Raw genomic sequence first — 531,120 nt, 5'->3', positions numbered from 1 at the left:
ATTTATTTTTGAGTAAGAATATCGTATTTTGAGTTGATTTTAAGTAATGGAACCTATCCACCATTTTTGCATGGGCACCTTATCTTTTTTTACACGGTAGTCTTTGGAACGTATCCCCCGTGCAAAAAGAGGATCGGATTTACTTATTATTTTATTTTAGTATTCAATATTCGTTGTTTAATTTTATGTGGAATTAGCTTAATTGTGGCAGTGTCTTAATACCCCGTTTACATGTGCATGGATTTACTGCTGACAGTATGTATTATCGCGGCCATAACAAGAAAATGCATGTGTAAACATGTATTATCATGCAAGTTGCAAGACTGCATGCATGAATCAAAAAAGTTCGGAAGCTTCTGAATTTTCACGCAACAGTTCTATATCTGCACCTACGCAGTTGAACGATAGTGGCGAAACTGCTGGTAAAAAAACCAACTACACCGCGCAAACTCGATTTAAGGTTAACCGATTTTCACGACTTTTCAAATAGTACTATATGATGACAACATCGCGTCTCGCTTATTCTTGAAGAATGAGATTGGTGAGACAGTCGGCACTTTTACGTGTAAACAGTTATTGAACATACATAATTTTGAAAAACACTTTTGAGAAAATATATTATAACCAATAGAAAAAATCTTTTTGAAAAAAGTAAGACACCCGGCAGGATCGAACCTGCATCTCTTGGGTTTACGCCCCGAGAGTGTATAGTTATTATAACAATAGTTTAAAATGCACTATTGCTGCAAGTAAATCCATGCACATGTACAGACGCTATAATTGGTCCAAAATGCCCTAGCTCTGATGCATCCCAATTAAGCGGAATCGATATTTAGGCGACAAAATCAATTAACATTATCTATTCTGTGGCCATTAATTAATTAACAACTAATTAATCCATTGTTGAATAAAAATATCCTTTCCCTTTTTTTCACCCTTTTCGTTATTGTCATATTTTTTTCTAGAAATCTTCCGTTTGCAGACTATTTCCAAAATAAAAACTAGCGTTGAAATCATCAAACCGATAAATAGTATATAAAATATTCCTTGCAATTGATTTAACGTCAAAGGCGTGGGCTCGGTGGAATCTTCAGCGATCGTTTCTTCCGTTTTCCTTTTCTCAGACTTTAAAAACAGATCCTGCTGCCACTTCTCCGTCAGACCGGCTTCGACTATTCTGGAAATCACTTGGTTAAACCTTTCTCTTAATGGAAATCCTTTACTCATGTACATAACCATCATATAACCTAACATACTTTTATCAAAAACATACATTCTAGATTTTCCAGAACTGTCTCTGAACCTCCACGATTCGTACAAATAATAATGATAAGCGGTCGGCGTAGCGTAATGCGGATTACGATTGACAATCTCTAAACAGTAAGCGATGGGAACGCAGATTGTCGATCGGTCGTAAATGGCTTTGTAAACAGGTTGGTCTACCCAAGATTTTAAATAAGCGCTCACTGGTGCGTTTAACACAATTTTATAATCCTCCGATAGTAATTCTTCAACTTCCGACACCTGCTTTTCGTAACCCGGCTGCGTGAGAACGCTAATTAAAGAGGTCTGATACGCTGCGTTTAATAAAAACATACATGAAATCCAAATCATGAAAAACATCCTCAGTTTCGTATGTGTCGCGTTGAAATTTACCGCGATAACTAATATTATTCCCCAGTGTTGCAAATATGATTCTGATATTCCATAAAATGTTGGTTTAACTCTTTTGATTATTTGTGTCAAGAAATGCATCAGGAATGACATGATTATAAAAGAAGAAAATATCATAATCCACGTGTAGCAATTGAAGATTGTCGTTAGACTCTTCCATCCTTCTACAAGTCCGGCTCGATGCACTATGAATCTTACTTCGTCAAAGAAATATTGTATCGAAACATCATACAGTATTAGCCTGCTGTCTATCGGAGCGTATCCTCCTATAATGATATCAGCATCGCCGTTTGCAATGGCTTTCAACATGCCCGTCGATGTCCTGTTGGGAAACACGATACCCCAAGTTTCATTCTCTCCGTATATTCTGTAATCGATATCAATATTCACATGTTTCGCCACGTTATTCATGAGAGATATTTCAGTTCCGTCTGTCAGATTCTGCCGCATGTTTAACGGGGCGTACTCTTTCGGATGCAAAACGAAAATAGGCCACACGTGTGTAGTCACACGAACTGTACACCGATTAAGATTATTCGGAATCTTTTCAGGGAACATATTAGTAAACTTTTTATTTGGATTATCATCACACACACCGACGACTTCAAGTCTGTCTTGATTATTTCCACAGCAGCCATTTCCATAAGGAAACCAATTAAATATCGTATAATTAGCCATAGACCGATTATCAGTTGCTACCACAGCAATATTAACGACCCACAACTTCCATAGTTGTTACATAACATTCAATATATCTTTGTGTATAGTATCAGAATCAAATACATCCGTTATCAAAATCAGATAATTTGCACGAGCATTCCATGATGATAACATTTGTGACAACTTATAAAAGATTTCCAGAATCTCATCTATACTGTCCACCAAAACTATAATATTCTTATGGACAATATAATTTTTATTTTCTTCTATATCAGACATTATCGATAAAATTTCAATACTGTACATCCATTCATCGTACAATTTTTTAATTAAGCCGTTACTATATTCATTAATAGCTGTTGTATTACCATCCAATGTTACATAGCCAATAATATATTTAAAATTATATCTCGCAATATTAAATCCACACTCGAGTAATTTCTGTTGCGAACGAATTGCTGAAAATATAATATCATTTTGACTGTAAACATTATTGCTACATGACAGTGAAACAAGTATTACTAATAATGTTTCTTTAATCTGCATTATTGCCAACTCCAGAACATAGATTAATTGAAAACGAGGTGATTTTTAGTAAACCGTATCCAATGATTGACGAAAACGAAGTGTCCGTTATGAAAAAATAGAGTAATAGATTGCAACATGCCATTCGATAACAAATTATTTTGTCATATAGAAACACTCTATCTGTTTATTTAACTGAATTATGTACAGTGATGTTATAAACTACCAACTATTATGTAATTTATACGCCGGTTTTTATACTATGACTTATACAAACATATGAAATTGCAATCAGGGGTGTAGCAAGGTGTTTGGCAGAAACAAAAAATTGCACCCCTTACGTAATGCAAAACTAACTTCATTCGCGTTCGGCTATTAATTATTAACATATTTAATAAAACATTGATTAAATACATAATTAATATTATAAATTAATACTATCGACCGAGGAATTTGAATTTAAATTCTAATTGATTTGAGTTTTGTACTATTCCATTTGAGTAATTTTTTGCAACCTGGGTTTCGCCAAATGGCAAATACATACTTTTTTTAAAAGAATAAAACTTTATTTCTAATCGTTATTATAAGATGAATTGCGCTCCCCATAATTTGGTCATTCCAAGATGAAATTTCCCTTTTACTATTCAGCTGTCTGCTCCAGATCTGTGATCACTGCACTGATGTTTGATAAACAATAAAATTCAGGATCTATAACAGCATAGATAGGGCGGAATCGTCAGAATGGAGGGGGCGCGCCATTGATGTGTGCGTCAATATGAATCTCCAGTTCTCTTGATATCGATTTCACTAAATACTGTTTACTTTTTTCTTCTAATTGTACAACTATAAAATATGGTACTGTGTCAAGTATTTAAATGTGCGAATATTACAAAAAAATATTCATATTAATTTAAAATATAGTACCCACAACATAGCTTGTCACTTCACGAACACAACACAAAAATCATTGTCACTTTTCCTCTTCGGATTGTTCAACATAATATTTATGGACGTAAAAAATATGAACGGTACTATATTATTATTTGAAACCATTTTATTATTTATAGATGCTCTCATCAAGAACAAGAGATAGAACATTCGTTTCGGCATGTGACATGCTATAAAACTTTGGTTATAATAGTAGGTAATGCAATATTTTGCACGTCTCTTTAGAAAAATCTTTACGACCACGTAGGATCATGGGTCTGGCAAGTACACATATTATTGTTTTTCAAGTCATTGTATGGACCTAATAGGTTGAGCAAGTGGCTAACATCCATTTCTCGTAAAAATAAAATCTGTTAATATATTATGACCTTTTTAGGGTCAGACATGGTCCAAAATAAAAAGTATTCAGGGCTCTCTTCGTTGACTAGTGAGATACCCGGGGTTCCAGCGGCTAGCTCAGGTGTCCATCGAACCCCGGATTCACAAAAAAAAAAATATTTTAAATTGAGGAGAAATTAAATGAAACCACGTCTGTCTCGTGCGTAACTTGGTATTATCTTCTATTTTACATTTTCTTTACACGTTTACATATTTTGTTTTAACAATAAGTTTCGCAGGTCCGTACATGTTGGAAAAGGGACGCTCACTACTTTCTTTTTCTTTTTCAAACTTCGCGTACCCACGCCATCCAACAAAAAGGACTCTCGTGATTGGCCAAATTTTATCGCGTGATGTTTTTGATTTGACGAATCACGAGGACCACCCCGGCGCAGGCGCGTGGAAATTTGAAAGTTGCCGGCAAGCGCGGCAAAATTTATTATATATGAATAAGTACTTATATTTAATCTTAAAATTATCTCTTTCATCCATCATCATTTATACTTTAAAATCTATCTTAATTACATCTCCGCCCAGTAAGTGATTTTCACGCACCGGACGAAGGCCTTTACTTATGAATAAGAAAAATTACGTAGTTGAGCAAGGAATCAGATTAGATGTTTTATGAAGCCGTTTCTAGAGGTCAGGGTTACGTTTCGACTTATGACTACTAAATGATTATTTTACACCGGGAGAAGCCCACCTGTAACAGGGGTGTATCACTAGGCATTCTGAATATGTATTAAGTCATCACTAATTCTTGTTCTTATTATTTTTGCATCGTCACCGAAATTCCATTTCTGCGCCCCCAACACTGTGTGAATACATCTTCTTGGCTACGTAAGGAAGCGATGTTGGCGACCAAATGGGAGGAGCTTGTTAGTTTATAATGGAAGTGCGGTTAAAAATGGGCGGAGCATGTTAGTTCACAGTTTTAACACGTAGCCAAGAAGATGTTTTCGCACAGTAGACTACCCCGCTCCCACACCCTTTGCTACACCACTGCTTTCGCTTACATTAAACTTTTAAAACAATTATAATAATTGAATTTTCACCTTTATGGCAATTTATTTATTACTATATTATCCATAATAAATCACTGATTGATTTTTAAATAGATGCATTAGAATAAATTCGCTTTATCAGAGCAGGTACCAGGTGTTTCGGTGCCCAGAATAAGCACCATTTAAGTGAAGAGTTTGAACTATATCTAGAGATAATCATATTAAAAATTATAATTTTATTTTGTAAAACTCATATATCATATAAGCAAAACAACTTATTTTTCCAGTGACAGGAAAATCATGTAATTTTTGTTTTAAATGAAGTTTGATTCCAAAACTCACTATCTTCTTTAACTGAGGATTGTAACCACCTTGAAATTCCATCATCTTTTGAGCGACCAAGACTTTGCAGCCCACTCAGACATCTGCTTCTCTCAGGGTACTGTGAAGGCTATCCCCAGTATGTAATGTCCTTCACTTGGTCACTCCAGCGCACCGACACTCTTCCTCTGCTTCGGCTTCCACGGAGACTACCCAAAAATCACCAATCTATCCAGATTATACGGTCCACGCCGAACATTATGTCTAAAAAACTGTAGAATGCATCTCAGAGTTCTGACTAAGTGCATATTCGTTGGCTTAGGAATGTTTTTATTAGTCATTCAAACCATTTTTTTATCAATACTATTCTTCATTATTTTGATATCAGCTGTGAATTTACCATTATCAGTGGTCCTGATTATGACTACAAAATTACATATTTCAATTTATGACGAAATTATTCAATTAATATATTCAATATTATTTGTATCCTGACCATCTCTCCATTTCTTGGCTATCTCCAAGGTAAAAGTAATTGCTGAAACAGTCCATCCGAAAAATAAGACATAAAATATTCCTTCGATATGGTGCCATGTGAGCGCAATCGGATCTGTTGAATCCTCGGCAACGATTTCTAGATTTTTCCTTTTTAACCGTTTCATATACAAACAGTTCTCCCATCTTTGATACAAACCTGCTTCCATTACTCGTGAAATCAATGAGTTGAGTCTATCTCTCAATACAAAACCTTTTGTCATATGGAAAACAGTCATGTAAACCAAGACTCTATCGTGAAAGACATAAACCCTCGATTTACCGGAACTATCTCGGAATATCCACGATTCGTATAAATAATACGTATACGATATTGGAGTAGCCACTTTTGGATTTCTATTAACAGTCATAAGACATTCTCGTATCGGTTCGCATATTTCTGATTTATCATAGATAGCTTTATAGCTCGGTTCGTCGATCCACGGCTTTAAAAAAGTGCTTACTGGGAAATTTAATACAGTTTCATAATTCTCCTGTACGATTTCATCTACGTTTGACACTTGATGTTCATAGACAGGCCGGGTGAGCACACTAGTTACTGATGTCTGAAATGTAGCATTCAGAATAAACATTGACAACACCCATAATATAAATAACGCTCTTAATTCTATGTGAATTTTTTTAAACCGAACAGAGAATACAAACATTGATCCCCAAAGCAGCAAAAACGATTCAGATAAGCCGTAAATATTCAGCTCGGCTCCACCTGTGATCTGCGACAAAAAGTGCATTATAATTGATGCAAGAATATACGCGGAAAATAAAAGAATCCATGTCTTACAATTAAAAATGGTCGCCCAACTCAACCACTTTTCTTTTATACCCGCTTTTTGCACTATGAATTTTATTTCGTCGTAATAGTAATCTCTTGACATGTCGTATAGCCTGGTAATTCCTGAAGCGTATCCACCGATCACAATATCTGCTTCGCCTCTCGATAACGCTTCCATCATTCCGGTGGTAGTTTTATTAGGCATAACTCGTCCCCAGGTTTCGTTGATTTCAAATAGCCTATACTCTATATTAATATTTGCATGTTGGCATATTGTATTCAGCAATGATATTTCAATTCCTTCTGTCAGATTTTGTGTCATATTTATCGGAGCATAATGCAGCGGGGCAAGAACATAGATCGGCCACACGTGAGTCGTAACACGTGCAGTGCATCGATTGAAGTCATGAGGAATTTTTTCAGGAAACATATTTTCATAATTATTACGGCTGTTGACGTTAGTATCACAAATTCCGATAATATCAATTGATTCCTGATTATATCCGCAGCTACCATTAGCGTACGGAAACCAGCTAAACAAATAATAACTTCCCATTACAGAACTGTCAGTTGCAACTACCAAAGTATTAATTACATTTAGCTTCCATAATTCTTGCATAATCTGCAGCACTTCCTTATTGATAGTATCGATAGCGATAGAATTTGCTATCAACAAAACGTATTTTCCTCGTGGATTCCATAATTCCAATAAATCCTTCAGGTAATTAAATATATTTGATATATCATTTAGACTCTCCACTAATATTATATAGCAATTTAAAATATATGTTTTTTCAGACATCTTTGAAGGTGGTACAGATATAATTTGTAAACTCCATGAGAATCTTTCATGCAGTATTTTAATCAAAGCGTCGTCATATTTGTTAAATGTTGTATTTAAAGTTATAATACCAATAGTTTCTTCTAAATTGTCTCTTGCTACATTAAATCCACATTCAATCAATGGAGAAATTACTTGAGATATCGGAAATTTACCATCGTGATCTTCACCATAACATGCTTTATTCCAGACCAAGATTGTTAATACAACAACTATGTAACTTTCCTTCAAAAGATACATTGTAAATAATTACATTTTTATTTGGCATTACATCTTATTTATATACCCCATCTAATCACCATAAAATTTAATATTACAATGATTTATTGCATTCCATTAGTATAAAATGTTACACATTAAATTACTCATCATTATCATTATAGTATGTAGTTTCAATGACAGATATTTTTTTGTTATCAGATATGGTATATAATTATGAATTTTGTATTTTTGGAATAGGTTTTCTTTAACAATGTAATGATGTCAAATTATTTGTGTCGAAACAATGGTACCTAATCAAAATTAAAATGGTGACATCATCATTACTTTTAAAAACCTATTATGCTAATGATGGTTTTAACTGTCTTTATTATTATTTATACATTTTACAACCGCGGTAGAACCTTTGAAGTTATTGAATTCAAATTCCTCATCTAGAAAATCCCCATGGTATTTTTTTAATATTGTTTAGATCTAGAGCATGGGCCTATGAATGTACCGTATTAATGTAATGTAATATTCGATGATTTTGGGAGGAAACAACAGATAGTGAACGCCAAGACGATACAATAGGCGAAATCAAAACAGAGTCAACGATAGCAGCCATATACAATAAATACAGTAGGCGCTCGGTAATGATGCGGGGGATGGAAGTTTGATGGTGGAAATTTCAAGCTGCTTTACTCTTTAATGAGTGAAGTAGATTGGAGTGAGTTGCGTGAGATTTTTGATGTGAATGAGGCGGTACAATACTTTTATAATGTTGTATATAATGTGTTTAATAAATGTTTTTCGAGGAAGTCACTATGTCGAGGTGGAAGACGATATCCAAAGTGGTTTTCTCAGGAGATTATTAAGGACATTAGAATCAAACACTACTATCATACAGCCTGGAAGGGTAAGCATGGTCAGCATGACTATGAAATGTTTAGCCTTTATCGTATGAGAGTGAGACAAGCTGTTCGGCTGGCCTATCGAACATACATATATGGAATCGGTAAAGGATTGCATTCACGAAAATCCTAAATCATTTTGGGATTATATAAAATCATTAAGAAAGGATGGTGGATTTGCCAATTCGATGACTGGAAGGGCGAAGAGGTGACTGGACATAGAATGGATGAAGCATTTGCTGGTCATTTCAGGTCTGTCTACGCCAGTAGTATTCCGAATCTGGATGTCGCCTCAACGTCAAGAAAACGATCATGCGGTGCCCAATCCGTTGACATCTTCCCAATTGATGAGGGTGACGTGTTTAGATTTATTAACAAACTTAAGAATACGCGCTCTTTGGGACCGGATAATGTCCCAACGTTTTTTTTAAAAGGCTGTATTGACTTTGTCAAGGGCCCACTTTCATAAATATATTTAACCTGACAATGGAGACGGGTATTTTTCCGGAAGTATGGAAGATGTTGAAGGTTTCTCCAATTCATAAAAGTGGTACGGAGTCATCAGTGGAAAACTATAGGCCAGTAGCTGTTCTCTCTGCACCAGCAAAAGTTCTTGAGATGATCATGCACAGCATGATTTCTCCAAGGATTGAGTCATTTATAATGAATGAGCAGCATGGATTTAGAGCAGGCCGTTGAACGGAAACAAACCTGGCGGTATTTACTGATTATGTGTCGTCAGTACTAGATAGAGGCAGCCAGGCTGACTGTTCTTACAATGATTTCTCGAAGGCATTTGACAGAGTCGATCATGATATTCTAATGGAAAAACTCCAACTAATTGGATTGTCTGATCGATTTCTCAGGTTATTCGGGAGTTATTTTAAGAATCGTCAACAATACGTATCGTACGGCCTTTATCAGTCACAGACATTTGAAACGTTTTCTGGTGTGCCTCAGGGCTCAAACTTGGAGCCATTGCTGTTCACGATTTTTATAAATGACATAGAATTGGTAATTAAAAATGCTATGTTTTTGTTGTTTGCTGATGACTTGAAACTCTTCATGGAAGTTATCACCTTGGACGATTGTAGTCAACTCCAACTTGATATAAATAATATATTAGATTGGGGCAGGCATAACAAACTGGACTTCAATATTGATAAATGCAATGTTTTATCGTTTACTAAAGCCTCACGAGTATTGTTTTTCCAGTACTCGATGCATGGCAGAGTTCTCTCGCGAATATCATCTGTAAGAGATCTTGGAATTACGTTTGACGGTAAATTGACGTTTAGTGGTCATATAGATACCATTATTTGTAAAAAGGCGCTAAAGATGTTGGGCTTTGTCTTGCGTACTTCCCGGGTCTTTTTGGATGTTACGGTACTAAAAATTCTCTATAACTCCTTAGTTAGAAGCAGACTTGAGAGTGTGTCTATCGTTTGGGCCCCGCATCAGTTGAAGTACGGCCTTATGGTAGAGAGATCCAAAATAAATTTTTAAGACTCCTTTACTTTCGGCTGAATGGATATTATCCGTGGCTCTATCCGACTGATTTTCTCTCAGGGATGCTTACATAATTACTGTAGCTTAAAATTTAGAAGGGATCTTTATTTAGCTACATATTTTTTCAGACTTATACGCGGCGTAAATGTGAACTCTGCCATTCTTGGTGGTGTTGGCTTGTGTGTCTCTGATAATTACCTTAGGAATCGAGGGCATCCGTTGTTTGTTCTCCCACAGTGCAGAACTAACCTGCCATTAGTAATGCCAATTGGGAGGGCAATAACCATGTTTAATGAAATCGCTTCGGATATTGATATATTCCACTTACGTGAGGTGAATTTAGGTGGACGTTATAAGTTTTTAAGATAGGGTCTATCAAAGTTCACTCTGTGTGCTTCCATCTACTTTTACTTTGTTATTTTTGTTATTTTATTTTATTTCTTTTTTTATTTTATTTCCTATTTTATTACCTATTGTATTATTAACTCACACTTCTCGGTATTTTAATTTTTTTAAATTATTAACACTTATTTTATGTCATGTTGTGAACGCTTTGAATTTATAATTTGTTATGTTCATTATATGTAAAATAAATAAATTTGATGAAATAAATAAATTTGATAATCCGGCGTTCAACAATCCGGCACGTCCAATAGTCCGGCATTTTGCAACTCAGCTCTCCTGCTCTATAATCCGGCAGGTTTCACATTAAACTGCCGGATTATAGAGCGGAGTCACTCGACAGTTCGGTACCCGACATTAGATAGAATTATTTCCTATAGATATCCAATAATCCGGCATTTCCGACAATCCGGCATAGGTGAAAAAATATGGGTGCCGGATTACCGAGCGCCTACTGTACATTAGCACTGTACACTTTCTGCGCATAGGAAGAATCTGCATCTGAGGATATTGTTGGTTAAGCGTTTCAGCGGTTAAGCATTTAGTGCTAACACCACGACTGGCGCGTTTGGAGCAGTTGGCCATTCGATATAATTAACGTGTTATTTAAATGTGGTAATTAAAATGTAATTAAAACTTCAGCAGTGATTGTGTTGTTCAATGAAAGTATGACTAACAAAGTGTGCACTACCTATATTCCATAGCCTCTACTAACTTTCCGAACTGCAACATGCTCATACTCCTTTAGAAAAAGTGATAGGTGTGTGAAAATTTTATTTTTAAACATAGGTGATCATCAACTTGAATCTATCCACTGTTGGATGAATGCCCTTCAAGCAAATTTTACTTCTGTTTTGTGTAGCTACGTACTTCCGTTGAATTTAACTAGCTTGTCAAGCCAGTGACCGCTAGGCCTACCTTTTGGACAATCTTTATCTCTTGGTTATCACTGGATGATTAGATTTTTCCTTTTTTGGACTATGTATGTGTTCATATTTTGTCCAGCCCATTTCCATTTGAAGTTTCTGGATCCGAATCTCTCTTTTCCCGAGGGTCCTAGTTTCATTCTGGTATATTAATCCGTCTGCAGTTTGTATAGCAAAGTGTATTGTAATTAAAAGACGTGAGCCACAGGTTAAGAACTACTGGATATCATATTTTGATAGGTACACGTCAACTCGACTGATTTCGCCTTTCAAAATAGCATTTTTAAAAATTATTGGGGTAAAAATTGTTAACTATTATTGCAGCACTGAAATTGGAAAAAGAATTTTGCCTTCTGACAACTCTAGACGTCACTTGCTTCAAAGTTTGGTTCAGGAGATTTTGTCTTATTTCACTGTTTTACCAAAACCATACATCACAATCACTATCAATTAATTAAGATACATAACTAAATAATTAAAAAATGTCGATCGAAATTGAGTCAGCTGAGTAAGTTTACGAATCTAAAATTTGAAATATATCCAATATACTTAACAATGTTGTTTATAATTTCAACGCAACTGTCGTTTATTTTTCAGCGTTATACGTCTAATTCAGCAATACCTGAAGGAATCAAACCTGACAAAGACACTTCAGACTCTACAAGTACGTATCGTTTCAGGATTTTCTCATATCAAAGTTGACCCGATCTAACCTCAAAATTTCTATTCCACTTCCAGGAAGAAACCGGCGTGTCCTTGAACACGGTCGACAGTATTGACGGCTTTTGTGGTGATATTAACAATGGCCATTGGGATACCGTTCTCAAAGCGATACAGTCGCTGAAATTACCGGACAAGAAGTTGATTGACTTGTATGAGCAGGTTGTCTTGGAGTTGATTGAGTTGAGAGAGCTTGGAGCAGCCCGGTCGTTGTTGAGACAAACGGATCCAATGATAATGCTCAAACAGCAAGAAGCGGAAAGATATATACATTTAGGTGGGTAATTCAAAATAAAATTTATATTTGGAGCACAATATTGCTCCATAAACAACTACAGTGCGAAAATGATAAGTTGAAGTGTCATATAATGTTTGAGGTTTTCACGGTTGTTTTTATCGTAGTAGATTTTTGGGTTTCCTTCTTTACTCGACGTTTCGGGCTCGTTGCACAGGCCATTATCAAGAGATGATATTATGTTTTATGATGAAAATGTAGTGTAGGTATGTGAATGTAAACATTGCTCTGAGAATGTCAAAAGTAATCCGATTAGCTGAGATATACGATACAGGACACAAATTTGATTTTGAAACCAAGATATTGGGTCGGAATAAGGATATTTCTCACTATTGGTAAAGGAGGCCATTGAAATCCATAGAAACCCTGAAAATATTAATAGGGATGATGATTACAGTTAAAAACGTCATGGCTTCCGGCACTATCAACAAAATCCAATATTCGAGCCAGTATCCCTGGTCGTAACGATTGACAGATTACTTTGAGCAACGTTTGCTCTTAGCTAATCGGATTCCTTTTGACATTCTTAGAGCAATGTTTACATTCACATACCTACACTACATTTTCATCATAAAACATATTATGAATACATGTATTAAATAAGGCTCTAAGTACCAAAAAGTAGTATTGCCTGTTGTTACAAAATACCGAGTCATTGCAGTAAAATTTAATGAAGCAGACCTTTTGAAAAATGTAGTTTTACAGTGTGAAGCAATCACGGCAGCTTCTATAATTTTAGATATCAAGAACTCGCAAGTGTCAACACAGCATCATCAGCTATTTTATATTGAATGCCGTTGACCACTGCAGTGCTACTTACACCATTATAAATAAAACACGCCAACGGACTTACAACGTCGACAGGTTTATTTATTTTGCTGTATTTTTTTGACTTGCTTGAGGCACTTAGACTATAGTTGAAGTTATTGGCGTTGGTATGTAGAACATTTTTCTATAAAAATGTCAGTTTTTATTATTTTGGTACTTAGCGCCTTAATTAATACACGTATTCATATCATCTCTTGATAATGGCCTCTGCAACGAGCCCGAAACGTCGAGTAAAGAAGGACACACGGTGGAAACCCAAAAATCTACTTGAAGTGTCATGGCCGCCGTTGTGGCGCTGCGATGTATGCCATTATTGTAGTTCTCGCAACGGTCACGCTTCACATTAAACTTGCCGCAGTCTATTAAGTAGTGATTTTACTATTCCTCATGGAATGATTGAAATTGAAACAATAATAGTGGGAAGGGTGGAGATAGGTTGCTGAGATCCAACATAAATAGTGCGTACTAAACATTGTAATCCTACTATTATCTGTTTTCATTGAACTAATACCACAAATTACAGATGGTAGGGATTAGTTTTTAAAATGCAATTAACCCTGCCTAAAGCAAACCATAATAGATATTAGATAAATATATTATTCTTCTATCTATAAAATGCTTCCATATCAAAAATGCAAAACATCCAACATGACAGCTATAAATAATAGCGCCTATTTATACACATGCATGAATTTACTGGCACCAATAGTGTGTTAATTCTACTGTTGCGATAATAACTGCTTACACGTAAAAGTGCTGATTGTCTCCAATCTCATTATTTAAGCGTAAGCGAGATGCGTTATTGTCATTTTATGGTGCTATTTGACTGGTTGTGAAATATTGTAAACGTCAAAATGTTTTGCGGAGTATAGTTCGTATTGTTTCCGGCAGGTTTGCCACTGTCGTACTGCACAGGCGCAGATATTGCACAAATTCCAACTGTCAACATCTTGCAACTTTCGCAATAGTACGTCTTTATACCCCCTTTACACGTGCATGGATTTACTGCTGACTGAGTAATTCAAAAGCTTCTGAACTTTTTTGATTCATGCATGCAATCTTGCCAACTGCAGGATAATATGCACTATTGCTGGCAGTAAATCCACGCGCGTGTACGGTCACATTACATATTGTGCAGTTTCTTGTATGGCACTTGATAATATCGACACCTCCTACGTAAAAGTCCGTAACTGCGTTTTTGGCTGTTTTGACTTGATTGTCTTTTATTAAATAATTTTAAAGATAATACCTACAACAATGATAATCGAAAAAAAAAAAAAAAAATTCAATCAATATATTATATCAATCAACTAAAAAAATTACGATTTCAGCATTAAAAATTAATGTTGTGGTGTCATTAAAATTTATTAAAATCGTACTACTGAAAAGCACCATTTTGCAGTTACAGACTTATATCGTCGGTGTTTTGTAAAAAGTGCGAATTAACCAAAATGTTATTTTACAGGAGAATTTTTAACTTTTGACATTTGTTTGTTTTTTAACTGTAGATGATTATAAATATCTAATAAGTTTATAATATAGCTTAGAAAGAATACTGGCATTATAATAGGCCTAATATGTCAAATTCGCTTTTTATTTCGTAATTTTAATTAATTTAATTTTTGTCGATTATCGTTTTTAAGTACTTTCCTGTGAAGATACAAATTCGCCGTTTTGACACAACAAAGCTAGTGGGGTACATATTGTATTTTCATTAAAATCTCGATTTCGCCAAAATGGTTGATTCGCCATTTTTACAAAACACCGACGATATGTAGAAGGTGTCGATACATGTACTGTCGGTAACGGAGTATAAGTTGTGATGTTTTAATTTAAATTCTCTACTTTCAATTTCTTCAATGGCGAGTCTTCAGAATTTTCTCTATCTTGAACATTTCAGCGTTTGTGGTTTCCAATCCTTTTTTATTAATTTTTAAATCTTCTGTGGTGCAGTCTAGTCATTCAGTCTTTGGCCATCTATATATTTCTCATCCGGCATTCTATCCACGTGGGCAATCCAGCGCAGTTTTTGCATATAATATGCCATGTAATCATTTTACTTCGTTTCGCATAATAAATATTAATATTTAAAATTTATCGCATTTCGTAATAGAAAACTTGCTGGCTCGTTCCTATTGGGATCCGAGAGAAGCTTACCCTGAAGGTGGCAGCAAAGAGAGAAGGCGGGCGGCCATCGCGGCTGCGCTAGCGGGAGAGGTGTCCGTTGTGCCCTCCAGCCGTCTCCTGGCTCTACTCGGACAGGCTCTCAAGTGGCAGCAGCACCAAGGATTACTTCCACCTGGCAAGTCATCACCATATTAATATCAAGATTGTTGAGGTGATCATTTTCAACTTTACAGGAAAGCATTGGAACCCTATGTTTGGTGATGGTGACGCTTCACCACCACCATTTTTTTATGACTGGGAATGTCTCAGGAGGAGTCACCCAAGACTGAGGTCACCCCGCACTCAAGTGTGCTCTAACTGTGTTTAAAAAGACAGCTAAATGTGCCCATGGGAGAGAGGACCACGGAGAAAAGACAAATTAAATAATATAAAATAAAACAAAGGCCATGACACTGAATTGCGAATTATGATGGTAGTGTTAGTTATTGATTATCTTCGAATGCAATGTGGTAACCTGTTAGCAATAAATGAAGATTTTCGATTGCATATTTCGTTCAAATTGTTACCATTTATTTCAATATCCTACAATCATCATTTTCTGTAAATAATTTTTCATTTTACATTCAAAGTATGAGCAATAACTACCACTACCATTAAAGCTTACAGTTTCGTGTCACAACCTAACTATAGTGGGCCTTAAGCCTTTATATATCGGGTGATTTGTTCTCAATGATTCGGTTATTTGTTACACAAGACTTCTACACGGCTCATCAATGACGTTAGTCTTTCCTCAAGTCTCCCATTTGTTATCCTACGACCGATATCTTTTATAATTAATTTTATCGATTACTACATGTGTGGTTGTGTGAAACTTGTATTTGTTAAAAATTAATGTTATTGTTTTATCAATTATTTCTACATACATGATCATTTCAAATACGACTTGTACCGGAACCGAAAACATTCACATTATAATGCAAATATAATTTGTTAATTATTTTTGTACACGTCAAAGACACAGAACTATACTTATTTAGAATGTTTACATGAATAACTCAACAATCACATTGTAATATGTCATAATTATATATATATTGCAATAACAACTGCAAAAGATAAAGATAGCGATTGTAAACAATGCCACTACAAACATTCCAGAAATATTGTCAAGTGCTACAAAACTTGAATGTTTATAAGGCCCTCTCTAGGTATGGTCGAAGCCTTACGGGTCTCACTATTTTTTCTTTTATATTTTAGGTACCACCATTGATTTGTTCAGAGGCAAAGCGGCTATCAGGGATCAAGAAGATGAACAGTATCCGACGCAGCTATCAAAACTCATCAAGTTCGGGCAGAAATCTCACGTGGAGTGCGCCAGGTAATTGGGTAGCTTTATGTATTTTAAACAACAGATTTTGTTGGCTAATCGAATCGAATTGTACAGACTGTTGCCAAGTATTTATTACGAAATATTTCTCTGAATGACATGACATGTGTTCAGGAGGAGCTAGCTAGCTGTTTTCAGTGTATGTATATGGCACTATGCCGTTGGTATAAATCACTAGTGGCAATATATTGACATTTTTTATCAATATAAGGACATCCTGACCATAGGGATAAGAATATTTTTTTTTTTTTATAAATACTTTATTTCATTTCTAGGTTCTCTCCGGACGGCCAATATCTCGTGACAGGTTCCGTGGACGGGTTCATCGAAGTGTGGAACTTCACGACAGGAAAAATCCGTAAGGATTTGAAGTACCAGGCGCAGGACACTTACATGATGATGGAACAAGCGGTCCTCAGTGTGGCGTTCAGTCGAGACTCCGATTTACTTGCCAGCGGCTCACATGATGGAAAAATTAAGGTGTTTTTATATTCCTCCATTCTTGGAATTCTGTACCACGCGATTTAAGATGAAGTGCAAAAATTCATTGTTTCGTCACTCATTTGAAGTGTAGCAAATGTTGAATATATAAAGCATATGATTTTTAAAGAAGATAGATAATATGTTGTACTTAGTGAATAGAGTAACTAAATATTTACTTGATTATCGATTTTTAGTTTTTCAAACATGTCAAATGAATGCTTGTGTCGAAATATTGACAAAATAAAAGTGTAAATTATATGTTTTTTATACCTACTACTTTCGTCTCTGTTCTGGCAGAACACACTAACTGGAGAATACTAGTTTTGAGTAATTTGACTTTGAAGTTGTTAAAATGTTTGAAATAATGGTCTATCATGTGAGTTTATTAAGTAATCGTAAAAAGGATGACTTTAAAATCAAGACTGTTTATTTATTAAGAACGTTTTCAGACGGTAAAGTTTGAAATAAGGAACATTTTGGTACTAACTCAATATATCATTTTTTCGAATTAGTGTTTTCTGCCAGAACAGTGACGTTATATCGTAATAATATTAAACTTCTCATATAACTGCTTTAATTTTTGTATTACTTTTTACAATTTGCCGAGACTATTTACACTAAAAGTATTGCATCAGAAGAATTTTTCCAAATGTATTGCACTTAGTTCAGAGGCACGATGTTATCTCCCTATCACATTTTTTCATGCATTTGATTGTAGGCATACTAGTTAAATTACTTGAAACATGGCACTGAACTCAAAAAAGAAGACATTCTAATGAAATTTATCCCAGCATGATTATGACATGCAACTGTGATTAGTTTGGATTTAGTAAATAAATAATCAAAATTTAAGACACCATATGATGTCGTGAATTCTTACAGTCATACGCTTGTGTCACCGGAGGATTAAAGATCACTTTGCGACTTCGAATCGTCTTATTTTGTAATATTTATAATTTCTCAATTTTATAAAATTTTTGATTGTATTCTCGAGATATGAAACAATCACAACACTGTTTCGTTCAATTAAATGAACATTATCAAGACGTATTCTACCAAATATCTAAATTGAGATTTTGTCTGTGTTGATTAGGTATGGAAAGTGGCGAGCGGTCAGTGCCAAAGGAAATTCGAAAGAGCGCACGTGAAAGGTGTAACCTGTCTTCAATTCAGCAGAGACAATTCTCAAGTCCTCTCCGCGTCGTTTGATCACACAATAAGGTAATTTTAAGCATTTACAAAAAATATTATTACATCTCGCTCATTAACGACTATATTGCCTCAACCGTGGACTGTGGAAGTATTTCTTTCCGAGTTGATTGGCATATTTAATTCCAAACTATCGTGCGTCCTGAATGTGTGACTTATCAAAGAATTTGGACTCAAGATATGAGTCTTGATGAGATTGGAGTCTTAAGGTCCGAATACATTAGCATCACGTTATGTGCTATCACAGTAAACTGTCGCTACGGAAAAAAGTGTGTAATGTAATTTTTTTGGTATTTAAAATGTTATCAGACTGATGCTCCCATCCCGTATCACATTTGTCAGTGTCAAACATTGTCAAAATCTGCCGAAATGGCCAGAACTACAATGAGGTCACCTCACGCGTATTGCGCTACATCGTCAACCGCATGACTCAATGAATGTTTTTTTTATTATGTTCTGCATGTCTACACATTTTCGACTCACGTCAAAACGCGTGCTCTTTGTTTTTTTTTTAATGAATTTTCTATTAAATTATTATCTGTCTGGTGTCTGTCTATTATTTATTGTCTGCTGATTGGGTTCTGTTCAAAATATTATCTATGGATGCAATATCGCAAGTCATTTTAATGTGCGCACACGTAGAAACTGTTAAAATTAATTGAAATTAGCATGAATAATAATTAAAAATACTCATAAATTTATAGAGATAGTGATCATTGAAAATATTCTGCGGAATGACTTAACCATAGACTAAATTTGTAGCCGTGCCAGCATGTGACGGCACGTGACTTGATCATAATGTAATCGTTATACGCATTCCGTATTAGGAATTTTTAAGGCAGTTCGATTTTCGAATCAAACAATAATTGTATGTGGTTGTATTGGTAACAAGTTCTTTATTTTCTTTTTCTATTGGCATCTCGTGGTTGTCATGTTAGTAAATAATGTTACATAATGTTTTGTAATGAGTTGTACAAAATGATATTTTTTTTTAGAATACACGGTCTGAAGTCCGGCAAGACTTTGAAAGAATTCCGGGGCCACACATCTTTTGTCAACGAAGTCGTGTTTACTTCCGATGGACATAATTTACTCAGGTACGTCGTATGAGAATCAGAAATCAAACATCATTCAAACCAATGTCACACATATGCCAGATAATTTTACTATATTAAGAGATTGATGTGGTATTGCATGATGCTGTCTATCGTATAGTTTACCTATTTGATTAACCATATTTTATTGTGCTGTTTTCAAAAAGGATTATTTGCTTTGTACTTTTTTAATATGTTGTATTTGTGGCGCGTAGATCAAATATCACATTTTTTCCCCTAAGCCTTGACTTAAAGAACAACAGAGTCTGAAATTCTCTTGAGGCATCCGCCGCACATGGCCTTATTATTCTCGGCTTGACAAGAGGCTGCTTGGTCCGCTCTTTTATCTCCTAGTTACTTCTATAGTTATGCTACCTTACACCCAGTATCCACCACAAACATCTATTCTTGAAGCTCAGTAGCTCAATGATTGCTCTGAGCCTTCGTAAGGTGCCATGACTCGGATACGTATTTAAAAATCTGTTAACGATCTTCGAATATGTATGAAGTGTAAATTTTTGGAAGAGTTATTATGCCGTTATATTCAATGCATGCCGACGATGATCGAACAGTAACGTATCAAACAAATTCACATGCTGTTTTTCAAGGTGTATGGATCTAATTGGTTGAGCAAGTGGCTAACATCCATTATTTCCTGTAAAATCTCAAGATCGAACATGGTGTTGTATTGTAGTGTGTAGCTGTTTCTTCAATTTAGGGGGTCGCCAATTTGTAGTTGTTTGGTTATTAAGTTTATGTTTTTGAGATGTGGAGTCAGAATTAATTACTTAATACACAGAACTGTTTATTGATTGACTTCTGTGACGCGACTAAAATTACAATATGATCTAAGTAAGTCTTTTCTGAGGAGTGCTGCATTATTTACAGTTTTTGTCGATAGATGTTACTATTAGTGTAATAGTCAAATCCGCGTTGCTTGATGTATCTACTTCAATAACATGTCAACTGTTCATTACACGCATGTATAATCCACACCCAGAGTTTAGTGTAGGTAATTATTATAATCAATGAAAATTTTATAGCATTTTCATTACCCTTTTATTAATTGTAGCGCATCGTCTGACGGTACAGTGAAAGTGTGGTCTGTGAAATCGACCGAATGCTCAAACACGTTCCGGCCCCTCGGTGCAGCGGACCTCGCCGTAAACTCTCTGCATTTAGTTCCCAAAAACCCCGACCACTTTGTCGTCTGCAACAGGAGTAATACGGTCGTCATCATGAACATGCAAGGGCAGGTTAGTTGGTTGAGCGTTTTACATCTTCTCCCCACCAGTGTTTCCTCTAAGCTGTGCTCTCATGTGCATGCAGGTTTTTAAGAAAGCACGTGTGAAAAATTGATTGCCGCACATAATTCAATCGAGTTAATAACATAAATAAAATTTATGAAAATGCTCCCCATTATTTTAACCCCACCACAATAAAAATATAATATGCACATATAATATAATTACAGTCGAACTTGGTTATTACGAGGAAGATGGGACTGACTGAATTTGCTCATTATAAGCATTAGGTACTCGTTATATTGTTTTATAACATTTTTCATGCCACGTTCTATTTAAGCATAGAACATAAAAAATCTGAAAACAATCGTGAAAATCCCCGAAACGAGCATGGCATTCATAAACTACAATAGAAGTTGTTTATTGTAATGAACCGCTGAGCCGCCGGCGCTGGTAGGTACCTACTGACTTCACAATGCTTGGATTTTTTACATGCAATTTCAACCATATGCTTGGATACTTTTTCAATGTTGTCGGCGAAAACATCAATTAGGTGCTTGGACACTTAACTAGTGTCATAAACGTAATCCGATTCCGGCGGCATCGGTCTAGTTAACTGCCCGGTCGGATTTTATTGCTTAGGGTCGAAAATGTTGTTTTTAAACGATCGACACATTTCAGTTTTGCTCGGTATACCCGAGAAGTAGCTCATTATAAAAGTGAATAAATGTATGGAGAAAATCATAAACTAAAATGTCAACGAATGTTTCCTCATTACATCCGAGATCTCACTATTTTCGTGATCATAATAACCAAGCTCGACTGTAATAACTAATAACTATTTTTTTAGTGCATAGTTCCGTCTTCCGACCATGTCCGATCCTAATAGGATCATATCGGCTTCCACAGAGTGGAGGTATGTATTGACAGATTTTGTTTTTACGAGAAATGGATGTCAGCCAACTGCTCAACCTATTGAGTCCATACTCTGACTCATACACAAATTGAAAAACAATATGTGTACTTGCCAGACCCAGGATTCGAACCTGGGACCCACGACGCGAAAGGCCAACACTTAACCATCGTGGGTAATAATTCAAATCAGCAATATTTGTTTTGTTCACCTGTATCGATTTCAAAATGATTAATGATATTTATTTAATATACATAATTTGAAAACACCTCTGAGAAATATATAACCAATAGAAAATCTTTTTGAAAAAAATATGGCACCCAGCAGGATACATGACATACAGGATGACATCCTGCTGGGTGTCGTATTTTTTTCAAAAAGATTTTTTCTATTGCTTATATTATATTTCTCAGAAGTGTTTTCAAATTATGTATGTTCAATAACAAGAATGTTACATTCTTAAATCTTGTGAATTATTCGTTGAAAAAAAAGATAGTTAACGATAGTTATTTATAATAAAAAAAAAGTGAGATTAGTTACTAAACATTGCGTTTAATTAAATTAATAATAATAAGTTATTCTAATAATAAGTGTTTTTTTGGTCAAATGATAACTTAACCTTTTCACGGAGCATTTAATTACTATTTAATTACCACATTTAAATATGCTAATAATATCGAATGGCCAAATAATGAGGGCGCAACAGGTGTGCCGTCCGCGGCAAAAGGATTAACAAGGTCATCCATAATTTAATCATTATGTAGTCTTGATAAACATTTTTTCAGTTTCAGAACCATAATAATATAATATAGAACAAGGTTTTTTTTCGACATCGTTGTAAAAATGTATTAATTTGAAACCCATGTTCCTGATTTCAGATTGTACGATCATTCTCAACGGGTAAGAGAGAAGGTGGTTCATTGATGTGCGCCTGCCTTTCTCCGCGAGGCGAGTTCATCTACTGCGCTGGCGAAGATCTCGTACTGTACTGCTTCTCGACAAGCTCAGGGAAACTGGAAAGAACTCTCAATGTAACATCAAACATCATATTGTTTATTTTGTAGTCCGTTTAATTTCACCCAACCTATGGGGTCCATTCTCTGGATCCAAAATGAATTTTCTAGGCGCAGGATACATTCGAACCGCAACTCACAGCTTCAGGAATTGCGGATATTTTGTTTTATTTAAGCATCAGATTTTCTTACAATTTAATTGAAATAATCCATAGATTCATATGAAATTATATAAATGTCAATGTATCGTCGTGCCAGTGGCGAAGGGTGGAGGTAGGCTGATAAAGATCTGACTTAAATAGTAGTGCACACTAATCTTTCTCAATCATACGTAATTGTGTTCATTGAACTAAGACTACAATGTGCAGACACTGTTGGTTAGTTTTTAAAATTCAATTAAACCCTGCGTAAACCAAGCCATAATAGATAATAGTCAAAAACTATTCATATATCTATAAAATATCTAAAATCATGCCATACATAATTTTGGATATTTTATAGATAGAAAAATATTTTTTATCTATTATGGCTTGGTTTACGCAGAGAATGAATTTAAAAAAAACTAACTAACACCATCTGTAATAATATGTATTTTTAATTCAATAAAAACAAATAAGTATGACTGAAAAAGGATGTACTATTTTTGTCGGGTCGCCCATTGCGTACCAAAACTATTATGGTTTGGTTGATACAGGGTTGATTGATTTTTAAAACTAACCAACACTCCACTAATATTGTAATCTTAAAACAAATACGTATTACTGAGAAAGTTTAGTGTGCATTATTTATGTCAGATCTTAACAGCCTACCTCCACCCTTCGCCACTGCCTCGTACTGTGTTTCTAATTTAAATACGTGCAAATAAATCAATTTGCATTATTTACAGCTCTAATTACATTTTTGACTGATTTGAATTGATTGATTTTTTCTAATAGGTTTGTTTCGGCGATGTTTCCAAATTGTGAAGATTATAATTGTTTTTCTTTTGTTTATTAGGTCCATGAGAAGTCGGTGATCGGTCTGAATCATCACCCACACCAAAATCTATTGGCCACGTACAGTGAAGATGGCTTACTTAAATTGTGGAAACCATAAACAGCCATTTATAAATATTAATCGGTAAGATATGTCGTGTGTCATTGTGTTTTACGAGATAGTATGAATTTTTTAAATATGGAACAATTAATAGCTGCATTATGGTACAGTTGGAATATTGTATTGGATACTATAAAAACCAGAGATAATATCGCAATACAGGTAACTCATTTCGTCTCACTGACACTATTTCTGTAAGCAATTTGAGATATTTGATTGTTCTGTTACTGAATATTATAATCAGGCCCGGTCCTATAGCCCATTTACATGTGCATGGATTTACTGCTGACAGTACGTATCATCACGGTCATAACAAAAAAGTGCACGTGTAAACACGCATTATCGTGCAAGTTGCAAGATTGCATGCATGGATAAAAAAATTCAGCAGTTTCTGAATTTTCACAATATCTGTGCCTGCACAGTTCAACGATAATGGCAAAAAATATGAACTATACCGGAGAGCATTTTACGTTTACCAATTTTCACAACCAGTGAAAGAGCACCATACAATGACAAACTCTCGTCTCACTTACGCTTAGAGAGACAGTCAGCACTTTTACGTGTAAACTGTTATTATCGCGATAATTAAATTTATACACTATTGGTGCCAGTAAATCCATGCACATGTACAGGCTCTATTAGGGCGATTGTACCGTATGTTTCGCGCTCTATGGAGTTTTTAATGTTATCCAAATACAGTTGAGCCCTCATTTTTAATATAATATTTGTGCCCAACCTAAAGGCCCCGTGCACACGCTCCAATCGGGCCTCACCCTTGTTAGGACCGGCCCTGATTATATTCACCAATATGATAACATACAGACTTTCCATCTTATCTATTATGTAAATGCGAAAAATATATTTGTGAATGAATGTATGAAGTCACAACTATATTATATTATTATGAATTAATTTGCAAAGTCGGTTATTTTCACTACATTTCGGCCCCTTAGGGTCAGAGAAACGTGTCTCATTTTTCAAGGAGACCCCAAACACAAGTAAGTTTACATTCCATTGATATTAACAAGAAAGTGTTTCTAACAGATACGTATTAGACTATCTGTTGAATTTGTTGATGTTGTCTCTTTGTTACTTACTACCATACATACCTCAAAATTGCTAAAAATTGAGATACATGTCTTTGACGCCAAGAGGCCGGGCCGATTTCTACCCTTTAACCATTTATCTACCGTAAAAATTACGCCAAATATCGGAATTGTTTGATAAATATCAATCAAATTCAATCACAAAATTAAAAATAATATAACTTCTGAATCTACCGATATATTATGTAAATCAAATTTTTATATGAATGTTTCGAATTACGTCATTTAGAGGCTATCCATACACTGCTGCCATGTGCGCCATAATAAACTTATGATTTCTCTTCATAGAAATATATTTTCACTAAGTATATGAGTGTATATGTTCTATAAGGGGCGTAGTTGTTATTTGTTTAGTCAACTACCCCTGTTATTATTTTATATTCCGACGGTTGTTTTTGTATGTGACATGTGATATTGTATATGCAGTGTTGAAGGATAACACGAGTTGGTATTTGTATGTTTATATGGCACAAATACATTAGTGATTATTACACGGCAGATAGCATGAAGTTATATTAAACTACGTTTTGAGTGTAAAGGTTTAACATGACTTTTAACTTAATAATTTGGAAAAGGACTCAGCGCCCCTGTAACCTCTACATAGATTCAAGGTCTCTGGACAACTGTCATTTCCGACTCGCCATTGTCTATGCTCTAAACGTGTCAATTGCAGATTTGGGTAAAACCTCTACAGTTTACGATATATAAACAGATAGGTTAGATGGTTATATACTTGGTAAAAATATATTTCCATGGACAGAAATTAACAACCTTGGTGCACATCAGAAGGACATTGCCATCTTGGAAAAATGGTGCACAAAACCGGTCATTTCAGAATATCTCTTCACCAGAAGGTACAATGATAGTTGGATGAAAACAGTTTTGTAGAAAACATAATTCTCTACAACTTTTGTCTGAAATAGTTTTATATCGTCTATTTTTAGTCATAAATTAAAATAAAATGGTTTGAATTATTCCACATATGTTTCAAATCATGATTACTTGTTTGGAGGTTTACCGACCCACGTGCTCGTCGTAGGTCAAAATTGAGTTTTTATTGTATTTTCAAACCATGATCCTGGACACTCCTTAAACGTTGTAGATAATCTATTTATATAATTTTGAAGCCTTATTATCCCAAATTTGGGATCACAGAGATTATCAATATAATTTTTTATCGTGAATATTTTACAAAAATTATCTCGTAATAAATTATACTAATGGTTTCATAAATGCGATTAAAAATTAATAAACGTAAAAAATCTTAACACCACTGCACAGTTATGTATCGAAATATGACTATATTCTAAAACATTAGAGCGAGAGGTTTAAAAGAATACTATTTTATGTAACAAAAATACTTTATGCAGTCATCAAATGTTTAAAATAACTATAAAGGATAATAAGGCTTCAAAATTATATAAATAGATTATCTACAACGTTTAAGGAGTGTCCAGGATCATGGTTTGAAAATACAATAAAAACTCAATTTTCACCTTCGACGAGCATGTCCCCCCTTAAAGGTTTATGGAAATAACTGACTTGCAATCCCCAAATTGAAATTGTTGAAATCATCCAATTCCTTTTATATGATTTATAATGAAAAAATGTGTTTGTCAACTAAACAAGTGTAATTTTAAAAAATGATTTATAAATAAAAAAAATTAAATCTCAGAAAAAAATCTTTTCTTCTCAAAATTTTCAAGGTATTATATTACATTTCGCCGTTTCACAGTGTCATACCGTAAAGAGATGACCGTATAGTATTTAGATCAAAAAATGATACATTGCAGACAGTAATGTTCCAATTTTATTAGATTTAATCAATAAGCATGTTAATTTGATATTGAGGGGTATCAAATATCGTATAATAATGCTGTATTATCAGATATTTCATATTTCTTATTAGCTTACCTAACTATTTTCTTCTGTCTTTCCATTGTATTCTGATCGTTTTTACGACGTATTTTTAAGCGTTTTATTTAGACATAAATTTTTATCTCAATGCTATACAGTTATCGGTTTCAGACACAACTCTATAGTATTCACAATACTGTTTGTTCACAAGATTTTGTTACGATTTGTAACAAGGATAAAATATGTCTTCAGATGCAGGGAAATGGAATGAAGTTTAAGAAAAATGCCACATAAACCTTGTCTAAATGGTTTTTTTTATTATTTTAATGTAAAATACATTTGAATACAAAACCAGAAAACATTTTATTGTCAATTCGAATACAATATTGTTATTTTACAACTAGATTACACAGTACAAATTACAACATGAATTAATAAAGGTGAGAACAGATCAGGAACACGCCATGAACATGGAACATAACACGTGTGGAGTGACATAATACCTTACCATTTTGCATTGTTTATTATGAAACAGAAAATTACTATTAACGTCCAACACCACACGAACTAATGTGAATCAGGTTCAGCGTGTTGATGTTGGTGGGGTAAACATGCTATGTGACATGTCGTGGCCAATGTGTTTCCAGACAACACGTCAGTCAGTCATCAACTTTTTCAAGTATCAAGTTTTTTTTCATAAACGTTAAAAAAATGAGTGACAAACAATTTATTGAATTGGTTAAGTAAAATCCAATCCTTTACAATTATACATGTCTGTCGATATATATAAGGACCTACCTACATATAGGAAAATATAATGCCTGGAAGGAGGTCGGCAATTAAATATAAATGGTAGGTAATTTTTTAAATAATTTTATTGTTATACGAATTGTTAGGTATGTAGCTAATTATATTTGGATAGATGCTTCATAGTGTTGTGTGTATTATGTGCACAGTTCGCATCAGGCGGGGACACGTCATGTGGCGTGTCCCTAATCTGATCCCACCCTAGAGATCAACATTTTTATTGGTTGACTTATAAGTTTTATTTGACCAGACAACACTGTCAAAATCAAGGAATGAAATATGTAACTTTTTCAATAATTTGGATTATTCTATTTTTTTAAAGTTGGGTATACATGAACAATAGTGTCAGTCAATCAACGAACATAATACAGTAGATCAGCAGTCATAATATTGTAATGAAAAAATTAAATTGTACAAGATAGGATATGAGTAATATTAAACTCCATCATGACAAATATGTTATACAAAATATTGACTAAAAATAAAATTAATTCATAAATAAAATTGAAAAGACAACTGAAATATGAACATAATCTGCATGATGACATAATATTATTGTCTTTTGAAATTAAATTGAACTTCGCATTGAATTCACTGGCCTTAAAATTCCTTTTAATATTTTAATTGCATTAGTTTTTGAACCTAATTAATTGCTAAACAATATCTTCTCGTGATATCGTGGATGCCTATTCTAATAAATGCTTAATTTACTGTTAAAAGCTGAAATTACCACCGCAATATTATAAAAGAATAGTAGAGCATACAATTTACCAGCGTTCAATTCCGCTTTAACTTTTAGCCATCTTTAAGCAGAATTGAATTCATTTTCATTCTGTTTTGTATGGAAAGTTATTTCATAAAAATCCGTAAAAAGTAAAAGACTATTATTGGTTGCTAAGGGGGCGGTCCTAGCAACTAAATTATTAACATATACGTGCGTTACTATGGAAATCAAAATGACATTTCAGTATTCTACATTTGTTTGTTTTTTATTTACTTTGTTTTACAAGTTTGAGCATATTGAGCATAATTCAACAGAAAATTTAAAAACGTATATAAAAAGTTATTTTTATCTTATAATTACGTATTAGTGACACTGTTTAAAAGCAAACGTTCGGGAGTCTTTCGTGATAGATTTTAATAGACATGTTCGACTTGTATTAGCAGTTTTAATTTTCAGTGTTTTATTGATTTCCTTTATGGAGAGGGGCTGATAAATATATGTTCTAGATGGGGATGGTATTTTGAAAACTTTTGGGGAACTGTGGGGGTTGAAGGCTGCGATAATTGCTAATCGAATGACCAGAAAAATAAAATAATTTCAAATGAATTTTAGATTGAATAACAAAATGCTGGAATCCCTCCTGTCCTGTTTCTATACTCGGCTGGGGTAAAATAGTAGAAGCGATCTACTAGCACAGTACACAGACGCTTCTGGTATGCAGGTTAACATATACTGGTACACTTTTGTATAGCTAGGAGCTAGGTGTATTTATCTACGGCCTAAATATTGCAACATATTTTGTTGATTAAATTACTTAACATATTCAGCGCTTTTGCACAGTTACAGGTATGTCCATCTAGTAACTAAACATTGTAACATATTTTGTTGATTAAATTACTTAACATATTCTGCGCTTTTGCACAGTTACAGGTTTGTCCATCTAGTAACTAAACATTGTACCATATTTTGTTGGTTAAATTACAGAAACAGTAAAATCTCGATATGCCAATATTGAAAAGTCAAGAAAACATTTTAGACATTATGATCTCTCGAAAGGTAATGCATTATTTTAGAATCAACACGTTTGCAGACAATTATTCTAAATTTTAGTTTTATCGTAACTTTTGATCGAAGTCACAAGGAATCACCAAGGTAAAAAAAAATGGGATCTTTCATTGGAAAAAAGTTTGACAGCTATCGTCATTTTTAATATAAGCGGGGAAAAAAACCAGCCATTTTACGAATAAACAACATAAATTAATATATTGTCTTCAAATCGACACCTACGTAAAAGTAACTGTGTTTTTGGCTATTATGACTTGATTGCCTTTTATTAAATAATTTTAAAACAACAATGATAATCGAAAAAAAAACAAAAATTCAATCAATATACTACCTATATCAATCAAGTAAAAAATTACAATTTCAGCATTAAAAATTAACATTGTGTCATTAAAATCGTACTACTGAAAAGTACCATTTTGCAGTTACGAAATTATAAGTAGGAAGTGTCGAAATGACAGTACATAAATTAGCAATGAGTTGAATTTTAATGGAAAATGTTAGGGTAATAAAACTTTTTATTTATTTTTGAATGAATAATAAAGTAGAAAATGGTCAGATACGATTGCACTTTATAGACATCGTAATTGAAGGGTACAGGAGAAGAACATGTTATGTCAAACTGAGATATCATTGATTAAAGACTTGAAAGTCAATGACTCTAAAGGGCCTCGGTTTTTGTCTGGCGTTGCTCATAGTGTTCATCCGTTGTTTCACAGGAGGAGACTTGCTTTATGATTCTTATATAGAGTATCAAGTCTGACGAGAATGTAGACCATAGACAATACATGTTTTTACCCTGAACGAAATGGACATTTCTTGTTTTTAACCTTTATGATAATTTACAATGACCTATAATGCGTATAATGCCTATTACTGTTTACGCCGAAATTATAATACCATCTTGTAGTACCCGATTTGATCTATGAGACTGCATTGCCAGTTTAAAAAAATCAAAAATGTGACATAACATGTTCTACACCTACCCTTCAATTATTGACATTATGAATATTAAAATAATTTCCAGTTTTTTTGTTGGTTCAATTTGAGGGTTATGAAATAAAATCCATACGTCATTCGTACACAGTATTACTTGTGGGACACTTTTCGAGAGACTGAAAAGCAATACATATATAAGGCGCATGGTTGGTTTAAATAGTCTTACGTGTTCCATTTAACACAGTCTTACTTGTTCCATTTAACACCATCCTCGAAAACATTGTCATATTGCAGCAATTCATATGGGCGTAGCGGAACGTGGCATGGAAAGGTGCACATTGATCATAATACAGAAAGACCACCAAAAATACCAATGGATAAGGAAGCATACAAGAGTATATAATAGAGATAGGTAAACAGATGAAATTGACTGGACAAATGCGATCATACAGTGATGCCCAAGGGGCACTAAACGACTATAGGGACCCTTGTAGTTCCTAAGAAGTTTAGTAGATGTCCGTGGCAAAGGAGAATTAGACCGAGAAGAGTGAAGGGAGGCCTTCATCCAGCAGTGGATCGGCCCTGGCTGATGATGTTATGGGCGTACTTGTAGGATAGAGGAACGACAAGAGCTTGCCCCAGAGGAATGGTGCATGATTAAGTACCGAGTAATATTTGTGAAAGTCAGTATTGCAATGTGAGTAGCTCTTAAAATTTAACGCCATACTGGAATGCATCAGGTTATTCAGCGTAATACTTGTTTTTTGTACTCCTATTACACTGAAGGACCAGGGCATCTAAGTCACAAAATGATGTCGATACTAACCAGAAAAACACAACTGTATGTTTCGAAAGAGAGAATTGTATGAAAATTAACAGTCTACTGAAAGCAGTTCTGTTTTTCTGGTTGTGAACAATAATAGACCACTCATGTACGCTCGCTTATAATATGTGCCAGCCACATAGAAGTTTCCCAAGGATTTACAATATATTTCAAAAGAACTAAAATAACTTACATACATCAATGAAATAATCCTAAAGAAAATTTTAACTGAATAAATATACAGTAAAACCTCGTTAATAAGAACACGGATAATTGGAAATTCGCCGTAATTCGAAATTTTCGTGAAAAAAAAGTCCCTTGAACATTATTTTCATATAAAACCATACCTTTAATTCGAATTTCGCAATTCGAAATTATTTCAGAGTTCTGGCATATAAAAATATTCAATAAATCGTAAAAAGTACACTATTTCATGATCCAGTCATTGAAAATTGTGCCAGACTTTTCTTAAAACATCATAATTTACTTATTTTAAGAAGGTAATAAAAATAATCTTGACATTTTATGACCCATTAACACACAGGGAACTGAAAATTTGGTAGGCACATCTATGATCGTAAACGATATTAATGAAAATAAAAAAAAAAAATTTCAAAATTTTTATATTTTCCCCCCATACATTTCATAATTCGTAATTCGAATTTTTTTCGATTTTCGGTCCCATGGAATTCGTATTAACGAAGTTTCACTGTAAATGCATGATGACCTTATAAGTATGTATATTAGTCTTCGGAGAACGATTCAAAAGGTAAGGTCGGCTAACTCTTGATGGGAAGTAGAAATGGGTGAAGATGACAGTGCGAGATCGCTTGCGAAAGGTGAAACAAGAACGACGTTATCGAAATATTTGTCGGAGAGTGCGTCCCGGGCTGATATACGCTTGCTCGGGTCGTACGTCATCATTTTCTGAAATCAAACAAGTACAAGTTCCATATATAAGTATTCATAAACAGAATCATGGTTTCTTTAAAAACATAATTCCAAATTTAAATAAATACAAGATAAAAAGAACTTTTTATATACCACGTTTTTAAATTTTCTGTTGAATCATATAAACTTGACAATTCCATGTATTAATTAAAACTTTTCATAGTACTTGATAGAAATACTGAATAAATACAGAATACAGAAATGTCATTTTGACATTTTCATATTGATTTCCATAGTAACGCACGTATATATTAATAATTTAGTTGCTAGGACCCCCTTAGCAACCAACAATAATAACTTTCCATACAAAACAGAATTAACTGAAAATGAATTCAATTCTGCTTAAAAATGGCTAAAAATATTAAAAGAATGCATTGTCGTCGTGTTCTGATATATTCTGAAAGTTTCAAATGTCTAGCTAGTCGGGAAGTTAGTTAAAAATCTTCAATCGTTCAATACAAATATTGGACAAACAAGAAAAAATATGTACTGGACACACAAGAAAAAATTAGTACTGGACAAACAAGAGTACGAGCTAATAAAAACGTAGTAAAATACATTTTCCTCCTTTCATCCAGATGTCTAAAGCGCGAATCAAATTGAGGTGCGTGTCACCTACTGTCACGCCGTTGCGGCGACAAATTTAGTCTATGGTTTCGTCATTTTGCAGAATATTTTGAACGATCGCCATCTCTGTAAATTCACTGAAGAATGACACTGATGAAGAGTGCCTATTATAATGTATTAGTAATTTGAATTATTATTAATTATTCATGCTAATTTAAATTAATTTTAACATTTTTACGTGTGCGTACGGTAAAATTACTTGCGACATGACATCCATAGATAATATTTTGAACAGAACCCAACCTGCAGACCACAGATAATAGACAATATTCTTACAGAGAATACATAGTGCCAACCACTAAAAACAAAAAAAAACGTGATTTTGACATGACAGTCGAAAAGTGTAGGCATGTAGAAGATGATAAAAACGTTCATTGAGTCATGCAGGTGTCGATGCAGTGCAGTTTGAGGTGACCTCATTGTTGTTCTGGTGATTTCGGCAGATTTCGCTAACTTACAATGTTCGTTTAAAGGTTCAAAAATTGCTACGGGATGGGAGCATCAGTCTGATAGCGATAACATTTTAAACACCAAGAAAAATGACATTACACACTTTTTTCCCGTAGCGGCAGCTTACTGTGACGTCACGTGATAGTAGACGACATGCACCATAATATATTTCGCGCTTTACAGTCAGATGCATAGATGTAAAATTAGGCAAAAATTTAAACTTGGGTAACTACATAGTCATACCGTGCATAAGTGACCTTATGTGCCTAATAAACAAGGCCGCATAAATCGGGTGATTAGTAACTAGCGTCACCCCACGTTTTACGGTGAAATTGAGAAACACAAGTGATATATTATTCAAATTAATTTGAATATACACACAAAGCAGAGCATATGGGCCTCCAGAACAGAGATCGAAAAAATATTTAAAAACAAATAGTACAACGTATTTGGTAAAACTTCTTATTGAAGTACATTTTTAGGGGGGAATGGGACGACTGGCCTCCGGACAATTGGACGCCGCACTGTCGTAGACACGTGTAGACGAGGTATTTTAATTAGTTTCTATCTACTACTTAGTAGTTTGAATTCATTTTACTCTTAACATAATGTATTCTTTATCGCGGATTGAGAATTACCATGCCTAAGGCTTTATAATAAATAAAAAACTCATTTTTCGTTGGAACTTAAACATATGCACGATTAAATCATTGTGTACGTCTGCATATTTACATTCTTACCAACTATTAAATCATAATATAATCATTTAAGTACAAATAATAATATTGAATATTTTTTTTAATGTACCTATAAGTACCTAACGTCTATTTATTTTCAAATTCAGTGGCGTCCAGTTGTCCGGTGCCAAATCGTCCTAGACCCTTTTTAGGGTGTTTAATTTAGTCGATTTATCACGTATAAAATAAAAAATAATATCTTTTTTTAAGATTAGATATGTGTTGCATAAAAATATGTACCTTAAATAAAACATAAGCGCTTGTGCTCAATTGGGGCACTACATGAGACAGGGTCATCGGTTTCCATCGAGGAAACATGGCTTTGTAGTCGGGTAACAGGGAAATTCCCGGCCATGACTCCTCGTCCGGTGTTCCCATTGTGCGGAATATCCTAAACAGCTGGTCTATTTCACTGTCGCCGGGAAATAATGTCTTTCGGGACAACTAAATTGCAGAAACAAACAAAGCATAATTATTTTAGCGGCCACACCAAACTTTTGTATCGCCACCACACAGAAGGCTGTAATTTCTTCACGACAAAAATATCTGATATAAAGCCTACTATATAATTAATTTTTATAACAATGAAAGTCTTTTTTACTGTGTAGTACAGGGGGTCCTCATTATCCGAGTATTTCTCGACTATATTTGAGCCCCCCCCTGCAGTTATGAATTTGCAGAAAAATGCAAAAAACTATAAAAAGACATAAAAAATGCAAGAGCAGTCATCAACTGTCACTTTCAATCCCACACTCCTACGCTATTTATGTCTTGCTCACGTGTCTTTTTCTTTTCTAAACGTGTCCCAATTAAACCCATTTACTAAGTGATTCTTGTTCCCGTTTTAAGCGGAATCACTTTAAGAGCTATTTTTTCGGTACCAATAACCCTCGGATAACTAAGACCCCCCCATGTACCTAGTATTTCATGAGAAAATTTCATTCAACATTTGACAATTTACATTATGATGTGTTTTTTATAATACACCAAACTCTCATTTAACGAAAATGTCTGATTTGTCATTATCTCGCCAACCGTCTAATTTTTGAATTAAAAAAATCATAATTCGAATTTTATTACGTATATCGAGCACCCTTTAAGTGAGTATTTAAAAAGTGCATTTTTATTGGTTAAATATCCGTGTATGGTGTGAATATGTTGGTAAGTGTAAAAACATCAATTCATAAGGTTGGTTTTCTGTGGTAAATCAGGAATGTTTTTAAATCCTAGTTTTTTGAGAAATTACATACATTTTATTAAAATTTAAAAATATCCAAAAACATATAATCTGATTTACCACAGAAAGCCAAACGTTCAAATAGCTTCACTGAGAATTGATGTTTTTAGACTTATCAACATGGTCAACGCCATACACGGATATAAAACCTTCAAAAATACTTTAAGTTGTTAAAAATGTTTGGTGTAAGAGAAGTTTAGACGAAATCTGTTTGCCGTATATTTGAAAAGGTTGAATAAGAGTACCATTTATGCAGTGTTTCCCAAACTTTCGACATCTGTGTACCCCTTCTATAATTTTCGTAACCCTGAGTACCCCTCGTCAAAAAAAAATTGCATATACAGTATAACCTCGTTTTTACGTGCCCGGAATTTACGTTTTCCCGGCAATTGCGTGTATTTTTTTCAGTCCCGATGTATTTCAGTACATTTAATACCCGCATTTACGTTTTTCTTTCCCGCGATTTACGTCGGAAATATTCAAATATATGCGAGTTACGCACACTTGGCAATGATTGGGTCGTGACATTCGAACGATTTTTCAATAAAAATTTTAATTGAATGTTGTTTTTTAATAAAACGTTATTTTTTTAGAAACATAAAATTTAAATGTTCTTTTTTTCAATACCCCCCTTTTACATTTCCCCTCCAATTAGGTTTTTTTTCTTCAGTCCCTTAAAACACGTAAAATAGGGGTTATACTGTACTTTAATAACAATCAAAATATCGTCTATTCAATTCTAAACTATCCTAAACGCCAAACCATAAAATGTGCAGGAGAGCGAAATTTAGAAATTACGAACCTAAACGTAATTCGATTTAGTTCTGTAATGGCGAAATATTAAAAAAACATTTTTATTGTTTCAAATTACAATAAATTTTGGGGAATTTTTTCCAATTTCAAATTTATGAAAAATTCAATACATTGGCAAATAATGTCACTTATGAGACTTAAGAAGTGGCATGAAAATAATTGTTTCTTAAATTCAATATAATCCTATGCATTTAGGTTTATAGAGAACTGTTGGAAATTCCAGAGTATCGATTGATGTAATAAAATGTATTTAGAAAAAATGGCGTTTAGGATAGTTTAGAATTGAATAGACGATGTATTTATTTTTTCCCTTTTTTAATACACAAAAAAAAAATTTAATTCATTCATAATAAAATAAATAAAAGTTATATTATAAATTCATTATAATCAATGAGAAGGATGAAAATGATTATTTTGAGACAGATCTTCATAATTTGGTCCCCTGGTTCTTAATTTTAATCTGAGATGCGGTTCCACATCCAAAAGCCTGTTCCTTTTTTTGACATAATGTCTAGGTACAATTAATGCTGAAAAAGCAACTTGACATAGATATGAAGTTGGAAAAAGCAAGATGTATTTCAGGACTTTCTCTGTTAAAACTGGATACACATGTTGCATTTGCAACGAAAATGATGTTAAAGTACACTCCTTATATTTATTTTTCAAGAATCCGTCTGAAGCTAATTCCAACAATTGCTCTTCTTCCACATCCGATAAACCTTCTAGCATGGATGTTGTATTGATGTATTAATGCTTGTTGCACCAGGCGCAGCCAATGTCCGGTGCAGCGCGTACCCCCACCAAACTCTTCCCATACCCCAGGGGGTACGCGTACCACACTTTGGGAAACACTGATTACAGGATACCAAATTAATCATGTTTTGAAGATACAAGATAGCGAAACACAAGCAAATCCACTTAGGCCTCTTAAGCATTGTCAACAGGTCTTCGGCAACTGGCCAGAAAGTGGGAAACCAATAGAAAGACACACGAAAAACTTGTCAATATCATGCCAAATGTGTCTCCAAGTGAACGGGAAAGTTATTGTTGCAATAACTTTGTTCCTCAAGAAGCAGAAGAAAACAATGGGTGCATGATTAAGTTGGTAAGCATCACAAATTATAACATCGCTCAGTTACCATTCCAATTTTCTTATTCAAATCATTTTTCATGTTCATTGCGATCACTTACTTGAGTGTACATAGTTAGTTATAAATGGTTTTACATAAACTTTGCAGGATTTTTCAACTAAATAATAATAACAGAGTAGTATTATTGGCTTCTTATCTACTCTAGTCATGGATTGTCTTTTTATACGCTTTGTAAATTGGCAAATAGATGTCATAGCAGTAGTATGATGCAATGCAAAGTAATTTGTAACTAACTTAATCAGTGGACCAGTGGTCCTTTTTTTTGCTTCATTTTTATACATTTAGGCTGCATTTCTATAGAAGGTTTTTAACATATTAGGTGCATTAGTCCTCCACCTACATCATGGCCTGAACAAAAACGAACCATAAGTGCGAGTGAAAATGTATTCGGCACGCTTATATTCTCCGCAATATGCGTTAGAGTAAGATAGAATTTCTACGGTTGAGATAAATATTTTTTGTAATCGTCGCCGGTAAATATTAGTTTGAATGACTCTATTCATTCAAAAACTGCGAGCACGCATAGCTGAAATTTATTATTTTTGTGTTAAATATAAAGTAAGTGGTAATTCTTTTTAGTCAATTTAGTTGAAAATATGGTTAATAATAAAATTGAGGTTCTACTGTGCGTTATACGCAACAAATACGGCTTCATATAGCTGAACAATACACACTCTCTTTATATTATTACTCTTGAGACCTACAACTTTTTTTTATGTACCCATCAACATCTAAACATCCTTCTCCCACTTTTTTAATAAACAATGAGATATGAACAAAACAGGGTGAGCTCTCTGGCTGCTTGCGCAGTGTGAAACACTTGATAAGAACAAGCCATCTATTCCATTGGTTTCTCCCCACTCTGGTCCCCAATTGATTAGTGTCTTTGGTATCCAAATGCGTAAATGCTGATTTATTCTATCTTACCTCGTGATTGCTGTCAACCTGGTTATCAGGACCAGTTGACAGTTTATAAGGGACCTTAAAGCTTTGACTTAGAAAACGATTATCAATAAACAAATACATAAAACTAATAATAACATTACATATTATGCCATACCTGAATATTAATTGTCCCCAATATACAGTAATAAATTTACTATATTTTGCAGGCTAGGAAACAGTATAATATTGTGAACATAGCTAGAAATATTTAAAAAGATATGAAAGCATTTTCACTGAACATCCCAAGCAGGCGGATGTATTTTCCATACAGCGATCCAGTGGGGTGAAAGTTCCATACAGCGAACGTGACCACCTAATACATCAGAAATACTCAGTTTTCAGAATAGATGGCAGCACGGTCACACACGAAGTCGCATGATACAAGGCCATTTCAATGACCAATCAGAGCTCACCCATGGTCCAGCCAATGAACATTCGAGCTTTCGATCAGTCTTTTCAAATTTCATGTCAATTCTACATCATATTTTCAAAACAAAAGCAGTTGTGCAATATTTTTCGAGTTGACATAATGTCAAGTGTCAGAATAATATTGCTGTTCGGCGTTTTTAAACCATATTGATAAAACGGTTTTGCAATCCGATGGCTGATAAAATAAGTTAGTGGGTAAGTCTACTTTTATTATATTATGTTTATAGGTATATACACTTGTATGCCCCTTGAAATTTCTTTGTAGTCATGGCATCGAAATAATGATAGTACCTACCAATTGTAATTTTCACGTTTGCAAATCTACCAAGGCAAACATAAAAAATAGGTAGGTATATAAAGAAGATTATGTTTGAGTAAATTACGTACCTACCTATATAAAATGTATATTTTATATTTGCGCATTCTTACAAAAGTGTAAATGCGACCATTGTCATTTTATATTTTGACATTAAGGAGATTTTAAAATTATTGTTTCAGAATCTACATCAATATGTTGTCGATCGTTGGGGTTTTGACTGCGAGAATAACAGCAAGCGATGAAAATATATAATGAAACACAATATGAAATAATTAAGAAGTCATCAATCTGACAGGAAGTGCTGACAAATAATTTCCAGGGTGGGAGTGCGTTACTATTATTTTTATTATTACATAATTATGTCCTCACAAATTTATGTTGTTATTCATAATTTGTCAATATGATTATCATTGCAATAAAGTGTACCTATCTGAATTGAAATATCGACTTTTATTCATTTTTGTCACAATTTCGTTTTTATAATTATTCAAAACCAATTACCGCGCGCGATGCTGTGTGATTACGTGCTTGTGCGGAGAATTGTTCATGAGAGATAACTTTTGAATTTAAATATGTAGACTAGTTTAAAATTGCAGGCTATTTCTTTTCACATATGATATATGGACTGGAAAGTACGTATAGATCGCTTAAATTGAAAGTTTACTGTACATTGAAGATTGCCACATATAAAAAATAATTTAATTAAGAAAGAACAATTATTAATTGCTGAGTTTTGTACACGTAGCTGGATTTAGCATATCAGGATCCACCTTTTGTATCATCAATGATTAATTATTGGTACGATACACTCTCTTGATATTATTAATTTCACTTACCATTTCGGCGAAGATACATGATAAACTCCATACATCAATTGCTGTTGTATAAAACTTGGATCCTAGAAGTATTTCGGGTGCCCGGTACCACAAAGTGACAACTTCGTGGGTGTATATTCTTACTGGAAGTCCAAAGGCCCTGGCGAGGCCGAAATCGGCCAATTTTATGTGACCATGGACATCTACGAGCAGGTTTTGAGGCTTCAAGTCCCGGTGCAATATGCAGTGTGAATGGCAGAATGCTATACCCTCAAGTAGTTGGTATACATAACTCTAAAAGAAGGGAATTAAGAATTTTAAATTCATCATTATAGTCTGGTTGGGCCAATATTAGCATTCATCCTTTCTTTCCACAAACCTCAATCCCCAATTATTGTCACAAGACCACCAGTCACGAGCCATGATCGACCGTGATAAAAGTTAAGTTTAGTTACTCCAAAAGAGCCGAGCGTGTGGGCTTATTAAAATTATCGCGCTATATTGAGAGTGATTAATACAAAACGTATCTTCGTTGCACTAAATCTGTTACGGTTTGAGTGAGTGTATATAGTGTTTGTTAGTTTTTAAAATTCATTAAACCCTGCTTAATCCAAGCCATAGTAGATAGTAGTCAAAAAATATTCATTTAGCCAAAAAATATCTAAAATTATGCCATTAAGATTAAACTATACATAATTTTAGATATTTTATAGATAGAATAACATTTTTCATCAATTACGGTTTGGTTTAGGCAGAGTTTAATTAATTTAAAAAGCTAACCAGCACCATTTGCAATTTGTAGTCTTAGTTCAATGAAAACAAATACGTATGACTAACATAGTTTAGTGTGCACTATTTATGCCAGCTTATAAAATCGTGGCAGTAAGAGGAATGTATCCATATTATATTATCACCAAGATCACACGGGCTTCTTCAGGACAACTTCGGGCAACGACATATTGTAATTATTCTCATCAATATAGAAAATACTGATAATTTAACGACGTATGTATTACCATCTCGCCCACAATACCCGAGCGGCTTACGCGTCAGCTTATAGTGTCAGGAATCCCAGGTTCGAATCAGGTCTGGCCTATACACACATTGTTTTTCAATGTGTGTTTGGACCTAATAGGTTGGGCAAGTGGCCACTTTCACCATTTGACACCATTTTCAAAATTTCATTCGAATGTCAGATTTTGTCCAGTTACTAGTCTTGATTGGGTAGTTTTCGACAGTGGCTCCCCCATTCCATTTTTCAGATAAGTTTGTAGGTCTGTACTGGATTATTTGTTAGGTTAGGTTAGGTTTTCATTCTTGAATTCATGAATTTTGCCAAAATCGGCTATGAGAATTGAATTAACGTTCATATTGAATCTAACAAAATTGGAGACCGTATAGCAGCGATGTCCAAACTGGGGGCGCGGACTGTTGCAAAAGGAGGCGCGAAACACAATAATGTAGCCACAGGGCCCACAGGTTGGCAGTTTGCAAGTGCATAGTTTATAAAACGGTTTGCAAACCCGTCTGAAGATATGGTGACTAATTTTATTATACCTCATTTCTATACTATTGTGCATGGCCCCCACAAGAGGGGGGCTGACAGGGCTCCAGCATGGGGGCCCGGCGTTGCGGGTCGACCAGTCAAGTGAGATAAACACACCACAAATTTATTCTATTAGTAAGTTTATTAAGTTTGTCAAGAAAAGTAATGCAAGTAGGTGTACTGCTATCATTCGTAACATCATATTTATGCCAAACGGAATTTTCTGCATTAGATGCAATGAAATTCATATATCGCGCCCGTTTAGTAGAAAAAAAGCACTTTAGTGTAGAAATGTATTTAATGAAATAAAGGGGGGGAGGCGCCAAGATTAGATTGTTTTAAAAGGGAGGCATAGTAACGTAAAGTTTGGAAACCACTGCCATATAGTGATACGTATGGGTTTACGGAGGGTGTTGATTTATACTTTTACACTTATTGAAAACACTGATTCAGGGACATTACGTAAGTATATTTCGCTTGACAGGAAACAATTAATTATTAATAACATTTGTAATTGTAGGCTTTGGCGCGAAAAAGGTAGCGAATCGTATTTAGAGGCGACGTAAGGGCCGTAAGCCGACTGACCGTACCTACCCTCGATCCTTCGTTTGCCTAGAAACAGATAACGGTAACGTTCTTTTTGTTTGTTTCGCTGTGCATCATCGTTTGAGTCGCTTAGAATCATAACTCACATATTCCAAAAATCAAGTTTTGAGATAATCGCTAAAAACCAACAGAGCACTATTTTTTGTAATTAGAAGAACAGTATTGAACTCCCTAGAATATTAATGAGTGAGAGAGTCGAATAACTTTTTTTTTTTTAAATATATATATCTAATACTCCTAACGTTGCAGACATACAGCATACTATGAGAAATAGAGCTCCCCGATTGGTTAGGAAGGCGTTGGTGACAAAACTCTATTCTTTGAAATATACGACATATTACACCAACAATGAACTTTGTCAACGATTTTCACATGGTTTAAATTGACTTTTAATACTCAACTATTTTTCGGTATATAGATTAATTCATTTAGAATCACTTGGCATATTTAACTAAAAAACGACAAAATTGCAATATGTGAGTTATGATTCTAAGCGACTCGTTTAGCCTTGACTCATTTACAGTTACAATAATATTATCATTATATTCTCAACTCTGTCGATTGGAGGATTGTTGATGGGGGATTTAGGCATTATGATATTTGGTAACAATAGTAAACGGTCATCTCTTTCCGATAGAAAGCTCACGGCAACTGTACCACGGTGAAATGTTTAACGTACAATTTACATGTAACCTATTTATTTATACTATCTTTTGTATAGATATTCTAAGTCTCTTTATCATGCAGTTGACGTAGTGCTGGAATAATACCTTGACTAGATCTGGATCCAATAGGGTCGTACGGGATTCCATATATTGCTTCAGGTCCATATTTAAATATTCAAACACCAAGTATAATTTTTTTTCAGTGAGGACTACGTCTAAGAGTTGTACGACTGCGGGATGATTTAGTTCTTTCAGCAAAGATATTTCTCTGATCGCTGTCGAGGGAACGCCTTCTGGTTCGCTAGAATAAAACAAGATTTTTTTTTTTTTTTATCAAAACATAACAAATCTAAATTCAAGACGTGCACAACATGAGATTTAAATTATATTACTGATACACCCCTGTTACAGGCGGGCTTCTCCCGGTGTAAAATAATCATTTAGTAGCTATAAGTCGAAACGTAACCCTGACCTCTAGAAACGGCTTCATAAAACATCTAATCTGATTCCTTGCTCAACCACGTAAGTATTTTTTAATCATAAGTAAAGGCCTTCGTCCGGTGTGTGAAAATCGCATATTGGGCGGAGGTGTAGTTAAGATAAATTTAATTTAATTTAAAAAGTATAAATGATGATGGATGAAAGCGATAATTTTAAGACTAAATATAAGTATTTAAATATAATAAATTTTGCCGCGCATTGTGCGTGAAATCCTCGCGCGCCGGCGCCAGGGTCAGGCTCGTGATTCGCCGAATCAAAGATCATGCGATCAAGATTTGGCCAATCACTAGTCCCTTTTACTAATGGCGTGGGTACGCGAAGTTTAAAAAAATAAATAAATAAGTAAGCGTCCCCTTTCCGACATATACGGACCTGCGTAACTAATTGCGAAACCTAAACATGTAAAGAAAGTGTAAAATATAAGGATTACCAAGTTACACGAGACAGACGTGGTTTTATTTAATTCCACCCTCAAATATATCGTACTTTTCTTTTGTGAATCCGGGGTTCGATGGACGCCTGAGCTAGCCGCTGGAACCCCGGGGATCTCATTACCCTCACAAGAGAGAAGAATAGAATATATAAAATAATAAAAATACTTATTAAAGCCTCAATGACATTGAGCTACTTTACAAGCTGCTTGTTGGCGAATTTACAATCTGCCTGTAAAGTCGCCCAGTGTCATCATCGAACAAGCTAACAAGCAGATTGTAAACAATCTACCAAGAAAAGTTGAAAGCCGGTCAACTTTACACGCTACACGCCGGCGTGTGGGCTCTACTGCGCCTGCGCAGTAGAGCGTAGTAGCGACCTCCCGGTAAAAAAACGAACTACATTCTGTAAAAATAGTCGCTAACTTGTTGGCTTCTCAGCGAATGGAAAGTTTTGTGTGTCATCATCACAATCGCAGTAGCTGAATCGCCCGCTTTTAAATTCGCCAACAAACAGCTTGTAAAGTAGCTCAATGTCATTGACACATTAATGGCGTTGAGCTACTTTACAAGCTGCTTGCTGGAGAATTTAAAAGCGGGCATCATCGAACAAGCTAACAAGCAAATTATAAACAATCTACCGAGAAACGTTGAAAGCCGGTCAACTTTAGACGCTGCACGCTGGCGTGTGGGCCTACTGCGTCTGCACAGTAGAGCGATTGTAGCGACCTCCCAGTAAAAAAACGAACTACTCAATACGTCCTGTCAAAATAATATCAAAAATGACGGTTTCAACTCGCTAGCTTGTTGGCTTCTGAGCGAGTGGAAAGTTTTGTGTGTGATTTTTGGTTCCATCGAAGTATTACCATATTATATTTCAATATACAACATTGATGACAATGGTCCTACTAAACCAGTCACCCCGCACCACAACCGGTCTTAATCAAGCAAATCGGGATCCTAAGTCTGCTGTGTGTAAAGCATAATTTTTTTTATGACTAGGAATATCTCAGGAGCAGTTACCCAAAACTAAGATCTCCATGCAGTCAAGTGTGCTTTGACTGAATTTTCATGACTTTTAAGTTAAAAGTGCCCATGGGAGAGGGGTACGTATAGGCATGTATTTAAGTAAGTAACAAAAGCTTATACAAAACTGCCGATAAATCTAAAACACCCCCAGTTTTATAAATTGGCCTTTGTGGCTACCAGGTCTGACGGTCTGATGAGCGCAACAGCTGGTTGAAACGACTTAAGCAGTTTTGCCCTTTCGACTTTTCTCGACTTTCGTACATTCTACTTTCATACAATTCGCTATTTCGCACATTTCAATTGAGATTTTGCCGATGATGCAAATACTACACGCTTCCATGCAGTTGCTCTCCTCCACTCCCCGAAACATTTTGCCTTTATAGATTTATAAACATGAGTGAGAAACTGCAGTGTTGGTACTGACAAAAAGAAATTAAGGACTCTCTTCATACAATCGAGACATAGATGGAAATAATTAAGCTTTCTGAAAGCAGGCGAATCTTTTGCTTTAACCGGCCATTCGTACGACTTAAACAGGTCTACGACGAAAATATTGTCACCTCCGAAAGGGGGGGGGGGGGTTAAGAGTAGCGCTGGACCCCCCCTGATGATGTAAAGGTCACGGTGATCGTCTGCTGGCTTCGTCTTTCGGGGACATGCTTATTGATTGACAACGCGGAATTACAGGCGAAAACAGGGCGTTTTATTGTCGGAATACATTTGCAGTAAATTTACAGCGTAGAAAATATTTTACAAAAATATTTAAAAAAATAAATAAATTTAAATTGGTGGGAGACGCCTCCCGAGAGACCAAACCCAAAATGACTCAACCTTTTTGGAGCGCAGGTCAACTCTAGGCAAGAATTAAAAATATTACCTACAAATTCTGTCAGTGAAAAATGACAAAAACACCCTCTGACATATGTACCTGGATTGTAGGTAGGTACCTTGGGTCTCATATTTCTGTGAATTTTTGCTAACCACAGAAATATTCAACCAGACCTTCTCTAGGTACATTCTTTGAAAAGGGGCTGTGCATTTCTTGGCATTATTATTACTGCATTAAAATTACAGCTTGCTTGTATGTTTAAAATTGAATAAGTATAAAATTTATATGATGCTAGGTTTTACTTTGCTTGCTTCTAGAATTAATGTAGGTATAAAAAAATGCATGATTTTACATACATTAAAGGCTAGAATGATTTCATTTGTTGAAGTTGCAAAAGGATGACTATAAATTTTCATACATCTAAGCTTACGGGCTAGAAATTTGTCTCGCAGTCGATCTGCTCATGTTTGCATGAATCCGCCCAATGATGATTCAGGCCTCATGGCCTTGGATCCTCTGAGGATGCCATGGTTTAGGCGGTAACAATATATCTTTGAAGATTGTTTCCAAAAGACACGGCATAGAGACCTTTTCATCATGGATGATAATCAAGATGAAAAAATGTTAAGTTTTTCTATTACTCAAGCTAAGGCTCGTCGGTTTGCATGGAGATTGGAAGACTCGATTAAAAGAAGATTCGAACATGGAATTTAAAGCAAATAAAGGCTGGTTCGACAAATTTAAACCGAGGTATTCTTTACCTTCTGCAAATGAATTTATTTCCTCATTGTCCAAAATATTTTAAAATACACTTTTTGATATTTTTTATTTAGATTGCTCTACTTTTGTACATTCAATGTTCGTACACATTTTCAAGAACCAATTACGTATAAGAGTGAAGTGGCACGTGCCATAGTAGGGAGTAACGTTACGAGCGAGTGGCTTTACACCCAGTCAGCCCCTTACCTCTGCACTTTATATGCCGCACTCTCAACCACTGAGCCCAGAGGAAGTCTGCGGTGTGACATTAATGTGAGTCGACGAATAATGTACTAGATATTTTGATAAATTGTTAATTTTTAATGCAGTTCTCCTAAGCCGCACTGGTTACATCTCACATCTAACCAGACCAATATCTAAAAAAACCAGTACCTAGTGTACTGGTAAAATCAGTACATATGGTCACATTACCGCTAGTCGATGAAGTCAGCCGCGCAAGGGGGGGTTTTCGGATTCGGAACATCCCCAGAAACGGAAAAAATACAAATTATTTAGATAAATGGAATATTACTTCTTCTTAATCTTCGCTAAGACCTTATGAAGCATATTAACGAGTTGGCCCCACCCCCTTAGAGTTCTACAACACGCGAGACCTATGGCCACTGGAAAACTCGTGGCTGAGTATCTGAGGCGTTCAATATTTATTTCAATATTCCAATTCGGCATGTCTAAAAGACAAGACAGCGCGGATGACACAAGCGGACATTAACGATCCTAATAATAATTATATGACCGTTAGGTTATGTTCGATTTGTGGATGCAACAGCTCGCAATAACTCCTAGGTGAATACCCTTAGAGCCGGGCCACACCGGGCGACTCCGGTCTCGAGACCAGTCGCGCGATTGTGGTCTCTCGGGCGACTTGCAGGCGACCAGAGAGGCAGCCAATAAATAATAATAAAGAATGTACACGCAAGTTATGCAAAAAATACGTTCTCTCCGCGGCGTGGCTGCCCGCGACTGATAGCCCAGTGTGACAGCGCTCAATACATAGCTATATGTTTTCATACATCGCTACCAACCGCCCGACCAGAGAGACCGGGAGACCAGACCGAGCGCAAGAACGAGATTTTACTGATCGCCCGACTTTATTGCTTACACGACTACTGGGCGACCAGGTGTGGCATGGTCCACATAACTGCATACATCGGTCTGGTCTCGGCGACTGGTCTCGAGACCAGAGTCGCCCGGTGTGGCCCGGCTCTTAGTTATACATGCAGGGCAGATGTTTATCGCTAGACTCAAAGTGCGGAGTCTCTGGGTATGGAGAATATACCCGGAAAGGTGCTGGTGTCAAATGTGGAAGTCAGTAGTACATGCTATATTTTGCTAACATTGTCCCCTCCCACTGCCTTAAAATTCAATAAAAAATTTGTTGAGAGATAGCCGTCTAATAGAATAATATAACAATATAATCAATAATATAAGAATAAAGAAGTACAAATTTACATCTAGCGCTCGCTGTGCGATGATGCTAGATATAGATTATTGTTTGTAAGAGGGAGACAGATTCTTCTTCCCACTCTTACGCTGCAACTGTATGTGCGGCATGATACCAGTTAGTTCTCTTCGGTTAATTGTAACGCGCTCATATAAAATGTAATCTTTCTGTATAATAATATTCATGCATTTGAATATAAATAAAGTTAATCGTATATTAAAACTACGTTGCTTATTTACGATCCTCAAAACAATCCACTATTCCCAACAAAATTATTATGGATTTTCAAAATGAACCCCAAAAACTATTTTTCTGTGTGTGCGCCTGGATGAAGTAGTTAAGTTCTGCAGAAGTACAGAATTCACATGAGGGGGAATAGTGGAATTAGCTTGGAGAGGGCTTCGCCTAGCAGTGGATTGATGTAAGCTGATGATGATGATATATATTTAATAAATATTTCTGTAACACCGTGTAGGTACAGAATTACACCAAAATTTCAAAAGGATACCACCCTAAACAAAGCCCACCATGGTATTACACTTACACCATCAAAAGTCATTTCAATATAGTATGATCAGGTCAACTTCTAGTAAAAATACTTGATTGAGAAATTCAAAGAAAGTTTAGGAAAATTTCATCTTTCACTGAACTAATTGAAATAATTTATATTATCTAAAATAACAGCTTTATTCAATTTAGAGTGTGCAACGTCTTATTATCATTGATCGAATAGTTAATTGTTTCGTAAATCTCACTTTTTTTCATTTCCGAAGATGCACTGTTTATTTATAAAAAAAAATGTAAAGTAGCGTTAGAATACTTGGATGTCAAAATCATACTGAAATTCGCGCCAAATTACTCACTTGTCAAGTTTAATTTTTTTCAGAGCTATTTGTAGTCCGGTAGTTTTATCCCTGGCTTTGTAGACAACTCCGTATGTTCCCTCGCCGATCTTCTCCAAGCGAGAAAAATTTTCCATTTCCTCGAGTTTATTTGAAAACTATTTATATTCACATAACGTAAGTTCATCCGGTAATCGAAGATGTTAAAACGATTATACGACCATCAACATTGTGTAGTGTTGCCACTCGAAAAAGTAGGCTCTATTTCTAAAACATCTAATGATTATAACTGAAATTATGAATAATTATAATGAGATTAATGACGATTTGTATGAATTATACAGTTTTTAATTATCACTAAAGTGAATTTAGTCATATATTTTTAATAATAAAGTTTAGTCAGCAAGCAATAATTTTCAGCATATTACATCAGTGTTGCCTTATCTATTCAAAATTTAGTACTGCTACTGATATTTTTGGCAACCTTCTGAATCTACTGGTATTTCTTCGTTCCTTATTATTCCCACCATCCGGGAAAAAAACGAGCCGTCTTTAAAAAATTGGTAACTTTGCGGCCCGTGGCGAAATTTTTCTACTAAAAAAACGAGTCGACTACGAAAAATAGGTAACGGTAAATATTTCTCGTCTAAATTGAGAAACCGAAATCTACTGAATTTTTTTTCCACATCTACGGAAATTTCAAAGTTTGACTTGGCAGCACTGCATTACATACTGGCTACACTAGTCGAACTTCATCCCTCAAAATTTTATAGGTTAACTATCTGTCAGCTGAGATATAGTATTTTACCATTTTTACGAATACTTTCGTTATATTTGTGAAACATTGGTGTTTGTTATGGCATTGGCATTTGCCAGATTTTGTAGACCTGTGTTTTTCCGATCTATTATGACATCTAGCTCCAGGGTTCAAAAGGTGATGGATGACTTACAGCAAAATCCATATTACGAAAAATATGCCCAAAGGATTGCTGCGTTGCAAAAGACATCTCCAGAAGAATTTATGGAAAGAATAGAAAGGCAGGAGAAATCACAAGAGCCACAACCGAGCGACTCTGTAGAGCGGTTAGTTTACTATAATAGAATCAATATCAGCCGGTATAAGCCCATTAAATCAAATTAAATGAATCACAAATGCAATGGTATTGCATTTGAGACATTAATCGTTTAGAATGATATTGACATAAACTATACGATGAGATTTTAGAACTTTGTCAAAAAACCTTTATAAAACGGCCCATAATTCACAATTTTTATTAAATATAGTAATCACAATGTACGTATACCACACAAGTTTATTCGGTACTGTTCGGTTATCAGGAATACAGCGGAAAACACATTTTGAAAATACCCGATATACTGGATTATTTGTTAGTTTAGGTTAGGTTAGTGAGATATCCAGGGTTCCAGCGGCTAGCTCAGGTGTCCATCGAACCCCGGATTCACAAAAAAAAACGATATATTTATGTTGGTAAAATTAAATAAAACACTAAGTCTTTCTCGTGCGGTCTTAGCGTTATATATTTTAATATTAAATTTGGTTGGACAACGTTACTTTATAGTCCATTACATATTTTGTTTTTTTACAATTAGTTACGCAGGTCCGTACACGGTTTACAAAGGACGCTTACTAACTTTCTTTTTTCTTTTTCAAATTCCCCGTACCCACGCCGTCCAGCAAAAAGGACTCTCGTGATTGGCCACATTTTATCGCGTGATGCTTTTGATTTGACGAATCACGAGGACCACCCCGGCGCAGGCGCGTGGAGATTTTAACGTTGCCGGCAAGCGCGGCAAAATTTATTATATATGAATACTTATATTTAGTCTTAAAATTATCTCTCTCATCCATCATCATTTAAACTTTTTAAATCAAATTAAACTTATCTTAATTACACCTCCGCCCAGTATGTGATTTTCACACACCGGACGAAGGCCTTTACTTATGAATAAATAAAAAAATTACGTAGTTGAGCAAGGAATCAGATTAGATGTTTTATGAAGCCGTTTCTAGAGGTCAGGGTTACGTTTCGACTTATGACTACTAAACGATTATTTTACACCGGGAGAAGCCCGCCTGTAACAGAGTTGTATCATTAGGTTTGGTTAGGTTAACCTAACAAATAATCCAGTTTATCGGCTATTTTCAAAATGTGTTTTCCGCTGTATTCCTGATAACCGTACTGTACCGTTTATTCTATGTGAAATAATGAAAAAAGATTTGATAATTGTGCCGCAGATGTCATGAGCTTTTATATTTTTTTTTTTACATAAACAGTTTATTCCATGTAGACAATTATAATAAATACCTTTTTCTGTCGGCGCATCGGCTTTTCGATCCAATAATTGTTCATTGAAAATTTTAAATGTTCATACATTTTGATGCACCTTTATCACAGACTAAGATTATATGAGTTATATTTCGTTGGGGTAGGTCAGATTAGATTAGATTAGGTTTGGTTTGGTCTAAAAAAGTTGTAAAATCTCATGGCCACCTCTGCGGCACATTTACCAAAAAGATTTCATTACCAATAAATACAATTCAATTTGACTTATAGATTACAAAATCAAACGAAAACAATGGAGAAGTCAGTAGGACCTTTAGATTTTCTTAAACCGACCCCCACCACCTAAAAAATCAATAAAGCAATATGATGGAAATTTTTTCAAAATGGACCCTCCCAAACCATTTTTCTGTGTATCTGGCCTGTTACCAACATTTTAAATACATACAACACCAATAAATTTAATAATCAGTCAACCAACCTAGAATTTTTTTTAAATATTCAAATATAGAATAGCACTAAAAATCATAAAGAAAAATCTTCTTCATTTTTAATATTTTATTCTCTATAAATAGAACAGTGAAATATTTAAAATATTTAATACTTCTTATTATTGTTTATTTTATAGTCGTTACGCCTCAGTTCTTAAACCCAAAGAAGCTTTAAAAGAAAATGTTTCTCCATCCCAGAAGAAATTGGAAGAGATATTCAAAATAGAGTTAGTGAAAGATAAAGATGCTTCCGAAATCAAGGAGATCTGGCAAAAGTATCACATACAAAAGGACACTATTGCGGCAACCATACCTGTGGATATTTATAGAAAAATGATGCAAAGAGTTAAAACATATCCAACATTCTTATTTCCTCTGCCGCGCTCGCAAGGATATGAATTTATCATGTGTCAGACGTCAGGAAATAGCGTGTATTTTACCACACTCTTGTGTTACCAGGTGAATAATGATAAAATTCAAACTTATTAGTTGTTAAGATTATATTTTATTAATGGCAACAATATAGAAGATTTGACTATGTAACATTCTACCCCGTTTACACTTGCATGTATTTACTGCTGACGATAGGTATTATCGAGGCCATAATAAAAAAATGCACATGTAAACAAGTATTATCGTGCAAGTTGCATACGTGGATCAAAAAAGTTCAGCAGCTTCTGAGAGCTGGACCTTCCGGAAAGAATACGTATAACACTGCACAGCGAATTTTGAGTTTGCCAATATTCACAACCAGTCAAATAGCACCATAAAATTCCTCACCTCTCAATACGCTTGACGAATGAGATTGGCAAGACAGTCAGCACGTGTAAACAGTTATTATCGCGATAGTTTAATTTACAAACTATTAGCACCATTAAATCTATGCACGTGTACAGGCGCTATTCTTCATTGAACAAACACAATTTGGGACTCAGAAACATACGTATTAGGCTGATTTTCCAGTCACGTTGAACATTGGCGCTGATCGGCGAATATGTATTATCACAATTTAGCGTTTTCTAATAGAACTGATTGCTCAGCGCTGAGCAGCTTCTGCGCGACCGTACGCGCTATGCGTCAACCCCGCTCACTACTCGGCGCTGAAGCGCCTTCACTGCCAGTGAGCATTGCAGTGTCACGCTGAAAGTGCGTCACGATGAGTATAGTCAAAATGAGTCGTGATTTATAGACTTTGCGGCGATCTGCACGAGACAAAAACGAGTCCGGGCTGACAGTCAGCACCGAGCAGCTACGCGATCGTCGACAGCGCCGACGTTCAGCGTGACTGGAAAATCAGCCTTAGAATAATAGAAAAAAACTTTAATCCTATAGTACTTCAATTGAATTCCATCGCAAGCTGTTCTAATTAAGCCAGTAAATGACCATTTCTGTTTCGTAGAGTGCAACGAAATTTGATTAAAGAGTTTATTTATGCAGGCTATTGGTCAATTTTGTCATGCAGATGTCTAAATTGGTAAAGCATATTGGCTGTAATCCGATGGATGCGGGTTCAAGTCCCGTCCAGCACTAATATTTTTTTCAAGATTCTTATTCTAATTGGTGTGTTACTGAGGTGTTTCTGAATAATGTGTGTTCAATAAAGTGACACTTAAATCTTGTGATCTATTAATATTTTTATTTATTTCGAGGAATTGTTTTAAACTATTTTTAATCCTGCTTATAGCCTATTTTATTTGACCTTTTAAGGTATCTCTCTAAACAGTCTCATGTTTATGAAGAATGGGTGTTAGTAATTTGATCGACCCATAGGTTCCATGCTCTAGATCAGTGGTTCTCATGTGCGGCCACCAGCGCTTTACAGAATATTATTTTAAAAATTTGTTTATAAAATATGAAATTGGTTGAATACACATGACTTGTCATAAATTTCTTTCCACGCTCAAATGATAACTTCACCTTTTCAGATGATGACAAATGAAAATTCCATAGGACTACTAATGAGATTAACATAATTTTCAGTATTTAATTTAATTAACTGGGCTAACGTTAAATATGCGTTATTGAAAATGAGTCATGACTAGGGATTGCAATCACGGGATCCTGAATCCCGGGATCCCGAGCTATTTTCGATACCTATGAATCCCGGGATTGATAACATAATCCCGAAACTTTCGGGATTGATTTTTTTATCAATTTTTATGGAAAATAATATAAAAACAAAAATATAACAGAAAAAATACTTTTAATAACATTAGAAATAAACTGAGTTTGAATGAAGTTTGATTTATACCCATGTGTAAGTTGCCGATTCATTTTATGTTATCACATAAATTAATAAAAATGAGAAAAATTGGAAAAAAAACAATGTTTTGCACTATTAACAAAGTGATCTCATACGTTTTACGGCAGTTTCATATTTGGCTGACTAATTAGATTTATGAAGCGGAAAGGCCAAAGTACACCATGATATTTTGCTTTACTATTTTAAATCTCGCTAACCCACCCATTCATTAAGTTTTTACTTTCAGAAACAGCAATATCATATTAAATTCACATTATTATTTATATTACAATATTATTTACTCCATTAAACTTATGTATTTCCAAGATTGAACCTATACAATATTAACAATAAATGTCTTAAATAGTATAAATTATACTAGAACTATTTTTGACCGATATTTGTAAATATAAAAATTTTATATTAACAATGGAAAAAATGCCAATCCCGGGACTAGTCCCGGGATCCCGGGATTGTCAAATTGTAATCCCGAAATCCCGGGATCAGAATTTTGGCTCGGGATTGGATTCCTTAGTCATGACCAAGTACTTAAAAACCATTTTAATAATACCACGGTTGAACAATTTTGGTCGAAGGTACACGTTGACCAGGAATCAAGTCAATTCAAAGAATTGGCAACAATTGCTTGAAATGTTAATATTGTCGATTTTTTCATACTACTGTATACTGTGAAAGATCATTCAGTGTAATACACTTCATAAAAAAATAAATATCGAAGCCAGTTGTCAGATGTAAACTTAGCTCGCATTGGAAAAAAGGAGTATTGAGGAATTTCCATTAGCATTATTTTTAAATAAACAGATATGTAGATACTAAAATGTTCAAATGTGTTTTATTAAATGGACTTGTTTATAAATAAATTGATCCATTTTTTTAGTAAATAAAATTTAGCTTTAGTTTTTTCAATCACGTCAAAAGTGAAATTTGATGCGGCCTCCAGACGTTTCCATAAAACTGTCAATGTAAATTGTGCGGCCACAGTTAAATTTCACGTGAGAACCACTGCTCTAGATCTAGATCCAAAAACGCATTGAAAAAATGACAAATGAATTTGATTCAGCCGCAGGTTTTGAGCCTACCTATTGATTTAGTTCTTAGTATTTTATACACTGCTTCACTGCAGGCGCATAGGGAAAACTACTGTTTAATTCATGAATATTTATATGCACTCTTTATATTACTAGGTACACAAAGAAAATGCTCCCGAGTGTCTGAGAATGGTGCATTTTGAAGAACTAGCTGGTGACAAGGGGATAGTTTTAATGAGAGGAGAATTCGATAAGGTATAACATATTTATTTGTATTCGATCGAATCGATAATGAAAAATGATCATTCAAGTCTCAGTTGAGTAATTCTAGATGGCCTACGTTACATGTTTCAGATTACTTTTTGATGGTTCCATGAAAAAACAGAACGGTAACAAAATAGAACAACGATAAACAGAACTATGAAAATTCAGAACAAAGGAAAATTTTATATTGAAATTGTCATATTTATATTATGTTGTATGGATTTTTAATAACACAGATTTTCAATACGCCGTAAAAAATCAAATTATACAGTTTTTGCATTCCTAATTGCTGGAAAGCTTCAATTAAACAGGACACAAAGCTACATCTCGTCTTAATCAATCTAATATGTTCAAAATGCTTGGGTGACTACAACAAAATAATGAGATTAAAAATTCTGTGAAGATAAAAAAATGAAAATTTAGCTATTTGAATATGTATTCTGTTCTGTTTTGTCACTGTTTCGTTTCTTCATATTCTGTTATATCTGTTTTGTCCAGTTACCCTTTTTGATATATTGCTTAAAACCGAATATCATAAATTTTCTTGGAAATTCATCAGAAAACCTTCTTACATATTTTTATTAGCTCAGACACGTATTTATACCTATGGCCACTGAAGTAATACTTTTCTTATATTGGTGAAGATAAAAATATTCCTTTTTTCAGAATGTGGTTGACGCGAGAGAGGCACAGTGCCTCGCTAATGAATTCCAGATGTACTACGGCCAAGACCAGCCATCCAAACTACGATTGCTCGAATCCTTTACGAATGCTCCTGATAGTTTTAAACACATGGACCTTATAACAGAATTAGAAAATTTAAGTATCGTTCAACCAATCATGCATACCGACAAAGCAGCAAACGTTACTTCTAAATAAATTGTATTATTAAATATCGATCGTTGTAAAATGAGATTCGTAGTTTAGTTATTGCTTATAACAATATATTATATCGATAATGTGTGAGAGTTTTTAACTAATTTATTGTTGGGAAATTTCTGGCAAAGGTGGTTGATTTTGCTATTACATACCTAGACTGTATATATCACTGCGAGGTGTATAACCACCTGTGTGCAAAAAGAAATGCCGTCCTAAGTTAGACAACCTTTTTACATCTGCGACCACTGAAAATAGGAGAAACATTTTGTGGACCGCTAACACAGAAATAATAAATGTTATTTATATAGTAACGAATAATGGCGCGATTGACTTCAATACTCAAAACCATTAATCTATTTTAAGAACAAAAACACAATGCATAAACACTTGCAGGTGCAAGATTTTATTGGAATTTTTGGATGCCAAAAATTCTCAGACCACCCGAAAATTTCATGAACTACTTATGAAGACCGGAAAATCAAGACACGGTTGATGCAGTGAAATAAATTCAAGAAGTGGCCCGTGGCCGACTTGGTTGTGCCCACACATTGCGTAGGTATATGGCAGTGGCGAGAGGTGAAGGAACGCTGTCCAGATCCAACATAAATAGTGCACACCAAACATTGTCAGTCATGATTATTTGTTTTTATTGAGCTAAGAATACAAATAGCAAATAGTGCGGGTTAGTTTTTAAAATTTTATTAAACCCTGCCTAACCAAACCATATTAGTTTAGGTATTCTATGGATGATCCGACAAACATAGAGCACACTTTTTCAGTCATACTTATCTGTTTTCGTTGAATTAAGAATACGTATTACAGATGTGGCTAGTTTTTTAAATTCAATAAGCCCTACCTGAACTAAACCATAATAGATAAAAAGTATTCTTCTATCTATAAAATACGAGGGTGGGTCAATAATTCCTTAGAAAAAAGCATTAAAACAGTTTTTATTTTTGTATTTTTTTTTTATTTCTCAACATAATCTCCTTGGAGCTCAATACACTTGGTTAGACGTTTCTCATTTTTTTTTAAACCGTCAGAAAAATAAGTTTTCGGAAGGTCCTCAAAATAAGCATTTGTCCGATCGATGACTTCTTCATTTGAAAAAAAACGTTGTCCACTTAGCCATTTTTTTAAGTTTGGGAAAAGGAAAAAGTCACTGGGGGCTAAATCTGGCGAATACGGTGGGTGGTCGACCAATTCGAACTTCAATTCTTCAATTTTAGCCATTGATCGTAAACATGTGTGAACACGGGCATTGTCCTGATGAAAGAGGATTTTTTTCCTGTTTAAATGAGGCCATTTTTCTTCAATTTTGTTTTTTAGCTGGTCCAATAAAGATGCATAATAATCCCCTGTTATTGTTTTTCCTTTTTCCAAATAGTCAACGAAAATAATTTCACGTGCATCCCAAAATACAGTAGCCATAACCTTACCAGCTGATTTTACGGTTTTCGCCTTCTTTGGACATGGTTTGCCTTCGCAATCCACTGCTTTGACTGTTCTTTCGTCTCGGGAGTATAGTGGTGTATCCATGTTTCATCTACAGTCACAAAGCGACGAAAAAATTCATCCGGATTGCGTTGCATGAGCGACAACAGGGCTTTAGAGGCCACCGCCCTATTGCGTTTATTGTCGACTGTGAGCAAACGCGGCACCCATCTTGCAGAAATATTTTTCATGCCCAATTTGTCATGTAAAATAGAAATGACGCTACCTTTTGAGATCCCTGTAACCTCAATTATCTCACTCAACTTCTGGTGTAGTCACCTCTACAGGACGTCCTGAGCGTGGTTCATCCTTTGTTGATGTACGACCACGTTTAAATTCATTTAACCAGTTATAAATAGTTGCAAGTGAAGGAGCAGATATGCCGTGAACTAAATCCAACTCATTTTTTATTTCCTTTGCTGTTAACCCTTTTATATTAAAATGTTTAATAACAGCTCTAAGCTCAATTTTCTCCATTTTCCATTTTTCCATTTTCCACAAGCAATTTTTTTTTTTAAATGTACGAGAAACACACAACAACCCGACCAATCTGATTGAAACTTTGCAGCATACTGAATCGGTAGTGCCGCTGCATGAAAACAAACCGCTTACAGTACTAGTTGCGCCACCTGTCGGCTTTTCTAAGGACTTATTGACCCACCCTCGTATCTAAAGTCATGTATGATTTAATGGCATAATTTTAGATATTTTATAGATATGTAAATATTTTTTGACTATTATCTATTATGGTTTGGTTTACGCAGGGTTTAATTGAATTTTAAAATCTAACACTATACCGATGCAATTTGTAGTCTTGTTTCAATGAAAACAAATACACATGACTAAGTTTAGTGTGCATTATGTTTATGTATGTCGGATCTTAACGGCCTACCTCCCCCTTTCGCCCTGTTTTATGGACACGGTCCTCTCATAGCCTATATTGATTATTTTGCCTATAACATATTGAGACTGATACATGATTTTTTGAGGGGTGTTGTCGTTAGAACCTAAACTCAACCTGACTTTGACTGACATCTTAACTAATATTTTGGGATTTAGGTTGTTGGAATTTGTCATGTAGAAAAAAAGGCCACACTGCTTCAACCATTATTATCTGTGGTGCCAATAAATTGTTCAAACCATTTACTTCATTCATTTCGATTTCACTATAATTTAAAATCTGTCACCTTAAAGGTTGTGTAATAGATGTGTCTAACTTGACTTAAAAGAAATTATGTTTATTGTAATTCACCTAAATGTTGTCTCTGATATCTCTAGACTACTTATGAAAGGTGTTAAATATGTGTTTAATCTACAGATGGCATCGTTCATACAGAATAGAGCACTGATAGCAAATATGACAATTGAAATATTAAATGCATGTTGCAACCTCGCAAATGTTAAGTTTTTTTCAGTTTTAAATGAATGATTTACAAAATAATCTGTTTTTTAAATATTGTATAAAATTATTTAACCACTCCCATGCTAAGGACTCGCCGGCGGGTCGCAAGGTGACGCACCCGCAAAGCTAGAGACTCGCCGCCGAGTCGCTACGTTTTCTCCACAGAAAACACTGTTTTATTTAAATCTGAATAATAATATTATTGCGACATCTCTCTATGAATTGATATACTACCATAAAGTTCACAAAATCTGTACAACTTCGGAGTATTTTCAGTAAAACCCGACAGATGGTGACAGGGTCATCAAAAACGAAAAAGTGACATGTGTTCTTGTATTATTTAGAATTTCATAATATATGTGACATTCAAATTTATTGACAAAATGGCGACAAATGAGTTTAATGGTTTTATTTGCGTGTGTGTGTGAACTTTTATTTCGATTGCACATGTGTTTCTCCCCATACATATAGCACTTTGTTTGTATGAACCATAGATAAGATACTGTATGAACTATTATAAAGATAGGTGTTATATGAGTAGGGTTTTCAGAGTTGTATATTGTGAAGGGTATTTATACATATTTTTTATTACGATTTCATTCCCATCTCTTTCCTACGTGTAGATATCTTTGGATATTATAAAATTTCTACCAATTTTATGTATACCAGATGTTAAGAAATCAGATTTTATTTTATATAATATTCAGTGTTTCAGTCCCTCCTCGAATTTGTTCGTGAAACGACAACATTTATTGCGCGCGAGTTTCGTATTTTTGTTTGTAATATAATCATAGTTAACACATTTTTTGTGATATCTATAATATCAAGTTTCTATATTTTTATTATTCTTTTACACTAAGATGGATAGTGACAGTGAATACTCAGAAGTCGAATATTTGGACGAAGGTGTTTTGATGTTCGATTCAGACGACGATGTGTTTGGTTCGGAAGAAAGTGATACTGAAATTGAACAATCCACTTTTGAACAATCCACTGGCGACGTTTTTACTTGGGAAGATGGAGACTTCAGCCCGAAAATACATCCGTTTGATGATTTTCCATCTGGATCTAAATTGGAACTGAGTGATGAAAATGATGAATCGGAACATTTTAAATATTTTGTTGATGAAGAAATTATGTCATACGTGGTATCAAAAACAAATATGCAATACTTAGTAATTGTGGAGAAACAACCCAATTTATCAGAGCGGTTAAAACATTGGGTTGATACTAATGTTGATGAGTTGTATGTTTTTTTGGCAGTTTTTTTATTGTTTCCCCTAAATTCGAGGAAGAGTATAGACTCTCACTGGTCAACCAACCCGCTTCTACATTCGCCCATATACTCAGACACCATATCACGAGACCGCTTTCAATTAATTTTACGTATGCTACATTTTTCTGATAATGATGGAACCACTGTCGATCGCCTTGCCAAAATAAAACCCGTTTTAGAGATGTTCAAAAATAAATTCTCAACTAGCTTTTATCCATATCAGAATATTTGTATAGATGAGAGCCTCTTATTATTCAAGGGACGTCTTATTTTCCGACAATTCATTCCCTCCAAAGCGAGCCGTTTTGGAATAAAATTATTTGTCATGTGTGACTGTAAAACTGGCTTTGTTTTAAATTTTATCGTATACACTGGAGCCACCACAGAGTATTGCACCCTAACAGACATGGGAGTCGGCGCAAATGTTGTCATGTCACTTCTTTCACCATATTTAGAGGCTGGCCACACACTGTATGTAGATAACTGGTACACCAGTCCCAAGTTATTCCAAGCTCTGCACGAAAAGCGTACAAATGCAGTTGGAACTGTTCGCAAAAATCGAATTGGGATGCCCAAGTTTGACAAAAAATTGAAGCAAGGCGAAACGACTGCTTTTCATACAACAACCATGATGGCACAAACTTGGAAGGATAAAAGAGATGTGACCATGTTATCTACAATCCACACTCCAGAGTTTGTCGAAACCGGAAAAAAAAACTACCGAACAGGCCAGCCTAAAATGAAACCAATCGCAGCGGTTGAATATAGTAAGCACATGGGGAAGGTTGATAGAAGCGACATGATGATATCATTTGTGAAATCGACAAGAAAAACTATGAAATGGTACAAAAAATTATTTATGCATTTAATCGACCTTTCCATGTTTAATGCCCATGCTATGTATATGGTAACGACCGGAAGACGAATGTCATTAGGAGACTTTGCTTTGAAAGTTGTCAAGCAATTGCTTGACAAGCACAAGAAATTAAAATCCCGTAAACGAAAATCGGTGGCGTTACCATCTCGGATAGGGGCAAATACACATTTTATCGACACATTGCCACTCACTACACCCACCAACCCAAATAGTACACCCGAAATTAGTAGACGACGATGTGCTGTGTGTTCTGCTTCAAAGAAAAGACAAAATACAAAATTTATCTGTAAGCAATGTAATGTACCTTTGTGTGTAGTGCCGTGTTTTGAAGTATATCACACAAAAATCAATTTCTAAATATTTGTATAAAAACTGTTTATGTATAATTAATAATCTATTTCTGAACATCTGGTACATTACGAAAGTGATATTTGTGCATATTATTTAATTTGTTGTAAATAAAATATCAATATTCTATCGTGGTAAAACCTTTGTGACACCCCTATTCACGACAAACTTAAATGCATTTATAGGGCCTGTGAAGTGGTATATGTGTATGCATGTGTGTGATTAGGATCAAGGATGCTCTTATACTTCATAATAAGTAAGTTTACACAATTTATTTCGCATTTCTAATTATTCAAAATTTGCTAGCGTAGCGTGTATCGCCTAAGATTTTTTACATAGCCCGGAAATGGTATATCTTTTTGTATATATTTTATATCATACTATCTATTGTTGAAAATATTATCACTCCTGAAATTGCATAATTTAAACAGGAAAAGCAATTACACATAATATCCTACATGCAATAAAATAACGTAGATATTTCCATAAAAGACTTTTATTTCCAACTACTTACTATTAATAATTACAGTACATTAGGGAACTGACATTATAAAATGGCAGTAAAAACAGTGCAGTTCTCAAAATGGACTAGAACGCATCGGAGCACAGCTCTGGTTCATGAAATCGTCGAGACTATTGTTTCGTCTCGTGGACAATCATTATATTAATTTACATGTTTTAATAAAGTTTCATAGGAAATTTGACATGTAATACACACCAGCTATTTCTACAAATAATACTCAGATTTTGTGTTGCCTGGTTACAACGTTTTTATGCGATCTTAATATGAGATAAACTATTCTAATTAATAAGAGTTTTGTACCATTTCATAGGGTTTTGTTTAGTATTTCAGTATTTACCTTCCAGCATCTTCAATGTCTGGATATTGTTTGATATTAATAATTTAATTAATTAATCAGTCAGAAATTATTAAGTACAAATTAGTGACGTCCGGTGAGGGTAGAAAAACTATGCACTACCTAAATGCTGCAGATAAAATAAAGAAAGATAATAATACCATTTTTGACAGCATATTTCATAAAAAAAATAGTTTTTTTCACCTGCGGCGCTGAAAAATGTTCCTTGCCCAAATTTTAATAGTAATATTTGTCTCAGATGTCTAAAGACTGTTATTATATTTGTCCGTCTTAATTGGGTGAGTATATGAAGCGCCTAGTTTCAAAAGCCCCTAAAACGGTTTTTGAAATTTTTTGAGTTAGATATGTATTTAAATGGATATTTTTGTTACCTATATGATGGCCAAAGATTGAACTTTAAAAAACGTCAAAAACCGTCAATACGTGTGATCAAAAATTAGGGTAAATTTCAAAACGTGCTGATGGGTTGGGTGTGCTTTTCAAATACCCCTAAAATGGAAAGCCAAAATACTACTTAGAATATAACGAATTAAAAAATAAATAAATAAAGTTCACAGATTTAATAGATATGATTTTATCTCATTTTTTTCAAAACTACCTAAAATAGTTTTTCTCATTTTTTTCAGAACTAACTAAAATCGTTTTAGGGGCTTTTGAAACTAGGCGCTTCATATAACAAAAAACTGGCACACTAATATTTTCGTATAATTATCAAGCGCTCCGTTTCATAAAATTTTTATTTCGAGCGCTGAAACAGTGACTTAATTGATTGACAATTTCTGCTATTCTATTTAAAATTATTAAATACATAATCATTAACAATGTTATATTAATATTATTTCAGCAAGATAACAGTATACAATTTAACTATTCATAACAATAAATATTCAGCATATTATTTTATATAGTACACACTTTTGGCAACATTGTGTCGCCTTAGGATTGGTTTGTCGAAAACGACAAAATATGTGAAATGTTCAGGAGACAAAAAACAAAGTCCATTACATTATATTTCAATGCTTGAAGATCATTCATGTTTATTTATTTTACATATGAGAGATACATTATATTATAATATATTAAAAGATTAATCCATCGATATTATTCATTTAATTCAGAAGAATTTGTATTAATTTATTTAACAGTAGATACTGCACTTAAGCAGCGATCAGTCCGAATTGTGGAGATTAGATAACCCAAACTGTATTTTTAAATGCTAATCGTCATAAACTACAGAGTGGCAAAAAACGGTTATCCAGAAAATATTTAAATTAATAGAGTTTTTTTTAAAACTCTTTTGAAATATTGTACGGTGCTGGTTTGTAAAATGTCTAAAAATTAGATAAACCAGCACAGAATGATTGTTTTGTACTCTGATTTCTTAGACATTTAAAAAAAAATCTGTTTCTAATGAAAAATAAAATACGTACCCATCTTAATGATTTTGGTGCGTTTATGTAAAAGAAATTTAACTGCGTTAAAAACTCAATTTCGTCAAACATGGAGCTTCGACAAACCACTGCTAAGGCGACGATTAGTATATTGTGCAAATGAAAAATATGGTCACATGTAAATTGTACATATTACATTTTGCCGTAGCACAGTTCACCATATTATGCTGTTTTACCGTAAAGAGATGGCCGTATAACAATGACATAAAAAAATAACGTGTTTGTGGAGCATTGCAGACAGTAATGTACAAATTTTATTAGATTCAATAAAAACATTTATTTGATTATTTTCTTTATATTCCGGTGGTTTTATTTACTTATTTTAAAGATGAATTTGATCTCAATACTATACAGCCATCTATTTCCGATAAAATGCTCACCATCAACTGTGATATGGCGAATTGCATACTTATAAATTTCTGGACACTGAAAAACATGGGAATAAGTATGGCATATTCATATGATAAAACCTATTCAAGAACCAAATATACATACACAATTTTTATCACTACACAATAATTAATGCACTTGCACAATCAAATTGTTTGAAACTTAACACTCGTCCACACCAGTAAGGACTGCTATCAAGTTTGTACAGTACAAATTTGCACATTTTAATCTACACATTGCCCAAGACCACACCAATAAAACAGGGAAAAGTTACCTGCAAACATGGCACACTTTATGCGTTGGCACATGTATACCATCTGCACTAATTTTATTAATTTTATTGCGTTATGTCTTACGTAAACATAAAAATAATATAAGATGGGCATAATGTAGTGTTTTTAACATAATATCTTGTATAAAACAACTGTTAGAATTGTTATTTCTTTAAATAAATTAGAATACAAATTATAGATGGTATTGATTTAGTATTTAAAAATCCAATTAAACCCTGCCACGGCCAAACCGTAATAATAGAGGTAGGCTGTGGATATACCACAAAAATAATGCACACTATTGTCTGTCATACTCATGGATACATCCTGAATCGGGATCCGGCACAGGATTAAAGGTAGTGTGATGCTCTTCAGAAGCGTTTTCCAAATGGTGTTCCATGTATAATTTGATTTAGTACCCGTCTCAAACATATTCTAGTTGCGTCTGGACACTTTCAATCTTACATGCCACCGCCAAATCGGTCAGATTCAAACAATGCAAAGCCGTTAACTATCATTTACAGGATATATTCAGCAAAGCTACAAGGTGTTAGTATGATTTGTGAACAATCATGAAGACTGACAGTAGACAGTTCTTGAAAGCATCACGTGGAGGCCATGTGCTTCACTTATGGCTCGATAATATTGAGCTACTTTACAAGCTACAAGCGAGCGAATTTACAATCTGCTTGTAAACTCGCCCAGTGTCATCATCGAACTAGTAAACAATCTACTGAGAAAAGTTGAAAGATGGGCTACTTTACACGCTACACGCTGGCGTGTGGGCCGATGTGCGCAGTAGAGCGATAGTGGCGACCTCCCGGTAAAAAAACGTACTACTCAATACGTCCTGTCAAAATAGTAACAAAAATGACGGTTTCAACCCGCTAGCTTGTTGGCTTCTGAGCGAGTGGAAAGTTTTGTGTGTCATCATCACAATCGCACTAGCTGACTCGCCCGCTTTTAAACTCGCTAACAAGCAGCTTTTAAAGTAGCTCAATGTCATCGACCCATTACAAAATAAACCAAAATTAAGATAGGTAAAAATAAATTATATAATTTAATATTATAAACTTGAAGATGAACGCTTATCACTATGGGCTGCACTATTCGTAAAGAAGAATGCCCGGTTTAGAATCTGTGTTTTTTTACGAAGAATAAAAAGGCATATGCACGTCAGACTTCACTGATTGAGATCCCCAACACATGCATAATATTTATAATTGAGAAAGGGTGTTGACAAGTAGTTCCCTTGATTATTTATTGAAGTTCATCTTCCTTGGATAATATCTTTGTTCAGGTGTGGCATCTGTCATATATACAGAAAGTTCGGAGTGAACTTCTGGAGAGGTATCACAGCTGCAAGGTGATTGTATATTTGTATAATAAGCTGAATCATTTAACAGCTTTCGACGTTTATTCTCTTTAATGCTGTCATTGCCCGAAACAGTTTTATGTTCATCGCTGGTAGAAAAAGAATTTAAAGATTCTAAATATTTGTTTGGGACTGATGTTTTTGTGGATCCATTATTGTTTACATAATGTAGCAATCCTGGTAATGAATTAATGCTGCGATTGTATTCATTTGTTTTATTTGAAGTATTACAATCGCCATTATTTCTATCTTTTTCATTAAATTTCTTCAAGTACAATAATGGGTTAAGCAAAACTGTATCATCCATTGGTTGTAGACTACAAATAGAAATCAAAGGCGGTGAAGTATTAACATTATATTTGTTACATAACTTGTTAGTTAAATCTTTTTTACAGTTTGCTTTGAATGTCTTTTGCAAATAATTTTTAAGACATTCGGTTGAATTTGTATTTTTTGGTAGAAAGTTCTGCATCAAAATTGGAATTGTTTCAGTGATTTTTTTATAAATTTCACCATACTTTGTTAAATTCTCCTCTTGAGGAATGTTAAGTTTCCTGGAAAGCAATTCCACGGGAATTGAAACCATTTCTGTAGTGTTTTTTGTAGGTGCAGGAAACTTTAGTGGATCAACATGACCAACGGCTATAGTGGAAAATGTGATTTTCTGTTTTGGAGTTTTTAAGACATTCAAAGGTGATTTAACCGGTGAATTAATTGGATTGGGAGGCTTACCAACATGATTAATAATTGTTTCATCGCTAGCATTTAGATTATTAATATTTTTTTTTTCTTTAGAAAAGTTTTCACTGTTTGGTTTTCCGTTTGCTAGATCAATTATTTGAATCAAATTTTCATTTGAACGAGCTTTAAATTCTTCTGTCAGTCCAAGTCTCGATACGGTTTCTGACCGCATTCCTTTTGCAAATATTCCATGTTTAATTGTCATTCTTTCATTTGTAATATTTTTACTATCTGTGTTATTATTTTTTTTGTTTATTTTGACATTTTTAACTCCTTTGTATTTTTTGGATACAGATTTTTCTATATTACTATCAACTGTAATATTAAGTTTAGACCTTTTCCTTAATTTATCGAGAGATTTCTTAGTCTTTCTTTTTTTAATTCTTCGGTTTTTACCGACTGGTGCACTATCCATCTTTATTTTGACAGCTTTAAATCTACCGCGACATCGCAATGGTTGGTAACTTGCACTTTTGTCCAGACATACAAACTTATCTGGAGTATGAGATGGGGGAGTCACTGTCGAAAACAACCTAATCACAACTCGTACTGGCAAAATCTGACATTCGAATGACGTTTTTCAATATGGCGTCCTACTGTAATTCATAGTTCTATTTTTGGCCATTCTCCAGATAAGTTTGTAGGTCTTTTTTACTGCCAAATGGCTACTAAATAGGTACATTAATAATTTATATGACTGTTAAACAAAGACTCTTTTCTATAGTCAAAAATTTTAATAATAATATAATAAAATCTATCTTTCCCATTAAAAGCATTGTGATGCTCAAAATAGTATAAATTTGTTTATATGTTATTTATTAGCTTTTCATTAGTAATAATAATAAAAAAAATATAATTACAGACCTACAAACTTATCTGGAGAATAAAATGGGGAAGTCACTGTCGAAAACTACCCAATCACGACTCATAACTGGGAAAATTTGATATTCAAATGACATTTTTCAATATGGCGTCCTATGGTAGTTCGTAGTTCCATTTTTGGCCATTCAACAGATGAGTTTGTAGGTTTGTATATTATAGAAGATTTGGATCGTAAAAAGCTTTGTAGTCTGCGAAAAGCATCCTCACAAATGCTGCTTTTACGAACACAACTTGTTTACTCAGTTAAGTGTGATATGCTTTGAATGGTTTCATTATCGTAATTATGGAGGCCTGTCAAACGTGCTCTTGATTGTCGAAGATTTTTTGAAAAACATTTTACCAAACACTACAAATAAGACTTCCAAGAACCGTCGTCACAATGATAGAAAATATATTTAAAATGCTTTAATTTTATTCAGCTCGAGATGAAATTGTGAGGTTGGTATCGTATTTTGTATGGAAATCATATTTAAGTCTCACAGAATGAATAAATAATACTCTTGTATTCTTCCGTTTTTCTTTACAAATATCAGCTATATATTTTTTACGTAAAAGGTAAAGCAATAGTTGGACTATGGAGCTTACGCTCCCAATTTACAACAATGAAAATGATTAGTTTTGATGATATTAAACCTTACATTTAAATTGTCATTTTAACAGATTAGTTAAATAGGTGCTTTCCACGATTAATTTGGTTACTTACAATTAAATGGAAATGCCATGTCTTGCGATAAATTTTGATTATAGACAGAGCTTTCATTATAAAATAGATCTTGAATATAGTTATTTATTTAATACCTAGTGTAATGTAAATTTTATTATTAAGTACCTATTGTAATGTTTGTTTTAAATGATTTATGATTTTCCCAAAAAAACCCCTGATATCTACACACATTTTTGTATGTGTTCTATTTTGAAATTGTGCAATTCATATTTTGTTGTTATCTCCTTATGCTAATTTAAAATTTGGAATCAATTCTGTTTGATAACATTCATTTGTTCATAATATATTTATTAAACAGTTCAATGCATTGTTCTGGCCTAATTAAACTACATAGGCATAGCTCTGTGTATTTTGTACATTATTTTTTACCGTAACGGTAGTCAGTAATTCACTCAGATTCATTACAAGCCTTACAGATGTTCTGATTTGGTTGCCCTGACAGCCTGTCCGAAACAGGTGTTGTCGGTAGTTGATTCTTGCTTGCTGAATGGAACACAAAATGCACCATATCAAAAAACCAAAAATTTGGAACCGCACATGCAGCGGTGTTTGTTATTAATGTTGGAAAAAATGGCTAATGGAACGAAAAAATTATTAATTATGTAGGATACTCATACCAACATTTAGGTCTGACTAGAACGGAAACGTGGTCGGATCAATTGACATTCATCTACATCAGGCATGTCCAACTCAATTGGCGGGTTGTATTTTGATTGATCATACCATAAGAATTGAATCTCGAAAATTTAAAAAGTTTCTACATTCAGTTGTAATATCGTCTCTGTTCTGGCAGAACACACTAACTGGAGAATACTAGTTTTGAGTAATTTGACTTTGAAATTGTTAAAATGTTTGAAATGGTCTATCATGTGAGTTTATTAAGTAATCGTAAAAAGGATGTCTTTAAAATAAAGACTGTTTATTTATTAAGAAGGTTTCCAGACCGTAAACTTTGAAATAAGGAACATTTTGGTATAACTAACTCAATATGTCATTTTTTCAAATTAGTGTCTTCTGCCAGAACAGTGACGATATACTTAATAATAATATGATTTCATTGACTTTTTGAAGAGGAAGCATTAACCATTCCTATGTTTATTTCCAAGCAGCTTACTTGAAACTCGTTTTAAAATCAAACACTGGGAAGTCTGTGTGACATCATTGTATCACTTGATTCGTATTTCATCACTCACTGCCTGCCATAGGAGTGAGAGAAAGAGAATATGTTAATCCACACGCTTTAAACTGAGGCATAGTCGCTACCATCACACAGTAGGAGAATAGTTTGACGATGAGTGCAATGAGTGCCCAAAAGTTACCATTTTCACGATGAATGGGAGATTGAGTATTTATTTATGTTGATTGTTCTTTAATTTCTAATGCCTCAATATACTCAGCCAAATATAATATGTTTATTCAAGTATTACAATGACAATAGGAGAGTGTGATATATGTCAGTCTTGATACTGAATAGTAGATTACGTCCTACTGCAATTGAACATGCCTGCGCTATTCTATACACAAGACTGGTATCGGCCGCTATTGGCGGTTGTCGAGGGTAGTTTATCATATTTTTGTATTGAGGTATTATAATTGTTACAATAAGTTACCCGTCTAAGCAGTCAAAACTGTCTATCTCCCTCTAAAATTTAGCACAGCCAAGAGAAGTGCTGTTAAAACATAGCACTTATTGTAAAAATTATAATACTTCAATACAAAAAAATGAAAAACTACCCTCGATAGCCGCCGATAGTGACCGATAGTAGTCTTGTGTGTGGAATAGATGCGCTGATCTACATTATCCGATACGAATACGTACGTATTTGTACGCGGCGGACTACTGAATTTGACAATCGAATACCGGCGAATTATAGAGCTTGATTTTGTGCTTTCAACTAGTAAAAATAACGGCGGATTATAGTAGTTGTCGGATAATCGAGCGGTGGATTACTGAGAGTGTACTGTATTCTATATTCTATTGATGTAGTAAAATGTTCTATATGTATTAATTGCAGGCATGGGTTAGTCCACTCTGCCATGTTAGATCCAGAGGTTGGGCAGTGTGACTCGGTGCTTTTAAGCCCACTGTCTGAAGATGCGTTCATACACAATATCCGCACTCGTTTTAAACGGGACATCATCTACGTGAGTTGTTAATAATATTATTATCATCTGTCATATATTATTAATGCTCCAATAATTAGAATCCAAATTAATTGATTGAGAGAGATACACCCCACGATTTTTGGCACCCGCAGCGTAGCAGTGACCTAATAAATCATCCACCTCTGAAAGCCCTGCGTCACTATTTTAAGTACTCCGTCTGGAATGTTCATGTGTATTTTTTCCGATGCTACTTTGATCCAGTTTGACATGGTGGGTTGAGCAAATGGCTTACAACTATTTCTTGTAAAAATCCTGTTATAGAAATTAATTTGTGGAAAATAATTACGTCTGGCAAATTCACATATTTTTCAATGAATGTTCCACAACATATACCCAAAAAGTTTAGCAAGTGGCCAACATCCATTTCTCGTAAAACAAAACATCTTAAGAAACTATTCTGAGAGACATCGAAGATCTATATCAGATTGTAGAGGCAACGGAAATTAAATTTATCCGTTATCACGAGTGCGACAACCAGACTGACATGATCTTTATTTAACTAGGTTAATATTTTCTGCATTGCCGCATTCAGTGTTCATTGTTTTTATTTTTATTTCCAGACATACATTGGTAACGTGCTGATATCCGTGAACCCGTACCGACAGCTGGCGCTTTATTCTGCCGAATTAGTGAGGGCTTACATCGCGAGGGCACCTTTCCAACTACCACCGCACGTGTACGTATCTTATCAATCCATCTTAAACAGTTCTATAATTCACGATAACGAAAATAATGAGAAATATTCACTTTAAACAATTGACACTGATATTTTAAGGATTTCATCATCTCTTACTCTTAACCTCATGCAATTCAAGCTAGGTACTTGAGCCAAAATAGAGCACCAAATTCCGAACGTATCAAAATATTCTTGATATTTTTTTAACCCAGTAAGAGATTTCAATCTATTAAATTGTATACACTTACTGTGTTTTTTTATTAAGTTTTATATGAATGATCTGTTAGGAAATAAAGAAACGGCTCTCGTGGTGCAGTGCGTAATGCACTGATCTTTCATATGGGAGGTCCGGGTTCGATCCCGGTGAGAACACAATATATTTATATGATTTTCTCGAAGCCTGGGTGTTTGTGATTGTTTCACTTCTATTACTTAATACTTTGCTGTTAAACTACACTACTGTCTTGGGCCTCTAGGCCTGTTGTACTGTTAAAAAGAATATATAACAATATAATCAGTGGTGAATTTTGTTTAAATTTTACAGGTACGCTGTAGCCGGAACAGCATTCCGCTGGTTGAGGGATAGAAATGAAAGCCAATGCATCGTTGTCTCAGGTGATTCATAATTATGTCTCCACATCCTAGTTTCCAGAGCTATTCTTCACATCTTAGTATATAGATGAGAAACACCAAATACAAATATGCGAAGATATTAAAATAAACTTTTTTTATGTAGATAGAGCCTAAATATATGAAAGTGTAGCCGCAAACGGTTACTAAGGCAAGGCTAGTGATAGCTGTAAGTCATATTGCATTACTGATTAATATGTAGTAAACTTCAAACTGTTTACGCGTTCATCTGTCAAAACCACAAGCATTTCTACAAAATTTTAGATTCATTCATCGTTAGATCATTCAATTCGATAAATTATTGTATATGCCAAGATGAATCGTGAAACTTGGATTTTGACGAAAACGGTATGGTGCACTTGATTAGTAGCGTCAATTTATCCATTTTATAATTATTCGCTGAGCTGCACATGGTGTAAGTGTCATTCTTCATTGTCTTTGAACATATGTCATCTTCGAGCTATAAAGGAAGCGAAAAATGCTATTCATTTGGTAAACCCACAATTTGACGTATGTCATGAATTGTGCACCACTGATTTAGATAAATAATATAAGTATGTGCCCAATGTACAGAATATTAATTTATTTATGAATTCACACCAAAAAAATGTAGTTCCTTCAAATGAATCTAATTGTCATCCAAAATCTTTTAAAATTATTTACTTCTCCATAGAATCTGTAATGCTCCAATTTTTTTTTTAAACAGATTTTTGTTATTGATGACCTTTCAGGTGAAAGTGGTTCGGGCAAAACAGAAGCGGCAAGAATATCACTGCAGTGCGTGGTGCTGGCGGGAGGCTCCCTGGGAGCGGGGGCCATCCGAGAGAGGCTGACACAGGCCGGGACTCTCCTCGAAGCGTTCGGAAATGCTAAGACTCTCAGAAATGACAACGCCAGTAGATTCGTAAGTATTAAGTCAATCCTTTTAATGCAGTTAGACGCCATTTATGCCATCCCGTACCATAACTGAACTTAATCAGGTACCTATAGTTATAGTAGGCGTAATTGGATGTTAGGCTTGGGACTGTTGGAGCAGTCGCCTAAGACTGAGGTTGCCATGTACGAGATTGAGTTTGATTCTTAAAAGTAAATTATACATTTATTGTAGCTTGAAAAAGATATATTGGAAGGCTTTAGAAAACATTCTGGGCATTTGGATGACTTCATCAATTATTAATTGTGTTAATAAATTCTTTTACATACACAGGACATTCCATATTTATAGAGGGACTTGAGGCAATCTTTGTCTGTTATTTTACATGAGGCGTGTTCCTAAATTATAGATGACAGCATAATGTTACTAATAATTGGACAAGAATTTAGATAATATGGTTTCCACATCCTTGAATTTTCTCTCTACATTTTCACACTTTAAGTTTGGATGTTTACTTTAGCCGGTTCTATGCAATGACATTAATATGGATGAAGCATCTGGGAAAAAAATATAAAAAGATTATCTACAACGTTTAAGGAGTGTCCAGGATCATGGTTTGAAAATACAATAAAAACTCAATTTTGACCTACGACGAGCATGTCCCCCCCTTAAGAGTTTCGCTTTGTATTCAATCTGCGGCCTATCAGATACTGCCGTAGTAATATCGTTAGGCATAGAAAATGTTAAGTGTCTTTCAAAGTGCACTGGGAACAACACAGAAGGAACTTCCCAATACGTACGTGTGGGTTAGCTTTTGTTACATTATCAATGATCTATACACATAATATTATAGTTTCTAAATGCTATTTTTCAGGGGAAATATCTTGACATAGAGTTCGACTACAAGGGAGATGCAATAGGTGGCCATATTACTCATTGTAAGTATTCATTTTATATGCGATTACTATATTTATTACAGTAATATTAAGAAACATATTCATTGTATCCGTAACTTTTATTTGGATAATTTATTATTAAATCATACTTATTCTAATTAAATATTTTCATGCTGCAGACCTCTTGGAAAAGGTAAAGTTAACTGGACGATTTAACGGCTTTAACCTCCTGCTTTTTATTCTAATGTGTAATATAAGTTCAATATTTATTAAATCTCTAATAATTGATGTTTATAGACACCAATGTGAATGGCTACCAACATTTCTTTCTAAAAAAGTCCATTTAAATTCCACATTGGATAGTTGAACCGAAAACAGTTGATGATAAATATTTGGAGATACATACACTGCAACTAGAATTAATGTTCAATTTACTCATATCCTCTGTTTTTCGGGACATGTTGTGATGTCAATATATTGTATTGTATATAAATCATGTATGATTACAAATTCAAATTTATTAATTTTACAAGACAAAATTATAAATTTAAAGCTTTTACGACATGACATAAAACTAAGTATAGCAATATTTCATTATTGTCACGTCGAGTGAACTAAGTAGCTTGTATCTTAAAAAGTAATAAAACAATGTCCTCCTAAACTCGTTTGACATAGGTGAATATATTTTCCGAAGTAATTTGATTGAACACAGTTATCGCTCTCCCAATTGGCATTACCGATAGCAGGTTAGTTCTGCACCTTGGGAGAACAAACAACGGATGAGCCTGATTTCTAAGATAGTTATCAGGGACAAACACAAGATTGCCATAGTTTCCATTTACATTGTGTATGTATATATGGAAAAAATATGTGGCTTTACAGTAAAACCTCGTTAATACGAATTCCATGGGACCGAAAATCGAAAAAAAATTTGAACTACGAATTACGAAATGTATGGAGGGAAAATATTAAAATTTTGAAATATTTTTTTTTTTGATTTTCATTAATTTCATTTCTGATCATAGATGTGCACCGAATTGGGTCATAAAATGTCAGGATTATTTTTATTACCATCATAAAATAAGTAATTTTTCATGTTTTAAGAAAAGTCTGTCATAATTTTCAATGACTGGCTCATGAAATAGTGTACATTATTATGATTTATTGAATATTTTTATATGCCAGGGACTGGCGAATTACAAAATTCGAATTAAAGGTATGGTTTTATATGAAAATAATGTTCAAGGGATTTTTTTTTCGGGAAAATTTCGAATTATCAGTGTTCTTACTAAGGAGATATTACTGTATATAGATCTCTTCTAAACTTTGGACTTCAGTATGTAAGCATACCTAAGAGAAAGTCAGTCAGATAGACCAATGGATCTAACGAATTTATACAGCCTAAGGTAAAAGAGTCCCAACAATTTCTTTTGAACCCTCGCCATCATAAAACATCATGTGTATTGAATAATAATATATTGAATATGTGAATCGTCATGCATTTAAATGAAAATGCATGGAAAGTAAAATAAACAATTGCTTAAATGTTTGGCACTTGCCAATGAAACAAAAGTGGATTAGTAGAAATTATAATACAGTAGAACCTCGATATAACGGACTTTGGATATAACGGACAAAATATCTGGTCAAATGTGAAAATTATTAAAAACATCCTATTAAGGTGACGCGCGTCAGTGAAATGCCAAATAATTTTCAACTGTAGGTGCGACGAAATTTTGGACTCGCTCGCATTCAGTGAGAGAACGTCGAGCCATAAACACGTCACTTTGCTGCGTGATGGCGACGGGCCAATTAATTCTAAAATCGTGTAAAGATGACTAAAAACGTTACCCATTTACTTTAAAAAGAAAACATGTCAATGAATATATTATTATTGTTACTAATAGAACAATAAACAGAACATAAAATGGACGTATGTTGGATTTATATGACAAATAATATTTCGTTTGACAGGCGTCATTTGCACCCGCGACCCGCAATCCGCGCATTGCCTAGCAACGATCTTTTTAGACCGTGCCTCAACTAATGCATGGCCTTAATGTTATACAAGTTCTCGATACCTCGAATTCGAGTCAAAATGCCATCCTGCTCGTAGACTGAACGTAGCACTGACGTTTGTAACACTGGCCGCTAATTCACACAGCTGTACAGCAGTATAAATTGTTTACTTGAAGTGAATGGATGCATTTATTACAGCATTCAGTAAGTTTAAATTGTAAATTACAATCAAACACATTGTCGTAATCCTACCCTTAAAATATGAACAAACAGAAAAAAATGAATTTAACGTTAAATCAAAAACTAGTTATACAAAAGTGTCTGTGTCTCATATAATGTGAGCAATATGGCGCATAATGGTTTTAATTCTTTTATTGAAACTTACTCTCCTATTTTGGCATTTTTTTTCTTAATAGAACAAACGCATTCGAAAAACCTACTTTTATATAACAGACAATCCCTCACCGTTATATTGGGGTTCTACTGTATTGGATAAATCCTTGTATTTGAAAGAGAATTTAAGAATACAATTAAAATTCCAGACTCGAGTGACCTGCTTACAACAAGGTGATAGAAATTTCCACGTTTTCTATCAATTACTAACGGGGGCCGATGTGCAACTTCTCAGTAAGTGTGCTAATTGATTTAATTATTTACATACTATGTTTTATCACATTGTAATTAAAATTCATCTGATATAAAGCTCGAAAATTCCACTTATCACCTAACCATTGACAATAATTAACATATTATGATGCATCCTTGCATCTATCAACTTTCATTGTAATTAAAATTGTGTACCTATTTTCTATAAAAATCTTTCTTTCTCTATTTTTGGACCATAGTATCTTTTATTTCTCGAAATATAGATTTCTCTATTTTTCAGTCAAAGTGTAAGTATACCAAATAGAAAGTCAGTTATAAACTGTTGGAAGTGTGCGCAAATTTCAACGGAAATCTGTGATGTTGATGTCTTCTTTCAGAATGTCTAAAACTGCAGCGCAGCGTGGAAGCTTACCGAATATTGCGGAGACCGAGGGCCCCCGGTGCACCAGAACCCCCTCCCCCCACCTCCAAACACTCCACCGATGACAGACCTCATTTCGCATTCACCAAGGTACCTTTTTTGTTTATCATACTTGTCCGTTACCTGACACATGGTATTGAGTTCATATATAAATTCTAATATAGAATGCTTAGTTAGTTTCATTTAGATTGGTTATAACGATTCGGCTGCTGTCACCTTTTGCCATCTTCAGGCTCTGTGTATTCCTATGTCATGACTACAACTGGCAAAGATTATGTTTGCAACTCAATAAATGATAAATTTGAATTTAGCGAAGCATTCATAAAAAATTAATTATTTATGACAATTTTCTAAACATAATATCTACAAGGCAATTGATAGCAAGTCATCCTAATACTTTCTCTCTCACACACTGGGGGGGGGTATCACACCACCGCTCAGGTAGCCTCCACCATTGAGCGTAGCAATGTTAACACAGAAGGCAGGGAAAGGGTCACCCATTCAGCTATATAAAAGACTGCTTGTTCTGAAGTTATTATTGAGTTCAGCTCAGTCTACTCTCTAGCTCACTAAGTTAAGTGGATAAGCCTTCCTTGACCTCTGAAAATGGAGACGCGGGCAACATCCCTATCACAGTCAAGTAAGCTAGTCGACTGATCTAGGTACATGATCAGATAGGCCGTATACCTGTGTGTAGTAATTTATTGTCATTGTGAACTTAAAATTAAACATCCCACAACTTGTCAATCAATATACACACAAGCGAATAAATCTACCATGAACACTATGGCGCTACATAATACGCTAAATAATTATTGGGTCTGTAATAGTAACTAATATTTGTAGGCGATTAACGCCGCCCGTTGTAGAAATAATAATGGTCAGTTTCTATGCTAACATAATACACTGTCCAAATAAAAATATCCAATGTATGCTGAAATCTAAGAGAGTCAACATTGATTTCCGCATGTTACAGCGCTAATACACTTCATGCATATTATAACACAAAAAAATAAATCATTCTCGTAAGTATTAGTAAGTCGATGATACCTATTGTATTTTATTTTATATAAGAATTATTGTGACTTTCAGACTGCCTTGGAAACATTGGGTTTCAACAGTGAAGAGATCACCGATGTGTTCAAAATAGTAGCCGTAGTGCTGAAGCTGGGAAACATTGAATTCGTCCCCGCTACCAATATCGATGGCACTGTCGGCTGCTCAATTAGCCAGGAATATGGTGAGACTCCATCAACTCCTACTTGTCTAAGTGTATTCATTTCTTTTATACATTTTAGGCGTACTATTGTTACCAACACTTCTCATTTTATTTTTAAATTGTCGTATCTTTCGCGGGTTGCCGTCGGCAAAAAAGTTTCACTTAAATTCATATAGGTGCAGGTAACTGTTTTGATAAAAAAAAAACAAAATTGCGGTGGTTCGCTTGTGTATGCAAAGTACAACATAATCGTGTGAAATGCCTGGAAAAATTAGAATTTCCTGTCCTTTTTCAGTTTGAATGTAATATTCTGTTTTTGTAAATACACTAACCCATTACATTGAAAACTTGCTTCGTTGCTCTCTGTCTATGTTTAAACATTCTAGCCTATTTACTGACGCTGGTTTAAAGGATACAGCAAAAGTATTATTAATTCTAATTCAGTAAAAAATATTTACTCGTATATTTTGTCTATATCCACAGAGGTTGTAGAGTGTGCAACATTACTAGGCTGCAACGGTAATATATTGGCAACAGCTTTAAGAGGGGAACTGGGCGCAGGCGAGGCTACATCTCGGAGAGACCACCTTGCCAAAGCTCTCTACTCCAGACTGTTCACGTGGCTCGTGGCACGTGTCAATGCTGCTATTAAGGTAATTAAAATCATCGGAATAGTGGTAATGGTACCTAGGTCCAGACGTTAGATCGAGATTGAAAACAGGTTGTCTGAATCTTCAACTTCAGTTATGATAATTGACCGTTCTGAAGATGGGTTTATAGCCTGTAACAGTTATCAACGTAAATGACCTTTTTAAAACCATTTTAATGATTCCAGTTTTATTTTAGTATTGCTTGTTAATTGTAATTTAAGTGGACTGTATAGGTCGGTCGGGAGGAACAGTGGAAATGTGGGAGCACGTGCACTAACCTTCATGTTAAAGTTTGTGGACAATACGAATCTCAAAATGTCCACTGGCTTTAAGTTATGTTGTGCGTCGTCAAAGGCGCGTTAAAACAATAACAGAATTTTGTATCATGTTGATTTGCGTTTTTGGTTAGAGTGTGCACCTACTTGTAAGACTGATTTTAACACGGAATTGGTTCAGTGTCACCACATATTATTGTTCTATGGTCGGGAAGGTAAGAAGGATGTTTGAATATAGGAATTCGACCCAATCCTGCCAGAACTATCTAGGATATGTGCGGGTATATTATCTTTGGTTCTATTGTTCGCCGTATTAATTGATTAAAACTGTTCAAGAGTCAAATCCTTTTGTCACGCCGCCCATATTTACACAACGATACGTTTTTGCGTTTAAGCAAAGCGTTGCATAATTACGAAACCGTATTTTCCTGCAGATAAGATGGTTTCAACTGCTGATATTTGTTTCAGGTAAAAAACTGCAGCAAAAGAAGTTCTCTGAGCATCCTGGACCTGTACGGGTTTGAGTCCCTCACAACCAACTCATTAGAGCAACTCCTCATCAATTACGCCAATGAAATACTCCATCATACGATAGTGGACACCACTCTCGGGGCTGAGCAGGACGAATTTGTGAGAGAGGGTTTGGAATGGCAGAGGATCCCATATTTTGATAACGAACCCATTTGTCACCTCATCGATTCAGTAAGTATTTTTAAACGGATGCTAACTTAGTTGGATGTAAGGATATTGAACATCTTATTGAGTTTCCATAATATTAATTCTTATTAATGTTGACTGTAATTATTGGTATTGGAGATTTATCTAGTAACTGAGTTATGTCACATGCAGTTAAATACAATTTATTGAAAAATTAACTTTCAGACAACAAAACTAAAGGAAATAACATATTTTATTTTGTTTTACAAAACAAAAACTGTATGGATTTCAAGAGTAATAATATTCAAATGAAACGATGATATTAAAAGAAACCTTCTTCTATAGAGATGGAGCCTAAATGTATGAAATTGAAGCAAGAAAAAGGACCTCTGGTTTATTGATTAAGTTAGCTATAGGTGACTTCACTTTGCAGGTTTATTTGAAGACAACTCCACACTTCTAATATGACATTCCACTATAATTTCAGATTCACCCAATTAGTAATTACACGATTTTATGTGCATATATTGCCAAAATAAGCCTTGAATACTCAAAATTTGTAAAATTTGATAGTGCATAATTAAATTCAACTTCTATTTGACATTTCACATATTGCTGTATCGAAGCAGACATTTGAATATAAAATTCTACCAATACCTGTGGAGAGATACTCCCTCGTCAATTTTATGTTTTTTGTCGACATAAGTCTTATTTTTTTTCTCGATTGTATTTCTCTATGTAAAATTATTTTGGACTTTGGTTAATTCTCAGAGTGCTCATGGTTTGTTGGCGTTACTGGAAGAGCCTCACGTGTCGGAGGGTGGAGCAACGGAACTCCTGGGCCGCTTGCAGCAGTGTTGGGCGGGGCATTCGCATCTTTTACCGCAGCCGCCATCGCATTTTCAGTAAGTCTTAATTATTATTATAAACAGGCTTCATGTAAGAACAGCCAGAAATACTACCGGTAACAATAATTAAATTTTATGGTTAAATTGTTCCACTACAGTACCTAATCTTATTGTCAGCTTCACTTTTAAAATAAATATTACATCCCTAGATTTATTATTGTATACAAATACAGTAAAAGCTCGTTAGTAAGAACACTGATAATTCGAAATTCGCCGTAATTCGAAATTTTCCTGAAAAAAAAGTCCCTTGAACATTATTTTCATATAAAACCATACCTTTAATTCGAATTTCGTAATTCGAAATGATTTCATACCAGAATATTTTTGTATGCCAGTCCCTGGCATACAAAAATATTCAATAAATCGTAATAAAGTACACTATTTCATGAGCCAGTCATTGAAAATTGTGACAGACTTTTCTTAAAAAATCAAAAATTACTTATTTTAAGAAGGTAATAAAAATAATCCTGACATTTTATGACCCAATTCGGTAGGCACATCTATGATCGGAAACGAAATTAATGAAAATCAAATTTTTTTTTTATTTTAATATTCCCCCCCCCCCTATACATTTCATAATTCGTAATTCGAATTTTTTTTTGATTTTCGGTCCCATGGAATTCGTATTAACGAGGTTTTACTGTACATAGTTACCATATTTGCCACATAGCATGTCGACGAATTGCTCAACATCAGATACATTCAAAACAACAAGTGCAAGCAACAATGATTTTGAAATGGGCGTGCTGAGCATTACATGAATTACCACAGAATATATCAATCGGTTAACAAACAGACAAAAGTATGCAATGTGATAGATGTTGCCATACTGCCAAAATGGTAATGTCACTTTGTAAGTAGATAACCATTGGACAAAAAATGCATGCGGAATTTATCTAGTAGGATATGGAGAGAAAATTGAAAGGAGTTGTGGGAGAAATTCAGTGGATAGATTCCATTAAATTGGATTGTTGTTTTATGTATTGTAAACTTTTTTTTAGGTTAAGACACTACGCTGGAACAGTGACGTACGATGCGACAGACTTTGTGGAGAAGAACTCGGACCTCCTGCCAAGAGCGATGATCAACGTTATTTATCAATGTCGACATCCGCTCTGCAAAGATCTATTCCCTGAGGGTATGTTATTCGTAATATCGTTGTTGCCATACTGTCAGGATTCATTTTACCCATAGAAGTGGTTGATTCTTGTCATTTTTGCATTTGCATTCATTAAATCTAATCCCTACAGACTGTCGATTTGCAATTTAGTCAATTTCTGATCAGAGTGCATGCTTTCAAGTAAGCATTTTGACATGTAGTTGGGCAGCATTGCCCTGAAAATCCAATGAATTATGCACTTTTGTATAAAAGCATAATGAATGGTCATTTCTAAGGTAAATTGAACCGCAGAACCCAGAAGCCCTAATATTTTAGATAGAAAAAAATTATTTTCTGTAATTACTTACCATCCGATTTGATTGTTTTTCGGTTTGGACATGTATTTTATGGTGTTGGATACTAATTTGAAGTTAAATTTGATATTTTGAAATCGGAAGCCCATAAAATACCAAGATGGTGGCCAAAATATAAGTTTTTTATAATTAGGTTCCGTCTGTTTTGATTGATTTTCAGTTTAGACATGTCTTTTAAGGTGCCGAATACTAATTCTACTTATGTAATATTCAGGAAATCCATCCCGAGGCATTCTCCGAAGGCCAAGTCCGCTGGGTTCACAGCAGCAGGTGTCGTTAGGGGCGTTGAAAAGGATCCTCCGTTCGCGGCGCTTGCACCATGTTCGGTGTTTGCGACCTAACGATGTCATGCGGCCGAGGGTCTTTGAAACGCCTCTTGTTCAGCACCAAGTTAGATATAATGGGTGAGTCAACTTAGATTAAATTGGTAATATGTATATAACTTGGGATAGCCCCGGATACATACTTATTAGAAACATCTTGGACTGAGTGGGATTCTAATTTAGTTACCAATTCAATTGTGTTGTTTCCCACTCGGGCCGCTTATGTAATTTTAATGAATAATGTTACATTTTTAAATCTAGTATATTAGTTACAGAAAGTTCTCGACTTACGTGATTAATTCGTTCCGAAGATTTTCGTGTAAGTCGAAAAATCGCGGAAGTCGAATAAAATTTTAAATCATGCAATTTTTTAAATAATATATGTTGATTTCAAAAGATAAATGAAAATAAAATGGGCCTACATACATACATTTAAGAAAACATTATTGATTGGTTTGATTTTGCAATTCCCAGCAGCATTTCCTCCAAGTAAAAGGGTTAGCCTATCTTCAGACACCTTAAAACCTGGCATAGATTTTTGTAGTTGGGATATATAATATGACTGATCTGGCATTTTTTCCCAATAAACCCTGTTTCGTCCACATTAAAAATTTGTTGTGGCAAGTAATCCTCATTTTTATGATTTTTGCTAGACTTTTCAATAAATTCATAGCTTCCTCTGTAGCTGCATAACTCGGCAGCCTCACCTGTTACTTTGATGTTGTGTAGTTTATTATGGCGTTATTTTTGAAACCCTCCGTGGCTTGCAGTAAATGTATTAGTATTAACACTATCATTTTTACACTGTATGTCTTCAAAACGACTCAAGGCTTTATCCTGTATTAGTATTATAAGGCTTATTGGAATTTGTTGTTGCTGCACATCTTCCATCCATATAACTAATATTTCCATTTCTTCTATTAATATTCCTCTTTTCTTGTTAATTATCGTAAATTGCATTACTACTAATTTTTTTACATGGTCCATATATAACATAATATTCTATGTAAACACAAGCGCAGAAAAACAAACTGCAGCAAAAAAAGCATATTTTAAAAAATCGCGTAAGTACAAATTCACGTAAATTGAATTCGCGTAAGTCGAGGACTAACAGCTGTAGTAATAAAAAATATTAATATTTGTAGTGGGATCGGAAGAATTTCCCCTCCACAGAGAGAGAAAGTACCCAAATGATAATGGTTTGTTATTACAAAGTGCAACGGCATGATACAATGATTGGGTGGTTCTGGGTATAATTTATATATTTGTTATTAATAATTAATTTTCTTATGTTCTAACTTTGCAGAAAAATTAATCTGACAGATTTAACTGCAATTTTTGACAATATTCAGGTTGATGGAATCAGTATTGCTGTGGCGGTCTGGTCACTGCGCATCGTTGCCGTTTGCCACGCTGGCGTCCCGCTTTGCTCCTCTCCTGCCGCGGGAATTGAGATTGTGTCTGAGGGGCGGAGGGGATGGTTCAGCGTCGAGTCTGACAGAGCCATTGGCGGCTTGTCGAGCCCTTGTGCGTGCCCTACCTATCCCCCCTGCCGAATTTGCCTTCGGTAGGACCAGAGCCTTTGTACGGAGTCCTAGAACGGTGAGTGAACATTTAAATTTTTGACATTCTTAATTATATGTTTATAGTAGTTATTATATATTAGTTAGTTTATAGTAGTTAAATTATGTTATTGTTTTGACACTCGGTTCATCTTTTTGCCATTCGAATGCCTTTTCTTGGCAACTTATCAACTGAATATTTACTAAGTACCTACTTACAATGTTCACACATTGTGTGGAAAATTAAATTTGGTTGTCCTAACATTATTGTATTTTTCTTTATAAGAAACTTTATGATAAATATATAAAAAAAAAATTATGATAAATAAATGCAAAACACATACTAGACACCCTTTAATATTCCATGTAGCCTATTCTGGCATATCAGACCTAAATATTACTGGAATTAATTACTATATTCAACCATTTTAGTGATTCACCTTCAAAAATTATATATTTAATTGTACATTTTTAAGTACACGTACGGGTTAATTATGAAACAATGGTTATGGTTCTAAAATAATTCGACTGCTTACTCTGCAAACCAGCTAACTGCACTTTTGACCAAAAATGAGAATTTGATGGCATTTTGTTATAAAGCATGTTGCCTATGCTCGCACAAAATTTCAAACTCCTAAACCTATAAATAAATGCGTTATCGTTTTTCACACAAACGATCGAGATCAGTTTCGGTTCGTAACATATTTTTAATTTGTTGGAAACTTTACCTAGACGCAAATGTATTCTTTCAGGTTTTCGAATTGGAAGAGATGAGGAACCTCCGACTGGAAGGCTTAGCTGTCGTTATTCAGCGGGTCTGGAGAGGATACAGAGTTAGGAAAGAACTTAAAAGAAAAAAGCGCGCCCAGAGAGTCATAGCTAGGGCCTGGAGGCGATGGAAGGTGATTGCATGCATTACTTACAACACATTGACAATATATTATACACTAGGATGTTTTACTCTATTGTAGTTTTTGTGTTTATGGTATTGCTTCATTACAATTTGTCATATGATCAATATGTCGGTACTAAGTATTAACTTTTATATTACATTATAATATTGCCGTATGTAGATCAGTGGTGAGGGGTTGAGGTAGGCTGTTTAGATCTGTTATAAATAGTGCACACTAAACTTTGTCATACATATTTGTTTTTATTGAACTAAGACTACAAATTGCAGATAGTGTTGGTTAGTTTTATAATCCAATCAAAACCTGCATAATAAACTAAGCCATAATAGAATATTTGTCTATCTATAAAATATCTAAAATTATTCCATTAAATCATACATAATTTTAAATCTAGAATATTTTTTATCTATTGTGATTTATTATAGGCAGGGCTTAATGAATTTAAAAAAACCAACAACATCATATTCTGTCCTACATAATATGTATTTTTAAGTCAGCGAAAACAAATAAGTCTGACTGAAAAAGTGTGCAACTATTTTTGTCAGATCGCCCATAGCATATGTAAACTATTAGACAATGCGTGTCAGTAATGTGTTACCATTATACCGGCCATGCATTGTTTGTTAGCGTTGGTGATTCAGACTGCATCAGCATGAGGGTCGGCTGTTAAGATCCGAATTAAATGGTGCACACTAAACTTTGTCAGTCAAAGGTATTTGTTTTCATTGAACTAAGACTACTTGTTAGATTTTAAAATTCAATTAAACCCTGCCTAATCCAAGCCATAGTATATAATAGTCAAAAAATATATAGAATATTTTTTATTGATTATGGTTTAGGTAGGCAGGGCTTAATGAATTTAAAAAAAACCAACCAACACTATCTGTAATAATATATGTATTCGTAATTCAACAAAAACAAATAAGTATGACTGAAAAAGTGTGCACTATTTTTGTCGGACCGCCCATAACCTAAACTATTTTGATTAGGTTGTTTGGCAGGGTTTAATTGAATTCTAAAACTAACCAGCAGCGTCTGCAATTTAAATTATTAGTTCAATAAAAACAAATAAGTTTGACTGACAAAGTTTAGTGTGCATTATTTATGCCGGATCTTAACAGCTTACCTCCCACCCCTCGCCACTGATGTAGATAATATAATATTATATTCTAAGATATTAATTGACATTATTTTCGTATTTCTCTTTCTATTATATTTGTCGGAGTCCACAATATTCATTTGTTTCAATCAATTTTTGTGTCACTTATACTATCGTATTATTGTGTGGCATCTAGTGATGAAGCTTTTGAACATTGTATCGTGACAGATTAATTGACCATTGTGCCTGTTAATAATTAATTATCGTATTTGTTATAACATATTATCAAAGAGCACATCGACTTTACTAATTATATGTAATTCGGTGCATGTGTATGTTGTGTGCATTCCGAATCGAAGGTAAAGGAAAGCAACAGTCTTTGCTGACTATCAGACTAGTAAAGAAAATGACACATGTCTATATAGTGGAACCATTATATTATCCTGGCTACGATTTTATGGCGCTGTATGCAGAGAACAGATAATAAATAGAATTCCGATAGGCTATATACCAATACAGTAAATTTTGATGTAGTGTTTTGAATGTGTGAGTGTCCTACGAAAATGAACCACGCATTATAGACGTGCAATAGTGTGTAATACACCAATATTAAATGAGCGTCAATGCATAAACCGAGAGCAGTTGTCAATATTGGACGTATGACTTATTCATGTATCCCGTATTCTTCCTTACTCGAGATCGGTTGCCTGCTTCTCCTTACCCGTTCGGTATTTCAGTTCCCATTATTTCTGAGTTCTCTGGCAGTTGTCAAGACTTAAGCGGGGGTTGGGTCGTAAAAATACACATTTTTCAATTGCGGTTCCCTTTTATATTTTGTACAACATAACGGAATATCTTAAGTATATATTTTTGAATAGTAAGCTAAACAATGTGCCGCAGTCTAAAAAATAAAGCTTGCCTTTGATTTAAAGAAGAATTTAAATCAATGTTGGAAAAAGTGTCATATTTTTCTCTACAGCCGAGTTCCAAAATTGCAATTTAATAGACAGTGAGAATATTTACAATACGAGAACATGTTACTTTGTGATTCCATCGGACTTATGAATTTAAAAATAGAGTTGTAATTTTAAAAGTATCATGCCTGCAAAGGCAAAAACACAAACACAATGCAACTTACAATAACATTGTGTAAATTATCTGCCATTTGTGGTACCCCTTCGAACCACTAAAAATAAGGATATGTGAGATCATCTATCATTATCACTCGAACATGTGTAAATTTACAGATACCTAATTAAAAAAATGCTGTGTGGTATTGATACATTTAAATACCAAGTAAAATGACATTGCATACATTTTGCCCAGTGCGAGCTTACCGTGAACTCATATGTGTTCACGTGACATGATAATAGTCTGTTTCTGTCTTAGGCCTTCTCAATACTCAAAAAAGACGAGACTGAAACTAAAATTCTAACCAGTATCTAGCTAATATATTTCAATGGTTCGCTCACAGCAAGACTGGAATCTCTCAGTTTCAAAACGTTGCTACTAAACTGAAGAGACGAGACATGCTGGTCTCCCAGTCTCTCAGTTTCCAGTTCCCCATAAAACAGTGGTGCCAAAATCAGTAGATTCGATGAAAAAAACATATTTTCTTACCAAATTTGGTAGCACTGAACTGAACTAAACAAGCAATAACAAGTCAAGACGTCAAAAGTTAAAGGTGGGCGAACTGATTTTTAATTTAAAATTTATGGCAGAAGTTGAGAAATACTGTATAATTACAGCCTGCCAGAATATTCCCGTAAAGAAATTACGGAAAAAGCTTGGAATGAAGTAGGAAGTAGGTCTAGTTTGACAGTTTGAGGTTATGAGATTATTATTTCAAGTGGGTTTCAGTGGCGCCGTGTATGAAGCGTCAGTTATTGACCAGTTTATGAGTTCCATCAGCAACCAGTTCGTCGGATTTTAGTTTTTCCAATATTTTATTATATATATTATTATTTTTATATTAATATATAATATTTTGCAATAAAATTAGCGGCGTGCAAGGTACTGCCATACATACACCTACCAGCAGTAAAAAGGTTAATGTTCATCAATCGTGTAGAAGAGATAGGTCACTGCCATCTGCAGTAAACCGCTGTATACATGAATCTTACAAAATCATTTTAATTGCTTTCCTTCCGCCGATTCGCTGCACTTTGAGAGCAACTAAGTATATTTTTTTATGTGCGACTGTGCTCTTTGAAAATAATTGTTTAAATGTTTGTGTTTTGTGAGACATGTCGAAAAGTATCTTATGTTATGTTATTTCACTAATATTCTGTTGCTTTATTTTATGTTCTGTCTATACGTTATGTTTCCATACAATTTTTTATTTCTCTCCGCTCTCAGGACACTCACGACTTGGAGGAGAGGAAAACGCTTTTGAGACGGAGATCGGTGCGTCTCATTTCTTCTTCTTTTATAAAATTTATCATTTACATACTTTTCTCGTTGATTTGCTTTGCAATTCGAATTTTCTGTTATTTTCGCTTCATTATTACCTATTTCTTGTCATTGTTATATTTTCTATGTATAATATTTTTCTTCAAATGTAAAAAAACAAAGCAACCGCATGTCAGAATGGAATATGAATGGCTCTTGAAATTTTTGAACATATGTAAAATCAAATTGCTGATTTATTTGAATGCGTCTGTGACATACAAAAATTATTTTACCACACATGTTTCGCTCACAAGGTTTATGAAGCATGAGCACCAAAATTCAACAACTTGAGTTTATACAATTAGAAAAAGCGCACTTCAACATATTGTTTAGTTAGATTTTATGCATCGTACTTGTGTTCACAATTATAATACTATAAACAAGATTGGTTTTGTCCAAATGGGAATTTTCAAAATACCATGTCTTGACGTTATCTGCCCATCTCCTCCGGGGGCGGCCCAGGGGTTCCATCGCATTTAACAATGTGATTGGCCCATTTGAGTCTTCGCTCCCTCGAAACATTGACTATATTGTGCTTAAATTGTTCGCAGAGCTCAGCATTCATACAGAAGCGCCACCTTCGGTTTTCTTTATCCGGTCCAAGTATTCTTCAGAGAAATTTTGTTTTAGAATACTCGGATAATTTTCTAATGTTTCTCCGTTAGGCTCTAGATTTCACGGTCACGTTGTATACCCGAAATTTTGTCTTTTTGGTTATATTATTAACATAATATTATTATAAAATGAGGTGGGAGGTGACTTAGAAAATGTAATATGATAAACGGACGGTTGATAGAATTTTCAAGTTACCAAAACATTGAATATTTGAAATGATTACAATTTTATATAGTCTTAGTGCCATTTTGGGACACAGTCGCATTTTTGTAAATTCTTTATTATACTCATTGCTGACCAAGGCCGTCTATAGTCATGTTGGTGCACCTTGTACAGCGAGTTATGATGGTACCGCTAGTTATTGATTATCTACGACCACAATGTGGTAACCTGTTTGCAGCAAATGAAGATTTTCGATAGAAAATTTCATTCAAATTCATTATTGTATTACCACATTACAACAATCATCATTTTAGTGTATTGTATTCGAAGAATAAGCAACAACTAACACTACAATCGAAATTTACAGCTTTGTGCCCCGGCCTGAATATAGTCAGCCCGGTTTGCTGTATAAAGTGAAGTATATGTGACCATTGATTTTTTTATGAAGAAGTTATTTGCTCACACATTGGATTCTTACTTTGGATCACACGCACACATCGACTAATATACATGTGAATTTGAGCCAGTTGCTGGATTCATTCGGTATTCTTCCACTACTCCACTGCATGTGCTGATCATTGATACTTTAATATTAATAACGTGGAATGAGTTATCAACAATCAATAATTGTAATTGTTTGATTGAATATGCATTTGTATTGGCATTGAGTGTAAAATTCACAAAGGGGTTGATAAAATTTTTATCTGTGAATTCTTTTTCTTCCCCCGTCACTCTCCTTTCAGCAACTTGGTTTTATTGGAGTCAAAAATATTTGCATGGAACAAACAGGATTTGAAAGTCATTGTTATCCGTTCGCAATCAAATTATGTACCTCTTTTGTGAATAATATTATTGGTTTTATCTAAAACGTACTTGAGATTATCCTAGGGCCACAGTTTGGATACCAATATTACATACCTAAATCGGTAATATGCGGCATTATAAATCGCACTACATTTAACTACACATAACTGTCATTAATGAGTTTATAGAATTTTGTCGCTCTACCTTTGCGTAAAAGTATATACGTCATCATAAAATGACTTCAAATTTACTAAATAAAAAAATAAATATAAATTAAATCATTTTTTTATTCAATACTGTGTATACACATTTTGGAAGTGAAAGGACGTCATTAATAAATTTGGTTAACACCCAACGTCATCTGTAATCATGTTAGTACTTTGAACATTCGTAATTCGGAAACACCTCAGAAATATATACCGATTGGAACGATATAGGATTCGAACTCACATTTTTCATCGGCTAAGTGAGTACTCTTATTCTTTTTTGAAGTTATACTTCTTTAGGCGCGTTTGGAAAATCAGATTAGAGTGTATTTTTGTTGTGTGACATGTAACACATAATTAATTTTTTCACACAAAAATAAACGCACTCGATTGGATTCGAACCACCGATTGTTCGGTTATCAGCCGAACGCACTACCATTACGCCACAGTATGATACTCCAATCGTGACGATTATACAGTATAATATTATAGTTTAGTATTGTTCCGTTGCCTAGGCAGCGAATTTATTATACAGTATAATATTATAGTTTAGAATTGTTCCGTTGCCTAGGCAGTGGAATTATTATTGTCGGCCATTTGCAATTTCTTAGGTAAACAAACTATTAAACGTCAAAGTGGCAGTTGTTACTTTAAAAATAAAAACAACGATAAATAATTATATAATTTAATAATATAGGTTAAAGTGTATAGAAATAAACCAACGGCGTTCCAATAAGCAGTCCTTTTTCTTAAGTGTGTAATTTAACAATATAATTAAGAGCTAGTCGAAGAATCTAGTTTTGTTTTTGTTTTGTTACGCCAAAGAAGTATAACTTCTAACGCGCATACATAAGTACACACACCATTTTTTTAAAATGAGAAATGGATGTTAGCCACTTGTTCAACCTATTAGGTCCATACTCTGACTCATACACAAATTGAAAAAAACAATATGTGTATTTGCCAGACCCAGGATTCGAACCTGGGATCTATGACATTATAGGCCGATGCTGAAGCCGCTCGGCCATTGGGCCACGGTGGTGTGGACGCCGTCCAAAGAAATTAGATCAATAATTACCTTGATTAATTACAAAGCTGTTTAGAATTAATTTGAATGGCTCGTAGATACATTAGTGGCCTAAAAAATAAGCGCTCACGATGGCCGAGCGGCTTAAGTGTCGGTCTATAAAATAGTGGGTTATATGCGTAAACAGTTATTATCACGATAGTTTAAAATACACACTATTGGTGCAAGTAAATCCATGCATGTGTACTGTCGCTATTTGATAGCCTCAAGTATTGTTTGCTGTTTGGTTAATAAATTTAATACATAATGTCAACGGCAGAAAATTTTATACTTTTCCTAGTAAATTATAATAATTATATTATATTACTCTTATACGTAATATTGCTTAATTATTTGTCAAAGATTTTATACCAATAGAATGCTTGATTAGTGGCAATGCAATCGTCATTAATATATGTATGATAATATACAAATTGGTTTGGCTTCTATTGCTGATTTATAAAATTTTACATCAATTATTTATTTAGTATTACGCTTAGAGATAATATTATGTAATAGTGTATGATATTGTGATATTTTCAGACTCGAAAACGTGTGTTATCAATGAAGCAAGAGAAACGGGTGCTGTGGGCTGTTCAAATTATTCAAAAACACTATGTACAATGGAAGGTAATTCAATATTTCTACATATTAAGGGCCAAATGCAGAGATATTGACGTTATGTTAGTCCAACTAATTAATGAACTCGTTGCATAGTTGATCGTTTGTCAAAACAATATGTAACCTGGCATCATTGGCGATCGAAAGTGCTGCCAATTTTTAAATTTTAATTTACCATAAATTTGAAAAGTATTTTTAAATTGACATTGATAAAACTTTAAATTATAATTTAATGGTTTCTTTATCTGTGTTTTGATAGTTTTCGTGTCTAATATTCAATTATTCACAAATACGTATGTAGGGTACATGCGAAATGCGTGAAAATTATTCATTCCAATGGTGTTCGCATAGATAATCGGTACTCTATACAATTTTGATTTGACCGAAATGAGTAAATGATATTCAATAGTATATTTACAAAACAAATTTTGACACCTCGTGAGCCTAATACTACAAGGTTCTAAGTGTTCATCCTTGACAAAACAAGCCCAACAATGAATTAGTATTCTAAGCTGCCTTATTGTTACTTTTGTTTCGCTAAAAACAAACACTTAGAAACTTGTAGTTCTCCGCTCGCGACCTGTCACTTCTGTTTCTAAATTCCCACACTAGGGGGAGCCGTTCGATATGTGTTATATACCCAAAAATCGTCTACATAACGCAGAACCCCACTCATTAGTCTGACTAAGCATTTGGCCCTAAATACGTGACGAATGCTACTCACACTTTGGCCTCATCATTCATGACGTCTTCATCCTACTATCCATCAAAACTGCTTGTACGATTGCATCATTAATTTTAGGAATTGTTTTATACCATTCTAAACATATCTTTCTATAAGGTGGTTGAGTACATTTGTTTTTATGTTTATTAACGTTTCAAAAATTTTCTCATCTATGACCAATTAGTTTTTAACATATTAAATTCATTGTCTTACGTATTATAATACAATAGGTGGAAAGCCACACCATCGGTATGTATATCTAATTGGCTCCACAATCGTATCATTATTAGTAAAAAAGCAATTGTCATTCAATCAACCATTTGGGTTATTAATACACATTAATTTGATGTGAATTTGACACAGCAGTGGTATTCAAGCACGGTTCGAGGCCTGTACTCTAACCTCTACTCTTTATGGTTCAGTATGCCATTCAATAAAATTATAACAGATTGTCTTTTGGTATTTTAAAGATGGGCTTTTTTTGTATGTGCAATTTTTAACATACCTGTCATGAATTTTTTTTCGTGTCGGTGCCGGAATTTGATATTGCTTACAGAAAGCATAATTTCCGCGTGGGATCCCGCTGCTTAGCCAGTCGGCCACTGGCATAGGCGATCGCGGCGACAACGATAAATATTTGTGTTAGTCCGGACACAAACCAGATTTGTGGGATATTATTAAATGCTTGTAAATCGTATAGTTTTTTTTTCTCTCTAGGAGTTTGTTACGATTATTTCAAATATATTTTAACACATTAGAGATTTTATAATATCGAGGTTGCCAAATCAAGTAAGAGATATTTTGGCAAAATGTGAGACCTTATGGGGTTAAATTGTTAAGAAATTAAATTTTCAGCATTTAGAAAGTCCCGTCAGCAAAAGTTATCCCTCGATAAATTGAAGTCTTTTTTGCTGTTGGTAAAAAATACCTATATAGGCGGAAACAATTAATATATAGACTTGGTCATCACCAAGAAACATTATTAATCTACAACTCTATTCGTTTATCATCAAGCTAGTAGGTAATTTCATTGTTTATAATATAATTTATTGTATAGTAGTACAAAACGTATTACAGTAGATAATTGAGAAGTATTACGCAGTACACATAATGAAAATATTTCGAATATAATTATTTTCAATAGCAATCTTTTTCTTGCTGAACTGATGAGACAGTTTCGAGTACCTAAAATGTATTATTATCTGAAACATCTATTAATTCAACCGTTTCCACTTTTGTTTAGCATGTGATGGTATTTCGTTTACTCAACAGCATGATGTACTGAATTGCTTTCAGAGACGAAGATACCTGAGCAGCTTGATGAGTCAGCTTCCGTCGGCGCACACCTCGCCCCTTTGCGGAGGTTGGCCGCGCCCCCCGCCCCGCCTTGCCCCGACACAGCACTTCCTTGCGCAGATACATCATCGTTGGAGGGTATGCACTCTTTATTTTACACTGCTTCTACGTTACAATCGTTAATAATGACACTAGTTGAAAGTGTAATTATATCACAAGAAATGAGATGGATTAAAATTTATTAATATTGTTTGTTTTCTTAGCGAACCATAAAGGTGTTGAAGAAAGCCTTATTCTATCTAATAGAGCCCGATGAAAACTTTAGTAAGCCTGATGGCTAAACTTTGTTCAAGTCACTGGTCAGTTGTGGTCTGAAATTCATTTGCCAGTGCTGACATTATAATGCTCTTGCATCAGTGTTACAAGTGTAAAACTGTTTTTGTATCATGAACCATCATTATTTAGAATATTTGGATGAATAAGCACTAAAAAAAATCGCAAATAGTATTATGTAAATATATTTCCGAACCAAAATGTGAAAACAGGCCACTGTCTTTATTTACGAATAATGGAATGTTGTCAATGCATGGAATAGCTACCAATTCAAGCAAAGCAATTTTACTAAAAATGTTCTTGAAATATCATAAAGTATTGTAATATCTCTTCAAATACATCCCTCTATATAATAATATTGATCATGTCCAATTCTAATAATATCATATGGGCCTCCACAGAGTGGAGGTTTGTATTATTAACAGATTTTGTTTTTATGAGAATGGATGTCAGCCACTTGCTCAACCTATTATGTCCATACTCTGACTCATACACAAATTGAAAAACAATATGTGTACTTGCCAGACCCAGGATTCGAACCTGGGACCCACGACGCTATAGGCCGAAGCTTTAGCCCTAAACCCTTTAATTCAAATGCGCAGAGTTTTTTGTGTAATTCGAATTTTTTACCAACCACCTTTAGAATTTTTTGTAAATCATATTCTGATCGTCCAAGCATTCAAATTGTCTCTGAATTGAGAAAGTTAATTCTTGATTATTTAACGTTGGTAGACTATTAGAGATCTTATAGATGTCAAATGTCGCGGCAAATTGAAAAGTTTGTTGAAGAGATGTTTCTATACTTGCATAACAAATCTATGTAGTAAAATAAATCTGTGCTAATTTCTGTTTTTCATTTTACAGTGTCACAAGTATAGATTAAAATTCGACCAAACCGCGAGAAACAGAATGAGAGAGAAAGTAACGGCCAGCATTATATTTAAAGACAGAAAGCAGAGCTACGCGAGAAGGTAAACAAAACCCCCCCATCATGACATTATTTTTCAATATCATAACTGACGTTTATTATGAGAATCCCAATCCGGAAAGATAAGTTAGGCAACCTCGTAAATACCTGGCAGAATTCGACAAACTTTTCTTCAAACACTGATTAATTTACATACATAATTTGAAAACACTTCTGAGAAATATATTGGCAAAAATATGACATCCAGCAGGATTTTAACCTGCGTCCCCCAGGATTCACGCTCATGTGCTCTGGCCACTAATTGCGACGAAGTTAATTAATGTTTTTACAATACAATTGGCAATCGGCTTTTGTATTTTAAATCAAACTATTGGAATTACCTTCATTACTAAACGGTGTCAAGATCACTCCAAATTTTTGTTACTTGCTTGTACTTGCTAATAATTTAATAAATAGTCGTTGAATAAAAAAAATAGTTTACTTACTAATTTACTAATTTTCTCACTAGAAAAAATTATGAATATAGTGAACATTCCATTAGATATCATCTCTTCTCATGTGAAGAGGTAGGTGGGCGTAATTTGTACATTGTCTATGATTTTTTTGACAGGGTTTACATTGCTTCTGTCATATTGTCTTGAACCCACTTCAGCTCATTCTTGTTACCCACATGAGTTATCGAACCTTAGTGTGCTACATTTATAACAGAAGTTTGTTATTGTTTTTTGCAGTGTATCACATCCTTTTGTCGGTGATTACGTGCGGTTAAGACAGAACGCGGTCTGGAAGAGAGTCTGCATCGACACGGATGACCAGTACGTTGTGTTTGCCGATATCGTCAACAAAGTCACCAGATCCAGTGGAAAGGTGATTTATTATTATCACACGTTCTGATATCAACATCATCAGCCAGGGGCAATCCACTGCTGCATGGAGGCCTCCTCTAGTTTTCTCCATTCTTCTCGGTCCCTAGTTCTTCGCTGTCCACATACATCCGCTAAATTTTATGAGTTCGTCTATCCAGTAGGTATTTTTGTCGTATTTTTGTTTGCTGTTTTTTTGTGACCTTTCCGCATTATGCCCAACATGCACCTTTCCATGCCACGTTGCGCTACTCATAATTTTTGGATTTCTTGTTCAGTATAAAGAGTCCATGTTTCACACGCATATGTGAACACCGGTAGCACAGATTGGTTGATCACTTTATATTTAAGACACAGTGGGAGGTCACTTTTGAAGATACTATTCAGGCGCCCAAATGCACTCCATGCCAGTTTGGTTCTTTGGGAAATCTTGTCATACATACCACCATCAATTGGTATATTTGATGTACGAGATAGACATACAGTCGAAATTGGTTATTACGAGGAAGATGGGATGGGATGAATGTTTAAAAACTAACATTTCATCTTTCTCACATATTGCGAATATCTGAAAACATAATTAATTTAATCGAGTGCGCATGCGATTTCAGTTGGTGCCTACCCTCGCCGTGGTGTCCACGTCCGCCATGTTGCTCCTCGACCAGAGAACGCTGGGAGTGAAGTACCGAATACCCGCCGCAGAAATATACAGAATATCCTTGAGCCCTCTGCCTGATGACATTGCCGTTTTCCACGTCAGAGCTGTAAGTTAAACCAATCATTTATTCAATATTGTTATTATTGCACTCACTTATTGATGGTTTTTACATATGTAATGTTTTCACCAGTATAATAAATAAATATTACTAAGTATGTGTTTATTAAATATTCGCTAGAATAAAATGCACAAGTTTCTTTTATAGTCTGTATTATACTATTGTGATTTCAAGTTTCATAATGCACATGTGAGTCTGTTGTCAATTATTTAATTGTTGTGATATTTTTTCTTTCTAAATATTCAAAAGCAACATGGTGCAGTACACTCTCAGTAATCCGCCACCCCAAAAACCAGACAAGTGTGCAATTAGTGAAAACGGCGGATTATAATGCACACATACAAAATTCTTTTTTTTTCTTTCGACCATGTCCGATCCTAATAGGATCACATTGGCCTCCACAGAGTAGAGGTTTGTATTAACAGATTTTGTTTTTTTTACGAGAAATGGATGTCAGCCACTTGCTCAACCTATACCCTGACAGACACAAATTGAAAAACAATATATGTACTTGCCAGACCCAGGATTCGAACCTGGGACCCACGGCGTTATAGTCCAACGTTTAAGCCGCTCGACCACAGTGGGTGAATAAACACGTACAAAATAATATGGTAAAAATTAAAACAGGTACATATTTTGTAAAAATAGTTTTTATTGAGAAATTCGTACTATGATAACTTCTCTCCAGTTATAGTTAAAATGCGGATGCCTTGCTGGATGATTTTTTTATAAATTTTCTTATAAAAGAACAGTGCCTTTTGGCGTAAAATGTCTGCAGAAATCGATGTATACCGCTGACGCTCTTGCAAGAACCAGGAATAAAACATTTCCTCTAATTGTTGATAATCGCCCGTCTTCATTGTTTGCCGGTGCCCAATTCCAGAGTCAGCACTTGTCACAAAATCTTCAATCTTGCTTTTGTTCTTATACCATAAACTATAAACACTTGAGCGACCAATATTGTACATTTTAGCAATGTCAGTAAATGAAGCACCGTAAAATTTCCAATTTTTGTGTTAAAGTTAATGTGTCATGGTTACGCTTTCGACCATTTTGTTAAATGTTCAAACAAAGAATGTGGCAGAAGAAACAAATAGAAACACATGCGTCAGTTGCTAGAATACACAGCTTACTAACTGAAAGAAAACGATAATATTATTGACTCAGGTTAAAAATAATGGTCAACGGAACTGGGCTAGACGACGGACAGCTCATAAGAGTCGTAAGTCAAAATATTGGCACGTGGTGGACTACTGAATTTGACATATGCATACCGGCAGATTATAGAGCTTGATTTTGTGCTTTCAACCAGTAAAAATAACCGCGGATTGTAGTAGTTGTCAGATAAGCGAGCGGCGGATTACTGAGAGTGTACTGTAGTACATAAGTTAACATTGACACAACAAACCTATCAATAATATAACATGCATTTACTCATTTTTCATAGAAGTTAAATACATACATAGTTATCGAACTAGCTAGATAAATTTAATTTATGAACGTCAGCAGGATGCCATTTGCATTTTATTTACAAAAAATGTATTTACATAGTAGTGCCAACATTGAGAATATTAATTTTTCTATATTATGTATACATTATTCAGAAACATACTAGAAAAAATCGTCCTCAAACTTGAACCTGCATCCATCAGATTCCGACCGATCTTTACCAATTTAGTCATCTGCATTGTCATACAATTGAAGCGCTTTTGCTAAATTTCGCCACCGTTGGCGACTGGCTTTTGAGGTTTGAATTATTATAACAATACGTACTTACCTTGATTACTTAGTAGTGTCAGGATCTTTCCAATGTCAGTATGTTTCAGAGCTGTTTCCGAATTATGTATGTTCAATAAAGAATGTTATTTAATTGATCTTGAGAATTATTCATTGAATACATTGTTTTTTAAACTTTTCTATAGATAGCAATTCAATCACACTATTATAGTGGGACTGCATTATCATTAATATGTGTAGATACCATTTTTTCCATACACTGTAAGTAGGCGGAGCTAATGTGTTTTTATCCATGGTTGTTATTTAGGTCTCTGATTAGATTGCGCCGATCTCTGGTTTCCTGCCGTAATTGTCAAGCATTACTGATAATGCAGTCCGTTTATAAAAACATTCTGAAATCACTACAACAAGTAACATGACATTAATGATGTGAAGCTTAAAAATTATTGATTATTAGGATAATGAATAGAGTAGCTGCAAGTTATTTTACATCGTAGATTAGTTCGTAGCAAACTTCACACTGTGATCACCTGACCACCAAAGACCACAACACAATTTTCGATTCGCTCAATCAGTTAATTTCATAGAATGTTGAACGTGCAGATATTTTCAAAATTTACCGTGAATGGATGTAATGTTTTTATTCAGATGAACAATCACAAAAAAATGCAAACAACAAACAGTATGTCATACATACATTATAATCAAAGATCAAAACAGGCAGTACTACGATTTTTTAAATCTGCCAACACACAGAATAATACGTATAATTTTTCTATTGTCGCTATAATTTAACCATACCTACTAAAACATTGTATCAAGTACTGTGGTTACTATACCAAGAATTAGTAAATAGGTTCCCTCTTTATTAGTCCAAACGTTGGTATGAAATTTTTAGTGTTATTTGGATTAAGTATCCTCTTTCTGATTTTTTTTTTTTCATATTATACATTACAACAAATCTTGTACACTCTCCTTCCACTGTTAGTTATAGAATTGGTGTGTGTGTTATTATACATAGTATATGTGTGAAGTAGTTGATGTGTGATCCTGCTTTCCGTAGTGCTCGTTGGAAGGCGAGTCCTACGAAGTGGACTCTCAACCCTCCTCCAGGGCTAGCACCGACACCACGGGTTGTCTCTTTGGGGTAAGTCTCCAGTGGTAAATCTAGAAATTCAGTAGTTCTGTACATTTTCTTTATGTTAAATTTGCACTATTATTTTCATTGTGTGGCCGTAAATGACATTATACGATTTTCAGTAATTTTATCCCCCATTGTCATTACATTTCGTTACAAAATATTTTTTAACTGATCCCCGTTTTTTCAAAAACAAATCGTCGACTTCAGTACATGTTCTTGTAGAATATTTTATTTTTAGACAAAAAATGAATTTAGATTATGTTGATTTTATGATGAGATATATTCTCTAACCCTTCCCCCAACCATTATTGCGTGACGTCGTATATGGACGACCCCTTACCAATAATTGAAATATGTTTTCTTTATATTAAAAAAAACTGATTAGTACTGTTCGGTTATATGGAATACAGCGGAAAACGCATTTTGAAAATAGCCGATAAACTGGATTATTTGGTTCTTTTAAACCTCTCGCTCTAATGTTTTAGAATATAGTCATATTTCAGTACATAAATGTGCAGTGGTGTTAAAATTTTTTACATTTATTAATTTTTAAATGCCTTTATAAAACCATCAGTATAATTTATATCGATGTTATTATAGTGAAATATTTACGATAAAAAATTATATTGATAATCACTGTGATCCCAAATTTGACAAGAATTAGGCATTTTATTATTCAAAAAATGGGCAAGATTAACCCATTTGAAGATAATTCTAAAGATACTCATTATAAGCTATGTCTTTGACCATTCAAGTGTGATAAACATCCTACGAATAATGATTGCTTTATAATAATTATTGACCTAAGAATAAGGTAGTGTTTTTTTGAAATACGCCATTTCTTGTGGCATTCCCCAGTGGTTAAGCTACAACATACGGCCGTAGCCATAAATTGACAAACTATAATTGAAGTACGGAGTAAAATGATGTTAACGCGCGCGAAAATAGAACAAAAGCTCCATTTTGACCTACGCTGAGCATGTCCCCCCTTAAAAGTGAATAAAACACGTGTCCTGTGAAATATATTTTGATGGTTTATCATAATAGGATTAGCTATTCTCTAAATACTTAAGCGTACACAATTTTTGACAATTCAAAATTAAACCGGGGCCATCCATTGGTCGGCCTATTGGCCAATGATGTGTTGACCGATTAGTATGGGGCTGTTTACGGGATTCTATATTGCTGTGACCAAACTGAATGAAGAAATCAAACCCCATCGGTGTTAACACCGTGTTCGTCTTGTAGAAATAATCATACAATATTAACCATTCCGATTATTTTGCAGAGCGATATTAGCAAAAAGAAAGGAGACTTTGTGTTCCAGACCTGTCACATCATCGAGATGGTGACCAAACTGTTCCTCGTTGTACAGAATGCCGTCGGAAAGGCGCCCGAAGTGAACATTAGTACTGAGTAAGTACTGGATTTGATTGTTAATTATTTAATAGTTCTGTATGAAGAAGATTGAGCTTTGGACAGAGATGTTGAAAATCCTTCTTCTATAGAAATCTGTGGCGAAGGGTGGAGGTATGCTGTTATGATCCAACATAAATAGTGCATTTGTTTGCATTGAACTAAGATTACAATAATGTTTGTTAGTTTTTAAAATTCAATTACACCCTGTCTAATTCAAGCCATAGTAGATAGTAGTCAATAAATATTCATTTATAAAATATCTAAAATTATGCCGTTAAATCATATATGTATAATTTTAGATAAACTATTTTTTTTATTCAACGAATAATTCACAAGATTTAAGAATGTAACATTCTAATTGTTGAACATACATAATTTTGAAAACACTTCTGAGAAAATATATTATAACCAATAGAAAAAATCTTTTTTGAAAAAAGTAAGCAGGAATCGAATGTGCATATCTCAGGTTGCACATAGACCACTATGCTATACTGCCGTACTAAGCACAGAGGCCGTAACTGACGTATTTAGGTATTTTCATATTTTTCGATATTTGGATTCTGCAGAGTTTTTGTATAAGATCGGTATTTATTCAGCCGTAACTGCTATAGTTACGGAGAAATCAAGGGTTTTAATAGCCGTATCTACGGAGTTTGAGAAAAAAACTCGATAAATACTAAGCGATTCGGTTGTAACTATCATTTACTAAGGGATTTTAGCCGTATCTGACATAGATACGGCTAATATCAATACATAATATTAATAATAATAATAACATACATCAAATTTTCAAAGTATGTAAACAAATTTTAAACCAAAATTAACTATTATAGACAAATAAAATAAATAAAAAGTTCCCCAGTATTAGCAGGAAAAGTAAAATAATATGAAAGCTCTGATCTCCCACTTGCCTAAAATGCAGATACGGCCTCTGTGCTTAGTACGGCAGTATAGGCGTCATACGTAATTGCTACAAATTTTAACTAATGGCTCTTAATACTCTCTGAAGCGCTTTCCAAATTGAGTTACTCTTTGCGATCGGCTTTTGTATTTTAAATCAAAGTAGGTATTACTTTAATTACTAACCGACCATGTTTGATCTTAAAGCTGCATTTAGACCAAGCAAGCGTATGTTCGTTCTTCCCCCACTCCAGTGAAATTCTCTTGACGTAAACGCTTTTTGTCGAGTGAGCGAGCATTCTTTTGGATACTACGGAGATCCGCTGCATTTAGCTAAAATGCTCTAAGAATGGTTGTTTGTTTGATTGAGCATTCTTTCGTGGTCTATCGCGCTCACTGGTGGAGCGGTTTCATCAAAGCGTTGCTGCCGAACGTACCTATACAATTACTAAATATTACATCACTTTTGCATATTGTTGCACTCAAAATGGATTGGACTCAAGAAAAATGTTTACAAATAGCCGACATGTTTGTGGGATCCTACTATTGACACGTATAAAAACAATACCAAAAAACAAGATGCATGGGATGAGATTGCGACTGATATGGGTATGGGTGGGTGGGCTAGGAAGAGGTGAAGAAAAAGATGGAGTCTCTTCTCGATTCCTACAGAAGGAGCGTCAAAAATGGCTTACTCAGAAATCTGGTAGTCGTTCCAATAGCACTTATATATCATTTATAATTGCATATAACAGTATGCATTTTTTACTGGACGTAAACCAAGAAAAACTCTCAATACATCTGAACAACACAGAGAGGGAGCAAGAGCATTCGCTCGCAGTTCTATGTTCTATATTCTAGCTCTTTTAGTTTAAACTTGTTTTGTGTATTTTGTTCACTAGGCATTTACAACAGAATGCTCTAACTCTTGCTGTATGTTCTTCTTCATTTGGTCTAAATGCACCTTTAGAAGATCATAATATGAGCCTTGACAGAGTAGAAACTGGATTATTTGTTATTTTAACCTAACCAAACCTAATCTAACCTAACCCAACCTAAACTAACCCAAACTAATAAATAATCCAGTATATCGGGTATTTTCAAAATGTGTTTTCCGCTGTATTCTATATAACCGAACAGTACCGAGGTTTTATTAACAGATTTTTGATTTTACGAGAAATGGATGTTAGCCACTTGTTCAACCGGTTAGGTCTATACTCTTGATCCAAACACACATTGAAAAACAATGACAAAAGACCCGGGATATTAGAACTCACTGATTGGTACATTATTGAAAAATGTCTTCTTTTAGATTTGAAGCGAACTTCGGTCAGCAGACTGTGACATTCACGTTTAAGTGCTACGGCCTGCCCGAGTTGCACCCTGATGCCGTGCGGGTTATGCGCAAAGGAAACAGGATGGAGGTACACATTTGATACAGGCATGCCAACGCGCACAATGCGTCCAGTTCTTCCAAGCTCAGTGCTGCCAACTCTCCCGACTATATCGCCAGGTTCATAAGCCCCGTCGTAGAATTTTTACACTATCGTTGCATCTCGGTAGGCGAGCTCTTCAGATTTTCAAGATGGCCTCGGCAAATTATCATTTGACCACAAAAAAAACACTTATTGTTAGAATTACTCATATTTACTTCTGACACTATTTTTAAATGAATCACATTATGTATTGATCAATCAAGTGATATATCCGAAGACGTTAAAGAAACTTTTCTAGAAGACAGAGCCTAAATATATGAATGTGAAGCCGAAAGAACACTACCAGCAATTAAATTGGCTACAAGACATTTCGAATTGCAGATCTATTTGCGGCAAGCTTCATACTGTCATACTGTCATCCTATGCATCTATCAAAACTAGCAAGAAATTCAACACATTTTTAGATTCACTCAATCAGCTAATACAATACCACAATAATAAATGTGCCAAAATTTAAGATAAACCCTGAAATGTAAATCTATTACGAATGGATGTAAATGACCATTTCGAACACGAAACATGACGTTTGACTTGTATTGGAACCAAAACATTCACATAACACAATTGTAGCCTGTGAGAAGGTAGACCACGTCAATTATTGTACATAAAAATTGGCAGCCGAATACACCGAATATATAGAACCATAACTAAAAGCTTTCCAGTAATGCCAAATGATGTAATACTAAAAAATCATAAGACTTCCTCTAGTATGGGTATATGTGTATTTGAGTGTTTTGTAGTGTGTTGGGGTGATTGGATACGTATTTAAAGCAAAATTTCACATCACTTGATTTATAAATGCATGATGTTATCCAATTTTGTATATAGGAGTGAATTTCCCTCTTTTGATTCAAGGCCTAATTTTGTGTCATAAATATTGTGGGCATACATAGAAAACTGGTTTCTCTTTTTGCTGCTTTGTGTAGGTACCTATTTGAATTGTTATGTCATATTATTATTATAAATAGTATTTTAATTATTATTATATTTTTTTAATTAAATAAAATTTTTTTAATTAAATTAAATTTTTACCCATTTACTTACAGTGTCCTAGCACACAATGCTTTTAAATTAAACCAAAGTACACATGGGTTTATATTGTAATACATCATGAAATTAGTCAGATGTATGTAATTTACACTTTTACCTATTTTTCCTGTTTCTGTGGTGTTTTTTAAATTTTTTTTTTTAATTTAGCTATTGAAATTTTCTAATTATGTAAAGTTTTAATTTTATTGTTTCAAGCGTATGACTTTTGCGTATTGTGTACAATTTTCGTTTGTCTATGGTACTGCCAAAAAGCATGAGTTGCTTTTACTTGGCACGGAACCAGGTATTTAAACCACCCCCGGCCTGTGATGGACCTTCACCTAAATTGCCTTGGCTTTTTTAAGCGCTGTGAATAATGATTCTTTCAGAACAAATTGACTCAAACACATTTTTAATTTTGTAGCTGTCCAGTAAAGTTTATGTTGTTTGCCCACAATATATAAAAATGATGTAAACATATTACCTAACATTTATTGTATGTCTCAGGCCTATTATATCTACTTACTACAATATTATTTGAACTTGTCGTCAAATGTCAACTCGGCAATGTATAAAAAAGACTATACTATAATTTGTGCCAAAGAAAAACACGTGTGTCAAAACATTGTGCCAAATAATCTCTCAAAGTTTTTATGCAACCTTACGTTGGTTGTGTTTTTACAAAATGTCTTGAATAGATTTTACAATCACTACCACACTTGTGAATCATATGATATTTAAAAAGATTATTTCAATTAAATGGCTCTTGTGATAGTATCGAATATCTGGAATAATAATGATGTGTTTGGGAAGGTGTGGATTGTTGGAAAATTAAAGAATTGTCAGGAGGGATGTTATAAAAAATTAAAGAATTGTCAGCAGGACTGTTATATATTTTATAAATGAAAAAATAATTTCCAATGATTGATAGTTTTCTGGAATAATGTGAGTATTTTTTTTTATAAAACTAGGTTGACGAAAATATATCCTTTTCGATTATATTACTAAATCTGGTGACAAATTTAATTCATATAATATATATAAAAAGATCTAAAATAATTTTTAACAGTTAAAATTATAAAATTTACCTACCTACCTAATTATTTTATTGGGATAATGTCCAATATTACTGGCAATATGGTATGTACAACTAATCATATAATTTAGCATGTTTTTTTTATTTGACCACATTGTTGTAGAAAACTATCCATATATCACACAAGTCACTATGAGCAAAAATGGCAGCTTTGTGTTAATCACTATGTTAACGATTTCAGAAGAAATTGCTCTTTGAAACACAACCAATCAGTGAGCAAATGTGACATAAGCTTGATTTTATAAACGCATGGTTAGATTTTCAAAAAATGTTATATCAAAACGGCATTTCTGCTTATAGTGAATTTTTACATGTAATATCTATAGGTTAATGCACAAATTTAATGTTGTATGTCCAGTTTTATAGGTATTGAGAAAATCAAATTAAATGCGAAATCGACTTAGGTTATGTACATACATGGTATCTAAAAACTGATGAGTCGACAAATGGTCAATTTTAGCAAAAAAATATGTAAAAATTGAATATGTAATTTTACACAGCATTTGGTTATCGATTACATCCAAAACCCACCAAATGTATGTATTAGACGATGCAATGCAAATCAAACAAATTAGAAGGTGAACTCTGAATCCGCATAGGTATGCCGGGCTGAATTCAGTTAACTTAGATTCGCATGGAGATCGAGGCTGTATTCGGTAAGGACCATATGTCATTTGCTTAACGCGTGCGTGCTGCCTGTGCTCCTGTATGCTCGTGAGACATGGCATCTTACAAAGCTTTAAACCTTTGAGAATCGATGTCTCCGCTGAATCTTAGGGGAACTGGTTTGACTGCGTTAAAACACTCATGTTCATGAGCAGACACAGCAGCTCTCGGTGATTGAGGTAATCAAGAAGAGACGCTTTACGTGGCTGGGGACATGTGTTCCGGATGCCGCCAGAGAGTGCGACATTTCGTACTCTTGTGGCACAGCCTCGAGAGTTCCGTTGTCATGGCCGGCTCTCCCTCACCCTGTTGCGGCGTTACAAAAGCGACCTGCAGATCTAACATGGTAGGAGGTGCGAGAATTGGCGATGGATCAATGGAAATGGCGCAAACTTGTGCTATGCCCCAACGCTGGGGTGTGACGGGGTGAAGTAGTAGTAGTAGTTAGTAGTAAGTTATAATTGCTTACAGAAACCGTCGAATTAAAAAGATACAAAAGTGTCCAATCTGCCCGATTTGAAAAGGTAAGGATTTGTGGACATGTCAGTAATAATCGGAAACAGATACCTTTCACTCAATTTTTATAAACAGGACATACAATATCTGTGCACTAACCGATTGGTATAGTAATTATTATTGGAATTGTACATTATTATTTGTGAACATCCTCTTAAATTGACGGGAAGGTTTGATATTGTGTTCATATTATTATGTGTATTTAGATGAGATTTAATTCTGAACGTTATTCTGTATATTATTTTTAAAAAAGGCACGTTTTCTTTTAGAGCATAATATATCTGCATAGATGAAATCTAATATTATTACGTTATATATATATTATAAAAAATGTATTGTATTGTACATATATTTTTAAAAATGTTCCTCTCGTATATGACGGAACGATAAAAAATGTTTGTTTAATAGCGTAAGATAAACGGAACTACATACAACATAAATGCATACACACCTAGGGAATACTTGTGTCGGTTCGGTATTTCTATTTGAAGGAATAGATTTGGCGATTGACGTTTTCCACAGAAGCCATGTGATGTCACTTCTGTTGTTGTGAATATGTAGTCGAATCTGTTTAAAAAAATTATATATATATTCATACTTGCAATATTGTGGGTTGGATCTCTGAACTTTGAATAAATGTCTAATTTAATGAAAAAAATTATTAGATATCAAGGCTTTGGCACGTGACACTAAATTGTGAGTACCGATGGCAGTGCTAGTTATTGCTTAACTTCGAATGCGGTAACCTGTTGGCAGTAAACAATGATTTTCGATTTCATATTATTTCGTTTAATATCAATTTTTTTCAAAATGAAACAATCATCGTTTTCTACAAACAGTTTATCACATTGCATTCAAAGTATACGGAGTCACATCATCTTCCAGTAAATGCATCTGTCCCAAATGTGTTGCAGATTCTCTTTTATATATGAAAATGAAGAAAATTTCAAAGCATGTGTACAAATGAATCTGCAATGCGAAATGATTTGCATTTAATTTAATCATTAGCATTAGTAATTTTTTTGAGCTTCATTTTCATAATAATAATATGAAGGCTTGATTTACAAAGGAAGGTTTTCCTTCAATATCTTTGGATTTATGTATGTTTTTACATATCTATATCCGGAGTCTTAGGATCACAGGCGCCTGTCTACAATAACACAGTTTTGAGATAAACACAAATAAAGATTTTACTATTATGAAATTCATTAAATAAAGCATACTTTACTCAACTATATCGTGTAATCGAATATATGTACGACATAGAGCTTTGTGTCACAATAAATATGATTACGGCATTATCAAAACATGCATTTTACCATGTTTTTATTAGCTCGTTTTCTTGTTTGTCCAGTACAAATCTTGCAATCGATTTTTAATTAACTTCCTGACTAGCTAGACATTTGAAACTTTTAGAATATATCAGAACACGATGAAAATGCATTCTTTTAATAATTTTAGCCATCTTTAAGCAGAATTGAATTCATTTTCAGTTAATTCTGTTTTGTATGGAAAGTTAGTTTGGAAAAAATCCGCAAGGTGGCGCGTTTCGATCGAATTCAATGCATCCATTTTTGCGTAACAGCGTTCGACGATTTTGAAAAACGAATTAACTCGCTTTCTTGTTTTTTGTTTGTTTGTTTTTTACTTCATATCAAGTACAAGTTTTAAAAATCTCATATATGTTATTCAATTACTAAATGTTTGAAAATTTCTTATAATTGCTCTCTTTATTACGCATTTGATCATTTTCTTTCAAGTTAATGGGATAATTCATCAAAAAAATTTAAAAAAAGTATTTATTAATACATAGAATTGTCAAGTTTATATGATTTAACAGAATTTAAAAACGTGGTATATAAAAAGTTCTTTTTATCTTGTAATTATTTGTAGTTAGCCCCCTGTGATCCTAAACCACCGTATTAACACTATCGATTGAGGATACTTGGTGGAATTTTAATTTAAATTCTAATAGATTTAAGTTTTGTACCATTCCATTTGAGTCTTTTTCCGACCCGGGTTTCGCCTTTTGGCATCTTCAGGCACTATCAATGGTGAATGCACACTGACGAAAGTCGAAACCCAAGTCGCAAAAAACGATTCGAATGGAATAGTACAAAACTTAACCTCTTCACCGCGGAGCGGAGCATTTAATTACTATTTAATTACGACATACTAATTATACTGAATGGCCAACTAATGAGGGCACAACAGCTGTGCTGTCAGCGGTGAAAAGGTTTAAATCCATTAGAATTTTACATATTATGTTTATTTTAATTTTATCATTTATATGTTTGGAGATCTAACCGTCACTTCGAGATTTTTAAATAACAGTACATAAATAAATTGAATAATTTTAATAATAAAAACGTTTAAACAAAAGATATTTCATAATATTGTAATTATTAGACCAGTTTTTTCCAAGCAGTCCTCTCTTTAAATATCTACATAAGTAAACGAAATGTTGAACGCAAAACACTAAATGTCAACTTCCGATTGCAGATTTCGACCCGCGCGGGATTGCCAATTTGAAAAATCGAGTTGCATATTTACTGATAATGTTTAACAAATCGAAAACGTATAGCGAAATAAACAAATGAAGTGCTCTTCTACTAGAAAAATTTAAGGCATATTGTCTTGTAAGAAATAATTATTTACCTATGAAAGAATACTAGTCATTTTGAACTGAAATATTTAATAATATATTGTGTGGGTGTGTTTTAAACGAGAAAAAAAACCGTGTAGGAATAACGATATGAAGTGTTATGGAACTTTTGTTATGGGATATTTTAAAAATAAAACTGTAGTGATTGGTTTACTCTCTTTTGTTAAAATCTAAAAATATGTATACTAAATATGTTAGACCCGATTGTAAAAGGATGTATAAAATTGGGGCCACGTCGCATGTAATACGTAGACTATATTTTTCTTTCTCCTTAGCGTGTTTATTTAAATTTTAGTCTTATTTTTATGTCACTTCAAAAAGCATGAGTTTTGGGAAAGTAACAAATAAAATACATCTCGTTACTCAGTCGGGGCCAGTGTTAGCGGTCTATTAAAGATGCCTTTAGCTTTTATTGTAGCTGTTTGTCAACAAGAATTGACGTATAGATAAACAAACACAGTGATTATGGCATAAAATCGTATCAATGCTGAAATCAAACGATTGGACATACATGCCCATAGTATTACCACGCACTGTGATTCTTAACTTAACATTGTTGTAAATAGGGCTCTCACATCTAAACTCGCCTCGTTTGCCGCACAGCCATAAATCAAACCTTCTAGGAACGTCGCTCTGGTGTTGCAAATGAAGCCGCACATCTACCTAGCGACAGTCGCGCGTAACCATTTGGATGCAGCAACGGCGATCGGCGAGCTGATATAGGAATGACCAATTCGACTCGCAGCCCGAAACGCATGCGATTTGTTAATAGCAGCACTAGATGTTTTTTTCAAACTAAAAAGTCGCATTCGACCAATCTGCAGAGCTCCATTTGGGAATGTGTGTTTTATGAATAATGATGACGTCACATCAACGTATTTGACACGTTGTAGATGAGACGAGTTTTGATGTGCGAGCCGGCTAAGTGTTTTTGTAGATTTGATGGTGGCTACCAAATCAGTTAAGTAATCAAACCGTAGTTGTCTGGCTAAGCAAATGTTTATAGCAGTCAGGTATGCCCCTAGGCAAAGTGCCACCCTTAGGCGGACATAATATAAAGCCACACCCTTTCATTTTAGTCTCAAATTTTATGCGAAGTTATTAAGTGTGTACCTACATATTTTATCATGTTAAACTAAACAGACAATTGCGACAAAAATCTCAAAAAAAATGCTGAAAAAAAACGTCACTGATGAAGAAAACAGTTACGATAGTTTCTACCTTTCATAAATTGTTTTTTGCCCGAAACGGAGTATGATCATGTCATATGCATAGAAACCTTATGGTTAGTATGTTTAAAGCATAAAGATACAATATTTTACTTTGGCTAAATACGTCATCTTTAACGAGACTGCGCATATGGGCTGTAAATAAATAAATTATATATACTAAGTAATTTTGTTTGTTCTTTTGTTATTTCTCCAAAACATTGCTCTGGAGGTGGCGGTACTGAAAAATATTGTGTAAAAATGTTTCTATAATTTTTTCCAACCACTTTTATGTCATTTATTTATGAACACTGCAGTCTACTTGTGTCCTTAGTAAAAATGGCTAGATACTTTTATGTAGTTGATATTTGATTTATCAATAACTTTTACACATTTTTGTGTTCAGCTGTGTTCTCACTTGGAAGCATAACTTGTAATAGTGACTGTAAACTATACCTAATGAAATGTAATATGTAGGAAGTTTTTATTACATTACATGTTATTCCATCTGATTGAGTGTCCGGCTTATGATTTAATTTTATTACATACCTATTTTGAATTACATGCGCAATTATTCCCCTTGTCCCCGAAATTTCAACGTAATCTTTTGATCTGACCAAAAATTAACTCTATTATTTAGATGTAAGGAAAAAAATGTTGATAAGTTTTAAAAACATATCGTTTTGAATGTCATGATTTTTGTGATTATTAAAATTAAATTTTTGATTGTTTAGATGAGTGCAGGGACATTTTTTTGAACGATGATTGAATTGTAACAGTACTCCTAGAGAATTATGTATGTGTGACATAAATAATGATTGTTACATCGCTCCACCTCATCCTGTTGTTTTATTATCGTTGAAATCTTGTTTTTCTTATCCCCTCGTTATCTTTTAGCAAATGCAAGTTGAATTAAACATATAAGTAAAGTATTTTTGTTTAGTGATATTTGCAACAATATGTACTGGAACAATTTAATTGGTTCTATGCCTTCAGCGATTTATCTCACTCTATGAGGCTGTGATCGACTGGCTGCACATACAAATTTCGCGAGTTATCTTGTCCGACTTTAAAGTCAAATTACTAGCCACTGTCGTTTGATATGCATAATCTAAAAAAATAAAATAAATACACAGTGACATCTGTTTGAATGATTATGAAATACTAAGCTACAGATTATCGGTATTACAAAAGCTTCACTCGTTAAAAATCTGCAGCCTGTCAGATATTGCCACAGTAATATCGTGAGGCATAGAAAAGGTTAAAAAAAACAATTTTATTGTTTTTGTCATATATTTTCACTAACTACCCTGCCGATAAATATTTGTAACTTCGTAACTTAATAACTCTTGCTAATACACTTTTCATACCCTGTGAAGATGACATTCTAAATAATTTAACCCCATAAATATCTAATTTTTACCATAATGTCTCTAAAGCGTCAATTACATTGAGCTTCTTTACGAGCTGTTTATTGGCGAATTTACAATCTGCCTGTAAAGTCGCCCAGTGTAATCATCGAACAAGCTAATAAGCAGGTTGTAAACACTCTACCGAGAAAAGTTGAAAGCCGGTCAACTTTACACGCTACACGCCGGCGTGTGGGCCTACTGCGTCTGCGCAGTAGAGCGCAGTAGCAACCTCCCGGTAAAAAAACGAACTACGTTCTGTCAAAATAGTCGCTGGCTTGTGGCTTCTCAGCGAATGGAAAGTTTTGTGTGTAATCATCAAATCGCAGTAGCTGAATCGCCCGCTTTTAAATTCGCCAACAAACAGCTCATAAAGAAGCTCAATGTAACTGACGCTTAACACCATTTTGGCTAAGCACTCTCGATATAATTTATTAATTCACAATACATAATACTATGTATGTTGGTGACAGGAAGTTCTGATTAAGAGCCCTTACATAGTAGCATTTTACACGCCACTTAGCGGCGCTGCTAAGTGTCACGCTCCTTATTTCTATATGAGACATATATCTATTACACCCTAACTCACGTGCAATAAAAAAGCATTACAGACTACTTGACAGCAGTGACAATGGTTTTATTGCATTATAATAACTGAATGCCATATTTCTTTATGCCTACTTGCTATAGTGGAACAACTTAACCTTAAAATTGTGCAGGCTGCGATTTCTTCTACTGCGCACGAATAACAGAGGGTAATTTTAATTATTGTTACCGTTAGTATACCCGACTGCTTTTATATGAAGCCTATTGAATTGTTTTCTCTCACTCGGCGTCGCTCTAACGACACCATATTTTCTGTCAAAACTATTGAACTTATGTTTATGCTACGCTTATGTGGTATGTTTATAATACCATCAGTGACTCATGCATTATTTATAAAACCATGAGTGCGTACATTTATACTGATTAATAGTTTCCATTATTCATTCATTGAAGAAGTGCATATGTATTACTCAAATTGGTTTTTTAAAAAAGTGCTAATGTGAAAGGGTTCTATAGAATTTTACTGTAAATATCAAATTATATTTTCCTCTTCTTTTTGTTCTATAATAATCATCACCATACCATACATTTAATCATGGTTTAATTCAAATTAATACTTATCTGATGTTATTAAGTATATAGTTTTTTTTCTTTTACGCACTTTTCATTGTTTTGGAGCTATTGATTTAAAATGCACAAACTGTTAATTTGTATTTATTTCATTATTATTCTTCACTTGTCATTCAGATTTTACTATATGTGCAGAATTTATACATTCTTTTTCACATTTATTCATAAATTATTAAACCACCTTTTTATGTTATTTTTTTGTCAATGAATTAAAAGTAATAAATTGTGTTGTATTTAAAAACAATTTTAAGAGTAATAAAATAATGTTACACTACTGAATTAATGTGTTTTTCTCTAATCCTGTCGTTCTATACTATATGTTTATCCCCCCATCCCATTCAAGGGATATTTATCGAACTACCATTTTAATTAAATACATAATTGAGTTGAAGATTAAAAGAATCCATAGGTGAGGTAAATTATTTTGAGTAAACCAATTTCAAAGCTATAATATGCGGTTATAAATTTTACATGAATATTCTGTAGATTCCAAGAGAATTAATACTATTATTATAACTTAATAGCGCATGTAAACCTGCATGCATTTACTAGCACCAATAGTGTTTAAATTGAACTATAGTGATGGCGGCGCTTTTTATAGTGGACTGTAATTTGGGATGATTGTGGATGTGGATGCTGGGGAGGGCGGTTAAATGGGAGTCGATCCAAGCACTAACCTTCATGTTGACTGTCTGAAGCAGGTCCTAGTAGGTGAATGGTTCTGCGTGTCACTCATTGTTACACTTATGAATATAAATGATGAGACACAAGGCTCGCTCAAACCATATCAGATTTAGCGCTTCGCAGGTCGTACAGATGTATTATGTATTAGACAACCTGTGCCGCCAATGCGGCTTGATAGGTGGTCTAATTGACTGAGTTTGTAAGGAGACTCGAATTGAATTATCGCTTGGACGACTGTCACACTGTAGCAAGTTGACACAGCCGTGGTCTACGAATAACTTGCTTTGTATCAATCACAGGCGACTGATGACTCGTTAAATAGATAAGCACCTGGATGACATTGATAAATGAGGATAGTAGGTATGAGATATTTGCGCGGGTGTAAGGATTGGATTGGGATCATAATCGGCCTGGCCCAACCACGCGATAATAACTGTTTACTCGTAAACAAATTAAATAAAATTTGTGTGTGGAAGAAATGAGAGATATGTCAGTAAAATTGAATAAAAGATGAATAAACGTCAAATGAACGATATAAGATGTCCTTATATGCGTATGTGAGAAAAAGCATAACGTCGTTGCACAAAATAAACCTCCAATGTGCCATTTTTACGAAAATTGGTTTTTGATGCAAAAATATTCTACGATTTTTTCAGCATCGTTGAGGAGAACCTCCAATGTGATATCACTTTTTGGTTTAAAGTTATTTTCGAAAAACTAAACCTCTAATGTGATGGGTCTCATATTTAAAAGTGGATAAATCTCCGATGTGCTGACTCATCACATTGGAGGTATTGTTGTGCACGCACTCGGCACATCGGAGCTAATGAGTTATACGCTAACATTGCGCCGGTAAACTGTCAGTTGCTAAATGTGTGTTATTCGTGATATAAATAAGCTGTTATTCTAGATATTATTGCAGAAATACTTTGAAGTAAGTTATTTTTATGATTTACATGTATTATTCATCAATCATCAAAAAAAAATATTTAAATTCTTTTGGGCTATTAAATCATGGCCCGAGAAAAAGTCGTATGTCCAAGGTCTTGTATGCACTCGAAATATAAGAAAACGAAGGGTTACGTCATCATCCTTGTGCAAAAAAAACAGGATGGGCACGACAATGACCTTCCAAACGAAAAAGGAGAAAAACACAAAGTGTGTCGGATTTTTTTCCTTAACACACTTGGTATAAAAGAAGATATTTATAAACGATGGACAAAACATAATGATATAATACGTCTTCCAAATAACTATATAGAAAACAGTACTCCAAGCAGTGTACATGAAGTATCATTTACCAAGGGACATCGACAAGATAAAATCAAGGACGTCAGGAAATGGCCCAATCTAATACCTTTAGTACCCAGCCACTATTGTAGAGCTTCTTCCAATAGAAAGTATGTGGAGTCAAATTTTATATCCATTCTGCATATGCATAACATATAAAGAATGGTGTTTGGAGAATAATTTGGACGCCGTTAAACGAAATGTTTTTAGTAAAAAACTACATGAAGAAAAAATTTCAATCCACAAGCCTAGAAATGACCAGTGTAATTTATGTTTCGGTTTCAAGCTCGGCAATGTAAACGAAGAAGATTATGAATTTACACATAAAGAAAAAGGAAGAAGATCGTATTGCCAAAAGCCAAAGAAAATGCCAACAGCAAAAGAATGGTTATCACCATTAGTCCAGTCAAATTAGACCGAAAAATACGTTATGGTTGCAAAAGGTGGGGTAGAAGATTTTTTTTCCCCTACTTATATATAATAATAATGAGTACGAAAAAAACGATTTTGTCAATTCAGATGACTTCAGCACAACTTTTGGCGGGCAAATTTTGGGTTTTTTTTGGTTTTTCGCTTATATCTCAAAAACGGTCGGTCGTAGCAAAAATATTTTTATATACAATTTTAAAGCTTATTAAATTTCCTAAAATTTTTATATCATACGGCTTTTTCTATCTCTGACCGTTTATGAGATATTTGCTGTTGAAAACAGTATATATGTATTCGAAAACACGTTTTAGTAAAAATCAAACTTTATGAGAAGAAATACCATTTTAAACTTAAGATCTTTCAAATAAACAGTTTGGGGTTACAAACTAGACTTTATGGTAATGGGCTCAATGTTCCAGATGGTGCGTGGGGGTGGGGTGAGGGGTAGTGGGAGTGGTAGAAAGGACCACATTCCAATACCCCCACCAGTACCACTGGTGCCACGACACGAATCAGTACCACTTTTGTTTTAGTTTAGTCTCCATCGCTTTGTCTTTGAAATAAAAAAATATATTTTATTTTTCCCATTGTATTTAGATAGGTATTGATCGATTAAAATATGTTTAAAGCTTTAATTAGTAATGATAGCAAAACAAATGTTAATGCCTACAGAATAATAATATTCACCAAACATCTTAATTTTTTAACCGTTTCCGCCGCTTTGGTGGAGGTGGAGTAGGCAAAGGTTGTACGTCTTCAAAGTCTTGCAATGCAGCTCCCACGTATGTATTTCATCAGGGCTGGCGTCTGGATTGTTGAATACTGTGACCACTTCCTTCAACTGAATATTCTTCTCCAAAATACTACACAATTTAATCTTTATATGGCCAAATAGAGAGGATGTTGTATCACACCCACTGAACGCGTGTGTGAAAAGAATGGTACGTGCGTCATATTTAAACGATTTTGTCGAGAACAACACATCTGGTTTACTTCCCTTTCCAGGTTTTCGAAAGACTAAGTTGTCCAAGAATTGTCTTCTTGCCGACATCAGTACAAGAAGGTCAACATCTTCACCTATTATTACCACTCTTTTGAATTCATTTGCTTTTAAAATGTCAGTAGTTACAATTAAAACATCGGCATCCTCTTCTGTCTGGTTCACTTTTATGCCAACCTGTAAGAAAAGCGATTTTTTATTATTTTCGTTGCTCAAAAAAGTTTTTGGTTCCCCTGATTGACAGTGTTTCCTTGAAACATAATTTCAGGGTGTGATTTTAAATTTATACCGCGTAATCGTTCTACAAACTTTGTCCCACTGGATGCAGCATTTGGACTTATACTGTTTTGTTAAATAATTCCAAAACATCTTCGCAATGTCACCAAAGGATGAATTTCGGGACTACATTACTTTATGTAGGAGATGTCCTCCATCAACCACAATAAACTGATTGTTAAGCTTGGTGCCATGAGTCTCAATGCTGGTGAAAGCCTTGTAGAATAATGATTTTGTCCCTTTTCTCATGCCCTGTTCTGAAAACAGTGACATGGGGTAGGGTGCTAATTCTTATGTAAAGAAATGTTGCAAATCTTCCTCTGTTTCTTTATATATACATATTCTTTCAAATAGGGTAAGCGGATCAGCTACAACAACTTTGGCGCTTCCTGCTTTCATACTACTGCCAACGGATGCAATGGCAACAATTTTATCTTTTCTTTTGAATTTAACATTGTGAAAGTCATTACCGACTATTCCATTAATCCCTTTTAACCCCTCTTCTTGGGAATTATAGCAGTTTACTGCTGTTCCTCCAACAATCCCACTACTCAACGACATTATCTCGTCGGTTTTGGGAAACGGGTAGTGTAATGATAGCCATTCAAGAAGCTTACTTGAGTCAGCATTGTCTCGGTCAATTCGGGAACTTCTCATGTCAACATGCTGTTCCGATGATTCGGACTGAACATTACAGAATGACTCAATTTTATTGCATATCTTCTGCATACTGACCATTCCCAAAGTCCATCTGGTTAGAACACTGTCACTTATGCCTCTGCCCTGTGTTAGACCTCTATAAATCTTCATTGTTTTCATTAATGTTTGTTGGATGGTCATATCCAACCAAATTCCACTTCAGTGTTTGTCAGAGCGACATCTCGTAAAATATCCTGTGCTAGTGAACTCCTCAAATTCAGCAGCGTCCATTTCTCTATCAGTTGTTGCATATCCTGAAGATACAAATGAGCACTTTTGGCGTAAAGAAAATGGCCTGCTGCATGAAAGAATGGAAACATTTTTTCTAACTTTTCAAATGAAGGTTCCAATCACCAGTTCGTTCGGCCTGAATAAAGTGTTTGATGAGCGTTGTCCTGTAACCATAGCTTTGCAGTAGGACCATTATTTTCTAGCGAACACATGGCTTTTTCAAATTTATTTATGACCATTTTGAGGACAGTATCATTGGAATGAGCGTTTGATAACTCCGTTCGATCAACACTACTAAGTAAGGTGATGGAGTGCACCTACTTCTTCTTCGGTAAGTTCAATTATTGTATCCCAACACAATACACATCTAAAGAATAAACATAACTCCGCGCGCGATGGAGACTAAACTAAAACAAAAGTGGTTCTGATTCGTATCGTGGCACCAGCGGTACTGGTGGGGAGTATTGGAATGTGGCCCTTTCTACCACTCCCACTACCCCTCCCCCACCCCCACGCACCATCTGGAAGATTGGGCCCATTGACCATAAAGTCTAGTTTGTAACTCCAAACTGTTTATTTGTAAGATCTAAAGTTTAAAATGGTATTTCTTCTCATTAAAGTTTGATTTTTACTAAAACGCGTGTTTTCGAATACATATATACTGTTTTCAACAGCAAATATCTCATAAACGGTCAGAGATAGAAAAAAACGTATGATATAAAAATATTAGTAAATTTAATAAGCTTTAAAATTGTATATAACAATATTTTTGCTACGACCGACCATTTTTGAGATATAAGCGAAAAACCAACAAAAATCCCAAAAATTTGCGGTTTTTTGCCCGCCAAAAGTTGTGCCGAAGTCATCCAAATTGGCAAAATCGTTTTTTTCGTACTCATTATCATTATATATAAGTAGGGGGAAAAAAATCTTCTACCCTACCTTTTGCAACCAAAAAGTACAGATTGACCGGACTACATGGATTTGCAAAGCCTAACCTTACCTAACCGAATTTTTTTTTTTTTTTAAACGGTACATGTTCAAACACGCGCGTCAACATCATTTTAATCCCTACTTCAATTATAGTTTGTCAATTTATGGCTACGACCGTATGTTGTAGCTTAACCACTGGGGAATACCAAAAGAAATGGCGTATTTCAAAAAAACACTACCTTATGCGTAGGTCAATAATTATTATAAAGCAATCATTTTTCGTAGGACGTTTATCACACTTGAATAGTCAAACACATAGCTTATAATCAGTATCTTTAGAATTATCTTCAAATGTGTTAATCTTGCCCATTTTTTGAATAATAAAATGCCTAATTCTTGTCAAATTTGGGATCACAGAGATTATCAATATAATTTTTTATTGTAAATATTTCACTATAATAATGTCGACATAAATTATACTGATGGTTTTATAAATGCGTTTAAAAATTAATAAATGTAAAAAATCTTAACACCACTGCACATTTATGTACTGAAATATGACTATATTCTAAAACATTATAGCGAGAGGTTTAAAAGAATACTATGTTATGTAATAAAAATACTTTATGCAGTCATCAAATGTTTAAAATAAATATAAAGGATAATAAGGTTTAAAAATTATATAAATAGATTATCTACAACGTTTAAGGAATGTCCAGGATCATGCTTTGAAAATAGAATAAAAGCTCCATTTTGACCTACGCTGAGCATGTCCCCCCTTAATATTCAAATTCGCATTTTCAATTTTTATTTTAGTATCTATTCAATTTAATCAACGAGAACAATAATTTTGAATAGGTAACACATTAGTCTTTATTTGGATAAACAATATAAATTTAAATATAATTTGATTCCCACTCAGTTAAGTATAAGAAATATTCTTCGTTTTCGTATCCCTCATTGTTGAAGATCGTGACTCTTTGGAAATGTCCTAGTAATATCCCTTCAGTGATCCCTGCCCTTTGCATAGTTGAAGGTATTGAAAACCGCGTAGTGTCCTTCACTTGGTCGGACCATCTTGTTGGTGACTTCCCTCTCCCGTGTCGAACCTCGATATTTCCTCTAACAATAAGCCTTTCCAAATTATCGAATAAATAAGGATAATGTAATAATATGTACTTACTTTTTTATTTTACTTGTTTACTGTTTCCTGCTTACATCTGTTCTATTATTACTTATAACTACTATTTTGTATTTGTCAATATATTGTTTCTGTTCCAATAAATGTAAATTTAAAAACAATAGTATGGCTTTTTTCAATTTTCTCATTGATTCTTCTTATAAAGTTATGGTATAAAGTGTTGACAACGATGACAACGTATAATAAATATCTCCAATGTGCCAAAACTGTGCGACACTTACCTCCTGTGTGACAGTGTAAACATGTTATTTCTTTTATTGTAGTAAAACTGTTGAACATTATCGATCATTTTAAGGCGATACTTCAGTGAAACGGAAAATAATTTTCAACTATAGGCGCGACGAAATTTTGGACTCGCTGGCAGTCTGAGAGCAAACGTCGAGGTGTGAATACGTTAATTTGTTTCGTGATGGCGACGGGGGTATTAATTCTTAAATCGTGTAAAGATAGATGACTAAAACCGTTACCCATTTACTTTAAAAAGAAAACATGTCAATGAATATATTATTATTGTTACTAATAGAACAATAAACAGAACATTAAATGGACGCATGTTGGATTTATATGACAAATTATATTTCGTTCGGCATGTGTCATTTGCACCCGCGACCCGCAATCCGCGCATCGCCCAGCCACGATCTTTTTAGACCATGCCTCAACTGAGGTATAACCTTAAAAACTGAAATAGTGTAATTAATATTACTCCGATAAACTGCAATACTATTAAACTAAAAATCATTATCCTGATTTTTTAAAACTGTTTTTTGTTTTTATCTCAAAACAAGATTTTTGCACATTGGAGGTTTTTTTTGTGCAACGACGATAAGTCAAATCAACGCCTCTGAATTACTAAATTCCGAACAGAAACATAATAGTTCCCATTCAACGTTGTCCAAAAAATCAAATCTTCGTTTGACTTCTATGAAAAGTAGTGATTTTAGAATGATCTCCATTTTCTTTTTGCACCCAAAAATGCTTTCAATCTTTCATACAAAGTTTTCATACATGCTTGAATTCATGCGGTGATGTGAAAATTGTTTCTAATTCATTTTTTCCTCAGCTTTAATTACTTATTTATTTCACCCAATTAGCTAACATTCGAGCATAGGGATTCAAGCACAAGATCTTGCCACTTCCATCAATCCATCGCTATGTCTCGTACCTACCGCCATATACCGATGACCTGCAATGTGGAGATCACTTTTGTAGCACCGCTGCAGGGTGAGAGAGAGTTGACCATAGTGACTGGCGTCCGTACCCTTGTGCAACAGCCTCAAGGATTCCCACCCCCCAATAATATTATCCATTATTTATTTTTGTAAATAAAACAAAACATTTTGAATATACATTTATTATAAGTTTATACAGAATTACAAAATTAAATTTGTACAGTTCTCCATTAATAATTGTCAATAATTATCTATTTCCACATTGAACTTTTTTTAAAGGATCTTTTAATATACGTATCTACTTTATTATTAATGTTACTACTTCAGGCCATTTCCGAGGTCATTTTGAGGCGTTTACCTTGTCACGTGGTAAAATCAGACCGGCAAACAAATCCAACAGAATTAACTTGTGACTATTCTAAGGTCATAAGATAATTATAAAAGGTCTGAAAAGAATCGACTACATTAGAGATTTTAAAAATTGAATTAAGGCACTATCGAAAATGAAAAGTATTAGACCTAATTAATAAAATTCATCAAAGGAGATTACTTATTTAAATAATTGCAAGCTACGCAAAGTCAGGCAGAACTGATGATTTAAATAAATTTACGAAATAAAAATTAACTTTCAGTAAGTATTTTACGTTTCGAAAAGTTTTTTTATTTTATAATGGCCAAATTATTATTGCCAAAAATATTTTAATCTAGAAGAATTTTGTCAAAATGATTATTACTAATTTGAAGTGACCTTCCGTTCTTATGCTTCCACTTCCAAATATTACCGACTCTAAAATATATTATCTTAGAAATTAATCTTTCAAATTTACAAATACATTTTTTATGAACGATACATAAATAATTCTATGACTATTGACAGTTAATTGTAATAATATGTATATAAATAAGTACACAATCATCTAAATCAAATTCTTGAGATATGTTATTTCAAATAGGCCAGATTTGGAATACAACACCAATGGTATAATTTTCATAATGCTAAACATAATGATATTAAATGGTATCCATATGGATTTTAAGGCTACGATGACTGAAATTTGATGAAGAATTCAATTCAAAATATTTCATTAATAAAGGAAATCATTACAGCCCTAGAGCTATAGAGCTAGAGGTGCAAAGGTAAATTCCTGTTTGATCTCCTGACAAGTTTGTAAAACTGGTAGTCACCTATGCATCAGAATCATGGATCTTACATGTTTTTGACAGAAAAATACCTCTGTATATTTGGACAAATAATAGACAGCAACAATTGGATGAAAAGATAAGATCTATTGTCTGTAATGATAATTAAGATGAGACTAACGGTTACGTAATGTAAACTAAACGAACAATCATAAAACAGTATAGGAAAAGCTTCCGTGGACTGTTGGGGTATTGAATTGGAGAGAGTTTTGTCCAGAAGAATATCTGGAACTATTATTTTATTTAATGTAAATCTCGCTTCCAATTTTGATTTATAATCTGTTTTCCTTACTTTCATCTCGATACAGAGTTGTACGATACATACTAGTGTTGGATGAATTACATTTGAAATCAGTCATATTATCTGCGTCAAAAAAGGCCCATCATAGAGTCAGACTATGCCGCAAAACTGTAAAACTTCGCTGGTAGTGCTAGAGTTATTGCTCATACTTCGAATGTAATATTGTTAAACTGTTTGTAGAAATAATGATGATTGTTCCATATTGAAATAAATGGTGATCATGTAATATTTAGGTTACCAGATTGCATTTGCAATTAAGTGCCACAGCCTGAATATAGTCAGACTTTGGGTCAAAAGAACAAGGATAATAATATTATATTGTTAGTGTAAGTACAATACTGCAAATGAACCATTTTTGGAAATGTTTAGGAGACAAAAATCTTGTTACTACTACCCAAGTTCATAATTCAACTATGGTTCATACGCGGTTTTTTTTATAGAAAGTAATATGCATGTTTCTTGTTATGCGGTAAGCCAAAAACAAGAAAACATTCAATTCTGAAATTTTAATGACGCATTTACTTAGGATCTGTAAAAATCAAATTGCATTCAAAATGTTTTCCGAATCAATGAAATATCTCGAAACATAAACATTATGCTTTGTGATGAACGAATACTACAAAATGTCCTGATATTAATTATCTTAGATGTGTTTTTTTTTTGGACTAGTTTCAAACGCTTAAACAGTAAAACGAATACAGTCTCCTATATTTTAGTTATAAATTTAAAACTATTTTCATAGTAATCTTAATTATTATAATATCTTTTCTCTACAAATTTCATCAGCAATCAGTCTTGAGCATTATTCAATGCACTCTTACACCAAAAATTATTTGAATGAACACAAACTGAAGCGATAGACAAACTGAAATGTTTACAAGGAGTTTTTCTTTAATATTTGGCATGGCAATACCGTAGTATGGCATAGATAAAAGCAATATAAAAATTAATCGCTTGGTCCTTCAAATTTTGCCTACGCTCTACGGTTAGATAATTCGTGTGATATAATATTATGTCGCTCATTGATATTAATTTAAAAAAGATTTATCAAGTAACAACAACGTCGAAAACTAAATTTAAAGCAGATATTCTTTTTTATTCACATGCTCGCACAGCAAATCATTTTATAGCCTAATTAAGTATTAAGTGTAATAAAAATCCGAAAAAATATTACGATATAGAGGCAAAAGTCACACACATTTAGAATAAATATTTTATCAATAATTACTACGCATTCAAAAAATGTAAACAAAGTTATTATTTAAATTATCAATAATTTAATATATATTCCAGCGATCGTTTTTCATTCCCTTATAGATTTAATTGTTTTTTAATACTAAATAAATTATAAACATTATGACTACTGTCAATAGCAAATATAAACACTATAATATATAATTATGATATAAACTTTTCAATTACATTTTTTTTAATTACACAATATTAAATTCATCTGATATTCAAAGATCATTTTAATAAACTGACATCTGATAAAGAAAACAACACAATAAATAAAATTATAAAATTTAGAAATGGCGTATATTATTATATCGTATGTTAGGTATGTATTATAGTAATTTCAGCAAATTTAATGTTCGTTCAATGTGTGGGATTGCAGATGCTTGTTGATACTAATATAAATTCATTGATGTAACAAAAAAAAAAAAATGTGTTCCCTTTTCATAAATAATGTAGGTAATACAAAGAAATATTACATACCTACCAACTTCAATTAAATTTTTATAGACCGACAATAATTTTAATGAAGTCGTTAAATGTTGCTTGACATAACTATGTGTTAATTTGTTTTTTTATGATTTTAAACAAACAAACATAATTTATTAAATTAGGCAATATTAAATGGATAAAAAACAACAATGTTAGTACGTAGATACTATGAATTCATAAAACTAATCATGATGTAGATGTTATAAAATTTAGTTGGTAGCGTGCACGAATTTGGCTCTCAGCATTTGTATCGTCTGCTGTGTGACGGGGTCCGTCGGTGATTCAGAGTCGGAACTCGTCTGAAAAAAAAAACAACACATTACCATTATCTATATTCGATTTAATGAAATTACAAAATTATTATTTTCATGTATTATGGAAATAGTTGCAAGGAATATCTTAACGAGGTCATCAACTCACATGGACTAAAAATGAACCTCAATAAAGCAAAACTATTTAAAGTAGGTATTCAAAATGACGATGCCAAAAACAAACAATTGAACAGATAACCCAATATAAATAAACATTTGGCAACATGGCTAAATGAGAAATGAATCTGTAGTATCGAGAAATAAAAATTAGAATTGACTTAGGTTGATAAAACGTAACACCTCAACCTAGACCTGTGACCGCGTATGTTTCGCTGTTAATTCTTTTCTATGGCATGGTGCTAAATCAGTACAGTAAATGCCACGAAGCGTTAAGGCATATCCTTAAAGTTTTTTGGATTAACAAGGTGACAAATGAATGGGAAAGTACTGAGAAGCTCCCCGTATTGGTACGCGTGCTCCACTAAACTGTCCCAAGTATCATATATGGTAAAGTGAAGATCGCTCTGACGGTGGCCGACCTCCTATATATAGATTGTAGAGGATGGCACAAGAAGAATAAGATGGAAATAGTTACCTGAAATGATGTTCCCGTAGTGGGGGAGGTTGTCCTCTTCTTTCCGGACATTTTGGTGAACCAATTGAAGTTGCAGTTGTCGACGTCTGGAGCTGAAACAATAGAATTTTTACAATGCTAAAAGATAAATTACTATTTCCGTTCCATGGCGGAGCACAAAGACCTAAACAGTTTGGAGGTATAGTAACAGATTTTTGTAAGGATTGATTATTAGCCATCGCTGTGCGTATGGCATGGATGGCTTAATTGGTAAAGCACATTGATCGGCATTCAATGGATGTGAATTCGAGTTTCGCCCTGTCTTAATATTTTTTATTAAAATATTTTTCTAATAGGTGTATTTCTGAGGTATTTCAAATTATGAGTTTTCAAAAGTATCTCATATAAATGAATAGAACAAGAATAGAATAGATAAAACATTTCACCGTCGCACAGTTCGCCGTGAGCTTTCTTATCGGAAAGAGATGACCCTATACTATACGGTCGACAATTTTATTAGATTCAATATGAACTTTAATTCAATTTTCATATCTGATTTTGGCAAAATTCATGAATTCAAGAGTGAAAACCCAACCTAACAATTAATCCAGTATATCGGCTATTTTCAAAATTCGTTTGCTGCTGGCATCCTGTAAAGTGTAAACCGATAAGAACTGTGTTTTATTTAGACATGAATTTTATGTCAGTAAAGTAGTCTTTAATATACGGCCATATATTTCCGATACGACGTTTGACGGTGCAGTGTGATACGGCGAACTGCGTACGTACACGTTTCCGGACATGAAATGAATATTCCACTATCATAATTACCACTTCTCCGCTGTTTATATGAGACGGTGTTGCCATTATTGTCGTCAATGAAGTGATCTTCTACAATAACTTCCTCGAGGATATTGTCGTCTCTGGTGACCTCTTCGTCTTCGAGGCTGGAGTAGCTGTTGGTGGTGCCATCGGAGTCAGTCCGCGGGCTGAGACTTTTACTGGAGCAGTTGTCGAGTAAAGCGGACTTGTCTGATACGACGAGGTTGTCCATGTCCGCCAGATTGTCCAGTCCCGCCATATTACCTTCGTATGAATGCTCCAAGGAGGCGTTATCGTCCTCCTGTGATAGAGAAAAGTCAGTGGTTTATTGTTAATTAAAAAAGTAGTGAAATGGGTGAAATGCTTCACCATATTTTCAAATGGCAGCTATTAACTATATACCTACTTACATCTTCACTTTTATGCCCTCAATGACTTCTCGCGTTATATACTTTAAAAAATTAGACAGTGTTTACTTATTTGCAGGCAGATGTTCTTAGGTCTTTATAATTCCTTTACTTTTTTGTGTATTTAGGTCAACCAACAGGATTAATCACAGAGGATAAGTATTTATTATAATATAGAAAAAAATTATATGTGATAGTCCCAATAACAGGCGGACAAAAAAAAGCATAACAAATCAAATTAAATTAGATCAAATATTAGGTAGGGAAAGCGAAAGGATGGTTTTACATTGGACACTTTCTATAGGAATTCAACCAATATAGTAGCGACAGTAGAAAGAACACATTATGTTAAAACTCGAAACCGTAGGGTTTCCATGGAAATAAGCCGAACCGAATGGTTTATGACGGTCTCACCTTACGCCGAAACCGTTTATTGCCGTGATAAAACTTGTCGAGTGTTCATCCACTTATCTTCGGATTTGTATATACGGGCGCCGTCTTGTTCCATTATGCTCCATTCAAATAACGGTGTTTGTACATGCGCGTCTATTTGAAACAAGTATTCCTTATATTAAAACAGAAAAATATTTTTTCTCTATGGTCAGTTTTTGATGTCTATGGGCACTTAACTGTCAAATAAATGACAATTTCTCACATTTTGCCGCTAGATATCCCTAGTGGTCCATATATTTTGAACTCGCTATTACATTTACTTTCATATTATTTCTTTTATTTTTCGATTAATACTACATTATGGCCGGATAATCCGAATGCCGAATAAACGTTATTGAATAAATAATCATTACAATATAAACAAATGAAAGTAAATGGTTATCGTGATAGTATACCTACCTACCATATAATTATTATGCATAAATCAATTCCAGCATAATCATGTGAATTGAGTTGTTCAAAATATTATATTACTTGTATTTATTTGATTTCATGAATCTGCGTCTGATGTGTATTTACTAACGAGACTCTTAAATTTGAAAGCGTCGCCGCTTTTACGAAATTTGCGGCATTGTAGATTAGCTTTATCTACGAAAGCAAAGTTTACTACCTATAAATAAAGCATTCATGATTGAATAAAATGAAGCACCAATTATAGAATCAATTGTAAAATAGATAGTACCATTAGACAATAATCAAAATAATACACTGAATCATAATGAAATACGGAAGAAAACAAGTACCTATGACAATTATCAACAAACGCGGGCTGTCAGTTGCGATCTGTCAAAAATGGACTCTGCCGAATTTAGCAATCGGTTCGCTAAACTTATGGTAGAGGGGCATTAGGTGTTCGGGTTCGGCGAGATGCTTATGTACTAAATTTGGATGAACGCAATTATACGGGCGTATTATATATCTGGCATAAAATCGCATTCGAAAATTTTGGATGAACACCCTACAAGTCTCGAATTACTTTTGTGCTACCTTCAAAGTAAAATTTAGCTATCATTTCCGAAACGTATATAAGGTAAGCATAATTGAACATACATAATTTTTGAAAATACTTCTGAGAAAAGTATTAGATAAAAGATAATTAGAATGCTACATTCTTAAATCTTGTGAATTATTCGTTGAATAAAAAAAAGTAATTTAGGCGATGTCTTTTTACCTAACAGAGGCACCTAGCGGACAAATACAAAGCTTGCAATTTGAGACATTTCTTTGATAATCTACAATTTTAATTGTACCGATCTGTATGTATTTGAAAACATTAAAAAGAAAAATATTTTTACTTTAAGTCAAAGATAAACATTTAGGTACATTTGTAAGTAATAAAATGTGTATTTGTTGCAGGACCCCATCTTATTATTACATTTATATTTTATGGTCATATTTATTATTAAAATTTAGTTTATTAAGTTTTCTAATTCATAGTTTTAATATTTTTTATATTTATTTTTAAAAAACTTGAAATCCTTATTATTTATATCAAATCGGGCTTCAATATTGGGACCATACCTAAATAATGACCGGTGGCCGTTGATTTTTTTTGAGGGTGCGCTGGAAATTTACCAATGAGATCTATTCGGTGTTATTTTTGATTGGACAAAGCATTATTTTTATAACTTTTTCAAACTGTCTTACTGACATTTGGGAATGTATCTGTATATTTTATATTATTTAATAAAAGTCTTTCTCGATTTATTCTGTTTTAGAAAAACACCTCTTATTTTTAATGACTATAATTTATGTATAATATCTTTACCAATTTGGTAGACTGTATGAATAAGCGATGGTGCCCACAGACGCGTCGGGCGCGCGAAGTCGGCGAATGCAGTGTTTATTCATAACCATAATCACACGTCTCTGCCCGCGCATTACCCTTCACCTATGTTATAAGCGGCCCAAGCAGCACAAAATAAATATTATTACAGCGCCTCTCATAACAAAGCAATAAAAATATTATATTATTTCGGGGCTTGTAATTAAAATTTACGATGACATTATTCAACCAGCGATAAACTGAACACGCAATAAAATAAAACAATGACTTCTCTGTAATTAAATAATTGCTTTCCGCCCGTCGATCGACGATGCCTCGCGCAGCATGTTTTTGCTCGCTCTGTTCAATGAATGGACTCATTGTATTTTCTTTCATTCGTATCGCTGAGAAGCGGTGATTCGCGAAAAAACGATGATTCATGCGGCGCGCGCGTATAATGCGTCGCCATATCCAGTGGGCGCTGGCGTATTTGATTACGTTGTATTTTCAATGATTTATGCGCCACTTGTAGAAATTTTGCGCGAGTGCGGCGCCCGACGCGTTCTGTGGGCACCATCGCTAATGATCACTATTGTTATAAAACTGGACTTTGTGAAATAGCATTAACATTATTAGCCTATCACTAGTATTGATTCTATATTATAAATTTAATAATCAACATCATTTTGCGTTTAGTCAACATACAGGATACTGAAATATTAATTTCGACTAAATGGTAGAAGCGTGTTAGTTTATAATGGAAGAGCGTTTAAAAATGGGAGGAGCTAGTTAGTTCACAGTTTTAACACGTAACCAAGAAGTTAATAATCTATTTTATTGTTTTTAGTTTTACAGTCATTTTACATAATATGAGATTGCTATATCTCAGGGGGGGGCAAACTTTTTGGATGGAGGGCCAAATTCAAGAAAACAAAATGAGCGGCGGGCCGCAAGTAAAATACCATTTTTAGATATACACTATTTACTATCACGAATAATACACATTACAAAAAAAATAATGAGAAGAATGAAACTGTTGTACATTTTTGAACTTTTTTTAAATTCAGGTGTTATTTTTCTAGTTGATATTCTCAAAACTGCTTGCATCGGAGATATTTGATCGTAAATAATTTTTATTGAGGTTCACGATCGAAAATGTTTGTTCACATATTATATAGGATGATCCAAAAATAACGAATATTTTTCTTGCATAATCTTTAAGTTGGTCGAATTTGTCTGAATTAAGGGCATTGTAAAATTTGGAGATTTCTTCACGACGATGCAATTCTCTTAAATCAGTGTCACACTGCAGATCAATAATATCAAGTTCTCTGTCGGCACACTATCAATATCTATTGAAATCGATGTTCAACGTAGAAAATAGTGGTTACATAGTGTGAGACGAGACGCAAGGAAGATGTACTGAGATAATACATTTACGAAACAACAAATTCTTCAAATTTTAAACTATCGTCAAATTTTTTTTAAAAATTATAAAAAAGTTATTCGTAATCAGAAGTACAATTAATGATGGCGGGCCGCAAAAAAATACCCGGCGGGCCACATGCGGCCCGTGGGCCGCAGTTTGCCCCCCCCTGCGTATATCTGATAGGTGTCAAACATATTTTTTTTTAAATAAATAAATATATAAAATATTGTGTAAAACTATGAAATAGTCAAAAATCTCCTCATGGCATTGTAGAAAACTTAATAAACTAAATTTTAATAATAAATATGACCATAAAATAATATTATGTACCTAATAATAAGATGGGATCCTTTATAAAATTTACATTTTATAAAAAAAAAATTGTAAATTTATCTTTGACTTAAAATAAAAAATATTTTTCTTTCTAATGTTTACTGTAATTTGTAAATTGTAAATATTTACATTATTTATCAATTAATTATCAAAAAATTGTCTCAAATTGCAAGCTTCGTATTTTTCCGCTAGGTGCCTCTGATAGGTAGAGAATTCGCTTTAATGTTCAGAAATATTTTTCGGATATTCAAAATTATAGTATTTTGTGCGAATTATATCTTTATAATATTGTACATAGTACGCGGACCAAAATTATAGTATAAAAAATAATACTACAATTATAGTAAGGTTGGCAACACTGGCCAGATGTATAGTTATATTTTTTTTACTGTGCATTCTACCTAAATGGGGGTGGGCTTTCGTAAAATAAAACTACAATTTATTTTGAGGCGGATTTATCTTTTTAAAAATATCCCTAGATGGCAGTGCAATGCAATTTAAAAATCACATGATGTATGTAGAATTAATCCGTTTAAAAATATATTCCTTCACTCAATGCGGATTATCGATACGTGTGTTCGTATTCAGATCGAATTGAATCTATCTTGAAAAGAGAGAAATTTCGGTTTCTCTCTCTCTACCAGTGTTGCCAACCGTACTATAATTGTAGTATTTGTACTATAATTTTGGTCCGCGTACTATTTACGATATAAAATAGGTATAGTACGCCCAAAATACTATAATTTTACATAAAAATACTATAATTTTGCACTTGCCATTTCGCAATCGAGTGGTTTTCGGAAATTTGGAAATTTGCGGCCCGCGGCGAAATATTTTTCCTAAAAAAAACAAGCCGACCATGAAAAATTGGGAACCTGCGGCCCGCGATGAAATATTTCACCTAATAAAAACGAGTCGACTGTAAAAAATTGGGAAAATTTTCATTTTCAACAGATGACAACGCGTACTATATTTTATCCCCAAATACTATAATTTTGGAGGCTTTGTACTATAATTCCACTTTCAAAATATGGCAACACTGCTCTCTACCTAGAACTAAATTAAACGTACAATTCGCGGCCCAAAGCGCTCGCGTCACTCATGGTTTCATTACTTTCATTACATTACAAGTTACAATGGTTGCTCTGCTCTCCCATTTAGAACCTGTCCACATGGCCATTATGGCGTGTTTTTAGTTTACGCGCGAGTGACTAATCGCGCGTTCCACCGTTCTCCAGGTACGTGCGACCTAAACTACTGAACTTTGAAAATTTTAGTTGGCAACACTGGACCCAATCCAAAATCCAATAGCGGCCTTTACACACACATTCTTTACCGCATGCTCGCGTACGCGCCGGAACCCGATATTGAGCGCGTAATATCACACGTGTCAGATGTCTGCTGCTACAATATATATATCAACTATATCCTGCGCGATAGCGCAATGTTTTGCGCATGTTTTGAGGAGCACGCGCCGGGATTGAGCGTCTAAAGGCGTATCGCGCGTTCATTACGGCGTGATCGTGGAAGTCGTTGGAGCGTACAACAATTCAACTGTTTTAGTGAGAATGTGTGTGAGTGTGTTATTTTGACACACTGCATTTTGACATTTAGCTCAAACACAGTTTCGTAAACAAACCTTCTTGAGATAAAACAATTCAATCAAATCCTTCCGCACACAACATAACCAAAATATAACACGTGAACAAGTTTAGCTTTATTTTTATACAAGAAGGCATCTGTACACACTTAATTTGTACATTATAAATTTAATGGATATAGGTACAAAGAAGAAAAATATTATACCAGCTGAGCTTGTGCAGGCGCAAGTATAAGTTAAAGCAGTGCTCGAAATGGAAAATTTCACGAACAGGAACGCTGCATAATTTTCCGAAACTAAGTACTTATGCTAATCCTTTCTTTACGTACGTACGTACTTTTGATATAAAAATGCAACAATAAACTTTAAACTTCTTACGTGGATCTATATTGGGCAGGTTGGTAAGGATTGTCAGCGCCGCAGGCGAAATAATCTTGTTTTAACAAAGTATACCGTCAAAAATTGTATTATTCTTTATTTTTACTTTATCTACCACTATAACCAGTGCATGATACCTCTACCACCACTCGTCACTGATTATAACTTACTGTCTCATTTGGGATAGATAAGTTTGTAATTAATTAGTCATAACAAACAACATATCCACATAAGTACCTTATAGATTCAAATTAAAAAAATATTTACGTACTTATAGAAAATTTTACAAATTCCATTTAAATACGAGCACAGAATATCAAACATCAAGAAATAGTATTAAAATAGTGTTTAAAAAATAAAGAAATAGTATTAGAAAATACAGTAAGTGCCTACCTATACCAAGAATTTATAAAATAGCGTTCACATAAACTCGTTCTCACGCAGGTGGAATATACGATTATCCGAAGCGATTTGGTTGAACATAGTTATTTCCTGCCCAATTATCATTAGCAATTATTGCACCTTGGCAGAACAAACAACTTAGATTATCAAGAAAGTCATAAAATAATATACTTATAATAAAATCAATACTAAGTACCAATAATGGCAGAGTTCTCATTTGTACTGGGTAGATATAAGTTGGAAAAAGTACGTAGCCTAAATACCTAGCTCTCTTTTTAACTTTCAGAATACAGTATGTAAGCATACGTCTTGAGAAATCAATCGGATAAAACCATGGATAGTATCCACTATCCACACAGCTTTAAAGGATTCTCAAAGATTTATTTTGAACCTTCTCCACTATAAGGGGCATAAGGCCGTACCTACATCTAATAAAAGTTTCAAGTCATCCAAACAACGTAAACATAGCATTATTTGTAATTAAATTACCAATGGTGTGTCATTTTCATTTATATAAGATAAAACATGACGGAAGGTGAAACTCAGGTTGCTAAGCGCGATTCTTATAGAATAATATAAAATTGTCATTAATTAGTACCTACTATATTCAACATTATAAGGACTAATATTGTATTGTATGCATGTTATGTTACAATGGTGATGCTTTGGTTACAATTATTGTAATATACATCTACCACCGTATTTATTTAATAATCTATGACTAACACCACCTAAGATAATTAGATGTCCGCACTGGACACATAGGTACCTAATTTGTTAGTACCTACTTATTCTAAACGATTCAATCTATGTTGTTTGTCCTTCCCTACTCACATTATTATTGCCATGGAAATGATAATAGGTACCTACATACAATACAGATATTATGATAGTCGTACATTTTTATTAAAGGATATTCCTATATTTTTTTTAAACAAATTTACAAACAAAAATTAAGTAAAAGTTCTCTCCACACTACCTATGTATTATTTCTATTATTTTTAAAGTCACAAGCTACAATGCATGTAATAATAATTGTAATACAATAGGAACGTCCCAAATAAATAAACTCTGCAGAAGGCTATTCAATATTTTCTGCCCAAACCATCAATGGCCCAAACACATTTTTGTAGAAAAAATCATTCATTATTCATTGTGAAAATTGGGGTTTACGACTTATCATAAATATTTTTTTAACACAAGTCAAGTTGTTGAGATGATAATAATTATTGAATCACAGAACAGATGTTGCCACTGTATTGTCCACCGGAAAGAATTCCTAATGTTTTAGCAGATTTACACGAAGTACCTACTACGTAATTAAGCCTTCATTATTTTTATAAATATCCACAAAATTATCAAATTGTGCGTGTGGCCAGAATTATCTTAAATCAGTTTGGATACCAGCGATAATAGTATATGTAATAATATAATTATGTAAAAATGGCGAATTTGTATCCCACAGGAAAGTACTTATTAAAAACGATAATTGTAAGGGTGATTATCCACTTAGTGTTACGAAGAAAAAGCGAATTTAACATAATAGACTTTTTAAAATATTATATTATAAAGCCTATTATAAGGAAAGTATTCATCCACAGGTAATTAATAAATAAATGTCAAAGGTTAAAAATTCTCCTCCTGTAATAGTATTTTGGTTAATTCGCCATTTTTACAATACACCGACGATATAAAGGTATTCGTATCGCCTGCTGAGAATTTTAACTAACTTTTAAGAGAAAAAATTGTTATTAAAAAATATGTTCAACACAAAGTTAAAATTAAAACACAAAACTTACCAGAAGCAACAAAATTCACTTACAAAAAAGTATACTCATCATGACCTATGGCAAATAAATGAATGAATGTAGTAGTTATATCACAAGATTTATTGTACTATAGTCGCAATTCAACAATAATGTAAATTACAAAACAAATGTAAACATCGTAAAAAGAGGGGTTTACGACACTTCATAAGCTTTTTTTAACAAAAGTTAATTGTTGAGATGAATACCATCTGTTGCCACTTAAATGGTTATTGGAGTGAATTCCTAATGTAATGTAATGTGGTTTTAGCAGATTTACACGAATTACCTACTACTTTATTATACCTTCATTATTTTTATAAATAACCACTCAATATCATTTTTTAAATGATCAAATTGTGTAGGTATGTGGCCAGCGTTACGTTACCTGCGACAAAATATTTTTCAATAGTTTCGGTTAACACGTTTCGCCTGATGACATTTTTGACCAACTTTTAGAACAATTTTTTATTAAAAAATCAAGTTAAACACACAGTTAAAATTAAAACACAAAACTTACTAGAATGTAGCAAAAAAACACCAAACTAATAATATAAACAATTTTGTTTAGAAACGTATTTATATCTTAAATAATACAAAATATTTTAAAAGGCAACTAATAGGAATATTATAGCGGATTGCACGAGTCAAATTATCAAACTTTTTTGTACTAATTTAACCATCGAAAACACAATTCATTCACCCGAAAATAAATGGCGAAGTAATAATTTTTGTCACTCCGAATAAAATAATATAATAAATTAGTAGGTAAGTAAATTAACAATGCGTAAGTCAAAGGCAAGATTGTATTGAGATTTGAAATGTTTCATCCTTTAGAAATTATTAAACAATGTATACTTTATTTTTTAAGAGTTTTCAAATAGTGTCAGCAAGGCACATTTTTTTGGGTAATAAAGTAATTTACGCTTGCAGCTGGTTGTTTCTTGTTATTTAGACAATGCATTTAGGCATGGACATATCGACACAAAATAAGAAGGTTGAAAGAAATTTAGGGATGTCATAATTTTTATTTTTAACCCTTGCACGCCCGGCATAACATAACTTCGTTAATTTTTAATTTTGAGAAAAACTTTAAAAGATACATTCATATATAATTATCTCAATCTAACGAACCGCAACGCAATTTTAAATGAATCCACGAGCCGGAACGGTATATTTTGGAATTCCACGAACCACAACGGCGCTCCGGTGCGTTCCTGTCCATTCCGAGCGCTGAGTTAAAGTCAAAACAAAAAACGAAAAGTCTGGGTTAAAGACTATAGACGGTATTTTGATCACCTACTCTTAATTCGTGAATTACGTCAAAACTATCCTGATGATTTAAAAAATTATTTAAGAATGAACAGTAGTTCATCAGTTGATTACAGATTCATCCTCAATATCCTAATCCATATTTGACATGTTTGCCGTTGGAAGCTCTTCATCCTTCGTGAAGAGCAGCAGATCGTAATACCACAATGATGGCTCATATACCTACTTCATCTCTACCGCCACCGCTACGTCGACTTTCCCCTACTTTTTTAAAACTCTTTCCGAAAAGAACCCCTAAAGTTTTGATTTATTTTTACTACAAAGTCTCTATTAGCCTCGGGAAATCCTCTCTCTTTGAAGAAATTAATTATTTTAGAAATTTCTATTTTCATATGCCGCCGATTTGATTCTCCACAAACATGGGAATATTTTATGCATGTCTATAAGGTCCGTAATAAATTGGCGAGAGAAATTGCGAACGTCCATTTGTGACGAAAGTAGTAAAACGATTTGACGTACGGAACACTTGAAAGATTAAACATGGTAAAATGTGTTAAAAAAAACGATTGGACGCGACCAACCCCACAACTTTCCGCTGTAGGGCTACGCGACTTTAAACACACGATCATTCCCGTGCGACATCGTGCACACGAGGCTTTCATGCAGACAAGATTGTGTGTGCAGGCCGCTAATATCCATAATAGCTCACGCGTGACGACTCTCGCGCGGAATGCGCCGAGCAAACGCCAGACTCTCGACCGCGCGCGCGTCGAGTTACTTACTATGCCGCCAATTATTGCGCTTAGTAACAACGCGATTGCCAACGTGCGCGGAAGTGATTTGTCGGCTAGTTTTAAAATAGACATTATGTTTTTCAAAACGGAGCGTGAATTTCGATATAGAATTATTTATCGATGAAGTGGAATAAAGGAAGGCTATATGGAACATGGAATCTTTCTTTTCTATTAGAATGATTATTCTAATAGAAATATAAAACGCACAAGCTGGGAATAGCTGGTAGAAATATTTTGTAAGCCTGGTGATTCGGAAGAACAAAAAAAAAATCTAGGTAAGTGAAAAACTTTATTTATAAAATATTTTGGTGCTCTCAGTACCTAGAGCTGTATTTAAATTAAATTTAGTACCTACTTACTAAATATTATTATTATTAAATAAGATTTTGTTCAATAAATTATAACAATGATAATTGATAACATTCAAGACAAGTGGGCTTTGTGAACATTGCCCCTAAAAATGCTCCATAATGTATTTACATTCTTCTTCTTTTCTTTCGACCATTTCCCTAATCGCTTTTATGAGGTTTGGTACTCACATGTGAAAAGAATAAAATATCACAGCAGTTCCATTTGAATAACACTCATGGAGTGGAGTTATGAAAAGTTTAATATTTTCTTGTGACTTAACAGTGGCGTGCCTATATTAATTTATTTAATATTTGTTTTCAGGCATTTCGCTCCAAAAAAGGTGGAAAGGGCTTCGGGATTCATTTGTTCGAGAAACGAAAAATAATAAACATACACCATCAGGTTCAGGAGTCAAATTATAGTACCTATTATCATCATGGATTAGTATTAATAATCCAGTGTTTGATACCATACGGTGGTCTCACACATTTTGTATAGGTTGCGATTGGCTGCCAACTGCCGTTGACGAAGATATTATGCCAAATAGGGTAAAAAATAAGCTAAATTTTCTTATAATTTAAAAATGTAGAGGAACTAGCTTTAGCACTTCAAAAAAATAAGTCATAATTTTCAACATTGCGTTGCGAGAACAACATTATATTATCAAAGGTACAAATTTGGTAATTAATAATCTAAGAGCCTGTCCACGTGGCGCGTTTTTGCGCTAGTACCAAAGATGCGTCGCGCCCAGATGTCGCGTTTTACGCGCGAGTAGCAAAAATGCTTTGCGCTCAGTATTCAACATGGAAACCGAGGAAGCGGTTGTCTTGTGGCTTGCGTACCGTCGATGGAAACGACGCAAACAGCGAGAAAATATACTGTACAGAGTGCATCCAATTTTAAGTGATAGAGCTATTATTTATTATTATTTTTGGTTTTGGCTCCAGAACCTGATGGTGTATGTTTATTTTTTCTCATTTCTCGAACAAATGAATCCCGAAGCCTTTCCACCTTTTTTGGACCGAAATGCCTGAAAACAAATATTAAATAAATAAATCCTTTCAACGCGGACGGCACACCTGTTGTGCTCATTAATTGGCCATTCGATATAATTAGCATGTTATTTAAATGTGGTAATTAAATAGTAATTAAATTGCTCCGCGGTAATATTGTCACGCCACTGTTCATAGAAAATATTAAACTTTTCATAGCTCCATTCCATGAGTGTTATTAAAATGAACCTGCTGTGATATTTGATTCTTTTCATAGCATGTGAGTAGTTGAGTACCAAACCCCATAAAACCAATTAGGGAAACTAATAAACGATAATAAAACTAGGTACTTATGCAAATACATTATGGAGCATTTTTTAGTCGCAATGTTCACAAAGCCCACATGAATGTTATGTTATCAATGTTATCGTTGTTATCAATTTATTGAACAAAATGTTATTTTAATAATAATAAGTACGTACTAAATTTAATTGAAATACAGCTGAGAGTTACTATTACTATATTATGACTAACTATAATAATTCATTGTTAGAGCACCTAAATATTTTCTAAATAAAGTTTTTCGCTTACCTAGAATTTTTTGTCCTTCTGAATCACCAGGTTTACAAAATATTTCTACGAGCTCTTCGCAGCTTGTGGGTTTTATATTTTTACTAGAATAATCAGAAGATTCCATGTCCCACATAGCCTTCCTTTTTTCCACTTCATCAATAAATAATTCTGTATCGAAGTATTCACGCTCCATTTTGAAAAAATAATGTATGTTTTAAAACTAGCCGACAAATCACTTCCCCGCACACTGGCGATCGCGTTGTTACTGGGCGTCATAATGTGCGGCATAGTACCTCGACTTACGCACAACACGCGCGCGGTTGAGAGTCTGGCGTTTGCCCGGCGTATTCCGTGCGAGAGTCGTCACGCGCGAGCCCTTGTGGACAGCTGAATTGGGTCACATGTACCTTGAGAACGCGCGATTTGTCACGCGCGCGTAAAAACGCGCAATGTGGACAGGCTCTAAGCGTACCTTTTCGCTCTCGCTGGTGACGTCATCGTCACTGTTTCCCTCGTCATCATCATCAGACTCCGAATGCGACGACTTCGGCTCGGGGTCTTCGCCGCTGCTGCTGGGGTCCTCTTCCAACATGGACACTGGAAAACAAGTAAATAAATATAACATAAGTGTATTCTGGATTCAGAGCTGGACCATAGATGACATTAGAATCTGGACCAGTTTTTCCTAATCCCATGTCCGTTGCTTTAGTGCGGTCGTTTTTTCAAGAATATGCTTGAGAGAATTAAAAAATATTAAGAAGACAATCTAATCCAATAATAACGGCGGCTGAGTATTTTTTTTCTCCTGCGACGCTATATCTCTGTGTCTACGTGGGAAGCCTTTGAAGTAGGTATTGTGAATGAATTTGTAATAGAATCCCCTTTTATATCGTGAATATGATCTCATTATTATTTATTATTATTTGTTTCTTTGTTAAACACCACAACAGCCCGTGAAGCCCAATTGCAGTGGCAAAACTCCCAGGCTTGAGGAATTTACATATCATATTATGTAAATACATTTTGACCTCATTGGGCATCGAGCCCCGAGCTACCGGATGGAAGGCCAGCGTTTTACGCACTGCACCACGAGAGCCGCCTTGGTATACAACATTTTAATACCATCTCCATATATTTTTATCAATTGGCAAAGGAAGGACCAATTTTATTCTTCTGGCATCGCGGCCACGACGAAACCACTATGTAGCGGAGTTAGTGCCATTTGAAAGTGACGATAGCAACAACTAAACAAGTCGCATACACTGCCAGAAGAATCTGACACCATTCTGCCTATTATAGATTGCATTTCCAGTTAGAATATTCAATCCCGTGATTAATATTTTATGAATCCTTGTATTAGGAAAAAAAACAGTGAAATTTTTCTACTGTCTAGTATCGACATAATACCTAACTGAATTTATACTAAAAAAACTGCAAATGAATAGTAGGTACTTACTACTAGGTCTACCTACCAGAAACTTCACGTTTACTGTCTTGATTTATAATTTCGTACTTACATTCATACGAGGTTTTATGATTTTGTATATTTTTATGTTTTTTTCCTATAACACTTTCTTCAATATTCCTAAAACGTGTATGTTTCTCAGGGCTCGAAATGGACCGGAGTGCCTTTCCGGTTCATAAAATTTCAAAAATTATCGCTCCGTCTCGTGGAAAAAATAATTTGATCGTCTGAGCTAGATATACCGTATAACGAAAACACTTATTTTTATAAAATACATATAAAAACCTATAACATATTACTATGTTGATATTTTCGTAAAATCATCAAGCGCTCCGGTATGTAAAATGTTACATTTCGAGCACTGATGTTTCTCAAAAACCAATCGAAATTGATCTCGAACATCCGGAATTTCAGCATTTTCAAACCTGCGACTTCGAGATAACGAAAACCTATGTAGATTTTGCAAAGATTTTTTTAAAACGAGTTTAATAACAATAACAAACACAATTCTATGCTGTAATGGAATATCATAAAATTTTACTTCCATGTTAATATCATTAATCATAATCATTAATCATGTATAATGATATGCTTATTTATACATAGCGCAAGTCGAGATTTTTTTTGCTTATTATAATATTACCATTCATTATGTACTGGATGCCTACTTTGGTAAGGATGTCAACACTATTACATTTATTATCCATACCATTCGGCATATTTTTAGAAGCACTCGAATATACGGCACAAAGAGATATTTTTCACGCAAGAAAATAAAGAGGATCCTTTGTTGAAACGTTAATGAAAGAAAAAAAACATACTTATCTAAACATTTAAAATTTTTATATGAGAAAATATTTTACCAACTACAAGATGTTTGTTTATCGCCATGTTTGTGTACGTGCCCCTCTATATACATACACACTGCTGTAAAGGTGAAAAATAATTATTATCTACTAATGAATTTTCTTATTTTGATAGACATTTCAATAAAAAAGTAGGTAGGTGTGTATGCTCTTACATTTTTCCAGTTTCTCTATGATAAGCGGGTAGAATTCCTTCGCTGTGGCATTGTTTGGCTCGTACTGGAGTACTGGAAATATGAACATTATCAATACATTAATATTTATTATATATAATATATTAGAACTTTATTTAATGCGTACCTACTTTCAGATACCTGCATATACTTAATAGGTATTTTTAGACAATATGTAGATTCAATTAGAGCAGCTTTTGATATAATTATATCGATGTCTACTTCAAATGCATAATTATAATATAATTAATTTAATATTATAAATGTTACAGATGAGTTGTGGTAAATTATGCTTTGGCGTGTCAAGCGTAACTAGCTGGTTTTAACGTTAATTTGCTTTTCTATCCTATTTTATTAGGTATTAAATTAGAAAAATATACCTATTTACATTATCTAATAAACTTTGTTTTGCAATAAATATAATATGAACAATACAATTGGACCTATCCACATTTAATAATGCGTCAATTACATTGAGCTACTTTACGAGCTGTTTGTTGACGAATTTACAATCTGCCTGTAAAGTCGCCCAGTGTCATCATTGAACAAGCTAACAAGCAGATTGTAAACAATCTACCGAGAAAAGTTGAAAGCCGGTCAACTTTACACGCTACACGCCGGCCTGCGTCTGCGCAGTAGAGCGTAGTAGCAACCTCCCGGGGAAAAAAAGAACTACGTTCTGTCAAAATAGTCGCTGGCTTGTGGCTTCTCAGCGAATGGAAAATTTTATGTGTCATCATCACAATCGCAGTAGCTGAATCGCCCGCTTTTAAATTCGCCAACAAACAGCTCGTAAAGTAGCTCAATGTAATTGACGCATTAGGTAGATCACTTGAAATAATCTGTGTCTGTAAGTCTCTACATTTTTCATGTGATTTTGGTGCATTTTAGAAGTTATATAAGTAGTAGGTATTATTATATATTGTGTATATTTACACCATACACATACATCTACGTATTTATTGTTAGATTTTGACCTTTTTATGTGACTTACCTATCGGGTTTTGTTTACAATATAAATAAAATGTCCGGGACGCAGGGCCAAATTAGTGAGGTCGAAATTATAGTACTTTTGACTACATTTAACGACCACTTATTTGACAGTTGTATATGCATCACTCATTTTGATTTTATGTACTTGTCAGTCGATGTCACCTATTAAATTACCATCAGTTGATAGCCGAGTGTAGACCCTAGTGGACCCTTTGTCATCCAAGGTACGAGGATGAAATTTAGCAGAGATTTATAGCTCATACCTATAGGCTTGTACTTGTCTTATGGGTCGATGACATTGAGCTACTTTACAAGCTGCTTGTTGGCGAATTTACAATCTGCTTGTAAACTCGCACAGTGTCATCATCAAGCTAACAAGCAGATTGTAAGCAATCTACCGAGAAAAGTTGAAAGCCGGTCAAGTTTACACCCTACACGCTGGCGTGTGGGCCGATATGCGTCTGCGCAGTAGAGCGATAGTGGCGACCTCCCGGTAAAAAAACGAACTACCTCCTGTCAAAATAGTCGCTAGCTTGTGGCTTCTGAGCGAGTGGAAAGTTTTGTGTGTCATCATCACAATCGCACTAATTGACTCGCCCGCTTTTAAATTCACCAACAAGCACCTTGTAAAGTAGCTCAATGTCATCGACGCCTTAGACTATAATCAACGATGATACAAAGTGAGAGGATAATATATCCAAAATGAACATTATTATTTTACAATATAAAGGAAATCTTAGTCGCTTTCATTTCTTACATACACAGCCCAAAACTACCTTATTTTTTGTTTACTTCTTTATAATATAATACTTACACATATCTTTTGTAAAACACTAATAATTTCAATAAGCACAATCCAAAATTAACAAAATATTCCTTTTTAAATAATAATAATAATATTCAAATGTTTTATATATACATATTTAAATATTATTATTATATGCATAGACGTCATCACGTGGCTTGCGGAATCAAATGTCTAAGCGAAGTGTTGTGCGATTTTCACCGAGTTTTATTTAAATATTTCATCGTCTATTTATAAACTATAAACAGTAAGCACCCTCTTTCTTTGTGATCCTTGCATGAAATGTGACGAAGACACGAAAAGCTCACAGCGAAGTTCAACATTACTTTCAAAATTCCCTATTATTTCAATATCACGTATAACCTGCGATGGAATATTTCTTTATACAAGAGCGATAGGCAATTGTCCAATTTCATACGAAGCTCCATAACTATCGATAAAATAAAGCTTGACGAAAATTCAAGCACAAAATGATGATAAAAAGAATCTACGAACGAGATATAAAAAATAAATTGAAAAAAGGGTATGCTCACTTAATTTGCAGTACTTGAGGGCGGTGGGGTAGTCCTTCTGCATCAACGAAGATAAAAACTGAAAACAAAAACAAATTCATTCTTTTAGGTAAGTAAAAGTAAAGCGTTGTTTGTTCTCAAGTCTGTGGGCGTTATACTTAATTATTGGCAACCCAATATACAAGGCATTGCTTTTATTAAATCGCAAATTCAATTATGCCCAATACAACAAAGATACATTTCAGAGATATTCTCAATATAGAAAAGCGTCTTAGGCGAAGCAAAGGCAAGAGTGATAAGATTGTCATTAGATCCGTGGGATAGACCAGTGGTTACAAGTAATTTTGTATGAAAAATAATATGGCCGAAACCATTAGATCGATTCACAAGAGACCGAAAATCATATGGGATTTTCATCGCACTTTCCCGATGCGACATTTTCCACGAATTAAAAAAAAAGTAGCATTTTGATTTGAGATATGACATCAATTCGATTTAAATATTTGATAATAATTATGGTACCTAGTTATTTATTTACATAACATATTAATTCAGAATGATTTAAAATTGCACGACTTTTAATAAAGAAAATCATATTAAAAAGTTAGTAATTACCGGAAGCATTAGAAATCATAAGTCAGTACTCACCCTTATTATTGACAATTCTATATATTTCGTTGTTTTATTCACTAATCTGTACTGTATGGCTGAAACCAAAAAAATGCCGCCTATTCTACGCATGCATTCTGACGGTGCTGCACTACGGCATTCACTGCCGTATGACAATTTACGAAGGCAACCGTATACTGAGATTCGAGAACAGATGCTTCGAGGAGATAAGAAAGCGAACCAACCAGCCTCTCATCACGCTGAGAGTGAAGAGGCGACGTTATATCTGGTTCAGCCATGTACTGCGGATGCCAGAAGAACATGGCTTGCCTGTCCTGGAAGGCCAGTAAATACAATCTATAGAATGTATACAGCGGAGCTACGGGATGCTGATATGATCTAGAATGGTGTCCATGTGCTCAAGCTAAGAGGCGAACATGGCCAAAGAAGAAGAAGAATAAGGCTAAAAGTGTAATATACCTACGTGAATGAAATACCATTGTTTTCAAATAAACATAGCATATAGAAATTTATACTTTTTAATTTGTACAAATTATAGCTTTTCACAAAGTTCTGTAGATGAAAATTCCATTCAGCTTGAATGCTTTTGTACCATCCATTAATTTACTTATAGATAGCCTGATAGTTTCAGACAAATGTCTTTCGTACAAGTGTCTTTGTTTTTATTTATATTTTCATTAAAAAATGTGTTAATTTTTATATTCAAGTTGACCGAATATTTTCACACTGCATGTGCATTTCAGTGGAAATGGCAATAATTGACATTAATTATTGTTAGTTTTCACGAGTGCCCGTACAATTAATAATTATCTGTAAAAAATATGCAGCACTTTTCTTTCACGAAATCATTTATATTAAATTCAATAATTATTATAACTTACAAAATATATACATTTCAAATAAGAAAAACAATCCGACAAATATTGTAGAGTTCTTTGCGAGTCCGCTATTTTGCTATGATAAATGAAGACGTCTACAAAAAAATATAAAAAATATAACATCCGTACAAATTCATAAACGAACATCTCGGAGAAAAAAAACTTTATTCATTATTTTCCATGTCTGAAAGTACGTCTCTTTCATACCCTTGAAAATGAGAACTCGAAAGGTGGTACCTACTTTATATTTTTGATGAAAATATTTTCATTATTCATGAAATATAGCATGTACCTACACTTTGTAAACAACGCTGTTATAAGATATTTCGGTCCCTTGCGATAAGGAAAGCAAACAGAAACGGTTCCTAACAATTAATTGTTGAATACCTACCATTAAAAGAAACGATATGAACTACGTACTTGCAGTGGCGGCTCAACGAATTTTTAGGTGGTGGGGTTCACTTTACCCATTAATTATTAATTATTATACCTACATACTTTATCATATTATACATTACATACCAAGCTACTTATATTAATATGATTTTTATTAATGGTGATTGAGGGTAATTTTATATTTTCAGAATAATTAATTTACTTATTAACAGAATGTAATTAACTTACGTCGGGGTTATTTTAATGCATCCTCAGTATGCGCTTACTAAGGACAATGCATTCGACTCCTGTGTTGAACGAGATTTGTAGCGCGGCAAATGGATTGGATAGAGTGATCACGGTAATCGAGAAATTGACCTTACTAACTTTATTAATGTGTCATCGCGCAATGGTGCGTATTTAAATTATTTTATTTTTATAAAAATAAGAAACATAGACATATCTCTATAAAATAGCGACGAGTTGAGACGAATGGAATAAATTAAGTATTTAATTTAATTACGTAATGAATATTATTTGCATTAACAAAAATATCATACTTTTATTTTTTACATTATAAGTATGTGGGGATGATCCTTACGAACCCCTAAGGCAGAGCCGCCCCTGTGTACTTGATATCTTTTGATAATATATGAAAGCCGCTTCACGATATGATCGTATTGTGGAAGGACCATATTGCAAATATTTTTGGAAAAATAATACCAAACTAAAAGTTGATGTAATTACGGGATCGCGGAATACTAACCACCGTCATGGGTCCGGATGACAAACTAATTGGTAATTCATAATATAATTGACATCAGAAGAGATAGCCTAAGATGATCACATTACCAATGAGGAAATTTTAAGGCGAGATAACTTATAGCTACCATTAAACGCATAAAAGCTGGATACTACGGGCATATTTTGATATGTTTTAATTATTTAATACAACTCATTATGCAAGTATATATAAAGAGAGCCAGAAGCGTGGGTAGAAGGATATTTTGTTGGGTAAGCAACCTATCCAAGGTATTGGGGATATGCTACGACTGGCCGACGATAGAGAGCTAACCTTCGGTAGACACTAGACAGCACCACAAGAAGAAGAAGATATCACTTTATATTCACACATATAAAAATTATTTAGATATTTCATAAAATAAACCGAATAACGAAAAACTAAAAATTATTTTATTTTTAAAAACCTCAGAAGCATACAGATTATAAAATAATCTAGAAAAATAGTCGGACCGAGTGGGACTTGATTCACGTCTTTCACTTTCCGAGTGAGTGCTTTCGTCTCTAACCTATCAATGCGTCTATGATTCATGCGAATTATTTCTATAACTATGTTTTAATTGACTTTATTTTTGTTGATTTTAACTTTAATTGATTTTAATACTTACTTCAAATTACAAAATTAAAAAAACATCAATCAGGAGGTAATCTGCTTTATAATCAATTAATGCAAATTACATTACTAACTTAACTGTAACAGACGTCTGGGCGCTAGTCACAATTTATTATTAACGTTCTTGTACAAATAGTACAAGTTTATGAATTTTAAATTAATTGTAAACATCATTTTTTCAGTATAAAACCCTAACAGTAAATTATGGGTATGAGTGACTGCCTCTAGAATCTAGAATATTTTTGTGGGCCTGACAATAATTTCTATGCTATCTCAATTATGACATTTTTCATGTCTGTCTATTGTTAAGTTTTGGTAAGAGTCCAATAAATGTCAACTTTCCGGAAAACGGTTTATATTTTACAACAGACGCTGGACTACTTACATTATGTAACTATTCTTTAAAATTATGAATGTAAAATTTTCGAGAATTAAAAATAAGCACCCCCCCCTCGGTGTAGGTAATCCCCGATTGGTGACACTATTTCCCGTTCCCAGTGCGCGCTGTGATAGCATAATTTTATACCCGAAGTCAGCTTTCTCGGAATAGGCCAGGAAAAATATTTGTTATACTTAGATACATCTTATGCCTAGTTTTGAACATTTATACCACTACCTGAATAATACACAATATTAATGTGTCTAGGCTGCATCAAACTCTATGTTATAAGACCGTCAGACACCGGTTCCGACACAATCCGGGGTAAATTTAGAAGATTTTGTCATATTAAGTATTACCACTCAGTTTTTACACTACATAGTGTTACCAGTGGCGAAGGGTGGAGGTAGACTGTTAAGATCTGCCATAAATAATGCACACTAAGCTTTGTCAGTCATACGTATTTGTTTTCATTGAAATAACACAACAATTTATAGATGGTGTTGGTTAGTTTTTAAAATTCAATCAATTAAACCCTGCAAAAACCAACCCATAATAGATAACAGTCAAAAAATACTCGTCTATAAGTATATAAAATAACATTGGATATTTTTGATCTATTATAGTTTGGTCTAGGCAAGGGCTTAATGAATTTAAAAAAAATGAACCAACGATATCGATACCATAGTTCAATAGGGGAACATCTCAAAATTTGCAGGTTTTGATCTATTATAGTTTGGTCTAGGCAAGGGCTTAATGAACTTAAAAAAAATGAACCAACGATATGTATAATATGTATTCTTAATCCAACTAAAACATATAAGTATGAATGAAAAAGTTTAGGTACCTACACAATTTTGTCATATCGCGCAAAATATACCAAAACTATTATGGGTTGGTTTAGGCAGGGTTTAATTGATTTTTAAAAACTAATCAATACCATCTATTGTATTCTTAGTTCAATAAAAACAAATACATATGACCAACAAAGTTTAATTAATGTGCACTATTTCTGACGGATCTCCACCCTTCGCGATTGGTGTATACACATATTTTTGCCACACGCATGCAATATAAAATTATAGGGAACGATGCACCAGCGGTAAGGACACAATAATTGCCAGACATGTCATAATGATGATCAATCTCCGTACTCAGCGGTGGACTTCAAAGTCAAATACGTAAGACACTGGATTCTCACCTGAGAGCTGTAAATTTGATTCTTTTCAATGTCACATTACATTTTAGCTGTGTGGTTTTTCCCAACCCTGGGCGTTTCTGTGACTATTTCACTAACACTACTGGGCACCTACACTAACTGTCACTGGGACTCATGGCTTGTTGTAGTGTTAAACAGAAAGAAAATTTTGCAGTTAATAAGTATAATAATAATATGATAGTATTTTAATACGTGTCCGGAAATTTGTACGTATGCAGTTGTACAGTGGTATTGCACCGTGAAATGTTGTATCGGAAAGATAAATTATGGTTGTATATTAAAAACCGTCCAACCTCTTTGGGTCGTATAGTACTGAGATAAAATTCATGTTTGAATAAAGCACGGTTCTTGTCGGTTTACAGAAAGCCAGCGGCAAACAAATTTTGAAAACAGCCGATGTACTGGATTATTTGTTAGGTTTTCATTCTTAAATTCATGAATTTTGCCAAAATTGGCCATGAAAATTGAATTAATGTTCATTATATAAAATTAGAGACTGCATAGAATAATGTAATATCTTTTCGATAGAAAGCTCACGGCGAACTGTGCTACGGTTAAAATTTTTTACGTATTTTTACGTAATTTACATGGAACCATTTTAATAAGCTTATAAGTTTTTCCACGCATGAAATTGTCAGCAGTAGTAAATTTTACAGATACATGAGTTTATGGTCTATACACCAATTACCCTGTTAAAACGTTACACGGAGAAATCGTTTCGTGTTTTATTGACGTCGATCTTACAAAGTGGGCACAAGGCGAACTAACGCGCAGTTTGTAACGTACCAAGTATCTACCTACACCAATGTATAAACTGTTTTACTAGTATTATAAAACATATCGAGATATTGTAATTTAGTTTGACATGTGCTTAGCATAGGTAAGCTTAAGGAAAGGTACAGTGGCGGGTTTAGGAGCTTGTGGGCCGGAGGCATTGATTAATAAAAGAAATAAACAATAAAATAAAACCATTAATTCCAACTACCAACGCACCTAGTAAAAATATTAATGTATATCTTTCCTAGAATCATATTCTCTAATTAAAAATAATTATTAGGTATTGGGGATAGCAGTGATGCGTAGGGAATCCAATATCGAGCCAAAATTTTGATCATGGGATTTCGGGATTACGATTTGACAATCCCGGGATTGGCATTTTATCCATAGTTAATATTAAATTGTTATATTTACAAATAACATTGATAAAATCAGTGAAAAATAAATCTAGTAAGCATAATTTATACTATTTAAGACATTTATTGTTAATATTGTGTACGTTCAATCTTGGAAATACATAGGTTTAATGGAGTAAATAATATTGTAATATAAATAATAATGTGTCGAAAATCAAAACGATTTTAAACTAAGAAGTAAAAACTTTTAAGTACTAGAAAAAAAATTCTAATTGAAAATAGTATTCCAGAGGAGGAATAGTTAATTACTGTTATGTCAGAATTTATTAAACTTCTTTCACACAATATATTTAAAATATAATACAAACTTACCGACAAAAAGTTCTAGGTTAAGTTTTCATATTTTCCCATAAATGCCAGATAATTAAAATAATAAACCAGGAGTGGATTTGTTGTTCTTGTAAAAACAGTTTCAAAGTAAGAACCTACTTACTTTAAAAGTTTGTATTGCTTGAGTTTCATAAGCTATATAGTGTTACTAACGTATGTGAACTAATGTATGATTATGATCTGTCAGTAATTTTTTGACAAAAACGACTTTTAAAATTAAAATCTCGCGTGATTTTTTATTACATAATAAATGTAATACGTTTGTAAAAACTCCTTACGTGTCCGAACAGTGTCGTGACCACCGCTTTGAAAAACAGTAAAATAATGACCCCGGGTCTTTTTTACTTATGGTAAATACAAGTGAAATAATTTATAACATAGGTACCTCTTTCCAAATAAGTTAACAACATTTAACTTCCCACTTCACACCAATTTTTGTTAAATGGCAATTCATAGATATATACTGGCCAAACAAACTGAATAAAAATTAATCATTCTATCATATTAAATACATTTAAAACTTTCTGAGGGCACCCAATTTATTCTGCTAAACAAATAATACCATCACATGTCTGCAAGTAGGGTCCAGTCACTTCGATATAATTGCATATTCAGCAGAGCATCTAAGTTGTCCCGATAGGTTTTTAAATTCGTAACAATCAATAAACAAAAATACCTTTTAAAAGTGTCATTTTCTGAGTTTATGAATAAATTAACATAGTTTGTATAGAAGATGGAATAGGTAAACGGTTTTTTAATCTTCTATAAAATGAGTATGCGACCTTTTTTGTCTTTTTTAAAAATCTTGTATAAACTGAGTGGATATCACTGGTTACATATAATCATGTATCGGAAAATACCCCTTACAAATGTAATATATAATGCGATGTTTCTTTTTAAGAGTATCTCTGTTAAAATAAATAAATGTGTCGATCGCCGATTATGCTTCGAATCAAAATCTCGTTTCGTGGCTCTATGTCTCTTAAAAGCCAACTGTGAAATCAGAAGGTTACAATACTCGTATTTATATAATATCTAAGTAATTTTTTGTGCTTTGGAAAAATACTGAAGGTAAAACACAATATGTAAGAAAATAATCCGGCAGCATAGTTTACATTATAATATACGAATATGATAAACATATTGAAGATTTTTCACATTTGTGAGGAGGATGATCTGCGAGTCGAAAAACACACGAGAGTTTTTATTGTCGCGGCGCTACGCCGTCGCCGTAGACAGCGAATCAGATAGCGGGGATTGCCCGAATGAAAGTAAAAATCCTTCGGTAGACAACGATAAGACCGTAAAAACGGTTATTGCAAAATGAAACCAACAAAAACTAACAGATTTACACACGAAAAGGTTACGCTTTGATACGTGCCCTGTTTTACGAGTACGGAATCTGAAACATTACTGGCAATAATAAAAATTACGAAAAACATACGAGTGGTTTAAGTTAGTTTAGTTAACCTTTTTTGACACATTTTACAAAGACACCGAATGCGACTGGGTTAAAAAAAACAGTAGCTGCATTTATATGAGTGACAACTTGAAAATTCTCAATATGCCAACCTGATTCACATGTCTAGCGAATTTACAAATTCCGAATAATACACCCAGCCAATGCCATTTGAGCAGTCTGCCTACACCTACACACTACCTTTCCATGACACGTGCGGATTCTATTCTTAATCTTTGCATCTCTTTTTTGCGTAGGCCGTAGGCCTATACCCCATATCATCACCAGAAGGGGTCGATCTACTTTTGGAAGAACACATCTCCTCTTCACAACTACTTCTACCATTCTCGTGTCCTTTATTCTTTGCTTCCACGTAATGTCGCTGAACTAAATAAATCTGTCAATCCAACGGGTTTTAGAGCGACCATTTAGTACCTTTTCGACAGGTACCAATGTTTGACTGATTTTTACCAGTGATTATTCATGCACATTCAGGCATTTCAATTTGATCCCACGCTTTCTTTGTCTGTCATCTTAACTATTGGTTGCTTTGATGTATTTCCACGTTGAGCCCAACATGCACCTTTATATGCGAAATCAAAACATATTTTTGGTTTATCACTATTTTTAACACTTATAATATAGGGGAGCGTGGGGTAATGGGAGCTTGCGGTTAATGGGAGCGACTGCAAAACAGGTACCATCTAACACTAAAATGACTCGAAAATGACCAAAACATCTTCGTCAATCGTCGGCTAAGCCCGTCGATCGCTGTCGGCTGCTTAGTGGCACGTGCACGCGCGTGGCGAGTGGAAGTGTGTTTTGGGCTAGGTGCTTATATCAATTTACAATACATAAACATCAACGTAAGTACTTAAAACTTTACTTATTTTATCATATTTTGTGTCCATTGTATAGCCAGATGCATGTTTTTTTGTTTAGTAGTTTCAGAATCAAGGTTTAAAATGGTTTGGTTACATTATTTATCAAACTTCAAAGTGGTTGACATTCGGGTAATTGGAGCCTAGGTGGCTCCCATTACCCCTATATAAATTTCACACCTCTTTTACTAGTAGAAAAGATTTTAATTGTTCCAGATGCCCAGAAATAGAAAGCTGACGACTTTCAAGGCTGGTTGAACGGTGACTTCGTTGGAAAATGCCCTCCGAAACCAGAAAGATTATATTTGTGTTTTTTGCTTAGTTTCATAACATGACGTGTTGATTCTTTTGATATTTTTAGTAATAGAGCATATTTTTGTTGAATTAAATTAGTAAATATTTAACATTTTATTGTACCTATATCTGTTATAATTGGTATAAGTGTTTGTAAGCATATTAAAATATGAAGGTCTCATTACATATTTGGTAAATTTTTGGCTCTCATTACCCTACATGTGGGGTAATTGAAGCCGAATGAGTTTTTCGGGAAAACGTTTTTTTTGTACCTTAGTTATAGAATTTTTAAGTGGAAATTGCAGTAATATTATTACTATGTAACCAAAGGACTCATTTCAAGTCTTAATAATAAACGATTAGAACATTTTGTTACTTTTTTTCAACAATTTCCTTAGTAGGCTCCAATTCCCCCTTGCTCCCCTAATATACAACAAAGGTATTTTATGAAGTCACAAGAAGCGAGATTGGTCCGATTGATGATAGTCATTTTATTATCGACATTTATTCACGACGGCCGCTATGAGTCGGCAAAACTGTTTGTGTAATTTGGTCGCAACACTACCATATAGGTATTACGTACTAACAATAGTATGACATGTTTGATCCCTTCCAAAATGTTGAGTCTAGAAGAGAGATGGGCCCTGGATTCGAATCCCAATTACTGTGTAAAATACGCATTTCAATATTGAGAGAATCAATAGTTGATTCCCGGGTTGCTGGATGGGGTCAGGGCCTGGGATAATAAAACCCAGGCCATTAAATACAAATGGCATAGTAGATAGTTCTTACCTACAAAGCCGATAGCAATTAGAAGCCGAGAGAATCGTTTACAACAAGTTCTGCTTATCAGTCTTTAGGTCAAACAATTTGGACTATAAATAGAAGGATCTTATAATACGCTGTATCTGTTATGAGAGTTATGATAATTGAAATTATTTTGCAAGAGTAAGCAAGACGTATAAATTAATGTTGGTACTCCACAAATATTAAGATCGCTCAGTTGCTCTTCCGATTTTATTACATACGCAATGGCGGCGATTTTTTATGTCCAATCTGATTACCTACTCGGCTGCAGTTATAAAAGGTTTTACAGAGATTTTACATAATAATGCTGAAGAGTATTATTGGCTGCTTGTCTAGGTAACTAGTCATCATAACGAATTGTCTTTTTACGCACCCTGAAATCTGGCAAATAAATGTCATAGCAGTAGTATTCTCTGCAAATGAATCTACAATGCGGAGTCACTTTTAGCTAATTTAATCAATTTCATACATTAAGGCTCCATCTATCAATAGAGATTACTACCATTAAAAATTGTACCTATTTATAGAATCGTGCATCATGTTTACGGACATGACTAATATGTCAATATCAATTCATTTATAGTATCTATCAATAAAATAGTGTTTTGAGAAATTCTAATGTCTTTCATAATTTGATCATAATTGCATAAATAATGTATTGTTTCAAATATTTCACGGCATTAGTGGCGTCCTTATTAGATTAATCTGGATTAGAATAACACGTATCGTTCGCTGTAAGGAATATCTTCAAAATCGATGTCGGACTCTTTTGAGACTATTATTATCTGACTAGCCACTTGTTCGAATGTGTTTGTATCATGTCTATCGAACTGTTAACTTGTAATAAATAATATGAAATAACTTATTCTAAGTTCGGAACAGGAGATGATGCATATTTTTTAAAATTTTAATTATTTTCTATTAGTAAAAATAATTAATATAAGTACTTACCTACTTAGAGATCGTTGGATATGAAAATGAGTGAATAATATGCTACTCTTTGAACAAAATATTGATCAAAATAAGCGAAAAGAATTAAATTATTTCAAATAATGGTCAGATGCTTTATATACACTATGTTTAATTTTTATTACTGCAATAACATTGTAATATTATTTTTCACACATTTTATTTGTGCCAGCGTGTTCACGAAGTAATAAAATATTTTCTGATAACGTGAAGGGTTTGATACATATTATTATCATCAGATCTATATTAGGTTTTTGAATTTACGTGCTATTTTAAGCACGTTTACATTATAATACATTTTCATGAAGTTGGTATCACACGCAATAAAAAATATCGTCTGCCCTCTATTACATCGTGACAAGTATGTTTGATATTAAACCATGAAAAAATGTTTTATTATATTATTGCTCACAATTTTATGGGACTACACAACGAATGTAATATGCAAATGCTGTCAAAAATTTCAATGTGAATTCACAACAGTTCGGGGATTTAATTCACGCGAAGCACACGCAAAACATTTTATAAATAATTCAACGGCAGCCATTTTGTGTAAACCTAAAATATCAAAAAACAGAAAAACAATTCGAAATTGCTTTTCGCCATTCGAGATAAGGGGGCGATTGTAAACAATATATTGAGTGACATGGCCTGGGCAGATTAAGTTCGAAGCAATTACGAATCCACATTAAATTTATCGAAAACAAACGATTTGCTATTAAATCAATCTCGAAAATCACCGATTCTTTGAATCCTTTACTCAACCAGTACGCGTGTACACACATTATTTGAAATCAAAAAGTTTCTATCAAAGCCAAATTGCGTTGGTACTATTTTGTACCGAGAAATTACAAACAACATCCCTACAATAAATCAAATATTGGATGAAATTTTATTGGGATGTTGGCCTTATCAAAATATGTATTTAACTTTAAACTTTTCATCGAATTCCAATATCCGGGTTTGAAATACACATTGATTAATCATAAGTAATAGTCAGTGGTGGTTTCAGTTTAAGCCAGTGGTTGGTAACCTACATACACTGTGATGTCACATATTATATTTTGTTTAAAGTATTTGACACTCCACGTTCTATTGAAATCAAACTAGTAAAACTATAAAGAAGGAACTGTTAGGAAGAAAGGACTACTTATATTAAAATACTATAATAAAAATGACACTATTTAAACATTGGGGACCTTAGTTAAATATAAAAATTAATTATGAATTCAATCATTTTTTTAAACAAAATAAAAATAAACAGATTAAAATTGCCTGTAATGCTAGCTAAAAATACGCCATAGTTGCCGACCATAGATGTTATAAATATATTGCCGACCCTATGTTTAAGTTTAATCTATGTATATACCCCTTAAAAGCTAATTGATTTTTGGGCCTCCGTATGGTAGAAATTACGCCAGTCAACTTAGTAAAAAAAAAACCTTTTTTTATATGCTTAAGTTTAAAAGTTTGTTACCTATTTTAGATTCAATTAATTTGATGTCTTATTTGTCAGCATTGCGTGGCAGGTCTTGAGCCCTTTTTCGAAGTTTAGATAGTGAGCTGAACGTTGTACTTAAAATCTTAGATTACGAAAAATACGCATCACCGGTGTAGGGAACGTCTCCTGTGATTCGAGGGAAATCCGCCACTAGTGACCCAATACGTATAGTTATATTTCATTTTCATTTTTAAACATACATACCTTAATAGTGTCTAGAACTCCATTATAATGGTTTTGAAACAAAGTTATTTTTGTTAATTCTATTTTAAGTATTAAGTCATTGAAGTTGACAACTGTTTCGTACTATGCACCCATCTTCGGAACGGTCGATTATAACTGAAGTTAAGCCGCCAATGTCGTGAATGAGAAGAGATGAGAAACATAATAATATATTAAAATATTGACATATTATAATAAAATTATACTCTCTCGCCCTATCACAACAGCGCGGGAGGGGCAACAGGTGGACCGTTCCGAAGATGTGTTTACAGCCCGAAATAGCTGTTAACATAAATTACTCAATTAAAGTCGAATTAACAAAAACAATTTTGTTTCAAAACCATTAGAAAAATATATGTTAAAAATATATTTATATTGAACGGTACTGTAGCCATCGTATTCCGTTCCAGACAATATACCTACGTTACTAATCAAGAAATCGGTAGAATACTAATCACGCCGAAATTTTAGTAATTCCCATAAGCTGTGTTGTGATTCAGCACACATCTTTGCGGATGATCTTTGGTACAATCTACAAAGATGGCACCTGTTGACGTCAATGTAATTATGGCCTATATCCATTTCTATTTAATTGGAATTGTAACCCTGAATATTATGAGCGATAGCGTGATGTATCTACTTAGTATTATATAGTATTGGTGTGAGCAATAGGTGCATACACCTTCTTTTTCCACCTCACATTACATTTTGTAGCCGTCTGATAGGTATAAGATAACTTTGTAAAACTGAAAACCTCTCTGCGAGGTTTTTAAAAGTTGATCATAAAATTTTATTACCTACTGCACATGTGGGAATAAAAGCGCACATCCGCAAAGTAGCCTAGACGAAAAGGTCAGTCCTCTCGTCTGGTTTTAAACACATTATTTTCGATTAAAATTATGTCTGAAGGAAAATCTGTTTCTGGTAAACCTAAAATAATAATATTAAATATAATATGAGTCAACAGATTCTTGATTATATTGAACTACCTAATAGTTCCCTCTAAACCAACTCTCCCCCGCACCACATTCGGTCTTAATCAAGCTTATCACGAGGTCCTACGTTTGGTGTGAAGCTTCAGTAGTTGTTTACGCCTGCGAATATCATCACGCTTACTCAAATTTGCTTTGAGTGAGTTTACTGAGACTTAATTTTCTTTTTTTAAATTACTTAATTTTTTAAATTAATTTTTTTTACTACCGACAGTAAATCCATGCACGTGTACAGGCGCTATTAGGCGTGAGTTGAAACAAAAGTAGCAAATCTTTAAATTTATAAAAAAATAACCGGGCACGTTTAGGTCAAATTACCATATTGGTGATTTATGACAGATAAATTAGGTACATTTTTGCAACAAACTGCTAATAGTTTATGCGACTTCTTCTTATGCCACCAAATCGTTTTACACGTCAAAATTAACTACACATGAAGGTAAAAGTGCCACAAACCTCAGCAAGAAACTCCGTTGGCGCCGATATGGACTCGTCGGCGTCCGTATACTCCGACAGGTCTTCGTTGCTGCTCCCCAAGTGACGCGCAGCCGCGCCGGCGACCGCCAGCTTGCCGCTCCGGTTCCCGTTCACCTCGCCCGCCATCGCCGCGGCCTCGGAACCTTTCGCCGAGGAAAGCCCGAAAAAGAACTGCTTCGCCTCCGCTTCCTCGCTCGTCGGGCTTTTTCTGCAGTTGAATGATAACCTGCTGCTTTCGCCCCCCGTTTTATTAACTAATAGCGGACGAACAAAATCGATAAGATCACTTTATTATCATAATCGCCACGAAACGCCGCATCAAATGATTTGTTTGACACACGAAAAACAATTGAACGCGACTAGAAACGTAGTCTGTATTTAAAAACGTTCGATACGCACACATTCAAATATTTTAAAATACGTATATTTACGAACATTCTTTTTTTAAAAACTGTTGCATTTATTTTTAAATATTTTTACGGATGTCCTGATAAAACTTATTCGCGGTAATTCGAATAGTGAGGGCAACAGCTGTCGTGTGCCTTATTCCACGGGGAACTATTACAATAATTATTGTGTCCTTCAAAGTTCTGCCGCACGTGTTGTTGTTGACAATGATTATTGTTAACGACACGATTGTCCTTCCCTGCGAATTTAGTTTCTACGTAAATCGGGTCGGGTATGACTTGATCCGGCTGACAGCGATATAAATATCTATCGAACGAGCTAGGCGCTTGATTCCCTTTTATTTCCCTCAAAATCGGGCGTCCGTAATTTTTCTTCGGCTTGCGCAGTTTTTTAGCGGTCTTGTCGTATTTTTTCCCTTCGCTGAGCGCAATCCTCGAAGCGTCTTCAGAGCATGGTAGATTATCATTTATCGCATACAATGACACGCAATCCTCTTTCGAGTCCGACGACAATTTAAAATCGTCTTTTGAATCAGCTTCGTCAACAACAATTTCCGAATTTAAGTCGACATCGATTCCCGCTTTAGGCGGTTCCAATTTTTCCTCCGTCAACGAAGTGTCGCTGTCGACAGTCGCATTGACAATCGGCAACTTTACGACCAAAGATATTTTTCTTTTTGTCTCTACTTCTCTGTTCCTGGGTTCAATAAACCTAACATAATCTACATTCCTATCCTTGACCACTTGATTCACAGAGCCGTTCAGAGATCTGGTAATAATAGGTGGAAGAAAATTGATGTCTTCTCTCCTGAGAAACGAAAAGCTAGCAGGAGTTCTGTTACAACATTGAGGTTTATCTTTATATTGTAAACCGCGATTATTTAATTTTGTGAACGACTGTTTTTTCAATTGATCAACATTTGTACTTTTCTCTGTATTAATTTTTGAGCGTTCTCTTGTTAGTTTTTTTTTTAGCTTTTCAGACTGGACTTCTTTTTGCGGCGTCACTGACGAAACTCCTTGTCTATTTCTGTTAGCAGTCGAATTGTTATTATTGTTGTAAGTAACCTTTCTAATCAATTCTTTTCTGTCCTCTGAAGTAGAGCTACATTCATTGGAAGATACTTTAACTTCTTTTATCTGAGACGTAAGAAAGTCTATTATTTGTTTTGCAGAAAGAGCCTTGAAGTTGGGCACACCAAAAGAGCGCTCGATAAGTTTTGATATTTCAGCCTTTTCTCTAGACAGAGGTAGCTTCAAAGTTTGCAAATTATTCTTATTCGTAACTTGTCTTTGGTGAATGTTTACGGCTTCTCTTGGTGACGAGGTGCTTGATCGCCCTCTTTGATAGCTGGTTGTAGTTTGAGGCCAGATTTCTTTTGATATTGTGGCGGCTCTTTGCGTTTCATGGACAGTATTTTTGTTGGCGTGATCGGAAATATTTTTTACGTCAACGAGTCTGGGCTTATACAATCGACTATTTGGCACGAAATCCAAAGATACCGTACGACTTCCTCGTTTGGATTTATTATTGTTCTTTTTTGCTTTGCTTTTGTTTTTCACTGGATTCTCTTTGTTTTTTATCGGCGACTTTCTGTAACAAAAGAAAAATATTATATTAATACCATTTTAAAGTAAAGTTCTATACTCTTAGTGCAAGAACGTAGTGGTCGCACGGGGGCGGCGCGGCGGCGTCTTGCGCAACTCAAACGTATAACCGTGTGTGAAATGTTCGTAGTCTTTTTTGGGGCAAAATACACACGGTTATACGTTTGAGTTTCGCAAGACGCCGCCGCGCCGCGCCCGCCAATTCACTACGGCCGAGCACTTAGAGTGTTTCCCAACCTTTTTAGACCTGCGGACCAATCAAAATAGGAGAAATATTTCAGGGACCGCTAATACAAAAAAAAAAAATATTTATATAGTATTTTTTTTATTAGTTTCTAAATTTTAAAGTTTGATTTTGAATACAAAAAAGTACAATTAAAATTCTTCTTTTCTATTCTATTGAGCATATCCAATCCTAATAGGATCATTATGAGCCGCCACAGAGTGGATGTTTGTATTAATGTATTAATAATTATTGTATTAATAGTATGATTCTGGGGTTTTTAAAATGTGGTTTTTCTATAATAAAGAATTTAACATTCTTAAAACCTTATGTATATTTAGTATTGAATAAAAAACATCATTATTTATAAGTGCAAGAATTTCAATAATCAAAAAATATGAACTAGATAGTGCAAACGATTGTTACGATTGGGTTAGTAATGCCACTGCCTCCTGATTGGCGGAATTTGAATTACCCTTTTTTAACCATGTCCGATCCTAATAAGTTCATACGTCTCTCCACAGAGCGGAGGTTTTAATTTACAGTTTATTTTTATTTGTACTAGAAATGTATGTTATCCACTTGCTCAACCTATTTGGTCCATACTTCATACTCTCACTCCAAACACAAATTGAAAAATAATATGTGTATTTTCCAGACTCAGGATTCGAATCTGGGACCCACGACAATATAAGCCGACGCATAGGCTGCTCGGCCATTAAATAACCACAAACCGATCAGCAAATAAATTGTTAATAATAATAAATAATAGAATAGTTGATAACTGTGGCTTCAGTTTTGTTTTGGAAAGACGAAATACGGCATTGACATCCATTCGGTTTCTCCGTTTCGTTTTTATTACTGACATGACCGAAAAAGTTTTCGAACATAAATTGGTAGTTAAAATGTGGAAGATAATCTAATGCATCTGTAACTAACAATGTTGTATTTTATATCTGAATACCAAAGTGGCATCAAAAGACAATTCAATTAGGTTTTTATATTCATGAGTATTAATTGCATATCGATTGACGTCTTCCATAAACGGATTATTTTTTTTATGAGGATTTGCTTGGAATTTTTGGCATAATTTGGGGACAACACTGTTCTGGACCCGTCAAAAAATTCTGCGATCCGACAGTTGGAAAACACTGTTCTAGATACTAGTTAATGAAAAGAATGTTTATACTGCAAGATATTTTTTCTCTGATGAAACAAACATTGAGAAATATACTTATATGTAAACATCAACAGTTATCACGGAAAACTGTCTTGTTATACTAGAAACACACCATCACGTCACGTGTGCTCATGTGCTATAATCACCATAACATTTAATAATAAAAACGGACAACCTAGAAAATCATTGTTTTAATTATCTGGCATTTACAGCTCCTTTCCAAACTACTTATACTAAAATGAAAAAAAATACGTTACTGAAAAATGTGTAAGCTTTTGAAAAATTACACACGCGTGAGGTGACATTAGTGTAGTTGTGATAAATATTTTAGCTAATTTTTCTAAGTTAGCTTAGTTCCTCAGTTCCAATGAAAACAATTAATAATTAGTATGATTGACAAAGTTTAATGTGCACTATTTATGTCGAATCTTAACAGCCTACCTCCACCCTTCGCCACTGTATTATACCATCATATTGCTTTTCAGTAAGGCTATCACATTTGAATACAATACAGTCATATTTTATACAAAATTAATTAAAAATATTTACTACTAACTTTATATTTCGCACAAAAACTGTATATTTAACTAATATTTACCGGCTTTACGTCATAAAATCTGATTCATTAATTCATATATCTTCTATCATACTCTAACTAATATTGCATTATTGCATAGGTTATACGCGTGTATAATAATTTCTCACTCGCACTTACGGGTAGTTTTGTTCAGGCGTTCGCTTCACCCTAAATCAATTTCCGAAAAAGTATAAATCCAACTCTTCATCGTAAAGCATCTACCAGCAGAGTATTTTACCCTTAAACAATTTATTAAGTACCCATGTAATGGTACATTAGATAAACCGAGTTAAAAAAAGTAATAATAAACCTGTCAGAAGCAGCGAATGATCCTTTCCCCTCCCTTGTAAATCTCACGAAAACTTGATGCAAATGTGTTTTTTTTTCTGAAACTATTACGAGGAAATAGGAAATTTTAAGATGGAACCATCAATCATACTTTATTACATATTTTATCCCGGAGAGTATTTTTCACAAAAGTTATTCACCGCTCTGATATTATTTCGTTGTATTTTGAGTTTGAAAGGTAAATTTATTCAATTCAATTAATTTTATTTTAGAAGATGAGTGAATAGAAAAAATAGTTTATTAAATAATTATTATCAGAAAAAAATTGGAGTAATCCTGACCCAAGATAACTTAATACTTTGGTAATAAAATACAAAAGCCGATTGCCAATAAGTATCGCAATTTAGAAAGGGCTTCAGAGAGTTTTTTTACCAATAGTTAAAATTGCCACAATTAGATATCATTGTAGTTTGTAATCCCGAGCGGCATAGGTTCGACGCGTCTTCTTTTCAAAAAGATTTTTTCTGGTGGTTATTATTTTTCTCAGAAGTGTATTCAAATTATGTACGTTACAAGACGTTCACAACATGACATTAAGGCCATACCTCAGCTGAGACACGGTCTAAAAAGATCGTCGCTAGGCGATGCGCGGATTGCGGGTCGCTGGTGCAAATGAGGCATGTCAAACCAATTATAATTTGTCTTATAAATCCTACATGTGACCATTTAATGTTCTGTTTACTGTTTTATCAGTAACAATAATAATATATTCATTGACATGTTTTCTTTTTAAAGTAAATGGGTAACGTTTTAAGTCATCTTTACACGATTTAAGAATTATTACAGCCGTCGCCATCACGAAGCAAAATGACGTGTTTCCAGCTCTACATTCTCTCTCCGAATGGGAGCGAGTGCAAAATTTCGTCGCGCCTATGGTTGAAAATTATTTGCCGTTTCACTGATGAATCACCTTAAACATATTATTATAAAGAAAGGTAACCTAATACCAAGAAACCAATGAAAATAATAAATATTAAATAATATAAAACGTGCGTTTAAAAAATAATGAATATACAAAATAATATATTATAAGTTCAAGGAATTGCACAGATCTCAAGCGGGCCCCCAGGTCACGATGTTTTGCGCCCCCCCCCCCCCCCCAACTTATTCAAATGGTTAAGGCGATGTCTTTACCTACCAGAGGCACCTAGCGGAAAATACGAAGTTTGCAATTTGAGACATTTTTTTGATAATTTACAATTTCAACCTATTATTTTTTCGGTATTATAAAGGACGAATCTATCATTGTGATTGTGCATCGGCACCTTAAATTAATATTGTCGAGGATTTGTTTTTTTAACATACTGCGGCATCCCAAGGTGTCATGACGTATATTTTGAACGCCACTAAAGTACATAATTATTGTACCTACAATAAAATAAAACGTCGGTACTAAAGTTAATAATTTTCCGAGGCTAGGTAAATGCCCGTGTTGGCCTCGCGGTAACGTATCCGCTGGGTAAGTCGAGGGTCTCGGGTTCAGATTCAAATTCCCATGTTAGATCCAGAGCATAGACCTAAAAGGTTCCCGTAAAAAACCAAAACCTCTTCGTGAGGCCGTATTGTAGAGCCAAATGAAAAACAATGGTAATTGTATAAATGTCATAATAAAAATGTTATACTATCAGCGACTGTATGCAAAACACACGCAAAATATTAACGGTAAAACTTTTACTGGAGAATATTATTAATATCGTTTTTATCATTCTTACGGCAACACAGAATAAGACATAAAATTTCAGAACGCAGCCTTAGAGAAAAAAATATTAACGGTTTTCGGCAACGCAATAAAATTCATAATAGCTTTTGTAATGGCAATACCTGCAAACATATTTACCGCTTACAAAGGAGCCCTGGAAAACGGAATGTATATAGTTAAGTATCCAAGTATATACAGGAATTTTAATATATCCCTGAGGGTGAAATAATCCATACGGACCTACTTACTGTGTGGCGTGTACCTACATATTGCAAAGGTGAACACACACTGGACAGAAGCCGCGGAGAAAATCGACGGTTAAAAATAATGAGTGTTTTTTTTTTTTTTTGCTTAGATAGATCTTACAAAAGGCTTAACTGTCAAATCGAGCTGTAACACTGCGCTCACTTTTTAACATATTGTCTATCTAGCTTAAAGGGTTAAATATTTTTCCACGAGACGGAGCGATAATTTTGGGGATTATAATAACCGGAACGGCGCTCCGGAGCGTTCCGGTCCATTTCAAGCCCTGGAAGAGACCATAAAGAGTGTATTACATCCACAAAAATGCACCGTTTAATGTGGTTTACATGCTAGTGGCATCATCGAACTTAATTTCTTCAGAAATAGGGCGGAGTTCGCGTTACTGTTAATGGAGATCGTTACCGGATAATAATTATATTTTTTTAAATATACATAGATGACATTGATGAGGACAAGATGTGGTTTCAACTGGATGGCGCTACGTGTCATGCGACCACCGTAAACATCGAATTATTGAAATCAAAAATTTGGCGACAAGTTCATTTCAATTGGTTACATTCAGACATGTAAAATCAAGTTATATTATCAAACCCTGTTTTACAATAGAAATTGATAATTTAATAACGGAACGCAAACAAACTCCATTGAAAAGTTTACCGATTAAGTATGTTGTCTTATATTAAAATGTTAAATTAAATGAAAATATAATATCATATTATAACTGGCGTATTGACAAAATATTAATTTAAAAAATTCTATAACCACGATGTATCCATAGTCTACAGAAATCTGACGTACCTACCAAATATAGCTCTACTCTCAATTTTAACTCAAAGACGTACACAATAATATTTTTCTATGGTATTAAAATATTTTATGTGTTCATTTATTGTTACATTATAAAGATAAAGTATAGGGTACCTATCATAATGATATTACAAAGTGTACAGATTATCTAGGCTGAAAACTCGCAAAGACACGCCAAATTCTTATTTTTTTATATTCACACAGCACAGGGCTTGAAATGGACCAGTGCGTATAGGAGCGCCGTTCCGGTTCATGAAATCCCCAAAATTATCGCTTCGTCTCGTGAAAAAAATATTTTGACCATTTGAACTAGATATGCCATATAATGTTTGAAGCTTTCACGGTTGTTTTTTATCGTAGTAGATTTTTGGGTTTTCACCGTGTGTCCTTCTTCACTCAACGTTTCGGGCTCGTTGAAGAGGCCATTATCAATAGATGATATGTTTTATGATGAAAATGTAGTGAAGGTATATGAATGTAAACGTTGCTCTAAGAGTGTCAAAAGAAAAGCAAAATTGCTCAGAATAATCAGTCAATCGTTACGACCAGGGATACCGGCTCGAATATTGAATTGTGAACTTCTAGAACAGTAAAGAAGCGTGTGAGTGAACACGAGAGGGCATACCGACTTAAACATTACACGATGTCAGCAATTGCTGAGCACTCGATGGATACAGGACACAAATTTGACTTTGAAACCAAGATATCGGGTCGGAATAAAGGATATTTCGCACAATTGGTAAAGGAGGCCATTGAAATCCATAGAAACACCCTGATCTCTTCTTGATTGGTCTCACTCCATATGCGACATTAAACACCGGGTCAGTTTCTAACTTGTCATAATTATAACAAAAAATCTAACGCACTTTACATAGATACAATGTTAATATTTTTATAAAAAAATATCGTGCGCTCCGGTTCGTAAAATTGTTAATTTCGAGCGCTGACACTGCACTTTGGCCGTTAAAGGAAACCTATTTCAGTGGGTACACGAACGCTATGGGTCGTGTATTATTAATTATGCATTTCCAAGAAGGCAGAACGTTATAACTCCTTCTCGGGTGCAGTGTGGCATGCATGTCTTTGGCGTCATAAACAATGTTGCATGTATTCGATGCACTTGGCTCCAGAAATCCTGCAAGCCGCAATACCATGCACCCACATTATTAGTTACACGAAGTTGTTTCAACTCATAACAATCCGGCATTTAAATATTTTATTAAAATGGTGTCATGTAAATTGATAGTAATTGTCAATCATACAAGTTAATAGTAAAGTTGTGCGGTCTCTGTATAGTGAATAATAATAATTAATAAAATCTCCATTGTTTAGTGTAATTTCTCTGCACTAAACTGTCGTAAGCGCTGTAGTAGCTCAATTTGAAAAACGCTTCAGAGAGTATTAAAAGCCATTTAGTTAAAATTTGTCGCAATTAAGTATGACGCCTTTAGCATAATGGTATATTTGCATGGGCGCGATACCTGAGAGACGCAGGTTCGATTCCTGCGGTTGTCTTACTTTTTTCAAAAAAGATTTTTTTCTATCGGTTATCATATATTTTCTCAGAAGTTTTTTCAAAATTATGTATATATGTTAAATATTTATAGCTCTAATTTCTTTGGTCATATCTATATAAGTACATATTTGCCTTCAGATCAACATTATGGCTACTTCCTTGATACATAAGCGCTTCCCTATTTTCCCTGGTAGGTATATCAGTACGCTTATAAAATACCTACTGTTCTGTTCGGTCGTGAATCGTTTAAATCCCGCCAACAGACAGCCTTCGAACCTGGTGTAGAATGTGTTAAATAATGACCGAAGCATTTGTTGGTAAGTACTATGGAACCACATCGGATATGCACCGCTCTGAAAGTCAAGAAATAAAAATGTTTCAATCGTATTGCAGTATTTCAAACACCGGAACGGTAACAACTTTTTTACCGCATACACAGGTACTCAATACACAGGTACTCAACTCGTGCCAATTATAGTAAGTAATTCTCTCTGAACTACAGCAAACTACGACTAAGTACCCAAACTATAACAATTAGCTACTTTTATACTACCCCCATAAAATGAATAGCCTAAACATCCATTTTTGTAAAAATTGAGTTACGGACGGGATTTGTTTTATGTCTATAGTTTACTAAAACCATTAATTAAACTTTCAAAATTAGAACAACTAAAAATTTATTAGCAAGAAGAAGTTAAAATTACGCAATTAAAATATAATTAGTTACTTACATAAAAAAAACATTGATTAATATCTAAATAATCTAGGTGTCTCCTTGTTACAGGGTTGGCGAACCTTTTTTCGTACGCGTGACAAAATTTCCGAAATATTATTTTATGACTGTCTGACGTACATATCGAGCAGTTTTTCATGAGGAAAAAATAGTTTTTAAGAATGCTATTACAAAGGTTTAAAAATTACAATTTATTTGAGTTTTTAGTTGTTGAGATTCCATTTTTCACCGTGGTTCTAGCCAAGTGCATGTCTTTAATATATTTTAATCACACTTCTATCATATATTCCCTATCATTAAACGGTTGTCCATTTTTAGCGATTATGTTTGAGGCAAAATAACAAGCAGCTGCTTATATTTAAATGACTGCCGATAAGTTTCATCAGATATGTTGGTTGAATATTTTTATTTTTAATTGCCCGATTGGTCTCAATCATTGTAAATCGGTCAACTCAGAGTGTCGCGGCGCGGCTACCCCCGTCGCCTGATGAGGTCAGTGCGATAATATTATGTTACGCATAAAGCCTAAGGATCGACCTATGCGATTATATATTTACACTAAACGTATTACTTAGTTATGTACTGCTGTTTTTTATACAATGTCATCTGTTTATTTATAATGCCTGAATTTTATAGTTTCCATTTGTGCATCGATTGGTAAATATTATTGGTCTCTCTACATCAGGGGGGGGGGGGGAAACTTTTTGGCTGGAGGGCCAAATTCAAGAATTCAAAATGAGCGTCGGGCCGCAAGTAAAATACCATTTTTAGATATACACTATTTATTATCACGAAAAATAAACATTACAAAAAATTAATGAAAAGCATGAAACTGTTGTACATTTTTTAACATTTTTTTAAATTCAGGTGTTAATTTTGTAGTTGATATTCTCAAAACTGCTTGTAAAGGGGCATCGGAGATATTTGATCGTAAAGAATTTTTATTGAGGTTCATGATCGAAAATGTTTGTTCACATAATATATAGGTTGATCCAAAAATAACGAACATTTTTCTTGCATAATCTTTACGTTGGTCGAATTTGTCTGAATTAAGGGCATTTGTAAAATTTGGAGATTTCTTCACGACGATGAAATTCTCTTAAATCAGTGTCACACTGCAGATCAATAATCTTAAGTTGTAGCTCTGTCGATACACTATCAATATCTATTGAAAATGGATCGCGTACTATTGCTAAACACATTTTAATCTATTGTCAATATTTTTTAAAAAATATATAAAAAAGTTATTCGTTATTAGAAGTACAATTAATGATATCGGGCCGCAAAAAAATACCCAGCGGGCCGCAGTTTGCCCCCCCCCCCTGCTCTACATGAATAATCGTGATAGGATCAGGCCGCAGTGAAGTATCTCGGAAGGTGGAGGTGAGTTGAGTTGAACGAGTTGAATTATATCACAATTGTTTACAATTATAGGTTGTGTCCGAGAAAAATCGTCTTGAGAAATGAATTTTCCGACATTTTGAGAATAGAAGACTCTCAAAAAATCTATAAATTGTTACTAGACTAAGCTGCCGACCGCAACCGGTATTTAAAAAAAACAACGGAGTCTTTTAAGACAATAACATTTGATTTCTCGGTAGGTCAGCGTCGTCAACCAGCATAATAATTATGACATTTTTCTAGTGTATTTTTATGCCATGAACAGTTTTAAAAGTAATGAAAAACGTTACAAATTTATATTACATATAAATTTTAAAACTCATCAGTGATACTTTTTTTTCGGCCGAGAGACGTAAAAAATAGGTCTCGGCTTCGAGTCTGAACGGAATTCGTAAATGTGTCGATTTCTCAAGAAAGATTTCGATAATTCTCGAATCTCGAGAAATGAAAAAAGTCGAGATATCATAAGCACTATTTACAAAAGTATATAAATATGAAGTATTAAGTAACCAAGTAGTAAGTGGTAAGTGACGCTTATTTCACGTACAAGATTTGTACATGTGTGTAGGAATACTGCTAGATAGGGTAGATAAGTTAAGGCTGATCAATGATAAACGTTGTGTACAGGTAACCCTTGCAATTTTTGAAACTATGCCTTTTGAATATTCTTAAGGCTATACTTCAGTTGAGGCATGGTCTAAAAACATCGTGGCTAGGCGATGCGCGGATTGTGCAAATGACGCGTGCCGAACGAAATATAATTTGTCATAAAAATCTAACATGCGTCCATTTAATGTTATGTTTATTGTTATATTACTAATAATAATAGTATATTCATTGACTTGTTTTCTTTTTTAAGTAGGTACATACGTTAAGTTTTTTAGTCATCTATCTTTACACGATTTAAGAATATTTTCATCCGGCGCCATAACAAAACAAATCGACGTGCGGACACCTCGACTGTCTGTCTCCGATTGGCGAATAGTGAGAAATTTCGTCGCACCTACTGTTGAAAATTATTTTCCGTTTCACTGAAGTACGCTCTTAATAATACGTGTTGTACAAATTTTAGTATCTGTAGGGAGGACGTTACAGATACAATATAATTATTTTTTCTGATTCGCTTTTGATATTGTTTTATTCTACATTTGAATATTATTAAGCAATGGGTACAATATACTATTCACGCCAATTTTTTTTCAATATAATATGTACAAACAGAAGTAGCTAATTTAAGAGAAAATTGCTCTGGAAAGCACATGTTATTTAATAATAATTGGACGATCATATTTTCGCCCCTCCAGTCTACTGTGACGAAATCCAGTGCTCGCAATGCAAAAAATAGTAATTGGACTTTTCCGCAAGACCAAATAAATCTTCCCCCTAATGCCGCAATAAAAGAGTCGTATAATTTACGGATACTCCTTCCGAATTGCAGTCTACACTTGTACAGAATGTCTCCAACAAAATATAGAGTTGCATAATTATGAAACTGCATTCTTAGTGGATGCAGGGGATGGCAGCAAGTACTGGTTAATATGACGGTCGCTACTCTACTGGCTTAATTAAATAAACAATCAAACGTCGACCGTATAAAGCAGTTTTTTTACATTTTCATATCATACTATACCTACCGTTTGACGCTTGAAATCCATATTCTACAACTAAACACTGATACGACCAGTCTGATACCTATGTATTATCATTGGATCCATCATGACCCACAGTCAGGGTAGAGCATGGCCCTTACATCCTGAAGCGGCCCCCCAGCCCAGGATCTTTGACACCCTCTACCTATCGCTAATGTTAAAGGTATTTTGATGCCCTGCAGTGGCAAAACTATGAGCGCAAATGTGAAATATGGAATAATCATCAGCTGAAATACCTAATCTTTTTTCAACTTTTCTTTCATATCATTTTAAAGCCCCATATGCATCGAAAAATACTTTTATTTAAGGCTATACTTCAGCTGGGGCACGGGTTAAAACAATCGTGACTACGCGACGCGAAGATTATGCAAACGACGCGTGCAGAACATAACATAATTTGTAATAAAAATTCAACATGCATCCATTTAATTTTCATAGTAATAATAATAATATATTCATTGACATGTTTTCTTTTTTAGTAAATGGGTAACGTTTTTTAGTCATCTTTACACGATTTAAGAATTAATTCCCCCGACGCCATCACAAAACAAATTGACGTGTTCACAGCTCGCTTTCGCTCTCCGATTGCCATCCAGTCCGAAATTTCGTCGCACCTATAGTTGAAAATTATTTGTCGTTTCACTGAAGTATGCTCTTAACACCGTCGATAGGTACGTATTCCAAATCTCATTGTCGTAAACAGATACCTCAGAAATCGTGTCCATACAACGGAAAAACGTTGTCTTTTGTTTAGAGAATTCGTTCTATGTCTTAATTTTTTGAATTTCGAACTTCTATTTAAAACTAAAATTAGACAGTGTTTATAGTCTCATAAAAAAATATTTACTTTGGATTTATAATACTTACAAGGTATGAAGACGTACGTACATAATATACCTACTAGGAAAGACATATACGAGCATTCATCGCAAATAAGTACATATTTCAATTATTTGCCACTCGGAATCTGAGTAAATGTTATAGGAACACAATAAACAGTCCGGAATGTACGGAATGCACGGAATGCCATTTCTCGGGTATTTGTGTAATACCTACATATTATGAACAGTAGAAGATAAACTAGTAAATGCAAGATATATTTTCGTACATTGTTTTAGGTGTTAATCAATAAATTGTACTAAAGCATTGCGTATTTTTCACATTGGAATATTTTTTGAATGATATATAATATATAACATTTAATTTATTTATTATTGCATATCGACTGTTAAAATGAAAAAGGACTTAACCCACATAAATCAAATTTTACAGGAGGCAAAAAATCATTTTTGTTATGGTTTTTCGTCAATGGTTAAAATATATGATAGACATACAAATATAATTATACAATGCATGAAGATACTATTATTGTGATGTTTTATATTCCCAATCTTAAAAAGTACTTAAAAAAACACATAAAAATGACGGTTATGACTTTTTTCCCCACTTCACTTTCTTCTTTAAAAAAATTATAAACTAAAATATAATAGATCGGCGTTTCGTTAGTCGTGTTCAATATTATTATCAAATAAAACCTATTTTGAAAAAACTGAGGGTTAAGTCCTTTTTCATTTAAGTATATTATTACCTAAAAACGCACTAACGTGTGAGATCTACCGATTGACTTAGGTACTTAAAAATGAGACCTGAAGATATATCATATTATTAAAAGTCGACTTTTCTCTGCAACTCAATACTTTTCTGTATCTGTCATAAAATAATTGCAATATAGGGCCTTTGTATATTACAGTACATAATAATTATTTGGGAGGGGCACAGTACGATATTTTACGCTAATCCTCTTTCTGACATTATTACTTAAATATTTATTGTTTTTCCTATTACGGGACATGTAAATATTCAATCGTCGAATTGAGGCCGTCAAAAATCATAGATATTGTAAACATTTATGTGGGTATCTATATCCAATTGATATGAAATTTTCAGACAGTGAATAATCTAATAATTATTAATAATATTCATGTCTCAATGTACATAATATGTCGTATCTGAGACCACCAATCCACTCTTGGCAATATGCCTTATTGATTAAATTTATTTGCAGCAAAGATGGTGAAAAACAACATATTTTGTAGAGGGCGTAAATATATCAAATTGAAACAAAAAAACGACAGTCTTTCTGACTAAGTTAGCTACAAGCTAGATTTTACACTTCTACTATGACATTCCACTATAATGTCTGATTCACACATAAGTTAATTGCACACATTATTAGGGGCAAGTTGTGTTCCTCTGGACGATTGTTCCTCTGTACAGTGGTGTTTTATCGTAAACGGGTACCTAATCATATTTTTCTTCTTTCAACATATTCGAATGCACATTTTTATACCAGGCAAAACTGTCCTGACGTTTAGTCTCATGTCTTAAAATGAAAGTCAATCATAGTGTTTGTCTTTTTTTCAATGAAAAAGTAAGTATTTTTGCTTATAATCAAGTGACTTTTTTATTGTAAAGACTCCTTGTATCTGGCACTTTTTAATGTCACATAATAGTGTATTGTTTTAAAATGCTTTAGAGCTTATTACCTCATTGATAACTTAACCCCAAAAAGTAAAACATTAAAAACTGTTAAAAATTACCATGCCATGTTCCTCTGGACACGTCCAGAGGAACAATGCATCATATTTATCTGGACAAAGTAACTCAATCTCCAACCAGTTAATATTTCAGCCCCACGCAGCAAACTTGGAAAGACAAGGGATCACCTCATGTATAATAGCATACTAACAATCTGCCGTAGGCAATTCTAAGTTTCAGGTATCGCTTCCTCTCAACGATGCTATTTTTATAGAAGATGATTTATTATCAGCATAGTACATTAAAAATCGTCTGCAAAATCTTTTACCAACTGGAGGACGGCTCTATTTCAGTCATGGAAACAAAGAATTCTGAGTCAATCGAATTTGTTCAGATGCCAACTGAGCAGGTGCACGAGACATTTTCTTCTAACCTCGAGTTGCAGGAAAATGGTTCATACAAACAAGTTACCTGAAATAGTTGATCCTTTCAATAAAATACCCTCAAGGTTCGTGGTAATAAACCAGAAAAATCCCGTATATTGACCAACACCAGAGAAAAATGAATTAATAGCAGTGACATTGAAAAGAAATATAAAAAAGGAATTTAAAAACAAAATGATATGGATATATTAATCCAAAACTGAAGAAGGGATACAGCTGATTCTGTCGATCTCGGTATTAGCCAAATGCCACAAAACATGCATTGAAAGATCTTAAGTAACGAGTTCTTGATAGCTTGTGGCATTTGTAAAAGGTTGTTACTGAAGCTAATGCAATACAATGTGACACATGCCAGAAATAAGTTCATAGGTGATGTGTTGCTAAAAATCACAGAGAAAACATACCAGGGAGTGACGATGAAGGTTTTCTTGTGTGTGAAAAGTGTTCTATTTTAACTAATGGATCGGATGAATCTGTTAGTAGTGAGTTTCTATTAATTTGCAGATATACTTACAAAACTATAAAATTCGACTTTGTTTGTCCCATTAAATAGTACTTATGTAAAACAAAAATGAATGATTTATAATGTGTATTTAAATAAAAACATTTTCAGTAATGAATATCATTTTATATATAGGTTATTCCTAAGTTAAAAATGATTGATTATGTGCTGTCCAGAGGAACATACATGGACATGTTCCTCTAGACAATTTACGGGTTTTTATAAAAGTGTCTTTATCTCGCTTAATGAAAAACATTCACTAAAACAAAATAATAAAAGTGATGCATCATTTATCTGAGCTCAAAATAGTTAATCTTTTTTTCTAATTAATTATAGTTTTAGAGAAAAAAAATCAGGAAAGCTTAAAACTGGAGATTATCCAGAGAAACACAACTTGCCCCTACATATGCAGATATATCCAAAATAAGCCTTGTATACTTAAATTAATAAGATTGGGAAAATGTATCATTAAATTCAACTTCTATTTGACTTTTCATCCAACTTTAATTTTGCCGTAGAAAATCAGACATTTAAATGTAAAATTTTACTTTATATGGAAAGATACTGCGTCATCAATTTTATGTGGGCAGTTAAAAACAATAATTGAGCATTACTTTATAAAATTAATAATTACGTAAAGAATCAGAGAAATTCGTACGTAGGTTATACAGATCAGAACGTAAGCTACCATTTTGTTTTTGGTACTGCGAATAGAAGAAACTATTAATGAACTTGTTACCAATACAATCATATGTATAATCGTTCGATTTGAAAATAGAACTGCTTTCAAAATTCCCAATTTTTCGAGTTACAGATTGCTATTATAGTTTCACTAACTTGTACTAATATAATAATATCCCTTTCCTTATGACTCCGTCAAAATAATATTACAAAATCGTATTTATTTGTAGTAGGTATTACTGATCTAGTCACTAGTGAAACCGTTTATCCTTTTTAATGGCGGTGAAAATCGATAAGTTGTCGGGATATCCAGTAGATTTTTATTTATTTGCCCGGATACACCCCAGCGAGATCTGTGCCCTGCGGCCGAACAGAATGAAATCCAAGCAATAAACTATACTCAAACAATGTTCATTCATCTTTTTTTTTTAAATTATACTTTTATATTAAGGGGGACATGCTCAGCGTAGGTCAAAATGGAGCTTTTGTTCTATTTTCAAAGCATGATCCTGGACATACCTTAAACTTTGTAGATAATCTATTTTATAATTTTGAAGCCTTATTATCCTTTACATTTATTTTAAACATTTGATGACTGCATAAAGTATTTTTATTACATAAAATAGTATTCTTTTAAACCTGTCGCTCTAATGTTTTAGAATATTGTCATATTTCAGTACATAAATGTGCAGTGGTGTTAAGATTTTTTACATTTATTAATTTTTCAACGCATTTATAAAACCATTAGTATATATTTATATTGACATTATTATAGTGAAATATTTACGATAAAAAATTATATTGATAATCTCTGTGATCCCAAATTTGACAAGAATTAGGCATTTTATTATTCAAAAAATGGGCAAGATTAACACATTCGAAGATGATTCTAAAGATACTGATTATAAGCTATGTGTTTGACCATTCAAGTGTGATAAACATCCTACGAATAATGATTGCTTTATAATAATTATTGACCTAAGAATAAGGTAGTGTTTTTTTGAAATGCGCCATTTTTTTGGCATTCCCCAGTGGTTAAACTACAACATATGGCCGTAGCCATAAATTGACAAACTATAATTGAAGTAGGGAGTAAAATTATGTTAACGCGCGTGTTTGAACAATAAATAGATTATCTACAACGTTTAAGGTATGTCCAGGATCATGCTTTGAAAATAGAAAAAAAAGCTCCATTTTGACCCACGCTGAGCACGTCCACCCTTAACAATGCAGATAATTAATATACAGAGAAATTCTAATTTAAATAAAAAAATTATATTCTAAATAATTCAGAGAACCGGAATGCAGTTATTTATTTCACGAATCGGAGATACGCTCCAGTCCGCTTCGATCTATTTCGATACAGTGTTATTCGAGTGGCTACAGGACCGCAATAAAGTTCGATCAACGAACCCACCTACTTCGACGGACGAAAGTAGATACGTAGCAGCAGATAACCAGAAATCGAGAAGAGTGAAAGAATCTAAGGGAGGCTTTCATTCAGCAGTGGATTGACTACGGCTGATGATGACAATATTTATATATTATATCGAATATATTTTTGTATTTGACTGATTTGAAGACGAATTGTCCGTCAAGACGTTGGGCGTAGAGATATCTTTGTTCAAGTACAAAAGAATGTCTTGAAATGGGGAAATGTCAGAGGATAGAAAGAAATGCATTGAGTCTTGGTAAATCCTCATTCACTGGTCTGTCCATTGGCGTGCTTATATGAATAATAAATAAAAACTACTGTTTTGTTATTGTCAAATTACCAAGGGTATATTTCTCATATAACAGTTATAACACTATAATATTATATATGCTATATACTCTTTTCACAGATATAGGAAGGCGTCGAGGAAAATAATTGAGTTCATGTCGAATATATTGGGGTCAAAGTTAAATATGCAATTGTAAAGTCTATACAAAGGTATAATAATTCTGTTTGTCGTTTAGTTCTAAAATAATATGTTATTACTATCCTAGATAATTAATATTTTTAGTGTTAGAAGTCAGATCAACCTACTCAAATTAATAGGTGGGGTGGTACCACGAAAATAATAACAACATTTCATACACAGCGTTCAGGTCCTAATTTAATATGACGAATAAATTGCTTATAAATATTCATACAAAGCAGTTACATGTTTGAATCCTGTTTTACGTATATATACTTAAATAAATATGTGGTGATGTTAAAACTATTCCTAATAGCTTTTATACTTATATATTGTCACTTGTACTCCTTTAATCTCTAGCACTTCGGTAGGTGGTAATTATCAGGAGCATTATGCCACCATCTATAATTTACGAATGTACCTCATGTAAAATAACAAAAGACGACTCACCCACACTATAAGTCCCACTATAATGTTGATAGCTAATTTCATGACCATGTTTACCACTGCCAAGGATGTAAAATAATTATGTACACTCATAATAATTAATTAAGTTATCCAAATGGTTAGAAAGTCTTCTAAAACCAATAAATCTTTTTCATTCTTTGAAAGACGTTCCCCATAATTTTAAGGAAACAACACGATATTATTATGCACGTATAATTCATTTAATAACTATTTTCGCTATTAAGCAATGCCATTTTAATTTGGTTTATTCGTATGTCATCGATTTTGTAATAATGCTTTTTGAATTGAAGTGCGCATTTCAGGCTTAAAATTTTAGAAAATGTAAAATTACCTATATATTTTAAGATATTATATTGACTATTCAACTACATGTTGAAAACCAGAAAAAATATAATAATGATAGAATGAAACGAAAAGTATTTCCTATTCATGGTAGCATGGGAAAAAATCGAATTTTTTAATTACACGCATTTTCAGTTGTTTCACCTAATCTATAATTTCACCTAAGAGAAGATAATAGCCCGTTTATACGTGCATGTATTCACTGCTGACAGTACGTATTATCTTAGCCATAACAATAAAATGCACGTGAAAACAAGTATTATCGTGCAAGTTGTAAGATTGCATGCATGGATCAAAAAATCTCAGTGGCTTCTGCGCAGTAAAACGACAGTAGCGAATCTGCCGGAAAAAATATGAACTACACCGCACAGACCATTTTGACGTTCACTAATTTTCACAACTTATCGAATACATACAATGATATCAACGCGTATAGCTTACGCTTGAAGGATTGAGATTGGTAAGACAGTCAGCACTTTTACGTGTAAATAGTTACTATCGCGATAGTTTAATTTACACACTATCGGTGCCAATAAATTCATGCACTGTCAGGCGCTTCAGTGGCGAAGGCTCCATACTAGGCAATTATTTAAAACCTACCTTCTAAGAAAAATATAGATCTTCAAGTATTTAATTTAAATTAAAATAAATAAAGAAATGTGTAAAAAATTGAGTCATCTATCGTCAGCACTTAGAATACCGTTTCATTTAGTTAAGTTTAGAATCAAAAATAAGTGACGAAAGCCATCTGTTCTCAACTAAACTAGCGAATTAATGGAGAAATAATCCCAGGTCTATTTTATATGGCCCGTCACTTACGTGACGTCAAACATGTCTGGAAATTTGTATGGAGTTTATAAGCGATAGGCGAACAGCCTAAACTCTGTATGGATATGTTTATTGTCGATGACTGCTGCTAAAAGCAAATAATAAATAAATATGATGATTTAAAAAAATATTTCTATTGGGTTCAATCAGATACAAATATAAATTGTTTTTAAAAATATAAAAATATAATCATATTGTTATCATGCAGTCATTATTGTCAGTTCAAACGCGAGTGTAATATCGTATTATCTTCTTATTTCCCGTAAGTATACCTGATAAGTGTGTCTTTTTCTCTGATCTCCACAGCCTACTTCTTTCTAAAAGTCACCCTTCGCCACTGGGCGCTATACTTATATAATATTATCATTCGTTTATTTTTCAAATTTATTTCTGAACCACGTCACTGCATTCATCCCCTTCGATGGAATCGGAACGACAGCTTTCACATCGATTACTGACGATACAGAATGCATTTCCAGGAATTTAATAACAGCACAATATGACACAATACTCAGGGAGTCTTCATCGCCATCTATCTGTCGACGAATCGCCCACTATTATTGTGATGCACCCTCACATTCCTCATAGTCACAAAGTAAAAAACCCCAACGTTATTTTTTCCCCGCGAAATCGTTATTTTCGTTATTTTGCAACTAAAGTCAAAGCTATAAATATTTTCCTACATATTTACAAAGCAACCAACATTGACTACATAATCCAGAGTTCAAAATTTAATCAAGCAAATAAACATATTGGCAAAACAGAAACAAATCTGAGAGCTTAATTATCATTTTCATGGTAACACATTATTTGCTTATTTATTAAAAAAAAAAGACAACACAAATTGTGGACATATCAGAATTCATCACAATCACAACGTGACATTTGAATTGAACAAAAAACGGATTCTAATCAAACAAGTTAAATAAAAGTATACACTTGCCTAATATATTATAGCAAATATTACCGTCAGAAGAGAGAAGAAAAAAAAATAAAAAAACATAAACAATGTTATACAATAAAATAAAATTTCAAAAACAAAACAAACAGTAGGTACATCACTGCATTATACATTATGCATTTACGCTCATTTAATGTTGGTGTATTACACACACTATTGCACGTGCATAATGCGTGCTTCATTTTCGTAGGACACTCACACATTCAAAAGCCTGCTTCACCATGCGGCGTATTGAATATTGCCTATCGGTATTCTATTTATTATCTGTTCTGTGGTGTGAACAGACTCGCATTGTGTATACCTATATTATATTCAAATTCAACCGGAAGAGAGATTGACATGACAGTGTTCAAAAAAATATACGCTTCGAAATGAAAATGCACGTTTAATATATTATTATATATGATTTTAAAAACCCATTTTAATTGGAAATTTGGCCAGGACGGGAAAAGTGGAAAAGGAATTTTTAATTCGGGGTCCTTGTAATCAGGGATTTGCGACCTCGGACAGATTTTCCGATCCCCAGACACCGGGGCTTGCCATTTTTCGCTCATATTTTTTCGACAGTATTTGTACCCACGTAACATAAATTTATTCAAATGAAAATTTTGTTAAAAAGCAAATTAAAATATTCAGAACATGAATTTACCTACAAAGAATTCCAAATATTTTTTAAAGAAACTACTATGTTAAAAAAAATATTTAATAAAAATATATTCTTTTTCTATTCCCGGGATCAAAGCGTATTTAATCCAAGTGAAAAAATCGAGTGGGATCTTGGGATAATATAGAGGAATATGGAAATTTTCATATGCGAATTTTTAGGGTGAAAGAATTGCAAATTAAAAATGACAAGTTTCAGTTTTAATATCTACTAGCGGAGCCAGATGGCAATTGCTAGTTGTATCACTCGCCGGAAACGCCGATTGTTCAATATTAGTAGTACCTCAATTATTATTCATAAGACCGAGATAAATTGAATCAGTTTGGAGAGGCCTTCATTCAGCAGTGTATTGATTATTATGATAAATTGTGATATATATTTTAAATATTTTCGGCCAATATTGGCAGGTTACTTTTAAAAATTTAATTCGTCAGTTTGACATTAATTTTTCGCTTGTCACTTTTGCGAAGATGGCTTGTTTTTCGGTTTTAGATTCCAGTAAAAATAATTCATTCGATTTTTTCGGTGAACCGTGAACTCAACGAATGTGTCAAATGGCTACCAACTGTGTCTCGTAAGAGTTACATGATAACGTCCATTCTGGAGCGAAAACGATAGATAATTTATTTTTCAATCCTGAATTGTTTTGAAAGTCCAGAAAAGGTAGTCTAAAAAATAATATAATAGGTAGTCTAAAAATAATATAATAGGTAGTCTAAAAATAGTATAATAGGTAGGTAAATATCTTGATTAACGTATTATTGCTAAACGGTGGATTTGATAAACATGTAGGTATTTTATACGGAGGTAGATAATACTAACTATTGCGCGCCGCTTCACCGACCCTGGACTTATTTTCCAGACGATGTTTTAGAGTGCGGTCCGGTATTTGTACGAACAGTTCTTATCGGCACAATAATTTAGAATGACGTGAATATAGAAAATAATTACAAGACAAAAAGAACTTTTTATATACCACGTTTTTAAATTTTCTGTTGAATCATATAAACTTGACAATTCTATTTATTAATAAAAAAAAAAATATTGTACTTGATAGAAATACTGAATATAGAATACTGAAATGTCATTTTGACATTTCATATTGATTTCCATAGTAACGAACGTATATATTAATAGTTTAGTTGCTAGGACCCCCTTAGCAACCAACAATAATAACTTTCCATACAAAACAGAATTAACTGAAAATGAATTCAATTCTGCTTAAAAATGGCTAAAAGTATTAAAAAAATGCATTGTCGTCGTGTTCTGATAATATATTCTAAAAGTTTCAAATGTCTAGCTAGTCGTGAAGTTAGTTAACAATCTTCAATCGTCCAATACAAATCTTGGAATAAAATGGAAAAAATTTATACTGGACACACAAGAAAAAATCTGTACCGGACAAACAAGAATACGAGCTAATAAAAACGTGGTAAAATATATCTTCATTTTTAACTTGCGTCAAAATTGATCGTATCCGGAAATTTGTACGCATGCAGTTCGCCTTATCACACTTCACCGTGATTAATATTGTATCGGAAATATACGGTCGTAAATTAAAGGCCGTCCAACCTCTTAAATACCGTATAGTCATAAATAAATACTACTGAGATAAAATTCATGTATACATAAAAAAATGATTATTGTCGGTTAACAGGAAGCCAGCGGCAAACAATTTAAAAAAATAGCCTTATAACCAAATAACTTACTGAATTATTTGTTAGGTTGGGTTAGGTTGTGTTTTCATTTTTGAATTCATGAATTTTGCCAAAATCGGCTATGAAAATTGAATTAATGTTCATATTGAATCTAATAAAATGGAGGTATATAGTATACGGCCATCTCTTTCCGATAGAAAGCTCATGGCGAACTGTGCTACGGTGAAAGGTTTTACGTACAATTTACATATAACCATCCTTATATAATTTCATTCTTATATAAGTAATCCATTCTGAAATAATTGTTTAAAATTATATTGTCTTTTTATTTTTATCACGCGTTAAGTCAACCACTAAACGCTACCTACGTGTCAGGTGTTTGGTGCAGGGTCGTTTTGGACGTCAGGGTCCTGCACCCTCAGTTCTCCGCCATATATATCAGTGGTGAGGGATGGAGGTAGGCTGTTAAGATTTGACATAAATAGTGCACACTCAACTTTGTCAGTCATACTTATTTGTTGCCATTGAACTAAGACTGCAATGTGTAGTAACTTTGTCAGTCATAGGCATTTGTTTTCATTGAACCAATACTACAATGTGTAGATAGTCGTTGTTAGTTTTTAAAATTGAATCAAACCCTGTTTAATCCAAGCCATAGTAGATAATAGTCAAAAAATATTCGTTTATCTATAAAATATCTAATATTATGCCATTAAACATATACACGAATATTTTTTTCTACTTTCCACTATGGCTTAGATTAGGCAGGATTTAATTCAAATTTAAAAACTGTCTACACATTGTAGTCTTAGTTCAATGAAGGAAAATACAATTGACTGACAAAGTTTAGTGTGCATTATTTATGTCGGATCTTAACAGCCTACCTCTACCCTTCGCCTCTGATATATATTATTATTGATGGCGTTCTGTTTTCCGTAACAAACCATATAAATATTAAAAAAAAAATACTTTTAAGGAAAAATGGGGAGGGCAGTGATTGGTATTTTTATAAAACAGTGACTCGACACTATTTTATTTGACACTACGTATCATTCAGACAAAAAGTTTCTTTGAAAAACACACATAAATAAACATATAAAATTAGCTTACCTATGTTGGTCGGTTCATAAAAGTTATAATATCCTAACATTTTTTCAACAAAATCACATCATCTATTTTAAACTTTCCCATATTCCATAATTCTCCAAAGGTCGATAATATCTGGATATCATCGCGAAATATATTCCCATGTGAATGGAACACCAAACAACATTTTTCCAAATATTCCATTTTACGTCTCTCGAAAAGTTCCCCGGCAAAACTTTGTCGCGGGGATTTTTACACAGTCTAAAAAACGCTGAGACAAACCCGTGGGTTTTCGTTCGTCATCTCGTCCCCTGGGCGTAATATATGAATTCCGCTACAAAGTTCAATTACTTTCACTAAAACTCGAGGCTGAAAAATTGTTATTTGTTTTTTTTGCACTGGCAATTCGTGATCAGAGTAATGGGAGCCAGTATCGCCAGAAGATTTATAGGTATTATCGTAGACTAATAAGTCTTGTTAAAACAACAAATAAAACTAATTAATTAGGGGGTGAAATCTGCCCGCGTCTCCTTTACTATATTATTATCACGACACGTCGTGAAAGAAATATATTCACTAAAGCAGTATTAAATTATCGATATTAGAATAATTCAACAAGTTTAACTTGAGGGCTGGCGGCGGCGCTCGTGTAGTTATCGAAGTATTTTTTCTCAATTCAATATCAAATTTAATTATATTAAAAAGTATAAAAAGCAAAGAAATTGATGCAATATCATGACTCGAAATAGATCCGAGCGCAACGGACCTCAGTTCTGGTTCGTTAAATTCCCGAGATTATGGTTTAAAAATTAATTTGACCATCTGGGCCAGATCGACGATATAACACAAAATCAAATACACTTATTTCTATAAAATATACCTAGAAGTTATTTCTTAGAAGGTACGTTTCAAATAATCCCCTACTATGGAGCCTTCGCCACTTTTGTAATACACCAATATCAAATGAGCGTCAATGCATAAACCGAGAGCAGTTGTCAATATTCGATGCATTACATATTCTTGACATGTGTTTAAGTTTCTCCCGGATTCTTCCTTACTCGACATCGGTTGTCTGATACTCCTTACCCGTTAGGTATTTCAGTAGCCATTATTTATGAGTTCCCTGGTATGTACCTACTAGGTTGGGTAAGTGGCTAACATCCATTTCTCGCAAAAATAAATCTGTTAATACAAACATCCACTCTGTGGAGTCCCATATGACGTTATTAGGATCAGACGTGGTCAAAAAAAAACTATTATAATCCATTGATCATCTTGAACCCTTTTTTTATGCCAATTAACTGCGTCATGAAAAATTAAAACAACTGAGATAGGTATTTGTTTGAACCAGAATTAAAAATGAAAGAAAATACGTCTCGAAAAATTTCAAGAATTCCTGCACCTAAAAACTTTGTTACACAGCTTACGTTTCAAGCCTTGCTGGAGATCTTAATTGAATATTTTATAAAATGTGTTCAGTAAACAACATTTACGGCACCGTCCCAGTAAATAAATACTCCTTAAAAAAACACAAAATACTTTTTCGGTACGCAGCAATAAATATGTTTATTCTCCTATTCGAAGCCGCTGATTCTTTCAAAGATTCGTTCAGAGAAAAACAGCGATCCGATACCTACGCGAAAGCATAAGACCGCAAAAATCCGACGGGGAAAAGCGGCTTTTGTTGTTAAAAAATGTGCGGCTCGGGGAAAAAAATGAAAAACAAAAGAAATAACACAATACAACAGCGAAATATCAGCGCGCGTAGAATGTACTTAGTGAAAAGTGGATTGGAAAAAATGCTCGTATCGGATTCGATTCACGTGCCACTCGCATGCTTTAGTATGGCCAGCATATTTCGTCTACCTGAGGCTAATGCCCACGCACAGATAAAGAAACGTCATATATTGTTATAAATCTTTTTAAAAATACATGTTATACGTATATACAGGCCTTTTTTTATCTTGTAACGTAATGGAACAGCGTTCCAGCACATTTTTTCACGGTATTTTAAATGTTTCAAAAGCAAATAAGTTAATTTTCCTGAATCATCTCATATGAAAAGACATAGGTATCCTGAAAAACTATCGCGTTTGATATATGCATTGAATTCAATTACCATTTCTTCAAGTGAATATGAACGTAAATGAATCGAATTATTACCCCAATAAGAGTTGAAGACCAAAACAGTTTCTGCAATTTTGTTCATCAAACTCGTCGGAAAACCTTTGACACTTTTCGATCCTTCAAAATACGTTGATCGGTGGTTACTCAGTGGAAGACATTCGGCCATTGCTGACTCTAACACTTCGAAAAGGAATCGAGACGATTTTCCAGGCGATAATTGGACTGAACTTTGGAAATCACCTGACAGAGCTCTAGCCTGAGGATCAACCAGATAAGTGAGATAAACGCACATCACAAATTTGCTCTAATCGTAAAAAATCGCCTTTCCTTCAGGCGTATTAACATTTTAAAATAGTATGTGGTTGTGTAATTGCATTTTTGGTTAATGTTTGTTGATACACTGAATACCCTTAATTTTACCTCGAATACCATTTTTTTGTAAAACGCTACTATAGAGAGTCACCCTCTAAGTCACCCCCAAAGTCAGCCTTTCACCTTAAAGGCCGGCCACACGCTCATGCTTCACTACAGTATTGCCTGCGCAAACCGGTTTGCGCAGGCAAACCCGTGCGTGTGGACGGCAAAACTGTACACCGCGCATACCAAGAAGTGCGGCCTGCGTAAAATTCAACTTGCTTGAAATTTTAACTGCACAAACCGAGTTTAACAAGCCGCGCTCAGTTCGTCGACGATAACGGTCTTTTTCATTCATACTTATTTGTTTTCGTTGGATTAAGAATACCTAATATTACACATATTATTGTTGGTACGTTTTTTAAATTCATTAAACTCTGCCTAAACAAAATCACAATAGATAAAAAAAATATTATATCTATAAAATATTCATATTTATGTATGATTTAATTGCAAAATTTTAGATATTTTATAGATAGACTAGTATTTTTTGACTATTATCTATTATATATTCGAAAATTAATATATCGATTATTTATTTTAATAGTATCTCTACTAACGAAGTCTATCCATTGTAGGAAAATAAATAAATTTTATGATTTTTAATTTTAAAACAATGTATTTTTATATTATTTTATTGACAAGCTCATATAGTTTATAAAATATTTACTTGATTGATAATATTATAATACAAAACAAAACATAGTGATCAACCAAACACTGTGATACCGAAATTATGAAGTAGGTACCTACCTATGTAACACAAAATTACCAAGATCTTATCACCGAAGCTAAGGTTCTGTAGACGACGTTTGTAAATAAATCAATATTTTTTTGTTTATATACAATTACTTTAATTTATAATTTTTATTATACGATATTTAAAAATCGAATGTTTAAAAATATTTTCGGCGCCTTTGCCAAATTCCTATACCTACTTACATGAAAATTTCGTCTCGTGTTAATTTATTGACATTTTTATTATTTTTCGTCTGAAATTTCAAACAAGTTTAATTTTACGCAGCCGCACTTCTTGGTTTGCGCGGTGTACAGTTTTGCCGGCCACACGCTCATGCTTCACCAGGGTGTTGCCTGCGCAAACCGGTTTGCGCAGGCAAAACCGTGCGTGTGGCCGGCAAAACTGTACACCGCGCAAACCAAGAAGTGCGGCCTGCGTAAAATTCAACCTGCTTGAAATTTTAACTGCGCAAACTTATAGTAGGTACATGGTCCCAAAAATTATAGTATTTTGTCCAAAAATAAAATAGTAGTTAGCTACCTACTCATTATTTTCGGTTGAAAATGTATAGGTTTTTTGTCTGTCACAAAAAAGTAGAAAACGGGGAATTCCCTCTATTACGAAAGTATAGTACTTCGCACCAAATTATGATACGAAAATATCTTAATTTTGGTATTTTTGGTGTATTTTTTATTGTAGAAATGAAATCTTTTTGAAAAAAAAAACTTTTATCCCATATTCAAAAGTATAGTATTTTGGCCCTTTTTTCCACGACTGGCACTCCGATAGTAGTAAATAATTCCGATACAATTCCGCCACTGTATTCCGCCACCTTGCTCCGCCACCCTCGCCGATTCGATTTTAATACGATCCTGCGATCATCGTTGAAACGATTTTGCCATTTTCGCCGTTTCAACCTGCCACCAGATACTGCATCACCGTTATTATCGCCCATCCGGAGGATTCCTGACGAACTTCTGCCGCCACTAATAGTCTTTTTTAAGATAGTTATCGACGGCCGAATGATTTAGAACTCTTCTGAAGCCTTCATAGCGGGGAACAGATCCGTAGCACAGCGCCAATAATCACATTCAGTTATTGTTACCGGTATTTGTGCATCAGTTCGTCAAAGCAAGCCAAGATGAGCAGGATCCCCTCGCTCGGTTCAGCAAACCGGACTCCCATGCGTAGATCGATGACAACATCCAAGCCGACCTGACCCAGATCCATAAGCTGAAAAGGAAGCTGAGAGCGGCAGATTTTGCCTACATCTACGGTTTCCTCACTATCGCATATGGGATTCCGCCTCACGAGACTCTACCAGACCTCCTAAAGCAGAAAGACAAGCCTGAGAGAAAAAAGAAAACTAACATGCAGAGAGTCCTGGAAGAAATCGATGCTATTAAGCGGGCGGCCTCTGATCACGCCGACTCTGAGGAGGACGATGCTGATTATGAGGATATAGACATCGATGACTCCGACTACTCTCTCGACGACGATTCCGATGACAAACCAAGCACACAGACCAAGGAAGCTGAAAAACCCGCTCGGGCCCCCGCTGCGGCCACTGCCAAAGCCCAGGCCCTGAGCGGCCCTTCAATATCCACCGCCCAAACCACGACCAGCTCCAAAATGATGGACACCACTCCAGCGGTGTCATCATCTCCTAGCCAAAAAACAAACCAGCCAAAAACGTACGCGGCCGCAGCCAAGACAAGTGATGAAGAGTACTATGCAAAATTAAGGGTCGTTAATGACCGCTTCGACCGCGAAGAGGATGAAGAAAGAGAACGAAAAATGATAACGAAAGCAACCAAACGCCTAGCAACCGACAGCCATGATTTCAACATTGCCAAAAAACCCGCAACCCAGAAAAAGCCAGATATGCCACTCCTCAAAGTGACAGCACCTTCGAAGCAGATAAAAGTAGACAGACCGCCGAAAATCCCACCGATTGTTCTCTACGATAAAAAGGTATTCAGGAGAACTATGGCCAAGCTAAAAGACGCTGGAGTCATAATATCCGATGCCAAAAATATCAAGGCTGGAATCATCCTCACTCTACCAGATATAGCCTCCTACAGGCTAGTAGTCCAGATGATGGATGAAGACAAGACTGAATATCACTCATACAACCTCCGCGAGGAAGAGCCATTGAAGATTGTGATCAGACGTATCCCTGAGGAGACGACTGCTGACGAAACTCGCAGTGAACTCATTGCACTGGGATACCCGATCATGAATGCCTTCAGGATGATCCAAGGGAGCCAAAAGAGACAGATTCCGCTGATCCTGCTCGACGTCGAGAAGAGCAGCGAATACAAAAATATTTTCAAACTCACCTCCATCTTTGGACTATCCATCCAAGTGGAGCCGCTACTCCGCCTCCTACTGCCACGCAACTCCGATGTGCGTCCGATGCGCTTTTGACCACCTCACGACGGACTGCAAAAAGCCGAATACGACCGATCCCGCCAAATGCGCCAACTGTGGTGGCCCACATCCGGCCAATTACAGAGGCTGCCCAAGGCACCCCAAGCACGCCAGATATGCGTATACAGACGCTGATAAACAACTGTCCAGACAACGCGATGTACCGCATCACACATTCAGACCAGCATAGATGAATACCACGACAAGAAAAACTGAACCCGATCAAATTAATGAAGCGCTGATGGCACTCAAGAACGCCATCGAAACCGCCAACGAACTCATCACAAGATTAACAAGCAAAAGGACCTAGATCTACACCGAAGACCAGTACTGAAACGAACGAGCGCCGACAAGAAAGAAGAAAGAAGAACGAAGAAAAACATGCACCCTTTTTTTAACCAAACAAGCCAATATGAAGACATAACAGAAATCCCGCAAGGGAGCAGACTTCCATCACACGCCAACAGCACAGATGAAAGAGATAGGGGGCAGAGCCCCGGTGCCCTACACGCCAATTATACCAAAAGAAAAAGAAAATAGTATTTTGGGGGTACTATATTATTTTTATATTGGAAATAGTACGCGCATCAAAATTATAATATCTACAAATACATTATAATAATTAAAATTATACTACAGCTGGCTACTGCATACTGGGTATACTGCCAGACATGTCAAGCAGTGTTGCCATGTCTACTGAAATTTCAGTAGATCTACTGAAATTTTTGTCTGGAAAAGAAGAAATTATAATATTTGGAAGACACTTGTGAGATTATGACAATATGCACGCTTTCACCAAACACAATCGTTGAATTTCATACATTTTTGTCAATCTACTGATATTTTGAAGAAAAAATCAAAAAATCTATTGAATTTTGAAAATTTTAGTTGGCAACACTGATGTCAAGAGACATCCAGACCGACAGGGATATCAGATATCACTCACTATAGAAATTATTTATATAATGCACCTTTTGTTTAGTTCGGTATGCATTATCTCAAATGCGGTTAATTATCAAAACAAATACCTGCAAGCCGAAGAATATACCTACTCATCGTCATCATTAAAAGAGCGGACAAGTGACGCCTTTCATCATAATCATAATCAATGATTAATAATTGATTATAAACTCACAAACAACACCCGTAAAGTAATCGTTTTTTGTCGCTTATTGCGTTTTTTATTGTTTTTGCAATTTGAGATTTAATTAAATCAACGCAATTGATCTACCTACCAACTTATTAGTGATTGTATTGTATTTCGGCAAAAAAAGACAAGAGTGCCTATAGACGGCGATAAAGATTGTAAATCACAAGATCCGAATACGTCGGGATGGTGAAAGGAATAATTGTGTTGTGCCTAATAAAATAATTAATTTTAGTTGCATGACAAAATACAGGTCAATATTTTATAAAGTCTCTTTGTTTTCTCTCCATCTCATTTAGCTAGTCGCCACACCGGGCCCCCCTAAGCCCGGGCCCCCAGGCTAAAGCCCTATCAGCCCCCTCCCCCTTGTGGCGGCCATGACGTACGTGTATGTAGGTAACTGCAATTACATATTACTTATTATCATATCGTTACAGGTTGAACCAGATGCTCATAGAGACATGGTGATAAAAAAAATAACTCTTTGCGAAGCTCATACCGCAAAAAAATGAAAAAGGTGAAAGAATCTGAAAGATCAGGCGCTAGCACTGACGACATAATAAATATACACCATGGTTGTGGTACTTTAACCTGAAATGATATGATATGATATGATATGATTAAAAACCTATACATTTTCAACCGAAAATAATGAGTAGGTAGCTAACTACTATTTTATTTTTGGACAAAATACTATAATTTTTGGGACCACGTACCTACTATAATTTTGGTCCGCGTACTATACTATATACACGCATCAAAAATTTGCTCTAATAGTAAAAAAAGTCGCCTGCGGCGCAAGTTTACTTTAAGATTATTAAAAGTGTGAAATACTTATATGGTTGTGGAATACCTACAAATTTTTGATTATAGTTTGTCGATATTAAATACTTAGAGTAGATGTAGGTAGGTACTTAACAATACGCTGAATACTAATTTTTACCTCGCGGAACAACATTTGGGAAACGCTATGGGTAGGAGGACCCGCCAACGATCTTGGCCTGGGGGCCCCGCTTCAGGATGTGGGGGCCATGGCCTACCCCCCACGGGACGTCACTGCCACTAGTATATATTATATTTAAGCAAAAAATGCTGATTTATATGCGAGTGTATGTTTCTTCTAAATAGCCATTGTTTGGTCCACTTGGATCTGGAGGATTATTTCTCTTTTATTAACCAATAGACAATAGAAAAGCGCTTGTGACAAAAACAAATTGTCACTTGACACGACATTGCTGCGATTCCGAAAAACAGTGTTTTCACGACGACGACTTCTGTTGTAAACGTAATGAGGTTTGCGGAGTTTTACCTGTGCCGTGTGGCCACGCGAGAGTGTACCGTCTTTTTTGCACAGGCAAGACCGCGCAGGCAAGTCGCTGCCGTGTAGCCGGCGCATTAGTGATAGGTAGAGGGGCCGCCAAAGATCCTGGACTGGGGGCCCGCTTCAGGATGCGGGGGCCATGGAAATCCTTATATACATACTTTTATTCAAATATATGATGTTTTCACATTTTTTTTTTGTTTAGTTGTTTATTTGTATTTGTTTGTTTGTTTGTTTGTTTATTTTTTTATGCGCTTCGTGGCATAGGAAAAGTTGTTTTAAATGATATTTGAATATAATTTTCTTTAGTAGGTAAGAAGTTTGGCAAGAAGTGAGCTCCGGCACATTTGTTTAAAAAAAAAAGCCCTGGGTATATAATATGTGTATATCTACTTCATTAGTTCGAAGCAGGCTTGAGAGTGGGATAACTGTTTACACCTCAAAGTAGGTACTGCATTGTCGTTATGGTGGTATAAACAATTATCAAAAAAGAATAACTAGATATGAAATACTTTAATTTAATTAAGATTAATACCAGTTTACGCATTCGGAACAGCGTAACCAGCATCGAGGATTATAATTATGAGGATGAATTTAGATGATTCCACGATCTGAGAGAAAACCGCGTAAAGCTCCGTAAAGTTTACCATATTATAGCATTCAAAGTATCAGCAATAAATAACCCGCATTACCATCGAACTTTACAGCGTTGTATCACGGCCTGACTATAGTAGGCCTTAGGCTGTAAGAAGTTTTACTTCCAGAGTATGGATAAATACGTGTTAAAGAATACTTAAATAGTTGCGTTTGTATCATATAATGCATTAAATTATGTAACGTTAACGAAGCGTGTTTTCAATATTGGTAATATTTGTTAACATTCAGGCAGTCATTGTATTCCTTGAACTTGTTGACCTAACAGTCATTAAATCGTAAACTGAAATATGCTTCAGAGCCTATAGCAACTGGCTTTCCCATTTCTATCCTCTTAATCTGTTATAATATGTTTACCACAAATTGCGTGGCAAACACGTGTACCATAAAAGTTTAGGTAATATTTTAGGAGCATCTCCAGGTCATAACAAAAGAAAAATGGTTTCATCAAACAGGCCAACCACACGATATACAATAATAATAAAACAATTAATCTGGAGTGATCTACAATTGAGTATTACGAATAGGTATATAAATACGTATATAAGGCTATACATCAGTTGAGGCATGGTCTAAAACAGCGGTTCCCAACCTGTGGTACGCGAGTGGATAGTTGGTGGTACGCGAAAAATAATCAGTAATGGCGGACATAAAAAGTTAAAAAAAAATCAGTCATAAAAATAACATTTAAACTATTTTTTCTATTACTATAACACTTTCATAACTATTATTTTCGATAATAAATAGAAAATTTCGGTAATAAAATATTTTAAAGTACAATTTCATTAATATTGTTATATTTCATTTACCGTGTTTAATTAAATTTATATACGTATATTTTCTATTAATATCAGTAATTTATGGGAGAAAATTGCCTGCGGCGCATTTCATTTTTTTTTATAAGTACAAATAATTTAATTTAATTCTATGTAATTTTTTTTAATAAAAATTAGTTAAAAAAAACCTCTTTAAATGTTCTGGTTTTGAATTTCGACAAGAAATGAGCTTCGGCACCTTTTATTAAAAAAAAAAACATTGTGATATGTAAAGTTCCAATATTTATAATGCAAATAGAATAACAAATTTCTCGAAATACAATCATTTTTACGAAGTGGTACAATTAAGCGTGATGGTAATACCAAGTGGTACGCGAGCCAAAAAGGTTGGGAAACGCTGATCTAAAAAGATCATGGCTAGGCGATGTGCGGATTGCGGGTCGCGGGTGCAAATAACGCATGCCGAACGAAATATAATTTGTCATATAAATCCAACATGCGTCCATTTAATGTTCTGTTTATTCTTCTATTAGTAACAATAACAATACATTAATTAACATATTTTCTTTTTGAAGTAAATGGGTAACGTTTTTAGTCATCTTTACACGATTTAAGAATTAATACCCCCGTCGCCATCACGAAACAAATTGACGTATTCACACCTCGATGTTCGCTCTCCGATTGCCAGCGAGTCCAAAATTTCGTCGCGCCTATAGTTGAAAATTATTTGCCGTTTCACTGAAGTATCGTCTTAACCAGTGTGCACTTAACATAATCTAAAGGCAAAATATGGACCTGGAGTAAAATATGGATGCATGTTGGGAATAATGAAAAAAAGGTATGAATGGATAAGGTAACAAACGAAGTTAAAGCTCGAGGAACGGACAATCGCTGGACAATTTTAGCCATCGAGTGGTTCCCAAGAGATGGACTTAGAGGCCTCTGTGTCGACGAAGTTCTGTGGAAACACGTTGTAATGCAACACATGGGACCGAGAGAGAGGCTTTCATCCAGCAGTGGATAGATTTAGACTGATGATGATAATATAAATACGTATGTGTATATACAATAAACACGATACACTCCGCGATCACAAAAATATACGGGCATAAATCATCCATACGAGACCGATCGAACGTATATTTTATTAACATTCATAAGGGGAATCTGTCTTCGTCTATGCGGACCCCGGGAATATGTTTCGTGAATTTGTGTATTTTATTGGCCGTACGAATGAATATGAAAAAACATTACGAACAAAGAATACGAAAAACGTCCATAAAACAATAATATAATTGGAAACATTCAACAAAGAATTGCCTTCGTATAATATTATGTAGGCCTGTTTATTTACTGGCCGTAACGGAACTAAAGGATATAGATAGAAACGTGACTATAAAAAGGTTCCTTGTTTAGGCTTATGGCATATTATCGTTCTTTTATTGTCGTGCGATATTGAATGTTATGTCGTAGAAAACAATACTAGTAGATTTCTGTATTACATACCTAATGAATGAGATACAATCGAATAGAATCGCCCTTAGTATAAATTTTCATAAGGGCCCACATGCTCAGCGTAGGTCAAAATTGAGCTTTTATGGTATTTTCAGAGCATAACCCTGGACATTCCTTAAACGTTGTAGATAATCTATTTATATAATTTTGAAGCCTTATTATCCTTTGTATTTATTTTAAACATTTGATGACTGCATAAAGTATTTTTATTACACAAAATAGTATTTTTTAAAACTTCTCGCTCTAATGTTTTAGAATATAGTCATATTTCAGTACATCCATGTGGAGTGGTGTTAAGATTTTTTAGATTTATTATTTTTTAAACGCATTTAGAAAACCATTAGTAAATTAATGTTAACATCATATAGTAACATATTTACGATAAAAAATTATTGATCAATCAAATTTGATAAGAATTAGGCATTTTATTATTCAAAAAATGGGCACAATTAACACATTTGAAAATAATTCTAACGATACTGATTATAAGCTATGTCTCTGACCATTCAAATGTGATACACATCCTTTCAATAATGATTGCTTTATAATAATTATTCACCTAAGAATAAGGTAGTATTTTTTTTGAAATACGTCATTTCTATTGGCATTTCCCAGTGGTTAAACTACAACATACGGTCGTAGCCATAAATTGACAAACGATAAATGAAGTAGGGAGTAAGATCATGGTAACGCGCGTGTTTGAACATGTACCGTTTTTTAAAAAGTTTTTTTTTGGTTAGGTTAAGTATTGGCATGCCTCGAATTATATTTTTACCATAATGCAATATTCTATTATACCTATCCATATTATAAAATATCTACCAATTGACTATTTTTTTATTCAACTAATAATTAACAAGATTTAAGAATCTAACATTCTAATTATTGAACATATTACATAATTTTGAAAACACTTGTGGGAAAATCTATTATAACCGATAGAAAAAATCTTTTCGAAAAATGTAAGACACCCGCAGGATCGAACCTGCATCTCTCGGGTATCGCGCCCACACATATTATAGTCTACTATGCTAGATAAAAATGCGAAGTACAAAAGTCGATTGCCAAATAGTAGCTAAATTTGAGAAGCACTTAAATGAGTATTAAAATGCCAATACTTAAAATTTGTCGTAATTAAGTGTGACTCTTTTAGCATAGTGAACTATGTGCGTGGGCGCGATACCCGATATATGCAGGTCGATTACTGCGGGGTGTCTTATTTATTGGATATAATATATTTTGTATAAGTGTTTTCAAAATTATGAATGTTCATAAAATACAAAGTTTGTCCGGAAGTCAAAGTATCCGAAACATTATGCTCCAGCGCGTCTATTCTATACAAAATACTGCTATCGGCGGCTAGTTTATCGTATTTATGTATTGAGGTATTATAATTATTGTTACATTAAGTTAGTTGTAATTGTTCCAATGAGTGCTTCATTTTAACAGCAACTCTCTTGGCTGTGTTAACTTTTAGAGCGAGATAGACAGTTTTGATGGCTAACTTATTGTAACAATTATAATACCTCAATACATAGATATGATAAACTACTCTCGATAGCTACCGATAGCAGTCGTGTATATAGAATAGATGCGCTGAGCGCTGATTTTTTTTTACTGAAGGTTACTTGACTAAAATGCAGATCAACGCAACAAAAATGAAATTAATCTGTGGTTTAGTTCACGATATTTGAAAATTTCTCATCATTATCAAAAATTGAATTTATGGAATTTATTTCTTTCGGCAATCTTGATAACACGGAACAACAAAATTACTTGCAAATATTATTCAATGTAAAAAATATATTGATTTTACCTCAGAATTATTTACCGACAGTATCTACAATTTTAAAATCAAATAATAGCGGATGACGATATTCTCGAAAATCCAAAATCATTCAAAAAACAAAGGAACTGGAAAAGATAAGAAAAGAATATGTCAAAGGTTACCCCAAATCTGTAGGTAGCTGTTATCGCTAAACAGGCAAAAAAATCTTGACATAATCATGCACAGCGACCGTCGTATCCCCGTGTGTAATGCGCTGGCCTTTCATCCGGAGCCTCCGGGTTCGATGCTCGGTAAGGTCACAACACGTATGTGATTTTTTCAAACCCCGAGTGTTTGTGATTGTTTCACTTTTATTACGAATTACACTACTGCATCACTACATTACTTACTGTCATTGAGCCTCATGGCCTGTAGTCGTGTAAAAAAAGCTTCATTTTTCCAAAACTTGAGTCATTTAATCATTAGATTAGCGGAAACTAATTAACCGATGATATTTATCGAGGATGTGTTTTTCTTTTTTCCCATCGATTCCAAGTATTTTTCCCACATGCAACTTCAAGCAACTTCAATGATCGATTTTTCTTGCCTTCGCCATAAAAATAAGTAATAAGGTCAATCGTTCAATGTGACAAGACATAACTTACGTCATGAATGCTTCTCCTATAGTAAATTTTATGGCGCAATGTAATGAGGGGATAATCCAAAAACCTACTTGTAGACAGTAGTGAAGAGTGGAGGTAGGCTGTAAACTTTTTTAGTGATACGTATTTGTTTTTATTGAACTAAGACAACAGTTTACAAAATGTTGTTGGTTAGTTTTTTAAAATCAACTAAACCCTGAATAAACCAAACCATATTTGGGTGATATGACAAAATTATGCACGCTTTTTCATCCATACTTATTTGTTTTTGTTGGATTAAGAATAGGTACGTATTACACGTCATATTGTTTGTTCATTTTTTTAATTAATTCAGCCCTGCCTCAACCAAAATTTAAAAGATAAAAACATATTATTCTATCTATAAAATATCCAATGGCATGTATGATTTAATGTCATAATTATAGATATTTTATAAATAGACGAGTATTTTTTGACAATTATCTATTATGGCTTGGTTTTCACAGAGTTTAATTGAATTTTAAAAATCAACCAACACCATTTGTAAATAACAGTCTTATTTCAATGAAAACAAATATGTACGAATATGACTGACAATGTTTAGTGTGCACTATTTATGGCGGATCTTAACAGGTTTTGTTTTGCGTACAGGTAAGCCATTTACCAACACACACGTCATAAAACTACTTTATTTCTCCTACGTACGCAGCATCTTAGAGTTTGCTTCTACTATTTGGTCACCCACCTATAAATCACAAAAAATCAGACTTGAAAAAGTACAAAAACGATTCATCAAGCACCTAAGATATCACAAATCATCACCTCCAACCCAAGTAACACAACATAATTCCACCAGCACACATAACTACAACATCAACTCCCTGGAATCACGACGCACTGTCCACGACATTAAATTCCTACACCAAATCATACATAACGCCATTGACTCGATCGAAATAGTGCAGTCCAGCATATGTTTAAATGTACCCCAGAAACGCACGCGCTCTCAAAAATTATTCCATATACCTAAACACAACACTAACTACGCTAGTAATGCTGTATTCGTTAGAATAATGACTACGTACAATAATTTTTTCAGCGATACAGACATTTTACACCTAACATTTGACACATTCACAAAAACAATTTGCGAAAAAACATACAAAACTAACTTCACACTACCGCAATAAATACCAAAGCCTACTCCCACGCACTCTCACCCATATAATTATACACACGCACGTAAACACATACCTTATATTATATACTTATTTTAAAGTTGTTTCTTCTATCTCACTTTGTTTTAGTTTAATATAAATGTAATAATAAATGTGGAAACCCATTATTGGTCCTTGTATATTATGTAAAAAGTTGTAATATGTACTTTCAATGTCGACTGTGAGGTTTCCCAAATAAAATAAAATAAAATAAAATAAAATAAAATAAAATAAAATAAAATAAAATGAAATAAAATAAAATAAAATAAATAAATAAAATATCTTATCCCTTCGCCAATGCTGGCAGATGAGAATAATTTCAAAAAAAGATAGATTATGTCAAATGGTGAAAGACTATCTTTGGACATGTTAAGTAATCTAATCAAACAAAAGCACCATCAAATCTTATAAAGTCTTGACATTCTGGACAAGAATAATCAGTAAAAATACACCAAACAAAGTACTATACGATGGCATATAATATATATTAGGTTCTCGTGTAGGTATATAATTACATAAACCTACATCAATCTCAATAATTCTATGGCGCCATCATGCGTAGGTATCATACAAAAGTTTTAAAAAGCTATCGTTCACTCCTTGGTTTTTTTAAAACTTTATTTACTCTCAAGGCAATATTTTTCTTAGCACATGCCCAAAAATAAAATATTGTATTCGCATTATTTTATATAATACTCTTTTTTTGTCAATGGCTCTACAATCTGATATGTATCTTGGCGTCTGAAGAGGTTTATTGACATATTTTTTTTACGAGACACGGTTATTGACCATTAGCTCAACCTATTACGTAAATGCTCTGGATACAAACAAATATTGAAGAAAAAAAAAACAATAATGCCCTTTCACACGGGACGCCTGTGGCAAGCCACCGGCGTGTCGAGATTCCGTATGTACACATAACCGAATGGCGCGTTCGGACGGGGGGACACGAGTGTCGTGTTCATTTATATGTAAATGCGAAATCTCGCCATCCAGTGTGAAACGGGTCGAAGTGAATTTACCAGACGCAGAATTAATTATCGCAATATAGGTAAAACGCATTTTAAAATCTATCAAAGTAAGTAGGAATCCATCAAGAAATATCTAGGTCCAACTTTGTAATCTCATAGCCCATTGACACATACGTGGATTTACTGCGAGCTGTACGTATTGTCGCGATCATAAAAATAAAACACAAATGTGTTAACACGTCGTATTGTGATGCAAATTGCAAGACTGGATCAGACAAGTTTAGTAGCTTCTGAATCTTCACGCGATAGTTGCTACTTGCGAATCATGTGCGCATGCGCAGTAGAACGATAATGGCGAACCTGGCTGAAAATACACGAAACGCGTGACAATCAGTATTTTACAAAGAGTTATTTTCGCGAACATTTAATTTGCACGCTATTGCTGGCAGCACAGAACAGATTAATAAATAGAATTCAGATAGGCTATACCCCAATATACAACATTTTGAAACAGGGTTTTGAATGTGTGAGTGTTCTACAAAAATTAAACACTCATTATAGACGTGCAGTGATGTGTGATGCAACCTACAAATGCACCAATATCGAATGAGTGTCAGTGCATAAACCGAGAGCAATTGTCAGAACGAAAGACAAGCTTAGAATGACGTGTTATTGACACGTGTTTAAGTTTATCCCGTATTCTTCCACATTCGAGATCGGTTGCCTGTTACTCAACACCCGTTAAGTATTTCAGTTTCCATTAATTGGATTTTCCCTGGCTGGCAGTAAATCCATGCACGTGTACAGACGCTATACATCAGGGTTAGTCAAGCTGGTGCCTACCGCCCTCTAGTGGGCGTTCCAGCTTTCATGGTGGGTGGGAGGGGTTTTAAAAACAATATTAACATTATTAAAAACTTGCGTTATAATCTATTGAAGAGAAAATTTCATCAATTCCCTGAATTGTCATCTATAAAAGATGATATTGACAGATTCAGTAGCCACCTCAACGAACTCGAATTGGACATGGACAAACGATTTAAAGATATTTTAAAATTGAAGATGTATGAATGGACGAAAAATCCTTTACCGCAAATATTGAAGAGGCTGATATAACTACTTGCTATGATGAAGAAAGTAAACATAAATTCGATAGTGGTGGATATGAAAACATATGGCAAAATAAATAAAATTGCCTGTTTTATATCCAAATATGTAGAAAATGATATTAAGTTTATTGATACCTACCTTTCCCTACCTCATATCTTGTTGAATCAGGTGGGTGGCTAAATAATTTTACTACTAACAGAGATACAAAAGTGGGCGATAATTATAAAAAGGTTGACTACCCCTGCTATACATTAAGGTAATGATATTAATAATGCGTTATGATATATATAATATTTTCAATAAATGAGACTTACATTCTTAAATGTTATCTATAAAAAAATAATTTCACTCTGTTGAAATAAAATGAGAGAATGCCTAAGTTATTAATTGACCTTGTGGTTGTGCAAGCCACAAAGACAAAGCGATTATCGCAAACCGAACCGTCGAATGCCCTTGCCCCGTCACCGATAATAATACCAATAATAATAATACGGCTTCTAGGGGTTTGGCAATGGCTTTCACACAAACGAAACCTTTTGAAGTCATCCATTAAAGTTTTAATTCTGCATCTCTAAGCAATAAGCGGTCGGCAGCTTTTCCTCTAGCAGCCCGCAAAGCTCCGACGCCTCATTGCCTGAGCTTTCAAAACAATCGAAAGTTTAAATTAATTCCGTATAGTAATAGTAAACGTTAGCATAGTTTTATTTTTACGGATAATTTATCTGAATATTTCTTTTCCTAATTTGCATGAAATCCTACCGAAAATTTCATATTCTATTCATACTTAATAAATACCATTATATTTAATTAACATTTGTTTTATAACCAAATCTGAATACCTAATACATACGATTAAAGAACTTTACTTTCTTGTTTGAATATACATATTTTCGACAAGCCTATATATTGGAACACACCATATATTGGAAAAAATCTTAAAAACATCCTGCATCAAATGAATTGAGGTTCTAAACCACAATATAATGCATTTAAGTTGGAGTAGAGCCCTAGTCCTGAATGCGATACACCTTTCAGATAATAGTACGGTTCTAAAGCTTTTTCAAATTATACTATTCGATAATAGTTATATCTCCTACTTTATGTAACCGTGATAAAAACATAATTTTAAAACATTTTTTTTATACTTTTTGGCAGCAATGCACAATAAAATGGTTTTACACAGCGCCACTTTAATCAAAGACGATTACACTTAGACTACATGTGGCTCGGTGTTATCAGGGAATATAAATTTAAGGGAAGTAGATTGTGTGAAAAAATATGGGATAAACTTAAACATACTATGTTGGTAGTACCTATACTGATAATTTTGAAAACACTCAGCAAGCTTTGTTTTTCCCGCGTTTTAAGCTATAAACCAAGACTGGCTTTCGCATTTCTATCTTATTAGGTAATATATTATTATGAAGCTGTTATTTTCTTTCAATTACTCTACATAGCATGCATCTTCCGACAGTATACAAGGATATAAAATCACAGAGAGTTGAGGCCTTAGGGTGCAGCTATATAGACGCATTCGTAATACCTCCTAATGACAGAGTAACTAATGTCCTTACATGAATAGCAAATGACGAAGAAGTTCTGCGTAGTATCAACGTTAAAAAACTGCAGTACTTTGACCACATTATGACATGACGAAAGTACAGCATTTCCCAACTTATTATCTAAAGAAAGATTAATTTTCAACGTAGTAGAGGAGGACAACGCCCTATTTCGTGACTTACTAATCTCAGTGATTATAGGCCATGATGATAGAGTAAAGATCGCCCTAAGATGGATGATAGAAGGTGACACGATAAGCAGAAGAAATGCGTGGAAAAATACCGAAAAGTTGTGTGTAGCGCCAGAACTAGAAAACGTGCCAGCAAGGCTATTCTAACATACCTATCACTTAACTCCAAAATAAATTAAAAACAGTGATAAACGTGATATGTCGTATAGATACAAGCAGTTCATTATCCCGGGAAGTTAATTGTCTGCCCACGACCGCATTAACCACGAACTGTCAAATGTCATTATCACACAGTTGCACAAAGTGATATCCGTGTTATTTTAGAGCAATAATAATAAAGGAAACATGTTAACTATTTAGAATAGCTCTGCTGTGATACATTATGAGTGGTCAAAAAACAGCAAAATATCCCAACTCATTATCAAAGGGAAGATTGTTATACGAAACAGAGAATGACGCCAAATTTAGTATAAAAAGAATCTCTGTATTTGGGACAAGTGCATTCCCAAGGAAATCATTTATGTAACAGATGATAATGTGAAAATAATTCTGATGGTGGCTAACCTTCGATAAAAGATGACACAACACGAAGAAGATTTTTATTTATTCAATTTACGCATGTTTCTAAGAAAATATTTTGATACGCCAGTGACAAATTGCGAGAGTTCCACTATGGATGCATTATGCCGTGTCCACACTGGCAGCAAGTTGCTGGCAACCTCGTTTGGTTTTACGATAATTGTGATAATTATCGTAAAATTTAATGAGGTTGCCGGCAACTTGTTGCCAGTGTGGACATGGCATTTCAGTGGCGAGGTTGGAGGTAGGATGTTATGATCCGACATAAATATTGCACACCAAACTTTGTCAGTCATACTTATTTTGTTATCATTGAATTAAGAATACAAATTGCAGATGGTGCTGGTTAATTTTTAAAAATCAATTAAACCCAGGCCAAGCCAAACCATAATAGTTTAGGTATGATATGTGCGATCCGACAAATATAGTGCACACTATTTCAGTTATACTTATCTGTTGTCGTTGATTTAAGAATATATATTACAGATGGCTATGGTAGGTTTTTTAAAATACACTAAGCCCTGCCTAAATTAAAAATATATTATTTTATCCATAAAAAGTTTATGATTATTATCTATTATACCTATTATCTATTGGTTACGCAGGGTTTAATTGAATTTAAAAAAATATACCAACACTGCAATTTTTAGTCTTGGGCAATGAAAACAAATACGTATGCTGATAAAGTTTAGTGTGCACTATTTATGTCAGATCTTAACAGCCTACATCCACCCTTCGTCACTGATATATTATATGTGAAAATCAAATAAATATTAATCGAAAAAAAACTAGTTCCAATAGTTTTAGTATCTCTCAGCTTGCAAAAATATTCTCACAGTCAAGCAGACATTTAAAGTGCCGGCACTGTGCATTGAAGTACTCGCCCACACCGACGCCCAAAAACAGAGAACCGAGCGCCAAAATGGCCTACGGACGATGCTTTTTTCTCGCCTTTTCATACTATAATATGCATGCATTCGCGAGAATTATACGGTTAGTTCTATTCGGCCAGTGGTTCTAAAATCGTAACTCTTTGTTTTCATTAGCCTTTAATTCCGAGTGAATGTATTTATAAATAACCTTTATTGTAAGGTGCATAATGCATTTAAAAATGTTTACTGCAGTTATGAAAGACTCTATTTTAATAATAGAGTAACTAAATAAAATTGTCAAACGATTTACTTTCTTACAATGTTTGCTTTGCTAAGATAACCTAATGCTGGTGCTCCATTGACGAGCCAAAAAAGCCCGAGACATCTGATTTGTGAATCCTAAAATGTTGCGTTATTAACATGCAGATTTGCATAAAATAATATAGGAGTGAAAACAACACAAATTTTACGTTTTCTTTAAGAATTTCAAAATTCAAATAAAAAATATAATTGATAAATCTCTCATTTTCTAATATGTAAATTAATCAATTTAGAATAATTACAGTTTCTTCGGTTCGAATAATTGCGTATTAATGTCAAATCGAATTTACATAGTGATTGACGGACGAATTCTGGAAACTCGGAGAGTAAATATCAAACATGTTTGAAATCTAACGAATCTGGTCTGCGGGATTAGAAGCAGATTTGGGGTAGTCCACGGGGGAAAAGGTCCGAAGAATGTAAACTGTCATGTACGTTTGACTTGCGTACCAATGGACTATTCGATCTAACTTATTTAGAATTTCCATAAAGGCTAGCAAGACAAACAGTTACTTCTACCCAGTGTGCACCCAATGTGAGTTAGTTGGTAGAGTATCAATCTAGGACATCGAGGGATTAAACCTATTACTAACAAAATTTGCGTCTTGTTTTATTCAATATAAATCGAATAAATTTCAAGGATACAATGCGTTAGAGCCGTTAGGCGATTGGCTTAAGAATCATTAATCGTAAGTCAATAAACCTCCACCCTGAGGAGATTCATTCCATAATATCTCGTGTGCTCCCGTTTAAGAGCGACCATGGTAGTTTACTCACTATTATAGTACGCAGGTACTTTTGTCGCTTTGGTATACCTACACTGGAGAACACATAAATAGTGGAAAGTGGGTAAGCCTATAATAAGGTTTAACGTTTAATCCATCAGTGTGGAGAAATATGCGAAAAATACTCGTTAAAGATTATGTTATTTTCAATACTTGCGTATATATTATCATACTATTATGGATTAAATTTCGTCACGTAAACTAAACGCGCATTAAATATTGGCGATGACCGCGCGGTTTATCGTCGGCCTATAATAGCGTCGTGGGTCCCAAGTTCTGGGCAGTGGCTGACATCCATTTCTCATAAAAACAAAATCTGTTCATACAAACTCCACTCTGTGGAGGCCCATATGATCTTATTAGGATCGGACATGGTCGAAAGAAGAAGAAGAATATTTGAAAACATTCAGGTGGGTTTTTCTTGCGTTTTATTGCATGACCGTTATTAAGTGGTAAACCAAAGGTGGCTTCAAAGTGCTGGTCGATTAGGACTAGAGTTGGGTTTCGGGAATTTCCCGACGGTAATTCTCGAGAATTTTTCCAGATTTTCCGTCCCGAATCTCGAGAATTGAAATTTTTAACATTTCGGGATTTGTTTATTATCAAATATTAATTGAAAAAACGATTTTCTATATGAAAAAAGTGGACAAAAACACAAAACGTTCAAAGACTGATCGGGGCATTTAACACAATTAAGCCGACGTCTACTCATAATGAGCGCAATTTTTACAACATCGGGGAATTTTGTGTCTCAAAAGCGTACGCGATTGTCATACGCAGCGATTGACAGTCTGTGTTTTTTGAAATTCCATTTTAATAAGTAATGTTTTCAATTATTTTTGTTTTCCTACTTCTATTTTGTTTGGCTTCTTACATAATTAAAAAAAAAACATATTTTTTCGGAATTTGTCTGTTTTTACACTGATTTTAAGATTTTTAGAGGTTTTTTTAAATTTCCCGAAATCTTGGGAATTCTCAAGAATTCTTTTCTGGAAATCCCGAATCTCGAGATTGAGATTTTCTCCGGAAATACACAACTCTAATTAGGACTAGCTTTCACATTTCCATTTTATTAATCTGTTATATTATGACCTACACTTATTTACTGACCGTATTATTACAATATTTTGACTAACACTGTATTCTGGCTTGTTCAAAAAAGGAACATTGGAATGAGCGTCAAAGGTTATTCCGGCGCGGGAAAATTTCGCTCCGAATAAAAACAAACGAATTCTTTCCTTCCGACTTTATTTACGCGCGTTTTTCAATGCGACAAAGACATTGTACTTTTTTCAATCACAATAAAAAGAACAACGTATATTACGCGATCGGTAAATTAACAGCGTGGATATCCGACAATTTATTAAACATTTTATATTCTCTACTACGATTATGTCGACTGTACACGAATGTTCAGGTATTTGGATTACGATCTGGGATAGTATTCTCAATTCCAGAATTATGCGATTAGTCTTTTTCAATTCCAGAGTGTTTTTCAGTTAACTTAATTTATGCTAACAAAAAAACAAAATGGAAATTTCATCTTCAATAATACTAAGAACTGCACATAGATTCGTGTCGAGGGATAGGTAATTGACAATGGACACTTTCTGAGATCGGGTTCGATCGAACACATTTATTTTAATACTAATTTATATAAAAGCTCATTATGGTAATTATAATATAATATGTTATAGAATTGTTTTTTTTCAATTACTAGCCGAGATCGCGACATGCTCTCTCGGTCAGAAGAAAACAAGCCTCGGGAAGCTACAATTTTGAATCGGCTACTTGTTGTGGTTTCGGCTTTTAAGCTTTGAGAATCGATTTCTCCGCCGAATCTTAGGGGTTGGTACATTGATACGACCGCGTTAAAAACAACCGATTTCGTGAGCAGACACAGCGCCCTGAGAGTAGAGACGTTTTACGTGGCTGGGACACGTGTTCCGGCAAAGAGTGCGACACTTCGTACCCTTGTGGCACAGCCTCAAGGGTTCCGTCATCGTGGCCGGCCCTTCCTCACCCAGCAGTGGTGCTACAAAAGCGATCTACGAGCTGCAGGTCTGGAATGGCGGGAGGCGCAATAGTTGGCGATGGATTGAGGGAAGTGGCGCGATCTTGTGCTATCCCTATGCCCCAATGCTGGGTCGTGACAGAGTGAAAGAAGAAGAAGGAGACTTAACTTACTAACATTAAGCGATTAACCCTTTTCACATCATGTTAAAAATGCGCCAACTTCAAATTAAATCAAACCTTCTTTTGTTATTCGGTTAAAATTACAATAATACGTCGATTCACGGGTATTTTATTACGATGGTAATACTATGTATAATTATTATAATACGTATGTTATAACATTAAATGTTCGCCATATTTTATGTTAACGGACACGCTTTTTCCTACGTTAATAAAAACGCGCCAAGTTTAATATGTGAGATAAAACATGGAGCGATACGAGTTACGACTCAAAGCGAAGCCTGATTGACGGGTCGACGTAAGCCACCTACACTTTGACATTTAAAAATATAATGTAAACGCGCTCTCATGTACTCCAGTTAATGTCACATTAAAACGTGTTAAACTGTAAAGCCTCCGAACGACTGACGTTTCGTCAAATAATACAAGCGGAATCACACGATTCTGTTTTACACCCGGAGACATTAAATTTGAGAACAAAAATGTAAGGACATAATCAAATAGGCTTTGTATGCCAAAATATTCATGCTATAAAATGAAACAGTGGTGAATGAATGATATAGGCCACAAGGGTTCATTTTGACAGTGACTAAATCCAAACTGAATCCAAAATCCTAGAGCCCTATGCAGAATCCAAGATTTCGATCTTAAGGATAAGTTGCCGAAAAGCATGACTTAACTATAGACTATACTGAGTATAGAGTTAAGGAATCCTTAACCATAGACAACTTTTATTATGAACACGCCCCCTTCTGTATTACCATTTACCACTGACAGCTGCTGTCAAAATAAATTCGCGTGTCTATAAAACAGTCCATACACTCAAATTCATCTAACAATTTATCTCAATATGGATATTGATAGTGTTAATTCGTTTAGCATGTACTTGCAGAATATTATTTTTTTTTTATACGCCAGCCCGCAGAAATACAAGATGCCAGATAGAAATGACACTTAACGCTAGTGTTACCATGTTAAAAAAATATCTTGCGGTGCTTATGGAATCACGTCTAATGACTGATAACGGAAATATAAGAGTATTATAATTAAATATTTATATTCATTTATAGTTATTGCGTTTATAAAGTGCAGTTGTCATATTTTTGTCATCGTTTAACAATTAAAAAATAATTTACCTAAACTATAGGAAAGAGATTTTTTAAATATGGTATTATTTTCAATAGAAAAAACGAACAAGACGAGGTGAACCATAGACAACATGATCCTAACTAAGGGCAATGTTTCTGCATAGTGTTTTCTGCCAAGAAAATTTTAGTTATGACAAATGTTTATGCATTCCGCTCTTATACTATACTATACTGCATTGTATATTTATGGCCAGTATTACCGACAGTGTTTACGTTTCTTCTATTATGTTGAGTTGTCTCATCCGTAATAGCCGATATACTGAATTATTTGTTAGGTTAGGTTAGGTTTTTGCCAAAATCAGGTCGGTTAGTTTTTAGAATTCAATTAAACCCTGCGAGAGCCAGGCCATAATAGATAATAAGCAAAGAGTACTCGTCTATATAATGTATAATATCTAAAATTATGCAATTAAATCATACACAACTCTGGATATTTTATAGATTACTATGTTTTATCTATTATAGTTTGGTCTAGGCAGGGCTTAATGAATTTAAAAAAAATGACCCAACAACATGTGTACATAGTAACCTAATATGAGTATTCCTAATCCAACGAAAACAAATAAGTATGTATGAAAAAGTGTGCACAATTTTATCGTACCTATCGCCCAAAGTATACCAAAACTATTATAGTTTGGTTTAGGCAGGGTTTAATTGATTTTTAAAAACTTACCAACACCGTATGTAAATTGTAGTCTTAGTTCAATAAAAACAAATACAGTGCACTATTTATGGCGGATTTTAACAGCCTACCTCCACCATTCGCTACTGGCACCTAACCCTGGTTGACCAATTATTATTTACCCCGGGCGTCAAAGAGGCATGCATCAGCTCTGGGAGTTGGGGCGTTCTTAGAGGCGGTCAATACCCAAATTTGGTCATGATAATAATTCACAACAAAATCGTCGAAATAAATCGCCGATTTAGACAATTTTTTTCAACCTGGCCACACAGAGGGTAGGCTGACCTCAACCTTCCGGCGGGAAATAGCAATTTAAATATCGCGATAAAGTGCGCGTCGCGGGCAATTTCGCAGGCGAACCGTCGTAAAATCTGCAAAAGCGCACAGAAGTTAAGTTATTTTTCACAAAAAGGTTTCCGCTAAGCACCACAAAGGCGCGAAAATGGCGCAGTCGCTGCAAAAGAGCACCACGTCTATGGCTTCTCGCGAGAGATATACATCTGACGATTTTACGCGTGGCTTAGTTAGTAGATAGTTGGCGTGACTTCTCTGACATTGACAAATTGCAGTGTTAATCTATCTCTCAAGCACCATAATCAAATAGATAAATTCAGCTCAAATTGAAGACAGTGAAAAAAAAACTTTCGAAGAAAGAATGAAAACTAAATATATAAAAAGAAGAAAAATAGAAAAGGGTAGGTAGCTAAGACGAATTAGTCACTTTTTATTGCAAATTTATTGAGGTAGGTATAGAGAGTTTACATTTATTTATTTTCTTAAGAAAACAAAAACGTTCACAACATGAGATTTACATCATAACAAATATTACCCTCACGAGAGAGAGAAGAGAATATTATGTAATAATAATAATAACAATAACAAAAAAACATAAGTACAATTTTATACAGAAAAATAAAATTTCGAATACAAAATACCTATATGGCACGTCACCGAAAATGTCTACGTCTTTGGGGAACGCATTGACTAGTACTGCACCCCTTGCTTATGATGCCCGATAGGCTTAACACGAGAAAACGGTTCCGATCCAGAATAAATCATTGCTGCGACCACGTGGGTAATTAACAGGCGCATGTAAATTCATTTGTTTAGGACAGGGGGGGGCAAACTGTGGCCCGCCGGGTATTTTTTTGCGGCCCGCCATCATTAATTGTACTTCTGATTACGAATAACTTTTTATATATTTTTTTGAAAATATTGACAACAGATTAAAATTTGAAGAATTTGTTGTTTCATATATGTATTATCTCAGTAGGTCTTTCTTGCGTCTCGTCTCACACTATGTAACCATTATTTTCTACGTTGAACATCGTGACACATTTAAATACTTTTAACTCCGCGTTGCAAGGAAAAAAATTTATGCCCATGATATGGTAAAAAGTTTGAATGGATTTCTATTTAAACTCAAGCTATTCCTTCGACAAATATTGAATAACAACGTGGACCACTTTCCAACTTTGAAGTTGCTGAATATACCAGAATATAAATTTGAAGAATATGGTAAAATTATTAATGACGATTTTTCACAAAATGTGGTGACTTCCAAAAAATTGAGACAAGTTTAGACATTTTCAATAGATATTGATAGTGTACCGACAGAGCTACAACTTGAGATTACTGATCAGCAGTGTGACACTTATTTAAGAGAATTGCATCGTCGTGAAGAAATCTCCAAATTTTACAATGCCCTTAATTCAGACAAATTCGACCAACTTAAAGATTATGAAAGAAAAATGTTCGTTATTTTTGGATCAACCTATATATGTGAACAAACATTTTCGATCATGAACCTCAATAAAAATTGTTTACGATCAAATATCTCCGATGCCCATTTACACGCAGTTTTGAGAATATCAACTACAAAATTAACACCTGAATTTAAAAAAAATGTTAAAAAATGTACAACAGTTTAGTTCTTCTCATTATTTTTTCGTAATGTTTATTTTTCGTGATAATAAATAGTGTATATCTAAAAATGGTATTTTACTTGCGGCCCGCCGATCATTTTGAATTCTTGAATTTGGCCCTCCATCCAAAAAGTTTGCCCCCCTCTGGTTTAGGATACCAGGATTGGAAACCATCCCTCGCGATAACAGACAGAAATGTTTCAAGAGCAGAAAAACCCTACGAGATTCAAGAGAGTGAAAAGTACGCATGCCTTGTAGAAAGGCAATCGGAAAATAATCATTTGACAAATTATCGAAAGGAAAATAGTTATATGTCTTAAAATAAAGACATCGAAGAAATTTCTTCCGGACGCGTTATATAATAAACTTATTGGAAACCTCATAATGACACCAGATAATCGACCCATATTCAAGAATGCTACGCACTAAAGAGATGTAGAGTGTACGTATGACATTTGGATTTTTTAATAGTTTGGCTTGTCGCATGATGAAACCTAGAAGCTTACTTAAGTAACCACTTAGGTAAGTAAGGTAAAAACTTTTGCAATATTTTTTACGGTTGGTGAAACTTAGTTCCACTACTGTCCACTATATACATGTACGCACCAGAGACAAAAGGCATCAAAACAAGGAATAAACACACTTATTGGAAGTGCACCGAAGAAGGCGAATACCGTTTGGCGGTTGGAAAGGTAAGATTTTTAAGATTATCGTGTAATCATAATGATCGATTACTTGTAAAAGGGCAAATCAATTATTATGTAGCCAAATCGGAGCATTCGAAAGACGAATTGGATAAAATGGTATGATTGCCACATCAAAAAGTTCTCCTCCTAACGAACAACGCGCGGTCCTACACATCTATCACTGCAATGGCCAAATTTGGCTAAATAATATGTCTATTCTCTGGGTTCCAAACACACTTTGAAAAACAAGCGGGATCCACGACATTACAGACCGACACGTTACCCGATCGGCCATCGTGGCGTCATGTGTATATGCAGCCATATAAGGAAACTACTCGTATGTTGAAAAACTGTTTTATAATGTTGAGACTTTTACTGCTATTTGTTATCGAATTAGATTTTTGGGTTTTCACCGCGTGTTATTGCTCTTTCTATACACGGGGCATCTCTTTTGGTCTGTAAAACGACGTCAAAACATCTAGGAAAGAAGGATGAATAAGACGTGGATCCAAAAATCTATTACTATCAATTTGTTTTGTTGAAAAAAAATGTTTTAGCTGCCTTTTAATAAACTTTCCCTACTACCCTCGTACATAATATATTTTTTGAGACAATCTTAATATTGAGTTAAGTATATAATATTTTTGTTTTTACATCGCCATTTTAACTATGTATTCTATCAAAGATGTTGAAAAAACCTTCTTCTATAGAGAATGAGCCTAAATGTATGAGATTTAAGAAAAACTAAGTTAACTACAAGTGACTTCGCACTGTAGGTTAATTTGCAGAGAAATTCACACTAATCTTATGATATTTATTTGTCAATTTTCTGAGCGTATAAAAAGATATAAACCATTATAATGAATAGATAAGCAGCTAACAATAACTACAAAAAAATCTTATAAAACTGTTTATAACTGCATTAAGTAAGTAATCACAATTAACATAAAAAAATTATAGCCATTACGTGAGTAAGTAAATCGGAATTGCAACTGAGCAATGTTAATATTTTGTAGAGTTATCAATATATCCATACTATATGTATTGCCAAATAATTTCAAATTTCATATTATAAAATAACGTACAAAATTCCTTTTATTTATAGTCGTTTACATACGAGGGTGAGTCAATAATTCCTTAGAAAAAAGCATTAAAACAGTTTTTATTTTTGTATTTTTTTTTTATTTCTCAACATAATCTCCTTGGAGCTCAATACACTTGGTTAGACGTTTCTCAATTTTTTTTAAACCGTCAGAAAAATAAGTTTTCGGAAGGTCCTCAAAATAAGCATTTGTCCAATCGATGACTTCTTCATTTGAAAAAAAAACGTTGTCCACTTAGCCATTTTTTTAAGTTTGGGAAAAGGAAAAAGTCACTGGGGGCTAAATCTGGCGAATACGGTGGGTGGTCGACCAATTCGAACTTCAATTCTTAAATTTTAGCCATTGATCGTAAACATGTGTGAACACGGGCATTGTCCTGATGAAAGAGGATTTTTTTCCTGTTTAAATGAGGCCGTTTTTCTTCAATTTCGTTTTTTAGCTGGTCCAATAAAAATGCATAATAATCCCCTGTTATTGTTTTTCCTTTTTCCAAATAGTCAACGAAAATAATTCCACGTGCATCCCAAAATACAGTAGCCATAACCTTACCAGCTGATTTTACGGTTTTCGCCTTCTTTGGACATGGTTCGCCTTTCGCAATCCACTGCTTTGACTGTTCTTTCGTCTCGGGAGTATAGTGGTGTATCCATGTTTCATCTACAGTCACAAAGCGACGAAAAAATTCATCCGGATTGCGTTGCATGAGCGACAACAGGGCTTTAGAGGCCACCACCCTATTGCGTTTATTGTCGACTGTGAGCAAACGCGGCACCCATCTTGCAGAAACTTTTTTCATGCCCAATTTGTCATGTAAAATAGAAATGACGCTACCTTTTGAGATCCCTGTAACCTCAATTATCTCACTCAACTTTAATCTTCGGTCACTTAACACCATATCGTGGATTTTATTGATCATTTCTGGTGTAGTCACCTCTACAGGACGTCCTGAGCGTGGTTCATCCTTTGTTGATGTACGACCACGTTTAAATTCATTTAACCAGTTATAAATAGTTGCAAGTGAAGGAGCAGATATGCCGTGAACTAAATCCAACTCATTTTTTATTTCCTTTGCTGTTAACCCTTTTATATTAAAATGTTTAATAACAGCTCTAAACTCAATTTTCTCCATTTTTGTAAACAAGCAAATTTTTTTTTAAATGTACGAAAATAAATAACAACAACCCGACCAATCTGATTGAAACTTCGTAGCATACTGAATCGGTAGTGCCGCTGCATGAAAACAAACCGCTTACAGTACTAGTCGCGCCACCTGTCGGCTTTTCTAAGGACTTATTGACCCACCCTCGTAATATAGTATAGTAGTTTTATTTGTAATCTAAGATACAAGCTGTTAGCCATCGTAAATTTCGCCAAATCGATGAATTTATTAAATTTGACGCAAGCGTTTACAGAAGCCGAGGGTTGAAAGCAGTACCTATCCCATAATATATTAAGACATTATATACAACACATGATTTATGTACCAACCATCAGTGGCGAAGGGTGACTTTTGGAAAGAGGTAGGCTGTGGAGATCTGATAAAAAGAACACACTTGTCAGGTATACTTACGAGAAATAAGAAGATAATACGATATCACTGCTAATGAATAGGTACACACTAATGACAACGACACACAAATTTAATGAAACATCGAAAACTCAATGACGACATTAAATTAAGCGATCAGTATAAATTACGTATGTTTTCAAAACATTTATATACACATCAAAAATCATTAGATAAAAGTTCTTTTTATTTTCAAAAACAGTGTATATTTATTAATATTCGATTAAACACCAAGAAATATTTTTTTAAATTATGTAATTATTAATTATTTAATTTTAGGCTCTGCGATCGGAGCTTATCTTAGTTCATACAATTCGATAGACTGGGCGGGGCTACGTGACGTAAAGTCCATATGAAAAAAATTGAGAATTATTTGAAACATAATCCGACCTTTATTTACATCAAGACAGGTGGCGCGCTATGGTATATGTTTTAAAACCTTTGCGGATTGTTTTGTAACTATCTATGTAATATATTCCTACACATACGGCATCTCTCGTTGGCAAAATAAATTATTTTATAGAATATATGAGGTGCCTAAAAGCAAAGGCAGCTTTCTACCACGTAAGTAGTTTTGAGAAAAACGTCAAAAACTGATAACAAGTCTTACAATTTAATTTAATCTATGTGAGCTATACATTATAGTAGAATATTGTGTTTCAAAGTCAATTTAACTTTTAGAACTCATTAATTTTATTCCATGACTAAGATATATGCATAATAAATTTCAAGAAGGCTGCATTTGCTTCTCACCCATAAAGAAGTCTGACTTTGCTTTTGACAACTTGAAAGAAAGACATGTTTGCTTCTAAGTTTTTAACTTGTCAGCCATGTTTTTTATTATAAAAATACTCAAAGACAAATATTGTAACTTGAATAAATGAAAAAAATCTTTACCTGCACATAAAAGAAACAAATTTAATAAAGTCATTTATTTCTAATTATAAGATATACCTAATAATATTACTTACAATGGAAAGGATTTTTTGTTTGTCAAATTGTAAGAATTACATTGTTCAAAACAAGTTTTGATGCTTGTCTTATTAGTCTTATACCTCGAAATTTTACTCATATTTCTCCTCCAGTTTTTTGGACATCTTGAACGTTTCCTAGATTTATTTGAAGCTATTTCCAAAGGGTGACTTTCTATCTTTCAAAATTTTGTAATTTAACACTTAGATTCACAATTTTAGCACAATAATCACGATTATAAGCCGCAGAAAAAACTCACACGGCAACCGCCAAAATGTACTGAGCGACCATTTTGTCACGTGACTTTTTGTATGGGACGAAACATTAAGAGTGAAGAATTCTGGGTTTGCTTCTGAAGCTAATTTTTAACAACGATTTTCTATTGAAAAAAGCCGAGTTTGCTGGTAAAACATCAGCTTACAACGTGCAGAATTTTTAGCTCTATGATTCTGCATTCATATGTTAAAAAGTCATTTTTTACAGAAAGCTGCCTATGCTTCTGACCCCCTCATATAATCAAGTGATTATATAAATAAGTCAATATGCAATTAAAAAATATTTTTCTGAAGAAGGTAGGCTTCAAATAATCGCCTAGTATGGAGTCTTCGCCACTTCCTACTATAAGTGACAATGGTGGGTATTTGCATCTTATATCATACGAAATAACTTGCAATGTATGGTATGATTTAAAAATAGGATTCAGTTCATATTAATTCAAAATGGTTTTACTGGAGTTTTCCGCTTAGTGCATTTTCCGTGTTATATCATGAAAAACATAGCTTGGTTAGTTTTCGCTACAAACTTTTTGTATTAAAAAAAACTAAGCCGTCTAACTGCCACACTATCCACGCCAATACTACTCTTAAAAGAATTCTTTATTGTTGCTGGTACTATAAACCGGTGCTTTCCAACATTTTTGGAGTCGCGGCACACCATTAAAAATATGATTTTTGGCAGTACCTACTACACTGAAAAAGACTAATAAATGTAGATACAATATTTTTTAATTGGTTTTTAAGTCGGCGAGACCTACATTTACCGACACAACTACTAATAGCTTCTCATCTCTTCTACCGCGTGGAATACTGCACTTTTTCAGGTACATTCATCGTAACCAGATACTCCACACTTTGGGACTAGCAATAAACACCCGACATACAATATGTAGGAATAACTAAATATGTTCTCATACGAGTCATTATCGAATGCGCGTGACTTAACTCATTTAGTGCTAACAGCGCGACTGTGGCGCGTTTGGAGTACTTGGCCATTAGATATAAATAACGTGTTATTTAAATGTGGTAATTAAAAGGTCAGCAGTCATAATTATTAGGATCGTTACTGTCCGTATGTGTAGTCTGCACTGTCTTGTATAACTTGGATAAACATTGGATGCCCCAGATAGTTTCACCAATTTATGAGCCCTATGGGTGTTCCAGTGGTCACAGGCCTTGCGTGTCTTAGAACGCAGAGAGAAGCCAACCCGTTGCGAATACTATTCGACAGCCAAATCATACGGGTCACAATTCTCAGTCATGAGGTCCTGACGAAGAAGTAGAAGAAGTAATATTCAATTTACCTAAATAATTTGTACATATTTTCCCGCTTCTGGACACCAATGCAGTGCCTTTATCTGCTTCATTTACTGGAGATAGTATAGAAATAGAGGGAATGGGACGACTGGCCTCCGGACAATTGGACGCCGCACTGTCGTAGACACGTGTAGACGAGGTATTTTAATCAGTTTCTATCTACTACTTAGTAGTTTGAATTCATTTTACTCTCAACATAATGTATTCTTTATCGCGGATTAAGAATTACCATGCCTAAGGCTTTATATAAAATAAAAAACTCTTTTTTCGTTGGAAGTTAAACATATGCACGATTAAATCATTGTTTACGTCTGCATATTTACATTCTCACCAACTATTAAATCATAATATAATCATTGAAATATAAATAATAATATTGAATATTTTACCTATAAGTACCTAACGTCTATTTATTTTCGAATTCCGTGGCGTCCAGTTGTCCGGTGCCAAATCGTCCTAGACCCGAAATAGATCAATATAATGATTAATAATGGCTTTTTAATAAATGATGTGAATGTAACATTCAATTAAGTATATTGAACATACATAATTTGAAAAAATCTCATGCATATAACCACTAGAAAAAAAATACGACAACCAACGGACAAAATCTGTAACCGCTGGATTCGCGCCAGTGTGCTTTTCCAAGCTACGGGCACCCTACTTAATTACGACGATTTTAATTAGTAGTTCTTACAATGTATGCTATCGGTTTTTGTATATTAAATGAAGTCAGGTATGTATCAATTAATTCCTTAATTACTAATCGACGTCGCGGATCACTCCATTATTTAGTTTTTATAACATATAAATACTAATAATATTTTATTTAAAAAACCATTTCTTTTGTTCAACGAATAAGACACAAAAATTGTCAATGTAACACTATATAAATATATTAAACAAACATAATTTGAAAACATCTCATGCATATACTCAGCTAGAAAAAAAGACACCCGACGGGATTAAAAAGATTTTTTCAAATTATGTATGTTCAATATCTTTTTTAATAAAGTGTACAGATTGTTCTGGTTTAAGCCCATTATTTATCAGATATTCGTCATTTTCAACGAATTATCTAAGTATCGCTGTCATATATGTAGGATTAACGCTCTGACAATAGTAAAGGAAATCATGGACATTCCGGAATATCAGCTTTGGAAAGAGGCACGACGTTTATTTCAAAGCTAAGCCTCAACGCCAACCCTTTGAATTGCACAAAATAATCCGCTCTCTGATGTTATTAATATAATATTCCAGTATACTCAAAGCAACATTTCAACATTATTTCAGTGCAAAACTGTGGGGCATAATGTATTGATACTCCCTACTCGTTCCCGGCACTCCCAAAGAGAGGAAATACGTGGTCTCAGTATATATTTGTCGGGAGCTTAGGTACAAACGGACTAAAAAATATATAAAAATAAATTTAAAAAAAATCATCAGCGCGGACCAAGGCCTAGGTACTACAGTCAGGCCGTGACACAAAACTTAACACTTCGGTGGTAGTGCTAGTTAGTGCTCATACTTCGAATGCAATAATACTAGCAAACTGTTATAATCTTCATTTATTGCGTACAGGTTACCCCGCATTGCATTCGTCGACAATCAAGAAGGATCACTACAATCGTAATTCGTAATTCCACGTCATGGTCGACCTATATTCACTGAGGTTCATAATAAGTACTCCATGCCAAATACGTAATACTACAAAACGTACTCTGAAAAGTTGTAATAAACCTTATTTCTTCCATTATTGCCTGTTTCTTATAATGCAACGCCCCAAGCATCGCATGACCTGCCTACCCCTACTGGACACCATAGACAATTAATTCATCAAAACACAAAATTACTTGCAACTGGTTTGAGGTGTCTGTTAAAAAATCGCACCCCCAGTAAAATACTGTCGTAAGTCTGAGATGGTCGTTGTAGAGTTATGGAAATGGCAGGATTATTTGCTACTGTTGTATGTCGAACTCAAATAATGTTTAATATATTAAAATACTGTTTGTAGCACCAAAGCTAAACAACTAAAACAATGCTTATAAAAATGTCAAATGACATAATAAAATACTTTCGTAATCTCCATTTTCTAATGTTTTAAAGAAAAAAGATATATTAATATGTATAAGTTAAAAATGGATCATGTTTTCATTAATACTTTTTACAGTTCATTAAATGTTTTTACAGAAAATATTTGAAAGATTTTAAGTTTCAAATTCCAATTTTTGATATACTACAATATTCTACTGGAGGTGCGATATGTGAATATCAAAAGACGAACTATCTGATATATAAATAATGAGTGCTCAAATTGGAATTTCAACCGAAAACATAATTCACGCAGTCGGTCATAATATTATACGGTATTTTGAATGAAATCAAATTAAGTACACACACCATAAAGTACCATATTTTAAAATAAATACGTTTGTTTAAATAGTACGTTTCATTTATCTTTTATGAATATGAAAAATAGCCCAACATAATATTATTTCATAAATTTAATATTATTTACTCTTCTCAAATACGTAATCAAACTCATAACCAAAATTTATACGGCTACACAATATCAATAAACTCTTTCATCTGTATCAATATGAAAGATAATATCAATATCTATGGAATAACAAATTTATAATTATTTACGAATTTCAAATCAGTTTCAAATTAAGAATTTCAAATTATTAACTTTTGGAACACAGGGTTGCCAACATTATTTACCAAATTTAATACGTGTGTATTTTCAAGTTGCTAATAATACAAATGCGCTGTCATACGGAAATAATAATATACCTACATAAGAGTATGTACATAAATGTAGTAGAAACGGGAATTCATTACAAGATAATAATATTTACAATGTACGAGTTTACTTTACATTAAACCGGCGTATTTTGTACGACTTAACTAAAATGGTATAATATGTATTGTAATTTAAATAATAATATGTCGCCGACAGAAAAAAAACAGCATAATATTATATACATCGTGGGAATATCTGGAATTTAGATAACATAAATGTACATTACATCATTCCGCTTTGCTAATTCAAGAATATTACATTTTAAAACATAAGTTCCTTGAAATACGATCTAAATAATATACTTATATGCCAAAGGTATTGAATAAATCTTCTGTATATATACACTAACTAATTATGTGAAAGAACCTAAAAAGGGGGATACTATAAAGTATAAAGAACCCTTTTTTTCATGTGGCAATGTTACATGTTATATTTTTTATCGAGCTAACAAAATATGTCTTTATAAGTTTTTTTATTACTAATTTAATTGACCTCGAATACGAAACATCGTTGACTTGTACTGAAACCAAAACATTCACATTATAATTCAAATACCTGTCTACGACAGGGCAGACCGCATTCATTATTTTACATTTTGGGCAACCAGATAATATACCAAACGTAGAATATTTAAAGGAACAATCACAAAAAATGCGTAGCTAATCTGTACTTATCGGCAATAAACAATAAGGTGTAGCTGCCTGTTAATTTTACAAACAAGACGTATTTAAAAAAATCTCTGAACAATTCGGTTCATTTAAAAACAGTTAGTGGCGGGGGGGGGGCTCGTCGTTATTAAGCACGTAATAAAAAAACCTTTATTAAACAATGCGGTCTAATAGGTACAGATGAACAGAAGACATAGAAAACCATCTTGATAAAATTATCACAATAGAGGTTTTAACAGTGTTTTGATATTGTATTATGTCACTGTTTTTTTGTTTTATTATTTATTTTCTTTATATTTTCCATGTCATATTTTGTCGTTTTGGACTGTTCATTCTTTCGTAATAGATAATATAATGAATTGAATTGTATATTCAGTCAAACTTTCAAGAATTCCATAATAAATAGGCTATCTGACAGTTTGAATAACGTAATTTTGTGTCAAATGACATAGTAGGTATATTATACACGGCATACTTCATCCGCTCGCTTTGTCTTGACAGACTGTTCGAAATTTAAAACAATTTAAAACGATCGTGAACATACCATTATACCGGGAAACTAAAATAAAGACATTTAGCCCCGCAGCGAGGGATTTCAAGTCAAATATAATCCACTCCGGTAATGGGTTTTATTTCCAATATGGCGCTCCCGCAGGACGTCACCGTTAAATTCCGCCTCTTATATAATAACGGGAATATACATGGCGGTTTATCCGAGTTTCCTAGTCAATTTTAATATGGTCGTAGGAAATAATGTACCTACCCCACATCAGTGGCTTACCTAAATAATACATGAGCCTAAAAATCGTAGGTTACGCTCCCAGCAAAGTAGGGTTATTCTCGTCGAAACCTATTAGGTACGTAAACTACTAAACGTAGAGATTATGGCTAAACCAATCAATAATTCTAACAACAGTTTATAATATAATATATTCAAGCAATAAGGTCCCAACGCTAAGTGCCACCGTTTTACAAATTCACTCTCAAATTGTATGTGAATTCATCATCTACCAACAGTACCAAATGTATTATATTATTTATTCTCATTTGTATTACATTTAACGAATAACTGGAATAACAATATTAAATTTGAGCTTCTATTGATTGCTATTCTACGCAGACATCTTTAATATTTATTGTTATTATTTATTTTAGATATCATAATATACATTATCATAATATATGTCTCACAATTAATAGCAGCCGTGCATATAAAAAATAAAATTACAAGATAAAAAGAACTTTTTATATACGTTTTTAAATTTTCTGTTGAATCATATAAACTTGACTTGACTAGCTTAAACGATCAAAAAAAATTGTACTTGATAGAAATACTGAATAATGAAATGTCATTTCATATTGATTTCCATAGTAACGCACATATATATTAATAATTTAGTTGCCAGGACCCCCCAGCAACCAATAATGGTATCGAAATAACATTTCATACAAAACAGAATTAACTAAAAATTAAATTCCACTTAAAGATGGCTAAAAGTATTTTAAAAAATGCATTGGCATCGAGTTCTGATATATTCTAAAAGTTTCAAATGTCTAGCTGGTCGGGAAGTTAGTTAAAAATCGATTGCAAGATTTGTATCGGACAAACAACCACCGCACAAATAAGAATACGACCTAAGAAAAACGTTGTAAAATACACAGACAGTCTATGTTACTAGGCGGATAATAAATCTGTAATAGAAAATCTTTATGGATAATATTGTTAATCGAATCAAATTGGTATGAAAATTACGAAAAAATAAACCCATCCTAGATACGCTTTAGTATTTTTTTATTGAAACATAGTTGGACATAGTTATGCAGAAAGTAACCAGTCCACAAAAAATAAAAAATGAGATATGATATAGATCAGATGCGAGAAGGTTTTCTCTACGTTCTGCCGAAAATAGCCAAGCCGCAAAAAAATATTCTTGAAATAAAATACTATTTACAATTTGACATTTTACATACATTTTTAATAATCATGTTGTTGCTAAAGTGCCATTATCTCAGCTCGACATTATTGTGGACTGGCTACATTCTGCATAACTACGTTCAGTTTCAAAGTCGGTTATCTTCATATCCGCCATTTTGATACGATCACAAAAAAAACTGACAAGTACATTTACGACAGCATATTATAATATGCACTTATTGCAAACATAATATTAAGTCGTAGATAACTAAAAATAGCAAGAAATTAAGTAAAATTGCCTAAAAACAAAAAAAACACGTTCAAAATTGGTCGAAAAATATTAAAAATGGCAGCTGATGAATATAACCGATTTTAAATTCAACAATACTAAAAAACTAAATTATACAATGGATATAATTATTATAAATGAAGCTACCGACTTAGATACCAATAGCCTCACTTAAACTAATGATAAAATGTATATTATACACCCACCGTGCGGCTTAAGCGTCCGTCTATAACGTCGTGGGTCCTAGGTTCGAATCCATTTCTCGTAAAAGCAAAATATGTTCAAAAACAAAAGTCCACTCTGTGGAAGCCCATATGATCTTATCAGGATCGGATATGGTCGGGGGGGGGGGGGGGGGAATACATATACATCATCTAAGCCTCACAAATATTCTAATATACATTCTGTAAAAACCGTTAAAAATAAGTCATCGATTTAGATTATTTTATTGCAATATTATATTTTGTTTAACACCCATACATTGTAAGCATATGAACGCCACTAACTTTTCTAGCAATATTGAATTTCCCAGATGAGGATTTAAGGACTTCCCCGCTTTCCAATGTTTGTATGAGAAAAAAAAACTCAATTTTAGTTTAACGCCGACGCGTCATTTATCCCACACCTACCCTTATCATGAAGCCTTTTCTATCAAAACTGGAAGCTCAAAGAGAAAAACCACATTCCTAAGAAAAATTTCAAATAAAAAATAAATAAAATCCTTCCTAGGTAATATGATACGTACTCTTGAAGCCGAAAAAAGCTCTGTTCATCCGACATATTGAAATACCGCATATCTTACCTAGTGAAGCTTATAATAAATACTGTTATACCATATTGTGAGTCCATAAAAACACAATACGTTTTCTTGTAAAAGAAATATATTATATTTTCGTTTCATTATTTCGCTTATTATGCCTGATCCCATACAGTAGTGGAAGGTCATTTTATATACTTCCTTTAGTTGTATATTCAATAGGTTCCAATAAGTTCACAATATTAAATTTATATTAAAAAATAACTAAACTATAAAATAAACATAGTCCACAGTGGCATAGATCAAAAAATCATAAAAATTGTGCATTTTTGTACAAAATAATGAACTTTGGGAGATCTAAAAATGTCATTTTGAAGATATTTAGCCGCTTAACAAGATGGCGATCAAAACTTCATTATTTTAGTTATCAAGTTAAACTTGTCATTGTGCAATTGGAAGCACACAAAATACTAAGACGACGACCAAAATATCAATGGTCTCTAATTATCGACCTGTACGATTGATTGTATGTTGAAATATTTTTTTCATGGTGCTGAATACTCATTTGAAGTTTAAATTATCACGGTAACCTTTATACACATGGTTAGTTCACAATAATTATGGATCAAGTCCATCAAAATGGAGATATTTGTACCTAAAGTTAAAACTATTTTTGTAAAATTCAGAAATGTTTTCACTGTATATTCTTACCATATTTTGATAGTACATGTTTCAATTTAAATAAATAATCGAAACATAAAGTATATTCAGGTTTTATTAAAATTAGCAAATACCTTTTTATAGTGCTGAAGGAACTGTCAAAATGGACATTCAATTTGATGTCTTATCAATACTAGTATTGTCATTTATGCGAAAAATTGTAGAGCTACGATTGTGATATTAACACACAATATAGAAATCTGTTTTATCTAGCCACTGCGAATAGAGAAGATTTTTTTTAAAGAATAACAACATTCATAATAGTATTATAATGTATTTGCGTATACGCGCGCACACTTGTAAAAAAGACGAATTATGTGTAAATCAGTATGCGACAACAGATTTTTGATTTTCCTAAATGTCCAATATTTTATTACACACGTAAAATTTTCTTCATACGAACCTGAGTGAATTCTGCAGTTTATTTTGACATATAGTATATATAACATGGAGAGGCTGGTGGTTTCGGGTAGCCTCCACGGATCGCGAAACAGAGAGAGTTTTAAGAGGTTTAAGTGATAATATGAAGGAGAATACTGAATGCAGCCGTCACCCTTCCCTGAGAGTAGCAGAAGACCGTAGGGTTGGAGGGTGTTACTCGCTAAGAAAATGGCTACATTTCAAAGAGATTGCAATAATTCTCAGTTACGATGAAAAGAGATTAATAATGGTAGCTTTTATAGAAGTAATAACAAATTGAATACAAATTTGCATCTAAATCAGAGTTAGCAAGTCCAGTAGTGTTCTGAAGAGGATAAAGCTACGAAGTTTCAATTTATCAAAGAATTAATCGTAGTAACTTTTATAAAATTACAATTACTAAAGTAAAATTCCAAAATCACCCAATGCGTATGATATTAATATTAAACATGCACTAATATACATAGATACTAGTATTGTATCTTACCGCAATGAATTTTCATCTTAACTAACCTCTCTCCGAAAAGCAATTAAACTTAAGATTGTCTTTCCTATGTAATCTTTGGTGAATAAGTTTAATAATGATAATAGTATATCTTTCAACAGACTTGGACGTATTTCAAAGTCATCATTGTTATAGGAAACTCTGGTATCTTTGATAGTTCGGTCTAACTCTGACCTACATTGTTTTCTTTTCATTTACACTAGTAATTCGGTATATTATTATTTTGTCTGGGTTTGGTTGGGGTTGTTTTTTACGACAAGGTGGAGCAATTGAAAAAACACCCGCATCTAAAACTGTAAGTCGCGTGAACTCGAATCTTGTGCTTGCAGTAGTCGGGATTTTTTCAACATATGATCTAGAGCTTCTGCCCCAATGACTTGAGCAGATTGCTGATAGCTATTACTGGTTAAAAAAAAAACACACCTCACTACACACATCAATTAACCCATCGGTATACGTAACAACAACTGTGGTGAATTTACTTTTTATCACCGATCAGTTTAAAAAATATTATATCCAATACAGAATATTAGATTCTTTATTATTTAAAAATACATAATTTTGAAAAACCTCAAAAATATATATAAAGTTGGTCCAACTAATTTATTCTTTCACTATCTAGGTGAATGCTCTACCCTTTAAACTATCGATCTAACTATAATTCATGCAAAATATTTTATAACACGTACGGTTTAATTTAGATTTTGTGATCTTTGCAGTGTTCATTGTATGTAGATTATCTGTACTATAAAAATAATTGTACTATAATACACGCTACCCACGCATAAAATCAGTGAAATTTAAAAAATATGCAGACGACATAGAATTGTGTATGTTTTAAATACACAAATACGCATAACATAAACCCGAAATCAAGTCGTCAGTGTCTTAGTCGATGCTAAAGCAATTGAGACTACACATTATGTGATCTTGGTATGCTACCTGTATTCTTCTATACTGTACCTTGTATTGAATGATAGTTTTTAATAAATTTAAGAAATCACATGAATATTACCAATTTTTATCGCTATTTCCTAATATAAATACGGAAAAATAAAACAAATTTGCGTTATTTGTGGCACTAATTACATATTGTGGATAAATTTTGAGAGATCCTGATGTCGACTAGGAATAAAAAATAAGTACCTATTGTTCGTACATTGATTCAAACCACGAAAACCCGATTTCCAAAACAAACGCAATTTGCAAGGTATTTCAGTAGGTATATTATGAATTACTTCATTGTAAGTATGTGGGGTGCAGTTGGCGTCGGTTGTTTTTATACATATCTGAGGTGTTAGGACTCAGATCTCGTCTTCATTTCGCAGAGAAAAATTTACATAATAAATAATATGAACATTTGCGTTAATTCAATAAATAAATAATTCATTGATCTGATGTAAAAATGTATCTCACTTGTTTCGAACGTTCTGTATTTAAAATTTATAAATATTTTATTCAGATTCATTTAAATCAGAATCGAATACTTCTTCACTTATTGTGTCGCCTGATACTTTATGATATCTCGTGACTAATTTTGATCTCACGTTTCTTATGTTGCCAAGCCGCGGCTAAAAAAGTTTACTTAAAAAATATAATGCTAGTTCAATGGTATATTGAACATACATAACTTGAAAAACACCCCGGACATATACCCACTAGAAAAAATCATTTTTCAAAAAAAATACGAAACTCGACGGGATTTGAACTCGTATAACCATCAGTGTCGCGCCAATCTGTGCATTAAGGTTATACCTCAGTTGAGGCATGGTCTAAAAAGATCGTGGCTAGGCGATGCGCAGATTGCGGGTGCAAATGACGCATGCCGAACGAAATATAATTTGTCATATAAATCCAACATGCGTCCATTTAATGTTCTGTTTATTGTTCTATTAGGTACTAACAATCATAATATATTCATTGACATGTTTTCTTTTTCAAGTAAATGGGTAACATTTTTAGTCATCTTGCCACGATTTAAGAATTAATACCTCCGTCGCCATCACGAAACAAAGGCTCGACGTTCGCTCTCCGAATGCCAGCGAGTCCAAAATTTCGTCGCGCCTATAGTTGAAAATTATTTGCCGTTTCACTGATGTTTCGTCTTAACCAATTATGCTACGAGCCTCCTATATAATTACGACAATTTAAACAAGTAGGTCATACATGAAATGCTTATCAAATTGCGTTATTATTGACTATCGGTTTTTTCTAGTGGGTATATATCTGAGGTGTTTTCAAGTTATGTATGTTCAATATATGGAATGTTACATTCTCAAAATCTTGTGAACTATTCATTGAATAAAAGAAATGGTTTATCAATGGTATATATTATATAATATATCCAGTAATACAATATACATTATTTAGTTAGTGAGTATATAACTATCAATTAATCACAAACAAGACGTAAGCGTTGAAGCACAGTGTTGGTTGCCAAAGTTTATCGGTACTTGCTCACATAGTTAATCCTTAATATTAAACCCCTAATCCCAAACAACCCCAACTACACATAACCTATATTACACCAACAAAAACATATAACTTATCATGTATATTATATTTATTATAGACAAACCTACATAATATGTAGACAGATGGTATACAAAACCACAGACAGAATCCATTCGTCCATTTATATTAGCAAAAATCAATGTTAAGTTGAGATGTTTTTTTTTCTTACAAGATACTGATTACTCAGTAAAGTCAAAACTAACAACTAAATAATTTATTCTAAAACTTTGATATGGCGTATTCATTCTTTTATAACTTATAATTATTTGACCTTTATTCAATGCTAGTCTAATTTCATTTATGTAATACATATTATGTTCGCCCCCGATATCAGAGCGGTTACACGTCTGGCTTATAATGTCGTGAGTCCCGGGTTTAAATCCCGAGTCTGAAAAATTCATTTGTTGTTTTTCAACTTCTTTTTGGACCCAGAGAATAGACCTAATAGGTTGAGGAAATGGCCAACATCCCACAGAGGCCCTTATGATTGTGGTGCAGTGTGTCAGGCCCTGGCCTTTCATAAAGGGGCTCCGGGATCGATGCCTGGTGAGGTTACAATATATTTATGTGATTATCTGAAAGCTTGGTGGTCATATTATCGTTTCACTTATATTATTAAATACACTACTGTCATTGGACATCTTGGCATGTTGTAGTGTTATAAAGAATATATAATTTGAATATTTTGGCTTGATTTATTCTCCTTCAATCATTAATAACATAAATAAAAAGAGTTTATAAGTTAAACCTAAAGATTGTTTGTATCCATTCCTGAATATCGCAGTCATTACAAGGTACACAAATAAATGGTTTTAAAAAAACTGTGGAATTCATTTACGCCAACTCTGCACTCGGCTGTCTAAGCGGTGACTTTTCTTAAACCGCCCCAGTAAAGAGTTTTTATTATAATGTCTAATAATGAATAAGATTTTATTCTAATGGATTTAAGTTTTGTACTATTCCATTTGAGTCGTTTTTTTGCGGCCCGGGTTTTGCCTTTTGCACCTTCAGGCACTATGTGCACTCACCAAAAGGTAAATACACACTGACAACGAATACAATAAATTCTAACTTATATAATAAATTAATACAATAATGTAAGTAAAAACTTTATCACCCACCTACCTATTAATTCAAGGATCACAATAAAAATATAACCAACAAATTATGAATAGTTGAAATGTTTGTAAAAAAGCCCTATCACTAATAAGACAAACAATAGGCGTATATACATCGCCAAGACCCTGATTATAATAGATCATTATTCATTACATAATAATCAATAAATACTACATTCAAGATAATATGATACGTATAATATATGATTTTTTTACATGCGAGACTATAATATGGTGTAATGGTATTGATATTATATGTATGTACGTATGTGGATAGTATTAAGATTTTATTGTTTTATAAAACAATCATTGTGGCTTATGTATTTATATAAAATGTGGCCCATACAATATTTTGAGATTGAATTTAGCCCTCATAAAACGAAAGGTTGCTTATTACTGCTTGCTTATTATTAGTTACAACATCATAAAATCGTGAATTTTATAAAATGTTGTGTAAAATATCACAATCAATTGTTAAAATGAATTATTATTTCCCCTTAAAATTAGATTTAAAACGTTCTAACTATAGAGTACCTTAATAAAATACTAAAAGGAGAGTTACATAAAATAACCGTCAGGTAAACATCGTTTTGAAAAGCCAAAAAGTGCTACCGTGAACGTACGCAGATTCCATTATTTTGAATAATGTAAAAGCTCGAATTACGGCAGCCGAAAATAACTTTCGTTAGGCTGTGAGCTTTTGAGACTATTGCGAAAGTCTCAAGAGACTCCAATAAGTCTCAATGCGAGGCTAATTCACGGTGACTTCGCAGCGAGACATGATAATTTTCTAACAATTATGCTGACTTTAGTCACGGGAACTTAGTTATTAACAGTTCATAGTTAGTACTACTTGTAAAGGCGTCGGAAGTATTCTTAATGACAGCCTGGAGAAATAGCTCGCATTACAACATAGGTTATGTTACACCAATACATTCATTTATTCAAGTAAAATGCAGCAGCTGTTTTACCCATAGCTATATAACAGTATCTACTCCGTTCTCATAAAAAATAAACCTTTCACTAAGCTTGCCATATATACAGATTTTCCTGACTTGGCAACTCTAACCAGACTTTTTTTTTATTCGGAGCGGAAAACTTTAGATCAATATTGCCACAATTTAATATCATATTTAGTAAACGTTTCGTGTGTGGTGGTAGGGTGCTGAATACAACACAGAAACAAAACCATAGACAACAATAAACATACACAATGTCTCTTGATGCAGTTATTATTATTAACATTGTCAATCTTAATTTTGCTAAGCTTTTTTCTTGAAAGCGTGTGATTTTAATATGTTCGGTTCCATTATTAACGGCTAGCTTTAATTGAGTAAAATGTAAAACTAAATGAAGACACACCATTATATTTATGTGACAATACGTTTTCGCTAAAGCTAAAAACACATTACTATCACGTCACGTGAGCTCATATACCAGAGACATCAGATTATTCAATAATAAGAACTGATAACCTACAAAAACATTGTGTCAAATACCTATCATTTGACATTTTACAGGAGAGCACTTTTAAACTTTTTTATCATTAATTTGAAAACTGTAAATATAAGAATATTGATTTAAATAAACGATAATGGAATAGTTAAAAGCATTGTTTATGTGAAAAACGTTAAAAAGTGTATTCTGTTACATATTTCGTCAAATAGGTTAATTTTGTTCCAAAATGTTTTTAAGAATGAATTTTTAAGATTAGATTGATCTAAGCTGAAAACCTTTTTTATGCTCATAATTCAGATACGCTTGTTCTGACTCCGTATAGAGAATCAAAAAAGTAATTTTGAGTACAAAGTATTTTCACAAAAAATCACTTAGGCCTATTCTGTTCTAAGGGGACGAAATCATTTAAGTCAATTTTCTATCATAGTCTACCTTCAAACAGTTTAAAATTGTAATAAATTCAGTACAATTCCAAAGTGGTTATGAGAAAAATATGTGTTGCCTTTTGTATATAGAGCGGTTAAATTCAAAATTTTCGGTAGTCAAACATATTATTTAACACAATCTTTTAATTACCACTTTTAAATAACACGTCAATTATATCTAATGGCCAACGACTCCAAACGCACCAGTCGCGGTGTTAGCACTAAACTATTATTGTGCTTTTGAAAAAATGGATTGGGGTAGGGAAAAGGTGATGAGGATTGTAAAAACCCAGCAACTAGCCACCATTTTATTCAGCACTACACCATTGGCCGCCTTATCATAAATGGTATGACAATCTTTATAAATCTAATAAACGCATTCATTACAACTTGTACACTAGTATGGCTGCAGCTGATTTTAAAAAAAACTATTGTCAAACAAAACCTAAAATATTCATACGATTCATTTTTAATTTGCCGCTCCGCGATTCTTAGAATGTGCCACCCGCCCTACATACAAGGCTTTCCTACCCCCGTGGGATGCCACTGCGTACAAATAGCATTACATTCTCCCTCTTTTTCCCATTAAAATCTTTTAGCAAGCTAGGCTAAATAAAAAAAAACTATTATCTAAACATTCTAAACGTAGGAAGTATGCACAACTGGTAAAACATAGCAGGCTTTCCTTTTATGAGTGAGAATTTATAAACGATTAAAATTTATGATACTATCATCTGTTTTACGCTCCAAAAGCCATTAAGAAGTCCCTTACAGGAAATGATTGAAATAATTTAACGGTCATCTGTAAATTTAACGTCTTCGATTTAATTCACTACCGGCTAAGAACTATGGCGCCATTATTCACCGCCATTTTGGGTCGTAGGTTTCGCGCCCAAATATTCCATCACCGCCCTTAAAAGCCTGCTGCGAGCTTCCGGCGCTAAACCGACCATTCGTCATTATTTACTGTACAATATCCGCAGTTACAGCCCGGGCGGTCCGAAATGATCATTTTGGCGGTGCAATCTGACAACGTCCAGTGGTCGGGCTATTTATTCCAACAAGCCCACGCGTTATTTTACATACGGCCAGTCTGTCATGGAAATCTCGAGGCTATTGTTTAGACTTCTCGTAAACCCATATTTTTTGTATAACTAGCTTTAATTAGCTACCTGCGAGGCTATTCTAACATATCACTTAATATTCAGAAAGAGCTTCATGTGATAAATATATCACATTTATCACTTTACGTATTCAGACGGTTAATTATGTAAATAAGTTAACCGTCTGAACTGTCAAAAAGTGCTATCTTTTAACAGTCCCTCTCTTGGGTGTGTTAACTTTTAGAGCGAGACAGAGTGTGTCGATTTTACATTTTGAGAATTGAGATACAATATTCGACTGTTTTTAAATATGATTACGTCACGGCCGCCGTATTAATTTATAGTTCCCCGCGAGCTGTCAAATATCGAGTGGCTAGTAGCAGCTAGTAGTAACATAATATTTGTTTTATGTGCTGCTATCGCAATGACATGACTAATAAAATTGTAGGTTATGTTGATACGTCTTACATGTCAATACAAAATTTTTGGATTCGGGCTTATCCGACAGCACGTACATATCCGAATTTGACCGACATGTCTACCACCCTAAATTTTCGTAGTATTACGAATTTACCAATTATTAGATAACTGCCGATAACCGCCTTGCGCATGGAATACCATCCGAGTTAATTTGGACCTAGAATGCTATGGATGGACCTGCTACATAGAATTTTATTATTAGACGATATCAATTTCAATTAACTTTGGGCCTTCAGACTTTTAAGTATGTATCAAATAGTCACGTTTCGTTGGAGTAAGCAAAGCATTGTCTGCTTATGGATAGCAGATAAATGAAGAAAAAAGAACAATATAAAATTTTATAGTAGTGGGTTATCCAACTTGTGGTATTTATTTACTATATTTCGCGCGTTTTTTTAATATATTATATTGTTAGTTGAAAATATATCATTTACCACAATGGACCGTTTCTCCACCGCATAATGCATCTACTACAATCATACTACAAAAATGGCAAATCTTCGACGTTCATATCATATCGTATCATATAATGCGAAAAATAAGGTCAGGATTCGATAGAAATCATCGCCCAACTGAAGCCCATATTCGCAAGCTGATTAAAAAATTTGGAGAGACATTTCTCGTGTGATATTGTCGTAACCACTTAGTGAATGACTTATGTGCATACATCTATACTGCCCTTCCAAGGAAGAATACAGTAACTGAATCTCACACACTTTCAAGATAAATGACATAATGTGTTTTTTTCATTTTTAGTACTGTGAATTAATAAAAAACGGTGATATTTTTATTAGTAGGAGGTTGAAATATAAATAAAGTAATAAATAAACAAGCAGTAACCGCAATAAATAGGTACAATTACTGCCTTTTTGCTTTTTTTCACCAAGGATTTTAACGGTATTTTAGTGATAATACTGATTTTAAAGTGAACAGAATATCAAAATGACCTAACGGATGGCATTCATAACTCAATTTCACACATTTTGCGACTTAATGCCTTCTTCCTTGAAAGGGCAGTATAACAGAAAAAAATATTTGAAACCCACCTGTAAAATAGATTGAAGAATATTACAGGTTTGGTGAGCCAGATTTCCCTCGGCCTCATACCTCTACGAATCGGTCAAACCCTCCGGTTGATATATCAAAAGTTTCGTTGGAAAAAGCCTACATCATTTTTTTGTAAGTACAACACTTTTTATTCCTGATTTGGATATGTCACAGTTTTTGCGACCGAACAAGTACGTTCAGATTTTTTTGTTTTGTTCGGAGCTCGCACTGCAAATGTGTGTGGGAGTTTTGAAACTAGATAAAGTTCCCGCCTACAGTTGATTATATGACGGTATATGGGTCATGAATACATGGACTAGTATTACATTTTTATCTAGTATTACTCTACGATTCTGTTACAGACTTTTCTTAGTATAATATCCACATATAATATGTCGTAAATGCTTTGTTCCATGATTTAAATTACATGATATTCTTAAGGGCAGACGTGCTCAGCATGGGTCAAAATGGAACTTTTTTTCTATTTTCAAAGCATGATCCTGGACATACCTTAAACGTTGTAGATAATATATTTATATAATTTTAAAGCCTTATTATCCTTTATATTTATTTTAAACATTTGATGAGTGCATGAAGTGTTTTTATTACATAAAATAGTATTCTTTTAAACCTCTCGCTCTAATGTTTTAGAATATAGTCATATTTCAGTACATAAATGTGCAGTGGTGTTAAGATTTTTTACATTTATTAATTTTTAAACGCATTTATAAAACCATCAGTATAATTTATATCGACATTATTATAGTGAAATATTTACAATAAAAAAATTATACTGATAATCTCTGTGATCCCAAATTTGAGAAGAATTGGGCATTTTATTATTCAAAAAATGGGCAAGATTAACACATTTGAAGATAATTCTAAAGAAACTCACTGTAAGCTGTCTTTGACCATTCAAGTGTGATAAAAATCCTACGAATAATGATTGCTTTATAATAATTATCGACCTAATAATAAGCTGAGCATGTCCCCCCTTAATTCAAAATCATATATTCATATTATAAGTATATATATATCTGTATAAGTACAGTACAGCCCATGATAATAGCAAGTTTTTTGTTGTTACTTTTACAGTTTCAAGTTTTGAATATTGACAGCTGTTTCATTCTAAAATCCAACATATAGGTATATAGATTATAGAGCTTCCATAATCATTATAATACGTAAACACGCACCTTAAAGGGAGAGGGAAGCGTATCTGTACCCCTTCACTTTTTTCACTTTTCTGAATGTTTAACAAAAAGAAAACTACTTGTACTTGTAATAGTGTAATTCCATAATAATATTATATTAAAATACATAAGTAACTACGTGAATATAAACAAAATTGAACACAAAATGTCATGACTTTGTTGAGAAAAATCACGCAGGAATTAAATAATAAGTACTTATAGTACTTGTAATAAGATGTGAAAGTTTCTTTTAAACGGCACCTCAAAGGCACGTAAGTTCCCATCGATTGTTAAAGAACATGAAAGTCCATCTGTATATAAACGTTGTTAACCCTGCAACAAAAATATTACCTCAAAAAAACTAAACAGACTCTCCGAATACGTTTATATTAAACGCATATCCGTACAATAATAAAATTATTCCACATAAAGTATATGTAACATGTAAGTAATATAATTTCATTTACAAAGTTATAAAGTAATTTCGATGGTTGTTCGGTGAAATTAACAAGTTAAACAGGTTTTCAAGACACTTATTTTCATAACAAACGTCTAGTAAATAAAACAATGTATAATTATTTCCAGCGCTCGGAATGGAGCGGAACGCCCCGGAGCGCCGTTCCTGTTCGTGGGATTTCCAAGGATGGCGTTCCTGTTCGTTAAAACCTCGAAAATGGCGTACCGGTTCGTAAAATATCCGACGGACAGCGAGTCGTCTAGTAAAATCCTCAAGCGTCATACTTAATATTATTACGTTCCGGGTTAGATTTAAAATTTACGAAAATGAATTGATAGGTACAAAGGTACAAAAACATAAATATTTTTTTTATTAAAAAATAATTTTACTGGTTTAGAACCACTGAATTTTCTATGACCCGTACATAATGTACTTAAGTTTTTTTGAAATAGTGATAGAGTAAATGTAAGACAACGTATTTGAGAACTAACCTTTTTCAAGACAATACTGCTTTCAACGAATTTGGCATTGAACGCACTAATAGACAGACCCTTTTGCGTCAATGGTGATAAAACAATAAAATTGTATACAAAGAAATGCACTGGGTAAGATTTATTGCATTGTCGCACGTTATGGGACAATAATTATTTTGAAAAAAAAATGTTTTTATGATTGTAAGGAAATGTTGGAAGCTATTTTACATTAGAATGTAGATTTACTGTAGTATTAATTTATAAAACGAGACATTTATTTTTTTGCAAGTTCATACATATTATTTTAATACAGTTAAGGTTAAGGTACATGCCTAAATATAGTGAGTTAATAACGTAATAGTTATAATGCACACTGGAACTTTAAAATTTTTAAATGAAACACATTAAATACATGTTTTATCTTTACTCTATAAATGACTTAATTAATTTGTTAAATATTGCACAAAAATAACATAGTAAAAATAGTGTGAATAAAACTACGTGCCCTACCTAAGTATCTACCGAGATAGGTAGATATACTATATATTCTGTCCTACCGAGGGTTGAAATTCTTGAGCACGTTTATGGTAGCCAATTGTTTTTTGTAATGAAACTTTAAATTTTGTATCGAGACAACCATAATTGACCGAATTGTCCATTTATCATATTATTATGTTAGCGAAATTTACATGGGTTTGACGCGTTCATAGTTTTTATATTTCATAATGCAATCGGGGTCGTTCATTGGTCGTTTATCAATATTTAACCCAATGCTTACGGGCCCTTGTGATTAATTTTGTAATTAACGTGTTAATTTGCATTTGAAAAGTAATTAGCAAAAACACAATTTTGTGCGGCCCGTAAACATTGGGTTAAGTTGTATGCAGCCAATGATAAGCGTTTTCATCAGAGGAAGCGACAAAATTAGACTCCTTATTTTTCCAAATTTAATCATTTTAAGTTGTGTTTTTTTGGTTTCCCATTACCTAACCCCCATGCTTTGCTGCTCTACACTAATTTATTTTTTATATTTCTTACATTATTGATGAATTGATGAAGTTCAGCGGAAATACTTTGCAGTAAAAACTAAGTAGGTACCGAGAGAGATGGAATAAAATAAGGGAGGCCTTCATCCAGCACTGGATCGACCGAGGTTGATGGGTTGGGTTCTAAATAATTATGATTGCATACATGAAAAAACCTAACTATTGGAGCTGCTTTGCTAAATTTTTAAATTTCCGAAAAACTTGTGCTCTGACATCGTTTAAAAACTCTTTGTAGGTACTTAATAGCTTAAATTGTTGTTTAATAATTTCTAAGGGGGTAAAATATTTCATATTAAATAGTAAATACAGTCATGCTTTTCCTTCAAATAATTCAATAATTAATATAGATAGATATTCGTGAACATCGTATGCATGTTAAAATTTTTTGTATTGTTTAAGGTACAATACGAAATAAAAATATTTAAATAAATCAATCAGAATCCAACGGGATAAATATATGAAAAATTTCCCTGTATATAACAATTTCTATAACATTGGAAACCTATTAGAATAAATTATCCTACATGTCCACATGATGTAAATATTTTTTTTTCTAATAATATGTACCTACACTTCTGAGGTTGTTTAAAATGATTCATATTTAATAAAGAATGCTACATTTGTAAAACTTGCGTATTAGATATTTTTTTAATTAATTTATTAAAAACCATGCCCTTGCTTTTTCGTATACGATGGATTTTAATTTGATTAAAAAATAGTTTACCTTAATCAAAATATTTCGAATTTACGAAAAATCAGAGCTTTGAAAAAAGCGGCATGTATTTTGTTTAAGCCGAAGTATCTTCACTCATATTTCTATCCACTCTTAGTTGCATATTTTTATTCAAACTGCTAAAGAAACCAATGGGAAATTGTGATTAGTTTGTCTATTATTTCATGTATTTTAATAATGTTTCCCACTCCAATTAGATTCATATACGTTTAGTTATTTATATTTGTAAAATTATTAATGTATTTTTTAGAAAACGATTTCGTAAACTAAAATGACTATATTTGTATGTTGCCACTAATTGTTATAGCCGATAGCGTATTGGGAGAAGAAGATGATGAAAAAAGTACATCATGTAAAACTAAAAGATATTTTTATGTTACAGATATTATTTTATCTAATATCACACATTTTTGGAAAATTGTCGACCGTTCCTGTTCGTGAAATTTTCCATTTCGAGCACTGATTATTTCTGAAGATAGATATTATGTTTATATAAATATTAAGTATTATTTATAAATATTTGTTTATTTATTCAATTTTCTATCATTATTATTTTATAACCCAACGAAAACAAAATATCAAAAGTTTGCGTCGAAATATCGAAGAAAAGGGTGGTAATCATTTGGTTTTTTATATATGTTACACCGAATGTGCGAAATTGACTATTACATGAAATGGGCAAAATTTTGGCTAATTCATGTAATAGTCAAGCCTGATGTCTTATTCATGAATTAGGTAATTTTTCTGCTGAGTACATGAATTCGCCACGGTATGGAATTCTTGAACTGTCAACATGACAGAAGAAAAAGTAAATTTAATACGGATAGTTTTATTAGTTATAATTGGACATAATATAATATTATTATTATTAGGTTAGGTTAGGTTAGGTTTTGTAATTCTGAATAAAATTATTCAACTGAATGTCCATTTTGAGGTTAGCTATCAAGTGTCAACAAACTATCACAAACATTCAATCGACCATTGCACAATTGATACCCAAGCACGAATCAAATCGCGAGAATACTTTTCAATAAAATTCTTCCGTTATCATATTATAGTTCTAGAATTTTTTTGCGCATAGTAAATGGATATGAACGTCATTCAAATCAATGACATTTGACACATTTGTTTAGTTGCAAAAAACACCACGGAGCGCGATCATCTATTTTGACCATAGATAATATAAATGTACATTTTGACCAATCCATGAGCATTTGATACATTTAGTTTAGTTGCAAAAAATACCACCGTAGCGCTACTATCTAATTTGTCCAAGACATGAAGTAGGCAGAAAAATTACTGCCGATTTCACGCACTCTCCAGATATTTTGTCTAATTCATGAATAAGGCAACGGGCTTGCATTTTTCATGATTTAGGCAAAATTTTGCCCATTTCATGTAATATTCAATTTCGCACATTCGGCGTAACATATACACACTAATGATCATAATATTAATAATAACGAACGACCGTTAAGCCACGCGTATTTGATTTGCAACACCCTTATTTGTATACCTGCAGGCTAGGTGTTTGAATCAAAATGAGGAGTGTATGGGTATGCGGAATGTATCTGTAAAATTGCAATATTCCCTGATTAGAGCGGCTAAAATCTACGGGTAAATATGGAAATCAGTGGCATTAATCCCGCCTCCTCCTGCCATATTAACAATAAACAATAAAATATGTTTTTTTCAAAATGGACGCCTTCACAAACCATATGTGCGAGTCTGGGATAATAGATTAATATAAACAGAAGACGGGGAATAAAAATGTATTAAATATTTTACATCTTTAATTCAAGATCGAATCGTATTCTAGGGATGTAAATTATTTACGCCATTATTTCGCACTCCTCTGACGGCACACACGCGACGCGGAGGCCCATAAAAAAAGTTTCCTTCTGTAACATTTTTCAACTTCATACTTCACTGAATATTGCTTTAATCCATTGAACTTTCATATAGAATGAAGGAATGAATGAACGGGAGATAAGCGCGAAACTACACGCGTAAAATATCAAAATATCTTTTAATTAAACCAACTTGCTGTATACGACATAAAACGTAACCCCCCCCCCCCTCTGGGCCTTTAAATATTTTAATAAAAATTTAAAATCACAACTGGATAGGAAAATATTATGTAAAATTATTAAATGAACTGTTTTTTTTTTGTTTTGTTGAAAATATTATAAAGGAAGCCATGTTTAAAGTAACGACGTCTCGCTTTTCTTTAAGAAACTTTTCGCTTGATAATTTAGTTCACAATACACTCTAGCGAGAGCTTAAGATATTTTAGACATCACGGACGCAAAGAAAGTATTCATAATAAGACAATATAATAGCTTTGGGTAAACATTTCGAGTAGTCTAACAGCTACCCACTTACCCATTGACGGTTTGATTTGTGATTTGAAAATGATGTTCGCCAAAATTGAAAAAATTCGCCAGACGCAAGTGGTGTCCTTAACTCAAAACACAGAAAAATTCAGTCACTTGTCATTTTCAAGGCTTCTTGAGGCACCCTTTTGCTAAACTTTTGAAGTTGGTATCTTCTGTACCCGCAGGCTAACCGCCACTTACTATACAACATAAGTACGTACAAGAAAATGTCAATTGCTCTAAAATACTGCGCGTCGAAATTTCTCCCTCTATCACTTGAGAAAGATCTGCACGATTTGTGACGTTGTTTTAAACCATTGTTTGAACTACACGGTAAAAAGAAAATAGCACATGATAGAAAAAATATTATTTTTTAATTTTAATATTTTAGTTTGCCACTTATTTCAACACAGCACAATTATTATTAGCATTACAGCCTTACATGAATCTTGGTACAATATGTCACTTTTTTCACACTAATCGTTCGTATGAAGGGGTCACCATGTATACCTAAGGGATGTAGTCGTTACTTACTTTGCTCCAACTACACTCGTTATTCGTTTGATTAATTACATAGGTTGCTCATGTGTGTGTGTGATAAGTGTTCGGACGGAGTTGAATAATACACGAGTTGGCATTTTATATCTATCGTTTATATTATGGCGCACATTAACTTGTATGTTATTTCACGGCAAATAACATGGTGTTAAATTATATTCTATAGCTATGGTTTAACATGAATCTTTTAACTTGATAATTCAGCGAAGGACCGGAGCGTCCTTATAACCTCTACACAGGAACGAGGCCTCTCTAGACAACACTGTCAGATTCTTATTTCCGCTTTGCCGCTGTCTATCCCCAAACATGAGCATAGACAATGGCGTGGCAGTAAGTTGTAGAGTTGGGTAAAACCTCTACATGCCTCCCAATATAGCTAAAATATAGCTATAGCTAAAAGTGGTTGTTAGCCACTCACTAGACCATGACAATGGGGGTAACAGGGCCCTAGCCTGGGTGCCAGATATGGAGGGTCTACTAACTAAGTGAGATAAACACATATCACTTGCTATAACTGTAAAAAAGGGCGCCATGTTACTTCACATACAATAATATTTGAAAATATGTGATTTTTGATGCAATTTGATGTAATATTAAGATGATTGATGTAATAATTCATGTGTAAAATTTAATTTCATAATTATTTTCAGTGTCTTTCCTGATTATGATAAAAATATTGCAAGGGGTGGCGATCAGTGTAATAATGCTGCCGAGTGCCGACAACTCAATAATAATTTAAGTGGATTTATTTGTGCGGTGTAATTCGCAATTCTTCCGGCAGGTTCGCCACTACCGTTCTACTATGCATGCGATTAAGAAGCTTCTGAACTTTTTGACCCATGCATGCAATTTCGCAACTTGCACGATAATACGTGTTTATACTTGCGTATTCTTATTATGGCCACGATAATACGTACTGTCATCAGTAAATCCGTGCACGTGTAAACAGGGTAGATATGACTGACGTATAAGTTGATTAATTTTTTAGTACTTTTGCTATGAACCCGTAACTTATAAAGTTATAAATAACCCACGCATGAAAATTCTCATTGCACAGGTATGTGTCTACAGCGAGTAACGCGTTTATTACATACCTTCTCGTTATCACCGCTTAATTAAACGGTATCCTAGCGAAATACGGCGCAACACAAAATTGCGCACAGTTAATAATCACTCTTGATAACAGGCATTTTCATTGAAATCACCGCAGGCGATTTAGCATTTACCATACTAACAAGAATATACGCAGTTCGGGTATAGGCTTAACCGATTATCCCGTCGATTCGGATTTCGGCGTTAATTGGATTAGCAATATCAAATATCAGCCGGTGATTGCGCGGTAAACTGAATCAGGCATTGTAAAATTTGAATATCAATCAAATCGCGCAGGCAATTTGCGAACATGAACATGCGAAATTGACTGTGCTATACCGAAGCGAAATTTGCAACATTACAGAAGAACAAAATGGTAATAATATGTACCTATGATGATTGAATTGATTTTTTAGATTCGTTTTAAATTGCATATCGAAAAGAAGGTTAAAAATCGTCTCATTCCGATATTTTTACGGTGATTTAAACCAATGGTACATATTCAAAATATGCACTGAGACATCGCAAACAATGTTTGATAATAACATAATAATAATTCCAGTTCCCATTTTTGCACTAGTTTGTGACATCATACTTATCTCAACTTAAAAACTGTTGCAAAACCACTTTGTTGAGTGTGGGTATGTAGGTCATGCGTTGCTTACGGGCGGCATATTTCAAGGAGCCGAGAAAATTGAAAACTGCAGAAAGAATGTAACATTCTTTTTTAACATACATAATTTGACATAATTTGAAACACTTATAAAACCTCTAGAAATATCTTTAAAAAAAAAACACAGACATCTAGCAGGATTCGAACCTTCGCCCTTCAGGAATCACGCCCATGTGCACTGACCACTACGCTATATATATATCTTTTTACGACACAATTTGACTATTGGCTTTTACAATACTCTCCGAAGCGCTTTTTAAAATGCATTACTGCGTAAAACTACTAATTTAACCAATGTCTTCTTTTTTCCATTGCAATGTTAGTTAATCTACAAAGCGTAGAGCTCGTAATTTTATTATATGGGTCATTTCTACATTAAGATGGCAAAATATGTCAAAATATGTGGCAAAATATGTAGCAAAATATGTGGCAAAATATGTGGCATGATATGTCCGTTTTTTAGCTAATTGAGTTATGTATACTTTGAGACTCGTCTCAGTGAGATCTACAAGGTATTAAAATATGGTACGTCTTATGGATTGGGAGAAATAGCTGTGTTAATCTGTGATTAGTTCATTGTTTGAACATCTTTCGAAGTATAAAATTGCTCTTCGCCATAACGAAGATATAACGCAGTACGCTACATTAAAATCAGCCCAACACTCTTTTTATGTTTTGGGTCATACACCAAGACTCATATTTTTTTGTTAAATTTGAACGCATTTCAATATTGAAAACAAAAAATAATTATCAAGACGGAAGTTATATTATTCAATTCGCCCAAGTAATTTGTGATTTTTTTATTCCTGGGATACCCGAAGACCCTCCCTTGGGTGCGCCATTTTCACAGGCGTGACCGTAATAATGTATAAAACATACAGTACCAACCTAAGTAGAATTATATCAGTCCATATCGCGTTTCTACATCAACACAGCGCCAAGTGCGGTACGGCGCGTAAGAAATCCCACAGAGATAAAGCCATCAAACTCAACTGTATCATCTTCCTCGGATGGCCATAACTTGACGGCTGCCTGGTTTACACAAAGTGTGTAGCCAGACCACGTCACTAAAGAAGATTGATTACAATAAATTCAAGTCATCGTTCATTAGTAGTTAGCGGGTAGAGGGTACTGATGTGAATAAGTATTGCTTTCACTGATCTTCCTTGTATTTTCTGGGAGCTTTAAATATATTTTTTCCATGTCACCATTGAGAAATTTAATATAATATTTTACTGATAATTTTCATTTTAAATCATCAAAACGTACCCAAAAGCAATTTTTTTAAATTTGATTAAAACATAAACTTATTATATTATAAAAATGGTATTAATGGTTTACTGAAATGTGAATTATATTGTTGGTTTTATGATTAAAATGTTGTGTCATAATTTATTTCGAAGAATTTGAAGGCATTTTCTTTTAAATAAAAAAAAAACATTTTTCTAAACTACATAATGTGTAAGTTAATTTTTGACATTAACCAACGATTTAAATGGAAAAGTTAATGAACCGAAGTGCTCGACACTTTTCTGAAGATACATAGTTATCAAATTTTATGTGTATTTTATAAAAATAAGTTTTTCTGATCTATCTAGCTCAGACGCTCAAAATATTTTTACCACGAGACGGAGCGGTAATTTTACCGATTTCACGAACCGGAACGGGGCTCCGGTTCATTTCGAGCCCTGACATAAACATATATTTATTTTTATTTTCAATGTTTTCATATACGTATTGATATTAATACTAATACCTACTTTAAAATGTAAATTAGCAATAATTTGTAAAGTCTTTAATTCTACCACAAGATGATTCTAGTAGGTAGAGCATTCTCCTTAAATAAGGCCATCTAAACAACGACATATATGTATATACCTATAGATTTTTTCAGGATTGCATGATTGGAAATATATATATTAAATTTTTACCTGCTAAATTATAATAACAAATATATCACTTATGGCCCGAACACATTACCATCACGTCACGTGATGTCTCGCTGGGGTAGAGATTGTGAATTACTAAGTGACAGTATGTGATGTGATGATAATAATTATGTTTGGGCCATTAGTGTGAAATATTTATATCAACTAGTAGAAATGCTCTGCATTAGTTAGTCTCAAAGTGTCAATTTATTAAAAACTACGTTAAACTCTACACAAATATACCGTGGGTTAATATAAGTGGTGTTTTTGCGCGATGTTAACATGTACTTTAAAATTGATTAGTGTAATAATATAATAATATAGTATTCTACTCATTATCAAAGGTTTTTATACGAGTATTTAAAACAGAAAAAAACAAATATGGACAGAATTTGATATTATGTTTATACATATCTCGCGATCGAGATTTGGGAATAATAATCCTGAAATCACTTGATTGATCAAAAAATTGTCGTCAGGTACTCTCCCACTGTAAACCATGCGATCTATAACTTACGTAGATATATGTTAGGGGCCAGTTGATAATCAAAATTTGTCAAACGTAGAATTTATGCAAAGTTGTGCGTAAGCGGATTAAGCTCATACTCCGCGTATCTAATGAGCGCCAGCCTATGTACACCAAAAATGATGATTCCACTATTCAACTCTGACCCGAATACCAGTAACTCAAACAATCAGACTATTATAATTTGTAATAATTGTAGATTTATACAACTAGAAACCGTTTTCACTTGATCCGTCAAATGAAAAATATTAATTTATTCAAACCTACTCATTGGGTCTAAAGACGGCTATCAGCGGCTATCGACGGTAGTTTATTATATTTATGTATTGAGATATTATAATTGTTACAATAATTTAGCCGTCTAAACCGTCAAAAGTGTCTATTTAAAGCTCTAAAAGTTAACACAGCCAAGAGAGGCTGCTAAAACATAGCACTTTTTGACAGCTTAGACCAGCGATACTCAACCTGCGGCCCTTTAAGCTTTTATGTGCGGCCCGAAACACATTTATTATCAGAAATTTCGTATATCTTGATATTCGTTTCGACTTTGACGCACAGATAGTGACACCCGAAGAGGATTGTCATTATGGTCCACATCAGATCTGGTATAAGAGTGTTGCTATTGCACACGATTAATTAAAAAAAACACGCATAATTTTTAAAATCTCAAAAATGTTTTGTAAAAAAGGGGGGTTTCATGATTTTTTTCGTCACACCAGTAGTGATGCGGCCCGCGTTACTTTACAAATATATGTATTTGGCCCGAAGAAAAAAAGGTTGAGTATCATTGGCTTAGATGGTTAACTTTAATCTCCTTAATACATAAATATGATAAACTACCGTCGATAGCCACCAATAGCTGCCTTGTATATAGAATATACCCATATATCTGAGCTATTATAAGAATGAATTTAATAGCATAATGCTAGCGTGAAATACGAAAAGAAAAAATATACAGAAATACACAATGCACGCCTCACCAAAATTATCGCAAGACCGTTATTTTTGAGAAGTTTATCATAATTTCTGAACACTTATACTGAGATATCAAAATAAAATTTTACGAAAATTCCTAAAAACGTCATCCATCAAGAAGTTTATTAAACTGACAGAGAATTATAGAGTTCGAATCAAGACACCTCTCAAAGAAAACTATCATTAATAATACAAAATAACCAGATTTATGATTAAATCAAAGTATGCAATGATATTACAAAAATGATTATAGATGGTGTCAGCTGGTGTTAAATAAATGTATTAATGACGTTCTTTCACACATTAATTCACAGGATTTAAAATACATCGGTCAACGTAGTCATTACCATTAGTCCGCATGTATCATCGACGGATCGATAGCTCAAAGAATAAGAGCACTCACCCGGACAGTGAAGTATTTTAGTTCGAATTCTACTTGATCCAATTTTCTTTCGTTCTGAGGTTTTTTGATAACTATGTATTTTCAAGTTCACTTATTAACATGTAATAATGAATCAATTGGCACTATTCGTAACAATTGTATCGTATTATTATTTTTTAAATCCTACTAAAATATTTGTACGTCGAGTCAAAGTCAACTTAAAAATACAACCTCTTTGTAACAGAATCTTTGCCACTGGGATAATTCAGTTTCCTTTTCTTTTATCAATAGCTTTCAACAAAATAAAAATTCTAATAAAATCGGAAAATTATGGAGATCTGAGTAATCAGACAAATTTGTGATGACCCAATTGCGTGACCAGTAGTGCGACATAAATAAAAAAGTATAAGCGTGCCATGTGACTATCAAAAGGGCTTAACATTTATATAAGGCTTTTGGAACACTTTAAAAGGCGCTAAGGGCTGTTGGGAAGTATTGGGTGCTTGAGTCAATAACCCCTTGGCGTGCTGTGGTTTCCTGCACGGAATCCTTCGTTTAGTCAATGTCGGGAATTAATTATAAATCCAAATATTAGTTAGGCACTTAGCTATTGTAATTTTTGGTATAGTATAAAAAATATACTTAGGCGATTTTGCTGAAGCTTCATTAACGAATATTACCTTAGTGACAAGAGCTTTCCAGAAAATTTTGCAAATCTCAAAAGACCCTGAAAATGTAATGCCAGGAGCTTTCAAATGAATATCGTAAAATAACGCAATGATAAACTTTACTGTTTACTAGCCCAAAATGGACTCTTTCTTATCAATTATACTCAAATTAAATCTAGCGTTTTCAACACCGCAGAAAGCTTAAAACTTCTCATAATAAAGCCTTCGGCACCCCTTGGTTCAACGACCTGTGTGCGATAACGTCTCAAGGCAAAGTGCCACCCTTAGGCAGATTTAGAATGCCATCCCTTCTCATTTTTAGTCTCACACTGTTAGGTACATATCTACCTAGCACTTCCCTATTTCATTATTTATATTCGGCTATCTTCAACAGATACATACACAAAATATCTTTTTAAAATTGACATATACGTCATCTACAGAATTAATTAGAGCATTTTCACGAAACATACTCTCAAATAACGGTGTTTTTTTTAGCATACGGAGGTCTGAAATGATGACAAGTTTGGAGGTCTACTAGTACCCACGAAATAAACCGCCAGGGGGTTCATAAAAACACAACAATTAGATAAGGTGTCGGTATTTTATATGCTTCTATTATTTTTTAAACTAACATGTCGGCAATTTGGAAAATTGCTACCACACTCAATAGTTGTAGTATTCATATTCATCCATTGATTTTTCGTCCTTTGTAATATGCTGCTCCTAAGCAACGCATAGTCTGCCAACCACCACGGGACGTGCCGCACATATTGTATAATAATATATAGGCGCGGCTGCTTATAATTTGTTATTTAGAATTAACTATTTTTTTATTAAACGAATAATTCACAAGATTTAAGAATGTAACATTCAAAATTTTGAAAACACTTCTGAGAAAATATATTATAACCAATAAAAAAAATCTTTTTTTAAAAATTTAAGACACCCCGGAGGAATCGAACCTGCATGTCTCGTGTTTCGCGTACATGCACATATACCATATATACCACATAAATACTAAAGGCGCCAATCGTAATTGCGACGAATATTAACTAATGGCTTTTAATATTCTCCGAAGCTCTTTCCAAATTGAGCTACTATTAGCGATCGGCTTTTGTATTTTAAACCAAAGTGGGTATTACTTTAATTACCAACCGACGTCACGGATCACTCCAAAATTTCTTGTTGTGACTATAATGACGTAATATAATAATAACTCAAGTATCTATTAGTTTTATGCTATGGCACAATGCTATAGGCATCCTGTCTAATTGCGACAAATTTTAATGAATGGGTGTAATACTATCTGAAGCGCTTTCGCTTTCGATTCCTGCTGGGTGTCTTACTTTTTTTTTAAAAGATTTTTTCTATCGGTTATTTATTTTCTCAGAAGTGTTTTCAAAATTATGTTTGTCTATTATTTTGAGTTTAGACAACATACTGAATAAAATAGCCAGAAAAATATAGTCAATTAGGTACTTATATAAATTACACACTCACGTATAAAAAATATTGCTACAATCATTTTAAAAGTATAATCTTTCACTAAATATAACCCGCCATAAAAAAAAGTGTCCAAAACTAACGCGGCGTAGTTAACTCCTTTTAATATGAGCAATTTACAAGCGGCATGTGTGTTAATTAATTCAAGGGGCGTAACTATGCCATTTACGTCCTGCGCCGCCGTAAATATTACATGAAGTCATTTTTCGAATAAATGTCCGCAAATTACGGCCGCTACGGCCTACGATATATCGTAGCACACACAAAAAAAACAATATTTATATCACCGGCTGCGAGGGTGCTGAATAAAAATCATTTCAATTGTATATAAGTAGACATTATGCTTGTATTAATTTCTTTTACTTGGATATTTCAATGCAATATGTACTTGTATTGTGTTCTAGAAAAGGGTTGGCGAACCTTTTTACGTACCCGTGCCAAAATTTTCCAAATATTATTTTTCAACTGTCTGACGTGTAGAGCAGTTATGAGGAAAAAGTAGTTTTTAAAAATTCTATTTTAGAAGTTCTAGGTACCACTCACAGAACATAGCACACATAGGGCTTTATCACTTTTTCAGTTACGCCATACATTTCGGTCCACCAATTTTGATACTGTCTGCCAGAATTACTACTACCAGCTTCGCCAAGTTTTTGTTTCTCATTTGGTGCAATCATTTTTGTGGGTAGAAATGAAATTGTTTGCTAATGCACTGTTACACCCCCGTATGGTCCCCAATTGGTGATGTCTCTGTGTATCTGGAGAGGCCCGAGTCGGTATCAAATCCAACAAATATTAAGCGCTGATTACGAAAATAAATAATAGTGCCGGCAATGCCGTAGCTTATAACGGTTGAAAAATATTGCAATGTCGCCGTTTTTCGACAACGCTTCTCGTTGAAAGCGAAACACAAGATGGCGGGTAATATGCTGCAAACAGCCAAACAGTAAACATAAGCATTTCGTCCTCCGTAAAATAAATTATTAAAAATGAAACTATTATATAATATTAACTTAAATATACCTTGCCGTTTCCAAAACAATCTGGTGTGTGATTTGTTCACCTCCAAGTCCTAAAATCCAGACGAAAAACCAGACAACAAAATAAAAGTGACAGCATGTTTTTCACTTTCGAAAATGGAGGGAAGTCATAGCACGTATTAATTAGTTTGGTTCTTTACGCACAAATTGATACCAAAATTACTCCGATCAGATAAGGCATTCTCTCGCTACAGTGGTCTTAAGCATTGTAAATCAATCAAAATTAGAGGTTTGCGGCGCAGCATTCTCCGGCGCCTGGTGAGGTTAGTGCGATAATATTATATATGCCGCATAAAGTCTAGGGACAGACATATACAATTATATATTTACATTTAACTTAATGCTTATTCTTGAAGAGTATTTCCTTGCTACTGTTTATACAATGCGATCTGTGATTTATTATTATTATAGGTTTTTTCTTATCAAACGAGTGCCATAGGTTTGCAACCATTGTACTAGAATAAAGAATTATAACGTCATGTATTATTAGTGAATAGTTTTAGAATGTATTTAATTTATTCGAAACTTTTGATTCTTTTATTATGCTCCAGATAATGTTTAATCATACTTTAAAGGAAATACTCGACCTACCAGAGGCAAAAAAATACGAAGCTTGCAATTATATATATATTTTTTTTGAGAATTTCCATTTTAAAGTGTTTGAATTAATAAATACGTAGGTATCTAAATACATTAAAAAGAAAAATAATTTTTATTTAAACTCAAAAATAAACTTACACTTTATTATTATCTTATTATTAGGTACAAATTATTTTACGATCGCGTTTATTATTAAATTTTACTTTCTTAAGTTTTATATAGCATACAGAAAAGATTTCTTATAAATTCATAACTTTAAAGTTTTTTATAGATATATATTTAAAAAAAACATTGATTCGCATCAATATGATTTAACGCTTAATACTTTTTCTAGTTGGTATATAATATAGTATATACCTGTCCACCTATTCTATACACGAGGCTGCTATCCGCGGCTATCGGTTGCTATCGAGGGTAGTTTATCATATTTGTGTATCGAGGCGGCTAATTGTTACAATAAGTTAACCGTCTAAACTGTCCTCTTGGCTGTGTTAACTTTGGGACACTTTTGATAGTTTAGACGGCTAACTTATATGATAAACTACCCTCGATAGCCGCCGATAACAGCATTGTGAATAGAATGGATGCGCTGAGGTGTTTTCAACTGATGTATGTTCAATATAAATAATGTTACTTTCTCAAATCTTGTGAATTATTCATTAGTTATGTATTTTTCTCAAGCCTCTGTGTTTATGTGATCGTTTCACGTTTTCTACTACCACCACCAGTGGCGCACCCATAAACACACATCATAAATTAGCTTTAATAATAAAAAAAGTCACCTGCGGAGCTGTTATACTTCATGGCCATGAACATTTTAAATTATATACTTGTGCAATATAATATATTCTGATTATTATATGTCGATACTCGACAGCTCCATTATTAAAGTAGATTTATTAAAAATCGCTAATAATTCACTGTATAAGTACCCTTAATTTGAACTAAACACAATTTGAAAAACGTTAATGTAGTGTTTCACACTGCCTTTAATCTTGGCGGTAGGTCGGGCCAGTCAAATATCCTAGCCTGAGGGCCCGTTTGAGGATGTGGGGGCCATGGTCTAGGTATACCGAGTACAATAGACAAAAGACCGATAAACGAGAAATTAGGCTGTGTTGTGTTGAGTAGGTTTGTGTATAAGTTAAATGCAATAATACTTTTTATTGTCCATTTTCAATTAATATTTTGGAGCCTCAATATTAAAAAACCAAAAATTTACATTAACATTCAGCGAAAAGAACGACTACACCCACTACAGTCGGTGGTGGTGTAAATCAAAACAAATTTCAGTGGAATTCGGCATGAATATTGCAGCTTTCTAGACCAAGCGGGTAGCACAGCCGATATTATTTGAGTAATGTTTTAGCATACTAGGCGCACATATCCAGCATGGTCGCTGTTAGTCACACGAGTAGTTGACACGCTCAACGGTTACCGCCACTATGCCTCCAATTTAGTAAAAACTAGAAGAAACTGCACAAATATGCAGCCGTGTATTGTGAAAACATGTAAAAATAATTATATGAAGAAGAAAAAGAGCCTATGGGACTAATTTACTTTCTCCTCCTTGCCCCCCCCCAATATTAAATCCTGAGTGCGCTACTGACCACCACAATATAATCAGTAGACCTCGCGACCTGTTATAGTGTTAAAAAGAATGTGTAAATGTATATATTTCTTATTACAATAATATTTGAAAATCAAATCAGTTTTTTCATTGTGTATATCTGTCTAATTTTCTTTTTGAAATCTCTCTCCTTCCATAATCCGTTAGTATTCAATACAAAATGAGAAACTCGGTGAGAATGAACGAAACTATTTTACCCCGTTTTTCTTAGCTCGTATTCTTGTTTGTCCGGTGGTTGTTTATCCAGTACAAATCTTGCAATCGATTTTTAACTAACTTTCCGACTAGCTAGACATTTGAAACTTTTAGAATATATCAGAACACGATGCCAATGCATTCTTTTAATACTTTTAGCCATCTTTAAGTAGAATTGAATTCATTTTCAGTTAATTCTGTTTTGTATGAAAAGTTATTTCGGAAGAAATCCGTAATCCAATCCATTCCTAGCAACTAAATTATAAATATATGTACGTGCGTTACTATGGAAATCAAAATGACATTTCAGTATTCTATATTTGTTTGTTGCAAAATAGCAAAACAATGATTTGTTGGCAATTGCCTTATTTGTCCTAAATTATTAATAAATAGAATTGTCAAGTTTATAAGATTCATCAGAAAATTTAAAAACGTGATATATAAAAAGTTCTTTTTATCTTGTAATTATTTAACTCGTAACTTTTGAAGTCAAATATGTTTACACCTACAAACTAATACATGTAAGTAATAATGACATGGTTCAATATATTGAACTTAAATTAATATTCCTTCATAAACTTCAATACGATACGAAACTTCGACCGCACACAATGAAAATCGGTCAATGTTTGATGCCGACATACCGCATTTTGACTGTTGATAATAATAAACTTGCTAAGAAGGACTTGCGATAAACTACCGCACTAGACTTGTGCGGTCCGATAAATAGTTTGGCCGACTTATCTTGCGGAAATGGCCGGATAATAATTATAGCTCACGAGGGAAGCTTCCGTGATATTAAGATTTTTTCTGACTCTGGGTTTATCGGGGAAATTACGTATCTTAGATATTATTAACAAAAAGCTTGTTTTTGTATTACGCTAACACGCGATTGAAGTTAATAATATTATCGAAACAAAATCTTTTTTTTATTTATGTAATTTCTCAATTTCTCATTTTTTCAGGAAAGTGAAGGCAGAATGGCAACTTATTACAGTGCGTGTTGTTTAAGTACAGTAACCCACTAAAGCTCAAATTACATTGGCAGATTTTTAGGTCACCGTCAATGAAAAGTCACTTTTGAGTCGTTCCTTAGAGTCGTGACCGAATTGGAACAATGATTTGAGTTTCCCCATCACCACCCGCCATGTATATGCAGCCGCGGTTTGTGCACGGCCGCCTTCCATGACGCTATAAACGTGTCAGAATGAAAATATTTTAGTGTCACAACTGTCACACTTCCTTGTCTCGAAGCGATGCTGCACGGATGTACACTGATGTAGCGAATTGGAACAATTCATATTTTTGGAGCATGATCGTGTTGAAATTTACCGAAAACGTACGAAAATATCCGAATTAACCTTAAACTTCCAAGTGTGGCCGCAAGAGCGTGTCCTGTCTTGCTTTTGACATAACAATACAAATTTAAATTTACATAATGAAGGCTGCCTTATTCTATTCGTAATTTTATGAGAAAATAATAATACCCAAGTAAATACAATCAGTAACTCGTTACTTGTTGAAATTTCATTTGTTGCTTTACTTATAATTGTTCATATTAGCAACTCAGCGTATTTATTATGAATCAATCAAATCAAGCGCCAACACGATTGGATTGGTAGCTAAATCATTACGTGTAATTTATATTTAAAGTCGACGATTGCTCACGACGATCGTTGAATCTGTCTGGGTCTGCGAGTCTGCAGCTATAATTAGGCCTTTTCAAATACGTACCGATTCCGTATTCTACGGTTTAGATTTAGCCAAAACTACACAAATGCAATCTAAATCGATATAAAAAACAAACAAATACATGACAATCGAACAACAAATAAAAAATCGTTGTCAATGTGACGTCTTCCAAATTTGAATAATATAACATTGATGTTGCCATTGACTATTGAGATAAATGAAGATTTATCAAGTATACCTTTATAAGCCTTGTCTTTGGTATTTATTACATAATGTATTACCTACCAATTGCAGCATTTAAATAATAATAAATATATACACACAGTTGAATAATTTACAGGAAAAATGAGCAATATCAAAATCTATACGCATTGTCACACTGTAGGCCAATTTATATGCAGCCTCAATGTTTGACGAAGTCCTTTCGTAAAAAAATAAAAATATGCAAATGCAATCAAATCAAAGCCGATTGCATCTTGTATTGGTGAATTTATTTTAAAGAAACTGCTTCACTTGAAGATTCTAAACATTTACACAATTAATTATTGTCTCTATATTAAGACTTATTCCACAAATTTTCTTTGTAATAATAGATATTAATATGTAATACATATCTATGAAATTTGATTCTATTTTTTATTTGAGAAAAATATTAACATTTACAAATGGTCATGATTTTTCCACAAAGTAGTTCTGAGAGCTATCCAAGAAAAAATGCACATGAATTAGTTATAATGATCAGTGGTACCGCTTGCACCTAGGATTCGAAACTTTCCACTGCCATCAAACTCATAAGTATAAAATATTTTTTCTTGAGTTATCATTGTGTGCGTCAGCGCATTACGTAGCATCTAATTCGTACATTTCAACTAAATTATATACTAATTTGAAAAGTTGTTGTTGTGTCAAGTTTGTATGTGTGAGCCGGCATAGTGCCACATGCGACATAATGCGACATAGAGGATAAGAAATTTTAAGGAGTAGGTATCTAACGACTGTCAACTCCGTGTGTGTCAGTGCATTCAATTGCTGGCATTATACCCCGTTTACACGTGCATGGATTAACTTACTGCTGACAGTAAGTATTATCGTGGCCATAACAAGAAAATTTATGGGTAAACATGTATTATCCTGAAGTTGCAAGCTTGCATGCATGAATCAAAAAAGTTTGGAAGCTTCTGAATTTTCATGCGACAGTAGGGATTTTTCGATCTGCGCCTGCGCAATAGAACGGTAGTGGCGAATTTGCTGGCAAAAAACGAACGATACTAATTTTGAGGTTAACCGATTTTCACTACCTGTCAAATAGTACCGTAAAATGACAACATTGCGTCTCACTCACTCTTAAAGAATGAATTGGAGAGACAGTCAGTACTTTTACGTGTAAACAGTTATTATCATGATAGTTTAAAATAACCACTATTGCCGCCAGTAAATCAATGCACGTATACAGGCCATTAACAATTTTTGTAACATTATCGGAATCACTCCGCGAAATGAAGTCTGCAAGCCTATAGCTACGCCTCTATACCGATAGGTATGTAGGTACTACTCAATCTCACTTTCAGAAATGTAATACACGTCACACAATATACAGATGGGCGTATATTTACATATTCCAATCGCATCGCCAAAAATCTCCATCAAAATATCACAGGATAAATAAATAAAGACTATTTTTGACAGGGTCGTAACTGTAAGCCCAATATCGTTACTACACTGGTATAGATAGATGGTAGCTGTTTTATCATAAAAATCACAACAGAGAGGTATTAAAAAATCGAGGCTCATGAGCTAGATGTGTCTCTTTATAATGCGTGCGTGGTTCTTCAGAAGTATGAATTTTAAAATAAAAATATCGTATTTCTGAAACTCATCGAAATACTGCTGAACACATTTATTTTACATATATTATTTTGAAAAAAAAACACTTTCTGATAGAGTATATAATAACCAATAGAAAAAATCTTTTTTGAAAAAAGTAAGTCACCCCGACGGGGAATCGAACCCTACCCACTAATGCCTACCCATCAGCGTTCCTTCCAAATCAGCTACTTTGACTACTATAGAAATTGACCAATAGTTAAAATTTGTTCGCTATTAGTATGTCACGCCGTAGCATAATGGCTTAATGCGACGGATGAGGCGTATACTCGGGAGATACAGGGTACAATAACACGAATTATGGGGTTGTCGAGTATTACCTAACACACATCAACCAATAATTGCATCGCACAACCACATATCTTAAAAAGGTGTAGGGATAAACAATTCAATCCGTGTCAGCATATTGATCAGCGATATTAAATATCCATTTCCCGTAGTGTCCAATTATGGAAAACTCAGTAGATAACTGATTACAATAATTGTTTCCGCGATATCCATTTTCCCACATAGTCAGCTATATCCGATGACGCAAACTCCACATTATAGTAGCTGACTCAATTATAATAATTATTTCTTAAATATTCTTTTCATTGTGAGTACATCAATAAATATCTGATCATAATTCATTGGATAGGTCACTCGAATATAAGTACCCGGTCTGTTAGTATCTCAGTCTATATATCGCTCCGCACAACATCTCATTATACCGAGAATCGGACCTCGGAACAGTATCATAAATAATATTGTAACATAACTACTGTAACGTACTCTTGTACCGACTGTTTACGCTGCAAATAAAACTCGCTCCTCCATACAACGGAGCAACCACCAAATCTCGACCTCTTCATCCACCACACCATCACTCCCCCAGTGATAACTCCAACAAAAGTAATAACAGCAAAGGAAAATAGCGGCGCATGCGACTTTTTTACTATTAGAGCAAATTTAATTTAATGTGTTTATCTCATTTATCTGATGTGCGACTACCAGGCCCCCCTGAGCCCAGCCTCTAGGCTAGAGCCCTGTCAGCCCCCCTCCCTCGTGGGGGCAATGATTCTATGTCAAGAGTTTGCTGTCCCTTGTAAGTAATGATGTAGTCGGTTATTCAAAAAAATATATACTTCTAGATGTTTTAGAAATAATACGTTAAAATATCCTTTCAAATATTATTATTATTTACCTACACACAATCAATAGGAACCAATCTAAAATAAGATAATACCCCATCTGTGCTCGACAGGGCTCGCCAAGTAAAGGCAGAATCTATAGCGAACACAAAAGCGATACCGTTTTCGGACGAGTTATTCGTGAAAAGTAATTTGTTTTCTTCTCTAAAAGGGCGGAAAATCTAATTTGGTAAAACTGGAAATACTACCGCCATTGTCCTCTTTTAGGTGAGTGGTCACCCCTATCATTTATCCACCCATAAGACCATACAATAAGTGCCTATACTCTTTTGTTTGTATATGATCTCCCATTCGCGTATGAGTGTGTTAATACAGGAATCTGCAAAAGTAACTTTCCGATTTGATAAAATAGTCTTAACTATAGTTATTTAATACATTATCAGCACAATTTATATTTACATCAATCAATGAATCAGTCTATTGATTGAGTGATTCCCAACCTTTTTATAAGCCGAAACCTGTCTGAGATGTTTCCAAATTATGTATATTTAATACCTATATTATATTATAATGTTACATTTTCAAATCTTTAGAATTATTCGTTGAATAAAAGAAATGGTTTCTTTAAAGATATTTAATTAAGGGTTCGACTATGGCTGCTTTTGTATTTTACATTACAACGTTTTTCTTAGCTCGTATTCTTATTTGTCCGGTACAAATCTTGCAATCGATTTTTAAGTAACTTCCCGTCTAGCTAAAAATTTGAAACTTTTATAATATATCAGAACACGATGCTAATGAATTTTTTAATACTTTTAGCCATCTTTAAGTAGAATTGATTTGATTTTCAGTTAATTCTGTTTTGTATGAAAAGTTATTTCGGAAGAAATCCGTAAAAAGTAAAACTATTATTGGTTGCTAAGTGGGTCCTAGCAACTAAATTATTAACATTAACATATACGTGCGTTACTATGGAAATTGATATGACATTTCAGTATTATTTCTATCGAGTACAATTTTTTTTGACCATTTAAGCTAGTCAAGTCAAGTTTATATTATGATTTAACAGGAAATTTAAAAACGTTGTATATAAAAAGTTCTTTTTATCTTGTAATTATTTTAAATCAATTTAATGTTGTTTAATATTTTTGGGACTCACACAGGGTTTTGTCAATTAATCATTGTTTTAATATTTTTTTTTCAAATTAAAAAAAACATCGATTTCTATGAAAAAAATTAAATTAAATAGTATTAATTTGACAATAATGCTCCAGAAGATGTCGCCTCTAACGGCGAGAAATGGCATTAGTAAAACCAATAAGATTGGTATCTACCAGAGAATACAGAATTAATGGGAACTGAAATACCTAACGAGTGTGAAGTAACAGGCAACCGATCTCGAGTGAGAATGAATGAAGAATACGTCATTCTAAGCTTGGCTATTTTCGTGACAACTGCTCTCGGCTTAAGCACTGACGCTCATTCGATATTGGTGCATTCGTAGGTTGCAACACACTCTATTGCGCATCTATAATGTATGTTTCATTTTCGTAGGACACTCACACATTCAAAACCCTGGTTCAAAATGTTGTGTATTCAAGTTACCCTATCTGAATTCTATTTATTAATTTGTTCTGTGGTATGCGTGCCCAACATACATTTTTTAAACATAGGTAATTACAATATACTCATATGCTAACTATAACTTTACTGTCTTTAAGTCTGTGCCATTTCTCAATATGTATGTAGCTTTTGGCATTTTTAATAGTGATGGCATTCGAAACGTTTTTTTGTTGATCTATAAATGCACACTGTAATTCAGTGTCCGTATTTAGTCGCATTTATCAACTTATTAAATCAAATATAAACTTCAGAAAAGACCGACGCAAAATGTAATCAAATCGCTTACATTCGCGGAATACTTATTTAAAAAAGAAACCGAAACATTTCCATCTGACAGCCTCCATATATCTTCACGTTTCATTAAACTCTGAAAACATTTTAAATCTTTAACCAAGTAAAGGCATACGTTGTAAAGCTTATAAGGTTTTATGCGAAGCTTTCGCTCCAGTACTGCGTTAGCTCTGACAGTTTTAGTGGGCACTTACGCCACCTGAGAAAAGTATAGGTGCCTACGGCAAGGTAGGCCAACCCGTCGGCGAAGAGCAATTTCAGTACTCAATACAACACTAGTAGAAAGAAACGCATTAGTTTCTCTCGGATCCGTAAATTATATAAAAACATTTCCTCAAAGACGTTTTATAAAAATCTAAATGCAAATAAAAAGCAGGGTTTAGTTATTGACTTTTAAAAACTAACCAGCACCATCTGCAATTTATATTATTAGTTCAGTGAAAACAAATACGTATGACTGATAAAGTTTAGCGTGCACTATCTATGTCAGATATTATTAACCTACCTCAACCCTTCGCCACCGGTTTACGTAGCATAAGGTGTGAGCATATGCGGGTGCACACTTTTAATACTTAACCTCCGGAAATGTTTCCAGCATCCGCTTCCATCCATTTTTTAAATTTAATAGATTGTCAAAAAAAAAGCTTTTTATATACAACGTTTTAAAATTTTCTGTTGAATCATAATATAAACTTGACTTGACTAGCTTAAACGGTCAAAAAAAATTGTACTCGACAGAAATACTGAATAAATATACTGAAATGTCATTTTGACACTTCATATTGATTTCCATAGTAACGCACGTATATATTAATATTAATAATTTAGTTGCTAGTACCCACTTAGCAACCAATAATAGTTTTACTTTTTACGGATTTCTTCCGAAATAACTTTTCATACAAAACAGAATTAACTGAAAATGAAATCAATTCTATTTAAAGATGGCTAAAAGTATTAAAAAATGCATTGGCATCGGCATATTCGAAAATTTTCAAATGTCTAGCTAGTCGGGAAGTTAGTTAAAAATCGATTGCAAGATTTGTACCGGGCAAAAAAGAATACGAGCTAAGAAAAGCGTTGTAAAATTGACGATTTTGTTTGAAGATTTTTTTTATATTGGTAACAATTAAATATGGTTAGATTAACTATTGAATTGATTATATGCAAATATGAAAACATGACAGTACAAGAACAACATTAAAGTTTACTGAGTAACATAAATAATATACGCGATATCCAAAGAGTATGGTAAAACAAATTATTACTCTCATAATATTGGTAGTTTTTGTAAATTGAGACTAATGTTTTATTTTAATAATAAATTCGCAAAATTTAAGTATCATCACAATGACATCAAAATTTAAGTATCATGTCAATTCGGTCCTGTACCCAAAGCTTGCAAGCTACCAAAAATGCATGTCTGAGCAGACACTGAAAGTCGTCATAGCTGACTATAAGTTAGAGTAAGATGCAAGCTAGGGCTTACTCGTGAATATTGCCAGGCGATTTTCGAGACAAATATTAATTGAGCGTATATTGAGTTAAGTCCGCTGATATTAAAACAGTAAGTTTCGCCACTTGGCCGAGTCACTGAAAATCGGGGGTCATTTTAAGAAGCATATGGTTCATCCAGTATAACATCATTGGCCTTGGGTATCAATCAAAATTCTGTGTTGGTATATCTACAGTTGAATTACATAATAAAATACACAAATATCTATTAACACATCCACAATGTGTATAAAACTTAGTCAGGCACGGCGTCACAGTAGAATTAATAATCTACCTTTATAAATGAAATAAATATATTTCTTCATTCTCTTTTAAAAATGGAAAGTAAAAGTAGCGTCCGAACTAAAAAAAAAAAAGGTTGGGCACGCGCGGCACACACTACGCGAGGCTCTTTGACGCTCGGGGACGTGATTGAAGCGACGGGGATCCCCGACAATGAAGCGATCGCGACGTGTCAAATGGATTTCTCTAAGAATAAGCAGGTATTTTGTATTTAGGGCACGGACTAACGACCTAATCACGGCACAAAGAAGTTGACAAAATGAAAATGTCCAATGAAAGACTTTGTGAAGTGCGATTGAATATATCAATATCGTCCCAAGTAAAATATCTATATCCGTAATATTAAAATGGAATTGACTATGATATGCTGTAAGTATTTTATTTGAAATACAAATTTCCAATTATATACATGAATATACCCTAAACCAGTTGTTAAGGGTGGAGGTAGGCTGTTAAGATCCGCCATAAATGAAGGCGTCCCCGGAGAAGGGGTCTATATAATACATTATGTCGAAAAGTGATTTTATTGAATAAAACGGGTCTATTTATATATAGCATTGCTCACGAAATTGGAAAGTTTTATTATTTTAACTGCTACACTTTTTGACATTTTAGCAACACTAAAATGTATACCGTAGAAGAGGGGTCTACCTATATGATTATTCTATTATCCAAAATAAAAACTATTTTGTCATGATAAAGAGTGTTTTCATGAATATAATTATTATCACAGATATACTCCAAAAGTCTGCAAGATCGAATAAAACTTTTTTTCCTCTCCTGAACAATTTTGTTTTTGCATATAGACCCTTTTTCCGGGGACCCCTTCAAATAGTGCACATTATACTTTGTTAGTCATACGTATTTGTTTTTATTGAACTAAGATTACAATAATTTACAAATGGTATTGGTTAGTTTTTAAAAATCAATTAAACCCTGCCTAAACCAAACCATAATAGTTTTGATATATTTTGGGCGATGCGATAAAAATTGTGCACACTTTTTCATTCATACTTATTTGTTTTCGTTGGATTAAGAATACATAATATTACACATATTGTTGGTAGATTAAAAATATTATTCTATCTATATAATATTCAATGTTATGTACGATGCACTTGCATAATTTTAGATATTTTATTGATAAACGAGTATTTTTTGAGAATCAGGTATTTAGGTTTAATTGAATTTTAAAAACTAACCAACATTATCTGCAAATTGTAGTCTTATTTCAATGAAAAAAAAATACGTATGACTGACAAAGTATAGTGTGCACCATTTAGGTCGAATCTTAACAACCTACCCCTACTCTTCGCTGCTGCCCCAATTATAATATAATGTAATATGCATTTTATTATGACTGTTACTTATAATCTACGTGTCTGAAAACGGGAACATAAGAAAAGTTTCACTTTTGCTTTGTGTACTAGCTACCCGTTGATATTGAGTGGTTTATATCGGAAGGTTAGTTTTGATTTTAATTAAAATCACCGATTCGGGGGAATTAAATATTAGATATATTTTACTTTTCACACACTATATCATAGAACGTTGATGCTTATGGAACTAACAAGGACGTATGTGAAAAATTATCTAATAATAATTGTGAAGATGTCATGATATTATATTGTTAAAAGTGAAATTTTAGAAAGAAATGCTAATTAAAAAAATTTCGGCTATTAAATAATCACACTTTGTAGTAAAAACAGCGGCGTATTAGAGATTCCGACGTGTCTAGGTAGTTAAGGGCTAGTTGCCGACTAACTGTTATCTTTTTCTTCAAGCCACGTAGAGCTTACTGCACTTCTTCCGCTATTTCAAGAATTATTGCAATTCTTTATTTTGTTGCCTTGCATACCGGTCTAGCATTCCTTAATCGTTTGTATAAATACGTATCCCCCTAATTCTGACGTTTACATGATTTTTTATTGGGAGATTTAGACATGTATTTCGTTAATTTGTATAAATATATATAGGTACGTAAACTTTTTTTAAACATATTTAAAACAGATACATACTAACGTCACAGGAAATTTTTAATAAAACATAATACTTAGGTACCTACTTTGTGAAGCCCAATTAATTACAACAAAATCATTTAATTTTGATAATTGATAATCATTTTCCCCTATAATATTGTAGAGAATAATCCACCCAAGTGAAATCGACATACAATTTTCACGTTCAGTGAGCAGCATTATTATTTCAAAATGATTGCCAATTTGCGCCGGAAATTATCAAAGGGGAATCACAGAACGCAAGCGTGTTCGTTATGCAAGCGCTTCCGTCAATTAGTAAATCATTTTTTATTCATGCATGACATTGAATAACTTCTAATTTGATTCCAAAATAATATTATGAATTAGTCATGAGAATTGAGTCACTTAAATGGGCTTCGCTTTAATTACATTTCATGATTCGTTCTGATTTATTATACCATTTGGGTCACGAAGAAAAGAATATAAATTAATTATAAATCTTCATCCTTCACCTCATCCCCACCCCAAACTATAAAAAGAGTCACCGTGAACGAAATTTTACTTCAGTCATGATTTCTTGGTCCACGTCTGTCTGAAGCACTTCTATCTACATAGAGCGGAATGCACAATCTAAGAATTCGATCCTAAGGATAAGTCGCCGAAAAGCATGACTTAACTATAGACAATCCTGAGTATAGAGTTAAGGAATCCTTAACCATATACTACTTTTGTTATGAACACGCCCCCTTCTGTATTACAGTTAGTAGTATTAGTGTTACTTCGTTTGGCATGTACTTGGAGAATATTATTTTACTTTTATACGCCAGCCCGCAGAAATACAAAATGCCAGGTGAAGAATGACACTTGACGCTAGTGTTACCATGTTAAAAAATATCTTGCGGTGCCTGTGGAATCACGTATAATGACTTATAACGGAAACATAAGAGTATTATAATTAAATATTAATATGTATTTATAGTTATTGCATTTATAAAATGCAGTTGTCATATTTTTGTCATCGTTTAACAACTATGAAATAATTTACCTAAACTATAGGAAAGAGAATTTTTAAATATGGTATTATTTTCAATATAAATGATCTTAACTAAGGACAATGTTTTTGCATAGTGTTTTCTGCTAAGGAAATTTTAGTTATGACAAATGTTTCTGCATTCCGCTCATAGCGTCCAAAAATAACTGGCTGAATAAACGTGAATGACGTAGCTCTTTATATATATTTCTATAACATCATTACTCACTCATCACATCACTCATCAGTAATGAATGCATGACGTGTATAATCTCTATATATATAAAAATCTCGTGTCACGATGTTTGTGGTCGCATTCCTCCGAAATGGCTTGACCGATTTTTATGATTTTTTTTATGTATATTATTTAGGTATGAGAATAGGTCAACAAGTATATTTCATACCGCTAGGTGATTAGGGTATCTCTATCCAGAAAAATTTTTCTTTTATTTTTTTGACAATTTTTTTTTTGTATTTTTTTATTATTTGGCATCAAAAAATACTTATAACCCCAAATTTTCACCCTCCTACCCCTACCCTCCCATTCTTTAATCGCGATTTTATTATTTTTGTATGAACAAATTTAACCGTCGTTCGTATTTCAAACAGAACGAAATTATTTATGTTGTTGAATGACAGATAGCGCTACGTCCGAGAAGAATTCAAGAGAAGCGTCGCGTCATTTTGACATTTCATTCGACATATCACAACAAAGTGCGTGCAAAATTTTGTACGATTTATTTTAATTTATCTATTTTTGTGTGCGTGTATTACAGTGCACAATGCCAGCAAGACGCAGGGGGGGCTATTTGGGCCGTCGAACGAATAAAGCAACAAACATGCGAAATAGTAGAGCAGAAAGAATTGACGAACAAATCCAACAAGATAATAAAAACGTGCGTGTGAGCATGTCGCAATTGCGTGCATCTCAATCACAAAAGGCACGAGCTGAACGAAATCAAAAACGACAATTGGAACGGAGCCAAGCGCGCCGGTTCGTAGTTAACACACGCAGAGCAAATGACTGACAACGCCAACAAGTACATCGAGCATTTACATCCGCTTCGTTCCTTCGTCTCGCATTTGAGTACGAGCCAGATATTGAATATTCCGCTCATCCGAAAGTGCTGATTGGTGCTATGGACAAAGAATGTCCCCATTGTCATGCGCTCAATTTCAAACATGAGTCAGCCGGGATGTGTTGCGCATCAGGAAAAGTGCAACTACCAGAAATTGACATACCACCAGAACCATTGAACGGCTTGCTCATCGGCACAGTTCCAGCTTCAAACCTGTTCCTGAAGTCCATTCGCACATTCAATTCATGCTTCCGAATGACTTCGTTCGAAGCAACAGAAATAATTCACAATACTGCGGCAAATGGTCAACAATTCCATTCTACATTCAAAATCAAAGGCCAAGTATACCACAAAGTAGGCTCATTGATGCCAATGCCAAACGAACAACATATTTTTTTACAAATCTACTTCATGGGCGGTGAGGACATCAATCGTGTGGATGCACGGTGCGGCTACAATAACCTCAATTCGCCTAATGCCAGGCGCATCGTTGGCGAACTGGACGCCCTATTTAATGAGCACAATGAATTATTGAAATTCTTCAAAGCACACATGCACGAATTGCAAAGTGAAAATCACGCTATTGTCATCAATCCTGATAAAACACCAGCTGGAGAGCACGTGCGTCGATTCAATGCGCCTGTTGTTGACGAAATTGCTGGAATCATGGTTGACGACCGCACATCGACACAAAAAATCGTGATTCGAAGAATAAACAATAATCTGGAGTTTATTGCTGACACACCGTTCATACGACGCTCTCCAATATCAGCTAATTTTCTGGAAGGGACAAGACGGATATTGCATAAACATTAAACAGCGAGATCCTGTCACAGGTAATTCATTCATTATGAACATCATTACTCATTTTGAATTGAGAAAATGAATGGTTGGTGTTTTTTGTTTTTATCGGCGGTCATCGTCTACAGCGCTCCATTCCTCTTTCTGTCGTAGATCCCATCCTCACACACTTACAATACATTCGTTACTTTTTATTTAACAACCAAAATATTCACTAGAAATAATTTATATGGCAGAACAACGTTTGCCGGGTCAGCTTGTATATATTATAAAGTGGCTTACAACTGACTTACGGACAGCCTTCGACTCACATGTCTCAAGTCAGTCATACATGAACGACGCTTGTCTATTCTAAATGATAGGTATATTAATTTACCGTACTAATGTATTCCAGTAGGTAAGTATATTTTATTATGACTGTTAATTCTTCTTCGTCAGGACCTCATGGCTGAGGATAGTGACACGAATGATTTGATTGTCGAACAGCCTTCTCAACAAGTTGGCATTTCTCCTTTCTACATTCTACGACACGCCAGGCCTGTGTCAGAGAAACTCATGATTTAGTTCAACCATCTGAATGTTTTTCTCTAATATTCTAACGCAGCATGTAGGTATAATAGAGTACACAAAAGGGTACACAAACGGACACTAATTAACCTAATAATTATGACAGGCGCACTCATGGTCACAATAACTCGTAGATAATTACCCATAGCTACAGCTGAAGGCCATATGTATGTGCTAAATTCAGAGTGTCTAGGAATAGGGAATGTACCTGGAAAAAATGCGGGGTCCGGGGTTAAAGCAACGGGATGCTATAAATAGTAAGCAGGGTAAATGCGGAAGTCAATGTCACTTGCTACATTGCCTTAAAAATCAATAGTAAATTATTATTGATATTTTTTAGAAATGCACCTGTCCACAGCTATATTCTATTTAGCCCTACAACAAATTCGCCTCTGGGCATAAGAGCCCAATAATTATTTATAATAATGTATGTAAGTATGTGAAAATAGTCACCAAACTATTGCAGCTTACCTTAATAATATTATTTTCTAAAACGGAAACGGATACGGCGGCAATGAGTATAAAAATAAGAAAAGATACCTCTATTTTAATAAAATAAAAGCTATCTCTCTCTTTCTTATTAAAAAAAATGCCCTCAGATTGTTTTGAAAGGCTCTCCATCATTTTAAAATAAGACATAATACTGATCCGCTGGTTGCGTTGAATAAAACTTGTCATGAATATATTACGAGAAAATCTTTTTTGTATTTGGAGGAAAACTTTAAGCTCCGGAAGAGAGGAGAGGCCGGGAGGGGAGGAAGTAGCGGGGAGTCCGGAAAATGTACTTTACCTCCAGGTCCGCCACGAGCGCTTCGGTCGCCCACGATCTTTATCGCGAAAGGCTGCTCACCCACCCCTCCTGTGGTTTGTAAAAAAAACACTTATGAATATTTATTTACTAAAACAGATGCATAAAAATAGTAGACATTTCTGGAAAATTGTAGATAAAAAATAACTATTTAAAACACTCTGGATGATGTAGGTTATTTTTGCAAATAAATAACGTTAGGGACTAGAGACTGTGTAGAGTATACCTTAGTTTTATAACTTTGCACTTTTTACTACACTGTTTCACCTCTTTGTCTAATTACCTGACATAAAATTAGATCAAATGATTATACACTTGTATTATAAATGAAGTAATAAAAAAATAAATATAATAATAAAAAATAAAAGCAGGGAGTGCAAAGTTATGAAGAAGTAACTCTAACATGGGATAATGTCGAAACCATTTTTACACACGTCCAAAATTAAAAATAGATTCTATTGGAATTAAGTTCTGTATTATGTAACTAAAAAATGTATTATGTACTTAAGTAAAGGGTCAAGTATAACAAAAAGAATGGAAATAATTGAAGTGTTTGTAAAAACCTGTACCTAGATAATTAGATATCAGCTAATCTCTAATAAGTAATAACTCATTCAATTAGCGTATCAATCATAATTATTGGTGAACAATGGAACTAGGTAACGTATTAGGAATTTAATAGAGTTAACTAATAAATGAGATATTTCAATAATATTAGTACTTATTAATAATGGATTATTTTGTTTATTTACGGATTATAAATAATTTGAAATTACTACACATAGCTCCTTTTCGTAAAAAACGGACACCCGACTATTTACTTAAAGAACAGGGTTTATTTAAACTAGGGGAACACAATTCAAACAAAGACATCAGGTATAGTTAACACATTATAGAACCCACGTTGGCGTACTTGGTAGATTGGTCATTTTTGTATAAATACGAATCCGTTTATCGCGGGTATGCACACGCGGTATGACAAAAATGCATGTTGTTTTTTTTCAATGTGTATTTCATCCAGTCCCCAATGCTTCTAGTTAACAACTCCTCATAAAAGTCTATTAATATAACCACCACTCTATGGAGACCCATATTATTATTATCTAACGAGCAAAAATAGTAATTCACTATCAAAATAACGCTGTCTGCACACTAGAACATCCAAGCGATGCGTTTTTACCCCACCATACTCTGTATACACAAACCTCACGCGTAGAAAATGGACATAGAAAAAATAAAAACGCAACATCTCGTGGTTCACGTGGTTGTGTCAGCGCACGACATAAAAGAAGTGAACTAGAATAATATTAAAATTGTATTTTACTAACATATTCAACATGTTTGGCCGTTATGAATTGTAGTCGACATCATCTGTAAATGTGCTATCCAACCAGTGTGCAATAAAATCATGTAGTACATAGATGCGGACCTGTCTTTTAGCCCCGCATTCATGACTTGTTAAAGGAAGAATTTGAAAAAATAACCTTCTGAGATTTTTTTTCATTTTAGACTCGAAAGCTCGCCGTAGGAAAAAAATATGTTTATAATTACCAGAAGAAAGCTCGCCCCGGGCGTAATGATGCTTTCAGAGCACTTAACTTTAATCAAACCGCGTCCATTAAGGCTTTACGAGGTGCTTTCGCCTTGTGTTAGACACGATTAAAACCTATTTGAGGTTGTTATCATTCAAAAATGTGTTCTCATAAGCATCTACGTCAAATCGCGTTATGTCACGCTTTTGTAAAGTGCCTTGTCAAAGAGTTTCTTTAGCCTGCATTCAAGCAGAAATTTCAATAAAGGTACCTTTATAATTTTTAATGGATTTTAAACGTTCTCAAGTGTACAGTTAGATTAAAAAAAAAAACAAGTAAAGACGAGAGAGCGGACCGTGCAGCCTTTAGAAAGATTTAAGGTGAAAACGCGACAATAAATCTGCCCCAATAGAGGCTAACGTCTTACTCGCAACACATATAGGTACCATGAGATCTAGAATTAATTGACGAGTTTGTATATCTGATATTGATCTTTCGTAGAAAAGGTGGATGTGAAGTATTAATAGCAGATTGTAAAAAATGTGACGACACATCACATCGTTATAATATAGAAGGACGGCGAATCGACTAATCACAATTGACACGAAAATGATGATCGTGCAAACGTTAGTGTTCTACATATTTTTGTAAGGATAGTAATGGAGCGAAAGATAATTATTGATACTTTGTAATGTGACGTTGGCTCCAAATGATTCATATTTGCTTAACAGATCAAAGGAAGAACTAGCCAATTATCCAGAGACTCGGGATAAAGGAACGGCTATCTACAATAATGTCTGAGATGCATTCTGCAACTTTTTTGTCGTATTTTTCGCCACGGTTGGGAGAGAATTGCTACATCAGATATACCAGGATATGCAAAGCAGAAGAAAAGCATCGGCAAGCTGGATCCGCTAAGTGAAGGAGCTTACTGGGGGTAACCTTCACTCTACCTTGAGAGAAGCGGAATACTGTAAAGGGTTTTTTCACACACGGAAGATGGCTGCAGATCGCGGAATAAAGAGTTTCAACTTAGTCTGCCTATTCTTTAGGACAGCTGAATTTTATCCGTAAATTTTATCCGCAGAGGGTATCCAGCAGAACTTCTTTCTTGGAGGCATCGCGCTGTGTTCATTTACTTATAGGGAGTGTTTATTGTAAAATTATATAAGAATACAGTAAGCAGTGAAAACACACGTAATACAGTCGATATGAGAGCACAGAATCGAGGAGATAAGAGAAAAGCCCGGGAAGCCTTTCGTCACAATTTAAGGCGGTGTTTCCCAACCGAGACATGAGATCTGTTAGGGGCTTTGCGAGAATTCTGAAGAGCTCAAAGAAATAGTAAGTAGATCTTAAAACCTTTTTGGTAATAGATTAAATGTAAGGTTTAACGACACTTCCATTTAATCACAGGTGTGCATATTTGTAAAGTTTCGCTCATTTAAGCTTAGACATCGCACTTAGTCATTATTTTCATCAGGAACAAAAATCGAGGAACTCAGTTGTATCAACAAATTATTATTTACTAACCCTACCGGCAGTAATATACCATACCGGCTGGCAGATCATGCATTGCTTGGGGCAAGGAATTCTAAGAAGGCAGCAAATTAATACTTTGGACGCTGAAGACGCACATGCGCGTAATGACCTTGCGGCCGATCGATGTAATTAACGTGCATTTTAAAGGTGCTAATTAAAATCTCATTTCATATTCAACAGCAAATGAGTTAAGGAAGTAAAACAAATAATAAAACTCTTAATTATTGTAGAATACGTAAAAATTAAATTTTTGAATTATCACCCTGGACATGCGTGTCATCCATATAGGGGTTCCGCGAGATTTAAAAAAACGTCTCAAGGGTTCTGCGAAACAAAAAGGGTTGTTATTATAAGGTGATAATTTCTGTTATACTTATGCTTAAAGAGCGCTTCAACCTAACCTGCATTTGCTTGAAACCAACGAGATTTCAACGATCTGGAAGGCCACTAAATACCATCATCAACAAAGTGTATGGTGTTGCAAGACGGAAAATTCAAAAGGGTTCAGACAACTCTATCTATAATGATTGTTCAACCTCTTGTATTAGAGATATTATTTTTTGAAAATGCAATAACAATTAATCATTTACTTATTAATTTTAACAATTCAATTGAAGATACTTCAATAAAGTCTTCATTTAATATATCATGTACTTCAATGAGTATTTAAAAGCAATTATATTTTGAACACGGGTTCTCGCTATCGAATTCAATAAAACACACGATACTAATAAGACCTGTCAAAACTTCGCTGCCAGCAGGAGAATAGTTTTTTGTTTTATGACTCTAGTCAGTTGCAGCATCGATTTTTGAACCGAGTGCAACAGCTACTACGAGAGTCTACGCCGTAGACGTCTGTAGAGGCCGCGGCGTAGAACTAAGCTTCGCAACGCCAACGCTTGCTTAGTGAATAAAATAATATATACGTATGACAACTAATAGTCACCATTAGCCATCTTGTTGTGACTTAGCAGTTTACACGCGAAATGTACAGGATTTAGTTTTAATTGGAATAATTGAAGTGCTAAGAATTACATGAGTACAAGTGACAGTAAAAAAATAATTGGGAGAAGCTTTCACAATACAGATATTGAGTTACCTAGTGTCATAACTCAAATATTCCAAAAGTCGAGTTTTGAGATAATCGCAAAAACCCACCAGAGAACTGTTTTTGATAATTAGAAGAAAAGTAACTCGCTTGAATATTAATGAGTGAGTGAGTCGATTTAGATTATTTAATGTATATATATATATATATATATATATATATATATATATATATATATATATATATATATATATAATACTCCTAAGGATGCAGACACACAGCACACTATGAGAAATAGAGCTGCCTGATAGTTAGAATGGCTTTGATGACAGAATTCAAATTATTCATTGAAAACGATTTTCACGTGGTTTAAAGTGATTTTTTTTATAGTCAAATATTTTTCTTTATTATTGATTATACATTATATAATGTTTTTACTTCGTATATTTAACTCCAAAATGACAAAATTGCAAAATGTAACTCTAGGCGACTCATGCGTAGTAACGTGTGATATAGGATAAAACATAATATAACTATTTAATAAAAATAAATAAGTATATATTATAGCACGTATGTTTACTAATATACCTTCTTAAAACCTGATAATTTTATGCCGCTTCTGATGTATTCAGTTTACTGATTATGGATTACATTTTATTTTTATTTTATTTAGTTAGAAGTTATATTTTCGGGACCAGTTTCTAACAGAAATACTTTCTCAATACAAGTTAGATGTTCTCGACTCACTGGCATTGGCGAGAAGTTTACTCGTGGGTTTCGTCTATTGTACTCCGGACACGCCACATTGCGACGTAGTGGAGTCGGATTGCTGATATCCAAGGAAGCTTGCAAGTGCCTTGATATATTAATATTTTGTAGTTGTGATCCTTATCGTCACAACTACAAAATAAAAGAGAGAAAAGTGGACAGGTAGGATGGAAAATAGTATAAAGTTAAATAGCAAAGAGCATGAGACATAAGCAAAGGCCATGGGTTACGTGCATCCTTTTCAAGCTGAACAATAATTACTTCCGTAACCTCGCAACTGACAACTGTAAAAATTAAATTAGAATACAAAAAGGAATTGCACGGCTGAAGGCACGTGCAATCTATGATTAAAGATGTACTTATTAAAGTCCTGGACGCCACACGGTCTTGATACCGTGAAAGATTATAATTATATAGCAGTGTGGAATAAAGGGGAAATAATAAATGAAAGAGCAATTTATGTACTTGACCGAAACTATATTATAGCAAAAAACAAGAATATTACATTAAATGGTTATTAAGGAAATACTATAATAAAGGCAAGCAGCTAAGTTTTAAAAGAAACATTGGAAGATAAGTGAATCAAATAGTAATAGTTTTAAAATACCAAACTTGGAACGAACAGAAAGGCCTCAAGCACTGCGGCTGTAATCGTGCTGCTTTAAGTGACGTCCATTATAAATGTTGGGTAAACCAGAGCAGAGCACGACTATCCTGGATGACAGACAGAATCAAAAAGCCCTGTTGCTGCGTTCGCACCTTGCGACCTCCGTTGCGGCCGGAAATTCCAACAGCGACATCTGTTATTAATCGCGTTGCTCCATCGACGTTACCATAGATCATCGTCGGGGTTGCCAGAGGTATAAAATGTTGGTTATGTTCATTTTGAACATAACAGCCTCAGTAGCTGGGAACCTATCTCCGAACGTCTACTCCGTGCTACTTTCAAGACCAAGTCGGGCTCCATCACTTGCCTGCAGTGCTATGCTCCCTCAGAGGCTGCTAGCGATGCAGATAAGGATACATTCTACGAAAGTCTGGCGGAAGCCGCTGGAAATATCCCTAGCTGTGATCATGCAGTTATCCTTGGTGATCTAAATACCAAAGTAGGATCTGACCGCTCGCGTGGACCCTTTGTGCTGGGAAAACATGCCTGACAATATGATTGTATTCTCAACACATTACTCAGTTTTATTGTTTACAAATCATGACAATTTAATGCGCTTACTGGATGTATTAACAGTGAGTATTTATTGTATCTATAAATAGTTTTTACAAAAAATTTAAATTATCAAAAATTGTTCTTTTACCTAGTAAGTTATATGGTGTTTACCTTCATTGTATTAATTTATTATAATATATAAGCGAGAATTAACTGTACCCGTTGTCAATGTACATTTACCATTGATGAGTGCGCATAGTACCTAAAGATGCCAAAAGACAAAGTCGCTAAAACTACTCAAATGACCTCCCAAATTTCAGAGTATGTTATATTTACCAAACCTTGCAAATTAATAAGCCATTAATAGCCATGTAATACGATGCAATTACCTACATAATTTTTCTAACTTCATAAACACAAGTGTAGGCCTGCAGATGGTCATAGTACTATGGACCCACCCCCGGATATCATACACAAGAAGTCAATAAACTAATTAATATGATATCACTAAAATATATTATAAAAGGGATTACGCACCTCGCACCCTTGTCTATTATTTTAATTTCCTTGTAACGCGTATATTTTGTCCGCTGTACTTGCACAGTGGAAGGTCACTTTTGAAGACATTATTCAGGCGGCCAAAAGCACTACAGCCTAGCTTTACTCTGCGAACAATTTCATCAAATATACATCCATCCATAGACACTTGTCCCAGATAGATGTAACTTTTCACCTGTTCGAGCTGAGTGCCATTGATGAGGATCTCTTTTTGGCCCGCAAAACAGTTGAACGCCTAAAGCGCAAAGTTTTCAACCAGTGTGAAGCACACACGATGATCACATATGCGTGTGAAACATAGACCCTAAGTAAAAGAGAGATCCAGAAACTTAGAGTACACAACGTGGTATGGGGAGGTGCATGCTGGGCATAACGCGAAAGGACAAAAAGAGGAATGAGTGGATAAGGAAGCAGACAAGGGTATGCGATGTAATAGAGTTTATTAAAAGCCTTAAATGGAGATGGGCTGGACACATAGCTCGAAGAAGAGACAATCGTTGGACAAATCTAGTCATCCAGTGGTATCCAAGAAGTACAAAACGTCCGCAAGGTAGACCTAGAGGCCGCTGGATCGATGAAATAATAAAGTTCTGTGGAAGTACGTGCCAACGCAATGCACAGGACCGAGATAAGTGGAAGTAGCTTGAAGAGGCCTTCATCCAGCAGTGGATAGATTCAAGCTGATGATGATGATGATGATATGTACTTGCATTTCCAACTTTAATGTTTTAACTTTAGTGAAAGCATTAATTGAGTTAGCATTTACTTGGTAGAATTCCATTTTACAAGAAATGAAAAAGTCTTGATGATGGTGTTAAAACCGAAATAGCTATCGACAAACCTTTTAAAAACCTTATTGTTTCCCGATTATCTTCTCGCCATCTAGTCTGAACACATCCCTGAAGGTAAATCACCTGACAATTACCTAAGACAACTGTCTTTTAACGTAACAGCTGTGAATACTACTCAGGAACTGCACAGAAATCTAGTCTTTGGTAAGGAGACAAAGGAATGAGAACACTATCATACCACCTCAGGTTCCTTTCAACGCGAGTCACCTGATATACCTTTGCCTTCATCTCTGAGGGACATAACATGATGATATTATAATTTTGTATTTCGTTTCATTGCTTGACGTTAAAAGCCTTCATGCCACATTGAAGGATTATTGGCATCAGTATATTATAATTAAATCTTACGTGATTTCGAAATTATCATGCCAATATTGTAATATCTCAAGAATTATTGTAAATACAATATTCAAATAATCTATTATGATTAGTTTAATGATAATAATTAGATTATATTAAGTACAAGATTTTGGAGAACATAAATAAATAATGATCGTTATACCTACCGACCGTTAAATATTTCAGAAGTATTTGCCAAAAATTAACAAGTTTGCCTCATTAGCACCGAAAATTCTGACGTTATCGTAAACCTGTTGTGTTTTATTTAATTTTCTCTTCACGACAAAACACCTCCATAAAATCCCAGAATATACACCTGCGAAGCTTAATTCAAAAAATATCAAGAGAATCCCCTTTTCCAGCAGTTTCATTAAATTATAAAAATCGCAAAAATAATAATAATACATTCTCGACGTTAATGTTTTGCTTTACGGCGAAGGGTAAAAAAGAAATCTGCTTTTCCGAAAGAGCTCCGGGGCCAAAATTTTCTTCGGAAAATTTAAAATTTACTCTTACAGATTGCTTACAGCGATAAGTTATTTGTTTTTCCGGGTAATATTCAAACTAAGGGTTGCGACTCCGGTCATGCCGGATATAACTAAACTATCGGTTATCTAATTATAAATCTTACAAACATACTCAATTTGATTTTACATTTTCCAATTTACATTAAAAATGTTTGAATAAGACCAAGAGTCTTTTAGTTAAAGATATTGAAGCACAATACAGCCCAAATTATTATCATAAATACACAAGAAGACAAATGGTTATATTGAAGCATAAGTTTCTTAATATATTGCTATTAGGGTGAATGATCTGGTGCCTACTAAGGATACATGTGCGTCAAAATAGAAAGCTTGTAATTTAATACAATTTATATTTTTAAGTTTTTAATTTTATTATTCAACGTATCTAAAACTATTAAAAATAAGAATGAACATTTTTTCAGATACATACATTATTAAAGGAAACTTCTCGGAAAAAATAATGTACTTACATCATTATTAGGTAATAGTAAAGTGTGCATATAACTTGAATAATTACCTAAGTTATGTGTGAAAAATTTGCAACAATATGAGGTGAGGCGCGGGTAGAGAAGCTATTCAGTCGAAACAGTCTATTTCTTCAATGTAAATGTTTGTCTACTTTACCTTTCTGTATTTTGAGAGGAAAAAGTCATGGATTATTACTTGTAAATACATAATATAACATACAAGCCGTCTCATATGTTATTATATCTTCAACGCATTATTTCACTAGGTACCATATTAAATTTATAATGCTCAAAAATTATAGAAAGATAAACAAAGAGCATCGAAAGACGATCAATAATACTATGGAAATATACGAATTACAGATAATTTTTGATATAACTTCAATTTCCATAAACATATTGTTACAAATTATCCTCGGTCGATAGTATTAACAATGTTTTCCTATTATTCTATCATATCATTTGAGTAACCAAACTAGAGTGAACTATTTTAAAAGTTTAAAACCGGTATAACGGTATCGAAGAACCGGTATTATAATATATCCCGGCATTGCACTCCCTAAAAATACAAGGCACCCCAGTATTTTTTCTCAGAATTAATCCAATTAGCGTTAAGTATTTCGAAGCACAACGGACAGAATAATGGTCATCATTGAAAGAGTTTCTTCATAAACGATGTACCTACATAATATAATATATAATATCATCATCACAAAATACTATGTCCCTTAAACTAGGCTAATAATCCTTCATATTTTTTATATTTTATTTGACGCATTTTAGTTGTTTTTATCTTTTAATAAAGTTACCCTACTTAAGCCGTGTTGTCGGATTTTCGAATAACCCCCAAGTAGAAAAGAAACATAAATCCTAGGGGGTGTATTAAATTTAATGACATACCCTGAATCGGCAGTCGATACTTTTTTTATAGTTTGCGATGCAAATATAATAATATCATACCATTTATGGATATTTATTAAAAGTTTACAGAGGCCATTTTCTTTTACGCGAATGACGGAATTGATTCTTCAGAAGATCTAAAAGGGGCCATCGAAATATTTTTAGCCAGTAATAAAATTATAAAATAATATCCAAAACATAATAAAATCCTCGCCACTTACATCAAACGGACCCATAACATAACCATTATAAACAGATACGTGCTTGTATACAAAACCAAGCCATTATTATTATTATATATCATGTCAACCTAATTGATAATTATTTTTTCTTAAAAGATGTGGTCCGCGGCTTTTATTGTATTTTAATGGTGGTTAGAGGAAGAGAGTCGCAAATACGGCCTCCTTAATAATAGGAATAAGACCAAGTCAATGGTTGTCGATCGGGCTAACCTTTTATCAACAGTAAGTACATTCCAAAACTTAGAAACAGTGGACGAGTTTATATATCTGGGATCTACCATTAGTGGGAAAGGCGGATATGAAGCGGAAATAAGAAGGCGCACACAGATTGCAAAAAATGCGAAGACACGTCTTGTCACTATATGGAAGGATCAGGGAATTTCGATTGCCACAAAAATGATGCTTGTGCAAACATTAGTGTTGTCTATATTTTTATACGGAGTCGAGTCATGGAGCGGAAGGCAATTAATGCCTTTAAGATGTGGTGTTGGCGCCGAATGCTTCCTATTTCTTGGACAGAACATAGGACGAACCAGTCAATCATCCAGAGACTGCAGATAAAGCAACGGCTCTCGACGATATGTCTGAGACGCATTTTGCAGTTTTTTGGACATATTGTCCGGCGCGAACCGGACAACCTGGAGAGATTGGTGGATTTGGGTGGCTTCCAGGGAAGTCGATGCAGAGGAAGAGCGTCTGCGCGCTGGAGCGACCAAGTGAAAAAGCTGACTGGGAGAACCATTCATTCTGCCCTGAGAGAAGCGTAAGATCGAGATGGATGGAAAGTCTTGGTGGCTCAAAGGATAGCAAAATTAAAAAGTGGTCACGAATCACGATCCTCAGCCATAAGTGTACGACCAAGAAGAGAGAATGGTGGGGACCCTCAAAGTCGTCGGAGTGCGTCGGGCCTCCATGTCTTTAAACCTACCACTGAAAGTTTGTATTCAAAATATTTGGCATCTAACACGGAATCATTGATGAACAATGTTCTTGGTTTATTGGTGGGGGTAGGTTGATGTATGTATGGTGTCAACTACCCCGTTATATATTATGTTCAGACAGGTTGCATAAGAATGTATATATATATATATGATATATACGGGTCTTTGTAAATTGAAACACTCGTGGACATTTAAATGGTTTATATTTGTATAGCACAAATGTTACTTAACACTTCACATTGGTAATTACACGGCAGTAGATAAAGGTTTTTAATGATTACATCACAATACGATGTTTTTACTTTGAATCTTAAGAATAGACGTGTGTCTTGTAAGTATATAGTGAGGTTGGTACCCGAATCGCGTATATCTTGAAGTGATCAAATTTCTGACGTTTCCGTTCTGGTTTTGTCTATGCTCATTTTTAGAGCATATACCTATCAGTTGTATTGAGTTAGATAAAACCTCTACAGGTTTTTCATACAAGGTGGTTCTGTAGTACCATATTGTGTTGATATATTATACAATTTTCCTGAGTAGCATTTACATTATGAATCTGTAGTGAGTACCTATTGTTTTATTATTATGTATTTATATATATATATAGCCAGTGTTATATAGCGTGTGAAAATTTTTTAACTATTATTAGAGTCAATTATATAAACTTTGTTGGGTGCATTATTACTAAGTAAATATTCTAATTTCTTTCTTATTAAGATTAGAGTATATCAGTTAAGTTAATCAGTGCAGAATTTCCTTTTGTTTAATACCCAAAAAACATGAATATTTGATACGCACTACATTTCAAGATTTCAAAAAGTCGTTAATAAATCTCATTAAAATGTTTAATCCTGTTTAAATTTGGTTTAAATTTAATAGCCGACTAACTCAAACAAATTTAAGACTGACTTAAAAATTAATCAACTCTGGGCCTTTTTAGCCTACGAAAGGCTCAATATCGTCTTAAGTTTTTACTTAGGTTTATATCATCATTAATATTATACGCCTTCTAAAATTTTCACTCATCAATAATTCAGCGGCATGTCTTCTTTGGCACTTGAGTTTATCACTGGAGTTGTCATAATTTTCTCCGAACAATCGACCGGCTTGGAAGGTTTTTGTCATCCGTCCACCTTAGTCATAGTCTGTTATAAGTGTAGACCAATGCGTAAAGAATTGGCTTTTTATCCAGGGGCTCTGGATATTATTGATTCTTAATGTGTTCACAATACACGAAATATTCATCAGAATCAACACCATGAATTTTCCAGGGTTTTTGCAAGGTGTTTACATATATACGGGTATACGAATTGCTTTACATAATACATTTTTCTCTGTCGGCACAAATTCACTTTAACTTTGCATCAAGTAGAGTAGTTTGCATGTTAAAATTCTTAAATAAACCGTAATAGTAAATTCAAGATATCCATAAAGGTATCTAGAAAAGAAATATATTTATGGGACTGTTTCACTAATATTTCTACACTATTGTCAATTAGCTCTTATGGCCTCTTATAATGCTAAAAAATGTAGAATATATATTTTTAAGTAAAATATTTTATACACATTTGTACAGAAATTTTGCCGGTGGAGTGAATTAGGTTGATGGATAACGAAGGACCGTCATAGCTGATTTGAAAAATAAAAAAATCTGTATGTATACTTATGTACGCGCGTTAGAAGTTATACATCTTTGGCGTAACAAAACAAAAACAAAACTTGTGATAACCTAGATTCTTCAACTAGCTCTTAATTATCTTGTTAAATTACACACGTAAGAAAACAGGCCGCTTATTGAAGCGCCGTTGGTTTATTTCTATACACTTTAACTTATATTACTAAATTATATAATGGTTTCTCGTTGTTTTAATTTTTCTAAACAATTCTAAACTATAATATTACACTGTATAATAAATTCGCTGCCTATGCAACGGAACAATTTTAAACTATAATAATTATTATGCTGTATAATTGTCACGATTTCAGTATCATACTGTGGCGTAAAGGTAATGCGTTCGGCTGATAACCGAACAATCAGTGGTTCGAATCCAATCGAGTGCGTTTTTTTTCTGTGAAAAAATAAATTATGTGTTACATGCCACACGCCAAAAATACACTCTGATCTGATTTTCCAAACACGCCTAAAGAAGTATAACTTCAAAAACAAAAACGCCTACGTTATGCCGTGGTCAGTCTCAAACCACTGTCCGTTCAGTTGATAGGCAATTTTATACAAAATACCAGTAGTGAAACTTTGATAACAACCAAGGTATATTACATGCTCCATCCTCTTTACAGGTATGTCTTTATGTGCAATGTACAATAAAAACGTTTTTAATTAAGTTCGTATATTAATAACGCTGCTACTTGAGATAGAATTATTAACTCGTTATGTAACAATGTTATGTACGAGCATTCATACGTAATCCAACATTCATGCGAACACAGCGTCGGTTTAACTTTGACGAGCTGAGCTGAATTCGCATAAGCTTCGGCCATGTGTGCCCATAACTCTCGATAGACAATAATATGTACCAGACTCCGGGGACGACCTTATCGCACAAGGCTTCGTATATCCGGTCCCAGAAGTTGCGCAACTTCCGCCGCTTTCCGCGTGCGGCGCGCAACGCTCTATCCGCCGGAAGTGACGGGCTCATAAATCCCGATGCGGGGCGACCGGGATAAATCGAACGGAGAGTTTAGCGTTTCCCAGTTATTGCATACAATATTATTTATAGTTCGCTCGACATTACGTCTAGGTAAAAAGTTTGTATTGATAAACCTGTTGCTGCCCTAACCGAGTTACTTTACCGTGAACACTGTTGTGTTCACTGACGTCCCTAGACATAATGCCGCCCCTAGGCAGCGCCAAAATGCCACCACAGTATTTTACAACGTTTTTCTTAGATCGTATTCTTATTTGTCGGGTGGTTCTTTGTCCGGTACAAATCTTGCAATCGATTTTTAACTAACTGCCCGACTAGCTAGACATTTGAAACTTTTAGAATATATCAGAACACGATGCCAATGCATTTTAGCCATATTTAAGTAGAATTGAATTCATTTGAAGTTAATTCTGTTTTGTATGAAAAATTATTTCGACACCATTATCGATTGCTAGGGGTCTGGGGTAATAGCAACGAAATTATTAATATATACGTGCGATACTATGAAAATCAATATGACATGTCAAGTACAAATTTTTTTGATGGTTTAAGCTAGTCAAGTCAAGTTTATATGGTTCAACAGAATTTAAAAACGTTGTATATAAAAAGTTCTTTTTATCTTGTAATTATTTTAACATCTTTTCATTATTCCAATATCTAAGAAATGTGTTGTATGGATACATTACTAACAAAATATATAGGTACCTATCTACCACTAAAACATACAAAATTAAATTCATATATATTTTTTCGCTAAGAGTGGGGATTTTTTTGACATTGGTAATGTAGTGGTTTCTTACATGTCATTTTTGTAATACATTAATTTGCTCTATCTTGAGGAATTACGACGCACTGGTTAATAAGTCGGACTGTAATTATTCTCAAATCTGCACGGTTCATTTCTGGTTACCGAGGACGACGAAGGAAGTATACTAGACATCGCGAACCCGACAAAAATTACAGTCCTGTTATACATTTTATGTTAAATAATACTTTTTGTTTTCGTTATTACTAGTTTAGGTAGGTATTTCTATATATACCAAAATGATTCTCCTAGATTTGCCGCCCTTCGAGTAACTGCCGCCCCCAAGCGACGCTCAATCTACCTACCCCCACGGGACGTCACTGGTTGTGTTGTATTTCTGTTTTACAGTTATAAAATACTTTTTCAACTTTTTTCTTGACCTTCTAGAATTGTTTAATTATTTTCTGTTATTAATGTCACCCAACAGAACTAGTCACAGAAGTATAATATAATATCGATGAATGTAAAACATGAAATAAATTAATAAATGATGGTTCCAAGAACAGATAAACACGAAAAGGATTATTGGATGCAACAGTTAATAAAGTTATCACACCTTGTATGAAAAAGCAAAGGCGTAATTTTTAATAAATTAATTAAAAAAAACAGTTATCATTAATCGTATACAGTGGAGGGTGAAATTAAAAATGAGAACAAAAAAGCAGTTAGAATATTAATAATATTATCGACCGAGGGAATTTGAATTTAAGTTTCGTACTATTCCATTTGAGTTTTTGCGACCCGGGCTTCGCCTTTCGTATTACTAACCCACGATGGGTCTTAAGCGTCGGCCTATAGTGTCGTGGGTCCCAGGTTCGAATCCTGGGTCTGGCAAGTACACATATACTTTTTTAAATTTGTGTATAAGTCAGAATATGTACCTAAAAACAAAATTTGTTTAGGCGATACTTCAGTGAAACGGCAAATAATTTTCAACTATAGGCGCGACGAAATTTTGGGCTCGCTGGTACTCGGAGACCGAACGTCGAGGTGTGAATACGTCAATTTGTTTAGTGATGGCGACGGGGGTATTAATTGTTAAATCGTGTAAAGATGACTAAAAACGTTACCCATTTACTTTAAAAAGAAAACATGTCAATGAATATATTATTATTGTTACTAATAGAACAGTAAGTGCCCACCACCACCCGTCATATATGCACAGCCGTGGATATGCACGGCCGCTTTCTATGACGCTTTAAACGTGTCTGAAAGAAGTGATTTTAAGTGCTCATTCCGTCCCGAGACGGAGCCGCACGGGACTGATGCTGCAACCATGCACCGTAGTGCTTAAAAAAGAAAGTTAAGAAAGAAAATTTTTGTTTTTTGGACTGGCACTGCTGTCCGCTGACGTTAAGCGCTTTGTGTACCCGCATACTGAGTGTCACGAATTGAAATGGATGAGTCTACAGAAGAGTCGGGTCTATCCCGCTCCCCATACGACGCTGCAAATTTCTCAAATGCCGCAAAGTTGGCCTCGGTTGCTACCAGATCTCCATGACCAATTGGGTCTGTGTGAGGACGGACCCTGGCAAACAGCTCCGCTCGTTCGAATTCCATAAGCGGGCAATCCCAGAGGATGTGTTCAACATCTTGGTGGTCATGCCCGCAGGTACAACCCGGCCCATCTACTATCAAGCCAAACTCGTAGAGTCTGGCGGCGAAGTTGCCATGGCCGGTGAGGAACTGACTAATCCAGTGCGAAGGTTGGAGTCTTCTAGTTTGGTGCCTCAATAAACAGAACATTAAATGGACGCATGTTGGATTTATATGACAATTATATTTCGTTCGGCATGCGTCATTTGCACCCGCGACCCGCAATCCGCGCATCGCCTAGCCACGATCTTTTTAGACCATGCCTCAACTGAGGTATAGCCTTAATATAAACCTATGCTGTGTGAAGGCCCATATGATCTTATTAGGATCGGGCATGATCGAAAAAAAATATTAGTGAAGATTTTAAAAATTATCTTGGTAATAAGTCTTGCAGACGAATAACTCTTCAGTCATCGTCATCAAATTTTAACGTTATATAAAAACTGTACCGCACCAAATTATAAAATAATATATTGTCACCACAATAGCAAACGTGTATAGAATTTCAAGTATACGGGAAACACGTGACAGGACTTTCTGAGATAGGCCTTATCTTTTTTACATTATTTAAAATATTTATATTAACATTGTATCAATCAAATTTATCGAAAGAATTATCTGATAACTAATTAATTGATAAGAATTCTCTAACAAGAACACAGCTGTTTTCAGATGACTGGATTACAAATGACAAGTTCGAAATTTGTTCGTGAATTTTAATTATCGTCAGAAGCTTGTCGATCACAAAGTTGATAATATGCAAAACTGTTTGCGCCAAATTGCGATAGCCTGGACGCTCTCGACGCGAAACTTGGACGCCGGCCATGCAAAGTTTGCTTTTACTGGCACGCCTACCGTAAAATAAAGTAGTAAAGCCTCCCCCACGGCTCCAAGTTTAAGCCAATGCCATATTTTATAGACTCAAGTTCTTTAACCTTAGTTACGCCTTCAATAGAATACGTGTATCTGTAGAATTGTACTACGAGCATAATAATATTATGACCAACATAAAATAATATATAGAAAGGATATAAGCTGATATATAATATGTGGAACCAATCTGGCGACAAAATGGCTGTTTTTTTCTCTCAGAATAACTGAATGAGGACGGAAAGTTTAACAGTTTAAATGTCAACAGTGTCCTGAGCGATGGCCATCGGTTGGAAATGTTATCGCGTAGGTACTATTCCTTCATGTCTTATATCCATGGCCCCCACAACGGTGGGCTGACAGGGCTCTAGCCTGGGGGGCCGCGCTTTGGGAGGGGCAGCGTGGCGGGTTGACCGGATAAGTGAGATAAGCACAAATTATAAATTAATATCAATAGATACTATCGACCGAAGGTACTTGATGGAATTTTAAGTTAAATCCATTAGAATCATAAATTAGCTTTAATATTTTAAAAAAGTCGGCTGCGGCGCTATTATGCCTCATAACAATTAACATTTTAAATTATATGATTGTGCGATGTAAGTTTTGATTATTGTGTGAGTACCTATCGACAACTCCATAATTGAAGCTGATGTATTGTTATGTTTTCGCAACGGAAATCCTTACCAACGGGCTCCGATCCTTCTCGTGATCCAGTGGAAGGTTCATGTCAGTAATAAGACTCGATGGATGTTAATCTTCAGAGATGTTTATTCGTCAATACTCAATTTACAATTACATGGTGTATAAATAAAAGGGAAAGAACTCAATAGAGTTCAATCCGCAGTGAAACAACTCGGTGAGCAGAGCTGAATTATGTTTGAACAAGTTGAATGGTCCGAGTTGAATGAATCCAAGGATCATTTACAATAGTATTAATATGAAATAGTAAGTACGTAATATTAGTGATGCTTAGTTCATGTACAAGGGTTTATATGTGTGTAGTAACACAGCTAGATAGGGTGGATAAATTGGGGTTGATCAATAATAATATTGAGTAGGTACATCGTAATATTCGAAATCACATCTATCGAATATTCTTAACAATAGTACATTATTAGTAACTTAGGGTATCGATGAATCAACAAAAGACAATTTATTGTCATTGGGGAGATATTATACAGAGGGGAGTTACAGATCCATAACAGTATTAAAAATCGCTTATAATACACTGTATAATTACTACCCTGAATTTGACCTAAGCACAATTTAAAAAACGTTAACGCAAGCGTCACTACATTTTTTAATCTTAGCTATAGGTAGGGGGGCCGCAAAAGATCCTAGTCTGTGGGCTTTCTTCAGGATGCTTATACCCATCGGACCGCTACTATTGAGTTCAAACTGAAGTGTAGTTGATCACCTCGAATCACAACACCAGTTATAAAGTCGGTTTATAATATCGGTTCATAATGTTGTGGTTCCCAGGTTCGAATTCTGCGTCTGGCTAATATTGTTTTTCAATGTCTGTTCGAAGTCGGAGTAAGGACCTAATAGGTTGAACAAGTGGCTAATATCTAATACCTCGTAAAAATATGATCAGACATGGTCAAAAGAAAAGAAGAAAGAGTTTAATAAGTACCAATTATTCTGGAATTAACACAGAGCACATATTAATTATTGGACATTTTGGTAGCAGAGTTTTGACGGATATTTTTAAACAATAATTATTGTCAGCAAAACATATTTACTTATTACAATTATTATTCTGCAAAAAAAAAGACATTTTGCTTTTTTTGTAGCAGGATTCTTATCTCACAGTTAATTGAGAGTTAATTTGACGTAACACAATCGTTTCATTTATAACATTAGAAGAAAAAGGAGTTATTACGAAACATAGTTGCCACTAATAATATATTCTACTTTAAAAAAAACAGAAAAATAAATAGCATTTATAATAACTTATTTTAATAAATCCTACCCTATGTTTCGAATTAATTCTATCAGAAAAATTCCAATTTCCCCATTAGAGTGCAACCACCTTTATGTAATTAATCAAGGTAAAAAAATTATGTATTTTCACTCTTGTTTAGTAATTCAGTTTATAGTAATATTGATTAATAAAATTTTAATCAATGAAATTCTTATTTCAAATATTGCTCTCGTGTAACGTTGTCAATTGCTATTAACGTCATCGGTATCTTGAATCTGTATCTATAAAAAAATATAAGTAGATATAGACCGATAACTACAACTTAAGGTGCGGCGGTTTGGACAGCTAATAACGCGCAATACACTGACAGTATTCAGATGGCAACTTTAACACCAAGGCCAGCAACATTAACTATAATAATTGTGTTAAAAACTGAAAATGGATGTGAAAATATGCTAAGTAGGTCACGTAGAGTAAAAGGCTCCTTTTGTTCTAGACTCCTTTGTCGTGAATATTTATTAAGTAGCAACTCTTTCATTAACTAATTTTTAACTGCTCAGAGAGATAAGAATATTCTCACGGAGAGGAAAAGCTTTTTAGTTATCCCGTTTATTCCGACACAAGTTCGGGCGCAACTTCTTACCGAGACACTTATCAATAGCAGCCCTGGTAAGCTTTCCCATTTTCAGGCGACTAAGTCCGGAAAGTTTTAATTGTTCGCATAAATATTTATATTATAAAAAGAATACGAGCCGCCTGTGCTGCGAAATAAAAAGGGAAAAGTTCCCCGTTTCACGGACGCCTACACTCACTTAATAATGATGTTATATTATATTATTATAAGAACACACACTTTCTGCTTCGCAATAATATAATTATTATTACGAACAGAACAGAAACGCCTGAGGACTCGGGCTATTTTGCTACATAGGATGTGTCCTCGTGAGAGTTATGAATGGATTCGCAGAAAGAGTAAATTAAAGCAGAGCGTTGGAGCGGACCCTTTTTTGAGTTGCTCCGCTCCAGCTTCGGGACCTAATAGCGACCTAATACTTGCTCCGGCTCCGCTCTAGGGTAAGTATTATATCGTCGCTATAGATTGGTTTGTCGAATAACCGTTTTTGTCGAAATCGACCTTTTAATGCAGAATGATTTTTTGTATCTAAATGGACCAGAATCACCCTTTTCATTAAATTACATTGTAATGAATACAGCATTCATATGCTGTGAAAACAACAATTTAAATACCTCCGTGCATTTATATATAGATAATGATATTTGTTTGTTGTCTCATGGACATTTGACATTTGGTCTATTCGGCAAAGCAATCCTACAGCGACGAATGTATACAAATGTTAAAAAACTAAACAGTTTTAAAATAATCGTTATTTTCATTATTAATTCTATTAAACGAAATTCCGACAGCAAATCATCTCTCATTATTTTCCTCTTCTATAAAAAAGTGAGGTTATTTATCACACGGCAGTGCTGTCATCAAAATATACAATTTTCCTTGGATTTTATGACGAAAATTTAATAATAAAAAAAACACCCGGAGCAGTGGAGCACTACAAATTTTCGGTGCTCTGGCTCCGCTCCTGCTCCGGGTAAAATCCCATTGCTCCAGTGCTCCGTGCTCCTGCTCCGAGCTCCGCTCCAATGCTCTGAATTAAAGTACTATCGTACATATATGTATTGATAACTTAATAACAGTAATGGCCGACTGATCACATAATGGATTTTGGTCGATCGCATGCTTACAGCCACAGTAATTAAGTCGTAAAAATGTAAAAAATGTATACATTCAGTGTAATAATAATTAATGTGTAATATATAATTAATTAATTCATACTTATGATGTTGTTATGTTCTCTCAATTCTTTTTTGTGGTATGAAAGTACAGACTGTTAATCAAGAGATGTCGCGGAGAGTTGAGGCTATCGATATGTGGCCGTATAGATGAATTCTCAAAATTCATTGAACTGCCTGGGTGACAATTAATGTTGAAGTTCTCAATCAAATGGAAAATTTTTATACAAAAGGCTGAGCGAGTTTAAAAGATTTTTTGAGACTCCTTCACAATAAACCGCCCGTGGCTTTAGCCAACTGACTTAGGTATGCTTACATAGTGAATTTTCTCTTTGAATTTTTCCGATTTATACACGGTGTAAATGAAAATTAGCCATTCTTTGTAGTATTTATCTCTGTGACACTGGTAACTATCTTAAGATCAGTTGTCTTTTCTCCCAAGGTGTAGAACTAACCTGCCATTGGTATTGTCAATAATTGTTATGGCAATAAATCTGTTCAACTAAATCGCTTCAGATGTTGAAATATTCCATTCCAGTGAGAATTAGTTTAAGTGGATGTTGTTTTATAAATATTTAAAATATGGTTTTATAATATCTTTAAAATCGGTAAGATCAGTTGTCTGTTCTCCCAAGGTATATAACTAATCTGTCATTGGTAATGCTAATTGTTAGGGCAATAAATCTGTTTAACCAAATCGCTTCGGATGTTCATATATTCCACCTAAGTGAGAATGTGTTTAAGTGGACGTTGTTTTATAATTATTTAAAATGTGGTCTACTAGCTCATTCAGCGTACTTCCTTGTATATAAAAAAAGTTCTACCGGAAAGAGACGCCTCACTCCCAATAATTAACATTGTGCACAAGCATTTTACCACGTTTTTATTAGCTCGTATTCTTGTTTGTCCGGTACAGATTTTTTCATGTGTGTCCAGTATAATTTTTTTCTTGTTTGTCCAAAATTTGTATTAGACGATTGAAGATTTTTAACTAACTTTCCGACTAGCTAGACATTTGAAACTTTTAGAATATATCAGAACACGATGACAATGCATTCTTTTAATACGTTTAGCCATTTTTAACCAGAATTAAATTCATTTTCAGTTAATTCTATTTTGTATGGAAAGTTATTATTGTTGGTTGCTAAGAGGGTCCTAGCAACTAAATTATTAATATATACGCGCGTTACTATGGAAATCAATATGAAATTTCAAAATGACATTTCAGTATTCTATATTTATTCAGTACTTCTATCAAGTACAATAAAAAGTTTTTATTAATACAATAGAATTGTTAAGTTTATATGATTCAACAGAAAATTAAAAAACGTGGTATATAAAAAGTTCTTTTATCTTGTAATTATTTTGGTTCCTTTTAGCAAAAGTAAATACATTGGAAACAACGCTAATACAGCAAAAAGAAAAATAGCATGACTCAGTGTATTTATAATGATTAGTAAGTAACATTATTATAAGTTATTTCTTTAGTTTTGTCCTAATATTAACTGGTTAATGTCACTCTTTCTCCTCCTTCCTTCCACCTACATTCTTTTTCGCATTGACCTATGTGTCTTTGATAACTATCTTAGAAATAAGGAACATCAGTTGTTTTTCTCTATAATATAACAGAACTAACCTGTCAATCACACCCACGATGGCCGCGCGGCTTAAGCGTTGGCCTATTGCGTCGTGGGTCTCGGGCTCGAATCCTGGGTCAGACAATTACACATATTGTTTTTGGACCTAATAGGTTGAGCAAATGGCTGACATCCATTTCTCGTAAAAACAAAATCTGTCAATACAAACCTCCACTCAGTAGAGGCCCATATGATCCTATTAAGATCGGACATGGTCGAAAGAAAAGAAAAGGACCTGTCAATTGGTGATGGCAATTAGAAGGGTAATAACTCTGTTCAACCAAATCAAGAATGAGTATGAGTGAGAAGTTGTTTTATAAATTCTTAAAATAGGGTCTACTTAGCTCATTCGGTGCACTTCCGTGTATCTACTTTATCATTTTTGTATTTACTAATTATACTGTTTACCTAATGCTGTATCTATTTTTAAAGTTATACTTCTTTTGGCGCATTTTGGGAAATCAGATCAGAGTGTATTTTTGGCGTGTGACATGTAACACATAATTTATTTTTTCACACAAAAATAACGCACTCGATTGGATTCGAACCACCGATTGTTCGGTTATCAGCCGAACGCACTATCTTTACGCCACAGTATGATACTGCAATCGCGACGATTATACAGTATAATATTATAGTTTAGAATTGTTCCGTTGCCTAGGCAGCGAATTTATTATTGTCGGCCATTTGCAGTTCCTGACGTAAACAAACGATTAAACGTTAGTTTGTAATATAAGTTAAAGTGTATAGAAATAAACCAACGGCGTTCCAATAAGCGATCATTTTTCTTTAGTGTGTTATTTAACAAGATAATTAAGAGCTAGTCAAAGAATCTAGTTAACCACAAGTTTTGTTTTTGTTTTGTTACGCCAAAGAAGTATAACTTCTAACGCGCGTACTTAAGTACACACACCGATTTTTTTTTTTTTTGTTTTTAAATGCCATAATTTTAGTTGTCATTGTAAAATTCTCTATATGTAAAAAAATATATTTGAATTTGAATTATAATAAGAAAGTTTTGAAATAACGCACATTTTCATCACAGCTTTGAATGTTTTAAATAATTATTTTTTTCTGATCGTCTTTTAGACAATGATTAATAATGATTAACAGTTATCTGATTGCATGTTTCATAATTCCGTAAGTAATGGCATAGCAGTCCACGTTACATCAAGGGGAGGTATGCCGTTAAATAAATTATTCCTTAATTACATACCTGTATCAAGCTAATCCCCTTACAACATTTTCGCGAATTATTTATGTCTATTTTTTATACCTAATCATAGTGTGTTATTAATCCCCTTTAATAAGCGGTCCAAGTATGCGCACTTATTCATTGTAAACCCTCCAATTCATCATAAGGCACACAAAAAAAAAATTTGTGGGCTCAGATGTCAAAATATATTAAAATATTATACAAACCGTGTATGTGCACATTTCGTAATATCATTAATAAAATACTTATGTATTATGAGTATCATTTATAAACTAGATGTACTAAAACCTTTATATATATATTTTTAATTGGCTCTACCGCAATATGACGTAGATCTTGGCCGCCTCACAAAGACGTTTCTAAAGACATTAATTATTGTACGTAAAAATGAATATCAACCACTTATCAACCTGTCAGAACCATACTTTGGATACAAACACAAATTGAATTAGTCGGGCGAGGGATTCGAAGCTTTGACTTACTCTTTTTTCACACTATACGGTTAATGCACGGTTTTTTTTCCGTCACAGGCTCAGTTTGTGGTTGAATGTTGTGCTGTAATGTACGATTTAAAACCGTCTAATGTGAAAGCGTGCATTAGGTCACGTACACTACTGGGTCATCGGTGCTGAAAGTGTCCCAGGAGCAACTTCCCAATACCTTGGTTGATGGCACTAGAGTGTACGTGATTTCTACTTCTATATAATATTGTATTACGGTGAATTCTCGGTGAGAAAAGACATTCTCGATCGCCGTAAAATATCGCAAACTTTTTAAAGGCTGAAAAAGATACTAAGCAATTGCCGGCCGGTCTAACTGAGGGTCGTACCGACTAGAGAACCTCTTCACTTTCAACCGACGTACAGGGACACTGCCAGAGGATGTGACCGCATCCTGGATTTCGCCTCATAAGCAAGTCGGAGATTATATTATTAGAGCAAGCTGACAGAGCTTAGAAGCAAAACCACTGTGTCCGATTAAGAACTGAGAAGTCCAATGGTCTGAAGTAAATGCCATGCGCCACAACTGTTAACAATTATTAATAATATCTTTAGTTTTTTAATAGTTTTTTATGCGAAATTGGTCAATATTTTTAATTAATTTAATAGAAAATATGGTTATCTGCACTGTGTTTAAATTTGGTAGCAGTACTTAGTATAACGTTGGTAAGTTACAGGGCTCGAAATGGACCGGAGCACACCGTAGCACCGTTCCGGGTCGTAAAATTATTGCTCCGTCTCGTGGAACAAATAATTTTACCGTTTGAGCTAGAATGCTATAACGAAAAATCTTACACACTTATTTTTATAAAACATACATGAAATTACATAAATTATTTTAATATTTTCAGAAAATTAACGAGCGTCCCGGTTCGTAAAATTTACCATTTCATTCACTGGAGGTCACTAATAATAAAATTGAGATTGTAATGTGCACCATATTCAAAGAAAAAGGTTTAAAATAGCCGGACAACAATCTCTCTTTTTAGTATTATTGCTCTGAGCTTCATAATGCTTTCTCCGTCGCATGTAAAAGACCGATTTGCCTTTGACACTGTTACATTATATCTCAAATTCAAATTCAATGCCCGCCTAAAGCTATGTATCCCAAAAGACGTTTGACGTTGCCATGATTGTTATCCACTATCTTACCCCTATTCAGGCGTTAGTGAGATGTTAGACGAAAGAGATAACATCCACAATATAGAATCTAGTATACATAATTTTAAAACACCTTATATAAACAGAACTATTAGAAAAAATCTTGAAAAAAATATGGTGCTGGGCGGGACTCGGGCCCGCATTCATCGGATGCCGGTCAATGTGCTTTACTAATTTAGACACCTATGCCTAATTACTAATGCAACTGAAACACTTCTCCAATTTCGTTAATATTAGCTACCGGCTGTTGCAGTTTAAATCAACGTAGAAATAATTTCCGGCGTCTGGATCTTTACAAAATTTAGTTATAACGTACTTGCATTAGTTAATAATTTGATAAACTATTTTTTTTAATTCAGGAAAAAGAATTTTACATTCAAAAATCTTGAGATTTATTCGTTGAATAAAACAATAATTTATTTACAAACAAGTAATTTTAAAAATTAATGGTAAACTGCTTTGCTGAATCAAAAGCGATCCTCATGAATGGCACACAAATCGAGCCGAGTCAATAACTACGTTTATCTCGGACAACAAATGTCAATTTACGGTGGTATATATGGCGAGATTACTCGCAGAACCCAACTGCCATGGATTGCACTTGAGCGCCTGAATACTATATTAAAAAGTGACCTTTCATTGTCCTTCTCGAGTAAAGTGTTCAAACCAATGTGTGCTACCAGTGCCGACGTATGCGTGTAAAACATGGACTTTTAATATAAAATAAATCTAGTGAGTAGTGCAACGTGTCGTGGATAGGTGCATGTTAGGCATAATGCGGAAAAACCATAAAAATAGCCCAATGGATACGGAAATAGACTAGGTAGAGTACGTAATTTGATATAGGTCGCTTAGCAGATGAAATGGCAATGGGTAAGAGGACAACAACTGAACAAATGCCGTCATACAGTGGTACATAAAGGGCACTAAACGATCACAGGAGCGTCCTAAAAAACTCACTGGATAGACGAACTCGTAAAGTTCAATGGATGTACCTACATGGTATCGAAGAGAAGAATGGAGGGAGCTAAGGGAGGCCTTTACTAGCAGTAAATCGACCCCGGCTAATGATGATGATAGAATGAATGATAGCAGAAAGTGAAACATGTGTGTTCAAATCTCTCTCGCTCGATGTTTAAGATTTTTTCTAATGTTTCTGAAGCATTTTGAAATTAATATCTTATAAATATTAACGATAAATATTCGTTTACCAACAACGAGTTTTAGTTCGAGTACATAATTTTAAAAACGTCAGTTTTCTATTATTAGTATTACCATAGCGAGAATATGAAAGTCGGGAAATAAACTTTTCCCTACAGTTTCGTGTTTCTGATAGGAAAAGTTTTGATTCATGCCTTGTTTCTATCTCCAGCAGTTTTCTTCTTAGCGCGAGACGAAGGCTATGCAACTAGTAGGGTATAACCTCTTTTCCCTGAACTCCACCGCTCTTGAATGGGGTTTTGAACTTTTAAATCTAGTCGTATTTTATTATTAACTGCAATTTGATTCAAAATTAACTCAATTATTGACTTTACAGTGCACAAATTTACATCATTATGTACCTATCAAGAAAAGAGATTATCTTGAGATTTAAAAAAAATATATCGCATAGGTGCTATATAAGGTATCTATTTCCAAATACCTACCACAATTAAACATTTGTGGTGAATGTCGTTTCAGCCTACGATTCAGACTATGTTTTAGTGACATAATATGTAATAATCCTTTACCTCTTTTTGATAGACAGTATTTTTTTTATAATTTTTAATAACCATGTCCTTGCTTTTTCTTACAAGGTGGTTTTTAGTAATTTTGAACAATCATGAATACCCAGGCTTTGAGAAAATCACATAAATATTGTGTCCTCACCGGGAATCGAACCCAGAACTCTCGGGTGGAAGTCCAGTGCCTTACGCACTACACCACGAGAGCCGCCTTAACAGACAGTATTATCCACTACTATATATATATATATATATATATATATATATTCTTTTGATCATGTCCGATCCTAATAGGATCATATGGGCCTCCACAGAGTGGAGGTTTATATTAACAGATTTTTGTTTTTATGAGAAATGGATGTCAGCCACTTGCTCAACATATTACTTCCATACTCTGACTTCAAACACAAATTGAAAAATAATATGTGTATTGTCAGACTCAGGATTCGAACTCGAGACCCACGATATTATAAAACGACGCGTAAGCCACTCCCCCATCGTCTAAGACTTTCGAAACAAAAACGACAGTTTCTAGTTTAGTACAATATTGACAAGTCATCAAAAAAGTATACTAAATCTTATTTTTATAGGTATATCTTCTAAACAAAGTATTCTAAAATTTTGTATGTATACTAATGAAAAATAAAATTTTAGAATATTTTTTCAGAAGCTATAACTGTCAGAATGAAATAAGACATTTTTATTAACTTTCTAACATTTTACGAGAATGTTAACTGCCATCTTCGTTCACAGAGGTCTCATTTATATATAATTATGAGTCGCCCATTTCGAAAAATCAGCTTGTCCAGTTTTGACCAAAAATTAACTGAATATGCAATTGTATTCCTTATTCAAAGTGGCACACACACATTCTATAAACAATTCGAAGACTAGTATTTTTCAGTCAGTATAACGATTGAAAAACATTGTCCAATTTCAAAAAGTATCTTGCCCGTCTGGTGACCATTTTCAAATATCATCTTTTCCATTGTTACAGAGTGAGTATTTTGAAACTTTCGGTCAATGCGGGCAAGTGTATCATGTTCAGCAAAACTTTCAAGTGTTTGATTGGAAATGCTCTGTAGTTAAAATATCAACGGCCCACATGCTCAGCGTACGTAAAAATTGAGCTTTTATGCTATTTTCACAGCATGATCCTGGACATTCCTTAAACGTTGTAGATAATCTATTTACATAATTTTGAAGCCTTATTATCCTTTATAGGTATTTATTTTAAACATTTGATGACTGCATAAAGTATTTTTATTACATAAAATAGTATTCTTTTAAACCTCTCGATCTAATGTTTTAGAATATAGTCATATTTCAGTACGTCCATGTGAAGTGGTGTTAAGATTTTTTATATTTATTAATTTTTAAAAGCATTTATAAAACCATTAGTAAAATTTATGTCGATATTATTATAATGAAATATGTACAATAAAAAAATATATTGATAATCTCTGTGATCCCAAATTTGACAAAAATTAGGCATTTTATTGTTCAAAAAATGGGCAAGATTTACACATTTAAAGATAATTTTAAAGATACTGATCTTATCAATTTAATTTTTTATTGTAAATATTTCACTATAATAATGTCGTCATAAATTTTACTAATGGTTTTATAAATGCTTTTAAAAATTAATGAATATAAAAAAAAATTGTGTAATAAAAATACTTTATGCCGTCATCAAATGTTTAAAATAAATATAAAGAATAATAAGGCTTCAAAATTATGTAAATTGATTATCTACAACGTTTAAGGAATGTCCAGGATCATGCTGTGAAAATAGCATAAAAGCTCCATCTGACGTACGCTGAGTATGTCCCCCCGTAAGAGCACCCGCCCAATGGTCCAAGAAAAAAATTGTTATTTTATTCCATGTATTGTAGAGGTTCCATACACGCTGTTTTGGAAATGGGTGACTCATATAATATAATATTATATAATATAACATAAATGCATAAGAAATGTTAGTGACTTACAATTCCATTAACGTAAAACCAAAGTTTAAGAAAATTCTAACAAAGGCGACCTTGCGATGATATTCACGGCGCCTTTGCGCGTTCTCAATAAAAATGTAAATTGCGCATACCAAAACCGATAAGTATAACACCCAAAAAAAAATCGCGTGTAGGTTAAACGGTTTTGCCCAAAAAAAAAAACTAAAACAAAAACAGCAATAACGAACATTCACGACAGGCTAATAAGTATACATCACAATTTGACGTCGTGTCTGATAAACTGTTAAACTGGTCTAAATTTTATGTTATTTTTTTATATCTTTTATCTCATAATTGAAAAAGTTTGTAGTGATGTGACAAGGCGGCTGCATCGCGTGTTGCACATCACTATGGTATTATCACTAATAACGACTAAAATATTGTTCTGTTTTGTCATCCACGTGTTGCCTAATAATCTGGTTATTAAACGGTTTATATCTTACGCAAATTATAGATAATGACCGCGTTTATTGTGTTCACGAAATAAAGTTACGGTAATAATTGTATACGGTTAACATTTTTATCACCATATTTTATTAAGCCACCATGCCACATTTCCCTCTAATATCGTAATGACAATATAATTTACAATCAATTCGTACGATAAAATTTACATTAGTTGCCATAAAGTTTAATTTTACGGTCTCTAATGAAAAACAAAAGCTGCATAATAATTCGTGTAAGTGGGCGTCTATTTATACTGGAAAACTTTTCATAGTGTAAAGGATAGTGGGCGTTGTTAACTAAAAGCCAAACAACCTAACTTTAACGCACTTATGGATTTTAGAATAAATAGATAGTTTAGCTAGCTTTAATATTCTAGAAAAGGTACCTTTACCACTCATTAAATTAAATATTTATGATCGTCTCAGGTGACACCAGCAAAATTGTTTTGTTCCGATATCCGATTCGGTTATTTATTGTTTTAGTCAATGTCCTGTAATCCCCCACCAAACAATCCCAAATAATGATGATGATGATATGAGTCGCCTAGACATGGCCCCCACATTCTAAAGAGGGCCCCTCGGCCAGGTTCTTTGGCGGCACAATAAAAGCGTTTTCAAAATTGTGTTAGAGGTAAAAAAAAGTAAGAGCCTTCAGTTTATTTTTAGCGATTTTTTGTAGTTTTAATACATCTACTTGAATTATGGAGTTGTCGAGTATCAACACAAAACAATCAAAAAATGCATCTAACAACTTACAACCTCATTTTTAAAATGGTAATAACCATTGCACTTTGTCTAGGGACATCACTGTCTTTGTATCCTTTTTTTAATATTTGTTTTGGTATGTAGTAATTCTTACCATGATAATATTTATTTTATTTTATTACAACGTTTTTCTTAGGTCGTATTCTTATTTGTCCGGTACAAATCTTGCAATCGATTTTAACTAACTTTCCGACTAGCTAGAAATTTGAAACTTTTAGAATATATCAGAACACGATGCCAATGTATTTTTTAATACTTTTTGCCATCTTTAAGTAGAATTGAATTCATTTTCAGTTAATTCTGTTTTGTATGAAAAGATATTTCGATACCATTATTGGTTGCTAGAGGGTCCTAGCAACTAAATTATTAAATAATATATACGTGCGTTACTATGGAAATCAATATGAAATGATATTTCATTATTCAGTATTTCTATCAAGTACAATTTTTTTTTGATCGTTTAAACTAGTCAAGTCAAGTTTATATGATTCAACAAAAATTTTTAGAAAATTTTTTTTAAGGAAATGTTTTATTAAAAATTGTTAGCAAGTTCAAGTGGACGTTATAACTAAAATATTTGACGAGAGTCGGACGTCGGTTAGTAATTAAGGTAATTAATATTCCTTGATTTAATACACAAAAACCGATAGTCAATAATAACGCAATTTGATAAGTAATTCATGTATGACCTACTAGTTTAAATAGAATTCGATAGAAGGCTCGTAGAATAATTGGTTAATGAACAATTGGCGCGATACCAGTGGTTATACGGGTTAAAAAATTCTAGTGAGTATATATCTGAGGTGTTTTCAAGTTATGTATATTTAATAAAGAGTTGTTATTATTGAAGTCAATTCTTGTTTGATAGATAAAGACAATCTCGTCACTGTTCTGGCAGAAGACACTAATTCGAAAAAATGACATATTGAGTTAGTTATACCAAAATGTTCTTTATTTCAAACCTTACCGTCTGGAAACCTTCTTAATAAATAAACAGTCTTCATTTTAAAGTCATCCTTTTTACGATTACTAAATAAACTCACATGATAGACCATTTCAATCATTTTAACAACTTCAAAGTCAAATTACTCAAAACTAGTATTCTCCAGTTAGTGTGTTCTGCCAGACCAGAGAGATTCTGTTGTAAATGTCTAAATTAACGTGACGGGCGTCATGATCTAAAAAATATGATTGGAAGAAGTAGCACCAACAGAAAATACTAAGTATCCTTTATTTTACTAAGTAGATATATAATTTCATGGCCTGCCTTAATATTATGCAAACCACCCCTGTTGTTTCGTTTATAAATTCTCTCTCATTACACAGTGAAAACAATTAAAATTCGGTTTGTTGATTGCACATCAAAGCAAACTGCCCTCATGAAGTTAAAACTTTTAACTAGCGACGGTGTGGAAAATTCCATTACCCCTTGTGCCGTAATACATACACTTACTTTACTAAAATATATGGCTATAGGGGCGCATTGGCACGCTAGGTCACTGGGAACAATCCCGGTAAACTGACGAGACTCAAATAAAAAAAATATTACGAATTTTGAACAAAACATGACGTATACATTTCAAATATGTTATCGCGTTAGTTAAAAACTATTAAATTAGATAACACGCAAAAAAATCTGGTATCTTGTCCTATAATCTATGTAATAATCGCCACCCAGATTACAAAAATTCAAACAGAAGAGTGAAAACTAATAACAGACCTACAAACTTATCTAAAGAATGGCCAAAAATGTAACTACGAAATAGGATGCCATTTTGAAAATGTCATTCGAATGTCAGATGTTGTCCAGTTACGAGTCTTGATTGGATAGTTTTCGACAGTGGCTCCCCCATCCCATTCTTCAGATAAGTTCGTAGGTCTGTAACATACATTCGTGTTCCATTTTTAAAAGTTTACTTTTTTTTTTTTATATATTTTACGCAAAGTAATAATATGCTCTTTCGTATATTATGTACGAGGGGTGTTCCATAAGTTCACAGAATGGTGGTAAAAGTGGCAACTTTTTAGGTATACTTGTGCAATTTGAAGTTGATTGTTCCATTAAATCGCTTCCAATATTCAAAATAACAAATGGAAGTCTATGATAATTTTAAAAATGTCAAATATTAATCTTCGTGCAGTAATTAAATTCCTCACAGAACAGGGAAAAAATGTGGAAATCATCCAAAATGAAATAAAATTAGTTAATGGGACTCTTTGTTGTGGTAAAACCATGATTTATAATGGTCACGTTTATTTTATTTTTTTATACCATGACCGATCCTTATAGGATCATATGGGCCTCCACAGAGTGGAGGTTTTACAAGAAATGGATGTTAGCCACTTGCTCAACCTATTAAGTCCTTACTCTGACTCATACTTACCAGACCCAGGATTCGAACCTGGGACCCACGACACTATAGCCCAACGATTAAGCCGCGCGACCATCGTAGGTGTATTTAACCGTTTATTTAAACAAGGCAAAGAGTCATTGGAAGATGATGACCGTTGTGGAAAACCAATGGTTGGCTAAAACTAAACGAAATCACACAAATGTTTACTCTATCCAAAACTACAAATTCCAGAATAATTATGCACGGAAATCTTGTGATGTCAAAGGTAAGCGCTAGATGGGTGCCACGAATGCTTATGCAACATCAAAAAAATTACCGTGCGGAATGTTCTAAGCAGCTTGGCGTCAATCAAGACGAACTTATCAAGATAATTGTTACAGGAGATGAAACGTGGGTCCATCAGTATGACTCTGAGTCAAAACAAAAATCAAGTCAATGACATAAAAAGGGTGGTTCAGCCCCCAAGAAATTCAAGGTCGTACGTACCATCGGCTGGGAAGGTGATGGCAATAGTGTTTGGGATTTAGAAGGAATCCAGTAAATTATAAACCAAAAGGCACCAACATCACAGGACAGTACTACGCTAATATTCTAAGTCGCTTAAAAGAATCTATTAAGGCGAAGTCTTCACTGAGCCTTTTTTAAAGAGGCACCTAGCGGAAAAATACGAAGCTTGCAATTTGAGATATTTTTTTGATAATTTACAATTTCAACTGTATTAATGAATAAATATGTATCTGAAAACATTAAAAATAAAAATATTTTTTATTTTAAGTCAAAGACAAACTTACAATTGTAAAAAATGTAATAAAATGTGAATTTGTTCTATCGGTCCGCACCCTATTATTACATATATTTTATGGTCATATTTATTATTAAAATTTAGTTTATTAAGTTTTCTAAGCATCACCTAAGCGATTTTTGACAAATTCATAGTTTTAATATTTTTTATATCTATTTTAAAAAACATCGATTTTTATAAAAAATATAAATGTGTATAACTTGAAATCCTTTTTATTTATATCAAATCAATTATTTTTATAAATATAAATAAAATATTTATATTAATATAAATAAAAAGGATTTCAAGTTATACACATTTATATTTTTTATAAAAATCGATGTTTTTTAAAATACATATAAAAAATATTAAAACTATGAATTTGTCAAAAATCGCTTAGGTGATGCTTAGAAAACTTAATAAACTAAATTTTAATAATAAATATGACCATAAAATATATGTAATAATAGGGTGCGGATCGATAGAACAAATTCACATTTTATTACATTTTTTACAATTGTAAGTTTGTCTTTGACTTAAAATAAAAAATATTTTTATTTTTAATGTTTTCAGATACATATTTATTCATTAATACAGTTGAAATTGTAAATTATCAAAAAAATATCTCAAATTGCAAGCTTCGTATTTTTCCGCTAGGTGCCTCTTTAAAAAAGGCTCAGTGAAGACTTCGCCTTAATGTAAAAATTAGGGAAAAATTTTAGCAAAAGGCATGTTTTTACTCCATAATAACGCACCTGTTCACAAGGCATTGAAATTGCAATGGCTGCTATGAGAAAATGCGGCTTCCAGGATTTACCTCACCCACCTTACAGTCCTGATCTGGCAACTAGTGATTATTACCTGTTTCCAAATTTGAAGAAAGACTTACGTGGAAAACATTTTGATGATGATGAGACCCTAAAGGCAGCCGTAAACGAGCATTTTGAAGGCAAATCGGAAAAATATTTTTATGAAGGATTAGATAAATATATCGATAGATCTAAGAAGTGTATTCATGTCTGATGAGATTATTTTGAAAAATAGAAATATATAAGTATATTTTCTTTTCTTTCTGTCCCATTCCACGAACTTATATATATAAAAATGCACTTAAAAGAAATACCATAAAACTTGTGACAAAACATTTTATCAAAAATATTTGATAGTGTAATAGCGGCCTAAAGCGTCAATTACACATTGAGCTTTTTTATGAGCTGATTATTGGCAAATTTAAAAGCGGGCGGTTCAGCTACTGCGATTTCATGATTACACACAAAATTTTCCATTCGCTGATAAGCCACAAGCCAGCGAGCGATTTTGACGGAACGTAGTTCGTTTTTTCATCGGGAGGTCGCTACGCTCCATAACAATGTTTCCATTAAACGTCAAAAATGTAAATTTCAAAATGAGTAGTTCGTTTTTCCACCACCATCGCTCTACTGCGCAGACGCAGTAAGCCCACACGCCGGCGTGTAGTGTGAAAAGTTGACCGGCTTTCAACTTTTTTCGGTGGAGTGTTTACAACCTGCTTATTAGCTTATTCGATGATTACACTGGGCGAATTTACAGGCAGATTATAAATTTGCCAATAATCAGCTCATAAAAAAGCTCAATGTAATTGACGCTTAAGACAAGTTCAATGATAGATAAAAAAAATCGATTATTTTATTCAGAAAATCGTAAAATATTCAAACTTTAATAAGTCGATTTGTATTATTTGTCCGCTTTGGCTATCCCATACCACCCCACCCTATGTGTCTTCTGAAGCCCCACCCCACAGGGGGGAAATCGCCCCCGCTCTGGGAATCTCAGCCTTAAAATTTTACTCTTCATTTGATCCTTGCGTGTGTATGCAAAATTCGTTAGAAGTATCTAAATTCACGGTCGGGCTGGAAAATTACACGCTTCAGTGAATACCGCAAAACCGCCATCCGCCGAATCCTGTCCAACGTCTTAGGCGAGGCTTTAATCAATGTTCCTGTATTCCATACACCTGCTGTTAGTCGAGGGTTAGCCTTACAAAATTTGCGAAAGGGTATATGCATATATATATATATATTATTACAAGGGTAGATGTTTAACTAATTTATAAAACGGCCGCGAATACACAAAGCGTACATTATTAGTAAGTACCCAAACGTACGAGTACTTGTACATAATTCAGTAGTACGATTACACAGAACAGATTAATAAGATACAAATGCGAGTCAGACGCCACGGACTGGGGCTTTGAAGCCAATTTTGTTTTATGACCTAATGACAGCCAGGTCATAAAATGCAAGAATTACAAAGCCCGTTTGAAGGTTCTCAAACATTACCAATATTGAATGCGCATTTTCTTTTATTGCAAACTTGACCTATCATGATACAGACGCAACTATTAAAAAAAACACATTATTCAACACGTGTTTGTTTATCCCATAATTCCTACAGCTGAAACCAGAAAATAACCCAACTGCCATTAGTGTATTATTGAAGATTGAAATAGAAATGAAATATTACGTATATTTTGCTTTTCACACGAGATATAAGACATAAAAGTTGAACATTGAAGTAACAAAATGTTTGGATTACATGTTATTATTAAAACTATGTAGGTATGCGTACTTTGGCGCGAAAAAAATGTGACGATTCAGGTTAGACGGTTTCAAGATCTACTTCCCGACTAACTACCCTCTATACTTCCAGTCACACAGAGCAACAGTACATTCTTGACTATGCCATGAATCGTGTTATTATTTGTTTCATTGTGTATCCCGGTCTAGCATTTCTCGATCGTTTTATTTAAGTTGCTACCAACATAAACCGGCTCTCACATCTAAACTCGCCTCGTCTGCCGCACAGCCATAAATCAAACCTTCTAGGAACATCGATCCAATATTGCATATTAAGACCGCGCACATCTACCTAGCGACATTCGCAAGTAACCTCTCGATACTGAGAGATATTTGGAAGCAGCGACCGGCGAGCTGGTATAGGAATGACCATTTCGTAGGTGTATGTATGCATTCTGGCCTCTTCGACTCGCAGCCTGAAACAGATGCAATTTGTTGATAGAAGCACTAGATGTTTTTTTCAAACTTAAAAGTCGCATTCGACCAATCTACGGAGCTCCATTTGTGAATAACGATGACGTCGCATCGACGTATTCGACACATTGCAGACGATACGTGTTTTGATGTGCAAGCCGGCTATGAGTTAGATAATATAATCTTTTTCTTCGTAACTCTGTCGATTACAGGATTATTGATGGATGATTTAGGCATTTATTACGTTAATTAATTAGTATCACTATCTACCAATGCACTATGATTCCCATAGTCTACCTACTTCCAAATCACTCTTTGACACTGCTGGATAAAGATAATAATATTTTGACTTAGCTGAAAAAATCACAGTAAGCCAGGAATCAGACAGTAATGTAATGACTAATGAATAAGCCGTATTTTCATTCAAATGTTTTTACTCAAAATATTGTTCATTCGGTTCCAACGGATATGAAACAATTATTACACGACGCCGCTTGAAGAAACATTTAAATGTTTAAATCAAATTAAAACATTATCAAGAATCGGGTTGTGAAGAATTACTTTGCATATTTTAACAAACTTATAATTGAAGACCCAACTCGGAAGGCTACCGGGAGACCAACGCTAATCAAATTTTCCCGACCATACCGATAAGGAAGCAAAGAAATTAACTGTCAAAGAAAATGATAAGGTATGTGCTAATTACAGGGGTATATCGCGAAACAGGTGTACCGACCTGTCGTCTATATAATAAAAGTTATGATCAGTACCGTGAACGTAGTATATGAATACTCGACTTAGCAATAAATGGTTTTGTACCCATATAACTACAAAATTCAAAGTAACGATGTTGCCATTTTCTTCGTTTATTTATAAAAAAAATGCTGCCAATGATAAATATTATATTATATATCTGTCCTGATTTATCTATCTGTCTGTAACGCTTATGCTGTCTCTCTCTCTCTTTGACGCACGCACGTGCCTTTGTTGTGCGATCGCATAAATAGAGCACCCACACTGCACCCCTCTCATGCGCGCTGCATTTACGTATATGCATTCAAATTGACGCATTATTTAGCTATGAATATTGTATCCTATATTCAATATTGCACTGCTTATGATATAAAAAAATAGTATTCTTATTAGCTACATATTATTAATGAGCGCAATAATAATAATGCTGACAGGTGACCCTGTTGCCTGCTCATTTTAAGCTACCTAGTTATAATATAACAACTTAATAATATGATTCCGTTTGGCTTTATAATTCAAACTTTTTAATCACAGTAAAATTATGATAATCCTGGTTAGATTCTATGTGAGATAATAATACATTTTTGAGATTTTACCAAGTATTGGTGTTTCTGTAATTGTTTCACTATTACTACTGCTTTACTGTTTGACTACATTACCGTAATCAGATCTATGGCTTGATGTAGTATTGGAAAATTAATATCATTATTTTAATTCCACCTTCACTGGGAAAGATTTTTCTTTACGAATTCACTTCACAATTTTTTAACAATAATGTCCTCTGTTAAATCAGAAAGATATTCTTTCATCGCAATTTTTTAAGATTTTCCACTTAAGATAAAACGTACAATACCTTTTCACTCAAAAAACTTTTCTTAAATCAGTTAAGTGGTCTTATTTTGAAGTAGACAGCTTTTTACATAATGATTCTTGGTATTCGTAATAAACTAGATTTATATTAAAATTATATAGAAACGATGTCTTTTATAAAATAATTCTGAGTAAGATAGACGTAATAAGTAGTCATAAAATCACGTAACTTTTCCAAAAACATTTCTCAATGTTTAAAACAATGGAGTATTTATTAATAAATAATTGTATAAATCCTTTATTCTAAGTATTTAATTAGTCGTCATAAATTGGAGTTACTTCTTACAATTTATTAGAAGTCGAGCAATACTAATTAATTTCGTTGCGTACATACTGAAGTAAAGCGTAAAGGACAGGGACTTTTATCGTTATCTACATATTTATTTATTTCTAAAGAAAGCCATAAAGGTCTAAAAAAGATATTTAAATGAAAAATATATACAATTATGTACAGTCGTACAGATAAACCATATCGATGGCAAATGCTGACCTAATGAATAGGTTCTAAAGCAAAATCCTGCGAAGAGTGTATGGACCTGTTTATCACTGAGAATTATGGAGAACTCGCCGTAATGACAAATTGTATAATCTATACAAGGATACACGTTGATACACCTACAGCAGACGACTGACGAACAGACGCAGACAGCAGACGAAAAAAAGCTCGATCTCTTCCCAGGGGGAAAAGAACCGTGAAACACTTTATCATTAACCTCATTAAAGTCATCGCATTTATCCTCCAAGTAGTACTAAAAATATATTAAATATAAGTATATCCACTATTATATATTTTAATATAATTATTCTAATTAGCTCAGTTTTCACATCGAAGATCGGTTTTAATCGAGCCTATCACGAGCCGTCACGTTTTGTTGTGAAGCATCTGCAGTTTTTTACGCCTGGGAATTTCCCTGAGCAGATACCCAAGACTGTGGTCGCGGGAGAAAGGAGCACGGTGCGCTAACAAAAATAAAAGTTTATAATTAATAAATAAATAGTGCAAAAAAACAATACGGACATACAAAACTATGTGAAGAGATTTTCGCGTTTTTTAAGCGCAACATAATTGGCCTTTGTGTTTGGCCGATGGGCACAACAGCTGGTTGGACAGACTTAAGTGTCTTTTTCCATTCAGAGCACATTCTCGGACATTCCCTGATGGTGTAATATGCATCCTGTAGACCTGTGCAGAGAGACACCGGGGATCTGTTACTTTTTGATGACAGGAAAATAACAGCATACGATCGAGCGTAGTGTGAAGACGTAGAATGTAAATGGCCAGAACTCGGTTTGGGCCGTAGCGCCATCGAAGAAGCAGAAGAAAAATGAATACAATAATATGCAATAATTAATTGTGATGACATATTTTCAGTTTCATTTACACATATTTATGCTTCTTCTATATAGAAAACGTTTTTGGGCAGTACCATTTTCACAAATGAATCTGTAATGTGAAATAGCCTTAGTTGAGCAATCATAAATCTTAGTTAAGTTTTCTGCGCATCTATTCTACATACAGGACTGCTTTCGACCGCTATCTAGGGTGGAAAAGTATCCAAGTATAAGAATTTATTGTAATAATTACAATAGGTAAGTTAGTTGTAATTGTAACAATAAGTGCTATGTCTTAACAGCACCTCTCTTGGCTGTGATAAATTTTTGAGTGAGATAGACAGTTTTGACAGTTCAGACGGCTTACTTATTGTAATTGTTACAATAAGTGTTAATATTTCGATACTTTCCTACCCTAGTTAGCTGCCGTAAAGGCCGAAAGCAGTCTTTTGTATAGAATAGATGCGCTGAGCCTCACTTTCTTTACTATAATATTATTTCTGGCTCCCCTGTCTGCGTGTGACAATCAAACGATTAATTGAATCGCTTTCCTTCGCCGCTTCGCTACACTCTGTACGTCTCCTCTGCTATCGGTCCCTTAATTAATAGCACAAAAGTTTGCCGGTAGCAATTCATATTATTGTTTTCAGACTTCCTAATGACCTGCCATGATTAATATCCTCGCGAAGAGAGTGAAAAAAATGTTTAAGGCGCGATAGCATCGCAAACGAAGGAACGCTCTCCGTATTCGAAAGCAGTAATAATTAAGAACCTACGCAATACTTTAAAATCAAAGTAGTAAACAAAACTTCCAGCCTGGCGTATCCATCAATCTTTATAGAAATTTTTCATGCTCTGAAATAAAAGTATACGACAAAAGATCTCAAAAAAATAGCTTTCATTTATGTAGAGAGAGTTTTTTGTGCATTATGATGAAAAATTGTTTGCACAAAGTAAACTTTCAAAATTCAAGACGTTCACACCATGAAATGGGAAGGGAAAAACAAAGAAATATGTAAAATCATTAATAATATTTAATGTGTAATTAGACATGTAAAGAGAAACATCATTAACAAATACAGGTAAATTCTAATGGATTTAAGTTTTATACTATTCCATTTGAGTCGTTTTTGCAACCTTCAGGCACTATGTGCACTCACCAAAAGGTAAATACACAGACAACGAATACAATTGATTCCAACTTATTATATTTTTATTGTGATGATAAAGGTGGGTGATAAAGTTTTTACCTGCTTTATTGTATTAATCTATTATATACTTGAGTTAGAATTCCTGAAGATGCCAAAAGACGGAACCCGGGTCGCAAAAAAACTACTCAAATGGAATAGTACAAAACTTAAATTCGGAATCTTAGCGGAAAAATACGTGGCCAAATACAGATATCTTTTAGCGTTTAGACTACAGTATGCACGAATACTTAATAGAAAATCAGTCGGATAAAGCAAACGATTACTAAGGTTAATGATGGAGTCTTATGATGTTTGAGGCTTATGTAGACTGAATGCAGGTGCAGTTATGCCAGTGCACACGATGCAAAGATATTATATATTAGAAGTATTTGACTAGTTGAATTATTCTTTAAACAGGGTGTAAGTCGTTTCGCATTGCAGATTAATTCTAATAAATTTTACACTATTATCGACAGAATGTAAATAAAACATAAGTTTTTGAGAAAAAGTGAAAAACGTTTTGTATGAGAGATTTTTACGAGTTGTTTTTTTATTTGAAGATGAATTAGCACGTTTTCTTTGGCGACACTCTTTTGGTCGTTGTGCGGCTGATTTCGCCATCCCTAATTGAATCAACGAAGCACAAAATAATATTTCGAATGGCGCGTTATATAATATGGATATAACGGGAATTTTTTGCAGTGTTCGAAATTCGTTTGTTTTCAATACACAGGATTCACTGTACCGCATCTAAAAAACGATTTAATTTAAATTTTAAAGCTATTTTTGTGGACCCCTATTTATATTAGCTTATAGCACTTTCAATGGGCCTGCGCGTATATCCGTCAGTTTCCCATGCCCCGGAGTAACAAGTTTCCTTCATCTCGATTTATCGTTGAGCGGTTTGGTAAAACTTAAACCAACGTGGCGCACAAAACACATGCGTAAATACGAAACAAAGCCAATCAATTTTACACTACCCAGTACGGTATTATACTTTCTCCACAGTGGTTTTGTTAAAACGGAGAAAGGTCCTAATAATATATCAACTTGTAAAGATATTCTTCATTTATTTTCGTCTTATCCTGAATGAGGCTTATTGTTGTCATCATATTCCTTCGGAATCACCATTAATTTGTAGTTGTTTGGTATTTTAATTTGCAGTGATGTCCCGTGGGGGTAGGCAGATTGAGCGTCGCTTGGGGGTGGTAGTTACTCGAAGGGCGGCAAATCGAGGAAAATCATTTCGAATATATAGAAATAGCTACATAAACTTAGTAATAACGAATAATTCCATTAAAAAATTCAGCTCACTGGTTTTGTCGGGTTCACGATATCTAGTTTACTTCCGTTGCTCTTCGTCGTCCTTGGTGACCAGAAACGATACGTGCAAATTTGCGAATAATTAGTCTGATATTTTGTGAGTAATATATCCATACAACACATTTCATAGATATTAGACTCATGAGAGGATGATAAAAATAATGTATAAAAAAATGAGGCGGCATTCTGGTGCTGCCTACGGGCGGCATTTTATCTAGGGACTTCATTGTTAATTTGGTATGATGTCCAACTACTAAGTTTATTTTTATATTTGTACATGTTTGATTAATAAACACATGTGTTTTAATGGTACTTGTACACTATTATATTCTGAGGATGTATGTATACTTAGATAATAATATTATATTTATGTGAATTTAGTATTTAATAGTTGTACGTCATTATCGGAAAACACAATATGTCAGAAACGATTATTAAATTGATAAATTATTTGTGATCTGCTTGATTAAAAGGTATGTTATCGACTAATCATTATAATATCTAATAATATAATAATATACTTAATATGATAGGTTCGAGTGACAAGTAAGTAGGTACTTAATTATCGCCTGAGATCGTTAGTTCTATTTTATATTGATAGATGTTACTATAATGATATCCAATCTATAACCTTCACGGCCAGTAGATATTATTATCTACTGTAAGTAGGTACTGTTACACCCATTATTATTGGGCCTCTCCCGATAGTCTAAATTACGTAATTATTAGGTGTAACCATGTCACCTGACCTCCTAGTCAACAATGGGCGTACGTACGTCCAAAATTCCTTGATTAACTGTCAAAATGTTCAACATGTACGTAAGAATTGTATCTAATTATAATAATAATATGTCAGAGAAGAATGTGATTTGCCGAAAAAAAGAGACGAAAGCCAAATGAATTTAATAATAAGAATAATAAGGAGTATGTAAGGGAAGGATGGCAACTCTGCTCGATATAAAAAAGTCAGTCTAGGGTCGCCATTTAAAGAGTGAGCATCGGCCCTCATGACGCGGGAGTAGAAAAACAAATACAAATCGAGCATGGAAGTTAAAAATGGGATACGGAGTGAAGGCCATAGATTAACAGTTGTGAACGATAATAATTATTAATAAATAATAACGAAACTAAAATTAAGAGCGTAAACTATTTGGAAGTGTAACTAACGTGAGTATATCTAAGAATATAAATCGACCAAAATAAAACGAGTTTCATTTAATCCTACCATGAAACAGATTTCAATTTAGTTTAATTTTTGTGAATCCCGGGTCCTACCACCATCCCGAGCTAGCCACAGGACCCGGGATATCTCAGTACCCATACGCCTGAAAGAGTGTACAGGCGGATGGTGTACTATTTGATACCTTGTATTAAATACCATTGTGTACCTACTTAAGACAGACTGGAAGATAAATCTTTGCAAATCGCTGCTTGTAAATGCTGTAATATTGCGCCAAGCGCGAAATGCTCTATGCTCAGTTACCGCTTTCGCAAAATGTCAGTCCCTCCTCAAATGAAAAATTAGCCAGCGATCAGCCAGCGACCGAGCGGTGATAAAGCAGATCTCGCTTCTGCGGTCGACCGACGCACGCTCGTGATTGGCTCGCTTGCTTCCGCGAACGGGTCCCGGCGGAAGCTACGCGGGAAAACCCGTGGCGTAACAATAATATCCTTACACATATATAGCAACCGTAATAATAATTAATCAGGAGTTATGCGGACCCTTTAGTAACTTGATTAATGTTACTGGAAATGGAATGGTCCTGACACAATCATATTATTACGTACTATGTTAGGTTGTAATTCGGTTAGGTAGAATCAATCATAAACGTTCTTTATTTAAAAAACGCAATGTGACATAAGGAAGTACAGACCTATAATCTTATCTGAAGAATGGGATGGGGGAGCCACTGTCGAAAACTACCCAATCAAGACTCGTAACTGGACAAAATCTGACATTCGAATGAAATTTTCAAAATGGCGTCCTATGGTAGTTCGTAGTTCCATTTTTGGCCATTCTTTAAATAAGTCTGTAGGTCTGTAAGTAGTTCTTTTTTACATAATGGCGTTCTTTTGTTTTTAAGAAAATGAAATACATCTATAAGGAAAGAGCAGTATGAGCATATAGTTGGTCGAACCATATTCACTTTGAAAACCACTGGACTGTAAAAGATACGGAGATGATAGTAACACAGACATACATACTATATTAATATATCAGTAACATATATCATAAAAAGGGTTCAAAGAACGGATAAACTTGCTGGCTTCAATTGATCATAAAATAAATGTCGTATAATATAAGTATCTACACTAGCAGTATTTGCCTTGTGAAAGCAATCAATGTTCAATACATATTATATTATGACAATATATACACGTGCAGAAATATACTGAAATACAATACAGGGGCGGTTTGGTGCTGTGAGACCGACCCGGGATTTTCTCTAGATGTCTGTATATTCGTCACTGTTCTGGCAGAAGACACTAATTCGAAAAAATTACATATTGAGTTAGTACCAAAATGTTCCTTATTTCAAACTTTACCGTCTGGAAACATTCTTAATAAATAAACAGTCTTTATTTCAAAGTCATCCTTTTTACGATTACTTAATAAACTCACATGATAGACCATTATTTCAAACTTTTTAACAACTTCAAAGTCAAACTACTCAAAACTAGTATTCTCCAGTTAGTGTGTTCTGCCAGAACAGAGACGATATTATGTAGATGTGTTATACGTCCCTATATCCAGGAGTTGACTTTAATTTAGTAAAATATAGTAATAATTTGTATGTGATGTATGTCAAAATTAGCTTAAAGAACAATAATTATTGTAATAAACGTTCACTGAGAGTATTCGGCCGGTGAGCGGACCGTTTCCGAGAAGGCCACGCCGTGTCGTAGAACTTCGTGTAAAAATCCATCAACACGCGAGACGAGAAAACGTTTTAAAAATATTCATGTTCGGCTTCGAAGCCTGGTGCATGACTAAAAATAATATGGTATCTTCAGATTCTCCAATGCTATAACCGTACGAATTCTACGAAAGCCCACGCATCGTATTATTCATCAAATTCTGCCATCTTACGTAGCTGGGCCATGTATGTACATTTGATGAAAGATCCATCCATGATAAAGAAACTGGGATTCGGGAAACGACAAAAGAAAGACAAACGAAAACCTCTCGCACAAGATAGAGGGACAGTGTCAATTTAATTGAAAGATCTTGGTTATCCAAAACTGTAAGGTCGTGGCTTTGAAAAAAACTGGATAGAGCTGAATGCTGTAAGTGTAGGAAGTCCAAACCCACATAGGATATTAGACTCAGGAAGAAGAATACGTAGGTATGTACATTATGAGGAATGAACATTGAAAAGATATTATTTTTACATGCAACTGAGTGAATCCTATTGTTTAATATTATACACCTAGGGCGGTGAAGGTGCCAGGATATATTGCGTATTATCGCATACTGTTGCGCATATTATGTTTGTATTACATTATATTTGGAATCTATATGACTAGGACGGTACTGTTACATAGATGTGTGAACCGTTTATGATTGTGATCAATAATTGACCAAAGCAGAGCCACTTTCACATTTTTTTACGTGGAGTCATCAGTTGTTCGTTGGCCGTATTAGAAAGCATCCGATCCATAATGTAATTTCCCCAGACATGTTTTTGTGGCTAGAGAGCATGTTGTAATCTCGAGTCTCTTTCAATAAGTTATATTATATCTATAATCGTGTAAATGTACTTTGTCAAATATTAAAAGTGTCTATAAAAAAATGAAACGCTTATTATTAATTATCTACCACTCTACCTCCTCGAAACGAAATCATGACGAATAATTTTCTGCCGTTCACTGTAAATTACTCATTAGGTTACAGTGTATAATTACCATTTGTAATATCAAAAAAATGCTTGTCGACCTTCTAAGATTTCTCCCTGTGTTCTTCTGGGTCAATCTTGGATCCGGAAAACATGGCCGAGCTTAACATAGATAAACAGTTCCTTGAAAACATACATACAACTCCTGAACTCGACACTGCAGTGGAAACGGTCACCTTGGCAATCTCTATCGCATGCCATAAAATACTCCCACAAAAAACGCAACATGATATCAGGAAAAATCCAATCTGGTGGAACGCTGAATTAACAAAAATGAAAAGAATAACTCTCAGATCAAAACGGAAATTACAGAACTCAAGTGACATCATGCGACCACAAAAGCTCACTGACTATATCGACAAAAGAGAAGCATACAAAACAGCCATTGAGGAAGCAAAAATTAAAAGCGCTAAATTATTTTATGAATCTCAGACGCCAATGACAGCATGGTCTTCGCTATACAAAATAACAAAAAAAAACTAATGCCAGCAATATTCAATCGACACTTACTACAGAGGGAGTAAAGCACTCATCCGCAAAAGACTCTGCAAAAGCCCTAATGGAAAAATTCTTTCCATACGATGATCCAACAACAGATACACCGATTCAACACTACATCAGACACACATCAGACAACCATATTCCGGGCGGAGAGGATGATATCCAATTCACACTTACTGAGATCCTATCCGCCTTACAGAATATGACTCCAAAAAAGGCACCTGGACACGACAACCTCACATTAGATATCTGCCAAAATTTTGCAAAAAACTTCCCTGAAGAAATTCTACTACTATACAATAAATGTCTGACACTCGTTCACTTCCCGAAATCCTGGAAAATTGCGATCATTAAGGCCGTTCCTAAGCCTGGGAAAGATGCTATGGACACAAAATCGTACAGGCCTATCGGCCTCCTTCCCGTTTTCGGAAAAGTGCTAGAAAAACTAGCAATTCAGAGAGTGCACTGGCATCTTACAAAAAACAACAAATTGAGCACTAAACAGTTTGGCTTTACCCCTCAAACATCAACAGAACACGCACTAAACAAAGCCGTACACATAATCTCAACGCATCTCGAATTGAAAGAATCACTCATAGCAATTTCCCTAGACATTCAAGGTGCATTTGATAACGCATGGTGGCCACACATAAAAAACGCTCTTGCAATCAAGTCAACACCGCCTAACTTGTACAAACTGTTTTGCAGTTATCTACAAGATAGGGAAGTAAAACTAAAGTATGCAGACGAAGAAATAAAACAAGACCAAACCCAAGGTTGCATCCAAGGCTCAACTTGTGGCCCAACACTATGGAATATCGCCTTAGACAGTCTATTAACAATACTCTTACCCCACAATACACACATACAAGCCTTTGCTGACGATGTGTTAATACTGATAGCAGCAAAAGACACCGACGAACTGGAATTAAAAACCAATAGCGTGCTTCAAAAAGTAAACTCATGGGGTGAAGACGTAAAACTAACCTTCTCAGATATTAAGACAAATATAATGTTTATCAACAAAAGGAAAATACGAACACCAGAAATCCAGTGGAAAGGAAAACCGAAAGAGTTGGTCGATTCCTTTAAAATTCTTGGCATAATACTAGACAGGCACATCAATTGGGCGAAACACGTCGACTACATATGTAAGAAAGCAGCTCAAATGGGAAAATTCTTTTTAAAAACAGCAAGAGCCACTTGGGGGGCGTCTCCTGAAGTTTTAAAAATTATATATCATGGAGCTGTGGAGCCAACCTTAACTTACGCGGCATCGGTCTGGAATAAAGCAACTCACAGAAAGTCGATCCAAAAAAGACTGAATTCCGCGCAAAGACCTTTCGCAATATCAATTTGCAAGGGATATCGCACAATATCGCTAACGTCAGCACAAGCCCTGGCAGGAATAGCGCCAATAGATATAAAAATACAAGAACTTACAGGAATATACCAAGTTAAAACAAGCCACATACTTCCCCGACACTTACCTACAGACAGAACATACGAAAACAAAATACACTACACACAACTTCCACATCCTGGCAACAGACATCTAGAAAATATAGAACACATAGGAACAGTTGACGAAGACACTAAAACAAAATACCACATCACAGGATTGGAGATCTACACAGATGGCAGTCTAATCGATAACAAAGTAGGGGCAGCTTTTGTAGCCTACGAAAATGGAACATTAATAACACCCCGAAAATTTAAGCTCGAAAGCTACTGCACTGTTTTCCAAGCAGAAATATTTGCTATCAGAGAATCTCTCGAGTGGACACTCAAAAGATTAAAGTTCCACAGACACGACTATGTAAACATATTCTCAGATAGCCAATCCAGTCTGGTAGCTCTCCAAAACCCATCATCGACACACCCACTTGTAAGAGACATTTTAACACTGTCAACACAGCTTCGAATGATAGGAACAAACCCCAGATTCTTCTGGATAAGAAGTCACACAGGGATAGCCGAAAACGAGGAAGCTGATAAATACGCTAAACAAGCCACAACAGACAAAAGACCTTTAACCTATACACACTTTCCTCTGAGTTACGCAAAACAAAAACTAAACGAAGATACCATAGAGCTATGGAACCACAGATACACAACATCCGCCACAGGATCAATAACGCAGAAATTTATTCCAAACATAAACTGTGCCATCACTCTTGCCAGGAACTTAAAAATATCACACGAACTCACACAGATACTAACAGGCCACGGATCGGTGCGAGCTTATCTAAAAAGATTTAAATTGAGGGATGACGACTGTTGTCCATGTGACGGCAACACATCTCAAACTGTGTGGCATATCATCAACGACTGCCCTATACTAGAAAGGGAGCGATGGACTCTCAGGACTCGATGTAGACAACATAATCACGAAATTGACCTCCAAAAGCCTCACGAAGCACTAAGCAATAGAACAACACAAGAACACTACACAAAATATTTAATCCTGGCCATAAAGAAAATTAAAGATATAAATGGAGGCACCTAATTAGCCCCACATCAATGCAACTAACCCACCCAACCACCTTGTACGAAAAAGCAAGGGTATGGTTATTATTAAAAAAAAAAAAAAAATCTTTCCCTAGATATATAATATAATATAATATGTAGTAGGTATATATTATAAATTACATGCAACAGGAACTATGCCCTTGCCGTCTCAATGCAACAAACTATGCGCCTCGTAGAATGGAAAATGTTATTACATTCTACATGCAGCTGCAAGTGAATACATAGTGAATTTTATTGGTTCTTCTATGTTTCGTCGTCCGTATTGATGTTTTAAATACAATAGTTTTGAATACAGCTAACCTTACTAATTTAATAGAATATAAATCAGAAAATATATGTTTCGTATATATTATAATATATATATATATATATTGTATTTTGAAATAAATTAATCCAGTAAGTATTTAGTATTACTTCCATTTCACTAAAAATAATAATATCCTACATATGAAATTCTAAAAATTGGGCTTCTATTTTATAACAATTAATTTCAATTGCTACATCAGTATCAAGAAATTTATTCACTATGTACGACTGTATGAGTATAGCAATTGTATCAGGATAACAATTAATGTTCTTGGAAATTATTTTAATGAAATATAAATATATTTTAAAATAGATTAGATACGTAAGCAGAATAAAAACCGCTTAAATTTATTAAATTATTAACCCATATATTAATTAATAATGGTCGTAGGTTGACATTATTCCTTTGATAATTGCATCAGTGACGTTCAATTCTTCCCGATCAATAAAATTCAAGTTCTCTCCCTTCCCCGTTTCCAACCCAACAAGGTGACCAGCGACACGTCATATTTGGGTACAGGTGCAAAACGCAAGGCTTAAATTCAGGAGTAGCCTTATGACAACTACAATATCACCTCTGACCTCGAAGAGGATTGACTGCCCGCATGAGAAACTGAATTAGCCTCCGAGGACTTTTAAGAATGGAAAATTCCAGCAAAGCATTTCTCGCCAGTCTCGAGTGCTAAAGTAGGGCATACTCAATTCCAATGTGGTGGAAAGGAGGATCTCTGATTACCAGCCTGCATGTGCGGTGAGTTGTAAATGTATTGAACATGTACTTTTAAAAATGTTTAGAAGGGAATTCTTTAAATCAACCTATTAAGCTGTTTATTATTCGTACACATAAAGGTATAGGTATAGGTAAAGGTAAGTACATCATATTTTAGTAGGACTATTGATGGACATAATGATGCATAAATGTAGCTATATAAATAATAAATAAATAATTACAAAATAAAAAGAACTTTTTAAAAAGAATCATATAAACTTGACAATTCTATGTATTAATATATACTTTTTTTTTGTACTTGATAGAAATACTGAATAAATATAGAATACTGAAATGTCATTTTGACATTTCATATTGATTTCCATAGTAACGCACGTATTATATATATTAATAATTTAGTTGCTAGGACCCCATACCCCTCCCTTAGCAACCAATAATGGTGTCGAAATAAATTTTCATACAAAACAGAATTAACTGAAAATGAATTCAATTCTACTTAAAGATGGCTAAAAGTATTAAAAGAATGCATTGGCATCGTGTTCTGATATATTCTATTTGTACTGGATAAACAACCACCGGACAAACAAGAATACGAGCTAAGAAAAACGTGGTAGAATAGGATATTTCAAAGAACACCTCTGTAAAATATTTTCAATGTAAATGTGTATTTCCAAGTCACACCCAATGAAATTAACTAGATTGTACAAGCTGAGAAAAACAGGGTTGCTTTTGCCAACTTCCGTAGTAATTTTTTGTAGCTGCTGAAGACTACGACAAGAAGAAGAAGAAGAATTCTGATATCTTGATTTGATTCTTACCAACAATATAACGAAAGTATTACAGATAGTGTGTCTAAATAGATCGCGTAAGGGTGAACTGTTATCAGATAAATTTTCATTTTCCCAGCGGTAATATGAAGTGCAGGCTTTGCATTATTCATGACAATAAGTACTCGCAAGAAGAGTACACATTTTCACAAAATGGCTGCCGAGCTGGGTGTCTCGAAACTGTTTACCTTTCGAAATTAAATGTTTAAAATTGATTCAAATTTACGCGCACCGAGATTCTGCTGCGCTTTGACACATAACATGATAGCGATTCTGAAACGTTTTTAGCATGGTTGAACAAATTTGTAGCCACAAAAAAAATATATTAGCGCATTTCAAATAGTTTTATTTTATATAATATAATATATATATATATTAATTGAACTGGATTTTTAATGGTAGATTTATATTAAGTATAATGATTTAGTTGAATATATTATATGATTATTTTCTCAGTTAGGTATTTATATTGACAGCTGATTCAGATTAAAAACCCATCCTCAGAACGATTTAAATAAAGATTGATGTTGAGTTGCAGCTATTTAGATGTTTTGACGACATACCTACTAACACAATTTTTGTGATTGTTCATTTTAAATAATAATGTTTGGATGTATTTCGCTACCATTTTGTACAATAATTATTGATGAAGTTAGTCCTTTTTATCAACTAACGCCGCTAACTATCTAAAATCTAAAAGATTATAGGTTGTGATCGAGAAATCTCTAGAAATAATCACAAAAGGTCTTTCTCAAGTTTAGAAAAACTATTTTTCCAAAATTTGTCCGTTTAAGATAGATTGTCCGAAAATACATAATAAAATTCGGTGCCGGGACTAGTGGGCGCCACGCAATCGAATGCAACTCGAAAATAAATATACGTTCGTCAATTATTATAGGCCTATTTAATATTAATAAATCGGGAATGGGACAACTGGGCGCCAGGACGATTGGGCGCCACACTGTCGAATGAAATAAATTATTAGAAGTTCGTTAGGATTTTATACAGAAAATAGATGAGGAATTTTAATCGGTTTCTATTTGCTACTTAGTAGTTGCAATTTTTGCTCTTAACATAATATTTTATTGCGTTTTGAGAATTATCATGCCTGAGACTTTATATAAAAATACAAGAACTCTCTTCTTATTGTAATTTAAAAATATTATCCACAGTTAAATCCTTATTTACTTGTGCATATTTAAATTCTCACTAAATATTCAATAATAATATTAAATATATTTATTTTTAAAGTAGGTACCTATAATTCACGAACATCTATTTATTTTCGAATTTCATTCGATTGCGTGGCGCCCAGTAGTCCCGGCGCCAAATCCTCCCAGACCTTATCACCATGTTATGAATTATTGATACATCATTTTAGACTCAAACTGAAAGGGATTTTCTGAAAGTTTCATTTTAATTCTGGTTAAGGGCGGCACTTTTCCCAGAAATGTCACTACTTACCTGTAGAAGGATTACATAGTATTAATCCGGCCTTGTAGAGAGCATAATATAACCCAAAAGCCTTTTTACATCTAGAATTCTATATCCCAACAGATACAGTGTTATGTTCATAGAAGGGATGCGTCCCGATACAATAAATCGGCCGACATAACTTATTCCTGACAATCAGATAAGGCGATAAATTTGCTTTCCGCAGGACAGGTCCCATATAACTTTCAAATGGCTGTCTTACCTTATACGTGCGTATAACTATGGACTTTATACGTAGGCATATGCTTTAAAATGCAGTCGATACGAGTGTTTAAACGACATCGCACACCATGGCCCCCACAAGGGGAGGCTGGCAGGGCTCTGGCCTTGGGTCCCGGCATGGCGGGTCGACCGGATAAATGAGATGAACGCACATCACAAATTTGCTCTAATAGGAATAAAATTTTGCCTGCGGCACTATTTCGATTCAAAGATATTAGCATTTTTAAATATATTATTATAGTTGTGTGATGCCATTTTTGATTGTTTTGTCTTGATACTCGACAACTCCATAGTTCATGTAATATGTCATATTTACTCAAAACCGCTAAAAATACACTGAATACCCTTAATTTTACATCGAACACTATTAGGAAAACTCTACTGTTGAGCGTCACACTGCGTTTAAACTTAGATATTGGGGCCAGCTGCAGGATGTGGAGGCCATGTCGCACACAACCGGATGCAACCACAGCCTGTCAATTTAGTGACACATTCAAAAAACACATCCAATCAATTAATTTTACCAACAACTAAAATGAGTCTTATTGACCCCATATAAGGGTCACCCAATGCTATTATCAAAAGAAAAATATCTTTTCAAAGTTAACAACGATTAAAATTCAAATTGTTTTATAACTTTAATGTTATTGAAGACACTCCTGTTGGCGAAGGCCTCATGAATGTAGCCACTAATACTTTAACTTTACTCAGCTCTGGCGTTGCATGTCTACAAAATCATATTGCTATCGCATAAATGTTGCCCAAGACTGTATTATATCTGAACCCAGAAAGTTATTTTGACGCACTATGTATGTGTGTCATCATCTTGGCTAGAACTCATTTCTTGAGATTCAAGAATTGTCCAACTCAATAAATATTTATTTTCTCGCGATTGGCCTATTAATTTCTCAACAATCTCAAGAATTCTCGAGATTTTTTTACCTCTCAACCCCGAAAAAAACAAAAAATTCCATTCACAATCAAAATCAAGGGCTTTTTTATGCCTCAATTATTTTAACTGACTTTTTTTAAAATTTCGATTGCTTTCAGCATCTTTCTTTTTCCGTTTCTATTTTAGCCTTTGGTTCTCATTTGCCTAGTAACAATTTCTCGAGTTTTCGTGAATCTCATCAATCGATTTCTCGGTCATAACCTATAATCTTGACAATATCTAATATACACAGTTCTATCCGACTATGAAACGTATATCTCCATCAATAGTATTATTTACCATTTATTATCTGATATAACTATTATAACTTCATAATATATACCCTCGTGCGTGAAAAATAGCAACCAATGTCTAAACAGCATGCTGGCATCATAATATTATAAAAATAAAACTATTCTCGTGTACAACAAATCATGCAAATACTACAATATCCCATAACTCTGTTATAACTCAAGTTATATAGTTTAATACAGGAAACTTGTTAAATGTTGTGTTAAACGGTGATATTACAAGGTGGTACTTATTTTTTCGATACATATATCAAAGTCTCCCCTTCACAAATACGGTGCGAATCGTATTTTTTATCCACCTGTTTTCCCTTATTTGTCGGTGTGTCGTACGTTACTAAGGATAAATCATCCCTAGCAACGTACATAATTGTGATATCGTATGCAAATGACCTATTATTAGTCCTTCACAAACAGAAACGATAGGAATATCGAACGAAAACTACACAATGGGTGCATAATGTGTTATTAATTTACCACAAGCAGTGATACCCAGTCTACTACCCGTAATAATTAATTCCTGAATCCCCATCGGAAACCTAAAAATAATTAGAACCAGATTAAAAATACCTATAAAATAAAATCGTCATACATATATTCTTATTTTGGGCTAATGCATGCCGCCCTAAGTTTTACACCCCCTGTCTAGAAAAAAACTCACTTCAACACAGTACGATGAGCATTTGCCAAATAATTATTGAGAGAAACCAGTGACCTCGGGATACTTTAGCGAGACACACCTACGAAAGACGTAACCTCACCTCCCCCGCACTCCTCGGAAAAAATATACCGAGCAACCTAACAGAAAAAAAAATCTTATATGTACTTATATCTGAAGCGTTTTCAAATAAATTGTATTGTGGATGTTCAACAACCAATGTTACACATTTTATATAATTTGAAAATATCGCCTGCATATACCCGCCAGAAAAAATTCTTTCTAGAAAAAAGTACGACACCCGACGGAACCTATCATAATTTAGTTAATATACAAAAACCGATAGACAACACTATAAACGCAATTCGATAAGCATTTCATGTAAGAACTACTAGTGAAATTCATCGTAATTAATTGGAAAATCACACTACACAAAATACACTGCTTCATATCCCGCCGGGTGTGGTAATTTTTTCTAACAAGGATTTTTCTAGTGGGTTAGAATGTTACATTCTCAAACCATGCGAATTTGTTCTTTGAATAAAAGAATTTGCTTAAACATTGTTAAATTCTCAAATCTTTGAGAAAATTTGCTTAATTAACAATATTGATATCGCATATAAACAGAATGCACTTGTTATCGTCATATTATGCAGTTCGCGAACGAATCTCTTTGATTGCAACAGTGTGGCGTGTTAGTTTTAGTTGCATCGCGTTTATCACGCTGAGAAAACACTCCTTACTAGCGCACTTCTACGTAAGCTACCTGCAAAAGGAGAGTGAAGAGTCAAAAGAGATCGTTTCGAAACAAACAACTGGTTTGAAGTTCTCTTGGGCGTCGGAAAGGTGAGAGAAGTTTGCAACGGCGCACTGTTTTCTTAATAATTTCTTTTGACATAGAACTACTCATTTCTTTACGGTACGCATGAGGTGGCATAACCGCCGAAGTCACATCATAGATAATTAAAAATAAAACTAATCAAGAAATCAGAATGAGTGTACAACTTATGCTTAAATTACACTGGCAGATTTCGTCTGGCCCGATCGTCTGCCACGATTGCCAAAATCTATTATCTATGGTTTTCCGGGATCGTGAACGATCGTGAGCAAATTGGAACCAATCCTATTTCCGTCTGCCACGATTCACGAAGATTCAAGCGAAGATTGCTGAGAACGTACGAAAATATCCGAAGCTACCATCCGCTTGCGATGTTAGGTTTTGACGTAAAATTTACTATCTATTTATCTAATATTTAATGTACGAGTAACTAAGAAAAAGTTTTCAGTCAACCTATATTATTAATAATAGCAGCAACACTATGTTTATTTTAAACGAATCAAAAGCAACGACCAACGCGATCGAATCGTTGCATGTAATTAGTTACAGTGTAAAGACGTTGGATCTGGTTGGCAGTGACGTCCCTAGTCAAAATGCCGCCCCTAGGCAGTGCCAAAATGCCGCCACATTTTTTTTTATACAGTAGGTGCTTTATCATCCATTCATGACTCCAATATCTAAGAAGTGTATTGTATGGATACATTACTAACAATATATCTTGAACTAAATCTTATTTAAATGCCATTTCTGCTTCAATAGACAATATTGCGTGTTTACTATTTCAGATAGATACATTTAAAAATACACTTGACAACTTCCAAAACTCGTGAGTGACTGGCAAACATATTTGGATACATTTTAAATTAGGTATGCACTTGTCATTGCTGTTCACCAATAACGTGATGTCCAAGGACAGTGGAAGTAAACTAGACATCGCGAACCCGACAAAAAATCCTGTTAAAACTTTTATAGTACCTAATTAATACATTTTGTTTCCAACCAGTGAGCTGAATTTTTTAATTAATTTTCTATTTATTATAATAATATATACCTAGTGATTCTCCTCGATTTGCCGCCCTTTGGGTAACTGCCGCCCCCAAGCGACGCTCAATCTGCCTACCCCCACGGGACGTCACTGCTGGTTGGATCTGCGCGTCTGCCAATGTAATTAAGCCATGTATAAAAATATCATGTAATAATGCACCCGTTAATTGAAACGGTGCAAGGAATGGAGGATATTACGCAAATTAAGGCACGAATGTCACCTAACATACACCACACGTAGCACTCGTACCGTGTGATGCAGCAAAACAACTTAGGTGTCAAATGATTCGTTCTGGCGAGCTCCAACCGTACGTGAATATAACATAAATTCGCATTTGAAATTAAATACAATCACGATAAGAAATAAACGTATCCCACAGGAAAGTGAACACCAGGGAATGCAAAAAGATGCCACTCACTACTGCACGTTCCATAGAAATAAAAGGGAGACCGCTCGCGCTAATAGCAACATTACAACATCAAAGTCATCGCCTGTAGGTACTTTAATTTGCTATTCGGATTCCTAATAAATGTAACTACGACAAACCCCAACAACAGCTGTTACCGCGAATTTTAGCACTACAGCACCCTAAAAACAAAGCTGTATTATTGAAATACTAGTATAAACATAACACATTAGCGTGAAGTTTAATAGTTTTGATAGAATATAATTTAAAGTTGAGCGGCGCCGAGCGAGACATAGCTTTATTGTAATAGGCTTTTTGTAGCTATTATGTAAGACGTGTAAGACTTAGTGAAGTCGGGAATAAAACCCGTAACCGTAATCAAATTTGCCCTGTGTAGATCTATCTACGTTTTAATTTATCGATTTAAGGTTAAATTGTTCCACAATAGTAGCATTGAAGCAATCACAGAAACACCCACACTTTGATAAAATCACACATTATGACGTATTGTTACCTCACCAGAATCGAATCTGAAACCAGTGATATACCAAGGGTGTTACAACCCATTAAAACTCAACATACAACTCTCCACACATGTAATCGGACGTATCACGATAAGCAAACAGGTGATGTGAGGTAACTGAAGTTTTTAAACCTGGCAATAAATCACACAAGACTGAAGTCGTCACGTAGGTACTCAAATGTGGTTGCTCATGGAAAGCTAAAGACAATAAAAGAACGGAAGAAAATAATGCACATTCCACTTATAAGAAATCACATGTAAATCAATCACAAATACTAAACAACTGCAGGCATAGTTTGAAGATTATCAAGTAATTGAATAATAATTGTCTGTTACTACCTAATCATTTTTATGTTTATTTCTTTTCATAATACACGGCACTGGAAACTAATGTAATGAATAAAAACTGTTTCAACAATATATACGTGTAATGGTAGTGGACGAGTATGACAAAGTTTTTGTTTAGTTACAAATAGTACAGTTTAGAAACATTTTAATTGAATTGCCACGAACAGTGGTCTTTGTCTCAACAGTTATTTGAACTAGTTACAGTTACATGATTGTTCCAATGTTTCATTCACCGTTAAATAAAAACAATATTTAAGAACTAGCAAGTAATATTATCAGGCGGCATTACCACCAGATAACATTCTGACACATCTCTTCTCTGATTTCCTCTCTCTCATACATGTACGTGCATCATGGCCCCCACATCCAGAAGCGGGCCCCCAGGCCAGAATCTTTGGCGGGCCCCCCTACCTATCGCTAATGTCAAAGGCAGTATGATGCTCTACACTCTACAGTATAATTTTCCAAATGATGTTCCAGGTAAAATTAAAGGTAGGTATTCAGTGAATTTGTAGCGATTTTTTATAAGGTATTTACTACACACACTTGAATTATGTAGTTGTCAAGTACATATTGTCATGAAATTTCATGGCACAACACATATTTTAAAATGTAAATATTCTTAAAGGAAAATAGCACCGCAGGCAACTTGTCGTTACTAATAGAGCACAGTAATTGTGATGTGTGATTAGATCACTTATCTGGCCGAATCACCACTCTGGGCCCCCATAAGCCCTTGCCAGCCCCCCCTCCCCCCTTTGTGGGGGCCATGACGTGTATATTCTGCCTTAATGTCTTTGTTCTGGTGTTTCAGATTCAATTATTTGTCTATGAGCTGCTGCATCAGCCTGGCTGAGTATTTGTAGAATCTCCTGACTTTGCCGAACATGCCTTCGTTGAACTCTTTCATTTGTCACTCATTTGGTTTTTCCTCACCAATAATCTTAATATTTTTTATTGATTGTGTATGTTGCCTAAGGTTACAGTAGGTTATCGGCACTCTATCCCTATGTTATGTTTTTGGCAACGGAAATCCTTGCCAACGGACCCCGATCCTTCACGTGGTCCAGTGAAAGGTGTACATCAGTAACTCGATGGATATTAATCTTCAGTGATGTTTATTCATCATGGTCTCAAAGTAGAATCACGTGGTGTAAACAAAAGGGAAGGAAGTTAAACAACTCGGAGAGTAGAGCTGAGTTGAGAAGAAGTTGAATGGTCTGAGTTGAATGATACGAGGGTGGGTCAATAATTCCGTAGAAAAAAGCATTAAAACAGTTTTTATTTTTGTATTTTTTTTTTATTTCTCAACATAATCTCCTTGGAGCTCAATACACTTGGTTAGACGTTTCTCAATTTTTTTTAAACCGTCAGAAAAATAAGTTTTCGGAAGGTCCTCAAAATAAGCATTTGTCCGATCGATGACTTCTTCATTTGCAAAAAAACCTTGTCCACTTAGCCATTTTTTTAAGTTTGGGAAAAGGAAAAAGTCACTGGGGGCTAAATCTGGCGAATACGGTGGGTGGTCGACCAATTCGAACTTCAATTCTTCAATTTTAGCCATTGATCGTAAACATGTATGAACACGGGCATTGTCCTGATGAAAGAGGATTTTTTTCCTGTTTAAATGAGGCCATTTTTCTTCAATTTCGTTTTTTAGCTGGTCCAATAAAGATGCATAATAATCCCCTGTTATTGTTTTTCCTTTTTCCAAATAGTCAACGAAAATAATTTCACGTGCATCCCAAAATACAGTAGCCATAACCTTACCAGCTGATTTTACGGTTTTCGCCTTCTTTGGACATGGTTTGTCTTCGCAATCCACTGCTTTGACTGTTCTTTCGTCTCGGGAGTATAGTGGTGTGTCCATGTTTCATCTACAGTCACAAAGCGACGAAAAAATTCATCCGGATTGCGTTGCATGAGCGACAACAGGGCTTTAGAGGCCACCACCCTATTGCGTTTATTGTCGACTGTGAGCAAACGCGGCACCCATCTTGCAGAAATATTTTTCATGCCCAATTTGTCATGTAAAATATAAATGACGCTACCTTTTGAGATCCCTGTAACCTCAATTATCTCACTCAACTTTAATCTTCGGTCACTTAACACCATATCGTGGATTTTATTGATCATTTCTGGTGTAGTCACCTCTACAGGACGTCCTGAGCGTGGTTCATCCTTTGTTGATGTACGACCACGTTTAAATTCATTTAACCAGTTATAAATAGTTGCAAGTGAAGGAGCAGATATGCCGTGAACTAAATCCAACTCATTTTTTATTTCCTTTGCTGTTAACCCTTTTATATTAAAATGTTTAATAACAGCTCTAAGCTCAATTTTCTCCATTTTCCATTTTTCCATTTTCCACAAGCAAATTTTTTTTTAAAATGTACGAAAAACACATAACAACCCGACCAATCTGATTGAAACTTCGCAGCATACTGAATCGGTAGTGCCGCTGCATGAAAACAAACCGCTTACAGTACTAGTCGCGCCACTTGTCGGCTTTTCTAAGGACTTATTGACCCACCCTCGTATTAGAATCATTTACAATAGTATACATACATGATATATAGTAAGTAAGTAATATTAGTGACGCTTAGTTCATATATAAGGGTTTATGTATTTGTGTAGTAACAGTAACCCAGTAACAGTAACCCACGGTGGCCGCGCGGCTTAGGCTGCGCGCACACGGCAAAGCGAAGTTTCGGATTCATCCGCCAAACGACGTTTGCGTTTTGTTTCCGGGCCAAGGTCCAAGGTTCGAATCCCGGGTCTGGCAAGTACACATATTTTTTTCAATTTGTGTCTGTCAGGGTATGGACCTAATAGGTTGCGCAAGTGGCTGACATCCATTTCTCGTAAAAAACAAAATCTGTTAATACAAACCTCTACGCTGTGGAGACCCATATGATCCTATTAGGATCGGACATGGTCGACAGTAGTAACACAGCTAGATAGGGTGGATAAATTGGGGTTGATCAATAATATAATATTGAGTAGGTAATCACACCGATCGAATATTCTTATCAATGATACATAATTAGTAACTTAAAAGAGACAATTTACTGTCATTGGGGAGATATCATAGAGAGAACAGTTATGAATACACAATTAATTATAATTACCATTAAATCTCTTGGATAACACACTAATTTCTCGATACTCTAATCACCTAATATGCTATTACCAAACTGTAAGCATCTGTCAAACTATTATGAGGGTGTCATTTATTTTCTTTCACGACTCGGCTAAAATAAACGGTTCATCTTATTTTTCAAATTTATATTAAATCTTATTGTGTTTATACTTGTATGTTTAATACTTTTTTCCCTTACCTCGCTCTCTCTCTCTCTTACACATTTTTATATGTTTCTATATTATAAAACACATAATATGTAATATTTGTTATACAAATCGATGTGAATCTTGGCCTCCTCGAAAAGAGGTTTCCTAACATTTTTTATGAATGTTCAATAAAAGAATGTTATATTCTCAATTTTCATGAATTATTCGTTGAATATAAATAAAATATATCAATACTAAGTACTTTCTTGAAAGAGTATTTATTGTAGAGTCAAATGTAAAAGTCAAAATAATTCTTCATTGGAAATTCAAGTATCACAATGAAAAAGCCGAAAATTAATTCAACTACAGATGTATCTAATTTTGAAAAACGTCCCGCAATAAGAATATTATTAACAGCAAGAAAATATATTACGCGATGACAAAAGAAAGTCTCGTATCTCGTTTTTTTTTTATTTCTTTGAAGTGTTTGTGAAAGCAATATCTTCCATTGGCCATCAACAAGTCTCACATTACTGTTAGCAAAAAATGCTTCATATTAATATAAAAAAGTTCTCTCAGAAAGAAACGCCTCGGTTCCAATTAACATTGTACACAAGCGTTTTTCGGTTCCTTTTAGCAAAAGTAAATACATTTTGAAACAACGATAATAGAGCAAAAAGAAAAATAGCATGACTCGGTCTATTTATGAGTAAGTAACATTATTATAAGTTATAAGTAACTAGCGAGTACCCGGTATGCGTTGCAATGCCACTCAAAGATAGAAAGTGTTTGTGTTTTAATTCTGTTTAATGAAGTGCTTTTGGATACACATTTTTTTTTTCTCCGTCTGGTGAGTATACGAATAAATCAGAAGGTTTTCCATAGCGTGCGCAGGTCACATATTTTAGCTGTCCATATGAGAAGCATGGATTTTCTAAATTTGGTATAGGAACGCATACGAATAGACGAAGATAGAATAGAAGAAGAATAAGAAGATGGTTGTACTAATTCAGAAACCTTCGCGGGTGTGCACACAACTCACCAAAGTTTCATCGCAATCGGATGAATGGTATAGGAACGCATACGGGACAGACAGACAGACAAACAAACATTAATTTTTGTAAGTATTGATTATTACTTTAGTTTTGTCCCTAATAATATTAACTGACTAAAATCACTTTTCATATATAACTAACACAGTAACGACGCCCCTAGCCGAAGTTCCTCCCTTATTAGACGCGCAAATAGAAAAATGGTTTGAAAAAATATCCATCATATTTTTTAATGAGTATTTAACAAAATTCATCAGATGCCACTGACTTGATACTTCTCGTCGCTTACCCAGTCGAGTTACCACACTTTGCAGGTGTATTCTCATTACCTCTGACCGGCCCACCCGAAGAATATAGACTATCCGCATGGAAGGCGAACCTAGCCTCTGAAGGTCTAGAAGACAGTCTCAGGTACCGTACATGGAAAGTCCTAAACAGACTGAGAACTATGGTAGGGCGCACTCGAGGCAACATGGTGTAGTGGGGGTTCTCTGATGACAAAACCTCCGAGTGCGGTGAAATGCAAAGCATGTAAGCTGCAATATCGACGAGGTCCTACAAGCCGAGGAAAGTGGTGTTGCCTTCGCCAACTTCTGGGCAATACATTGTAGCTATTGAAGACCCGACACGACGAATAAGCTTATTGCAAGCTTTCGCATCCTCGAGTGGTTATCAAATGCACGTGGGTAAACGGTCGTAAATATCAGGATCGTTAGTATCCGTTTGTATCGTCCGAGATGACTTGTCTTTTAGACATGGCGCATCGAAATATTAAAGCAAGCATTGGATTCCCCAGATAGTCGCACACAGTGACGTCCCTAGACAAAATGCCGCCCGTAGGCAGCGCCAAAATACCGCCCCACTTTCTATAAGTACAGTATTTTTTATCACTCTTTCAATGTGTTGTATGGATACATTACTAACAAAACATATACCACCAAATCTAATTTAAATGCCATAATAGACAATATTGTGAGTCCACGGTTTCAGATAATCCTACATACATTTAAAAATACGCCTGACAGCTTTCAAAACTCGCGAATGACTGGGAAAAATATTTGGATAAATTAATTATTACTTATTAAGTTCTTATGTACCTACCTATAATTCGCAAATCTGCACGTGTTACTGCTGGTCATCAAGGACGTGACTTCCAAGGGTAACGGAAATAAACTAAATATCGCGAACCCGACAAAAAAATTACAGCCCTTTTAAACCTCTTATACGTTAATTAATACAGTGTTTCCAAGCAGTACCTACCTAGGCTAATTTTTTTAATGGAACGATATTTTCGCTAATACTAAGTTTAGGTAGGTACCTATTTCTATATATTATACTCAATGACAATAATTGACGTCATTGATTATATTTATCTAATGATTCTCCTCGATTTGCCGCCCTTAGAGTAACTGCCGCCTCAAGCGACGCTCAATCTGCCTACCCCCACGGGACGTCACTGGTCGCACAGATGTATTTATAAGTGCCACAGGTCTTCCAACATCGCGAGTCGTAGAAGCGATAGAGCGATAACCACTTGTGGGTGCTACAGCTCACAACAACTTGTTTGTGAGCACTCTTCATTATGATTACATGTAAATTGTACGTATAACATTTCACGGTCATCTCTATAGCACCGAGATGAAATAATTACGCGTTGTTCTGTATTTCCAATTAAATTACATACATATCCTCTACTGTCTTTCCCTTGTACCTATTTCGATAGTTTTATTACGTATTTTGTGTATTAAGTGTTTTAGGTACAAGTCGGTTTCAGCGCTCGAAATGGAAAAGTTTACGAACCGGAGCGCTCGACAAATTTTCTGAAGATATTTACACTGTCATTAAATCGTATGTGTATTTTATAAAAATAAGTGTGTCAGATTTTCTATTCTATGGCTTATCTAGCTCAGACGGTCAACATATTTTTTCCACGAGACGGAGCGATAATTTTACAAATTTCACGAGCCGGAACGGCGCTCCGGTGCGTTCCGTTCCATTTCGAGCCCTGGTCGGTTTACAGGAAGCCAGGCAAAATTCATGAATTCAAGAATGAAAACCTAACCTAATATCACTTCCCTCCATTTTCGAAAGTGAATAGCAAGCTGTCTCTTTTATTTTGTTGTCTGGTTTTTCGTCTGAATTTTAGGACTTGGAGGTGAACAAATAATTCAAAGCATTCTTGAATATGGGTCGATTATCTGGTGTCCTTATGAGGTTTCCTATAAGCTTATTTTAGAACGCGTCCAGAAGAAATTTCTTCGGTGTCTTTATTTTAAAACATTTAACTATTTTCCGTTCGATAATTCGTCAGATGATTATTTTCCGACTGCCTTTCTACAAGGCATGCTTACTTTTCACTCTCTTGAATCTCGTCGGTCTCTTCTGCTGTTGAAACACTTTTGCCTGTTATCGCGAGGGATGGTTTCCAATCCTGGTGTCTTAATGAATTTGAATTTCCATGCGCCTGTCAATTACCTACGTGGTCGCAGCCATGATTTATTATGGATTGGAACCGTTTCCTCGTGTCAAGCCTATCAGGCACCATTAGCGAGGGGTACAAGATTAGTAAATGCGCTCCCTAAAGACATAGACATTTTCAATGATGTACTTTGCATTTTGTTTCTGAAACTGTATTGTTCTGTATAAAATTGTATGTTTTTCGTTCTCAAAAAATATATTTTTCTGTACTCAATTGTACTTAAGTATCTTTTGATCATTTTTTTTTTTGTTATTATTATTGTTATTATATAAGTATATATTTCTTTTTCTATATTCTCTTCTCTCTTGTGAGGGTAATGTTTGACTTATAATGTAAATCTCGTGTTGTGTACGTCTTGAATTTAGATTTGTTATGTCCACAGTGTTTTGTATTCTTAAATAAATAAATAAACACACCGGAATTGTTTTGGAAACGGCAAGGTATATTTACGTTAATATTATTTAATAGTTACATTTTTAATAATTTATTTTACGGAGGACAAAATGTGTGTGCTTACTGTTTGGCTGTTTGCAGCATATTCCCCGCCATCTTGTGTTTCGCTTTCAACGAGAGCGTTGTCGAAAAACGGCGACGTTGCAATATTTTTCAACCGTCATAAGCTACGGCATTGCCGGCCGGCTCAATTATTTATTTTCGTAATCAGCGCTTAATATTTGTTGGATTTGATACCGACTCGGGCCTCTCCAGATACACAGAGACATCCCCAAATGGGGACCATACGGGGGTGTAACACTAACCTAACTTAACAAATAATCCAGTATATCGGCTATTTTTAAAATTTGTTTGCTGCTGGCTTCCTGTCATTTTTATATATTAAGACATTTTCTGTAGACATGAATTTTATCTCAGTACTATACGACCCAAAGAGGTTGGGCGGTTTTTAATATACGACCATATTATATTTCCGATACAACATTTCACGGTAAAGTGTGATACGGTGAACTCCATACGTACAAATTTCCAGACACGCTTCGTTATACCTGCAATCAATAATTATTATCGTTTAACTCAATTTTTCCGTATGCCCCGAGTAAATTAAATTGTCGCCATTTTAAATAGGTAATAATTATAAAACAATAGCTATATTCTGTCTAAATTCACATGTACATCACGACGCCACTGTGCTTTATCGATGAAAATATTAACGACAAGGGACAAATCGATGAGGATAAACCAATCTATTTTTAATTCAGGTACTTTAGATAAGTGAATGGCGTAGGCCGTAGACGCACGTTTTACCTCCATCAAAACGGCTTTTCCACCTGTCCACCTGTTTATAGTTAACCTTGATTTTATATTTTTAACGAAAATGTCACGAAAAATTGAATAACTGATTTTCAATTGACGTACCGAGCCTCTGACTCATTTTTGTTAGAGTATTTTCCAGGCATGCTATGCCAGTGCTTCCCGACCGTTTTCGCTTGTCGGCATACTATTATTACAAGAATACGTCTACCTTTATATTTTTTATTATTTTGAATAGGTACTTACCGTTTGCACTAAATCCCTATATCTAAACATCCTTCTTACCGTCACGCTCGTACAACATTAACATTGGCAAGTAACACGTATCGTAACACCGAACCAATTCAGTGCAATATCAAACAGCGTTAATGCCACTTAAAATATAATCCAGCTTATCTTGTTTTGAAGAAAACCTTATTTTACATAATATATATATTATGTAAGTGAAGCTGAAAAATATTACTTGGGCTAACGAAGCCATTTCGTAGGTATATCAGATTCATTACTAGTAGAAACATCAGACTTACTCTATAAAACAAATAAGTTTTTCAATCACTCAACAATACATAATAGTTCATTATAAGAAAAGTCGAATTAAATGTCAGAACAAACCGTCATCTTGTTTATTGCGTTGCAATGTCGCCAAATCATAATAGTGGTAATCAAAGTGGGAACTACAGGCTTTCATAATAAAATATAATTCAGAACAATCATAATTCAATGCGCTAATGCACAATTACAATGACAACATCGCATGCTTCAGAAACCGCTTTTCTCTTTTTGCTGCCATAACCATTCGTCCTTTATTGCGTCCTTCTTAGCGCTGTGTCCTATATATATATATTTCTTATTTAAGACTCCACATTTGTCCTTAATTTCGAAAGTATTTATTTTACTTTATTTTAGTTGAAATATTTAAATAAAATTATACTTCTAATGGATTCAAGCTCTGTACTATTCCATTTAAGTAGTTTTTCGCGACCCGGGTTTCGCCGTTCGGCATCTTCAGGCGTCGTGTAAGTAGGTACCATGTAAGAGTATTATTAAAGACTAATATCTCATTAGTTAATTCCATTAATTATTTTCTTAGAATTGACGATTTACACCTCTCGAGTGTAGTATTTTTATTGTTTATAAAGAATAATGACCTATTATTAGGTTTGACGATTTATTATAATAATATTCTATCCAGTGTATTGTTATTAATAAGATAGGGTTTTTACTAATTAGGTTTTTACTGACAATTCAACTATTCAAAATTTGTTTGTTGTATTTTTTCTCTTTTTTTTGTAACCTCTGACTAGATAGGTAGGTAATGGAGTTTTTACCTATATAAGGTAGAATAAAGAGTTTTCGTTGTCAGTGTGTGTTTGACTTTTGTGAGTGTACACGACGCCTGAAGATGCTGAAAGGCGAAACCCGGGTCCCAAAAAACGACTTAAATAGAATAGTACAGAGCTTGAATCCATTAGAATTTAAATTCCAATTCCATCCTCATCAGTACCTTCGGTCGAAAGTATTAATATTAAAATTATACTTATTTGGAAGTGGATGATGAGGTGGGGATAAAGGTCGTTGTTGCTTGTAGGCTTCGAAGAGAGTTTATTGATAAGACTACAATAACACTTTAATAAAGATGATAAAGATGACAGTGTGAGATTATAATCGCGCGATTATATACTGATGAGATCGATGTGATCAAGAGATAGTTTATATTAATGAACTGAGAGACTTGATTCGAGTGGAATGACGTTGACTATGTCGAGTGAATAACTCGTTATAATAATAGTGCATCTCGTGATGGACTCGATGAGTTGAGCAAGGATTCATGCATTGTTCTACCAATTTATACAAAATCAGTACATATATTACAAAAGATATTGTCGCAATGAACAAATGAAAACAGATCCTACTGATCTAGTTATAATTGAAGAAATGCTGAAGGTGATTATCGCTCTATTGTTTTATTTTGACAACAAAACATACATATTAAAGTGTGTCACCCATTTAATGCTGGGTGGTATGATTATAAATACGCATATTGTATTATTTTGAAGTTCGAAAAAGTTAAAAAAAGATTTTGAATCCGACTCAGGGTTGGGGGGGAATTTCAAGTGACAGATTATAAAAGCTGAAAAACATCTGGAAAATTTTTCTGGGGGGAAATATTTCAATTTGCTTCTCGGAACACGATACATTTTTTAGGACGCAATAAAAAAATCTGTTCATATTAAGAGAACCGCCGTGAAACGAAACAAAAAAAAAACACTGGCATACCTAGAATATTATTCTTTATACGACTACCAATTCGACCGCACTGAAAGATTTGTGTGATTGCCTTCAATTATTTTTGCGATAATTAAAAAAACGTTTTCGTATATATAATATAAATGTAATTCCGGTACAAGTCTGTTTACTGGAAGCCAGTCGGGAATAACGGCAATTTTCATAGCCGATTTCGTGATTAAATAACCAAACCTAACACTAACAAATAATCCGGTATATCGGCTATTTCAAAATTTGTTTGCCGTTGGCTTCGACTAAATAGATAAGAATCATAATTCCTTCTTGATTATATAGTAGAAACACTTTGATACAAACGATATGCATTAGTGTCATGTTTTTATACTGTTTTCGGTTTTAAAAAAAAAACTACATGTTTTTTGACCTTATAATTTTAATGTGCGGCTTAACTTAACATGCTCTCAAAGTGTTTGAAATAATTAAAAAACAGCACACAACTTCGCCGTCGGACACACAATAGCGGCTCGGCGACACAATGGCGCTTTAATTCGTCACGTGCCGTATCTGTAAACCTTCGCTCCGGTTTCAGTGAAAACCGCCCGCACGCCACTGTCGGCGGATGGGGTGAAAAAACTGACATGGGTCTATAGCTCCGTGGTTGCGACAGGTCATGGCGCGGGGGAGGGTTGCTATCACGCGAACCTTCACGCGAAAACAATTTCCCACCAGTCATTGTTCTCCAGCGCTGCCAGGAATGTTCATAAAAAGTTCTAACGCGAGCCTATTAATTATTGTTAAGAAAATTGAGGATAGGTCCTCATATTTGTAAGGTTGTTAGCTGGCTGAATTATTATCACTCTCCCTTGTCCTTCACCTAATTTGGCAATTTCTACCGTTAATTATCGAAATTATGTGAAGACCATCGTCAACTTTTTGTCTTATCAAAACACGTGTACTGAATAGAAATCCTTTGGTGCAGGCATGTCCAACTTCAAGTATGCTGCAATCAGGGAACTCAGAAATAATGGGAACTGAAATACATCACGGGTAAGGCGATAGCAGGTAACCGACTCGAGTAAGGAAGAATCCGTGTTAAACTTACACACGTGCCAAGAATACATTTTACGTCGAATACTGAAAACTGCTCTCGGTTTATGCATTTACGCTCATTTAATGTTGGTGTATTACACACACTATTGCACGTGCATAATGCGTGCTTCATTTTCGTAGGACACTCACACATTCAAAAGCCTGCATCAACATGCGGCGTATTGAATATCATCATCATCAGGGGCGCGACAACCCGGTGTGGGTCCTGGCCTCCTCCAACAGCTCCCTCCACCTGTCCCTATCCAGTGTGGCCGCTTTCTAATTTGGTACCCCCAGAATACGGCAGTCACTGGCAGGGCGTAATGAATATAGCCTATCGGTATTCTATTTATTGTCTGTTCTGTGGCTGCAATTCACTAAGCAGTGTGAAAACTGTAAGTGATCTACCACCTTGTCAATCTACAAGTTAAATATATAGATGTTTTATATTTGGCTGAAGACACAGAGGTGTTATAAATCAAACAAATTATTGTATTTTACAATCATAAAGAAATACTCAATTTCCAATTTATTTTGAAAATTATAAGTTTTGGTCTTTCTTTGATATACTCACTACATTAATCGTCAAACTATTATTCCACTGCATGTCGGTAAGAGGATACTACGCCTCAGTTTCAATCGCGGGGATTCAAACTTCTCTTTCTCTCACTCCTGCGGCAGGTCGTAAGCTATGCAATACGGCGAAGTCATGCGGTTTTTCGCATGGATAATTTTAAATCGACCATCATATAAACTGATTACGGAAATAAAATTAGGAGGGAGGCTTCCTCTTCAAAATCTCTGTTCAGAATCAAATTATTATATTACAACTGAATGTACACGCTTTTTACATATTCACAACTAACGATATGATCGACCAAAATCCATCCCGCGATCAACGCATTGGAGATCCCTGCTCTAGTACGGTAATGCGCAAGTGGTGCCCGCGGGCCACTCATGGCACTTTGACTAATTTGCAGCGGGCCTAAACTTTAAACCCTTTACAATATATTATTATGATTTTTTTTTTCAACTAAACATTCTTTTATTCAATAAATATGCAGTTTCTAATATTATACACAAAATAGGACCACTGAATTTTTGGCGCGAAACTTTGTATATGACTTGTAATATAAGTGGCCGTGATACTATCTACATCTCTATCGACACCTGGCTTAATCATTCAAGCTCACCGCCCAGAATGCGATAAATACATTACTCGAGTCCTATTCGACACCATTTTTTCTACGATGTTTATTTCTAAGGTTGTGACAAATTATAAATGAAAACAATTTGATAAAAATAAGTTATTGCATACTTAAACATCAGACAAGTTATTCAGAAACAGTGAACACAACCCGTGATCATTTTTATGCTGTTGTATCATTGATCCTTTACAAACCTACAGGCGCGTTATATTAGAGCCTGTCCATATGGCGCGTTTGTGCGCGCGAGTGCCAAAAATGCGTTGCGCCCAGATGACGCGTATTACGCGCGGTTAGGTTTGCTTTGCTGCTTTGCGCTCAGTATTCAACATGGAAACCGAGGAAGCGGTAGTTATAGGTGGCGGAAATGTATCGGCGAAGGTGGCGGAGAAAGGTGGCGGAGAAAGGTGGCGGAGTTGTATCAGAATTTTTGCTTGATATCGGAGAGCGGATTAAAACTAGCCGACAAATCACTTCCGCGCATGCTGGCGATCGCGATGTTACTGGGCGCAATAATTGGCGGCCTAGTACCTCGACTCGCGCACAACACGCGCGAGGTCGAGAGTCTGGCATATGCCCGGCGCGTACATTCTTGTGGACAGCTGCATTGGGTCACATCACGTGTAACTGGAGAACGCACGATTTGTCACTCGCGCGTAAAAACGCGCCATGTGGACAGGCTCTTAGGTACATCATCGTACAAATGTCGTAGGCATCGAGTAAGACATTTATTTTATTACATTTTTGAACAGTGATGTTATCCAGTTTCTAAAAAGAGATTTGATTAGAAAATAAATACCATTGATCCGATCAAACTAATATTATTAAATCAACGACAATCAACGAGTGCAAAAGAATGTTAACTTTTAATTATAACATTATGGAAAAATCATTAATAAAACAGCCCCGACGAAAAAACAGGCGTGACTTTGCATTTTTTTACCTGGCAATGTCGTCCATTATTCAAACGATGCCTTTAATAATTATTACATACTAAGGTGAATGAAGTTATCTTTAAAACGGTCATATCTGACTAATGAAAAACGACATGCGATGAGATTGGCTTCGAGCATGCAATCGATCAATAAAGTCAATAACCTTTACACTGGTCAGCAAATAGTGATAGGGTATTAACCAGTGCTATTTTTCAACGGAAAGCTACTTTTATGTAACCTAAAAAGGCGTTCCGGAATATTTTGTCATCGGCATTGTTCTGATTGCATTAGCATTTATTTATTTAAATTGTCGTCGTCTATCCAATCGTCTTCCTGTTTATTTTTTTAATGTTCATTGTGTCTTATCAATACCGCATACCCAATTTAATAGATATACTTGCATGCTCTTCTATCATTTGAAACCTTCTTCATAAAATAGTAGATATCTATTTTATCAGTGGCGAAGGCTCCATACTAAGCGATTATTTAAAGCTTACCTTCTATTTTCAAGTATTTAATTTATATAAATAAATATCTATATTGTAGGACATTGTAGGTTATAATCAAAATATTGATTGCCATCTATCGTCGTTATTTATAAGTGGAGCTTTTAATTTAGTCATGTTTCGAATCAAAAATAAATGACGGAACTTCCAACGTGAGTGCTATTTTTATAATTATTTCAACGATAATCCAAGCCGAATTTTCTATCGAAATTCAGTTGCCAACTTCATGCATGTCTGGGTTTTTGTTCGAGACTCAGAAGCGTTAACAGACAAGCTTATTCGAAATGTTGATTTGTTTATTGTCTTTGCTTATCTTTAAAAGCAAATAATAAATAATAAGGATGATTAAAAAAATAATAACTATTGTGTTCGATCACATATAATTTATAAATTGTTATTAAAAATAAATATTGTATTAATTCGCGATTATTATTTAGGTTACTTCAGTCATAGACAAACATAACATCCTATTCACAGTTTATGTCATTTTGACATGTCAAAGCGGTGGTAAAGGTTTATTTTATAATACAAAATTCATTGTGTTACTGTGAATGTGGATAAATTATCTCATATTGTACCGAAATCATTCGCCAGTGCTTTAAATATACGAGGGTGGGTCAATAATTCCTTAGAAAAAAGCATTAAAACAGGTTTTATTTTTGTATTTTTTTTTTTTCTCAACATAATTTCCTTGGAGCTCAATACACTTGGTTAGACGTTTCTCAATTTTTTTTAAACCGTCAGAAAAATAAGTTTTCGGAAGGTCCTCAAAATAAGCATTTGTCCGATCGATGACTTCTTCATTTGAAAAAAACGTTGTCCACTTAGCCATTTTTTTAAGTTTGGGAAAAGGAAAAAGTCACTGGGGGCTAAATCTGGCGAATACGGTGGGTGGTCGACCAATTCAAACTTCAATTCTTCAATTTTAGCCATTGATCGTAAACATGTGTAAACACGGGCATTGTCTTGATGAAAGAGGATTTTTTTCCTGTTTAAATGAGGCCGTTTTTCTTCAATTTTGTTTTTTAGCTGGTCCAATAAAGATGCATAATAATCCCCTGTTATTGTTTTTCCTTTTTCCAAATAGTCAACGAAAATAATTTCACGTGCATCCCAAAATACAGTAGCCATAACCTTACTAGCTAATTTTACGGTTTTCGCCTTCTTTGGACATGGTTTGCCTTCGCAATCCACTGCTTTGACTGTTCTTTCGTCTCGGGAGTATAGTGGTGTATCCATGTTTCATCTACAGTCACAAAGCGACGAAAAAAATCATCCGGATTGCGTTGCATGAGCGACAACAGGGCTTTAGAGGCCACCACCCTACTGCGTTTATTGTCGACTGTGAGCAAACGCGGCACCCATCTTGCAGAAATATTTTTCATGCCCAATTTGTCATGTAAAATAGAAATGACGCTACCTTTTGAGATCCCTGTAACCTCAATTATCTCACTCAACTTTAATCTTCGGTCACTTAACACCATATCGTAGATTTTATTGATCATTTCTGGTGTAGTCACCTCTACAGGACGTCCTGAGCGTGGTTCATCCTTTGTTGATGTACGACCACGTTTAAATTCATTTAACCAGTTATAAATAGTTGCAAGTGAAGGAGCAGATATGCCGTGAACTAAATCCAACTCATTTTTTATTTACTTTGCTGTTAACCCTTTTATATTAAAATGTTTAATAACAACTTTAAACTCAATTTTCTCCATTTTCCATTTTTCCATTTTCCACAAGCAAATTTTTTTTTTAAATGTACGAGAAACACACAACAACCCAACCAATCTGATTGAAACTTCGCAGCATACTGAATTGGTAGTGCCGCTGCATGAAAACAAACCGCTTGCAGTACTAGTCGCGCCACCTGTCGGCTTTTCTAAGGACTTATTGACCCACCCTCGTATAAGTATTTATTAAATTGTGTAGTGTCCCGGTAGAAAATGTGCGAACGATTGCATTTAAAAATTATCAAAGCTTGACCTTCCAAGGGTTCATTTATATTTGAATACAGCAAAAAAACTTATATTAGACATTTTCACAACAATTTATAAATGATAAATATTTGTTTTTAACTGGCAGTTATACATTAAACAAACTTTTTTGTTGGCGATGCGTATTGTTTGGTAAAGAAAGTATGCGTGGAATTCTACTGCCATAAGTGATTTAAATAATTTGACAAATTCAGCGGTGAAACCTATGACCAGTGTGTCGTTGTCATTAGTGTGCACCTATTCATCAGTAGTAATATCGTAAGTATTATCTTCTTATTTCCCGTAAGTTACCTGACAAGTGTGCTCTTTTTCTCTGATCTCCACAGCTTACCTCTTTCCAAAAGTCACCCTTCGCCACTGTATTTTATATATAATACGATTAGACAAAAATTACGTAGCTTCACTAAATAAAAATTTACGCCTAGTGGTTTAGTGTGACACTTCTCACTTCTTAACACTTCTCATAAATATTTTTAAATTATCTACTTACGTGATTATAAATCTTATATCGTTGTTATTTTCAAACTTTTAACTTTTAAATAATCGAGAACTACTTAACTGCGTGAAAATGCGTGCAGTGTTTAATCAGTTAAATTTCGAAGTGATTATGGGAAAATGTAGGTATTGCCTGTTTCTTTTTACCATCCATCCCGTCATTTTGATTTTTTTATCTATCGAAAGTCGTTATCATTGCTGTTACTGAATTTTCCGTACCTACATTTAAATATATAAAAAAATGTGCCATAGGAAAAGTCGGGGGGGGGGGGGCGTAATTATGATTTTTAAAAACAGCACTCCTGTACTATTATTTTATTCCACACTATACCACTGATTACGCCACGGTATAAAGACGCATATGGTGAAGGAGATAAATTGAATAGGTATAAGAATAAGGTATACCTAACGTATAATTAATAATTATTTAAGTGTATTTTTTTCTAAATACAGTTAAATTTCTGTTATTATATTCTTTGTTATGCCGGTGACATGTTGCCAGTGTGGACCCGACATTACATACCCGGACATTCGATACCTTCCGGGGACCATGGCAAACTAGGCCGGAAGAGATACACTTTTTAATTTCTGTATTGATGTAATAAAAAGAATCAAAATAATAAATGGTGACATGTAATGATGATTCATGCCTTTCAGGTCCAGTGACTGCAGTCATATAAGATAGGATAAGTATGTGCTCAGAATATCAGTCCTATGTGACTTTTATTTTACCACGGGAAAAACTCGGCTATAAATCGCAGTCCTCAGTTCCCAATGAATACGACAAAATATTCATCAGAATCACCACCGCCTTGCGCTACAAAGAATTTTCCAGGGTTTTTGCAAGGCGGTTTCATAGGCCCTGGCCGAATTCAAATTAGCAATACCCGATGCGGGTAGAAGAATAGTTTTCAATAAGCCATATTTACCTCAGCCGGCACAATTTTCATTTGACTAGTTGGCGTGCCAAAGTCCTGAAAGAAACTCGATAGTAAATGCGAGGTATCCATAAAGGCATTTAGAAAAAAAAGTACTCGAGTATTTTCTTTCACTTAGCCGGAAAATTCTCGTCTCGCCTTAAAACTAAGCATCATAATATTGGCGATATAGATAATCTAAGCTAAACAATACATACGCAAAAGTAAATTAATTTATCTAATCTATTGTTTCCGTCCACGCCCGTTTACGCTCACGATGGCTGAGCGGCTAACGCGTCTGCTTATAATGTCGTTGGTCCCAGGTTCGAATCTTGTGTCTATATATATATATATATATATATATATATATATATATATATATATATTGTGTTTATATGTATTTTTGGAGTCAGAGTATGGATCTAATAGGTAGTGCTAGTGGCTAACATCCATTTTCCACCCTGCGGAAACCCATTTATGATATTTTTAGGATCGCACTTGTTCAAGAATTGTTTCCGTGTGGACACAAAGTTACACAAACCACGTGTTTTCCATTTAATATTTTCTGTTGATTATGTCAACCTTCCCGCCATTGATAGCCACCATTTTCAGCCGACCTCCTCCATATAAATGGTTTAGGATGACAATCATTATCATGCAGTAAATGTGAGTACATAATAAACATTCTTTTTAGTGTGCTTCTTTGCAGAATTGGCACTATGAATTATATGCCCATCGTTTTATTAGGGGGTGTAATAAAACGGGCAATATATTCAGAATAATAAATTCAAAATCAATTTTTCGCTCCAGAAAACTGACGTACGGCAAGAATTCTTTTTTCAAATCGCACGCGTTCAATTATTGTCTCTTCGCTATCTTCACATCGCTACGAGTCAATAGTTTTATTACACGGAGCATAAAACTTATTCGCCGAAATCAGGAACGGAGCCGTAAATCTCATGCGATCCATTTATATTTATCCCTACGCGATGATATTGACAAAAAAGCGATAGCCATTTATAACGACACGCTTTTTCGCGCGAAAAGCCGGTGCGCCGGGTTACGAATTTATTATAAACGGCCCGGGAAATAAATTGAACTCGCAGCGAAATTAATGTATGGAATTTTCACTCTGCCGTGTGCGGTGTGTCGATATGATAAATCGATTATGTGGTACGGCCGCGCCGGTTGCGTCATCAATCATCGTATCTCCGGTGATACATAGTTAGCGGGTAAAGAAGCGACTGGAATACATGAGAAGAAGAAGGCAGAGAGTGTGTAGCCTTGCCCATGCCTAGATAAGTGCGTAAGCACAAAATGGGGTACGAAAAGACCCATCGATGCATCGATCTCAACCTTTTCTATGCCCAGCGCTTCTAGGAAATATTTGATTGATGTTCGCAAAAACCCTACAGAAGTAATTTTACATTTGAAGATATACTCCATAATCATTTTTTTTTATTAACTTACATACATTACTGAACACACATTATCCGAATGGTTTCCAATCCTGACATTCAAAGAATTTGAATTGATATGCACCCGTCAATATTACTAACGTAGTCGCAGCCATGACCTCTTTTGCATCAGAACCGTGACAAGCTTATCACTATCAGGCACTATTAGCGAAGGGTACGAGACTAGTCAATGCGCTCCACAAATACATAAACATATTTAGTGATGTGCTGTGTATTTTATTTTTGAATCTTTATAACATATTTATTGTTTTTTTTCTCTTATGAGGGTAACATCTTCTATATAATTATTATAATATTAGATAAGTATGTATTATTATTTAACTTATTTGCATAGAACCAGTGTTTTTTTTTTCAATTTAAATCTCATGTTGTGAACATTCTTAATTAACACGTTTGTTCGCCGGGAGACTCACTAGGTGACTAATAATCACGTAGCGAGGTGCGAAGCGTGCAGTGTAGCCATTGCGATAGTATAGTGTGCGTCCGTTCGCTAGGATATGTCACCTAACACGTAGCCACCAAGCAAGACACCTGCCTATGTGCCCTTAGCCTTAAACTCACCCAATCTCACATTGATATCCCGCACCGTGGACCTCTGACTGCCAGTGACGTTCCTAGATAAAATGCCGCCCCATGTTTTATACAGTATTTTTATCATCCTTTCACGAGTCCAATATCTAAAAAATGTTTGTATGGATATATTACTAACAAAATATCAGACTGTAATTATTCGCAAATCTGCACGTGTTGTTTCTTGTCACCAAGGACGTCGGAGGGCACGGAAGGAAATCGCAAGCCCGACAAAACCAGTGAGCTGAATTATATAATGGAAAGATAATTTCGTTATTATTAAGTTTACGTAGCTATTCCTATATTATATTCCAAATGATTCTCCTCGATTTGCCGCCCTTCGAGTAACTGCCGCCCCCAAGCGACGCTCAATCTGCCAACTCCCACAGGACGTCACTGCTGACTGCCTATTGGAAATAACCTACAATCTGAAAGGTATATACTTCTTATTAATATGATTATGTAACAGCAATCCAAAATAATTTGTTGGCGATAATTATCGGTTCGTAAAGAAGGAAAATAACTAATGTAGCGTTAGTAGGTATACACCGAACTCTCTAATAATTACTTGACGTCGTCAACAGTTTTCAATCAAGTTCATCTTGCCCCTGCTTCGCAGTCTTATAATAATAAACCGCTATCATTCATTGATCCATTGTTGTATTGGCTCTTAATAAAGAGTGGCATCGGCGCGATCCCGGGTCGAGAGAAAGGCGACCGAACTTATCCGGCGAACGGCGGAAAATCATTAATGATCAGAGGCAGTTACCCGACCGACAGAAATCTATCTAACCATACTTAGTTTAGTATATTATCAGTGGAAGTGTGTATAATATAATTATTTATGTAGGCTGTTCATCTGACTGACCCACCCTACGGATGCTAATAGAAATGTACAACTTTCTGTTTTATCGACATGTCTGCAATATGATTGACATTGAAGTTATTGGTCCCACCAAACCACACCTGGTCTTAATAAGATCTAAAACCTTACGTTTGGGTGTGAAGCATCAATTTTTTTATGACTGGGAAGGTCTCGGGAGCAGTTAACCAAGACTTACATTGCCCTGGATAGCCAGCAGCTTAAGGGCCCGCTGAAGAGCCCGCCGTTCAAATATAATTTAGTATAAAAAGGACCTCGGCGTCGTAACTACGTCAATTTAAATCGATCTTTTCGCAAAAATCACTAATCATCGGAGATTTTATTTCAAGAAATATTATTATTATTACTGATAATTTCTGCCGCGCGGAGAATTATTATTATTTTATGAACACCTGCGACATGAAGCCGATCAGAAAACAGGGCTGTCAAAATAATATTAAGCATTCATATTTTTTAAATGTTAATTTCATCATGGTTTTTAATCAAACCTGTGCAAGTACGTACTGATAACTTGGGTGGATTTTGTAGCAAACATACTATTGATATATATACGGGTATATTATTATTATAACCCAATTCAAATTGAACATAGGTTGATACTCAAATACTATTATAGTATGTTTATGATTTCGAGAAAATAATACGATGGTATAATTAATCCATATCAATTATTTGAAAACATTACATTCGCACTTTGCACAAAATTACAAACACATTCGAAGTTTGCCGCACACGTACAGACCACGTGATATTTGTTTACGCAAAATCGTCGCTTTTCAAAATGGCGAATTTGATTACCAGATTTTACTGCGATGAATCAGTATGTTCCTTTTTGTCTTTTTTTATTCGTAGGTTTGTTTACTATGTACACCGAGAAATTTCCATTTATAAACTCGGAAACGATTTTTACAGAAGAGTTTTGGAATATAATGCAACCAAAACTGGAAAAAATTCTATCATGGGTGTTGACTTCCTGAATTAGCTAACCCCAGGTCCATGCCACTACGTGAACCACAGTGGATATTAAGCCATTTCCACACTGGCAACAAGTTGCTGGCAACCTCATTAAATTTTACGATACTTACCATAATTGCTTAAGAAATTTTACAATAATTATCGTAAAATCTAACGAGGTTGCCAGCAAATTAACTTGTTGCCAGTGTGGACCCGGCATTAGATGCACAAAACTTAAATAATATATATTATAAATAAAAATTTAAAATTATAAATATATATTATGATTTATGTCTTCGACAGCCCTGATGAAATAAATGTGAAATATGAGTCGGATCAGTCACAGAGCAAATTTATTAACACAAACAACTTTGACACGACCTTTTTATATTAACTAGTAGACCAGATATTATGGACCACATGTTAAAAAATCATATTTTCAATTCTCAAGGCCATTTCTGTAGAACGTCCTCTTAAGCGTCGGCTTACAATGTCGTGGGTCCCAGGTTCGAATGCTATATATTGTTTTTAAATTTGTGTTTGAAGTCAGAGTATGGGGCTAATATTATGTTGAACAAGTGGCTAATATCCATTTCTTGTAAAAACAAAAATCTATTATTAGGTATATTTTAAACCTTTAAAAATATAAAATCAAAATATTGGTTATTGTATGAGAGTATGTTGATTTATTAATCACCGGAGTGAACTTGTTGGGAATCGAAATCTGTAAAACTTGTTAACATAACCTATGTAAAATTAGCTAATTCTGTATAATGCGAATCCAAGGAGGTAGTGGCAGAAAAACCATGGCCACCCTCTTGGGCGAATTTAATTTAAATACATACATCGTATCAATAATATGTTACCATAGACTAATAATATAATTCATATACGATTGTGACTTTCACTATGTATCTTTATCATTGTCTATCGATTGAGATTTTTTTCTAATCAAAACTACTTTACTGGGATAACGGTATTCTGCACGTCTTCAAAGTATCTGTGTATTAAACTAATAAATAAAACCATTTTTCAAATTTAAATAAAAAAAAACGCACTTGTGCTATGTTAATAGTTGTGAATTAGTGAATTAGTGTTTCTTATATCATCTTCTTTATTACGTCGTCGTTATGACGCGTCGTTCACCCAAGAGTGAGCAAAGACATGCTGATAATGATGATGACAGCGAATGCGAAATGATCCCCTATTTTTCAAGGCAATTTTCACTAAATACACTATCATTTTCTATTATTTATAATATTCACTTATGTCCAAGTGATAGCACACAGGCTTTTAGTGTTCCGCAAAGCTATTAGAAGGCGCCCTTGAAAATAAAATAAAAATCATCACTTTTCACGGAATCTAAAAGGTAAAGAGTCCCATTTTTTTATAAACCTCCCTACTATAAAAAATGTTTATAAATAATCGTTTAAGACACTTTAATATTACGCAGGTGTAGGTATAATAGTATAATCATTTCTTACTGTAGCGGAAATTGTGATTAAAATAAAATCTTTGACCTACTTAATAATATCACTTTGAAAAATTAAATTGCTCAAACGAAACCACGACGCCAAGAACCTAAATTTTATCATCGACCACTTGACGTATCAGATTTCCCGTCCGGCCCAAATTCCGGCGTCCAACGTCACCTGTCCATTCGCTTAAATGGTCGCCGTCACGGTCGCCGTTGAGATAGGCATTATGGAAACCTTTTACAGGCTTAACGGATAAAGGCTGATGCCACAGTTAAGCGAAGCGGCAGAGGAAAGCGGTACTACAAACACATCCTCAAAAACACTAGCGGGCGGCAAAATTTGCACTAAGGCATTGCCGACTCAAGTAGAAAGCCGATACATTCACAACGACTGATCTTACTTTTTCCGCCCCTCCCGTTGTTGTCTATGTATGAACTGTCATTGCCTGTCATTGTTCTATAGAGTACTCATACTGATGCGTCTGTCGTGTTCACACAGGGAATGGTTTCATTTGAATAAATAAGTTACATGATTAAACACCTTCTACAAATGTAATGCATAGATCAATGCTACCAACATATGTTTTGGAAATCGATATTACCACCGGTTTTTGTGTGAAGGACTAGTCTGACTGTGACAGCTGATGAGTAACAGGAATGTATATTATTTATTAATAATACTGAAGTTAATATATTTGATTTGAGAATTTTTTATAATTCAATTTGAAACAAGAAATGGTGAATCAATATGTCAAGCAATCTGGGATCTGATTTTGACAGCTGAAAAGTGGACCACTCGTTGCTTGTGCAGAAATTTATACTCAGGCTTTATTAATCTAAAGATGGCGGTGACAAAGGCCACGCTCCTTTCAGTTTCTTAGAAACGAAACTGCGTCACACGAATACACGATGATCAATCAAATCAAAATTAGTCACCACACTTAGCAAGGTTAATAAAATCATGATGAAAAAAATATTCTAAGTCATGTAACAACACTGTTAGCAACGAGTTATGTTCTAATAAATCCTACTGACAGGAATCAAGTTAATTGCAGAAACATGTACAATACCTAATATAACTAATAATATTAAAGTGTCCATTGTATCTAATACCATGTCTTTCCATAAAGTATTAGCAGTGAAATAACTTAATAACATACTTGAGCCGAGATGCACAGAATGTTATGAATCGCTATACGCTATTTTGCCATTAATGAATCGACTTTTTAGGGGATCACAATAAATAATTAAATAAATATGGTTGTGCATAGAAACGATATATAGAAAGCTATCGATTCTTTAAAAGATTTTTCGTGTCAATTATATATGCAAATACGAAAGTCTAGCAATATTAAATATTTATTATTATAATATCAATAATATTGGTACATACTATCGTAAATATAGACTAGATTAATAATACAGTCGAACTCGGTTATTACGATCTCGGACATAGCGAGATATCGGATGTAATGAGGAAACATTCGTTGACATTTGATATATGATTTTCTCCATACATTTATTCACTGTTATAACGAGCAACTCATCGGATATACCGAGCTAAAATACTGTTAACGTGTCGATCGTTTAAAAATATTTCGACCTTATGCAATAAAATCCGATCGGACAGGATGCCGCCGGGGACGGATTACGTTTATGACACTAGTTAAGTGTATAATTGTTGTTTTCGCCGACGATAATGAAAAAGTATCCACGAACATGGTTGAAAAATCCAAGGTTTGTGAAGTCCGTAGGTACCTACCAGCGTTCATTACAATTAACAACTTCTTTTGTAGTTTATGAAAGCAATGCTTGTTTCGGGGATTATTACGATGGTTTTCAGATTTTTTATTTTCGACTTTTTTTCGAATTTTTTGTAATGTGACCGCTCATTTCAAAATACATATTCTCTTATGTAACGAGTACCTGTTATAACGAGCAAATTCAGTTGGTCCCATCTTTCTCGTAATAACCAAGTTCGACTGTATACATACTTCTTGTCATGTCAATAAAATAAAATACGAATCCAGTATACTTAATGTCATTCTAGGTATACTGTATCCACAGTGCATCAGTTGATTTAGTTAACTACTGATAATATGATCAAGATGGACGAGCGGCTTACGCGTCAGCTTATAATGTCGTGGGTCCCAGGTACAAATCCTGGGTCTGGAAAATACACATATTGTTTTTAAATTTGTATTTAGTTACAGTCAGAGTACGTACCTAATAAGTTGAGCAAGTGGCTAAAGTACATTTCTCATAAAAAGAAATCTGTGAATACAAACCTCCACTCTGTGGAGATCCATGTGCTTCTAAAAGAAGAAATTATTTAAAGCTTGTATTAACTAACAATTATAATTAATTTGTCTTGTGCAGTTTTCATACTTTTACTATTGTATGTCAATCAACATAATATATTTTGATAATTATCAATAAATCTAATTTAAAATATAAATATATATATTAACAATGATAATTACCGAACGAGATGTTACGTCATTCTAATTTGGTCTAAGCAAGTCATTTTGATTATATTTAGATTTAATATAACTCCACATGCTATGCATCTCAGGGTTAATCTATTAATTCTGTATTAGACCGCGAACGTCGCATCCAAATGACAGACACATCGCTTCCGCTATTTTCCCCCGCTTCGCTTTGACCGTGTGCTTAACGCCGTCGCGACGCCTGCTGATTGATCACATGCGACGTCCGATTTTTGTTCCGGCAGGCTTTGACGGCCGATATTTACGAAGATTATTCTGTAATATGTACGCACTTACTAACATGCCCGAAGGTGTAGAGTTCAAGGCTTTTCCCGTGTTAATTTTAGTTGACGAGATTAGTGCTAATTGATAAGCAAACTGGCATGTTATTCGATGTTTTATATTGACATACAAAATCGAGTTTTATACCCAATAATTCTCCTGTCAAGCTAACCGGTGACCAATTTTAATACTTAGATGCCATCATTACGGCAAATTTCGAGGTGATGTTGAGGATAAAAATTGTCAAAGAAATATAATCAGAAACGTAGCCAATAAGTAGGCTTTTGGCCGCCTGAATATTGTCTTCAAAAGTGACCTGTCACTGTTCCTAAAGCGCAAAGTGCTCAACAAGTGTGTGCTTTCCGTAATCACATATGCGTGTGGAACATAGACCCTAAGTAAAAGAAGATCCAGAAATAGAGTAGCACAGCGTGGTATGGAGAGGTGCATGCTGAGCATAACGCGAAAGGACAGAAAGAGGAATGAGTGGGTAAGGAAACAGACAAGGGTTTGCGATGTAGTAGAGTTCACTATAGGCCTTAAATGGAAATGGAATGGACACATAGCTCGAAAAACGGGTAATCTTTGGACAAATCTAGTCATCCAGTGGTACCCAAGAGGTACAAAATTTCCGCAAGGTAGACCTAGAGGCCGCTGGATCGATGAAATGATAAAGTTATGCGGAAGTACGTGGTAACGCAACGCACAGGACCGAGAGAAGTGGAATCAGCTTGTAGAGGCCTTCATCCAGCAGTGGGTAGGTACAGGCTGATGATGATGAAGTAAGCAATAGATATTTGGCATACTTTGGCCACATCACGCGGTATCCCGAGAGATATCAACTTCTGCATAGTATCATTCAAAGTGATCATATCCAATAAGAGTGGTCCTGGAAGAAAAATAACGTAGTGACTCGAGAATCTCAGAGAATCTCTACTTATATCATTCGGTGTACTTCCGTATACTTTTTTACTCTTCTTACAACGATGTCTTCGATTGTTTTCTTTGTTTTTATGCTATGTTATGAACGCCTTAAATTTGCAATTTGTAATGTTCACCATAGTATATAAAATAAATAAATTTGAATTTAAATGTCTCACATGGCGGGAGGTGCCAGACATGGCTATGAATCAAGAAAAAATAGCGCGACTTTGTGCTTGCCCTGTGCTGCGATGCCGGAAAATATCAAGGTGAAGTAAATAAGTAGTATGTATTAATAGTAAAGTCATTATAAAAAAGAAAATCAACTATCCATTATCTAGCTATATAAAATAAATTTTGATTCATGACTATGCAGGACTGAATCACAAATCATCTTCTTCGTCGTGTCGCTCTATAACAGTGATCCCCAACCGGTGTCTACACAAATCACGAATTCCGATAAAAAGTAATGTTTTCGTAGATTTTTCTCAGAAATCTGTTCTTTTCGTGTGTACGCAATACTGGGGTAGGTACATTTAAAAGATTGTGCTTGCGCGATAGTAGATCCCTACATATTTTTTTATGTTTTCAATTACCTCTTATCCGTAATTTAGAATTTTTCGTCTGGTTAAATGACTTACTTTTAAAATTCTCTGTTTTTGCGAAATATTTTTATATATAAAGCTTATTGGGCAAACATTGGATGTCAATGACTCCGCGTATACATATTATATTGCATTCCATGTTGATTGAACAAAATAAATCTTAATTAGTATTGCATCTTTATAAAGGGTTGTCAAATAATTAGTACCGATTATAGATCTTTAAAACATCATAGCAGCGATTTTTTCTGATCCCCACCAAAATTTACATTTGTGTCCAGTATTGTTTGACAAATCGCCATGAAAAGATACACATTGTTGTTTTTATTTAATAAAACGCAATTTTTTTGTAGTACTTATTCCACTTTTAGTCAATAGATTAGGACCGGTTTTGTCCGCCTCAGAGGGACATTTTGAACTTTCTGAGGCGGACGAAACCGGTCCTAATCTATTGATTAAAAGTGGAATAGATACTACAAAAAATTGCGTTTTATTAAATAAAATCAACAATACAATTGACAGTTTACAAAATAAAAGAAAATAAATGATACACAGTTGTAAAGCCTATACACATCTATTAGAGCTACATTTAACAATACGTGAAATGTATGGTCAAGATAATCGACCCACAGAGCATACTATTCGTAATTTAATTGGAAAATACGAGTCAAATGATAATGTTTGTGATGTTAAGAATCCAACACGTCAAAAACGTAAATGTACTGCTGAAAATATCGATGTTGGAATCAAAATGTGGATGAAAATCCAGAACAATCAATCAATTACACGTCGTTCTCAAGAACTTGGACTTTCTTATGGCACTACGTGGAATATTCTTCACAAAGATTTGCTTTTAAAGGCATATAAAAAATAGTATAAAGTTAAAACCCGAATATAAATCAAATAACCATTTGATTCATCGAAATTTTACTGATTGGGCTTTAGAGCAACTTATAACTTAAATAAGCACAACTGTCGCATTTGAAGTAATGAAAATCCACATGCTATTCTTAAAACACCTTTGCATATGTTACGCCGATTGTGCGAAATTGAATATTACATGAAATGGGCAAAATTTTGCCTAAATCATGCAAAATGCAAGCCCGTTACCTTATTCATGAATTAGACAAAATATCTGGAGAGTGCGTGAATTCGGCAGTAATTTTTCTGTCTAGTTCATGTCTTGGACAAATTAGATAGTAGCGCTACGGTGGTATTTTTTGCAACTAAACTAAATGTATCAAAATGCTCGTGCATTGGTCAAAATGTACATATATTATCTATGGTCAAAATAGATGATCGCGCTCCGGTGGTATTTTTTGCAACTAATCAAACTAAACAAATGTCATTGATTATAATATAAAAATATACCAATCAATATGTAACTGCAATGACTTTCATATCTATTTACTATGCGCATAGAAATCTAGAACTATAATATGATAACGGAAGAATTTTATTGAAAAGTATTTGATTTGATTCGTGCTTGGTCGATTGAATGTTTGTGATAGTTTGTTGACACTTGATAGCTAACCTCAAAATGGAAATTCAGTTGAATACTTTAATTCAGAATTACAAAACCAAACCTAACCTAACCTAACCTAACCTAACCTAATAATAATAATATTATATTATGTCCAATTATAACTAATAAAACCATCCGTATTAAATTTATTTTTTCTTCTGTCATGTTGACAGTTCAAGAATTCCATACCTTGGCGAATTCATGTACCCAGCAGAAAAATTACCTAATTCATGAATAAGGCAACAGGTTTGACTGTTACATGAATTAGCCAAAATTTTGGCCATTTCATGTAATAGTCAATTTCGCACATTCGGTGTAACACATACACATACATAAACAGTTTGCTGTGATTTATGGTCTGGGGATGTAATTGGACCGTATTTTTTTAAAACGAAAATGGCAATTCAGTTACTGTCAATGGAGAACGCTATACTTACAGATTCACTCACGCTAAAACATTGTGGAATGGCCATAGATAATATATAATCATTATGTCGTATTGGCAATCGGTCGTAAACTGGCAGTAGGAAATAAACTAATGATACATAATATTGCAGCGAATGCAGTTCGACTGGCAAAGCTTTGCTAACTGAAACCGAGTCGGCTGTAAAGCTCAAGTGATGGATATTCCTCTTCAGTGAACCGAACATTGTTTTATTGCTTGGAAACTACAAACTACCTAAACTAAAAAATAATTCACTTCTCGATTTTCAATTTTAGATACAAGAACGAGGCGTGTACACAAGGGAGGGAGTTTCGGGTACCGCACCCCACAGGACGGAAAAAATACAAATTATTTAGGTGTATTATTTCTTCTCCTTCTTCAGTACCTCTTGGTTAAGGATTGTGGCTGTCGAACACCCTTCTCAATGGATTGGCCTCCCTGCTTTCGAAATTCTACGACACGCAAGGCCCTGTGTCAGTAGATCTCACGAATTGGTACAACCATCTGAGGCATTTTTTTTGTAATTTATTTTGGTCAACCAACAGGGCCAATCACAGAGAATGTGTATAATGATAATACAAAATAAAAGAAAATAATATGATGTTCCCAATAACAGGCCGTGGGTCCCAGGTTCGAATCCTGGGTCTGGCAAGTACACATATTGTTTTTCAATTTGTTTGTGAGTCAGGGCATGGACCTAATAGGTTGAGCAAGTGGCTGACATCCATTTCTCGTAAAAAACAAAATCTGTTAATACAATCCTCTACTCTGCGGAGGCCCATATGATCCTATGAAGATCGGACATGGTCGAAAAAAAAATAACAGTCGCACACAAAAATCATAATAAATCAAATATTAAATACAGCTATAAATAATATAATATTGGAGAGAGATATTTAATTACAAGAGAAAAAATACTGAGTAATCAAAAAATCAATGATACGTAAATTTTAAGCAACTTAATTAAGAGGCAAGAGAACAAAACAGTACCACTCGATCACTGTGAAGATTCATAGTTCTGCGGAGTTGAGCCACCGGACATTAGTAACCTAGATTATCCTAGACACCCCATGCTTACACTAATATTCGGATGCGACATGTCTAAAAGACACCAACGATCCTGGTGTCAATGCTGATTTTAATACAAAGATTTTAAATATATATTATTTTGAAAAAACTACAGTAGGTACCTACACAAAACATTTTTCGTTTTGAATCATTCAAAATTATAGTATTTTGTCTTATTTGGCGTAAAATTATAGTATAATAATATTTACATTACATTTTTCGCGGAATCATTCGGTTGGTAACACTGACGCGTTCACTCACCCATTCATCGTGAAAAACGGCAATTTTGGAACCGGTTTCAAAATGGTCACGCATGCACTGCGACGCGTTCATCAAGCTACGGAAAAAATGACCGGACGTACACAGGGTTAAATACACGTGAACATCCCAACAGGCAACATCTCGAACCACAGTGACGTCCCGTGGGGTAGGCAGATTGAGCGTCGCTTGGGGGCGGCAGTTGCTCGAAGGGCGGCAAATCGAGGAGAATCATTTGGTATAATATATAGACATAGGTCAAATTATTTTGTTACAATAATAGCATAGTAAAAATAGTTTGGAAATAATAACTTTGTGTATTGCTAAATTTAATGGTACAACCAAATGTGAGTAAAATATCAACCACATAGAACCTTAGACTCTGATGATTTGGGTATATTTATTCGCTTTTTATATCTAAATTTAATTTTGTATGTATTAGTGCAGGGGTGGGCAAACTGCGGCCCGCGGGCCGCATGTGGCCCGCCGGGTATTTTTTTGTGGCCCGCCATCATTAATTGTACTTTTGATTACGAATAACTTTTTTATATATTTTTTAAAAAATATTGACACATTTAAATACTTTTAACTACGCGTTGCAAGTAAAAAGTTTCAATCGATTTCAATTAAAACTCAAGTTATTCCTTCGACAAATATCGGATAACCACCACAATATCGACCACTTTCCAACTTTGAAGTTGCTGAATATACCAGAATATAAATTTGAAGAATATGGTAAAATTATTAAAGCTCTGAATGACGATTTTTCACAAAGATTTGGTGACTTCCGAAAAATTGAGACAACTTTAGCAATAGTACGCGATCCAGATTATTGATCTGCAGTGTGACACTGATTTAAAAGAATTGCATCGTCGTGAAGAAATCTCCAAATTAATTAATTTATTAAGACAAATTCCTTAATTCAGACAAATTCGACCAACTTAAAGATTATGCAAGAAAAATGTTCGTTATTTTTGGGTCAACCTATATATGTGAACAAACATTTTCGATCATGAACATCAATAAAAATTCTTTACGATCAAATATCTTCGATGCCCATTTACAAGCAGTTTTGAGAATATTAACTACAAAATTAACACCTGAATTAAAAAATCTACAACAGTTTCATTCTTCTCTTTTTTGAAATGTTTATTTTTCGTGATAATAAATAGTATATATCTAAAAATAGTCTTTTACTTGCGGCCCGCCGCTCATTTTGAATTCTTGAATTTGGCCATCCATCCAAAAAGTTTGCCCACCCCTGTATTAGTGGTACCTGTATATTTTGTTAGTAATATATCCATACAGGAGTTTATTAGATATTGGAATCATAAAAGGATGATAAAAAATACTGTATAAAAAATGGGGCGGCATTTTGGCGCTGCCTAGGGGCGGCATTTTGTCTAGGGACGTCACTGCCGAACCATAGAAAGCTTTGAACATAAATCACGGCGCGAGTCTATGGTTTGTGACATATGTCAAGTAACAGCGAGTAATATAATATGTAAATACGTTAATAATATTTGCATGCTATTTATAATAACGCTCTAATTCCATACATGCGCCCGTGATAAGACGGCCTTTGAAAAGTTCACGGGCGAAACGAAGGGCGATACACAAATTAATAATGGTGTCGTATTTAATTTTCCACTCGGATATTACGTAATCGTTATCGGTCGCACCGCAAAAGGGCAATCTTACATAACACACAACCCAAATAGGAAAATGGCGCGCATTATATGGAGTTCTTAATGTATATATTAAATTAAAAAGTATCGGAAAATAGGCACACGGGTGCCCCCAATAACCAATAATAATTATCCATTACCTATGTCACTGTAATAATTTGTTAAATTACTAAGCCACAGTGCCCAGTGACGTCCCGTGGGGGTAGGCAGATTAAGCGTCGCTTGGGGGCGGCAGTTACTCGAAGGGCGGCAAATCGAGGAGAATCGTTAATTGGTATAATATAGAAATAACTTAACTGTTCCATTAAAAAATCAGCTCACTGGTTGGAAATAAAATGTTATGTTAGGTATGTAATTAACATTGAAGGTTTAACAGGACGGTATTTTTTTGCCAGGTTCACGATGTTTAGTTTACTTCCGTTGCCCTTCGACTTCCTTGGTGACCAGAAACTATACGTGCAGATTTGCGAATAATTACAGTCTGAATAATTTTATTATTAACCAGTGCGCACAGTGCGTTGGCCGTCGAAACTAAAAAGGGGTGCATCTTTTTTCTTACAGAGACTCCCATATACCGCTCCTGGTCCACGATATTAGTCTGTATCGAAGGTCGCGCCGTCATTATATCAATTATCAATTTAATAATGCCTAAACCTTTGCGATTAGTGGTATATATTTTGTTGGTAATTCTTCGATATTGGAGTCATAAAAGGATGATAAAAAATACTGTATAAATAATTACAAGATAAAAAGAACTTTTTATATACAACGTTTTTAAATTTTCTGTTGAATCATATAAACTTGACTTGACTAGCTTAAACGATCCAAAAATGTGTACTTGGTAGAAATAATGAATAAATATACTGAAATGTCATTTTGACACTTCATATTGATTTCCATAGTAACGCACGTATATATTAATATTAATAATTTAGTTGCTAGGACCCACTTAGCAACCAATAATAGTTTTACTTTTTACGGATTTATTCCAAAATAACTTTTCATACAAAACAGAATAAAGTGGAAATGAAATCAATTCTACTTAAGGATGGCTAAAAGTATTAAAAAATGCATTGGCATCGTGTTCTGATATATTCTAAAAGTTTAAAATGTCTAGCTAGTCGGGAAGTTAGTTAAAATCGATTGAAAGATTTGTACCGGACAAACAACCACCAGACAAATAAGAATACGAGCTAAGAAAAACGTTGTAAAAATGGGGCGACATTTTGGTAATGCCTAGGGGCGGCATTTTTTCTAGGGACGTCATTGACAGTGCCAACCTTTTAATATTGATTTAACACAATAATCTTGCAACATAATTTGCCTGCTTGGTAAATTAATTGTTATTATTATTATAGCTATAATATACGGTGCTGGGCTTAGGGACGTAGAATCCCGACGAAAGGGCTAATTTTGAGGACCCCCACGATAAAAAATAGAATACAAACCATAATTCACACCCTTTAAGGGGGGACATGGTCAGCGTAGGTCAAAATGGAACTTTTATTCTATTTTCAAAGCATGATCCTGGACATTCCTTAAACGTTGTAGATAATCTATAATAATGTCAACATAAATTATACTGATGGTTTTATAAATGCGTTTAAAAATTAATAAACGTAAAAAATGTTAACACCACTGCACATGTATGTACTGAAATATGACTATATTCTAAAACATTAGAGCGAGAGGTTTAAAAGAATACTATTTTATGTAATAAAAATACTTTATGCAGTCATCAAATGTTTAAAATAAATATAAAGGATAATAAGGCTTCAAAATCATATAAATAGATTATCTACAACGTTTAAGGAATGTCCAGGATCGTGCTTTGAAAATAGAATAAAAGCTCCATTTTGACCCACGCTGAGCACGTCCGCCCTTTTATGACGCAATACAATAATATTAGTGGTTTATTTTTTATTTACAATGTATCTATTTAGTGGTTACATTATAGCTCCTTTTGATGTGTTGCAGGGATTTTGTCATGCTTTGGATAGGTAATATTAAAATAAATGATGTACGCGATTCATGATAAATATGCATATGTGGTGTTTGGTATAATTTAATAATTTCTATGAGTTTTAATAGTTTCGAGTCCCCGTTTTAAATCTTCTGGTGGATCGATTGTCTCAAATAAAATTGCAGCTGGCTATATAAATGTATTTTCTGTACTAAATTGCAGTAGTAAGTAGGCATTGCATTGCAATACCTTGTTTTTCAAAACCGGTATAGAAGTATTTTTCGATACCAAAATACCGGTTTTAAAAATCAGACAATACCGATATATTCGGTATTGACAGTGGAAACAAAATGTATCAATTAACATAAAAGCAATAGGTAACAGAATTGTATTTTTTTGTCAGGTTACGTGATGTCTGGTTTACTTCCATGGCCCTTCCCTTCATCGTCCATGGTGATCACCAATAACACATGCTATAAAATATTTATATTTTAAAGAGATTTTTACATAATATGTATATTATATTTATTGGTAAATAGGTACCTACTTCTGTTTGTTTTCCAATTATTTTACGAATTCTCTTCTCTTCTTTGTCGTGCACTCATGACTGAGGATCGTGACCACATTTAAATTTCGCCATCTTTTGAGCGACCAAGACTTTCCATCCTTCTCGATCTTCCGCTTCTCTCAGGGCAGAATGGATGGTGCCCCCAGTCAGCTCTTTCACTTGGTCGCTCCAGCGCGCAAACGCTCTTCCTCTGCTTCGCCTTCCCTGGAGGCCACCCAAAACTGCCAGTCTCTCCAGGTTGTCTGGTCCGCGCCTGACAATATGTCCAAAAAACTGCAGAATTCTTCTCAGACATATTGTCGAGAGCCGTTCTTTTATCTTCAGTCTCTGGGTGATTGACTGGTTCGTCCTGTGCTCCGTCCAAGAAATACGAAGCATTCGGCGCCAACACCACATCTCAAAGGCATCAATTACTTTCCGTTCCCTTGCCTTCAGGGTCCACGACTCGACTCCGTATAGAAATATCGAGAACACTAATGTTTGTACAAGCATTTTTTTTGTGGCAATCGAATATTCGAATATTATATAATCGGTATTCAATATGAAATACCGAAATAACGGTATTGGAATTTCGTTCGGTATTGCACTCCCTAATGTTATGCATGCTGTATGCATATATTGTGTTTTATTTTAATTAATACACTTTTAAAAATAAGAATGTCTTTACGGCCTCGAAGGCGGCCGTTTTATTCGTTTGTCGAGCACTAACTATTTTCATTGAAATTCTGCGTATTCCGCTCGAAATAAATAAATCGTCCGTAATAAAGAGGAGAAAAACCCCACGAAAGTGGTTTTGAAAATCGCATAACGTACTGGGGGCATTAAAAAATGTGAGCGGGAAGGATCCGCACGTCGCGCGGACCCCTAAAAAGTGGTCTCAAAAAATGCTACAACCTTTCTCTTTTTATTTATAGCCTGCGAATGTAACAAAAACTCAAAAATAAAAGCACCCATATTTTTAACAACGCGAGAACGAAAAATGTATGTATTATTTTGCCGGACTAAAATACGAAAACATAAAAAAATCTCTTTTTTACACCTACGGCATTGAGAATAGTACCCATCCCTTACGTGAAATATTTGTAAAAATACACTTATATAATAATATGTTGGAAGTGGAACAATTTGACTTTGAGCATGCGCAGATATGATTTTTTCTAGTACGCAGGAATGGACTACTCTTACATCTACCGCATCGTTTTCTCTCGCTCGGCGCATCTCCAACTATGTCTTGTTATCTGTCAAAACTATTGAAGTTCACGATAGTGTTGTCGGTTTATAGTAATTTATTTATTTTACGTATATGTGACTGTCCGCTGAGCAAAGCCAGCCCCAAAAGTTTTTTTTCTTCCTTTCTCAACTTTCTTCTTTAAGAACGGTTTCTACGGTGCATGGTTGTAGCATCAGTCCCGTGCGGCTCCGTTTCGTGACGGAATGAGCACTTAAAATCACTTCTTTCAGACACGTTTATAGCGTCATGGAAGGACGCCGTGCATATCCACTGTTGTACATACATGACGGGTGGTGGTGGGAAAACAAAGTATATTCAATTTATTTATTTCAATTTATTTATTTTTAACATATTGTGGACATTAAAAATTATAAGTTTAAGACGTTCACAACATGACATTTAGAAACAAAGAAATATAAAACAGTATTACATAAAAAATGAGATAGATGAGTATAGAGATAGATAGTAAGTTATTAAACAGTAGAAATGTGTAAATACAAAAAAATATATAAATTAGATAGGTACAAGGAAGTACACCGCATGAGTTAAGCAGAGCCCAGTGCTCGAAATGGAAAATTTCACGAACAGGAACGCTCTATAATTTTCCGAAAAAACCGTATGCTTAATTTTTTTTCTTTACATACGTACGTACGTTGGATGTATAAATGCAACAATAAACTTTGAACTTCTTACGTGGATGTATATTGAGCAAGTGGGTAAGGATTGTCAGCGCCGCAGGCGAAAGAACCTCGTCTCAACAAAGTATACCGTCAAGAATTGTATTATTCTTTACTCTTACTTTATCTACCACCCATAATCAGCAGGCATGTTACTTCTACCACCACTCGTCACTGCTTATAACTTATATTACTGTCTCATTAGGGATAGTTCAGTTTGTTAATTAATTAAACTTAAAAAACAACATATCCACATACCTACCATAAAGATTCAAATTAAAAATTAATTTACATATAACAAATTTTACAGATTAAAGATTCAAGACGAGCACAGAATATTTAAAAAAAAAAATCAAAGAAATAGTATTAAAATGGTGTTTAAAAATAAAGAAATAGATGCAGCAACTATTAGAAAAAATAGTAGGTACCTATACAGAGACGAGTAAATACAAAATTTATACAGTACATATCTGTACACCGATAGAGCTAACTATGCCATTTAATTATTTAAGAAGTTATAAAACAAAGAATTTATAAATCGTTCACATAAACTCGTGCTCACGCAGGAGGAATATACCAATATCCGAAGCGATTTGGTTGAACACAATGTGTAAGCGTTCTTAAGATAAATCAATCGGATAAAGCCATGGGTGGCATCCACACAGCTTCAAACAAAGGATCCTCAAAGATTTCTTTTGAACCTTCTCCACCATAAGGGCCATTAGGCCATACCTACTTCTAAGAAAAGCTTCAAGCCATCATCACCAAACTACGTAATTATAGCATTTTAAATTACCAATGGTGTATCATTAATTATCGGCTTTTGAGCTTTGAGAATCGATGTCTCCGCCGAATCTTAGGGGTACATTGGTACGACCGCGTTACAAATACCTGAGTTCGTGAGCACAGCAGCCTTCGGTGATTGAAGTTATCACGAAGAGACGATTTACGTGGCTGGGACACGTATTCCGGATGCCGCCAAAGAGTGCGGCACTTCGTACCCTTGTGGCACAGCCTCAAGGGTTCCATCGCCGTGGCCGCCTCTCCTTCAGCCTGCAGCGGTGCTACAAAAGCGACCTATTTGCTGCAGGTCTGACATGGCGGGAGGCGCATGGCGATGGACCGAGGGAAGTGGCGCCAATGCTTGCCCTATGCCCCAATATTAGGACATGACAGAGTAGAAGAAGAAGTATCATTAATTATATAAGATAAAACATGACGGAAGGTGCAACTCGAGTCGCTAAACACGATTCCTATAGAATAATATAAAATTGTCATTAATCAGTAGGTACCTGCCTCTATTCAACATTATAAGGACTAATATTGTAGTGTATGTATATACCTATACCATAGGCCCCACATCGTAAAGCTGGCCCCCAGGCTAGGATCTTTGGTGGGGCCCCCTTCTTATTGCTAAGAATAAAGGCAGTATGTACGGGGTAACAATAATCTGTATATTTAGTGTTTTATTGTATATTTTAAAACATCCATACGAATTATGGAGATGTCGAGTATTGATAAACAATTAAGAATTGTTTCGTATAACCACATAACTATAAATAATAGTATTGTAAGAAAATTCTTTTTTTTACTATTAAAGCAAATTTGTGATGTGTGTTTATCTCACTTATCTGGTCGATTCGCCTCGCCGGGCTCCTCCTGAGCAAGGGCTCCCAGGCTAGAGCCCTTTCAGCCCCTCGTTGTGGAGACCATGACCTATATGTTACAATGATGATGCTTTGGTTACCATTATTGTAATATACGTACACTTACCACCTCAGATTAAAGAACTTACCACCGTATTTATTTAATCTATGACTACCATCTAAAATTATTTGTTGTCCGCACTGAACACGTACCTACCTAATTTGTGAGTGTATTTTAAACTAAACGATTCAATTTGTGATGTTTGTCCTTACCTAGTCTCATTATAGTCATTATTATTGCCACGGTGATGAATAATGATAATACAGAACAATAATTTATTATTATGATAGTAATAAAATTTTATTGGAGGATATTCCTTTTTTTTTTAAACAAATTTACAAACAAAAATTAAATAAAAGTTCTCTACATAGTAGGTATCTATTATTTCTATAATTTTTAAAGTAGCAAGTTACAACGTATGTAATTATAACACAATAGAAACGTCCCTTAAAAATAAACTAATTACGGTAGGCTATTCAATAGTTTCATACCAAAAACATTTTTGTAGGAAAATGGCATAATGGTGCATTTATTTATTATTCATTGTAAAAATAAGGGTTTACGACACGTCATAAATATTTTTTAACACGTCGAGTCAATTGTGGAAATGACATTGAATCAGAAAACCCTGTTTCAACTGTATTGTCGATCTTAAATGCTTATCGGAGTGAATTCTTATTTTTTTAGCAGATTTACAAGAAGTACCTACTACTTAATTAAACCTTCATAAAATTTATAAATATCCACTCATATTTATCATTGTATATATGGACTGTATATATGTATTGGACATGTATTCCGGATGCCGCCAAAGAGTGCGGCACTTCGTACCCTTGTGGCACAGCCTCAAGGGTTCCGTCGCCGTGGCCGGCCCTCCCTCACCCTGCAGCGATGCTACAAAAGCGACCTACGTGCTGCAGGTCTGACATGGCGGGAGGCACAGGAGTTGGCGATGGACCGAGGGAAGTGGCGCCAACTTGTGCTTGCCCTATGCCCCAATGTTGGGACGTGACAGGGTGAAAGAAGAAGAGAAGATTTATCATTTTCAAAACGAAAAAATTCTGCTTGTGGCCACTGGTCAACAGCATTATATGTTAAATCAGTTTGGATACCAACGACAAAAAATATACTTATATGTAATATATAGAAAGGTATCGCCTGCTGAGATGTTTAACCAAATTTTAAGAGAACAAATTTAAATAATACAAAATGTTTTAAAAAACAAGCGATTATCACTAATAAGTAGATTTTAGCGGAATTGTACGATTTAAATTACCAAACTTTATCATATTAATTTTACCACCGAAAATTTTGCCCGCAAAAATAGACGTGGGTATAAAATTAACACGGCGATTAGATGGCGATGAAAATAAATAAGTTTTATCACTCACAATAAAATATAAGTAATAAATTAGTAGGTAAGTAAATTCGCAATGCATACCAGTCAAAGGTAAAAGCGAGACTGTACTGAGATATTTCATACTTTAGAAATTATTATACAAATATGTAGGTGCCAACTTTATTTTTTATTGAATTTAACTTATTTAAGTACAAAAGGTTTTCAAACAATGTCAGCAAAGGCACAATTCTTTTGTAGCTTGCAGCTGTAGTTACTTTTTTTATGTAAGTATGCAATTATTTGGAGTGTTTAGACAATGCATTTAGACACGGATGTATCGACACAAAAAAGAAAATTGAAAGAAATTTAGGGATGTCATAAATTTTATTTTTAACCCTTGCACGCCCGGCATGACATAACTTCGTTAATTTTAAATTTTGACAAAAACTTTAAAAGATACATTCACACATAAATATCTCAATCTAACGAACCGCAACGCAATTTTAAATGAATCCACGAGCCGGAACGGTATATTTTGGAATTCCACGAACCACAACGGCGCTCCGGTGCGTTCCTGTCCATTTCGAGCGCTGGCAGAGCCTATTTTAAGAATTCATAAGACAACGTCCACCTATACTCATCCTCACTAGAGGTGGGAAAACTGGTCGATTTTGAAGACTAAGTATACTTACTACCAGTATTAAAAAATACTTAGTATCGAAACTTGTTCCAAAATACTTACTAGTATTTGAAATATCGGCTATAATAGAATCGTTAAAAATACATCCGCTTTTCGAAAAGTCACATTTTCGAGACAGGTACAGCTGGAACTATGGCACTAGTCACTCCTGTTTCAGTAGAAAATACTAAAGCATTAAAAGCACTGGTTTCATTTATCTGTAAAGCATTTTCATTTACAGGTAGAGCTATATTTTGCCTGGCGAAGTCAATATGAATAGTTGGGTGCTTGCGCTGTAAAAGTTTCTTCAAATTTGACATTGACTTGTATGAATTTTTTATGTTACAAACATTACAGATGGCATAATTTGTAACTATTTCTTTGGAACGATTCCACACGAAACTTAACCTTTTAGTAGCCATTTTTACACAAATTGTTTATTAAGTATAATATAATTATTATCCATTTATACAATCACGCATACAATTTGAATTCAGTTTATGTTTATAAGTTCCAATTAAAGCACTAAAAAATCGAGAAACTCGACGTGACAAAACCAGATAAACGCGTAGTCAGTTAGCGTTATCAGAACCCGCTATGCCGGCTTGCGACTGACGTCAACTCGATGTAAATGTCATACTCAACTTAAACTAAAACTAATTCCGTAGTATTATACTAAACATACGCGAGTCGCGAAGTCTGAGGCGATGATTTCATACGTAGTAAAACTACGAACTAGCTAGCGGACGGCGAGATCTCATACCATGCGTCGAACTCCTGGACTCGATAAAGTCTCATACTCAACTGAAACTAAAACTCTTAAAAACTAAAACTTAGGCGAACTCAAATAGTATACTATAAAACGAACATGTGACCATTTCTGTCCTTCACTATACCAACTTTACAACAGAGGAGAAAGGGAGAACAATGACAGTTGAGTATAATATCACGGCTAGACATACGTGTATCATGATATCTCGCTCGCGCGCATTTAATATCAATAGCGTTGAAAGTCAACCAGCATCACCGAATGGCTAGTCACGGCGATGAGATCATCGAATGCGTTCGAATTCGAACATCTAAACGTTTCAAGTTTCTTGAAACAAGTTTATTGGGCCACAAATACTTAGTATGGGTAGTTTCATCCGAAACTTAAGTACACAAACTGGTGACAGTATTTCCAACTCACCTCTAATCCTCACGTAGGTGGAATATATCAACACCCGAAGCAATTTCGTTGAACATAGTTATCCCCTCCCAATTGGCATTACCAGTGGCAGGTTGGTTCTGCACTTTGGGAGAATAAACAACTGATGCTCTCTATTTCTAAGATAGTTATCAGGGATACACAGGTCAACACTGTCCAGAATGGCATAGTTCTCATTTATACCTCATGCATTATAAGCATGCCTAAGAGAAAGTCAGTTGGACTGTGATCACTGCCAGAGCCGAGTTAACTCGTCAAAGCATGTATGTCGCGTCAGGCCATGAACAAGTTAACTTATGCGTTCTTGTAGACGTCATAACTTCTGAATAAATTGTTTTAAAATATATTCTAAGCAATATTTATCATTTTAGTGTGAAAATATTCACGATAAACTCGAGACACATGTTTATTTGGTAAGTTTTCACAAATAATTATCATTCTGTTCCTATTTCATGTTTAAGGGATTTATTTTATTCCAAAAATAGCTGGCATACAAGTTTCCATCTATAAATAATTGACAGGCAGTGAAAAGGTGTGAACAATATAAAATATATTATAACAATTATATCCAGAGCACCAGGCAGAAAATATGACACTTTTGGGGAGCAGAACACCACTTTAATGAGAAATTACTTGAATACTATTTTAAAATTATATATTGGGTAATCCGATTCACCCCATATAAATCTATCTCATTTATTTTTAAGACCAAAACCAGAGACAAAAATTGAACGATCCAAATTCAAAAAAAAAACTTCTCTCGATAGGTAGTACTAAATCAGGCCAAGTACCTACCTGCTTACCGAGGCGAAATCAATTTGACTAATTTTATACCTATCGAATGTTGCCAGTGCTCTGAAAGAAGCTATCCAATCCCAGCCTCCGATTAATCTGAATTTCAACGGCGCTGTAAAACTTTAGAAAAAGTTGCAGTGCCCGGGGGAATCGAAAGAAATGGAAACCTGACACTTTTCCGATTAATTTAGACGGAGAAAAATAAACTCGGATAACATTCGAGTAGATACGCATTTACCAAATAAAATACCTTTCATTGAGAGGTATTATTTCTCATTAATTATAATAATAGAGGTAGTAACCACTGTTGTACTCTTAGTAATAAATATTTTGGATTGCTCGTACTAATAATGATTTGTATCCCACCTGTTAATATCGCAACATTCTTATGCATACTTGCAATACTGGTCTGGAACTTTTAAAATATACAATACCAAATTAATTAGTAATGGATTTAAGTTTTGTAATGAGTGGCGAAGGGTGGAGGTAGGCTGTTAAGAACCGACATAAATAGTGTACACTAAACTTTGTCAGTCATACGTATTTGTTTTCATTGGAATAAGTCTAAAATTTACAGATGGTGTTGGGTAGTAAAATTCAATTATATCCTGTGAAAACCAAGCCATAATAGATAATACTCAAAAAATACTCGTATATTCATATAATATCTAAAATTATGTAATTGAATCATATATAACTTTGGATATTTTTTAGATAAAATAATATTTGTTATATTATATTGTAATTTGGTTAGGCAGGGCTTAATGAAGTTGAAAAATGTATTCTTAATCCAACGAAAACAAATAATGAGTACGAATGAAAAAGCGTGTACATTTTTGTCGTATCGCCCAAAGTATACTAAAACTATTATGGTTTGGGTATGTAGGGTTTAATTGATATTTTAAAAGTAACCAACACTATCTGTAAATTGTAGTTTTAGTTCAATAAAAAATGCGTATGACTAATAAAGTTCAATGCACACCATCTATGGCGGATCTTAACAGCCTACCTCCACCCTTCGCTACTGGTACTATTCGATTTGAGTATTTAAATTCAAATTCTATCACGTACCCACGGTCGATTGTATTAAAATTAATTACCATTTAGCTCTACGGAATATATAGACGTTTCAATAGGGGCCATCCATGGACTGAAACCGTATGCGGTTTAGATCCGTGTGCCATATTATACTTATGATTTTCGTTCATGAAAATATATTTTCACTAAATTTGTAAGTGTAAGTGTATGGTATAAACGGATACGATCACATGCTTATAATAATATAGTTTGTGAAAATATATTTCCATGAACAGAAAAGATAAGCTTAGTATGGCACACGGTTCTAAGCCGCATACGGTTTCAGTCCATGGATGGCCTATAAATATGATGTACACATTATAATACAAATATAAAATATGCCCGGTATAGTCACTACACCGGTGATAAAGTAGGGGGAATTTAGGGACGCTAGAAGATTCAAAGGGGGCACTGGAAGCCGAGGGGGCTTTATGAAACGTTAGAAAACGGCAGAAAGGCGGTAGACCATTCATTTTAACTGTGTGAAACATATTATATATTATTATGTATTTTGGAAACAATGTCGGTCATGAAAAGAACAGACAATGCATTTAAGCAAATGATTTTTTCCAAGTATATGTCATTTTATATGATTTTGATTGGCATTATACTGTATTTGGCGATACACAAATATTTTAAATAGTATTTTATTTAAAATCAGTTGTTTATACATTGTTTTTACTGAGTTTGTGGCAAGATGGTGATGAAATATCTACTAATAAGGAAGTAGTGGTTTGAAAAGGGTTTGGAAAACTCCAATATAATATGATATATCTGAGTCTAATTTTAAAGAATATAATATTATCATACTCCACCAAATTCCGGGATCTTGGAAACATGAAAATATTTGGATTACTAAATTGAAAGCATTTCATTGTACGACCACCATCGTTAACAATTATCTTACCTTTGAGATCGTTTAAAGTTTGAAAAGTGGAAAGTGGAAATGCACCCTTCTTCGCGCTGAAAACCCTATTTATTAAATCCAATACACAACAGTTACTGTGCATAAAAACAAAATATCGCATCTAAAATATTGTGATAGTTCTGTATTAGAGAGTAGTTTCACAGATTAACACGAAAAAGCCATCCAAGTATTCGGAAACAAAATACTTAGATTAGTGAAAGAAATCCAAGCAAATGTTACACAGTGCACGTAGTAAGATGTAAGGAATCCTGAGTTTTCTACATGGCTGAAGGGAGAACTATAACGTTAAAGTGCCCACCACCACCCGTCATATATGCACAACCGTGGATATGCACGGCCGTTTTCTATGACGCTTTAAACGTGTCTGAAATAAGTGATTTTAAGTGCTCATTCCGTCCCGAGACGGCGCCGCACGGGACTGATGCTGCAACCATGCACCGTAGTGCTTAAAGAAGAAAGTTAAGAAAGAAAATTTTTGTTTCTTGGACTGGCTCTGCTGTCCGCTGACGTTAAGCGCTTTGTGTACCCGCATACTGAGTGTCACGAATTGAAATGGATGAGTCTACAGAAGAGTCGGGACTATCCCACTCCCCATACGAATTCCCCATACGCTGCAAATTTCTCAAATGCCGCAAAGTTGGCCTCGGTTGCTACCAGATCTCCATGACCAATTGGGCCCGTGTGAGGACGGACCCTGGCAAACAGCTCCGCTCGTTCGAATTCTATAAGCGGGCAATCCCAGAGGATGTGTTCAACATCTTGGTGGTCATGCCCGCAGGTACAACCCGGCCCATCTACTATCAAGCCAAACTCGTGGAGTATGGCGGCGAAGTTGCCATGGCCGGTGAGGAACTGGCTAATCCAGTGCGAAGGTTAGAGTCTTCTAGTTTGGTGCCTGCAGAATACGTCTGGAAAAAAACGGTAAGTGTGCCGCCCCTTGGGGGAGGCGGTCCACCTCGCCTGCCATGCCGCAAATGCGGTCTTGTACACAATGTCACTTACAGTCTTCCTGTAAGGAACGTCCTCGGATCTCTGCGGTGGTGTCAGATGGACACCGGCGAGTGTTGTGCTGATCCCCCTCAAGAGGAGGGTGATCGATCTAGACATTCGGCCTTGTGCCAAAGATGGTTTTTAGGGTTACATGTAAATTGTACGTAAAACATTTCACCATAGCACATTTCGCCGCAAGCTTTCTATCGGAAAGAAATGGCAGTATACTATACGGTCTCCAATTTTATTAGATTCAATATGAACATTAATTCAATTTTCATAGCCAATTTAGGAAAATATCATTAATTCAAGAATAAAAACCTAACCTAACCTAATAACTAATCCAGTATATCGGCTATTTTCAAAATTTGTTTGCTGCTGGTTTCCTGTAAAGTGTAAACCGACAATAACCGTGTTTTATTTAGACATGAATTTTATGTCAGTGCATAATATGACCCAAATAGGTTGGACGGTCATTAATATACGACCATATAAATTTCCGAGACAACATTTGAGGGGTATATTTTCAAAATAAACTTATTCCACTACTTGAGGTTGAGTTATGAATGCCATACTTTAAAGGATAAAATTTTGAACAAGTGTTTTATACAGGAACCTAATAGCATTCAATCCAGTACAAAAATCAACTTCAAAATCGGTGTTTGTTACGAAAGTAACTTAATCCAATACAAAAAAACATATTACATAAACAATCAAAAATTTGTTGAATTGGAATAAGTTCACTTTGAAAATATACGTCTCATTTTACGGTGAAGTGTGATACGGCGAAATGCATACGTACAAATTTCCGGACGCGAGTTTGTAGTGCTGATAATGACGGTGAAATGAGTAGGTACTGAACCATTATGCAACAATCGTGCTGGCATTTCTCTGAAATTTATTATTATTAAGCAGCGAAAACTTTCAAATTAGCGGCTTGCGTGGAAATTGTCAATAGTGATTATTAGTGCAGGGTTCATGCAAATTAGCTAAGCGATTTTTTTATCTCAGTCAAGGTTGGACCATTTTAACCACGATATGAAAGTATTTACAAACTATTAGCGTGTTAAGTAATTGGAATAATTTGGTGACACTGATGGTTAATTAATAATAATCGCGCCCATATAATAATAAAATGATAGGTTTATTGTTTATTAGTCAAATTACATTCTAACCATAGAGTAAATTAATACGCATACTAAAAACTTGCCACAATGATAAAACGCAAAACCGATATTCGTGTTTGTTGACTTTTTATGAGTGCATGTTGGACGAAGATAAACGATGGGTAAACAAAAATAATAACAAGTTCGCCCTACTGGGTACATGTATGGATCGATATTGTTGAGATTGTAATGTATACGAATGTACCTATGTCAAAAAGACGATACTGGGGGAATAAAACTTGACGGTAGCTGCCCTAGACAGGGATTCTTGGATACTGGACTCACAATGGGCTGCAGCGCCAGAAGATGAGATTTATGGTGGGTAATATATTCGTTTGGGTAAATGGTTGATGGTCAGCCTCTTTCGATTATTTATTATTACGATAGAAGTGTTCAAGTAGCCTTGAGATGAGGGTGTTCAGTGTGATCAGTGATCACCATTGCACCGAAGAAAGCAAATGATGATCGAGTGACACATTAATAAAACAACTACTGTCCAACAACAAGAAATCGACGATACAGGAAGTCGCCGTAGTCGCTTAAAGAAGACTTATCTGTGACGTACCTGCCATGGCGACAACGCGTGCTAGATGCTTATTTAAATAATGTATCGGCTCCTCTTTTTGATGCGACTTTTTTTCTTTTCCGCAATAAACCAAAAAATTACTAATATTAATTCTAACATCACTCCTGATAGTTTTAGACATATTTTTATTATAAAAAGCTTCAAATTACGTAAATTGATAGATCCGCACACCACGGGAGCGTAACATGAAATGATAAATTTACGCGTTCCTCATTTGAAAACGGAAGTTCGATTAGCTTTACTGGAGGGGATCGTTAGTTCACAGTTTTAATACGAAGACAAGGAGTTCTTGTTCGACAATAGACTACCAATTATTGTTAAAGCAATCTGAACCCTGTATCGCTCACCATAAAATAATATTATTGACAAAAAATCTAATTACAAACAATGGCGGGCGGGTTAACGGGTTAAAAAAAATAAAAACCAGAAATTCCATCACGTATCTAAAAAATAATGGTTTTTTTGTACAATTATGTATCTATTCGAGTTGTTATGTTGGGAACCGTTTGATGTTATTTGCAGGGATTATGTTATGCTTTTTTAATCGTATATTGTATTGTAATTATTAATTGTAGTCTCACGTTGTTCATTTGGAGAAGTATGGTCGTGTTTTAGTGAATCCAATTAAAATCTGCTACTGCTCATCGCTAAATTACAATATTACATTGTTTTGTTAATGTGTAATAACTAAATTATTATTAGAACAGTAATCGTCAAATGCCATCAGACAAAGTGGCGCGGAACCAGAGCTATGAAAATTAATTAAATTCCGAGAATTTATACATCCCTTTGACGACAGATTTTCGAGAAGCGAGATTCGTGGCTCTAGTAGAGAATAACCTCATCATTATGATATTGTTAAATGCGCGGTAATAATATGTTATTATGTTTCCTTATTCGAAAGATGATACATACCTTTCAGATAAAACACGAGACCCGTGGAAAATTGAAAACTACGAGGAAGAAAATATAAAATGCTAGTTTTTGTTCATGATTTTTAATATTAATTATTTAGAAACAAAACACATTAAAACTTTTCATTACCAGCCAAATATTACTATGTGGATACTAAGTAGGCCAGCTATTTTTGGAATAAAATAAATCACGTAAAAAATATAAAATATGCATTGAATGATGAAAAATTGAAGGGTGGATTACAAAAGCAGCTTAAGTATGTCAGTTTTTTCATATTTGAGATTAATATGTCATTTTGTTTTCAAAAAAATTGTCTATATTCTATGATATGCTCTCATTTACCGTTCTGTCAAAAACAGCCCACTAGATGAGTTAGATTGTGTTTTTTGATTCCAGCAAAAAAATCACTTGACAAAAGAGTTTCTACAAATACATAATAATATTAATTCTTATATCGAATGACATCACTGCCTATTATATATTTTTCTGATAGGTATCTACTTTAAAAGTTCTAATGATTATTATTTCTCATTGAAAAATACCCACGATGGCCGCGCGGCTTAAGCCTCGACCTATAGCGTCGTGTGTTCCAGGTTCGAATTCTGGGGCAAGTACGCATATTGTTTTTCAATTTGTGTTTGAGTCAGAGTATGGACCTAATAGGTTGAGCAAGTGGCTGACATCCATTCCTGCTGACTTCCGGTTATCGACGAGTTGTCCACGTGTTAAAAATGTGAACTAACAAGCCCCTCCTATTTAGTTAATCGCACTTCGACTCCAGCGACTTCCGGTTATTGTCTAGATCTTCTTATCGGACAGTAGGTACACTAAACTACTATCACTTGGCCTCACAGCCCGTTGTAGTGTTAAAAAGAATATATTATACAAGTACTGACCTACATTTTTTTTAATTAAAAAAAAACTGTATCCTTTTGTCCAGGGAAACTCCTTAAAATCCCATTTTTAAATTAAATTAAAATTTCGATGTGGTACATAAGTTTACGTTTTTAATAAAATTGATTAAATTTTTATTTAATGAAACGGTTCAAAAGCTGATTAAATCGATTTTTATCGCACATCCTTATTCCGGCAGTGGCGTAGCTAGAATTATTGAGCATCTAAGCAAAAATCGCACAAGCCTCCAGTCCACTCCGCGTTTCTAATAATATAAGATTACATATTTCCTCGGTGGTTGCGTATGATGTAATTTATTATCATTCTCAATTTATGTAGGTACCCATGAAGAATTATGGCGGTAGGAATAATTACACGCTTTAAGATATATTATGTGTGCTTTTTTAATATGATGTAGGCATACCTATTACCTATTATAATCCCTCGTAATCGAGACGAGTAACATAAATTAAAATAGGAATTTCATTAGCTAAAAACGAATATTTAAGTTCGATTTATGGGTGCAAAGCGCAAATATACGCAACTAGTGGTAACTGCGCATGTCCACGACTGATTGTAGCTACATGTCAAGGGTTCGCCGCTATAAACAAAGCGCGAAGTATTATTATAGTGGACAAAGTGTAAGACAACATCAGTCAGCTGTAGAAACAACGGACATAACATTCCTATGGGCTTGTTTACGCGGTCTTCTATAAACTAATAAATATTGAAACAATTTAACATTGAAATTGCGCAGATTACTATTTCTTCTATTACGCACGAATTACTCAGGGAGAATTTAATAATTATTGTTGCTAATACTATTTCCGACTGCTCTTGTTCAAAACCTATTGCATTCTGTCATTTGCCGTCGCTTCATACATTATTCTATCTATCAAAGCTATCGAATTTCACGCTTGTGTGTAATTTTATAGTACTAATCATTAGTGCGAGTGGCAAAAACGGCAAATAATTTTCAACTTTAGGCGCGACGAAATTTTGGACTCGCTGCCATTCAGAGGGAGAACGTCGAGTTGGAATCACGTCAATTTGTTTCGTGATGGCGACGGGCGTATTAATTCTTAAATCGTGTAAAGATGACTAAAAACGTTACCCATTTACTTTAAAAAGAAAACATTTCAATGAATATATTATTATTGTTGCTGATAGAACAATAAACAGGGCATTCAATGGACACATGTTGGATTTATATGACAAATTATATTTAGTTTGACATGCGTCATTTGCACCCGCGACCTGCAATCCGCGCATCGCCTAGCCACGATCTTTTTAGACCGTGCCTCAACTGAGGTATAGCCTTAAGCTACGTGCATTCGATAACAAATTGTGGGTTCAACATGTCGCAGTGACTCGTGATTTAGCATCGAACTACCGGTTATAGGCTGTAGGTATAATGAACCACCCTCCGTAAAAAAAAAACAATAATAAATTATTGTGTTACAGACAATTATTTCGAAATAGTCCCCCTATACTATTTTTCTCTGTACGAGCTTGAAAGGTGGTTATGGTATCCATGTTCACGTCAATATTTCGCCCTTGAATTAAAAAAAACAAAACCATTTTTCAACCCCAAAAAACAACAACAATCAATAAACAGTTAAGTACATATATTTGCCAAATGCAATGGTTGAAATGAAACTTTTGTATATAAACATATTATTTCGTAACTTATGTGGTACTTAACGAATTGATTAAACTATGTAATTACGTGGCATATTATCTTAAATAATTATTAATTTGTATTTTGACATAGGTACACTGTCATATTACTAAGAAATAGCTAATCCATCATAAACAATTTACGGGGCGGGCATAGAAATCGTGGCTTGGTTATGTAACTTAATAATTTACCTACGCGCTAATTATTAGTTAGGTAATTTTGCGAGCAAACAAGCTGTCACTGCGGTAGACACTTTTCAAAAAACATATTATTATTATCGTTGACGTTGACATATTTTCGCGAACAGGCATGAACGCAATTGGAGGAAGCTCCGTCAAATATATTACGTCATTTTAAAATAAGAACATTCTTATTGACATAGCAGTGACCTCTTTTCCTCTTGGTCAGCTCATAAAAGATGAGCACATTCAAACTTGCTGATAAACAACGAATTATCAATCTCACCCCGAATACTATACATAATGGAGTATATGCATAGTGATGGGAGTGTCATACGTACCGACAGGTAGAGCAAAGATTCCTAAGCTATGAGTTACGACCCAATATTACCACACTGAGTGTAGACAATTTTTAGTGGGTAACATAATAATGTACGTATATGATAACAAAAAAAATATTCAAATTAATGTAAGTTTTTGGAAGAGAGACATAAAAAAACTCTCGACTTATGTTTTGGACGGAATTTTCAATTTGGGGGGAAAATTTTATTGAATTGAATGTTTTTTGGAAAATTGGAGAGAAAAGAAAATAAAAAGCTTTCGATTCTGGTTTAGGCAGTTGTTTTCATGGGTTGCGAAACCAAAACTATCTGGCTTGAAGCGTGAAGTTCAATAGTTTTGACATAAAATATGACGTAGTTAGAGCGACGCCGAGCGAGAGAAAACGATGCAATAGGCTTCATCTAAGAGCAATCGGAAATAACAACGGTAAAAATAGTTAAATTTACCCTAAGTAATTCATGCGCAGTAGAAGAAATCGCAATCTCGGCAATTTCAAGGTTAAGCTGTTCCACTATACTTGTGAGAGCACACTGTGACAACCCAAATACCACCAAACAAGTTGTTATATAATATAATATAAAATATTATTATGTATCTATCAATCGTTCCATATTAATTATGTATGTACCTATGTGAAATTATTTTTATACTTACTTATTTTTTATTGCAGATTTATAGGTAGGTACTCATAATTGGTATTTATTTTCAATTATTAATAGTAGGTATTAAAATATAGCTCATCTTTCCTTAGTTTGTCTTCAGAGCTTTTCATTTTAAAAGTGCACGTCTAGTACAATGTTGTCACTAAATAAATGAAAATGCCCGACACAACTGTTGAGCCCCACACCTTCGTTTTATATTTTCTATGCATGTTCTTTATGGACTTAAAGTGACGCATCAGTGAAACGCCAAATAATTTTCAACTGTACGGGCGACGAAATTTTGGACTCGCTGCCATTCACTGAGAGAATATTGACCCAGGAACACGTCACTTTGCTGCGTGATGGCGACGGGTCAATTAATTCTAAAATCGTGTAAAGATGACTAAAAACGTTACACATTTACTTTAAAAAGAAAACATGTCAATGAATATATTATTATTGTTACTAATAGAACAATAAACAGAACATAAAATGGACGTATGTTGGATTTATATGACAATTAATATTTCGTTTGACAGGCGTCATTTTCACCCGCCACCCGCAATCCGCGCATCGCCTAGCGACGATCTTTTTAGACCGTGCCTCAACTAATGCATGGCCTTAATCAACATAGCAACACGCGCTGCCAGGAAAATGGCGTTCATTTACGAAAATTTGAATTAAATATTATTCCACATTAGTCGACATTTTACCCAAAACAATCGATGCAACGAACAAAAGACCTAAAGACAATCAACCTTTAAAAAACGTTACTAGATTAATGGTTAAATTAGCTGCAAGTCATTTTGTAGGAAATTTCACTTTTTTCGATATTATTTGTCATAATAAGCATTGTTTGTTACCACAATATAAATTCACGCATTTAGTCGGTTTGACAAATTATTAAATATATTAATAATTAATGTCGCCGTCGTTCATCGCTATAGCGTACAGAATATTCATTTTTTATGACTTCTATTTCATCCACACTAAAAACAATAATGGGTGCGACGAAATTTCAGAGTCGCTGCCAATCGGAGGGCGAAAGTCGAGCTGTGAACACGTCAATTTGTTTTGTGATGGCGTCGAGGGAATTAATTCTTAAATCGTGTAAAGATGACTAAAAACGTTACCCATTTACTTGAATAAGAAAACATGTCAATGAATATATTATTATCATTATTATTACTAATAGAACAATAAACATAACATTAAATGGACGCATGTTGAATTTTTATGACAAATTATGTTTTGTTCTGCACGCGTCGTTTGCACAATCTTCGCGTCGCGTAATCACCGTGCCCCAGCTGAAGACATCGCCATCAAGTTTAGTAATAATAAAGTTCAAAAGACACCATAATATAGTTATAGTCGAAAATGATTGGTTTGAACTTATCTATCATGCATTATAAACTTTTCAAAAAAATTATAATATAATATAAATAATATAATATAAATATAATATGAAACATGTATTACTCATTAGTCATTATATTATATTCAACATTTATATTTAGTGATAGATAGTGAGTGATAGGTTTTGTCACTATTTATAGACTGTGAGAGTTTTAACAAACATATTCTAGAGATATCTCTCATTTTCCTAGTATTATAAATATATTATGTACCTATATTATAAAAAATCATCACAGATTATAAATTTTGGTATGCTTTATGAAGGCATCTTGTAATATCCATCCAATCATTATAATATAATATATTATAATGTATAATGTATGTAATATTATATTACCATTTTCGCTAGTAAATTTAGCATTTTGATTTAACTTTAGCACTACAACTAGCCATGAGACCCATTGCCAATAGTGCAGTTATAGTGAAACACTCACAGAAAAGTTTTCACAAAATCACATAAAAATGAATTGTGATCTCACCGAGATCAAACCCAAAGCCTACGAGGGCATTTTTTACACAGAAAGTGGTTGTTAAGTATTCATCCAACTTATTGGATTCATCATGGGGGTGTCGTTGAAATAAATGACCCCACCAAAACACACCCGGTCCTAATCGGGCGACCACAGGATCCAACGTTTGATGTGAATCATGTTTTTTTTATGTCTGGGAATGTCTCAGGAGAAGTTATCCAAGACAGAGGTCGCCATGAGCTCAAATGTGCGTTGACTGAATTTATCTGACTTTAAGTTAAGAATACGCATGGGACAGAGCGGCACGTAGAGGCAAAATTAAAAATTGTAGTAAATTGCAAAAGCTAATACAAAACAAGAATGGGAACAATTATTGTGGCATCAATAACACAAAAATGTATTTTTTTTTCGGTAAATGCGGGATCAAACTCGCACCCACGGTATCAGAGAGAGATGCTTTTCCACCTACGGCTCCGTGGGGTTTTGGTGTACTTTGTGAGACACCGACGGAGTTTGACATTGGACAATAAAATTGAGACGGTGAATCAATATTAAATTTTAACATCATAAAAATATAAAATTCTTTTTTTCCATTATCTGGTTAATCTACCGTTTATCAATAGTACAGTAAGTCGCAAGACAAAATAGCTAAATGAAGGTATCAAGTATCACTAATTGATAGAATATAATACATAGTAGGTACATAGATAATAAACATGTGCGAATTATTGTAAATATTTTTTGTTGGCTATGGGTGTTTTAATTTAGCTATTTATATACAATCGTTAATAATTGCCACAATTGATGTTATGTACATACTTTATAACTATATCTCTTTCTCAAATTGAATTAATTACCATTAATTACAAATATTTTAATTTTACTGAATTTTAACAACATAAATAAATTAAGATGATAATTATATAATTTGGATAAGCCAAGACGCCAGGGTCAGTCAAATGAAGAATTGATTTTTATAAGCATAGAATACCTACCTATTAGACAAATTAAGACGTATTTAAACATTTTAATTTTATAATCATTTACTTAAATAAATCTAATTATAAATATAATATATAAAAATATGACCAGATCTGTGTATTTAATTGTACCTTATTTGAATAAAGATAATAATATAATAAGAATAATAAAATCATAGACTGTCAAAATTCTCCCGTATCACAACAAAGAAATTGATATATCGCATTATCTATGAAAACACATTATTATGCATCACATATTTTCAATATTTACATTTTAAAAATATAAAAAATACTCACGCAGCTTAACTCAAGGGACCACAGATTATTTGTCGAACGCGACGCACATGTAGTGGCGAAAATGTCTACCACACCGAAAAACACCTGTCTTGTCGAATACCATTGACATTTGCAGTATTTTGATATTACTTCTTTGGAGATTGACAATATTGCACGGGGTCTGAGCGAAACGTCACGCTGGTTCTACGACGTAGAATGGACTGGAATCGTGCCGGCGACGGTACAGCCTCTACGCCTGCGTAGACCCTTCAACCTTGTTAGCTGACCGTTTTATATACACACGTTTACGGTGCTACGATCTTACACAAATAAAAAACTGTATAGTTCAAAAAAACTACATGATCTCTACTTAAGACTTGAACGTATGCAATGAATGGCAATCGAATTATATGCTAAATGATAAAAAATAACTATTCAGCGGTTTTGTGTAGAGACCTAGAAGTAATTACAAGATAAAAAGAACTTTTTATATACCAAGTTTTTAAATTTTCTGTTGAATCATATAAACTTGACAATTCTATGTATTAATAAAAACTTTTTATTGTACTTGATAGAAATACTGAATAAATATTATAGAATATTGAAATGTCATTTTGACATTTCATATTGATTTCCATAGTAACGCACGTATATATTAATAATTTAGTTGCTAGGACCCCCGTAGCAACCGACAATAATAACTTTCCATAGAAAACAGAATTTATTAAAAATGAATTCAATTCTGCTTAAAAATGGCTATAAGTATTAAAAGAATGCATTGTCGTCGTGTTATGATATATTCTAAAAGTTTCAAATGTCTAGCTAGTCGGGAAGTTAGTTAAAAATCTACAATCGTCCATTACAAATCTTGGACAAACAAGAAAAAAATGTACTGGACACACATTAGTAAAAAAATAATGATATTCTTACTTAAAAATAATAATATTGATTGAAAGTCTTCATTTACTGCGAACAAGTTACCTCATTAGACATACATAATTTGAAAACACTCCGTCGCAATTAGATACGACACGTATAGCTTAGTGGTCAGACTGCACGGACGCGAATCCCATGAGGCGCATGTTCGAACCCTGCTGAGTGACGATTTTTTCTAGTAGTTATATATTTCTTAAAAGTGTTTTCAAATTATGTATGTCCAATAAAAGGTTATTATATTCTTAAATCTTGTGAATTGTTCGTTGAATTATAATAATAAATAACTAGCACTACCATTGTAACTCGTAACTCAGTGCCCCGATCTGTCTATAGCCGGCCTTGCCCAAAATAGACCTTTGAACTCTATGGAATAAATCCCGTCTATTTACTTACAAGATCTGAAAACCAATTCTTTCGTTGAGTTCTCTGAGCACAGATTAATACGATTAAAAGTCTCGTAATTTCTGTGCACAGCACGAAGCTTTCATTTGTGGTACGGCGTAGTGTTTCCGCTCAAAGCTTGCACATTTTCACCACAACATTTTCTCCTGTTAGTAAAAGCATAATACATACAATATATATACATACTCAACAAGGGTAACTCTCTTGGGTGCGAAACGCATGACCGGTGCGCATGCGTTTAGAATTTTCCCGTGAATGACATTAGTTGCATGTTTATTTACATTTACCGGCTAAAAAAAGTTTCTATTTTTCCACGATAATACCCCAGATTAAACGACAACAAATAGCCCGTTAAATGGCGCCTTGGTATATATTTTTTCACCGATAATATTATATATAACGCGAATAACAGAAAAAATACGTCTTAATATAGAGTAGACCAGTGGTTCTCACGTGAAATTTAACTGTGGCCGCACAATTGATATTGACAGTTCTATGGAAACGTCTGGTGGCCGCACCAAATTTCACTTTTATTATGTGATTGAAAAAATTAAAGCTAAATTTTATTTAAGTACTAAAAAATGGATTAATGTATTTATATACAACTCCATTTAATAAAAGACATTTGAACATTGTAGTACATAATATCTATTTATTTAAAAATAATGCAAATGGAAACTCCTCAATACTCCTTTTTTCCAATGCGAGCCGCATTGCTGCTTCTAAGGTTTACATCTGTCAACTGGCTTCGATATTTGTTTTGATGAAGTGCATTACACTGAATGATCTTTCACAGTATACAGTAGTAGGAAAAATCGACAATATTAACACTTCAAGCAATTGTTGCCAATTCTTTGAATTGACTTGATTCTTGGTCAACGTATAACTTCGACCAAAAATTTTCAACCGTGGTATTATTTAAATGGTTTTTATTATAATATTTTTATTATATGGACTATTATTGCACACATGATCTCATCACAAGAACACATTAATATGGATCATTTGAGCGTGGAAAGAAATTTAAGAGAAATCATATTTAATCAATTTCATAATTTTATAAATAAATTTTTGAAATATTGTTCTGTAAAGTGCCGGTGGCCGTAGCAAAATCCTCTGGTGGCCGCACACGAATACCACTGGTATATACAGCCACATCTCGAAAGCTTGAACTCTCTCCGTGACATCTCTTGGTTTAACGTCCATACTTCCATACCATAAAACAGAATAATTGAGAGAACACAACAACGTACCATACGCAGTCTCAGACCTAGGTTAAGGTCTCGATTGCTAAGGAGGCGTCTCATTTTGAGAAAGGCACTCCTTGCGATCTCAATTCTAGTTTTTATTTCCTGAGACTAGTCCCATTTCTCATTGACCCAGTGACGTCCCTAGACAAAATGCCGCCCCTAGGCAGCGTCAACCCCATTATACAGTATTTTTTATTACCCTTTCACGACTTCAATATCTAAGAAATATATTATTAACAAAATATATGCCACAAAATTTAATTTAAATGTCACCTTTACTTCAATAGACAATATTGCGAGTCCGCGGTTTCAGATACATTTAAAAATACACGTGACAACTTTCAAAACTCGTAAATGACTGGCAAAAATAGTTGAATAAATTAATTAGATAAGTACCTTAGTATGTACCTACATTTATAATTCAAACATAATTCGAAAATCTGCACGTGTCATTGCTGGTCATCAAGGAGTGATGTCCAAAGACAACGGAAGTAAACTAGACATCGCGAACCCGACGAAAAAAATACAGTCCTGTTAAACCGTTTATGCTAATTCATATGTAGGTATATTTTTTTCCAACCAGTGAGCTGAATTTTTTAATGGAAAGATATTTCCGTTATTACTAAGTTTAGGTACCTATTCCTATACATAGTTATTGATTCTCCTCAATTTGCCGCCCTTCGAGTAACTGCCGCCCCCAAAAGACGCTCAATCTGCTTACCCCCACGGGACGTCACTGCGATTGACCCATGTTTACACGTTCAATTGGTTTGCTGATAATGACAAAACTTATGTTGGTGTTTATTGTCATTATTTTTTATACTAATACACTAGGTAGTTATAAAACATATAAATAGTTAGGTAATAAAACATAAGAGTTCTAATATAAATATTTTTTTAAAAATACGTTGTTTCACACTTGGGACGTCGCAGAGAGGTTTCTTGAGAATGGCCTCTGCAACGAACCCGAATCGTCGAGTAGAGAATAAGAATGGGAGAAGACCTACACGATGACAACCAAAAAATAAAATGTCAGCTTTGAGGTTAGTTTTTAGACGGAATAATATTTTTAAAATATCTATTCATAAAAAAATGTATCTTGCATCTGTGACAGTACAGTAATGTTTCAAGCAAATTGACTTACCCCAACAAGTCGTTTTTCACTATTTCTATGGCTTTTTTAAACATTTTAAATTTCACAAACAATTTTGACACTGACATTTAATTTAACATTTAGTTTGACTAAATAATGTTATGTTTGCATTCTTTTGTTTTCATAATTATTCGATATACAATTCTGTTATTTAAAAGAAAGATTCTGAAAGCGATATTTGGAATAAGGGGATGTTTTAACCAGCGATCGAAATAGAAAATTTTACGAACCGGAGCGCTAGATAATTAAATTTCTCTAAAATATTAACATAGCTGTTATCTAATTTTATGTAAGTGTATTTTATAAAATAAATGTGTTAGTTTTTTTTTGTTGTTATAGCCTATCTACTTCAGACGGTCAAATTATTTTTTCCACAAGACAGAGCGATACCTTTACCAAATTCATGAACCGGAACGGCACTCCGATGCGCTCCGGTTCATTTCGAGCCCTGATTTTAACTTAACCATTAAAAAGTACTTTCTACAAATTTTAACTAGGTACCTACCCAAAAATTGCAAGAAAATATGCATTTATATATTATTTTATTTATTAAATAATGAACGTTAGCATTATCTTCCGAGCAGATAAGTACTCGTGTAATTCATAACTGGGACTGTTAGTTTCAAGGTCGGTAACCTCCATTTTTTGCAATTTTGAGATAATGGCAAAAAGCCGTCAAGCTCATTTATTTTAGGACTGTAAAATAAATAATACATTTCTGTGCAAACATATTAGTAAACAATTATAAAAAGCGAATAGCAAAATAATTAATGGAATTCAGAAGCGGAGTGGCCATATTGTCACTTATTTACCAACGACATCCAGGACGTCCATGTTCAACCATCCACTACGCATTAAACGATGCCAAGTATCCAAAGCGCCATTTGATTTGAGGTTTGACGATAAAGAGCATAGTTACCCTGGGAAATCCACGGCAAATTTTGCATCAAGATGCCATGAGAAAATTTGCCAGAAAAAAAACGAGATATAATTCCAAAAAAAAGCTCTCTTTTGCCCAAAATATATGGACACATTTCATCATACAGGCTTACTTAATGTTTATACAAATATATTTCACTCCCTATTCCAGGGTTTCCCAAACTTTTTCTGCAATGGAACACTTCGCAAACCCGGAAATTTTAACGGAACACTTAGTTTACTTTGTAGGTTATTTATTAGCGCAGCTAACCATTCTGCCAATTTTGGCAGCTGTCGTTAAACTGACAAGACTTGTCAGCCGGTCAGTTAAAAACAATATACCCCATCTTTCATCAAAAGATGGTCCTCCGCCTGTACATCCCGAAGCGGGCCCCCTACTTATCGCTAAGGTTAAAGGCAATGTGACGATCTACAGATGCATATTCCAAATGGTGTTCGAGGTAAAATTAAAGGTATTTTTAGCATTTTTTTGTATTTTTAATACACCCACTTTTATGTTGATATGCACAATTATTGACATGTCAAATATCGAAAATAATCAAAAATTATAAGTATGGCAAAACTACATATTATTAAATGTTAGTATGCTTTAAGTGAAACAGCGCCGTAGGCAACATTTTTTTACTATTAGTGCATGTTAGTGATGTGTGTTTATCTCACTTGGCTGGTCGATCTCTCACGCCGGGCCCCCCATAAGCCCAGGCTCCCAAGCTAGAGGCCTGTCAGCCCCCCCCCCCTTGTGGGAGCCATGACCTATCTAGATACTTGACGTCATAAACATTAGTGGAGATTGATCATCACTCGCCTTTCAATATGAAGTAGATTCTTTAATTATTTTAGTTTTACTTATTTTACTTCTACTTAGTAGAAGATCTTTAAATGTGTTGCAGTGTATAAAACGTTTCCAAATCGTCGCGGAACATAGTTTGGGAAACCCTGCCCTATTCCATAAACGTTTCTTTTTTTTCATTGTATATAATTTTTACTCACATAGAAAAACAATACAACCTCACGTGCAAGGGTCCCTATATAAGGACAAATAATTTTCTAGATTATCGAATATTTAAAAAATGTTTTTTTCATCCACCAAGCAAAAAGAAAAACTTATGAGAAAAATCTTTTCTAATGGATTTCATATGTTGTTCCTGAAAGGGTTAAACACTCACTTCGCTAGTGAACCATTGAAACTGATTGCAACAGTGATCAGTGTCCGAAGTGAGATAAGGAACTACAAACTGGTATAAGTACAGTAGTGAGTGGACTGTGGAGTATACGTTTTATAACTTTTTTTCACTCTTTGCTATACTGATACGCCTCTTTGTCTGATTACCTCGCATAAAATGAAATCAAATGATATTCACTTGTATTAATTAATATATTATGTTATAATAAATAAATCAATAGATACCTAACACATGTAAAAAAAATATTTTTATAATATATTACTTAAGTACATCATTTTCATCCTAGAGCCGGAGTGCAAAGTTATTAAGCATATCTACGACTCCTAAATTAGAGTATCCTCCACGTAACCTTGCCATTGTACACAGTGACAAGGATTTGTGTATATACGCAACCGTATAATTGCATTAGTAAAAGCCAGGCACTTGGTTGGTTTACTCACGTACGCCGTATAATTGTATTAGTAAATTCCAAGTACGTACATAGGTTTACTCACATTTTAATTCAAAAAAATCTATTCCAAGTGGCAAGGTTAGGTGGAGGATACTCTATATTCGAGTGTGTACTGCATGAGGCATACGTTTTTTACCGTTCAGACAGCAAAGTACGTAAATGTATGCACCTACATACTAGTTTATTTCATTGGTCCACGTTTTAGCAAATGACCTAATCGAATTACGTTTGTAATAATAGTACACATTCGCGATATTGTATTAAATATTTTTAACATGGGTTACAAATTAACATGACAAATTAATAAAAGAAAATACCTACGCACTCCTGCCTGTTGGCTTCATTTATTTGCAGTGAATTACCTATATTTCTCTCTTGTTTGTGTTAAAATTTTAAAAAAATTATATTATATCAAACACATGATAATATTCAATGTTATGTATGACGTGACCTGTGCATTTGTATGACGTGTAATTTTGATGAGCATTCATTTTGAAAACCGCCAAAAATACATTGTGCAATAACTGACTCAAACAGCTGCCTTTGTTATTTTGAAGCTGCCAGGCTACGAACGTATTTCCCAATATCGGCCATCGTGTTGAAATTTTACGATTTTTCTTCTTACAACAATCATAATCGCCGTGTTTAATTTTTATAAGTATGTATGTTAAATTATATTTTTTTTTCATAATATAGGGAGCATGTAAATCATTACGTATGTGGTATCATTGTCGTAATAATTTATTTTCAAACAAAATAAAATGAGATAAATTTGAACGCATGATCTGGTAACCCTCTCATCCGCTGACAGTTGCAGAAATGGCTGACTTGATATCTGTGCCGCTTAAAAAACCTTCCGATGTTGACATCGTGAAGCCGCTTAAAAACTTGATACAATCGACTTACAGTACATCGGACAAGCCGGAGGACTATAGCGATGCTTTAAATGAATTGAGTAAGCTTCGAACCAACGCCATTTGGAAGGTGTTTGAAAAATACGAGACGTCATTGGAGGTTATTTACAGGTATTTTCACTTGATTATTTTTGTTTGTGAGTCATCGGCGTATGATTATTGATAATTGACGGAAGCTATACAGTACATAAATTCGATCTTGCGTCCTTAAATTGTTCTTAATCATATACAGACGATTGTTATCGTAATTTATTTTGTGTAAATTCGCAGACATGACATGGACAATGTCGTTGCCCCCCTCTAAGCAGTAGTCATATTAACGACGTCACATCAAACTATTAAGCCGACGCCTACAATGATTGCTTCAAATTATATCTTTTTCGCAGCATAAGAATGCAAAATTAAAAGTGTAACATATAGATTAATGTCTTTGTGATGTAGGTATCTATATATTTTTTTTAAATTACAAACATTCGCAACAAACGGAATGTTTACATTGACCATAACTTAGAATCATAGCATGTTCACGAATACACCTACTAAATAATATTTGAAATTATTATAATAAAAATATTATAAAGTAAATGTGTCTAAAATGCTACTTTGTTATTTAAAAGACAATGATAATATAATAATATTGATGATATTATCATTGTTTATGATGTAATGTAAATTTAATATAATGATATTATCATTGTTTCTTTGGACCACAAATGTTGTGTAACAAATAGGCATATTTTTATGAATGTCTTATTGTTTTATTGGTATGCAATTTTAGATGATGATTTTTTATGTAATAATTGTAAATTCTACATTTTTAATACCCTGTTTACACCTGCATCGATTTACTGATGACAGTACGTATTATCGCGGCCACAACAAGAAAATACACGTGCAAACATGTATTATACCCCGTTTATACGTGCATGGATTTACTGTGCACAGTAAGAAAATGTATGGGTAAACATATATTATCCTGCAGTTTGCAAGATTGCGTGCATGAATCAAACAAGTTTGGAAGCTTCTGAGTTTTAACGTGCAAGTAAGATCTATGCCTGCGCAGTAGAACGATAATGGCGAACCTGCCGGTAAAATAACGAACTGCTCATTTTGAGGTTAACCGATTTTCAATACGTCCTGTCAAATGGTACTATAAAATGACAACATAGTGCCTCACTTAATCTTGAAGAATGAGATTGGAGAGACAGTCAGCACTTTTACGTGTAAACAGTTATTGTCATGATAGTTTAAAATAAGCTCTATTGCCGACAGTAAATCCATGCACGTGTACAGGCGCCATTATCATGCAAGATTGCATGTATGGATCAATAAAGTTCAGAAGCTTTTGAATTTTCATACGATAGTTGGAACTTGCATGAGGAATGCGCAGTAGAATGATAGTGGCGAACCTGCTGGAAAAAATACGAACTGCATCGTACAGCGCATTTTGACGTTTACCAATTTTCAGAACCTGTGAAATAGCAACATACAATGACAATAACGCGTCTCGCTTATGCTTGAACAATAAGATTGGTGAGACAGTCAGCACATCGCGATGGTTACTATTGGTGCCAGTAAATCCATACACGCGTACAGGCGCTATAATGCTAGAAGTGTAAAGTTTTTTCAAATGAATCTGCAATGAGAACACACTTGTAGCTAATCTAATTAGTAGACCAGCGGTCATTTTTGCTTCATGTATTTAGACTCCATTTATATAGTAGACGGTTTTCTTCATCATCTTTGGTCTAACCTAACCTTATATAAAATGTGGAATATGATATGTGTAGACATATCTTAGTGCCTAATGGTAAAACATTGGGAAAAATATTGACATCTAGGAATTTGATGCAATACATTAAGTACCTAACATGCATTTTGTGAATGCCAACTAAACAACAGGCCATTAGGTCCAATGACTAATAGTAGCAGTGAAACAATCATATAAACACCTAGGCTTTGAGAAGATCGCATAGATGTATTGTGATCTCACCAAGAATCAGACCCAGAGCCCCCGAATGAGAAGCCTGCGCCTTATGCATTAGACTAAGAAGGCCGCGAGCAAGATAATATTTGATTGATTACAATTCCATCGAGTTTGTATTTATTATGCCTCTTAGGCATAAAGCCCACCAAGAAAGCGTTCGGTGCGCTCACTACTGAGTAGCCCCCCTCCCACCCGCGGATTACCCTTCACCTATGTAATAAGGGGCTCAAGGAGCACAAAATAATTATTATTATCAGCGTCTCTCATAACAAAGCAATAAAAATATTATTAAATTTCTCGGGGCTTCTAATTAAAATCGGACACGCAATAACTAAACAAAGAGTTCGCTGTTCTTAAATAATGGCTTCTCGCCCGTCGCATCGACGACGCTTCGAGGAGCGTGATTTTGCTCGCCGTGTTCAATGAATGGACTACGTTGTATTTTCGTTAATTCGTATCGCCATGAAGCCAAAAAACGATGACTCATGGGGCAGGCGGGCATAATGCGTCGTCAAATCCAGTATGCGCTGGCGTATTTGATTACGTTGTATTTTCGATGATTTACGCGCCACTTGTGAAATTTTGCGCGAGAGCCCCACTTGCTGCGTTAAGTGGGTTTTACGCCTTAGAGGACATATCGTGGGGTCAAAAGTTGGTAAGTCTCGAAATCATGTTATGGAGTAATTGCAATTTGAAAGTTTGACATGCCCTCTAAAATCAGACATAATGGTAATTTCTTTGTGCTTTATGTGCGTGTTAAGTATATCGGATGACCTTGAATTTTTTTTCTAGCATATATAGGCACAATCCATTATTAACTCTAAATACCTAAATTATCTACTTAACAACCTTTGGTAGCAACCCATGATATGAGGCATCTAATTACAAAAAGCGACATGTCCACAATTCGATATTTGCGGGAAACAACGTTTTTATGTTCCAAGCTTCAATTATTTGTTTTATCGGAGATAATTTTTTTCGTTGTATTCTATGTTGAAATTAGAACCAAATGGCAATTGGTTTCAGACGATAAACTCTTAAATGAAATATAGGCAACATAAAATTGGACGTAGCGCTACTTGTACCTCACTTTTTTATTTTTTTCCGCTTAAGACACATATTTCCGTGGCGCTGTCATGAATTTACCGGATGCTACAGCATGGGAGCGTTCCCTTATTGGTTGACTTAAACACGCGCAAAATCAACCAAGCTTTAAATAATATGAAACACGGACGTGGCGGTGGCGCTTTTTGTAATAAATCAAGACTTTGGTAGGGTTTGTGACCAAATGTGGACTTATCGCTTTTTGGAATTAGACTCCTCATATATTGATATGGCTACCAATTCAACCACATTAAAATCGTTGCATAATCACTCTTGCTTTTTTTATATACTTATACTAGCTGACTCGGCAAACGTTGTTCTGCCATATAAATTATTTCTAGTGAATATTTTGGTTGTTAAATAAAAAATAACGAATGTATCGTAAGTGCGTGGGGATGGGATCTATGACAGAAAGAGGAATGGAGCGCTGTAGACGATGACCGCCGATAAAAACAAAAAAAAACATCATCCATTCATTTTCTCAATTCAAAATGAGTAATGATGTTCATAATGAATGAATTATCTGTGATAGGATCTCGTTGTTTAATGTTTATGCAATATCCGTCTTGTCCCTTCTAGAAAATTAACGGATATTGGAGAGCGTCCTATGAACGGTGTGTGTCAGCGATGAACTCCAGATTATTGTTTCTTCTTCGAATCACGATTTCTCGCGTCGATGTGCGGTCGCCAACCATGATTCCAGCAATGTCGTCAACAACAGTCCAGCTGGTGTTTTATCAGGATTGATGACAATAGCATGATTGCCTCTTTGCAATTCGTGCATGTGTGCTTTGAATAATTTCAATAATTCATTGTGCTCATTCAACAGGGCGTCCAGTTCGCCAACGATGCGCCTGGCATTAGGCGAATTGAGGCTATTGTAGCCGCAACGTGCATCCACATGATTGATGTCCTCACCGCCGCGCCCATGAAGTAGATTTGTAAAAATGTATGTGGTTCGTTTGGCATTGGCAGCAATGAGCCTACTTTGTGGTATACTTGGCCTTTGATTTTGAACGTAGAATGGAATTGTTGACCATTTGCCGCAGTATTGTGAACTATTTCTGTTGCTCCGGACAAAGTCATTTGGAAGCATGAATTGAATGTGCGAATGGACTTCAGGAACAGGTTTGAATCTAGAACCGTGCCGATGAGCAAGCCGTTCAATGGTTCTGGTGGTATCTCAATTTCTGGTAGTTGCACTTTTCCTGATGCGCAACACATCCCGGCTGACTCATGTTTGAATTTGAGCGTATGACAATGGGGACATTCTTTGTCCATAGCACCAATCAGCACTTTCGGATGAGCGGAATATTCAATATCTGGCTCGTACTCGAATGCGAGACGAAGGAACGAAGCGGATGTAAATGTTCGATGTACTTGTTGGCGTTGTCGGTCATTTGCTCTGCGTGTGTTAACTACGAACCGGCGCGCTTGGCTCCGTTCCAATTGTCGTTGTTGATTTCGTTCAGCTCGTGCCTCTTGTGATTGAGATGCACGCAATTGCGACATGCTTACACGCACGTTTTTGTTATCTTGTTGGATTTGTTCGTTTTTGCTCTATTTGCTCTACTATTTCGCATGTTTGTTGCTTTATTCGTTCTACGGCCCAAATGGCCCCCCTTGCGTCTTGCTGGCATTGTGCACTGTAATACACGCACATAAAAATAGATAAATAAAATAAATCGTACAAAATTTTGCACGCACTGCGTTGTGGTATGCCGAATGAAATGTCAAAATGGCGCGACGCTTCTCTTGAATTCTTCTCGGACGTAGCGCCATCTGTCATTCAACAACATAAATAATTTCGTTCTGCTTGATGACGGTTAAATTTGTTCATACAAAAATAATAAAATCGCGATTAAAAAATGGGAGGGTGGGGGTAGGAGGGTGAAAATTTGGGGTTATGGGTATTTGTTATGCCAAATAATAAAAAAAATACAAAAAAAAAATTGTCAAAAAAATAAAAGAAAATTTTTCTGGATAGAGATACCCTAATCACCTAGCGGTATGAAATATACTTGTTGACCTATTCTCATACCTAACAAATATACATAAAAAAATTCATAAAAATCGGTCGAGCCATTTCGGAGGAGTTCGACCACAAACATCGTGACACGAGATTTTTATATATATAGAGATGTATGGAACAACTAAAAAACCATGAACAAAAAACCATAACAATTCTTCATTATTGATGCAACCAAGAAAACATCCTCACAATAATAACAGTTTCGATTCCAGAATTACATTGTTAAGTCTAAATAGCTTAATAATTATCGACTTACCAACTTTTGGCAGCAACCCCACAACATAAGGTCCATGTATACTAAGTATTTGAATCAAAAATGATGCGGCCCTTTAAAAACAAACCACATCAATTAGGTGGAAGATTCATCATTAATATTTTCCGTGCCTATTTGTTACAGCTATTGCGATCAACTTACCGCTTTGGAAGGGAAGATACCTCCTCAGGAAGTTCAGATACCATTCAAATGGAAGGATGCCTTCGACAAAGGGTCGATCTTTGGAGGCAGGATGAGTTTGAGTAAGTCTTTCAATTTCAAAACACTTACGAATTATGGGCCAGATGAATACAGTGATGTCGTTGATAACATACTCGTATATCTTTATACTTCCGATTTACTATAACTTACATAAATATTTTTAATTGTCAATTGTACTATGGAAAAGTCAATCATAAGATCCCATTTTTATTTAATTACAGCCATCTGTTCGTTGAGCTACGAAAAGGTGTGCGTCATGTTCAACATGGCTGCCCTGCAAAGCGCAGTTGCCGCCGCACAATCACTGGATTCGGATGACGGTTTGAAGTTGTCTGCTAAACTGTTCCAGGTAAAATCCTCCACCCTAATGTAGTTATTCTACATACAACATGTATTTGTCACCTTTAGTCTCAAGCCACATCTATAAATGGGCTTGATAAGTGTTTCACAATCATTCTAGATAGAGACTTTCGATGTTAACGAAACAAAATGAAAACACATTTTTTTTAATGAGCCGGCACAGACCATTGTATTCCTAGGTTTACATAACTGCTGCATGGTATAAGAATAGATGACACATGGAGGAAGTTTATTATTGAAGAACTAAGGTTAATTAGTTTTCACTATTTACTCCATACAAGGCGTCGCCGTATATATGTCACTTTTAAAGTAGGTGTAGGCCTCCGAATCCTCAGCTAGCTCGATGCCAGGAGTGGAGGTACATTCAATATGGAAGAGCAGGCAGTCACAATATTATAGTCCAAATAAAAAATGTTCACTGGATTAAAGTCAGTTTATTAATCTCCACAACCACAAAAAAAATGTTATAAAAAATTCGAAAAACCACAAAAAAAATTATAAAAAGTTAAATTATTATATAGTAATAATTATTAAAATTGTTACACTTATTATTTATAATTAAATTAATTATTATTATTGTAGACGAGTTCACACGAGTCACGGGGCACATAAACAAAAGGTTGGGAACCGGGTCCAAAAAAAACTTTAGTTACTCAAGACGTTTGTTTACAAACACACGACCTCAACTGTCAGAGTGACAGTTAGGTATTCCGCGACGGTAGGTATCGCGCCCTTTCCAAATGGACGTGTCCAAGAGGTATTTGAGACCAGGCGGGTGGCTCAAAGGGGGTGGTGATTCTGCCCAGCAAAATTCACAACGCGCGATTTGAAACTTTGTATGAGATTTTGGTAAGAAAATCGCGTCTCAGAGTATCGCAGAGACAGACTCTGAAGACGCTAGAAGACTGGATATCGAGATTAAAAATCCGCCCTTTTTATCTAATTAGGGCTGTTCGTAGTTCTTTGTCCAACGTTTGATAGTCGTAAAATTTGCATAACGGTTTCATTATGATAATTGCCAGAAAACGGTCTGTAACTATTTTCACAATAAAACCACGTACAAAACATTGGTACTCGGCGTTAGGCGCCGGGTACCGCCTCGATTTTCTCGGGCCAAAATTTACTTGCCTTGCGTATTGCGTGCACTTGCTAGTACAGAGAGTGAGTACGCTAAGAAGCGGCTATATCTTGTTTTTGACTCAGCCACGCGAAAAATGTACGTACGAAGAAGTTTTTGGTATCAACGGATTCGTATTTTAATTTCCCGTCGATACAGTATACCCCCCGCATGGTGACGTTCCTCATGGCTGAGGGAGAGCCGTTTACAAGGTCGGCCGTACTGCAGGCCCTAGAGGCGCGACAGTACCTCTTATCCAAAAACAAGTATGCTCACGAGTTAGCCTGGAGGGCATGGCCCCATATCCCAGTGGTCAAATTGGTATATTTGCGGCACCAGGCCTACGATAGCGCATACCAATCCTTCGGCTAACCCCCGCCGGAGGCCCGACTTTGAGGACACCTGACGGCCAGAATATTTCCCGGACGTTGGTCTCAGAATATACAACATGTAGGTTATAACCCTCTCTACTGAATAAAAACATAATATTATGATTACTAGCTGGGAACGTTAATCTATCTGAATTTATATTTGTGCCCGTCGTGTAAACTTTTCTACGTGCCTAATTATTTTCGATCAGTGTCGCCATAGGCACATACTTACGTCTAGTTGACGGATGTTATTCCGTCAACCAAACATATAGGCATTAATAATTGTTTAGTACACACTCATACTCCGCCAATCAAGGATTTCCCGCACTTTATTCTGGTACGTGGTCTCCTTGATCGACCGAAATCATCGATCCGATTTCCCGCCGCGCGTGAGCGTGACGCTGTCATACACGCGAGCGAGAGGGACTCTGTCTCTACAGAGGGGTAATTCTTGATCGCGAAATCGGTTCCGACACACACGACAGAGACGCCGTCGTATGTTAGAGCAGGAAAGCTGCCGGAATACCGATTCGAAAACGCCGCGCGCGGAACAGCCGCGGCTATTTATGATTGATTTCGAATGAAATTAATTCCGCTGAATCGCGATTAAAATCGGTTCGATGGTTGCCCTATATGTTGCTATGCTTTGTGATCGCGCAAATGTGCGAATGGAAGCTTTCGCAACAGGCTATGAGCATATGTTTACAATCATCACGCCGTGTATGTGCGATATGTAGCGACATCGATTTACCCGTTATTAACATTAATTATACCTTAATTACCTTAACTACTATATACTACTATCGCCCATCCATATGTCCCCCTTTATTATTTCGCTAACCCATTGCATGTTTATATTAATTTACCTATTATATTACAATTTACATTACATATTACAATTACAAATCAAATCTTATCTTACATTTAATCTAACTTAATTAACCCTTTATCCAATTATGTATTAAATCTAAATTTAATCCTATTACCTTTTACCTTATATTTACATGGTCTGCGACCGACTTATTCCTCCACAGTTCACCCTGAGAAGTGGTGGGACCTGCCAGAGCAAACTGCGGGACTTCTACATATATGAAATATTGTTAATTTTGTTCAGCTTTGTCGAGAGTCGTAATCATTCCACCGGTGGCACATTGACTACCAGGGTCAGACCGAGCGGCTGGGAGGCACTACTCCTTATGGGAGCGCCCCCCACAGGGGCAGAAAATTCAGTGTGTGACATAGGACTATCAGAAATTTTGCGACAAACTAAACTTGATAGATTATTTGGTATGAAGTCATGCTGGAGGTCTATTGACCACCTCACCTGTCTCAGTTGGGGGTATTTTTATTATCATAGTAGATTTTTGGGTCTCATCTCTTGATAATGGCCTCTGCAACGAGCCCGAAACGTCGAGGAAAGAAGGGACACACGGTGGAAACGCAAAAATCTACTACGATAAAAAAACAACCGTGAAAGCCTCAAACGGTATTTTTATTACTGACTATTTCCATTTTTCAAAAATCTTCTCCAACTGTCAGTTGTTCATCTGACGGACATTCGAGGCATGCTTTATCTTTTTCTTAGTACACTTACATAAAACATTAAGAGCCATTTCACACGAGACACCGGTGTACAAACACTGGTGTCTCGAGAAGCTGCATTTACACAATGAATGAGCTTATATAATTCAATTTTATTGTTAGATTTGTTGTATGTTATGATTCTCAGTTGGTCATTTAGTGTGATCTTACGAAATGTCTTATAGGGTATTATAGTATTATTGTGATTTGCATGTCTCAGGCGTTAGCCGGTTAGCCGTTAACCAGGCTTGGGGTCGGGTATTGTATGCCCCTACAATGCAGGTTTCCTACTTCTTTGCCGACGACAAATAATAGTACAATATGTATTGCTCTGGTGATATAATATTCTGTTTACAAGGCTGCATTGTATTTTTGAATTTTATCTACGTATTAGATTATTAAATTACTTTATTTATACATGTCGCCGGAAACAGTATGTAGTATGACGGATAGAAGCGGGGGTCAGAGGCATTGACAAGAAAGTGCAGAGAGATCTGTAGTTTCGTAGATGGTCACTAAGACATCTGCAGAGTGCTGAATGTACACTAAAGGGGGGAACAACTATACCTTTATTCCATTGTGAGTGGAATAAAGGCGCTGAAATACAACATGAGATTTCCTCAATACATATTTGATTCGCCCAAAAATTTTATGCGTTTAATCTTGTGATTGGGGATATATTAACACGAGTGACGTCTAACTTAATGTACCAATCTACTTTTGTCAAGCTTGACGTGGAGGCAGCAGCTTACTCTGCCTCGGGATTTTTAGATGGAGTTTTTCAGGTTTATTTTCGGAGTCTGGGGCTGCTACCAATTCGGAGGGCCTGGGCTATAACCCCTTTTACCCTATGGTAAATCCGACCTTGCGTCCAAAGTCATGATATGATTAGCCTGTAGTGTGTATAATACAAATATTATTTGTATTTAAGATGTTTTACCTCGTACATAATTACTATACATAATCAAAATGATTTACACGGCGTCAGGTTGACAGAAAAACAAAATCAATGTGCGCATCAAAAAATCACATTGTTAAAACTTACTTAACATGTTTTTGTTTTATTCTAGTTGGCTGCAGGAATTTTCAATCATCTGAAAGGAGCTGTTCCGTTGGCAATTCATCAGGAGACCACTCCGGATTTGAACCCTGATACTCTCGGAACCTTATCTCAGCTGATGGTCGCTCAAGCGCAGGAAATCTTCGTCCTTAAGTGCATTTATGGTAATTTAAATATTTTTTTCATTTATCCAATTCCACGGCCCAACCATCCTTAGTTATTGAAAACAGTGAAGTACTCTGAAATGCAAAATATCGTAGCATTATGATTGCACTTTGCGTAGCAAACATCTAATAAAATTCGAAATGATTATATGAAATTCTACAGGTCGTTTTATTAGTTGATGATTATTTTGGTTACACACAGACAATGGCCGAGCGACTTACATGTTGGCTTACAATATTGTTGGTCCCAGGTTCAAATCCTGGGTCTGGTGAAAATACACAAATATTGTTTTTCATGTTGTGTTTGGAATCAGGGTATGGACCTAATAGGTTGAGCAAGTGGCTAACATCCATTTTTCATAGAAACAAAAACCTGTTAATACAAACCTCCACTTTGTAGAGGCCCATATGATCTTATTAGGATCGGACATGGTCAAAGAAGAAGATTTCGGTTTTATGTAACACCATTATCAAAACCACAAAAGTAAACGACTTGTCACAGAAAAATAATCTCTTGCCCTCACTTTGGGAGTGATTGAGAATAATAGCGCCCGTATGGATTTATTTGCACCAATAGTGTGTATTTTAATCTATTGTGATAATAACTGTTTACACTTTAAAAGTGCTGACTGTCTCACTAATCTCATTCTTCATGAGTAAGCGAGATGCGATATACTTATTCCGCGGTAATACATACTGTCAGCAGTAAAACCATGCACGTGTAAACGGGGTATAGTACCTACTAACTTCGAAACTGTATACCTAGGGGCGGTAGGTTATATGAAAGTATGGTGAAGCAGGCTAGTATGGTGAGGCGGGCTGGGCTGGTAATCAATTTGTGGCAAAATTTGAACGTTAACATTATATTATATGGGTATATTATAATGACCAAAGTAAATCCTCTGTGATGGTCTGAATTATTTTTATCGCGTCGATATTTCTCGTAAGTTGTCAGCTATTATTAGCCCGTCATTCAGCTGTATGAGAAAGCCGTTTCCTTGCCCCTCTTTTAATTTAATACCTCTATGCTGTATACTGATTAAAACACCAATTTTTAGATGGCCTGAACGATGACATTATTGCTAAGCTGGCAAGTCAATGTGAAGACCTTTATGCGGAATCACTACGGTCTCTGCAGAAGGAAGCTATGAGGCCCCTCATCGAGAAAGAGACCATCACTGCTGTAAGTATTATTAATATCTATCATTGGAACGCATTTTGCCAAGAGATTTAACAAAGAAAGCTCACGTAAAGTACCTAACCTAATGTAAATTCACATTCACCTTCCGGCTTCTTTGTACCGTGTCTTCAACTGTATAACATAAATTCAGTAATCACATAAACAGTGTTTTGTCTTCAACATATAACTCCAACTGGCTGCCAGATCTTCGACTATTAACATTTAACTATTAACATACAAAATCTTTATATTTCCGTGGCTATCATCAATTCAACCACACTAAATGAATCCCTTGTATTACCGTTCAAATTCCGCATTCCGCAAACACATTTTAATAATATGAAATTACTTTCTTACTCAGGTTTCTGCGAAACAAGCAGCGTACCAAGCGATTTCTCAGTATCATCAGAGCTTAGTGTGCAAGGAAAAGAAGATGGTCGGCGAAGAAATCAGCCGTCTTCAGGTGAGATAAAGATTTCATCATGTAAACTCGATATTATTATTATCTATACATTCTAACAATAACCTCAATTAACCGTCATCTTTTGCCTCAATACTTAAGGCCGGTTCGGATTAGTCAAGTAGTTAAGTTGAGTGGCGAATGATTTAGGCCATCCTCCCACGGCGCAACTTATGTCCGTCGGAACTGAAACTAAAATTCCAGCCAGTATCTAGCTAATGTATTTCAATGGCGGCTCGCTGACGGCGAGACTGGAATCTCTCAGCTTCAAAACGGTCGCGAAGAGATGCGACATGCTAGTCGCGCGGTCTCTGAAGTTTCCAGTCACCGTAAAACAGTGGTACCAACATCATTAGATTTCGGTGAAAAATCATATTTTCTTACCAAAATTGGTTAAATGTTAATTGGAAAATCAAAATAACCTTATGTAAACGCTGCAGCGCGCGTGTTGTCAGTTTTTGTACAACACGGTTGATAGTTAAGTTTGACAGTTTGAGGTTATGTAATTATTATTTCAACTGGGTTTCAGTGGCGCCGTGTGCGAAGCATCACATTGGTCAGTTTATGAGTTCCTTCATAAACCAGTTCCATCAGATTTCAGTTGCGCCGTGGGAGGATGGCCTTAGTTACAACTAAATGATTTAGTCGCTGAAAAGTGTCCGAACACAGTATATTAGTGAGTGACATGTTAAAGTGAACAGAGCACAATAGGTGATAAATGCTTAGGACATTGTAAAATTTTTGGAAGCTGAGAAATTTTCCCTTTTAGAAATAAAGTTACAATTGCATTTCGGATTTACTAAAATTGTACATACTTGTATTATTTCAGCATGCTGTGGAGATGTTCAAACAGGCCCAAAGCCGCAGTGGCCGTCCCAACTACTTCCATGACCAGATGACAAAGGCTCAGCGCAATCTCGCGGAGGCCACCAAGGACAATGACTTCATCTATCATGAGCGCATCCCTGACGTCCAGCAACTTGAGTCGATCGGCAAAGTGGCCCTCGCTAAGCCCACTGCTCTCCCGGCCAAGTGGAGCTCCAAGTCTATCGGTTTGTGCATCCTCTTTCAACACATCCACTATCGCTCATCTACGTAATCATCGTATATGTCCTGGATTAACGCGGGCAGTACGTGCATGTAATTCGGACATGAAATAACTAATAATTATGTACTGGGTTGGGTGAGCTGTCACTTAGGCCTTCCGCTCGCCAGAATACTCAAAAAAGTCAAGACTGAAGCTAAAATTCCAGCCAGTATCTAGCTAATGTATTTCAATGGCGGCTCGCTCACGGCAAGACAGAAATCTCTCAGTTTCAAAACGTTCGTGACATGCTAGTCTCCCAGCCTCAGTTTCCAGTCCCCCATAAAACAGTGGTGACAATATCAGTAGATTCAATGAAAAAATCATAGTTTCCTACCAAAATTGGTAGCACTGAACTGAACTGAACAAGCAGATGAACTGAACCGATTTTTAATTTAAAATTTGTGGCAGAAGTTCCCCTGTCTGATAATTACAGGCTGCCAGAATATTCCAGTTTATATTTTGTATAATTATAATAATATTTTATATATATTTTGATAGTTTGAGGTTATGGGAGGAATAAACTACGTTATGTTTTGAATGATATTTGGTTACTACCGCTAAAAACCCAACTTTGCAGAGATAGGTCGTTGAAGCTTATATTCATCCTTTCCTGATATTCAGACTTGAATCAGTTCCTGTCATGGTTAAATGGAATTTTTAGTAAGTGCATAATAACAGTGAAGTAAGAACAGTACACTGCATTGAAATGTTATTATCCCCTGAAGATACCAGTTACCAAAGCAAACAAATTTATCATTGTGACTGCATTTATAAATGTGTGTCCTAAATGTCATGTAACGCTCCAGGGACTTCCAGCATTTTATGTCTAAGTAGAATAACCTCTGGTCTATATAATCAGATTCAGTTGATCGCAACAAATCAGTTATTCAATAATTTTTTTACAGATCTATTTGAGAACATGGTTCCTGTCCCGGTGCACCAAGCCATGGCTGCTTATGACGTAAGGAAGAATGAGATTGTCAATATGGAAATCAACAAATTACGAGAGAGCACTCAGACTCTGAATAGGTTTGTAGTTTATTATATTCCTATTGCATAACTGATGATTGTTCAATGTAACAATGAAACCATCGTAATGGATTGATCTTTTGAGCTCATTGCAAAGGCCAAAGGAAAAATGGAGGCAGATTACACCATTATGTACGGTAAAACCCCAATATTTCTTACTAATCGGGGATGAGGTTAATCCGGATAATGATAAATCCAGATAATCGAAAAAATCAAATACAGTATAACCTCGTTTTTACGTGCCCGGAATTCACGTTTTCCTGGCAATTGCGTGTAATTTTTTCAGTCCCGATGTATTTCAGTACATTTAATACCCGCATTTACGTTTTTCTTTCCCGCGATTTACGTCGGAAATATTCAAAATATGCGAGTTACGCGCGCTTGACAATGATTGGGTCGTGACATTCGAACGGCGTAAGGTGTTTGGAGGGAAAACTCCGTGTCTTTAGAACGGCGCACGGTGATTGGTCGGCGAGCGACGCTGTGATTGGCCCGAGTTCGGCGCATAAAAAGGTGATTGGTCCATTGGTCGCCATCTTTTCTTTTGACATCGTGTTTGTGTTTTGTGTACACTCCGTCTGTCATTATTCTGTCATCAGTCTAATAAGTTACAAGTTCGCGGTTTATTTATTTCATATTGCTTTCGGTTCGATTATTATACATTTTTACGTCCTCATTCTTTCAAACACATAATGTCTAACCAAAGGAAAGCTTTGTCAGTGCAAGAGAAAGGAACATTCTCAAAAATTGATATACATTATTTTTTTAATAAAAAATTAAAAAAATTTCATTGAAAATATTAATTGAATGTTGTTTTTTAATAAAACGTTATTTTTTTAGAAACATAAAATTTAAATGTTCTTTTTTCAAAACCCCCCTTTTACATTTTCCCTCCCCTTAAAAAACGTAAAATAGGGGTTATACTGTACCTACAGTAAAACCCCGTTAATTCAAAATCAACGGGACAGAAAATCGTAAAAATTTAAAAATACAAAATGTATTGCAAAAAAACATTTTTTTTGTTCCAATTTTGTAAAATGGTTCGAAATCTCTATAAATTTAATAGATTTGATGAGTTTTCACGAAAATTTCGATTTATAGCAGTGAATTTCGAATTAAACGTGTTCGTCTTAACTGGTTTCTTCTAGAATAAACCTATTTAACAACAATTCTATGTGTTTTAATTGTAATTTTTTCTTATAATCATAAGAAACTGATAATTGAAATTCTGTTGTATACCTGAAATTTCAAATTATGAATTAAAGATAAAATTTTGTATGATAACCATTTTAACAGGTTAAGGCTATACCTCAGTTGAGGCATGGTCTAAAAAGATCGTGGCTAGGCGATGCGCGGATTGCGGGTCGCGGGTGCAAATGACGCATGCCGAATGAAATATAATTTGTCATATAAATCCAACATGCGTCCATTTAATGTTCTATTAGTAACAATAATAATATATTCATTGACATGTTTTCTTTTTTCAAGTAAATGGGTAACGTTTTTAGTCATCTTTACACGATTTAAGAATTAATACCCCCGTCGCCATCACGAAACAAATTGACGTATTGACACCTCGACGTTCGTTCTCCAAATGCCAGTGAGTCCAAAATTTCGTCGCGCCTATAGTTGAAAATTATTTGCTGTTTCACTGATGTATCGTCTTAAGTATTGACAAACCAAGTCAAATTCCACTGAATTTCAAGTTATCAGGTTTTCTGTACAATATAAATGATTCAATATATTGTTTAAAAAATAATACGGTTATGTTTAAATCCCATATCTGGCAAAAATCACATGGTGTTTTTGATCTTGCTTCAACCATTCCTCCTCAAAATAGTTGGTTAATGTTATCTCCACTCCACTCAGTGAAGGCTCGTATACTCTTGTTTTGTAATGAAAATTGATTAATCTACTTTTAATAACAACATTAATTAAAGTATATTTTCTTTTTGCAGTGTATTAGCATCATTAAATTTGCCGGCTTCCATTGAGCACACCTCCGAAGGTGATCTGCCTCAGTCCATCTTGGACAAGGCGCGATCGGTGAAGGATTCGGGCGGAGTGGAAGGTCTCCAGGGGCTCATGCATGATCTGCCCGAGCTGCTGCAGAGGAATAAAGACATCCTCGATGAGGTATATATTATATATTTTTATTTGTAACTTCATTACCATAGAGAATGTCTTAATTCGAAATGAACAATATCTGGAAACGGAAATCTTTTGATCTGACTAATAATATTCCCTTAACACATTCACTGCGAACACATTATCATGAGCATTATAAGATGCTGAAAAAATGGCAATTTTCAAAACCCGAAAACCCTATCAAAAATATGAAATATTCAAAAAATTTTAATTGAAAACGTCAGTTGATTATTTGACTCGAAGAATGCGAACAACACGCGCCGCATCTACCGGATGCGTGACTCACAACACGTCGTCAAACAATGATCAAACAAGCAATGTCAAGACGACTAAAGCTGCGTTCACACATTACACATAACTTACGTTCTATTATTTTTTACTTTATGCTGGAAGTGATGGCGTCTCAATGTAGGCTAATCTTATCTTGCATTCACATTGTTTACATTCACATTGTTTTCACTCATTTTATTACATTTATTTTTTTTATTTTTATAGGTTTTGGAATGTATTTATTACATTATATAACACTACTTATGTATTAGAAAAATCAATGAAATTACACCATGTTTATATCCAATTAGCTTTATAAAAGTTATTATTCACACTACTTATATTTATGGAACAACCTAAAACATGGGTCAAGACAAAATCCGGGATTTCCGGAACAATCTGGGCAGCAATAAATGGAATCGCAGCGTTTATTGAGAGTATCCAAACAATATTTACACCTTTTTCTTTTTGTTTTTCCGTTATTCCCTTTTTCTAATAAAATGGGTAAATGTATTTTACATGGTAGAGTAGAACTCAACGGTGTGGTAGAATGCAACAATTTTTTAATAATGGCTAGCCTAAAATCATATAATGTAGCTTTTTTTATCACAAGTTTCTCGGTATAAATAATAAGAATTTAGCAACATTGATTGAAAAATATGTATTCCGAGTTTTTTATACCACCGAAGTGTCTTCCGTTGACATGGATAGTATGCCATCATTTGATCATGGTAGTCGATCCATAAATTTATTGTACTCCACTATCATTTTTGGTTTTGTAACCCGTTTCCCGAAGCGATTTGTTGTTTCTGTAAGTTCGCCGTCAAATTCTGAAGATATTGATAGAACTTCTCTTCTATCCTTCCACTTCGTAATACAGACTCTGTGCTCTGTATATTGACTAATCGATTCTCCCGTTTTTAGTTTTTTATTTGCAACATCTACTGAGTTTCCTTTTCTGTTGCTTCTCAGTGTTCCAGTTACAAACGTGTCTTCATTTAGCATAGATTCTGTTAGTTCTACGCTATTATAAAAATTGTCCATGAACAATGAATGACCGTATCCAGTTTTCCCATTCATTAGTTTGAAAACCACTTTGTTTGTATGATTTTTGCCACCCAACTCCTTGTCAGCGGCGCCACCATAAACTATCATTTTCAAAGCCAGGCCATTCGATTCCGCCAGTATGTATAATTTTATCCCGTATTTGGCCTTTTTACCCTTGATGTATTGACGAATAATCAATCTGCCTCTCCACAGCATGAGAGATTCATCAATAGATATATTTTTTTGAGGTGCATAAATAGTGTCCATTCGTTGGTTGAAAAAATCTAATCCTATGTAGAACTATTTTCGACATTCTTATTGAAATGTAATGCACGCATTATCAATAAAAACCTATCTCTAGACATATACTTTGAAAACATTTTGAGATTGAACAGCTCATCTGTTTTCCAGTAATCATTTATCCTATTTATGCGGATAGTGCCCATATGAAACAAAAGCCCTAGCCAAACACGGAATTCTTCCACAGTAATATCTTTCCAATGAGTTATTCTGCTTTTTTCTCCTTCCGATTGAGCCAGGACCTCTACTGCGTAAGCGTTTGACTCACTTATAACTAAATTATAAAAGTCATTATTGAATAATACGTTGAAAATATCTATAGGATCCTTGCTTGTGATGTCAATTTTTACACCCGGTATTCCCAAAAATGGTATATTTTTAGCCGGTTTTCGCGTACTCGACCATTGTGTGGATCCAAATCATCCTGTCCCGATGTTGATGTGTGATCAGGTGGCAACCCTGCCAGTCTAATCACCCCATCATCACTTCCTGAGTCTGTTTCCGATTCACTATGTACCTCAAATTCCAAGTCACTATCATCACCAATGTCAATAGATTCACCGTCACTATCGTCATTTTCAACCCTTGCTCTTTTAGAATTTGAAGGACCATCCATTTTGATAATAAAAAAAACAGTAGCAGACTATGTATAATGATAAAGAGTAAAAAAAATGTAAAATGTTCACGTTGTTTATGTTCACTGCTCAATGTTTATGTTTGTAACGAACCGTAAATAAGTTTATAAAAAAGAGTAAATAATAAATATTACGACAGAGAGTGTGAATGCACCTTTATCTAGATTTTTTATGAAGCCACGCGAAACGCCCGATTTCGTCGACGAAAGGTATTGGAATGAACGTATATGATATGCTACATGTGTATGTGTTCATTTGTAACACGCTGACGAGTATTTTTTACCATACAAACCCATACTAACGTCTGACGCGCCGGTCGCGTTATCAGCGCCTTACCAATGTATACGATGACGCACCCGGTGCGTCTTCAGCATCCAACGTGTTAAATATTGATTCATAAACCCTCTCACAAACAAACTCGTAGCGACCGCCATTCACCAAAAACCCACAATGTAATGCACTAATGCACAACAGAGTTGACTTAACATAGTTGATTGGAAAAAATCATTGAAAATACTAACGAATATTGTTGAACAAGAACTTCTTGTCCACGTGTTGGAATTGCGAACTAACAATCCCCTCCAGTGCAACTAATTGCACTTCCGTTTTCTAATGAGGAACGCCCCCAAATTTATCATTTCATTTTATGCTCCCGTGGTGTACGGATCTATCAATTTACATAATTTGAAGCTTTTTATAATAAAAATATGTCTAAAACAAACAATTATCAGTGATGTTATAATTATTATTAGTAAACTTTTGGTTTATTGAAAAGAAGAAAAAGAGTCGCATCTAAAATGAGAGCCGAAACATTATTTCAACACGCGTTGCCGCCATGACAGGTACGTCACTGAAAAGTCTTCTGTATGCAACTACAGCGATTTCCTGTTATCGCCGATTTCTTGTTGTCGGACAGTAGTAAACTTTAAAATTAGTGATCTTGCATCTACCACTGCCAATCAGTGAAATCGCAAAACATGTCGGTATTGGTGGCACTGCTTGGTTATCATATGCTCCACCACTGAGGACTAAAGATAGACAAAGAAGAGGTTTAACACCACACCAATTTGTTTGCATAACAGTAAATATTGAAAAATCGATCTAATGGTTTGAGTGTAGGTATATTCAATATATCGAAAACATTGTTAACACAGATATCAACATGTTTGATTTTCAGTCCCAGAGAATGCTTCAAGAAGAAAGTGACTCCGATATGGCCCTCAGAACCCAGTTTGGGCAACGTTGGTCGAGGACTCCATCGGAGAAGCTCACTCAAATGTTCACCGCAAATTCTGGCAAGTACAGAGAGATCATCGACAATGCCATGAAAGCCGACAGGGTCGTACAGGAGAAGTTTGCAACTCACCGTGAGGTTGGTATTACAACACAGTGTCCTTTTAAAATGACATGACTATAATTGTATAGGACCCATTGTCTCTATCAATCCAATGCTGGATAAAATCTTCTACAAGCCGGACCTTGGTCATAAAATAAACTAATTTTATATCTTTAATTTTAACCCAATTGCCGTGACCGTATTCCAGTAGGATACAGCTTGTATGTAACAAATGCGCGACTGTATAGCAGTCAGGTACGCAAACCTTGACCTGTGGATAACGAAAGAAATATTTTTCATACGGCACTGAGAATTTTATTAAAAAATAGCTCGATCCATCCGCCTACTTCCACCTACATATATAACTTTGTCAAAAATGTTGTTTTAATTTCATAAACATCGATTTTTCGAACCTATTCGATTCTATTTTCTAGTGTGGCACTTCAATCCTTATGTATCTAGGCATGATAGCAGTTATACTAACTATTTTTAACTGCCGTATTTATCATAATACAGCGAAGAATAATATTTAGAAAAAATGTACCACAGAAGCGACTTCTTTCGTATGGAAACTTAGGGTTAATGCGTAATATTATAGATATATCGAAGTGTGAATCTGCATAAAACGTTTTTCTTCATCATCACTTCATGTGCTTTGTATTTGCAGGGTATTGTACTCCTTAGCAAGAGTTTGGGGGAGATTCAGGCGGACGTGCCTTCCTCACCAAGCGGTGGACTCCAGGACAGCTCGGCTGTATCCAAACTCAGGCAATTGATGGAAGATGTAAGATATTAATTCATTACGAATATTTATTCTCACCTGAAGCATATTTCTTTCAACTCAATAATTGTAGAGATACCTACACTAGAATTTTTTCTATACTCATTACAATGCAAAAGTTTTTTTTAATATCAGATTTGTTCCTTAAACAAAACTAATTGGTCTAAACAAGCTTGATTTCAAGCCTGCTTAAGAGCATACCTCAGTGAAATGGCAAATAATTTTCAGCATTAGGTGGGACATAATTTTGCATGGGTTGCCAGTCGGAGAGCGATAGTCGACCTGTTCACATGTCAATTTGTTTTGTGATGGCGTCCGAGGAATTAATTCTTAAATCGTGTAAAGATGACTAAAAAATGTTACGTATTAACTCGAAAAATAAAACATAGTAATGAATATATTATTATTGTTACTTAAGTAACAATAAACATAACATTAAATGGACGCATGTTGAATTTTTATGACAAATTATGTTTTGTTCGTCACGCGTCGTTTGCACAATCTTTGCGTTGCATTGTCACGATCGTTTTAGACCGTGCCTCAGCTGAAGTATAGCCTTAAATATTTAAACTGCAAAGTGTAATTTATGGAAATAGAATCAAAACCATGAGAGCCCCATAATTATTTTGAAATTAGAACCAGGACCGTAACCTTTAATTCTGAATCTTGAGAACCTCAAACAGGAATCAAAACACTTTTAAAATGACGGGAGGATAATTTATTGATTTTTTGGAACTGGGGTTCTTATTTTAGATTTAGTGAAACCGAAATGAAATTTGAAAAAATTAAGGATTCTAACGACAACATCTAAAAGGTGTTTACACGTTGTGACATCATTGTCACCATTATCATAAGTGGCCCAACAACCATGGGCAGGTCATAGACATAGCCCCTTCGAAAAAGTCCCCATCTTCCCCTGTCTTGGGCCCAGTGTCTTTGTGGTAGTCTGTGTCGACCGCTCTATCATCTTTGTTGACACCATCTGGAGTCTGGGCCTGCAAGTCAACCTCTAACCATCCGGTCTAGAATCCAGGATTCCCCCGATGGTTAAGCGCTGTCCATTCATGCTACATGGCCTGCCCTTCGGAGTCTAGCAAGTTTAACGAATGTGGTAATACATTCATAAAGAGGTTGTAGAGTTCTAGGTTCTTTTTCTTTACTAAAAATATCATTTGTACATTTTAGGTGGAGACAATGAAGGCAGAAAGGGACGTGATTGAATCCGAGCTAAAATCGGCCACCCAGGACATGAAAGACAAATTCCTATCGGCTCTGTCTCAAGATGGTGCCATCAGCGAACCAGCTCTGTCTATAAGTGCCCTCGGAGAGACATATGGCCCTCTCCAGAAGCAGGTTGCCGACAGCTTGGCCAGGCAAGAAAGGCTTATCAAGGACATACAGGTAAATCATAATTTTTCATTTGAAAGAAACTCAACATTATAAATAGATTTATAAATTTTAGTGAATATTTCCATTTACGGAAAATTTTGAAATAACTGTATAACCCGTGGTTTCCCAAACTATGGGTCGCGACCCACCAGTGGGTCGCGAGCAAATATTGAGTGGGCCCTCGCCACTGTATACATGAATTTAAAAAAATAGGAAGTGATAAATTTGATATTTCATTCAGCTATTTATAATTCCTAAAAATTGAAATAAACTTAAGTTACGGAAAATATTGTGATAAAATAATAATAATTGGAATTGCCAATGCACTACAGATGGCAGCACAGTCGCGGATTTTTGCAATTCACGATAAAAATCGAGCGTTCATGAAAAAGCTTATGTTGTGCAAAAGTTGTATTGAGAATGGCAAGTATGATTGTTTTGAAACACTTGAAACTTTTATTATTGAAAATCAAGTGCAGCCTAAGATGAACGTACTGTCTAAAATTTCCAGTCATTTATCACTGTTAATAAATAACTTTGACGACTATTTTGGGGAAGAGATGAAAAAGTTTGATTCGTTGCGTTGGATTTGTAACCCATTTCAAGACGACTTATCAACTAGTATGTCAACAAAAGCAAGTGAAGAACTCATTGATTTATCAGAAGATACGTCACTGAAAAATAGTTTCAATCGTAAACAGTTAACGAAATTCTAGCTCTCAGTTGCTGATAATTATCCTTGCCTGTTCGATGAAGCTATGAAAGTCCTCCTCCTCTTTACTACCTCATATCTATGTGAGGTCAGATTTTCGGCTATGGTTAACATTAAAACTAAATACCGAAATAAATTGAATATATCAAACTCACTGCGATTAAAAGTAACTAAAGTTGAAGTTGATGCTAAAACTGTAATGAAGAAAAATAAGAAACAAATTCATCCTTCCCATTGAAATAACTTTGTAAAAAAAACCTTGCAGGTGTAGGTATTTAAGTAATATTTTTTTTTATTTAAGTTGTGTTTCTTATTTCAACAGTCTTTCATTCATATTGGTAACACTTATAAAAAATATTTTTTTAATTTCAATTTGAACAAATAAGAGAGCATTAAGTAGTTCCACGTCTCGCCACTAGGGAATCTGAGCATTACCAATATTTATGCCCTTTTTTCTATGACAGCTAAGAGGTGGGTCCCAAGATTGGAAATTTTTGTTAGATGGGTCGGAGCCCACTTAACTTTGGGAACCACTGGTCTAACCGATATATCGGCCCACCCTACCTATGCGAAAACTCTCTACGGGTCAATTCCATCGGCCTGATAGTTTGAAATCAAATTTGCTTTACAAACAGCTGACCTAAGCATGTGGCGGACTACTGAATTTGACATAAGAATACCGGCGAATTATAACGCTTTATTTTGTGCTGGGAGATTTTAGTATGGCTGCACGCGGTGTAAACAAAACCTAATAAATATATATTGTTTGGCAATAAATTGATATTATATCATACAGCATTTTGAAAACACTTCTGAGAAAATATCGTCACCGTTCAGGCAAAAGTCACCAACCCTGAAAATGGCAGTTTTTAGTTGAGTATGTCACCCGAAGCGTAAAATTATGTTCTTTAAGATGCAAAACTCACCACGGTACATTAGTTAGTAAAATTTTGCTTAAATCCGAATTATTTGTTTTTCACTAAATGACTTTCGATAAAATCTTAACAAGCAAAAGTCATTATAGGTGAATAGACATTATTGACTATATAAAAAAAATAAATCCTTCGTTATAAATATACAAGCAAAAGTCACTATACTATGGATGGTGAGTTTTACTGATCCTTCTTTTGGCTAACATTCTTCAGATTATTAACCCGGCCGCCGCGTCAGTTTCAATATGAAAGGGGCTCTCTCTGCGGTACCATTTTTCTAAATGCTATGCTTTGCTATATTATGATAAATACGGCAATTAAAAATAGCTGGTATTACTGTTATCATGCCTAGATACATAAGGTTCGAAGTGCCACACTAAAAAATAGAATCGATTGTTGAATTTAGCTGTGAATACTTGAATAAAATCGTCCATAGTCCCTTGTACCGAAAAAATACGCAGCCATGTTTGTGACGTAAAAACGCGTCATTGACATTGTGCGCCTATGAAAAGAAATAAATCACTGACACTAATTTTATTTTAGTCATGTTAGAAACACTTAAAAATGCCGTTAAAAATATTGAAAATAATAGCTTTTATTGTGTCGCATATTATTACAAGTTTTATGGGTCGCGTAAAGTTGAGTCCACAGTGGTTGAAATATGGTAATAATTCCTTATGTTCTTTTTTTAGTGTAATTTGGATTTTTACTAGATTAAACTTTTCAGTTTTATTGAGCATTGTGTAATGTTAGTGATTGTCGTTTTATGTTTTATAAAAAAAACAATATTTATTTTGTAAAATCTGCTGCGTGCTTGTAAAAGTGCTATAAAAACATTTATTGCGTGAGGTTTTAAAATTTTATAAACATTAAATTGCATACAAAGATAATATGTAATATAGTTGAAGAGTCAATATTACATGATTTACATTTTATATTATGTTGTATACCCGTGTGTTTTTTTTTATACTTACGTTTATTTATACGTTTTATATATTCCTTCATAGTAGTTCGTAATTTATTGGTAAAACTCGCAATCGTCCTAACTAAAATATAATAATATATTATATTTTTTCATTCCGTGTGGACGTATCTTTACGACATATTTACGACTTTCAATAATGAGCTCGATTTATGACTTTCAAACAATTGGGGTGACACATGACAACATGACCATGAGTAATAAAAATAAATGACATAATCCAGAACACAAGTTCAAGTACATATTTATAAATATTTCGACGACACAGGTTCGGTTTTTTGGTTGTATTTTATTCCCGCAAACATGGTGTTGTAAAGATCGCAGTGAATATTCAACTTGACACGATAAATCACTTGGCGCACACTCAACTCGAATGAAAATATTTTGTATACCTAGTGCGCAGGCGCTGAAAAATACCGCGTAGATTTGAACTGATGCAATCATACCGGCGAATCTCAATAGATCGAGAGGGTTCGAAAGATCGATGTTTATGAAATTAAAACAACATATTTTTGACAAAGTTAAATAGGTGGAAGTAGGCGGATGGATCGGGCTATTTTTTAATAAAATTCTCAATGCCGCATGAAAAATATTTCTTGCGTTATCCACAGGTCAAGGTTTGCGTATCTGACTGCTATACGGTCACCCATGTGTTACGTACTAGCTGTATCCTACTGGAATACGGTCGCCGGGAAAGGGTTAACAAGCAAAAGTCACCAAACCATAATTGAGCTACCTTGCCTCCTTCAAAACCTTCCAGATGTTTTAATTAGCATCAAAAAGTAAAATTACCTTAAAGAAATTATTAAGAAGACATGAGAAAATAATTTAATGTAGATAAAACCTTAAAAACATTAAAATCTGATTTTTCCTGCATTTTCAAACTTTCAAATTGCGATATCTCAAAACTATGTTTTTAGGGTTGGTGACTTTTGCCTGAACGGTGACGATATATTATATTATAACCAATAGAAAAAATCTTTTTGAAAAAAGTAAGACCCCACAGGAATTGAACCTGCATCTCTCGGGTATCACGCACATAGACCACTATGCTAAAGGCGTCATACTTAATTGTGACATTTTTTAACTTATGGCTTTTAATCGAAAAACATGTATGGAATTATTTATTAAATAAAAACTAAACTACAATGTTTTTTGGCTAAAAACGCTTGGGAGTTTTCACATAATGCTAGGCTAAATCGGGCGGCGCGGTAACAGGGTTTTCCTGTACCACTTTTTTTTTCTTTAATGTCTGCAAATTTTGATATTTCGATTGACATAGCAATTAAAAAACCTCTAAACATTTAATAACTAAACAAAAATATTTTGTTATTTTCATTTTAAGGTTTTTATTCATTAAAGTGTGTCGGAACTCCGTGATTTTTTGCATTCCACTGATGTTTCTGCATAACCATTCTATGTAACATTTTGATTCTATTGTTGGAAAGAATATTAATCACATTTTTAAAATTTTAATTACAGGATTCTAATTCGGAATTTGTGGCGGAGCGAGGAGGGTGCGGTGGCGGACGGGAAGAGAAACTTTGTCAATTGGCCGCGGCCCATGACGCGTACAGTGATCTTCTCAACAACCTTAAGGAGGGGGCTAAATTCTACAATGACCTTACGCAGGTAACCTATACATTTCGGGCGCTCATTACATAATGATATCTTGGCGTGATTCGCTAAAACTCTATGTGAATCGCACCACTGGAGTTGATAAACACTTTCGATTATTAAAGATACTGATAATAAATTACAAGGGATTCAATTCTGTCAAAATAAAATTTGGAAGCTCAGTTCCATGGATCGGTTCTGATTTTTCAAGAAAAATATGAAAATCTCACTACTTTATGAGTGTTTTAATTTGTAAGTTTTATTCATATATTGTAGCACTACCTCCCTTAACGGGTCTTGACACTTTCCTGTTGCTATGGCCTATCATCCTTAAATCGCTCGTGACGCAGTCAGCCATTTCACTTTTAGGCATCCAGATCTTCTATTCCCTTCAGGGGATGTGTACGTAGCCCTCCTTGGCATTCTATGCACTTGGCCAATCCAGCGTAGTCTCTGCATTTTCACATTATGCCACGTGATCATTTCGTCTCCATAAAGTGCATACAGCTCCTGATTGTAGCAGCCATCTCAAAGATATCCATCTTTCTCTCATCCTGTTTGCCGAGTGCTCAGCATTCTGATAGATTGTTAGAGAGGGCCCTGTTCTTCATCTTTTGGAGACCAAAATACCACCTGTTGGTGAGTTTGATCTACGTATCAATTTATTTTATCGTTTGTGAGTCAAACAAATGTTTCCAATTTCCAAAGCATCACGGTACAGCGAAAAGACAGATATTATAAAATGTTGATACACTGTGGAGAACTGGCAAGTATTTTGTTTTGCTTTTGTTTTATGATCTAACATTATGGAAATAAATTCCTCTCAGTTTGCATTAATTTTAATCTACCGTAAGGAATAGGTAAAGATTGATTCCAACTTCCTTCGATTTTAAGAGGCATATTATGACAATCTTTTCAATATACCATTCACTCATGGTAACAGCACACCTCATATTTAATGGTCACCTCAAAATATTGTATTATTGTGTTGCAGTTATTAGTAGTATTCCAAAACAAAATCACGGATTATTGCTTCGCTCGCAAGACAGAGAAGGAAGAGCTGATGAAGGACCTGACACAGGAAAGCTCTCGTGGGGGGGGCGCTGCCGGACCCACTCCAACGCCACCTCAGCATCACAACATCTCACCAACTGGTACGATACTCTAATTTAGTTGTTAAACAAATCACTGTCCATATAATAAACAAAACTCACTGCCAAATATATAATATTTGATTTGATGAAATAATTGAATTACAATTTTCTTTTCAGAGCCCAGGAGAGAAGCGCCACCGCGCCCGACACCACCAGCTGTGACCCCACCTAGTTCAGCGCCACTGCCTTACCCGACGGGCCAAGGCAACATGCCCATTCCTTACGGGGCTCCTAGTAATGCTCCCTACCCCACTTACATGCCCACTGCTCAGATGCCGCAGGGTTATAACCCATACGGAATGCCTTATCCTAGCAGTAAGTATTATTCTAAATTACACTTTCTCTAAAATCTTCAAATACATTGAATTTCGCTCTAAAACCGCAAGCATTCGACGTAGGTAATATAATTTTAGATTCAATGTGTGGTCATCGATTCCTTAAATTATTAAATGCGCAGATTTTATCAAGGTAACTCTGAAAGGTGAATATGCTATAAATGGATGGTATCACAGGTTAATCGCGGGAGATACGTTTTGGTCACACTAATTGAAATTTTGCAAACAATAAATAAAACATATAGCGCGGAGGGGGGCCCTCGAATACTTTCCTCCTTCTACTGTCCAACAAGATCTTGGCTACATGTTAAAACTGTGAACTAACAAGCTCCTCCCATTTTTAACCGCACTTCGATTTTAAGCGCCTTCCGGTTAGCGACGAGTTCTCTTCTTCTTCTTGTTGGACAGTAATTCACCTAGTTCACTACAATAGCCTTGCTTGCACTCTGAAAACGGATAAATGCGGTTAGCCGTAAGCCCTATCAAGGTCAAGTGAGCTATTCAATTGCGCTAGGTAGATGATCCGACTACGCGGTAGTTCCCTTATAAATTACCCCGCAAACTTATACTCGCGTTGTATCAAATTATTGTATTGTAAAGAGTTAAAAGATAAAATATACCATACACACTTCGTCGAACTCACAATTTATAATTTAGAAATAGAGAGAAGGAAGGAAGAAAGTACCCTCACCTTACAAACATACATAAAAAGTAAAATACCTAACACTGCAATTAACTGAAAAATTAACATTCATTTTGGTGTGTTATAAAAAATGGTTTAAACTGCTTGTTATGTCAAATTTGTCAATAACTGTCAAATAATCTGATCATACTTGCGTGATTCCATTCATGATGATTCCTGGCATGTGGCAGCTATCAAAACAAATGCAGAACAAAAAATATTTTAAATCGATTCAAATCAAATAACAAATCGCAATTAACGGGGGGGGGGTACCAGTAGTTTATTAATTACTACAGTCGAACTTGGTTATTAAGAGGAAGATAGGACCGACTGAATTTGCTCGTTATAAGCATTACTCGTTATATTAGAGAATAGGTTCATATTTTTAATGAGCGGTCAATAACACAAAAAGTCAAAAATAAAAAATCTGAAAACCATCTTAAAATCCCCGAAACAAGCATGGCATTCATAAACTACAAAAGAAATTGTTTATTGTAATTAACGCTGGTAGGTATCTACTGACTTCACTTGTTAGGTAGGTACTTAGACACTTATAAACGTAATGCGATCCCGGTGGCATTCTGTCCGGTCGGATTTTATTGCTTAGGGTCGAAATTTCGAAACGAAACGATTTTTGACCATATTTTTGCTCGGTATATCTAATAAGTTGCTCGTTATAACTAAATAAATGTATGGAAAAAATCATAAACTAAAATGTCAACGAATTTTCCTCGTTACATCCGAGATCTCGCTATATCCGTGATCGTAATAACCGAGTGCGACTGTATATACATTGCCAATTTTATTTCAAACAGGAATCATGGTCGCCTTGAACTGAAAAAAAAACATTCACATAAAGCTGTGTACACAAAGAAACATTGATAACATGGTAAAATATTTACTATATTTCTCACGTAGGTGCTGCGTATCCTGGATTCCCTCAGGCGCCAACATACCAAGGTCAACCTATGCAGTATCCACAAGGACCTCAATATGGTGGGCAGCAATACCCGGTTCAAGGATATCCCCAGGGAGGAGCACCTCAATTCCCACAGGGTGGGCAACAGCAATACCCTCAAAACCCTCAATATCCTCAGGGAGGCCAGCAATATAATCCGTATCAGCAGCAGCCACCTCCTCAGGGATGGTAGACAGTGACAAGTCAATATAGAACAGGAATCGTCGCCCTCCTTGCTTATATCACATTATAATATGCTTAATTAAGTCAGTAAATTCAAAACATTCATAAATTATTTTGTTTTGTTATAATTGAAGGAAAAATTTCTAATGTTTTTATTTGATACACAGTTCAACTTCTGTGTTGACTAATGCGTCATAGTGCTGTATTTAGTAAGAAAGGACAGGCTTGAACGGCAAGATGATTTATAGTAAAGCCCACGACAGATAACCGATTTATTTTTAGTAGGTGACAGTGATCTGCATTTATTTGTAAGAACAGAATGGGAAGTGGCGCTTAAACATTACTGTAAAAAACGGCTTACTAAAGGCGCTTTTTATTTTTAGTGTAGTTCCTAGATGCCCACTATGACGTGTTAGCCATAATATACAAGTCATACTGTTAACTGCTTATTTTGAAAAGGAAACAGGTGTTTTTTTAATTGATTTGGTAACAATTTTCAAGAGAAATATACGCATCATATTTTAGTAGGATTGTTGATGAAAAAAATGGTACATACACTTGTCTATATAAATAACAAATAACTGATGTAGGCTGTTTCAAAAAACTCATCTGCAAGATATTTCAAATGTGAGTTAGAACAGTTCTGCACTCAGCTGACAATTTAACTGACGGTTAAAGGAGAGAAAAGGGGGGCCGATCTGTACCTTGTAAGCTATTTTTGTACGATGGATGAAAATAATGATCTTTAAAAATATTGAAGAGAATAATAAAATCGGGAATGGCATCTTGTCTATTGTATTTTTATGTTTTTAATTATCCATTCAAAGAGCTATAGATATAAATATGACAGTGCGTTATTTTTTTACATAGTTATCCGTAGTGATGAAAAATATTATAATTTAATCCTCTGCTTGAGATTTCACACGGTGTTATCATTATTTTATAGGAATTAAAAGTAATTTCCAAGTATACCCAATATGATACAAGTAATTAAGTTTTTAACATCATTGAAAATTTACCTACCTATAATCAATTTAATTTTTCAGTTGGTATAATGCTATGTCATAGATAAATAATTACTACGCTTTACACACACAAGGTACAGATTTTTAATTGGTAGATTGTTTTTAAAACACCGATTAATTATCATCTTTTTGTGTTGATTGTTATATTAAGACGTTAATTAAAACCACAGACCGCACTTGTTTATGGTAGAAGCTAATCAAAAACTTGCATTTCACACTGAAATTATTGAATCATGTATTTATTATCGTTTCATTCCTTATGGTTTTTTAAAACAATATTTTGTAAATAGAATATACTTAACCTTCAATTGTTTTTAATTTTTGTAATATTCTTCGATTTAAGTTTTTAAACGGAGAAACGTACTGGGCTTATTATTTTTTTAAAAATGCATAATCTTAGTATTAAATTCAATCTCTGGCTAACACCTAGTTTAGCAATTATTATCAAGACTACAGTAGTTATAGTGTCCTGTACATTAGCATGGATTTACTGGCACCAATAGAGTGTAAATTAAACTATCGCGATAATAACTGTTTCCATGCAAAAGTGCCGACTGTCTCGCCAATCTCATTCTTCAAGTGTAAGCGAGACACGTTTTTGTCAGGTTGTGAAAATTGGTAAACATTACAATGCTCTGCGTAGTTTGTAGTTTTTCTGACAGGTTCACCACTTTTTCTTATAATCCATGCATGCAATGCAGTCTGACATGATAATACATGTTTACATTTGCATTTTGCGACAATACGTACTGCCGCCAGTAAATCCATTCCCGTGTAAACAGGCTATTACTTCTTAATGACACTGTTTTACGATGAATTGAATAATGTCATAACAGACTCAAACAGGATTTTACATCTTGAAGACTGCTTAAATCTACCTGTGTATTTAATTTATTATTTGACATTTTTTTGAACAACTTCAAATAACAAAAGTATTTTTATATAGTTTTTTTTTCATATACTCTTTTTATCTGTTTTAGTAGTTTATACAAAATGTACTCTTTCTTATATTATTATAAATTAAATTATATTTAAATGCATTAACATTGAAATTATGTGCCTATGGTTATTGCAAGTTATTAAAAGAAATTAATGCAACGTGTTGTTTTATTTTGCCAGAAATCATTCAATGTTTCAATTTTAGGTTCGTACAGTTGACCCCCCACCCCACGGTGGGTAGTGGCCTGACATTGATTAACCCATCGGCGCCAAATTGGCGCCGGTGTTACAGGATGCACGACATGATGAAAATCAAAAAATTTTAATCATATTTTGATTTAAGTTGAAATTACTTAATAATATATGTAGCTATCATTTTATGATGTTAGTTATATACAGTCCAATATATTTTTCAACAAATATTTGATTTATAAAATCTATTTTTATTTAAATTTGTCAAAATAATGATCAGTTCGCTAGGTATGAGGTGTTTGAGACAGTAAAAAACATAAAATGGCCCTCCATCTTCTAAATATCTTGAAGAGTATTATATTTAGCTCCAGTTTTAGTATATCTTCCTTTTATTATTTACTTCTATCATGGACTTGATCATTTTGTATAAAAAAAGCCAAAAAAAAATATTTGACATGTTTTTTTCATTCCATTTATACACAAAGTTTACTTAAAATGTAAATACTTAACCCATAGCTTACGGGCCGCACAAAATTGTGTTTTTGCTAATTACTTTTCAAATGCAAATTAACACGTTAATTACAAAATTAATTAAAAGCTAATTAAGCATTGTGTTAATAGAACAATTCAAAACCTATAAATATTTAAAAGATTTATATGAATTGAATGAATAATACATGAGTTATATCAATTTTAGTAATCAGTGTGCCTTTTTAAGTGATCCTGAAAAATTAATTCTGTCTGGAATGGGTTAACTGCATCCTACAGAATTTGCATGTTTGGCCAATGCGTGTTTGATGCAGAGCAAAGACCCAATGGGTAGAATGAATATGGCTGACAAACCATTGACCAAAAAAATGGTCTTATTTTATACCCTCAAGAGGCTCATATTATTATCATTGTGCCTTCAAAACCGGCTGTTTTTTGATAAATTATATAGAACAGGTGAAAAACATAGTATATTCTAATAACTCCACCTGTATATTAAAATATTCCCATATTCTGTCCCGTAGTTTTGCAAAAAAAACACAACTGAATGACGCAATGTCGTTTTTCAATGTGCTTATCTTTAACAAGCATTCGATGGGTTGGGCAAATGACTGGCAGCCATGTCTTTTTATAAAGATTCATGTATATACCCTCCACTATGTAGAGGCCTATATCATGCTCCTCTTAGTAGTGAGAAAAGTAATTTACCTTTCAGTAAGCCAATAGCTGCCTACACAGTATTGTCATGCCAATAATATTTGATAATACAGTGGAACCCTGATTTTACACGCCTCAAATTAATATTTTTTCCTATTTGCATGTAATTAACATTTTTCGTTTTAGTACATTTAAATCCCACTTATTTACTTACGTTTTTCTTACCTGCAATTTATGTCAGAAATATTCAATTGAATTCTAAATATTAAAATGATATGAGATACCTACCTATGTATATTGAAGACCGTAGAAGCCGTTTTACTACCATTGGTGATGTATAAGAAAAAAACCTTCAAATCTGCAGCCAAGTTTACACTACTGTACGACAACATTATTTAGGCAACAACAGGAAGTCGCTCTTATCGCGTATAGAATATTTCACAGTGTTGTCATTTTTTGAGAAAACATATCCCGCGAAATTAGGTTTTAAGTTTATATCAATTCTATTCTCAGTAAGTTTATAAGTAGGTACATTAATTTATAAGTCTAATTATTGTTCAATAAATATCAATAGAATTTTTTTTTCAAATAATTTCACCTCTTAATTATTACTATTATATTAGGTTAATTAATACAGCGTAATTATTGAATTTGGAAGGAAATGTATCATTGAACCCACATTAACTGATAATATTGCTGCAGGTATTTATTAATTAAATAACTAGAACACAAATTATGAGTAAAAAAGTAGAAGTGAAATATATAACATATTCAATATTATATTGATGACCCAATCACATGTTTTATAATTTACAAATGATGTCTTTATATCGTATTTTTAGTAAAATTGTTGTAGAAACACATACTGTGAAAATAATTTTCTATAAATTAAATTATATCCACCTTACATAAATTTTAAAACAATATGTACCTACTTATCGGTTTAAAAATTAGGAAAATAATTAGGAAAAAATAGGATAATTCATTAACTAAGTAATGATCATTTATACTTAATTATTATACGTCTAAAAATATTAATAAAATAGATTACGATACACATAAATTTATAATATACAAACATAATTTCCAGTATTTGGGGAAATATTTCTAGTATTACAACACTGAATTTTGACATACCTGATATGACAGGAACCCGTAAAATGGGCTTGTTGAAAGTATTGTATAAGCTCGCCTTTTAAATACGACTTTTTTTCTTCTTCGCAATAAATCAAAAGTTTACTGATAATAATTCGAATATCATTTCGTATTGTTTTAGACATCTTTTGAATATAAAAAGCTTCAAATTACGTAAATTGATAGATGCGTCCAATACGAAGTGTCAAAAATGTAATGAAAAATTTGGGGGCGTTCCTAATTTGAAACCGGAAATTCGATTAGCTGTACGTAGTTCACAGATTTGCCACGTAGCCAAGATGAAGTTGCCGGACAATAGATATATATTTTTTAATTGAATCCAGTGAACGGCGAACAAGTAATCCTTGTAAAATAAAGACTGCCTAACCCATAGACCGGTATACTATATGCCTCACCTTCTAGCCACTGGATATTTTATCTTTTAATTAAAAGTGCCGATGTTATAAGCACTACTAGTGGCCTATGTTGGAATTAGGAATGTACAAAGGACTTTTTTTAAACAATACTTCTTTAAATATAACAATGGCTCTATCTCGAAATTTCACAATTCCAAAGAAACAATAGTTTAGTAAAAATTCAAAAGATGAAAACAAAGAACAAACTATACAAAATGATGTATATTGTGTTTTTTTTTGCAATTTTTTCTTCATAGGTCCTTTTAAATATCAGTTCTGTTGTCTGTTCAGGCGAGATTTCAGTTTTGAAACGGCGGTGTATTTAGACGTTCAGTTGCCAGGTCAGTTCGGAATCGGCAGTGTATATTTACGTATTTTTTATCCAATAAAAATGAATATTATTTTTATAATTACTCTCTGAACATATTGGTTGGTGTAATGCAGTACCTATATTTAAATCAATTATAATATTTCAATCGAAATTAGAATAGTATGAAAAATATGGCAACATAGTAATTTATACATCAATTTAACCGGCAACTCTAAAAACTGATAGAAAATCCATCCTGTCTCGTCTCCGTTCTGGTTTCAGTCGGCCGCTTCAGTTTTGCATTTACACGTCAGTTTATCTGACAGCTCGACAAAAACGGAGACATTGGATAGCAAAACTGATCGTTTAAGAACACCTTAACATGACTTAGGGAGTTTATATGGATTGCTTTTAGAACTAATTAAATGTGGAATGGATGCAAGATTCATAGACAGAGATAGATAGATATTCGATAATGGTGTAAATAAAAAACATTTTTTTTTTTACCAAAATGGGATTTATGGAATTTAGAACAGTGATGGGGAATTTGAAATAATACAAATAGAATAAATTAAGTTATCATTATATTTTTCACTTTTTATATATTCAACAAAATACGCTAAAAGCATGTTCCAGACGGATAATTTAGTCAGCTGTACAAAAAAAATTAGCAATAATTCTGCCGTAACATGCCGACTATTGGAGACACTCTTTATAAAATAATATGTATCACTAATTAATAAAAATCCATCGTCCTCTCCCGTTGATGTGTGAAAAATCAACTTAGAATTTGGGTGCTCCTGTGTCGATTTTGCTGTAATCCCTCTCTGGTTCATAGAACTATAACAAACAATGATAAAAATCAAACCATGCAATAGAACAGGGGGGGGCAAACTTTTTGGATGGAGGGCCAAATTCAAGAATTCAAAATGAGCGGCGGGCCGCAAGTAAAATACCATTTTTAGATATACACTATTTATTATCACGAAAAAAAGCTTACAAAAAAATTAATGAGAAGAATGAAACTGTTGTACATTTTTTTTTTCAGATGCTAATTTTATATTTGATATTCTCAAAACTGCTTGTCAATGGGCATCGGAGATATTTGATCGTAAAGAATTTTTATTCAGGTTCATGATCGAAAATGTTTGTTCACATATATAGGTTGATCCAAAAATAACGAACATTTTTCTTGCATAATCTTTAAGTTGGTCGAATTTGTCAGAATTAAGGGCATTGTAAAATTTGGAGATTTCTTCACGACGATACAATTCTCTTAAATTAGTGTCACACTGCAGATCAATAATTTCAAGTTGTAGCTCTGTCGGTACACTATCAATATCTATTGAAAATGGATCGCGTACTGCTAAACTTGTCTCAATTTTTCGGTCAGTCACCAAATCTTTGTGAAAAATCGTCATAAAGAGCTTTGATAATTTTACCATATTCTTCAAATTTATATTCTGGTATATTCAGCAACTTCAAAGTTGGATAGTGGTCCACGTTGTTATTCGATATTTGTCGAAGGAATAACTTGAGTTTTAATTGAAATCCATTCAAGCTTTTTACCATATCATAGGCAAAATATTTTTTCCTTGCAACGCAGAGCTAAAATTATTTAAATGTGTCACGATGTTCAACGTAGAAAATAGTGGTTACATAGTGTGAGACGAGACGCAAGGAAGATGTACTGAGATAATACATTTACGAAACAACAAATTCTTCAAATGTTAGTCTATTGTCAATATTTTTTAAAAAATTATAGAAAAAATATTCGTAATCAGAAGTACAATTAATGATGGCGGGCCACAAAAAAATACCTGGCGGGCCAGATGCGGCCCGCGGGCCGCAGTTTGCCCTCCCCTGCAATAGAAGGTTATAATGGCACCATAGAAGGTGTAAGGGCTAAGACACACTGTGTTGCAGATCGACAAACGATGGCGCTTCAATGCAGGTCTTGCTTGATTCAAAATGTATCCAATTGGAATCAAGCAACACCACCACAGTTCGCATTTGCTGTATATTTCACCATGCAAGAAGTAGGTGGAGCTGACTTAAATATTTTCCCATGGTTGCTATTGGTGAAAGCATTTTTTGAATGGAAAAGAATGAACCTTTATACAGAATGCAAAATGTTGCGATTTCACCAAACCACCTTCACCTTCTATAAAGTGTTGAAACCTGGACTTTCAAAGAATCTGATAGGAAAAGAATTGACGTGATCAGGATGCTTCGCATTCCATGAATGGTCAGGCGTACAAATGCCTCTGTAGTGAAAGAGCTTGGCATCAAAGAACGTCTCTCAGCCAACAGTAAGAAACGTATTCCTCAGCACATAAGAAGAGGTCTGAGCAGCCTGGAGAGAAGAGTGATCTCTTGTAGCGTCGAAGAGAGGAAGTTGCGAAAGTGTGCGCCTTCCAAATGGATTAACACCATAAACAATGAGACTGAAGCAACATGATCAGCACAGGATCACTCTTGATGGAAGGATATTGTTGGTTACCAGTGTTGCCATCTTTTTCTATGCTGATTAGAGTACGAAGGCGTAAAAATTATAGTATCTCTGAAAAATATATAGTACATGAACAGTTCGTCTTAAATCCTTTAAAATTATAGTATTTTGGTATATTTGGCGTAAAATTATAGAATTTTATATTTTTCGCAGAATTAAAATTATAGTATTGTACTATAATTATAGTACGGTTGGCATCACTGTTGGTAATGCTTGTAATGTCAGTAAACACCATACTCAATAGAGGCACAAGGATATGAAGAGATATATTATTAGATATCATTAATTCATTAATTTACTGAATTGGCGTTTACGTGGTAGAACCCATCATAATGGTTTTTTTTTTTTTAGTTGTTTCTTTGTTAAAACACCACAATAAGCCGTGAAGCCCAATTAAAGTGACAAAACTCCCAGGCATGTGGAATTTACATATTAGATTATATTACAAATAAAAACATTTAAAAAGTAATCACTCGGAGCTGAACTGGAAAAACCGTTACATGTTTCGAAACCGAACCGATATAAATTTTTTTACTTGAACCGGAACGGTTCATAAAAGTATCTTCACTATTTTAATTGACAACTCAAAACTATTAAAGCAGTCACACAAAGTGTTCACATATTATGCTGCGCCAATTTGATTGATGTGACTTTTTTCAGCGATGTGCATTTCTGCCGAATTTCAACTCCCTACCTTGGACACCGAACACCGATTCAATAGCGACTTATAGTCTTTACACAGTGGCGGTTTTCCTAGAGGCGCAGAAGATAATCCATTCCATGGAAAGTTTTTAAATCTCTATGGCATAAAGCCCATTGACGCAGCGAGTGCGGCGCTCGCGCAAAATTTCTACAAGTGGCGCGTAAATCATCGAAAATACAACGTAATCAAATACGCCAGCGCACACTGGACTTGACGATGCCTTGTGCCCCGCCCGCCGCATGAATCATCGTTTTTGGCTTCTCGGCGATACGAATGAAAGAAAATACAATGGAGTCCATTCATTGAACACGGCTACCAAAATCACGCTGCTCGGAGCGTCGTCGTTCGACGGGCGAGAAGTCATTATTTAATAACAGAGAAGTCATTGTTTAATTTTATTCCGTGTCGTGGTTGAATAATGTCGTCGTAAATATTAATTACAAGCCCCGAAATAATATAATATTTTTATTGCTTTGTTATGAGAGACGCTGTAATAATAATTATTTTGTGCTGCTTGGGCCGCTTATTACATAGGTGAAGGGTAATGCGCGGCAAGAGACGAGTGATTATGGTTATGAATAAACGCTTCATTCGCCGACTTCGCCCGCTCGACGCGTTTTATGGGCACTATCGCTAACAGTCACATGTTTTTCAATATCTATAAAAATATCCTTGAAGGAAAATCAAATTACAGCATATTTTGTAACTCTCAGTGGTGACATCGAATCCTAGAAGCTAAATTCACAAAAGTGTCTAGAGTCATAGATACATAAAAAAATACATGGAAAGTTACAAAAGTACGTATGAAATTGTAATAAAACTAACTTGAAACATATTTCGACCAAAGGTACTTGATGGAATTTGATTTTAAATTCTAATGGATTTAAGTTTTCTACTATTCCATTTGAGTCGTTTTTTGCGACCCGGATTTCGCCTTTCGGCATCTTCAGGCACTGTGTACACTCACCAAAAGGCAAATAAACACTGACAACGAATACTATTAACTCTAACTTATATAACCAATCAATACAATACAGTAGGTAAAAACTCCATTACTTACCTATCAAGTCAAGGGTCACAATAATAATATACAAGTGTTTATTTACCTTTCGGTTACCCGGGTCGCAAAAAACGACTCAAATGGAATAGTACAAAACTTAAATCCATTAGAATTCATACTTAATATTTTGTATTACTATAAATTGATTGATTAAATATCTATCACAGGGGCCCCGAAATCAGTCAGCACTGCAGCCCATGATTTCGTGTATTAGCTATATTTTTAAGCTAAACGGTAGTCTTAAGGCATTAACGTAGCGTTGGGTGTAGGCTGATACTACCGTCTCACCTTGTATTGCTTGTTCTTATACTCCTGCCACGGCTCCAGGTTTCCAGACTTGCTCCATGAGACGTCAGGGTTGCGGGTGGCGAGTCTCAACGTGTATGCAATTGATCCAAGGAAACCGATTCCAACACAAACATAAAGGGGGATAAGCTGGAAGAAATGACAAAAAATAAATTAAACTCTCAGTCATTTTTGAAGTAATACTTCTTTAGGCGCGTTTGGAAAATCAGATCAGAGTGTATTTTTGACGTGTGACATGTAACACATAATTTATTTTTTCACACAAACATAAACGCACTCGATTGGATTCGAACCACCGATTGTTCGGTTATCAGCGGAACGCACTACCATTACGCCACAGTATGATACTCCAAGCGTGACGATTATACAGTATAATATTATAGTTTAAAATTGTTCCGTTGCCTAGGCAGCGAATTTATTATTGTCGGCCATTTGCAATTACTTACGTAAACAAACTATTAAACGTTATAGTGGCAGTTGTTACTTTAAAAATAAAACAAACTATAAATAATTATAATATAAGTTAAAGTGTATAGAAATTAACCAACGGCGTTCCAATAAGCGGTCCTTTTTCTTGAGTGTGTAATTTAACAAGATAATTAAGAGCTAGTTGAAGAATCTAGGTTATTACAAGTTTTAAACAAAATACATTATTAATACACATTAAATATTTATACAAAGAAGTATAACTTCTAACGCGCGTACATAAGTAAATACACCGATTTTATATCATAATTAAAACAAGAGTGTTGCTGTGAAAATGGTGGTGTGTTTTCGAATTTCAAAAAGAAAGAACTGCCTGAGATTTAAATATTTCTTTGCGTCCCTTTGTTAAGATATTCCACGCCACTATTTTGCAAACCGCCTTAGCCGGCTTGCACATCAAAACTCATCTCGTGTGCAACGTGTCGAATACGTCGATGTGACATCATCGTTATTCGCAAAACACACTTTGCCAAATGGAGCTCCGCAGATTGATAGAATGCGACTTTTTAGTTTTCGCTGTAGTTGAGTAGTGCTGCTATCAACAAATCGCATGCATCTCGGGCTGCAAATCGAAGACGCCGGAACACACACACCTACGAATTAGTCATTCCTATACCAGCTCGCCAGTCGCCGCATCCAAATATCTATACGTTTCGAGAGGTTACATGTGACTGTCGCTAAGTAGAAGTCCACGGTCTTCATACACAAAATCGAATCGACGTTCCTAGAAGGTTTGATTTATGGCTGTGCGGCAGACGAGGCGAGTTTAGATGTGAGAGCCGGCTTAGGGGTAAAATTGTAATATCAAATAAAAAAGTATTGACCAGCCGTACAAATGTCTACGCTGGAAGAGCTTGGCATTAAACAACGTCTCAGTCGACTGCAAAAGACGCATTCTTCAATCACATAGTAAGAAGAGATCCGAGCTGCCTGAAGAAAAGGGTAATCAAAGTCTTGATGGATAGTTGCGAAAGCGTACGCCTTCCAGATGGAATGACATCATAAAGAAAACAACTGAACTAACAATTACTGAAGCAACAAGATCACGCTGGATGGCTCTAGATGGAAGGAGATTGCTGGCAAAACCTGTAATTTCAGTGATTGCTTGTACTCATTCAATCCTCAACATCTCAATCTTATGCTGTATATCGCCAACATGACCTTGTTTCCTCCCCAAACACTCGAAGCTCACTGTGGTATATTAAATGATTTCCATATAAGATAGGCTTTAAACTAAATTCACAAATATTGCGTGAGTACATAATTTCCGACAGTTCATAAAGCATACATAATTTATGCATTTTTCTAGTGGGTAGGTATATCATACTGACACATACCTGTTATCAACAGGTTTTTGTTGGTTTCTGTAAATATTAAATAAAAAACGGGCCGAACCGCTACCCTGATCTCTATAAACAATTGAATAAAACACCTGATCTGGTTCCCTGCTCAACTACGTTAATATTTTATTCATGAGTAAAGGCCTTCGTCCGGTGCGTGAAAATCACTTACTGGGCGGAGGTGAAATTAAGATAAATTTTAAAGTATAAATGATGATGGATGAAAGAGATAATTTTAAGACTAAATATAATATAAAAAAATAGAATTCAAATGTCGCACCGGCGCCAGGGTCAGGCTCGTGATTCGCCGAATCCAAAGATCATCCGATCAGATTTGGCTAATCACGAGGGCTCTTGGTAAGTCGGCGTGGGCTCGGAGGGATTTCAAAAAAAGGGAACCCCGAGAAGAAAAGTTAGTGAGCGTCTGGTTTTCAAACCGTACAGACCTGACGACTACAACTGTAAAAGCCCAAATATAATTTGTAAAACTAAAAATTAAAAAAATATAAGAAGACCACGTTACGAGCACGAAAGACAAGTGTTTTATTTCTATTCCAATTGTTTAATTTTTTTTGTGAATCCGGGGTTCGATCGACACCTGAGCTAGCCCCTGGAATCCTGGATATCTCAATACCCACTAGAAAAAATCTTTTTTAGAAAATAATACGACACCCGACGGGACTTGAACCTATAACCGCTGAAAAAATTTGATAAATGGTCATGTGGTCATCTGCGGTACTATAACCAAGATTTATGCTAGTGTGTATACCTATGCATGAGTTCAAATTATGTATGTTCAATATATAAAATGTTACACTCTCAAATCTTGTCTTATTCGTTGAATAAAAGAAATATTTTATTGGCTCATAAAGCATTTGGGACTGTTCATTAGTCGGCGTATTGTTGTATACAGCAAATGTAAAGTTGACTAATTATTAATAATTAGTATGGAACGGTTTTTAGGCAATGAGATTTTATATCCCTATGATGCAGGCGAGCAATGTATGATTTTCGTTTGAAGGACGTTTTATGAGAGCAGTGAAAAAGTCAAACCTCCTAGGGTATATTTAAAGACATCAAGTCTTTAATCTCTTTGGTAAAAGTGGATTATTTAAGTGGAAACCCAAAATAAAATCCCTTGAACTACAAAACAAAAAAAACCATACATTCATAGGTGTACTGTTTTGTTGCTTCATTTTCGTTAAAAAACAAAAGATATCGAATTGAGATTAACATTGATTTGGCTCGTGTGGGCGTGTCGTATAATTATTATCAGAAAAGGGAAAATTCATAATAATAAAAATGTAAAGGCGTGAAAATGCATTCAATAATGATAAACAGAATGATATTGATTTTCGATAGTGATAAAAATGCATGCAATCAGAAAAATACTTTAGTAATCTTGCAGCCAGAAAGTGGTCAACAATATAAAGACGAAGTAAATACACGTAGACTGCAAAATATCAAATTGCGCGTAATTAATTTGTAACTATTTGAAACAATTCTATTGAAAATAAGAATTATGTAAGACAGATGTACGCGTTCAAGGTATCTGTCAACTTTACGAAATTATACCGTGGAATCATCGTAGAAAATACTTACGGAAGGATGTTTCCTCAAACCGGCCAAGTCCATTCCCTGCATGTTGAAGCTGTATTTATTCAATGATTTAAGGAGGAAAATACGTAAATTTTGATAATCTAGTCCAGCGCCAGCGAAAAACGAAACGTCTGATAAAAATATGGATTCAGGGTGGCACTATCGGATAATTATTTACTTTATACTTTATTTGAATTCTTTTTGTTACCAGAAAATAGTTTTCCTTGATCAATTTTTGATTTATTAGAAATAAATAATTATAATTATACCTACATTTATCTATGTGAAATATCTAATTCGTAATAATTGTTTTATTTTGAATTAAGGCAAAAATGAATACCTACCTGCTAAATTATTTCTCGTAAAAGCATACCTACCTACCTACCTAAATAATTAACGCACAATGTAATGTTAATAATCAGTTTAGAAAACTGCTGCATTTATTAAAGAACAAAATAATATAATTGTCTGTTTGTTTAAATTGATTAAACAGTGCAGAGATTAAAATTTATCAGCTGATTGACGATTGAATAGTAGTAATTGAGTGTTGCCATATTGGTGGTCGGCGGATGTGACGAACATTTTTTTATTATTATCGAAATCACGAAATCTACAAATGGATGACAAACATCTGTACGACTTTTTGACAACTAATGACAAAAACTGAAAACCTACAGACATTTTGATGATCGGTCAAACGAAGTGCGGTGGGAATTATTACAGTCACAGTGTCAAAAGGGCTTTCTCAGTTCTACCATGAGCTTCCTATTGTGAGTAAAACCGCGACTTGTGTTTGTTGTGTCTTTGGCCAAAACTATCGTATTACTCATTACTCATGTGTATATTACTATTCTAAACGTGTTTCTAACTCGTGTAAATTATTATATTTAAACCTAGACCCGGCCAAGAATTCACTAAATAACATACTTTTTCTAATGATTCCCTCATTCCCAAACCGTATAACTAAATACCTACCTGTCTCTTGGCTAGACAAGTTTGCGGCTTTCAAATCTATTACAATACTACACCTTGCATGTTTAGCATAATATGAATCATTGCATAATGATTATTATGCCTCTAAATTGAAACAGTTTTTTAATAATGCTGTAATTATAGAATATTGTGAAAAATGTTCAGTAGTTGTAGACTATTTCGTACATACACTTTTTTAAATGTCATCTTCTCTACGTCTATGAAATATTTTTACACATCTTTATTTTAACTAGAAAAAACATTAAGCATTTGAGTATAATGTGTCATTGTATAAAAGAAAATAATAAACAAAAATCCATTGTTAAATTGTGCAATTTAGAGAAAGACAGGTACCAAAAGATTAGTAACTTATCAATAAAAAAAACATGAAAAACCCTGCCACATTCATATTATTTATACTTGTCTACCGTTTTTTATTTCGATTTCGTATCTCTTACTGTCGAGGACCAGAACTCCTTCCAAATGTAGTTATGACTCCAGAGATCCCAGCATTCCGCCATCCACATAGCAGAGGGTATTGAAATACCCATACCTTCACTTGGTCAGACCGTTGTGTAAGCGACCTCCCATTTCCGCATCAAACCTTGATGTTTCCACTGAGCTTTTCAAATTATTGTTTTCCTCTCTGACTGTGAGGTCAAAGAACTGCTTCGAAATCCGGTTTTACATATTTATTTTTGTCACAAACATGATTTTTTTCGTTTTCTTAAAACTGTCCAAAATACATATAATTTAATGCAATCAGGGTACACAATATTAATGGGAACTAACTTATCCCATCGGCTGTGGTATACAGATCTCGAGTGTGGAGAACTATGGAATAAACCTAATAGGCATTAAAGTTTGTCGTGTAAACGAAAAGCGCATTCAATATTTGAGGACAGTCATCACGTTTTGTGTCCCTTGGATTTGATGGCCTGAAGTAATGAAGCGAACCCTACCTTGCCAAAACCTACCTCTACCTTACAAAACCTTGGTCCATGCCGACTGGCTTTCATATTTCTATGTTGGTCATTACGGCTTGTCTTGCCAAAACCTACCTCTACCTTACAAAACCTTGGTCCATGCCGACTGGCTTTCATATTTCTATGTTGGTCATTACGGCTTGTCTTGGTCTACCTTAGAAAGGACAACCAACAGATAATTTTTATGCATAAGTATTTTAACACAATTAATTAATTTACTTAAAACAATTTATTATTTTAAATAATTAATTAACACTTTTAATTAATTTTGTAATTTACATGTTAATTTGCATTTGAAAAGTAATTAGCAAAAACACAATTTTGTGCGGCCCGTAAGCATTGGGTTAATATCTACAAATAGCTAAAATCAGATGTCTATTTACATAATAATAAGTGAGATTTCTATGATTTAAGAATTTTTTACAACTGTGCATACCTCACGGGTATGGGAGTGTTAATGTGTTCTCTGAAAGAAATGTTTACAAATGATGTTGGACATGTGTTAAAATTCCGACTAAATTTGCACACATGTATTTGTATAGCGACAAAAGTTTACAGACAGTTATGTATGTGTGTGCGTGTGTGTGCGATGTTTGACATTCGTTAAAGTGACAATCATTAAAGCCACATTTCAAATGAACCAACCCTATTTTGTCTTTCAGCGGAAACCGGTCCAACAAAACATTCAAGCCAAAGAAGAACATCCCGGAGGGGACGCATCAGTATGATCTCATGAACCATGCGGCTGCCACTCTTGGCTCTGGAAACCTCAGACTTGCTGTCTCCTTGCCTGAAGGAGAGGACATTAATGAATGGGTGGCTGTTAATAGTATGTATTTCAAACGGTTATTAAATAAATTATATATAATAGTCAAATAAATTACAATTTGAGTTAATAATGCGGAAAGGTTGAAGATAGTATAGATATAGTTTACCTGGTCAAAGTCTATCACATGATGGGCTATTTCATTACTCAAGAGAGTTTGACTGACATTTTAAAAATACTATCTACTAAAAATATATTTACTGTATAAATGTCAATATAATATGAATTATTTCAGTCAAACGTACAAATCCTGATACGCACTGAGAAAGAAAATCAGTTTTTAGTGTCGTTAACAGCCCCTCTTGGTGGACTTTAAAAACGAGACAGAGTACGTCAATTTTACATATTGAGAATTGAGATGCAAAATCTGACTGTTTTGAAATACGGCCGCCGTCTTAATTTATAGTTCCCCACGAGCTGTCAAATATCGGGTGGCTAGTAGTTACATAATATTTGTTTTACTGTAATCGCAATGACATGACTAATAAAATCGTAGGTTATGTTGATATGTCTGACGTGTCAATACAAAATTCTTGTGTTCGGCTCATTGCCGACGGGATGGCGCTGGTTTGGCTTTATCCGCTTGTGTTTGGGTTTATCCGGTAGGGTTCGGCCGTAACTGACAGCACGAATATATCCGAATTCGACCGACATCTCTACCAAACTAAATTTCGCCGTATTACGAAATGGAGATAGCCGCCGATAACAGCTTTGTGTATGAATGCCTTCCGTGTTAATTTGGACCAATGAAAATAACATGCTATAGTGATAACCGTTATGAATAGACCCGCAGACGTTTGTATCTTTGAATCCAATTATTTTAGCAAACACTAGTAAAGAGTAAGTAATCACAATTAACATAAAAAAGAATTACAACTGAGCAATCTTAATATTTGTGGAGTTTGCCAACTTAACCATGCTTCATGCACTTGCAAAATAATTTCTAATGTCATAACAGAAATAACGTATAAAGGCCATATTCCATTGGCAGACGCACAGACCCAACCTGATCCAACGATCGACGCCAATGTCGTCGCTAGCTATTTGCAATTACACGCAACGATTCAATCTCGTTGGTCCTTGATTTGATTGGTTAAAATAATACTAGTGTTGCTATTATTAAAAATATAGGTTGAGTGAAAACTAGATATTTCTTAGATTGGTGGCTACACTGAACGCATTCCCGCGCAATTTTACGTCAACAAAACTGAGCTGTCAGCTGTAAACCTAGCGAGCATCAGATCTGTTAAAATTTACGCGGCCGTTTGACATTTATAGAAAGTTTGTATACTTATTGTTAATTTACATTATGAATAACTGGCCGAGCTTGAATCTCCAAACCAATTGAGTAATTCGAATATCGAAATCGAATAATCCAAAGCTAATTTATTGTAGCAAGTATGGCTATATTTCAACTGGCTCAGGCGGTCAGGACTCGCCGTAAACGAAAACACTGGGTCAAAAGTTGGCTAACTGAAGAACAGCGTGATCGCCATTGAATATGGCGGATTTTTTTACGTTCCACACTATATCTTTGGCGTGTATTTATTCGACGAGGACTGTGTCCTCGGTGATACTCCATATATATTTTTTAAGTTTTCGCCATCTTGTAGTTGTTCAGTTGAAATCGACCAGTAGAATGAAATGAACGACCGTTTGCATGACTCAGGCGCATATTCGGCTATTTTCGTACGCTTTCGGCAATCTTCGCTTGATAATGAAAGGATCGCACGACGGATAATAGAAAATTTTCCACTTTCGACCCGATCGCTCACGATCCTTGAAAACCATAGAGAATAGAGTTTGACAGTCGTGGCAGACGATCGGGCCAGACGCAATCTGCCAATGGAATATGGGCTTAAGACTCCTTCTATTTATAATCCAAATTCTTCGTGTACCCAATATTTTCGACAATATATTATTTTTATAATACAAAATCACTAATTGAAGACATATTATTTTTATTGAATGTCATTTTGGTTTTTTTCATTTAATTCTTTGGATTAAATCCGTACAGTATGGGATGGGAATACAATATTTTGTCTATGTGCAAGGAGATTCAGCAAACAGCTTTTCGAAAATATTTTTTTCCCGACATGCAAATATGTATGCGAAACCCGGGTATATCCTGGAAAAACCGCGACGTATGGGATAAGTAAACCAAACATGTATCAAACAATGGATACATCATAATTATGTTGTTATAACATTTCATTGTATAGATTCAGGGCATCTTGGGATTATAATCTTGTTACAATATAAAAAGCAAAATTTACTGTATTCATTATTAACAATATTATTTCAATGGATAGAGAGTAACCACAAAATTCCCTTTTAATATCTCTTATCTCCAATAATAATAATAATATGTAAATTTTGTTTTGTCATTAATTTTAAAAATATCATATTCTAATCATGACTGACCGACAATATATTATTATCAACATGAACACAATTTCAATTGTCGTTTTGTTATTTTAAAAGTAATGCTTTCATTTTTAGTAGATCAGTTCTAATTAGAAAATAATACTTAACGATTCATTCAAAGAGATGGAATTCCAATAATGAAGATGACAGAGTAATAAGAAATTTATGTATTGCAACATTCTTGTACGAAATGTATTTGGTAGTGGCGAAGGGTGGAGGTAACAGTAACGCATTCCATTTTATCTCAGTCTCACCTAAGTGAATAAATCTGAGAGTACATTTAGTGTGAGGGTTGCTACAAATGAATCTCCGATTTGAATTGACTTGCAGCTTGTTGATTATTTAATAATTAGCATTCTTTTGTGACACTACAGTGTGGACTTTGGCCGCCTTGGCACTCTTATCTCATTCTCCAGTTGAGTTTTTCATCCGATGATTGTCTTTATCTACCCACACTATTTTTTCTTGGTTCACTAACCATGAGACGATTTGTCAATGATCGATCACCCTTATGTGTCATGACCATCCGAGGGCTGTTGAGTTTTGATAAATCTGAAGATATCAGGCTCATCAAAGAGTGTATAGAACTCAAAATTCCACAGTTAAACTTCTGAGAATCACTGACGGATGTTGTATCGTAAACCGATAAAATTAAATTTATCTCTAAACAATACACAGCAATCATAGAATTCTGAATGGTTCAAAAGTAGGTGCTCATAAGTATCAAGTCGTACCTATCAAAAATATCTTATATTAATGACAGCATTATTATTAGATATTTGATACCAACCAATATCAAATTAATGTTCTTATTAAATCTAAGAATATTGGAACTTCGTACAAGGTGGCTGTTAGTAATTTTGAACAATCACATATACCCAGGCTTTGAGAAAAACACATACATATTATTGTGTCCTCACCGGGAATCGAACCCAGAACTCTCGGGTGGAAGGCCAGCGCCTTGCGCACTGCACCACGAGAGTCGAGATCTTACGTATTTATAGATCAAGTGAAATTTTTGTAAAACATTTAAAATTTCGTCTTTTACGAAACTGGATTGCTTTGTTTTAGACTCGCGGGGGTCGGCAACCTTTTCTGATACGTGAGCCGCATTCAACTTTTTGTATTAATAATAAGGTCGCAAGATATGGGGAAAGTCATGAATTTTTAAAAATACACAAATATTTAAAGTACGATAGGTGTATTATAAAATTCCCTGAAAAGAAAACCAAATGATCTGTATTGAGTAAAAACAAAACGAGTTTATGCATCACTGTCTGTCTCCCTGCTAAATGTAATGTTTGTGGCCGTTTTCTCCCTCCTATCTTTAAAAACCAAACGTTCATTAGTCAATCGAGAAGAAAAAAATTTCTTCCTTAAACTCATGGCAGAAAATGCTTGTTCGCAAATGTATTATGTTGTAATTTAATAATTTTTATGTATAGTTAGTTGTCTTGATAAGTCATTGATGTCTATGTTAAATGGGCTCTAAAACATTTGTATTTTGTTGGTTTTTATAAAATCCCGTAGTTGAAAAATCAGTTTTTACATAATATATTATAATAACACCAACTGAAATCTACTTTATTGATTCCCTTTCGTGGTCTAGGCAGAAACCAACTTTGGGTGATCTTATAACTGGAAGTTTATAATTTAATATGTTATAATATTAAGATTTAGTTATACGTATTTTATGTTTCTGTCCAAATTGAATTATCTATAATATGATTATAACATACCTGAATATCTACCAGTGAGCCATTTCGATGAGTAAAAGTGATAATTAAATATTGTCATCACGTGCCGCTTACCTGAGCATTTTAAAATAAATACCTCAAGCTCTGCTTGATTATTGGATTCGCCACCCCCAGTCGTAACACTACGAAAGTGCCTTTTCGTGTTTGCCATCCAACTGTAGATACTTAATACATAAATGATAGTACATTTTTTATTCATATAAAAATTATTACTGACTTAATTCAATATATGGACTACACTGGTTGACGTCCAATGTTTTAGAGCACTCACTGCATCATAATAAATTTATTATCAACAGTTATCTCACATATTATCAGTCACGGAACGGGCCGAATTGACGTTGGTAAACAGGAAAGATGGATTATTATTATGCATTGGCACATTACAATATAATATAGTGGGTCAAATTTTATGAGTTAAATCATCACAGAGTGGATTGGATGATGGTTTGTAAACTAGTTTTACCATGCACCACCTGCCATTTTTCCACACATGTTATCTAGGCGTATACCGAACGTTACTAGGTGCCCTTTAATGTTGTGCTGAGTGTCCCAAGAACAATTACTCTAGACTTTGATTGACATACATTAGAGTGGGCATAATTTCTATTCTGATATAATATATTACGGTCAATCCTCGATGATGAAAGACCTCATTCGACGTGAAATTCTACAAACTTTTTGACAGCTTAGAAATTTTCCCCAAATCGCAATAGCTGACTGGTGCAACTGTGGATCAGACCGACTTGAGAAGTTTTTCTCTTTCAACCGACATATAGGGACACTCCCAGAGGATGTGATCGGCATCCTGCAACTAACTAGGTTAAGCTGATAAAACTTGGAGGCGAATGAGATACCCGGGGTTCCGGCGGCTAGCTCCATCCATCGAACCCCGGATTCACAAAAAAAAGAGTTAAAACGGTTGAAGTGTAAATAAAACACGGCCTTTCGTGCTAGTAACGTGGTCTTCTTATATTTTCTTTATTTTTAGTTTTACAAATTATATTTGGGATTTTTACAGTTGTAGTCGTCAGGTCCGTACGATTTGAAAACCAGACGCTCACTACTTTCTTTTTCTTTTTCAAACTTCGCGTACCCACGCCGTCCAACAAAAAGGACTCTGTGATTGGCCAAATTTTATCGCGTGATGTTTTTGATTTGACGAATCACGAGGACCACCCCGGCGCAGGCGCGTGGAAATTTGAACGTTGCCGGCAAGCGCGGCAAAAATTTATTATATTTGAATAAGTACTTATATTTAATCTTAAAATTATCTCTTTCATCCATCATCATTTATACTTTTTAAATTAAATTAAATTTATCTTAATTACACCTCCGCCCAATATGTGACTTTCACACACCGGACGAAGGCCTTTACTCATGAATAAATAAAAAAAATAAAATTACGTAGTTGAGCAAAGAATCAGATTAGATGTTTTATGAAGCCGTTTCTAGAGGTCAGGGTTACGTTTCGACTTATGACTACTAAATGATTATTTTACACCGGGAGAAGCCCGCCTGTAACAGGGGTGTATCACGAAGCCACTGTGTCTGGTTAAGAACTAAAAACTCCAATGGTCTGGAGTCAATCTGCTCCATTTTATATTTGGAAAAATCAAGTGGGTTTGTCTCTCCTTGGAAGAGGTGGTCCATTGCCCCTGCCATGCACACAATGCGGCATCATACGCCAGAACATGTAGTAGAACTCTTTGATCGCATCAATCAATGTATTCAAGATCCGTAGGCCATATGAATGTATTACCCACCTCTGCTTCCACGCCCCTGAGCAAGGCGGGCATGGTACCACGGACCTGAATGTGCAAATCTAACATGAGCACTCCAGCAAGATCAGGCAACGCATCGGTAGAAGTAATCTTATAAGTATAAGCCTTAGTGAGGGTACAGTTTGTAAACTAATACTTGATTCTTATTATAGTACTATCGATCGCCCATGACTTTGTCTTTGTGAAATACGAAAAGAAAAAGTAGGCAGATGCGGTCAATGAAAAACAGATTGATTGTATTATTACTTGTTCGATTTCTAGGCACTTCACACGATGTTGCAAGTGCTTTATTTTCGATAAGTTTCTTTACAGGAAGAGAAGGTTTGAAAGGAACTTGTTAATTTGTCACAGAGGAAATACCGTCACCGTATACATCAATATTTTTAATTTTTTTTATTGTACATGACTTAAAAATTGAACAAAAGTAGAAATTTTCACAACTTTTTTGAATATTTTGGTTTAAGTGGGCTCGCACATCAGAACTCGCCGCATGCGTCTTACGACGAATTCATCGATGTGACGTCATCGTAAACCAAGAAACAAACGTTATCAAATGGAGCTTCGCAGATTGGCCAATGCAACTGCGACGCGAGACGACCCGGAGATGCAACATGTCGCATTTGTTACAGCCTGCATGTTGGATCTAAAAAAAGTCGACTCCGCTCAAGCGCACAGCTGCACAAACGGCCATTTCTCTCCAGACTGTCGCCGCGTTCGGAGCAGCCACGATGCGGCGAATGTCGATATCGCTAGGCAGATGTGCGAAGTTTTATCAAGGAACACCGCCTGCCCGCTCTCGGAAGCTTTGATTTATGGCAGTTAGGCACACGAGGCGAGTTGTGATGTGCGAGCCGGCTAACACTTTGAATGAATGAAACTCAGAATACATTAAATATTTGTTGAATTTGTAATCCATGTATTTCCGCCTTTACCGATGCATTACTATGTTTGTCACAGTATATGTAATCCATTATTTGTCTGTTATTTCCAGCCGTAGACTTCTTCAATCAAATAAACATGCTGTTTGGCACGATAACGGAATTCTGCACGGAAGAGAGCTGCGTGATAATGTCGGCGGGGCCCAAATACGAGTACCACTGGGCAGACGGGCATACTGTCAAAAAGCCCATCAAGTGCTCCGCCCCCAAGTATATCGACTACCTCATGACGTGGGTGCAAGACCAGCTGGACGACGAGACGCTCTTTCCCTCCAAGATCGGGGTGCCCTTCCCCAAGAACTTCCTCTTCATCGCCAAGACTATCCTGAAGCGCCTCTTTAGGGTTTACGCACACATCTACCACCAGCACTTCTCCGAGGTCGTTCAGTTAGGCGAGGAGGCGCATCTCAACACCTCCTTCAAGCATTTTATATTTTTCGTTCAGGTCAGTGTGCTTTATCAGTGAAGACAAAAAAAACCTCTTATAACCCATAAACCACAAGGCTGCTATCGGCGGCTATCGAGGGTAGCTTATTATAGATTTTATATATTGAGGTATTATAACTGTTACAATAAGTTAGCCGTCTAAGCTGTCAAAACTGTCTGTATCGCTCTAAAAGTTAACACAGCCAAGAGAGGTGCTGATAAAACATCGAATTTTTTGACAGTTCAGACAGTTAACTTATTGTAACAATTAACCGCTTCAATACATAAATATGATGAACTACCCTCGATATCCACCGATAGCAGCCTTGTGTATAGAATAGATGCGCTGGAGGTTGTTTTGGGTTTCGAGTAAATCATGAAAAACTTTTTTGTGCATTTATGATAATTTTGATGCTAGTAGTGGTGACGCTTTTATAATCATATAAACATAGATTGTTTGAATCGCGACATCTGATTGGTCGGCCATATAGAGCGGATTTAGTAACCTGTTTTTTTTACCCTAGAGTGGATTTGGTGACACAAGTCAATATTCATTTTGATTTTTCTACAAAACGGCGAAATTTAAGACTCGCCACCTCATCACGTAGACATGCGACACAGAACCCATTCACTTGTCTACACGATCAGGTGTAAAATTGAACGAAAGCAATAAAACCCTTGAGGTTTAGGTTAGGTGTAGTTTTTTTTGTTTGTTGTTTTTCTAACAGTATTTTCTTGTGTTGTTTTCAGGAATTTTCTCTCATAGAACGGAAGGAGCTGGCTCCATTACAGGAATTGATTGAAAAACTGACGGCCAAGGAGTCTCGATGAGGCGCTGACGGACCGCAAAGACTGAACTTTATATTCTGTCAACAAGTGTTTCTTGTTTGTCTCAGTTTAAGGGGGACCCCCCTCGCTCTCATACTTTTGTAAATATTTCTCACACCGATATAGGTATACCGACTCACCGCACCATACTATACGAACATTTTAAGTTGCCATACGGATTTTGTGCTTTGTGTTTTCGTGTGCGGAACCGATGGCGATCTACCGACGAATGGCACTGGATCGTTATTTATTGTGAATGTCACCTTGCGATAAGTCCTCTTCTTAATGAAAAGATGTCATATTGATTGTGTCGACGGAACCATGGCAATTCAATTTTGAAATTAGTACAGACGGGGGATTCAATACCGAAGTGAATTAAGTCATAATGTATTTATTATCTCTATGCTTTTGGTACACAGAAGTAAACTCTCCGTGTGATCATTGAAATAAACAACAAATTATCTTTGGTGTGTTAGTAAATACCTTCAATTCAAACGTGGACTAAGTCCATTAATGTTAATAACACAATTTAATTCAGATCAAAATGATTTACGATGTTCCTCTAGAATTTGCAGTAAGTAAAAAAATTAGATCAAATTAGTTCATAATTTAATTACACATATTCGTGCTTTTCCCAATTATGTAATATGTACATTATTATTAATTATCAAACAGTATTTACATGTATTCACGAATTCAACTGCTTTGAAAATCACTTTAAAATCTACTAAAATGTATAAATTCCATAAAATTGAGAAGGAAAATGAAATATATCTTATTGATGCTCCAGTGCAATGTATTTTTAGTTGATTTTGATATTTTTATGAAGACAACTTTTTGGGAAATTTTGTTTTACCAAAACAAAAAAATTATGACATTGTATCAGAATCACATACATTTTTCTTCCAAATAAATGTGTACAATTATTGAACAATGAAAATTCATCATCCAATCATTTGAAATTCTAATTTTGAAATTTTTACTGCTATAAAAATAAAAGTGTTGCCAACAGGAAAATACCATAAAGTACTCTTCCAGTCGATAACTAATTATTCAAATGATATCTTTTCATTATATAAGACGTTTGCAAAAAATATTTGTACGATTTAGCAAAATTTTGAGTTAACCAACCGTGGTTTTACTTTCTCGTCGTTTAGAACATTGTTGACATTCAACGAAATGTCAAATTATAATTTATTTAAATATCGTTTTCCTATTTTTAGAAATATTATTATTTATCCTACGTTTTTTCCTACTTAATATAATTTATATTTTCCCATTATTATAATGTATACTATAACTACATTTAAAATTTAAAGGGTGAATATAAAAACAAATGTCATAATATTATTATTTTCAAAAAACACCGCATTATATTCCTTTTCTTACTATAATTTCAAAATGTTGCCATTATTTTAAAAGAAATTATTCATTTTAGAATATTTTTCGAATGATGGTAATCTTTGTATGTATGATTTGATTTTGGAATAATCAAGGTCTATGGCTAATGAATGCATACTTTTTTCATGTTGTTACAAAAAGTTTTAAATGTATTTTGTAATGTGGATACGTGTAAAATACCTTCCTATAGAATATACCGATGAATTCTGAAATAGCCGACATAAAGTAATATTTATCTTTATTAGGTACGCATCTCTTAAAATATATATATTTTGATTCACGCGTATAGTCAGATCTGTAGTACATTACTGGAGAGCAATGACATGACACTTTCTTTCTATATGCCTCGAGTATGACCTAATTTGATATTAGGAAATTAAAAAACTCGTTCGATTATACAGTTCAGCTGATTTCATTTCCTGTACAGTCATTTTTTTCATTCTTTATAAAAACAGACCTCTATCCATCTGTCTAAAGAAACAAATTGATTCATACAATAATTATTGTGAACATCGCGGGCTAAAAGATCACAAGTTGAAAATCTAAAAGCACAGTTTCTTGGAGGAACTTTTCAGTCAACTCGAGAAAATTTGCATTAGTGTTGGATATTGCGCATAATATTATGGTATGAAAATTGTATTTTGATATAGGTATTTATTTAGTTAAAAATTTTGACATAATAATTATTGTTCTTTTGTTTTCCCTTTCATAATATTATTTATGTATAATATCATTTAGTGTGTTCAGATTTTAAAATGTTTCCTGACAAAAAAATCATGTTATGTGAGATATATCGATGAATTTGATTCTATTCTAACACAAGTATTTTAGACCTGAATCTCAAACAAAACAATTATTTTTTTTCTATTTAAGTCTATCGGAAATGCCTCCACAACATCTAATGATAACAATTTATGAATTTTCAATGCAGAATATTAAATTGTTAAAGCTTGAATAAAAAATAATTCAATCCTGACGCCACGTATGAATCAATGTCGAAATGTCATTATCATAATTATTAATAGGCCATATTAACAGATTTTTCTTTTTATTAGAAATTCAAATTCAAATTGAAATGGATGTTAGCCACTTGCTCATGTAACATTGAAAAACAACATGTGAATTTTTCAGACCCGGGATTCAAATCAGGGACCCCCAACATTATAAGCCTGACATGTAACCGTTCGACCATCGTGAGCGGTGATTCATATTATTTTTGGATCACAGTAGGTTGTGTTAGGTTTTGGTCTCACCTCGATCACAAGGATGCAGTATTGCTCTTTATCGAAATAATTACTTAGTTATGGTAGCCATTATTGACAGAATTTTTAAACTCTACAATATCTGCACGGATAGTACTTGAGTCAGTATTTAATAGTAAAGTACTCATCTAGTATACGACAGATGTATGTGCGGTAAAATATTTCTATGTTTGAGGCTTTTCCAAGTTATATATTAAGTTCTTTCAAATTTTGTCTCGTGAAAGAAAATTATCTTTGTTACAAAACTGTAAACGTTAAAATATTCTATGCTCGCGCAAGAGTGTCACTTTCACTGTGAATACAATTGAATTAAAATAACATTGAAATATCGTCATAATCGCATTTCTCTTTTGTGTTTTATCGCTGCGTCATTACGCAGTTCAATATTATAAAATTCTGTACCAAATAGAAATAACATTTATCCTAATATGAACACCATAGTGATAACTATTACATAAGCGAGTGGACGGTTAGGATAACAGTGTATTTTGTATGACATCGTAAAATAGCATCACAAGTGCCAGCTTATTAATATATTTATTACTAGCGTATAATAATTAATGCATAATATCTTTGACTTACGGCTTAAGGTTTACACATAATAAAATTCAAACCTCGAAAATACCAGGAATCATAATATTGTATGAAGACATTGTTCTTTTCTTCCATTCGAAAATTAAGTCAAAACAAAAATGAGATGATTTTTATTCTATGAGGTTTGCAAAATAGACCAATGATATGCGATTTTAAGTTTTACATGACTACAGTTTTTATCTTTGACTCTACACTCCGATTTCATGTTCTTGAAGTCACTGACAAAATATGTAAATAAAGGGAAGACATAAAATAAATTAATTTTAAAAAAAATCATACAAAGTGGTCTGGAGCATATTATGTCAACATGTTCTTTCACCTTTTCAAGATTGTACCTATTCTCTTCAACTGACAATATTTTTCTTTGCTGAGACTTTATTTGACGTGTAAACAAAAATATATGTATAATCGCGTTGGTCTTGGCGACTGCAGACGTGTCTATAAATAAAAATGCACCCATGCGTTTGGAATTAATTTTAATTACTGCCATGCATTGAATTTTAAAGACGTAAATTGCAGGAAATATAAACCGGGAATTCAATGTAGTAAAAAGAAACTACAACTTGCAAATAGCGAAAAATATGGATTCCGGGCTCGTAAAACTGGGCTTCCACTGTATACCACATAATTCAACTGTTGCAATAGAATAGCTTCTTGGTAAACTTTTTCATTATCAAAATTTCAGCATGTCACTACAAATCAATTCAGAAATCGTAATATTATGAAAATATTCAATATACAAATCTCTGTTTATCATGTTTTGTAAACTCTTGTTTATAAATAGTCACATTGGTAGTGAATTGAGTTATTCCACATGTCAGTAAAATTAGTAAACATAAGTTTTTGCAATAAATACATTTCATCACTCTTTCTGACTAATCAGGTCATTTGAGTCACGAACTACAAAATTCTTTCACTTTACAAGACATCACTTCCTCACCCTTTGCCATAATATACTGAGTGTTGACTTTGTTGGCGAATGGAATTTCTTTTTCCCTTCACCTTCGGCGTGACTTTCTCATCTTCCGTTCCGTGATCGTGTCTGTCTTCAAATCGTTCATGCAAAATTCTGGTTGAATGGATGTTGTAGATGTTCAATGTCATGACGTACCCACTTGTATATGACTGACATACGAACAACTTCTGACTCACGTGTTTCAAGTCAATCGTACAAAAATTATACATATCTATTCCACATTATGTCACGATTCTATCATTGATGTTTTCCTGGCAGTTATTATGTAAGAACAAGTGTTTAGTGAGACAAAATTTTATACACCAATATCTGCAATTTACGAATGTGAAATACAGGTCTGTTCACCACCAAATCGACAAAATTTTATTTTCTTTACTGTCCATTATCTGTGTGACGGTTCGCCCGCAGAGCAACAAACATGCAGCGCAATTATTTTTTTAATCATTACTGTGAGTGAGAAGATCTCATATGAAATCTCAACCACATAGAAAAGAAATCACGCACACTGGAATACATGCCAACCAAGATCTTCGTGGATTAATCCTATCTAGAGGACAGTTTTAAAAGGTGTCTAATGTTCACTATGAAACAATATACACCTGCATTACACCTGTATATTTGTAAAGCTGTGGTCACCTTAAGGTTATATGTGCGAGATCGCTTTTTGTTATGATTAATTGTTTTAATAAAATATGAACATTTTTCGTACAAAATTTTCCTGTTTTTATTTTAATAACAGTTTATCTCCCTTAATAATTTTGATATTGCCATTATATGAATGACGATACGGTCTCCATTTACCAATGGCGAAGGGTGGAGGTAGGCTGTTCAGATCCGCCATAAATAGTGCACACTAAACTTTGTCGGTCATACGTATACTTACATAAAATTATTTGTTTTCATTGAAATAAGACTACGATTTACAGATGGTGTTGTTAGTCTTTAAAATTCAATGAAACCATGCTAAAAACAAGCCATAATAGATAATAGTCAAAAAATACTTGTGTATCTATAAAATATGTAAAATTATACAATTAAATCATACATTACTTTGGATATTTTATAGATAGAATAATATTTTTTATCTATTATAGTTTGGTTGGGCAGGGCTTAATAATTAATTTTAAAAAATTAACCTACAATATGTGTAATATGTATTCTTAATCCTACGAAAACAAATAAGTATGAATGAATAAGTGTGCACAATTTTGTTGTATTGCCCAAAATATACCAAAACTATTATGGTTTGGTTAGGCAGGGTTTAATTGATTTTTAAAAACTAACTTAACACCATCTGTAAATTTGCAGTCTTAGTTCAATTAACAAAGTTTAATGTCCACTATTTATGGCGATCTTAACAGCCTACCTCCACCCTTGGCTACTGCATTTGCTGAGGTTGAAGGAAAAAATTATTCCCCAAATAGTCAATCAATGAAGACCTTCAAAATGACGTAATCATCACAGTAATCTTATCAAATTTCACTTCACGAGTTGAATAGTTGAATGTTAGATTACAATCACACAGTCGGGAAATGAGTCATCCATAAAAATAACTTTAAATTTAATTTCAAATGGATATCAAATATTTTTCATACCACATTTAATCATATCAGAAGTGTGAAAATTATATATTTATACCTTGTCCAGTCCAATATACTCTGGTTCGGTGAACATTGAACATTGCATACAGCGTGTTTGAAGGTTATTACAAAATTATTAACTAAAACTTAATATTATGTTCTGATACAAAAAATGACTTGGGTTATTGTTTCTTGACGCAGATGGAAAACATTGATCATAATACAGATGTTCTTGGTCTAGACTCGGTTTTGGAATTATTTGCTTAGCTCAATGAAAACGAATAAGTATGACTGACAAAGTTTAATGTGCAATATTTATGTTGGATCTTAACAGCCTGCGTCAACCCACGTATGTTATATGGATTTGTCTTCGGAATCTGAGAATACACTTTTCTTTGGTTCTGTAGACCAAGAAAACTTTACCTTGTGGTCGATCTTGCACTTTAGTTTTTTACGGATATGTCAAATATAAAATAATATCTAACTGTTTGTCAAACTTGTGTACAATAATTCAAACAGAAGGTTATATTCACCGCTTAAAAGTATGACCAATCAGTGACTTATATAATAGCACTACTGATGTAAAAATATATATAATAATAACTACCTTTTTTTAATTTGACTTCTTGTTAAAAGTCAAATATCGTGTAGATAATATAATATGAAAATTTACCAATAGGTTATATACATCTACAGGATTTAAATTTATAAATATAAATCTTTTCTGAAGTTTTTTTTTTCTTTCGTTGTCATTTTTTAAATTGGAAATTAAATGTAAAGTTTAAACTATGTGTAATATCAAATAATGTGATATTTTACCACATTTTGTCACCTTACTATTAAAGCCTCGTAAGTCTGTTTGAGAAGAATGTTGAGGGGATGGAAAAAATGTAATAAAAACAATATTCTAAACACCTCTCTAATCGATGAATCTGCTAAAGCCCATATTCCATTGGCAGATTGCGTCTGGCCCGATCGTCTGCCACGACTGTCAAACTCTATTCTCTATGGTTTTCAAGGATCGTGAGCGATCGGGTCGAAAGTGGAAAATTTTCTATTATCCGTCGTGCGATCCTTTCATTATTAAGCGAAGATTGCCGAAAGCGTACGAAAATAGCCGAATATGCGCCTGAGTCATGCAAACGGTCGTTCATTTCATTCTACTGGTCGATTTCAACTGAACAACTACAAGATGGCGGAAACTTAAAAAATATATATGGAGTATCACCGAGGACACAGTCCTCGTCGAATAAATACACGCCAAAGATATAGTGTGGAACGTAAAAAAACCTGCCATATTCAATGGCGATCACGCTGTTCTTCAGTTAGCCAACTTTTGACCCAGTGTTTTCGTTTACGGCGAGTCCTGACCGCCTGAGCCAGTTGAAATATAGCCATACTCGCTACAATAAATTAGTCTTTGGATTATTCGATTTCGATATTCGAATTACTCAATTGGCTTGGAGATTCAAGCTCGCCCAGTTATTCATGATGTAAATTAACAATAAGTATACAAAATTTCTATAAATGTCAAACGGCCGCATAAATTTTAACAGATCTGATGCTCGCTAGGTTTGACAGCTGACAGCTCAGTTTTGTTGACGTAAAATTGCGCGGGAATGCGTTCAGTGTAGCCACCAATCTAAGAAATATCTAGTTTTCACTCAACCTATATTTTTAATAATAGCAACACTAGTATTATTTTAACCAATCAAATCAAGGACCAACGAGATTGAATCGTTGCGTGTAATTGCAAATAGCTAGCGACGACGGTTGGCGTCGATCGTTGGATCGGGTTGGGTCTGTGCGTCTGCCAATGGAATATGGCCTTAACACTGGTTGTGAAATACGAGGTTTTAATTCCATGTTTGAAACCACGAGACCTGCGAGTTTTTAAAATTTGTCAATAGATGGACAGCATACTAGTCTAGGGAACTGAGGTATTGATATGATTTAAAATGTTTTTTTGTTTAAATTTTGTCAAACTAACTTTTTTTTTCCATATCTGACTTACAAGGTCTTAATAGTAAGGTGACGATTTTCTGCAGCTCTATTCCAACTAGTTAACTCCATAACACATCATTTCATTATTTTTGTTAATCCAAGATAACTCTGATAACTTATGTATACAAGATGGTTATCTAAAGATAAACCTCACACCTGCTACGCGTGCAGAATTCCACTGAGATTTTCATTATGTCAATATGACGTGTGGTTAACCGAAAAAAGATGTCATGAACTGGAATTATGTATATATGCTATATCGCAGTACGTAATTATTGTATTATAATCGCTAAAATAAACAACTCTAGCTTGAGCTGCGGTACTAGTGTCGCAATGTGAGTATGTATACACAATTAGCAGGATCTATCTGGGTAGAGTGACTGCTGTTAAAATGTTACTTATAACAGTTCATACCCTATGGTAGTTAATTCTTGAAATACGTCATGTCATTTTTATCACAATTATAATGATTTTGGAGTTATGTTTTAATAGAGCTGTTGAATCTACAAACTTTGACACACAATAACGTGTAAGCAATTGGCAGTATGTCTTTTAAAAAAATTATACTGACATCTGTGAATACTATCATAAACTATTGTTTAATAAAATTTATTGGTTTGCGTCTACAATAGTAGATTTCTTCTATAAGTCATTAAAGTTTTCATCTAACACACGTAAAATTTTCACTTCATATGAATACATAAATGAGCATAACTTTGAAAAATAAGAACATAGATTGAATCAATGAAATGACCCCTACTAAACTCTACGAATAGTAGTATAGATTCAAAAGTAGAAATATCCATAATATTCATTATCCAGAATTGGCTAATAATAAAAAAAGTTTTGTACATTTCAAATATAGAATTGTGGATAATTATTTTTGAGTCTATATAACTCATAAATGACCTTTTACCATTGTATCTTTTCAATTGTTCATTCTTTATCAAATTTTATACCTATTATCAAATTGGTTTAGAATGCTTAGATAATATTGTATTTCATTTAAATATATATTATATATAAATAACTACAGAAGAATTGAGGTATTAATTTCAAAGTCGGTAACCTCCATTTTTACTTTTCTATCATAAATATATTCATAAAATATCAAATCCAGCTCTATTTGTTAGTTAAATATAATTAAACCAGAGTTAACTGCAAAGTCGTTTTAGCAGTAATTTTTTAAATTTTTTGTTACACACTTTGACGTTTTCTATGCCTCACGATTTGACAGACTGCAGATTTTTAACGACACATGTTGAATGTAGAGGGAAGCTAATACCGATAATTTGTGGCGAAGTATTTCATAATTACATAAACATATATCACTGTGTGTTTAATTTTTTAAATTATGCATATCAATCGACAGTGGCTAGTAATTTAAGTTTAAAGTCAGACAAGATAACTCACGGGATCATAGAGCGAGAATACTCGCTGAAGGCATAGAACCAGTTAAACATGAATTTTAATGATGTTAAGGAAATTTTATTTCGCTATTTGCCTTAATAGTTGACTGTTTGCAAAAAAAAATATTCTGTTTGCAGTCCTAAGTGTGCATGACGATTTTTTGTGATTATCTCAAAACGGCAGAATGTGGAGGTTATCGACTTTGAAACTAACAGCCTCAATTAAAACTTAGAATCAAAGCACACAATGTCAATATCAATATCATACAGAAAAATGCATACAATGATCCCAAAAAGATGATAGTTTATTACGCATTGTATGAATTTATCAGCAGTGGTCATACATGCAATTAATGGGAATTAAAATACCCAACGGGTGTGGAGTAACAGCAGGTATCTCGAGTGTGGAAGAATATGGGATAAACTTAAACACGTGTCAATAATACGTCATTCTAAGCTTGTCCTTCGTTCTGACAACTGCTCTTGACTTATGCACTGACATTTGATTATTCAGATAATACACACTATGGCACGTCTATAATGTGTGCTTCATTTTCGTAGGACACTCACACATTCAAAATGTAGTGTATTGGGGTATATCCTATTGGAATTCTATTTATTAACTGTTCTGTGGGTCATACTTTACTAATCGGTTCGGTAATTCTTGAAAGGAGTGATGGTAAAATAATATATTGTGTATTAAAAAGAGTTGTCAACTGAAATGTATATTTTTCCACCAAGAAAATATGTAAAGTATATATTATAATATATATATACACTTTAATTTATTATAATATTATAATGACTTTAGGTTAGTATTGATTGATTACTGTGAATATATTAATATGAGATAATTAATTCTCAATGATTAGCGCACTGTTGTCGAATTAAGTTGAATGAAACAATCGTATATGTTTATATCTGGTACTGTGTTTAATGATTAAGTATTTAGAGTGTTAACATAAAGTGATGAACTATACTGCAAGATTTGTTTTATTTACCTTTTTAAGATTGCATTAATATGAATATGTTGTGCAGACATCCTGGAAAGGTAGGCGCCTGAAAATACTAACATAGACCTATCCAAACCAACCGCCCCGCACCACACGTGGTCTTAATCGAGCGTATCACGAGAGCAGATGCCCAAAACTAAGGTCGCTATCAGGGAACTCTGAAATAATGTAAACTGAAATACCTAACAGGTGTGGAGTAACAGGCAACCGATCTCAAGTGTGGAATAATATGGGATAAACTTAGACACGTGTCAATAACACGTCATTCTAAGCTTGTCCTTCGTTCTGATAACTGCTCTCGTTTTATGTACTGACACTCATTCAATATTGGTGTATTTTAAGGTTACAACAGACTATTGCATGTCTATAATGCGTGGATTATTTTCGTAGGACACTCACATTCAAAGCCTTGCGTCAAAATGTAGTGTATTGGGATATAGCCTAACGGAATTCTATTTATTTATCTGTTCTGACAGACAAAACTGTGTGAAGAGATCTTCACGTCCGCAGAAGGGCGCCATATTTTTTTAAAGCAATAATGTTAACCTTTGTTGTGACTTAAGTATCCATTCCTTTTCCGTACACATTCTTGGACATCCCTAGAGGATATGGTTTGCATCCTGTAGTTGTCTGCCACATGGACATGGTCGGATGACCTTAGAGGTTGGCAGCAAATCCACCATGTCCAGTCAAAAAAATTACTGGTGGTTGATGATAATAATATCACTGCACCAAGAGACAAACAATGACAAAAAAGATTAAATGCAAACACATGATTTGGGCAAAGTTTTCAACAATTTAATACTACGACAAATAACATTGAAATCTCCACTACTTGCATATCTCAAAAATCATATTAATTACATACCTACTGGTAAAGAACCATACAAATGCCATGTTTGCTCATTTAAATACTCGTGTCCCGAGACTTTGACAAAACGTAAAAATATACATAACGTGAAAAATCCATACTTTTAAACTCTCAGCACTTGTCCATATCAAAACACTTACTATTGAAAAATTATACCTACCAATGCGATGTTTGTAAATTTGGTAGGTAGTTCGCAGTCTTATTTTTATACAAAAAGTCGACCACAGCAACAAACAATTTGGCGACCCCTGTATATAATATGATCATTTTTAACTATGTACCTATATACCATACAACAGCAGCTGTAAATTCATCAGCAAAATAGGACAATAATGTTGAAAAGACACGAATACCAATTTTAGTCGAGTTGATTTTTTTAGCTGTTTACGGATTAATGAAATTTATAAAAGCAGACCTACATGTACGTATATGGGCTGGGTTGTTTGTATTGTAAATGGCGTAGATTATTTCCCTATATATAATTCAAATAGCGCCCATTGTGGTCAACAAAGTCGAAGGGTGTAGGTAGGCTGTTAAGATCCGCCGTAAATAGTGCACACTAAACTTTGAAAGTCATGTTTTCATTGAAATAAGACTAAAATCTACAGAATGGTGTTGGTTAGTTTTTAAAATTCAGCAAACCCTGCGAAACCAAGCCATAATAATAATAGTCAAAAAATACTCGTCTATCTATAAAATATCTAAAATTATGCAATTAAATCATACGTATCTTTGGATATTTTATAGATAGAATAATATATTTTATCTATTGTAGTTTGGCTTAGGTAGGGCTTAATGAATTAAAAAAAGGAACCCACAATATGTGTAATGTATTCTTAATCCAACGAAAATAAATAAGTATGAATGAAAAAGTGTGTACAATTTTGTTGTGTCGTCCAAAGTATATCAAAACTATTATCGTTTGGTTTAGGTAGGATTCAATTGATTTTTTAAAACTAACCAACACCATCTGTACATTGTAGTTTTAGTTCAATAAAAACAAATGCGTATGACTAACAAAGTTCAATGTGCACTATTTATGGCGGATCTTAACAGCCTACCTCCACCCTTCGCCAGTGCCGCGCGGCGTTCCCCGGGTACTACAGATAATGTGCAGTAGAACGCAGCATATTATACATCTGTAGCTAATAGAGAAGGGTGCAAGGCGAAACTCTGACGACTTAAAACGAGAGACCTTTGGATACGGAAGGAACACCCAGACAGAAAAACGACACACCAACCCGTCTGGACAGCGTGGTGTGTTATGTCCAAAACCTTCAAATGAAATGAAAACTTCTACAAAGATTCACAAAACAGTAAACCACTAATATTATTGTGGTATTATTGGATAGTCCCATAAATCGTTTGACCAAGTGCGACTTTTTCCTGTTCACGAATGTAAAAAATTATCTCGGTGGGAATAATCAGGATATTTTCACCACAGCCAATGATTATCATGAGTTCAACCAAAACTATTTTTCAAATGGTTCGAAATAGAAAATTCTACGAACCGAGTTCTCGATAATTTTCCGAAAGTAAGTATTAGCCGGCTCTCAATCTAAACTCGTGTCGAATACGTCGATGTGACGTCATCGTGATTCACAAAACACACGTTATCTTATGGACCTTCGCACACTGATAGAAAACAACATTTTAGTTATATCTGGAGGCGCATGCAACTATTTTCACCCGACATGCAGCGCAGGTATAATCCCGAAATGTCGCACTTCGTCATTCTTTTCAGCTTGCCTAGTGACGTCGTTGTCCTCGCACGGCCTTGCTATACGCACATAAGAAAGTTGCATGTTGCGCTCAGTTTTGATCTATGACTATTATCCCAGTCGAGACGAATTTCAATGTGCGACTGGGCTTAGTGAAAGTAAGTGTGGTCGTGTTTTTGTTATATAGTACCTACCTATACTGGATGGACCAATGAGGTTTGATTTTTTTCGCTGCGCTCCTAGCCACATTCTTACAAACTAAATTCGTACATTGCCTACCTTCAGCTTGGGTAAACCCAATAGAAAATCTCATTGACTGAAAACTAGTCAATCCTAACCAGTCGATGCCTCATTGGTTGCATATCATTTAATACCGATCGCCGACCAATGAATGGCTCTGAATGTTTTAGGAACTATCAGAAAATGTGTATGCACAGCGCCATCTTTAGATACAAAGCCTGAGCATATCTTTTTGCACAAGCATATTAATTTACAAACGAGTGGTCCCAATGTACAGCTGTCAAAATCAGATCCCAGAATGCTTTACATATTGATTCAAAAAACTAAATAATTATAAACCCTTTCTCGTTCCAAATTGAATTATAAAAAAATCGCAAATGAAATATAGGTATTACCTATCAGTGTTATTTATGAATATATGTCATTCCTGTTATGCATCAGCTGTCGTAGTCAGAATATTCCTTCATACAAAAACCGGTGATAATATCGATTTCCAAAAAATGTCGTATGTAGCATTGAGCTATGGTGGAAGGTGTGTTACTAATCCATCATAATCAAACCATTCCCTATGTCAAGACAGCTGAAAATATCAATTTGTAATAGCATTTTAAACTGTGGTATGCATCAAATAGGTATATGTGCATTTAGCTCAGTGGTGGCCAAACCGTGGCGCATGCGCCAATTACAAGTGGCGCATTGCATCTTTGCGCTTACTTATTCTTTTGAAGTAGGCGCCATAACTGAATCCATCTTCATATTTTCAACACCTGAGCGCTCTCAGTTCAAGTAATACAGCCTTCTAACTCATCAGTTCGTTCTATTGTTTTGACAGTTTACAATAATTGTAGGATGTGAACAGTCGCGAATAACTGATTCAAATTTGAAGAATTCTCTGCTCCTCTCAGTAACACATTTTACACCAAACATTGAAAGACTAGCGAAATCCAAACGCTCGAAAGCTCTCAGTACCCCATCCCGCTAAAAATCTCTCTCTTTCTCTCATCACATCCAACAACTGTGGTCCTGAGTTATCTTAACCAAACGAGACTCTCCGGCAGCTGTAGCACCATCAGCGGGGTCCACGACAGCGACACCATCTCGTCCAAGAGTTCATTTTTGACTATTGTAGATTGGTGCTCCAATAAACGTGTGTTTTTTGAACTGGCATAAATTAATTAATTTAATTGCCAGATTAAGTTATTCATTTCCTCCCCTATGCGAAGCAAATCCTACAACTATACCTACCTATTTTCCAACCCCAACCGTGAACGTAAGAAGGTAGAAACGATGCTTGAGTTGTATGGCGCATCTATACTCGTCTGTGAAAAAAATTGGCGCATGGTATGCAAAAGGTTGGCCACCCCTGCTCTACATCCATGAGGCGTCACTGCTTTGCACTTATAACTAATGTATTATTGACGATAGTTTAATTAATTAATTAATTTAGCAATAACCTACAGTGTGGTAATATGTATCAAAAGACATTGAAGATATCGTAACGCAAAACTTGTAATATTATACTGTCAAGTTTAATTATTATAAATTAGATTTAAAAAATAGCAACTAACACTTTGGTTAACTCATTCACTGCGGACTTGTTAATTACTAATTAATTACCACATTTAAATAGCATGCTAATTATATCTAATGGGCAACACAATAGTTGCGTTGGACGCACGTAATGAGTATTGATATACATAACAGACTTGGTTTTTATGGGAATCACAAAATAAAAACAAATGAGGAAAAACACGCGGTGAAAACCCAAAACTCTATTAAAATAACAATCAACCGCGAATGTTTCAAACATTATTATAACAAAATCTGTTTGTTGAATGCTGAAATTGAATGTAAATTAAAATAGCCTAAATCTCTTTTTAACAAAACAACACAGAAGCTCATGAGAGTCGATCAACGATTTACGATCAAGTTTCTTATTAAACTGTAGGAAAAAATATGATAAGTAAATAAATTTAATGTAATTATTTTCGTAGTGATTCTTGAACTCGATCACAATTTTTTAATATTTCCACGAAGCGGAACTGTCTCCGGTGCATTCCGGTCAATTTCGAGCGCTAGATATGGTAATGAATATCATCTTGCGAACGTCTTGAATTAATAATTTGTATTGTGCTCAATGTGCTAAAAGCACTCTTTACAAGACACTTGTAAAGCCAGTGCTCACCTACGCATCGGAAACCTGGACATTAACTCTGCGAAATGAACGAGCCCTGAACATTTTTGAAAGAAAAATTCTCCGCCGTATATATGGACCGATCAGGGACGGCACTAATTGGAGGAAAAGATGTAATGCTGAGCTCTACGGGCTATACGAGGATTGCAGTACAGTTCAATCAATCAAGATTGGGAGACTGCGATGGCTATGTTATGTGCACCGTATGAACGACAATGAACCGGCAAAGAGAGTGATATCCGGCAATCCAAAAGTAGAAGAGGCAGGCCAAAGATTCGGTGGTTGTATGGAGCTGCCAGTGACTGCCGTGTTCTAGGGGTACCGAATTGGAAAGCGGCCACACTGGATAGGGACAGATGGTGGAGGGAGCTGTTGGAGGAGGCCAAGACCCACACCGGGTTGTCGCGCCCCTGATGATGATGATGATTGTGCTCAATGTGTCTTTTTTTAAATAAATAAATAATAATAAATAATTAATTGAAAAATCTTACAACCACGTGGTCATAACAGAATACTAATCAGATTGAAAATGCAAAAGTCAGTCGCAATAGACCTTGATTTCAGTTTTGGTCTATGATTTAATGAGGGGCAAGCCAGAAAACACAAGAAATAAAGCAAAGGAGCGGACTTGACTGAAGAAGAAGAAGAAGAAGAAGAAGAAGAAAAAACTACGGTGCAGGACTCTAAATGGACCGGAAAAATACTAAAAATAATAAAATGTGTCAATATTTTTCGAAAAATATCAAGCTCTCCGGTTCCTAATTTTTTTTTCCATTTCGAGCGCTGATTTTGCATTGGACCAATATTAATGATGTATCCGTCTTTATAGACTGTTATTTATGTATGGATGCATATGTATGTATCATACATCAATAACAGTATCATACATACATACATACAGTAATATACATACATGATACATACGTATGGTCCATACATACGCGTATAATTCATTCAACGCATGTTTGCGACAATGGGGTTTTCATTGTTTACACGGGTAATCGCTTTTCCAAAACAATAATAAGGGGGGAAATGCTCGCATAGTAATTTTGGAAAGAACGCATTGCCGTGACTATGGAAACCAGAGAATTGTTATAGAAATAATCATTCAAGTTTTATATACGTCATATAATATAGGCCTTTCAAGAGAACGAATTGGAATGCCCATATTACTTCGAATGTAAATTGATATTTTATTTACATAATATTAATTATTAATACATGACAACTAAAAAGGTAAACAAACAACCTCGAAGATTGGAAACTAAACTAATGTTTAACGCTTACCCTGGTTTGTACAACTAGGGGGATTTTTACTAAACTCAAATTATACCTTTTCCGACCATGTCCGATCCTAATAGGATCATATGGGCCTCCACAAAGTAGAGGGTTGTATTAACAGATTTTGTTTTTTGCGAGAAATGGATGTCAGCCACTTGCTCAACCTATTAGGTCCATACCCTGACTCACACACAAATTGAAAAACAATATGTGTTCTTGTCAGACCCATGATTCGAACCTGAAACCCACGGCTCGATAGTCCAGCGCTTAAGCCACGCAGCCACCGTGGGTGTCAAATAAAATTATACCTACTTACTTAAAAACTTAAAAAACAATTATACCTACTTACTGGAAAATACGAAGCTTGCAATTTGAGACATTTTTTTGATTAATTTATAATTTAAACTGTATTGATTAACGTTGGCTTCGCTGGCAGGCTCTTTGAGATTGGTCTTGTTACCCGTTCAACACGTCCATGTGGCGGAGAAATACAGGATGCAAACCACATCCTCGGGAAATGTCATACAATGTGTACGGAACGGGAAGGACTGCTCAAGTCGGTTCAACCATTTGTTAGGTCCATCGGACCGTCCGACCTGGTCGCCATAAAGGGCAATTTTATTGCATTTAGAAAATTTGCGGCGTCACACTGCCAACGTGAAGATCTCTTCATTTAGAATGTTCGGCAGTTTTGTATTAGCTTTAATTTGTTACTTACTACAATTTTTAATATTGCCTCTACGTGCTCATCTCTCCCATGGGTACCTTAACTTAAAGTCATGTAAATTCAGTCAAAGCACATTTGAGCTCATGGTGACCTTAGTCTTCGGTAACTGCTCTTGAGACATTCCCAGTCGTAAAAAAATGATGCTTCACAACAAGCGTCGAGTCCTGTGATGCGCCCGATTAAAACCGGGTGTGGTTTGGTGGGGCCATTTACTTCAATGCATTGATTAATAAATATGTAGCTGAAAACATTAAAAATGCAAATATTTTTTATATTAAATCAAAGATAAACTTAGTTTAAAAAAAAATATTATAAAATGTGAATGTGTTAAAGGATTCCATCTTATTATTAGAAAATTATTATTTTATGGTCATATTAACTATTAAAATTTAGTTTTCTATGTTATTGTCGTGAAGAGATTTTTTGACTAATTCATAGTTTTAATAGTTTTTATATTTATTTTAAAAAACATCGATTTTTATAAAAATATAAATGTGTATAACTTGACATCCTTTGTGTGTATTATATTATACTTTTGATATTGTTTTATCCGTTTTCAATGATAAATTAAAATCACTTACGTAACCTAGTATCAATGCGTGATAATAAAGATCAATTATTGAGTATTTTTTTGTAACGGAAGTATTGATATGTTTTCTTTCGATATGAAGTTTCCATGTACAAAATAGTCTCGGCCATGGTAGTAAAAAAGTAAATGATGCTTACTAACAATAATTAATCATGCTGAGATCACGTGGTCAAATGTCACCTTGACTTTTAAAATCTCACGAAAATTAACTTTGCGATGTATCTGTGTTTCCACCTAGAGCGTTGATGGTCGTACTATGATCGTACCTTCCCCCGACTCGTTCCATCCGATAATGATCGAACGGTCAACAGTCAGTCCTTGCAAAGAAAGTATATTACTTAAGACAATTTTCTTTGTCTGGAATGTATATCCATCGCCAGTGACGTGCCTAGGCAAAATGCTGCCCAGATTAAAAATGCCGCCCCCTTTAATTTTTACCTCCTAGCTATTATTATTTATTTTCTGCTATTTGAATTAAAGCCAAAAATCTTTGAATTAACGTACACATCATCTATTAAGAATTAGAGCTGTAACAAAACCATCTCTCAAACAGTGGTGGGGTACGTAGAAGTCTGTGGTGCTGACACCCGAGATGCAGCTGAGAAATCCCTAATCGCCCCACTGGCCACATATGAAACTGTTTACATTGTTTTACCTACGAGAGTAGGATTTTAGCCATTTGCTCAACATATTGGGTAAGTATATTGAAAAACAATACGTGTATGGGTATATATTCGAACCTGGGACCCACGACATTACAATAAGCCGACGAGTTAGCCGTTCAGCCGTCGTGGGCGTACAAAAATGCATGCAACATAATTTAATTACTTAACTATTTTTTATTCAAGAACAATAATAGATTTAAGATTCTTTTTACTTAACAAAAATAATTTTGAAAACACTTCTGTGGGTCTATTCTATACTTATCGAACACTAAATTGATAAATAGTATCAAACTTAGGGTAGGTTTGTATCAAAATATTAGCACTTATTGTAACAATTACACGAAGCCGGTTTTTATTGTTGCAATAAGTGCGATATTTTAACAGCAGCAAGATAGGTGCTGTTAAAATATAGCACTTATTGCAACAATAAAAACCGGCTTCGTGTAATTGTTACAATAAGTGCTAATATTTTGATACAAACCTACCCTAAGTTTGATAATATTTTTCACTTTATCACTTTAGCGGTCGATAAGCATAGAATAGACCCCCAGAGAAAATATTATATAATGCCGGGTCCACACTGGCAACATGTCGCGCGACAACCTCGTTAAATTTTACGATAAGTATGATAATTATCGTAAAATTTCTTAAGCAATTATGATAATTATCGTAAAATTTAACGAGGTTGTCGCGCGACATGTTGCCAATGTGGACCCGGCATAACCAACAGAAAAAATCTTTTATGGAAAAAAAAATACAACACCCAGCAGGATCGAACCTGCATCTCTCGGATTTCGTTTGCTATTGGTTATTATATTTTCTCAGAAGTATTTTCAAAATTATCTATGTTCAATAAAAATAATTTTACATTCTTAAACATTGTGAATTATTCAATGAATAAAAAATAGTTAATTAAATTATTAGCAAGTTCAAGTAAGTTACAACAAAAAAAACGTGACGTCGGCTAGTAATTAAAGTAATTCCTCAATACCTACTTTGATTTAAAATACAAAAGCAGATCGCCAATCCTAACTCAATTTGGAAAGCGCAGAGTATCTCAGAGCATTGTGGTCAATGTGCGTGGACGCGAAACCCGAGAGACGCGGGTTCGATTCCTGCTGGCTGTCTATTTTTTTTTCATAAAAAGATTTTTTTTATTGGTTATATTATATTTACTCAGAAGAGTTTCCAAAAGTATGTATGTTCAACATAATTTAACTTATTATTTGCATATTTACTTATCTACTCAACAGTAACATAGTAAATACCTAGTAAGTAGATGGAATTCCTATGACATATAAAATATTTCAAGAATTCATTGATTATCCTTAGTAAATGTATTTCCTGATGTCTGACCAGTTTAGCACAGCGCCACTGTTTTGTCGTGTTTATAAAATCATAATATTATATACTCAGATGATACGTTTGTAACAATTTACATACATAATAACCATACCAGTATTTTTTTAGTGTTTACCTGAACGCGGATAGACGCGGACGTGTTATCAGTTATCAGTGCTATCACGATATGATTTCAATAATTAAATGTCACGGAGATGTTTTATCATTATTGTTTTTAATTTAATGTGATATTATAATTAATACTAACATAGTGAATTAGTGTGACAAAGCAAGATAATTCTGTGAAAAAAGTCTGTTTTATGTTAGTTTTTCATTGCGGAATATTATCTTTTTTGCATTTACCTCCTGTGCTAAAAATAAATACAAACGGGAATTCCTATAGTCCTGTAGGATAAATCTATAAAAAAAAGGTACGCATATACATAACAATAATAATATATTATACATAATGTGTACATGAAGTAATAAATAATATATTATAATAATTATTAGACATAGAATATTATGCAATTATAACGCACTAAGTAATGAATTAAACTAGCTTGAGTGACTTATTATGATAATTAACATGCATTTAGAAGCTGTTTTTAATCGCCACATACCAACCTGTTCATACGTGAAACGGAATTCAAACATGCAACTGTTTTGTATAAAAAGTTATAAGTAAGAATTTTGTTCTGGTAAACGTGATGCATAAAATGTTGTTATTATTTACATAGTAACGTGTTTGATTTGAGTGTTTTGACGTGACTTGTTCTCCTTCAAATACTTAATATATCTATATACAACTTTACTTATTAAATTACAAACACTTTTATTGGAATGTTAATACTATCGAATATACAAAAAGTCAGTGTGTGTTTACTGACAAAAAGTCAGGGAGTGTACACGGCGCCTGAAGATGCCGAAAGGCGAAACCCGGGTCGCAAAAAACGACTTAAATGGAATAGTACAGAGCTTGAATCCATTAGAACTTTTATTGGAATTGTAATGAAGGATCGTTATTTTGAGAACAAGTCCTCATTAACATGTAAATTGTACGTAGGTATTACATTTTACCGCACCACAGTTCACCGTGAGCTATATTAACGGAAACAGACGGTCATATAGCATTGAGATTTAAAAAATGCGCATTGTTCCATTGCATACAGTAATTGAAGGTTCATTATTTTGATAACAAGTCCTCGTTAACATGTAAATTGTACGTATTACATTTTACTGTACCACAGTTCACCGTGAGCTATCTTAACGGAAACAGATGGTCGTATAGCATTGAGATTTAAAAAATACACATTGTTCAATTGCATACAGCTATTTTATTAGATTCAATAAGAACATTAGTTTCATATTGATTGATATTTGATATAAAAAATGTACCTACCTATTTTCTTCTGTCTTTCCCTTGTATTCCGGATGTTTCTACTGTGTATTTTGTAAGAATTTGATTCTCAATAGCATACGTACAATAATTTTTCTGACACTGTATAATTTATTTACGAATTTATATTTAACTGTGACTTAGCGATGGTGCCCACAGATCGCGTCGAGCGGGCGAAGTCGGCGTATTCATAACCATAATCACACGTCTCTCGCCGCGCATTACCCTTCACCTATGTAATAAGCGGCCCAAGCAGCACAAAACAATTATTTTTACAGCGTCTCTCATAACAAAGCAATAAAAATAATATATTATTTCGGGGCTTGTAATAAATATTTACGACGACATTATTCAACCAGCGAAATATAATGACACGGAATAAAATAAAACAATGGGTCCTCTGTTATTAAATAATTGCTTTTGGCCCGTCGATCGACAACGCCTCAAGCAGCGTAATTTTGGTAGCCGTGTTCAATGAATGGAATTCTTTGTATTTTAATTAAATCGTATCGCCGAGAAGCGAAAAACGATGACTCATGCGGCAGGCGGCGCGCAAGGCATCGTTAAGTCCAGTGGGCGCTGGCGTATTTGATTACGTTGTATTTTTGATGATTTACGCGTCACTTGTAGAAATTTTGCGCGAGCGCCGCACTCGCTGCGTCAATGGGCTTTATGCCTTAGATTTACACGCTTAGTCACTTATTCGTTCGATACCCAGCAGCTCAAAATGTCGTTAAATTTTAAACCAGCTAAATTTTATTGCAATGTAGTCAAAGAAGGACCAATCAAGTGCTCGAAATTGACTGGGAAGCACCGGAGCCCAGCTCAGAATCGTGAAAATCTCGAGACTACCGCTCCGGTGGGAATTATAATGACAACAAGTTTAATAAGAAACTTGACATGTCGTATACACATATTTCTGCAAACAATAATAAGATTGTGTGTTGTTTTGATACAAAGTTGTATGTGATGTTAATATGATATAAATTTCGATTAATAAGAGTGTTGTACCCATGGCCCTCACATCCTGAAGCGGGCCCCCAGGCTAGGATCTTTGGCGGGGCCCCCTACCTATCGCTAAAGACAAAGGCAGTGTGACGCTCTTCAGTAGGTGTACCAAATGGTGTACGCGATAAAATTAATGTGTATATTTAGTGTTTTTTGTATATTTTAATACATCCATTTTAATTATGGAGTTTGCGAGTATCGATACACAATTAAAAATTAAATCGTACAACCACATAATTTTAAATAATAACAATATTGAAGAACAATAGCGCGGAACTGGCGACTTTTTTTACTATTAGAGGGAATTTGTGATGTGTATTTATATCACTTATCTGGTCGACTCACCACGCCGGGCCTTTCCTGAGCCCGGGCCCCAGGCTAGAGCCCTGCCAGCCCCCCCTTTGTGACCATTCCGTTTATTACTATTTTAACTTATTAAACGATCGAAAATCATATGTAATACATTCTATTATTTTATAAGTTTAAAACAGTGACATCCTGAGGGGTATACTAACCTTGCACACTGCTTATATGCGACAGATAAAGTAAGGAAAAATAATAATACTAATGAATTTTGACGGAATATTTTATAAAAGAATGTTTTTTCGCCTACGGCACTGAAAAGCATTCCCTGGTAAAAAATATTTAATAGTATTGCGTAGCAAATGTCTAAAAATTGTTATTGCATTTGTCCGTCTAAGACAGGGGTTCCAACCCCGTGCCCGCGGGCACCATGGCGCCCGCGGAACGATTCGTATGTGCCCGCCACTATTCGACAATAATTAAACGGGTCATTATTTATTAAGCATCTTCAAGTTTTAAAGAAACAATTTGAAGAGAGATTTTTACAGTTTACAGATATCGAGCCAATTGTTTCCTTCTGTATCAATCCTTTTACTTGCCAAATAAATGTAATGGAAATGGCCGCATGTATTTCATATTTTGTTCGAAGTAAGACAGAAGAACTAGAGTTAAAAATTTTGGAGCTTAAGAATGATATTTTGCTTAAATCCTTAATATCAGAGGACTTTTGGAATACAGTGGACAGAGAAAAGTTCCCATTTTTGAAAAAAGCTGCATATAAAATTGAATTATTTTTCGGTTCGACATATTTATACGAATCATTGTTTTCAAACTTGAACTTAATAAAATCAAGATATAGATCTCGACTCACCGATGAGCATCTTTATGATTGTTTGCTAACAGAATTATCGTTATACTCTCCTAATTATGAGGCACTGGCCAATGATATTTATTTATTACTTATTATTAACTTATTTATTAATAGATTATGAATATAAGAAAATAAATTATGGGAAAATGAGAAGTTATGGAAGGAGTTTGTCGATTAAAAATAGGTGATATTTTAGAATGTGCTGTAGAGTACAAAAGGTTGGGAACCCCTAAGATAATTAGGTAGGTACCTATATAATAAAAAATACGGTTCATAAACAGACTTTTCGATTTCGAGCACTGACTGGAACACGACCCATTTTTGTGAACCTAATATTTTTTGTATATAATATAATAATATAACTACAATAATATTACTTATGTTCTTATTAAAATGTCAATCTAACATTCCACGTGAATTTTTGTTGGTAATATTTTAATATTAATGTTGTTGTGGTCAAAATTCTAAGAATATACCTTTTATGACTTCACACGTAAACTGCATTGCAAACAGACGGCTTGTCAATTAATAGTAAATAGGTACCTACAGGCATATTAAATGTTTTTAATGACTAATCCAGACCAAAATACATATGCTCGTAAATAAATTATGCAATTTTGTACCTATAAAAACCTGTAACCAGTGGCGTCCCGTGGGGGTAGGCATATTGAGCGTCGCTTGTGGGCGGCAGTTACCCAAAGGGCGGCGAATCGAGGAAAATCACTAGGTATATATATAAATAAATACCTAAACTTAGTAATAACGGAAATATCTTTCAATCAAAAAATTCAGCTCACCTGTTGGAAACAAAATGTATTAATTAGGTACGAATAAAGATTTTTTGTCGGGTTCGCGATGTCTAGTTTACCTCCGTTGTCATTGGACGTCACGTTCTTGGCGAACAGCAATGACACTTGCATACCTAATTTAAAATTTATCCAAATATGTTTGCCAGTCACTCGCGAGTTTTGGAAGTTGTCAGGTGCATTTTTAAATGTACCTACCTTTCTGAAACCGTAGACTCGCAATATTGTCTATTGAAGCAGGGATGGGATTTAAATTAGATTTATATTGTTAGTAATGTATCCATACAACACATATTTCTCAGATATTGGAGACATGAAAGGATGATATTATAACGTAATGTATAAAAAAATGTGGCGGCATTTTGGCACTGCCTAGGGGCGGCATTTTGTCTAGGGACGTCACTGCCTGTAAGTGTACTGTAAAGTGTATACCTGTAAAATTACTAAGTATATAAATAAATGTTGTTTAGGCAGTAGTGCAAATTTGCGCGTTTTAATCAAAATAACATTCCATGAGACAACCCGTCGTTATTTTGTATGAAACATTAAAAAAGTCCCCCTAAATTTGGCCACACTTGCTCTTATTTATCAGTACATTTGTAAATGTTTTCCATCCAAGGCATAATATAAACAATTTGTAAACAATAATAATTTGTTGACGGACAGATTTGATGTATCTCGGTCTGGACTAGGCATGATTAAATTCGTCGTATTCTAATTAGCATTAAAACAGTGATGCACAATCCGTGCTCAGCAAGAATTTTTTTTAATTATTAAAATGTCAAAGAATGAAAAAGATTTTATTGTTTTGTAAAACAGTCGGTTTGGATAGTTCGGAATGTAGAATATAGCAGTCTTTTTTTAGCATTCACTTAAGACACTGGGCCGATCAAATACACAACGTTGAATAAAATCAACATAAGCATTACAGGTTGCTTAATGGCTGTGAGACATGGTATGATCGCGCATGATGAATAGTACACGGCGTTGGTATTTTCTTGGTTTTATTGTACAGTAATAAATTTCGGATAAACATGGCACTAAGATAATATGACTATCACATTGATTTTAGTTGAGTTGAAAGGTTTACATTAATTCGGAATTTAGATACGGTGAGAGACACAGAACAGTGGGGCGTGTCGACTACATTATAGGAAGGCCGAAAGACAACCGTTTGCATTTCCGTTTGCGTTATTGTCTATGGTCTATCACTGACCATAGACAACAACAAAGCCATGCACGGGATTCTAAAGGCCTAATTCCAGCAGACTCGCATACTCAACCAGATTCGAAGCGCCAAGGGTGGATTCCGCCCGGGTGCCAACCCAAAATTGCTGCAAAACCAAATAATTAAATATTAACTTAGTGGAAATATGACAAAAGTCAAAAATAAAAGTTAAAACAATTAATTTATTGTCATCAAAATATGTAACAAAAATTATGACATATTTTACCTATTAAATATATAATAATTCTAACATTTTGACTTATATCGGTTGATATGTCTCAAATAAAGCACGGAACCACAATAAAAATAATATTTAATGGCACCTACGGGGGAAAAAAATACGCCACAGGCGTCTTTTTTCATAATAAAGTTCATTGTGTAATTGAGTAGGTAACATATATATTTTTTTAAATTTCATTATCTTAAATCTTTTTTTCGAATTTTTTCCAACCCCTAAACACTGCCGCCCCGGTGTTTCACACCCCTAAGACCCCCAGTTGGCGCGCTCCTGTAAATATCATACTAAATAAAAGAAATTTTAATTTATTTAAATATATTTTGTAGCTAGACGTAGGTACGAGTATAAAGTTTACTTATGTTTTTTTTCCGTCGAGCCACTGATCAAACACTGCCATAGAGTATAGACTAATAGATTAATATTTAAAACGCAACTACTCTTCGGGGATTAGGTACATATTTCAGTTCATATAATATTATTATCTTCCTCACAACTGGTGACATTCAACTTTATTAACGTTAACGACTTTGCACACTCACTGCCAAATCGGCAGACTGCAAATTGAATAATATTGATGTCACGCATTGAGGAAATTCCCCGTATCAGCTGTAGATAATTGGTGAACTCATGAAATACCGTAACCATAGTTACAAGCGATAGTCAAAAATATTTAAGTAAACATATTGTATATTATTAATTGTTACATCTCATTTATTATCTCCGCTAGGTACCTATTTGTTTATTATGTAATATAACATATTCGCATAATTCAAAGCAGTGACGGTGGGGGTAGGCAGATTGACCGTCGCTTGGGGGCGCCAGTTACCCAAAGGGCGGCAAATCGAGGAGAATCCTTAGGTATATATAGAAATCTGAATAATATAACAATAATATCTTTCCATTAAAAAATACAGCTCACTGGTTGGAAAAAAAATATATTAATTAGGTACAATAAAAGTTTTAACAGGACTTTATTTTTTGATGGGTTTTCGATGTCTAGTTTACTTCCGTTGTCCTTGGACGTCACGTTCTTGGTGAACAGCAATGACTTGTTCATACCTAATTTAAAATTTATCCAAATATGTTGGAGTGTAAACGAATGGAAACGAGTGGAAACGAATAAGTTGTCAGGTGTATTTTTAAATGTACCTATCTTAAACCGTTGTTTATTGAAGCAGAGATGTCATTTCAATTATATTTAGTGGTATACATATATCTTGTTAGTAATGTAGACACAACATATTTCTTAGATATTTGAGTCATGAAAGGATCATAAAAAGTACCGTATTAAAAAAATGTGGCTACATTTTGGCACTGCCTGGGGGCGGCATTTTGTCTAGGGACGTCACTGATTCAAAGACTGTTTTCACTAAACGTTGACAACATTAACAAAATACTGTTATAGGTACGTTATCATTTATTTATTCATTTATTTAGAAAAGAGTATGGCCAATGCGCCATAATACATAATAAATACAAATTACAAAAATGACTTAATTACAAAAAATATCAACCAATATAACAAGAAAGTATTTGTGCTTATGTAGATATTAAAGGAAAATGATAAATACAATTATAAATTTAACCTATTTAACACGTCCACAAACATGAAGGTAATAAAATATAAATCAACCTTTATGGTGCCATCAAATAAGTTAATCGCACGATACACAGCATCATGAAACATAACATACGTCCTGCGACGGGGTATCATGAAGACCGTAGAGTTACGAGTGATATTGGTGGGAACATGAAAATTAATATTTGCCAGTATATACGGATCATAAATGAACCCTCGAAGAAGTAAAAAGAAACTCTTTAAAAGAGCAATCACTCTTCGGGTGGACAAGGATTGCATTGATAGCATACCCAGAATAAAACTAGTTGGAAAATTCATTTTATTACCTTTTTCATAAGGAAAGAATCCGTAGAGAAATCTAAGAAATCTATTGTGGACTCGATCCAACTTAGTTACGTGGACGGACCTGTTAGGACTCCAAATAATGATGGCATATTCAAGAATACTCCAACACATATGATACGAGGGTGGGTCAATAAGTCCTTAGAAAAGCCGACAGGTGGCGCGACTAGTACTGTAAGCGGTTTGTTTTCATGCAGCGGCACTACCGATTCAGTATGCTGCGAAGTTTCAATCAGATTGGTCGGGTTGTTGTGTGTTTCTCGTACATTTTAAAAAAAATTTGCTTGTGGAAAATGGAGAAAATTGAGTTTAGAGCTGTTATTAAACATTTTAATATAAAAGGGTTAACAGCAAAGGAAATAAAAAATGAGTTGGATTTAGTTCACGGCATATCTGCTCCTTTACTTGCAACTATTTATAACTGGTTAAATGAATTTAAACGTGGTCGTACATCAACAAAGGATGAACCACGCTCAGGACGTCCTGTAGAGGTGACTACACCAGAAATGATCAATAAAATCCACGATATGGTGTTAAGTGACCGAAGATTAAAGTTGAGTGAGATAATTGAGGTTACAGGGATCTCAAAAGGTAGCGTCATTTCTATTTTACATGACAAATTGGGCATGAAAAATATTTCTGCAAGATGGGTGCCGCGTTTGCTCACAGTCGACAATAAACGCAATAGGGTGGTGGCCTCTAAAGCCCTGTTGTCGCTCATGCAACGCAATCCGGATGAATTTTTTCGACGCTTTGTGACTGTAGATGAAACATGGATACACCACTATACTCCCGAGACGAAAGAACAGTCAAAGCAGTGGATTGCGAAGGCAAACCATGTCCAAAGAAGGCGAAAACCGTAAAATCAGCTGGTAAGGTTATGGCTACTGTATTTTGGGATGCACGTGAAATTATTTTCGTTGACTATTTGGAAAAAGGAAAAACAATAACAGGGGATTATTATGCATCTTTATTGGACCAGCTAAAAAACAAAATTGAAGAAAAACGGCCTCATTTAAACAGGAAAAAATCCTCTTTCATCAGGACAATGCCCGTGTTCACACATGTTTACGATCAATGGCTAAAATTGAAGAATTGAAGTTCGAATTGGTCGACCACCCACCGTATTCGCCAGATTTAGCCCCTAGTGACTTTTTCCTTTTCCCAAACTTAAAAAAATGGCTAAGTGGACAACGTTTTTTTTTCAAATGAAGAAGTCATCGATCGGACAAATGCTTATTTTGAGGACCTTCCGAAAACTTATTTTTCTGACGGTTTAAAAAAAATTGAGAAACGTCTAACCAAGTGTATTGAGCTCCAAGGAGATTATGTTGAGAGATAAAAAAAAAATACAAAAATAAAAACTGTTTTAATGCTTTTTTCTAAGGAATTATTGACCCACCCTCGTATGTACGTACCAGTGGCGACCGGTGAGTTATTTTACTGGGAGTTCACTTTTTTCACCTTTTGACTGCCGTAAAAAGGCATTTGCCTTCATAAAAACTTCACCAAAAAATAAAAAAAAAACTATTGGTTTTTTAAATTTAGTACATTTAAAAGAAATCATAAATAACTCACTATTATTTGTTGTACCTCTTAAAACAGTTTTTCTTGAAAAAAATGGATTTTAAACTTTAACACAAACTGGTTGACACGAACTATTTTGTTTTGACCGAATTATTAGTACTACCGAAATATCTCGTATCTGGCAGTGACCGGGATTTATTGTTCATTTGTATGAGAAATCCATTCTTCTGTTTTTCATCGACACAAATTTTTCAATTACGCGTTTGTTGAAGTCAGGAATCTCTTGTATCATTCTTTTTTCGATACTGAGTATACATAATGCGTTCAATCTTGATTGCGCGATGGTGTTTCTACTAAAACACTTGATCCGTTTGAGTGTAAAAAAACATCTTTCGCTTTCCACTGATGTCATCGGAATAGTAAAAATTAAATTTAATAGTAAAACCGTTTCCGTAAATGTGTCAGCATTATAAAAATTATCCAAGCTGTAAATAACAGACAATTCATTTTTGAGTTTATTTTTATCTAAAAAGTCAGACCTATTACAGAGCTAGTTTGGAGAGATATCATAATTGATAAACATTGTGAATTTAGTTATCAAACTGAAAAAAACTTGAAGTTTATTTTTAAATTGTACTTCGCCTAAATTTGAGAAATGTTGTCAACATGTGCGGAAATTTAAATGCGTACTGTGAAAAGAATTTATTTTTATAATAATATTGAATAAAAATTGTCAAACAATAATTGTATGTGTGATACGGGCTGTATTGTTTTAAAACCGATGAATCTGCGTTCGGGCCGAGAGCGACTGAAACTGTCGCTCCCGAGCACGTAGAAAAAATATTTACGTATTGCTATTCCACGCGACAGACGACGCTCTTTCTCATTGCAAAGAAATCGAAATTAGATTACTGGGCGCTTTGGTCGAGCGATGGCGAATATCGCTCCCATCAACATATAATATTATTATTTAAAATAGCCGGTTAAAAACACATATTAGAATTTGTTTTTGTATATGAATTAATGACTACGGTAATAGATCAGAACACTTTTAATTAATCAAATATAAATTAAATACTCATTTAAAAAAAGTCTTTTCGCATAAATTGAGTGGGTGGGTGTGCACCGCTCCAGCGCTCTCAAGGGAGAATCGCCACTGGTACGTACCTATAATGTACGTAGCAATCATTGATAAGTTATGATCACATTCAGTGACCTCCATAGGCAAAAGTGCTGCCTCTAAGCGGACTTGTAATACCGTTTATTTTTACTTTCAAATTATCTGCAATTTTTAGGTATCAGCTTACCTATTTTGTTATTTATTTTCGACTATCTTTAACAGACAAATACACCAATTGCCACGAAACCTACTCTCGACCAGTGGTGGTTTTAGATGACGTGTAGAGGTCTGTGGCACTGCCAGGTTTAACAATAGTTATGTTGTCAGCATTTTTAAAGCTTCTATTATATGTTAAACTAAAATACTTTCTAATGAAGCGACCGCATCGTCTGCTTTATGGAAAACGACCACTGCTCTCAAAAGTTGTAATATTTGCATTGGTTCCTTCATGTGCCGCCCCTGTGCAACATACCTACAACCTGCCTACACCCACGGGACGTCACTGCTAATAGGTTGAGTAAGTGGCTAACACAGGGGTCGAAATAGACCGGAAGACTCAAACGGATAATGACGGGTCCCAATAATAATTTATGACCGTTCAACCACGCGCATTCGATAACTAATTGGTTAACATTATGGTTATACCTGCAAGCAACTCAAATTGCGGAGTTTCTGAGTATGGAAAATGTACATGGAAAAGAGTGTTATTCCGCTATTGAAGCTATAAGTAGTATGTATGCGGAGTAATCGTGGAACTCAGCGGCACCCGCTAGATTTTTTCAACCCCGCCTCTTCCCACTGCCTTAAAAATAAATATATATATATATATATTGAACATACATAATTTTAAAAACACCTCATGCATCTAGAAGAAAATCATTTTATAAAAAAAAATACGACACCCGACGGGACTTGCACCTTTAAACGCTAGATTCTAGATTCTAGTGTGCTTTTCCAATTAAGTTACTCCTACTTACTCTCGAACAAGAAGATGTAGGCAAAAGCCGGATGGCGCTGTTGTCGATTAAATGGGAGGAGCTTGTTAGTTCATAGTTTTAACACGTAGCCAAGATGATGTTATTCGAGTATAATTACGACGATTTTAACTAGCAGTTCTTAATAAACAATTTATTTTATTCAACGAATAATTCACAAGATTTTGAGAACGAAACATTCCATAATTATATTGAACATACATAACTTGAAAACATTTCAGATATATATATAAAATACGATATTCCGTCGAGCATCGTATAATATATCTAATATAATAAATATCTGACGTGTTTTCAAGTTATGTAGTAGTTCTTACATGAAGGTATCCGTTTTTTAATAAATATAAATTACTCTGTATAGATGTTTAACATAAATTTTATGGGTTAAGCTTAAAAAGGATAACTTGTTTATTTCAAGTCTATCTTTCACGAAAATTAAATGAGTCATTGACATTTTTTTAAGTTCATTTTCATACGAAAACTGTTGTCTTAAAAATATAATAAATAACTGGTATAATTTTCCCTAATGATTTCAAAGAAATAATGATACATTGTCGATAAAAAATCACCTCACGATAATCTATACCAGCTTAGTTAGGCGAGTTTGCAATATATTATGTTATAAATAATATATATTTACGTATGTTTTTCCTTATGCCATGCATGTGTTATTTATGCCAATTTACTACGAACAACTTGAGACGTTTTTTATATGTTAAATTTCATTCATTGTCATAATTCAATCAAACGAACAAACCTTAAATGCCATACATAGACCAGTGCTTTTCAAGTTTTGTCGTTGTACGGCCCGGCCCTATAATCCTCGATTTTTTTACAACTAACACACCTTATTTATCAACTTGACCACTATCGGTCGTATCCAGCGCTTGAAATGGAAAATTTTACGAGCGCTTGATAGTTTTACGAAAATATTAACACTGTTACGTATCCAATTCTATACATATATGTATTTAAAAAAACGATTGTGTTAGATTTTTTTATAATATGACATATCTCGCTCAGACGGTCAAATTAATATTTACACGAGACGGAGCGATAATTTTGGGGATTGTATGAACCGGAACAGCGCTCCGGTGCGTTCCCGTCCATTTCGAGCCCTGGTCGTACCTACTTCCTCTAAACTAGATTATCCATCTCTACCAGGCGCGCACATAGAAATAATATTTGGGGGAGTCCATTTAGGAAAAAATATTCATAAGTAAATTTTTAAGATGGTGGGAGGAAGTGGGGTTAAGAAATCTCACTCCCCAGTCGCACATTTAAACCTGACACGTCTGCGGCACAGCCATAAATCAAATCTTCTAGGAACGTCGCACCGATGTTTCATAATATTGAACAGCGCACATAGGCGCCTAGCGACAGTCACGCGTAACCTCTCGAAACGTCAATATATACTGTGACCGGCGAGCTTGATATCTGTATAGAAATTACCGACTCGTAGCCTACGCGCATGTGTGACCGCAACACTGGCGGCTTCGACTCGCAGTGTTAATCGCATGTAACTTGTTGCTTGCAACACTAGATGTTTTTTTTAAACTAAAATGTCGCATTCCACTAATGTGCGCAGCTTCATTTGACAACGTGTTTTGTGAATAAAGATGGCGTATCATCGACGCATTTGACATGTTGCAGACGAGACGAGTTTAGATGTGCGAGTCGGCTTAGTCTAGCGATAAACACCAGACCTGCAGGTATAGTTAAGGGTGTTCACTTACGAGTTATTGCAGGCAAAAGTGGTTATCGAATGCGCGAGGGTTAATGTTCATAATAATTATTTGCATCATTAGCCAAAAAAAACATCTAGTGATCCTATCCCCAAATTGCATGCTTTTTTTAAATGGTCATTCTTATATTACCGGAGTGAGTCAATAGCATTTGAGAAATTAACGCTACTCTAATACTGGCGTTATGCATTGTCTCCATACACAAATAGGTGTTTCAGCATAATAATATCTATGGTGAGCCGTGTGCATTGGGCGGCTTGCCTCGATGTGTGTATTGAGCTTACGTCACAATTATGTCATGTCGTCGGGTGACTTAATGTCACAAGTTATAACATAGGGCACCAGGTCACGATCCTCAGTCATGAGGCCCCGACGAAGAATAGAAAGAAGTCATACTCCATTTACCTAATTAATTTTGTATTTTTTTCGTGTTTGGTGATGGATTCGGACCTAGAAACCCCCTATTGCGTGCGCGCCTGATCTCTACTGTCCAGGATGATAATATTTATGCAGCGATTATTTGTTTTTCGAACGATGTGACCCACCCATCTCGACTTTTAAGTGTACATTTATTTGTCTATCACGTTTGTTTATTTTTCAAACGTTATGTTACTCTTAGTTTTTAACCACTTTTGTATTTAAGATTTCATTGATAATGAGTGGTTACTCTTGAATATTTTAATCAGATGTTAAAATCAACTCCATTTCAGCTATGATATTCGAACAGTTTCTTAAGAAATTCATCTGTGTATCTATATAGGTACATTTACTGTCCGATGCATTCAGTAACGCACAACCTGTTCTAGATGAGATTCATTTACAATGATTGCTTTCCACCTTATTCACAAAACATAATTTATCATATAGATAGGGTTACATGTAAATTGTACGTAAAACATTTCACCGTGGCACAGTTCGCCATAAGCTTTCTTATTGGAAAGAGATGACCGTATACTATACGGTCATTAATTCAATTGTTATTAGCTGATTTTGGCAAAATTCATGAATTCATGATTGAAAACCTAACCTAACAAATAATCTAGTATAACGGCTATTTTCAAAATTTGTTTGCTGCTGTCTTTCTGTAAAGTGTAAACCGACAAGAACCGTGTTTTTTTTAGACATAAATTTTATCTCAGTACTATACGATGCAAAGAGGTTGGACGGTCTTTAATATACGACCGTATTATATTTCCCGTACACGATTCCGGACACGATCATATAGGCATTAATTATTAACCTTCAAATCTATTTTGATGCTCACCGCTGCAAGTTCATGCATTTTAGGACTCATCACTGACGTCACTGGTCATCAGGTTTTTTTTCGAAAAGATGGAAATATCATCTGAAAAAATGAGTTTAATCAAATCTCCGTTTATGCATGCATGCCTTTATTATCATAATAAAAAATTTCCTGAATGAATTTTGAAGATTAGCAGTGAACGATTTTGCCAGAAGGTGTCACCCAGTGGGATTCCTTATCATTGTCTGGAATATCTTTAACAAAAATAATTTAATATTTATAAAGCAAATATACTTAGTGGATTTTCAGCATAAAATACAATTAATTACAAAACAACTGCAAAACCAGCACTCGAAATGGAACGGAGTGCATCTCCAGTTCGTGTTAAAATGAAAAAGTGCATTCCGATTCGTGAATGATTATTATTAAAATATTAAGTAAATTCATTTACTTTACAAATTATTACAACGTTTTTATTAGCTCGTACTCTTGTTTGTCGGGTGGTTGTTTGTCCAGTACAATTTTTGCAATCGATTTTTAACTAACTTCCCGACTAGCTAGACATTTGAAACTTTTAGAATATATCAGAACACGATGCCAGTGCATTCTTTTAATATTTTTAGCCATCTTTGAGCAGAATTGAATTCATTTTCAGTTAATTCTGTTTTGTATGTAAAGTTATTTCAGAAAAATCCGTAAAAAGTAAAAGACTGTTATTGGTTGCTAAGGGGGTGGTCCTAGTAACTAAATTACTAATATATACGTGCGTTACTATGGAAATAAAATGAAATGTCAAAATGACATTTCAGTATTCTATATTTGTTTGTTTGTTTTTTTTTACTTCATATCAAGCACAAGTTTGAGCATATTGAAAATAATAATTCAACAGAAAATTTAAAAACGTTGTACTTATATGAAAAGTTCTTTTTATCTTGTATTTTTTTCTTTACATGTCGTAAATACATATTTCTTCAAGCAATAATGAGCTTCTATGCATTTTTTTCAAAGGCTGTTTAAGGCAATTTTAGTTTCGGCCTTGAGAGAACAGACTTTGTTTTTATGTGGCAATTAGTTACATCAACGCGTGCTGACCAAAGTGCTACCTTCTATAAATATTAATTTATTAATTAAAGGTTTAAATGATATTGTAATGATGTAATTATGTAAAATACCGTGAAAATAAGTCAAGTAAAACAAACTCTTTCATGTGGTAATTTTTTCAAGGGTAATACCAAAAATTAGTATGAAAAGGTGATAATATGTACTTTAGTGTGTCGCGAAAATTATATAATTTTAAACATGTGCCGCGTCGTGACAAGGGTTGGGTTTCATTGCACTATTCAGTGACGTCCTTAGACAAAATGCCGCGCCATTTTCCTATAGAGTATTTTTTATCATCCTTTCATGACTGCAATATTTAAGAAATGTGATGTATGGATACATTACTAACAAAATATATACGACTAAATCTAATTTAAATGCCATCTCTACTTCAACAGACAATATTGCGAGTCCAAGGTTTCAGATACATTTAAATATACACCTGACAACTTTCGAAACTCGTGAGTGACTGGCAAAAATATTTGGATAAAATTAATTATGTAAGTTTTTACCTACCTATAATTCAAATATGATTCGCAAATGTGCACGTGTTATTTCTGGTCATCAAGGATGTGACGTCCAAGGAAAATGGAAGTAAACTAGACATCGCAAACCCGACAAACAACTACAGTCCTGTTAAACCTTTTATGTTAATTAATAAATTTTCTTTCCAACCAGTGAGCTGATTTTTTTAATGGAAAGATATTGCCGTTATTACTAAGTTCAGGCAGCTATTTATATATATCTAATGATTCTTCTCGATTTGCCGCCCTACGAGTAGCTGCCACCCCAAGTGACGCTCAATTTGCCTACTCCCACAGGACGTCACTGGCACTATTGTATTCAACGAAACAATGCTAATATCAAAATTGTAACAAAAGTCACAACTGATAGCATTCAGTCAATTAGATATGCTTATCGATTGCTTCCTGTTTTAATCATTGACCGATGAAAAGCCCGTAATCAAATTGATACACTAACATAACCTCAATTAAATAGACGCCATTCGTTTGATATTAATTGTATATTTTATTAATTACCTATATTTTTAATTCCAGAGTTAGCTAACATAATATTATGATACGCGTGTCGCTAATGATAAAATCACACCACGTGAGGTCATGTGTTATAGCCACCAGCCACCACCATCTTTAGATTAATAAAGCCTGAGCATATCAATTGCCTGAACATTTCATATGAATGTCAAATTTTTAAACAATCCATGTTGACATTGAGAACTTGCTTGTGCAACGAGTGGTCCACTGTTCAGCTGTCAAAATCAGACCCCAGATTGCTTGACATATTGATTCGCCCTTTCTCGTTTCAAATTAAATTAAAAATTCTCAAATCAAATATATTAACTATTAGTGTTATTAATAAATAATATACATTCCTGTTATTCATCAGCTGTCAAAGTCAGACTAGTCCTTCACACAAAAACCGGTGGTAATATCGATTTTCAAAAAATATGTAGCATTTATCTATGCATTATATTTGTAGAAGGTGTATTAATGCTAGTGTATTATTTATCATGTAACTTATCTATTAAAATCAAACCATTCCCCGTGTGAATACGACAGACGCGTCAGTATGAGCACTCTATAGAACAATGACAGGCAATGACAGTGTTCATACATAGACAACAACGGGAGGGGGGAGGAAGTACGACCATTCGTTGTGAATGTATCGGCTTTCTACTTGAGTCGGCAATGCACCAGCACATTCAATAATGAAACATTGTGTCAATTATGGCGCGAATACATTATGTACTCACGGTAAGTTCACGCCGCTGCAAAAGGTGTGCAATGTGGTTTTCCTTGATATTTAAAATGTTATCAGACGGATTCCCCCTCATCCTGTAATACATTTTGATCCAAAAACTAATAATGTCAGTTAGCAGCAACGTGCATTTGCGGCTCCCTTCCAAACCACTAAATTAAAAATACGTGAGAGCACATAACTCAAAAATGTGTAAACTTGCAGAAAATATGTTTTATCGCGCGTTAGGTTGGTTGTGTGGTGTTATACACGTGAGGTGACTTTATTGTAGTTTTGATTCATTTTGGCAGATTTCGCTAAGTTACGCTATTCATTTATGGTTCAAAATATGATACAGGATGTGAGCATCTGTCAGATAACATTTTAAATACCAAATAAGACGACAATACATACATATTTCTTGAGGCGCGAGCTTACCGTGAGCTCACGTGACGTGATCATAATATGTTTCTAGCATAAATAACATGTAGATCATTTATGTGACACGCGTGTATAGCTCGAATTTTGTATGCAAAAGTTTAGTAAGAAATAGTTTTTTATACTTAATTCATTTATCTATAATTTACCGATTTTTTTTCAAAAATACTTCGTCTGGCAATACTGACGAACAATTTGAACAGGGAACTCATATATACGGGAACTGAAATACCTAACGGATGTTGAGCAACAGGCAACCGATCTCGAGTGTGGAAGAATATGGAATAAACTTAAACACGTGTCAAGGATACGCTTGTTCTTCGTTCTGACAACTGCTCTCGGTTTATGCACTGACGCTCATGCAATATTGGTGTATTTGAAGGTTGCAACATACACTATAGCACGTCTATAATGTGGTGTATTTTCGTAGGACACTCACACATTCAAAACCCTGGCGTCAAAATGTAGTGTATAGGGGTATAGCCTATCGGAATTATATTCATTATCTGTTATGTGTTAAACAACTATTTTCGTCAATAGCAACTAAATTATTAATATATACGTGCGTTACTATGGAAATCAAAATGAAATGTCGAAATGACATTTCAGTAGTATTCTATATTTGTTTGTTTGTTTTTTATTTACTTCATAGCAAGTACAAGTTTGAGCATATTGAGCATAACATTGAAGCAGCATTGAACAGAAAATTTAAAAACGTTTTAGGTATATAAAAAGTTCTTTTTATCTTGTAATTATTTTTATTTATATTTTTATAACGTTTTTTTACATATAATTTGACATACCTACTCCCAATGATAATAAATATCAATGCATACTCTTAAAAAAGGTTCGCCATTCCTATCATTTACATTTACACGATAATCTTTATAATATGCTTGACCCCCATATACCTGTCATCATTTATAGTGAACTCCAAACTAGGATAGTAATAACGGCCCACCACTTTTTAGCAATAGTTTCGTTATTTCAGTATTGACGTCATTTCTGACATTTTGAAGTTTGCCTTTCGTGTCTACACCTTGAGAGGAACGTTCATTTCCTGATGTGCTTATATCGAACCCTCGAGTCCAGTGGCGGAACTGTAATTCCCAAGATCCCATATTGCGGAGAGCAACCACATAACAGATTAATATGATAGAAATGCGAATTTCAGTCGTCAAAGCTAGTCGCTAGACTTTGACGGCAGTTTTGATTTGTAATTTAATGACAGTCAAGCTCCATTAATGTAAGGAAACCAGAGCACCCTGAATGTCCTCAACTGGGAAATCAGAAATAATGGGAACTAAAATACCTAACGGGTGTGGAGTAACAGGCAACCGATCTCGAGTGTGAAAAAATATGGGATAAACTTAAACAAGTGTCAATAATACGCTTGTCCTTCGTTCTGACAACTGCTCTCGGCTTACGCAGTGACGCTCATGCAATATTGGTGTATTTGAAGGTTGAAACACACACTATTACACGTCTATAAAGTGTGATTCATTTTCGTATGACGCTTTTTTATGTGGTCCTCAAGTATTACCAATATTAAATGGCCGTTTCATTTACGTGAATAACTTTAATACGTATTATGATACAAACGTAAATATTGAAAATATCACATTATTTAACACGCGCTTCAGTTTATCCCGTATTTCTCCACACTCGAGAATCGTATATTCTTACAACCACACTCGGAAGGTAACGCACTTGCCATTATTGTTGTGTTCGCTGGTCACAGCATAATATGATGATTAATCTTTTGAAGATTATCTTATATTCTTCTCAAATCTTGATAATAATTCTGATTCAACATGCACAGTGAATATTCGCCCAGGGCGCAATTTCGTTTAATAGGTACCTATATATTTTATTCATAAAAATATGCTTTAGCGATACTACATGTATATAAGTTGTCAATAAGAGATCAATTTATTTATTATATTTTTAAATCATTCTGAGGATTTGCTTTTAATCAGAAACAACTAGGTATAACTTAACCTTCGTTTTCCTGCTCGATCTTTATCAGGTATGTAGAATTACTATTATAGAAATGATAGTAATGTAGTTATATATTGAAGTAAATTTCTACAAAAATCACATTTACAGTAAGTAAGTAAATTGACTCATTATATTAAAATAAACGAAATGTAGGTAAGTACATAAAAGATTATTCTTTGAAGTTTTACTTGTATGATAATGTTGTCAAAATAATCTCGAAATTGTGTTGTTTTTAAAATGAATAATGACTAAATTTTGAATTGAAATGCAGTTAAAAAGAGACTGTAAAAATCATTGATATATTACAAATACAGACAGCTAGCTGAGCCATAAATTTTCAAATTTATGGGTAGGTGGGTAAGCTGCATGGCCTCCACAAAGGGGGTAGGCTGACAGGGCTCTAGCCTGGGGGCCTGGGCTCAGGAAGGGCCCGGCGTGACGAGTCGACCAGATAAGTGAGATAAACACAGATCACAAATTTGCTCTAATAGTAAAAAAAAATCGCCTGTGGGCTATTTTGCTTCGATAATATTAGTACTTAGTTTAAAAAATTTGGTTTTACGGTCAAATTTTTAACCGTGTGCCGATACTTGACAACTCCATAATTCAAATGGATGTAAGTACATATTATTAAAACTACAAAAAATCGCTAAAAATATACTTTAATTTTACAGCGTACGCCATTTGGGAAACGCTACTGCAGTGCGTCACACTGCCTTTACCCTTAGCGATAGGTAGAGGGGCCCGCCAAACATCCTGGCCCGGGGGCCCGCTTCAGGATGTGGGGTCCATGGTAAGCAGTGACGTCCCCAGACAAAATGCCGCCCTGGGCAGCGCTATAATGCGGCCTCATTTTTTCATACAATATTTTGTATAATTATTCGTGCCCGTGTCGTTTCTGGTCACCTAGGATCGAAGGGCAACGGAAGTAAACTAGACATCGCGAACCCGACAAAAAATTTAAGTTCTGTTAAACCTTTTATACTAATTAATACATTTTACTTCCAACCAGCGAGTTCAATTTTTGAAAGGAAAGATATTTTTGTAAGTACTCAGTTTAGGTAGGTATTTCTATATATATCAAATGATTCTCCTCGATTTCCCGCCCTTCAAGTAACTGCCGCCCCCAAGCGACGCTCAATCTGCCTACCCCCACGGGACGTCACTGTAGGTGTCATCAACTAGTCTATTCACAACGCAAAAGAATTAATTTATTATCAGGATGACCACAAAAATAAACAATATGCATTAAGTAATTATTTAAACTGGTAATACTTCATATTGTCTGTGGTGATACTCACATATTATATTTATAGATATTGAAAAAAATAGGACCGAATATTACAAATTAATTATTCATTTATAAACGACGCATACACATGTGAAACAAAATATATAAAATACAACACTAAAACGGAGCACACATAATAATATTAATTAATATTAATATCGTGTACAATTTATACAAAAATAAATTGATACAATTTTCCAGGTAATTCGATATAAAATAGAAGAAAAAGTACAAGTTTACTAAGACACAAGAAAAAAATAATTTATTATTATAAGGCTTGATTGCCTGACGGGAGGCATCGAACATGTGAATATAATAAATATTAGAAATAATATGACAGTATAAACTATTTCTTTTATTCAACGAATAATTGATTTAAAAAAACAAAAATCGAAAGTCTTAATTAACATGATTTGATAAGTATTTTATGTAAAAACTGCTAATTAATTTCGTTTAAATTAGATATGATGTCCGTAGCTTAATTGATAAAGCACATTGCCGCGAATCCAGTGGTTATTAATATTTATATCAAGTCCTGTCGGGCGTCGTATATTTTCAAAAAAATTCTGGTGTGTCTCTATATCTGCGGCATGGCCCCCACATCCGGAAGCGGGCCCCTGGACTAGAATCTTTGGCAGGCCCACCTACCTATCGCAAAGGTTAATTAAAGACAGTGTGACGATCTACATTTGCGTATTCCAAATGGTGTTCGAGATGAAATTAAGGGTATTCAGTGTATTTTTTAGCGATTTTTTGCATTTTTAAATGCACTCACTTGAATTATGGAGTTGTCGAATATCGACAAACAATAATCAAAAATTGCATTGCACAATCACGTATTTTTAAATGTTAATACGCCTAAAGTGAAATAGCGCCGCAGGCGACATTTTTTATATTTTTACTGCACTTTTGTGATGTGTGTTTATCTAACTTGGCTGGTCGATCCGTCAAGCCGGGCCCCCCTTAAGCCAGGGCCACGTGCGTATGTATTAATGACATGCTGATATTTTTCATATTGCGTTATCATTTTCAGGAAGCTATGGATCCTCATTTTGCTGAAGCCCACCAAGAAGAAGACATCGTGAATGTACCATTCTACTTCCCTCAGCAAGCGCTTCTACAGCCGTTGATACCGGAACCAGTGCTGGCTGAGTCACCATCCCCTGAAGTGAAGAAATTACCGACGGTCAGGATCGTCGAAGAACCTGCGTCCACCTCTATGAGGTAACTTACCAATAAAAACCTACGATCAATTGCCTACACGACACTCATAATTACCTGTATTCATTTTCCGAAAATATTTACATATTACACACCCACAATGGCCGCACGGCTTAAGCTTCGGTCTACAGCGTCACGGTCCCAGGTTCGAATCCTGGATCTGACAAGTACACATATTGTTTTTCAATTTTTGTATGAGTCAGAGTATGGACGTAATAGGTTGAGCAAGTGGCTGACATCCATTTCTCGTAAAAACAAAATCTGTTAATACCAAGGCCTGAACAAAAACGATGCATAAGTGCGAGTTAGAAAGTATTCAGCACCCTTATAATCTCTGCGACACGCGCTAGAGTAAGATAAAAGGTTTACAGATGTGGGAGATGGTTTGCTACGGTGTAGCCGCCAAATCGTACCTTATTGCTTAACTAAGCGTCGATAACCGTGTTGCTAAAATTGCTATTTTTTTGTGTTAAACATAAAGTCAGTGGTAAATATTTTTAGTTAATTAAGTAGAAAATATGGTTCTGTGTGTTGTATTAAAATGTGGTAGCCGTACCTACTGATAAGCAAGAAGATGGTATTACGTTTCATAAGTAAGTTGATACATGTTCGTGATAATTTATTTGTATATTATTATCTATATATTTTAATATCAAGTGACCGTGTTTCTTTAAAATAACTTAAATTATGGATATTTTTACCTAATGGTTGCATTTTGACCGCTTAAAAATACTATATAACGTAAAAAAATAGAAAAATATATTTTAATTCTGAGTGTCTAGTGCGAGCACTTTGGGCGAGCACTAGTGAAATGGTCTATGGTCTCGAACATTTGTATACGAATGCGTTCGCTCCGCCACAAACCAAACGCACGGCACGCAGCTTCATTTAGCAATGCAATGGGTGGCGTCTAGATGTATCTATAGTCTAAGGTTAATACAAATCTCCACCGTGTGGAGGTCCTTATTATGATCGTATTAGGATCGGACATGGTCGGAATAATTTACATATTTATATAATAATTGTATGTATTAGATATACCTGCCAAGGCCAGAGGTCAAATGAACGATTTTCTTTAAACGTGTGGCAAGCAAGATTAGGACATAACGTTGTCAGCGCCGCAGGCAAATATCGAGGTTTACGTCACGTATATATGGTACGTTAGTTAAATAATATTTTTACAATGACAACAAGTTTCGAACAAATTTATATAAAGTAAATTAATTTTATTACTTTTTAAGGCTATACTTCAGTTGAGGCATGGTCTAAAAAGATCGTGGCTAGGCGATGCGCGGATTGTGCAAATGACGCGTGCCGAACGAAATATAATTTGTCATAAAAATCCTACATGCGTCCATTTAATGTTATGTTTATTGTTATATTACTAATATTAATAGTATATTCATTGACATGTTTTCTTTTTTAAGTACATACGTCAATTTTTTTAGTCATCTTTACACGATTTAAGAATATTTTCATCCGACGCCATGACAAAACAAATCGACGTGCGGACACCTCGACTGTCTGTCTCCGATTGGCGACTAGTGAGAAATTTCGTCACCTACTGTTGAAAATTATTCACGCAATTAAGTACCCTCTTAATCATTCACGAACCGGAATGCAATATTTATTTTTTTCGCGAGACGGAAGATAATCTCTGGGATAATCGCTCAGTTTTATTTTTAACACACTTATTTTTATGAAATATACATTATAATGAGATAACTTCGTTATATTTTTGGAAAATTATTAAGCATTCCGGTCCTTAAATTTGCCCATTTCGAGTGCCGGTCTAAATAAAAATTCGTAATAAAAACCAACGGAATATGGAATATAAAGGGTAGACCGAAGAAAATAGGTAGGTTAGTAGGTAAATTACAAATACAAACATATCGTATACCTACATACAATAATTCTGGTAGATGATCATAAGTATCATTTCATCAGTTGTTATCAATATCAAATTAATGTTCTTATTGAATCTAATAATATTGGAATATTACTTATCTGCAATGGCTTTACGAACAAAGCGTTATTTTTTTAATCTCAGTGATTCGCGGTCACCTCTTTCCGGTATGACAGCTCACCGTGAACTACGGTGAAATTTAATACGGACAATTTACATAACGTAACATATTATTAATTCTACAGGGGTGGAAATTTTGTGACTTGTCCGTGCGTTGAAGTCGCTTTATCATACATAAGTCGTTTTAGCGAACACAATTATTAATGTCTTGGGGTTGCGAAGACAGATTTGCCGGTCACGTTTTGTTAGGAGCGATGGATATCTATATCCATGAAGTGTATGAAGGATCCTCTGAAGTCACTCGTCAAGTATAATAATTCTCAAACCACAATATTATATTAAGAGCAAGATGAATACTTAAAACTATTAAATAGTAGATAGAATCGTATTAAAATTCCTGTCTTCTTTATGTATCAAATCGTAACGAACGTCTATTTATTTCATTCGACAGTGCGGCGCCCACTTGTCCTAGCGACCAGTTGTCCCAGAGCTAGTATTTTCGGGACTACCATAACAACCTGTCATATGTACCATCGTCTCAGGTAGACGAATTGAAAAAAAATCTGCGTGTCCCATATGGTTCATACTAAAATACGAGACGCATTTGAGATGCCAAGTTAAGTAGATGAGAAGTGGGGGCCACGACTATTCTCGGGGCTAGCATTGTGATTTTTCAACTATACTCTCATTTCAGATAAACGAATCACAAGAGAAACTGAGTCCCTCATATTATGCATACTCAACTCCACTCAGCACCCGGTCTAATGCCTTATCGATTGTCAGGTTGTTAAGTTACAGCTATACACACTTTTAATCAAACACAGGAAGTGGGGAAGGTCAAAACCAGTCAAGACCTTCCCAATATAGCACATCGGTATACCTTAAGCCTATTTTGATGTAACATAATTGTATTTGAATGCAGTGGCGTAGCACGGGAGTGAAGAGATTAACGACTTACGTAATTACTATGTTGTGTGCAGAATTTAGTTTTCCAAAATATTAAAGAAAATTCAAGACACGTCATTCGTGTAATCCTGATTCGTTAGAAAAATTAAAAAAGGGCCTCCAAACCAGTCGTGGAACTATTCAATTACACCAAAATCCAAAGAATATTATGCATATTCTTCATAAATTTAGGTTTTTTTATATATTGTATAAGTAATATAGATTTTTCACATAATATTTCACATAATAAACACTCAATTATCATTCACCGATGTTAAAATTAGTGCCGTCCCATTGTAGTAGGTAGATCATGCGTTGCTAAAAGATTAAGGCGAAAATTGCTTATATTTGAACCTACTCGATAGTATTTTTTTCTGGAAGAGAATTGCTTACATATGCGAATCAATTTAATTAAATGCGACTAAATAATGTAAATTTCGAACGCATGGATTTATTTGGAAAATTTAAATTTGCGTCAGACCATTACGTCACCATTAACTAGTAAACGACCCACTAACTGTCAAATGAGGACAATAATTCCAATTAAATATGCAGTACGACTGAGAATGTGTTAATAAATTTAGTAAACGGCTAAATCTTTGCCTTTCACAAAATAGGAAAATAAAAATAATTAATGTAAATACGTTCAAAAATATTTTTATAGTAGCCACACTCATACAGAATTCGTTCATCGATCAAAATATAATAATGTGCTGTATTGGTACAACAAAACCTACAATAAAATTACTTGTATTTCCTAAGTTGGAATTTATCATTCATTATTCGTAAGAATCCAAGAAAATGCATTAGGTACAATAATTATTATAAACTGGTTTTCCTTATAGTATTATTAGGTAGGTATATATTATAATATATGCACTTGAACATTACCTGTCTAAAGCCGATGTGTCCGCCACAGATCGACGCAAATATACATTATTATATATCGTCACTTCAATACTCATGGCCCCCACAAAGGGGGGCTGACAGGGCTCTAGCTTGGGGGCCCGGTCTCAGGAAGGGGCCGGCGTGGCGAATCGAGCAGATAAGTGATTTAAACACACATCACAAATTCTCTCGAATAGTAAAAAAAAGTCGGCTGCGGCGCTATTTATCTTCAATATTAATATTATTTAAAATTATGTGGTTGTACGATACAATTTTTAATTGTGTAGGTATCGATAAGTACTCGACAACTCCATAATTCAAATAGATGAATTCAATTATACAAAAAACACTAAATATAGGTACCTACACATTAATTTTACCGCGTACTCCATTTGCAAAACGCTACTGTAGAGCGTCACACTGCCTTTATCTTTAGCGATAGGTAGGGGGGCCGTCAAAAATCCTAGCTGGGGGTCCGCTTCAGGATGTGGGGGCCATGTCAATACTACAACAAACTAGATAACTCTGATTTGGTCATTGTTATAGGAAAATGAAATTTAAACTTTAGTTGATTAACATAAATCTAGGCTATAATTATTATCTAAAATAAAAATGGAAAATTGTGCTTGTCTAATTGGGAACAATTAAATTGTTCAATTGAATGATATATTATTTTATTTATTCAATGCATTTATGGTTTTAAAGTTATCTAATATTTTCAAACATAAAATTAATACAGTTCCCATTAACTTCTGAGTTTTATCCAAGTTTTATCAATCTGTAGAAAAGGAAATGTAGAATCATATTCAATAGCTATCTCAAAAACAGTGAAAAATCAAGTTATCTAGTTGTAGTATTGAGGTGACGATATACATCAAGTTAGTGGCGAAGCCGGAGGTAGGCTGTTAAGATCCGACATAAATAGTGTATATTGAACTTAGTCATACGTATTTGTTTTCATTGAACTAAGAATACAATAATTAACAGATAGTGTTGTAAAGTTTTTAAAACTTAATTAAACCTTGCCTAAACCAAATCATAATAGTTTTGTTGGTATGCTATGGGCGATCCGACAAATAATATAGTGCACACTTTTTCTACAAGTTTGATAGTTTATTTAAATTCATTAAGCCCTGCCTAATCAAACCGAACCATAATAGATAAAAAATATCTTTCTATCTATAAAATATCGAAAACTATGTATGATTTAATGGCATAATTTTAGTTATTTTATAGATAGACGAATATTTTTTGACTATCATCTATTATGGCTTGGTCTTAGCAGGATTTAATTGAATTGAATTGAAGAGGAGCTCCAAACCTAGACTCCGATGTTTGACAGTAGATTTCGTGGACATGCTCTAATCTAATCATCAATAGATATGATGTACCTATATGTATTTTTTTAAGATTTTTATTGCACTAATTATTGTCTGCTTAAAATAGCAGAAAATAAAATACAAATATGTATTAAAATAGGTTGGTAGATACCGAACAGTTTGAGACTAAAAATGAAAGGGCGCTTTGCCTAGTGCCTAGGAACGTCACTGTATACGGCCATTTCTTTCCGGTAACAGGGCTCACGGTGAACTGTGCTATGGCGAAATGTAATACGTACAATTTACATGTAACCATGGAAGACCCACACGGTTCGAATTCGCGGAGAAGTCTAACCACAGAAAAGATTAATAAATAGAATTCCGATAGGCTATGTTCATTACACTATATTTTGATGCAGGGTTTTGAACGTGTGTCATACGTGAATGAAACACGCATTATGCACGTGCAATAGTGTGTGTAATACAGATACACCAATAATAAATGATCGCCAATGCATGTCAGTATTCGACGTATGACGTATTCTTGACACGTGTTTAAGTTTATCCCGATTCTTCCTTATTCTAGATCGGTTGTCTGCTACTCCTTACCCATTAGGTATTTCAGTTCCCATTATTTATGAGTTCCCTCATCATTGATCATCGAGTCAAGGATAGCTTGCGTACCTACTACAAATCACATAGTTTTTCTTAACATGAGTCAGTTGTGTGATGCATTAATACAGTAGGAAAAGTTTGACTAAATTGACCACGTAGGTAGATAAAACGTTCAGAAAATCAAAATATTGAAGACTGATAAAATTATGAAAAAGATAAATTATCTCTGTTACAGATTCCGATACGAATGCGAAACTTCAGAGGGCAGATCGGCGGGTTCGATTCCGGGTACACGCAGCACTCCTCAGTGTAGAACTTTTCCAACAATCGAGATCCTTGGCTACACTGGGACCGTCTGCGTCATGATTTCGTGCGTCACAGACGAACAACCTTTCAGGTACCTATTTTTAAAAATTATTTTTTGAATATTCTGCCAATATGAACTCATCTCTCTCAGATGGAATATGTTGATTTCTGACACCAGACTTCACAGGTGGATAATCTTACAGTATTTAAAATATATAACTTTAGAAAACCTCAGAAACATTCAACTTTTCAAATTGTATTTATTTTTACATATAGTGAACATTGCAAATTATTAATTTAAGATATTCACATATTATGTCAGTATCAAGCGAATCGTCGTAAATACATGCTGCTGACCAGTTAATTACTTTTTAAATACCACATTTAAATATCATGTTAATTATATCTAATATCTAATGGCCAACTACCACAAACGCGCTAGTCGCGTTGTGCTATCGATCCGTATATGATTCGTGGGAGTTGATTACAACAACAATGATATCCGAGGTGTGTCAAATCCTGCCAATGAAATACAACTAACGATGTAGTAAAATCAAGATATTGCTATTATAAACATATGACATACATAAAATTGATGTACACTTCATCCACTTCACTCACTTCGTTTAATTCACCCACTTCACGCCCTTCATCCACTTGATCCACTTCGCCCACTTCACCCACTTGATCCACTTCACCCACGTCAGCCACTTCCCCCATTTCACTTACTTCATCTACTGCATCCACTTAATCCACTTCACCTACTTGACCCACTTCACCTACTTCACCTACTTGATCCACTTGACCCACTTCACCCACATCACCCACTTGATCCACTTGATTCACTTCTTGACCCACGTCACCCACTTCATCCACTAATTTTACATAACCATCTACTTTGAAATAAAGCATTTCCACGAAACCTACTCTCAAACATTGGTGGTTTTAGGTACGTGTAGGTCGTGACGCTGACAGGTTTGGAGGCACCCTTGTGAAAATGTTGCCTGTAAAATAAACCGCCATTATAATATGTATTACAATGAGTATTACAGTACAACAACAATTATGTTGTCATATTTTTTTATTCTTCGGTTTAGTTTTAAACGTTCATACGTTTTATTGATATGTCTATGCCTCCTAGGGCCCCTTTACAAGACTATGCTCCTATGTAACGTCGAACTGCAATGCATGCTAGAATCCTTAAAGAAACTCAAAAAAGAAAATAACAGAAACAAAAGGTCAAAATAAGAAGTCTTGTATGTTTTCATTTTCAGTGCACACCCTCACCAGCTGGTAGGGCGAGACTGCCAGATGGGAGTCTTCAAGGCATTTATGGAAATAGAGCCCGCAAAACCATTCGTCGTATTCAATAATTTGGGAATACAGTGTGTTAAAAAAAGAGATGTAAAGGACTCGCTGGCACTAAGGAAAAGATTACGTGTTGGACCTTGTGGTAAGTAGGTACCAAATTACAAATTAAGTTAAAATTGTAAGAAAAAGCTTATTTTCCTAACCTTCGAGTCGGCCCCATACGCGCAAAATAAATGTGACAGCTTGCGGGAACTTGTATTGTATATTATAGTATCCTGCCGTGGAAAGTTACCACAGTTCGCCACATTGTTGTGACAATTTGTATTTATATATATCCCGTTTACACGTGCGTGAATTTACCGCTAGAAGTACGTATTGTCACAATCCTAACAATCAAATCCAAATGTAAACACTAAAAGCCGGCTGTCACCTCACCTTGTATGTGAAGACCGTGCAAATCTACCTAGCGACAGTCGCACGTAACCTTCGAAATGTATGTATAGATATTTGGATATAGCCAGTATAGGAATGACCAATTCGTAGGTGTTTATCTGCGTTCTGGCGTATTTGACTCGCAGCCCGAGAAGCTTGCAACTTGTTTTTAGTCTTCTATACTAATTTTTGGTCTTTTAGACATCATTTTAATAAAGGAAGTCAGTCATCAATATAGATACCTTTTCTATTTCAGATGCGTCTCAGCCACCAGCACGGATCAAACTAAATGTACTAAGGCTCTTCTTCCAAGTTTTTCTGGTTTCGAAATCGAACGGAGTAGAAGACCAGCTGACCCCTCTTCGGCCCGTTGTCACCAGGAACACCATCAGCGACAAGAAAGCCATGAATGATTTGATAATTCATAAACTGAGTCACTGCTCTGCGTCGGTTGCCGGAGGCCAGGATATGATACTGCTCTGTGACAAGGTAAGACATTACACGATACGACTCGATCCCTACCAACCATCTCGCCCCAATTGTCTGCACTGTAAAAACATCATGTTCAGAGCAGATATAATATTATCATTTTTTCAAGATTTTTCCAACGAATTTGCATAGGATATGAAATTATAAATAAAAGGGTGGCATTTTCAGTCTGCTTAAGGGCGGGGCGGCACTATGCATAGGGACGTCACTGGGAAGACTGTTAAGTGTAACCACCGAGCTGACGAAAAAATATTACTTTGTCCACATAATAATGTAAAAATTTAACATACAACATTGTTACTACTCTACGTCTCGTTAGTACGATCAAGTATTCTTGAATATGGGTCTATTATCTGGAGTCCTTATGAAGTTTCTACAAGCTTATTTTAGAGCGTGTCCAGAAGAAATTTCTTAGATGGCTTCATTTTAAGATATATCGCACCATCGCAACTAAACTGCCACAATCCTAAAACGTCAAACAGAGAAAATCAGCTTTGAAGTTTTTACCTTTCGCATTTTTTTACTGTGTTTTTGAAATATATTTAGATATTGAATGATTTTTTGACTTGAATGACTTATGAGATGAGATATGAAATTTTCGGTAAGTACATGATATACTATGAACGATAGACAATGAAACGTAGTGATTAACTAAAAACACGTAATTTTGACTTGTGGCGGTTTAGTTGCGGGGTGGCGAACTGATCAATGATTGCTACGTATATTATACGTACATGTACTGTGTTTTTGAAATATGTTTAGATATTGAATGATGTTTTGACTTGAATTTGATGAACATACTATTTGATGTTCTTGATGTATTTGATGTTCATTTGTATGATGTATGTGTAGATGTATTTGATGTTATTTGATGTTCTTGATGTATTTGATGAATATACTATGAACGATACACAATGAAATGTAGTAATTAACTCAAAACACGTAAATTTGGACTTGTGGCGGTTTAGTTGCGAAGGTGCGATATAACCATTTTCCTTTTAATATTTCGTCAAACGAAACTTTCCGACTGCCTTTCAATAAGGCATGCTCACTTTTCACTCTCTTGACACTCGTAGAAACACTTTTGCCTGCTATCACGAAGGATGGTTTCCAATCCTGGCGTCCTAAAGAATTAAAATTTATATGCGCCTGTCAATTACCTACGTGGTCGCAGCCATGACCTATTCTGGGTCAGAACTATTTCCTCGAGTCAAGCCTATCAGGCACCATTAGCGAGGGGTGCAAGACTAGTCAATGCGCTCCCTAAAGACATAGACATTTTCAATGATGTAATTTGCCTTTTGTTTTTGTAACTTTATTTTATTGTATAAAATTGTTTATATTTTTTTAAATTTTTATTTTTATTATTATTATTAATTCTTTCTTCTCTATTGTGAAAGTAATATTTGTTATAATGTAAAGCCGCGTTGACACGGATTTAACTAATTATTCTTATCCAAGCTAACTTGGATGAGTAGGACGCGGTCCGAGTAGCTTGGATAGGAATAATTAGCATGAAGCTGTCACTTGGATGGCACTCAGTCCAAGTGTACTTGGATCGTACTTGGACTGTGTCAACGCGCTTTTCATCTCATGTTGTGAATGTCCTGAATCTTGAATTGTTATGTCCACAATGTTTTTTGTTTTTCTTAAATAAATTGTTTGTTTTTTTCATTTCAGGTCCCAAAAGACGATGTAAAGATTCAATTTTATGAAACACAAAACGGCGTTGTCGTGTGGAAAGAAGACGCTCCGTTTCTTCCGGTGAATGTTCACAAACAAGTCGCAATAAACTTCCGCACACCAAAATACAGAGACCAAAACATTGACCAACCGGTTAAGGTATGTTTATTTATCTAAGAGACACCCAGGCGCGCACACAAGTGTCGGGGGGGGAGTTTCCGGTCCGGAATTCCGATTAACTTTGAATCTTATTTTTCAGGTCTACATTATGCTACATAATCCAAAAACAAAAGCCAAAAGCAAGCCTCGTCCATTTGAGTTACGTCCATTGACTGCTGGTAAGTTCCCAAGTTCCCTTAGGCTTCGGCCACATAGGCAGGTGCTTCGCCAGTCCTGAGCTAGATGCTATGCTTGCTACTAAAAACACTACTGCCACATTGCAGGCTACGTGCTTAGGTACAAATTCATTTGACATTTGGGAGCGCTTAAGTCAACAACGATAGGTATGTCACTCTCAAAACTAACCAGAAAGCTACTTCTCACAGAGAAGTTAAGTTTAAAATTTCGAAAGTCTCAATTTCAAACTTCTTGCGTGCGTACCGTCATTATTCATAAACTCAAAATATACGTTGTTTGACGTTTGTCATACTGAAGAAGCATCCGCCATCTTGAAAAATCCATAGACAATGGAAAAATCACCAGGGGCCTTATGTTGTAACTTGTGAGTTTAAGTCACCCGGCGACATGACGTCATATGACGTCATATGTACTACCGGAGTGAGTCAATAGTCTTCGAGAAATTAACGCTACTCTAATACTGGCGTTATTCATTGTCCCCATACACTAATAGGTGTTTCAACATAATAATATCTATGGTGAGTCGTGTGCATTGGGCGGCTCGCCTCGATGCGTGTATTGAGCATACGTTACAATTACGTCATGTCGTCGGGTGACTTCATGTCACAAGTTACAACATAGGGCTGCAGGTGACACAATAAAAATAACCAACACGTTTGTACGCCGGGAGACTCACGAGGTGACTCATAATTACGTAGCGAGGCGCGAAACGTGCAGTGTGGCCATTGCGATAGAATAGTGTGTGTTCGTTCACTAGGATATGTCACCTAGCACGTAGCCACCAAGCAAGGCACTTGCCTATGTGGCCGAGGCCTTACATATTAGTAGATACATACTATTGAATTATACGCACATTTATTGTCATACTGATGGATTTTATGCAGCGCTCGAAATAGACCAGAACGCACCGGAGCACAGCTCCTGTTCGTGAAATCCTTGAGATTATCGCTCCGTCTCGTGGAAAAATTAAATATTCAATTCCGGTTCGTGAATTATTAAAAAGTAATCTTATAAATATTTAGTATAAATATTTATTTTACTTAATTATTATATGAAACTTATCAAAATCTAACTTTTACATATTATTACTTATATGAAAATTATCGATACCTTTCAAACCACAAGATTGTTATTTCATTTAACCGTTATAGGTAATACACTATAGGTAAATAATATGTTAATCTTTTGGGAAAATTATCAAGCGTTCCGGTACGTAAAATTGTCGATATCGAGCACTGATTGTATACCCATTCTTTATTACCTATGTAATATGGCAATGATGTGGGTATGCAAGTGCTAGGTACTTCTTCACAACACACATGTTCCCTAATATACCTCCACAACCTGCTTGTATGCAACATTTTAGTTTGTAAAAAGCAGTTGGTGTCGCAAGCAACAAATTTCACACGACATGGGGTGCAGATATAATTCCAAAATGTCGCACTTACACATGTGCAGAAGTGGCTTTTTCATTTCTTTCAGCCTGCAGCGTGATGTCACTGTCCCCCGGCATGGCCTCGCCTATGCGCATGGAAGACAGTGGAAACATTGCACCCAATTTTGATTTGACTATATCCTAAACAAGACGATTGTACGATAGGGCTTGATGTAACCTCCACCCTGTGGATACCCATATGATCTTTTTAGGATTGAACATGGTTAAAATAAATAAAAAAATGTGTGTAATTATTCACATATTATTTTTTGTTGAAAATTTACAGATCAGATGAGTTTATGACAGTGGCGAAGGGTGGAAGTAGGCTGTTAAGATCTGACATAAATAGTGCAAACTAAACTTTGTCAGCCAAACATATTTATTTTCATTGAAGCAAGACTACAATGCATAGATAGTAATTTGAGTGCTTAAAGTCAGACGTTATCTACAAAAAAGTGTTTTTTTTTTTTTTTTGAGATAACGTTATTTTACATTTACGGCTACATGATAGTCAAACAACGTTATGTCAATCTTTTCTAATTTCTTATTAAATCGTCAGTAAAGTTTAACGCTAACTACATAAGTTACCCTTGTTTTCATATTTTTTAAAAACTATCCCTATAAATTTTAACATCATCATAAGCAAGATAAATGTACAATACACAATAAATTATAAAATATTAACATTAGGTTTTAAGTAAACATTTCCCTTGTTGAGTTACAAGAATCTAAAATAACGATTTTTGGCTCTCCTTAGTTAAGTTACACTTTTGTAGATATTGTTGTTTGACACTAAGCCCTCGAATTTTTAGTTTTTAAAATCGAATTAAACGCTGCCTAATCCAAGCCATAGTAGATAATAGTAAAAAATATTCATTTATAACATAGGTATCTAAAATTATGCAATTAAACCACACATAATTTTATAGATAGTAATATATTTTTATCGATTTTGGTTTGGTCTAGGCAGGGCTTAATGAATTAAAAAATAAAGCAATTAACACCATCTGTAATATTTATTCTTAATTCATTGAAAAAAAAGAAATATGACTGAAAAGTTGTGCTCTATTTTGTCAAATCGCCCATAACATACCTAAACTATTATGGCTTGGTTTAGGCAAGGTGTAATTGATTTTTTTTAAATCTATCCAGCACCATTTGCAAATTGTATTCTTAGTTTAATGAAAACAAAATAAGTATTACTGACAAAGTTTAGTGTGCACTGTTTATACCGGATCTTAACAGCCTAATGTCCGACCCTCGCCACTGGTTTATGGTACACACAAACAATACAAAAAAGTAAAGGGAACGTTGATTATAGTACAAGTATTTCATGTTTCAGTCTGATAAGAAAAATGCCTTTTCTATAGTTTAAATTCAATGTACAATTTTTACCATTATTGTCTTCTACTACAGATAACGCAGAGCTCAAGCGGAAGCGTGTGGGCGGTGAAAATGAATGTTCCTGCCTCCTGAAGAAATTGCAACAGACATTCCGGGAAAATCCTGGTAAGCTGATGTCATTACGTCATCTGTCACAACATTTTTTCTTGCTACATAGGTAAATAACAATTGGACAGCCTTATGCATTTGTAGAATTCTTGCAATGGAAATCCCAAGAAAAAACTTTAGAAATATACTTGTCAGCAAAAACCTTCCACCTTTCAAAACATCATACACTTTGTTGGGCGAGGGATCTGGCCAAAGAACAGTTCAATAACATAGCAACACTAAAGCCAGTCGCCATTGATCAAAACTTTGATTACAGTTTTATATTAAGTGCAAAAAATACAAAGCTCCGTACGGTCCTCAAATATTACCAATATTGACATGACAAACTTGAATGCATATTATATAAATAATTCAGATGTAAATATTTGAAATAACATTCTGTAAAATGTATTTTTTAAGTTTATTCCATTTCTCAACACTTGAGAATTGTACCTTCTTACAACCACACCCAGAAGGTAACTCACTTCCTGTTATTTTTGTGTTCCTCGGATCCAACCATTGAACTGACAGGTCAAGTGTGTTTCTCGGTTCGAATCCCACCAGTCCAAGGTTTTTCATAATCAGTATAACTCCTAAAATATTTCCTAATAAGCAATTTTAGTAGGTATCAAAAATAATCTTAATAAATATTATTAACTTTTCAGAGCTCCTGTCATCCATCATAATGTCATCAGGACCTCAGACGTCAATCAAGAAAGAACCTCAAATATCCCAAGTCACACCACAGCCTCCGATGACATTACAACCCCAACCTACTATATCACCGCAAAATCCTTCTCTATCTCAAATGTTTCCAGTCCCTCAAAATTTATCAATACCCCCCCAAATGTCTCCAGTACAAATTTCCCCATTACCTCAAATGCTTCCAGTTACTCAATACTCCCCAATACTCCAAATGTCCACAGTATCTCAGATTCGTCCATTACTTCCAATGCTCTCTGTTCCTCAAAATTCCCCTATACCGCAAATATCCCCAGGATCACAAATCTCACAACTACCCTCCTCAATACCCCAAATGCTTGCAGTTCCTCAAAATTCCCCGATACCCCAAATGTCCCCAGTATCACAAATCTCCCCAATACCCCAAATGTCCCCAGTTTCCCAACTCTCCCCATCACCCCAAATGCTTCCGATGTCTCAAACTTCCCCAGTACCTCATATACTTCCAGTAACACAAACACCACAATTTATTCCCTCAATGGCTTCGCTATCTCAAATGCAATCAGTTTTTTCAAACGTGTTTGCACCTGGCCAGTCATATCTTCCTTCAACATCTGCAGCCTCGAATATATTTCCGAGCAATATGGAAAGTGAAAGGTTTCACTCAAGTTTTGATGATATTTTGATGTCAACATTAATAAAAGGATCGTTGCCAGATCAGGACATCGATGACGCATTGAATATGCAGATAGAAACCATGACGGACAGTTTTTCAAAGTTTATGGAAATAGCACTAAAGCGCACTCAAGAATAAACATATATGCCTATTCCTAGTTCAGATCAAGATACATCTGCCCGTGAACAAATAAATATTGTATAAAAACTGTTGAAACCAAAGTTGTCGAAAAAACCTTCTATAATAATTATAAAAGAGTAACAACTGTTTTATACCCTGTTTACATATTCATGGATTTACTGCTGACAGTATGTATTATCGCGGCCATAACAAGAAAATGCACGTGTTAAGTTGCAAGATAGCATAAATGAATCAAAAAAGTTCGGAAGCTTCTGAATTTTCACGTGACATCGGCGATATCTGCGCCTGTGCAGTAGAACGATAGTGGCAAAACTAGAAAAAAACGAAATACATCACGCAGAGACTCATCTTGAGGTTAACCGATTTTTACGACTGTCAAATAGTACCATAAAATGACAACTTCGCATCTCGCTTACACTTGAAGAATGAGATTGGCGAGACAGTCAGCACTTTTTCGTGTAAACAGCTATAATCGCGTAGTTTAAAATACACACTATTGGTGCAAGTAAATCCATGCACGTGTACAGGCGCTATTACTCTTAGTTATAAATATTTTGGATTGCTTTACTATCGTTCTAATAATGTATTGTGTTCCACCTGTTAATATCGCAATATTTGGCATATACTGGCAATACTAGCCTGTCCATTTTCTTTTAATATATATAACAAATGAATTAGGTACCATTTAAAATATTCTATAAGACGTTTCATACATTATAAAATAATATGTAATGCCCACAACGGCCGTGCGGCTGTGTCAGCTTATAATGTCGTGGGTCCCAGGTTCAAATCCTGGATCTTTCAAACACACATTGTTCTTCAGTGTGTTTGCAGTCAGAGTAGTATTAACTTAATAGGTTGAGCAAGTGGCTAACATCCATTTCTCATAAAAACAAAAACCTGTTACTCATTTAGTGCCGACACCGCGACTGGGGCGTTTGCATTAGTTGGCCATTGATATAATTAACATATTTAAATGTGGTAATTAATTAGTAATTATCTGATCAGCAGTGAATGTGTTAATACAAACCTCCGCTCTGTGGAGGTCCATATGATCCCATCAGGATCAGAAAACTGCAGTTTAATAAATTTTACTGATAATTTTCATTTTAAATAATGAATTAACTTTTTTCTTTTAAATAAACTTACAATTTGTTGAATGAATTAATTTTATTACTTTGTAGTTTAATAAGTTGTCTTGAACCTTCTATAAAGATTTTTTAATAATTCATAGTACATACCTAGTTTCTTTTAATTTTAAAAGTATTGATTTTCCTAAAAAATAAAAATGTGTATCAAATGTTGTACACAGCAAAAACGAGCTCATCGACAAAATGATAATTGTGCGGAGCAAAAAAAAAGAATGAAATCGTTTTAATATTAAGTAAAAGAATTTATATATTGATTTCTCATTCATTTTGAAATATAATAAAAGTGAAAAAAAGTAATAAAAACATATCCTACGTTTTTGTGGTTTTATACACGATGAGCTGATTTTTGCCTTGACTACACTTTCTTCTCCCTTCATTTATGAACCAATTAAATCGATTTTAGTTGTTAATGATACATACCATTCTTGGGCACTACCTCTGTTGAACAAATTGCCATTTAAATCTCAAAAATGAGATGACCGTGTTTTTGCCATGTAACACCCTTCAAATGTTTTTGAACTTTAATTCGAATACGAAACAATGATTTAAAAGGAAAATGATCAATAAATTGTATTAAAATGCAGTTTTAATATAAGTCACTCGCCAGATAAAAACTTTAAGCCATTTCCAGTGAAATTACTAGTGATAGATGCTTAAAATAAATGTGTTCTGTAAAGCCATTACAAACACTCTAATATAATTATTATTATATTGGATAATTTATCTACCAGAATAATTAATTCTATAAGTAATTGTTTCCATAATAAAAAGATTTTATTACATTGTTATACTTACACTTGTTTAATTCCAATCCCTTCACTTCCATTTCCAATAAAACAACAGTAATTATTTTTAGAAGTAACTTTTATTGAGTGCAAGATTGGTTTGAATTCTAAGAAATCGAACCATCCCTTGCATATAAGATACCTACATAATAACATATTGTAATCAACAAAGTTTAATTACAATTTAATGTACGAAAAACAAAACACTTTTAAAGTACACTTTGTTACAAATTTATTATGCAATTTTACCAACTTGGCATCACTAGGGATCAGTACCTTTGTACCTAAACAATAGACAATTCTTTTTACCTACACAAATATCAGTGGCGAAGGGTGGAGGCAGGGCTGTTAAGAACTGACACAAATAGTGCACACTAAACTTTGTCAGTCATACTAATTTGTTTTATTGAACTAACAATACAAATTAGATGTTGGTTAATTTTAAAAATTCAATTAAACTCTGCCTAAACCGAACCTTAATAATGGCGATAGGCTGTGGCTCTCCGTTAAAAATAATGCACACTTTCGTCAGTCATACTCATTTGTTTTCATTAAACTACGAATACAAATTGCAGATGGATGGATGCAGGCAGTTTTTTATAATTAAATTAAACCAAACAGTAATAGATAATAATTTTTCTTCTATAAGTATATAAAATATTTGAAAATATGTATGATTTAATGGCAAAATTTCAGATATTTTATAGGGTTTAATTGAATTTTAAAAACTACATAATTAAACATCATCTGCAATTTGTATTAATACTTCAATGAAAATAAATAATATGTAAGACTGAAAGTTTAAGTGTGCACTATTTATATCGGATCTCCGTAGCCTACCTCCACCTTTCGCCGCAGATATATGAGGCGTCTAATTCCAAAAAGTGATAAGTCCACAATTGGTCAAAATCGAGAAAAAAATACGCACATATTCTTTGTATAATTTTACACAATATATATTGATCTATAAATTCCAAAACGCGACATAACCCTATGAAAAAAAATATTTGAAGTCTCGATTTATTACAAAAAGCGCCGTCCGTGTTTCATATTATTTAAAGCTTGGTTGATTTCGCGCGTGTTTAAGTCAACCAATAAGGGAACATTCAATATTGAAAAGGGCGTCTCCCATGCTGTAGCATCTGGTAAACTCATGACAGTGCCACGGAAATATGTGCCTTATGCGGAGTAAATTAAAAAGTGAGCTACAAATAGCGCTACGTCCAATTTTATTTTGCCTATATTTATTACATTTAAGGCCATGCATTAGTTGAGGCACGGTCTAAAAAGATCGTTGCTAGGCGATGTGCGGATTGCGGGTCGCGGGTGAAAATGACGCCTGTCAAACGAAATATTATTTCTCATATAAATCCAACATACGTCCATTTTATGTTCTGTTTATTATTCTATTAGTATCAATACTAATATATTCATTGACATGTTTGCTTTTTAAAGTAAATGGGTAAAGTTTTTAGTCATCTTTACACGATTTTAGAATTAATTGGCCCGTCGCCATCACGCAGCAAAGTGACGTGCGTCCGACTCCACGTTCTCTCAGTGAATGCGAAGTAAGTACAAATTTTCGTCGCGCGTACAGTTGAACATTATTTGGCGTTTCACTGATGCGTCACCTTAAGAGTTTATCGGCTGAAACAAATTACAATTTCGACATAGAATACAACGGAAAAATAATCTCACATTAAAACAAATAATTGAAACTTGAAACATAAAAATGTTGTTTCCCGAAAATATTGAATTGTGGACTTGTAGATTTTTGTAATTAGACGCCTCATATATATGACATAATATTATAAAAATCTGTTTCCCTAAACCTAATATTACAGTAAATTAAGAAAGACAATACAATGCAATTATTTATTACATAATGCTAATGAGATATTAACAGTGATTGAAAAGTTTAACATAAAACAGCACTAGTGTGATGTCTATATTGTGACGTTACCGCAACCATCTGGGAAACTTAAAATCCCTTGTTACATACATCACTATGTCCAACTTACTACAAATCCCATCTACATTTCCATTACCCCAATTCCGTCCATTCACAATATGTACAAAAATTGTTGACACGTCGGGCAGAATACAGATCTGCACTGCGATATAATGTAATTAATAATTAATGTGAGGTTTAAAGGGATAGAAGTGAAATACAAATAAAAAACAATATTTTAAACCACTTCACACACCTCATCCATTTTTTTTTAATCTATTATTCATCTATATCTATTATTTTCATAAAAAAATGTTAAAAACAGTAGAATTTGACATCAATTTATTTAACTTGGTTACATTTATTATGCACATAAATTTCTTTAATCCTAGCTCTTCATAATGAGAAAAAAAAAATTTGAAGTTATACTTCTTTAGGCGCGTTTAGAAAATCAGATCAGAGTGTATTTTTGGCGTGTGACATGTAACACATAATTTATTTTTTCAGAGAAAAAAAACGCGCTCGATTGGATTCGAACCACCGATTGTTCAGTTATCAGCCGAACGCACTACCTTTACGCCACAGTATGATACTGTAATCGTGACGATTATACAGTATAATATTATAGTTCAGAATTGTTTCGTTGCCTAGGCAGCGAATTTATTATTGTCGGCCATTTGCAATTCCTTACGTAAACATACTATTAAACGTCAGCGTGACATTTGGTACTATAAAAACAACGAGAAACCATTGTATAATTTAGTAATATAAGTTTAAGTGTATAGAAATAAACCAACAGCGCTTCAATAAGCGGCCCGTGTTCTTACGTGTGTAATTTAACAAGATAATTAAGAGCTAGTCGAAGAATCTAGGTTGTCACAAGTTTTGTTACGCCAAAAAAGTATAACTTCTAACGCGCGTACATAAGTACACACACCGATTTTTTTCATTACGGTAGGCTTTGAATACTCGCCTGGTAAGGAGTCTTCGCAAGTGCGACGTTCGAAGCAGGTACGGCTTCTCACAAAGGGTGATACACTGTCACCGATAAAATTAAAAAATTGCAGTGCTAACAGTTCCGATACCCTTTGGGGTTATCTCGAATTAATTAATATATAGAAACGGTGTTATGTAGTTGGAATAGATCTGCTGACATTGCAGAATCCCTGACATTTTACCGAGGGGTGATGGATACGTATGTAATATTGACGATACATATATTTTATACCAGTATGCACAATTAAGGCACAAAGTTTTATCTTCTGAGCATTAAATTTATTCTTCTACAGAATAAATTACAATGTTTACTTAACACATTAAAATATCTTTCTTCCATTGATGAATGAAATATCTAAGATACTAAAACTCTTTGTACAAATAATTGTAGTGTCGAGGATAAATAAGTACAAGTGCCGTAGTTAAAAAATGAGTTATGAGCAGTTCTCACATTACAACATACTTTTCGTTACCATCTTAATAACACGTGCGAAACAATCGTGAACACCATAGAGCCAATTTAATTTAATTTTTTGATCAAAAGTTTACTAACAATAATTCTAACATCACTCCTGATCGTTTTAGACATATTTTAATTTTTTAAATGTTCAAATTACGTAAATTGATAGATCCATTCACCAGGGGAGCGTAAAATGAAAAGATAAATTTGGGAGCATTCCTCATCTGAAAACGGAAGTGCGAGCTGCACTGGAGGGGATTGTTAGTTCACAGTTTTAACACGTGGACAAGAAGTTCTTGTTTGACAATAGATTTCACAATCTCATATTTAATTTTGAGGTCGATTTACATAACTCAGTCGCTGACACACTCGTATCCATTCAATCCTCACCACCTCAATTATCAGCCGTCGATTAAAGCATAAAAAAAAGTAACTAAAAATTGCATAATTCTCTGAGAATCAACTAATTTTTTACATATTATATAGGTCCAAATTAATCTGCAACTAAACATGGACGATACCGACCTGATTGACACAACAGTTATTTCCTCTTTATTATGAGACAGTGTCTTGGCTTGGCATATGTCTAAAGTTTACACATATGCCAACTGGTATAAGCAAACCTTAACATCAAATTACAGTAAAAACGAAACAATGATACGGTTCGTCGATTGTATATCTACGTATAGGTACGAATACGCGGTCTTCGGCTGCCAGGCATTTATCACGGCTCCCCACACGGCACGCACACTATCGACCGACCGCATTGTTTTGTTTTTACTGTACATATCTCTAAATGAACTATTCTATAATTTTTTTCCTTAGTTATCTTAAACAGCTGCTATTGTATCCAACACAGGATGAAGGCCGCACCAATATAATAGACTTACAGCACAGGGACGAAGTGCCTTTGAGGCTTTCGTTGACAAACTATGACGGTGGCGGAGGGGGAGGGGGAGCCAGCAGGGGCGGCGTGGACCAGTGGGGGCTCATGTTCATGTTGGGGGGTGGCGGGAATGGGGGCCGCCAGCCCATTCCGGTTCCGGGAGGGGGTAAACTCATCGGGGGGCCTCCCTGCATTCCGAAGCGCTGCCCTTGACCCTGCGACTGACCGTTCTTATCACCTTGCTGAAATAAATATAGCCGCACATTTAGTAATAATTTAAAAAAGGAACATTTTTTTAAACACATAATAGGTCAAGATATTGGAATCAAAGTTTGACACAGGAACAACAACAATTTTTTAACAACAGAAAACCTTTAAAATTTTAGCGCGGTTGAATCGATATCCATAGCTAGATTAATATTTTGTATGTCAGGAAATTGAAATTGAAACATGGCGATTTGTTTTTGGCCACCATCTTTGGTGCTTTGACATATCGATACCATAGGACAATACGGAAACAACTCAGAAAACCTTCTTTTACTGTATCGATATATAGCGATCATACCACTCAGCATTACAAGTGTGACACACTCCAATATTTATGTTTTGTTGTCAAATGTGATTGTCATCATTTCCTCAATCTTAACCTAGATCAATAATGTCTATTATGATTTTGTTTAATTGCGACAATGTCTCTTGTAATGTATGGACTGCATTTGTAGAAATAGCAAGGACGACAAGGAGGACTTCACTCATCACGAGTCCGGTCATTCGACACAGTCAATCGTCATTCCTTGAGTCCAGTCTCGCGGTCGATAACATCAATCTCATCAGTACATCCGTACCGCGATTATAACATTACTCTGTCATCTTTATCGTATTTATTTATTCTTGTAACGATAAATAAACTCTCTCCTCGAAACTTCTAAGCGACGACTTTATCTTCTCACACCTCATCATTCCTACAGATACGTGTCCGACATATTTGTATCTAAATATCTTGTTGAATCAGTGAATTATTATAATGCAATTCCATATTTAGAGCCATTTGATGAATAAACTCTTAACCTACCATTTCAAGTTATCACCATATTATTATTGGATTCAACAACTTTATGAATTGAGCATAATAATTTATGGTATTGACCCAAGGCCTTCTATAGTCAGGCCGCAGCACTAAATTACGATTACCAATGGTAGCGCTAGTTATTGCTTAACTTCAAATGCGGTGACATGTTCACAGTAAATGAAGATTTCTGATTCCATATTTCGTTGATATTAATTAACGTATTACAATATTTTTTCTATTATGTTTCTACAGCAGTTTAGCATATTGCATTCGATGTTAAGCAATGACTAGTACTGCAATCGAAATTCAATTTCGTACTGCGGCCTGAATATACCTTGAATTGTGAATTTAAAATTGTGTGTTTTTTGAGAGATGTCATGAACATTTTTAAGATAATTTTATCTAAAAATATACCCAAGTAGTCAGTCAGCCAAATTAAAGAAATATTTCTAAACAAACCTGATTCTGCCCGTTTTGGTTATTGTTCCTGGTACCCATTAGAGGCGGCGGCCCAACTCCCGGCGGTCCCATCGGCACTCCCGGGGGTCCCATGACATTTCCAGGGGGCCCCATACTCCCCGTCCCAGGAGGCCCCATTCCCCCCATGCCAGGTGGGCCCATATTATTCGGCGGACCACTAGGCCGTCCCATCATTCCCATCATCTGATTGGGCGGGCCCGGATTGAAGCCAGATGGCCCCATCAGAGGGGGTATTTGATTGTTGATGTTTGAAGGGGGAGGATTGGGGCCGCTTCCAGGCGGTGGTGGCTGGGTGTTCAACCAAGGAACGGAAGGAGCGTTACTGGGAGGAGGCGGCGGCGGAATGAAGGGAGGTGGAGCTGAGACTCCGAAACCTGGTGGAGGAGGTAAACTGTTGGGTAACATGTGCGGTGTCGGGATAGGAGGAGCCATTGTAGGCGCCATTATAGCTCGGATTGGGCCTCGGCTCGGCTCAAACATATTCGATCCGAAATTGTTTCTTCTAGCACCGTTGTTGGAAGACGGTGACGATTTGTTCTGATCGGGAGGCGGACCTTCCCCGAGTTCAGCCATCAGTGACATGTATTCTTCATCGATCTTTGCTCTAGCGGCAGGTGGAGGCGGTCCTCCCTGTCCCGGTCTCTTTGCTCGACAGTCTCCGGCGATGTGACCGGCTCCGCCGCAAGACGAGCACACAATGTTGTTGGTCACGTTCGGTTTGTCAGGGCACTGATAAAAATAAACAAAGCTTAGTAATAATATTTTCCTTAAGTTTTAAGTTCAGCGTAATTGTTCATTTAACTATTGATAAATAATAATAATTGTTGTAAAACGCAAGATGCTATTACTTCTGGAAATGCTATACGGGAAGTCGACTAAACTGAGTCAAAAAATAAACGTATTTATGCCTCATTAACCCGATCGGCGCGTAAAGTTTCCATACAAAAGATATACTGTCCGCGGTAGGTTTTTCGAAATGTTATTCTTCGCTGTTTTATAATAAATACGGCAGTTAAAAATTGTGGGTACAACTGTTATCATGCCTAGATACATAAGGATTCAAGTGCCATACTAAAACACATAATGGAGTGTTGAATTTAGCTGTGTTTCCTTTAATAAAATCTACCGTATTGCTTTGTTCCGATAAACTCGTCGCCATTTTCGATGACAAACCACTCGACTTCAAAACAAGTGCGCCGATGAAGACATTAATCACTGACTAATTTTATTTTACTCGTGTTAAAAACACTTAAAAATGCCATAAAAATTATTGAAAATAATAGCTTTTATTGGTTACTTATGAATTATTGTTAATTAGTGTAAGTTTTATTGATGACAAATCCATTAAAATTGGATGGTAGTCACCAGTTTTATTTCGTGGCATAGATTGTGTCAGCATTTTACATGTTTTATGGGCCATTCTAATTTTAGCGTAAAGGTGAGTCCACACTGGTTGAAAATATTATAATAATTTTTTTGTTATTTTTTTTTTAGTGAAACTTGGATTTTGTAGATTACTTTTCAGTTTTATTGAGCATTGTGTTATGTTAGTGATTGTCATTTTATGTTTTATAAAAAAAACAACATTTATTTTTTATATTGCTATAAAAACTTTTTTTTGGGTAAGGTTTTAAAAATTTATAAGCATTAAATTGCACGCGAAAATAATATTATGTAATATAGTTGAAAAGTCAATATTCCATGATTTATATATTATATTGTATACCTACCCGTGTGTTTTTTTTATCAAAAATTTATACGTTTTATATATTCCTTCATAGTAATTCGTAATTTATTGGTAAAACTTGCAATCCTCTAAAATATAATAAATATTTTTTCATTCCGTGTGGACGCATCTTTACTAAATATTTACGACTTTCAATAATGAGCTCGATTTATGACTTTGAAACAATTGGGGAGACACATGAGTAATAAATGACATAATCCAGAACACAAGTTCAAGTACATTTTTAGAAATATTACGACATATTTCTTTTCGTTTTTTGGTTGTCTTTTTCGTATTCTTGCACATGATGTAAAAATCGCGGTGCATATTCAACTTTACACGGTAAATACTCGGCGCACACTCAACTCGAATGAAATATATTTTGTATACCTACTGCGCAGCCGCGAAAAATACCGCGTAGATTTGAACTGATGCAATCGTACCGGCGAATCTCAATAGATCGAGGGGGTTCGAAAGATCGATGTTTATGAAATTAAAACAACATATTTTTGACAAAGTTATCGATATGGCGGTACGAACACGAATCAGAGCATTTTTCAATACAAAAATCAATACTATGCGTGAAGTATTTCGTACTTTACCGACATTTCAATTTTCGATATCAACTGTTGCGACATCCGCCCAGTATCAGAGCTTATGTAAAAAACAACATATGTCCCATCCGCGGCGATCGGGTTAAGAAGGGGTGTGGTACGAGATAGTTTGTATTATGGATTCTATTAGATTATAAACACAATATTCTTTAAATCTGGGTTGCGAAGTCAATATGCTATTTTACCTTGGTGCGGCCATGACAATTGGCCAGAAACATACAAACCTTCCTTCAAAATATGATTGTGACAAGAGATTTTTCTATTCATATAACATAAATTAGTATTAGTCAATAAACAAACGATTTATTTGTATGGTTCACGGCCTAAATCAGTCATTCCCAACGTTTATCTTGTTGCAGCAGACTATTATTTAAAAAAATATTGCAGCAATTACAGAAATTATACACAGAAAAATATACCTATTACCTTTTTCAAAATCAACTGCTCATTGAATTTGAAAACTTAATCCGATCAAAAAGTTTCAATTAACTAAATGGTATCATATTGTCACCTCCGAAAGGGGGGGGGGGGGTGATGGATGAGCGCTGGACCCCCCTGATGATGTAATGTCATGTCAAGTCACGGTGGTATCGTCTGCTTCTTTCGGGGACATGTTTGTGTTGATTGACAACGCGGAAGTACAGGCGAAAACAGGGCGTTTATTGTTCGGAATATAAATACAATAAAGTACAGCGTACAAAATATTTAACAAAAAAATATTTAAAAAAAAAAAATAATTAAATTTAAAATGGCAGTGACGCCGGGAGCGCGGCGCCACAGCCGACGTCCGCAGAGACCAAAACCCGAATGAATCAACCTTTTTGGAGTAGGTTAACTCAGGCAAGAATTAAAAATATTACCTACAAATTCTGTCACTGAAAAATGACAAAAGGACAGCCTTTACACCCTATGTACCTGGCTGGTAGGTACATTGGGTGTCATATTTCTGAGAATTTTTGCTAACCACAGAAATATTCAAGCAGACCTTTTCCAGGTACATGCTTTGAAAGGAACTGCATTTGCTGGGATTATCATTACTGCACTAAATTACAGCTTGCTTGTATGTTTAAAATTGAATAAGTATAAAATTTATAATGACGCTAGGTTTTACTTTGCTTGCTTCTAGAATTAATGTAGGTATAAAGAAAATGCAGGATTTTACATACATTAAGGGCTAGAATGATTTCATTAAATTTTGTAGAACTTGCAAAAGGGCGACTATAAATTTTCATACATCTAAGCTTACGGGCTAGAAATTTGCCTCGCAGTCGATCTGTTCATGTTTGCATGAATCAGCCCAATGATGATTCAGGCCTCATGGCCTTGGATCCTCTGAGGATGCCATGGTTTAGCTGGTATCAATATGATTGTATTAAATAAAACTTCTTTCAAATGAAGATCGTCATTTCCTGTGGCCATTGAATATTTGCCGTGTATAAAATTTTTGTTTTTTTTTCTATTTAATGCAAAAATTATCTATATAATAGACTCACCAGCCACCCCTTGTGGTCAGTAGCCCCGCAATTGGAGCATCGTCCGCGAGGGTCTCCTTCACGGAGAGTTCCATTGAGTTGCGCCAGCTCTCGCAGCTGCATCCGCCGCAGGTCGTTCTGACCCTCCGGCACCTCCACACCCTGCCGGATCACTTCCTTGATCTGTATAACATGGTAAGTACATTTGAGATGATTTCAAAGGAAAATGGTCAATTTAAACATTAGTTTCTTTTTACCATCGTATTGTATCTTTTTTATCAAAAGTAAGTACAGACATACACGCGGTCCATGACTTTCATATGAAAGTGTGAACGAATGTTGGATGTATGAAAGTAGAGCAATGTAAAAAACATCAAAAAGTGTATTATAAATATTTATATATCAGATCAGAGAAGAGGAAAACGATGTTATGGAAGCGTACAGATTTTGCATTATAGACAAAAATCTAAAGTTTAAGAAATGTACAAAAGTCAAGGACCACCTGTACGTAATTTTTAAAATCCTCAGAACTTATTAAGACAAACTACAAAAAATCTAGAACTGAGCGGGACCCAAGTCAACCCACTCGATAAGAGCATTCTCCCGGAAAGTGAAAGATGTTCATCCTACATTTTCGATTTTTTTCTAATAAATTATTTATTTTCATATATTTGATAATGGTGAGACAACCATTGACAAAAAAATACATATTTGTATAATAAATGAATTTAAAAGTGATCAAAGTTAATTCGTAGCAGTCTATACTACTGTAAGTGACAAATTACCCTTTCGACAGCCTTCTTGACGCACTCCGGATTGGTGGCGGTAATATAAGCATGCAGGGGTTCGTCTTCCCCGGGAAGTGGCTGACCATCCTTGCGCCCCACCTTCCCTTCCTTCACGGAACCCTTTCCTCTGATTATTATCTTCGCTCCTGTCTCTTTTTCCATGGCTGAAATTGAATAATAGATTATGCATCCATATCTACCAACTTCGAAATTGTATTCAGACCATAAAATTCATTATATAAAATAAACTGGAAATCTCTCAAATCAGACAATAATCATGGGAAAATGAATTGAAATTTTCGCCGCAATTTTGTTTTATGTCACATCTGTCCAGAAAAGCCATGCGCATTTTAGGCTAAAATTTTGGATACCAGCAGCAATACCGTATAAATTAAACTATCACGACAATAGCTGTTTAAATACAAACTGTCATGCAAGTTGTAAACTGCATGCATTGAGCATGCGCAGTAAAATATAGAGGTGAACCTAACAGAAAAAATGCAAACTACACTGCGCATTTTGATGTTTACCGATTTTCTTAACCTGTCAAATAGCACCTCACAATGACAAAAACGCATTCGCTTATGCTTGAAGAATGAGATTGGTTTTATACTTCCGGAAGTTTATTATCAACTTTATCCGGCAAAACTATTAGAATGACATTCGAAGAAACTTTCGAAGTCGTGCAAAGAAAAAATACATGACGTGTGACAAATTATAAGACAGCATACTATGTGTGAACAGGGAATATAGATTTATCTACCCTCAATTGGCAAGTTTTCAAGCTATCCTCTATTCAATTCAATCCCCCGCGAGTTGGAGCTGTTGTAATAAGTCTCCCGCACGCTCGGTGTTAAAATAATAATCCAGTGTCAAACAATCAGTAAAGAAATGTAAGATGTTTAAAAATGACACCATATTTTTTTATCAACAATATTACTAATGGTAGCATTTCTCGCTGGGATTTTGAAAAACATGATAGCGGCTGAAGGTTTAACGGGAAAACGTTAAAATACATGTAATTGAGCTTACATTTGAGTGTGTTTCCTCGGGGGCCGATGAGAAGGCCGACAAAGTTGATGTCCGGATGCTGCTCCTGAGGGATCATCACTTTGTCGTTCACCCGTATTATAGGAGGCCTGGAAATAAAGCAACACAGAAAATTAACAAAATTCACAGAGACAACTGGCAGCACATTCGATCGCAAAAAGTGACATTCCCGTTTTATGATCTTTTGGTGCAAGTGTAGGTCAACTGTTTAAGGCACATTAAACCTGTTGGTGTTGAGGATGATGATGAAGAAGTCGAAGATGTATGCAGGAGCGAGTTTTATTAGGCGTAACGGAATCAGTATTCGTAATTTATACAGTCGAAAGTAATACCTAAACATTATATTCAAGTACATAATTATATTGAACGAGTCAGCGGTTTAAATACGAGTAGCTGTGAATTTTATTTATTATTACAGTCATAATATAATATGATACTATGGGAATAGATATTAGACTAATAAATTAATTTAGTCTAGTATTAAAAATTATGAATGTAAAAAAACACATACTTATCCCAATCACTGAAATATGAAACAAGCATGATTTATAAAAAACAAAACGAAATGAAAAAACATTATTGAGGAAAAATTAAGTTAATTAAGTCTGTCTCTCTACAATATGTGAATTTTGTGGCTGTTACATTGGCCAAAGAATTTACAGTAAAACCTCATTAATACAAATTCCACGGGACCGAAAATCGAAGAAAAATTCGAATTATGAATTATGAAATGTATGGGGGGAAATATTAAAATCTAAAAAAAAAAAATTTTGATTTTCATTAATATCGTTTACGATTATAGATGTGCCTACCAAATTTCTGGTTTCGTGTGTGTTAATGGGTCATAAAATGTCAAGATTATTTTTATTACCTTCTTAAAATAAGTAATTTATGATGTTTTACGAAAAGTCTGTCACAATTTTCAATGACTGGCTAGTGAAATAGTGTACTTTATTACGATTTATTGAATATTGTTATATGCCATGACTCTGAAATAATTTTGAATTACGAAATTCGAATTAAAGGTATGGTTTTATATGAAAATAATGTTCAAGGGACATTTTTTTCGCGAAAATTTCGAATTACGACGAATTTTGAATTATCCATGTTCTTATTAATGAGGTTCTACTTTATCTATTTTGAACCTGAGATGCAAATTTTTATTGAAACATGCTATATATACATATCCATCAGTAAGCCGAGAAGAAAACCAGTTCTTTCTAAAACTCATGGCAGAAAATGCTTGTTCGCTTACACCCAGGGAACACAGAAATAATGGAAGTGGTTTAACTTTTTGAGTGAAATATTGAATAAACTTAAACACACCACTTTGTCGGGGGAAGATGCCACAAACTAAAAAAAAATAAGACTTCAGACACAGGTCGCGAATGTCCGGATTGGACGTGCATGTTGCATGTAGCCATTTCTGGCACCTTACACATGCAATCCAATCAACTGTAGGGCCTTCTTTATTAAAGTAATATCCCTTGCAAATGGCGCAATAGCTTTCTTCATAACTCAATGCACTCACATCAAAAAGGCTAATTACGCTACAATACTACAATATACAATTTTTATATTATGTATTTAGTCAATGAATGAAATATGTCTTAATGATAATGCAATAATGATTGAAGATAAGGCTTTGCAAAATACTAAAAACTGAGTTAGTGAATGACCAAAAATATTGAAAATGGCATCTTCCCCCATTTGTAGGGGTAAAATGCCAAGGACAGAAATAACATAACGCCGGTATGCGACATAAGCTGAAATCGTAAAATGTGATGGCAAACAGTGTATTATTCAATGAAACTGAACTTAACCATGACTCAAATCAAATCTTTTTGCTGAGAATATGTAATGCCATGGGTTCTCCGGTACTAATCACAGATCCTAAAAATGGTTACTGCACCAATATCTAGCGATGGACAAATAAATTGAGTTTTGGCATCTTCCCCTATTAGGCATATTCCTCTGACTTACCTTATAAGTCTTCTATTTATAGTCCAAATTATTTGTTAAAATCAATGAACAATAATATTTTTTTTATGTGTTAGAATGATTTTACTTGTAATCACTGGGCGGCTTGAACTCCGGATTAATGGCGATCATCCTCTGCACGAGGGCGTGGCGTTTCTCCTCAAGCTTCCTCCGCGTCCTGTACTCTCGCATGTTCAGCCGCTTGCCGTCCGACGAGTAGATCGGCTCAGGAGACGGCGACCTGCCCGACAAAACAGAACGCATTCTTACTCTCACATTGTCAGACAGAAAACGCTTCTCTCTAAAGATGCACATTTATATTTGACCAATTGAAAAGGTTTGATAGTCTTATGTGAGTATGACGAGCCGGAAATTCGAGACACGTCGGTTTGGGTGTGGCCTATACACAGTAGAGCGCACTTCATACAGGCAAAAAGCAGTGTCTACCAGGAAAACTAGTGTAAAAAAAACTATTATCTATGTATATTATAATACTTCAATAATCGATAATTTACTTTTTACTTCTTAGTATCATTGCATTGTATTCAATAAAAAATCAAACTCAAACAATAATTGCGCTTAATTGTTTATAAAGATTCATTATTTGCGAGACCAATTAAAATTCTTACATCCCAAACAGTATTTTCAACTCTCTCAAAGAAAACCATCAAACGTTCTCAGTCTGTACATAAAAGCATGTATTGTTATAAATTATTGAACGTTATGACCGAAACCTAGCTACTGTCAAATTCATGATTCCAATAATGTTTTCCGATAGCTATATACAATAAAAACAATCTAACATGTATATATATACACTTTCATTAAATAAAAAACAATACCCAAACCTAACTGAGTCCAAAAATTAACTGAGTTTTACTTGTTATAAAAACAGCAATATTACATACATAAGTTTGATGTTCATAGTAACGTTAATAATTGAGGTGTCTATTTTCAAAAACCACCAAGTCCGCGAAATTGTTGAAATCTATCAAAAAATATGTACATGTTCTGTGTTATTTCACATGCATTTATAATTTTATTTCATTTATAATTAGCATTTATAACTTTCAATTTAATTTAACTTCATCATAATAAAAGGTTTTTTGGCTAATAAAAATGACCAAGTTACTCTTGATTTAAAAATACAATTCTACGGTTGAAATAAAAAAATGCCATTTACCAGAAATATTGAACTGTTTTTGAAAATAGGGATCAAAATTAACCATCATTGTTGAATCGTGTAAACAATGTGTTTTCATTTATATGTTAAGTAAACTGAAACTTATCCATAGTTGGGAGTCGATTTATTTAAAATGTTATGTAACAAAGTAATGTCGGACTGTTTATCTACGGATGACTGTAGCTAGCTGTAAAGGGCTTCTTCTAAGGGCGTCTGTCTTCTATTACACCTGAGCCGAACCATGTAATATATTTGAAGCACCGCTTCATATAGACTAATTGTCATCCCTCCTCTACCTTACAGTAAGAAAAAAATACTTTTTTTAATCGCCTCCGAGAGCATTGCAATAACATATTGATCATGTGTCTGGAATGCTACTCTCCTGTATATATATTATATACTAACATCGCATACGTTTGGATTCAATCAATTCAATTCAATTTATTTAAAAAATAATTAAACAATTTTAATTAATTAAAGTTAATTTTTACAAGTCAGTATGTGGGTATATGGTTGGGAAAGATTTTATAATTGATGACATCAAAAAGGTGAAAAGTTTAATAGAAGCTGGGTAAGTAATCTTCATAATGCTGACGGCACAGTGCTTCTGGTGGATGATGCCGACGACCTTCAATGTTTACTGACTAAAATAAACACTAAGATTCTCTTCGACTATGCAATCTCCGTAGGTGGCTCAATGTCCAAGGCGTCGGAGATCTGATACGACTGGCGCAGGATAGGGAACTGAACGGTGGAAGCTGCAAGGTGGTCACTGACCTTAGATAAAAGACGATTTTTCTACACTGAATTATTAACATATTTCTTTCTTCTACGGCGGTAGTACAAAGTTCGGCTCACGTGGTTTAATGATTTTAGTTACCCGTGCAGAAAATGCCCATTTCCATCTCCCTAAAAAAGCATAATGGTAGATGTTATTCAATTGTATTACCTAACCAGAGTAGATTCTGAAGAAACGTTAGTAGAAAAATGGAATCATGAATAAATAATATAATGTAAATTTTCCTTCTATTATTGGCTAACTAACTAATGTATAGCCTCGTAGCTATTTAACCATGATATAAAATTATGAATCAGATCATTAGTTTCCAGATGTCCGAAGCAAATCGGAGTTGATAATGACACCTATGACTTCGTGGAGTTTCTTGAATGCTGAGTGAATGATTAATCATTAGTTGACAGGAGTAATATTATTATTTTGTAGGATTACAGAATGATATCCGCTAAATTGTAAGGCACTGTCGAACAAATAAAGTTTCACATTAAATCAACAATTATTATTTACATAAAATCATTAACAAGATTATTATTAGCAGCTGTAAAGTTGAATGTGAATTATAGAGGTGGGAAAATATGAAATTAATAAATTCGGGGGCCGGAAGGAGTGTATAATATAATATATTGATTGAAACCTAATTGAAATTTTATTGCCATAAAAAAAATCCTAATAAATACCAACAAATGAATTTAAATAAAATTTTGGGAAATGTGTATCGCTTTAGAAAATCGTAATTATGAAGTTAAACCAGAATTCTATAAACCTACTTCAATTATTGATACAATACTCAGAATGTTTGATATACAGTATAACCTCGTTTTTACGTGCCCAGAATTCACATTTTCCCGGCAATTGCGTGTAATTTTTTCCCGCGATTTACGTCGGAAATATTCAAAATATGCGAGTTACGCGAGCTTGACAATGATTGGGTCGTGACATTCGAACGGCGCACGGTGATTGGTCGGCGAGCGACGCTGTGATTGGCCCGAGTTCGGCTCATAACAAGGTGATTGGTGATAGTCTTGAAAGACAATTACATAACAAAAAAACAAAAATGCAACAAACTAATACACATGATTTTTTTAATAAAAAATAAAAAAAAATTCAACAAAAATTTAAATTGAATGTTGTTTTTTAATAAAACGTTATTTTTTTAGAAACATAAAATTTAAATGTTCTTTTTTTCAATACCTTCCTTTTACATTTTCCCTCCAATTAGGTTTTTTTTCAGTCCCTTAAAAAACGTAAAATAGGGGTTATACTGTATATGTAGCAAATAATGAAAGCTCCATAAAATGTTGAAGAGAAGATTAAAATTATTTATACATACCAGATAAGTATATATGTATAATTTTAGGTGATGAGAATAGAAAGCTATACGTAGAGTGTGTTTATTTTGATGATTGGAATTCAAGGGATTTGAATTTAGAGTTATCACCACTCTAACTCTCAAGATTATTAATTGATTATCGAGATTTGTTTTGATGTTTTGAGATTCTCGAAGAGATCTTGTATATTTTTGGGTTTCCTCTCTTTTTCATGGATTGAATATTCAATGTGCACATGTGGTTAAATTCTTGACCACGATCTCTATTTAAATTTAGAATTTACTTGGTTTTACTATATGAATTAGATTTACGCAGGGTTATATCTGTAAGCCCACTGAAACTATATCTAAGAGAAAGCTTTAGGTATAACTTAATTTCACATGACTATACTATGCAAGGAGTCATTTAAAATATATTTATGTTGGATAGAGGAATCTTAGATGAGTGTTATTGGCATCACGTAGAGTTGAAAATTAAAAACCGCATAATGGCAATAACGGATAAAGGATGGATAGAATAAATAAAACACCAACGGTGCGGCAACGTGTCGCACCGATGGCGACACCTGACGCCTCTACCGAAAGCTCGACTCTCCACCCTGTCGCAATACTGCCGATCGCCGTACGAAAGAATGCTAATGATTATCAGATTGTAAAGTAGGCATTAATGATTATCATGGATTATCTGGTTTTTATTAATTTCCGGCGAAGAGTCGCGCGGGACCGCCGGCAGCCGAAGTGGCCAGCGGCAGGCGTCGACTCCCGACGCACGGATGTCTCGCGCTTATCACCTTTCCTCCATGTTGGCGGGGATCCCCAGGTCTCCCGATCTCAGCTTGCGGCTCACCTCCTCGATCTGCAGTTGCACTGGAACCAAAATGGGTTAGGCGCGCGCCCAAAACCCATAATTAGACAAAATATATCCACATTTCAAAGTGCCTGGCAATATGGTTAGTAAAATTGTGCAAAGATTACGTCCTCAGATATTTAATCCGTCCAATCGACAAGCATGCCAGATGTGAATAAACAAACAATTTATTGGTTAATATCAAAAGACCTTAAAAACTCAGTTAATTTTATTTACAATATAATTTATTACGTATGTATTCCAGATTTAATTAATACAAACAATAAATAATCACGACAGCTATTTTAGTAGAATAAATTTAAATATTAACACTTTATCTACCGCTCACGCCACAGAGGCGCCTTTAGACACGTGAAACTGTCATTAAAGAAAAATCATTTACGATATTTGAAATATGCATTCACGATAAAAGAAAAATATGGTACGCATTTTTTACACCCAAACATCTACATACAATTTTCTTTATACTTTCAAATGCCACAGGATGCACTGGGTTGTAAATAGTCATAAAAATCACCTTTCTTTTGGATGATGAATATTATAAATGACTTTGCAATCAACCTCTGGTTTAATTCTATTTAATTAACAAACGGACTCAGATTTTCTATTATACAAATATACATACGATGGAAAAATAATTACAATCAGAATAAAGAAAAGAAAAAGTTGAAATTGAATTTGACTATGAAACTAATTGCCTCAATTTAGAAGTAAATTAATAATCTATATATTGTAAATTACTGATTACCTTGAAACTGTGCAGATTGCGATTTTGTCAACTGCGCACGAATTACAGTCGAGCTCGGTTATTACGATCACGGATATAGCGAGATCTCGTATGTAACGAGGAAACATTCGTTGACATTTTAGTTTATGATTTTCTCCATACATTTATTCACTTTTACAATGTGCTCCTTATCGGATATACCGAGCTAAAATATCGTCAAAAATTTTCTTAAAACTGTTAATGTGTCGATTGTTTAAAAACCCTAAACCCTAAGCAATAAAATCCAACCGGACAGGATGCCGCCGGGTTCGGATTATGTTTATGACACTAGGTAAGTGTCTAAGTACCTACCTAATTGGTGTATCGCCGACAAGATTGAAAAAGTATCCACACATATGGTTGAAAAAAAAATCCAAGGTTTGTGAAGTAAGTAGGTGAAGTAACCAACGTTCATTACAATAAACAACTACTTTTGTAGTTTATGAATACCATGCTTGTTTCGGGAAAAAATTCTAATTGTGTATTTTTTTTTTAATTGTGACTTTTTGCGTTATGTGACCTCTCATTTAAAAATACCTATTCTCTGATATAACGAGTAATGCTTATAACGAGTAAATTCAGTCGGTCCCATCTTCCTCGTAATAACCAAGTTCGACTGTATATAGGGTAAATTTAATTATTGTTATCCCTATCATTTCCGACTGCTCTTACATGAAGCCTATAGCATCGTTTTCTCTCGCTTGGTGTCGCTCTTTGACATATTCTCTGTCATAATTATTGAACTTCACGCTAATGTGGTATGTTTATAAAAAAATACCTCCAAAGCAGAATATAGGAACTCGCTGAAGTAAGCAACAAAGACGAAAGTCATATTCAACTGCTTTGCGGGCCAAAAAGAGATCCTTATTAATCAGCACTCGGCTCGAACAGGTGAAAAACTAGTGCCTATAGAAGAATGTATATATTTTGATGAAATTGTTCGAAGAGTAAAGTTGTGCTGGAGTGCTTTTGGCCGCCTCAATAATGTCTTCAAAAATGACCTCCCACTGTGCCTAAAGCGCAAAGTGTTGAACTGATGTGTGCTTCCCGTAATCATATATCCGTGTGAAACATGGACCCTAGGTAAAAGAGAGATCCAGAAACTAAAATAGTAGCACAGCATGGTATGGACAGGTGCACGCTGGACATAACGCGAAAGGACAAAAAGCGGAATGTTTGGATAAGGAAACAGACAAGGGTTTGCGATGTAATAGAGTTCGCTAAAAACCTCAAATGGAAAAGGGCTGGACACGTAGCTCGAAGGGATAGTCGCTGGACTAGTCATCCAGTGGTACCCAAGAGGTACAAAACGTCCACAAGGTAGACCTAGAGGCCGCTGGATCGATGAAATGTTAAAGTTCTGCAGAAGTACGTGGTAACGCAACGCACAGGAACGAGAGAATTGGAATCAGCTTGGAGAGGCCTTCATCCACCAGTGGATAGATTCAGTCTGATGATGATGATAGACCACATAAAAGGGGTGGGATTCGCGGAACACAATAAGCAGATGCTCACGGCACTGACCAGTTTGATAGTTCACGCTAGTGTAGTGTGTTTATAGGTTAAGTCATATAATTTTTAATTTAATGAAATTTGGTAATTTTTATTAAAACTGGCAATATTTGGTAGAACTACTTTCCGTAGGTACCTACTTGCGGTAGATAAAGTGTTAAAATACTATAGACAGTTAAAAAAAACTACATAAATTGTAAAGTGTAAATCCTACTCCCTAGTTGTATTATATATATTTTTTTAATGTCTGTTAGGCTATCATGTTTGTTTTTTTTAAGATACTTACATTCAATTGGGTTCAATGAAAATCTTTTACTATAATCCTTTCACTAAAAATAAAAACTTCGAGAAAGGTAAAATTGTATATTATTATTATCAAAAAATAGTCATTAGCAAGCCTGAAAATAAAATGTTTTATAAAAAGAAAAGATATGTTAGAGTAATAGTGTAATAAATATAAGCCTGTAACAAAATATTATCAATAATCGTGTCATAAATCAATACATAAAAAAAAATATTATAGCTATGATTTTTTTTTCAGAACCAACCTAATGCAGTGAATAAGATTTTTTATTAGTAATCTATCTATAATTCACAGGATTCTTTCATCAACCATAAATTGATTAAAAAAAAACACAAATTTCCAGAGGATAATTATCATGATAAAAGAAATGGAGAATTTTAGATAGATAATTTATTCAGTATGTTTTCTTTTCTCTTGAGACATTGAGTACTTAATTTCAAAACACATGGCATAGTTTTTTAGGACAGCTTTTTATTTTCAATACGATTGAATCAGAATTAGGCACCCAACATTTAGACAATTCCAGAGTTTATTAAACAGTCAAAAATGATTCATATTACAAAAACCGCAGAGATAGAATATAGTTTTGAATTGAGTGCAATATATTTAAATATAAATGGATAATGCACAAGTGTATGTATTTCCAGTTTTTAAGCACTGTCTGCATGAAAAATGGAAAGAAAACATAGATAGATGATATACACAATGAAAAAATAGACTGATTTGTATTATTAATCTCGTCTAATATTGTCTCAATTTATCGACACAGAAATTTTTTTGATTTCAAGCCACACCCTTCTCTATTCGCGCTTCATCTCATATTTTGGCGAGTGTGTTATTTTCATCAATCTCATCTAATATTTAAGCATCGGCCTATAGTGACGTGGGTCCCAGGTTCGAGTCCTGGGTCTGGCAAGTGCACATATTGTTTTTCAATTTGTGCATGAGTCAGAGTGTGGACCTAATAGATTGAGCAAATGGCTGACATCCATTTCTCGTAAAAACAAAAATCTGTTTATACAAACCTCCACTCTGTGGAGGCCCGTTAAAGTTCCCACCACCACCCGTCATATATGCACGGCCGCTTTCCATGACGCTTTAAACGTGTCTGAAAGAAGTGATTTTAAGTGCTCATTCTGTCACGAGACGGATGCTGCAACCATGCACCGTAGTGCTCAAAGAAGAAAGTTAAGAAAGATTTTTTTTTTGTTTTTTGGTCTGGCTCTAGGCCCATATGATCCTATTAGGATCGGACATGGTCAAAAGAAAGAAGAATATTGTCTCAATTTATTGACATAGAAATTTGTTTGATTTCAAGCCGCGCCCTTCTCTATCCGTGCCTTTCTCTATCCGCGCCTCATCTCATATTTTGGCGAGTGTGTTATTTTCTAGAAGTTCTATCTTGAAACTTCAGAGCCCTTCGAGGTATCGAGTAAAAACTCTACAAAATTAGCAACAATAGTGTATTCTATAAGTTGTGCAAGTTTCGTTTCAAGATCCAGTGGTATTGAGGATATAACCGAACAAACTGACAGACAGACACTCCAATTTTATTATTAAGATAGATTTGAATAAGACAATATTTTATTCGCACGTACAATATATTTACAGCATAATAGCGCCTGTGCACGTGCATGGATTTACTTGCACAAATAGTGTGTATTTTAAACTATCGCGATAATAACTGTTAACACATAAAAGTGCTGACTGTTTCGCCAATCTCATTCTACAAGAATAAGCGATTTGACATGTCGTGAAAATCGGTTAACTTCAAAATGAGTTTCTGCACGGTGTAGTTTCATTTTTTACCGGCAGGTTCACCACTGTCGTTCTACGATATCACACAATTAAATTATCGTGTGAAAATTCAGAAGCATCTGTACTTTTTTGATCCATGCATCTTGCAATTTGCACGTGCATTTTTTTGTTATGGCCGCGATAATACATACTGTCAGCAGTAAATCCTTGCACGTGTAAACAGGGTATATAAAGGTATGATGCAGATGGGCATAGTGTGTTATTCTTCAAATATTTTATTCAATAAATAATAATTATAATCGTTAAATTGTTAGTACAGCTATTAAAATATTTTTTTATACCAATTAAGAATGCCTTATTGAAGCAGACAAAACCAACCCTGATTGTTAACAAATTATATGGAATATGTATGTATTAAATATAGTATTTTAATCAATTCAATGACTTTCCACAAAGGATAGACAGTTAACACCATTACAGGGCATGACCCAATTTCAGTGAAAACTGGACGTACAACATTTGTGCATTAACTCATCAATTTTAAGAAAAGACAAAACTTTAAAGCTAATTGCTATCTCAAATAATTATGGATACCAAAATATACTAGATGTAATAAGTAAATTTAATATAAATACTCAATGCCAACAAAAAAGAAAACAGATATCTTCCATTTAAGCCAAAGCAATATTGTCATATATTATGCTCAACTGGGTTTACTGAATATTTAAATTTTAAAATAATATTCATACTTTCGATGTGAAACCATTGAAATGAGCATTCTATAAACTGCAACATTGAGTACTCGTACAGATGTTTTGAATTCACAGCGAACTCAGGATAGTAGGGCTCGTAACATCTGCAAAATGCTCCAGTCGATAGAATGCTAATATCTATAGCCGATTCGACATTCTTGCGTTGGCTCACACGGGAAGACGGTAATGCGGAACACAAAGACATGACATGAACAACATGACAGAATGAGCACAACAGTGGGCGTGTGGGATGGAGAGAAGCTAACGAGAAGTACGATGATATGGTGATGACGGAGGGCAGTAAACTTACGCAAGTACTGCTCCTCCTGTTGCTTGGTGAGCGTGGCCGGCAGGATGGTGGGCATGCCCGGGATGTACGTCTTGTCGTGCTCCGATCCAGCCCAGCGGGAACGCTTGCGCCGCGCCCGGCTCTCTTCTGCCGTCTCTTCGCCACTATCTGTAATGAAACATTTGGGACAAAATATGAGTGTGTGGTAAGCCATTTTCTGCTTATTCCAACATCTTCGATGTGCGGCAACAGTGTACGTGATTCTCATCATCAATGTAATCCATCGCACCTACACTTCCACTAAGGTTCTCACTAAAGTTACTCATCGGTTAAGTAGTCTCCATGACATATTTGAAAACGTAAAAGACAAAATAGCCAAAGTAAGTAACATGTATTAACGCTAATGCTTGTCTGCGATGCTTTAAGTTTACATGCATGATGGACTAAACTTAAGTGTCAACGGGCATTTTCTGTTTTACTATTTTTGAAATTTCTACAACTGCATGAGCGATGAAGGCCGGCTGATCAAAGCAATCCACTTTGTCAAGTAGTTGTGTGTACGAACTGCCTGTACGAGAGAGCAATAATTGTGTTCATTTCAGTTCAATCACTTTGGACGTTGATATATTCCAATTACGTGAGGTGAGTTTATGTGGATGACATTCAACTATATCATATATATTCAACATAAAACTATAGTAAACTGCCGATTATTCAGGCAAATAATCAGGAGGGGCGGCAGATATAACCAGAAATCACAGATAATCCGTGCAATTAATTTTCATTTCATTTTAAATTACCATTTAATACGTATTAAGAAAATTTCTAATTTTTGATTTTGAGAATCTGTTAAGGCTATACTTCAGCTGAGGCATGGTCTAAAAAGATTGTGACTAGGCGATGCGCGGATTGTGCAAATGACGCGAGCCGAATGAAATATAATTTGTTATAAAAATTCAACATGCACCCTTTTAATGTTGTTTATTATTGTATTCGTAATAATAATAGTATATTCATTGACATGTTTTCTTTTTCAAGTACATGCTGAACATTTTTTAGTCATCTTTACACGATTTAAGAATATATTCCTCCGACGCCATCACAAAACAAATTGACGTGTTCACACCTCGACTGACAAGTCTCCGATTGGCGACGACTGCGAAATTTCGTTCCACCTACTGTTGAAAATTATTTGCCGTTTCACATATGCATGCTCTTAAAGATTTTCTACAATTTTTTTTACTAGTAAATATTACCAAATGGTAGTACAACCTGTCAACATTCTCATACGTCTCCTCCGTCTCCCTCTCTCTCATTCGTTTACGTGTATGATATGTCTTACTGTCTTTTTTCCGGTGTTTCACACTCAACGCTTTGTCTGTGAGCTGCTGTATCAGCCTGGCCGAGTCTTTCTTGGTCTCCTGACTTGGCCGAGCACGCCATCGCTGAACTCGTTCATTCATCAAGCGACGACGCTTAGCTGATGGCTCTTCATCATCCATGTTTCTATTTTTGATTGATTGTGTATGTTACCCAAGGTTACAGTAGGTTACAAGACCCTACTCCTATAATAATTAACCCTAAATCTTTTATATAACACACTAATTTCTCAATACTCTAATCATTCACTATGCTATTACCGCACTGTAAGCATCTGTCAAGCTATAATGAGAGTATCATTAAATGATAAATTTTGTTTTCTTTCACGAACCAATTAAAATAAATTGTCTATTCAATTCTAAACTATCCTAAACACCAAACTATAAAATGTGCAGGAAAGCGAAATTTATAAATTACGAAACTATACTTAATTCGATTTTAATTATGTAATATCGAAATATTAAAAAAATATTTTTAGTGTTTCAAACTACAAATAATTTTGGGAAATTTTTTCCAATTTCAAATTCATGAAAAATTCAATACATTGGCAAGTAATGTCACTTAAACGTCGATGACATTGAGCTACTTTACAAGCTGCTAGTCGGCGAGTTTAAAAGCGGGTGAGTCAGCTAGTGTGATTGTGATGACACACAAAACTTTCCACTCGCTCAGAAGCCAGCGACTATTTTGACAGGACGTAGTTCGTTTTTTTACCAGGAGGTTGCCACTATCGCTCTACTGCGCAGACGCATATCGGCCCGCCAGCGTGTAGCATGTAAAATAGACCGGCTTTCAACTTTTCTCGGTAGATTGTTTACAATCTGCTTGTTAACTTGTTCGATGATGACACTGGGCGAGTTTACAAGCAGATTGTAAATTCGCCAACAAGCAGCTTGTAAAGTAACTCAATGTCATTGACCTATTAGAATACTTAAGGCTATACCTCAGTTGAGGCATGGTCTAAAAAGATTGTGGCTAGGCGATGCGCGGATTGCAGGTCGCGGGTGCAAATGACGCATGCCGAACGAAATATAATTTGTCATATAAATCCAACATGCGTCCATTTAATCTTCTGTTTATTGTTCTATTAGTAACAATAATAATATATTCATTGACATGTTTTCTTTTTCAAGTAAATGGGTAACGTTTTTAGTCATCTTTACACCATTTACACCCACGATGGCCGCGTGGCTTAAGCGCCGGTCTATAGTGTCAAGGGTCCCAGGTTCGAATCCTGGGTCTGGCAAGTACACATATTGTTTTTCAATTTGTGTATATGTAGTCAGAGTATGGACCTAATAGGTTGAAGTGGCTGACATCCATTTCTCGTAAAAATAAAATCTGTTAATACAAACCTCCACTTAGTGGAGGCCCATATGATCCTATTAGGATCGGAGATGGTCAAAAAAAAAAAAAACACCATTTAAGAATTAATACCCCCGTCGCCATCACGAAACAAATTGACGTATTCACACCTCGACGCTCACTCTCCGAATGCCAGCAAGTCCAAAATTTCGTCGCGCCTATAGTTGAAAATTATTTGCCGTTTCACTGAAGTATCGTCTTAAGAAGTGGCATGAAAATAATTGTTTCTTAATTCAATATAATCCTATACATTTAGGTTTATACAGAAATGTTTGAAATTGAGAATCGATTGATGTAAAAAACATATTTCGAAAAAGTAGTTTAGAATTGAATAGATGAAATGATTTTCCTGATTTTTCAAATTTAGAATGTAAATTTACACGTATTCTCCCACAGATAATTCTGAATAAGATAATATTAAAATCCCCATTGGTCGGTGCACTCTAATAAAGTCTGTTCCGTGTTGTGACAGAAGAAATCATTGATAATATATTCTTCTTTTTTTTAAATTTTCTTTTTAATTTATTCTCATCCTCTTCTGTTTCACTGACAGTGGAAACGATATCTGCATCACTTATAATAATATACGTTGCATGGATAAACTGTATTTTGTTTATCGAATTTGATTTCACTATTTCCTCCTCGCAATCAACCAATCACGGAAGAGGCAAGACGTCTGTTTATCAGTGCCAAATCTTTTCACAAAATATTACTAAATAAAAAGCCAGCACTCAGCAAAAGTAAATCATTACAATCAAAATCCGGCACAAAAGTAACGATAAAAAACTGCATTTAGTTTAGATTTAGTACACCAAAAACGATTTTTTGAGACATCTTAATGATTGCCTAAATTCTTACGTTTACACATTTACATTGATGGCGTATTACAATTCATTTCATGACTAGTGGACTGCCTTATATAAGATCTGTTTGCGAGAACCGGCATGCCGTACCAACTGAACAAATAATTCAAAATACTTGTAATTACATGGCCTAAAAAAATTCAATTACGAAAATGAAATGATCACATAAATATTTTGATGGAGAAAACACCTGAATAATCAAACACATAACGTTGATTTTAAAAGCATTTTAAGAGATTTAGGGTCGCAACACACACACATAGCTGTAAAATGAGGTAGTTCACGAAGAAAGAATCGTTTCATAATGTTGTTTTGTTCCTATTAACCAAGGCCTAAGCAAAATATTAACACAAGTACGAGTGAGACCGCATTCAGCATGCGTGTAATCTCCACGATATGCGTTAGATCAGAATTTCCCAAACATTTTTGTATCACCGGTTTTGAAGATAATCTTTTCAGCGACGCCTCTCAACTAATAATAAAATTGTATATGTGTAGCTGTCAGTATATTAGTGATCAAATATCTATTTTTTAATGTATCAAATTATTCAACCGCCAGCGACTCATATAACGGTAGACAAGTTTACTGTTTAGCTGAATCAGCAGATTGATTGATGATATGAAATACGGTGTCCCAATGGAAAATTAGTCGAATAATCCTTTCCCATAGTATCATATTATATTTGTAATAATAAATAAAATTCACAAGTCACTCGAATCTAAGTACCTGGCTCGTAATTATCTCAGTAGATAATATGTACTGTCATTGTATTTATACTATTGTACCGATCGTTACGCTGCAAATAAAACTCGCTTCTGCATACATCTTCGACTTCTTCATCATCATGCTCAACACCATAACCCACACATCGAACACCACAGTGGTAGCACCGACAGTGGTGACACCAACATATGTAATTTACAAATTTAAAAAAGCTGTACCTACATAAATTTGTATGAAAACTCCTAAGAAACATATCTATCAGAAAAAATCTCGAAAGAAATATGGCACATCTTGTGTCAGTAGTCAGATTCCGGAAAATGTGCTTTACCAATATACCCACATGTGGCCTCGCTAATTATGAATAAATTAACTAATTAATAGTCATCGAGCTGCAGCTTTACAAAATTCAATGATATTGGCGACTGGCTTTTGTGGTTTGGAATCAGGATTCAAATCACAAAACCCAGTTGACATGTTTTTTTTCAACATTTTTATATTCTACTCTAGTATCCTAATATTTTCCTATCTACAAAACGTAGGGCATTTCAAAGGTTCATGAATAAACGGTTATAGAAATATGATATTACCATGTGACCTCTCCTGCTGGGCTAGTTGATGGTTCATGGCGTCGAGATGCTGCTGAGCGGCACCCGCGGCAGAGATAGGAAGGGGGCCGGGAGCAGACATGCTATTGGAGAGGCCGGCAGCCGCAGCAGCTGCGGCGGCCGCCATCGCAGCCTGCGCCAGGCGGCTAGCCAATACTCCACTTGACGCGCGCACCGTGCTCGTTGTTGTCGTGCCCACCATCTGGTCCAACAGAGCAATTGATCCATCCCTGTACAGATAAGAATATATCATTAATTTCATTTATTATTGTTAAGTTTCCATGCCTTTCTCTCCCATCACACATTTTATTAAATTACGTCTTTCAGTAAACTCAGTCAAAGCTTACTAGAGAGTGTGGCGGCCACAGTCTTGGTATCACATCCAAATGTAGGGCTTCATGATACGCTTTATTAAAACCGAGTGTTATGTGGGGCGGGTTGGTTTGTAGGGTTCATGTTGTAAAGATAATAAATCGACCTCAAAATTAAATATGCAATTATTGTAAATATCAACATTCTCCAAAAAAAACTCTGAAAAGGATATCTGGCATATTTTTGATAAAATCTTGTAAATAATTACAAGGTTCGATTGATTTGTATTTTAAATAAAAACATCTGCGCCCAAACTTATCGATGATGTGATTTAAAATTTAAAAATATATGACAGAATTATTACAGGTGTTTTTATTGTCAACAAAAATTAAACACAGAGTACAAAATAAGATACAAGCATGTATTGTTGACGATGATGATGCATGATGATGTAAGTAATGTGATGATTTCCCCTTGAGTGTTCAAACCAATGATGTTGCATAGATGATATCGACGGTGTTTTGGCCAATTGATGTAACCCTCAAAATTGAAATTATTCAGGAGAGAGTAAAAACTGTTTTTATCGGAAATATTCTATTATGAGGTATATAAAAAAAATATAATTAATACGATTTTAATTATTGAAGTATTTATTATTTACTAAAACATATGTATTTTAAACCAGTTTTACATAAAAAATGTTTCAAATTAGAAAATGAGGGTTACATCAATTGGATGGTTCAGTTATTGTCAATATCTCATTTTGTTAGGAGATATCTTATGGGTTACATCATTTGACTTTATTTATCATAAACATAACATTTTGTTAAATATATTTTTAAATTACAAATAAAACAAATTTATAATTATTAACATATTTTTTAAATTGTTAAAAAGGAAGACAAATTCAAAAGAAATATAATTATGATATCTTAATAAAACAATAAGTCATATAGGTAGGTAGGTACCTTATAATTAAAAACTAATACTGTGTTTTTCTAAAAGTTTTAAACAAGAATTATGTTATAAAAAATAATGTATTATAGTTAAGTATCCATAGAATATAACATTATAAATTATTAGGTGGCTCATCTTCTTCGTCTGTTTCATTCAGTGTATCACCAACTGCACTGTGATGCCCCATTGTCAAATATTCTTCATGGTATCTAGATGGTATTATTTTATTTTGTACAAGTTTAGACAGATCTTTAAATTTGGCGGTTGAAATAGAAATTGGTGTTTCGTATAGGCATCACAATACGGTTGGCTCAGATATTCGTCGGGAAGACCTTCCTCTAGAAAATGTAAAGGTACTTTTCTCCGCATTAGGGTTCAATGAATAAGAAAAAAGCACGTGGTCAGAGTCTTTGGAGAACCAGGCCTTTTTAATATTTTTTAAACATTATTTTTTGATCTGCTTTATTTAATTTGGGGAGAATTGCATTCTGGAGACTTTCATAGTCTTTAAAGTCTCCATGGTCCATTGTAATTACGTTGAATAGGGGGTTGATTTTAGAATTACTTATTAGTGTTGGCCATTCAGATGAGGCCCAAATAACTTTATTCTTTAAATTATTTTCAATTGTTGCATGAATGGAGTCAACAGGCATATAAGTCTGTCCAGGTTCAAGGTATGTTATGCTGATATTTACAATATTTTTTGCTGTTCTTAAAAACCGAATGATACAGGCTAAAATTTGGTGATTTTTATTCTGCCCGGGGCATGAATCACAGTACAGCGACACCGTGCTCACTGAACCCCTTTCATCCACTATATTCAAATAGGTAGTTATTTAAAATTGTATAAATTTCATTGGTTCCCCTATGCCCATCCTGTTCTCCGCATAAAAAAACAATAACCATTTCTGGCCACACTTTCATAGAAAGTTTCATTAAAGACTGTGAATTTTCGTAAATAATAAAGTAGTATGTTTAAGACTTTTTGGAGATCAAAACACATAAAAAATGGATTTTCCTTGGCTAAATCTTGTTCCTTTCAGTCTATAGATTTCGAAAACTCGGCCTTTTTAAGATTTGTGCCTTTTGTAGAAATCATTTTCTACATTTGTCATATTCTCTTCAGCAATATTCTTTAGTTTTTCACATGTAATTACATTTGTCTTAGGATGGTGGGTACCTAAATTGTACTTTGTACGAAATACATCTTTGAACACTTTCTCAGACCATGTTATAAAATTGCGTATCTTACATTCGTCTTTGTATAACCTGTAAACAAATGATGTATTCTTCAATTCCGCATTTAAATATTTTCGTGTTGTGCTTGCTCTACAGTAGTGCGAAGGAACTGCTGGCAATTTTTGTATAAACATTTCAATGTCGTGCAAAACCTCTAAAGATGTTTTGTTTTTTGGAGTGTGTTTTTCACGACTATATCGTTTGGCTGTATGAAGTTCTGTTTTGTTTTGAATTGTGTAGAAAATCTTATTTTGGGATAAATTAAAGCTATACTTCAGCTGGGGCACTTTCTAAAACGATTGTGACGACGCGACGCGAAGATTGTGCAAACAACGCGTGCAGTTCAAAACATAATTTATGCAACATGCGTCCATTTAATGTTATGTGTATTGTTCTATTAGTAATAATAATAATATATTCATTGACATGTTTTCTGTTTCAAGTAAATGGGTAACGATTTTTAGTCATCTTTACACGATTTAAAAATTAATTCCCCCGTCGCCATCACATTGACGTGTTCACAGCTCGACTATCGCTCTCTGATTGGCAGCGAATCCAAAATTTCGTCGCACCTATAAGTTGAAAATTATTTTCCTTTTCAGTGAAGCATAAGAGTATTTAATAAAAATTCCTGGCAAACTTTTCGGGTAGCGTTATTAACTCATTCACTGCTGACTATATAATGAGATTTTAATTAGCACCTTTAAAATTCACGTTAATTACATCGATCGGCCGCCTAGTCATTACGCACATGTACGTCTTCAGCGTCCAAAGTATTAACAGGAACAAAATATTCTCTTTTTATACACCTTATACGTTTAATACACCTCCGATCACTTGACAAACCGCACGTGGCGAACAAACTTTCTGAATGAGTGAACAGGGCAAATGGTGTAACCAACATAGAATAGTGGCTTACATCAATTGTCTTATGAGAAAAAGTCTTTGCAGTGGGTTACACTATTCAGTTACATCAAGTGGCCGGGTCATAATTTTTATACCTAAAACCAATGTAAAATGATGTTTCCCTTCCAAAAAGTGGTAAATAATTTTTTTTAATTTCCAACATTTGGCCGGGACCTGCTCTGTCGTCTTTAAAATGAGATCCAATCATTAACTCATTTTCGTATAATTTGAGGGTTACATCAATTGGCCAAAACACCGTCGATATAGAAGACGGAACCTTCTGATGTTATCCTATTGAAAACTTTGATAGGAAATTCAATTTTTTAAAAATATATTCTTGATACCGCCACGTTTATACGTGTATGGAGGACCCCTTAAGGGCAAAGTACGAGCGAAGCTATGGATGCCACATTCATGTTTCTTATAGTCCGCCAAGCCAAAGTCCTTCTATCGCCGTTCTATGCATAAGATGCTTTTTATTAATTATCTATAAATATAAAAATTGCTAGATAGGGAGATAAAGGTTGGACCTACGGGATTGGTATGATCGAGACTCAAAGGAAATAACTTTAGTTTTAAATCGTATTTGTATTAAGATACCTAGTGTTGTTTTTTTTTGGGCTCAATCCCTCCGAAATCGCTGTAACTTTCAACTACCTGGCAAAAAGGTGACTTGGACGACCCTTTAGGTAAAACCCAAGTAAAGGCCCAAGCGTTCTGCCGCAGGCGAGAACGACAGAGAGGGATGAGCGTCCAGGGGTATATCGAGAGGGACAGCGATAAGGCTGGAACGGGGACATAACCAATCTGGCTGGCAGTTAGCCGAAGCCTCCGATACGCGACGGACTTCGTGTCACGTTGAATCTTAAATTTTAATTGTCACAGCCTACGGCGCCCATCATTAATAAATTTAGGACTGTTGAAAAATTATAAACCGTGTAAAACTTAATATTGTGTATCTGCGTGTTGTGTACGTACCTTTTTTTTTGTGAACTATAAGTTAAAAATAAAACTTTGTGCTACGAACAACGTGTGTTTCATTGTGAAGATCCACCATAATCAACTGTCTCGGCCTAACCTTACACTGAACGTGCTCTACCCAAACACAAAACCCAGCAACAATTGACCGCCCTAAACAATTTAAATCACTGAGCTAGTCGAAGGGTGGAAGCTGGTCGTGTGACTCACACAAATCGACCGACAGCACGCTAACCAGGGCTAATTGACGCCCGGTCAACCGGAGAGTTGAGCGCGGAGGTCGGATCGGGCTGTGCGCCCCCACCCCCTTCCCTACCCGGACTTCCGGGGTGTCATTATTATAGTTGCTAAGTGAATCAACAAACATTAATCTATGAAAAATAGTAACAGGGCCAGGCTCTCATTTTCAGATGCCAATTTATCAACACTTTTTTTTACATTTCATCAGGTCTTTTCTTAACGGTTTAATCACTTTGGCACGTTTCCGTTATTCTACTCGTTATTATATCCGAAAGGTGTTCTATACACTAAACGGTTATCGGCGGCTATCTCTAATCCGTAATATGGCGAAAATTTAGTCATGTCAGTCAAATTCGGATATGTTCGTGCTACCGAACCCAATAATTTTGTATTGACACGTCAGACATATCAACATAACCTACAATTTCATTAGTCATGTCATTGCGACTGCAACAAAACAGTCGGATCTTGTGTCTCAATTCTCAATATGTAAAATCAACATACTCTGTCTCGTTCTCAAAGTTAGCACGACCAAGAGAGGGGATGTTAAAAGATATCAGCTTTTGACTGTTTAGACGGTTAACTTTATTACATAATTAACTGCCAGAATACGTAAACTGATAAATGTGATATATTTATCACAATTAGCAAGCAATAAGCTCTTTTTTGATATTAAGTGATATGTCAGAATAAGCCTGCGTATGATTTGCGTCTGCGTTAAAACGTATTATTTATTACATTTCTTATATAGATAAAAAAGTTTTAAATTTATGATTTATCAAAAAAGAGTGAACTTTAAATAATATCGTAGAAAAAACTTTCTTACAGTACCCTCGTGTGGTGATCTATTAATTTCTCAGACATAACCTCACTATTAATAAAGTGGCTTACCGATCTTTGGACTTATTCCTCCCTTTACTTTTGCTCCGACTCCTGTGATCTCTCGATTTTCTATCTCGGTCCTTGCTCTTCCTGTCCTTGTCTCGACTACGGTGGCGGCTCCGATCCCTGTAATATAAAATTTATAATTCCTTTAAAATATGATCAAGAAATTGATAATGTATTCGGTACTCTAAATCGTCAAAAAATAGTTGTGAAACAGCCCGTAATTCACATTTTGTGTAGAAATCAAAATGAGCGGATGCTACACCAATTTATACAATGTACGACAGTTCAAAATTATTATTATCCAAATGTTTTTCATGAAAACTAAGCTAGGTGATTGAAGCGCAACAATGGCCGGTGGTGGTGGATCGATTTATCCATAAACAATCTTGCTCCAATGTCCTAACGCAACCGACTGAAGAAACTCAGAAATATATGAAAACCTACTGTATAGTGGGCTTTCGTTTGTTTATAGGTTACAGTAGATTTATTAAGGTCCTTTTAGGCGTCAGTTCTGTTGTCCGTTCAGTCGAGTTTTCTGTTTTGGTCCGTTCAGTTTTGAAACGACGGTGTATTTAAATGATCAGTATAGATGTCCGTTCAGTCTCAGTTGACAGCTCAATTGGGGAACGGTGATGTAGGTATGTTTACTTATTATTGAAGTATCCACTAAAAATTAATATTATTCTTATACTTAATAACTTTCTAAACACATTGGTTGGTATAATGCAGTGTCTATATTTGGAGAAATAATAACCGAAATTAGAAAAGTTGTATGAAAAATACGTCAACATAGTAAGGTACAAGTCGGTTATAGGGAAGCCAGGCGGGAACCGCGCTAATTGTCATAGCCGATTTTGGGCAAAATTCATGAATTCAAAAATGAAAACCTAAGCTAACCCAACCTAACAAATAATCCAGTATATCAGCTATTTTCAAAATGTGTTTGGCTTCCCCGTAACCGACTTGTACTGATACACCCCTGTTACAGGCGGGCTTCTCCCGGTGTAAAATAATCATTTAGTAGTCATAAGTCGAAACGTAACCCTGACCTCTAGAAACGGCTTCATAAAACATCTAATCTGATTCCTTGCTCAACTACGTAATTTTTTTATTCATAAGTAAAGGCCTTCGTCCGGTGTGTGAAAATCATATACTGGGCGGAGGTGTAATTAAGATAAATTTAATTTGACTTAAAAAAGTATAAATGATGATGGATGAGAGAGATAATTTTAAGACTAAATATAAGTATTCATATATAATAAATTTTGCCGTGCTTGCCGGCAACGTTCAAATTTCCACGCGCCTGAGCCGGGGTGGTCCTCGTGATTCGTCAAATCAAAAGCATCATACGATAAAATTTGGCCAATCACGAGAGTCCTTTTTGCTGGACGGCATGGGTTAGTGAGCGTCTGGTTTTCAAATCGTACGGACCTGACGACTACAACTGTAAAAATTCCAAATATATAAATATAATTTGTAAAACTAAAAATTAAGAAAATATAAGAAGACCACGTTACGAGCACGAAAGGCCGTGTTTTATTTACACTCCAATCGTTTAACTCTTTTTATTTTGTGAATCCAGGGTTCGATGGACACCTGAGCTAGCCGCTGGAACCCCGGGTATCTCAGTACCCATAGTAATTTACACGTCAATTTAACTGGCAACTCTAAAAACGGATACGAAAACTGATAGAAAACCCATTCTGGCTCGTCTCCGTTTCGGTTTCACTCGGCCGCTTCAGTTATGCATTTACACATCAGTTTAACTGAGAGCTCGACTAAAACGGAGGCTGATTGGACAGCAAAACTGATCGTTTAAAAGTACCTTTAATACTTGTGTAAGCATTGTTGTTTTAAATCTCATTTAGAAGATGGCATTGGATGAATTCCGAAGACTGCCATTGATTGTCTCATTTGGTTCGGACATCGATAGGTCAAATTGAATCGTGTTTATTATTGGCATTGTACTTAATATATTTTTTTATTTTTTGTTTTATATTACATAAACTGATCATTGTGATTTGTAATTTGTGAATTAAGAGCTGTTTTTCAAGGTTGCATCTTTATAATTATTTATCTGCGAATTTCCCATAATTCAAGGGTTATTTTTATCCCAATACAATTATTTTAGATAGCTCGTTTTGGTTTATAAAAAAATCAGTCTATTTGAGGTGAAAATTAAAATATAAATAATTATCGGATGCAACCAGTTTTTTTGAAAATCGCTGCCAATGATTAGGAAGTTAAAGGCGCAAGAAGATCCTTATAAAATCATTTTCAAACCTTTTCGATCGGTGACGATCACGGTCCCGGTCCCGATCCCTATCTCTATCTCTATCCCGGTCACGATCTCGGTCCCTGTCTCTGTCCTTATCACGATCTCGGTGACTTGAACGGCTTTTTTCACGATGTCTAGAACTCATGTTTATACCTTATTCAATATGTTTAATAAATATCGAATATAGAATAGAAACGATTTACGCTGCCTCTCACAAAATTGACAACAATAGTAAAATGGCGGCCTTATTATTTATAGTGTTGCCAGACTTAATTAGCTTTCAAAATCCATATAGGTGTTTCATTCTGAAATTGACGGCAAATCTTTCTCACTTACAATAGTAGGTATATTATATTTTTATGATAAGCTCAGATTAAATATTAAATAAAATTGAGAACGATAAAAATATTTTTGAGATTATTCGGTATATAGAAAAGGCTTTGATAATAAATGTCAAATTATTATGTTATTAATAAGTTGGTATTCATATTCGAGTGATTACCTACTGGTTTATA

General features: G+C 34.5%; 10 protein-coding genes across 14 annotated transcripts; 6 read left to right on the top strand and 4 right to left on the bottom strand.

The window, feature by feature from the left end:
• The first annotated feature begins 11,982 nt into the window (after positions 1 to 11,982).
• On the top strand, positions 11,983 to 25,283 carry Smu1 (Smu1 spliceosomal factor). The gene is made up of 11 exons (XM_085945154.1): positions 11,983 to 12,135; positions 12,225 to 12,291; positions 12,366 to 12,624; positions 15,584 to 15,772; positions 16,855 to 16,975; positions 17,260 to 17,464; positions 18,561 to 18,688; positions 19,672 to 19,773; positions 20,843 to 21,026; positions 22,806 to 22,958; positions 23,937 to 25,283. The coding sequence occupies exons 1-11, from the start codon at positions 12,110 to 12,112 to the stop codon at positions 24,033 to 24,035; spliced, it is 1,533 nt and encodes a 510-aa protein (XP_085801280.1). The 5' UTR covers positions 11,983 to 12,109; the 3' UTR covers positions 24,036 to 25,283.
• Positions 25,284 to 27,292: 2,009 nt separating this feature from the next.
• Positions 27,293 to 48,732, bottom strand: Cdk2 (Cyclin-dependent kinase 2). 2 transcript variants are annotated; one of them, XM_085945148.1, is made up of 5 exons: positions 48,519 to 48,715; positions 42,750 to 42,945; positions 39,849 to 40,121; positions 34,262 to 34,562; positions 27,293 to 28,637 (listed from the first exon to the last, which is right to left on the bottom strand). In XM_085945148.1, exons 1-4 carry the CDS (start codon positions 48,632 to 48,634, stop codon positions 34,293 to 34,295), a joined length of 855 nt encoding a protein of 284 aa, XP_085801274.1. In that variant the 5' UTR covers positions 48,635 to 48,715; the 3' UTR covers positions 27,293 to 28,637; positions 34,262 to 34,292. The 2 variants fall into 2 exon arrangements, with proteins under 2 accessions (XP_085801274.1, XP_085801273.1); XM_085945147.1 differs by lacking the exon at positions 27,293 to 28,637 and adding an exon at positions 28,810 to 32,280 and having other exon boundaries at positions 34,359 to 34,562; positions 48,519 to 48,732.
• A 478-nt stretch (positions 48,733 to 49,210) lies between these two features.
• Positions 49,211 to 56,831, top strand: LOC147073186 (ATP synthase mitochondrial F1 complex assembly factor 1-like). Its single transcript, XM_085945150.1, has 4 exons — positions 49,211 to 49,580; positions 51,429 to 51,750; positions 54,739 to 54,837; positions 55,513 to 56,831. The coding sequence occupies exons 1-4, from the start codon at positions 49,354 to 49,356 to the stop codon at positions 55,723 to 55,725; spliced, it is 861 nt and encodes a 286-aa protein (XP_085801276.1). The 5' UTR covers positions 49,211 to 49,353; the 3' UTR covers positions 55,726 to 56,831.
• A 10,545-nt stretch (positions 56,832 to 67,376) lies between these two features.
• Positions 67,377 to 102,678, top strand: Myo95E (Myosin 95E). The gene is made up of 26 exons (XM_085945151.1): positions 67,377 to 67,549; positions 69,851 to 69,980; positions 70,562 to 70,677; positions 71,222 to 71,292; positions 72,039 to 72,211; positions 73,056 to 73,119; positions 73,257 to 73,270; positions 75,639 to 75,723; positions 76,080 to 76,213; positions 77,216 to 77,363; positions 77,826 to 77,995; positions 78,736 to 78,969; positions 79,696 to 79,829; positions 80,834 to 80,970; positions 81,520 to 81,709; positions 82,981 to 83,230; positions 83,943 to 84,092; positions 87,559 to 87,606; positions 91,048 to 91,134; positions 93,146 to 93,283; positions 94,343 to 94,449; positions 95,138 to 95,273; positions 95,881 to 96,033; positions 98,846 to 98,929; positions 100,212 to 100,339; positions 102,555 to 102,678. The coding sequence occupies exons 2-26, from the start codon at positions 69,873 to 69,875 to the stop codon at positions 102,676 to 102,678; spliced, it is 3,183 nt and encodes a 1,060-aa protein (XP_085801277.1). The 5' UTR covers positions 67,377 to 67,549; positions 69,851 to 69,872.
• Positions 102,679 to 123,771: 21,093 nt separating this feature from the next.
• LOC147073184 (uncharacterized) lies at positions 123,772 to 375,444 on the bottom strand. Its single transcript, XM_085945149.1, has 9 exons — positions 375,243 to 375,444; positions 263,173 to 263,241; positions 156,719 to 158,740; positions 142,741 to 142,798; positions 140,392 to 140,463; positions 138,378 to 138,502; positions 125,361 to 125,652; positions 124,551 to 124,642; positions 123,772 to 123,943 (listed from the first exon to the last, which is right to left on the bottom strand). The coding sequence occupies exons 3-9, from the start codon at positions 156,863 to 156,865 to the stop codon at positions 123,854 to 123,856; spliced, it is 876 nt and encodes a 291-aa protein (XP_085801275.1). The 5' UTR covers positions 156,866 to 158,740; positions 263,173 to 263,241; positions 375,243 to 375,444; the 3' UTR covers positions 123,772 to 123,853.
• A 6,901-nt stretch (positions 375,445 to 382,345) lies between these two features.
• ALiX (programmed cell death 6-interacting protein-like protein AliX) lies at positions 382,346 to 413,250 on the top strand. The gene is made up of 16 exons (XM_085945146.1): positions 382,346 to 382,561; positions 387,971 to 388,089; positions 388,270 to 388,397; positions 392,548 to 392,701; positions 393,760 to 393,884; positions 394,243 to 394,344; positions 395,171 to 395,393; positions 396,334 to 396,457; positions 398,416 to 398,593; positions 402,035 to 402,229; positions 402,861 to 402,977; positions 404,160 to 404,375; positions 408,472 to 408,621; positions 409,601 to 409,760; positions 409,878 to 410,075; positions 411,696 to 413,250. The coding sequence occupies exons 1-16, from the start codon at positions 382,356 to 382,358 to the stop codon at positions 411,926 to 411,928; spliced, it is 2,628 nt and encodes an 875-aa protein (XP_085801272.1). The 5' UTR covers positions 382,346 to 382,355; the 3' UTR covers positions 411,929 to 413,250.
• Positions 413,251 to 417,647: 4,397 nt separating this feature from the next.
• Positions 417,648 to 425,241, bottom strand: ND-MLRQ (NADH dehydrogenase (ubiquinone) MLRQ subunit). Of its 3 annotated transcripts, XR_015070461.1 has the most exons (4): positions 425,090 to 425,241; positions 420,924 to 421,790; positions 420,093 to 420,391; positions 417,648 to 419,436 (listed from the first exon to the last, which is right to left on the bottom strand). XR_015070461.1 is itself a non-coding variant. In XM_085945294.1 (3 exons), exons 1-3 carry the CDS (start codon positions 425,129 to 425,131, stop codon positions 417,864 to 417,866), a joined length of 246 nt encoding a protein of 81 aa, XP_085801420.1. In that variant the 5' UTR covers positions 425,132 to 425,241; the 3' UTR covers positions 417,648 to 417,863. The 3 variants fall into 3 exon arrangements, 1 of the variants encoding a protein (XP_085801420.1); XM_085945294.1 differs by lacking the exon at positions 420,093 to 420,391 and having other exon boundaries at positions 417,648 to 417,920; positions 421,644 to 421,790; XR_015070460.1 differs by lacking the exon at positions 417,648 to 419,436 and having other exon boundaries at positions 419,957 to 421,187; positions 421,448 to 421,790.
• A 387-nt stretch (positions 425,242 to 425,628) lies between these two features.
• mats (MOB kinase activator-like 1) lies at positions 425,629 to 437,118 on the top strand. Its single transcript, XM_085945145.1, has 4 exons — positions 425,629 to 425,856; positions 427,707 to 427,873; positions 434,830 to 435,221; positions 435,953 to 437,118. Exons 1-4 carry the CDS (start codon positions 425,843 to 425,845, stop codon positions 436,031 to 436,033), a joined length of 654 nt encoding a protein of 217 aa, XP_085801271.1. The 5' UTR covers positions 425,629 to 425,842; the 3' UTR covers positions 436,034 to 437,118.
• Positions 437,119 to 456,025: 18,907 nt separating this feature from the next.
• LOC147073180 (transcription factor p65-like) lies at positions 456,026 to 494,328 on the top strand. Its single transcript, XM_085945104.1, has 9 exons — positions 456,026 to 456,329; positions 477,925 to 478,115; positions 484,141 to 484,302; positions 485,486 to 485,664; positions 486,211 to 486,443; positions 488,124 to 488,285; positions 488,386 to 488,464; positions 491,335 to 491,427; positions 492,075 to 494,328. The coding sequence occupies exons 2-9, from the start codon at positions 477,931 to 477,933 to the stop codon at positions 492,902 to 492,904; spliced, it is 1,923 nt and encodes a 640-aa protein (XP_085801230.1). The 5' UTR covers positions 456,026 to 456,329; positions 477,925 to 477,930; the 3' UTR covers positions 492,905 to 494,328.
• Positions 494,329 to 497,166: 2,838 nt separating this feature from the next.
• On the bottom strand, positions 497,167 to 530,838 carry LOC147073179 (uncharacterized). 2 transcript variants are annotated; one of them, XM_085945142.1, is made up of 11 exons: positions 530,611 to 530,838; positions 528,331 to 528,447; positions 522,790 to 523,037; positions 517,892 to 518,038; positions 512,413 to 512,488; positions 508,404 to 508,556; positions 506,318 to 506,424; positions 505,283 to 505,449; positions 504,519 to 504,680; positions 500,665 to 501,414; positions 497,167 to 499,378 (listed from the first exon to the last, which is right to left on the bottom strand). In XM_085945142.1, exons 1-11 carry the CDS (start codon positions 530,748 to 530,750, stop codon positions 499,181 to 499,183), a joined length of 2,265 nt encoding a protein of 754 aa, XP_085801268.1. In that variant the 5' UTR covers positions 530,751 to 530,838; the 3' UTR covers positions 497,167 to 499,180. The 2 variants fall into 2 exon arrangements, with proteins under 2 accessions (XP_085801268.1, XP_085801269.1); XM_085945143.1 differs by lacking the exons at positions 522,790 to 523,037; positions 528,331 to 528,447; positions 530,611 to 530,838 and adding an exon at positions 519,213 to 519,532.
• Between the last annotated feature and the right edge of the window lie 282 nt (positions 530,839 to 531,120).

This window comes from Rhyacophila brunnea, unplaced genomic scaffold (genome assembly GCF_057557595.1).
Source record: "Rhyacophila brunnea isolate RB1 unplaced genomic scaffold, BYU_Rbru_1.0 scaffold_18, whole genome shotgun sequence".
Classification (NCBI taxonomy): Eukaryota; Metazoa; Arthropoda; class Insecta; order Trichoptera; family Rhyacophilidae; genus Rhyacophila; species Rhyacophila brunnea.
Note: the sequence above shows the minus strand (reverse complement) of the source record. Positions and strands in the feature narration are given on the sequence as shown.

What these genes read in the sequence shown, in the direction of transcription:
- Smu1 (XM_085945154.1), top strand. Translation starts at nt 12,110, where the DNA reads ATGTCGATCGAAATTGAGTCAGCTGA. An exon ending in TCTCACGTGGAGTGCGCCAG is followed by an intron (nt 16,976 to 17,259) that starts GTAATTGGGTAG and finishes TTTCATTTCTAG; the next exon opens with GTTCTCTCCGGACGGCCAAT. An exon ending in CACATGATGGAAAAATTAAG is followed by an intron (nt 17,465 to 18,560) that starts GTGTTTTTATAT and finishes TGTGTTGATTAG; the next exon opens with GTATGGAAAGTGGCGAGCGG.
- Cdk2 (XM_085945147.1), bottom strand. Translation starts at nt 48,634, where the DNA reads ATGGAAAATTTTTCTCGCTTGGAGAAGATCGGCGAGGGAACATACGGA. An exon ending in AAAAAAATTAAACTTGACAA is followed by an intron (nt 42,946 to 48,518) that starts GTGAGTAATTTG and finishes GTTTTATTCTAG; the next exon opens with CGAACCAGAAGGCGTTCCCT. An exon ending in CATGTATCTTCGCCGAAATG is followed by an intron (nt 34,563 to 39,848) that starts GTAAGTGAAATT and finishes TCTGCAATTTAG; the next exon opens with TTGTCCCGAAAGACATTATT.
- LOC147073186 (XM_085945150.1), top strand. Translation starts at nt 49,354, where the DNA reads ATGGCATTGGCATTTGCCAGATTTTGTAGACCTGTGTTTTTCCGATCT. An exon ending in CCACACTCTTGTGTTACCAG is followed by an intron (nt 51,751 to 54,738) that starts GTGAATAATGAT and finishes TTATATTACTAG; the next exon opens with GTACACAAAGAAAATGCTCC. An exon ending in TGAGAGGAGAATTCGATAAG is followed by an intron (nt 54,838 to 55,512) that starts GTATAACATATT and finishes TCCTTTTTTCAG; the next exon opens with AATGTGGTTGACGCGAGAGA.
- Myo95E (XM_085945151.1), top strand. Translation starts at nt 69,873, where the DNA reads ATGTTAGATCCAGAGGTTGGGCAGTGTGACTCGGTGCTTTTAAGCCCA. An exon ending in CCAATGCATCGTTGTCTCAG is followed by an intron (nt 71,293 to 72,038) that starts GTGATTCATAAT and finishes ATGACCTTTCAG; the next exon opens with GTGAAAGTGGTTCGGGCAAA. An exon ending in GGCCGATGTGCAACTTCTCA is followed by an intron (nt 75,724 to 76,079) that starts GTAAGTGTGCTA and finishes GTCTTCTTTCAG; the next exon opens with AATGTCTAAAACTGCAGCGC.
- LOC147073184 (XM_085945149.1), bottom strand. Translation starts at nt 156,865, where the DNA reads ATGGCGGGCGAGGTGAACGGGAACCGGAGCGGCAAGCTGGCGGTCGCC. An exon ending in CAACGGAGTTTCTTGCTGAG is followed by an intron (nt 142,799 to 156,718) that starts GTTTGTGGCACT and finishes TTTTGTTTTCAG; the next exon opens with TTTTTATCTTCGTTGATGCA. An exon ending in CATAGAGAAACTGGAAAAAT is followed by an intron (nt 138,503 to 140,391) that starts GTAAGAGCATAC and finishes CTTGTTTTCCAG; the next exon opens with TGTCCATGTTGGAAGAGGAC.
- ALiX (XM_085945146.1), top strand. Translation starts at nt 382,356, where the DNA reads ATGGCTGACTTGATATCTGTGCCGCTTAAAAAACCTTCCGATGTTGAC. An exon ending in CGTCCTTAAGTGCATTTATG is followed by an intron (nt 392,702 to 393,759) that starts GTAATTTAAATA and finishes ACCAATTTTTAG; the next exon opens with ATGGCCTGAACGATGACATT. An exon ending in AAGAAATCAGCCGTCTTCAG is followed by an intron (nt 394,345 to 395,170) that starts GTGAGATAAAGA and finishes GTATTATTTCAG; the next exon opens with CATGCTGTGGAGATGTTCAA.
- ND-MLRQ (XM_085945294.1), bottom strand. Translation starts at nt 425,131, where the DNA reads ATGCAGGGAATGGACTTGGCCGGTTTGAGGAAACATCCTTCC. An exon ending in GTTTGAGGAAACATCCTTCC is followed by an intron (nt 421,791 to 425,089) that starts GTAAGTATTTTC and finishes CATTTCTTCCAG; the next exon opens with CTTATCCCCCTTTATGTTTG. An exon ending in ATAAGAACAAGCAATACAAG is followed by an intron (nt 417,921 to 421,643) that starts GTGAGACGGTAG and finishes TGTTTGTTATAG; the next exon opens with TTCTATGAACCAGAGAGGGA.
- mats (XM_085945145.1), top strand. An exon ending in TGAATGGGTGGCTGTTAATA is followed by an intron (nt 427,874 to 434,829) that starts GTATGTATTTCA and finishes TGTTATTTCCAG; the next exon opens with CCGTAGACTTCTTCAATCAA. An exon ending in ATTTTATATTTTTCGTTCAG is followed by an intron (nt 435,222 to 435,952) that starts GTCAGTGTGCTT and finishes TGTTGTTTTCAG; the next exon opens with GAATTTTCTCTCATAGAACG.
- LOC147073180 (XM_085945104.1), top strand. Translation starts at nt 477,931, where the DNA reads ATGGATCCTCATTTTGCTGAAGCCCACCAAGAAGAAGACATCGTGAAT. An exon ending in CCTGCGTCCACCTCTATGAG is followed by an intron (nt 478,116 to 484,140) that starts GTAACTTACCAA and finishes TCTCTGTTACAG; the next exon opens with ATTCCGATACGAATGCGAAA. An exon ending in TGATACTGCTCTGTGACAAG is followed by an intron (nt 486,444 to 488,123) that starts GTAAGACATTAC and finishes TTTTCATTTCAG; the next exon opens with GTCCCAAAAGACGATGTAAA.
- LOC147073179 (XM_085945142.1), bottom strand. Translation starts at nt 530,750, where the DNA reads ATGAGTTCTAGACATCGTGAAAAAAGCCGTTCAAGTCACCGAGATCGT. An exon ending in CTGACCACAAGGGGTGGCTG is followed by an intron (nt 501,415 to 504,518) that starts GTGAGTCTATTA and finishes TATTTTTATCAG; the next exon opens with TGCCCTGACAAACCGAACGT. An exon ending in ACCAAAACGGGCAGAATCAG is followed by an intron (nt 499,379 to 500,664) that starts GTTTGTTTAGAA and finishes TATTTATTTCAG; the next exon opens with CAAGGTGATAAGAACGGTCA.